This window comes from Poecile atricapillus, chromosome 3 (assembly GCF_030490865.1).
Source record: "Poecile atricapillus isolate bPoeAtr1 chromosome 3, bPoeAtr1.hap1, whole genome shotgun sequence".
Lineage (NCBI taxonomy): Eukaryota > Metazoa > Chordata > Aves > Passeriformes > Paridae > Poecile > Poecile atricapillus.
In genome coordinates this window covers 25811473-26388188 of record NC_081251.1, presented here as the reverse complement: position 1 = coordinate 26388188, position 576716 = coordinate 25811473, and the positions used below count along the sequence as shown (strand labels likewise).

The following is a 576716-nucleotide window of genomic DNA, read 5'->3' as shown; positions in this document are numbered from 1 at the left end:
CAACTTTTTCCACAATGTCAGGTCAAATAGGAACTCACTAAAGCTCCACCAAGGTCCTCATGTGTCTATTGCTTTGTTTGGCCTGGTATCACGATGATGGGATTAGAGCTTGTTGGTGGCTCAGTTTTCCTTTTGCTGTATGTTCTGGCATATTCTTGCACACCTCAAATGAATGGGTTTGATAGTAAGAGTTTAATTATTTTCCAGAAACAGACACAGACATGACAACTCCAATATGGATGGCACAAAATCTTTCAAAGTGACCAAAATCCAGGTCTTCTAAATCTTATCCCTGTTTTCAGAAACAAAACCCAGAACGTTTTGCTAGCAGGCATCAGCTCCTGCTCAGATGCATTTGCAAATAGATGACCCTAATAGCCTAATCCATTAAAGTAGGAGCTGCTGTATCGGAAATTTAGCATTTGGTAGGATTCTTTTATTATTTTTTGTTTATTGAAGTTAGCAAGTATTATAGTTCCAACAAAAAAGCTTTAAATTGAATTCCAGGATATTTAGTTGACATTGGAGAGCCTCAAATTTTTATTATCCTTGCTATAAAGTAAAGGAACACCTGCTAAAAAGAAACCTTCCATTATGGATTTCACTACCACCCACAAAAAAGTAAACATTTTAAAAACTGCCATTACTAAGCAGTGTGAGAAGGCAGTATATGCAGCAGTGATCCAGCTCCACGGGGAATGTGCAAATAAAGGTCTTTGCGGGTAGATGCAGAAGCGCTCTAGAAGAAAGATAAAAGGCCACCACAATATGCATATAATTTCAGAGGCATACTATTAAATAAATCTCAAAACTAAGATGACTAGGAGTGTTTAATGGAATTTTATTTAAGAGGCCATTACAAGTTCCACAATGCTCAGCATTACCTTCTAGGACTTGCAAATTCTATAAGCTTCATTGAATTTCCACCTATTTTGACACTGAAAATATAATTCTTAATGCATTTTTGACTCCTAAATATCTCTACTTAAAATGCCATTTGCCATAGCTTCTTTGATATGCTAAAATACACATTTTGGTACATATCTAATCTAAACACCTATACTATCTGCTAGGCTAGCAAAAAGAATAAATTTTTATGTTATGTACAGTTAATAAGACACAATAAAACAGCATGACACAATGATAAAGTCTTAGCCTCTTATTTCTCAGGTCTGCTTTACATGTGGCTGCAGCAGATTCCATTACTCTAAAATGTGAATTACAATGACAAATATTTCCCTGATACTCTAGAACCAAGTTCTAAGATCAGGGGCTATCTTTTTTTTCTTCCTTTTCTATTACATCTGATTACATAGATCTTCCATGAAAAATCCAAGATGATTCTCTTATCTTTTGCAGATCTCCTTTCCATGCCTTGCTAACCTCAGTATTGAACTGTTGTCGTGGTAGTCTTTCAGAAAAGCTGATAAAAAATATATGTAAAGGACATTTGAAAAGTCAAACTGAAATTTTCACACTAGATTATTATATATTAAAAATGTCACAGAAAAACAAATTCTAAGAGCAGTAATAACAAAGATTTTAAAAGCCCCAGCCTCCACTAATAACTTGTTTGCAAAACTTGGTGAGCTACACATCAGAGAGATGATTCTGATACCTGCAACACTGGTTATTCTAATACCTTCAAAACATTACTTGTGCAAGTGGCTGTAGTACTTACAGTTAAGATTTCTTACTGCTTTGAGAGTGTGAGATTACAAAGCTGAAGTTAGGAACCTAGGCCACTAATGGGCACCAGCAGGAGTTTGCATCCTGCCTTGTGTTTTGGCTATACGCAGAATTCAGGGTGTTACAGGACATTCCAAAATACTATGTGGTATGAATATTCCCTGCTTACCTTAGGATGATTAAAACTCCCGTTATTAGTAGGGTATAAATGAATTTATGACTTGTGGTTTTGGTACTCATCTTCCTCCTGTCTCAGGCTGAGAGCCCCTGAAGGACTGGGCACCCTAAAATACACACATATTTTACTCAGGAAAATGAGTGAAAGAGTATCAGCGATTTTATTCATGGTATTTAAAAATAATTTGTTTGATGAAGTACAGAAAGATCTAGTAGTTCCTGAATATCCCATTTAAGTAAACAGTCTAAAGTAGACATATAAACAGTTATTAAACTGACATGACAATTGGCCATAGTAGACAGGATTTCTGTGATTTCAGTCCAGCCTTCTTGCTCTTCCAAAAGCTGAGTTAAAGCCCAAATATACTAACCGAAAAACTATCATTTAATGCATCAGCACTTCCATGTTGGTGCTTACATGATAAATTTTCTTGCCTGTGACTGAAGGTGATTGGGTTTTGCCTTACAACAAAAGGACACTGCTAATGTCTGTGCAGTAAAACAAAACTGTTTTAATAGGCTTCTTAGGCAGTCAAACATTTCAACAGTATCAGAAGGTTTCATATTAACTAGAGAACCCGCTTTGACTGCCTTAAGGCTCAGCTAGAGAAAAAAGTTGAACCTCGCTGTCAGCAACAGACTCGGGTTTCCTTGTGACTTTTAAGAATCTATTCCTTAAACACTATTGGTTTGTTGGCTTTAATCAGAGCTTCACAGTATTAACAATTTTTTTTATAAGGATAAAGCATGAGTTTGCCATGGAAAATAAGGTGGTAATCATACCAATAAAATACCTCCACTATGGAGTGTCTCTTAAAGAAAATTATGTAGAATTCAAGAAGCACCTAAACTTGGTATTAGGTTTATTCCCCTTTAAAAGCTTGTTATAGTGAGTTTTAATTTAATTAAACCATCAACAAAAATGTTTTGATACAACAAAACTTGGAGGCAATTTAAAAGCAGATAATGGTCATGTAGAATATGAGAAACTTCACAGAGCTTTTAAAATATCATATGCATTTCTTGCATAAATAAAGAAATAAATAGGAAAATAAGTGATTACAATGTGGATACTGTAATTTACATAGAAGTGATTATCTTATTGTGAATAGTGCAACAGTGCCTTTGACAGACGGATATCACAAAAATTACAATTTTCTCTACCAGGAATTGCTTTATTTGAATGCAGTTCAAAACTGTAGTCTAACTGCATATTTCATGGCTATTATGGCAGGCCTAAGTCTGTTGCCAACTTTCTATTGCAACAGCCATGCACTAATACCTCCCATCATAAAACATTTTCTTTGGCCACAATAATCTTTGTATAAATGAATATAGGCTAAAATAACAGTGCCCCTTGTTCACCAAAGTATTTCTGAGTATACCAAACTTTACATATGTCTGCCGATTATTTTTATTTTTTAATGTTAGCATGTCATTAGCTACTTTGCTGAATATGGTCCTTGGGTAACCTAAAATTATTCTTTTGTTAGTCTCATGGTTTTTTCAGTATTTCCAAGTCAAAGCATACTGTAGAAAATTATACTTCCGCCAGAGAAAAGCAATTCACTCTTATCAAAATCATTTCAGTAGAAAAATCTGAATGATCAAAACCAAAGTCTGAACTTGTTTTTCTCTCAGTGAAGTTTTGCATCTAAATGTGGAATTATATATTTGTAAGGAACATGTGGTACATATGGAACAGTCATTTCATATCTTTATAAAATGTATAGCAGATGGATAAGATACTTTACTGGCAGAATTAAGCAACACTGCTTCTATAAGACTTGAAATTCATTATATAAGTAGTGCTAAAACTGTGCTAGTCTTATCTAGGTAAATAAGATGTGGCTTGGCATGGAGATAGCTGACATTATGCAAGATGGAAGAAGGTTTCCAAAAGTCTCATGCAGTTGCTGATTTTTCCTTTGCATGCTTAATAGATGAATCCAGTGTAGTCGCTGAAAGCAATGGCAAAACTTCCTTTGACTTTTAATGGCATGGAAATTCAGTTACATGTTTTTGTCACTTGAAAGTTCAGATAGAAAGATATGTCAGTGTGGCAGAGATTGGAAAAGGCATAATTTGAAAGGAATTTTAAAGAGAAGAGAAATCTTTGAAGAATTCAGGCAGGATTAAGATATTATTCCATTAAAAATAGGAAGCTTGAAAAAAGTGTGATGTATGTTGGTCACAGAAAGTGGAATTAGAATCTTCAAACAGGAAAAGATGAGATGCTTAGTGCATGTATAAGTAATGCGAAACTGAGATTTTAAAACTATATTATCTAAACTATTTCTAATCTTACTGTTATTTTTATCTCATACTTCCAATATGAGAAATTTTAGCTGAAGTAACTTACCATGTGGTTCCAGGCCACATTTTCAGGTTTTGTATACACCAGGGATCTCTATGAACTAAAAAACCGCTATGCAAAAAAAAAAAAAAAAAAAAATCAAAAGAAAATTTATAGCAGCTTTGCAATTCTAACGTCTAGTCAGATTAAGCACAAAACATTGTAGCAGATTGATAAAAGAATGATAGAACCACAAAGTAGAAGACTCAGAAAACTCAGAAATTAGGAAATGCTAGAACAGAAATAGCTCTTGCAATTGATACCCTTAATATTTTGTTGTAGCAGTCTTAATAAGATATATGACATAATTAAATTATCATAATTGTCACTGTTTAGGAAAGGAGCAAGATTAGATTCTGGGGATGGGTGAGGCAGTTTCAATGTGAACGTTTTAGGCATAGCATAGTTATATGCAACAAAAGCCTGGTTATTATAAGAAGAAAAATAAGATAACTCAAATACATTTGTTTTTTCCTACCAGCTCTGCCTTCTATATATTGAGTAGCTGTAAAATTATACAACAGGACAATTGACAACAAACCAATATATAATATAATATAAAGAATAAATTCAATAAATCATATATGGTTTCTTTTAGAAATTAAGGAACCTGTTCCACCCTGTTCTTTAAGCTCTTTTCAAGCAAAAAGTTTTTTCCTTAAACAACTTCCTTTTCAAATGTAATTTCTCTTCTATGAATGACACATTTGAAGATAAAATTAAGTCATTTTGCAGTACTCAGTGTAAATACGTATCTCAACGTTTTTCCAAAGCATGAAACTATCCTTTTTCCCATTCTGACAGTTCTAAACCAGAAACATTTAATTTTAGCAAACCTTTTCTCAGTGAAGGAAAAGAACCTTGGCATTGAAAACATGCTTCAAAAAAGGTCATCCAAGCAAGCAGTAATTTTCCTTTTATAAAAGCATCAAAGTAGTGGCTTAAGAGGAAAACAAGCCTCAATCATTCTGACGACCATTGTAAGTGCATTATATATGTTATTTTCCAAATAGTGTAAGGAAATCATATTGAAAATCTGACTGAAAGCAAAGAATGTAAAACTTTGTCCCTGGATGAAATCAATGGAAACTTTTTCCTTATGTTTCCCTTTAAAAATGCACTGATCTTGGAATTGTGCTCTTGGGAAGACAGCAACATTTTGTTTCCCGTTTTACCTGATTCCCAAACCCCTGAATCAGCCATTGTTGGGGCAGCTGCTGAGTAGCACTACAGCAGAGGGAAGTGAAAAGAAGATACTTTCAGTTGATGATGCCTCTCTTTGGGATTCAGTAGAAGAATAGGAATTACATGACCTAACTTCTACAACAGGTATCTGAATAAAAAAAAAAAAAAAGGAGCTGTAGATTATCTATTCTATACTCTCCTGATCTCAACATATTCTCAACATATTCTGTTAAAGTGAACAGCCTTAAAAGATTGAAAACTGTTATAATGGACTGAAGAAATAGAGAAATCAGCAGTATGACTGTCCCACTACTGCAAATTTGAGAAGGCTTTGGATAAACCAGTACACAGCAAAGATTTTCTACTGTTTCAATAAATTGATTTTCTTGAGTCTCAGGCAGGTGGTGGTGACCCTCCTCATGCCCTCCGCACACAATCTGGGCACAATCTCAAACTGGAACCAAAGTACTCTGGAGAGAGAAAGAATTCATATCTGAGGGTGGGGGTTCAGTGGATCGTCTTCAGTGCTATGTTATATTCACAGCCCAAAGTAAATGTGCCTCTGATCCTTATGAGTCAGTGAAAATGTTTTAGGAATACATACAGATGGAGATTGCTTTCAAGCAAGTTCACTTTTAGCCAAAAGGGTTGCTAAAGGGACTCATTATAATGGCACCTAATTTCTTTTTCCCCAGGAAAGTAAATGGAAAAAGATAGTCTTGTCTGAGGACAGTCTGAGTTCAGGCTGAATAAAAGGAAAATGAGCAATACATAATAAAAAATGGTCTGTTGACTTGTAACAGAGACTACAGTTCTTAGGAAGGACCATAGTTTTCTCAGGCCCTGAAGCTCTAGTAAGTAATGGAAAAATAGTGTAGTAAAACCAAGAGTGTTGTTTTATTTGAATAAAAAAACCACAGCAAACCAGACTAGCTCAAGAGACATTGGGATTGAAATAAACTGCTGAAACTCTACTGAAAAAAGCAAATTGAGGCGTGTTTAAATTATTATTGCTTAGGCCTCTCACAGACAATGCAAGTTGTTTGCTGAGCTTTGTATTGAGGGTGGGCTCTAAGTTCTCAGCAGCAGAGGCTTCAGGGGCTCTGTGAGGGGACACGGGGGCAGCCCCAGACAGACACAGCCGGTTCCGACCGGACACAGCCGGTTCCAGCCAGACACAGCCAGTTCCAGCCAGACACAGCCAGTTCCAGCCAGACACAGCCAGTTCCAACCAGACACAGCTGGTTCCAGCCAGACACAGCCAGTTCCAACCAGACACAGCCAGTTCCAGCCAGACACAGCCGGTTCCAGCCAGACACAGCCAGTTCCAGCCAGATCCAACCAGCTGCCACAGGGCACGACTGAGCTGTGTAAAGCACCAAGGTGAGTGGAGCAGGAGGGGCAGAAGGTGCTGCAAACACTGGCGCAAATATTCCCCTGCAGGCTGTGGTGAAGAGCGCAGTGCAGCAGAAATCCATGCAGCCCATGGAGGACCCCATCCAAGCTGTCCTTGAGCACTTTCAGTAATGGGGCATCCACAACTTCTATGGGAAATCTCTTCCAGTGTCACAGCAGCCTCACATTAAAGAATTTCTTCCTGAAGAACTATTGAAATGGATGGATTTGAGTTGCTGTAAAAATGACTAGTAATGACTTCTCCCACTAAATGAAATCAAAGTTCCTCTGAATACTCAGAGTTCCTCTGTAAAGTCTTATCACTGACAAAATATTTTTTAGATTAGCAAAATGTTAGTCTGGTCTTTAGTTATGTAGATTATATTATACGCTCAAATAATGTTTTGTGTTATAGGTTGGATGTGAGTTCATACAATCACAAATTTCTGTCCTCTAAACCCATGCTGGCTAGAACAATATACAGTTGATTTTAAGAGCCTTTCAGAAATATATTGTTAAAGTAAATTCAGTTTGCAGTCCCACAGGTAGGTTATCCTAACAAAAATATCCTCTATTCCAATAGCTACGCTTAAAAGGAAGCATAAGATAGTTTATTGTAGGATTCTCTGTTGTGTGTTTATTTATTGCAAAATATAGTTGGAACACATGCTGTGGCAATTGATAAATCTATAGAATACCTCTTTGTAGAGCAAAGAAAAAAAAATTTGTCTTTTTAAAAATATGGCTTCATCCAAATGTGTAAGAGCTTGCTGTTGTGTCTATATGGCCCACATTTTGGGTACTCAGTGTGAATAGTCTAAATTTTCTCTGTTCAGTTTAATAAAATAGTTCATTTAACCTCTTCAGAATGATGATCTGTTTTCTACGACAGACTGAACTGTTTAATAGGACTAGCTTAATCATAAATACTGTCAGGTGTATGGTTAGGGAACTGTCACCTTCCTCACACCTCTGAACTATTGTAATATTCATTCATACCACTGGAAAAAAATGGAGATGCAGATATTCCCTTAAAATTTTCTCAGCACTGTCCAAGCACAGATATATACATGTCCATGTGACGGATAAACTTCACAATTTTAAAAGAGAGCATTCTAGACTGCATGGATAGTCTATGTATATATAAAAATGTAAATATAAAAACATAAATATAAACCAAACATGAATTTCTGATAACCAAAACCTTTCTAAAACTACAGTTGTGGTGGATTTTTTTTTTTTCTTTTTTTGAGACATTTATTATTACAAGTCATTTCAGGTAGGAAAAAACAGTGAAAGTCATGTGATAAAAGAGTTTGTGCTTTCTTTGCAGATCCCACGCTGGAATTTCATCATACCTGCAGCAAGGCCAGTAGAAACCTTTTGTTTTCTTATATTGAAATGGAAGATGGACACAGTTACTGAAAACAGCATTACCTGTTGCTCTGGGACTGAAGGGACTCCTGGTTCAGCCCTGCATGAACACTTGTGAAAGACCAGTCTGTGTGAGTGGCTCCTGACACCCTGCTTTCTTCAACTGTCTCCTCAAGCAGGTGATGTATGTCTGGGCCTGTCGACCAATCTGTTGTGACAAGGAACACTCTTACCATTTGAGATGGAATAGTTTAAAAATCAGATCCAGTATAGAAATGCACCACCTTCTGTCAGATGGCACTAAAAAATAAAAAATTAAAAAAAAAAAAAAAAAAAAGTAGATCATGGGAGAAAAATGGGCTATTAATAATTTATTTTATTTGCAAATGACCTGTATATAAGCTTGGATTACAGCAAAATGCAGTTACAGATTTATTTTTCTAGACCACAATAAAATATGATTGTACTCCAGTATTTTTCTATTATTTTATGTTCAAATGTCCCCAACTTATTGTTTTAAGTTTTAGAAGAAATTCTCCACAGTTGTATGCAGGGCAGGGCAACCTGGTTCCTGTTTAGAGTGTTGATAGAATTGGCCTTTTCTTGCAAACTATTATATTCATATTTTGTAATTAATATTCTCTGGGGAAGTTTTCACTCAGCTCAGCTAACAATTCTCTATATCCACCTTTTTTCTTGAAGCTGTGTTAGGTACAAAACAGAGCTTTGGTCACTGCACAATCCTAGCAATACCCCAAGTGCAATATATCATGGATTTGAGATACTGTCCAGGCCCCATTCCTCCTTAAAAACACCCTATGGATCACATAATTAAACACTGTATTAAAAACATGTAAACCACAAGTTAATGCCTACCAGCAATATGTCCAGTAGAATTCTGCACATCTTTTCTTTAGGATAAAGCACATGTACAGTCTAGATGCAGACAGGTGTCTTGACACAAACTACCTTCAGTAGGGATGTAAGAATTGGATAATTTAACAACTGTTCTCAGTTGAGTCTAGATAAAGTATGTGAAGAACATCATTCTTTACAGAGAAAATAATTTTACCAATAAAATTTTTGTGATTGTCTCTTAAAGAATTAGACATCAAGATAGCAGGTTAAATCAAAGTTTCTGATGAAAAATCTGAAAAAAATTATAGAGTCTTAAGTAAAATTATTGCTGAATAATTTTACTAATCGCAGTGTAGAAACTTTTAATCTCTTTTCCCAAAACTTTCCATTTTTGAGACACATATCCAGCACAGGAAATTTCAGCCTGAGCAGCTAAAGATTAGCAAAATAAGTACAAATGAAAGCAGGATGCTGGGATAGGAGGAACTAAGCAACCAAAATAGAAATAGCGTTGCATAAACAGATAATAACATGTCATACTTCAGTTCTGAAGATGAAAGTGAGGAGTTCTGTTTGTACAGCTTTCTGCTGTGCCTTCTTATGAAGAGAGAATAAGGATAATCACAGTGTGACCAGAGCCATGGGACTGAAGAAGGGGCTTGGAACTATAGGGTTTGCTGGTCTGCAGGAAGTATGAGTGTCTGCTGAAGATGAGAACCTGTGGAATGGGGCCCAAAAATCTTATAAAAAAAGTATTTGAACATCCTGTCACATCACTGTGTTAGTTCAGAGGTCTCTGCTTTGCATATATAATTTTTCAATATATGCATGTGATACAAATATTAGATAGGAAACACTTCTGACAAAACTTGTCCAACATAATGTCTGTTAGAGTCATCTTTTGAGTTATCTTTTGTGACTCATCCTTTATAATCAAACAAATATATCCCACACATTCTTCCCAGCCTGAAGGTTGATGAGGGAATGTATCATAATTTCTAGGGAGTTGGATCTATTCTCTGAAGCCTAAACAAAGTACTATGGCTTGACACAAAGCTTAAAATCTCTCACTTATAAAGATAGTGATTAGATGAAAAATGACACTGTGTTTTTAAAGTGCAGATGTGTTGACTTCAGCTGAGGCTGTGTCTGCACACAAAGCACTGCCAAAATAAAGAGTATAGTCTGCTGAAATTTCTGCTGACCTTACCATGTGCAAAGATCTGCCAGCTTTTGAGCTTCACCCTTCCCTTTTTTTAAAGGGCAGCATCTGGAGTAGCCAAACTGAAAAGGAAGCTTTTGTAGAAGGAAGGATAAATGTTCTTTTCCCTAAGTTTTTTTTATTGTTTGATGAAATGAAATTACTTTCTGTTGGAACTCCTACTTCTTTGGTAGAATTTTGGCAGAGGCTGAAACTCAAAAAATCTAATAAAATAAGAAGAGGTAGAAACATTAAGATATATGTCATTTGAATTTAAAATGGCTGCATAGTTTGAGTTGAAGATGTTTGAACAGGAAAAAAAATATTACATGTAAATAATACCTCTGGTTAATTTTTTCAGTGGAAAAAAGAACATAAGGACATGTGATATAAAAGGTATTTTTTCTATTTTTAGTTTATAAAATTACGTGTTTATACATGCTGCAGATTCAGTTGGCTTGAAATTTCTGGGACAATAAAATCTAAATACATTTCAAATAAAAACTAAATAGACAAGGATTTAAACAAATTCTTTATTAACCTGAAAGCTGTAAAAAGAAAAAAAATAATTAAAATTCTCCTTTTATTTAAATTTTTACTGTTTTTAAAGTATATATCAGTGTTGTATCATTTATTAGAATGTAGTATTTTTTTCCAAAAAAATCTCTTGATTCACTCATTGAAATTTATATTTTAAAATATTTTATGGTCTCCAGCACAATAGGTAGTACAATACTAAGGCAACAATTAGAAATGCCACTCTGACCTGACAGTTGTGTAATCAGAATAAGAAGGGAGGAATGTGATACATGGTGTGCCTGGGACTGCTGCAGTCATTACAAAAAACCCTTGTCACAGGATGTGGTCCAGTGATAAACAAGGTCAGGCTAGCATACCATCTGCCCATGGAATATTGTGCCGATGTGTTATTTCAGGTCTTTTACACCTACATGGTTTTCAGTCATTTAAAAACAGAAGAAATTCTATCAGGAAGAAAAAACAAAACAAAAAAAAACCACATAAAACCCCCCAAAAAACCCCAAGCATAATTAGCAGGTAATTAAACATGGAGCAAAAGATAAAAAAGAGAAACACAAAAATATCTTTGCATGACAGTGAAAGCGGGGTTGAAAATCTTGCCATCTCAAACCATCCATCAGTTCTGAATACTTTAAATGGGAAGGAATCTGCATTCAGCTCTCCTCCTTTGGATGCTGTCTTTCTGGGAGCCTCTACTTATTGGCACAGGGCTGCATATTCAGGGCTCCTGTGGGGGAAAAGAATTATTATCATTCCTCAGCTGACTGCCTCATGCTCTGTGCACAGTGTGACTAAATTGGCTGAAGTAAAGCAAACCTTCCAGAATGGGTCTTTGAAAACACAACACTGCAGAGTCATAAACGATGCCCTCTGCTTTCATTGCACAGGAAGATACATAGTTCTACAGATGTAAGGTGCTATGAAAGGGCATACAGAGTGGATATAAAGCCTTTCTTTTGTTTTATCTTTCTTTTTTATAAAGGAATCTTATATCTTTCCTTTTTATAAAGTGAAATTATATTCTGTTTGATTCTTTGAAACAGAGAAATTAATTTACTAGATAAGTACATACACTTCTATTTCTCAAATTCTGTCCTTTTTTGCATGGTTTATTCCCCTTGAAGAGAAAAAGTTTCTACTGACTTCATTTGGAAGCACATGTGAATCAATCAAGGAGCAGTTGGTGCCTTGTGCTCTTCGGAATTGTGAGCAGTAATTGGCTTACTCTTCAGGATGCCATCCACTTACTACACTCTGTAAATTCTTCTGCAGACACCTTTTAATTCAAGTAAAACAACAGTGGCAAAAATAGAAATGTGAAATACAAAAGAAAATCAGATATTTTGTTATGGCACGCATTTAAGATCACCATATGAATGCATTACACAGGCACATATCCTCATTCTTATACTGTGGAATGGGAGGCCCCTTCTTCCCCTAAATCAGGGGCAGGTTCCGCCTGTCCCCATTGGAATGCACACCAGGTACCAGAAATGGCTTTTGCACATCTCCAGCCAATTGCAGCTCTTGCATTGCAGGCTTCCCAGAGCCTTTTAAAATATTTTTAAATTTTTGATTAATTTTTTTTAAATTTTAATTTTAATTTTTTAAATTTTTTTCTTGAGAAACACAGGTATCAAAGGATTGTGAACCAATGGGCAGGTGGTGATCAATGCTTTTTCAAGGAGTAAAGAAAAGGATTTCTATAAGCGGGACAAAAGCCACCCAAGCTTCACTGCACTCTCAGGTCTGTATCTCACAGGTGGCTCTGCCCTCCACCAACTCTTTACAGGTTTCACACAAATACAGTCAAGTGCAAAATCAGATGTGTAGAATAACTTCATTACACATATCTTCCAAAAAATCATAGGTAGCCCAGGGTTTCTTTTCTTATCTTTATTTTTCAGTGTATACATGGACATAATTTTCAGTATTTTCAAACTTTTATTTCCCTTCTTGTTCTAGTGTCATTGTATATGTTTGCATTTTGAAAATCAGTTAAGTTTGTATATTGATTTATCAAGTCTATATATTGAACAAAAATATTATATAAGGACAGATATATTGAATTTCAAAGACTATCCTTATAGGTTCTTTATAGAAATAAGTAAATGTGATCTTGATGAGACTTTTAACACTGGTTTTTAGCATAGGTAAATTTTCACTTGTTATTTTCTGAGCAAGTTTTTACCACTGCATTTAAGAACACATTCCAGTGGTTTTGGTTCTTTCTTTATTTGAGGATTGATTTTTCTAATGAGCACCACAGTGTTGTTAAAAAAATCATTCACATATATACTTATGATCATTGAAATTATTTTTAAGGTTAGTTGAATATCTGACTATTCAAAGGTATACATAAACTTCGATCTTTTGAGAAGCAGGATCTGACTTGAGAACATCTCCTTAAAATCAAATGTTGTATGTCAAGATTGAAAATAATGGGCAGAGGATCCATCACTGTGGTCTAGCAGAATGCAGATGATGACTGATGTAAAGTGGCTTGGAGGTCTCTGAGAGGTGCCAAAGGTCAGAACCCCACAGTTCTGTACTCAGAATCCATGGTGACTTCAGGGTGTGAATGGACAAAAAAGCAGCTTCTTTTTACTTGTTCAGTTCCCACATTTGTTAAGGCCCACAATGGCATTAAGGGCAGAGCTGTTGCTTAAATATTCCTGTTAAAGAGGGTCTAATATCTTATTCACCTTCAGTGTCTTCTGCTCTTTCAGTGGACTCTTTTGAAGAAGAAAGTAATGATATTGCTCCAACTTTGAAAATATCAGTAAACTTTATGACTTCTATATTGTCTTCATGTTAAATGAAAGAGATATTTGCTTCCAATTTTTCTGCATAATTAGCACAGAGACAGATCTATTTGCTTCCATTGCACAAAATGTATGTGCTAAACTGAAATTAAGTATTTGGTTTTATGCTTCTCAGATACTGTTCATAAATTCAGTTTACAATAGAAAAGAAGGGAAGGGTTACTTAATATTCCGCATGAACATTGATTTAAATTCCATTGAAGTATACTCTTAAATTATGTTTAAATGTGTGATCCTGGAAATTTAAATCCTTTATTCATTATTTTGTATCCTGGGGTTTAGAATCTATTCTCTCAGAAAGAGTTTATAAAGGAAAACAAGACTTTAACTTCATTCTATATATGTGTTGTTATTTTCCTTCTAACTCATGCATCTACTCTTTCACCACCAAATGTTAAATGATTCCTGTTCAGTTCTGTTCCGGCTCAGGACTCTGGTATTGCTTTGAATCCTGTACTTCAGGATGTTCTGCTCTTTTGTTTTTATGTGTGACACTCATATCCATTCTGGGAAATTATTCATGCTTGTTTTCATTCAGTTTACTTCTTGTAAACCTATTTTGGGTTTATTGTACTGCAATCCATCATTATTCCTTTGACTTCAGTAAAACTTAAATTGCCCTCAGAGGAGCTTTGCTGAACCTCAGAAGTTTGCAGCAAGATGAGCTATACAAATTTTCTGAGCAGGAGATAAAGCACGTTAACCCTCTCAATAATCTATTTTGTGACTGAGAGTGGACAAGGGACAGTTCTTTCCAAAGCCTTGAGAGTCTGTACACAGACTAGGCTTCTCTTAGAAGGGAGCTGGATTTTCATAGCCATCGCTGCAGGAGGAGGAATGGTCACTTTCCAGTAGCGCAGACCAACATTTACTAAATGAGACCAGACAAGAAGCACTGTAATAATAACAATGGTAGTAAGGGTCCTGTTAAAAAGAAAAATATTTTGGCACAGTGTTTTCTCAGTACCTGATTAAGGAGAAGGCAGAGAGGAAAACATACACCTGTATAAGCTGGAAACGGTTGAAAGAGATTTGTGACCTATAACATTCTTAGAGGAAGTTTTTGACACAAGTAAGTCTGGGCATGTCTGGTAATAATGAAGGCAGAGTACACCAGAAAGCAGAGATGGGCTCATTATAAGGAGAAAAGTTTGAAAAGCCTTAGAGAATGGAAGAGACAAAAGCTCTTGTTTCCTGTCCAAGTGCATTGATAATATAAAAAATCTTTAAACACAAAGACTGATTTTATTGCCACTAATTGGGAGCAGTGTTCAATTCTTGGAAAACAGAAAAATTAAGAAAACTGTGGGAAGAGAAAGAAAGACATTCCTAATCTGTCTGCCTGGCAGTATGGCTTAGCAGCTCTTATAATTAGACTCAACTCATGTGAAAGGGAAAGCTCACACCCCTGCCTCTGATTATATTTTTCATGGTATAAGGAAGGAGTTTAGTACAATCACACATTACAAAAACTTTATTTTCCCAATGTTTTAAGGTGAATACAAGTATCTATTTTCTGTAAGAAAATTTGTTCTGTCCCTTACAGTATATATTTGAGTAGATTTCTATGAAGCATTTATGCATCCATTAAATTTCTCAAAATAGTACACAAAATTCAATTAACACACTGCAGTTCTGGTGATTTTGTGGAGGCATTGTGGAAGAATTCAATTTTTTGTTTTATAAAATGCCTCCCAGTGTACACATACCCCAAAGTCACTTAAATTTTTAAAGTGATTCCTACCCCTGTCCAGTATATGGTACAACAGTTTATGAGAACAACTTCACAGAAATGCTAATGAAATATTTCCCCATTCTCTTGCCCGGAAATTAAAGAAAAATAAAATTCTGTGGTGTTTCTATAACAGGAAGACTAACCTTAGTATGGTTTGGACATTAATTACCCTAAAGATATGAACACAGTGAAAAATCAGAGAAGGTAAAAATCAGAGCAACAGTAGTTTTAACAGTCTTTCACGTAAGACTATAAAAGAAGAAAGAAAATTGGTAAACAATGGATGGCTTTTTTCACATGGAAAACTAAGCCAATGAAACATCTGCTTTGGTAGTCTCAATTATATTGGTAATACATACACAGAGCCAACAGGAATAATATGGAAAATCTACTGATAATACCAAGATAACAGTTGGAACAGCAAAAAGGAAATAGACATCTTTAAAACACAGGTAACTGGGTTTTGAATATGTCAGCATATGTACATATCATACAGAAATTAAAGGTAACTTCACCTTGCAAACTTCAAAATATAATGACAATTTTTTGCCCTGCAATTAAATAATATATTCCATTTAAAACTTTACAGTGTGTATTTTTGGACATTTTCTTATTTATATATGTTGTATACAGGTCTTTGTTTTCTATAGAGTCAGCTTTAATCACTCATTTATAATGACTCCTTACTCCTCCTTTCTTTTGGTACTTTAATCAGCTCTAGCCACTGCTTATGATTTTATTCTCAATTCTTTTAAATCTTCTGTTGAAGTTCTTTCCTTGTGCTTTTTCAGAAACGCTTTTCATTTTTGTTGAAAGTCCATACTCAATCTGTGCATTGGTTTAGATGTTTGAATGTGATAGTAATTTCTTATTCTCTTTACATACCACACTTTAAATCTTTCACTTCATGATCCCCACATAGTTCTTGTGCTTATCATGCTGGTCTTAAAGTCCTACACTTGCTGTACCTTTGTTTAGCAAGAATTTATCTTATCTTTCCCTTGGCATTTATTCCTTCAGCCTGAGCAATTCAAAACAGATTCCCTACTGTTATCTTAATCTGAGAGGGAGCACTCCAGGGCTCACTCTCCACTAACAAGTCCCTCTACCTGGCATTTCTCTTTAAGCTTTTAATATTTTACTCCAATTCTGCAGAAATTTAGAACTTGGGAGATTTACCAGTAAATTAAAATGTTTCTGATTTTTCTATAATTTAAAGACACTATGCTGCATTTCTTCTCTAGAACATTTTGTGAATCAAGACTAATGCTATTTAATTGTTTATATTATCAGCTTAGATGCATATCTTTAAAATACCTGAAAAAAAATAATTTATTTTAATTTTACAGCATCACTAACAAGCACAATACACAGTACACAAGTAAATAATCTACTCAGCACATATATTTAGTAGGTGCACCAACCAATGTAGTCTCTGCTGCGCACCATAGAATATTACCATATCATTGACCCCTGTATGAATCCAAAATAGATGGATTTCAGCCCTTACTGTTGTTTGTGCTTTATGCTGAAAGCAATCAGATATAAAGGGGAAATTCATACTGGGAGTTGCACGTTCAGATATGCATTTTGGGTGGTTTTCTCCACTGTTGATCTGGCAATTGAAAACTGGCAATGTTGATAAACACTTCCTTAAGACATTTAAATTTAATTGCTTCATCTTCTAATTGTCTCTTTTACACTACATTTAGCTTCTTAAGTCTCTTTCATGCTTGAAAACATGTTGGTTGTCACTTTTTTAAAAGTACTTGAAAACTGGACTTTTGTTCTTCCTCTTTGTGGCCATGCAGAATCTTTAAGATCCATGTGGCAGTAGATAGCCATCTAAAGTTTGCAGCAAGTAGACCAACTATGTGTCAAAGGCAAGAATTAAATTGTGATTACTTTGAAGGATTGGTGTATTCCTGCTTCATATTGAATACTTTGAATAATAATAATTGAATAATAATATTGAATAATATTGAATATTCCTGTATTCATAGCTGAGGAAACTTAGGTTTCCAGAGGAAAAGGGGATTAAGGGGACAACTCAGAAACAGCACTCTAAAATGAAACTCCAACTTCTGCATCATTGATACATCAGCAAAACTCATTACAAACCACACATGCAACTGTGACTTAAGAATCATTACAGAAAACAAATTAGCAATGAAAAATTTCTTATGTATTTTTTTTTAGAGCTGAAATAGTACTGAATGTACTGAATGTACCATGACCAGAAGGGAATGTATCCAGGCTTGAATTACTGCAGGAATTTAGGAAAACTCTAGTAAGCACGGGGAAACTGCTGAGAGGGGAGTGCTCTGACTGAATGTGCTTCGTGATTTGGAAGCTAGCACCTGAGAACAGGAGGAGGAATATTCAGATTTCCAAAAGCTATATTTATTACCAGCACAGAAATATAATTTCCTAATGGGTTATATTAAAAAGAAAAGAAATTAAAAAAAAAAAAAATCAAAGATTTTTTTGAAGAAAGATGAAAAAGGAGTTCAATTCAGATGTAACCAAAACTGAATACACACACACCCCCCACACACATTTTCCCAGAGTAATCAGTGAGGCATGTAGCAAGATTGGAAGGAGTTATGTTTTGAACCTTTTGTCTCAGCCCATACTTTGAAATGTAGCATGTGGGAGCAGAAGTATCATTGAACATTTTTTTCTGCCTCCTGTGGTCAAAGAAAATATAAAAAACAATGTTTCTGAAAGCAACAATGCTATTGGCACCCTAATGCTAATAGCTACCCAGTGTTATTAGCTTGCTCTTTGAGCCCCACTTTGGTTATAGAAGCCAAGAAAAATCCTTAAAGAGTGTCCGTAATAAAAATGGAAGACACAACTCCAGTTGAACTTCTTCATCTTGCTCTACTGGCGTTTGTAACTTGGAGGGATGTCCCCAACAGCTAAGGCTCTGAGAACTGTGGCCACTTGTTACAACTCATCTCTTGTAAATTGGACACATTCACTGACAAACTTTGTATCAACACTTCATTTATATCACCTAGAGATCCAACTGCTCTTTTGTCTCAGTGTTGCTATAAATGCAACACACTATTTTCAGTTGTCTAATCTATAATTCAGTCTTTTGTTTTTGACAATGCAGAACTAGAGTTGTATTTGCTTTGAGGCAGTAAGTGCAAGTAAAACCGTTTTGCAACAAAGTGGTTACAACTAAAAATGAGCCCCATAATTCAAGATTTGATGTTCATTTGTCAAAAATTCTTTGAGGTTTCATTTGGAAATGTTGTTATCAGGTGCAGAATACTGACAGAATTCTGGTAACCTATGGGACTCTTTTGTAATCTATATCCTATGGAATTGGTATCATTAAAGCTAAAATATGAATGTTCTGACATGTTTTTATATCTGAGTGATAATTTGAGCTTTTTTTTCAAAGAGAGAATGTCTCCTTGCTTCATACAGCAATTCAATGATCCACAGGGTAGCTGAGATTCATTTTAGCAGAACTCTGAATAATGGTATTCAAAGTAACCACAGAGAAAGAGAAAATTACAGAATGAGATGAGGCTATCTATTAAATTATGTAAGAGATCAAATTTCCTCTGCCTCTGAAATGTAAGATGGTTGCAAACCTTTATTTTAAAACTCCCAGTTAAATCTACCAACCTAACTAGAAAATCTGTAGTCAATTGTGGTACAAAAATGAGCACTGCTGATAAAGAAATACAAAAATAACCGCAATGTAAATGTCAAAATAAGATATTTTAATCTGCTTAGGTGCCCAAGAACAGTGGCATTGCACAACCACCGTTTATTGTCAGCCGGTTATTCAAAGCCATACGCTGTCCTTGTTCTACATTCACAGGTCATTTCAGTAGTTCTGTTATGAAGGTTAGAATCAGCACATGGTTCAGAGAATCAGTATCAGTGCTTTGAGAAATTGCCTTCTCCCCTGTGATTGTTAAAAAAAAGTAAATCCATTTCTGTTCATTGTCACTCAGTAACCAAATGTGTAAACAATTTAAATTTTGCCTGGAGTCAGATAATCCTATCATTATTGAATCTCTTTAAGCACAGAAAAATATCTAGATTTGGATGTGTGTATGGGAAAGGGCTGTGCAAATAACAAGGAGAAAGAATAACAAAGAAAAAAAACAACACAAAAAAATCCAACTAGAAATATAAAAAAGTTGCAAAGACTTGTAGTTCTGTGAAGTAGATTTTTTTTTTAGTTGCTTCCAAATTTGTGGAGTTATTTCTTCATCCTTGCAAAACTGAGCAGAAGGAAGAAGATGAACAATAATATCCAAAAGGAAGAAAATTTTTTGAAAAATAGATTTGGATTCCTCAATTGCCTCTGCAGGGAATTTTTTTTCAGAAAAATTGTTTCCTCGTTCTTTGTAACATAAAATTCTACACACTGAAATGTAATTTTATAAAGCTGTCACATTTTTAATCCATCAGTCATTTTCCTCTATCTGATTAGCTTCATATCCATTCACTTATTGATACCTTTATCTTTCTTCATACATCACTTAGGCTTGGATAGAAAACATGCCTGAGTTTCTTCTTTTGTGCAGATCCAATTGTGCAAAATGTTCTATCATCATCTTCTTGGCTTTGGAGGTTGTAAAGCAGAAGTGAGCCTGTTCTCTTGACTACTTGGTGCTGTTGAGCAGTAGCTCAAGCACTAGTTATTAAAGCAGGAAATCCTCAGCTCTCCCTTATGTGCAGTGGTCCAGGTTAGATTGTAGAACGGACTTGAAACACTCCTCCTGTCCAACTGTCCAACTGTCCCAAAATTGGATAGGAATAAACTATTCTGTGAAAAGAAGTGATGCATCAATAAACACTTTGGAAGAATAACATCAATTTATTCTTTGTCTTCTTGTTGTGTCACTGTAGCTGCATGTCACCTTTCATGGAATAGTATCACTTTATGAGCTAAGATGTTGGTTGCGACTTGACTGGGGTTTAAAGTTGTAGAGATGTCTCTGAAAGCAGAATTTGGCCTAGTCTTACTATATTGCTAAGGATCATAGAGAAGATACGAAGGATTCATTTTGATTATGAAAGGATGGATTAGAAGCAATAATAGAAGAAAAAACAGCTTTTTACTTGTGGATTTTCTAATGTAATATGGATTCCATTAACACAAAAATCCTGAGACTCCATAGAGATACATCTACAATATAGTTTTTCAGAGATAAATCATACTTTAATAATTTCTTCATTAGCATATGGGCTTTCATCTTTCTAAAAACAATTTCTTTATATTTCAAGTTGATTAGTGTGCAAGCTCTTACCTTCCACAGCTCAGATCTGGTCAATGATTTAACAATCAATTTAACAATTTAACAACAGATTCTTGATCAAAGTGCTATCAAGCTATTATCAAACAATTTTCTTAAGCCAAATTCTGTGAAAAAATGGTCAGGGATAGTTATCTGATTATTCATCGTGCATCTTTGATCTGGGAAGCACTCAAGTAACTATTTCAAAAACTTTCTGTGCTGTTAGAAATTGTTTTCTGCCCTTCACTGAATAGAAGTGACTGACACTATAAAGGGTTTAGAATACAAATCTCCCTTTACTGAGAGGAATACAGTCAATTCCTTGGTTTCCATACATCTCAGGAATTCAATTTTAGCCATTTTGATGAAGCACACATGATATAATCAAAGGCAGGAGGTCTGTGTCCTTGCAGACTTACCTTGGTTGATTTGTACATAAAAATTCTGTGAGATAATCTGCCTACAGCCTGCTGTCAAAGATGTGACCTTCTTTCTTCTCCTGTGATCCTGTGTTCCCAGCTCTTTTGCTATACTGGATGCTTTGGACTAGCTCGCTGATATGGTGCAGCCTCACCTTGAATACTGAGTGTAGTTTTGGTCACCACAATATAAGATACTACACTACTAGAGAGTGTCGAAAGGAGGGCAACAAAGATGGTGAAGTTTCTCAAGTGGAAGCCATGTGAGGAGTGTCTGAGGGCACTTGGTCTGTTCAGCCTGGAGGAGACTGAGGGGAGACCTCACTGCAGTTACAGCTTCTTGTGAGGGGAGGAGGAGGGGCAGGCACTGATCTCTTTTCTGTGGTTATCAGTGACAGGACCTGAGGGAATGGCCTGAAGTTGTGCTGAGGAGGTCTGGGTTGGATATTGGAGAGAGTTTCTCTCTTCGCCAGAGGGTGGCTGGGCACTGGAACAGGCTCCGCAAGGAACTGGTCCCATCACCAGTTCAAGAAGTGGACTCTGACAGCGTCCAAGAAGCGTTTGGACAGTGCTCTTGGACACACGGTATGACTCTTTGGGATGGTGCTCTGCAGGGCAAGGAGTTGGACACAGTGACCCTTGTGGGTTCCTTCCAACTCAGCATATTCTGTGATTCTGTGATATAGTCAGCAAAATAATACTTTATTTTGTGGTGTAGTTGCCTATCAGGTTAAGAAGCTGATCATGTGGCTGCAAAGGGCCTATATGATTTCATGTGTCATGCATGTGCATCATGCTCTCTGTATTTCTTTAAGCAGTACCTATCTCTGGGAAGCAAATGTTTGGAACAAAATTGGTCATCCTAGGCTTTTTCTATTTCTATTTTCTGGAAAAGACAAGAAGTAGAACAACACAATTACCCAAAAAATTGGTTAAGTCCTTTCGGGAAAGACCTTTCAACGTATTTGGGGAAGCAACTCATTTGTATTGCACAGATGATAGCCTGCTTACAAAAACATTCTTTTTACCAAACACATCTTCTTTTATATCAGTCTGAAAAAATTTTGGAATTTTTTGTAAATCATAATTTAGACATTGTGATATTTTGTTTAGAATCATAGAATCATAAAAAGTTTTGTGTTAGAAGGGACCTTAAAGGTCACCTAGTTCCAAGCTCCTTTCCATTGGCAGAGATGCCATCCACTAGATCAGGGTACTCAGGGCCCCATCCAACCTGTCTTTGGATGCTTCAAGGGGTGGGGCATTCACAGCTTCTCTGCAGATGTCTCAGCACCAGAAGAGCAAAGAATATCTTCCCAACATCTCATCTAAACCTGCCCCTTTCACTTTGGAGCCATTGGCTCTTGTCCTGTCACCATCCGCTTGTTTAAAAATTACTTCTCCCCCCTTTTTATAAGCCCCCTTAAGGTACTGAAAGACTGCTGTAAGGTCTCTGACACCTTCTCTTGTCCAGGCTGAACAACCCAAGCTCTCTTGGCCTGTCTTTGTAGGAGAGGTGTTCCAGCTCTCTGGTCATCTTTTTGGCCTCCTCTGGACCCACTTCACAGATTCACGTCTTTCTCGCATTGAGGACCCCAGAGCTGGACACACTTCAGCTGGGATCTCACAAGGACAGAGAAGATGGGAAGAATCCTCTCCCTTGCCCTGCAGGCCAGACTCTTTTTGCTGCAGCCCAGGATACAGCTGGCTTTCTGGTCTGCAAGCACACACTGTTGGCTCACATCCAGCTTTTCATCGACAAGGACATGCCTCCACCTAGACACAGATCCATTGATCACAATGCCCTGGCAGCATCTATCCAGTCAATTTCTTATCCACTGAATAGTCCATGCATCAAATCCGTGCCTCTCCATGTTCAGGTGTAGGGAAGACCAGCTGAAAAGAAAGAGCCAGGCATGTAACTTTAGGCATTTCCATTTTGACAGCTGCCATAATCTGTCTCCTTTTTGAAAACACTGAGCATAAATGGTATAAGATCAAATGTTACATCTGGTGTACATCTGGTAAGAATGTATATGCTATGAGTTTTTGTTGGGGAAGCTGATGTTCGGTAAAATGTTAAGCTACTGAGGTGAAACATAAACATAAAATGAAACATGACCCTATATTTGATATTAAAGAATAGAAGAAATAGACCTGGAGACATTTTCATGTGAGCAGGTTGCAGCAGTGCACAGCACCCTGAAGGAGCAGGAGCTGGCAGTTAAAACTGTTTTATGGCCAATCCTGAAAAATTTTCCTGAAAAGTGAATCTAAGCATTAATACATCATTATATCAATAACTGAATAATTCTTAGTTTTCAAATTTCCCTGCAGTCTATAATCAAAATTCAATGGCATCCCCAATCACAGGAAGTATGAGCCTAGAGAATTTTGTTGTGGCTTTTTTATATTTAATTTATTTAGAAGCTTAGAAACAGAATTGTATTTTAAAATATTGCAAACATCTGTCAAGCTTTAAAAAGTTATGCACAAAATCTACCACAGAACAAAAAGGGGGGAAAGTACCAAGTAATCTCATTGCCATTTAGCATTTCAAGATGGAAAAGATATCTAATCTATCATGCTGCTAAAATGAAATGGTAACTTATTTCTTCATGTATACAAACAGGCAAATATTCAACAACTATTTTCATTGAACACAAAAATAATTTGATATGTTACTTGAACTGCTTGTTATTTAAAATACTGAATACTCTATATATTCTGTAATAAAACATATAGAATTTTAGGACATCTGATAACTTAAAAATGTATCTGAGATGGAAAAAATGGTGAAACATTTTATAAAACATCAAATAAGAGAAAATTTTAACTGTAAGTAAAACAGTCTATTTCAACAAAGTGGCTTTATTTATACACGTAAAAAAATTCTCAGATAATATGTGGTAGAAAAAGTCAGAGGAGATAATTTTGGAAGCTACAAAATTGGACATTTGACATTGATATTCAACTCTGAGAGTTTCAAAAATCTATTACATATTCATTGTTGGCGGATGATTTTCAGAAGAAAATAAAAAGCAGGATAAATCAAAAATAATTTTGACTCACTAGCATAATGAAAGTATCAAAAATCAGACCTTGAAAGCATATCCAAAGCACACAAACTATTAAGTTCCCATTGCCCTGCTGAAGGCACCGAAAAGATGGTTGTTCTAATGGCAAATTCAAAATACTTGCTAAAGTAGTAGGATGAGACAGTCATATATAATTAAGCTTTCATAAATTTTGATGATGTCCCAAAACAATATTATCACAAGATGTTCATGGTCTTCAGCAGAAAATGATGATGGATTGAAATTTTCCACAAAAGAATGAGCAGGCTAAACCATTTTTTTTCTGTCTACACTGGTACTCTTCTGAAAGGTGACAGTGAGTAGGAGATCCAAGGAGGTTGGTTAGAAGGGTATCACTGTGTCCGACTCCATCATAGTTTTGAAATGAGTGTATGTCACCTACAGGTTCTCTTGAAGAATATTTTTGAGTATACAGAAACACTTTTTTCATTGCATCTCAGCTGTATAGCTGGATTCTGTCTCAGAATATGATTTCTCAAATGCCTTCATAGTTGTTTTTAGAACTTGTTTTCTAACTTGGAAAAAAACGTTGGCAAGATTTTTGTATAAAGAGAAAGATGGTCACACAGAAAGGAAAGCAGAGGACAATCTCTGTCAATACTTTGAAGTATTTCTTGAAGTTTGAACACTATGTTGGCACATCAGAGAAGTTCTCTGCACTCCCCAGATCTGTTTCTGAGTAATCCAAATAGTGAATATTTGTATTAGGAAGGGACAGGTCTTTAAAACCCATGATAAAGCACCCTTATTTTGAAACTTGTGGTATTATTCAGCAATTCCTATTGTGTTATAAGTCCATGTGCTTCTTAGATACACACATGTTTAAAATGTGAGACTTTAAGCTTCAACACCTGGATGACTTTCTTCCACAGAATCACCTTTTTTCCAGCTTTTGCTGTGGGGCCAGGCACGCAAGTCCTCAAAGACCACAAGACCATGATCATCAGTATCAGACCTGTGCATTGCCAGATTGCAGCAGGACATGCCTGATCCCCCTCATCCTGTATCTGCTGAGTGAACCAGAATGTGTGTCATGGCACTTATTTCAGCTTTATGCTTTTATATCTGCTGGGGGGACAAACAATTACTGATCTGGAGTAAAGCAGCAACCCTTGGTCTGGCATGAGATCTGTTGATATCATATCATATCATGTTGATGTCAGCATACTTTACAAACAGCATAGAGTGAGCAGAGATTATATCAGGCTGGCACTTTAGATTGTGTGATTTCAGCGCTTTCAAGCAGGGAGCCTTCAAAAGGGGCTGGGGGCTGGGGACCAAACTGATGGAAAGCAGCTCTGCAGGGAGGGAGCTGGGGGTCCTCTTGGACAGCAAGTTGTCCATGAAGCAGCAGTATGCCCTGGGGAGAAAGACCGTGGTATCCTGCAGGACATCAGGAAAAGCATGGCCAGCAGGTAGAGGGACATGATCCCGCCCCTCTACTCAGCCCTGGTGAGGCACATCTGGAGCGCTGTGTCCAGTTCTGGGCTCCTCAGGATGAGAATGACATGGAGCTCCTGAGACAGGTCCAGAAAGAGGCTATAAAGATGATTGAGGGACAGGAGCATCTGTCTTGTGAGAAAAGACTGAGGGAGCTGGGCCTGTTGAGCCTTGAGAAGAGATGATTGAGAGAGAACTCATCAATGTGTGTCGCTCTATTAGGAACGGCGGGGAAGAGATGACATAGACTCTCATGGAGTCAGAACAGGAGAATTTCTCGTAGTTTATTGCTTCAGCTCTGTTTTATAGACTGATACGTAGCAAGTACAGAAAGGAAACTCTTATTGGTTAGTAAACTGCTACATCACCATCATTGGTCAGTGGGGCTCACCACCCCCCTGACTTTCTCCTGCAAAGAAAACAAGGGATAGAAAACAACACCTGCAAGGCTGTTTTGTGTCCCTGAGGATTGTTTTAATTCCTTCTCATGTTTTTCCCAGACTACTTTCTCAGGCAAGGCTGAGGAGCTATGCGGCCTGTAATTTGTACAGGCACTCTCATTCAGATTTAGCATCCATAAATGTGTGTGAGTATCTAAAGGATGGGTGTCAAGGAGATGGACCAGGCTCTTCTCATTAGTGCCAAGCAACAGGACAAGAGACAAAGGGCAGAAACTGATGCACAGAAGTTCCATTTGAATATGAGGAAGAACTTTTTATTGTGGAGGTGACTAAGCAGTGGAACAGATTGCCCAGAGAGGTTGTGGAATTTTCCTCACTGGAGATCTTCAAGAATCATCTGGACACAGTCCTGTGCCATGTGCTCTAGGATGTCGCTGCTTGAGCAGGGAGGTTGCAATACAGACCCCCGTGTTCCCTTCTAGCCTTACCCATTCTGTGATTCTATGGGAAGACATTCCCCATGTTGCTGAAATGATCTGAGCTAGCTGCTGCTTTTTGCATTGGGTCCACTGAAGCAAGTCTGTAAGAAGAGGTGGGGAAATCAGAGACACATTTTCTCAACACTGCTACAATGGAAGCTCCTCATCTGGGAACTCCATTAACTTTTGTGACCTTCTGCTATTATTCCTGTGTTCAGCTTTATGCAGGATAATCCCATAAAAGGACTCCCATTTGAAGGAAGGCTCAGGTACTCACAACCTGATTGTGTCCTTTACCTTTCTTCCACTCCGACAGTCTTAATTTCTCTCCCATATAAGTATGACTTCTTTTGTGGAAACTGTCACTGTGAGCAAAGATACACTGAATTTTATTCTTGCACATAAAGAAATACAGGCTACTATTTTTATGTGCTTTTACAGTTTTAAAAATAAGCCTTCAAAATAAAATTCTGATTCTTTTCCAAAGGTATTTAGTAAAATTTTTTTTGGTCACATCAAAAAGATTAGAAACAAACTCTTTAGTTTAGGAGCACATGGAAGTTTTCCCACACTAAAGAACTCTGCGCCTCTCCTCCTGCTCATGCCAGGATCTACCTTGGTTTTGCAGATCTTTGATATGATGTACACAAATTAGCACATGCTTCAGCTGTTAGGCATTCACTTGAATATACCAATATGGGCATGCATTATCATAGTGAAAGTGCAGATGTCAGAAATTTCACATAAATAAGACTCCCAGATAACAGTTACATCAGTCTTATTTATTAATTTGCCCTTCTTTTTGTAAACACAAAGAGGAAAGCAAAATGAAAAAAAAAAAAAAATCCAACAAGAAAATAGAGAGTGGTACACTTATGGCCTTAAAAATATAGCAATCATACCAGTATTTGCTAGAACAACTTTGATTATGTTTTTAGGAAGGAACTCTACAGTTTTACAGGTTACACAAGTTAAGTGAGGTGACCTACAAAGTGAAACACGATATTTTGGTGGGTCTAGGTTCTGAGTTCTGTGGGCTTTGAAGGCTATGATTTGTTGTCTCATGCAGATTTTCAAGTCTCAGCTGAGATTGCTAAGCAAGGAGAAAAACTGAAGCAGTAGCTGTTCCAGTGCATACCTCTCAAGTGTCCACTCAATCCTGGCTTTTTCAGTATCAGCTGATATTTGGACTGTGCAGTTAAATGTTTAGTCCACAACTACAGCAGCAGCCATAGTTTAGCACCTACTGCAAGCTTAGAGTGGAGCCTACAAATTGCAGTGATTCCCCTCTTCACTTTCAGGGGCTGGATGCAGCCTGAGCCATGGAGTATGGATGGGCAGCCAGGAGAGATGGGCTTTGTCTCCATGTAGCAGGAGCTGTGTCTGCTGAGCTAACCCCAAAGCTGACTGAGATTAAAGGCTTTCTAAACTACTGGAGTTTCAGGCACTGATCTTAGAAGCTTCTCTGAGGTTACAGGTAGGAATAATTTTTACAGAGTTTTGACCCATGGATGTATTTGGATGAAGATCTGGTGGGAAATGTTTTTGAGTGTTGCTAATTTGGATGTGGTTTGGCAAAGTAATGCTAGTGACTACTGTTGTCTGTTCAATTCTCCCTGTGTGTAATGAAAATTGATTAGCTCCGTGCTTTGATCTTAATGATTTTCTTTCTAGATATATTTAAATGTGACATCAAAGCTGTCCAAAATATCAGACTTGATATAGTTACCACTAGATTGCTTTAATGAAACTAATAAAAAATTAAACTATATGATTTTTTTATTCTGAGTGTGCCTGAAGGCAAGCAAAAGAAACACCTTATAAATGTGAAAGAAATCGATAAACAGATACCTACAAACTTAAATAATCCATAGAAAAAAAATAATGGCCTTTAATCATCCAGTAACATTTGGAAATCAAATACTGCCCAATCTTTCAATTAAATAACTGCCTTCTTAGTAACTGTATAACACACATAACTGTGTAACACACCAAAATTATTTGGGCTATGTAGGGCCATTAAGCCAAGGGAAACATGCTTTTCTATAAGTACATTATTATTGCATGTGTTGTGATGTAACTAGAGAAACATTTTTAATCAAGAGGTGACAGAGGGAGGACAGCTTGTTTGTTTCTGGGGTTTTAGTTTGGTTTTTATCAGCAGGACGGCTTGTTTTTCTGAGAATGCTATTTCAAAAGAGTAGAAATTATTTGTCAAATTGGTCCTATGCTTAGAAAAGAAATTATGAAATGTTATAATGGTTCCACAAATCTCACTTTTCAAATCTGAAAAATTTGAGAACTCACATAGTGAGGCTTCTTTATAAAATTATTTCATTTCAAATTCAAAAAGCCATATTAAAAAAAAAAAAAGCCTTGTCTGGCCTGGCAATCAAGTTACCAGTTTACAGTTCTGGATGAAAACTGGAATTCTTTAACTAAATAATCCTGGGATTGTTAAAGAGGAATTGTAAATGAGAATGTTGCCATTCATATGACGAAATCCAGTGGGATTAGGCTGCAATGGAAAAGACACCTGTAATGTAGATGGTTGAGGTTTCTGCCCTTGAAACTCTTTCTGTCATTGGAATAACAGTCATTGTGTGTGAATCTTACTGTAAATTACATTTAAGATTTGATAAAATGGGTAACTTCTTTGAATGGCCTAATCTCCCCACTGTTTAAAAAGAGAGGAGAGGGAGGACTGTTAGGAGAGGTGAGCTGAATCCCACATGAACCTCTTACAGCTATACCATTCACAGCAGAAATGTGTGACAAAAAAATATTAATCTGTGATTTTTTTTCAGTGAAGTTACACCTGGTTGACCCTTGCATATATGGATACAATATTTCAGTTTGGCCCTTGCAAACTTAACACTGGATTGATTGTCTTGTCAAAACCAGAATTGAAGACACTCACAGGATTTCAGGCTAGGTCCTCAGAACTGGAAATGCAAGAACTACAGGGAAATAATGTGTCTTCTCTGTAGAAACAGCTGCAATCCCTCAGCTGGTGACCCTGTCCTGTTGCTGTTCTACTTTTTTATAGCTTTGGGCAGGTGAGTCAGACTAGACCTGTGGTTTTTATCACACAGCCACACCAAATCTTATTTGCACGATCAAGCTCAAAATAAGCTTGTAGTTTCACAACACATTTTATTTGTCTACAACATAGGGTATTTGGCTACATTGCAGGAAAAGCACTGGTTCCCATTCCCATCAATATTCTGCAGTTTTCTCATCGTGGGTGAGTGAAGAGTGTTCTTTCATATGGTTGAGGGTGAAAATCAGGTCTGGATCACTCACTGTCGTGAAAGAGAGAAATTTATTGAGCCAGCTTTTCTACTCAGGAAAACAGGGTGTGTAACCACATTCTTCAAGAGTGATTCAGATGGCAAACTGCCTGCTGTCTGGAAATGTATTGATGCCTTCATTTTGGTACATTTTATTCCTAGTAGCATAAAATCTTGGTTTTTTGCCAGTTTTAGCACAGTATCCTTCATATTCAGCATTGCAGCACCTAGAATAAAAATTTTCAGCAACATTTACTTATTTTTCTCCATTCAAAGAATTGTGTGGTTTAGGAGAAAGTCTAAAGATTTACATTTCCTTAGCTTGTATTGCCCCCAGTTCATGTCTGTGTGTGTAGGTTTATGTAGAAATGTGCTCCCTAGTTAACACAACCCTAGGACAGCACAGAGTCTTCACACAAATGCTAGAAAAAATCTCCATTAGATATTATACAGGAATAACTGTTCCTTCTAAGCATTACTTGAGCCATATTGCTAATTATATGAATGTAAGATTCTTTCATAAGGAAAAATACCAAGATCATGACTGGTTATAGACCTTCAATAAATATTTCAAACGTGTTTAAGCTTGACTGTTCACTGTCTCTGATATCTACAGACAATAGAATCAGTGATGAATGCATATGAAAATAAAACTTTTACTGATTTTGTATACAGAGCAGTATCAAACAAAAGCAAACAGTGTATTCAGGCTTCCTTAGAACACTACACCAAATAAAAAGTAGGTTAATGCAGTAAAGATCACAGTTCATCTCTTCTCCCACACACTGAACATGCATAGTAGCATGCTGGCAGTTCTGATTCCTGATGACCATGAGCTATAAACAAGTAATAAATATATTAATATTCTTGATGGATCAGCTCACTCCTAAATCCCAATATTAAAGAGTACCAAGCTATGTTGCATTTTTTTTTTTTGCTTTTCTGTCTTTTTTTTGGTTTGTTTTTTTGCAATGTTTTAAAATTTGCATTGGAATATAAAAAGGGAAATGCAAAGGATCAAAGTGCTTGGCAGGCAACATTCTGCAGCAGCCGTCTCAGAGCAGCGATGTACACCTTTGCTTGCAGGCTGATGGAACAGACATCAGCAGGGCAGAGCATCAGGAGAAACAACGAGCCAGTTTAGTGTCCTGAGCATTTCCAGACAGTGAGAGCACAGCATCCCTCTGCATCTATTTGACCACGTCAGCATGTGTGTTCATCCACACATGAATGATAATTAGTAATTAATCCTTTTGTTACTACAGGTAAATCCTTTTGTTACTATAGGTAGCACATCTTGCAGCAGAAGTGAGGCCTCTTTCGTTGATGCTGCTTGCTCTCAAAATTGGCAAAAAAACCGCTGTCATTAAGTTATTGTTTTGTCTTTGCTCAAGTAGCTCAGAAGGACAGTTAATTGAGGACTTAGTTTCAGAAACACCTGGCAGTGGTCAAAGCTAAGGGAAATCAAACAGATGTTTATTGTTCAAGTATAAAAACCTTCCTTTGTGTTATTGAACCCCAACACATTCATTGTTAGCAGAAGGATGTTTTCCTCTCAGAGAATTTGCATTTTATTTGTAAATACCATGCAATTATTTTCCTTTTGTTTGTTTTGCTTTGGGCTTTTTTCACATATTTATCTTCCTAGAGCAGTTTAAATAGAAGGAAAATGTGTTTATGTTGTTCTCTGTAGCAAGGTTACCATGATTCAGCATAAACAGGTAAAATGCCTTCAGTTAAATACAATGCTCTGCTATTCATCGTTATTGTTGTAGTGACTGTGCCTGTCCTCAGAGAACATTGCACAGCAACAATTTGTATTACACTACTTCTTGTTTTCTGTGGGCAAATACGTCACAGCAAATTGCCATAGTGTTGCAACCTGCCCAGCAGAGGTCAGAAAAATGATAACTTTTAACTACACATAGTTAGCACAAACATAGGTTACTGAATTTGGGGGCCACACAACTGAGTGAGTAAAAGTTCAAATGCCTATTTCTGGAATATATATATATATATATATGTTATAAAAAGTAGCATGCTACATGATTATATGCCTTCTTTATGCCCTTGCTGTCAAACGTAATTTATCTTTTTTTCCAACATTTCACAATCTTGAGAATTTTGTAGGTTAAGGGGAAATTCTTCAATAAGACAAAAATATTTTGCATTTTATGTTTCCTGCTCCTAAACATCACTGGCAGATGTCATCTTGTATTAATAAGAGTACTAGGTTGGGCTCAGATTTTAAATTTGATCATGAAAAGTTTAATTTTTTAAAGGGAAAATGTTCATTTTTAATCCTAACCAAATCAGGAAGACAAAGACCTGCTTTCAGAAGCAGTTGATTTGTTCTCTCTGTATTGAACCTATCTCAAAAACTGGGAAGATTGTTAATTTATTTTTTTTTTATTCAGCTTCAATATAATTGTGCAATTTGGCAGTATAATGGATTTTTCTAGCTGGTCTCTATTAGGATGCAGTTTTTGATTGACCAACCGAAGAGTAAGGGTTTGTTCATGTTTATAATTGTGTTAGGAGTAGACCCTATGGAAAATATTCCTTTCTGCATCTACTTTTTACCATTAAGATGATCAAGGTCTCAGCTCACAAGCTATAATCTCAAATGAACAAAATATACAGACTGCAGGTCACAATGGAACCACAAGAAAAAAAAAATTACCTTAACTTTTTTCCTCCTTTTTCAGCAACCATTTCTCCCATTAGGAAGAAATGTATAACACATTATCTTACTTTCTTGTGTATGAAGTAATTCTGGACACTCCTGTGCCCATTTTCATTTTAAGTGCTGCTGCATATGGTACAAAAGATCATTTGTGGGGAATCCATTGCAAAATGATAATTTAATCATCAACATTACATTCTCAAGAATACAGGTAGAATATCCACTCTTTTAAAGTGAAATCAGAGAAAATATATTTTTTATATTTTTTGATTTTTTACAGGTACTCTTTCTTTATTCTTTTCCTCACAGACTATCATTTCTTCATCCTTAATCAGGGTAGATACATCTGTAGAAAATAAAAGGGGTTTTTAATTTTTCCATAGATTTTCAGCCTTATGGAGAGTCTATTTACTTAATTGTTACAAAACATTCAGTCTTTCTAAATGTAAATTTTGATTTTGACATACACTGTATAAATTATCTGTAAGCTGACTTCAAAAAGAATGATGTCTTAATCAATGGTTGTAAATCTATGTTAAGATCTTTACAGCACTTTAAACTTATTCATGAAATTTATTTTCTTCAAATTTCAAATTATTGAATAACCTCCAAGCACTTTCTAAGCACTAGCAGTAAATTTTTTGTGCTTTGCAAGTCAGTACCTTCCGTGTAATCAACAGTGAGTGTTGCCCTATTGTCATTGATTCTTGCTACCCTATTGATGTCATCAAGTTATATCAGTGTTGTATACCATTATATTGTTAATATGGTTTTTGTATATTGAGTCCTTGAAATTTTAATATGGTTTTGTCCAGAGTTACTGAAAAACAGAGAATTGACTCAGGAGGAACTGAATTATTCTGAAGGCTCCACAGCTAAGGTAGATGTTTCCCCAATCTGTCAAAAGAATGATGAAAAATAGGCTGTCAGAAATCACTTGATTTCCACCTAATCATGTACTACAGCAAAAAGATGCTCCAGGGCGTGCATTGCTCTTCTCTGTGTGCACTCACAGGTAGACTTTGAGATCTGAGACTGAAGGCCAAGTGCTTTCATCCATGCAGGAAGTGCAAATTAGACAGCAATACAGTGCACACAATCTGGAAGTCAGCTTTGTTAGCACTAGAATATAAAACTTCCTCAACTAAATAAAATATCCTACAACTAAATCATATGCTGGCAAAAGCTTTTAAAATTCCAGTGTCAGTGTTCTCCCAGCAACGGTTATGATGGGGTCAAAACTGTGGGAGGCAGTACTGTAATTGTATGAGAATAATTCACTAGAGGATGGGCAAATTACAATATTGACTTCCTTGTTCAATTCACTAATGAGCTGTAATGGCACCGTTTTCTATTGTGTCTCTTGGGTACATGGCAAACAATCTGTGCATTCAAGCAAATAGGACATGTGTTTCCCCAGTGGGCAAATAAGATGCTCTTGATCTTCTCTCCTCATATTTTAGAGACTCTTAACAAGAAACTTCCTATATAGTGATTTAGGACTATGATGGCTGGTTTTTTCACCCTTCAAATGCTATTAATATTTCAGTAGCAGGCCAAGTATAGTTCTCATTTATTCTAAAAAAATGAAACACTGCCAAAGGAATTATAAAATTCTTCAAAGTGCTTGCTCTTTAATTTTGTGATAGAGACAGATAAAGTGCCCTGCTAGCCATCAGCTCTACTTTTTCCAAACACAATTCCAGAAATTTCAATGCCAAATAAGAAAGGAAAAGTTTCTTATCATCTGTTTGCAATGCTTGTTTCACAGAAAATCTAGCTCACACTTCTCACAACTGGAGCTGACTGGCTGGGGGCAGGCACTGCTGCAGACACTGTATGCATTAATGGAGAATGGGGATTCAGTTGAAGAAGTCTAGTTCACAGCATAGGTGTTTAGTTCAGCACTATGTCACACCAAAGCAGATAAATGGCTCTGTTTTCAGAGCTGTTTTGCAGCAAATTACATTGTAGCACAAAATTATCTTTTTGGCTTTTCAATGGCCACCTAAAAAATATTCCTGGTTTAGGAAATCCTTAGAAGGCTTTTTGAATAGTATGCCTTGTCTCCAAGATTTCACCTTTAAATACAATCATACTTCTATGTGTATTTCATTACCTAATGATTTCAAGGGATATTTGGTCCAACCAATGTCTGACAGAATGGATTTTCCCCAGATGTCATATGTAATGCATCAACTGAACAACATGAAACATGAAAACCTTTCTTTATGCAGGGAGTGCATTCATGTCCTGGGATTTCTGTTCTGGAAGGCACATAGAAACAGTGATAGTTTGCCCTAAATATTGAAATATTTTTAACTTTATAAAATCATCTGAATCTCTCAGAAATCATGGCTATGAAAAATGTGGAAGAAAAAATGTAACAGTTTTCAAAACAGTCTGTTGTTTCTTTTGCATTGTGTGGCAAAATTTTTGCTCTACAATTATCATAAATGATAAAATATACTATGAGAACATGAAAGAATTTTCCAGCATCATGGATATCAACCTTTATTTCCTATTCCTCACTATTAACTGTGTCATTTTGAAATTGATATTCCAGAAAATTAACTACCAATTGTCACAGTGGTTTCCAGGCTTGAACACCAAAGGACATTTTCTAGAAGCTGTATCAACTTGTGGGCACTTCTGGTGGGCTGGTGCTGCTGGTGAGGATGGCTTCTGGAGGCTGAAAATTTTGATCTGAAAACTTGAATTATTTTTTTTATTATTATTATGGGGGTACATAAACTCTGAAACAGGTTGTCCATACTGATTAGGAGGTTTCCGCCTTTGGAAACATTCAGTGTTTTACTGGACAAGACGCTGGGCCACCTGATTTAATTAGGCCTCTTCCAGGTGGAGATTTTATTAGGCAGCCTCAAAAAAACCCTTTCAATGTTTTTTTTATGAGCCAGCATCCCTTTCTTTGAAACACATTTCACCTTTAAAGAAAGGCAATTGCTTTGTGTGAAGCTACAGTTCTTGGCTAAAATCCCGATTCTCCTGAAGTCAGTGGAAAATACCTCCTGAACATTCAGGACCTTACGTATCATCACCATGGAAAATAATGTTAGTTGGTGTTCTGTGGCTGAACACTGCAACTTTAACCCAAGATTGTGTAGTGCTGCTCTTTGCTGTGACTGGTTGCATTTCTGTTGGATTGCTGTGCAGTCATTTTGGAGCAGGATTAAATTCCTCACTACCAGAACCAACATCGAAAAATTAAACAACTGCTTATTAACATAATCACTCCGTCATAGTGATTGCACATCATTTGGCACAGCAAACTTGCAAATCTGCATCTTTGGTGTCTACAGTTGGCTTGCAGTACCAAAAAAAGATGATGTTTTCAGTCTGTGCAATTGCTGATGACAGCATCCTCCATATATGAGGGTTATGGCTCTGTGCTATTTGCAGAACAGCTGCAACAGTGATTTTTCTCTGGTTTTCTGATTCTTCATTAATATGAAAGGAGAAAATATCATCTCCCTTCCCCTTTATCCTCTTTTCTAAGTTGAGAATGTATCCTGAGCAACAAAAGTACGGGCATGGAGGAATGCCATGTTGGTTTCAAAAGGTGTCTTATGTTCTGGAAACTATCGTTTTACGCCATGGAGCATTCAAAGAGCATGGCTTTTTTCTAATCGAGTTCAACTTCACATATTTTCAAGAGAGTAGGCACTAGTCCCAAATGTTTCACTGAATCAATATTCACTATTGCTTTTTTGCATCTGAGCTACACAGACAGGTGTGAAATGATCCAAGACTCTCTGTAGTGCAGGATACTATTTCTGTAGCTGGTAGGACTGAACTTTTAGAATGTTTCAGCCCCAACACAGTCTTTGAGTCCAAAAGGTGGTTGTTCTTTCCATCCAAACACCTCACGTCAGCTATTTTCTCATAGAGATTTATGCATGCTTATTAAACCTTTTAAATACTTGTCTTATTATTATATTGTATTATTAGTCTTATTATAATCAGACTGCAAGAGATGCAAGGTGGTAAGCTTTAAAGCAGTGGAGGAATAAACTTTTTCAATATATTTGAAAGAACTTGTTAACTTGTTTCTGTTTCAGTCTTCTGGAATATATTGTCTTCATCTAGTAGATCAGGATAGACAGTGCTGTCAAAACATAATCTTAGCAGAGCTCACTTTCCTTCTTATTTTTTTGAGGCTTAATTAAGAAAATGCAAATACAACTGATACTGGCTTGTTAATTGGCACGCTGTTTTCATTAAGGTGTGAAATGTTCTTATGGAACAAAAAATATGGAATATGTAAAAGATCTGCTTGACATTCACAGACATTCACAGCTGTGAGAAGTACTGGAGAATTTAACTTGAACTGACTCCAAGCGTGAGACACATCAGTTTCAAGAAATTTTGAGGGCTTCTAGCCCTCAGTGCCACAAGAAATGCTTTTCACATCTTAAACATATCAGGTAAGATAAGTTTGAATTCTAGTACAGTAAAATTTGAATTCCAGTACAGTAATTATTTTATTATTACCTTCTTTTTTTTTTTTTTTTTTTTTTTTTACTGAGAGATTAGCCACAAATAACCATTGGTGTATTCCTGAGGAAATGTCTTTTATCCAGAATTAATCTCCTCAAGAGAGGAGATAAGGTTACATATTTATACTAAACAGTGCTTTATTATATGACTGTAAGTTATGACCAAGCTCTATGGGGTTCATATTCTAAGAATATTTTTAAAGTATACTCCAGATATGATAATAGGTGAAGAAATGTGAATTTGTGAATCCAAAAGAGTTGAAGCATAAGGTAGTAGCAACAGATGTGAACTGATTATAGAGCAAATTTGAAGCAGGTCTTGGTTAAGTGATGGCTAACCAACTTTAGTCATTTCAGTTTCAGGCACAGAAACTTGTGTTCAGATCATGATTCAACAATAGTTGAAAAGTACACAATATCTTGAAAAGCCATTAATCAAGGTCCTGTCCAGCTTAAGATATTGAAACCTGTGTTGGAGGCACCATCTCTGAACTTTGTATAACAGCACAAAACTCTGACATTCAGTTATCATTTTACAGTTTTCTTCTGGGGCTATATATAGACTTGTACTTTGAAGAAGCAGACCAATATTTCACCATGGTTCATTTGCCTTCAGTTGTTTTGACAAGTTGAGCAGCAATCCACAACTACTGATGTTTTTCCAAGATCATAACTTACTCTAAAGTCATGGTTTTCTAGAGGATGCAAAAGGGTCAAAGTAAATCTTTAAATACAAGGTTGTGAATGGGTGAGAGAACATGGTGCTCAACACCCAGGCATGCTAATGTTACAAACCACTGTTCTGCCACTCTTCTTCATTTGTAATGCATCAGCACTATTCAAGTTACAGAGTACATTAATTTGATTATAATTAGCTTATTACAGCAGAATGAAAAAAATCTAAAATAACACTGCTGTTCTGTGAGAATTCTGTGCTTGTAAATATTAGGCATTCATGGACTGCTTAGGGATTTTTGGCAAACGCTGGCAGTATTTGACAATTACCAATTGCATCCAATTTTGTTGTTTTTTTTCACAAATACTTTCAAAAGACAAAACAAATCTTCATTGTTCTTATATAATAATGAATTTTTTCATTATTTACCCTATAAAAGTCTCATAAATTCATCTTCCAATTTCTACCCTATTTGTAGTAGAGAAGTAACTTAAATCAGGCAAGCCTAACAAGGTCAGAAAAGAAGTAGTCCTACCAAGGCCAACAGAGTTAGTTCAGCAAAGTATGTTTCAGAAAGAGATAAAATAAGAGTGACTTAAAAATTAAAATAAATCTAGAAATATAAGTATAAATTCAGAAGAAGAGCGAGGAAGAACTTGCAATAACATTACTAGTTAACACATAGCTAACTACATTTTTTAGAACAAAGAAGAAACAAAGATGACAATAATTTGAAGTTACATGTGGAAAGAAAATGTAATTCCATTCAAGAAAGCAGAAAAAATCTCAAAGCTTGTATTAGGAAGAGGTGTTAAAAAAGTCATATTTCATTATTTAAAAGACACTAATTTAAGGAACATACCAATTATTACAATAGAAAAGAAACCAAACCAAACAAATAAAAATCCCACTGACAATCCCTGGAATGAAAAAAGAATATAAACTATAAAAAATGTAGAAGTATAGCAATGCAATACACAAAAAAAAAAAAAAAAGTCTATGACATTTCAGCATTTTTATGTCAAAACAAGTAGTCAGTTGAAGGCTTTTTTCAAAATCCCCAGTTACCTCTCTCTAAATTTTTGCAAGGTGCATTTAAGCTTCCTGTCAGCATGGAGGTAGAACACCTTTCTGTTCAGTTTTAATGAAATCAAACTTGGACATCTTTCTTCAATTCAAATTAAACCTCACCTTTATATAATAATATTATATATATATATATATAATATTTGTTATAATGTGAGACAACTTTGGAGAAAAGTAATAAGAAAGGTCAGAGAACATAATAAATGAAATCATTTGTCAGTCCCTACCTGACAGCAATTGTGTAGCTTTACAAAAAAATACCAGATCTTTAATTTAGCAATTACTTCACTATACACTTGCTTTTAAGCCTTGTATATATAGAAACTGCTTGTGTCACAAAACAGAGAGACCACATGCAAAGCAACTAGGTTAGAGCACAAAAGACCATTTATTTTAAAGTATAATATTTGGCTGAAGGTGATGAAAGAGTATACAGTGGGGCCAATGTTATTTCAGTGGTATCAATAGAAACAAGAAAAATAACAGGACTGTGTAAAAAGCTGCATAGTAAAATTGTAAAAGGAACTTCAAAATAAGGTATGTTAGGTCTTCTCTTGCATTACAACTTGCAGTTGTGCAAGTTTCCCAAAGAAAACGCAGAAACCAAATAATTTAGGAAAGAAGTATAGAATTAATAGGTGCCTGTGGTGGGGGGAATAACACTGCCCTGGTATGGAAATCACCATGTTTGCTCTACACTTCTCACAGTTTTTCTCAGTCACTAAAGAGACTAGACTGTTCTCATTGATCTCTCTTGCTAGACAGGATTTTGTAGGGCTGCTGAGAAAGATCTTAGGTTTTTTAGCAAATATCTCTGGTTCATTGAACAAAAAGAAACGTGAAAACTTGAGAAAATTCAAGGTGGGCTTAGTAGTCAAGCTACAAAAAGAATTTAGGTTATGGCTCATGGTGGAATGACTGAGTCTCTCACAGATACAAAGGTTGGAACATGGATCTTGGGCACAGACACAGCTATCATTGGGAATACTCTTTTTAAGGCACATTTACACAGCTTAACTTGCCAACTGTAAGCCCAAATGCATGTGCTGCCTCTTAAATACAGAATACCATTGAACAATGTCTCTAGAAGAGAGAATTTTTGCTGATTTAGAGGTTGGACTTCAGGCAAACATAACCTAAATTTGCCAGCATTGCCATCTAAATACATGGAGGAAAAATGTTTTAAATCCTTCATTTTGATTTTTTAGGGTTTCAGAGATTTATAAAATGCTCTAAGCAGGTAATTGTCTCCACTCTGGATTTAAAGGTCTTAATCCTCTCTTCAAGGCATTTCTTTTAAAATGTGTGGGTGACTGGTAGGCTAAAATAGTGACTGTGTGACTTTTACTGGTTTTATACTTTTGCTCTTTGCACAAGTGTAGGATACAGAGTATATGGTACTGGAACAGACCAAACACTAACTCTTGTGATCAAGAGCTAAAACTTGTGATTTTCTGAGGCCATGGAAAAGTCTCAGCCTGCAAGATGTCATTTTTTCCTCTTTTATCTCTAATTCAACATGCATATGGAAGTGAAAGGAACCCCACAAAAATCTTGCAGTTGTAGGACTGTCTGGGAATTCTGCTGTAAAGCTCATACCCCTTGATCACATGAATTCCCCCCAATGGGAGCTCCTGCTCCAGGTCCCTTCTCAGCACACACCCAAATAACAGAGATGCAGTTCAGCTCCATCTCATTCTCCAGGTATTTTAAAGTGAAGCAGCAGTCAATGTTTTGATGACTCCAAAGTTTCATTGTTAAGTCCTTCATTCAGTATGCACTGAGAAGCTCAGGTTTCCTTGTCCTGGTGGAGCTTAGGCTTGAGACAGACCCTGAACTACCCAGTCTAGACAGGCTGGCCCACCCTCTCCCATCCAGCATGCCACAAACAGGCAGTTCTAGGTGGCTGGACTACACATGGTTCTAGGCATAGTCTAGACTACGACTGTCTTGATGGCAAATTTATGGCAACATAATCCCCAGCAAAAAATTGCTAAGGCAATGATTTTTGACTACTTGTTCCTTTGAGGCTGCAAGACAGTCCTGACTTTGTGACAGTTTGCAGCTGGTAACAGCTGTTGCTGCTCACCCAGTGCCTTTCAAAGATCTTGCTGCTGCTTGTTATTTAAAGGTTCTATGCAACACCAACAGTCTCTACTTTGGGAAATATCTACGTTTGTAACACAAAACTAGTAGCTGTCAATGGATGGAACTGAGAGCTAGCCAAGAGCTTTCAAAAGGCTTTTTCCTGGCTTAAACTCTTAGCCTTGTTTCCACCAGCTAGTGGAAACAGCTCATGAACATGATGTTCTGAACCCAGTTAGGCATTGACTGATAGTAATTCACCCACTGTCAGTGCTGAGTGACAGAAGGGATTGAATTTTTTGAGTTGTAAAGTTTTCCGACCCACATCCTACATAATATTTTACATCATTGAGCACAAACCCACAGAAAGATGCATAAATTACAATAGTAAGATATATTTCCCTAAATTAAATTTCTACTTTTTTCCTCAAATGTTCCTTCTCCTTTGTGATCAAGTTAAAAATCCAAGATGTAGGAGGCAACACTCTTACCATAAATATGTAGACTGACTTGTTTGGACAATAAAAAATAAAACACAGAGCCCAAAGGATATGCCTTTCAGTGTTGTATTTTAATTTTGTGTGATGTCCCATAAAGAGCTACTTAAGTGCAATAGCCTGCTATATCCAAAGATCTCAAAGTTATGGAGAAATATATTATCCCTCACAAGATTCCACTAGACTTGCCTCAAATGTGGGAAAATTAAAACACAATTAAACAACCTGCCTAGCATTATATAGTAAATCAAATGCAGGGACAGAAATCCTTGCTTTTAATCCTACAGTTAATTCAAAGATGGCCTCTGCTTTTGTTGCGATGACCCTGTAGATTTAAATTTACTTTTTTTTTCCCTTCCCCTTTTTAATTGTATTTGAGATTTTAGGATTCAGTTTAAAGCTGGCACCTGAAAATTAATGGAAGACAAGCAAATTTCAAGAAAAAGTAAATACAAAATAATAATAGTAATAGTAATAGTAATAGTAATAGTAATAGTAATAGTAATAGTAATCACTATCATTATCATTATCATTATCATTATCATTATCATTATCATTTATTTATTTAATTTTTTATTTATATATTTATTTATTTTCCTTCAGCCCCTTCTAAACAGGGCCATTTTAAGAATCATCTCCACTTCTTAGCGAAAAGAATTCTGGGTGAAAAGAGCTTCTCCAGTACACAGTAATATCCCTCCTTTGATTTATATCTCAGGTTTATGGAAGTGTGATTTCAATTTTCCCTTTTAAATACCAGACCAAGAAGTTTTGCCACATCTTTTCCTCTCTGCCAAACATTTCACTTGGCAGTGCCTCTGCCGTGTATGTGCCTCTGATCACCACAAAGGTGATTTGAGCTTGGCATTGCTCCAGTGCAGCACCTCTCCCTGTACTTTACCTTCTCAGCAGTAGGTCTACAGCCAAGATCCATCCCCTGGGGCACAAAAACAGCTGTCCCTTGAGGACAGCAGGAATCTGACATTTTTATTGACATCCTTCTCATATTCTCTTTATAATAATATCTGCCTTGTACCAAGAGTGCAGTAGGATTAAAAATACATAAAACTGAGTCAAAACAATTAAATGGAATGAAAGTGTAACCAGAGTTGCAAGGAGAAAAAAGTACAAGGAGAGAATCAAATGTGTTCTGGAACATTGTTTTTTAAATTAATGCTGCCAGCAGTGGAAATGGCAAGCGTTTCTTTCCTGTAATAGGTAGCTGAACGTGCTAGGGAAATGAAAAAAACAGTTCAGGGACTGTTGCATTAGTGAAAATGTTTGCCATACTACTTTGGTAAGAGAAAAGGATTTCAAAGATCTTGAGGACTGGCATGAAGGGGAGAAAGAAAGACAGGGCAATTTGTCCCATTGAAAAGACACTGTGAAATGGCACAAGCATAATCAAAAGAGGGATTTCTTTCTGTGTGAGCAGGACAGAAGAAAAGCAATTTGTTCCTTGAGAGTGAAGAGCTGTAAAGAGGGTACAAAAAAGAATATCTGCTCTTAGAAAGCACTTGACAAAATAACCTTGCACTTGTGTGGAGTACCTCTGTAGCCAACAGACTGCATGCATCTCAGCATGGAAAGACACTGGACTTTCACAGAATGTCTGAGGTTGGAAAGTGCTTCTGGAGATCATCCTGTCCAACCCCTTTGCTCAAGGGGTGCTGCCCAGAGCCTGTTACCCAGTACAATTTGTGAATATTCAATTCACAAAAAGAATACATGGGGTTCCATGGTCAGGCCTCCTGTTCTAAAAACAGCAGTTTAGTGACAGGTAGATGAAATTCCTAAAGAAGAATTATCCTGTGTACTTGCATGAAACCAGTCTCTCAAAAGCATTCAAAAGCGATGCACTTAACAATTATTCCTGCAATTATTGATCATTTGTGTTCTGAAATTTCTTGGTTTCATTTATTTGTTTATTTACACCAGAGGACCTATCCAAATGAAGGAAATGCATCTTTCATACCTGTGGCTACAGGTGGTAAGAAGTGAATTCAGCATTGTATCTGGTGATAATATTTGAACTGATATATCCATATGCAGAGTGATGCATCTCATCTTCATCTCCATTATTACATGTTCCATGGCTATTCACCATGATTTGTTGATATTTGAAAGGTATACTTAACTCCCAACAGGTGAACTATCAATACAACACTGAAAACCCTTTCAATGGTCATACATAATATATTTTGTTTTAATCCCACATGTTTGTTACTAAATGGCTTCACATTTGTCAAGTTTCTGATATTTTGGGGACTAAAGATGGTGAGAAAGAGAATGCAAAGGAGGAAAGGATTGTGGCACTTGTCTCTACCTTTGTTCTCAGTGGAATAACCAGCTTTATTCTAACCTAGCTGCTGGCTTTTTTGGACGTCACAGTGAGGCAGCTCTGCTCACAGGACAGACAAGTGCGTGCTCATTTGGCTGGCTCACATTACAAGCCCACTGGTATGGCTGCTTATATGAAACAGACACATGTGAATGAAACCACAAACCCATGCCTAGACTTCCCCTTAAGAGGTCTAAAACAGGCAACATCCTCAACAAGCTTGTGGATGCACCCATGAATGCCATATAAAAGTAATCACTTGTTACTGGGAATGTCTCGTGTGCGCACCTAGAGACAACATTTTTAAGAGGAATTTATTCAACTGACTTCAAGGGCAGTGCCCCCTGTCCTGGGATGTCACTCAGCACATTGGGCTTTCTTCAATATCCAAATCTCAGTTTTCTCATGGCACATTGGTCTCAGTTGCACCACCTTCCAGTAACTGAGTTTATTGTGAAAATTTGTTTATTGTGAAAAATTGTGAAGCTTACCTGTACACTGAAGGAAGTTAAAGCATCTTGTTTCTGATGCCAAAACTAAGATATGATTAGACTGTTTGTTTGTTTAACTGCTTACTTTTTAATTCTTCTTTTGAGGGAAAACACACAAGCTAAAAAACTAAAATTTAAATTTAGAAAAGCCTGTGACCTGAGGTGTAGTAGAAATTATTTATTGGGTTAAATAATTGTAATTATATTTCCTCTTATTTCAGTTTTTGCTAAAAATTGAAAAACATTATTTTTTAATATAAACAATGAAAACAAAAAATGTAAACTATGTGGACAATGTAAACGTGTAAAAAAGGACTGTATGAGTATTTTTGTTGATATTTATTTGTCATGATTTAAGCCCAGCCAGCAACTCAGCACCACGCATTAGGATGGGAGATAGAATCAGAAGGATGAAGGATGAAAGTGGGAAAACTCATGGCTGATTGTAAAGTTTAACAATCCAACTGGTAAAGCAAAAGCCACGCATGCAAATAAAGCAAAACACTCCAAGTAATTAATTCACCACTTCCCAAGGGCAGGCAGGTGTTCAGCTGCCCCAGGAGAGCAGGGCCCCATCACACACTTGGTGACTTGGGAACAAGTGTCATGGCTCCAAACATCCCCTTCTTCCTCCTTCCTGTCCCCCTTTTATGTACTAAGCATGATGCCATATGGTCTGGGATATCTCCTTGTTATTTGGGGTCAGCTGTCCCAGTTGTGTCCCCTCCCACCCAACTGCTTGTGCACCACCAGCCTGGATTATCAACATTTTTTCTAGTACAGATCCAAAACACAGCCTCATACAAGCTGTTGTGATGAAAATCAACTCTATTCCAGTGGAGACCATCACTATTTCAACCCAGTTTACTGATCCTGTGGGCCTTGAGCTTTCTGGATCTCAACCAAGATGACTTGTGGAATTTACCGCTTGCAAAATCTGTCACTTATCTGCCTAATAAAAATATTTTCTTCAATAAAACCATATTCTTCTGCTATAAAACAACAAAACAGCTGATGAAACATGGTCTAAACTTTGAGCAAGTAAGTCTTACTCACAAGAAACCTTTACAAGTTTTTGGAGGTGTGTCTGAAGAAAATCAAGAGTTAGGAAGCAAGATTGATTAAAAAAAAAAAAGGAGTCATTCACATGGTTAGTACTATATCATGAGTAGAAGTACCTCCTTCCCTATTCTGATGTTGTATTGTCCTATGGCCTGGTGGAAGCTGAGTGAAGCTGCACAATATTGGTTTCTTGTAACTCACTGAAGTAGTATTCCTCCTCAAGAAACCACAATTAGAGTATTTAATTTTTGTCTCTGTTCCTTCTTTCATGTGTTTATTGTTCAGTTGTACCATGTCCAAGACATATTCATGTGTGTCTTATGAGACCTTTTGAACAGTGTGTGGAACATGAAAACACTGACCTTAGCTTGTGCTTCTTATTTTCTGGCTTTGTCAAAAGGTCAGTTCAGTAACTCAGGTAAATTGTCAGAACTAGGTCATCACAGGGGCTTGCTTAAAGATCTCAAATAAAAAAACCTTTCCCAAGCTGTACTGTGAAGTGAGATGCTCTGCTAGGGGGGGAAAGAGTGCTTGAAATAGCACTCTGATGTGACTTTTGATGATATTGAAGTGCACTTAGCTGTTGAAAGTGATATGTGCAAGTCAGTATCCATATGGACTACTCATCTTTTGCAGTACTTTAAACTGTAGTAATTTTATATCCAAATGTATCCTTTTAAAGATACATATGGTAGAAGTTATGTGTTAATGTAAGGATTTAAAGTTTTTATTGGACTCAAAGGTTGCATGGATTTTAAATCATAGGCTGGCTTATTAATTAAACTGATGTATGAGAAAATAACATGACATTTGTAGACAATTATAGCCATTATTTATCTGTGTTTTCAAATTCTGGATTCAAAGACAGTGAAGCCTGTGTTTAGACTGTAGTCTAATTCTTTAAAAAAATTTGACATTGGAGATTGTTTGTAAAATGGATTAGGACACTTCATCTACCAAGAGTTGTTACTGTTATTTATAGTTTCCACAGCCTTGTTCACATTCTCAGAAACAAGGAAAATGAAGTGGGTCTGTTTTGGGTAAAAGATCTGTAAAAGACTGAAATGCAGAAAAATTTAAAAATAATGTGTTCTGCAGTTTATATTAGACTGAGTTTATCATTCAATTTGATTTGAGTAGTTAAGCCACTGAAATGATATCAGAGAAATTGTGAGTCACTGAGGAAACCCAGATTCATTTCCTTACAATAATGACTCTCACATAATCCTTTTACCAGTTTTCTCTTCCCTGCCCTCTTCTATGATGAAAGAAGTAAAAGTAAAAATATAATATATGTTAAATTATAAAACACAGATCTAGATCTTATCCTGAACATTCTCCAGCCATCTTAAATTTAACAGGAAAAGGGGTTTGAAATGCAGGAGCTGTAACTGATCCCATGCAAAGAAAAACGCAGAATGCATCTGTCATTGTTTTCATTTGTGAATTGGGTCTTTATGGCCAGATTTTGGCATTGGGGATGGGGACTACAGGAGTGCCTTCTCTGAGAAGCTGCTAGAAGCTTCCCCAATGTGTGATAGAGTCAAGACCAGATGGCTCCAAGAGACCCACTGCTGGCCAAGGCTGAGCCCATCTGTGATAGTGGTAGCACCTCTGGGATAACACAGTTAAGAAGGGGATTAATTCACAGCACAGGAACAAATTGCAGCCAAAGATGAGAGAGTGAGAAAATGTGAGAGCAATAACTCTGCAGATCAGGGAAGGAGGTGCTCAGGGATCTGGGGCAGACATTCCCCTGCAGCCCTCAATATAGACCATGGTGAGACAGCTGTGCTCCTGCAGCCCATCGAGGTCCACAGTGGACCAGAGATCCACCTGTAGCCCTTGGAGGACCCCATGCCAGAGCAGAGGGGTGCCCAAAGGAGTCTGTGATGCTGTGCCAAGCCCATGCCAAACCAGGCTCTTGGCAGGACCTGTGTCCCCATGGAGTGGGGAGCCCACACTGTCAGGATTTGTAGTCCTGTGGTGGACCCACACTGGATCAGTCTGTCCCTGAAGGACTGCGCCCTTTGGAAAGGGCCTACGATGGAGCAGTTCATGAGGAACCATAGCCTACAGGAATGGCTAACATTGGAGAAAGGGCTAACGTAGGAGAAGTTCATGGAGGACTGTCTCCCATGGGAGGGACCCCACACTGGAACAGGGGAAGTGTGAGGAATCCTCCCCCTGAGGAAGAAGAAGCAGCAGAGACAACATATGGTGAACTGACCCCAACCTCCATTCTCCATCCTCTTGTGCAGCTTGGGAGGAGGAGGCAGAGAATTCTGGAGTGAATTTGAGGCCATGTCATAATCTACCAAAGGGTGATTTATTTATCAATTTACTAATCCCGTCATGGAAGCAGCATAGCCCATAAGCAACAAACTATTGGCTTTAGAATATGATTCATTCAACCAATACTGATTAGGTCTCTTGTCATAAAATTTTGCTGTCTCTGCCCATCTGCTTTTAAGGTTAAACTTTGACCATAATCTTGTGATGTGTAATTTAGGAATAATGGAACATGAGTGACAATAACTCAGCAAAATATGTGCCAGTGGGACTCTAAGATAAGCCAGCAAAAGTATTTATTTGTGTGAAACAGAATAAAAGAGGTTTATATAATCCTACAGTAAACATCTAAAATGGACTACCGGAAAAAAAAGAAATCCTAAATTACTTGTCATTTCTGACAATGTATGGTTGAGAAAATGTATTTCTAAGGCTGGAAGTCTCCCTGCCTAGTATTTGACAGGTTAAAGACTAAGCCCATATGAAAACAAGGAGTTAAGTCAAAAGCGTCGGATTTTTTGCACTCCAGCTTCTTTCAGCTAATGCAGCTCAAACAACTGATTCAGGCAGCAAACAGAAATTCTCTGACATGCAATTACTCGTGTAATCATAATCCAACAGAAATAACAAATCAATCATAAATTGTACTTGCAGTTATTTAGAATATCTAGCAAATGTATCATAAAACGTATGTTTACGAAAACCAATTTTAACCATACTCTTGGCATCAAAAATTGTTTCTGTTTAAGATAGTATTCCAAGGTGCAGTCTTCTGAAACATGCAACTGAGAAAAGCTGTTACCTTAGCTCTAGATAATTGTATGGGAACCAGGGCATTACTAGAGCAAGGAAGAAAAATGCAGACCTTGCAAAATTATTTTCTTTTACATATCCATATCTCAACCTGCCTCTCTTTAAGGGTTGCGATACTAAATTTAAAATCAGCTGCTTTTGCATGCCTTGTATCATCTAAATGAAGCTTGCAAATATGGTCTCTGACTTGTATTGAAATGACCTTAAGAGAGCAACAAAAGCAGTTGCATGCTTGCAATTGATTAAATGCAGAATACCAATTTCTGCTGCTGTTTCCTTCTTTGAAGGACAGTATTTGTCCCTCAATAATCTTTCATTAAAATAATAATCCTTCATTATAATACCCTTTAATTCAGATGAAGAACAATGGCTTTTGACAAAAAATGTTTTCTTACCTGATTAATCAGAATGCACTTAGTAACTCCTCAACTTAACTCTTATGGATCTTTTCATGTAGTTAATGTCAATATTGGCTTGTTTTAAGCATCAGAGAAAATCAGTAGCTCAGTGAAATTTAAAAATTTGAGTAGCTTCATGGTGGCACAGAAAAAAAGTCTGATTAGCTGTTGCCATGATAAAACTAATACATACTCTGCAGTTTCATCCAACTACTGGTGCTAATAATGTATAATAATAAAATCTACTTTATTGCATAAAATGAGTTTTTCAAGTCTATCTTGCACATTTTATATAACTTTTAATTTTGATGCATGCGTGTGAACTTTGCCTTCTGACCTGAAATCAGTGCCAGTGACTGATTCATCAAAACTGGCTAATATTGCAAGTCTCTTCTCCTGAACAACTGTAGGATGGAAGGATGATACGGGGCACAGATGTTCTGAATATTCGTGGTTCCTGCTGATCTGTTGTTCTGTGATTTTTTGTGATGACAGTCTTTCTGTCGTCATTATGTGAAGTCTTTGTTCTCCCCTGCAACCAGAGTGACTGTGAATGCAACCTGCCTAGAGGTTTGTGACTTCACTCTCCTCTCTCTTCCCACTTGCCTAGCACAGCAAATTTCTTACTTCTTTGGTTAAGGAATGAACAATTTATTCTCTGTGTGTACCTCTCACACAGCACTTTCCACTCTTAGTCATCTTTCATGGACCCCTAAGAGGCAGCCCAAGAAACTTCAGTCACACATTGAATAAACACAGATGTTCTTTGGGAAAAAAAAAAAAAAAAAAAAAAAATTACAGAGTTTCAATTTGCTTTTCTCCTGTTTGATGTGGAATTAACATGAGTTACATGTTTCCTATTATTATTATTTATTGATTCAGGTAACTCCTGCACAGTCAAAAGAAAATATAGGGAATCCAAACAACCGTACATCTCAGTATATTATCCATTTATTGCTAAGGGATATAAATCACTTTTCTAAATTTCACCAAAAAGAAAGATTTTGCAACAAGCTTGACCTATGCTATCGCTATGCAATATTTTCAGTTTGGTTTTCAAATTTTGAAGGGCATATTTAATAAATATATTTCATGCTCTTACATTTGTCATCTACAATTGAATTGATAAGTATGAAAATTACATTTCTGGTCACAATGGATGTTGTGCATGTCTTCTAAGATTTTTAAAAATAAACCCTTCAATTAAAATTGCCAGATTTACAAAGTAAGTCTTTAAATGTGTGTTTTGTTTAAAAGCCATGGGTTTCTATCCAGACATCATTTCGATATGGAAATGAGTACAGAATTCACACTATGTTCTTGCATTAGAAACAGAAAAATAGAGTATTGGAACATCCACATTTTTTTTCATAGATGATAGCCCTGAATTTTGTCTTCCTTTTGCAGTAAAGGAAGAGTAAATGAACCTTCCAAATAGTTTATCATTTTTGCTACATATAATTTGTGCAAGCATTGCTCCTTTTCAGGCAACAGATAACAGGAATTTTTGCCATACTTCACACTAAATTGATACTGAGATTTCAGGCATATTTGGGTAGTTTCCATTAGTTCTGTTGTCACTAAGGGACTTAAAAGTGAGCCACACACTTCTTTTGAGACACTGTGTTTTATTAAAACAGCTCTGTTAACTGACAGATGTGAAAGTCACAGCTATCTCTGACAAGATATTGTATTTTGGAGCTCTGGTCTCATAGAGGTGGTTATTCTGAAAAACAGTATGAGTATTTAATAGCAATAATGACATTGGGGTTGGTAGGTGAATGCAGCACATGCTCCACCTTTTTATGTGCCTGACTATCCTCATTAAATAATAGGATCATTACTTTACATTTCAATTGCTAAGTGAAAAAATACTTTTTAAATTGGCACAGGAGCACTAAACCCATGATACTGTCCTGTCAAGGAACAAGGAGCAAGCAGTAAGACAGATTTGGGTTTTTTTGCTTTCAGAAAATAACATTAAAAGGCAAAATGCATTTGTAGAACATCACTCATGTATTACCTATGAGAGTCTGACCATGATGAATGATGCACAGCATACAACATCTACGCTAAGTAAGTGTGAGTGTTCCTTGCTCTTTAAACACCAATTTTTCAATTCTTAAGTGTTAGGTTTCTAGCAAAGTGCAGGAAAGTCGTGTTGCTTTGACAAGCCAAGTCCTTTATGCCATCACTAAGCTCACTGTTTCAGCAGAAGTTTTGCAACACTTGTGCCAAATCTTAAACACAATGCTGTAAACTCCTTTAAGTGTCACACCACTGAAATAAACAACAACATATAAACAATTAGAAGCTCAGCCAAACTGCTGCAAGATTTAAAACCTCCAAATCAAAGCTGTATGCTTGCACACTGGTATGAACTGGTTCATTTCCTAAGTTAGAGCAGGAAAAATAGTGAATATGCAAAATTTTATGAAGTAGGATGGCTCAATTCAAATGCCTGAAAGAATTAAAGGTAAATATCTGCTATGTTCTGATCTCCTAGGGCTGTGGCACTTTTTAGCAGGTGGTGCTATATGAATATATCTAGCAGTGCTCCTTGTTCATGCATTAATATTTCCACCACAGTACTTTGTCCCATAATAACAGGAATATTTTGCACATGTACAACAGTGAATGAGAAAATGGAATATATTATTTGACTATTTTAATGGTAGGAATGTACATTAATTGGTAAGGTTGTCCAGAGGTGGCTGGTACAAGAGGGCTATACCTGCAGTACTAAGCTGAAGTGTATTTGCAGTACATCACGCAAAATATCCAGAAGAATAACCACGGACAATAGAGTAATTGCTTCCCTGAAAATACATTAAGACATACTTTTTGAGTATTTGGGAATCACAAATACCTATAGCTACCTTGGAAGTAGTATTCTAAAAGCATGTAAAGGCAGAGTATTCTGCTGCTAGGGTGTTAAATCTATAAAAATATTAACTTTTACCTACAGTTGGTTTAAACTTGCAACAAAGCTGTGTTCACAATCTTCTGCGACTTTTTCTTGTCTTGTACACTTCCCCATGAAAATTAGCCTAAATTAAGTAATTTAACCTTTGTTAGGGATTTCTTCTACAATATGTATTAAAATAATATTTATAAAAAATTATAGACTCAAATACTCTGGAGGGATCAGTCTACTTGTTGCAGAATTATCATGTTAATGGCATCTTGCAATTATTTATCTGAAATTATCTTGCAAGAACTGATTGAAATTCAGGAAAGTAAATTCAGGATAGCACATCTAAACTGAAATAGTTAATTATGCACATTCATGATGGGTCCCAACAAGTTCTTAAGCAGTTCACGCTGCAAAGGAAGCAATCCTCATTGCATTTATATATAACCCATAAGATGTGTGAAACAAACTCTTTGTGCTGTTGATAAGGCCTTAGCTACATTGCAAATCAACATATATATAAAAGTATCAGGGAATTTGAGATTGCTTTGACTGCATTGTTCAGGAGTCTGACAAATTCAAAACAATTCTAAAACAAAACTTTAGTAAACTGACATCTCGTTAACAACACTAGCAGTTTATTTAATTTATTAAATTATTAGTAGTAATATTTACTAATATTAACAGTTAGTTCTTTTATGTTATTGCTACTTATCTCTACCTATATAAAACTTAATCCCTAACACCTCTATCACATGTGAGGTGCAAGTAGAACACCAGGGTGCTGATCCTGCATATTTAGGAGTGATAGGCCGTGGATTTGGGGGGTTCTTGGTCTCCAGGCTTATTTGCAGAGTTTGCTCCTTTTCATTTGTTGTCTTGCAAAATGTACTGCTTGGGTCACTGCATAAACATTTTCCAATGCGTGCTATGTGAACTGGACAGATCTCTGTTTGATGGGCTAGTGGTCAAACTGCTCACACTCTTCAGTAAAATGCCCATACTTTGTGTTTAGCTACGTCAGCACAATGCCACACAATATTTACATTATTTTTTAGTACATGTAGATTTCAATTCAAGACAAGTTCATATTATTCTATCTTAATTAGTTGGTTTTTTTTTAAATTTACATCACAAGCCTTTTCTTTGATCTCAGCCAGAAATACCTGTCTGATTTGACACACGAAATTTAAAAAGAGATGTGGGTATATCACAAATAATCCAGAAAAGAACAGTGAAAATTATTGGAGATTTAGGAAACTTGGTTTATGAAAACACCTGAGCAAAACTGGGATTGTTCAGTCTATTATTTTATCTCTTTTCCTCCATACAGCTTCTCTGAGTGTTATTAAGCACAGACAAAGCACTTGCTAGCACCAAGCCTGACACTGCAGCACCTTGATGCAATAGGTACTGCTGCAGAGAGCACCCTGTCCAGGATTGACAGCAGACATAACATCTGTAGGCTAAAGTCTATTTGTCACACAAACACACAGATGTGTGTGTGACAGCTGGGCCAGAGGACGAAATTGTGAAAGTTAGGAGAATGTCGCAAAATCCTAAAATCACAGCTGCTTTGAGATTTCCCTTGTGATTTGACTGACATCACTGTAACCATGTCCTTGAACTCGCCTTTCTGCAGTGAAGTTGAAATAGATATTGAAAAATAGAAGTTGAAAATAGATCTTCTATGAAAAAAAAATAAATTTCAGTAAACAAGTTACAGAACTCTTTCTTTTACAGGGCACTTTCACAGTAGCCCTCAGTGTGAATATTGCTGACTGTTGTCTTGCTTGGGGGCTAGAGATGTGTCTCAGCAGAATGAAGGCCACACAGGAGATAGAAACAAGGCCTATGTAAGCTTATGGCTATTTATTTCATATTTTCACATGTATAAAAAAACAAGTATACTCATCTTGTTAATATTGTCTTAAGAATAAATAACATATTCTGTTCTTGCCTGGTAAGATACAGTAGTTTAAGCCTCTGCTGTGTTCCATGCATGCACCCATGCACACAGACACCTGGCATGATGGGTTTCTGTTTAAAAAACACAAGCTAAATAAGCATTAGAATTTGAAATTTTTCTACCAATTAGAAGGATGTGTTAAGTGCCTGGGCTGAAGAACCTCCACCACTGGGGTGTATGACCCTGGATTTTCTAGATGTCTGTAAGGACAGGGGCAGAAACCCCTTACTAGCACAAAAATCAATATCATTGTTCATGACGAGCAAGTGTTTTTATGTCTCTCTTCTTACAATTCTATCTTTATAATCTGCAGGGCTTCAGTGAGACTTCCATGCTCCTATGTAAGGATAAAACTTGATTTATAATCTTTAAGCTATGATATAAATTAGTTCTGGTGATAGCTTTCTTTTCCATTCTTTCTTCTGTAGGAAGTGAATGAGTTGTTTTCCAAAGAAGATAATTTGAGAACATTATCATTACGTACATCACCTAGCCAGCTTATTTTTTTGGAAAATTTAAAAATCTTTTTTTTACATGCCACTAAATCACATGAGCTTTCTCTTTTTGGAAATGTGTCCTATCCCAAAGATACCCTGGAGCTGACCGATTATAGTCTTACATAGACCTAAATATTATTTTTCAAGAGACTGAAATTAAAAAATGACATTTATAGTCTACCGTCACATAGGATAGATATAGGATCCTCATATAGGATAAGCACATTAGATGGGAAAGGCTAGACTTCGGTCTGTAAATTTTATGTCTGTTATAAACTACTTACCGATCCTTGTTGGGTGGGAAGCCAGCAGCTGTTGGGCTGTCCTGTACTCTATGTCTACCAAATCAACATGGAGCACTGTGAATTTATTTAGTTTTAATCATAGAATTGTTGAATGGTTTGGATTGGAAGGGACCTTAAGGATCATCTAATTTCAATCTCCCTATGGATAGGGATACCTTCCACCAGACCATGTTTCTCAAAGCTCCACCCTGCCTGGCCTTGAACATATGAACACAATTTGCAATATTAATCTAAAGCTTTTATCTCAGAAATCATTGCACTAGATGGAAATGCGACTGTCAAAATAACAAAACCTGTGTAACTAATACATATAGTCTGACCTTGGTTTCCAAGAGAGAGCTTTAAAAGCCTTTGCCATGTAAGAATATGTAAAAAAATGTCACCTATTAGGAATATAAATATTATTCATTCTTCCACTCTGTGCTAGAAAATCTGACACTAAGAGGTGAAATGCTGTTATTGCTTGAAAAGCAATTATTCTACACTCATCTTAAATAAGAATATTTCTGCAGATTTTGTTCCTTTGTCCATTGTGGTTTTCCTTCTCTGTCGGTTCTCAGTTGCTGATTTCCCCTTTTATTCATCTCTGGATTTCACCTCAGCGATATTACAACTTTTTCTGATCTTCATCCTCAGTTGGGCAGAGGGGTTTTTTTTTAATTTGTTTGTGTGTTTTTCCATTGTGGCTATTTTATATTCTATGTTTCTAAAATTATTTTTAAGAAAGACTTGTGTTTAAAAGCAAGGTCTACACAAAGTGTACTAAGTACATTTTTATACACTATTTTATGCCCTCTCTTGGCAGTAAAAGTCAATTCTGAATTGCTTTAGCAAGAACTATAAAAATGTAAATTTCTAAGATCTGATTTGGTATTATTGCCTGAGCTGAGTTCTAACAGTTAAATCAAGAATATATAGCTGCTGCAGCTTATTAATACAGGATAATTTACATATTCAGAAGGATCCTATTGTAGTCTCTTCTTCTCAGTTAATATAAGATGAATGAGAAAAACTCCAGAGGACATCTAAATAAGATTCTGAATTTGAAAATTTTGCCTTCACTTAAAATTTAGAATTCCTTTAGAATTATATCAGCTTATAGTGTCTCATTACCCCTTTATTTATTTTTTGAATGGGGTTTCAAATAATGAAATATATTGTTTTATTTCATATGGGTTACAATCTTTGAAAAAATATATAAAGAATCTTACAGCTATTGTTTTGTCTTTGATTCTTAAGGATAAATAAAATGTAATAACATTTTCCAATCATATCTCTCTGATGTCACAAGGGAAAGGTATTTGTATACCAAAAGTAATACTCTGTATTTTTGTAGGAATTTTGTAAAATTATTCCAGTTTATGCCTCAATATAGCAAAGTAAAGAAAACTATGGATTTCTCCCTGTATTAACTGTTTGATATTAGATCCTGATCCAGCCAGCCACAGGTGTACTCTACACACAAATAGCCTTCAGCAAAAGGAATTTGGAAGAACACATAAAGAAGATAAGAATGTTTATCTATTTCATATATTGTATGTAGTAGTTGTGCAAGTAGTGGTATTTACTTCTAAGTGAACTTTTTAAAATTTAAATAGGCTACTTAAACCCTGTCAATTTTTTAGTTGAAGCAGCTTGCCTTGTCAGTAATAATCTGATTGATTCCAACATAAGATAGACTCTGATAAAAGCTCAAGATGTTAGACAAATTTCATGGTCCAATACACATAAATTTGACAGATGGAACTTGCTGGCATGGGATCTTTTCAATCTTATGATTCAAAACAGACCAGACATTTGTGTAGATGTTATCTTCAGACCAGCTATCTAGAATGGAACTGACAAAAACAGTGAAATCCCATAAATTGCTTACCAGCTGCAGTCAATTATATGGTTTTGGTATTCTTGGATATTTGTGGGTAATACAGCCAGCAGGAAGAACTGCATGGAACTGATCTGGTACTGATCTGGTACTACCCAGCTCACAGGTCACACCAAATGATTCCAGTATCAGGCAGAGCTGCCCCACACCTTTCAGAGATATCACTTCTAAAGACTTCAGCGATAAAGAACACATCAGACCTCTAGACATACTCAAGAGAGAAACAGATTGGTAGCAGGCAGAATGTACTTCCATTTAAACCCTTTTCCACTCTTTTCTTAAAATAAACCTAACTATCACCATAATAATTATTCAGTGAACTTCAAATGAAGTGAATGACTGCAGATCTGCCAGGTATGATAAAGTTGCAGTTCACAATCTAAATTCTGTGATTAATGTTGTGGTTATTGAAAATTTTGTGTAAGGAGAGAATATATGATGGGACTTCATCCTGAGGAAATGGGTTGCCAGTGCACAAAGATGCACAAAATTTAAGCTAAGCCATCAGTACATATGGGAATTCCAAACACACAAAGCTCTCAAAATCTTGCAAATGCAGGTTTAGATATAGACATGGACACAGGGTTTGACTTCAGACCTTGGAGAAAGCTTCCAGACTTCGAGTCATAAGTAAGAATGTGAGTTTAAATAGAGAGACATTTAGTTGTAAGAAGTTTTAAGGTTTTAATGTTAAGATATAGAAGTAATTATGAAGGCAATAAGAAGTTTAAGGTATAACAAGTAGTTCTGTGTGTCACTCCATGACTGGTTAAGAAAGTCTGCACTGCAATGGAGATGTATAAAACAAAATAATTTGTTATTGGTGTGAAAATAGAAATATTCTTTTGTGGCATTAGTATATTGGCTAAATAACCTTTAAAAGATCTTGTGACCTGTAATCTTGTGACCACTGATCAAGAATATCTGGTGAATAAGATGAAGATATACTTGCTCCTTCCTGAGACTGTAGAAGAAAAATAATAAATCACACTTTGAAAAATCTTTAAGCAGTCCCGTCTCTCTCACAAAATCCTGATAGGAAGATATGTTATTAAACAAATGAGAGAGATGTGAAGTCCAGTAAGGCCATGGACATTTAGATTTGCCAGGATATACAAAAATACTTGCAAAACACTGTAGAATGAGTAGTTCTAATATTATTGACAGAATTTATCATTCTAATAATACTAATATTAAAGAGAATTCTGGCTAATATGTCCTGAAATTTTTCTAGAAAGCAAATATAATCTCTTCCAGATTGGCACTGAAACTGGACAAACAATTCACACTTAGAAAAGCAGAGACCTATATTAAAATATTCAGAAAATTTACATAAAATGTTAATTAATTTAAGAAGGGATAATATAATATTTATTTTTTATAAAGCTAACTTCAAATAATTAATTATTCTTCCTCTTAATTCACATTTATACCATTTAGTCATTTTATCATCCCTCTAACATGCCATAAAGCTAGCTGTTGACTGCTCAGAAAATTGATATAGCAGTAGCAAAAAGCCAATAGTGATAATGTATAGCATTTCTTTTATATATTGCGCCCCCACTCTGTGGGTATGTCGTTATTTCTACAGATCCATTAGCTGGTATCAGGTAACGTATTTTTTCCTATAATTGCACCAAAGGAGTCTTTTGTTATGACCTCAAATTTTTGTTTACAGAGAGGCAAGCAATCACAAACTGTTCAGAATCACAGAAAAACTTTGGCACTCCACAAGTCACTCAGAAAACTGCATTTTACCAGCAAAAAGATGGCAGCGGGTACTTTAACTTGACCTCACGTATTCACAAAAAGAGCCAGCATTTGTGACTCCAATGGAAAAAACCACACTTGGCACGACAAGGTAGAGGAGCATTCTTTGCTACTAGAGTTTATGATATCTTGGTTATATCTCATTCTGACACCTTAATTAGAACTTAGACTCAATGCTTTTATCTTTTCTATTCTGTGATAAATGGAAGCAGAAGTTTAGTCAAAGTTTCTAAACATATTCAGACACTTCAAGATGCAGACGAAACTGTGTTAGGATTTACAAAATCTCGTTGAAACTAATTAGAAATTCAATAGCCAGGTGCTTCTGAAATTCTAATTGGGTGGATATTTAAATTTTTAACAGCCCCTTTCAAATAAAAATCTGAGCAGTATAGGCTCTAGAAGAAAAAATAAAGATCTTTATTAAATCTTTTAAATTAAATTTCAAATTTAATATGCCTAGAAAATTTATTTTGTTGTTTATGTCTCTGATTCAGACTGCTTTTCTCTTTATGTAACAGTGCAGTGAGAATCTCCATATGCATTAATGCAATTCAGTGCTATTTATTTTTCATAGTGGCTTTTATATCATATACTCTAAAGCCATCCATTTTTTGTATGATAGGCTTTATGACAGTGAACAATGAACAATTGAACAACAGTAAAGAAAATATATTTTATTTTCAAAGTAGATAATTTGTGACATCTTGGGTGAAAAAACTAGTTGTGGTGGGTTGACACTGGCTGCCAGGTGGCCACCAAAGGTGCTCTATCGTCCTCAGCTGGACAGGAAAGAGAAAATGTAACACAAGGCTCATGGGTTGACATCAGAGCAGGAAGGGATCACTCACAATTTACTGTCATGGGCAACACAGGCTTGACTTGCGGAAATTATTTTAATTTATGAACAATCAATGGGAGAACAATAATGAAAAATAAAACTAAATCTTAAACACACTTTCCCCCTATCAGTCCCTTGTTGCAGCCTCAAGTGCAGTCCATAACTCTCTACCACCTTCCAGTGCAGCACAGGAGGATGAGCTGTGGTCATTTCCTCATCTGTTGCCTCTCTCTCCTTCCTCCTCAGGTGAAGGACTCCTCACACTCTTCCCGTGCTCCAGAGAGGGGTCCCTCCCATGGGAAACAATCCTCCATGAACATCTCCAAAGTGTGGCCTTCCCACAAGTTGCAGCTCTTCACAAACTGCTCCAGCATGGTCCCTTCCATGGTGTGCAGTTCCTTCAGGAATGACCTGCTCCAGTGTGAGTCCCTATGGGGTCACAAATCCTGCCAGCAAACCTGGTCCAGTGCGGGCTCCTCTCTCCTTGGGGCCACAGGTCCTGCCAGGAGCCTGCTCCAGGGCAGGTTTCCCACGAGGTCACCTTTGGTCACCCACCTGCCACACCATAGATCCCCACGGACTGCAAGGGCACAGCTGCCTCACTGTGCCCTCCCCATGGGCTGCAAGTGAATCCCTGCTTTGGCACCTGGAGCACCTTCCCCCCTGCTTCATCACTCATCTTGGTGCCTGCAGAGTTGTTCCTCCCACATATTCTCACCCCTCTCTTCACTGGCTGCAATTGCTTCTGCACTGTAACCTTTTCTCTTGTTTAACCATGTTATGCCAGAGGTTCTCCCACTGTCACTGCTGGGCTTGTTCATGGCCAGTGTGGGGATCAGTCTTGGAGCCAGCTCTGGATCTGTTGGACATGCAGGAAGCTTCTGGCAGCTTCAAACAGAAGACATCCTGGTGACCTTCCTGATGCCCAAACCCAGCCACAAAAAAAAAAACCAAAAAACACTACAGCAATATACTGTATTTCAAGTGTAATAGAAAAGTCTTTTGATGATGTTCCCAGTACAAAGTGGAAAAGAAAAAAAAAAGGAAAGAAATATTTAGTAGGAAATTAAAATATGAAAACCATGTAAGATTTGGTTCTACAGGTGCATATAACTATTAAATTATAAAATTCACTGATCATTAATTTAAAATTTCCTTGTTAGAAAAATACAGTTTAAAAGTAGGAAAAATAAATTTGATGTTTAGTGGAAAGGTAGTTTGTCTAGTTGTGGGCAACTGAGGGAAAATTTCCTGGCAATATTAAGATTAGATCTTATAGATGTATTTTCAACAAAATTACCTCAACTGGATAACAAATTTTTGGCGTTCATATAATTGATAAGAAAGTATCTTTCTTGAAGGGGTTTTGGGAGGTAAAGGTTAAATGTTGGTGAATATAAAAGAGATTAATGCCTCAAGGTTTAAAATAAAGTCCTTGAAAGCAGTGATGGAGTTTCAAATCCCCTAGTATGGTCAGTGCAGTATGTTCTACATTGATTATCTGATTACAGCACTATTCAATGTCACTGGAGGATTTTCTTTCAGTCTCTTCTTGCAACTTGTTACATTCTATACAAGATATCCATTATTTCTTTGGATCAGATTACCGTAATCTATAGGTTTAAAAGTATCTTGCAGATAAAGATTTTGAGCTAAAAAAATATCACACCCATTTAGAAATAGATTCTCTTTCAGCTTTGTACTGAGGAATAGAAAGCTGCTGAGTTTGGGGTTTGTTTTTTTTTTTTCCTTTTTACTTTTGATCAGAGTGGTGAGAGATTTTAATAACATTTTGTTTCAATAAAGTAGAAATTCTTTTTCTGAAAGCTCATATTCACAGCCCCCAAGTTCCAAGAAAAGTTAACAGTCTTTTTTTAACATTATTTTTTGAAAAAACAATGGCTAAGAGAAGGTATTTCACTTATTATTAAACCTGAGTGTTCTGAAGCCTCTGACATTTTGTGTAATGTGAAATTGTGCTTCCTCCATTACAAGACTATACATGTTTAACTCTTCAAGTTCTCAAGGAAGAAAAATTAATGGTGTCTTTATTCCTGAAGAGATTTGTATATCCTTAAATCTAAATGAAAAAACTTCCTGTACAAAACTGTCAAAATGCCACCTGTCAAAATGCCACCTTCCCAGGGAGATTTTTGACCACCTAGTTTCTGAGGTTTGCAGATGTCAAATGTTTTGATTTTTTTTCATTCCAAAATTGCTAAAGAAATCTGCTCCAGACTGATGGGCTGCCGAGAAGACTTTAGCAATGAAATAAAACTTGTTAATTGCAGCTGAAACCTGAAACAGATGTCTCTGTGACAGTATGGATTCTAAATTTAGCTAAACCTGTCTAGACCCATATTTAACTTGTATTCACAACCTGCAAAATTATTATTATTATTATTATTATTATCATCATCATCATCATCATCATCATCATCATTATTTCATGTAATTTTGAATGGCATAATGCTCAGTATCTTAAATCCGTCAACTCCCTGTATTATGCAGAGATTACCTGAGAAATTACCAGTACACAGTGTGGGTATTCACAGTGCCACAAACTTTAAAAAATTGTCTGCAGTAAGGCTGTAACTTTAAAAAATCTTATCTTTCATCCTTATATCACAACTCTGTATATGTTGCCACAGTGTTTGTGAAGAATTTTGCATCTCCACATACATAGGATACACACCTTAGTAATATACCTTGGAGTTGAAAGCCTTTATGCTTTCAGTAGAGATAATTCCAATATGATACGTTTAGTCTTGAAAGTATCAGCTCAGAAAAGCAAGATGATTTTTTTTTTAGAAAACAAGTCTACATCCTCTGTAAAAGAGGGACAAAGAGCACTTATTCTACTCTTTCTGTAAGGAATATTGCATCCTTAATAAACACCCTCTTCACCCTGACAATAAAGTTCTTTGGAGATATTTCAATATTTTCTAAATATATAAAAGAAAGTATATTATATATTCAAAATGAATTAGTGATATTTAGCAGAAAAACAAATAAATCAAGACAATGAGTTTCATGTTTATGACAAGGAGACAAAACTGTCACAATTGTTCAACAAAGAGCCTGTTTTGTCTCTCTTCATGTCCACTCTCCTAACTTGAGTGTGGTGAGACAGACTATGGTGTAGATTATGTCTGACCTGACTGGCATGAAGAAAGCTCTGCTGAAGAAAAGGCATTTTTTTAGATTACCATGTAATACATACACTTCAACAAGGAAGATTTAAACATCACTCTCTTGGTAATTTCTTAATTATATGGATAAGGTACGTTATTTTAAACAACCTGTTATAAATCTATCATCTTTGGGACTATGAACTCTCAAGGTATCATAAGCAGCTAAAGAAAGACTAATCAAATACATTTTTAAGCTCAGTTCATCCTTCTTTATATAATTCAATACAGGGTTTGAACATTATCACAGAAAATACTGTATATTTGCACAGTACTAACAGTTGAGTTGATTTGTACTCTTTCCAATAAATATTACATGAAAACCAAATCCTAACAGACATTTAGCCGCAGCCTTTTATATTACTAAAATGAGGTAATTAACAAATTTTGGAATTCTTACATAAATACAAATAAGATTTTTTTCTTATTTTTAATTTCCAAGTCATCTAACTTATATTGTTATTTCTGAACTATTTCTGTCACTGTGCACTTGATATTTTATTTACTATACCATACTCTATTGGTTAACATTGCATCTACATTACTCAGAATACCATTTACACAGTGGATAGATTTATTCATCAAGCTTTATAAATGTGTGTGTGCGTGTGAGGCATTCACACTTGACTTAATATGGCAGTGAAGTCAGCACTTTAAGGGTGACAGGCACCTTGATCTGTTTTCAATTGACTACTTTAGTATGAGATGAATTATGCTCAAAAAAGTAATAATTTGTCTACTAGGTTTATGCATGCAAAAGATGACTGGTTCAGATATAGAGGATCTCACTGTAAATGCTGACATTCAATAAGATGTATCAGCTCCCCCTTATCCACAACTGGACATATATGAATCATTTCCAACAATCAGGAGGCATACTTGCTGTCTAATTGCATCTGCTCATTCAAAGGAAAAAGGCAATAAAATATCTAGACATAAATAATCCAATTAAATAAATAAAAATCTTGCTAATTATAAAATCATGTTCAAATATTTTGTCCTGTAAAATAGCACAGTAAAATGATAATTTTACTATGAAATTAATGTAATGCTCAAAGTGTTTATTTCCTTTCAGTAGAGGGAGCTTAGGATTATATAGGACATATGTGCTTTCCAGCTTCATGTTTAATTATATTCATTCCCACTATAACAAAGCCAGTATACTGAGAAACCCCTCTTGATGCTTGATTATCATTCATTTTTAAGTCACTGTTTATTAACATTTTAGTAAAATAATTGTTGTATTTTATTTATTAATGAAATCAAACCCTTTCTTATGTGAAAATATCCCATTACCTATCTATTTCACTTTTATGACCAAGACCAATATTTAATATAGGAATGTCCATGTCAACATTAGCAACTAAAAGACTATTTAAGCAGGCATTTCAAAAACTTAATTTCTGTTTGAATGCCCCCATTAAAATGATTGATGAAATCTTTGATGAAACAATAAACAGTTTCATATAGGTGTCAAACTCAAAGTGACCAAGATGTTAGGTTGACAGATGCAGTAGATCATGTTCCAGGCCTTTTTTTTTTCTTTTCCCTTTTGACAAGAGCTAGTTAACATTTCAATCACCTAGGAATTAGGAACTTTGAGGACCATTGACCAGCATCAGCACTAACCATTGACCTTGCCAACACGGTAGCTAAATTTCTGAAGCTGCCTACAGAACTTCTCAGTCATCTCTGCAGCAAATGTCAGTCTCCATCTCTTCATTGAAAACAAGCTGTAAGGAAAATGATTCATTGCACTCAACATTGTATCTGAACTGGGCATTGCAGTAACTAAAATGGTATGTACTTTGCTTACTTAAATGATATAAATTAAACATACAACCAACAATAAAAAATTCTTCAGCACTGGACCACAAGTCAAATTTTATTTCATATATACAAGTTTTTTTAACAGAAGTAATCTTGGTCAGCAATCTGTAGTCTTTAGTTTTTGTACTGTTGAAAGAAACTTTGTCTAAGCCCTGCTGTGGAATGGTATTGTGGGTTTATTGTGGTCTGATAGTTCTGTTGGTTAGGGAGTGAAATTTTAGCAGAATACTTCTCTCTTAAAATCAGATCTATTTGTAGATTAAAGCCTCAAATAAAAAAAAAATTAAAAAATCATGCAACCATGCTGTTTTCTTCTGGTTCAGTACACTGTAGTTTCAGGTGTTATTCTGAGAATAAATATCAGGATCAGAGGCTCCCTGGGCGAAGCTGTCTCCCAGCTCCCCCTGCAGAGCAGGGTCTCTGCTCAGTGCCCTTGACCATTTCATGATCCAGGAGTGGTCAAGCATGAGCAGGTGTGGGTGGGACAAGTGGAGGCAGTGACTTGGCTTGTCAACCACTGCACTCATTGGCACTTTCTGCAGCCCTGTGGAAGCAGGTATGGAAATTGCAGAAGTATCCAGGGAAATGACCTATGCTTTAGCTCTGATAATACACTTAGCAAGCCAAGGCTTGTCTCACATGGCAGATTTGTGAATACAAATGGAAACTTAAATCGATCCTGTGGATCAGCTTATAAAAGTAACCTTTGTAATATGGGGAAAACAATTCTCTGGTAACAAGACTGTACTTTGACCATGATTAAATATATAGGTAAATACTGTGGTATTTGCATTGGTTTAAGGTGTGGCATTGAATTCCAGTAGAAGGTGGAAAATCTAACTTCTTTTCTTTTTGTAGAAATTACAGCCTAAGAGATTATTACCCCTAAATGAGCAGCACCAAAATGTATGAAATAAGATACAGCCCAAAAGAATTTCTGCATTTCTGAAACATGCCTTCCTCCTACATAAGGATAAAATATTGGTATGGATACAGCTGGTATTGCACTTCCTGCCACCACAGAGAAAGTTTATACTTCAGGGAATTTTCAAAGACAAAATAGCAAGAACATGTAAATAAAATATAAACTATTTACCTTCATACTGGAATTTGTCCTTGGTAGGTGCTGATATTTTCTTCAACAAAATGACAGGCCATCAAACAAGGAATTTATGTTTTCCAGAGTTACCTTTGTTCTTTCTTTCACGATTGATATGTAATTTTAAATGGTGGAAACCTTTTTCTTTGTTATTGATCTCAAATAAAGGGTTTATTGGGAGCAGAAATATTAGCAACAAAATGTGCTGGAAGGACCTTGTACCAGCAGCCTTCTCTGAGCTTTTCTCATGCTCTGGAAAGAGAACAGTGAGAAAATTAATACAGCTGAAACATCTACATATTAAAGAATGTAAGAAATCTGACTTCTCTGAGTTCCTGTGATCCTACAATGCTTTTCTGGCAAGTGAGGACCATCAGCCTTTCCTCTAACTGCTAAAAAATTGAAGAAATCCCTCTCTGTTCTTCCCTCTCATCTTGGCTGCTGCCAGCATAGTGACACGAGCTCTTTGCTAGGGTGTGCTTGCCTGGCAGGCAGCAATGTTTGTGTGCTTCTCCCAGGAGGAAATGCTTCTCTGCCTGTGTGCACAACACTCAGGGACTCCCAGGATGGGAAATGACCCATCAGTTTTCAGGACTGACTGGAGGGTCTGCAGGAACAGCAGCAAAAGCTGGCATATCCAAGTAGCCACAGAGGCTGGGGAGCTGTCTGAGTTTTTAGGCAGACAGTTTTCTCTCCACTTAATTCACATTTAGACAATTATGCTCACAAATGGAAGGGGAAAAACTGTTCTTAAATAAAAGCCTGACCTTTGCAGACCTGATGACATTTGCCAAAGGGAACTTGCCTTTTTCTAAACATGCCTTTTTCTTAGCATTTTTCAAGCCTTGATTACAGTGTATTTTATATAGTCCAAAGTTTGTGGGAGAGAGAGAAAGAAAAGAAAGGGAGGAAGCGAAGATGTTTTTAAATATATACACAAATTTGAACACAAATGCTGCATCTATAGCTGGATTTAGAAATTAAAATTGGAGAGGGTCTCTGAAGTCATTAAGACAAATCCCCCCATCACACACATTTTACTTTATATTAGCACAGTAGCATCTTGCTTACAAATAAGCAGTAGCACATTCACATGCAGCAACTCTGTTGATCCGAGCTGTATATTATACATTCTTCTCATCACATATCTATTGACTCATGCAGATGCACTGTGAGTATTATTTCCCTCCTACATTCAGTAGGATGAAGGAAGAGTGAGTTATGTAGAGCTCCCAGTAATTAAGTTTTCTTAAACTAGTGAGCTAGTGCATCAAAAGGTAAAAAAGACAAACTATATTGTGCTCCACTCCAAACTATTTTCTTTACATTTCTACTGCAAAGCAAGGATGTTGTTAAATTAAAAAATGTTTTCTTGAATAAATTTAAGTAGGTGTATACATTATGTTTTTGCTCATTTTCAGAACTTTCATGTCTAACTCCGTCACTCTTTAATTTTTGTTGTTAGGGTGTGGTTTTTTTTCCGCTAATTTTCCAGTTTTTGGTGTTGCATTTACAAAGAACGGCCACTAGAGTGCTGCAAGCATCCATTGAAGCTGCAGTTGTGTACATTTACCATCAGTATTTCAGTTTCAGACATACTTTTAATACATATTTATCATAAATACTTTTTTTAAAAGTGGATTTTGGTGCTAAGTAAATACTTAAAAAACTTTAAAATGTCTATCTCAGATCGGATACTTTTGTATCAGATGGAATGTGTATGTGTATGGAAAAGACACATATAACTGTTTACCACGTAGTTTACAGTTCCATAATAGTTTAGAGGATTACATTATGTACACCATTGTGATTTAAAGGGTTACCAAGTAACCACAGTTAAGTACCCATTTTCTTGTTTAGTTGTCCGTAGCAGTATTGATGCAACTATAATATGAGTACCTCAGGTTTGTTGTCAGTTTCTGAATTGAGACTAACAGATGATACAGACAAAACTTGTTTCTGAAATCATCACAGAAATCTCAGTCCTTACTCAAAGTTTTGGCCAAATCTGTCAAACAGAACAAGTCCAAGAGAGAAACACAATTTTCTGTACCAAAAGGGATACCTTTTCCTTCCCTGGGATAAGCCCTGAATCCAGTAAAAGAAGACCCACTCATCCCTGACATGACATAGAATCATGAAGTCATAGATTCATAGAATCATAGAATAATTGAACTGTAGAATATTGCATGTTGAAAGGGACTTCAAAGATTTTCTGGCTCCAGTCCCCATGCCATGGGCAGGGACACCTTCCACCAGATTGGGTTGCTCAAAGCCCCATCCAACCTGGCGTGGAACACTTCCAGCAATGGGGCATACACAACTTCTCTGGGCAACTTGTTCCAGTTCCTCACCACCTCCCTGTCTGTCTATTCTAAACCTATTCTCTTTCAATTTAAGGCCATTCCCCCTTGTTCTATTACTACAGACCGTTTTAAAGAATCCCTTTCAGGTTTTTTTTTTTTAAGGTCCTCTTCAGGTACTGGAAGGAGCTACAAGGTGGAACCTTCTCTTCCCTCAGCTGAACAAGGTCTCTTAGCCTGTCCCATAGGACAGGTGCTCCAGGCATTGCATCACCTTTGTGGCCTCCTGTGGACTGACTCCAATGGGCACACACTCTTTATACTGAGGACCCCTGAGCTGGATGCAGCACTGCAGGTGGGGTCTCACCTCAGCAGAGCAGAGCAGAGGGGCAGAACCCCTTCTATGGCCTGCTGGCCACGCTGCTTTGGGTGCAACCCAGGAGACAACTGAGACAACTCTGGGCTGGGAGTGCTGGGCCCAGCCTCTCATTAATCAACACCCCCAAATCATCTCAGCAGGGCTACTCTCCACCTGTTCTCCATCCAGCCTGCATTGTACTTGGAGTTGCTCTGATCCACATGAACCCTTCACTGGCCTCTTGAAAATCATGAGGTTTTCATGGGCTCTCAGTACCCTGCTTGTCCTTTCCAGCCTGTGATTAGTCCCTTTACAGCAGCAGTTGTAGGATTAGTAGCCTGACTGGGAGAGATGATAGGAGCCCCTCTGCTATAGCCTATTAAGTGTTGAGGAGAAGCCAAGGGCCATCTCATGTTTCTGTGGTTTTAAGGTTGACCTTGGCCCTGTCTAGTACAGCAGAAGCTGTCTTGGTCAGAGTCCTTCATAACCAGAAGTCAGAGAAAGTAACTGAAATAAAAAATTTTTAAAAAGCAGGCAAAATCTGCTTGAGCTACTACACTCTTGACTGTCTGTTTTAGCTTATTCTAAAAGACATATAAAAATGTCACTTTAAAACTAGCCAAAGACAAAGTATAATGATACACACAGGTTAAGAGGGAAAGATTAAAGGTGGGACGTCCTATCAGAAAGAAACTGATACTGGGGTGAAGATGGAAACTGAGTAATTCCAGCCTGCTCTGAGGAGTATATCAGGACACAGCACAGAAAAGGGGAAGACTGCTGGGACAAATGGATTAAGAAATGAAGTAACAGTTAAAGAATTAGAAAAGTGGGCATTGCAAAGTGCTGTTACAAGGGAAAGCTTAAAAAATCCTTGCAAGACCCTGAAAGATGAGGACGACTGAGGTCACTGTAACTATGACGACCAGCAAAATGGACAGAGGAAAAGAACAGGCAAAGAAAACTGAAACCAGGATGATTTGACACACACACATGCTCTTTCTGATCACTCAGGGGAAAAGGAGAGTTGAATGAAGGCAAAAAAAACCACTTTAATGGTAAGAAGAGATGGGCAGGATTTCTTTTGCCTTCCTCCTTTGGTTGGTATTAAATTCCTTTCCATTTCACACCTTCCATCCTAAACTGGCAGTATCAAACTCTGTTAAAGTTAATGAAGGATGTGCTTTTAAAGTGTTCAATATTTTATACCCCTTTTAAATGTCACTGTGTTTCAGGAATTTCTAATATCACTGGTTTTTTATCAACTTTTTTTCCCCCGTTTATATATTTATCTTACATGGTAAACTCAAAGACCAAGTACACAAATGTCTGAAAATCCCCAAATATCAGCTACACATGGATTAATAATGACTTACATAATCACCAATGTGGAATGGAAGACATCCTGAAACCACAATACACAGCTTTACTTAGCTGCAGCTTTAAGTGCCAATCTGATCTTTTGCAAGACAACCAATGTTCAGATAAATCAATCAAACTTTTCCAGTCCTTGTGCTGAACCTCTGCTCAGAGGAAAGTGGTATGTTTACCTTATTGTGCTGTGTCTGCTGCTAGAAGTGGGGTTAACTTTGATCTCTATACTGTGTTTTTATAGGTAATGCAGAGTCCAGAATGTGAAGGAGTAGTGATATGAAAAGCTAGGACTAGGCAAGCAGATGTCTTTTCACAGGTTATTTATTATACACTTGAGATCATTGCACCAATGCAATAATTATTTAAAACTTCAGAAGATTTTTACTTCAGTGGCAAAGAGTGACAAGGTCTTTTCTGTATGCATTTAAGCCCCTATGTGTATCCCTTTGAATAACATAAGCAATGCACCTGCTGCATTTGGCAAAATACAAGAAGGGGTAGTCTGTTCAGAATAAAGGATAAGTTATTTTTTTCCTTTTAATATAGACTAGTTGAAAGTCCAAACGCTCTATAGACTCCTTTCTTAATACCCCAAGTGGCTTAAATTGTCTGACATTTTACAGACACCTGAATTTCACTTCAGGTGCACCTGGAGAGCAAAAAGCAAGAACCAAGAATGATGGAAAGTGTGTTGAAAATTTCATGGTGATTTGCAAGCAAGTCTGCAGACAACACCTTAGGGCCAAAGCTGTATTTGGTAGCCCTTGTATTGAGTTAGCATCTATATGTGGATAATTCTCAAAAGTGGTTCTATTCTAAACATCTCCCTGCATGCCAAAATTTTATCTGATATATTTCTTGGCAATGCTCAGAGATGAGCAGAGATAAAACAGATTTTTCTCTTTACCCTTACTCATGTCTGTTACTTTCTTTTCTGTTCTCAGTAGAGCTCCTGGGACTGTAATAGAGGGATCATTATTAAAAAGAAAATCTCCTTAGATATCCTGTTGTATATTGCACTGAACAGTTCTGGAAGATTCAGTCAGTAAGCAAAAACTTTAGATACTTCGAGTCTCTCTGATTTCCCAAAAGCCCAGTACCTTTCATATCTATTCAGAACAGTGATGCAAAGACTATTGTTAGTCTTCATTTTGATCATATCACCTCTTACAGTGTATTGCCTCACTCATTCTTTCTGTTTTATAATGTAAAACATAATAGGTTTTTTTTCATTTTCAGGGTCTTCCATGATCTCTCCTCTCCTATCTATCATTTCACATTCACCATGAAGATGTCAGCCCTGTCCCTGAGTCTTTCACCCATCTCATTTTTCAAACAATTTTTTTTTCAAAATATCTTCCTTCCTTCTTCCCCAGTGTTTAAAATGAACTCCCTGACAATACCTACAATAAAACTTTCCTGCTTTCTTTTAAAAGTCTCTTAAACCTCTCTTTTTGGAATAATAAATGAAGGATTTTCACTTTATATATTTCACTATACATTGCTACTATGTAAAGTTCTAAAGCTTCTTAGTTTCCTCAGATTTTAGATCTCTTTCTCTGTACACTATTTCTCACTTTCAAATTTATAATTTCTCATCTGTGGGACAAAAATTATCTCTATTCAGTGTTTTCACTAGGCTTAGAATGATGCAGTCCTGGGAGCGAAGCTGAACTGTGACTTGAAAAACAAAACAAAAAACCAAACCCAAAACCAATGGTAGAAAGAGTATCTTTGAAGAAAGAGTTGCTTATGTTTCCTAAGGAAAAAAAAATAAAAAAAGAAGAGTCAATTTCTGAGACCCAAAATGCACAATAAATGATGAAGTTACAGTTGTTTACACTCAGAGTGGGAAATGTATCCTCATGTTCCCAATTACTTTACTTCAGCTTCTATGGGTATACACACATGCTGAATAGCTATTCCAGAATGCCCAGTAACTCCTTCAGCAAAAAGCCTCCAAAAGACTTATATTTTTTTAAGTTTGTATTACTAGATTTTAGAGTTGTGTGGTCAAGAAATTACACCAGAGGTCAAACAGTTCATTGCTACAATAACATTGGTTTTAATGCTGTTTTTAGAAGGTCTGGGGAAATCAAGGCCCCCATAGCACAGTAATTAAATCTCTCTTTGTGACACAGTAATCACAGAGAGACCTGTTGGTTCTGCTGACTGCAGGGTATGGGAAAGGCTTCAGTTCTCAGCAGTATTTTCTGGATCATAATGCATTATTTTTCTGAAAAGTAGAAGTAAAATTCAGCATATTTTCTTGCACAGACACCCATACAAAGCACAAAATTTGATTTTGTAAGATGAAAAATACATAAATACGCCATAAAATCACTGATTAGGAAATGCTGAACAAAAACTAAGGACCAATGATAAAGGAAACATTAAATGGGAAGTCATCTCTAAGAATTCAGTAACCACTGAACATCTACAAGCACTAATGTGTGATGATAAACGGTAATATTCATAAAAATCATTTTGTTAAAAAAGGATAAAAACAAGATTATATATTTCTAATACAGTACAAAAAAAAGAAGTAAAATCACATGGTTTTATAAACAAAGGAAGAATTTCTTTCTGAATGTACAAATTATTTTACAATTACTCTATTCTTGCAACCAAAACTAAGAACATGATTCATTATTATATTCTGCAACATTTTCTTAATTAGGATTTCATTTAATTCCATGCCATTAAAAACAGAGGCAGCTTTTACAGAAGAGATGTTTGATGCTCTAAACACTTTCCTTATGCATAGGCCCACTGAATTCCAGCAAAATGTTCATGACCAGACTAAAATAGAATTTTTTAATCTGAAGACAAACATAATAATAATATAAAAAGCTTAATTCAAAGATAGATAAGCCACAAATGTTTTGGGGTTTTTTTTGTGACAACAGTAATTAACACAGAAATAGAGCTGAAGTAATTGTTGCAATATAACCTAATTTTAGCAGCTTGTGATCTTAAAACTTTGTTAAAATCCCTTTTGCTAGTGCCTCATAATATTTTACCGTTCCATTTTCCTGTGAAGATTTGAATAAAACAATGGGGGAATTTATTTAAACAGTCATAATATTGAATTCCACTAAAATACGGGGTTTCATACACTAGTGTAACCCAGTCAATGAAATGTTAGCTGCCTCAGCCATGGATTTCTCTAGGCTTTACAGTGATGGGACATGAAGAGAGTTTCATTACTGAATGACAATTAGTCCAGGTCCTCCTTATGTTCATCCTGTCTGTCAGCGCCTGTCCAGCCTGCAGTGAAGGAGTGACTTCATCAGGGTGTGTAAACAAACTTCTTCCGGTCTTAGTTTAGGGACCTTGAGCCCTGCTGTGTGCCTGGCCCTGACAGCACATGGGCAAGACCCACCAGAGAGCTGCATCTCGAAGCAGTGGCTCCTACAGCCCTGCCATGTGCCAGATCTGATGGAGGGCACACACGTGCTACTCTCTCCATCTGCCGCGCGCTTCTGGGCCACACCTTCACCGGCACCAAAGAGAAAGGTGTGTGGTTGCTGGCCACACTGGTAAACGACACTGAGACTGCTGCAGCTGGTGGGAGCATTGTGGATGCTAACTCTGAAACAGAGAGCATGTGAAACTGCAGGCCACATAGCTTTCTCTATCTTGCCTGAGAAAGTGGCCTGGTGACTCGATCTTCTCGAGTGTGGCCCGGCTAGCTCAGTGATGAGGTTTCTCTTCACTCGAGTTTCGAGCCAGCGTATGTTTGTGGGGTTCACTGATTTTCTTCAAGAATTCAAGTCTATAGAGCGAGTAAAGAAATCGGGGGGGGACTCTCTCTCTGGTTTGCATTCCACAGTTTATTTCTGTGAAGGGGAATCCAAAGGACGAGAGACCAAGGATTTGGGGTCTGGGGGGTTTCTTTTAACAGGGTTTCTCGGAGGGAGGGAACATCAGAGAAAGAACCAATTATTTTTCTCAGTTAGTACATCTTACAAACTTTCTACAAATCAAGGTTACACACACCAAGATAAGAAATAACAGACACCAACTCCTTCAAATGCCCACAGAGGTGTAGGAGTATTCTCCACAGAGGGGCAGAGGGGGAGAGGGGGGGCTTGGTTTCCTGGCAACACAGGGGGGAAAGAAAGGGAAGGCAAGCATGCCCTCTCAGCTTCCATAGCTCAGAGGCATTCTGGGACAGGAAAAACAAAGTTACAAACTTCCGTGTTGGAAAGAAGGGTCTCTCTTCTCCTAACCCCGTGCTTTCCTGGGCTAAAGAAACTTCAAGCAGCTGGAAATGCCAGCACGGTCTTCTCTTTACTCCATCCAGCCTCTCACCGTGGTGCTGAAGAGAGAAACTTCAGTAACCATGGTAACGACGCCAGGTAAACAATTAGGAGAAAGAGAAGCTGGGGGGGGGGGGGGTGGGTGGGAAATCACAACTAAAAGATGAGAAAAAATACATTTCAAGCTATCAACTACAACAGCCTGGGAATTCATAAGGAGGATTTAAAACAATCCTCAGAGACAGAAAACAGCCTCGCAGGTGCTGTTTGTCTGTTCCTTGTTTTCTTTGCAGGAGAAAGTCGGGGCATGGTGTGCCCCACTGACCAATGATGGTGATGTAGTAGTTTGCTAACCAATAAGAGTTTCCTTTCTGTACTTTTCACATATCGGTCTATAAAAAAGACCTAAAGTAATAAACTGAGAGAAATTCTCCTGATTGACTCCTTAGAGAGTCTGTGTTGCTCTTCTTCTCTTCTTGCCATTCCTAATAGAGTGACAGGAGCATAGTCCTAATAACGCCAAGGTTGTGGGTTTGGTCCTTGTATGGGCTGCTCACTTAGAGTTGGATTCAATGATCCTTATGGGTGCCTTCCAACTCAGAGTATTCTGTGCTGATAAGAAGCTGTGCTGAGCCTTGGAAAGGCATTCCCACTTTTTACAGTGTAGACAGACTTAATTATTCTATTATTTCATGCCATTGCATCAGTATAATGGAGGAAAGAACTCAGACTCCAAGTCACTAAATGGAATGAACACAGCTTTTTGTTTAAAAAAATAGGGCAGTGGAGCTTGAGTAAATATGATTGATTCTTAATTACAATTCATACTAATGATAACAGCTACAAAAAGCTATGAATTTGCTTACAGTTATAAACACCAGTTATAAACATGAGTTTGGGCAAGCCTTCCTGGAAAAGAGAAGAGCCAAGACTTAGTTCAGGATGGTGCTTAACCACATGTGTAACATTTAATTTTAACATCATGAATAAATGCTTTGTAGTTTTAGAATCCAAGTGAGAAAAAAATCAACAAAAAAAAATAGTTGAAATACTCTTTTTGACTTTTTTCTTTGGAAATATGTTAAGCAGCCAGGCATTCTGGAATAAGGTATTTTTTACAAAGTCTGTCAAACTAAGCAAACAGAAACAAGAGGGTTTATCTCCTGTAGAAATGACTGAACTGCATGACTTATTTGAAGGTAACCACTGAGACACCTTCACAAAGAACTTCACAAATAAATTTTCTGTTTTACTCTTCTCAACATCAGAGGGCTTCTCTAGTGTCACTTTTTCATTAGCTTGTTGGTAGATGTATCTCTCCTCCCCTGAGCTAACCACTTCCAGCAAAGGCTGGGAGAGCATCTTGCTGGCCCTGCTGCCTCCTTGGTGGGTCCAGCCATAGGGATGCCTTGGGAACAAAGGACAGAGAGGTGCCAGAAGGCAGAGCAGCTGCTGATGCCAGCAGGGCATCCCAAATCTTTTCAGTTGTGGTGAGAAGCAAATCCCACAGGGGGAGAAGATCTGTGTGCTGTTCATGAGCCCACACCAGAGCAGGGATGATTATGGCTCTCTGCCTTGTAATTCCATTGCCACACACTTCACTAATATGCAAATGTAGTGAAGTGTGACCAAATATGCTCAGAGAAAATAACAACAAGGAGAAAAAAACAACTCTGAATGAGCTGCCAGCCCCAGAGAAACTGAGCTCCTATGTCTATTACCTGGAAATATTTAGATGCTTGAAAGGCCATTACTGGCTGGGGAATAATTAATTGATTGATTCTGATGAGGAATATGAAGGTGAGTTGCTGTCACCCAGCATCATGTTTTCATCCTGGTGATTTTTCCCCCTCCCTTTAAGTTCTTAGGAGTTCATGAAGTTTTTCTTGAGTTTTCTCTCTTTCATATGAGCTCTATTGTTCTGCACTGTCTGGGCTCAAAGGTCTTGAACAGTACCTTACAGTTCTAATTCCTGCAGCTGAAAAGGTCTTAAAATAAATCACTGAATTTTGTTCAAAGAGCTGAACTCAGAACCTTAATTTCATGGAGTTGCTCTCTTGCCTTTTTGTCAAAATAAATACTGAGTTAAAAAGTTTTAAATGCCTAAAAATGCCTGTTCTCTCTCATATCATAGTATTTGCTGTTAGCTTAGTTGCAAGTTTGAATACTATTTAAACGTTGTCTTTAAAGGCAATAAGAAGAAATTAATATTTTTTTCTTGAATTGGAGACACCTGTGTCTCTTTCAGCCTTACTGCATTACTGTTTACTTTCAGTCTATGACAAGAAGCTGAACTTTCACATGATCACTTGAATGTACATTAGTTCTGCTGATGCTTCTCAAATATGTAAAAATAAATATATAAAAATATATGTATACAAGCCTTACCCAGTTTAAAATCCTTGTAAAAAATTAAATCAGTAGAGCAAAAGAAAGAAGAGAGTGAAGAACAGGAAGAGGCTTTAGTCTAAAACTGAAGATGAAAACTGTTAAATAATTGACTATTCAGGAAAGGAACTGTTGTAGACTTTTTTTTTTATTGTTTATGAAATAATGCATTGCAGAAGTCCCAAACACAACATCAACATGATTCTGAAAAGTGATTTTGAGGAATACAGAAGGAGCAGTTCTTATCCTTACATGTGCAAGTAAAGGGGAAAGATGAGAGGGGAAAGATTGTTACAGGCTTTATTTAAAAAATAAAGAACAGAGGCACAGCCAGAACTTGTAACTTGTCTGGTTACAGGCTAATCTGGTTTTTAACAGAACACTGACACTGATTTCCAGTCACAGGATGTCTGCTCCTCTTGATTTTCTCCTGGTGACCACAAGTTACAAATTTAACAATGTGTCCTGGCCTGGAGAACTCACCGTGTAAAAGAAACCGAATATCCAGGTAATGAAACCCACCTGAAGACTGCAGCAGTGGTAGGTCATAGCCTGTGCGTGGGTCCTGTGGATTGCTACCTCCAATCACTGAAGATTTTAGCTGCTTATTTTCTGGGGAGATAAAGCACCAAGTAGAAATGAGTTTTTAGAGATGATTTCAGTGGAATATAGCATCAAGATAGCTGTCAATGTGCAGCACATTCCATTATATATGTAGGACCACTCTTTGAAAGTGTATGGAATGAATCCCAAGATTTGTGGCCCTGACTAGAGTAACAGAATATCCATTGCCAGCAAAATCCTGGAAGTGATAAAACATTGATTTGCAGAGCAAAAAAGCAGAGGTTGACTTATTAGAAATTAAACAATAGATCTTCTGTCTAAGAAATTCACAGCATTTATGTTCGTTTTCCTCAGATATACTGCCTCTGGCAGTGATTCTGATTAAGAATATGAAGGTAAGTTGTTGTCACCATATATCAGGGTTTTTTTTCCTGGTGCATTTTTCCTCCCTTGTTAACTTCTTAGGAGTTCCACAAAGTTTTCTTTGAATTTCCTCTCACTTGTGAGCACTGCTGTTCTGTACAGTCTGGACTCCAAGGTCTTGAATAGTACCTTACTGTTCTAATTCTTGCAGCTGAAAAGATCATAAAATGAATCACTGAATGTTACTCAAAGAGCTGAACTCAGAAGTGTTTTAAAAGAAGCACAGTAAGGTATGAAGCCAACATTTAACAAAAAAAAATTGCTGAATTTTTTTAAGAAATAGCATCTTACAATGTCATCCAAAGAGTACTGGTAACACTGGATTGTGACAATGTTAGGACCAGCCTCAATGTTAGAAGTCAACCTTGTATTTTGTATTATCGTTGTTTTATAAAAAGAAAAACCCACAGGTTTCTGTGACACTGCTGAGTTTACTAAAGTCAGTTGTATTGATCATTAAAGTCAATGTCAGGCTCTCAGTGAACATCTTTCTGTAAGAATAAATTTGGCTATTTGCTTTCTGATAGCTATAAGTGTAGTACCATTTTGATATGACAGAGGCCCATCTTTGCAATATAAAAATATAATGAAGAGTTTTCAAATGCTCTCAAAGCATCAACAGCCAGAAACTTGAGTATTGAAATGTCTTTGAGAAAAGGCATGGAAATGTGGATGGTGACCATAAATTAAGTTGGTTTAATGACTATACCATCATCGAGTAGACCATAAAGATAGCTTAAAGCTATTTTAACTTTCTCAATCATTTCTGTGCCAAAGACAATGGCAGCAAATTTAAGACACAGCCTGCATAGACATAGATTCTAGTAATATAGGAAAAAAAATTAAATTGTATGTTAGAATTTTCGCCAATAACAACAAGCTTCAAGTACTTTCAATTTCTTACTCTATTTTATTTTCTGAAATGCTCATTCACTGTGTTGACTTCAGTGGTGGCTAAGAGCAGTCATTATCTTTGATGACCATTGATCATCTCTTTGGAATGAAGACCCATCTACGTCAAGTATTCAACAACCCAGACACAGCGAGCAGCACTATATTAATTTAGGGGAAGCTCCTACAACCTGTGCTAACAGACTCCATGTTAGAACAGTTATCTTCACTGCACAGTGTCTTGTGTGAGTAGGTGCAGAGATGAAAATGGAGGAGGAAAACAGCCAGGTTTCCTAGGAACTGAGCTGATGCTCTGATATTTAGACCATCTTTCACTTTCCTTAGAGAACAAAAAGTAGTGAATATGTGAAAATATGGAAAATATCTTCCAGCACACTTGCCATCTCTTCCTTTCATTTCATAGTTCAGTAGGGGTTTGAGATGCTCTTTTTGGTTTGTGTGATGTGAAAATATTAAGCTGCTCTTCCAGATGAAATTTCACTTCCTGGCTGCACCATGCCAGAGAATCTCAGAGTTTACCACTGTATTTAAGCTTCAATATCATAATGACTGCTTTTGAAATGCATGCTGGACATTGTCTATTGTTGCTAATGAGCACAGAGAAATAAAAATATGAAGCAGTCTTAATAGAATGACATTTTTGAGCATTATAAATTTTGCTGAGCCTGAAAAGCATGTACGACAAGAATTATGTCAACAGTGCATTCAAACTTGTATATTTTGTGTGTAGCTCAAACCTCTGAATCCCTTACACAATACCCTGTACTTGTTTTCAGTAGTGTCTGTATGATGCTAGCTAATTGGTATTACCAGCAGGACACAACAATTATTTATGGTTTCTGTCTGTTCATTTCAATAAAAACAGGAGTTGCTCATGCTGAGGTTTTGCTGTTTGGTTGTCAAAACATAACACAATATTATCAAGGAGTTAAAATTGATTATGAATATTTTAAAACCAACCATTTACAGCAGTCAAATTTTAGCTTCCAGATAAAGTCCAAGAGTGCAATATTAAAGTAATAAATTTTCTTATAAATTTCTAAAACTCCTAATAATAACTTTTGATTTTTAAATAACTGTCACCATCCTAGAGAATTACTGAGACCAGAGAAAAAGAAAAAAGTAAAGATTATCATGACTTGCATTCTTTCCTTCCCCTCTTTTCAACAGGTAGGTTAAAATTTTTAGAAGAAAAAAGTTCATGTATTCCTTCTCTTACATAGTATGAATTTAGAAACATCCCAATCTGGAAAAAATACATAGGAATTTTCATTGAATTTCTGTCAAAACTATCCAGAGGACACTGCTTTCTGCTGAAAATATAATTATACACGGAAAATGTCCACAAAATATAGAGAATTTACAGGAAAAAAAAAAATAATTTCAAAAACCCCAAAACAATAAGGCAATATTTAATGATACAATATTTGAAAAGAAGTGATTAACTAAAGCAGCAGTTATTCTTTCCTTCCTCTCCTGATTAAAAATTTTCAAGGTTGGCTACAAAGAATATTTCTGGAGAAAAACTAATTTGTTCTCTGCAATTCAAAGGTAAAAAGTAGTATTTTGTAGGATAAATGGGGTGGCTTTACCTTTAAGATAGCTTTGGGAGCTAAGGAAGTGAAGCTGCTGGTGACTGATCGGAGTCTTTTCTCCTGACCAATTATCAGTCATTTCTAAGAATTGACAGCAGTTTTAACCATTAAAAAGTGAAGTCAACTTGTAAACACCTCCTTAAGATATAAAGTCAGAGCTCTCTTGTTCTCTTTGTTTCCTGGCTGTGAAAGGTAACAGAGCTCTGGCTGGCCTCCCGTTCCCTGCCCAGCCCATGCAGCCCGGGCAGGGGCTGGGCTGGGCCCAGTGGCTCCCGGCCGGGAGATGGGGCCTGCGGGGCTTGCCCCGGGCTCTGGCCGGGCCAGGCCGGTCCCTGGCTCGGCTGCAGTTTTTGCTGTGACTGAATTCACCAGAGATTGCCGAGTAAAGAAAGAAAAAAAAGCTCTTGACCTGCGGCAAGATGAGACAGCGACCACACTCTCCAGAGCAGCCATGAAGAATCTTCCATCGCAGACAACTCCAGCTGCTGCTCCAACAGAGATCACAGAACCATCTACAAAACCTGGGCAAGATTTTAACCCTTTCATTACCCAGATGAGACTTGCAGATTAATCCTTTTATCCAGAGAGAGAAAAGGAGAGTAATCAACATGTAAAGAGACTTTATAAACTATCAGAGACAGTAAAGAAAAGAAGCTTCAGAAAAGGTAGAGAATAAGGAGATGCTTTATAAGCTGAAATATTTTTCTGTTAAAGCTATGGAGATGGACAATAAGGTCCTGAAAAAACTCCTTTAATTCATGATAGAGTATATAGGGAGGAATGGAGTGTTCAGAGTGTGGATTTTGAGTAAAAAGTAGAGTAATTGTGATACAGTGAAGTGCTGGAACAGAGTGAAGTGAAAATTTGAAGCCTTGGGGGGCAATGAGAAAACTGTTTTCCAGTGGAGCTCACAGAGACAGATGAAGAAGACTTTTGCCTTTGAATAACTCATCCTTAAAAGGACATCCCTAAACTCAGGCCCATACACACCTCAGAGTGATGTGAAATGGGAGGAGTGAACTGATGACAAGAGTTCTGGGCAGCTGGCATCAAGAAAATAGAAAGCTATAACAGAAATAGCTTTCTTGTAGAAAACCCCATAGATTAGCAGAAGAAAACTTCTGTTTCTCTACAAAGACTGATGAAAAGACTCTTAGCAGGAATTGGGACTGTTTTAAACACCAAAGTTCCAAAGTTTTTGTCTCTATGTTGTCATGTGAACAAAGGAATGGTGGGTAGTGGGGGATAAAAAGGGTTTTCTGGAAGTTTATTCTGGTGTTCTTATTCTTGTAGTTTGTTAATAAATTTTCTTTATTCCTTTTTAAGTTTTAAGCCTGTTTTGCTCTTGCTCTAATCCATATCTCACAGCAGGAAATAATTAATTTTTTTAGTTACTGGTTTAAAACCATGACAATAAATTATTAGATACAGGCATCTGAGAAAAAAAAATACACACACACATATATATATGTATATTTAAGACACAACCCAAAATTGTCAGTGTAAAGTTATCCATAAAATATTAATTTTCAGTTCTTTCTTTATTGTGTAAAACTTTTGATATTTCTCTCCTTATTCTACTGGGTTTTCCTACAATTTTTATGTAAGTGTGCTGCCTTGTTTACTAGGTTGCTTATTTGTAGATGGCTGCTCTTTTATTCACTGATGTCCAAAGGGCTGAATCTCTTTAGGGCAGCAGCTATCTTTCTTATTGAAACTTTTCTGATCTTTTTGTCTCTAATATTCTAATAGCAGTGGCTTACAAACAACATCCTGTAGCCTGCAAAGAGTGCAATTGCACATAGAGCTATTTATAGCTAAGGCAGACATTTTATTTATTTGTTTGTTTATATTTTTTAATATGTCTTCTTTTTTCCTTCAGATTGCCTTCAGATTGGCCTTCTACCTATTGTCTTTCCCTTATCATGAGAAAAACATCTGTTGAACAAGATCTATCGTTCATTTTTTCCATTTGCTATTTTACACAGCTATTTCCATGTTTGTGCAATTTTCATCATTGCCTTGATCTTGAGGGAGAATAAGCCTGCTTTTGCAGTCCAGATACTGCAAATTGATGTCACCAGCCTTTTACATCTCTGCTAGATTCTACATCATTGCCAGTCATTCTTCCACAGTGAATCAAAAGGTGTTGTGAAGTAATCCATCATTCAAGTGACTAGCAGGAGCATGTTGAAGTTCCAACTAGACTGAGATGGGACATACAATTTTATGCTGGACTCCTCTTTATATTTCTGATATATTTATTAGAATTGAGAAAACAGCAAATTAGAATATTGAAGAAATGTTTCTGAAAATAGGCTTCCACTTCTTTGCTGTTACCCCTTTATGCGACTAAGATTAGCCCAGACAGAAAAGGGTGAAGGATGAAACCCTGTCAGTGGGAGTTTTGTCACTGACTCCAGTTGAAACTGGAATTTGTTTGCTGTTGTGTCTCAAAATATCAGTACTGGAAATGAACTTGGAATGTGGGGATTAAAACATCAACCTCTTGCCACAGATCCATCAAAAATACGTAGTATCACAGACACCTCTCTTGTATGTCAATTAATTGACTTAAATTATAAGATACCTGATATATCTATTAACCTATTTATCTGAAAAAATCCCTGAAACCCGACACATTTTCATTTTGGACTTCTGTCACTGAGTAGCAGTGTAAGAATTTATTCCGTCAAATCTCATTTATTTTTAACAAATCTTTCAAAATCCAAAATTCTTTTTATGCATTGTTTAATAGCAAAAGAAAGATTTATTATTTTAATTTCTTATTGAAACAATAGAACTTCTTTCATTTTCTGTTCTAATCACATCTAATGTTAAGAGTTTCATGTGATGGGGTTTCATTAATTATGTCAAAGGTTTGGGAAAAGATGGTCAGTCTTTGATTCATAAACAACCTCAAAGCAGCCAGTTCACCGTGTGAAATTATTCTTGCAAGGAACAGATTAATCTTGATTTCATGACCCAGCTGAGAGTATAATATGACTACTATTTACACTCCTACTTGAACTGTAGTATATTCATATTGATTTGTTACAGTCAAAACCAGGGTAACATATCAGTGTTCACACTTCCGTATCAAATGATTACTTTTAAGAAAAATATTTTTGAAAATCTAGAATTCAGTTGAATGCATGAGAATATAATATTCTGTAAATGTAAATTAAATGTAAAAACTAAATTATCAGTATTTAAGTACATCCTATACATTTTCTAGCTAGTAAAATTATGAAAATATCCCTTCAGGTTCTGAGTTTTACTGATTACAAGAAAACTTCACTTGCATTTCTTTAGCATAAATTTAATATGTTTGAAAGATTACTCTCTCAAGCATATAAATACCAGCAAGGTGATGTATTCAGTCTAAGACCATTTATGCAGGGATTTCAAGCTTTTCCAAGGAACATAAGTAAAGCAGCTGAAATTGATTCATTTTGTTCACAGTTACCCTATAAAGATGACAAGTCAGGATCAAATAAAGCAAAAGTCCAAGTGAATAAACTAATTATGAAATAACTGCTGGCTAGAATAACTCTACACAGGATAGGTTTTCTACCATTCAGTATTTTACCTTGGTGGATATTATGAGCTATTTTAGTGTCTACCATTGGTAAGCATGGAATAATATTAGCAGGTATTGTAGAAAATAAAAGATACAATGTTATATTTAACAAAACACATTGTTAGTTTAACTGACAGCATAGTCAACAAGTTTTTGATTTGAAATTATTTTTTGCATCAGAACATTCACTGCATCATGAACACCATTCTTTCATATACAGAATGGTATCTAAACACTATAAATGTAGATGGATCCCAGCCAAGCAAATATTTAATAATTATATATTCATTTATATCTTCTACAACATTGGAATCTTTAAAAAAGAACTTGTTTTATCTTCTATAGAATCTGCCACTCATAATACAGTCAATAAAGTTGAATCCCTTGTAGGACATAGCCACCACTTACGCACCTGGGGTTAAATCCAACATAATATTTAAATGTCCTTAATGTCTGAATTTTTCATTACATTTGTTCAGATCTTTAAAACTCTGTTCCGTGCCTTCCAAGGACATTTTTCTCTGTATCTGCCTTCTAAGGCCAACTCAGATTCATAAACTCTGGGTCATGGTGCCTCTAAAGAATTTGGTGAAATTTCATTCAATGATGCCTAAGGTTTGGTACAATAATCCAGCCACTTAAATGCTTACCCATACTAAGAAAATTATTAATTTCATTCTAGAAATGTTTGAACATGAGTCTACAATTCCTGCTTTCCATCTTTTTTTCCCACAGAGAGTTTATAGTGTGCTCCAATAAGCACAGTATATGTTAATTGTTAAGTTTATGAAATTCAATTTTGTCAGAGCTCCATGGAATCAGTAATGCAAGCCATAGGGCTCAAAGGCAATCAGCAGCCTGTACTCCTTGCCTAATCTCTTAAACTCCCAGTCTGGAACTCTTCTGAGGAGAAAGTGTAAAATCAAAATTTTAAGATCAGTTTTTAGGACAATTTTGTTGCCAGATATTTGCCTGATGGTTTCTCACATTTCTTGGGAAAATGAATACATTTACAGCTCAAAATTCAAATTCTATTTGTGAGTGTGGGTGCTTGTCTGCTAGACATTTCAGTGCAAAAAATTACATTGCCTATGGCATTTTTCTGACTGTCACTGACCTCATGCATGGAATAGGGAAAATGAACATGGAATGGGAGTGTTGGTGTCTCATATGAAGCACAGAAAAAACAGATGTTTCCAAATTGTGCCAACAGAGTAAATTTCCTTTTCAGTGGCTAGTGTGAGAACAGAAATGATAACACCAGTTTATAGTGTAATGGACATATTGCCTGGGAAATTACTTGTCTGTGTTTCCAATACTGAATCTGCATTGTACTGAAAAACTTCTTAGGAAAAGGTGTGATCTAGAGTCTTATCTCCCAGGCACGACTTGTGTGAACAGACTAGCCATTCTTCCTTTCACTTTCTCTCCATCTTGAATTCCTTGCTACACATCAGCCAAATCTCAGCAGTAGTGCACAGTTTTCTTTGGAAGAAAATAGCACATAGATTCTTTCAAGGTATGTAGCCAAGAAGCAGCAGACAGAGGTTGAATGTTTTCATAAAACTGAGTCTCTTTTCAGTGTGTTTGCCCCTAAATTATTAAATTTTTAAAAATTGGGATGTTGCCATGGTGTTCAGAGTCTGATCCTGTGACTTGTGTTAAGTAGTGTCTGAGAAAACCTACTAAGCAGAGCAGAGCTCTTTTCTAAATCATAAATGGCTTTAGGTGCTGAGCTGTTCAGAAGCAGAACTCACAGTTGTCATTCAATTCAAACTTTATATTCAAAACCTGAAATGCATATTAAATCAAAGCAGCAAGCATTCTGTATTTATGGGGGAAAAAAAAGTCCTTTCATTTAAATGCCATTTAAATTCCTTTTCTTGGATTTTATTCAGAAAGATTAACCTTGAGTATTATTAGGTTTGACTGGGATCTTTAAACTGTAAAGTAGTGAAGTTAAGTCATATCACACACATCTGAAGACCTTAAAATAAATTATCTGTTAGCAGCTATACTAACCAGAAATCACATTTTCCATCTATTGATTTTTCAATTTAATTACAAAAAAAAAAAAAGTATACTAAGAAAAATAGGCTAGGGAAAAAAATCTAATAGAAAACCCTAAAGTTATTAAGGAATTGATTCAAATAAGAGATAGGAAGAAAAAGACCACAGATGTGGTCTAATGTAGAATTTCCAAATTAGCATACACATCTTGCCATGAAAAAGACAAATTATAGGAGAAATAGGACTTCCACTCATTCCACGTGAGCTGTTGAGACCTAAGCGACTCTTAATGGGAGTCCACCTTAGAATGTTCTTTGAGGCCTCCAATAAATCATCCTGTATCTACAGTTTGGGATGTTAACTAAGAAACACAGACTCTTCTCAATGGCAAAGGTAGGTCTTGTGAAGAGGTAGCTAAAGCTTTTTGCAGTTATTGATTTATTTGCCACAAAACTAGAAGTGTGTTACAAACACCCACTTTCATCACTGCCCTTTAAAATATCTTACCATGATTTTCACTTATGAAACTGAGATGCAATGGATATATTTAAACATATGTACTTGTTTTAGTTCTACAAGATGTCATAGAAACTCACTCTTGCACTACACAACTGAAAGAGTCATTTATTAGAAAATTCCCATTAAGTTGAAAGTTCTGCTGAATTTTTGAAATACATGTCAATTGCTTTATTTTACAAAATGATAGAATCTCTTGGAATCCAATAAACATGTACTTGAATTTTACAGAGAAATTCCATTTTACATTTTCTGTATTTTTTCTGTGAATCCAAAAAACCTGGTTACCACAGAAAATGGCTTTTAATAAATAGCTTCTAAACTTTTACAAATATTGTAACTGAATTTCAAAATCAGGAGATCCATTTTTTTCCACATAATAAAGATTTTGATGGCTGTATCTGAATGCTTTCTCTTTACTTTAAAATTTCTCTTTACTTTAAAACCATTTTCTTTCTATGTGACTGTGCCATATATTCTTCCTACAACGAATCTTATATTCATGGCTAATGTACTTAATTAATTTGTCATTAGATGTCAATTCAACAGCAACCAAATTTTAGCTCAACCACTACAGGTTTGACATGATATTTCAACCTGTTTTATTCCCCCACTTTCCAAAGAGAAAACACTAATTCCTACCCTTTCAATTTTACAGTGAAGAATACAGTTAAGAACAGAATATTCTTCTGTTAACTTGATGTTTTCAGGAAATGTGTTTGTGCATACCTAAGGGCCTGTAGAATTTTCTGCAGTAAGGAAAATTGCAATGTAAATTTATAATCCTTTGCTTAGGCTCACAGAGATGTCTTGACCTCTCACATTAAATGGGAAGTAAATGGCAAACTATAGCACTAGCCATCTTTAAGTAACTGATTTGCTCCCCCCTCCCCATTTAATTCCACTATTGCTTGCACAGTGAAACACTGTTATCATAAGTTAAAATTGCAATTCTGTGAATAGTAAATGGATAGAAGGCTATTACCTTTGAAAATCTCAAGTGGAAATATGTAAGACACAATTACAAGCACGTAAATCTCACTAAAACAAACAAAAAAAAAAGCGGTCATACTGATCCCTTTTGAAATCAAAATTCATTAATCAATCTTTAATTTTCAAGTGGCTTACAGAGAGACATTCATTATGGATCTTCCCCTTTTCTGCTGCGACAATGCTGCTCAGTATTTTCCCCTATAGGACCTTTTCTTTCATACAGGTAATTAGTGAATCAAGAGTTTGATGCTTAAGCATGCTACCACATGAGGTAAAAATTCTGACTTTTAAAAAGGATTTATGCAGATTTTGGTCAGAAATTAGGACCTTTGCTAAGCTATACTAGTAACATAGTAATATTAATTATGTTCTTAATGGTAAGGCCTCCCATGCTTTTTTGTGTTACAGCATGCAAGCTTTGCATATCTGTTGATAAGAGATCTTATTAGGAATCAAAATATATATTCATTGTGTAAGTGCACCATTAACCAAGAGCTCATTATCTTCCCTTGATTAAATGTTATGTAGGGCTCTAAGATCTCCCTGCAAGTGGAAAACTACGTAACAAGAAGCAATTCATCTGATTTATCTTACAGATGCTCCTTTGAGTGAGATTCTTTAGATTCTCTCAATCCAGTCACCTACTTAATGTCTGTGACATAAGATACAAATTTGTATCTGTCCACATTCTAGAGATCATCCCCATATTCCTTGTTGAAACAGGAGGACTTCACATGCCAGAAACTTGCTGAAGTCAGTTTCATGCCATTTGGCCCAGAGACCACTGATAAACTGGTTTTAAAAGACATGCAGGTGATGAGTGTATTCCTGTGTTTTTCTGAGAGCTCACAAAATCTTCCACGGCTCAAAGAAAACACAGTAATAACAGTGTTCCCTTCTCATCAGTTTCTAACTTTCAGCTTTTTCTTGGTAAGAAATAGCAATGTTACATGCTGAAAAGGCAGATATCTAACCAGTGTTAGATCTTCTTTGATGACAAGAAAGCATATTGTTTCATGAATGTCATGAATACACAGCTTATGCCAGCACTTTTTCATGCCTCAGTCAAAACATGAGATTCCTTAACACAGGATAAGCCACCAAAATATCGCTGTCAGTGGTTCTGGTTGATTTTGTATCCACACCCTGCAGTGCATAGTCCTTGTAACATAGCATGAATGTCTGCTTATTTGTAAGACAATCTAAGATCATTTACCTCAAAGCAGTAATTTCTTAGTTTTAAACAGTGTGACTTCTGATACACAGAGAACTCTACTTCTCAGCTACTCTCAACAGCCTGCACCTGTTATTTTCTCTAATTTGCTTGTTCCATAACCAAGAATTTGATATGGATACAAAACTGGAATGGCATATTGATGGTATATACATTTTTGGAGGATCATGATTCGAATAGGGAATTCATGTGAGATTTTTTTAAAACAGTCTTTGTACTTATCTTGTGCAGTTGTTCTAAGTAGGTTTTCATCATCTATTCAGTCTTTCACTTCTGCACAGCAGTAGATCAGGAGTTTGAATAAAGCAACACCATATTTCTCAGATGTACAATTCTTTTTAGACATAAATTTAAGAAAGGACTACAGCACAAGTTTTTGATCCTTTGTGGTTATGACTCCATATTTACTATCTCCTTGAACTCTCTCATTTAACCACAGACTCATAGAATATCCTAAACTGGAAATGGCCCACAAGGATCATCAAGTCCAGATGGTACACAGGACATCACAAGAATCACACCATGTGCCTAAAAGTATTATCCAAATGCTTATTGAACTCTGTCAGGCTTGGTGCTCCCTGGGGAGCCTGTTCCAGTCCCCAGCCACCCTTTGAATGAAAAACCTTTTCCTGATATCCAAAACAAACCTCCCCTGACAAACCTTCAGGCCATTTCCTCAGGTCCTGTCACTGGACACCACAGAGAAGAAATCAGTGTCTGCCCCAGCTCTGCCCCTCATAAAGAAGTTGTAACTGCAATGAGGTTTCCATTCAGTCTCCTCCTCTCCAGGCTGACCTGTCCAAGTGACCTCAGCCACTTCTCATATGGCTTCCCTTCAAGGCCCTTCACCATCTTTGTTGCCTATTTTTGGATGCTTTCAAATTGTTTTATATCTTTCTTGTACTGTGACAAAGCCTGATTTAATTAAGCTCTAAACATGAATAAAGAGTCTATATTTTAAGCAGACATGTATGTTTGGAGACATGTAATAAGCATGCATGGAGATAGCACGCATAGGCCAGCTTATCATGGTAAAGGAGAAATTCAGAGGTAGCACCCTTACCATAATCAATGACATCATTGTAGCAGATTCACCTACACTGGTGTAGTGGGTTTCTTGGCCAAGCTTTGATATTGAGGGGGCTACAGGTGTGGCATCTGCAAGAAGCTGTCAGAAGCTTCCTCCTGTTGCTGTGGGACACAAAATGATTCACACAGACACAGCTCGAAGTGTGATTAAGAAGAATATTTATTTTGTCCTTTCAGTATTTATAGATTTCTGACCACAACCAGGGATTGGATAGTCAGGTTAACACCTTCCCAACTGCACTGGCCATGAGAGATGTCCATCAAAAGGCACATCTTTAATGGAATGTATAAAAACCTATGTTTACAGTTACTTTCCTGGGAAAGTGGCTAGAAATTATGAAAACAATATCAAAAGGCCTGATTCTCTGGGTGACATCCTCCATGTCCAGCAGAGACGGTCCCTAGCAGCTCCCAAACCAGACAGGCCACTGGCCAATTGGAAAGGATGGGAGTGCCTCATTTAAGAAGGGAGAAAAGAGGTATTGTGCAGCTGTAATTGCGGCCAGAGAAGAACAGACTGAAAACATGCGAGTAGAACAACTATGCAGAAACCAAGGTCTGGAGGGAAGGATGGGGGAAGATGCGCTCCAGGCACTGGAGCTGAGATTCCCCTGCAGCCCCTGGTGCAGCCCATGGAGGAGCAGTTGTGCCCCTGCAGCCCATGATGATCCACAGAGATGCAGATATCCACCTGCAGCTCTTGAAGGAGCCCCACACTGGGGCAGGTGGATGCCTGAGAGGAGGCTGTGAAGCTGTGGGAGATCCATGGAGAGAGGTGCCCGCACTGGAGCAGCCTGTCCCTGAAGGACTGCACTCCATGCAGGAGTGAGCCCCATTGCAGCAGTTCGGGGAGGACTGCTGACTGTGGGATGAACTCTCACTGGAGAAGTTAATGGAGAACTATCTCCTGTGAGAGGGCCTCACTCTGGAGCAGGGGAAAGACTCCTCTCCCTGATCAGCAGCAGAAACAACATGTGATGAGGCATCCATGACCCCATTCCCAGTCTCCCTGCACTGCTGGGGAAAGGAGGTAGAGCTGGGAAGGAGGGAGGACCGGGGAAGGTGTTGTTAAGGTTTTATTTTACTTCTCTTTATCCTGCTCTGATTTTGTTAATCATAAACTTAACTAAAATCTCTAATTCAAATCTGTTTTTCCCTTGATGGTAGGTGATTGATCTCTCTCTATACTTAACTCATCAGTTCTTTGTTATATTTTCTCTCCCCTGTCCACCTGCAGAGGGGAGAGGTAGAGAGGCTTTGGTAGGTGCCTGGCATCCAGCCAGCATCAACCAACTACACCTGATAGTTCTGCATTATTATAATTTCTTTATCTCGATACTGTTATACACATTTCAACAAGGACCGTGGTTTGTAAAAATTAATTGTTCCAAAGGACAGAGATGAAGTGTGATTGGCAAATACGGTCAGAAGCATTTCTGGTATTTGTTACTGACTCTTCTGAGTCAGAAAAAAATAGCCACATAATTATTCTGAATTAATGTTTTGGGTTTTTTTCCTTTTAAATGTAAGAAGTGACTTGTATATGACTTTTTAAAGACTGCCTACATGGTTGGAATGACATTTTAGAAGGACATCTTCATTTCAGCTACCATCTTTGAAAAGCTACTAATTTGGAAAGATTATCACTTGCTTAAACTATGCAAATAAATTTGTATTACTCGAATTTAACAAGTTTAGATTGTGTTGTGGTTAACTGATGAACTGACAGTTCCTCTGAATCAGTCCATTATCAATAAACTTGTAATTATGTGTACATGAAAGACAGTAAAGTTGTTCTGAAATCTTCCTGTGGGCTCAGGTAGATTTGTTATTTTTCCAATTAAAGAAAAAGATTCTTTCTGAGGGTTATTTCACCCAAAATTATTACATTATTTTTATCTTCTGTTGTATTTTACGTATTTGCTATTCAACCATGAACAGCTAACAAAACACAAAATAAGGAATGATTATTAAGAACTTTGCTTAAAAATCCACTTGCTTTATTGCAAAAAAAACCCCCTTATCTAAATATCTGTCATCCTGCTAAGCTATGATCTGATGATTTACATCTAATTCATGCAGGAAAATGTCCAGCTTTATAAATATTTATATCAAAGTAATAATTGGAAGAAATGCAGTAGGTATATTTCATCTTCTTAATGGGAAAAGTTTCTCTTTTGTAATGGATCATAACATCTCAGTAGACAACAAAAGAGACACAGTGTCTTTCTTCAGAATCTATGAAACAGAACTTCCTGTGCGTCTGTGTAATTTATCAAACTTCCAATTTTGCATATTTTAAAAAAAGCTATGATTTTCAAAATCTCTGATTAATATTGCAGAGATAGATGCTCTGTATCTACTGATGTCTCGATTGTAAATTATTCTAAATATCTAAGCAAAGTAAATCAACTTAAGTCTTACAGGCACAGGCCACACAGTCTGTTGCAAGCTACAATGAAGTATTTGGACATTGTCACTCTTCTAACAGTTAAAACTTTTCTTCTCATCTTCAGCAAAAATGGATGAATCATTAATATCTGTGAGTTACTGTTGTCTGTTTCCTAGGATAAAGCTATATTTTACTTTTAACGACTCATTTTTTGCGCTTATATTTAACACATATTTATTAAGAGCGATCAGCTTAGCAAGCTCTTTCATCTGTCATGTCAAATTGAACAAGCCAGGGGTTTTTTGGTAATTTTTGTCCACTTGGATTTTATATTCCTATCACGATTCCAGTATCTTTCCATTTTTTATCTTAACTTTCCTAAACTATGTAGAAAGAGTAAAGTTACAAGGTATCAGGATATCTGCTGAAACAGATTTAACATTTTTGTTTATTTGGTGTGCAGCCTTTTGATATTTAAAGAAATCAGATGATGAATGTAAAAGAATAGTGTTTCCATACACTTCTACACTGTAGTTCCATGTGACTGACAATTGAATCTTCACATTTTATGGAATTGCTCCATGAATGTGTGGAGCAAAACAGATCCATAAAGTGATATTTAGTGCACTCCATAAGAAAAAAAAAAATCTTTTCCTTGCTCAAAAAAAAAAAAGAAAAAAAAAAAAAATCTTAAAAGAAATTTATATCTATATTCTGAATATTTCACTACCAAAGTAACATACAGAATTCTGAGGCATTGTTTTGCTCAGTATGAGAGAGGTTTAATGCCACCTAACTTATTCTGGTAGATGTTGGTTTAACCTTCTTTCAAAGATCTTGGATGAGCCCTTGCCAAAGCATCCTTGAGCATTCCTTTTTACCATTTTTACTCCTTCCTGCATTATAGAAAGTTTTTTTACCGGTTCTTGTGGTGGGCTATCCTTGCATAATAGTAAAATGCCTACCCACTTGCTCACTGACTCAGCAGGGGGTAGGGAGAAAACTGGCTGAGAAAGGTCATGGGTTGACTCAGTAAGAAAGGGAAATCACTTACCAGTTACTCTGGGGGGCAACGCAGACTTGACTTCAGCAAAAGTAACTAATTGTATTGCCAGTTAAAATAGATTTAGGTAGTGAGAAAAAAAAAATAAATTATAACATCTTTCTTCACTATTTCCCAAAGCTCTATTTCAGTCCTTCATTTCAGAATCCTACACAAACTCCACGCTGTCAAGCAGCACAGGGGATGGGCATTATGGTCAGTACCTTATGGTTCCTCTCTTGCCACTTCTTCCTTCCACTTTACCCCTGCTCAAATGTGGGATCACCACAAACCCCTTCAGAGATACCCACCTGCTCCAGTGAGTACTCTTTCCCAGCCTGCAGGGGAATCTGTGCTCCGGGGATGGTGCCTGGAGCACCACTTTCCCTGAATTTTTTATTACCCCACCTCTCAGTTGTTTTAATGTCTTATTTACATTTCCCCAGGATGCCAGCACCCCATCTGTGGGCTCAGCCATGCCCTGTGGCAGCTGGAAACAACCATGTCCTGCCCAGGTCTGGTCTCTCCTCACAGAGCCCCACTGCAGCCCAAATTCAGTTTCTTTTCTCAATTTGAAACTGAAAATTTTGTAATGAAAACTTTAAGTCCATTAGTTCTATTACTGTTCTCCACAAACAACACTGGGAAGTTATTCCCTCCCCCAGCCTTGTTTCCCAGATCTTCAGAATTCCCCTCCCTTTGTTTTTCCCAGAAATCATGTTTTATAAATCACAGTGCTCATTAGATTCTTTAATTAAATTATGTTTTTTTCAAAGTGCAGCACACCATGGCCCACACAAGGCCTAAAATGAGCAAGCCAACTTTTATGGACTACAGCAAAGGCATTTTTGACTGCAAAATCACCACCTTTCTACTTACCTCCCGAATCCTTTTCTGGTAAAGCAAGAAATCAGCCTCAGTTTGGAGTATGATACACCTTCCAAAACTGCCCTGAAGAAAATTGCTTCCTCAGATTTTATCTGTGCAAGTGATTATTCCTAAATAGTTAAGATGCTTGTCTGATTCTCACGCTTGAGTCTCCAAAAAGGGCAGAAAACATTGGAACTGACAGGTGTCTATACTCCCAGAACTTCAGAATTACCACCACAAGTCAGCACATTAATAGGCTGAATATTACTTGACTTTATTATTGTAAGATTAAAACTAAAAATGTCCACTGTTTAAAGCCTAAAATTCTTGGAGATATTTATATTTTCTTATTTTGAATATGTGCTATGAAACAATTCAATCCTGGTATTCAGGGACAAGAAAGGTTGTTAGAAGACAAGGGCATATATAGAAGAAAAGGAGTCAACCATTTAAGATAAGAATAAAATAAATACCTTCAATGTTTTTAACGGTGTAATAGTGATAGAAAAACTAACAGCATGTTGAAAAAATTTGTCAGAAATGTGTATAACATTACCAAACTCAATAAAGAAATGTACTTGATTAAACCCACAGAGGAAAACATTGTGATATCTATCCTGTTAGTCACTGAAGACATGTCTTTTGTTGCCTAGACAGACTGTCACCATGTTCTCATCCATCTTGGTTATTCAAAGGATACAACAGAACTATTGATTTGTGTTCATTCTTGTATTTCTATGCATAATAATTGCTAAGGAAGGTAAAATTATTTATCAAGCAGCTGCAATGTATCTTACTGTGTCTAACATTCACCGTGCATTTAAATAAGAAAATACCAAGTTATGTTACTCTGATTCCTTAATGTGATTATTCCATTTTGTACGCATTTGTGATTAGTGTTCAGAGTACCTCATTTGAAAGCAGCATGCATAGTGAAACTTCAAACACTATTACATATGTCTTTCCTAATTTAGCTCAACTGATTAATTGAGATTTTTTACACTATAACTTAACTAATAAAACAATTTGTCTCTAAAGCATGGATCTAAGAAATGTGGAAAGCAAAGGAATCTGGCTGTATGTAAAACTATTTATTTTAACTTCATAAATTAAAAAGTATCTTTTCAATAGTTAAGAAACTCTGTGTTGTTTTCTGTCACAGCCAGTGCAAGTGCATATCCAAAGTAAATGGACAATTAAAAAATTATAATATTAAACAGTTCACAGGATGAGCCACTATTAAGTCTTCAAAATTCAGACTGAGCAATCTGGTATGTGTAGCAGGTACAGATTTTTGCAAATGAAAAGTGGAAATTTATGCAGATTAACAATATCCTTCCTTTCTCGGCATACAGCAAGGAACAGTCATGTTCTGGACAACTTTAGGAGCACTTTAATAATGGCACAGCAGTTTCAAAGACAGAGTCTATCTCATCCTCAAATAGGTAGAGAAAGCATCATACACAATGCTACTTGAACACAACAAAAACTCTTAAAGTTGCTCAATTTTAATTTCATTAACACTTGAAAATCGTAAATGTCCAGTGGTTTGCATTTGTATGAAGGGAATAAGAGATGATAGTTTAGGGTAAAGGAGACAAACAGGCTGTGTAGCTACATCACTGCTAATGAGGTGAAGCAGCCAAGGCCATTCTTTGGAGCAGTGGGCAGCTGGCTGGCAATCCCCACGTGCACTTGGACACTGACCCCATGCTAACTAGCAACAAGGATGGCCCCAATCCTGGCACCCCTGTCCTGCTGTGAGAGGCTGCTGCTCTGCCCCAAACCCTTGCCGCAGTCTAACAGGATGAACAGGGTGCTAGTGACCTATAGATTTCCAAATGCAATGTTTAGCTTTTCATAAAATAGTTATGATGCTAACAAGCTTTTTAAGCAGACAGAGGTGATATTCAGCATAGGTAAGCAGTGACTCAGGACATTTATGCTGATCAGTCTCTGCCAAGTCAAACAAATGAGAGTGTTTTCACTGCTTTTTCAGATCAATATGTATTTCATTTCTGGAAATTGCAGGCCTGCATCTCAGCAGTTATTACTGAGGCATGTGCAATACCAGAAAGGAAGACATAAGAATTTTCAAGAATAAATCCTACAGTGAATTGCTGCTTCTTCTGTAGCAGTGCTCTGGATCCCCAAGGGCACCACCAGCTCTGACCATCACAGACAGCAATCCTACACCCAGGACTCACCTCATTCTGCCCACACCAAAGGTCCCCACACCAGCCCCTTGGGTCCAGCACCCCCTGCCCCAGTGATGCCACAGCAGGGCCACTTTCCAGTTCCCTACAGCCTGGCTCTGCCTGCTGGACCAAGCCCAGGCATGAGTCCTGCTGCTCCAGGCACATCCACGGCCCCATGTCCTGGCCTGTCCCTGTTCTTGCCTATGTCTATCCCCACAGAGGTGAGTGGGGCTGGTGCTGCCCAGGTCCCCACAGCTAGTCTGCTACTGGCTGGGGTGCTAGGAATGTTGTTTTTCTGCCTTGCCAACTCTCCATGGGGAGCCCCGACCATCATGGACAACACTCCTGCCCCCAGATCTCCGCTCATTCTGCCTACATCAAGGAATCTGCCATGAGATATCCCCAGAGTCTTTTCTCCAGGCTAAATATCCCTAGCTCTCTTAAACTCTCTTCATAGGCAAGGTGCTCCAACCCTGTGATCAACTTAGTGGCATTCTCCTGACTCAATCCAACAGGTTCACTTCTGTCTTGTGCTCGGACCCCAGTGCAGATGTAGCACTGCAAATGAGGTCTCACCAGAGCAGAGTAAAGAAGCAGAATCACCTCCCTCCCCTGATGGTCACACTTCTTGTGATGCAGTCCAAGACAGCTGGCTTTCCAGTCTGCAAGAGCCCATTGCCAAGTGATATTGAGCTTTTTTTCCACAAACACCGCCAAGTCCTTCTCGGCAGGGCTGCTCTCAATCCGTTCTTCTTCCAGCCTCTACTCATGCTTGGGATTGCCCTGAGCTGCCTACAGGACCAGAATTATGATCACACCACACACCTTGTTGTTGTCAGCAGAATTGTTGAGGGTGGATATGTACATTATATATATAATATACATTTGTGTATATATGCACACACACTGCATTTATGTGCACAGCATAATTCTCGACTTCTAATTCTGGTGGATTTTTAAAAAAAAAGATCTTTGTTAAACAAACATTAAGTGAAGACTAATAGGAATCCATTACACTCAATATAAGCCACAATTGTGCAAATAGGCATAGTATTGTGTTAGAACTTGTGCTTCAAGATGAGATAATGAGATATTTCTAAAGATAAAAGTGTGTAACATGTATTACAATAGAACTGTCTGGTCTGTTTTCCCCAGCTTACTGTCCTCCAAGGTTTTCAGTATCCTCAGCTTGTATTGATCATTACAGCCAGTAAAAGTTGTGTTGGTTTACTGCTTTGTAAGGAGTTCTCAGATTATTTGGCTTTTAGATGAAAGTGTTTGAATTTTTTGGCTGAGGTTTTCTTCAAAACAGTGACTCAGCATAACAAAAAACCAAGAAGAAAGAGGTTCATTTCTAAAATCATGGAGTCAATTATTGATGGGTAGCATGTTGCAGTACTATTTTCACACTTAGCAATGAAAGTCAAGCCAAAACATATTTTTATAAATGTCTGGCAATATATAGCATTCAGACCTGTATGAGGCTTCTTTTATGCATACATAAGTGTAAGTGCAGTTGCAGTTCTGCATGTCAAATATTTATAAATGTCAGCAAAGACATCTTTGCATGTGTTATCAGCAAAATCAAAACTATCTTTTAAAGTCCTCAAGTATGCTTTTTCTGACATGCTACACATGATTTTTTTTTGGTTTCCTATACTAAATGTTAATAAAAATATTCACACTTATAGGGTGCAGTGCAGTTAGAGATTCTAACTCCAGAATCTAGTTAGAGATGGGTTTCTCTTCCTCAGGTACAGTATTCAGTGGTTCAGCATCACCAATAGGCCTTTTGTATGATATCAGAAGTATTTCCAAGACATGCTAATAAGTCTGAATGTTTACCAGTTAATAACCGTTATTTGTTGCTGTCTCAGTACACGCATCCTTGAGACAAGAAACTAAAGTACTCCAACAACTTGGCATTCCAAAATCCACATTTGAAATTATGATGTGACAGAGCATGCACTGTCTTGACACTGAAGGGGATTTGGTCTTTTCATCCCAGTCTTCCCTGATGCTTAAAATGAGTTCAAGCTGCTTTCCCCTAGGGCAGTTTTAACATGATCATTTTTAGACACTCTGTTCTTCCTGTCACGCCCACAGCCTAGTAAGCCCTTGCATTCTAACAAAGCCCTGTGCATTCATTTGCATGTAGGAGAGTATTAAATTACTCTACAATTCAAATATTTCAGAACAGGAGATAAGAGACATAAGTCATATTAAATATAGAAGGCAATTTTAACACATATAGTATGTGTTTTCAATACTCTTTTTGTTATTCTGATCAAAATGGAAAATCCTTCTCTTTAGTTATCTTCTAATTTAATCAATCATACCACATTTTTTCTATTTTTTTAATTTAGAAACTATATTTAAATTTCTTCCTGAAGAAGTGGCTTTAATCAATCAGTACAGCTCAGCACAATACCATCTTCTCAATACAGCTTTAGTTCAACACTTTTTATAAGATACCAGGTTTGCCTATCAATTCTTATCAACTGATCAGCTTGGGTTAGGAGGATTTGTACCTGTTGTTCTCTGTTTTTTTGCATGCATTACATGGATAAATAATATTACTTATAGACAAAAACCAAAATGTCGATCCTAGCCTACTAAAAGTAAAATGAAATTCAGTAATTCATACTATTAACATAATTGGTGGATTCCCTGTAATTAGATATCCTAAATCAAAACCATCTGATTTTCTGAAATTCATGCTGTAGCCATCCCGTTATTGGACTCTGCAAAAGAAAAGGTGACTATACATATTAAATTTTTTCAGAATATCAGAATATCTCTTAAGTGTTTGAACCTTTCTACAAAGAGTCTATGAATACTTGTCCATAAAAACTGCTTGTTGTATGTTAGCAACTTTTTTGTGGAAAAGGAAATTATTGATATTTGCAGTAACCATTTTGTATTGTTTATTCTTATAAAAAAGAGGGGAGGTAAATAGTGGAAATAACTTGGGTCTCTGTGATGAATCCATTCCAAAATAAAATCAGTGAAATCCTACAGTACCAATTCTACTAGCTTGTGCAGTTGCTCCATAGGTAGTCTTCAGTTTGCAAAAGGTCAGCATGAAGTAGACCTCTGTATCTTGCAAGTAAAAATTAGGTGTGGGACAAGATAAAATTCAGAAATTGTTTCATGTCACAATATATTTAGCTCAACTGTAATAAATGTAAACTGTTTGAATATTTATAAGCTCACATATGTTGATCTCAATGGGACTGTATCAATAGCAGTAGAGGTCACTGTCCATTCCTCACTGAGGCAAACGTTTCATTTCCTGCCAAACCTTCTATTCCTAATCACTTTCCTGTGTTTGCCCTTATTGTAACTACCTCAATGAAACAGTATACAGAAAATTATTGATTCTAAAAAAAAAAAAAAAAAAAAAAAAAAGAAAGAAAGAAATGTGCCTATGTCCTTTAAGGAGCAAATGTGCTTTATCCATAGATATTTTACAATCTTTTTAATTAATAAATGGCTTTATTCAATCTCAGCAGCCCATGCTAATACAGATAAGTAAGAACTAGTAAACATGACAGATTTTGTCTTGTGCAACTGTACTAAGGCCCCTCTCTTTCATATGAAACATCAGCTCAGATTTGACACTTGCCACTGACCTTGATCACTATGACTGAAGACAGGATTTGTTGTGCTAACAAGTAGTGGGGAAAGATTGGCCTCTGATATGTCAGCTACTAGAAAATGGTTTTGGAAAAGAAAGTATCTCTTTTGTAAATTATGGCACTAACAGATACTGTATTTTCTTTGAGAAACAATGCAAAATCGTAAGAACAATTTCAATGTCATGTTTGGAAAATTTAATGGAATATAAAATGCTTTATGAAATGCCATGAAAGATCCATGTTCATTCATGTCAGTTGTCCAATGGAGTGAGCTGTAATGCTTACCTGTCTATTACATTTTTTTTCTCTAAGTCTGCCTCATGTCCCTGCTAATCTTCAGGACTGAAGAGCCTTCAAGCAGGACATTCTAGATATTCCCCCCAAGATCTCTGTAACTACCCATGTCTCTTTATCTGATCACCACCTGTCCTGATTGCAGAGAGGGGGCAGAGCTTAGTGTGTTTTGGCATGGCCAGGTTGCTACTCTATAGCGCTGACATCATTCCTGTGGTTGTGGTTTCAGGGGGAAGGAAAAGGAATGTAGCCCCAGAAGGGCAGCATTTGTCTCTGTCTCTCCATTGGGAAGGTTATGGGGATCAGCATTGTGGACCACAACATCCCTGCCAGACGTGGCTTGGAGATGTGGTTCTGACAAAGTGGCAAACCTGGCTCCAAGACATGCTGCTGAGAAGTGGTGCTGCTGCAGGAAGCAGCTGCAGAGAACAGAGCAATGGAGGCAAACCTGAGCCCAGACAAGTCTGACCTGAGCAGAAAGGAGATGAGCAGAGTAGGTGGAGTAGGGTAGAGCTGTCTGAAGTGGTGGTGCAGCATGGAATTGAGCCAACGGTGTGTAGGGGTCAGGAAAAAAAGTGTGGTGAAGTGCAGATGATCTGTCATTTTGGGGATTTGTCCATCATTGCTTTTCATTGTCCTGGGCTCAGGGACAGGATGCGAGGAACACCTGCAACCTTGTCTTTGTCTGGGGAAACTGGTGGAGAACATGTGGAACCATGTGGGAAAGGCTGCCATCTTGTCTTTGGCCCAAGGCCATGTTGAACTAAGATGAGGTGGTAAACACCTTATCTTGTGTGTGTAAAGCACCTTCTCTTTTTTATATACTTTGTTATCAATATTGATGCTGCTACTGTGTATTTCTTATTCAATTGCTGTCTGCTTTCAGTAAATTGTTAACTCATATTCCCTGCTGTTGTCCCTCTCTTGCTGGAAGGGACATGGAGAAAGGGAGTGACTTATTTGGAGTTTAATTTCTGGATGGCATTAAACCACCACACTATCTTTGCCCTGGAAAGCAAAGGGTTGAGGTTACAACCCTAGTACTTCTTAGTGCAGTGGATATAATTGTGGCTGCAGAAGGAGCAGGATTCAATGCTTAGATTGTCTGTGGCTTTGGTGTGTTGCCAGTCAAAAAGCAATAATGGAAGCCCCAACAGGAAAACAGCAATTCTCCGTAGTTTATTGCCTAGTCAAATCTGAAGAAAATTTCCTGGCATCAACCATTGGTGTTTTCCTGGCACCAGAATTTTTTCCCTGTCAGACTTTCTACAAATAATGTAGATAAACAAGCTACCCCCCCATAAAGGGTCCAATAATATTTCATAATGGAAAGTGTTTCCAAGCTATCCAAAACGGGAGATCACTATGCATATGCTAAAATGAGATCTAAGTATCCATTCTGTAATACAAGGCTGTCTTAAAACTAGAAGACTAAGCAATTTAAATTTCTTTCAATTCCCTTTATGATAGCACCAAGATTTTGTGATATTATATGTGTAAGGTGTCATAAAATCACATGTAAGAGCAATAAGAAATCTTTCTGTTATTTCTCAAAACATTTGAAAATAAATTACTTTAAATATGCACTAACATTTTATAAATAAGTTTTGGGTGTATTATCTACTATGTCTACTTGATTTTTAAAATGGTTATATATGTTTTATTTTATCATTTATTTTAGCTGTTAGAAGTCCACAACCTGGACATAGCTGTAAATGGTACATGCTACCTGTAAATTTTGATAATATCCAGACAAGACAAAAGTTTCAGATCTTAAATCCCCCAGTTAATAAAGAGGCTTGGCACAGAACCACCAATCAGGAGTCTGACCAAACATTTTTCTTCTGCACATAGATTATTCAGACTGGAAAAACTGAGCACTTGGTATTCCAGAAACAAAAGCTGTTGTTGAAAACTAAGGATCCCCAAAAAGAAGAGATACAGTAAAAAAAAAAAAAAGAAAGTGAGGAAGTGCAAGCAGCAGCCCAACACAAACTGGCAAAAGTTTCTGCCTAACCATCCCAGACCAGCAATGATCTGCTGGACACCCAGTGAGCAAAGCAAATTAATGAGTAGATGCTTGAGATAGCCAAGGAAGGTAAAAGCTCTAAACTCTTGCTTACTCTACTTGTGCAACAATGTTCTTAAGGATTAGTCCAGACTTAGAATATAACTTTAGAACAATATTATGAAAGGCCAGGAAACAGAAAGAAAACTTAAGATTTTTTTAATTGCCTACTTTTACAATAAAAGGCTTTATATGGGCTTTGAGATCAGTGAAGCACACTATTTTGCTTGGCAAACAAAAAAGAGGTATAAAAGACTTAAAAGGGATATAGGATCAATACCATGGAATGTCTGAAGTGATCTCTCAAACTCTAAAGGAATAGCAAAAGAGAATGATAAAAGAGCTGTGAATTTTAAGAATAGGAACATGGAATAATCCTCCCTGAGCTACTAGATCTACTAGCATTCAAGTTTTTTAGTTTCTTAGATGGAACAACCTGTTTTTGAGATTTGTAGAGGAAGGTGCTCAAAATTTCCAGGTTAAGATATATTAAGGACAGGTAAATATCTAAAATGGCTTTAAGTTGATTCATCAATGGTCAACCTCAGTTCTCTCTAAAGTTACCTGATTTGTAGCTTACAGTAGCCTGGAAAGTTCTTCCTGTAACTATGAATAGCAGATGGTCTGACACAATTTTATTGAGGTTAGACAGGGAGGCTGGAATCCATCTAGTTTATGGTATTATATGAAAATTTGTTGCCTAAAACTGTTACAATAAACTGAAGTTCACTTTGCAGTCAATGCAGATGAATAGATAAATGAGATGGAGCTTCTTCTAGAGGTGCTTAACTCTCCTCTAAGGAATGTAGCATTTAATAGCTTTAAGTCAGGTTGCTGGCTTTGAGAGACATAGTTTAAGTCTAAAGGAATATAAGAGTGTTAAAACACAATCTACTTTTACAAAAGCTATTTTCTATATTATATAATTTGTATTTTGACAGCAGAGTCTTTAGGTCTCATCAGTATATTTAGATTATTTTTGTGCAATCCATGAGTAAGGACTTCATTAGTGGAGCCAAATAATCTGAGGATTGGAAAGCTAAACATTAACATCTGTAGGTTAGACTTTAAATCTTGCCCCCTTCTGAGGTGCACTTAATAGGCCTGAAGTAAACAGAAGTACTAAATTCACAGATATTTTCCTGGTGCTTGGCACCTGAAATTGATCACCAACGTCAAACCTTTTAAAAAGACAATCAGAAGACATGATAGTGATACCCCTTTTTCAGTAGTTGAGTGGCTAACACACTAAACCAGTCCATCTTTATTTGAAGAACATATATCTTGACCTTGCGTAGTCATTGGTCTTTATAAACTCCTATAAAGAAAAGCTTTGTTAAAAATTCCTGAAGAATCCAGTATCATCATTATTTCCTGGGCCAAAGAAAAAAGTAGTAGGCTCTACTCTGGCATTTTAGGGCATTCACTTGAAAGAAACCTGGGTTTTAATCCTTCCTTCAATGGAAGTCTCTGTATCAGAGGTTAAGCATTTGCTCCTGTGGGAGGTGGAAGTGCATTGTCTTCTCTAGAAAGTGCCCAAATCATGATGCCCTAATCATGAGGCTACAGGTTACATGCCTGGTCTTCTGTCTGGTAGACATGTAACAGCTTCAAACAGTGAAAGAGATTCAGCAGAAGGGGTTCTAAGGAAACCTTATTGTAGCAGACAATGAAGAGATCACAATAGTAAGAGTTTGCAAGTCTGGACTAGTGTTTGGATGACTTCCCTAAAAATCAGTGAATACACAGAAAAGGTGGTGGACCCTATAATCCCCACCAGAGAGACTACATAGCTGTAACTGCTGCCACCACCAAACACATTCCATGGAAAAGGAATGCTTTCCAAGGAAAAGGTTTTTCAAGGCTTTAGAGTCTTCCCTGTGGCATGTGAACCAGTTGCTGAAGACTGTAAGGAGACAAAGGATAGGACACAGCCTTGTCAATGTCTCACTCAGTCCACGTGGATGCCATTCTGAGCTGTTCTATCCTTCACATATTGCAGAGCAAGCCTGCAAACGTCCTGACCAGCTCCTGCCCCCAAGCAGCAATGGAACTGTGCAGTTCCAGACACTTTCCTGAAATCGTGGCAGTATCAAAAGATGCTGGAAAGCCAATGGATTACTTTCTGAAACTGTCTTGAACTGACTGCTAATTAGTGTTTTGTCTGATAGCCCTTTCATAGCTGGATGCAGCTGGATGGAAGTAAACCACAAAGGGAGCACATTTTTGTTTATCATTAATTTTAACTTAGTTTTGTATAGACTTGTGAGACCCTGCAGTAATCTTCTTAATTTGTCACACATTGTAAATTCATTTAGAAAGTTTATCCATTCCAGGAATACTTCTTACAAGTCTAACCAAATTAATACATTTTATAATGGATTGGATCATGTGATAATGTTCAAATTAATCTGGTGAGCTTCTACTTAATTATAATATTAGATATCACTAAAATTTTTATTAAATTTTCCAACGCCCTGAGGGCATTTTCCACGTGGAAGAAAGGTAGGGCTCTGGGATAACTCGTCTAGATCCTCAAAATCAGCAGCCCTCCTGTCACACTTACGTGAAAAAATAATTACTTCAGTCTACAAAATAATCAGAAATACAAATGTCTCTCACTCTTGCTTTAATAATTGCATCTGTATTAGATCAAAATCAAAGTATTCACCTACTGAATGATAGTTTCTAGGCCAGGGACACCAAGGTGTATCGGTCAGATGGAAATGCAGGTATGAAACACCCTAAAAGTTTTAAACCCCATGAAACTCTATTTTAGGTATGACTATCAGTTGTTTTAAAGATTCACCCTCTTTAGCCAGCAGTAAGGTTACCTTTTTTGTGAGACAGGCACTGCATTCTTTACTTCTCTCCTCGTCCTCACAGGCTTAAAGTTTATTTTGTTCTTAACAGATGTTTGGGACATCTTTATCAGCAATTAAAAGAATCAGTGTTTTAGCAATAGCCCTTGCAGTTTAGCTACTGTCTTGATTTTGAGTTCAGGTGCTTAAAAATGTCTCACTACCTAAAGATTAAATTAAACACTAAGTTCGTCTCTTTAATCATGTTTTGGTGAGTGAAGTATTGCTGTCTCCTAGGCTTTCATTCAGCTCCACCAACATAATATTATTCAGAAAAAGCTTGCTTTTGCCTTGACAAGGATCTTAGGACATGTTAATGCTGGCTCTCTGACAGGAGCTAACAAAAAGGCTTCCGAGTGAAGCAGTTCCAGTCCGCAGGGTAGACTCCTATCATCTTGAATGTGTGATCAACCGTGACTCCAGAATTTCAATGAGGAAATAGACTGTCACAAGGTGCAAGGGGCTAACCCCGGCCATGGGGGTTGAAAATCTTCAGTTCAAAGGACCCATGCTTGTGCAGAAATGAGTCATTCTTCTCCACTGAACTGCAGCATTGCCCATACCATCAGCTGTCAGTATCTATGGTGCCAGATTTGCAATGCAGCTCTAATGTTTTCTACAAAGATGCTCACATCAGGAGTATTCTTGGAACTACTCTGTTCACTTTTGGAAATTGGGGTCTCTGAAATCATGCTCAGGTCACATATGATAGCTTGTATGTGCTTAGTTTCTCCCTCTTGAATAGAAGAATGTCTGCCAAGTATTAGGGACAGCTCTCACTGCTACCACAAGCATGGCAGATGGAAAGGTCTTACAGAACTATTTGAATATAAATGCAGTAAATACCATATGAATAATTTTGGCCTGCAGCACCCAGTGGAAGAATAAAGAAAAATAAATTCAGAAGGACAGACCCAGGGCAGTCATTGCTGGGCTTCAAAGCCATTGTCAGTGATGGCTGTAAGGAACACAAGGGACCCTGTACATACTTATGTCTTGGTAACATATACACTGTTCCCAGGAAACCCATGGACTAAAATTAAGGTAACAGAACCCAAGGCAAAGCTTAATCGAGAAAGCAATACACTTTTGTTTTTTTGTTGTTTATTTTTAAAGAGACCAGACCTGAGAGCCTGTAGAATACCTGTGAATAAGTGACTGCTTTAGTTTCTGAGGAGAGTAATTTTATAGCCGAGACCACTTGTCTTTTCCCATGTTTAGCATCTTTTTACCTACAAACCCAGGTTTATCTGTTTTGACTCATAAGGTACCAGATAATTCCTTTTTACTTTTTAATTAGACTGTTTCTATCTGATGCTGCAATAAATTATTTTGGCATAAATACAGTTATTGAATTCCTTTTTAGTTGTGCATTGACTTCACATAGTAATTCACTAAATTAATAGTATCTGAGAAAGTAAAAAGAATAACATAGACTAGCTGCTTCTTAAATTTAAACAATTTCTTCTTAAGCATAAAGCAAAGCATAGACTATAAGGAAAAACTGTCAAGCAGTCAAAGGAGAGCCACAAAACCAAGAAGATATCTATTGTTTTCTGGGCCATTACTTATTTTCCCCTTTCCCAGTATGTATACAGAAATTTCAAGTAAAGTCTATTTTCTACTCCTCCCACCCTGGAATTATTTATTCCTTCTATCAAAGATTAATTTCTGCTCCCTGAGCAACCTTTAGCAGGTAAAAGCACACAGTAGAACACCGGTACTGATGAAGAATTCCTATGGAGCCACAGTGATCACCTCACAGAGTTCCAGCTTTCCTCCTCCCAGCCCAGTCTGAAGCTCTCTTCCTTCATTTTTATAGAAGCTTTTTAAAAACAAACCTGATAACAGCACATATCAAATCTACCATCTACCAAGTTACTGATATAAAGAAACCAGCTTTTCCCACCATCAAGTGATCAAACAGAATTCCTGCAAATACTGAAAAGATCACATAGGAGTGCTGAAAAATTGCAAAGAATTTTGGTGAATAGATGAAGCGAGTTTTGGGTAATTGATAGTTCCAACTGCTACTAATCCTTACCCTTTGTGTCAAACCAGAATACATTTCTTGTGAAAGGTCAGAAGGCAACCAGATAAAATCAATTCAAAGAAACAGGGAACCCAATGAGGTTAAGAGGAGTTCAATAAAATCCACTATTTCCAAGTGAGAAATTTCTTCTAAGGTGCCTAAGAAAGTTAACAACAATTTGATGATTGCAACAGTCTCTTCGGTAGGAGGAAGTGGTGTTTCTTTTTAGTCATGCTCTTTCTTAATAAGCATAATTTGAGGGAAAATCCCGAACATGTAAACAACTGGAAACTTCTTCCTTAAGTAATTAAAAACTGATTTATAAAATTATAATGTAGCTTCTAATCAGAACATAGCCTACAGTTCTAAATAAGAAATGCAGATAACTTTTCCTGTTTCTGTCAAAAGGATTTTATCTCTATCTAATCAGATGCAGCCATCAGATTCATATGTCCAAAGCCCTGCACCTTGGGAGAATGAAAGGTGAGTCGATGCAGAAATTCTATAGTTGGTATCTGCTCTTTCCTCTTTCTTGAAGTTGTCTACTTCAACTTTCAACCCTTAAACCAGAACAATCTCTCTGCTTAAACCAGGAAATTTGTAAACCAGAAACAAAGGCAGCTGGCAAAATGTACAGATTTTTTATCCAATGTCCTATTTTATGTGAATATGTTTGGTTTTTCTGCCAAACTAGGGGTTGCTTTCAGACATCAGAAACTAGGTTTTTTATGGTAACACATCCAAACCTTTGTTCAGCAGAAACACATAACCTCAGGATATTAGAATATGGATTGATTCTTTTTCCATCCAGTGCTTTAGTGACTTGAGAAAACCATATTATCAACTAAGAGAGAGATTGAGTTCTCTGTGTCTTACAGAGAAAAACTGGCTAGCTTGGTAAGACACCTGCCCTCTCTTGAAGAGAAAGAGCCAGTACATAATTTAGCACAGCTTTAAGCTTATTCTTATGTACCTACCTAAGTTCTTTGTTTGTTAAGAAATTTCATGTTGTCCCTTCCTTACACCTGTTTTCCAGTATTTTTCTTGCATTTAAATGTAGAAATTCCTGTATATGTTAGAAAAAGGTATAAGCAGAAATGAGCTTAAAAGAAGATGTAAAGTTATTTTTTTGCCATATATTTTTTTGCCATTATGCATTTAACATTCAGCAGGCTCTCTCAGCTACACACGATTCTTATAGGTTTATCAGGATATAAATTAATACGAGAGGATAAAAAAGCAATTTGGTTAGCAGAAGACAGGCAGCAGTGTAGACACTAAACACAAGAAATCCAGTTATTTAACTTATATTTGTATTTATATAAAAAAGAAAAAGAAAAAAAAAATGAACAAGAAAAGTGGGACATTTTAACTCTGGAAAGAGTCAGAAGACTGTTGACTTTAGCAGAATGCCACCTGCCCACCAAAGCCACTCTGTCACTCTTCTCAGCTGAACAGGGGAGAGAAAATATAAGAAAAATTCATAAGCTGGGATCATGTCAGGGAGAGGTCACTCACCATTTATGTCACAGCAAAACCAGAGCTGGTTTATGGAAATTTGTTAAATTTATTACCAACTGAAAACATAACAGGGTAATTGAGAAGTAAAACAAATCTTAAAAATACCTTTCCCTGTCCTCTCTCTCCTTCCTGGGCTTTATTTCATTCTTCATTCTCTATTTCATGCCCTTGGGCAGTGCAGGGAGACAAGGAATGGGAGATTATGGTTAGTTCATCACATTGTTCCTGCCACTACTTCCTTCTTAGGGAGAGGAGTTCTTCCCCTGCTCCATTGTGGTGTGCTTCCCATGGGAGACAGTCCTCCACGTGAGGACATGGGTCCTTTCCGTGAGCCACACTTCATCACAAACTGCTCCACTGTGGGTCCCCATGAGGTCACAAGTCCTGCCAGCAAACCTGCTCCAGTGCAGGCTCCTCACTCCATGCGGCCACAAGTCCCACCAGGAGCCTTTTCCAGAGTGGGCTTCCCACAAGGTCTTCTTTCAGGCACTCACCCCCTCCAGCAGGAGTTCCTCCATGGACTGTGGGTGGTTCTCCATGGCCTGCAGGGGCACAGCTGCCTCACCATGGGCTGCACCAGTGGCTGCAGGGGAATCTCAGCACCTGGAGCACCTCCTGTCCCTCCTTCTGCACTGATCTTGGTGCCTGCAGAGCTGTTCCTCTCACATCCTCTCATTCCACTCTTTTCTGGCCACAATTAGATCTGCACAAATAATGTGGGATTTTTCCCCTCATTAGGACATATAGTTTTGCACAATTCATTTAAAAAATATTTTTAAAAAAATCCTCAAATTCATCAGGCTATGTATTTTAAAAATAAAAAAATATATTGTAATTATATTTGAGGAACTCTTAAGTAGCTGACTCTTATGTAGTTTGGGAAGTAATATTGTGTGAAGTTTCTCACATGTTTTTATTTAACAGCTTCTGATTTCTCATCTGTGTATAGTGCACTAAATTTATAGAAATGCATAGTAATTATTACTATTTGTTTTTTTGGTAAATCTGTAAGTTTGACTTGTCCTTGAGATTTCAAGGTTTAAAATAATAGAACAAAATCCTATAAAATGAAGATCAGAAGGCTATATTGTTGCCCAGTCATTAAATAAAATTAGTATGAGACTGACTGAACTGGGACAGTGCTTAAACATAGGTAACCGTGGTAATCTATCCTTAAATTTCATCTGCTCTGAAAGAAATTATATAATCATGGAGTTAGATCCTAGAGCTTTGGAATGACTAATTTGCCAAATTAAATAATTGCAAGATGAGACTGAACTTAATACTCTATTTAGGAAAAGAATGAATCATCATCCATTTGCTCCATGGGTGAACTGAGCTTTGCAATAGTTGAGATTAATACAGCCCAACTCCTGAAATAAAGCAAATCCATTTGCTCTAGCACAAACAGCAAATGAACTCCATCACTGTGAGTAGATTTGACAACATTTGCTGGGTTTCTAACATTTTCACTCTTATTACTTTAATTACTCTTATTGGAGCTGGTCAGGCACTGGAAACACTTTTTTCCCCCACAAACTTGCTAAGTGTCTGCTTTTTAAATTTCCTATCTTTTGATATTCCTTACCTTCTGCATTTATTATCCACATCTCTAAAAGACCTATGAGGAGTATAACGAAATTCTGTCAAATTCTCCAAAAAATAAACAGCTTGGAAAAGTTAAATGCCTTCGCTAACATTAAGAAGCAAGGAGGAAGGGTAAGTTTTGAAAGTTTTGAAACTCTTCATGATCTAAAAGTTTTACAATTTGGGTTCATATTGGTTTTTCTAAATCCTACGGATGTGAATGCTCATTGTGGACTATGGATATTTTAGGAGTAAAAGCACTCTTATCTAAATGAAAAAACTGTTAATTTGAAAGCCTTTCCATGGAGAGCTTTGAGAAAAAATTACTGAAAAAGCTGTTACTGTTCTTTATTCTTGTGAACTCGAAATCTGTCTCCTATTATGAATTAAAATATTACATTCAGATATGCTCAGTTTTGATCAAAATAAATTGTGAAATAATTTAAAACATTGTGCCATGATTTACAGCTAATAAAATTCTAGTGTGATTTTCAAATTATTTTTGTCTTATAACCATCTTTTTATCCTTCAGCGATTTTTCAAGAAAATGTTTGTGCTATTATCCAGTGAGCCTGAAACATATGTGAAGTAATGATTCTATGACTTCTTTAAAAACAGGCAAATCTTTATGAGTGGGATGAATATTACTTCATCTGCTGAACTAGACTACACATTGTTGAAAGAAATTATTTTTCTTTTTTTTTTTTTTTGATCCATATTGATTATAACACCTGCATTTAATCTTAAATTAGATACACAGGGGCTTCTTAAGGTTTCTGCTGAAATGTTCTGCCTAAAGTAGTTTTGTACAAAGAAAGTGCAGATATTTATGTTCTTTTAATATTCCAAAGTTTCTCTATTCAAAGGTCCTGGAGGGTAATAATTTCTAATACTATATTTAGCATGTAGCATTTTTCTTAAACTGTAAGGTTGCTAGTAGTATACAATTCAAATGTGTTTTTAATATACAGTTATATAACTTGATGTTTAAAAGTATATGAAGTGATAAAGATGCTGTATGGAGTCACACCATTCCCCATTTCACTTTGAATGAAATTGCCATAATGCCTGACTGAGGTTTGGAGAGTTAGTTGAGCTTTTTTTGAGCTCTTAATATGCTCAAGTACCTTGAAACTTGTTTAGTGGAGAATTCTCTTCTTTGTTCAGTTTGTTGATGCTTTGGATGTCATCTAGTTTTATATATTGCATTTTAAGATTGCCAGAGAAATACCATCTGTGAGTGATTAGTCTGGAATTTTCCATTTATACTTCTACATTTCTGATGAGTATGTTGGAACAGGCTAAATTCTCTAGAAATATACATTGTACATGTATACATACACTTAAATGAAGTAATTTGCTGAATTTGCCTTATTTCAGGTTCTGCAAAATTGCAACAGACCAATGGATTAATAACACATAATTTTTATCCCATTGTCTGGATTTGAGCTTTGTGTACCTGATCAATAAAAAAATTGAGATCAGAGAGTTGTCTCCATTGTATCCTTCTTAAGGAAGCAAAGTTAACTAAGTCCAGCTGCTAATTAATCAATTACCGATAAATAGTCTCTGAACAGAACTTAAACCAAAACTAGATAAAAAGCTATGAATGCATTGAAAAAACACCCCAACAAACTCCACAAAAATCCCACCAACCCCAAAACCAACCAACCAACCAACCAACCAACCAACCAACCAACCAACCAAAGAAACCTCACCAACTCCCCAAAACATAGAAAACAAATCCACAGAAAAGCAGAACTATATGTATTATCAGCTTTCTTGTATCCATACATACAAGCTTCTCTTTCTTTGCTTTCTAATTCTCATGAACGTTTACTTGCTAAATTAAATGGTAAAAGTAGCTTGTTATATTTAATATACTTTCTTATTTGTCATATAATCTTATTTCTACATTACATCCTTTGCATCCTCTAAACAATTTTATTCTCATTTGGATATACTATTTTCTTTGTGCATCTGTACATTTACTTACAACTTAGATAAACTATATGTATGCATCTCTCATCTTTTTTTTTCTCTCAAATGAATTCTGTCATTTTATTTTGAGCATGTTCTCTCTTTCTGCCTCTATATGCCTGAAGTAGAATACATTTTGTCATGCAAATCACATGCACTCTTTGGAAGACTTATTTTTCTGTTCTTTCATCTGTTATATAATGAGAAACTCCTCAGGACTCTATTGTCATACACTACTGAAATCTGTTTGAATTCATTTGTATTAATGTTGTTATGTACAAGATAGATGCTTATGTTTAATCTAGTTACTGACTTTATATCCAGTGGAGAGAAATCAGATTTTCCATAGGATGACTCATCTCAACCAAAGCTAGGTACTTGCAGGTCAGATGCATAAACAGTTGCAAGAACATGCTTCAACCTCCTGACTGTAAAGGCTGTCTGTGGTGACTGGACTAGACTCCATGTGTGGTTTTTACATGCTTAAAGCTCCGTGAGACTACCAACTCCTCTAATTTGTGCTGAATAATTGGCCCATAACTATGAACTGAAGGATTAGCTCAAAGAAGAGTCCTAGGAGTCTGGAAACTGTAGTTCTATTATTCTAAACCATATATCACCTTATTTTTACCACAGTTTGTCCATTAGTTCTTCTTCTTCTTGTTATCCTTCAAGGGAGAAATCTTTATTAAAGGCAGACATGCATACTGGAAAGGGACACTGGAAACAATAAGCAGAAAGGGAAAAAGTTAAAGAAAGGTACAAAAGGAATTCTTTTGTATCAGGTGAAAAGGAAATCAGAAACCCATGTAAACAGAGGTTTTATATAAAAAGGAACATCTCTAAATCTTGGAGATGACGTTGAAAAATAAATTCAGGCTTATTGATTGCAGTAAGGTTAAAGAGAGCAGATGAATGGAGACTGTGCTATGATCACAGAGAAGATTTTTGTGGAAGTGTTTGACCTACCCTCAATGGATAATATAAAGGTCAGAATGAACAGCAGAGGTAGAAATTCAAACATACACAAGCAAAAAATATAAGGTCTGGTGTTTACCTCCATGTGGAGAGGAGAAAATTATAGTCATGTTATAGATTCAATTTCTCTGTCAGTTTTTTTAGCACCACAAGGAAGAAAGAAGACAATAGACATTCTAGACTGTATTTTATTCTTTGCTATTTGTTCCTATTTAAGCATTTTTTTTTCTGTGTTCATCTGCTATTTTATACTTTATTATATTGCTTAAAATTATCCCAAATTAATGATAGAGACCTTTCAGTGAAGTTATGCTAGCTTCCATGGCATTTACCCTGAGTTACATTTTCTGTTATTTCTTCTTTACAGCATCACTAAGAATGCTAATATGAACTAGAGTTGTAATATACATAATTTAACTTGATGTGTTTTGATGAACTAAGAACTTGTAATGTGGGTGTCATAAACCCAGTTATAGCATAAGGCAGAATTTGCTTTACACTTGGAACTCACACTGAACTCTCCTAGGTCATAGGCTCACTGAGTTTATGAAACTATTTAATATCTTGAAAGGAAATAAGTAAGAACTGATGTATTTTTTTTAACTGAACCTGATTTATTTGATTTATATAGACTAATAACTAATCTGCAAGAATTGTCTCCATTTAAGAAAATCAGTGTTTATTCAGTTGTATGAGTGGAGAGACAAAAACCCTGTTGAAATCAGGGATTTATCACAGAGATCAACCATCTGTGTGTTGGACCATATACTGCTGACTCTTTTGCTGTGTCTAGGGTAGTCTGAAGGTGATCTACAGTGACTTGTGCACTTGCTGATGCACAGTTCCTTTCTGGATTATATGGCAAGTTGTTGACAGTGAGGGAGTCTTCAGGGCTGGCCTGTACAAGGGGAGGATGTAGCCACTTCCATCTGGACCCAGCGCTGGCCAAAGCCCAGTACATCATGTGAGTGTTGTTACATGGAAACAAGCTTCGAGCATGTTCAGTTACCCCATAATCAAACCATGAACCACACGGTGCAAGAGCTGATATCCACAGGACAGCTTGCAGAGATCAGATGGAGCCTGGTACAGACTGTATTCAAAGAAGGAATTAAGTAAACTACAGTAAAGCAGTTGGGGCCGTTCTCTCTTTTTTACACATGTACTGCTGCTTCTTTATTACTTATACTGTCAATTATAATTCTACTTTCAGAGAAGGAGATGAACTAATCTAATACTTAGATTATAGAAGAAAGTCCCTATTTTTTTACTTTTTTTTTAATGCTCATCTGCAGTTCAGGAACCCTTACCCATATGTAAAGCAAATGAACCAGTAAAGAAATTTGAAAGCAAATTGAATTTCTGAAATAGAAAACTCTTGACTATTCCGATATTTTAAGTATGAGGTCCTTTGTATACTCACACATACATAATTAAGTATTCATTTAAATTATTGTATCAACTTTATTGTGATAGGTCAGATGAGTAATTCATTGTAATTGTGCTCAAACTGACCATTCATTCTACTGCATATTCTCAAAAGATTTAATAATTTTTGAATAACCATGTGCAAAGTTTGGAGTTTTTCCTTCAATTGTTTGCATCTGCTGCCTTTTGACTTCATTTCCACATGATAATACGATGCATTTGGATGGCACTGGCAAAAATACATTAATACATAATGATTGTTACCTGTTCTGTCTTTGAATACACTGCAATCTGGTATGCTGTGATCCACTTCACTGTCAGACCTAGCAATAACATATAGTACAGATAAACTTCAGTTTGGCTTGACACTTCAAACTAAAGAGTTGTAAAATGTGTCTTTGGTTTTTAGTAGCTGTGAAAAAATTTGATCTCCAACTAGCAATTTGATGTCCTTAGAGGTCTATATTTCCTGTCTGACAGATTTTAGTGCCTTTTTTTAATTAATGAGGTATAAGGTAAAAATTCAGAAAGGTATCTCAATGGCTTTCCAACCTAAGTATCACTGAAAGTCAATTTAACTTCATAAGTTTTCAAAAATGAACTTATGGGGAGCTTGTTTCTGTCTAGTTTGCTGTAAAAAGATGTCTACTCCTTTGACCACAAAAAACCCCCAGTTTACTGAATTTAGAACTTTCAACTGTTTAATAAACTTCAAATAAAAACTTCCTGTGATCTAAGTAGGTTAAGTACAATTAAACAGACTAAAGTAACATTATTCTTATAACACCCCAGTTGGGAAACCCCCAAAATTCATTTTCCATTGCACATGACCACATGGTATGTTTTGAAAGCTCCCAGACCAGGATTACTTTCTGAGGAAATGGCTTACATTCATCTTAAAGTTGCTTTAAGAGAACACACCTATCATTGTTCTTCTCTCTTTGTGAACTGAGGAGCACCAGCCTGAATTACTTTGAAAAACAGAGGTGCAGAAATACAATCTGATGACACAGGTGATCTCTTGAGCAAGACAGACCTGAGCTGTGTTGCAAACACCACCAGCTCTTCCTACGCTGTTAAACGAGAAAGGAGAACTATTCATGCGGTAAATTGAATCAGGGTAAATTATTAATAAACTATTTTAGTTCTGTGCTTTTCTTTGTTTTATTTGTTTGTTTTTTTGAGAAGAACTTATGTCTTCCCTTTATCCCCACACACAATTTGTAGAAAAAAGCTGATTGACTATTAAACCTTTCAATTCTGTCATCAGTCTTCTCCGCTTCTTCAGTGTTTTGTAAGTTTGCTAAAATCAACTATTTTCCTGCTCCTATTCTTTTTCAGCAGGGAGATTGGTTCTTGGGTGTTTCATCCCTCACTTCTGGAAATACTACAGAATAAGGCATCAGTCATTGACATTCTCTATATATTTTTGTAAACCCATACATTTCCTCAATTATCTGCATGCTGAGTGAAAATTGCATAAATGTTGCCTATATGTATCTTAGGACTTTGAAAACAACATAGACCAAATTTTTATCCCATGTCTGTACAACACATTCAAAATCTTGTGGATACCATTATAAAGATTTTGCTTTGATTTCTATCTTTCTTCATTCCTTCTTCCTCTTCCAATTCCCCCCAACCAAAACAAAACCACAAACAAAATCTAAACACCACAACAAAAAAAACCCTTGAAATGAACGGTACTAGGCCATTCACAAATGTATTATTGCAACAACCATCTACTTCATTAGAATAAATACTAAGTTAGTAGTATTAGTGGTACCTACTAAGAAAGAATGTGACATAGGGGTTGAGCACAAAATGCTGTATGGTGCCATAGACTGCTTGTTCTTGGGGTCCCACAAAGGGAGTTTTAATGAGTTGAGTTAGGCATCTTTTGTTTACTTTCAAAATCAAAACACATTACTGTATGGTCAGTTGGGGGAAAATCCTGAATAAACATAACCAAAAGTAAATGTATACTTAACGCTAAACTCTAATTAGAATCAATTTTATTTACCCCAGCTGTAGACACTTTAATTGCATAATAGTTCTAGTTCTCTCAGGCGGGGCCTGGGAGCTGTAACACGGCATTCCTCGACAGAGATCGCCCTTTTCCCACAGGACCTCCAGGCCCGTGCTGCGCCCTCTCCAGCTGGGCGCAGCAGGCGCGGGCAGACATCTTCGGCGCGGTCTGTCAGCAGCGGTGCCCGGGCGCTGATGCTCTGATCACATCCTCACGGGAGAAACTGTCTGGCAGCTCCGGCACGGCCACGCCGCCGATGCGGCACCGCTTTAGTGAGGCATCTCCCCGGACCCCGGGGGGCCGAGGAGCCCGGGGAGCGCGGGGGAGGCACCGCGGGCTGCGCAGGGAGCCGGGGCGGCGAGGAAGGGAGAGCGCCCGGAGAGCCGGGCAGTGCCGCCTTCTCCGGGCTTCAGCACCGCGGGCAGCGCCCGGCGAGCGCTGCTGGCCGGCGGGGCGGGGCGGGCCGGGCCGGGGCACCCCCAGGGCGGAAGAGAGCCGCGGGCAGGGACACGGCTGCACGGGCAGCCCGGAGATAAGCGGCGTGCCACACCGGCGGCACAGGCGTGCTGAGACACGCGTGGGCAAACGGGCACAGGGGGACAGACACAACCCCCAGACTCACAGAAAACACCGCAGCACAGCCTCTCCCGCGCAGCCCGCTCTCTCTCTCATACACACACAGTTCCACGCACACACGGACACGCGCCCGCGCTCCCACACGCACAGCCGCCCACGGGCACGCGAACGCGCACAGGCACCACACGCGCAGGCAGCACACGTGCTCGCACTCCCGCGGACACACAGACACTGGCACACACGGCTGCACACGGACAGACACACGGACACACACGGGCACTCGCACAGTGACAAACACACAGACGGTCCTGGTTCCTGCCTAGGCAGAGTTAATTTTTGCCGTAGCCAGGAGAGGGCATGGCCAGGACCCAGAGGTTGTTCTGCTATCACCTCAGGCCATTGCCGGCGCTGGGGTTATGGGAGGAGGGAGTCTCTTCCTTAGAGAAGAGGCTCCTTGTGGTCCAGTAAGCGCGGGGTGGGAGCAGTAGGGTAACCCCGATTATGAACATTTTGCACGAGAATCACTTGTCACTCTCGAACACTTTTGTTACCAATATCATTGCTGTTACCGTTCATTTTCTTATCTCACTGCTGTTTCCAGTAAATTGTTCTTACCCCAACCCGTGATCTTTACCTTCGATTCCTCCAATTCTCCTCTCTAGCCTGCCACGGCGAAGGGGAAAAAGGGTGGGGGGAGCGAGTGGCAGCGTGGTTTTAGTGGGAGCAGTAAATTACAGAATAGCAGCCCTAAAGCACGACACAGACTACACTGAGACAGGCACACAAACACACAGACAGACGCACAGACAGGCAGACAGAGAGAAACAGGCACACAGAGACAGGCACACAAACACACGGACAAACGCACAGACAGACAGAGAGAAACAGGCACACAGAGACAGACAGGCGCACAGACAGACAGACAGACAGACAGAGACAGGCGCGCACACACACCTTCACGCACGCCCCTCGCTCCGGCCCCGCCGCCCGCGGGCCCCCCCTGGCGACAGCCAATGGCGCGGCGAGTCTCCCCCGGCGGGGCGTAGCCGCCAATGGAGCGGCGGGGGCGGGGCCCGGCTGGCTCCGCCTCCCTACTTAAGGCCGCGGGTGGCGGAGGGTCGCTCAGTGGCGGGAGGAGGAGGCGCGGGGGCGAAGGCGCGCGAGCAGCGGCGCGCGGCGACCCGCGCACGTGCCCGCCCCCGCGCGGCGCGAGGGGAAGGCGGGGCCGGGGCAGCGCCCGCCGCGGGAGGGGCGGCGGCACCTGCGGGGCGGCCCCGGCGCGGCCAGCGGCGAGCGGGCGGCCGAGGGCGGCGAGCCCGACATCCCGCGCAGCCCGCGCGGCGTGCCCGCGGCGATGGAGCAGGACAAGTACCTGCCCGAGCTGATGGCCGAGAAGGACAGCCTGGATCCCTGCTTTGTTCACGCGATGCGCCTCCTGGAAGACGGTGAGGCTCCGCTCCGCGCTCCCCCGGCCGGGGCGCGCTCCTCGCGGTCGGCGCTCGGCGGCCCCGGCCGGTTGACACGGAGCGAAATCGGGTCTCCGGGCGGGCGGGCGGGCGGCGGAGGGGCCCGCGGCGGGAGCCGGCCGCGCGTGGGCTCGGGGCGGCGGCGGCGGTTCGGGGGCTCGGGCGCCCGGAGCCGCCCCGGAGCCGCGCCGAGGGACCCGTCCGACAGCAGCCCCCGGCGGCCAGTGCCCCGCTCCCCGCCGGCCGCGCTCCTCGCCGTGCGCCGGCTCTGCCGCGGCTCGCTCGCCTCTGCGGGAAGCGTTCCCCTGGTTCCCGGGCTCACTTACACAAAGACAGATCCTGGTGTCTCGTTACACTCATTATATCCTGTTTTCCACGCCGAAGGAATAAGGTTTATATGGTAATACTATTATGCCGTTAATGCGGCGCTGTTTTAGTCGACTGCGCGATATCAGACATTGGTTGGATGTAGCTTATCAGTTTCATGACAGTTTCATCCAGGACATGATGATTTCCTCTTGGTTTTGTGCGAGGATCAAAATACGCTGGTTATAACATTTTGTTACTCAGTGTAATTTTCCCTGCTTTTCTTGCTTTAGTTGGACGAGAGGTTTAGTAGGACCTCACCTCGAGATTCTTTAGAAAGTTTATCATTTAGTCTCTCTTTGGATAACTGCTCAATATAGTGGTTGAGTGAAGACCTCGTGGTACGGAGCTTCAACTTTTGCCGAAGTGTAATCCATTAAGTTCCTATTATACATGTTTTTTTTCTTAGATTTTTAATAGTATTTTTAAAAAAAACCCTGTTAAACTTGGAACTTAATGTTGAAAAGAAATAGTTAAGAATGATGCATAAATCAAAACAACTTATCAAGCTCTTAAATGAGACTAAAGCAAAGAAATGTATGGTCAGGCACTTGAGAGTCACGCATTCAAATAAACTCATATTTAGAGGTGGCAAAGTTCTGTTTCCCAAGTTCTGTTTATGACTTAAAGAAAATAATAACTAATTCAGATTTACCATGCTAAGCAGTATTTATCCTCTGTCAGCAGTTATTATATTGTCTTTCCTTAATGTATGTTCTATTGATTGTGAATGAAGATACTGAGTCCAGGTTTTGTTGGAGTGCTCCTCTTTGATAGCTTTGAAATTCATAGTGAATTTTAGTATGAATATAGACCCGTCTAGTACTCTTTTGTCACAGCTGCCTTGCTGCTAGAGAGGCAGCCATGCTGCTTTTTACAGTTGTTTTTCTAATAATCGTGCCATAAACAAAGTCCTTATTTCTTAGAGGAATATATTTTTTGAAACTTGCAGTTCGATCTTTTCCCAGAGGGGGGAAGTATCCACTGAGAGTGTGTTTGTGGTGGGGGAAAGGAGGAAAATGCAGAAAGGACAAAACCGAAAGTAGGCAAAGAAAGGTAAAAAAAAAGGAAAATAGAATTGTTTTTTCCAGGCATCAATTTCCTGCATAAGTTGCATTTTGAGCAACTGTGAGATTGAATAAATGAACGGTTTTCTCATTCGTTCTTAGCATAAATAGGACTGTGCATTATTTCACTGGATTTTTTAAAAGATGAAGGTGAGTTGTCGAGAGAATGCTATTGTCAGATTCACACCAGGTACCTGGCATTATCTTTCAAAACACCATCTGTCAAGCTTTCTAGAGATTTGTTTTAGAGTCTAACATATGATGACTGTTCAAACACTTAACCAAGGTAACAATGTAGTAATATTCTAAATATACTTACAAATTTTTAAGAAAATTAAAATTAGTGGCTTCTGTTGGGTGTAAATAGAAAGAAAATGTATAGAATGGGCAGAACTTTTTATTTTTGGGTGCCAGAAGAAAATGGGATCCTGGTGCAAGGATCCCTGTGGTAGTGAATGATTTCCATGTTATATCCATGATGAAACATTGTTTCCAGACTCTGGGTTTCTGTTCTTTAAAATGTGATGTGCAGTCAGCTACTTCCATAACGATGCCAGCCAGGTGTTCTTTTTATGATGTCCTAAGCATTTTTGATTGCCAGTACATTTTGTATAAAACACATAAGTGTGGATTTGCTTTGGAGCTCAGAGCCTCAAGCATTCACTCTTACTTGAAAGTGCTGTGTTGTTTCATGTTGGCTGCTAAACCTGAGGTTGAGAACAGTTGTGTTGCTGTGAGAAACCACAGAAAAGTACACAAGTGATAAGTATTCCAGAAAAATGCTTCTGATTTGCGACAGTGGATTTACTTGTAAAGATAAGACTGCCCATTTTTCCCCAATAATTTTGGTTTGTTTGTTTGATTCTGTTGCATGTTTTTTTTTTTTTTTGGTATGTTTTGGTGTACTTAACCAACATCAAAACCAACAAATTACTTATGTTTTCAACATGTAGGTCTGTGTCCTTCACATTGACCTGTGTCAGATGCATACTTGAATCAGTAGTTATTTATCCCTCACCATTAAGGGATGACTAGAAATCACTTACTTTAGTCCATACCTGGGTCTGGTGAAATCCCCAGAAAAGGGACATTTCCTTTGGCAGAGTATTTGCATTCTTACTGAACAACCTAAAGAAAGGTGAGGAAAAAGGTACCAGTGCTATTTAAATACAAGGTGTGGAGAAAAAAAGCGATTTCTTTAAAAATCAATGAGGGGATCTCTTGTGGATTCTGACAAAACACCTTGTTTCTAAATGGCTAATTGAGTGCCTTAATCAGAAGCTACTTGATTTTCCCATGGGTCATAACCTGTTTCATGTAGAAGTAGATCCTACATGACTGTCGCACTATTAGAAATGGAAAAGTAATCGGTAAGTCATCTGCTAGAAGAACTTGTGAGTGGCTCGTGATACTTGCCTCAGCCTGAGTTTTTTCAAACTTTTGAAAAATGCATTGAACATACTTATTATGAGAATATAATCCATTCAGTAGTGAAAATGAAGTATCTTTTAATTGTAACGGGCAGTTGAACTCTAAAGAATAGGCTTATCTCCATCTATTGGAAAGGCCAAAAGTGAACCATTTTGTGTACTAGGCTGTTACAAGAGTTGGAAGTGTGTCCCTGTTTCATGTATTGTTTTAAACTATTTTATTGTATAATGGTTACCAGTAGTTATTTTCTCAGGTAAGATTGTTCTGCTTTTAGTTAGGAGATGTCCTGATAAAATGGATGGGGTCGGATAATGCTTGGCTGGATAAAAAATGTGAGAAGTGAAGAGCATGTTCTTGAGCAGTACCTTTTGTACCCAGCTTGTGCTTATATTGCAGTATACTCTAGAGATCCAGGGAGAGCTGAGAGCCTCTCTTTTCTAGTGCTGCTCCCTACCATGGAAGCTACCAGCTCCTTGTATGTGTTACTTTTGCATGTTTGTAAATATTTATTGCAAGATGTCTGTGATTATGAATATGAAAATAAGTGTGTCACTTCAGCTGTGAAGGTGTGGATGACATAGAAAGATACAACCAGCTGGAACTGCTTGATCGTTCAAAACTGGTTTTATATCAGCATTCCATTTAATAGGCTAAAGTGTCAGCTAATTGTCTATGTACTTTTTGGGGTCAAGCAAATTATTTATGTGTGTGTGTGTTAATTTATATGTGTGCGGCTTTGGAACATCTTGCGTAGTATGTTCTTAAAGCCAGCTCTGTGTTTTGTAATATAAACATAAAGCAAGAAGACCTATTGGAAAGAGCTGGCCAAAATGAGAGCATCTCTCCCCATGGAAATATCAGTATTACTAGGGTAATGAGGTAGCTAATTTCTCTCTATATAATGACAATGCAATTGACCTCAGAATTTCAGCTGGCATTCTGAAGGCAATGAGAATCAGGCCTTTAACTTTAATCTTGAGTTAAGTCCCTAGATCATTCCATGTGGCATAGCAGAGTTCGTTAAATCTCCAAGTTGTATAAATTAGATTCATATAGCTCAGCTATCATCCCTATACAGGCTTCTTGTAGGATGGGACATGATTATTCAAAAGGTTAGCCTTTGCACTCAGTGAGCATTAGTAGGGTCTTTCATACAAGCCTACAGTAGTAGTTCCATCTGGTAGAAAACTGTTGACATAATGCAAGTTTATTCTGTCTTATATTCAGGATTTCTACTAATACACTGTCATATGTGGGATTGGGGTTTCTTTGGACTATTGGAGATTGATTTTCTTTCCATACAGGAAGGGAACTTCAGTTCATGAGTCTGTGTTTCTGTTAAAAACCTGGGATAATAATAAGATTGTTATATAAAAATTATTTGTCTTGGAAATATAGAATATGACAATCATATTCTTAGCCCTAGGTGTGAAAGGCTGTCGATCAAGCCTATGACCTGCTAAAACCACGCCTCTGATACTTTTTAATTTTTATAATTTTTTTCATTGAAAACTACTTGTGAAAATATGCTTGCAAATTTATGAGTTCACTTTGAGCTAAAATAAGATGAGTGTAAAACATTACCATAAATTCATACATTAATATTAATCTGTGAGCGGTCACTATCCTGCCGCTTGTTTCTTTTGTTCCTGATGTTTACATCAGGTGAGAAGAATTTTGTATTCACAAAGTAGTTGGTATTAATCATTGTTTGTTTTGCTGTCTCGAGAAATGCACTGTAAATTCCCAGTAGATTGACTCAGGAAACATGCTAATATTCAGAGCGTGTATTTTAGGTACCTTGGTTTCATTAGAAACTAGATTTGTATTGATTATTTGGAGCCTTTTCAATAAAAAGTGCAAACTCCAGATGATACAAGATACTTAGGATTTCCATAAAGTAGTGATGTGCTAGGCATTATGGACTTGGTTCAAAGCTGACTAAAGTTAGTAGGAATTTTTCTGTTGCCATTAGTGGGCTATCAGGCAGTCCTTGTAGTACAAATATGATCTATTGACTGGTATGACCAATAGGACATGCTTTTGCCTTGCAGGATGTAATGCACATGAATCCCAAGTGATAACCAGATTTATGGAAAACAAGATATTATAAAATGTTAGAATGAATATAATAAAGCAAATGTTATGTTTATATTGACCCCAGCTTTTTAGTCATAAAAGGCAGGCCTGCTTCAGGGGAGAGAAAAAAGAAATTATAGATGTGATTTAGAAAAATAAAAACAATAAAATTCTTTGAGACATCTGAAGCAGCTTAGGACCATTTGATCTGTTATCTTAGAGAACATGTACTTTGAAACACAGTAAATTGTTTTGCGAAGAGGCAGCAATATGAGTGCAGTAATTGAAGGTTAGATTCTGATACCCTGATTTGAAATAAAAGGTGCTTTGCTCTTTAAATAGTGCTGTTTGAATCGGTGAAGCTGCTAAAGGTGCAGTTCAGTGCAAATAGCAGAATTTAGTACCGTCTGTTTAAGGGAAGGTCAAAGGCATTTGCTGAGGTTTAGCTGGATGCCCAGAGCCTCATCAACAAAGTGGTGGTTTTTTGGCGACATGAATGTTTTCCTTGAGGGAGAAGAATATTTTTTACTTGTCCTGGGAATTCTTTTAGTAAATTTATGTCAAATTTAGTCTCCTTGGTGTATACATTCAAGGTGCAACTACTGTAACTGTCCATCTCCCCCTATACCTCTAAGTAAGCATTTTAAAATTCAAGAATTTGGAAAACTGTTAATATTTGTAATTAGTACCAAGAGAAGGCAGAATACCTGGACAGCTGAGTAGAAAATTCCAGTCAACTGTTAATTTCCTAAGCCCTGAACACCTGTGTAGAATTGAGTGGCCATTCCTAACCAGGAGGTGGCATGGTTGGGCTCCACATGCCAAAGCAGAGCTTCATATCCTGTCACCTTGTGGGAAAGGGCTAGTCGGGTCCAACAGGTACATCAAGTTCTTCTCCATTGGACGTACACTTTTCTCATTCAGGCAATATGCAGACTATATACTGACAACAAGATTTGCTGGAGCATGCTTGGCTATTTAGTAGTCTATAAAATCTGATATGATCAGCAGTGGCCTGTACATGACTCTCCAATAAAGGCTAAACATCTGCCTAACCCACCAAAGCAGTGCCGTGAGAGTGAGACAGCTCCACCATGACACAAGGACACAGGTTTCAAGCTCAGAGTGTGAGATGTCTTGGGCCTCACTTCAGAAGGCATAAATGTAGCTGCTGTTTGGTAGTTCCTCTCCAAGGTTTATTAAAATGGAAATATGTTACACCTTTCTGTGCCTTGTAGCTGTAGTGTAGACTACAAATGCTGCTTATATGAAGTAGTTGTTTTCTGGTTCACCAGGGTCATCTGGTGCCTCAGGGTTGGGGTATCTTTTCAAAAATAAGCTATTTTTAACTGCTTTAACTAATCTCTTGTCTCCAACAAACTGCTGAATGTAGAGGAAAATACCATGTTGTCACAGCTGATCTTAGACTATACAATTTTCTTTAAAATATTTTGAAAACAGATAATAGGAAGAGTGTTTTCATCAGGGATTTGGGGTGTTAAGAGTGCATACACAATAGAAAAAAAATTGTTTTGCAGGTGGATCCTGCTAAGCATTGTGAAGGTGTGCATTCATCTTGGCTTCAGCTTGCATTTTTCACTCCTTGGATGGGTATCAGTGCACTATATCACAATAAGCAAGGAAGCAGACAGTTTTTTAAAATTAAGTGTGTAAAGTATAGAACATTACTGATGCTGCAGTTTAATCTTTGGCTGTATAAACAAATAAGATTGTGCAGTCTGACCAGAAAAATGGAAAACCTTAATACTCCTGTAAAGATCTGACGTGCATAGTACTTGGAGTTTTGGCTTGTACCACATACCTTCAATGAATATGCTCTAAAACTCCCATCTGGAAGATGTAGACTGATGCTGAATTTCATTCTAATCTTTGAGATCTTGATGTAAAAAGAGCTTCATAAGAAATGTCAAGTATTCTTATTACTTTTAATACAAAATTATTCTTTTTAAAATTTGCAGGCAAAAATAATCCTGGTTATTACAGTCCTCTGTAAATCCTGTCATATTTTAATTAGAATCCTGCTGGAAATGAGTACAGCTATTTCCTTATTCTGAAAAGGGCTGAAACTAATAAAACCTAGAAGAATTATTAAAGACTTCCAGCAGATTAAAAACCTCCAACTCGCCCACCCCCCCAAAAAACCTTTCCCGAAATAATATCTCCCTGTTCCTAATTTCAAAACCTTTGCTGTTGAAAGGGAATTTTAGTTTGAATACTGAAAAAATTACCAAGCAAAACTTCTAATAATGCTAATATGCCAATATTGAAGATCATCCACACTTAATTATGATAGTACAAAGTTTTGATGATCATACAGAGTTGCATATAAGATAACCAAAGACATCTTAAAAACTTCAAATGCTCTGCTTGCATTGGGCATTCCTGTTTATTGTTCTTGGGTTAGCATGATAAAAAGGCTGAAAGACACAGGGCAGGTCACTGCTGTTTTAGAATTTCTCTGCACCTGCTGAATTGCTCATCAGATATTCTAGCATCTATCCCTTGTTGTAAGGGTTACACTGACAGATGTAAAAAAAGATGTCAAAAGCTTTTGATTCATAAAATAATTTGAATTCTGGCAATCAGTGTAACTATTAAAAAAAATAATACTATGTGCTAGTCTGTAAAAGATTTATCAAAAGCCGCATTCCTCTTTTTTGCTCTGCTTTGGATCTGGAAAAAAAGGTCTGTTTGTATTATAGTAGAAGCATTTTAGCTTTGCTAACTGGTAAAGACAGGTGTGTCTTCAGCAAAAGCAAAAGTAGGGATCAAAGCTCCTGGCTCATAATCAGTCAACTTCCAAAGAGATGCGTTGCAAATCAAGGAAAAACCGTTTTCCTAAGAGGTTTGAGCACTGGAGAAAGAAAACAAATCCCCTAGTTTAATGTTCCCTGGGATTTAAGTGTATGTTTCAAAGCTCTCTTTCAAATACTTGAAGTTAGAGAACTTGCCATGAAATCAGGGACCGTGTATGTTTTAAAATGGCTTTTTGGTATTGAAAAATTGAGTTAACTTACCTCTCACAGTGTAAATTTTTGTCTCTGTATTTCTGCTAATGTATGCTTATACTGCTGATTTTTCTAATTATTTGTAAGCAAACTTTTTGCATTTCATCATGTTTGAGATTGTGGAAAGAATATTTTGATGTTGTCAAGCGTTGCTCTGAGGTCAGAGTGTGAGCTCTAACAGGGGAAAGAGTGAGATATTGTTCTTCCTGGATACTTAGGATTACACTGATTTGCTGCAGCTGTGGAGCTGGTTCCCTGACTTTCCCTTTTTAACTTAAACTGATTTTTCTCCAGTTCTCCTAAAAGGAGCAGCACAAAATTTAAGTGACTTACTGTCTCTTATTTTGTTGTTTGAAAGGCAGATTAAGGACTGATGAAATAAATTTCAGGAGACCTTTCTCCTTCCTGTCTTCAGACAGCTGTTCAACAAGAAAATGGAGAATTAGTTTTGGTAAATGATGCTTATTATCCTGGTGTCTCCATAGGGCTGTAGAGCTATAACTTTTGCACAGGTACAGATTTGCAATTATTTCACTAATACTTGTATGTAAAGTAGTAGGATTTAGCCCATTGTAAAATGTGAAATAACATCCTCCTCATACTCTTAGATCGAGGTAAATAAATTAATTATATCAATTTATTACTATGCTTAAAAGCCATTGGCGGGTAATCTGCCACACCCAGTTCTTAAACTGCATGAACTCTTTTTCCTGATCCTACCCTCCTATTTAAAAATATTATTCTGTCTTTGTAAATACCATATTGCAGCATGCCCTGATTGTATTTGATTTTTTAGGGCTTGTCAGATGCTGTGGCTACTGTTACAGGATTGGTTGGTTTGTTCTTTTCTTGCTGCAAATGGTTTAGTGTAAACACCAACAGAGCAGGTTGTGCATAAGTCTGTAAAGAGGGGCTTTTACCAGTGTCAAAGGGATCTGAGGTCAGCAGTGAATGTGGGAAAACAGGTGTTCATGTTACCTATTTTGTTACTTTTCTTTTTCTGAAGACTGTGAGGTAACCTGGATATACAGTAGTTTATATTGAGTTGTGCATGACGAAAAGATGTTCATGCAGTACTAGCTTGTTAGAACACACAAACCATCTGTTCGGCAAGAAAAGTCTCTTGCTGCTCTAAAGTGTATGAATAATCTGAAAAGATACGTCAGATGCAAGGGGGAAGAGAGGACTAAGTTTTTGCTAGAAATATTTTGATATAATGCTTTTTATAACAAATGTTTGTACTGTAAGCTATCCAAGTGCTACTTGTGGAAGTGGGAGATGTTTTCAGCATAAAGTGGAAATGGAGCAGCTTGGTTTTGACACAAAGCAGGAACTCGATGTGATTCTGCATCTATTCAAGCACTTAGGATGTCCTGATTTAGAGACAAATAGAAAATAATTAGAACCTTCTATGAACTTTTGCCTGCAACTTTCTTGTTCTTGGCATTTCAATGTTGTCCCTTCTCATACCCTTTATTTAAAGGTTGGGTTTTTTTTTTAATGGTGAAAAAAGAGTTAGAGAGAAGGAAGAATGAAGAAAAGGGAAGAGGAAATGGAGGAAAGGTATAAAAAGGAGAACAAAATAATGGGAAGATCGTAGGGGAACTGGGAAAAGGAGTAGCAATAGAGACATGGATATAGAAAAGAAAATAACTGAAGAAAATACAAATTTAACAGATGAAAAATATTCAGTTACTTTAGTTCTAAGCAACTTGTGAAAGCACAAAATACTGAACATTAAATGAGGACTTCTGGAGGCTTTTATTTTATTCTGTTAAAGTGGATAGATAAAAGTTATATAGTAAGCATCTGAAAATGCTGTTAGTCTATTTAAGAAAAATAAAGTGAAATTCCACTCTTTCTGCAAAGCTTCTGTTAAGAATTACACAGTTTTGATACTGTTGTATTTAATGTGTTCAGAAGGGCTCTGTAGGTGTCTGCCATCCATATATATGTGTTAAATTATCCAGTAAATAAACTCAACAATCTATGTTACAGTGATTCTTCCAGTTTTATACTAAACAACAACTGAGATCTTCTGTGTCAGTAGTATTTACAATCCTTTTGGAACGCTGTGGTTAGCCAGTTCATAGTTCACTTATGCTTTTTATTTTAAAAGGTAGGATTGTAAGATTGAACATATTGTAATTTTAACTATGGAGTTCCCTTGTTTCTTCTTGTAACAGTCTTCAAACTTTGGAATGGAGTGTACTAGTGTTAGGAGCTTTAAATTTGGACTTGTATTTATATCAGCTACAACTCACTAAGTTCTCAGGCCAAAGATGAGATGATTATGGTGGACATTTTATTCAGCCTTACAGAATTGCACAGAAGATAGTTCAGATGTACCAAGATTATATTGTGAAACTGTTCAGTTGTGGAGTCTGCAGGAGATTAAAGAGCAGCAGCCCTCACAGTGATGTGAGCACCAATTTGCAGCCAACTGTCCTGTGTTTTTTAAACTCACTGCTATGATATCCATAAACTGAAACAAAATGTTTGGAGATGATAAAAACAACTTTGAAGAAAAAATTGTAAAAAGATTGCATGAAGTAGTGGATTATAAAAGTAGTCTTGACTAACAATTCTGGGGTAAAATTGTTTTTCTGTAATGCTGGATTTTGTGTCTTGCTGGCTTTCATGGTAAAAGACAACAACTGGAATGTGTCGAATTGGGTCATTTAAATTGCATTAAGGTTCCCATCCTAATAAATATGTGATTTAAATATATATATACAGATTCTGTAAGACACTTCAAGGATATGTTAGAATTCATTTATTGGAAGGCTTTTCTGGGCAGCTTTAGCACTTGTGGTATTACTCAGTAAAGGGTAATTCAGGTCCATACACTGCTTTAAAATGAAAAAGTGAAGTGAAAATTAGGAAAAGATACAATAATATGCTAAGGTTATTACCTCTGCAGGTGTTTTGTAGCTGTCAAAGGCACAAAACTGTGACCTAACTGAAATTCTAGGTAAAATGTTTGTCTTCCAATTATTTGAGTTACCATGTAGATGTGTTCTTGCATCTTGCTTGTGAGGCAGGTGTAGTCCAGGGCAAGCAGCATAGCCTGATTTCCCCTGCTTGTGCAGGGCAGCCACTCCTTGGAGTATAGTGCTGCTCTCTTCCTTTTCCCGTGCTTCAGTTTCTGAAGAAAACCAGGGCTCTTCTGGGAGAGAAGCGTTGCTGTGTTGCAGGCTTGAGCCAACACACAGCTGGATGAAGATAAGAGCTTGGGCTCAAGGATGGACTTTACGAGTTTGACTTAAATGAAATACTGAGTACATCTGGCATTTCCAGTCAGGTTCTGGTGTTTGATCACTTTCTTTTAAATAAATTTGGTCACTTTCCTTATATAAATTAATATCCTGAGGGATAGTTTCCTGCGTTAGTTTCTGTCAGTGTGAATTTCTGTTGACATTTTGTTCATAATTTGTACTGTTCTCTAACAGTTGATCAGAATCAATCTCCAGAACAATTTTAAGGCATACTTTTTTTTAGCATTAATTTTTTAACATTTTTAAGTTAGGAATACTGACTATTTGACTGTCTGAAATCCATCTTAAGCTATACTTCCATGAATATCAAAAAGCCGCTGAACTATGAACTACTACAGAACATCTAACATACAGCAGATTAATAAACTAATAAAGTTGATATGCAGGGTTGTATTATACATAGCATCTTCTCATTAGGTTATTTTAGGAAAGGGAGAGAAAATTCATCTAGGAAAAAAATAACCACAAACTCTTACAGCTTTATGATTTGATTTCTCTTGTCCTTTAACCATCTTCCCAACCAATATAATAAAAATTTTGCCCAGAGCATTCTAGAGACATGATTTTTCTTATCACCATGATGAGTGTTTTCCTTCTCTTTGATTTTATTTTTGACATAGGCTACAAGCCTTAGTGGTTTCCTCAATACAAATATTAGTTTGATAAATTTTAATGGATGTTTCATAATCTGCAGTCATGGTCATGCCTTTTAGCATAATTTTTTAGAAATTCCAATCTTGGGAACTGGGACAAAAATTTTAATTTCTACCAAGTGTTTTGTCCAGAGTCCATGAAGTGCTTGGCCTTCATGCTTTACCTTAGCAGGTGAAAGTTTATTCTTCCAGCTATCTTTAGATAATTGTTCTTCTCCTTAGCAACACTGGCAATAGGAGTTCCTGTTTTACAGGAGCCACATTTTTTATGCATTTTTCTCAACCTTGTTTTTCCTCAAATTCTGAGGAATTGTGACTGCTGGATCTTTCCATACTGATTTCTGGTCACTTGTACCTTAGATGAGAACACCTACTTAGATATTTTTGTCTCTCTTATTGAGTCATATTGACGTATGGTGGCACTATGTTTTCATTTCACTCAAAATACAGAAGCTGTTGGCTTTTAAACTGCTGCAGGTGGGCAGTTACAGTACTCTCCAAGATGCCATTCGGCCATTTTTGTCATGTTTATTCCAGAATGCTTAGAAAATGGAGATTGTTTTGCTAAATAATTTGTTTTCTTTATACTTTATATTTAGAGTTGCTTATTGTGTAGTTTAGACAGGAGGAGTCACCACTGGTTGCTTTTGACACCTGGGTGGAATGGGGTGGGATTTTGTGACATTGTTCACTATCCCAAGGCACTTTAGTATCTTTGTGTTTGTCTTATGGGACACACAACTTAGTTGTTATCTTCTTCTTACAGTGCTCTTTGTTCAATTTATTGTTTTAATCTTTCTCAAGGATTTGAACATCCTGCATTTATTTCTTGAGTCTTAACTCAGCTCTCAGACTCTTGAGGAATGTTCCAGATCACTGGGATTTGTGTAGCTTATCTAAATGTTACTGTCTTTAGCCCTATAAAAGCGGATCTTCCTGGGACATACTAATGAGTGTGTTGTACCTTGGATTTGGTTTATTGCAGCATTTGAGTTCCATGATCTTTTTATTTAACTTCCAAACTCCTCCAAATGGCTTCTTTATAGAGCACCTTCTTCTAGCTACAGTCCCAAGTGGATGGATATATTAATGTGTCAAATTCAGGCTGTTCCATTGAAACCTAATACTGAATTTTCAATCAGGTTTGGTGTTTTTTATCCTGAGCATCTTCCCCTAGATTTGAATTCTATTTTCTCTCTTCGTCCTTAGATATTGTTCATATTGCTCTACACTGTCAATGTTCATTTAAACAGGTAGAAAAGTATAACTGAAATTTAGCTTTAGTAGCTTCATGTTTTCTTTTCTCTTCTTGGGTTAAATAAAAACTATTTTAAATGTCAGAAGCTTCTGGAGATGGGTTGTGGGGGCTGTTACCTCACTGATACTTTATGACGAGGAGCCCACTTCAAAATTGATTGATATTCTTCTTGCACCATAGAAACTGCTTAGTTCTGTTAGAGTCTAGTAGTGGTGGAATTAAGTATGACAGTGTTTAAGAAGATAATAAATGTCAATTAAAAATAATGAGTTCAGATGTTGCTTAGCTCAGAACAGAAGGCACAGATAAGAAAATCTGATGCTTTCTGGTAAAACTAATAAAGAAAAAATGAACCTTTTCTGAAACATGCCACTAAAATTCCTAAGGAGGAAAATCAGTGAAAACCTCATTATTAAGTGTGTGTTAAGTCAGACTTGTTAGGTGTCTCTTCAATGAAGTAAGGAAAAAGGTTTTGATTAGACATTTTGGCCGCATATGTGGGGTTTGTGTATGAAGAAAGACTATAGCAAAAGTTCTAGATGCCAAAATTAAATGTCTGATATATGCTCCACTGCTGTTCCAAGGATCTCTTTTCATGACCAGCAGGTTTGTGAAAGGATTCTGTTCAAGCTGAACATATTCTGGTAATAGAATTATACAGTACTGTATTTTTAAAGGAAAAGGGCAATGCAGAGAAAAATGCTTAATGTAAGTCACACCATTAAGAGTGATTTCCTGCTATGCTAAAGATAATTTTCTGTTTGAATTTGAATGCTTGAACTGTTTTTCATATTTGACTTTGCAGTATTTAATAGAAGTGTTTGTTATTTTAAAATAAGAATAGCAACAGGTAAATTTCATCCATACTTTTTAAGTGGCATATCATACTTCGCTAGTCCACTACAATTTACCAGGGAAAACAAATTGAACTGCACTTGAATATTGTGGGGTTTTGCTTTGAGAGTATTATGTTGCTTTCCTGAGCTCAAACATAAATGTTTCATGGATGTGTGAATGAGAGGAATTAAATTAGGGATTTGGGGCAAGTTTTTTCTTTTTGCTACTCAATTAAAAATGACACGTTTTTTTCAGTGAAATCCAAAAATACATTCTTGACTCCTAATTCTATTGCACGGGTGGCTTGTGGGATTTCTGCCAACAGGTAGAGACAGAGGACAACATCAAAACCTTTCCCAAAGCTTAACAAAAATAGTATTAATAGCGTTATCCTATCCCTACATTGGAAAATTCTTCTATTATGGTTTATAACTTAAAAAAGTTTTGCTAAGTAACACAATACTGGTTAGTAAAAGCAAGTTCTCTGAGCTCTGAATCTGCTGAGAGTATCTGCATTGTATTGCTTCTGCCCTCAGCTTCATTTTGTGCATGATGCTGTTGTCAAAATCAAAGTGATTTTAGATTTTGAAAGGCTAAAGTGTTTTTGAGCTGATCACTTGCCAAGACATGAATTTTTGGATACTTTTTTTAACACCATCTCTGTTCATTAATTCAATATAAGCGTATAATTTCAATCATTACAAATTTCAGTGTGGCCCTGTGTTTGTCCTAGGAGCTTTCAGTCCAGACAAAAACTCACTATCCGTTTCTTTCCACTGGATAAGTGAGTGAATTAAGGTAAAACTGTCTCATAACCTGCGAGACATCTTTATTGCCTGTAGTAGTCTATAGGGTGTTTTTTCATCTGGCTGACAAAAGGCCCTCAGGAATTTAGTCGCTCATTTAAATGCTGAGTAGTATAAAGGCCATAAGCTTGTGACCTCTGAATTCTATAACTTCCCCATCTTTCATGATTTAAATGCTTATGGCCTGAGGTACATGAACTGGGAAGGGATGTTTGGTCCAGAGGCAAGTCTCATTACTGCTGAGATAATGATCTTACTGTAAGAGTTGTTCTGAGAGAAAAATAGTACCATTTTACAGTAACAATTTATTGGAGACCTTTAAAAAAGACTTTTCAGGTGCCAGCTAATCTCAGCTATCATAACATTATTGCTATCACTTTAAGAAAAGTACCTGACAACTGCAGGATAAAAAAATCAAGTGTGTAATGTCCATTTGTTTTCTTAAAGGGATATCTTTCAACTGTTTACTACAATTTTGCAAGCAATCAGTAATTAGAAAACATGAGTACTGATGTTTAAAGTTAAATTTTGAGATTGTTCTCATGTGCTTGGATTGAGGTATAACTCATGTTGAAGTCTATTATTTCTGTGTGGAACTTTAGAAGTAACCCTATGGTGTTAGTAAATTGCATGAACATCAGACTGAGGGATGATGCTGCACATGCCTTTTTGAGAAGATCTGGGAAGACATGTTTGAGGAATAATTACTGCTAGTAAAGAGAAGAAATTTTCTTTGGAGGCTGAAATACATAATTTCTTTGGTTGTTGATTTTGCCTCATTTGAAGTGGTTGAATATCCTGTGCCCACTGACCATCTTTTCTGGGTGCCGTCTATTCCCTGGTTCCTCACTCAAGGGTCCTGTTGGGTACACAAGTTCTCTAGTGCTTTCTTCCCAGGAACTGAATATATGGAAGCCTCTTGCTTAAGCTACATAGGGGACAGAAAAGGTGGGGAAAAAGTAATAGTAATAATAGTAATAATACTGCTTACTTTATATGTACATGTGCATACTAAGTCACTCAGTCTTTTGCACCCGATAGTGAGGATCTTGCACCTGGAAGTTCTTAATTAGTATTTACTTTATTTTTATTGTTCTTCTTCATAATTCTTTTGCTTTCCCTTTCATGAATTGCCCTGTGTCATGTCATGCCATTGTCTCACTTGGATTACAAGCTGTAGGAGGTAGATGTGAGGTGCTGTGTCAGTATATGGTGGTAGTACATGTTAATGTTTTTACCATTTGTTGTTTGTCAGGAAACTGATCACTGCAAAACATAGTTGCCCCTAAATGCCATCATTGATTCTGTCCTGGAGATGTCTCCTACCCGAGTGTCACCCAAGTGTTCCTATTATCTGCTCATTCAAAGTTTCAGTTCAGTTGATCTCTTCCCTGTGGAGATATCCCTGAATGTGCTTTCCAGTGCCATCTCTAATACGTTTGTTTGCTTTGGTAACCTTTGGTCTTTTCCAGTTAAGTATTGAACCTATGATTTTTCCATCCTTTCTCTCAATTAATGAATTTAGAAGTTCTTGATTTTTCTCTGCAAGTGTACCAAACAATAACCTGTGCATCCTGGATAGGAAAGCCTTCCTGCCCTCACAACAGGGTCTAGACTGCACTATTCTTTGTTTTGCAGAATAATCCAGTTTTTGTAATATATGTCTTACAACAACTCTGTCATCTTCTTCTAGGCATTTCTTTGTTTCTTAAATAGCAAGATGCTTCTGCTGCCTTCTGATTTTATTCTGTCTTTTGTGTACCCACACATGCTATTCTGATTTCAACAGATGTCAAACACATTAAGTTGTAAAACATGTATCTTATTCATTCTTTTCATCATTCATCTTGCTTATATTTCCAGATGTGAGGTAATGGTAACCACCTGCATGTTTATCAAATGCACTTTTTGAAAACCAGCATCCTGTGTTTTTTCATGTTAAAAAGACACTGATATATTCAAGTTATTAATTTACACAGTTAAAGCAAAGAAAACTGATAATGGATTGGAAGAACAGTAGGAAAAGAAGGGTGTGTGCTGGGCTGGATATTATTAGTTTGCTTTTTAGGAAACAAAAATTTTTGAGCAGAAGAAACCAGCATATGTCTAAGGCACCAGAGCTTAGTTGAACGAATTCCCTGAAGAGCAAATAAGTCCGTGTGAATTGAATTGTGTGAATGAGCACTATTTAAAGAAAAAAATCTACAAAACCTCAAACCTCTTGATTGGTCATTGTCTGAGTTATCATTAAACAGCTACTAGAGGTTGGGATAATAGAGGAGACAATGTGAGAGAGATAGGAGACAAGCTAGAGAATTAAGCTCGAAGTAACTGGAAAGGAAGCTAGTGTAAGAGTACTAGTATGAAGTAAGTAAAAACAATACAGCATGTAGCTGGAAAAAATTAAAAGAGAAAAAGGGAGACCAGGTGAGAAAGTTGAGGAATAGGGAAGGAGGGATCCTCATATGGCTGTTTACAATCATAAAAGGCTACAAAAGATTTTGCAGCAGCAAAGACTAAGGACAAAACCAGGGTTTCAGTAAGGTCACAGAAGCAAGATGTGGTTACACGTGTATTGTAGCGTAATGCATTGGAAACTACAAGAAGGAAGGGACCCATGCTGGAGCACTTCATGAGAACTGGAGCCTGTGGGAAGAACTCACTTTAGGAAAAGCTCATGGAGGACTGTCTCTCATGGGAGGGACCTCTTGCTGGAGCAGAGGAAATGTGTGAGGAATTCTTCCCTGAAGAGGAGAGAGAGTGGCAGAGTCAATGTGTGATGGGCTAACCTCAATGCCTGGCTCCTCCAATGGGACAACAAGGGAGAGAATCAGGAATAAAGTTTTTAAAAAATGTCCCTGCCCGTCCCTGCAGGAGCCACTCTGCCAGTCACACTGGCACACCTGAGCTGGGACCGAGGCTCCTTCACAGCTGCACCCTCACATCACACAGTCACACCAGGCACTGAGCTGGCTCAAACCCAGGTTTCCCACAGCAGTCTCAGATGAACCAGTCCTTAAAATAATTTAATCTTGGTCCAGTAACAAAATAAAAAACCAATGCAGCTTAAGGTGGTGCCCCTGAGCAGGATCCCTGAACAAAGGACCCCCTGTGTTTTTATCCCCACCCAGTCTAAGCAGGAGAAAGTCTGGAACCCTGGGCTCCTGCTGTCCTGGAGTGTCCGGTCCATTGGTTGGGCCACAGGTCCCCAGGCCCTTTGTTGTGCAAAGGGTCAGCGATTCCCAGCCTTTGCTTTGGGCTCCCAGAGCTCAACCTGCAGCTGCCACCGCAGCTGCTCACGAGATAATGGCACTGAATGGATCCCTCAGCAAAAATTAAGACTGGGAGGGGAAAGGAGGGGTAGGAGTGGGAAGATGATTTTAAGGTTTGGTTTTATTTCTCATTAACTTTCTCTGATTTGATTGGTAATAAATTCAGTTAATTTCCCCAAGTCAAGACTCTTTTGCTGGTGTCAATAAATAGTGAGTGGATCCCTCCCTTCCCTTATCTCAACCTAGGAGCTGTTCACTGCTTTTTCTCTCCCCTGTCCAACTGAGGAGGGCAGTAATAGAGCAGCACTGGTGGTCAACCCACCACAGCTAATCCATGTCAGTCCAGTAGTCTGGATTCAGAAAGCAACCTCCTTTGAAATGTATTATTTGTTAGCACTTGATTTCCTGCATTGTAATTTCTTCTAATCTTCAGTAGCTTTGTTAGTTGTGTTATCATATTTTTTGTAGTTCTCTTTCTTTGGTTCTCAGGTCTTACCTTGAAATGGAACCTGGGAGTGACTTGCTTTTTTCCTTAAATAGAACAAAGTTTTCATGAGTGTGTTTATATCAGCTAAAGGCTGTCTGGTTACCATGTTTGGTAACATGGTGTAGGATGGTATATAGTGCTTTCTCTTACTTTGGGAGCAAGGCTATGTACAATGTTACATTGATTCACTGTTGTTGTAGAACCAAGAATGAGCAGTAAGCAAAACCCAAGCAGAACATTAACTTTTTGGAATAATAAGGGAGTACAGAAGATTTACAGACAACATACTTGCTCAAAGAATAAGCAGATAAAATAGGATACCTACTGGTAAAGTTCTGGTACTGCACTACTGTAAAGTTGTTTCTTTTTAACAAGAGTGTGCAGAAATGTTGGGCAGCTGAATTTGGGACATTGTAAGCATAAAAGCAAAGCGAGTGAAATGAGATGACAGGAATTGTAATTCTGTTCTGGGACAGAAACTTGGGGATTAAATTCCAAGAGACTTGTGCATCACTGTGTGTTCTCTAAAGAGGGTGTTCCTTTATGGTGGACTACTGCAAGTCTTCAGACCAAATAAAGCATTACTGCCTCTAACATATACCATTAAGGACTCTCATACTAATATAGGTGGATGGATGCAGAAAGGGAATGGTGTAAGTTTTACAAAGAACCCAAACACTGAGTGGCTGCAGCTGTTTTTTGCTGCTCAGATAATAAACCATACTGCAGAAGTGAGCACCCCAGTTTTCTGACTGCATGTTTTGGATGCTTGCTTTATGGGATCTCTTCTATCTTCCAGCATATAATTTTCTGCTTAGAATAAGATCAGTGTTGTTCAATTCTGTTCATTTGACACCGCAACTCTCTCTCCAGGTTCAGCAATGCTAAATGTTAACGTAGTGCAGCAGCCTGAAAAATAGTTTTTTATTAAAACTAATGCAGGTTGGAGTTGCATTAATATCTAGTGATGATCGTATTTGCCAGCCGTGTGCCTGTTCCTGTTTGGCATATGTCTCTTCATATTCAGTTTCTTCTTATTTTTTCCCTGTCAGTATCCCGACTTCTTTACCCTGGAGTTCTTCCTTGCAGGAAGCAGGCCAGCATTTCATCTCCAGAGTTTTATTTTAAAAACGTATTATGTCTCTTAAGGCATGATGGGCTACAGGAAGTGTTTAAACTGCCACTTGCCAAGTCATGTTTTGCTTATCACTTAAACATTTAGGTCAGATAATAAAATTGCTACTGAAAGTTCTTCCAGCCAGTAAAGAAAGTCAGATGCAGTTATCTCAAGGATACTAATAAATATGGGCTCCTTAACCTGAGCTTTTATTAAGCTGGTGGATTCTTGGTAATCTAAAAGATAATTGTATTTTGAATAAGTTAAATGTCGGTTTTATGTTTTAAAAACTGTACTGGTAAACCTTTGTTTGATCTTCAGCCTGAAAAATTCCCATTAAATAATCTCTAAGTGGAAAACTGTGAAACCGTGGAACTGTGGAAAATTCCAATTCTGAGATTAAATTATAAATAATTAGGAAGAAAGAATTTGAAAGTATGAGTCTTTAAATTTTGTTTTTCTTTTGTACAGTCTTCTTTCAAATTTAAGAGTGGTACTGAAGCTTGATGGGCTGCCTAAGAATTCTAGATGTGTGAGCAGTTTCATCCTAAAATATGGGTATATTATTGACAGAACCCTTACACAGTTAAACAAAGCTAATTCCTAGTTCTTCTTATGGGGTTTGTCTCATTTTTGACACATTGTTCTAAGCTCAATTTTTTTTTAAACTGCTCCTTGGGTTTTACCTATTGAAGAAATAATCTGCGGTTTTAGTAGGAGGAATGTATTTTGCTAACATCTTCCCAGACATCCCATTGAAAGCATGACATACCATAACCCTTCTAGAGTACTGGTGCAAGAAGGATTTTTATATTCGGTAGAAATTAGCACTGCTCATCTAGATGGTATTTGCTTTAAAAAGCTGAAGTATTTTCAGTGGGTTTAGAAATTTGTTGCAAAAGCAGATATTCCATGATTTATAGTAAGTCTGAGTTAGCAGTTATTTGATAGAATTTTAATGTTTAGAGATACTTTATTAATTTCTACTAATAATTTATAATTTTGTTTTAATTGGTTATTTCCTTTTCTTCTGTTTAATCTTGGTAGTATTTTAGCTTTTCCAGTCTTCCAAAATTTTCAAAAATTTTGATGTTCCAAATATACTTACTAGCAGTCTTAGCATTATTTCAGCCAGTTTTCCAAGTCACTTACAGTGATGTCTTCTCATCCTTTTTCTTTCCCAAAGACTTATGCCACTGTCTCTGCCTTCCTCTTCTCATCTTTCCTCCTGCTGAGGTATCATCATTCATGTATTTTGAAACACCAAATTCCACTATAAAGGAGAAGAAAAACTATAGTATTGGTCAACATAGATGCAGTATTAATTTTAAATTATTTTTTTATTCAAATACAACTACTGTATTCTACAAACACATTTGTTTTAAAATTTTGAGAGTAGTGATGACTCATCAAAATTAGTGTTGTGAAAATAACCCAAATAGATAAAACAGATAATACTGCTATCTTTTCTAGCTGCTTTTCAATGCTAGAGAAGGTTTCCCTTCTTATTCCTAACTCTGTTGTCAGAACTTTGCCAGCTCACTCAGGCGTTCAGTTCTATGCTGCTTGAACATACTTGGTGTCTGTCCGTGCCTGTTCTCCATATGGTCAACTACTGCTGTTTCTTAAGCTAGCCAATTATTTTATTTTTTATTTTAATTTTCCTCAAGGTTTTATTTTTTTTTTCCCTGGAGATAGTGTGAGGATACAAGGAAAAAATGGAGAAATAATAGTTAGCCAAACAGCTCCCAAACACCCCACAGAAAATTAGTACTGTATAAAGGTAGCACAGCAAATGGTATAAACTGGGCTAGTGTAGTTCAGTGATCAGTCAGCAGCAAAAAATGTAGAGTCTGCTTCCAGAGAGCAATAGCATCTTGGCATAACTCTGCAGATATTGTAGCTCTTTGCTCCTAAATAGTTCCTCCCCAGGAGTCACACATATTACTTTGCTTGGAGGTAAAACTGCTGGCTCGTTTCTCTTCTGTGCTGCTTCAGCTCATTTTCCCCCAGCTAGCATTTCCACGAATGACTGCCAGAGAAGGCCACTATTTCCTAATCTGCCAGGACCTGCAGAGGTATTTTGCCTCTGCTCCAAGGCACTTTCTTTTATGTCGATAGGCCAGAGAGATGCCAGTGAGGCAAAAAAACGACCAACCAACCAAAAAAATGCTGGAATGCTACCTCTGACTGCAACATGTCCCTTAGCTCATCAAGCTCTTGTGAAAATAAGGTCTGAGCATGAGCTTCATGTTTTCTAAGAAGGAATCAATCCTAGTTTTAAGCCTGATATTTAACTTGCACGTGTAAAAAGTACCATGATATTGTACTGAACAAACAGCTTTGAGAGTGTATTTTGATGTGGATGATTTCATTTGAACACAGTAATTCAGGATTGGCTATTAGTATATATGCTTTCCTTTTAGTTTTAATTAATTCCTTAATCTTCCAGAAAGTAATTCTCAGTCTTTCATTTTATGGAAGCTTGTACTGATGGTATAACTATATATGTGTGTATATATATATGTATATACCCACTCTATCTAGTTGTATATTACTTGTTTTACTTTCACTTTGTGTTTCTCTCAACTTAGAATCAAAATTATTATTTCATAAAACATCTCACTGAATTAAATATTTTTTCTCACTGTAGAAATACTAATATGAAATAAAGCAAAAATGAATTAGATCTGGATAATGTTTCTCTAAATAGCCTTATTTAGTAGGTTATAAATTTCACAGGACAGACTTGACCTGTTATTATGTATCTATGAAGTGGTAGATATATTTAAAGCATCATGCACATATTAAATACTCTGAATCAAACCACTTATGAAAAGGGAAAACTGGTAGAGCAGGCTGTATTTCCAACCGGTTATTGTTAAAGAAGATTGTAGTGTCAGTACTGTGGTACTGTCCTTATGGGAGAAGGCAGGCGATAGTGAGTTACAGTCCAGGAGTTTCCTGGAGAATTTTGGGTAAGGTGAAGATTATAATTGAAGTCTGAGTTGCATGTTTGTGTAGTATGATGGGAGAAAAGTATCAGAATTTCTCTAGAGAAGAGTGTTCTTTTACAGTCTGTTGGAGTTCTTTGGAAAAAAAAAGTAGGTAAAAGTACATAAAAGTTATCTGCCAGACATAATATTCTAGCATTTTCACAAAGCCTTTGTTAAGATTCTTCTTAGTAGGCTGCAAAGAAAATTAATAGTGGCTGAGGAAGTAGAATTCTAACTTAGGTATGGCTTAAAAACTGATTATGCTGAAAACATCTGGAGAAGTAGTTTGCTTCTGAAACAACAGTATCACCACTGTTGATGGTGATGAAAAGGAAGCTGCACAAGGGCAGAATTTCCTTGTATGTGTAATTTCTGATTAGGTACAGCTGTCCAAATCTGTATGAAGCTCCAGATTATAAATGGGATGAAGTAAGATGCACATATATTTGGGTAACTAGCTTAATGGATAAGGATTTTTGGATGGGGGGCTATATTTAGTGTGGTTCTTAGGGCAGGATGAAGTACTACAGGACCAACTGTGTTTATGTAGCTAACTGCTAACAGAAAATAATTATAATGTTGTCAGAATATTTTACTTGGCAAGGATGAGAAATGAAGATATATTAATTTTATAGGAAGCAATTGGTGTGTTTAGTCCTTTTACTTTAGAGAACCAGGAAAGGACAAAATACAGTTAACTGCATCATGACTGACTAGGAATGATTTATGAAAAAGCAACTTTAATTTATTTTAAAAGGAGATAAGAGAGTCATAGAGCAGCCCAAGTTGGAAGACACCTTGAAAGATTATCTGGTTTAACTTTTTGTGGGAAAGGGAACCTGTATGAGATTACTTAGCACTGCAACTAGTCATGTACTGAAAACATCCAGTGATGGGGATTTACCATGTCCCTGGGAGGTTATTCCAGTGGTTGAAGACAGGCTTTACTGAGGTATTCTGGAAAATCAATTGGTTGTATCTTTTCACCCTTTCCAAAAAATAGTAAAACAAACAGCCAGTTGTAAAATTAAGGAGTGCATTAAAAACCCATAAAATAAAATAATTATGTATTACAGTCACCCTGTGGAAGTAATTACAGGGCATTAAATAAAAAAAACCAAGGTTTAACTTTAACTTTCTGTAAGTATGGCATACCTAGCAACAAATCAAGCAGACTCTTTCCGTTGCAGAGTGCTTTATATGTTTTTATATAAGATTATAAGATCAGTAGAAAAAATGTTTTCAGGTTGGAAAAATGATACTGTTCCTTCTCTCAGCCTGAAATGACTAAGCAAGTTGATGATAAATAGAAGTTCAGACTGTACCTGTTTAGAAGGTTGAGTAGCGTCTTCCAAACTGCAGCTCTTTCAGTGTATCATAATTTCTCAGAAGCATGAGGTTCAGTTGGTCATTTCACTGGGAACAGATGCTGGAACAAACCTGGAAGCTTACTCTGTATATCCAGATTTGCATTGTCATTGTGGATTGTGAAATGATCCTCATAATTTTGTAATTCAGAAGGTTCACATTATATGTGATATATGATACTTCAGAGGAACATACAGATGGGGTTATTTCCCTATACTTGTCCATAAATATCAACACAAAATCTAATGCCTGACTGAATTCCCATAGTTTGAGTGTACTTTTTCAATTTTGTGGAACAGACTGAAGATGTAACACTTACTGGCCACCCTTGTGCACTGGATCAGGTTTGCCTGTTGTAGTGGCAGAGGCATGAAGCTTGGATGGAAGGATCTGAAACCTCATCACTTGAAAGAGAAGTGGAATGGCCCTCTGCTATGGAGCCTGTGTAGGATTTGGAAGAGTGGTAAGGGAATCAAAGAGTGTATGTTCTGTAGTCCTCTTCCCTTTCTTCCTTTAATACACAAAAGCTGTATCCATAGCATTAAATGAAATGGGATAGTACTGAAACACAAGGACTGGCACTTTTGCTCACATTGTTAAATTTGTGGGATATTTTCTGATATGATTTTGGGGCAATCCAACTGGAATTCTCCCGAAGAGAGCCTGGGCATGGTTCAGAGTTGAGCAAAAACTTGACATTTACCAAAGGCAAACAGATGTGAGTTGTATGTGACAGCTGATCTTGAGACCAGAGGAAGTTTGTTGACCCTAATATATTTAGTTAGTTGGTGTATATCAAGATGTTGATAATGTCCAGTCTCTTTTCATTTGTTTTCTTTTAGCTGTCAGGTTTCCACAGCTCCACATCATGATGCTGTGTTCCTCATACTCATCACACAGTTTCCCTCTCCATTCCCAGCAAAACAACTTTCATACTATAGTCATGACATTTTTCTGCTTTGCTCTTGAGTTCATTTCAGGTGGTTCTTTCCACCCGGTTTCCTAAGGCTGTCATGTTTGCTGCTCCCCCCTTAAAATCTGTGCTATTCTGTGTTATTCAATAAATTATTCAGAACTTCTGCAATTCAAAAGAGTGGTTTAAAAAAGCAAAGAATATACAATCTCTCTCCTAGTTTCCTAGTTTTCTCCCTTCTTCCTTCACATGCACATGCTCAAATGTGGCTTTACTTTTGCAATATTTAAGGTTTTAATTTCTTTAGGCAGGATGAATCTGTGCCTTGTTCTGAATGTTTGTAATGAGTAATAGGTAATGGTGATAGGAAAGCTTTTCTTTTCAGAAACTTCCGCTAACCTTTCTAAAATATCATGCTGCTGATGGCCACAGAGTTGTCTATACATATTATTTATGACTGCAATGAGCTAAGATCACTTAAGTGTCGAAAGGAACTTACTGTTCAATTCTGAGCATACCTTCTATCCATTTTTTGTTTGATCAGGTGATTTATAAGGAGCCAAATTGAATGCAATGTTTGGAATCATGTAGTACTTAAAGTGGCAGTTAAAAGTCATCCCAAAACCACAGATTTCTGAGAAAAGGTATCCACTTTAGTTTACATGATAAATTTTGTTACACATGGTTTTAAAATAGGTTTAAACAACAAAAATGGAAAAATACACCCTTTCTGTGACAGTGTTTCTACAGATGTAATTGTATAATGCTGTATACTGTCTATGGCTTGGTAATATTATTTATGTCCAGATTTGTATAGCATCTGGAAGACTAAACATGGCATGAGTACTTAATTCATATCTGTCTGAACTGACTAGAATACTGGCAACTGTATCCAAACCAGTCCCAGGATGTTTAGTGGGAGGTAGGCACTTCTCAGATAACTGTGCTGTACGTCAGGAAGAATCCAGAAAAGTGCTGTGAGTGCTCAGCAGCTGCTCAGGTGGTTTTGTCCTGGCTACAGATAGATGCAGTGTCCATACATCCTTTTCTGTGTTATCAATTGCTGTAGTCACTTTGGACACAAATTCATACTCCCAAGGAGATTTTCTGATTTGAAGTGAATTGCTGGTGTACTCTGAGTAGACGGAGAACTGAAATTTTGAATAAAATCATCTTTATGCCAGTACCTGAAACGTAGAACACAAAGTCCTAGAAATAGTCAAATAATTTGAACAGGCTGCTGTAAAAGCTCTGGACGATCTGTTTTTCTCTGAGAAGATGAAATTTAAATTGAAATAAATTTTACCAAGGAGCGTTGATTCTTTAATTAACAAGTGGCTTTTTATTATGATGAGGAAAGAGATTTTTAAAAAGTTTAATTTTAAACTGTAAATATATTTGGCTTTCTTTCCTACAGCCACTATGAACTTGCCAGTTTCTGTGGAAAGGGATGGGGAGAAAAATATATTTCACTTGCAGCATGTTGCTAAAATTAGGTATTGCTTAAAATTACGGGCAAGCATATTTTATGTGTCTTACATAGATTGGCTGATCTGTCTTTGGCTATATTAAAACAGACCTGTGATAATAAATTTTAAGTCAAGGTAATGAACTAGAAAAAAATACAGTACTTTGCATCATGATTGATGATTGAAAAATGCATGAAGAGGTATTTCCCACCTGTCTAAATGTTCTGTGTGACAGTTGGCTGGCTGGGATATTTCCCAATCTGCTTCAAGTCTGACTGTCCCCTGTATCTGATGCTTGTGTCTGGAGTGGTTGGCTTCTCTCTTTCTAGAACAGTAAAAGTGGTGCAGGACGATAACTCAAGTTCAGTGCTACCACAATCCTATTAAAATTTCATGAATTTTGAGTATCTAGGAGACCAAGGAATAGTAATGCAGCTATTCTGAGGCGTTAAGTTGGCCTGGAGGACACTGCTGCTGGAGGAATGGTTTTTTTTTAGACGAAAATGGTGTGGTGTTTCTTTGTAGTGCAAAGGTAAAGCAAGGGTCTTTTCTCAGTAAGCTGAACAGGGAAACGTATGTTTTTGCCTCTTCTATTACAAAGACTGTGAAGACTTTATTAAAACTGCTTTCTCTTGGCCTATGAAACATAATTCAGAGCACTGGAAAGAAATAGACTTAACAGGGAAGAGTTCATCTTAATGCTGAAAATAGCTAGAGTTTCTAGTCCCACAAGGAGATAAGGAATTTCTGAATTTAATGGTTCCCATCTAAAGATTGGAGCTGAGGTGCCATCCAGAGTTATATACAAAAAAAGATGTTGTTCTCTAATGTTTTTTGAGAATGAAAAATGAACTGAAATCATTTCAGGGATCCACTGCTGCTTTATAGAAGAGTCCTTAGAAGAGCTGCCCTGGAATATATTTGAAAATTAATTGAGATGTTAGGAAACTGAGTGGGAATTTGTCTTTGGATATTAATATCCCGAAGTAAATGTTACTAATCAAAAGCTTCAGCTTGATTATGAGGACTTTCTAGATGAGATAATTTTGAAACTCATGAGTAGAAATCAGGATTAAATAGTAATGCCAGAAAGACATCTTCCTTTTCAAATAGATATATACCACCAAAAAAGTTAAAATTTCATTAATCAGCAAATGATTAAAACAAATTGGGAAGAAACTCTAATTGTTAAAATGTTTTTTATAATTGACAACTCAGAGATAATTAACAGATCAGTGTTTTCATAAAACAGTGAATCCTGCCCCTAGACACAAAGGCTGTAAACTCCTCCATTATAGTACATTTAAAATGGGCATTTCCTGCTGAATTAGTTGCCAGGCAGTGTCCACCTACAGAATATGGGCCATCCAGGCTCTGGTGTAGCTGGGGTAGCTGTTCCCTCAGATTTGAACTGGCAAACCATTGAATTTTTTATGTCACAAGGTGTGTTTATACCTTCCCAATATAACACTTTCAGACGCTGGGACAACCTGCAAATTCAGGATGACACACTAACATTCACATTTTGTCTTGCACAGTGACTTGTTTGGGATGGCATTCTTCTTGCTCTGTGTAGGGCCTTTAGTTCTTTACTAAGGCACTTATGTTTACATGCAAAATGTATGCTTTCATTACTGTTGATGGAGGTATAGTTAATGTCATCTGTGGAATGGGGAGAAATTCAGCTGAATGTCCACTTCAGTGGACTGTTTTCCTGGCTTCATTATCTCTGTTGGTAAGATATCTAAGGTGGGATTGGTTCAATTATCTGAATATGAGCCAGTGCTATTTTCGATGTCCCATGGTATCAGAGACAACATTGAAATCAGGTACAGGTATGACACAGGGCCTGTGGGAGACTGGTCCTCTTCCAGGGTGATTGCTGGAGACTAGATGGGCCAACCAACATCTTGGGTAGTAGTAAATCACTATATTTGGGTAACTGAATAAAATCCTTTCATTTTCAGTAGACATCAAAATTTAGGTATCTTAATCTGAAGCTGAATTTCACTCAGGTCTAAGACATCTATGAAAGGACTGCAAGTAAGACATGGAAATCTGTAGATTTGTATGATGCTGCACTGGCAGCTTCAGGACAGATGAGATGTCCTTTGGTATTTCATATTGTGCTAGAGGCTTAAGATTGAAGCAATTGAAGGAAGGGCAGAGTGGGTACTGCAGTGTAATTTTCTCAGAGTTATAATAAAAATAAAAAAAATACAGGAATATAAAGCTGATCAGTGGAATCAGTCAAATATCTTGTGGGTATTACAGTCCACTGAAGTCTTTGCAACCAAATTGTATGAACTCTGAGAAAGAGTGGAATGTTGATGGTTTTTTATTCCAGAATTGTGTCAGTCTGCCCTTAAATAAAATATTTATATAGTGCAATTTACTTCTAAATTTTATCTTACATCTGAGACTCCTAATTTGAGTTACCAAGATTTTTAGGCTTTATTTCAGGTAAAATATGTTTTAAAACCTGTATGGTGTAAAATGTATTAAAATAGTTGAGAATAATGTTAAATTTGAATAATGAATAACATGCAAAGCTTTGTTTCAGAAATGATCCCGCTAATACTGTATGTGAATGTATGAGAGTATGGATTGCTCTTTCATAACAAGTAGCAGATGTGGCTTGAGTTCCTGTTTGATACTGACATGCCTGACAACCAGTAAGTATTAAGTGAAGAACTAGCAGGAAAGAAAGCAGTGGAAAATATAAAATTCCCAAGATAAACAGCTTCAAATGAATTAAGATGGCCATGTCTGCAGTTCCTTTTAAGAAGTACTCATTTGGCTTTATCCAGGCTGGCATGTCTTACGATTCCCAGGGCTGGCAGCCTGGGAGCTAAGGGGATCCTAAAGCTTAGAGTGATGCCTTAGGTAAACAGAAGAGTTGTTGTTTTTTAAACAGTCAAAGTAACAGGCTGGTATAAACACAGTGAGTTGGCAGGGCAGAGTGGCCGTCCCTGCAGCAATGATCAGCTGCCTTACAGTGCTTGTGGGCAGTTCAAGTGACGCTGTCAGGGCAGTGGGTGGGATAAACGCCCCTAGAACTAATGTTATGCTCTGGTCCTGAAGTGCCCAGGGCCTCCCAGGCGCTGTGTCCTCGTTGGTATGTTAATATCATGGGTGCCCACCTCTGTTTGGAAGGTCCACTGTTACGGGCTGCTTTTCCCTGGTAAGTGGCTCGTAGTTTTAACAGCGTGATATTTAAATGAGATTGTTCCCTATGTCCACTGTTGTTACGTTTCTCCTGTGATGGGTCAGGCCTAAGGCATTTGTCTGACATGAGAGCTGATGTAGCTCATGGGTCAAGCAGGAGAGGAGGGCTCTATCTTCGGGGCCTTAGAGGTAAGCAGATAACATGGCTGTTCTTCCTCTGTGCTGAGTTCTGTTCTGTTTGTAACTTACATCACATGGGAAACCTGTTCCAGTCACTGTCTTGGGTTTTTTACCTTTGACAGTTCCTTTGCAGTGGTGAATGATGACCCTGAAGGTTGGCCAGTTGCTCCCCAGGTGGGGCCTTTTGTGCTGAATCTACCAGGCACCACAAGTTCTTACTTGTCTTGCATTAAATCTCAGGAATATCTAGAGCCCATCATTCTCTCCACAAATTATTTTGTTCTTCTTTGAACACAGTTGTTCTAGTAGGTGGCCTGGATCCAGCTGGGGAAAGGGCTGGTGTTTCCAGTCTTAATCGCCTGAACAGCTTTAGTGTTTCTAGATTAAAACCCTTGCTCTCCCCCTTCCCTAACCTGTGTGCCCTGATTCTCCCCAGGCGACAGCTAGAGGCAGCCTGAACAAGATTATAAGCAAGAATTTGCTCTATTTGCTCCTCCTTTATTTGAAGACAGATGGGACTCCCTTGTTAATGGCCTGAAGTATCCCAGCTTTCCCATCAGGGCTGTGGAAAGTTCTCGGGGCCGTGTTGGTCCATTAATTGCAGGGAAGTTGCTTTGGTAACAGTTTCTGTAATTTCAATTGGGCGTTCTGCCACTAAAATGTTAGGCTGCCCTCAATCTCATGGGTCTGGTCCTCCTTTCTGGTATGCAGCTCTAAATTTATTACAGTTTTTTTACCCTCTAGTCTAGTTAGAAATACGCTTGGACCAGAGTAGTCCTCTGGGGACAGTAGCATTCTATCTCTCTCTCAATCAGGCTTACTCAGCAGATGTATTCTGTCTCAGTCTACCCTTGATTTCTGCTCTGTTTTTTTGTAGTTTTGCAAGCCTCCCAGGTGTATATGAGATGGATTTCCAATGTGTTTGATTTACTCCATTACCCATAATTTTGGTGGTCTTTGTTTTGCTTGTAGGTCTGACTAGTTTCTGTTCCTCCTGTTCTGATTCTTTCCATGTCCTCAGGGTCATTCCAATACCAATCTTCAGCTGAGACTATGAATTTTAAAGGTTCTGATTGTGCTGTTTTTTTTAGCTTCTGTTTTTTCTTCTCACTTCCTTATTCTGTCCTTGAATTGACTGTTTCAGTCATGTTTTGCTTGATTTCTGTCTTGGCCTTTTTCTTTGTGAAGTCCCTGGCACTTACTTTGGGCACTTACTTCTGGCAGTCAGACATGCTGCAAGCACTTTACATATGCCATCCTTTCCTTTTCCCTCTTTTACTGATTCCTTGCATTCCCTTACAGTGCTATTTTACCTTTCCAATATCATCTTGTTGGGCTCAATCCCTCCCCTTTTGTCTGGGTTTGCAGTTGTTGGTTTGTAAAACTTCTCTGAGATGTCCATTTCTAGTTAGTTTGAATACATGTATTTCTTTCCAAAGGGAATGGCCAAATTGCTGTACTTGATATGCCTGAAGGGATTATCCTGCTCTCTGCACCAGTTTTAATGTGGCAGAATAGTTGAGAGAAGGTGCTCAGCAGTGTATGAGAAGTGGGACACGGTGATCGTGTGGATGATTGCGTTTAGATTTATTGCTAATACACTATCTAAACATTGTCAATGCAGTGTCTAAATAAGAACTCTATGATCCGTTACAATGGTTTGTATAATCAGGTCATGGTCCCTCCTATTGAGTCATGAGGATTTAGTGATACAATTGTACTTTCTAAATTTCTCTGGGAGGTCTAGGTGCATCTGGGTCCTCTTAGTCTCAGAACTGGCCAACGTATTTGCCTAAGCAAGTTCCTCTAGTAAAGTATAGGTTTACAATCTTTGACCTTGTAGTATTCAAAGTTACAAGGAAACTTTGTAGCTTCTTTAGGATTTCATCTCCTCATTTGAATGGACCCTAGTGCTTTTTACTCAGCTTTCCAAAAATGAGTGTTCCATGTCTTTGGGTTGGATGTACCCTGCAGACATCTCTGCCAGAGTAGGACGCCTCCTCCCCAGGAGCTGCCTGCAGCCTCAGGAGACCTGATTGCCCAGTTGGCCCAATCTCCAGCAGCATTTTAACACCAGGAAATGTTAGGGCAGGCATTAATCTCAATATACTTCTCAATCCATAGCCATTCATTGCTGCTTATTTTGGTAAAATTAGTAACGTGGCACAGACTTTTCAGAAGTTTATGTCACTATAAAATTTTGTTAGCATGAAAGATAATACAAATGGCATACATTCCAGCACATAAAATGAAGTTTACTTGTAAAAGATAAAGTGGTCATGATAGAAGTGAAAATTACTTTATAATTTGATGAATAAGTTTGTTCAAATATAATCCATTAAGAAAAGTGCCCATGAGTTTCTCTAAAACATCAAGCCAGTCACTGACTCTTCAGGTAAAGGTATTCTCGGTGTCTGCTTCTGTTAACTCAGGTTGTCTAAAGGTAGATTGTACATACTGCTGGGACCTGTTTCTTCTTGTTGATACATTCAACAAGTGTATGAATATATGTAATTCAGTCTCTCCAATTAACTCTAATTATACCATGTTTTTTCTTTAGACTTCTTAATATCAGTGATACACTGAGACAATGCTCAGATTTATCTTCAATATGTTGCACAAGACTACTTTATATTACTAAAATCTCAAAAACCCTACTAGTGCCAAGAAGAAATGCCCCAGAGCCAATTTGATTTTTAAACAAAATGCAGGCATCCTATTTGCAACAATGGCCCTGTAAATATTTATCAAATAAAGATCAATTAAAAGAAAGATGTCATTTTTAAGTTTTATGGAATAGAATGGGAAGAACCTGAGCTTGTCACAAGATTAGAGAAATTGCATATCTGTCTTCTATGTCATAAGCATTACAGCTTTGCGAGAAATACTGGTAGCTTGTTGATGAACCCTTAAGAATTAATAGTTGAATTAAAGAAATTATAGTTAGTGTAGATTTTTTTCTAGGGAAAAATGATTGCTTCCTGAGTATTCAAACTGGAATCATCTTAATATTACTCACATTGCTGCTTCTTGTACTGAAAGTACTGGTATTTCCAACATACTAATCTTTATAACAAGAATATTTGGCCTCAAATCAATTACTGAAGCTAGAGGTAGTGTAACATGAATGGCACCATGTAATGTACACAAATACTGTGTCTGTCCCTCTGAGACATCTTCCCAATTCACCTGAACTTACACATTGAAATCAGCTTCATTCTCAGGCCAGTAGTACTATTAAACTGTTGTGAGGTTTACTTACTTTCCAAAATCTTAACAGGCATTTCTTCCTTAGGGAATGCATTTTGGAGAAATTACATTAATTTACCTAAATATTCTATACTTAAATATTTCTACTGGTCCGATTGGTCGAATAGTTTGATACACAGGCCTTAGTCTGCTGAGGCTTTGTATGTGCTTAAATTAATGAATTTGAATAGTTGCGGTCATGAAAAAGAACCTAAAAGGTGCTATTTGTGTCCCTAAGTTGTGACAGCTCAGTTGTGAAACTTTGTCTGGTAAGATAAAGGCTGAAATGACTAGGGATCACAGGGAATCTTGGGCAATTATTCATTCCTATGGTGAAAGGATAACAGATGTTCATTTCAGATTAGACAATCCGTTCATTTTTTTATCACTTAATGTAGAAACTAGTTGTCCTGGTTAATCAGTATGAAGAGATGAGCTCTCCATTTTCTTTTTCCCAGAGATTTAATATTTTTAATAACAAAAACCAGATTTTTTTTTTATGTAGTAATCTTGTTTCTTTCAGTCAACCTGTTGTTCAGCCAGCTGCAGTTTTGGGTAATTACTTAGAGCCGAAAGAGTTGTAACTACTTGCTTTCCTTCTGACTAAGAGGATATGAATCCCTCAGGGATGACATTAATCTGTAACCCAGGCAAAACAATCTGGTTTAACATATTTTAGGTAATTAGCAGAGATATCAATTAGTGATAAGTGTTGTAGTCTTTTGACAATCATTTAAAATTGGGAATTGAGAAATCAACCTGTGTTAGAGCTGCAGCTTTTTTTTTTTTTTTTTAATTGTGGCTGCTTTATATTTTCTGTCTTGGTGTCAATGCATAGTGTTTTAAATTAACACATTGCAGAAAGACAAAAAGTATTCCATGGTTAGCTTTCTCGTGCATGTGGGTGCTGTTTATCCAGGCTTCAGTTACAGCTGTGGAATCAGTCATTAAATCCTGATGTTCCCATGTGGAGGGAGCAGTGATATGTTGGCACAGCACTTTGTTCATGCATATGTTGGTCAAGTTGTTCGGTTTCTGCTGCTCTATTTATCGCAGGTAACACTGACTAATTGTGCTGAGTGTTTTTTGTGTAAACAGAATCACAAGGAAGTTTATTCTGAATGAGACAGCAGAATGTTTATGTATGAGCTAAGGATGGATAGTATATGATACACCGATCATTTAACATTCCTTGAACACTTAATATAAAATAAACATACAGGAAACTAAGAGTAGATTTGGAAGTTATTTGTGTGGAGTATTTTTTGTGGTCAAGTGTGAGTCAGAACAATATCTAAAGAAATCCTTTATCACTTACTTGAATATTTTGCAGTTTTAATAGAAGTTTCCTTGTAGCTGTGGCTGACTTGCACAATCTCAGGTGTTTAAAGGAAGTGCCTACAAGGTCTGTTTAGTTTTGGGGATTTATTTCAGATTTACTATTGCCAGAGGACATGTTTAAATTAGAGCTACCTTTAATAAAACTTCAGAATTACCTATGTATAGTCTATAGTTCCAGTAGTGCAATAGTTCTAGTAGAAGTATAGTTCTAGTAATACAATAGAGCTTCTTGTTAGAACAAGAGATAGATGGTTGTTTTTTATTATTTTGCCATTCTGTGGTATGAGTTTGAGGTACCTGGATGTCTAATATATAGGGCATCTAGCTTAATAATTGTGAATACAGCTCTGTAGGATGGCATGATTTCACAGTTCTACTCAAGAAAATTCTCTAGTCTTTTTATTTCTTTACTGATCTCTTTGTTTTTCTTTATACATTCATCACATTGTTGCATTTTTTTAGTAAAAAAGCTTTTGAAGAAGAAAAAATACCAATTTTCAGGATTTTTGGAAAGGATTCAGCATCTTGGCTCATCCCCAAAATGCATTTCATACCATATTCTTTGTGTAGTCTTCCTTCATTTAGAGGGCAATTGTATAATGCCATGCAGTGACTTCTTTAGAAGACACTAAGAACCACCATTTGCTCTTCTAAAGTAGCCTCTGCTCAGAATTTTTAGATGTCTATGTGTGTATCCCTTCAGCTTGAAGAGGGAGCTACTCAATGAATGAGGCTGTCTGCCTAAAAGCCTCCAAAGTCCCAAATGGCAACCAAGTTTACCTCCTCCCTAGCACTGCCTGACTCCGGCCTGGGGCCCTTCCCTCCTAAGTCTGAAAGCTTTCTGTCAATGTTAATGCACTCATCCATAGATGCTCAGAAAAATTACACTGAAGATAATTACCTCTGCTGTCATACCCTGAAATTCTATTCTGTGGTATATTTAACATTAGTTTCTTGGGTGCTCAGCTGGGAACAGTGGGCATGGAAATTCAGTGGATCAAATTCTGTCTTGTTCTATGCAGCAAGAGTAGAATGAATACAAGGAGAGGGTTGTCTCACTTGTGTGGACTGCCCATCTTTGCACATACTTCACTGCATGTGCTGCTTCTTCCAACAGCTAGAGAGGAGACATAAGGTACCTATTCTAGGACAGTCACTTGCAGACCTACTTAGCCAAACCTTAGACAAAATAAGGCAGCCTGTATTTTAGGAAGTGAACCCTTTTTAATAATTTCTGTATCTCATGCTGTAATTGTGATTATTAATATAAGAACAGCAATTGCTTTTACTGCATACACTGAGTTTTGCTTCTCTAGACTTTAGCAACAATGAAGAGTTAATCCACACATATTTCAGTCTAAGCTTTGAAATGTATGGACCTTTGACCACGACTGAAAAATAAGTGAAAGCTGTAATGTCTTCAGAGGATAAAGACTGCTAGGGTGGATATCATAATCCATGTAGACTCCTGGGCATTGCTTCATGATAGTTTTGCATTCATAGTGGTGGAGTAATTAGTAAAGCTGCTAATTCCTGCAGTGCCAACAGCAGGACCCTGTTCTAGGTTTGGCAGTATAATTATTGGAGCCTGAAACACTTTAAACAGGCTACCTCACAATTTTATTTAACACAGCCAAAGAGTGCTGAATTGTTCTTACTACACTTCTTCACTGATTTAAGTGCAAAATAATAATAGCCTCAGATAATGCATGAAAAATAAATACTACTTTCAGATTTTTGTGAGAAAAAACTAACTTCTTAATCTTTCATAACTGTATTGCTGTTAGTTGTTTATACACAAATCCATTTGCTTGTGTTAAGTTTCAATGAACACTTTAAGTTGCATTTATTATTCTGCAGTGAGAAATACTTTTGGTTCTTGATTGCTTTTTTTCCCCCTGTGCTACATACTCTGACATTCAGGGAGGAATGGTACTCATTTCAGTGTAATTTAATAATTTTTCCTGGGAAAGTATTTTTGTATGTTGCAAATACGCATTTGTGATTTTTATGGAACTGCTAATTAACTTCCAGAATACTTACAGCATTACAAGGTAAGCACTGGAGGCAGTGCAGCAGGGGACTGCCTGTGAGTGCATTCCTGGAGGAGAACCTGTGGGGTGGCTCAGGAGCTGGGGATGTGAGAGGGTCAGTTCCCTCAGGCAGTGTGTTGCTTCAAAAAGTTTGGATGCCGCTGTTACTTTAGCCTATTAAGCTGTTAAAAAGTACTTTGCCCCTCTGAATGGGCACCCAGAGATACTGTTCTACTGGTCAGGTTTTTACTGACTTCTTAGATGTCCCTTAGATTCCAAATTTCTACCAAGTTCTGCATTTTTTCCCTGTGGAACAACTAGCTGACTACTGTCTTTATGTACATTAATGTTTCAGGTTGATATTCCTCAAGTCCATATTTTATGAATGTGTTGATTTATCAAAGATGTGTAAACCCACATTAATTTATTTCCAGTCTAGTGAAGGTGCATGTAATGTATTATATTAAAGCAAACCCAATGCAAACTTTGGCTAAATAAAAATGTCTCAGCAGCATGAAATATTAATAATATGTTGAATTACAGAAAAATAAGGCTCTTTGAAAAGTCACATGCTCTATATTGCCATGCCTTTAACTGAATCAGGTATATTGTTGTAAGATCTCTCTGTCCAGATGATGTTGAAAATAACAGCTGATGGAGACTGCACAGTATGTTCCCCTGGTTGTTCTGTGCCACTGCTGTTTTGGGGAAATACTTATTCTCCAGTGGTAGCATTTTTGCAAGTACCTTCCTGTAGTTTAAGCTTCTGTCATTTCATTCAGTTATTCCTTCTTAGCTCTGCACATTTGATTCCTTGCATTCAGCCCCCTTATGGCAGCTTGAAGAGCATTTCAGTAAATTAATTCTGCAAAACTTGTGTGTGTACTGGTTAGCTTAGTGGTTGTTTTTTCCAGCTTTATGTGGATTAATGTGTATTTGCACTCTGTTTTTATCATACTCTATAACTGTGAGCACATTAAAAAGATGGTTGGGCATCTGTATTTTCATTTGAATGTCTATTGATGAAAATGTTCTATTGCAAAGATCAGTCAAAAATTACGTGTATTGGGGCAGTCTTGGGAGAATTTTATGTCCATGAAAGAAATTGATGCTTTGTGGTATATATCATCTTTCTTCTGTAAGTTTTAAGTAATTTTAAATGGATTCCAAATTAATTACAGCATGACAAAATTCTATTGTGGTGTATATAAAAATGAACGTGACAGCATCCTAGAAAATTTAGTGCAAGACTGTTCCTGGCCCGTGATAGCTCAGATGCTTTTTAGCTGCTGAGAATCTCAAGAGGAGCTGGTTCACCAGAGATGTGGTTGTGTGCATCTGTGTGAGTGTTAACGCAGCAGGAAGAGGGAAGGATACGCAGAATGAGAACAGCACGGGCTTTTCATTCTCCAGATGATCAAAACAAAATGAGACTATTTAGTGTTATAAATTGAAGGTCAAAAAATGTCTGCTGCCTTGCAAATGACTTCGTGCCTGTCTCCCATAAGTCCCCTGGTTACCTTAATAGTGCTATTTCAGAGATACTTTACTCTTTTTAAGTAGTGAAAATTAATAGAGCAGTTGTTAAATTAGGTACTTATTTTCTAGATATATAAATCTACAAATTATGTATTAGAATGTATTTTAATAATTAAACACACACTCTTTCATGAGTTGTTAGCAACTATCATACAGTATTTCATACCATTACTATAATTGCACTGAGAGTGAATGAGCTTGGGAAATGACAGTAACTCCTTCATTGCAGCCACTAAAACATCGCTTCCAAATCTTCCATCATATCCGTGCATGCTTGCAACTTTTTCACATGCTGCCACTCCTTTTTACTCCTCACCAGTCTTTTTAGTGTCAAACAAGTTGGAAGGGTGAAACACTAGGGGGGAGCTTGTATAAGTCAGAATAGAGTGGGACAACTTGAGTAGGATCTCTTCAGGTATTCAGTGATAGAACTTGTGGGAATGGTTCAAAGCTGTGCCAGGGAGGCTCAGACCAGACATTTGGAAGCGTTTCTTCACCCAGAAGGGTGACCAGACTCTCAAACAGGCTTCCTAGAGTGGGGGTAGGTGCCTCTAGCCTGTCAGTGAGAGGCATTAGGAAATTGTCCTTAATAATATGTCTTAGCTTCTGGTCAGACCTGAAGTGGTCAGACTTGGACGAGGTGAGCATTGCAGATCCCTTCCAACTGGAACGGTCTGTTGTGTTCTGCACTCAATTCTATAGGAATGGGAAAGGAGCTGAAAGCTCCAATAGGTTGGCTATATTCCCCTTCCAGGGCTTTCTTCTCCCCATCTGTGCTGTACTCCATTGCTGTCCTTCCTCACATGCTTTTCTGCTGCCTTGTCTGCCTCCTGGTTTTTGCAGCAAGCTGCCTTGCAGCTGTGCCCTGAAAAGCACATAATGAGTAATGTGAAAACATATGTGTTCAAAAATGGCTTCCATTTGAGGTGGTAGATGCTTTATTCATTAATTGTGTCAGTTTTTCATGTTGTTGTTAAAGATGGAGAACATCAATAGTAAATTTCCGTAATTTGGGTTGAAGGGATTACATCTAAGACTGGCTTTAACATTATTCCTCTGAGCATGTTTGAGTGCTGGTGTTTGTTAATAAATGACCATATGGCTGTCATCTCCATTGTCTTTAATTCACTGAAAAGTCCTAGCATTTTCCTATCTCCTGTCACTGTGTTTTGATGACTTTTTATCTTTGATATGGCATGTGTCTGCATTTAATTTTTCCAATGTATTTTCTCCTTGTTAGTAAATGACCCTCCACTTACTCTGCTCATTTTACTTTGACATTTACGTTAAGGTCCTGTGGTGTTTTTTTTTTTTTTGTGTGTGTGTTTCTTCAGAACACCTGCTACCAATGTAAAATATGCTCAAACAAATGAAGGCCATTTTGATTGTATACTTCAGCAGTAGGTATAAAGATTTAGATATAAAACCTGAAGAACTGATTTAAAATCAGTGAGATAATGTATTTCTGTGACTTCCATGATGTTATATACGCCTAAGATGGTCAGATTCACAATTTTTCCAAAGATAATAAACATGTTGACGTTTTAGTAATCTAACACACATGAGCACTGGATTGCATTGGACAAGGAAGAGATGTGAAAATACATTCATGTATTTAACAATGCCTGTATTCATTATTAAAAATGCCATATTGATGTTTATCAGAAGTATTTCTAAAATTACAGTATAAAGATTTCATCATTAGTTAATCAAGACAAATTAGTTGTTGAGAAGTACATAAAAATAGCAGTGAAATTTATTTTAACCTTATCACAATAAACATAAGTAAATGCTTTTTCAGTGAAGTGTAGACCTACTGTCATTGGGAAAGAGAAAACATACAGTAGTTATATCTCTTTGTGTGATCATGAGAATTGGAAAATGATTATGACCAGAGCTGCAGATTGCCCAGACTGATACTTTATTTATGTCTGTTATTATTATGCTTATGATGCCATGAGATGCTTGTCAGATTGGTGTACCCAGATGTAGTGGGCTTTAGCCTGCTTACTCATCACTTTGTGCTGGTACTTTGATTGTGCTTGGTGTTGGTGTTATAATTGTTTTGGTTTTTTTTTGTTTGGAGAGTAATGTTGTTGTATGAAATATTGGTTGCATACATACCCCTTTCAAAATAAATTTAAGTACCCTTATGTATCTGCTAAGATCCTAGACACTCTGTGAAACTGTTGTCTAAGCACAGTCTGTGCCTAAAACTTCTGCTAAAATTCACTCTTTCAGCTTACCCTCATGCTGGTACCCAAAGGCTGGTGCAATCCGTGGTTGTGGGGCTCTTCTTTGAGGATTGGGCTGTTCCTAGAATTATTTATACCGGTGTTGTGATATGATGTCGATTGTTGTAGTCTAGTAAAAGCATGATAATAATACTGCCTGAAATTGCAGTTTTTAGAATCTGTCCAATAGTCCCTGACTCTCTGGAGATGAAATGGTATATTAAAATCTAGCTCTTTTAATCAAAATATCTCTTGATCAGGTTTTCCATGAAGCCAGGTTATAGGAAACGTGGACAGTGAATATCTAACTTGACAGATACTTCTCTGAATACTGTGAAGGTTTTTTGAAGTAAAAGTATATATTAAAGGAGGGTATTATATAACAGAGGGTTATAATAGACAACAGATCTATTAGTAGGAGCATTCTATTCACTTATCTTGCCGTTCTTCACTTCTGTGCCATATCTTAACATTTTTTATTGGCATTCCAGCTGGCTTGGCTATTTTCAGTGACACTGGTGTTAAGATAGAACAATCTATCTGTCTGTATCAATGTAATTTCAGACTGTATAGAAAATACATAGTGGAATATTTAGAATTATTTAGATTCTACTTAAGATCTTCTGAAAGTATATAATATAGTATACAAGTGGCTGCCAAATGTCAGCCTTCAGTGGGGTTATCATGTTGTTTTGCTGAAAATAAGGTAGAGCTGAGCATGCAAATACCTCTTACCTTTTTTTAGGGCATCTGGTATTCAGTAGAGTAGAAAATCAGGCATCACGATCCTTAGCAGGATTTAAGTAATGTATGTGTAGCCAGTTATGTGAAGAGGACATGTTTTGAGGGTAGTAACAGAGTAATCAGAATCTAATGTGTGTAGAGACCCATGGTGAAACTTGGGATCCACAGAGAGCAAGCAGAAAGCTTTGCTGAGTGAGAACCCGGTGCAATGCTCAGCAGTGCTGCTTTTAGGGTAGGAATAACAGGAGCAAAACAAGAGTATAATAATCTCCATAAGAATCGTGCCAATTTTTTGAAGATTCAGAAAAAGTACTTCTTTCAAGAGCATTCTTAAGGCAGCCCCAGATCTTTGAATTTTTGTGTCATTTATTCATTCAATACTATTGCATAAACTGAAAAAAAAGCAAAAACCAACAACCCAGCATATTTGAGTTAGATGGAAAAATAACCAAAATACAAAAGATATTTCTGTGTAGGTTGACAGCCAGTTTTCGTGCCATGATTATTTTGGCCTCTCTTGAGAAGTAACTGCTATTATGCCTGGTTTATTTTATGCCGCCTGCCACTGCAGACTCTTCCTCTGATTAAGGGACTAACACCTTGTGAGGTCCTCTTTCTTCTGCATTACCCATGAATTAATCAAGTTTGGGCTATGCTGAATACAACAGTGCAGAATAATGCATAACATTTACTATATTTGACAGCTATAAGGTTTATATTACTGGTTTTAGATTTTATTTACACATCTTACCTAGCTAATAGCAGGAGTGGACTATTAAGATGTTTACCAATGCTTCTTTCAGCTTGTATTTTTGCAATTACAATTCTAACACAATTAGTACAAATAAATATGTCTCTAAACAAAAAGAAAAAAAATAATTATTACCCTATTAGTTTATTTTCCAGCTGAATCTTGAATTCAAAATTAATTTAGCTGGAACAGACAGTACTCATATATCCTTCTTTAGTTCGGTATGAATTAATGCAAAATGAGCAGCTGAGTTTACTTATATTGCTCAACAATCCTTGTACAAAATTACTGGCATTATTTAAGGCCACCCCAGGTCAAAGATTTGACTGACTGGTAGAAGTACATCAGAAGATTGGATGCTTTCTTAAAGAATACTTCTGTTTATGAAACAAAAATTCCATTGTGCTTGACAACCTTTTGCATACAGAAAAATCCTGGACATACAGTAGAAAGTGTCCCAATAGCATAAGGAATGCTGTGATGCAATTCAGAATTTCATTGGTACTGTTTCCACAATACTTTATGTTCAGTAAAATAGTTTTAGAGCTAATTCGTCATTAAGATTGTAGAGTTGCACCTACACTACTAGCTTTTCACACAGAACAGTGGTGCTCTGGAGAAAAAAAGAAAAAGGATGATTTTTTTCATCATGTCTGTTTGTCTTTCTTAGGTGTATTGAAGATATATATCTGCTAGCAGGTAAAGGAGTAAAGCATTCCAAAATGATCTTGAACTATAAATAAAACCAGTGACTTTATTATTAGAATATATTTATTAACATTATGCTATGAAAAAGTTTAATTTTTAGCCATCTGTATTTATGACAATTAAATCAAATTTATATCAATTTTTAATATATGAGAAACTTTCTAAAATTAGGAACAGCACTTGCTTGTAGTGCAAAAGGCAGTACAAGTTGAATATTTAAGGGTGAGTTTGATCTCAGGTTCTCTCTAGAGAATCTCACATTGTCTGTAGTACCAAATACTTGCAAGACAATTCAGGGTGATACCCACACCCAGGGGTGTCAGGTTCTCTTCCCTTTTGCTTGCAACAATCATACAAGTGAGCAGGAAAAGATCAATCTATCTATTTATCAAATATATCTATCCAGCTAATTTTTCATGTTTGCCTCTCTTGTTCCTTCTAGAACCTCCTCTCAGGATGTCAGCTTAAATCTGCCAGATTTGTATCCCTTCAAAACACTTCTGATTGCCCTTTCTTAGAGTTTGAGGTGTGATTTTTCTCGTTTCTTCCTACAGCAAGCAGGTTATGTTTCTTTCTTCAGATCTCTTCATAGTGTTTTCTCTGTTCTGCCACCGACCCAGTCATTCATCATTTGTTACTGAGATGTCACCTCCCAGCGAAGATCTGCCTGCTGAGCCAACCGTCATCACTCTTCTTGCAGATCCTCAAGGAGAAATATCTTTACTCTTCTTATGTAGTTGTCCTCCATGACAGCACCTGTAAACTGCATTGGTGTGTCAGTGTCATATTAGAAAACAGCTCTTACAAATAAAAGTGTTTCTTCAAAATTTATCTCTTTCCTGATGCTTAATATTGAAGGTTTAATTGGAAAAACAGTGTATAAGCTGGCACTGAATGAAAGCTGGTAATGTTTGCTAGAGCCAGCTGGGATTGTCTCAGCTGGACATGGAGCAAGCTTCTGGCAGCTTCTCTCAGAAGCTGCTGCTGCAGCCCCCCTGCTACCCAAACCTGGCCGTGCAAACCCAAAAAATACTGTAGTAAGTATATGAACATAATAAGATTGGGCCTCTCTTTTCTTTAAGCTGTAGTATTGAATAGTGTAGTAGGTGTATATTCATTGCTCAAATACCATTTTTTGGTTGGGATTTTGCATAATAGGAAAAACAGGCAACAAAAACCATTGGATGGATTAGTTCATGTTCACTGAAATGTCATGCATTTTTCTTGTCTTATTCCCACTGATTTCCTAATTGTGTATTTCTAGATCTAAGCCTATTTTGTGGAATCTAAATCTCAGAAGAGCCTTTTCATCCATGAGAATGTGTTGGCCCAATGCTGTGATTCATGGGCAGGTTTCATAGTGTTAGATCTAGTGCTGTACTTGGCTGTAGAGAACTTCATGATCCAGTCTGGCTTTATTTGGAAGCATTAAGGATGTGGCTTCAAAAGTTACCTGCTAATCTGAATCTTTAATTTCAGGATAAATTAAGAATTTAAACATCTTTAAAATCCAGGGCTGAGTTAATTTTTCCTTAAGTATGTCAGTTTTAGAGAAAATCTCTATTGTTTTTATATTTCTCTTTAATTTAGGGTTTTCACAGCTCTTTTTGTGTTGATCCTGTGGCACACAGTTGTTATAGCTGCTGACACACAAGTAAAAAATTATTCTTCAGTTTCATGATGCCTTTTGTTTAACCAATTCTGCACTGCTGCTGATTTGTATTAGCTAAACATTTCTATGGACTTCTTACACAAAGCTTTCTCAGATGCTTCTCCTTTAATGAAAACATCATAATTTCTCCTGAAACATATATTTTCAAATTCATAGGATTTGTCTCTATGAAATTATTTTCATAACACATGAGAGAAAGATGTTTAATATAGGACAACAGCCAGTAGCCAAAATATAGTATAGATCACAATGGTAAATCTGCATATTTTCCATTTTCTTTTGGTAGGTGGCCAGACACCCTCTTATGAGAAGTTAGACTTTTCTGAGAATTTCAGTTAACTACATGAATGATTGCTCCATTTTTTTGCTTGCAGATATGGGAATCTGTCTTCATATCATAAGGATAACCTAGCCTTTAATTTGTGTACAGGAGTTTTATTTGGTAGAGATGTTTTCTATAACAGCATGCATCTTCTGAAGTAGAGCAGTGCACATCTTTTGATCAACGAAAGCTAAGTCACTGGAGTGTTCATGGTGGTAGCATCAATTTTGAGGCAGAAAAGCTAGAAAAGAATGCAGAAAGAATGGAAAGCCTGTTATTATCCCATGTCACTTTATTTGTATATTAATGTTTAAAAATCTAGATTTTTGCTTACCAATATGCTGTTCAATGACTATTTTAAGTTAAGAAGTTGTTGATGTTTTTTTGGTTTGATTAAAGAATGATGTTTCTTCCCACAGTTCTCTAAAATACTGGTAGGTAGATGCATGGATTCAAATGCAACATGACTTTTTTTTTCCCTACAAAAATTGAAATAAATAAATTTAATGGAAAATTTCTTTCATGTCTGTCATGTAATTTCAGTTGTAGAAGTATTTTTAAATTAGGACACTTACTGTTTGTATTACTTGACTTTGCTTGACTTGGACATCTTAGACTGTCTAGAATAGCAAATACTACAGTGGCATTTAACATGTCAATGTAACAGTTATATGGAGTTTATTTCTCAATTTATTTTTAAACCTTGATATATAAAGTTGCTAATAAGAGACTTATGTATTTAGGTAGATAGCAAAATTGATATTTAATAGTAATATTTCAAAGTGTGCCTAATCAGTAAGATGATCTATCTTTGCCCATTTCTCTTTTAGTTCCCATTGAGAAACAGTAACAATTCTGTTCTTCCTCTCTGATATCCCTTCTTACTCTCTACCTAAGTGTAGTCTTCAGATTTGTTCCCTTGGTTTCTGGTGTCCCGCCTGATAACTTGTTGCTGAAGATTGATGAAACATGACATGAACTTTTGCCCTTCTTCTCCTTTATATTTTCTATTTGTTTGTTACTTTGGTTGATCCTGTCATCTTTTTTCTTGTTTTTCTGCTTCGTATTTTCTTGAGTGTCTCCTGGCCATCTCTTGATGATACCTTTTCTCTCCACATTTCCAGATTGCCTTCTATCTTCATTCTGGCTTACTCCTATTCTAGAAAAAAAATTATAATGGAAAACAAGCTATATCTATAGTGTCTAATGCTATGTATTGTACAAGATTTTAGAAGCAGTCACAATGCTTAATTTTGCTTTCTGGAATTTAAGAAAATATTTTTCAGCCAAGAAAAGGTTCCATTGTAGGTTTTGGAAAAAACAGAAGAAAATAAAAGTGCAGATAAAAGTTTCTGTTTCTTGTCTATTCTTTCCCTCTTTTTTGTTTGTTTAATGTTTTAATTAGTTAGTTTTCTTTTGAAGTTGCTCACACCTGCTGTTAATGTAGATGCATGAAAAGACAGACCCATGTAATTTCTTGAGGCATCCTTTTAAACAAATACTTTTAAAATGGACCTTAATATTCTCAGCTGGGTAGCCATGTTTGTATGTGTGGGCAAGAACTGAAATACCCAGGTGATTTTCAGCAATTTTACCTCTCTTACAAGAGCATGTAAGGGCTCTTGTACAGGACAAGGGGCAATGGCTTCAAACTGAAACAGAGTAGGTTTAAATAATGTATTAGGAAAAAATTCTTTACTGAGGGAGAGGGTGGTGAGGCACTGGCTCAGGTTACCCAGAGAAGTTGTGGATACTTCATCCCTGGAAGTGTTCAAGGCCAGGCTGGATGGGGCTCTGAGCAACCTGGTCTTGTGGAAGATGTCCCTGCTCATGACAATGGTGTTATAACAACATGGTGTTTAAGGTCCCTTCCAACCTTTAACATTCTATGATTCTCTCCTGTACTAAGAGTTAGTGTGTATTTTCTGACTGGAAGAACAGTCTATCTTATCTTTTCATTACTCCGTAAAAATTGGAATGATGAATATGTGAGTGCCAGTAGCTCTTGTGATTGATGGCATCCATCATAAAACAAAGAAAGCTATAGGATTTTTATCAGCCTTTAAAAACCCCAGTATTAAAAATACTCAGGCATTATACATACCAGGACCTGATGGAATATTTTTTGTATGTAGTGGTTAAAATTTGTTGAGAAAAGAAGCACTTCCATGAAAATATTAAATTCCTTATTAGCTCAGTATCAAGTTGCAGTTCTTGTGTTGGGTTGGGCCTGAGCAAACCTGTTTTACAATAGAACAGATTGTCTTGCAACACGGTGTACTCCAGGAAATTTTCTTCTTCGAGAATGAGCCTGTGGCATTTTCTGAACTTGAGAGGCTGTTTCCTGTGCTAATCAAGGCAGCTGACAAGCCCTTCAGCGTGTTTGAATCAGTGTGGGTTTGTCCAAGTTGTTTCTTTGCCCTGTACACCCTTAGGCACAAATTGACAGAATTTTTTTTAATTTTTTTTTTTTAACAGCTGCTGAGATGGTTGGCAAGAGACATGCAAACAGATGAAAAGGCTTGTTAGTCTGAGACATAAAATTCAGACAAAGTGAAAAATTTCCTTCTAATGTTTTCATTGAGAATTGTATTTTTGCCTGTTTTTTGACTAATTTGTGATACCTAATCTGCAGCAGTATAAGCACTTTCATCTGGACGTGATTAATTATCAATGCTTGTTGTGAGGCAGGACAGTTCTCAAATGTGGCTGGTCTTGGAGATCTCAATACTGTTTCACCAGAACTGGGGAAAAAAGAGCTTCTTAGAAGAGTCTTTTGTACACCTGTTATTGAACAGTGAGGTAAATTGTGAACATGACATACAAAGTGGGAGACAGGGAAGAAGTAAAAGGTGCTTCCAGATACATAAGAGTATAAATGGGAATTTTCATTTACTTGGTGAGTCTAACTAAGGCATTTGTTCTTTTTCACACTCAGAATCAAGGCTTGACTTCCAGTTACCTTTCTGGAAGGAATAAATTGCTCCTAAAAAAAAGCGGGGCATACACCAAATTTGTGTGGCTTTCTGGGTAACAAGATTAACATTCAAACTGGTGAACAAAACAAACAAAGTTACTTACACTTTTTAGATGAAATTTAATGTCTCTGTTTACTTAGCATCATGGAGGCATTCCCAGCCTTAATTATTCTGTGACTAAGATCAAGTCTATTAACCAGCACTGCCAAGTCCACCATTACACCATGTCCCTAAGTACCAAAAATCACATATTTTTTTGAGCATTTCAGGGATGGTGACTTCACCACTTCCCTGGGCAGCCTGTTCCAATGCTTCACCACCCTTTCAGTAAAAACATTTTTCCCAGTAGTGAATCTAAGCCTCCCCTGGCACAACGTCCTCTTGTCCTATCTGTTATTACATGGGAAAAAAGCTGGACACACATCTGTGTAACCCCACCTTTCAGGTGGTAGTAGAGAGTAATAAAGTCGTCCTTGATTTTCCTTTTCTCGAGGCTAAACAACCCCAGGTACCTCAGATGTTCCTTAGAAGACTGGTGCTCCAAATGAATTTCCAGAATTATATTGTAGTTCTTTATCCTGTTCTGCACAAGTATTCAGTGGATTCATAGTGCTTTTACTGGTCTGCAGTACATTATTCCCTAAATAGTTTAGTGATATGCTAGTAAGGAGGAGGGTAATGGAGAGCCTGCGTAGTGGCAGCTATGGGGTCCTATGTAAAAAATAATTTTATTATATTCCCTCTCAGTCATGTAATCTGTGCTTCTGCATTTTTCAGGTATTAGGTGCTCACAAATCATAGGGCCAAATGAGTACTGGGATGACTTTTATGGTAATTTTAAGAAAAATTTTCCATGGAAATACAGTTAGTTTCTACAATTAAATGGTCTATTTGTCTGCCAGGCTCTTTCCCCCCAATATTTTCTAAACATGTCAGCTAATTTCAAATTTATAGGAAGTAGAAATTCATTAGTTACTGTCTTATCATTTTGTGGTAGTGACAAGGTAAAAGTGATGCCTGAAGTCAGGTGTTTGGAAAAGAGTCATAATACTCTTTAGCCTTTTGGAAATGCTGCTTCCTGGAAAAACTGTCGTCTCACACGGAATTGGTCCCAGTCTTTTCTACGCTGATAATACAGCGAGTTGCACTGGGCTTGAGGAGTTAACTCTTGAGTGTAGTACAGATTTTTATGCCAGTTTTTCTGTCCTCTGGACTAGGAACTGCCTTGAAAGTGGGTGCCATTGGTTTGACTTCTAATGATGAAAAGCCATCAGTGGGAGCTGAGAATATATTTGCTTTTATGATATGTTGCTGTTTTAACTGCAGGACTTTGGCATTAAGAAAAAGAAATGCATCTTTTTACAGGGTGAAAAGGTGATACTTGGCCATTTAGGCCAGTGTGGGGTCTTCTAGACAGCTGGAGTTAGGAACATAATGCTTAGATATCATTTATGGATATCCACTCGTTTAAGGACCCAGCAAGGATTGAGACTTACTCCTGGACTGTAACAAGCAGCTATGTAGATTTTATCACAAGCAGGTTTCACTGTTACTGGAAGCTTCTCAGGTTGCTTGTTTCCTGGCAGCACTCTTGCTTACTCTGGATTCAGTTTCATATAAGTGGTATTTGGTAGTGATCCCTTCTGTGATATTTTTTGTTGTTCTTTTTATTTTTTTTTCAATTGAGTTAAGAAGCAAAGGATCTGATAGAGAAAAAAGGGATGCTTCTCATCACTGGTTTTTAGATACATGTCAGGAGCATGGACTGTACTCATATTATTTGAAGACATTATCCTGGGCCCCTTTTTTCCTCCTTGACAAGATAACAGGCTTTGATGAAGTGAGTTGCAGACAGGTTCAAACATGTCTTCTTCACCTTTTAAAATTGATTTCTAGAAATGTTGTTGGAGGAATCAAAGGATATTTGCAGGACATGAAACAAGTCTCCTTGACATCAGTATGTTTTAATTTAGTGCTGTGGCCTGGGAAAGGAAAGTAAGTATTCTTAAGACAATGTGATAAATCTATGAAAAACATGCATCTTGTTTGCCAGAGTATCAGCTGTGGTACCACTCCCAGTTTTAATTGCTTGTGTCAAATAACCCAGAACAATGGCATCATATTACCCGATGTTAATGTGATTTCTTTCTTATGAATACAAGTTCACTTGAAATTTCCTTGGTTTCCATAGAGTATCCTATTTCCAGACAGGACTGAGGTTTCGGGCTTTTTGTTGAATTGTTTGCAGATGCTTAGTTTATATCGAATTGTAAGAATGTCCCTCATCTTGCCTCAGTTGCCAAAGCTCTTTCATGCATAAATAAATCGTAGCCAAGAGCATTCAGGGTCACTTCACAAAAACTAGTGTGTAGCTTGTTCCTACTTCTGACATTGTTAATGGACTGGTTTCTGTGTCCTTATGTTATGACTATGTCATTAAATGGATCAGGCCCCAGCGCTGGTACCTTGTTCACATGTCCCTGTCATGTCTGCAGATCAGTAGGTGAGCAGCCAGTACTTAGACACGGCCTGAAGTGCAGTATGGGTGAGGAAAACCTAGTGACTGTGGTGTGAGCATGAGTATGTTCTGTCAAATCCATTGAATTACCAAATGTAGAAAAATCTACAGGAGGCTCTGCAATAAAACCTCCTCGAATTATTAAAATATCTTTAATTTTACATGTGGTTTTATTTCAGCTTCTTTTGCTTTCAGTGCAAGTTTACAAGTGTGGTAGTTCAGGTTGCTGCATGAGCCATATATTTTTAGATATTGCTGAGAATTTATCCTGAATAGGTGGTACAGGAAGGCTGATCACCTTTTTAGTGTGTACTGGTGATCCTCTGGAGCAAGGATCTGTTTGTAAAGACTTCCAAGTAGAGGCTTAAAGCAAAGATGTGCTTTCCAGTGGGTTTGTGAATGAAGGCTTACATATTTTTTGCTATTCAGATATCACTAATTTAGTCCTTCAATTTAAATATCAGTTTGTCAAAAAGCTCTTCTTTGTAACTGTTGCTCTTAGTCTCAAGTAAGATAAATTAAAATATATTGCAACTGAAGCAGATGAGTTGTCTTCCATTGTGATAGGAAATGGTGTGATCTTTGGATGAACTAGGAAATCCTGATAGCATACAGTAAATCCCTGAACATCATTAAACTTGACATTTGGCTTAATATGTATGGTGGCTACATAGTCTTAATGAGCACTTGGATGCAACTTTTCTGTAAATGAAGTCTTCGATGAAACAGTGGATGTTTAAGAGAATGTCACTGTAGAAAGCTGGATGTAATCATTCTTACCAGCACTGCATTTTTTGTTTCCTTCTTTTTTACCAGTTGTGAATAAAATGTTTGAGGTTTTTATATATAGCTATTTGTTTTATATATATGAATACACTTAGTATTTTCCTGTCTGTATAGCAGTCAGAGCCATTCTTTGCTGACAGAGTGCACTAGGAAGCTAAGGTCATACTCGGAGACTCTGAAATCTCTTCCACCTCTCAGTTGCAAATTCCTTGCATTTACCTTGGGTTTCATCATCATCTCTTTTGAACTTCGGTTTTGCTTGTCAGTCTCTCAGATACAGATGGCTTTCTGTGCCCAAGATCTGAAGTGACATCCTAAATGAAAACTACTATTTTGATGGTTTTTAGAGACCTTTCAAGTAATTTCATAACTGTCTGAGCAAGATTACCAGCTCATTAGTGGTATTGCTAAATGGAAAACCAGGAGAGGTCAGTGAGAAGCCTGAATTTCAAGCAAAATTTTATGCTGGCTCTTAACTTCAGTATATAGCATCTTTTCAAAATTTTCAATATTGTAAACTTCGAGACATCGGTCTTATTCTGCAGCTGTTCTACCTCACAGTACAGAAAATTCTGAAAAAGGCTAAATAAGGGCAGAAAAGAGAAAAAATCCTGGTGGTTCATATCTCTCTCTTGCTCTGAGGACAGAATAGAAGACATTATTATCACTAATAAGTTCTAGGACTGAAGAGGGTAAAAGAAACTGCCCAGAAACTGTGAAGAGACAGAAGAACCTCCTTTTGGCTGGTTACTCCAGCTGGGTTGAGAAACCCTCTCAAGAATACCAGAAGCTTTCAGGTAGTCAGGGATAGGTAATGAATATGTCACTGATGGACTTACTTCAATTTCATTGATCGATTCATCTTTCACCCCTGTGTATCTGTTCCACACCACACAATATGTAGCACAGCACTGATGTTTTCAGATTAATGTGTGAGAACACTTCAGTGCATCCTGAAGTATTCTGTTGAATGGACTTTGAAACAGTAGAAACTACAAAAATCTTTGGCAAAAACCTACTTTTCTTTTCTTACATGTCATAGCAACATAGTTTTCTAGGGTGTTAAATTCAAGGACATCTATATATATGTTCTCAAATAAATACACTTGTGATGTTTTTATTGGTTTTTGCTTTACTTTTTACTTGTCTGAGTAAATCTTCTTGTTCTCTATCTCTTCTTTTTTATGAGTAGTCTCATTCTCAGATGAAAGAAATCAAGGATGAAATAAAAAAATATTCCAAAAACTTTCAGGTTTGCCTTTCATCCAGCTGGGGACGTATTCATAATACTGTCTTAAGCTGCTCTGAAGGTAAGAGGTAAGAAGGGAGAACTATACTGGGAGCAGCTATTTAGTGAGCTGCACACCATAGTTAAAGCAATACTGCTGCCAACAACTAACTTCCAACACAGCCTATGCAGGTTAACTCCACAAAGGTATGTTTGACTCCAAAAACACTTGTGAAAGAACTTTAGTCTTTAAAATCTTACCCATTAGCTTGCTCTCTTTTCAACAATATGATAAAAAATATATTTAATCAATGTTGTAATTGTTCAACGCTTTTAATAATCCTTCTATCATCCTAATAATAGTCCGGTTGGATTTTTTTCCCCAAAGCAAGAAAAAACCTGTATCTTGAAACTAACATTGTTGTCACTCTTTAAATGTTATCAGCAACTATATTTAGTAAGTCATCACATTCAAAATGCATCCCAGATATTTTCTTTATTCTGCACTTGCTGATGGTGACCTTTAGATTGCTGTTGGTTATTTTTACTGAGGCAAGAAAGACTCCATCAATTTCATGCAGTAAATTTCATTATAAATATTTTTTTTTTTTTTGTGATTGCAGTTGCTATGTATCTAGAATTGCATGGGATAGTGTATCAATGATAGTGGGAGTATGTTCAGCAGCTGAACTAGGATTGTATGGACTACAGTCTTGAGAAACTACTTGGCAGTTAGAGTTAAAACTCTCCATGGAAAGGTGTGCATCTGAGCAGATGTTGTTCATAAATTTAGTAAGAACTAATATTTCCATTTCTGCACTTCTCTAGTTATTTAACACTACTGATATCGTCTTTATAACTCTTTAGTCTGTACTGATCTTGGCATAGGTCAGAAAATGGATACATTAGATAATTATATTACTACCAGTAGTATAATTTGGATGTGAAACTAACCTACTGCATACCTTTGCAAGCTGCTAATTACATGATGGGTAGAGCCAAAATAGTGACCAGGCAGTAAAAATCAGTTATCAGTATAGAGAGGGGATAGAAATCTAAGTTTTTGCATTCTTGAATTTTCTCCTTTGTTTTCTTGTTAATTATCTTTGATTTTCATTTAATTAGAAATATGAAGTTCTTTAGATCTTTAATTATTTTTCTACCTATATTAGTACCTTTTGTTAAAAAATTTTACTAAGGATGCAGGGCTTATGCAATCATGCTGCTTTTGCCTTCTAACTTTTTCTGCAATAACATTTAAATATTTTCGATGAGTTCCAGAAATTTGATAGACAAGAATGAGTCTGAAATTTATTGCGTTTATGGGATCCTAGGTGAGTTCACATGTCAAGGGGCCTTGGGAGATCTCTAGTGCAACCTCCTGCTCAAAGCAGGGCCAGCCAAGGGTTCAGACCAGTTTATTCAGGAATTTGGCCAGGTGGATTGTGAAATCCTCCAGTGGAGGAGATGGTATATCTGGGCAACCTGCAGCACTGCTGGACTATGTTGGGAAAACTTTTCCTTATACACAGGACAAATCTTTCTATTTTCACCTTTTCCCTGTTTTCCATCATCCCTGTTTCAGACTCCTGTGGACACTGTGACAAACAGACAACAGGCCCAGGTCTCTCAGCCTCTTCTCACAGGGCAAGTGCTCCAGCTCTGACCACCATGAGTGGCCTCTGCTGACCTTGCTGCACTTTGTCGATGTCTGTCCTGTTCTGGGGAAGAGAGGGCAAGTCTGGCCCCAGTGTTACACATACCTACAGTCTAATGAGTGCCTACTAAAGGATACGATCACTTTTCTACATTTCCTCTATGTTCTATACAATAGGCTGCCTGATAGATGATAATGGTCATAAAGTCAAACAATAAAAAATACCTGCATTATGAATTAAACTTTTAATGGATACTATGTTTTCAGATGTGCCCAAAATGAAAAGACTTTCATTGCCTTATGGGATGGAAACTAATCATAAGAGGAGAATCTGTAAAAGATTTGATTTTATCAATATGAATGCTTTCAGCAGTCCCCCAGTATAATTACATCCTATACATGAAAGTTTTGTTTTTTCAATCTCAAACATGACAAATAGATACTTTCCCCTCCTGAGAAACACTAAAATACCCATTTTTCATATTACCCACTCATACTCTGCATGATTTTGCCTGTTTCTGTCATTCCTTTTTACCTTGTCTTTCTGAATTCTTTCTGAACATTATTTTACTAGCCACTTTTCTTGCTTGAGAGCCAAGGTGATTCAGCTTGATACAGTTACAAAGCTTCAGTTTGTATTTGCCTACTACACATGATGCAGACATCTAGATCTGACCCACAACTATCTGACAGGTATTAAATTCATCACTGGTAGAGGTATTGCCTGACTTGTGTCTGATGTAATAAGAATTATTCCCTTATCCTCTCTGAATTACCCCAACTAGCTGTGTAACTTAATGAGTATGTGTACGAAAAGCAAAGGAATATAATTAACATATTGTTAATACAATACATGAATGTGTTTCTGGGTGAATATAGTGAGCCAGTGACTAATTTTTCAGTGCTCATGGCTGATTGTACTGTCCTTATAACCCCTCCCAACTACTGTTAGATACTCAATGTTTTTACTTTTAAATTACCAATTGTTAGGGGCTTAGATGTCGTTTTCGTTACTGGAAACCTCTTAGGATGTTCCCTTCTCATGAATTAACTTCATTTTAATTTGTTCAGCTATTGAGCCATCTGCTTTTTTTTTTTTTTTTTTTTGTCCTGACTCAAAATCCAATAGCCCTGCTTTCAATTAAAATGTAATACCTTGGACAGAAAGCCTTCATGTATGTTTTCAGTATTTTCTGTTCCTAAAAATATGCTGGGATTTTTTGAATCTAGGTATTCAGATTTCCAATTATGTAATATTTTAATGAACCTTAAATTAAAAATACTTTTTCTGAATTAGAGCTGTTAGTGATTTAGTGATTGTTGTTATTCATTGGCATTGTCTCATTCTTCCTCCTGCAGTTCAAACATTCTTTCATTAACCTGCAGAAAAAGTGTACCTCTTTGAGTACTAGATAAATTGATATACATAATAGTATATGCATGCAAGAAGTTGGTGGCACTCCCATTCTGGAAATCACTCCCATTAATAGAAACATAAGATTGTTTCAGAGAGCTTGACCTTGTTAACATCAGCCCACGATTCTTGGCTGAAGCAGTGCCAGTACTGAAAATACAAAGGCAAGAAAAGCCAGATTGGCTGCAGAGTTCCCTGAAGTGGGAGGCAAATATTGACAGCAGAAAGGATTGTATAGATTTAATTTTTTTGGTGGGTTGGACAGACTGACAAGAAGAACATTATTTTTTGAAGAGTTTTGACATGACTCTTAAGTGTAGCAAAAGGATGTTTTCACTCTGGGATGCCTAATTTTAATAGAAAAAATATATTCATTAGAGAAGCTTTGTAATAGGTGTCAAGGACTTTGAAGAGAAATGTAATTAATATCGTTTTATTGGCACTGTAAGAATAAAGCAGAGAATACTGCAAAAGAGCTACTGACTCAGCTTTCCATTTTATAAATCCATGAAGGAAAAGGAAGCTACACCCCTCAAAAAAATCCACATAAATGGGCTGACAGTATTTCCAGAACTTTACAGGTCAAAGTCTGGAGATAGCTCAAGATAAATTTTCATAGGGAATAATACCTCTAAAAAGATATAGGTAGCAATGTATTTTTGTCTCTGACACTTCTCTAGTGGGGGACTCTTTTTGCTTGACTGAAAAATCCATGTTTTCTTGTAATTAAGAGGGATGAGAGACATGTATTATACAGAAGCAAGTGCAAGATTACGGTGTTAATGGTAAAAGGCAAAAACGAGGCATGTTAGAGGATTGATACTGGAGGAGTTAGTTGAATAGCTCCATCTCTCCCTGGTTTAATTTGCTTAGCTCAGAGCAGAAGTGAGTGGAAAATATATGAAGTGTCTTCTTGAAATGCTTTATTTTTGCTTTTTACCTAAGATCAGTGATGCAGAAAAAGTACCATTGAGATCCTTTTGTTTGCACTGTGTGGAGGAATGCTGTTGATTATGGACATTCTCTGTCCACTGGTACAGTTGGCTGACGCTGGCTGGATGCCAGGCAAGCAAGAAAGCCATTCACGCACTCCCCTCCGCAGCTGGACAGAGGAGAGAAAATTTAACAGAGTTCTTGGGTTGAGATAAGGACTTGGAGAAAACACCCATCAATTACCATCAAAGGCAAAACAGGCTCAACTTCAAGATATAAAGTGAATTTATTGCTAACAAAATCAGAGCAAGATAATAAGGTAAAATAAAACCCTAAAAACATCTTCCCTCCACCCTTCCCCCCACCCTTCCCAGTTCCACCTCCTACCCCAGCGGCATAAGGAGACTGGGAATGGGAGTTATGCTTAGTTCATCACCAGTGGCTTTTCCTGCTGCTCAGGGACAGTAGTCCTTCCCCTGCTCTACCATAGGTTCCTCTCATGGGAGACAGTTCTCCCTGAACTTCTCCAGCATGAGTCCATCTCACAGGAAGCAGCTCCCTGTGGACTACTGCTGCAATGTGAATCCATCCCACAGGCAACAGTCCCCTCAAACTGCTGCTGCATGGGTTACTCTTCCATGAGGTGTGGTCCTTCAAGGACAGGCTACTCCAGCACGGGCCTCTCTCACCTTGGGTCTTCCGTGTGGTCACAGCCTCCGCTCAAATATCCACCTGCTCTGGTGTGGGGCTCCTCCATGGGCTACAGGTGGATCCCTGCATCCCCATGGATCATTGTAGGCTGCAGGGAGACAGCCTACTTCACCATGGACTGCAGAGGAATCTTGGCTCTGGTACTTGGAGCATCCCCCTCCTTCTTCACTGATCTTGGTGTCTGCCTAGCTTTTCTTCTTACATGTTCTCACTCTGCTCTTCTCTGGCTGCAATTACAACTGCCTCACCATTTTTGTTTTGGTTTGTCTCCCATAAGTCAACTGTCAATGCAAGCAGCCATCTCTTTTCCTTTGCGGGATTTATCAGTGACTGCACAGAAAACTAACATGCTAAACACAATCATGAGGGGTTCAGTGAGTGCAACATCTCACTAAAGGCATTGGTTCTGTATTTTTATTGTGTTGTAGGTGACCATAGTTTTTGCAGTTGGCAAGTCAAAATTTACAGCCAGAGCAACTATCCACATGTCAGTGCTGTGAGCCAGCAAGTTATCAGCTTGATTCTGGCCTGGATTCCTTCATGAGACTGTATTAATGCTTCTTTTTTGTGGTGGTACTAGTCATGGAGTGACACGAGGAGTGTACACAGTAGAGGCCGACCATAGTTCAATACAAAAATTGAATACAGTTTGTCCTGCTCCAGTAATTAATATATTGTCCCTGTCTTTTGAGAAGAATCCTCTTTCTGCTCCAGTCTTACTTGAAAGTCACAGTTCTTGGCACAACACTGATTTCTGATGACTTTGGTAGTCTTTGGCCATGGGCTGAAGAGCCTGTAGCCTGTACTGCCACTCTGGGCCTTAAACCTGAAGCTTTGTACAGGGCATAGCACAGGGGAAAATTTCTCTATGAAGGCTTTGGGGGTTATTTTTAAAGTCTCTAAGGAAGCAGGAGAAGGAAAAGCTTTTCAGAGGCTTTCTACCAGGCAGTAGATTTGGATTGGTATTATAGGCAGTGCCTTTGAGACAGAGTAATTGTAAATTGACTTCATTCTTCACAGCTACATGGTAAAAAGAGTGGTAACAGGAGAAGTTACTCTGGGGGATGTTTGGGATAAAGAAAACAGGTATGGAAGGACAAGAGATTTCCTAATAAGTCATTGGTGTCTTTGGTACCAGAACAAAAAGGAGAAAAAGTTGATCAAACTGTGGAAACCCAATATAGAGAGAAAAGACACTCCCATACAAAATATTCAGTACCCCATCTTATACACAAGTGGGTACCATAGAACAAAATGACAAAAGCAGCACTGAAGTTTCATGCCTGTTATCCTTCTAACCTGAAAAGGCCTAGCAAGGGTGTCTTTAGATTTTCAGATGCATTTGTGATGGAGAATAGACCCCTGACCCCAGACTTGAGCATTGGATTTGACTTTATTTTTTGCAATTGTTCATAGGAGCTGGTTTTGTCTAAAGCAGTATCATTCCTGACACTGGTAACAGGGCATACAGTAGTTCCCTTGTTGGTAGGGTGTCCTACCAGGCTTGTGCCCAGCACGGCTGCGGGACCTCCATGGGGATCAGTTCCTTTCCTCCTGTGATTCAGTGAAAGAAATCTGGTGTTCCTGCTGATCATGCTCACTCCACCCCGAGGAGCTTGGGATGTCCTCTTCAGGTCTTAGAGCTTGTCTATCATCACTTTCCATCCTCCTTAGATTCTCACACAGTGTTTGGTGCTGTGTGCTGCAGGACTTCCTCTGGGATTGGCTCCTTGTCAACCGCGGTTCAGTTAAAGAAACTTGGCGTCCTTGCTGAAGGCGTTCACTTCTCCTTGGGGAGGCACGGATGCCCTGTTCAGTCCTTAAAGGCTGTCTCACATGGCATTCCATCCTCCTTGGATTCTCCCTCCGGGGCCGTGTGCTGCAGAGCCTTCGTGGGGTTCGGCTCCTTGTCATCTGCAGTTCTCTGTAAGAAACCCGGCACCCCCGCTGTTGGCGCCTGCTCCTCCCTGAAGAGGCACGGAGGGACCAGTCATACCTTAGAGCTCGTCCCTCATCTCGTTCCATCTTCCTTAGGTACTCCCTCAATGTTCTGCTGGCAGAACTGCGCGACCTCTGTCGAGATCGGCTTCTTATTGCCCTCGGTTCTATGAAAGAAACCTGATATTCTTGCTGACGGCGCGTATGCCTCCTTGAGAAGGCACGGGCATGCCGTTTGGTCCTTGGAGCTCGGCCCCTGTCACGAGCAGTGTTCTGAGCCCTGCTCTGCTGCCGTCTCCTGCTGCTTGAGCGATTGTAGCTCTGGGCCTTCTGGACCCTGGTGCGGCCATTGTAATGACTCCTTGGATACCTGCTTCGGCTCTTCTCTTGGGCCCTGCCACGGCTGCCCCCACGGCTGCCACCGCGGCTGCCACCACAGCTTCTGCTGTAAGACATGCAGTGCTGGCGTCCTGAGGAACGATGCTGACATCTTTCCGCAACGCAGGACCCAACTCGCTCTCCTTGAGTATGGCTGGCAGAGCTGATGGACTCACTGATGGAATGCATCTCAGAGTTACTGTCTCCCACCATGTGGAATGTGTCTGGGAAAGATGAGTGGCATATCAGGCCCTCCGCTCTTCTGTGGAACCACTCCACCATGCAGTAAAAACAGAAAGGATGCCGACGCCAGCTCACGGAGGCTCGGTCATTAATGGCGGCCCGGCAGATTGGGCACCTTAGGTTCTCTGAAGCACCTTGATGTGCAGCCTGGGACACCTGGCTGGTGCTGGCAGCAGAAGAGGTGCCGCTTTCTGCCAGGTTTTTCTCTGAGGCCATTTTGCCCTGCAAACCAAAGAGATAAGCTGATGTGTTCCCTGGTGCTCAGGACACATTCTGCAGCCAGCAGCAAAGCTACTGAAGTTGAGCATTAAAGGACTGCCCGCTCTGCCTCAGGACAGCTCTTGGGCTGCCACCAGTGCCAGGGACCATCCTGGGGCAGATGAGTGACACTGGGGTGTCACTGTCACATGTCACTGGTATGTTTTAGCTCTTGAGGCAGGACGGTAACTGACCTCTCTGATATGTGCTGGCAGGAGCTGGGAAGCTGGGAAAAGGATTCCTGGCCTGTCAGCAATTGCAGCCAGAGCCTGAGTGCATGGCAGACTGGTACCAGCACCCCAGGCCCTGTCAGTGTCCTTGTCCAGAAAATCTTCTCTGTGCCCTCAGAAAGCACACAGTGGGATGGGGGTCCTTTTTCCCCCCACCTCCAGATGTCTGACCCCAATGGAGGAGGCCAGACACTTTGGCCTTTTGGGCCTTCCCCAAGCATCCAAAAGGCTTGTTGTCACGTGTGTCACAATGGCTCCTTGGTGACATCATGGGACCACGCCCAGGAGATACAAACTCTAGCCCCAGGGAATGAGAACTTCCAAGATGGCTTGTCTCATATGACTGCTCCACTGTCAAGCAAAATCCTAATGCCATATTTTTCATATAAATTCACTGGTTTCACTGATCATACCCAGCCCTATGTTCTGTTTTAGAAATAAGCCATCTCAAGGGATTTCTTCATCCTCAGTCAATATTGCAGGTCTAAAGAGGTGATACTTCACTGGAGCAGTCTGTCTAGAGTGTGTAAGTAGAAAATAAGTAGAGATGGACATACTGGAGAGTGTCAAATAAGGGTTCACAAGGGTGATGAAGGGTCTAGAGCATCTCTCTTGCAAGGAAAGTACTAAGAGTGCTGTCTCCAGGCTGCTCAATCTGGAGAAAACCTCATGGGGGATCTTTTCCAATGTATACCAGTAACTGATGGGAAGGTACAAAGAAGACTGAGTCTTTTCAGGGGTGCCCAGAACCCAGGACTTCTCTCTGAATATTGGGAGACTTTCTTTTTCACTGTGAGTGTGACCAGGCACTGTCAGGGTGCTTGTGGACTCTTCCTCCTTGGAGATGATACTCAAAATCTGTGTGCATATGGCTGTGGTCATGGGCTAGTTGCCACTGCTCCCTGACGGAAACTTGATATCCTCAGTGCCCCTGCCGCCTTCTGCTGTAGCTCTGGGCTTAAAGCCTGGCTCTCATCACAATCCCTTTTCATTTGCTTCTCTCTGTGTGTCTGACCTTGACTGCTATGGGACTTGCCCTGAAATCAGCTCTCTGTTGCCTTTCATTCCCTGGAGGAAACTCAACTCTACACTGCTGTTTCTTTAGCCTCCCATAATAAGCTGGGACTGGCTTTCTGGGTTTAGAGCTCAGGCCTTGTCATGGAGTGAAACCCATTAAAGTGCCACAGCTTGTCTCAGTCTTGGTAGATCAACAAACTTGTTTACGTAAGTCTGATAAGCTCAGCTGAAGTAGTCTTTCATTAACTTCAGCAAAGAAACCACTTTGATTCCAAAACTTCCATGTACTCTAAGTCAAAAACAAAGCGCTAGACTGGGACTGGTTGCAAGGCCTGGTAGATGATTCAAAGGGGAGAATTTTGTCCTAACCTTTAGTACCCATCCCTACTGACCATACAGACTTTTAAGCATCTTCAGCTTTCCAGGAGGAAGAGTTTAGTTGTTTATAAGGCCAATGGCATCCTGGCCTGTGTCAGCAGTAATGTGGCCAGCAGGAGCAGGGCAGGGATTGTTCCCCTGTACTCAGGACTGCTGAGGCCACAGCTGGAGTGCTGTGTCCAGTTCTGGGCCCCTCACAAGGACACGGAGGGGCTGGAGCAAGTCCAGAGAACTGCAACAGAGCTGGGGAAGTGTCTGGTGCACCGGTCTGACGTGGAGCAGCTGAGAGAGTTGTGGTTTAGCATGGAGAAAAGGAGGCTCAGGGGGGACTTCATTGCTCTCTTGAGCTACCTGAAAGGAGGTTGTAGTCAGGTGGGGGTTGGTTTCTTCCCCCTGGCAAGTAGTGACAGGATGAGAAGACATAGCCTCAGGCTGCGTCAGGGCAGGTTCAGGTTGGACAGCAGGAACCATGTTTTCATAAAAACGATTATCAGGCATTGCAACAGATTACCCAAGGAGGTGGTGAAATGACTATCCCTGGGAGTATTTAAAAGACATGTATGTGTAGCACTTAGGGATGTGGTTTAGTGGTGGATTTAATCACCTTGAAGGTCTTTTCCAGCTTAAACTTCTGTGATTCTAGTGAAATAGATGTGTACCTGTAGATTGACTTTCCCCACCTGCCTTTTAGAATGACCTAATTTTGTACTGTGTTCACAATACATTTGGGAAATTCATTAATTTAATTTAGTACTTACTGTGATTGTAACACTTTTCCCTCTTTATGCACCTTTGTCTCTCCCCTCTGTGCCCCCATAGCACAACCCTTTGTATAATTGCATTGGATGTGTTTTCAAAGAACTTTTTATCTATTAAACCTGCTCAAAATGAGTATTTTACTTAATTGATGCTTGCTGCTTTCCAGATTAGTCTTCCACTGAATGTGACCTTCTGCATTTCTTTACATGTATTCAAGTATTTTACGATAATGAAATGTTCTTCTGATGCTTTTAGTGATTGTAAATAACTTTTTAATCCTAAATTATTGAATGTATATCCCATCTGAGGTCTTTTAAGTGTGTGCTTTGAAAGGTTTTAAAAGAGCTTATGACTAACATTGAAAACTGTCTGCTGGTGCAGGCTTTAAATACATTTTTTGATCTCAAAAGTAGCATAAACATTTATTAACAAATCGTGACATGGGCTGTTCTTTTCAACACATTTTTTCTTTATGCTTGTTGGAAGTCAAAGAAACTTGTATATGAATGTTAGAGTGTGCTGTGGCTGTGCTCCTCCTTTCCATTCTCTGGTCCTTGAAACAGCATGTTTCTGAGACCCCACAGCTGGCCCTTTTCAGCAATAATTCAGTTATAATTAGCTCATTATAAGCATTGCCATTTTTTGTGCTGTCAAAAATGTCACTGCTGCAAAAGCAGCTTTTTCAATAGTACCTTTTCTGTCAGGGAGCTCTCAGGCACTATATAAGATGTTCTTTGCAGAATGATTAATTCAGTTATTTGTTGTTATTTATTGGTTGTACAGCATTAGGGAATAAAGAATTCAAAACTATTCTACCTGAATATATTTTTTTGGGTTTATTTTTGTTTGTTTGTTGGTTTGTTTTTTTTTGTAAATTTTAGTGTTCTACAAATTAGCAATTATATATATATCACATCACAATTTTTTACTGCATTTCTTAATTGAAGAATTTTTTTGAGCTAGAGTTAACTTTATTTCTTATCTTAATTTGTATAACCTTTAGCTAATTCAAAAGTGTTTGAATGGACACTCAGTAACAACAAGAAGTTTCTTCAGTTTTCTGGTATTTGTACTGAAGGTTAGCCATTGCAGATAGAGTCCAGCTTAGTTCTTGCAGGTCCCATTTACAAAAAGCATCAAGCTGTGATGATATTATTCCACTTAAAAGACTGATAGCTGGAATTGTAAGCCTCAGCTATTCCTGCTCCTGCTGAGATCATTTGCTGAGATTGGCTTCCCTTTCAGGTGGGGAAGAATTAGTTGTGGAGTGTGACCTGTGGACTGTCACCTGCCTCTCAGCACTGCTAGAAGTCCCAGTTCACTAAAAGACAGCAGTCCCTGTCACGTGAGTGCAAACAGCACAGGTGATCCGTGTGCAGCCTGGATAGGAGTGTGTAAGTTTAAACTTCCCAAGGACGACAAATACCACATTACTGATTGTTCTGTTTTGTGATATTTTACAGAAATGGAAAAATTTCAGGGTTCGGAAGGCAAGAAGGAAGATGAAGAAAAGAAGTATCTTGATGTCATCAGCAACAAAAACATAAAGCTGTCAGAGAGAGTTCTGATCCCTGTCAAACAATATCCAAAGGTACTGTAAATGCAGTCTAACATTTGTTTAATAGTTATTAATATAAGGAAGAAAAAGTTATACACTTAACCATTTTTATTGACTCAAAATATGCAAGGTTTGTGATAGTAAAAAAAAAAATTAAGCTCCTATTTAAATGTATCTGTTAGCTATTACATGTTTTAGCTTCTGTCTCAGGGCCTTTCAGAAAAGCAATTAAAGTGAATGAGTTTTTTTTTCAAATTGAGGTAGGTTTTGTCCTTAAGCAAACTGCTGTGGTTTTTTCTCAGTTGGTTTTTTTTTTTTTTTTCACATATGTAATCCTTTTATAAAATAAAAGTTGCCAAAGGAAAAATGTTCCAGTAACTCAAAAGCTTCCTCATAGAAGAGTTGGGGGATTTTCTCTGGAGTAATAAGTTTTAAAAGATCAAGTGTCAGGATTACTGCCAGCTGTGACTGACAATGTTCATTGCTATTTATGAAATTCAAATGTTTTAGCATCTCAGACTTCCTTATTAGTTCTCATTGTTACATACTCTAATGCAGAAAAAGTATTTTATTTCTTGGAAAATTTAGCTGCTTGTTGGAAGTTTCGGGTTTTATTTTTATAAGAGAATATTGATTTTTTTTTGGAACTTGGGTGTTTGTTTGGTTTTCTTGTACAGTTTTTTATTTTACATAAACAGTTATTCTAATAGTATTCATACTGAAATGATAAACATCTCAATTTGTCTCCAGAGTATTTTTTCCTTGCTGATTTATTATCACATGGTATTTGATTCACCATTAGCCTTGATTACACTCTGAGCTTTTTGCCTTATACTTTCATCAGAGCAATAAATTACAATTGGTAAAAAGCTCATCAAACAAAATGAAAGGTGTAAAAAAATTGAGATTCAATGATTCCAGCTGACATTTACCTCCTGATTGGTGAATATAAAACTGAGATAATGTAATAATCCAAATGGTAAAGACCTTAGAAACACATACAGTGCTATAAGGAATTACTTTCTTGCTGCATAGCCTGAGGTGCTTTGCCTTGATTTGTGGTATTTTGTGTAAATGCTGTAGGTGACCTGAAGTTCTTAGTCAGGATGTAATAGTGCTGTAACTTCGTAGCAGCAGTGTGATAATCATTCAGAATATTGTTTGATGAAGATAGTAGAATAAAAGACAAACTATTTAAAAGACAAAATGCTATCATCTAGCCAATATAGCACCTGAATATGATTAAATTAGCTTCATTTACGTTAATGAACATGTCATATTAATGAATAATAAAAGATTTAAGGGATTTTTTACAGCTTTTGAGTGGTGGAGTTAAATCAGTATGATGGAAATTAAGTACTTATTCAGTAATGCAGAATAATCTTTTACAAGGTTTCTGTAGTTGATTTGCTGCCAATATTCTGTGCTTGGCATGGAACTATTCTCAGAGCTGCAGGTTTCCTGGTACCATCTCTAGGAACGTCTTTCAAGGATTGCATTTGCACTTCGTATCAAACTGCCAATTGCTGTGATCTAGCGTCTTGTCTTTTCTTGACAATTGTATACATTCGTCAAATCAATGATTGCATCAGCTTGCTTTATAAATGATGAAAAAAAGTGGAAAATAATTAAAAGAGGATTGGTTTGGTGGATTATTTGGTAGAATATGTTAATAAGAGCAGTTGATCAGACTTGTATTTATAAACAGTTAAGATAAATACCATATGATTTCACTTAAGAGTCATTTTTATTTGAAAGAACATTATTTTAAATAGTTCATTGTTTGCTGATAAGCTTTTTTTGGCAGTGCTGGGTAAGCAGGGTTCTGTAAATCTCAAGAAATTGCCCAAGTGTGAAAAATCATAGAAAAAAAATTCGGCCCAGTTAAAAGCCATCTAAAACATCACTTTTCCACTCTCTGTTTAGGAATAAGGGCAGCTGTTGGAAGGCATTTGCACTTACTTTAATTTCATGTAAAAATACAAATTGCTTCAAGGGAACCCTTGGCCTAAAAATTTATTATGGTCTGTAGGCTAAGCTTCAATGACAGCTGTAGAGTCAGCAGCAGCATTTTAAAGTTTGAGCAAAAGTTAACACAAAAGGCTTCTAGTGACTAAATAGCTCTTAAAGTTGCAGAATAAGTATTATGAAATTGTCTCTACTCATGTGTCCACAGTCTGGTGCAGACAGCAGGAAAAGAATGTGAAAGGCTGTGGTTAGCAACAGCTGTCTTACATTACCAGCTCCAGTGAAGACACAGGCCTCCTTCCTCTGCTCTAAAATAGAGATCGAAAATAGAGACAGGGTGTTAGTTGACACTTCAGCAATGATCTTTTCTGAGATTAATTATCTCAAATAGCAGCAGCCCAGGTGGAAACAGCATCACATTTACACACGCTCCACTACACAGCAGGTATTTTTAATGCAGTCAAAATTTCTCTTGAAACAGTGATGCAATGTCTTTGTTGATCCTTCTTTCTGTCCCATAATGCCTTTTATTTTTATTTTTTTTTTACTTTTATGATATGTGAATTCCAACTAAGACTTGCATGAAAATGCCTCAGGGTTTGTTTAAAAAGATTTCAGCACAGATCAGTTTGAATGAATTTCAAATACATCAGATATGGGAAAAGAGTGGGTTATTTTAATTAAAAAAAGAAGAAGGAAAGGAAAATCTGAAATTATCATGTTTCTGTAAATCATAAGTGACAGTTTAGAGGCTTGGTGGGAAACTGTCATTTGAATGGCAATACAGATTTTTTCCATTTACTTACCTGTAGTTTGGCTTCTGTCGTTTTCTGTAGTTCCTACCTTTTTCTGTGATAACTTGTTTAAGGAGCTTCTAAACTGGGCTTTGCAAATTTGTTCCATTGCACAGTTTAAGAATTTGAGAGCTTGTTTAAAGCCTTAGCTTTATGTAGCACATAAAATAGGAAGTTTTTGTTTGCATACTTTTCCAGTCCATATTTTAAGTTAAAATGTTGCTGACTTTGTTGAAATTCTTCCCATTATCCCTGGCTTCAGCTTAGCTGGGTTTCAGCCATTAAGGAATGGCTCAGTTTGTTAACTTACTTTGCTTTCTGTGAGTGCAGATATATTAAATAGCTGACAAGTCAAAAATAAACAGTATGTGTATAAAAGTCTTAAATATTGCAGTGCATCTGTCTTGGTTTGACCTCAGCCAGCAACCAGGGCCCATGCAGATACACTCCTACACCAGTGGGATGGGGGAGAGACAGAATAGTGATAGTGGGTTGAGACAAGAGGCTTTTAAAGCAAAAGTTGTGCATGGAGGCAAAGCAAAATCAGGAATGTTTTCACTTCTTCCCATGGACAGACAAGTGTTCAGCCGTCTCCAGAGAGCAGGGCCCCATCATGTCTAATGGTGACTTGGGAAGACAAACTCTATCACTCCAAACTCCTTCTCCCACCTTTATATTATAGCTGGGCATGATACTGTATGGTTTGGGATATCCTGTTGGTATTTGGGGTCAGCTGTATCTCCTCCCAGCTCCTGGAGAACCCCCAGCCTCCTTGCAGGTCATATGGGATGAGGAACAGAAAAGCCTTGACACTGTAAATGCTGCTCAGCAGTATCAAAAACATCTGTATTTTATCATCATTGTTTTCAGCACAAATCCAGAACACAGCCCCAGATTTTGAAGAAAGTGATCTCTACCCCAGCCAAAACCAGCACAGCACCTGTTACTATTTTAAAGATTAAGTGCCAAATATTGTTTTATGTTTCATAAACTCATGACTTTAAGCAAATAACTTAGACAAACTCAGCAGTCCTAAAGAATTCATTATGAAGGGTGAACCTTTCTTTTATTATTGTCTTTAACATCTAACTCACACAAGCAATATGATTTTTATTTGGCATTCTCATTCTTGCATGTTTTGTTCCTCTCAAACCTGATGGTTGCTATTGGGCTTTCAAAAAACTGTTGTCTTATTAATCATCTGCAGGTGATTTGCGTGTTTAGTTCACTTTTAAGTAAGATAGGAAGAATAAGATATACTAATATGTCCATTAAATGGAATGACAAGAAAACAGAAAATTTCTAAGTGAAGTGGGACCTGGGCTGTTAGTGAGCTGAATGAGTAGCCATGACTACTGTGATTTATATTGTTTTAATGAAATAAGTACCTTTTTGTTGCGTAAGGCAGAAGGAGCATTTGATCTGTCACTAATCCTATAGATGTTTCAGGAGACTAAAGAAACTCTAACACTTTCATAAGAGGAAAAAGAGCTAAGTATCTAAGTACAGAAAGGAGATTTTTACTTGCCCTTCCAGTATTTTTTTCTCCTTTGTAAGACAAGAAAAGCCTTTATACTCGGCAAGATACTAGAATTTACACTAATGCCAAACTAAATCTAAAGATTTCACAGGTTCTGTATTTCAACTGAGTTCTTTAAAGAGAAGCCTGAACATTGGAAAGCAGAAAATTATTAATTTACTTGAAGTTGTACTGAAATTGATCCTGCAAATAGTTGTATAACTAAATGCTTTTTCATAGATCCTGAAAGATTTCTTTAGCTATCTGGTCGTAATGAAATAACTGAACATGCATTTTTGTAACAAAATAGTGCTTTTTGCTTTATAAATGTGTGGGGAAGTTTCAAAATTCCTTTTTAGTTGATGCCAATTCAATTTTCATATTCAAGTGTAATTGTCACTGAGAATCTCTGATCTACACAACACCAGGAATAATAGGGGCAAAAACTCCTTTAGGTACTGTGTTTAATCTGGAATTTATTAGTATTTGATTTTTACATTAAATTTCAATTTCTGGAGTAATTAATATACAGAAAATTATTCCAGAAAATTTATATAAATTGTTTTAGTACTTAAGGGTCATAAAAATCTAGTGAAAAGTTACTTGAATAAATATTTAATGGTGAAAGACCAGGCCCTATTAAGCACTCAGCTATTAGAAGAAGGATCTTTTGAGTTTTCTGATATCTCATTTCTGCTTCTTAGCAAATTCTCTATTAATGCATAGTTTCCATTTTAATCATTAATTATATTTCAAATAGGCTAGCAGAAATATTTCAAAATTCAAATTAGAGTTTTTCAATATTGTTGACTTTTTTGCTTCAAATAAATAAGTGTAACCAAGATAATTTCTTTAAATCCCTTCTGTATGAACTGTCCAACTAATTCTGAAAAGTGAAATCAAATATGGGAACAGTTGAAGAGAGAAAAATTGGAAAAGTAGTTTTCTTCCTGTACCTAAGCTGAGAGAAAAGGCAAAACCTTTCAGACCTCAAAAGCTCATTCTGTTTCTCCAAAATTTTATTACAAGTGGTGCAATTCTGCTGTTCAGTGCAGTTTTTCAGTTTTTCTAATTGTACTCAAGATCCAATGCATCTTCTGTTCCATTTAATGATAGCAGGCATTTGGAAAATCTAGACAAATACTTTAGCTGTACTTCCAGTAAAATACATGAAAAAATATCACACTTTTTTTTCCTTCCCTCTGACTTACTTAGGACCTGATCTTTCATCCATCTCTCTACTTACCTTTTACAGATAAGTTAAGGAAATGAACCCTGACTCTAATGCTTCTAGGGCCCACACTAATCTTGCCAAGCTCTTGAATAGTTACAGGAAATACCTTTTATTATATAAAAATGATTTCTGTCCCCATTTTTGTTAAAACTTTAGTTGTTTTCATAACACTGCTGTTGAAATCAGCTCCCACAACATTAATTACCTTCTTTATCATGCTGAGAAAGGCTGGTCTGTACGGGCATCTTTAAAAATTGTTTCATAAAATTGTTCCTGACTGCAGAGAATAAGGTGTATTCCAGATAGAATTCAGAGATTTGCTTTTCTGTTTCATTTAACTATCCATGGCTGCATAAATCTTTAGCAATATAATTAGAACAGCACTAACATAGTTAAAAACAAGTAGTACAGAAATAATATTCCAAACATTAGGACTTCTTTCTCTGCCTTTGCATGATGGTGAAATATTTCTCATGGGGTATTTTCCCTTTATTTATACATGAAAATACATAGTTCAGCCTTTATCCTTCACTGTTTTCTTCCTGAAACTCATTCTTGAAATTGCAAGCAGGGACACTAAATTGCTGCTTAGTGATTTACTGGGATTTTCTCAGTGCTGTTATAGTGGAATGCAGTATTGTCTTCCATATTTCAAGGCAGACTTTTAGAGTAGTCAGAATTTACCATTTCATATTGCAGAGCACTCAAAGGCCAAAACTAAGATGGAGACATCCTTTGTACTCAATACCCTTAATAAGTGCACTGGTCTTTCTGCAAGGAGCTGACAATCTAGAAAACACAATGTAAGTAGAAAATGGGACATATAAAAATATGAGCAGGAGAAAGTCCTAGCCACTCCCATTGGGAACTGGTCATGACTTATATTTCTAAGCCACCAAAACTTCCTCTCTATTTTTCTTTATTATTCCTATTTGAGAGGGGCAAGAAAAATATAATTTATAACACCGCTTTAATAAAATAAGTGTGAGAATGGGCAGGAATTTACTCTGCTTGAACCAACAACTCTAATCAGGAGAATAATTTTGTGTTAATGGCGCACTGGTGGTGTACGATTGTTTGTGGACATGCTTAACCTACACCCAAAGATATTTGCGGTTTTCTTTGCAATTACAGCAGCATTGTTTCTTTCTCTGTTTCTGGTATTAATAACGGATGATTTGAGGGCTAAATTTTGTCTTCAGTATCATCAGTACAAGTTCAGTATTTTCAAAGAAGTCTGCTTGGTGATTTATGATAAGAAATAGAATCTACCTCCCTTTCACTCACCTGTGTGGCTTCTTAAGGACTAAAAAAGGTAGTGAATAGTAAAAATTAAACTTTGTGTCTAAATACACAGTGAATCATATCTACTAAAGCTTTCAGATTGGACCTATGCTTCATGAGAACTGTAAAGGAAGCTATTGGTTAGAGTGAGATTTTTCACAGTACCCTTGACTTGAGCAGGAGCAGAACTAAGCAAGCAATGTGCACTAATGAAAAAGCTCACCTATTTGTGATCAGGTTTGGATGACTAGTTACTACTTTTTTTTCCTTCCAGCTTTTAAGAGGATGAGTTGCCAGTTACATTAGTTAGCATCTATAACATCAACATCTTAAAGTTGCAGGGCAGTAGAAGAAAATACTTCATGGCAATTGGTTCTGTTACATGTCTGAGGTTTTCTATGTTCCTAAAAATTCAAGTTGTAAAAACTCCTGATGTGTGCAAGCAGTAGGTAGAACATTGCTGTGCTTCTTCTAGCACAACACTTCTAGCACAAATCCCAAACACAGCCCCTTACTATCTGTTATGAAGAAAATTAACTCCAGTCAGACATATCGAATATAGCTTTTCCATTTGGAATGCTGCTGTCATATAGGATGTGAGATTTTACTTATTTTAGCTGTGGTACTACTTCATATATGTATTTTTAATAATAATAGTAATGTTTTTAATAAGGAAATACAGTGCAGTATAAATGTCCTACTATTTTTTTTACGTTACAATCTTATGTGTTAGCAGAGAATGAAAGAACAGTAAATTGATAACTTTAAGCAAAGGAGTAGGGTTTAAAGAATGTTTTGGAACCTTGTTAAAGTTGCTATTGAAATAAATATTTACTTCCTTTCAAACACTGAAAAAAGATCCAATATTTAAAAGAAAAAATGTACATCAAATGCTTTAAAATTACTGCAACAGGTAATGCAACAGGCTGGTAATTTTTTCATATTCCTCCATTATTCTAGTCTGAACTGATCATCCATTTTGTAACTGCAGAATCTGTGTGGGCTAGTCTGTTCCTGAAAGCAAATATATTGTTTTGTCTTACACAAACACTGCTGAAGTATGTTTTTTACCTCTTGAAGCTGAAGATGAAGTCTGTTTTGTGGCTCTTCAGGATTTTTCTTCTGTTCAAGTAGTGTTACAAGGTCACTTCAAAGTAGTCATTAATGTAATTTATAACAGCTCATCTAATTTTTGAAAATTGCTTATAAAATATTAACACAAGACAAAATACTCTGCCTTGATCCTTTTGCAATGGACCTAATGACTAGACATGAGATAATACAGCTTGTCATTGAACAATTCAGGTTTTGGTGGTACCTAAGTACACAAGAAGTTCCTTGAACTTCAGAGCTAAGGAAGCTTTTAGCACATCTTTGTCTTCTGCTTAGCTGTGAGCTCTGATATGAGGTTTTGCTGATAGACATAATGACAGAAATTTTGTCTTCAATGGATTTTCAGATCTCTTATGGCATGAGCATAAGGCACAGCCTCCGCCTCAGTTTGAACATGTCCTTCTATCCAGCTCTATGTATTCTCCAAACTTCTAAGATCTTGTTTTTGACATAGCCTCCTCTTTCAAACTGAGTTTAAGTAAAGCTTTGAGGTCAATATTTATTAGGGAAAAAGACTGCACAAGGTAGATAATCACCTTGCCTTGATTCCTTATGAAGGGCTTGGAAATTACATCGCCCTATGTGTCATGTATGTCTCCTCACATAGAGAAGGCCAGTTAGAGCAACAAGGACATACAAGTGACCTTCTCCAGAGCCTGTGTGCCACAAGCAGAGTGAATGTGAGTTTTCTGATCCAGTTAGTTCAGTGACAAGGTTTTCCTCCTCTTCAGGATCATTCTTTGAATGGTTTTATAATTCCTTTGCAACATCATAGATTTTGGTGTCTTTCTCCCTGTTTTTCAAGCTTCCCACATATCATCATCAAACTTTAAAACGTGTTTCTCTATAGAGGAGTGTGGTAATGAAATAAATTTATGCTGAAAATGCTCTTACTTGCTGAGTTGCAGCTATTTAGCCTAGAGCATGTTTGACCTCAACCACCTTCTTTCCTGTTTTGTTTTTTACTCACACTGAGCAAACAAAATAAACAGGTGACACTTTCACATAATGCAAATGCAAGAGATATGCTCTAATAGTGAAGAAATCTGTTTCATAAATGTATGTTTCTATTTTTATTAGAATACGTACATATATGTGTGTGTGTTTTATTAGTTAAACTAAAACACGTGTGTTTTATTAAAACTAATTGAAAGTAGCCTTCCATTTTCATCTTAAATAGTTTGGTAGTAGCATCAGTATATAAACATTTTCAGGAGCACGAAGAATCAATTGCAGGCATGTTTACTTGATAGATTTAGATTTCCTATTAAGAGTAGAACCACCAATTTTTCTGTGGTTACCACAGATTATATGTGGGTTTTTTTAACTGTTACATATCCATGGTTTGGGATTGTGAGTCAGGAGAAAAATACTACAGACTGGGAGGAAACCATGTCATCCCTCTTTCATTTCAAGAAATGTAGCAACTCACAGTTCTGTCACTCATGTTCTTTAAAGAATACAAGGAGGAGACAATTCTTCTGTCACTTTCCCTAGATGTGAAGTCACGGTTTTGTTCCAACAGGATGAATTTAGAACAAGTGACAACTGTAGCATAACCTTCTGAGATCATAATCCTGCTACTGAGGCAAGGAGTGGGTAGCACAAAGGTAAATTACTGTCACCTACGACTTGCTCTACTACCAGAAATGTACATCTCGGCATACATAGAATAATTGCACACCATTTGCTCACTAATCACTGGTTTCCAAGCTGATAGACCATCTACTGATGAGAGAAACTGTTTATTGTCTGTGGCAACCCAGCAAGAGGGAATTAGGTCTTCTTCACCTGTTTATTTTTACCCAAGGAAAATTCACTGAAGCAATGTTTAATGCAATATTAAAAGAAAAATTATAAATTGTTCAATAATAATTGTTCAATAATAAGAAGAATGAACATGTTTCTCAGAAGTTAAAAGAAATCTAGTGTTAGTTTGGAATAAGTTATTTCTGTCATTTATTGACATTATATCTCTGTCATTTATTGAGGAAAAAAACTGATGGGTAGCAGAAAGCCAGAAAAAGCTCTTTTTTTTCTGAAAGAGAACAATTTAATACTTCTTTTACCAGCAATGAATTCTTACTCTTTTTTCTTTCATACTGGGAATATTGTTTCAGATTGTATAGCCTTAGGCTGCTCCTTATCTTCTTTCTTTAAATGTTTATTTTTATGATTAAGTCAAAGTAGACTTTGGAAGAAATATAATTTTTTCTGTGTAAGCTGTAAAATTTTATCTCAGTTCCATAGGTACCATGTACTGTAAATGCATAACTTTATATATAAATAAGAAAGAGGATATAATTAAGATCATTTATGTTGTGTCCCAGCATGATGCAAGACAGTGCTTTTTTTGTTTTGGTAATTTTCAGACCCAGGAGTCTGTATTCTCAGTGAAGCATATCCAGTCAATTTGTCATGTTGCCTAAAATAATCAACATATTTAAGTGGGCATGTTATCTGCAGATTTCCAAGTTATCCAGGTACTTTACCAGACACCAGAAATCAGAACATATTTTTCTAGATAAATGTCTTCACATGTGAAACTTAAAACACTGATGTTTGGTGGCTTTATTGCCACCTGACATTTACTGTTTATGAAACTCTTCTTACTCATGATAGTATTTAGCTATTTCTTTAATGGAAACCTCAGCTTTCCAGAAAATCCTAATCTCGTGTCTGGGTGGGGGGATAGTGAAGATGGTTATTATATACAGCAACTATTGTCTCTAAACTTTGCAAAAATAAACACTTTTAAGTTCAAGCATATAAGTCACATTTCAGATGGGTTTTGTCTTACTGAACTGTTTTGCTTTAGTTTCAAGTTGCTTGTGATTTACACCATGTAGCAGACAAAGCAGACAAAATAAAAACAAAATTTAAAAGTAATTTAAAATTTATGCCATTTTTAGGAAAATGTCACAATTGAAGTCATTAACAACTGTGTTGTGCACTCCTGTAAGATTAGCTAGCTAATGTAGAGCAGAATTATAAACCCTGAAATGAGGGGTTCATAATGTAAGTGCTGACACTAAAAGAACTGTAGCACCGAAGTGGTGTCACTGTAATTAGCTTAGTGCTAGTATAAATCATGTTTTATTATTCTTTCGGCCTCTGCAAGAGGAGATGGTTTATTTCTTTCAGGTATAATTGCGTTTGTCACATTTTTTGATATTGCGGAAATTATATGAGCATGAAAAGGCAAGATGACTTTCAGAGCACTTAACATCATGTTGTTTGGAATATCATTAGAGGGGAGAAATGATGGGAAAAGATGGAAAATAAAAACAAAGCTTTCAAGTTTTCAGATATTTTCCTTTTTTTGTTCTTTTTTAAAGGATTCCTTTTCAGAAGAAAAGAATAGGATGATGGGTATAGAAAAAGTGTTCTCTCATGAATATACCAGAAGGACGACATAGAGGGAGGAGGGAATCTCTACAAATCCTCTCATGATTGTTCCCTCAATGAAGAGAGAAAATTCTATTTTTTGTCCCCAGGATCAGATTACCAGAACATGCCATGTCTCTGCAAGGATGTGTTTTGTTAGGCTCAGGCTGAAGCTCACAAGTGCATGGAGTCAGTTGTGTCTGCAGGAACAGAGCTAGGTGCATCAGTGCTCCACAGGGCTGAATTTGTCCTCTTAGTCTGAGAGTTGACTCAGACAGCTCTAGAGTGAAACTGCAGAGATTTCCTTCACACTCAAGATTTGGGATATGTTAGCTGGGAAAGGAATGATGATGGGGCAACCAATGTCTTCGTCTGCTGCCAGCAGAAAATGATTGCCTATGTTTCTGTATCTAATTTTAGTTTTCCAAATATAAAGAAGACACAGACAAGTTCAGAGGACGACTGCCAGGATCACTGGTGGCTGGAGCATGTGCTCTGTGTGGAGAAGCTGAGGGAGCTGGACTGAATAAGTCAGGAGGAAGACTTATCTCTGGGGGACCTAAGAGCTGCCTCCCTACTATCTGCAGGGAAGGTGTTGAGGAAACACTTCACAGTGGTGCATCTTTGGGGAGGGAGCAGAGGGAGCAGGTGTAGCTTGAAACAAGAAATGTTCACACTGGATGAAAGGAGAAACTTTATCAGCATGGGAACAGTGAAGCCAAAGAGCAGGATGCCTAGAGATACTGTACAGATAGACAACATCCAAATCATACTTGGCTGCAGCCCATTAAAACATAGTATTATCTTTAAACTGGCTTGTGGAGTTTTTTTAGCAGGTTTTCATTTTTTTAGTCTCTAGTAATCTAGTTGCAATAGCTCTGAGTTCAATAAGGGATAGCCAACTGAGGACTCTGATTTCTGAGTGGGTTGAGTAACTTCCCTGCTCTTATATATCTTTGTTGTTAGCACTATGCAACTAGTGAATTTGGAATTGATTTAGGTATACCAAGATGTGCTCACAGGTGTAGAAATACTCTTAGTTCTGTCCAGGATACCCCGTTACTAGGATTTTACATTATACAGAAACCCAGCATTAAAACCTAAGAAATTAACAAAAGATGAAAAAACACATTTATTTCCTTCTCCCACTATGAAAAAGTGGCATTCAAAACAGAGAGAGAAATTAATAAAAGTGATACCAGTATAAGAGCTATTTATGTAACATAGACTTGGTTGGTTTCATGTAAGAGCTGGCAAGAGAAAGCTGCCAAACAAATCACTTTTAATATTCATATTAAAAGTAGATATTCATTGCAATGAAGAAACAAGAATATTTTTAAACAGTATGTTATTTATATGCATTTTTGAAGTACTAGGAACACTGTAATCTCAAAAGACCTTTTTAGTCAGACAAATTAATGCTAATAACAGGAGGCATCCATTTGAACTTTCTATTGCAAATGGTATCATAAGAGACGAATTAACTGGTAGCAGAAACATTGATAGCTGTGTTCTGGGGAAAGAGACTCAAAAATAATTAATAAGAAAACAGTTTGACTTTTTGTTTGTCACTAAAGAATGTGATCAATCATTGAAGTACTTTGGAAACTAAAAAATTCTGTGAATGCATTGCCCTTTCATGCGTGTCATCTTTGCCTAAAGGTACTGCTGGAACAAGAGTGGGACAGTCCCTTCATTCCCGTGAGAGAGGGATGGAAAAGAAGAGAAGGGGTTCTCCTAGAAGGGATCCCACTTAGCTCTATGTCTTCTGCATTCTCCCAAAACCCACTTGTGAGCAGACTGTAAGGTGCACTGTTTTAGAGGGAGGCACTCAGTAAAAAACCACTTTTTTAGCTGAGAGCACTTAATGTTGCTTGTAGATTGGTGTTAAAATGTTCCCTCATCCTTGTAAGACCAGAAGCTTCCTTAAAGAATTAGATAAAAGGGCTTTTCCAGGGTAAATAATTTAATCATAAATGTTCGCATGTAGAATAGGTTCCCTGAAAGCACCGTTTTGTTTGGTTTTTTTGGTTTTTTTTATATTAGTAAGCTGACAATTTCTACTGTAAAGTTAGTGAAATGGGAACACCCAAGAAAAGGTAGTTATTGCATTCTTGGGACTACCCAAGATTCTAAATACAGAACCTGATCAAAAACATTGAAAGCCATTGGAATAGCCTCTGCAGCTCACCTGTTTCTCTGATGATATCTGTTTGAACATGCTAGCTCTCTTTATCTAAAATCTTCTTACACCTTGGAACCAGGGGTTTTATTCCCTGGTATTTGCACATTTTCTGAAAGCAGAGCCTCACAGGTCCACTTTTCTTTCCAAGTTTCTGTATAGAATTAAAGAAAGTCACTATGGAAAAAGAGATACTCAAAACCAAATGTTTGTTGCGTAAAGAACGCACATGTGTGCACACACGTAGGAGGACCTTTTAAGATGAGCGATTCACGTGACATAGCAACTGACAAAATGTGGCTAATTTTACCATCATCAGCATGGGAAAGATTTGTGTTGCATAGAGACAGTATGCAAAAATTGCACAAACTGCAACAAACAGATCATCGTAAGAAAACTAGTTTATTCACGTGTAGTACTGTCCTGTACAAAAACAAACAAAGAAAATCACACTAGACTGTGTCACATTGGGCTTTTGTAAAAAGATCACTATTTTCCCAATGGAAATATGCTCCTAAGTGTTTATTATAAATTGTGTCCTTATGTTTATAAAGCTGGATTATTATCAGTTCCCTTGTCTTATTCCCCCTCAAAAAGGCATCTATGTCAGTTTTTACTGTGAAAGGAAATAGAAATTGGTTTTGCTTGCAGGTTAATTTTCTGGTAAAAGATGATGGGGATCTAGTGATGGGGTGTAGAACAAGCTACTTAATGCATTTAAGAAAGGCATCTGAGCCATATTACAACTGCTGCAACCAGCTTGGAACAGACTACAGAGAGTTGTAGAGATTATCTTTAATTCAAGTTACTGTGTTGTTATACCAGCAGCACTTACACTTGGTCTTTTCTGGCAGTCACTGTTAGCTTCAGTTGTTACTTGAAGAATTCTTTAGCACTTTGGCAGTAAGGGCTTCAGTGTTGCTAAGGGTCAAGCTTCAGTTTCAAATAGTTAGGGTTTTTTTCCCCAGGGTGCTGGTTTGACTGCTCTCAGTGTATGCTGTTGTAAAGGTGGTGTTTGTATGTGTAAACCAAAAAAAAAAATAAAATAAAAAATAAAAATCTGGAAGTTACTTTTAGATATAATTGCTTCTTTTTCACTGGTAGTGGGTTTTTTATCAGTGTGATTAAATAGATACAGGAATGCAAAATGAAGTATTTTTCTACTTCTCTCCCTCACCCCTTTCTTTAAATGATGCTCTTGAACTGTGTTTTTGCAGCTATGATAGACACATCCAGTACACAGTACATTCATGATACCTACATCTTGAATGTAAACAGCCCAAAACCAGACTCCAGTTTTGACAGGAGAATAAGACTGGGCAGTTCTGAAGTACTTTAAGGAAGCTTTTCCCTTAAATCAGAGAATCTATTGCCAGCTCAGCATAAGCAGGTGTCCTGCAGTAATCACTGCTCTTTGTTTTTTACAGGGAGTGACTACATCTGTAATGGTTCATATTATCTCTTGTATTTGGATAAGTAGCCTACAGGAACTTTTTTGTCATTTATCACATTCCTGTGTTTAATATATATGATGTTTAAGAAAAAGAAATACTAACACTCCAGTGTTACCTATTATATAGTACTATCTGTATATGAAGACTGCATTTATGTCATAAAGTGAACAAATGAGTCACCAAGGACACTAAGCACAACAAAGTTTGTTGGGTTTTGGGGATGTGCATTTTTTATTCAAACAAGATCTCTGGAAACAGGTACTAGTCTGAAGTGGCATTAAAAATAAATAGTTCTCAGGTGTAATAACAAGAGATTAATAGCATATTTAGAATTTGATGATGGAAGTGCAAAGATTTGCATATATTTTAGATTTTTATGTGATCTGTTTAGTTTTACTGAAGACACTGGGAGAATTATTCAGATTCATAAAAATAGATTGTCTTCTTCTAGAATAAAGACTTCACTTACAGCAAGGAAAGTGCAAAAAAAAAAAAGGGGGGGGATACTGTAGAGTCTGCTATGAGTTACTGTTCAAGCTTATTGTGAACACATTCTCTCTGACAGTTAATTTCTTCCTGAAGGAAATAATTGTAGCATCAAGGCCTTATTCTGCTAACTGAAGTAACCTGAAATCTGTCGAAAAATAGAGTCTCTAACATGAAAGAGTAAATTTCAAGTAATTGTTTTTTCTTCAGTAAGTACACTTTCTCATTTTCTGCATAATTACCTCCTTCACACTTTTTGAAGTGAAAATCAGGAGAAAACACAGGCTATTTCAGTCTGGTGCTATACCTGTATGTAAGAGTATCAGAAATATCAAATACTTCATTCAGGACTTGAATGGTGAAAAGATACAGACTTCGATTCACTAATGTGAACGAGAACATGAGCTTCTTTTCACTTTCTCTTCAAGTTTCTTGATTTTGTGGCTGCTGTAGTCTCTTAATTATTCAAGAAAATGAGCTAAGATGAAGCTCATTGGTGGTTTATCAGGCAGTACAATGGCTTACGCTGAAAACCAGCACATACAGGACCCAGGAGATACTGTGATACACCTATTAACTGCTCACCTTAATTTTTAAGCAATTTTTAATTTTAATGTTTCTGTAAAACTCATTTATTACTGTTATATAACTTAGGTGGGAAATGAGTTACTCTCTTTTGGTGAAGAGCTGATCATGGGCACATCCTAATTTTCTTCTGCATGACAGGGGGAATTTCTCTGAAATTTACTGAAGAAAAGCAATAACTAGTACTTCCAGTAATTATTACCAACTAACTTTGCAGTAAGTCATAAAGGAAAATAGTATACTGTTCTTAAATTAAAAGAACATTAAAAAAAAATAAAAGATGATGAGAAAACAAAGAAGAATTTTACACCTTTTCTTTCCAGTCAGCAGAAGGCCAATGGCTATTTTGAAGCTTTAAGGATTTTTTTTTTTTTTGAAGAGTGTGGTTAGAAGTAGTCGTTTTCATGTGACTTGTTATTACTGTTTTATTCTGGCATCCAGTGTATTTGTCAAGTTTTAAATGAAATTTTCAGCTTAGGAAGTTTAAGGTCATCATTTGACATACATCTTGTGTTAATTCAGAAAACAGTGAAAAGTGGTTGTTATTGTATCCATCTGTAGCAGTGGAAAGCAATTTTAGTAGACTTTGGAATAAATACATATAAGATGAAACACATTTTTCAACCGAGTCTGACATCTGACTTTATGAATAAAAAATACCCTATTAATCATGAGGTGATAGAGTCACATACTTTGTATTTATCATTCTTGTTGGAGAGTGAGTTGTCTCTTGTTAAGGTTTTGTGGAAATGCATAGTAATTATACAAAACAAATAAGGAAGTAAAAAATACAGTTAATTTCTGCGGAAGCTTAAATGTTGGTCTCTAACTTTTATGTTATTTCTTTGCAAATGATAGTGTGTGCATGTAAGGAATGTAATTCATCTATAATTGAGAAATATGCATATAGGAATGTGTATGTGAATAATACTTAATTCCATGGCCTGAAAACAAGCTAACTATACACAGATTATATCCAACATCAGATATGCTCATGCAATCTGATGCAAGGACTTTGCAGCAAGGATATAGAAATTGTATTTTCAAATAATCTTTAATAGTATAAATGAACAACAGTTCAATATGACAATATTTATTCTCTGGAGTTGACACAGCATGTTGGCATGTATAACCAGAGTACATGGGGAGGGATCTATTGTCACTTAGCTGGGAGCATAAGACTATGGATATTTTATGAAATACTCATTTTTGATCTATGCCAGGTAATTTTGTGTGAAACAAAGAATCTTTACTTCTGGGTGGACTTTCAAATACCACCTGGCTCATATTCCCCTTAAAGCAAGCAGAATTCATGACTACTGGACATTAATTCTGATATGCAAGTGAAGTGATTTGATTATTTCAGCTGATTTGTAGTAATGGTTTAGTACCTCCAGTTTGTACACTCTGTCCAACCTCATTTTGTATGTATTATGCATAGCTCTTGGGGATTCCTGAATGTTTTACCTATGCCAGTAGTGTCTTCAAGGAAAGGAAAGATTCAAATACTTACTCGTAATTATTAGTTGATTACATACATTACCTACTAGTTTTTCTAGCGTAAGACAGTTTTCTTTTCTTCTCCCCTTTTCACACCTCTTCCATAATTTCCTTTTCTTCTTTCCATCACTTTCCTTTGACATTTAATGTATTATTTTAAGGGGTGAAGCTCTTCTTTAAGTATTAGAAATAATATTATAACAAATATTGAAAAATTGGGATTTTCATCTTACTGGGCTGAGCAGTCAACTCAAAGTCAGAGGATCACAGACTGGACACCTTTGATGAAGTCGGAAGGAAAAGAGAACACTGAAACAGCTCTAAGTGTTTAACAAACCAGTGCATCCTTAAGTCTTACAGATCTTAGATTCTTTTTTAAAGTTTCCTTCCTCTTGTTGAGGTATCCTCTTACTCATGCTTTACTTCTACTCCATATTTCTCTTCTTCTGTCTTAAAAGTCCTGAAGTATGTCAGTGTTTCTTTCTTTCTTAGGTGTGTGACAGGACATTCTTGGAAACCACATTCCATATAAAAGGCTTAATGGATAACAAGGTGTGCCAGTAACAAAGGGTATTTGCTATTTTTCCTTTCTGTTATTTGAAAACAACAGTATACAAGCCCTATGTGCTATAGAAGTAGTTTTGCCAACTCTAAGTTGATATCAATATACACTGTAAGATAGGAGTTATCAATATGTACGACAGCATGACAGACTTCAGCTGTTAGAGCTGGAAGCAGATTTAGTACAAAATGGAGAGCTAAAATTATATGTAACAGGGCTGGCAGCATCATTTCTGTAATCCTTTTAAAATATTTTGGATGATTTTTCTAATGCTTGTATTTTTCTGAGAGCTGCTGTTTTCTTCTTCCTCTTGCACATACTATGGCTTCTGGCTCTTGCTCTTTTGTTCTAGGACTTAAGACTGTCACAGGTGATTGTTGACTTGTGTCTTTTTGTGTGTAGGAGAAAGAGAGACCTCATGAGCTACTGTACAGTACAAGTGTGTGCTCAGACTCAGTGATCCACACGGTCCTTCTCAATCCTCTCTGAGTGTGAAAACTCCCCACATATTTTCATAGCACTGGTTAGGGAAATCTAGAACTGGAAATTGAAAATCACCCCTTTTCTCCCTCAAACCCATCATTGCCTCCATGTGCAGGCAGCTGTAAACAGCAGACCTGAATGGATTTTGGCAGGGGGAAGAGGCACAGGTCTTGTAGCACTCATAAGCAGGCAGCCACAGCTCTGCATCTGTGTAGGGATAGCAGGACATCTTTACCTGCCACTGCCCACTGCTAATGCCAGTTATTTGCCCAGTAAGTCATAAACTATGAGAGTAATTTTTGAGGCCATAAACTAGAATTCAGTGGGAGCTGAAATTATAAATAATATATGATGACTAATACATAATGAATTACATTTTCATCAGCTGTCTTGAGTTACACGACACACAAACTAAAGCAGCAAGTGTCCCCTCAGCAATAAAGGAGCTGATAATTTACTACTGCAAGTCTCTCTCTCCCTTTGCAGAGCTTTCTACACTCTTGCTTAGCATCCCTTTGTGTAGTTGTACAGGCTGTTTGCTGATGCTCTTGCTGGAAAGTATCTACCATGGATGATTGGTTTTCCAAGTTTTTAGGACACTATCAGATGGGTTTTTAGGTGCATGATCTACACACAGGTTTCCCCCAGTTTAAAGAAGTTCATTCCTTGCTTTCTCAGATATATTTAAAAATATTACAAGACATTTGCCTATACTTATCCACAGCAAATTACAGGTGAGAAATGCACAGTCTTAAGCAGTGCCTTGCATGTGAAGTGCCAAGTCATCACCAGATGCAGTCCCAGTAATTTCAAGGGCACAGTTTTTCTCTTGGCTTCTTGCTAGTTGTAAAACTTTATAGTTGCCAGACTGCCTAACAGGTGTTGCCCTTTTACTTTCTGTATTCATTATATAGCAGACACCTGATTATGTGTTTGTTTTGTCCATCCTTTAGTTAGTTTTCCTTCACACCCTCTTGTCTTCCCATCTGTCTATTTCAGATAGACCAGTTTGTCTCTTTATCATATCTAGCCCTTCTTCTATGTTTTCCTACCAGCAGATGATATGGATTTTTCTAGTATTCTAGTATTCTATATGTAGTGCTCTGTTCTATACTACTGTATGTGGTATTCTGTCCTGACTAAATATTTGTAGCATTTCTATGCATGACCTATATATGGTCACCTTCATTCTTTTTGGGTAGACTTTTATCCTTGAAAAAGAAAAATAGATTTTTTTTTAATTATTATTTTATTTTAAGGCCTCAATAATGTAACAGGAAGAAGAAACAGATATTTCATCGATTCTTATGTATAGGGCTAGTATTGCATGCAGCATCTGTGGATGGTTTTGGGTATTTAGCTACATGTGGTAAATTGCAGTGTAAAGAATTCAGTAGTCCATGGATATAGTTCATTTGTGTATATACTGACAGTCTTACAATGTTCATCTTGTCTTCTAACTCTGCTCCAGTGTTGTTCACCACAGTATTTTATGCATCCTTTGTATTTGTCATTCTCGGGAGTACTGTTAATGCAACACTTCAGTCACCTCCAAAATTCTATCACGAGTTTCCCATTCTCAGACCCCTGAGAGGTACATGAGTTCTTTTCTTCTTATTAGTTCCTGACATCCCCCATCCTTCTCTTCACACTGAGGCTTGTCACCACTGAATTATTAAAAAACCTGCCTCCCACTCACATGCAATGTAAACTGCATAAATTAAAAATAGAAATTTTCCTTGTTAGTATGTCTTTTTGACATAATTTTCCTCAAAATTTAATTTAAAAAAGATACTGAAATCACTTGGTAAACATAATGGTTGTTCAGTTGTTGTTTTGAATGTTTCTACCCAAACTGTGCATGGGGTAGGGCTGCCTTAGGTGCTGCAGACAAAAGCTGTGACAATTAGGGTTGAATCCCATACAGCTCACCTTGGAATTGAATTCTTACATATTCAAAAATGGCTTTTTTCTCCCTAAGAGACCCTAGTTTTTTCTTGATTTGTTGCTGCTGTGTCTGATAGCACATGAAGACATAATAATTCTTCTGTCCAAGCATGTGGATATCTTGAGGATGACTTGCTCCAGTATTTGTGTGTTGCTTGTAGACTATAACTGAGTGTCTCCCCTGAATATGTCAGTGCTGACAGTCTGCTTAAAACACCACTGACTTCATAAATTCATTAGAAGAGGATCTGTGTCATTAATACATGTGTAACTGACGTTTGTTCACTTATAGCACAGAAAATTAAATAAATGCTATAGGAAAAGACCTTACATGTACTTAACCATGCAAGTAATTAGTGTAATTAAATATGTTCCTTCAGGATTATTAGTGGAAAATTATTAAAAAAAACAACTATGAAAAGCATTATCAAATCCAAACAGAATTTACTTATATAAGAGTACAGTTGTCAAATCTGTCTGTTTCATAAATATTCAAGAAGGTACTGACTTCCCCGATTTTCTCTGTAAGTTCTGGCTTTTTTTTGTTTTGTTTTGTTTTGTAGGTATGACTGTTGCTTTCTTGCTAAATAGGTAACTAATCAAAAGAATCAGAATGCTGAATAGTCTGTGTGTTATGCTGGTGTGGATCACAATAGGTATTTTATTATTTACCTTATTGACTAATATATTTAAACTATTCTTGCATATTACAGTACATGCAATGACTGTGTTTTCTGTATGTCATTCTCTCTAATGTACTTCAGGTTTTAAGTTGTTACAAAAATGTTTTCGTATTGCAGAATGATATACTAGCATCTCTTCATCCTAGATGCATAGGCATTTTTTTTCCTGGCATCTCAACACTTGTTGTCCAAGTGAGTTACACATTCACAGGCGGAAAGTACCAGACATCCATGTTGTCACTGCAGGATAGTGCATTCAAAGTCTAGTAGATGACTTAAGAACTTAAGATGTTTTTGCAACATCACTAGACCAGGTTTTTTTAAGGAAATATGGTTAAAAAACTGAATCTATTTAGTATTTACAAAAGGTAACTTAACACATAAAAGTGGGCAGAGTGGGGGAATGTGATGTTGAGCTGTTCACTCTACTCACTCCTCCATTTTTTAATCAGCCTGGGTTTTTCCCTTCTTTCTCTCCTTAGTTTCTTGCCCCTTTTAAGTCCATAATGATTAAATAAGTGTTATTTGGCAGATAAATATTACTCTGCAGGTAAGAGGGACAACGTTTGATACTGTTTCTTTATGCATAAGAAAGAAGGCAAAAAAAAGTGTTAATATTTCTGTCCAAGATTATGTGATTTATTATTCATAAGTTTTCATAGTTCTGGAAAAAGAAATCACTATATTGCTTCACTTGAAAGTAATTTGTGGGTTGGAGATTTGAGCAGTGGTATATTTTTTTCAATCAAATCTTTCAGATTTATAAACATCAATATGTCTTAGACCTCATACAGAGTTAGCAATGTCTTTTAAAGATTTATTGCTGCAGTAGCAGCATATTTGTGGAAATAATAAGAGGCCATATGTCACTTCTGAACTGCACCTGCAATTTGCACTGATGTCTGTTCCAGAAGCATCTCACTGGGTTTAGTCTATTTGCCCTCTGAAAATGAGGTCAGCCAAAAACTAACTGTCCATTTCAGTGCCCCATAAAGATTTGGTGGCTTAAAAGTTCCTGCCTTTCTAAGTAGGGCAGATCAAAGAGAAAATGACAGTGTTGCTAAAGAAATGTTATACTTAGTGGATAGAAACCAGTAGCAGGAATTTCCTATGCACTGGGTAGTTTCATGACTCTTGGTCCCTCAGCTTGTGAGTCCTGCTTTTTAAGCCATGCTAAAATAATTTTTTTCCCAAGCAGGCTGATCTACTGAGTAGTTATTAACCTTGAAAGTAATATCTTTCTTCTTAATATATTTTTAGGAACCTCTTATACATTGACATACTTTTTATTCTCTTCTCGAGATACAGAAAATGAGATGTAACTTCATTTTAGAGAAATAAAGATATAATTTTCAGCATTTGATCAACTGATACAGCAAGAATGAACTGTCCTCATTCCATTCTGGGCCTAGAAAGATTTCTTGACATGTAGTCTGTCACATTATGTCATATCACAGAAATTTCCATCTTTTATAATGATCTTTTGTTATTACAGGAGGATAAATGCAGCAGCAGGACATTTCTACATACTATTTAGTCCTGTGTAATATTTAGGTCCTCTATATAAACTTTAGAACTCTTTTCCACAAATAGTATATTTTCTTTTTAAAAATAAAAAAATAAAAAAAAAATTCCTCATACTTTCAATGCCTTCTTAAGAGGGTTTGTTTCAGTGGGTGTTATACTTGAGAGAAACTAAGCTAAACCCACCATTTGTCTTTAAGGCAAGATAACCACTTATGCAACTTTCAGTTGAATTGTGGTCACTGAAGCATTTTGCTGCTTCTGATTAGTCCCACAGAGTGTGAGCATCCTTATCTTGTCAGTTCAGAGGAGTCATTAAAGCCTGGGTAAGCTGTGATGATGTATGAGCTATGGGTATGTAAATTCCCTGTTAGCAAATGCATTCTTCATCTTGTCAATTTTTTGCTACCTGCTGTTAGCTCTGTAGGTAACCCTGTGCAGCTGATTGAGGGAGAAATATGGAAAGCAGATTGCTCATAAAGAAATAGTAGAGGTGATCCCTACATGTTCATAATTAGGCTTCTTTGCAAAACCTTCTATTAAAACAGGTTTTTTCTGTTACTTGGATAGAATAACAATGCAACATAGTATCTGCTCTTCTGTCTCTACCTTACCACAGAGAAATCTGTTTCTACCTAATACTAAGGTAGTTTTAGAATAGAATAAATAACATTGAACTAGCAATTTCGGGTTGCACATTATATATTTTTGTATCATTGTATGTTCAAAAAATGATTTTCAGAGTAAATTCTCAGATGTTTTGAAGTATTTAACATAGTTTCTTGTCAATTACTAATTCACAATATAGCTGAGACTTTTCCACTGGATCCTGTTAGTTTCTCTGTAGAAGTTCAGCAACATAAAATACTCCTGCTATACTTAGTAGCAACCTTCTGTATCAGTAGTTTGTTTTCCAGCTGATGGAAATAGGTTTTCCTCTTATCCATAATGATGCTTACACACACAGTGAGTGTACAGTGATACTACTGATACAGAGCCATGAAATCAGCACTTTGTTTGAGCATCACCATAATGATAGCATAGCAAAATATTTCCTCTCAGAATTACACCTTTTAAATTCATCAGGCCAGTTGAGGATGGCTTTTATTTTTGTTTTCATTACTACAGAGCCTTTCCCTTTTTGCTTGTTTCAGATTCCTGGGAAAGAAAAAAAAAATGAGAATTTTTAAAACATTTTGGGCATTTTCAGAAAAACAAATTCATCATTCTGATGACTACCACTTGCTTACTGGCCTCTAAGTTTCTTGTAAAGGTAACTTCTGTGAAGTTCACAATTACTAACAAGTGAAAGTAAACAAAACCCAATTATGTTCAGCTAGAAAAAAAGAAGACTATATATTGCACTCCTAATTAGCTGCAGTATATGCTTTTAGCAGTCATTCACTTATCAGTATGTTTTATTTTATGAAATCTAGATGTTTGTTTTTTTCAGCTGAGCTGTGAGGCACTCTTCACACATCTACCAGGCTGGTTATAGGAGAGTCTCAGATGGCAGGTGAATATGTTACAAATACTCTTTATAGATACTGAGCCATTCCATACAATTTTTAATGAATCAGAGTAGAATTATTTCATGGCAATCAGCAGATGAATTTGAGAATGTTTTTTTAAAATATTTATTTTGTACAGAGATTGTTCCAGTTGCTTGTGTGAGGGGTTTTGCACAGCTGGTGCTTTTTCTAGGACTGTCTATGAGTGACCATCCATCAGTCATGTTACCTAATTGGCGGAGACAGGTATTTTTCACTCTGTTTGGGGAAAAAAGCGCTAAGCCTGTTTGGAAAACCCAAATTTTTGTTAAAAAAAAATCATTGAAATGCAGACCTGCCTGACTACAATCCTTCCTTCCATTGATTGCTTTAAATTAATAACAGTGCACGTGTATATTTTTCTCTCAAAATCTTGACATCTCTATTGTCTGAAGATATACTAACAGCTTTTTTTCATGCTAGATTAGTTACACATTAAAAGCATGTCTATCGAGCAGTAAATATCTAATGTATAGTCTTTGAAAAAATGTTCTTTGTGGGGTTGTTAGATTCCATGACTTCTTGTTTTGGAAGTTATGTTTTATTTTTCTAACCAAGCTTTGTGTTGAGGAACATGAGATCCATTAGCCAGCTCTTAAGATTAGTATATAGGTTGGTCAGAAGAAGGGCTGTTGAGTATTTTTAGATATTAAGAAACACTAAGTTCCTAATAGGCACAATAATTGACAGTCATTAATCAAAATCTGAAAAATGTGTTTTTAATGCATAATATGCCAGCATGTAATATTTATTATTTTTTATATTTATTATTTTTCATACTTACTAACAGCAGTTAATATCAGGTTATGCAGTACTTCAGACCTTATGTTAATCCCTTTGTGAACACGTGAAACAAATGCAGCTTGAGAACAGATGTGTGAATTTTGCTTGGGTGGTTCTTGATATAACAAGGAAAAAACTGATGAGCCCATACCAAAGAGAAGTCTGGTATTCTTTGGTTTGTAAAAGATTCATTTCTTTCTCCTAATTTTTATTATCAACTGTCCAGTTCCCTTTAGATAAAGGAGCTTGGGATATGAGCATGTTTGAGCATGAGATTACATCAATGGACTCTGGAATAACTTAGAGACTCATTTGAGCCCCAACAGTAAGAATTGTCTCTTCAGCCAGAACTAGTCTGTGATACGAGTAGAGGGTATTGCCAGGCACTTGAGCCAAACTGGCCATACTGTTAAATTGTCAAATGTTTCCTGACTTGTTTTTACTGGAAACAGGACAGTATTTCCCTAAAACTTAACTTCTCTTATTTTTCAATTCAACAAATATTGAAAGCTTTCTTGGGCTTGTGTTCTGTGCAAATTCCATAAAACTGATCAGTTTGCATCAGATTAAATGCCTTCTGTGACAAGTCTTTATCATCTAGTGTCATCTTACATGAAAAAGAAAAATGCTTCTTCAGAATAAAAAATGAAATTAAAGCTTTCAAGCAGTTTATGAAATTATTTCCTGTAACTCTTTTGCTGTGTGAAAATTCAGCACTGATACATAGTTTTTCCAATATTTACATATCACTAGGTCCCATATTTAAAGCAGCATGTTTAAAAATTCGATTAATTTCTATAGTTGTTATCTCTATGTGTTGTTACTTGTGCATATGTGCTTTGTTACAGCAGAGAATTGTAATTTTCTTGTGAGTCCATTTGTAATAGTATACTGGACTAGGAACCTGTTGATTGAATTGTTTAGCAGTTTCCATTCTCAACACTGATGATCACTGTCTCTCTTTGTTGGTGGTACAGTTGCTCATGAGTAGCAAACAGCAGAGAAGAAGTAGGAGAATGTACAGAAGATCATATACAGGGCAAAAGTCTTCTAGGTTACAGAACAGCCCCTCCATGTGCATGCCTTGCCCCAGAGAGTCCAGGCTGGTGAAGCGTCAAACCTTGCCCTTGGCCTTCTCAGCATCCTTCTTGTGACTATAGAAATGCAGTTGTGACATGATCTAGATTAAACTGAAGTTTTAGAAGTAGTCATAGCCTTAAATGTAGATTCACAGAGAAAGCATAAAACTGGTGCTATTGGCAAGCAGTACCTTTGTAAGTGGCACCAAGGAAGACCCCGTGTAGTGCTGAGCTCAAGCTCTGTGTGTGAATTTGTGTGTATTGTTCCTCAACACGCCTTTCCCAGGAAATACTATGGAAATACAATTCTAAATGCTTTAGAGCACATATTTAAATTGTAGAATTATTAGAAATAATAGTAGTAATAAGCTGTGCTCTTTGCTGACTACATGCCCTCTTTGTTAGTTGAGATTGAGTATCAGTGCATCAAGACTCTCATTCTGCCAGGACTCTCGTTGCTGAGGGCTTAGTTGGAGGATAGGCAGAGGTTACTGCTCAGTCTTCTCCTACCCCACGGTGGATTTGTAATTTGTGATGAATTTCACCAGTGAGTTTCCCTAAGGCCACTGAGGCAGTGGGGAGCAGGTGTAGAAGAAACCAAATCCTGCTGTGTAAATCAGCAAGACCATTTAGTGGCATCACCCCAGGAACTGATTAGTAGCAACTGTCTGGTGTTAGAGATAGCACAGGTTTTAGTGTAGCATTGGGCTGAAGGAGAAAATGAAATGTTGGCAAAAAGAGCACATAAACAGCTAATGTTCTTTTAAAAGGATTTCTCCTATTAGAGAAGCCCTCTTGATTTCAAGATCACTTATGGAAGATCTTGAAATTAGTTCATTTTAACGGCCATGAACAACTGAACGTCTGTTTTATGTTCATTTATATGATGGCACTTTACCTTGTATTGCTGTATTAAAATTGTTTTCCCTCTGTACTTGACACTGGTGAGGCTGCATCTCAAGTACTGTGACTGGCTCTGGGACCCTCCCAGGTGAGGGTCAGCCTCTTCCCCAAGCAATCAATGATAAGACAAAAGGAAATGTCCTCAAGCTGCGTCAGGGGAGGTTCAGATTGGACATCAGGAAGAATTTTTTCACAGGTTCTTAAGCATTGGAACTGTCTGTCCAGGGAAATGGTGGAGCCCTGGAAGTCTACAAGAAATGATTGAATATGCTACTTAAAGCTATGGTCAATTTGTCATGATAGTGTTTGATCAAAGATTGGACTCTATGATTGTGGAGGTCATTTCCAATCCATTTGATTCTATAATAATCATTGGAATTACAAAAAAATAGTTCCTTCACAAATTACTTGCTTTTATATTGTCTGGTATCTGGTTAAACATACTTGTCAGGAATGCTCAAAAAGTTTTTTAAAATATTCCTTCAAACAAAGAAGGAAAGGTTTAATGAGTTAGCATTACTGAACAGCATGTCCAGCTGTTCTGGACAGTTTTCAGAAGAAGGATCCGCTGCCTTGGGACGACAAGCTCCTACGCTGTTCCATGGTCTGACCCCCCTCTTGGTAAAGAAATGCTGCCTGATGTCTAGTCTAAACCTCCTGTGGCTTTGAGTCATTCCAATGGGTCCTGTTACTGGATACCAGGGAGAAGAGCTGAGCACTTCCCTCTCTACTTCATCTCATCTGGAAGCTGTACAGAACAATGAGGTCGCTCTTCACCCTCCTTTCCTCCAAACTTGATAAGCCCAAAGTCCTTGGTCTCTCTTTTAGGATATACCTTCCATCCCTACCACCAGCTTTGTTGCCCTCCTCTGGATACATTCAAGGACATCTTTCTTAAGCTGAGGCCCAGAGGTGCACACAGTTCTCCAGGTGACACTGCACCAATGCAGAGTACAGCAGGATGGTCATCTTTCCTCACTGGCTGGTGATGCCGTGTTTGATGCACCCCAGGATGGCTTTGCCCTCCTGCCTGCCCAGGCTCACACTGCTGGGTGATGCTGAGCCTGCTGCTGAGCAGCACCAACAGATCTCTTACTGCAAAACTTCTCTCCATCCACTCCTCTACCAGTTTATACCTGTGACCAGCGTTACTTCATTCCAAGTGCAGAATTTGGCATTTCAACTTGTTAAATTTCATGCCATTAATCATATTCCAGTGCTCCGATCTGTCTAGATCCCTCTGCTAGCCTCTTGTCCCTCACGAGAGTCAGCTGCAGTTTGCGTCGTTGCTGATGGTGCACTCCATAATTGCTAAAAAGTTCTTGTTTTGCAGACTAATTAGACTACTTTTTTAAAATATTGAAAAATCTAATTAATTTTTTAGTTGTGTTTAAAATGTATTGCATCATTCATATCAATACATTACTATTGTCTGAGTACAAGAAACAAAATGTTAGTTGAAATATGTTTGTTGTATTTAACTTGTGACAGCTTCTAACAAGTACAGGTTGCAACATCTGTTTCTTGGACAAGAAGAAGGAATGTTAAGGAAGTATCTCAGATATGTAATTTAAATTCATAATCTCAGATAATGTCAAGCAGTATAAACTATAAATGTAAACAAAACAAATTTTTCAAATATTTTTTCAAATCATGAACATTCTTAATATATCTGAGTAATAAATTATAAACTACTTCATAATCTAATAACTGAGTTTCACTTTTTTGCTTAACTCAGAAGAGAAAAAAATAAGGAATTTCTTATAAAGCAGAAATTACTTATTTTGAATAGTTCCATTTTAAAATTCCTTTGAATAAATTTTAAGAAAGTATTAGAATTAAAACAAAACCTAAATTTCCCAAAGTGGTGTAAAATGTGGTTAATAAGCAAAAAGAAAAAGGCTTCATAGATAATTTGCTTTTTATAAACATTTTCATGATACCCTTCATTATGGCATATTGACAGGTTTTATTTCTGTTTTCGTGGGGGAGATCCTACTTCCAGTTTCACATTTTTGCTCCAAATATCGTGAGACCCCTATTAGAAAAGAAAGCAAACATTTAAAATAATTTTCTTGGTCATGAAAATCACAGTTTTTAAGGAGTGCAGTACAGGTAATAAGGTTTTTATAGGATATGAGCTGCTTGAAAAAGAGATGGTGCATTTTTAAAGCTTAGGGTATCATAGTTGTATTTCTCTGCTTCCTCATTTGCTGCAAATAAATTTTTCTTCCTATAAGTTCAATTAATCAAGTTGCTTGGTATCCTCACAGTCTGCTTGCCTTATGTTAAAGTATCTTCATCTCAATAATTATGTTGTTTCCCTGAAGTAAGAAATATTTATTTAAACAAAATATTTGATGCTTCTGAATTTGGGAGAGGTTAATATGGTAAATATGAAAAAATGTTAAGGAATCTGGCTAACCCTACAGTTGATACAGCAGTGATTGCTGTAATTAATTTTTTTCCCAACTATTTTCTGTTTCACAACATATATCCACAAAATCTATACCATCTGGCTGAAAAGTTCCCCATTTAGCTCTGGTGGAAAGGTGATAGTTTGTCTTTAAAATAGCAGTTAATTTGTCACTCATTACTGCAGAATAATCACCCCTGATCAATAGACAGCCTTGATTTCAGTGTCAGTAGGGGTTTATTAAGTGTTCAGCGTCCCTCTGTTTAAAAAACACAACAAAAACAAGGCATAAAATTTTGATTTCTGCACTTGGCATTAAGGGAGCATGTTTGCTCAGGGATTCTTAGGACAATTAAGTGCAATGAATTTTGTTGCTCCAATTAGTTCTACATTTATTTGGTTCAGAAGTTAATTCAAATTAGGACCACATCAATTCTGAGTAAATGTGTCCAAACAAGAACTAAATGCAATTCAACTACTCAACTTTATAATTTGTTTTAAATACATTTTTAATACCACTGTAAACAAAGCCTCAGTCTTTTAACCAGCACCTTCTTCCATGGTGCATCTAGCAGTTGTTTATTCTAGATTTTATTTTCCTGTTTAAATACAGAGAAGATGTGATGCAACACATGATCCTGAGCTGTGAGGTGTCCCCAGAATAGCTGTCTCAGGTGGATTTTTGAGTAGCACTGTGTGCAGTGGTGGCTGATACCAATGCCTGACTGCACTGGATACAGCACCTTTATGGGTGCTGGGCTCAGCCTTCCACCTGCAGCCTGCTGGCAGTTCGCTCTGCAGCTGCTGTGTCTGTGGCGCTTCCTGCGTCATTTGTCTCTCCATGATTGCCTAGTGTGGGTTTGTAGCACTTCTCAGAGGTAATCTGATGCACCCAAAATTTCTTGGTGTTCCTGTGGAAGTCCAGACCAAAGTAAAGCTCTTTTCCTGGCCTGATTTGGAGAACACGGAATCTCTAGTGAGAGGCTAAATATAGGCATGGTGCAGTCCGTCTCCAAACATTATATTTTTTCTTAAAACTTGTTCTGGGTGTAGTCCATGACAAGGAACTTAATTTTCCATCCCATGGCTTCTAAGTGTCTTTATTAGTATCCTGAGAGTGACTGTATGCAGCACATACAGGAAGACAAAATATGCTCCTACACAGTTTTCCCAGATCATCTAAATATTTCTAGCAGGTTGATTCTGATATTTATAATAAGTTAAATATGCATCATTGAGACATTGTGAAATATAGCTTCATTTTTCCCCCCAAAATATATAAATTTGCATTCATTTAACCCATAGAATTCTTGGTCTTTGCCTCTATTTGTGTTTTGTGCTGAATTGCATATTTTTCATTTCACATAATCCTTGGTTTTAATAAGATAGTGTACTTCATTACCAAGTATTTGTAAAATGGGGTGTGCAAAACTCCTTAGGTTTGGTGATGCACTCCAAATTGCTTTTTCAGTCTGCTGCTACCAGTAACATGGTGGTTGGCTTAGCTGGGTAGAAAGGGGAAGCTCATATTTTGTTCTTCTACTGTCAAAATGTTGCAGCGGCCTCAGGGAGGCAAAGAGTTAACATTGTTCCACCCCAAACCCCTTGTGAAGGGCGGCCCAGGAGTTCTGATTGGCTTTGAGTCCCTGGGGGGTTCTCCCTTGCTGTGTTTCTAATGGTCCCTGACCCTGAACTCCACCCTCAAAGGTGTAAACCCTCGGGGGTTCTGTCCCTCAAAAACCCCTGCTGTGCCTCTGTTCGGGGCTCTCTGTTCTGGACCTGAGTTTGTTCTCATGCTGAATAAATGGTTTCATGAACGGGAGCCCGTCTCGTTGGTGTTTCATGCTGGTCCCCAGAACCCTGCTGCTTCCCTGGACAAGATCCTGAGGTTGCAGGCTGCAACAAATGGTGAGAGAATGCGTGGCATCCAGGAGAACAGCAGGAGCGGCTCCATGGACACCTCGTAAGTCCCCGGCTGATGGCTTGAGAGCCGGCGAGACCCCCGCCTTGGAAAGGAGGACTCGAGAGTACCTGGCAGGGAGACTGGGTTGAGAGTGCCTCGGGCATGGGGGAAGAAAAGGGATTACGGAGGTGGGGGAGCCGAGACCAGACGCTGGGACAAACACCTTACATCACCCAACGAGACGTATTATGGACGATATCAACATTATGGACGATTCTATTAACACTATGGACGATTATGGACGATTATATCAACATTATGGACGATTATGGACGGTATGGATCTTCCGGTGGGCTGTTTTTGTCTTCTGTGGAGTTCCTTTTTTGGTGTATACCTTCCTGTACCTTCCCCTTTCCTCTGTTCCTAAGGGCAGGACAAAGGGTGAAAAAAGCTAAGATGGCTCGGGGTTGCTGCCGTCTGCCCGCCGTTCCGTGTCCTCCTTCACCCCCTGTCTTTCCATATTCCCCGTTCCCTGTCCGGGAAAGTCCGTCCCGGACCCCCCCCCCATCCCAAGATGGCGCCGGCCACGCGGTCTGGGATCCCTGGTTTCCCGCCTTGCTCCTTCTTTTCCGGTCCCAAACCTTCCCTTCCCGAACCTCCCAGTAACTCCTGCTTGGCCCCATCCCTTTGTTCGGTGCTCCACCTCTGGGGGCTGTGCCTGTTCCATAGTGGGCAACACCTCCTCTGGGGAAATCGAAACTGTAACCGAGCTCCGAAAGCCAGTGTTTCACCCAGATCATCTAAAGGGTGACGCCCACATGGGAGCCGGAGCCGAAGCTGGAGATCGAAGAATTCTGCCCCTCGTAAGAGGAGATCTAAGAGCTGCACCCTTCCTAACAGAGAATCCTAAAGTGGAAGAGACTGAACTAAAAAACCATTATGTTTGTATTAAGTACCATCACCGTTTAATTTGCCCGGCGTAGTCCGAGATTTAAGTGTTTGTTTTCAATTTTGTTTTTTCTGTTTGCTTAATGTGTTTTGTTATTGAGCTATTGGTGTCCCACAAAGCAAAGTGGGTGCTCTGTGGAAGAAGTGAGATTTTAAGGTGTATGTTTGGAAACATTTTAAGCTCCTAATTAAAATTTGAAAAATAAAAAAAAAAAAAAAAAAAAATAAAAAAGGAGCAGATGTTGCAGCGGCCTCAGGGAGGCAAAGAGTTAACATTGTTCCACCCCAAACCCCTTGTGAAGGGCGGCCCAGGAGTTCTGATTGGCTTTGAGTCCCTGGGGGGTTCTCCCTTGCTGTGTTTCTAATGGTCCCTGACCCTGAACTCCACCCTCAAAGGTGTAAACCCTCGGGGGTTCTGTCCCTCAAAAACCCCTGCTGTGCCTCTGTTCGGGGCTCTCTGTTCTGGACCTGAGTTTGTTCTCATGCTGAATAAATGGTTTCATGAACGGGAGCCCGTCTCGTTGGTGTTTCATGCTGGTCCCCAGAACCCTGCTGCTTCCCTGGACAAGATCCTGAGGTTGCAGGCTGCAACATCAAAACACTTTAATTGCATTTGTTTGGAGAGTTATCTTTTCTTATAGTTTTCAAAAAGTACTTTAGGCTAAGAAATTCATGCCTTCTCTTTTAGCATTATAACAGTAATTGATAGTCTTGTCTCAGCCTTACAGAGAAAGAGATTTAAATGATTAATATTTATGTGTAAAACCTGAAACTCTGAATAACTTTGCTTATACAACGTTCTGTTTTAATGCAAACATGTCTTGGGTTTTTAAGAGTCTTACAACATTAATCTAATCAAGATGAAACTTTAGGACAGGAGAGATGATAAATATTTTGCTCTTGCATTTGAACTGCAACCAAAGCAGATGTGGCAAGTTTCAGCCGTGCCAGTGCCTGCTGGTACAGTCTAGCCACATCCTTAGCATTGCGTCTCCTATCTCTGTAAAAAGATGACTTCATTAAAAATTCATCTTGGAAACCACGCCTGGCCTAGATAATTCCCAAGGGCTGTTGGAGAGGGCTCATTGACTGGCCCAAGGCCTTGCCTGAAGAGTTGTAATGATGCCAGCATTACCAATGTCCAGCTGTAGCGCTGAGTTTGCCTTCTGACACTGTGTTTGTGCACATATGCAGCCTGTGCAACCCCCTCTGCTCAGTGGTTTAATAATTTCCAAAGTCCAAGCAGAAGCAAGACCTGCTTGACCATGGAATTGAGAGCAATTCCTCTGCCCACTGTGCCAGAGTGGAGAAATGGAAATGGGTTCTTCAAATCTCTGCAGACACATAATCCAAATGACAGCATGGTCATTGGATTGCAATTATTTTGAATTAAATGAGCTGTGATGCATAAACATGAAAATTTGAAACATGGAAAACAGTCCTCTGGTGCATATGTATAATATATATTATAGTCAGCTTAAAGTTGTTCATTCTCTGGTTTTTGGTTCATACACTGTTTCTTTGGGACACTGCTCCCCAGTATAATACATCTCACAAAGCCATGGCAATTTATAACTTCCTTGTATACATCTATATGAGCTAATTTTGATTGTGCCAAAATAGAATAAATGGATTTAGACAGAAATCAATTGTTTGGCAAGACTAGAGAAAAGTCTTTATTTCTGAAGTTTGTCCTAAATAGTATTCTATCTTATTATTTAAATAGGTAATGGGCTTTTTCTTTTTTAATTGGATAATGGGATTGAAAAAGACCATGTCACCTGAAAGGAAACTGCTCTGATTACATCTGTACAGTCACTTTAAACAAGAAAGGATTCATAGTAATTAGCTAAACATGTTAGAACTGCTTGTGATACAGGCTAACACAAAGAGCTAAGAGAGAAAACACTTAAAAGGGAAAACATGCCCAGTATCTTTTTAATCAATACATTTTTTTCTGTATTTTCCAGTAGTACAGGGAAGTCTCAGTTATAAGGAACCATTTTATATAGAATGGGAAGATGTTTATAGTTCCTGACAAATTACTGTTTCTGCTTAGAGCTTGATTTGTTTTCAGAGATGCTGTACTAAATTTTGATTGGAGACATTGGCACATTGATTACTTCTAGTTTTCAGGTCAATGGGGACTATGCTCTGCTTATAAAAAAATGAGAGGTTATAATAAAGAATCTTTGATGGAGTTCATTCAAGATATAAGGACTTATTTGTATACATACGGGTCTACTGACAATGGTATTTAAAAAATCTCTTTTAGTATGAAACAAAAAATATTGATTAGCTGTAAAAGTTGTCATTTAGCAGTTTACAAGAACACTTTGAAACCATTTATATGAAAATTAGGAGAAACTGAGTACACTGAATGTTTCATTAATTTTATGTAATGACATACATTTTTTGCCAAAGTATGCAGTAGACTCAGATTGTGCAAATTAACAGTAATTGTGATAGTAAAATAGTATTTTGGTGTGTTTTCTGAAGACTTTCCATAAATCCTGTCCTGTAAACATCTCTGACTCACTTTCATTTTGACTCATTTCTTATCTTCTCCATGTCTTCCAATTTTATTTAAGCAAATTTGTTTGCTTTAATATTAATAATAGATAGTTCTTTATCACTTTATAACCACCTCTCAAAAATAATTATTCAGGAGTTTGCCAACTACCTCATGCCTATGGCCTATAAGTGCCTCAAAATTGTCAAGGTTGAATAAATATTTTAAAAACATATATTCACAGATAAACCTTATTTTTTACATCTAATAAGAAACACATTTTCACTTTTGTAGTCTGTCATGGTAAATTCTGTCATGTTGTAAATAATTTTGATGCTTTTAAGTAACAGAGTATAAAAGGAATTTTAATTAATGTTACTACTTGAAAAGGCTATTTCACAATTATATGACTTTCAATTTAGCTACTGAGTGCGAATCTACACTGAAAGGCTATAAAGTGCTAGCTTTTAAAATCAAGGTTGCAATAAATGACTAATAATCTTTTTTAGAGTAATTCTTATAAAGTATACATCAGATCATTAATCACTGTGTTTTTAGTAAATCAATAAGAAAAACCAAAGAGAACCCCATTCTTCACTCTCCTTGTTTTTTTCCAACTGAAACAGACCAGGCGTGAGCTGTACGAGAACAAAGTGTTGAGCAATAATTCTGTGACATCCTTATTAATTACATTGCATCCATATCTTAGTCCAAAAATATGAAAATTCCTGGACAAATAGAGGAGTAGGATTAGGACTTCAGCCTGTTTTTATAAGTTGCAGTCTGAAGAAACTCAAGGAATTAATTTATTTGTCATATTCAGTCTGGATGAAATAAAAAGTGCACATTGACATCTCTTCCTGAATAGCAGAATAAAACACGCCACCATAGATGGATTGTAGTTAATTTTTCAGGGATGATCATTTATTTAAATGAAGACTATAATTTATTTAATTACCATCAGTGTTATAAATTGTTGTCCATGCATCTGAACCAAATCTCTAGATAATACTTCAGAGCACTGTCAAAACAGCAACTTTAGAGCTTAATATTTGGATCCAAGTGTACTTCAAAAATATATTTTTAATAGTTTTCAGTCAGTTATGTTTGAATTAAAATAAAAGAATTCTGTATGTGTGCCTAAAGTTTGAATATTATAAATACTATATCTCAAAATAAAATTTATCATAAAAATATATTTTCTGGTATAATACAGTATGAAGAATATTCTGGTGTGTTTTGCTTTTTGTAATACTTTTTGCATAGTAACATTTTGGTGACAGTCCACCGGATGAACATAGCACGTGATCTATAAAAAGATGGGAATACTTGCTTCACTCTCTCTGACTATTTCAAACTCTTGCAAAATACTGAAAATGATATTTTAATCCATTTCCTGCATGACTGATGCTGTGGTTTAGCTCTTCCAGCAGTGACCAACACTGGAAACTGTGGCTAAAAATAAAACCAAACTAGAATAGAGTCAGAATATGCAGAGATACATCTCCAGAATATTACCCCAACTTGCAACAAGGCTGTCCTCACCTCAGGGTAGTTTCTTCTGGTGAATCTTCTGGTCAATCCTTCTTAAAACTCAAATTAGGAGGATTCCTGTGCAGAAAACTTTCTTGTGCTGGTTCTGAGACTTCTGCTTGCAAGTTTCCCCCTGAGCTGTTATTTTTCCTGATACAATTTCCAAGGACTTAGAATCAGCACAATATTTTGTTTATAAAGGTGGAATATGTTTTAATGTATTTTACATTTATTTACATGGAATTTCAGCTGTAATATTATCACCATGTGTCATAAGATGTAGTTTTTTATAGCCAGTACAGCCTTCAGAACCTTGACATAGCTTAGCATCATCAGTAAAGTCTGTTTTCTCACTGTTCATTCATTGCTTTCTCTGTCTTCAGTCTCCTATTGGATCTGTGAAAGACTCAACTAATTACTTCCTTCCAGTGTGAATACTGATGATTTACTACAAGTTTTCACCAATGTTTAAGCACATTTTCTGTTTCCATAAGAGCTCCTTCCTTCTAACACCATGTCAGCCTGATCTTTTGGAAATCAGGTATCTGGTTATCAGTTTACTTTTATGTCCAGGTTAGTTTGTTCTTTAGAGAACACTCGTACATGCCTGAGAAATTATTTCCTTTTAAAATAGCCATCTCACAGCTCTTTACCTATTGAATGTATTTATTTTATTGTTCAGTAAATACATTGTTTATTCTCATTTGTAGTAAATTAATTGGAAATTATTAGAAAATTTTTATTGCACTGCCTTCCTCCCAACCACCTGTCACAGTTTCCTCCATTAGGAGCCCAGATGGAGGAAAAGTATTTAATTTTTGTGTTCTGGCCTCTTCTTTCTTGAACCCTCCTTTTATAACCTGAACATCTGTTAGCCCTACCAGCTCTCTGTCTGGCTTCCAAATCTCTGAATAGTATTTTCTTTTCTATTTTTTTAATACTTCAAGTTGTTCCTCAAAGTTTAGTTGCTTTGTGGATAGGGTGATAGGTTATGGCCTTTTTTGTTTTCTTTATTTGAATACAACATGGGATTATAAAAATATCTTTTTCTTGAATTTAATAATTGAGTTAAATATTATTCCATACCCTGCATATATTATCTCTTTGATTTTTAGGCATATCCACACCTGCATCCCTCGGCTGTTTCTTTTTTTCCTGTAAGGGCTCCAAATTGCTGTCACTGGTGTGTCTCTGGAGTCCACAGGAGGCACATTCTCCTCAGAGCCACCAGTACAGGTCTCTGTCCATGTCATGGTTATACATTTTCTGTGATATTTCTGAGAGAACAGTGAAGCTCTAGGCTCACCAGCCTTGATTGCTGTGACATTGGAATTCATCAACTGAAAGCCCCTTTAGTATTGGGACATGCATGTTTATTAGCAAGCATGGAGTTCATTTCTTTTGTATTTGCTGAAGATTAATGAGACAGTTGCTTTCATTATTCCATGTGGGTGAGGTACAGGTCTAAGAATAACCAAACATGTAATGCCCATACTCTGCATCTACAAGCATTTGACAAACCTTAGTCTGGAAATTACACTTTTACAATATACTCAGAAATACCCATTTCTGTTGGAATTACAAAAAAATGCAGAATGCGACATGCCATAAGGACATGTCAAGTGTGAAAGTTGTCATCTGAGGCAAATCTCTATGAATTTAAATGCTTTACATGAAATTTAACGTTATGCACTAATTTTAAAATAAATAATCTTCTTATAAAGCAGTTTCTCATATCAATCTAGTGATATAAGTATATATATCACTGTGATTTTGAGGATAGTGCTATCAATGTGAGGATGCATTTGCTCGGTTGTCAGCATCATTGTATAGAGTTAAGTGGAGAAGATTGCATGAGTGAGTAGTTGTCCATTGATTTCATTGTTGCTGTAGGTTGAGGTGCACTGGTTTGTTCTTATTTTGGTGTGATGTTACTTACAGGTGTATTTAGTTGTAAGGGGAATAGAATTGGTTTGTAAATAAATTTGCAGTTGGAAAGCATTGTCAGTAAATTACATGTAAAATAAATCCTTAATTTTTACCTTTAAGAATGCATTAATTTGCGTCTTCTACTTTGGTATAACTTAAATATTTGAGACATATATGGTCTCTATCAACTGAAAAATGCTTCAAAGCACTTCTAAGATTTACACAGAACGTAATGTTCCACATAAACTTGTCCTTTTCCCCTCAATGCCTGTTGGAAGTTAATTTTCCTTATTGTTTCACATGGTTTTGTCACATATTTGCTGTTTAGTTCATTTCAGTGGCTATTGCATTTGCTGACAGATAGGGAATATAAATGCTGGGGGTTGCAAATCAAAACATTTCCTCATTTGTAACACTTGAATGCAGTGATTTCTTGGAGGAACATGAAAGAGTACTGGAAGATGCAGGTTCCCACGAGGACCAGAAGTTGTTTTTCTGTTCATTGCGGGACCTAGACATTGAGCTCCAGACCTGGAATTTATGACTTTTGTAGATGTAAATGTGTGTGAGATCCCAGAGTTCACACAGTTTCTGAATGAATGAGGCAGTTAAACCGGAGATGAACAGCAGCTCCTGGCACGGAAGGGTGTGGAAATGGGACTGATGAGCTTGAAATTCAGCACATGGACACCAGTCACAAAACTTGCTCAGGTGCCACTGTGAAAGTGTGTTTCAAAGCCTGAATCATCTTTCTAGATACCAAGTCTTTTATTTGGGTATGGCTAACTGTGTCACTTTAACCCTTCCAGGAGAGCACTCCCGGCTCCCTTGACCAGCTGGAGCTTGGGGCATATTGTCTTGACAAGGTGAATGAATCAAACATACTCGTTGCTTTCATATTGGTGGCTTTCTTTAATATGTATTTTGCAAACATGTTCATCCTTCTTGAAGGCTATAGATGTGCTAATGCAAGGTAATTGTGATGGAATAAATATTAAGTTAAAACCAGATGGTTATTAAATATACCTGAGGCGTTTCTAAATCTTGTGTTAGAGAAGAATTCAATATTACTTCTATAATATTTTTTAAGTGTGAATTAGATCTTAGCCTGAGGTGCAAGAATAAGAAAAAAGGTGTAAGTGAAAAAAAAAGTAGCAGATCATTTAATATTTTATCAGGTTGGGGCATCCAAACCACAGTTCTGTTTACCCAGAAGTTTTCGTATGTCAGTGGCAAGACTGTTGGGTATTATAGCCTGTATTATTCAAAGCCACTCAGGCCCTGCAGCTCATGCTTGCCATCTTATTTGTCACATACTGCATGTCTTGGTCTTTCAAGGTGTTGTCTTGAAAGTACTTTCCTCTGTGTTTCATTAATGAAGTCTGAAGCACAGTTATGTTGCTTGCAAGGGAATGCCATCAGAAGAGTATTAAAAATGAGTCTCAGGTTTTTGGATTCTTTTGATGCTCAAATGCTATAAAACTGTAATTTCTGTTTTTTAAAGAGAATGAGTAGATATTCTGAATTACAATTGGTGAGTGCTATGAGCTATCAGCTGGCAAATTATGAACATTTAAAAATCGTAGAATCATGGAATCATAGAATGGTTTGGGCTGGAAGGGACCTTAAAGTTCCAATTTGCCTGTTAGGCAGGGACACCTTTCACTAGATCAGGTTGCTCAGAGCCCCATCCAGCCTTGCCTTGAACACTGCCAGGGATGGGGAATCCACAACTTCTCTGGGCAACCTGTTCCAGTGCCTCTTCTCACAGCGAAGAATTTCTTCCTTATATTTGATCTTAGTCTACTTTCCTTCAGTTTAAAGCCATCCTGCCTTGTCCTGTCCCTCTATGCCCATGTAAATACTCCCTCTCCAGCTCTCCTGTAGGGTCTCTGGTGGAACTGGAAGGCTGCTCTAAGGTCTCTCCAGTGCCTTCTCTTCTCTAGGCTGAGCAACTCCAGCTCTCTCAGCCTGTCAACGTAGGAGAGGTGCTCTGGCCCCCTGATCTGCTTCTTGTCCTCCTCTGGACCCACTCCAAAAACCAAATACTGATAAAGAGGGGGAAATGTCATATTTGTAGTATATTTATTTATGACAGTGATTGATTCTTTACTCTTAGCAGATCTGTTGCATTGCTATCGAACTACAGAGGGATTACTCTCTATTTAAATTTGGGTTTGCAATCAGCAGGGTTAAATGAAATGTAAAATCAGGTATCAGCTGCATTGGTTACTACTATTGCAGTTAGCCCTGTGTGCTGTGGAGGAGGAGGCTCTGCAGGTCCTCTGGTCTGCATGTTAAAATTCAAGTTGGGGCAGTTCCAGTTTGGAGAATGGATGTGCTCTTTCTGACCCCAGCTCAGCTCAGCTTGTATGTTGCCTATACAAACCAATGGAAAGCTCTCTGCCAGATAATGGAGTTAATGCTGCCTATTTTCTTTCCATAAGTTCATCACTGTGGGGAAAAAAAAAACAAAACAACTAAGAAAAATAGTCTATTCAGTTAGTGTGCAGTCTGTTCTTGAAATAGATTGCTACATGAGGTGGCTTTTGAGAATCGGCTCATGAACAGTGGCAGTTTACTTAATGGTATTTATCTTGCGTTGTCCCAGTTTGTATTCTGTCTTGTCACATCTGACTGAATGGACAAATAGAACACAATAGCTGTTCTCTTAAATTTGTATCATTTTCACCTGAATTATAGTTCAAATCAGACAGATGTCTCACCTGAGCTCTTTGGGAACAGAATTCAGCAGCTGTTTGAGTCCTTGAATTAACTGAGTATCAACTGCTTCCTTCTTGTCAGTGTTATTTTGGAATGCTTTGCTCCTCTTCAAATATTTCTTTGCATTACCATCTCAGATCAGCGAAGACCTCATTAAAATATCTTGAGGGATACTTGGTTTTCTTATGTAAGTATAGTAGAAGATAATGAGATGGAAGAGAGAAAAAAATGATTTTCTTGAATTTGTCTTAGTAACAAAGAACAAAAGAAGCAGTATAGAAAATGCAGCAGGGGAAGGTAAAAGAATTAGAGTTTGATAAAATATTTTGGAGTGCTTTCACAGGCTTGTTTAATTTCCACAGAGCTATGTGAGTTTGCATATGTCAATCACTTTAAATTAATGCTTTGCTTTGATAATGGATGTGACTTAAGAAATAAAATTGTTTGCATAGTGCTCAGTATATGTAAATTGATACTTAAATGCTGCTGTAAGTATAATTACTTTAATAGCAAAAGGCAAAATCAAGTTGACTCACAGAATTTTTAATTAGATTAACCTAAGCCATTTGTGATTTAATACAATGGTGTCTACAAAATTAGATACTATATGCATGTATGTTAATCAGTCCATTGACACGCTGGATCCAAATTAACTTGTTGTTATAATTTCCTTGACTGATCAGAAATTTGTGTTTTATGATGTGTTTTATTTGCGTAGTCCACTAACATACATGGGAAAGATGCATTATTTTTATGGTTGGGTATTCAACCCTAACTTATCCTGTTCCTTGTTGACTTAGAGTTTATCTTGGCAAATATATCTTCTGGCAAAGAGAAATCTTTCACATAATATGAAATCATATTCAGCTCAGTAAGAGTAAGATGATGTGCATGGAAGTCCCACTGTATTACTATTTCTTTAGATATTCCTTTTACATTACAAACTCTTCAAGTCAGAAAAAAAGTTGTTAGGTTGCTGCCAGTTAGCAAAGAGCAGATGGTGTTTATTACTGTGACTGGTAAATTGTGCATCTGTGGGAGTAATAAGCCCAATTAGCCAAATGTTGATTGTGCTTTTAAGTGTTGTAGTCTTGGTACCTATTTCCATACCTGTGAGTATGCTCAGTATAAACTTCTTTGTGCACTTTGGAAAAATCTCAGTGGTGCACTTCTGCAGCCTTGAATTGTAGGCATTTGTAAAATACCATTTTAGATAATGTCTTGCAAATGAGCCAGTCTTAGACACACAATTCCAAGAATTCCTTATTACTTACTTTGTATTTTATTTTCCTGTAAATAGTAAAAGTTGACTACTTCAAGCTTGGCTAGAATGAATGTTAAAAGCCAGGTGGCTTCATGTCCTAAAGAATCCTCTTTCCCTTCATTCAATAAAATGAATAATAAACAAGCCCAGTACAAGGGAAAGTCATGTTTAGTTCAGCAAACTCTGCAGTTTTTAAACATATTGTTCTTCTTGTGCAGTTTCCCAGTAAGGAGCAGTGAGCCATCAAATAACTTCTCGACCTTTTACAGGAGTGGGTTGGGATCAGTCACAACCTCTAACAAGTGACCAGTTTGCTGACATCTCTAACCCCTCCCCAGCACAGGTTCATATAAGAAGCCTGAGAACCATTCCTGTTGGCCCTTGGCCTTCACCACTGCCCCAGCTGGGCTGGACAAATAGGGACAGAAGAGCAGTAATAATCCAGGTTGCAGGAGAAAGACACATAGAATAGTGAAATTGTTTGATTTGGAAGGGACCTTCAAGATCACCTGGTTCCAATCACCTTGGCTGTGGGCAGGGGCATCTTCCACTAGACCAGGTTGCTGAGAGCCCCATCCAGCCTCGCCTTGAACATTGGGATCTTCTTTCTCATCTGGAGTTACAAAAGCAGGCTCTGGTGTTGTATTTCTATCAGCAGAAGCTGGAGCTGCTGCACTTACTTTGAGTAGTAAAACCCTCTTTGATATCTGAGCCTGATGATTTTAATAGCAGCAGTTTCAGCAGTCACTTCCTCGCAATCCAGATAAGCAATACTTGCTACATACATCCAGTAAGGTCTGTTTTGGGTTTTTTAAGTATACTTGACAGCTCTTCAGGGTCAAGATCACGTCTTCCTGCATGGCTATGCAGTGCCTGGTACAGTGAGTCTCTCTGGATACTTCTGCAACTAAATAATAAAATCTTTGCAATTATCAGCTTGTTAATTGAGGATTTAATATAGATCCAGAACTTTAATTTGTTCCTTGGCTTTTCCTCAATTACCTCACCTTAGATTTAAGAACAAAACCACATAAAATAAAATGCTTGGGTGTTTTACAGATTAGCAGATTTTAATAAGTGACACTGCTAATACATGTATTAGAGCCTCCACATTTTCCTGACTTAAAAGTTTAACTAATAATGGTATATCAGAAACCATTTTTTTTCTTTTTATCAGAAAATTTATTTTCATTTTCATTTTAAGGCTCATTTAAATCACTTTATTTGAATGCCACAACTTGTTACCAGAATTCTGGCAGAAAACTGTTAAAAATGAAAAGTGAGAGGATATTTTTCCTATCTCAGTGTAGACTTACATCTAGAAGATTTTTGTCTGGAGTTGCTGACCATCTGTTTTATGGAGTTACGCTAAAAATATATTTTCACTGTAGATTTAGATGCTTGTAGTGAGCTAGTAAATAGCCAGGCAAGTATTGCAGCATCTTCTTCAAGCACACCGTAAATACAAGTTCCCAGCACTTCCCAAGATAAAAAAAAAGATGTAATAAAACCCCATTTATTTCTTAGGTAAATCTTCTAGTCACAGTTACTTTAATAATAACTTTGTTAATCGGATTTAATTTATTCTTGAAGCAATTCCTCTGAATTTTAAACCTGAAATTAATTTGGCCTAGAGTTTTCAAGAAGCTGTATGATGCCTTTGAGCATTGAATTTTTTTGTGCACAGCCTGGCATTGGGTTATTGTTTAAAGCCTAACACAGAGATGAGACCCAGTAGGTTCTGTAGGAAAGGACAGCTTTCTCCTTTTCTCCTTTGGTTCTGGGACTGCTGCAGAGACATTTCTGAGATCCAAGGCTGTAAGAAAGCAGTAGCACATGTTCTTTGGGGTAGATCTCCAGGGTACATTAATTTTCTGCTTCTGGTGTTTGCTGTCACTTGACATGCCCTGCTAAAGTAGAGCCTTGTAAAGTTCAGTCCTACCAAACAGGTGTCAGAAACTCTTCTCCAAGAGACGGCAAGCATCACATCACATTGCTGTAATAAAAAAATAATGCTGTATACTTATCTGGATGGGGCAAGCAACTACATATAGGGGGAGACAAACCTGGACTCTGCAGAATCTACTGAGGGGTAGGGTAGGGTGGGATGGGATAGGATGGGATAGGATAGGATAGAATAGAATAGAATGGAGTGGAGTGGAGTGGAGTGGAGTGGAGTGGAGTGGAGTGGAGTGGAGTGGAGTGGAGTGGAGTGGAGTGGAGTGGAGTGGAGTGGAGTGGAGTGGAGTGGAGTGGCGTGGCGTGGCGTGGCGTGGCTTGGCGTGGCGTGGCGTGGCGTGGCGTGGAGTGGAGTGGAATGGAATAGAAATAGAATAGAATAGAATAGAATAGAATAGAATAGAATAGAATAGAATAGAATAGAATAGAATAGAATAGAATAGAATAGAATAGAATAGAATAGAATAGAATAGAATAGAATAGAATAGAATAGAATAGAATAGAATAGAATAGAATAGAATAGAATAGAATAGAATAATTCCAGTAGGATAAGACCTACAATGCTCAAGTCCAAATGCCTGACCAGTTTAGGGCTGACCAAAAGTTAAAGCATGTTGGTACAGGCATTGTTATACAATGTTTATAATATATTGAGAAAAATAAAATTTCATTTCATAATAGTCCAGTACTGCATTAACATGAAGTCCACTGTGCATATCAAAACGTGAGATACTTTTGAAATAAATGCTGCTCTAAATTAAATGAACTATCAGAAATCCTAGAATAGGACCTTAATTATAGGCAGGTCTCAATCAGTAAGGTTTTTTTCAGGTGTGACTGTCTTTGTCTTCTCCCATTTTCTTTGGACCAGAACTGAATTTAGAAAGATTCTTCCCCACCCCTTACCCCCATCTTACTCTCCATGAATAAGGACAGGATTTTGTGAGGATAAGTAGCTCTGAAAATAGAGTGACACTTTGTCTCTCCACAAAGGAACTGATAGCAATGGTGAGCAAAACATGGGGAAATAATAAACCTGTTTTGTGTTGTCAAGCCAGGGCTATTTCTGTTTTGCTGCTTCTAGAAGAAATTAATTTGTTCTCCCAGTTCAGGGCTTTGTTCTGCATTATCTTAAAGCTGGAAACATTTGTCTTATCCCATTTGTTATTTATCTAGCTTTTCTTACTTCTATGAACATTGATCTGTGTATGAAACAGAAACAGCCACTGACACAAACCTGTTTTTTGAATGGTAAGCATATTCCTTGATTCTGTTGTAAAACCTTATTAAATCAGATTTTACAAAGTAAGAAGTGTTACAGTTCTAGAAGAAATGTATTTGGGCTGCATCAAACAGGGAAACAAGGATTCTGATAAATGTAAACATGTGTTTTCTACCAGTCATTACACTTAGCTTGAGTCTTGAATGCTCATGCTGTAAACTATACTTAGATTTGTTATACCTGTACTGAGGTAGTTTGAATAAAAACTTTGATGAAAACCGAGGAACCAGAGCTTTGGCTTTTTGGGCACCTTACTGTCTGATTGCTTGTGTGGGGTGAAGTGTGAAAATAATCAGGATGCAGATAAATCTGCTGAAACTGTGCGTATATATTGGTTGGGGAAGATGTTTGAGATAGTGGCTGTAGATAAGGGAAAGATCTATTGAGCTGTATTCTCTGTCAGGTTTTATTTTGCAGAGGAGAAGGTTTATTGCACAGCTCTTGATACACAAAGCATCATGTGCATTTGATTATAAGTAAAGCATCCCCTGCTTTCACCTGATCATTTTCCCCTGAAGACATGCATCATCTTCCCCAGACAAATGATAAAAAAATATAAGAAAATAATATACAAAATCTCTGCCATAAACCAGGAAAGGTTTCTGCAAGGAAATAGAAAGCCTAGCTTATGTTCACAAACATGATTGAAAAGTTAAGCCACCTATAAAGACATCTAGTAACACAACAATATTTTTCACGTGGAAGTTTGTTTGTTCCCCAGCAGTGAAAGCTTTCTGTTAATACTCTCTCTTCTATTTGTCAGCATTTCTCAGCTATCCTCTCCTAATATGACCAGATATTATCCCAGAGACTTAGAGCTAGTATTATTTGGAGAAAATTTGTACCCATGGCAGAACTGGATTGGATCTGAGATTGCAGAATAACATCTGCAGTTACAGCTGCTGAACCATGAATGTGTTTGTGTGCAAGGCTTACCATTATATGCAGTCCAGCTGCCTGAGTGTCCACATTTTCCTGCACTCTCTGTGCTCAGGTTGTATGTGTGTGCGTGTAGCTGTAACTGGAGCCTAAACTTTCCAGTATTAAAATCGGTTCTCCTAGCATTTCTTCATTAAAAAAAAAACAAACAAGACAAATGAAGTTGTGTTTCAGATTTCCTACATTTTGTGCTGTTAACTGAAACATCCTCCTTCTTATGTGCTGCTTTTACCTATATGGGAACATAGAGTATGTGATTTTTCACAAGTTATTGAGTCAGAGTTACTTTACCAGTACTTCCAGACCTTGAGGAGTTTCAGGGTTATAGATTGTGCTGAGGATATCCAGTGGTTCTAGACGTGCTGGGAAGACTGAGCACAACACTAGGATGCCAGATACAGTGCCGTGGCTTTGCTGCAACTTTAGACAAAACCAAACTGAGAGCAATTCAGTTTTTTGGTTGTAAATAACTTCTTCCTTCCTGTTATGTGTTTTGTAGATAGTGGATGAAATGTGAGTGTCTGTCTGCTACATAATCAATAGAATTAAAATCCCCAGCCACTTATTTCCTGTGAAGTGATTAAAATCCACTTAGTGCATAACATGGTCTATGCTGGCCATACTGCTCCTTTGCAGCAATATGTCAAGGTAATGATTATACAGTTTATGAAGTGCTTAAATGTAAATGGTCAACATAAATCTTCACAGAGTGTATTTTAATAGTTTTATTCCAATCAGAGGACAAATGTAGTCAGGCTTTGGTTGGACTTCTTGTAGTTTCCTCTGAAGTTGCATAATGTTACAGTTCTTTCACCTTTCAAAGGGTAGCTTTTCTTAATACTAAGAAACACTGGAAGGGTGCAGCAGGACATAGTTCTTGTCTGATTGGTGATGTATAATTGTCACAAAAGATTTGGTGATGTAACTTGTGACAGCCTCCCTTTTGCACATAAGAGGGTCCCTGCAGAGAAGCAAAAGTGCTGCTGTTTGCTCAGCCATCCCTAATAAACCCTTATATACACGGGTATATAAATGGGTTACTTTTGAAATCTTATTTTTATCAAGAGATTGTGTCTGTAATCTAGTATGAAAGTTCTGTTCTTGCAATTTCTTCCTCTTTGTTTTGTTTATTTTCATACAAAACTGAATAATCAATTTGAAGCCAACAACTTCTAAATCAAGATTTTCTTGGAAGAGGCAGAGCAACAGTTTGAAGACATAGGATTGTTGATACATTGATTGGGACAGTGACTCAAAATCCTACACTATTTTGAAGAGTTGATAGCTTATATTAAATCAACAGGTAGAGTTGGAAAAAGTCTGGTTTTGGAGCTTCAGATCATGCTAAATTTTCCTGCACATGTTATCACTTACTACTTCCCCCATGGACACATTATCTTGCAGAAATCAATTACTTTGTTTTCATGTGGCAGTAGATTTTACATATTTACATATTTATTTTTCCTGTGATTGCATACTATTTTCTTAGATAGTTTAACTAGTATTTGAAGGAAGTTAAAAATTATTTTTAATTAAGATACTGGACTAAAGGCCAGCTTGGGATTTGGAACATCTGGCATGATTCAGAGCTTGGGTGTTACTAACTTGGCTGATGCATTTGTCTTGTTATATTCTTGCTGGTTAAAGTGGAAACAATTGTTTCACGATTTTTTTCCATTTTTAAAATAGAAAGTAGTGCAAAACAAAGTATATTATAGCATCTGTATAGACTTTCGTGTGTATTTTTGACAGCAACATTTTCTTGATTCATATTCCTTATCGTCATGTTCTTTTTCCCTGAAATAAAACCAAGGAAGTCCTGATACAATGACACCCCTTTTGCTTTGGTGGAGCTTATTTTTTGTTGAAAGCCAGACCGGAATACTGTCTGTTCACACTTGAACATAATTCCAAAATATCTTAAGCAAGTGCTGATGATGTCCAGCCAGCTTCTGACGATCAGATACCGTAGCATTTTTAAAAGATGTTGTAAATAATAAAAAATAACAAATTTAAGAGACTATTGATTACAGAATAAACTACTTACTTAATAGACTCCCCCCTTTTTTGCTGCTTTGTGTTGACATGATATTAACACCTCATTTATTTATTGTTCTGTCTTCATATTGTCCTGTAGACATCTCTCCTCTTCACACAGAAGAAACTGTTGTATGTGTAGCATGAAGTATGCAGTTTAGGAATGTTAGCAGCATGGCAGACAAAGCTGTGTTCATTTTAGAAAATGCCCTTGAATATCTACCATGATCTATGGATTGTCATTTGTTCTGGTGCTGGCAAAACAGGTATTTGTAGCCGATATGCAAAACAGCACTTATTTTCAAGTTGGTGTGCAAGACATCAAATCCTAAAGATCTATCTGAAACTCTAACTTTGCAGGATATGTTAATTTCCAGTAGAGCTGGCTAACTTGGGAAAGAACCTAGGCATTCTCTGAGTTTCACCAGTACAGTCTCATGAGCAAGTATCTTGTTTAGCAGTTTACTAAACCTAGCAGCCACTGGCCTGTTAGTCCTAGAGAGAATCCTCCCAGGGGTCAAATAAACCATAAATGCTTTTACTGTCCTTCACACTAGATGAGTGAACATCTTGGTTCTCCAGTCTTGTATCTCTGTCAATTAGGCTCAAAGCTAAGTAGGAGTATTTGTTTTAAAGGAAAGTAGAATTTTCTTGTTTAATCATCATGTTTATTTATTAAGTTTTTTGAAAAGTACCCGTGGGTCTAAAAGAGTTCTCTTATTTTCATTCTAGTTCAATTTTGTTGGGAAATTGCTTGGACCAAGAGGAAACTCTTTAAAGAGGTTACAAGAAGAAACAGGTGCAAAAATGTCCATCCTGGGAAAAGGATCCATGAGGGATAAAGCTAAGGTACTGTGTCTGGATTCTGATTGCAATTAGTATTGAAGCATATGTTGTTTTAGGTGTTGCACTTAGATTGCCTGTCTGTTTATTAATGGCTCAATTAAAAGGCCTATAATAGACTCTTAACTCCAAGGCTAGTTTGTTTTTTTCAAGTCACATTATTTGCTTCAATACAATTTTTTGCTTGATATGCGAACCTTGCTTAGACCTTCACAGTCACTAAAATACCACTGTTACTTAAATAGTTCACCTAAAAGAGAAACCAGATAAAAATTCATTTGTTCTGAGAGAAGTAATTTTCTCCTGTGAAAGAGGATACATACATACATACAGCTTGTATGTATCACTGCTTTGGTGTACATAAATGAGTTTTCTTCTTTGTTTTCTGTTTCTTTAGAGCTGGGGTTTTTTTATGTTGAATATTTATTCAGGGTATAGTTTTAGGAAAAGATAACAAAGTGGTCATTTTGCTTAAGTGTGTGTAAAAATGAACTATAGATAAAGAAAAAGAAAAGGTGTTTGGAATTATAGCCTGGTCAAAGTCACTAAGTAATTACTTGCTGGTAAATGTTACTCCTCCTCAGTCAGTTACCCACACAGTTTATACACTGAACATGATGTTCTGAGGTATGGAATATCCCTTTGGCCAGTTTGGGTCAGCTGTCCTGGCTGTGCTCCCTCCTGGCTTCTTGTGCAGCTCCTCACTGGCAGAGCACGAGACACTCAAAAGTCCATGGCTTGGGGTAAGCACTACTTAACAACAACCCAAACATTAGTGCCTTATCAATATTATTCTCATACTAAATCCAAACACAACAGGGTAACATTTACTAGGAAGAAAATTAATCCTATCCCAGCTAAAACCAAGACATTAAGGAAGCTTTCACATATATTTGAGCCAAAGAACAAGTACTGATTGCATTTTGATGTCTTCTTCTAGAGTCTGTAGAACAGCAGTATCATGGTCAACTGAGAAATAATGACTGCTAATTTCACTGTATTTAAACTATATATAGCCTCTAGTAATGTTGTGCATTTCCTTTCTGTCACCCCTGTCATTAATCTCAGTAGCTAAAATAATTAAAACAGTAATATGCCAAAATAAAGGAAAGACCAATCAGGATTGTTTGGTAGTCATTATTTGGTTTTGGTAATGTGTATCAGCAATCATATAGACACTAAGAGGTCTGAAATCTGAAAATGCAATACAAAAAAAAAAATAAACCCACAAACCAGAAATTAGGCACACATATTGTATTTAATTTTTCAGAGTTTTCTTTATGACATTTTAGTCAGACATTTAGTGAAAATTCAGTTACAATTATAAGATAATAAATGTTGAATACACTAGTGCTTTTATTTCCAGGTAAAATACTTAAATTACTTACGTCTGACAACTGTAACCATAAATATTTCCCTGGATGAGAGAATGTGTGTGCTGCTAAGTAGCAGTAATTTGCATCAGTACTACATCCGATGCCCACTCACTCCATTCTCAGCCACCCACTCAGATTTTTATTGCTCAGAGCATCAGTTGCCCAGGCAGGGGAGTGTAAAGGTGTTTAAACACATTAATAGACAGGCTAAGATTATGATTTTGATAGTGGTCATTCCTCAGATCAAATAATTTGATTTTCATCTGATCATAATGAAAAGTGCCAGCATGACAGGTGTTACATTCACTCATAAGTATGTCAGCAAAATTTGGGCTATTTTCTGTTCCTATTCAAAAGGTTTTTAGTCCTTAAGAATAATCTGAAATTGGGTGTGAGCTTACTGGAAACTCATTCATATAAGACTGGTGTAAAAAAAATGAAGTTTTAGGGTAAACTGGCATTAAATATAGCAGTCATGAAAGCGATTTCTGTAGAGAAAGGCTCATAAGCAATTTATCTTAATCCAATATAGACATTACTGACTCTAAAGAGACCAAAATCCCTGTGCAATTACAGTGAGAGGTAGGAATTTCCTGATCCGTGTACATTACTGTTAGCAGTTCCTAGCAAAAGAGTGTGAGAATGATCATGGGATGGGTAATAGTTGCAATTAGCATTTCAGAGAGGCTATTATAGGTTGAGATACTGGTAAAATGTAAAGAAAATATGTTTGACATGTAGCATAAATAATGGTGTGAATTGCTACATTGCTAAGGAAAATACAACTTGCTCTGGTTAGAACAGTTTTCTTGTCAAAAGACAGTGCAGTAGTATCATTTATGCAGTACTTTTTTACTGATTTAAATACAAATTACCAAAGTCTGGAGGCTTTTTGTGGGTTTTTTGAACCATAAAAGAAATCAGTTTATGTATATTGGCTGATAGATCTTTGTTTTGCAGGAGTATTCAAGAAAAATCAATGTAATTTCTCTCTAGAAACTAGAATTTCCTTAAAGCTGCCTATATTATGCCATGAGCTATAACAGTCCCCAGACAGACTGTGGGCACATGTGCCTTCCCCCTCCAGTCTGGTGCAGCTGGATGCTGAGTTGCATCAGAGAAGCAGAAACAGAATTTCTGCTAAAAAGTTCTAAATACATTTATGCCCTATATCCATAGATAGTTAAATCTTCAAAAAGAACTGAGCTGCTGATTTGACGTTTTTTTAGTGCCAAAATGACAGTAGTCATTCTGGAAGTTCTTGGCTCTAGAGTGAGCTGCCCTGGCTAGAGTCAGTGATTTTGGTCATACACAGGGACAGTTTCCGTGCCTAGGAAGTGGATTGTATCAGTGGAGGTGTGTCTGTTCTTCAGAATTTCTTTATCTTCTTTAAAGAAACCTGTGGGTAAATTTTAGAGACTGAAGACTTCAGGCTGTTTCCTTCCAGAGCAACAGGGAACACTTGTTAACAGTTGTCGCCCTGAAAACTCAGCTTCTGAGCTTACTGACATGGTTTTCTAAAGACTTTCCCAGGACAGTAACTGTAAACATAGATATGTGTACATTCTTTCTGTTACAAAATCAGAAATCATAAATTCTGTTACAAAATCATGGCATCTCTCATGGCCAGTGCAGTGAGAAAGTGTTATCCTGACCATCCAATCCCTGGCCGTGGTCAGCAGCCTATAAATCCTGGGAGGAAAAATAAACTTTCTCTTTCTTTCACCACACCTTGACCTGTGTCCGTGTGATGTATTCATCTTCAGCGGTAACAACAGTGACTTGAGATTTGAGTATCTGCTGTGCCTGCAGTGTGGGAACAGGACAGATTAATTTGAAAATGCAATGCAACCTTCCTAAAAAATGTGTATTATGAACAGCTCCAATTGTGCGCAAAATATCATAGATCTGATGTATGCCACAGAAAGTTGTCTTAGAAGTTACTGAAGAGATGCCCAAGTATAATGGCATCAGTAATTTTTTTTTATTCTTTTAAATTTTTTAAGAACATTTTTATTTTAAAAATTACCTAAAGGAGTCTGTTTGGAAGAGCAGAATAAACTAAGAACAAGATAATGTTTCAATTTTTCTTTAATAATATATTAAGTGTTAGACAAAGAAAGAATTTGTGTTACTTTTCATTTTGTTAAAAAAATGAAAAATAATTTTTTAACCTGCGTATCTTTTCCTGAAAACTCATTGTTCATCACCTGCAAGACTTTCAGAAGAATGATCAGTTATTTAAACTAAAGGGGGTCACACTGTCTTTGCTCTAGACATATTTTTGAACCGCATTTTGCTTACATAGAACAGGATTTTGAAATTAGTGTCCTGTTAACAAGGTTATATATTAGATTAAAAAAAGCTAAAACATCAATTTTTACAGTAGCACATAAGCTGCCAGACACACATGAAGGAAAACTTAAGTCAAAGTGTTTGCATTGAATCTTCTGCATACTAATGTATAATTGCCATTCCAATTTAAAACTTTCTAACGTAGAGAAATCCTGTCAACACCATTTCCTATTTTGTACACTATCTGTTTATTAGCCATTTCTCTCATCACTTAACCGTCCACTTACTTATGTCTTTTTTCCTGGCTATTGAAAGGATTTTGTTATTAAAGATTCATGTTGTCTTCCTATGAAACATGGAAAATTAGAGAACAAACTTGCAGTGCTGCTTTAAAAAAACACATAAACTACTTCTCTGTGACTCAGTGTTTAGTCAGCTACTGAGAACTTTTAACTGCTGCCTTCTTCAAGTTTCAGTTTTTGTTAAAACTAGTTCATAAGGAAAGAGGAGATAATTGCAGCCCAACTACGTGCTTTTCATTAATCTGTGGATTAACTGCTTTCTAAAGAAGGTCCACTGTCACTGGACAACAGATCTTTATGTTAAACAGAATTTGTTTCATTACCTTTTCTTTATAAGAAATACCAAGCGTTAAAAATGTGTTTGCAACTAAAAATATCTGAGATCAGCACACAGAGAAACTACTGAGATACAATTATTAGCATGTTGTCTTTAGGGTGGTTTTTAACAGCTGTGTTATGTGAATGCCTTAAAAAATATTTTGAAAACATGGGCTAGTTACAGTGTGAACTGGTCTCTTCCATGCAAATTCTAAGTGCTGTGAGGTCTATCCTGCAACCCTTAAATAAATGTTTCAATACCTTACAGGATTAAGTCTATATGTAATTCAAATAATGCCCAATAGCTTTTATGTTTGTTTTTTTCCATTAGGTCATGACTACCATGGTTGTAGTGTCCTAATAGTGGAGAGCTAGCTCACTGATAGGATTCTCTTGACTTCGTTGTTTTTTTAAAAGAAGTTATAAATTAATGGCTCAGATATCCCAAAAGTTGCAAAAGGAAGATAAAAAGTTGCAAGTTTTGTCTATAGGATGTTGTTGCATTATATTTTTTCCCAGTGCTATTGCTTCACTGAAATGTGAGATCAAAGGTGCTGTCTTTAGTGTCCAGAGTTTTAAAAGCTTTTGAGTGTCACTGGCTGTCAAAATGTTTAAGGTCATGCAGTATAGGTAAATATGCAATATTTTTTCCAAGTGAGAGTGGCAGCATTTTCTAGAAGAACAAGAAGTTACAAAAGACTTTAGAAAGTTAAAAAAAAACCACAAAACTAACCAGAAATCACCCAGAGGTCCATTGCACCAAATTTTACACTGGTGCCACCCTACCTGTGCTGGTAAGGTTTCTTGCTCTGGCTTATGGCAATGGTAGTTTGGCTCAGTGTGTTGCCAGGAGTTTCAGCTCCTATAGCTGGAGATAGAAATTTTTGAATTCCTATAAAGACTCCATTTTAGTTTTTTAAAAGATAACCTTTAGGTTTAATTCCAACCTGCTGGGGATTGGACTTTATGCAAAATCTCTGAAATGTTAATTTCTTAGGCAAGGTATTTCTGTTCTCTTGAAGTACTCCTTTATCATCTTCAGCTGGAGAATCTCTAAGGCCAAGATAGAGCAATGTGTGGCATTTAATTTAGAAAACTAGCTCACAGCTAGGAGCATCAATAGCAGTTTTAAATCTCTAATTGCTGCTCGCCCATTTTGTCTTTTTCTGTTGGGTTTTCCTTTTTTTGTGCTTAAAAGTTGTAAGGACTTTTTATTGCTACAGACACTATACCTTACAGCTTACAGCCATTTCACCCCACAAACAGGTTTATGAGCAAGAGCAGAAGTGGGCCCTCAGCTTGCCTTCAAGGTGTGAGCAAAAGTTACAACAGGATACTGCTTCTGCTGCAACAGGTTTTTGTAGCTCCATCTTCCTGATATGAACTGCTGTGGGGCCGTAAGGATCATAACAAACAACCAGCAACAAAGAAAAGCACCAGGAAAAGGAAACAAACAAAAAGCAGAGCACATATTTTGAAACTGAGATCTTCAATGACTATTTGTAAAAGGATGTTAACTCTTTAAATTCTACTGTAATCTGCATTATCTCAGTTCTTTTCTTTAAGTGGGCATGTCAAAAGCTGCCGAAGGGTTTCACACTCTAAAGCTAGGTTTTTACTTGAAAAAAGTATTCTAAATAAAATACTTTCTCCTTATGCAGAGAAAACATGAATCTGTTGGCAGGCACAGATTAAAGGAAGAGATCATCTTTATCACTATTTCCTCCAGTGTTACTTGTACTCTAGCAACTTACAGCTGCTCAACCACCCCAGTTTCTTGGAAAATACCTCTGTGTCTCACCCCTAGGGAGTTGTAAATCCCTTTTTTTCTCTCATAGGGAGGGGCAGTGTGAGGTAGATACAGATCACAGGCAACATTTCTTAGAATAGCTGTTATTCTATGAACTTGTACTGAATCTTTTAAGTATTCACTAAAGGCAGATAATTATTCTCATAAGCTATCCCCCTCATTGAGTCTCACCTCTGAATTGTAGTCTCACGATTACCTGGTTAGAGCAACATTTGGGAAGGCAGCTCAACTATATACTCAGAAAATAGAGGGCGTTAGTGGCAGGTCAATGATAAATGTTCAGAAAGCCTATCAGAGGATCCTTTATTTCATCAGAGGCATATGTGATCCCACAGTGTTCATCTGCATGGAGCAGTCATCTTGGATACAGGCCGAGTTCCAGACCCACATGGACACAAATGTGTGCTCATTCACCAGCACCAGTAGTCTCCAGGACTTGCCAGTCCTTGGGAAGCTTTCATGCACCACTTTCTCAGCACATACTTTTCATGTCTTTGACTTTCTTCTTTCTTCTTCTTGAAAATGTTTTTCCATCTAAACTTACAGTTGCCTATAGAATCAATTTGTGACAAGTCAGTGGATGAGACATGAATGAAAAATGCTTTTTCCATTGCTTCTCTTAGGGGTCTTACGTCAACACGCTGTCTGCCCCTTATGTTTCACCAGTTCCACAGATCTGTACAAATCAGCTTGTTTCCAGAAGGTTGTTCCTTCTCTTTTTTTCAGAAAACTCCATGTTACCCAGAGTGCAACACCTAGAAAAAAACAAGTTGTCTTTTCTGCTTCTCAGCCACATCCTTTTAACTAAATGTGTACTTTTTGACATCACAGTAAACTGAGTGCTTTCAGTCATTTATCCTCCCTCTGGCACAAAAAGAATATGTTTATTCAGTGAGAGTCTTTCTAGATGGGGAGTCGTAAACCTCTTATTTTCTTGTCATATCTCTGCATATTTTGGTTTTTATGCCTCTTGCCTGTCTGCCATGGATGTGGTGCTACAAATGATCTTGGAAAAGACGACAGTCCTGTTGTCTTTCCCAAGATCATTTTAGCACCACATCCCTGGCAGAGAGGAGCATCTTCTGTTTAATAGTTTTTGCAGGTTCCATTAGTTACCTTTTTGTCTGGCTTGCTGGCTGAAGTGGAATCAAGCTCAAAAATATGAGCCCATTGAGCCAAAATGGTTAACTGGCCCCACTGGGATAAATTCTTCTCTTCCTGGTATTCAAATGATCCGATCTGCATACCTAATCCAGGAGATGCTTTGTGGTAGATAGTTCCATATATATAAAATAAAGCTCATCTGTGTTAACAGGCATCTCCCAGTAACTTTGGGTTTGGAACCTGGCTAGAAAGAGCAATCCCTCTTTTCCTTCAATTTATTCAGTTTCAAATGATCTGCAGCACAAAAGTCTCTGGCTTTGTCAGTTTGTGCTATAAAATTTTGGAAATCCATTTGTTTCCATTTCAGTTGTTTCTTTGCAGTATAGATTTTTCCTTACAAAGATGGTTTGTTATATTTATGTCAAAGATTTACAGTGTTTTCTCTGACATCCCTCTCTGAATTTTAGAATGGATTTAAGCACATAGTCCACCTTGCTGCAGAGAAAACAGCCTTTTACCCAATTCTTTTTGGGTTAAGGACTTAGGTCTGCTTTTTTTGACTGGATGGGTAACTGCTCTGACCTTGCTTAGAGGGGCTAGGCTTAAGGTAAGCTTTTTGAAAGCTTTGTTATCTGTAGGTATAAGTGGAGAGAGAAAGAAAGATGTGTGTGTGAGATAGATTGCTCCAATTCATGGCTGAGCATTAAGTCTCTCTATGTTAGCCAGTTCCTTCTGTTTTTTCCTACACAGTGACTAGGGATATCTGTCTAAACCATTTTAAATTCCCATGCTATTTAATGTTCAATTCTTCTATCCCCAAAAGATGCACAGTCACTTCCAAAAATCTCAAGATCTATTTGTAACTCATTTTCTAAATGTTTCTACACATTGGTAGGATTTGCATTGTTAATTGCGTTGACATCACTTACATTTTAAGAAGAATATAGCTCAATTAAAATTACTTTGCTGTTATCACCAAATTAGTCCATAGTGTTCCTTTCACTTTGATGTAAAACCCACTGCCTTCTCCAGTAATACTTGAATAAAACTCCAGAGCATTCCATGTCCTAAATGGGGATGATGTACCACCTTTTTATTTTTCTGCTGAGTTTCATGTAGCATGTAAAGACAAAGCATCAGTACCAAACCATCTTTGGTTTGGAAAAGCATATCTATATTGGAAAAAGATAGCTGTATCAGAGGCCACCCCATCACTGCTTCCTGCCCATACATGAGGCAGTGCGTCTCCTTGTCTCTGCAACAGTGACTTCCACTTTGAGTCTCTCAAGTTGTAGAAAAGTCTTTTCTCTAGAAATGTGGCTTGTGGTTTGTGCTGCCTCTAAGCTCTGACCTGCACTTCTGAATTTAGCTCTGAAGGCTGGGCACTGGCGCACTCTGTTGACTTCTCCAGTCAAGTCCCAGTTCTTCTCTGCATTTCCTACCTGGGCACTGTCAGAGTATGTGAATGGGACTTTTTTTGCCTCTTTAGAGAAGTCATATATGTTTCTCAGTAAGCAATTTGTTCCTTCTCTCATGGCAGCTGGAAATTTTTTAGTTGCACTTCTGTAAAAAGTAGTACTTTTGAGTTTGTATCAGCAGACTTTTACAGCATTCTCATATTATAGCTACAGCCCAATTTACTGCAGCTTATTTTTTTGTAATTAGATACTCACATGTACACTGTGTCAGTTTCTGAAAAGGGACATAGATTGTTGCACAAAGTAGATGTTATTCCTCAGTATTGGAGTTTATTTTCAGTGGTGCAAGATCTGGACTATAATCAGTCAAGAATTATCCATCAGGAATTGCTGGGTCACAGGAGCATCACATTTATCTCCTGACCGCTTCCTATCCAGCATCTCCCTGAGGCAAGGGTAACAGAAAAGACCTTGGTGAAGATTGCTCTGGTGGCGTTTTGCTCAGTAAATATTCCCCAGGAGAGAAAAATCCTAAATTGAACAAATGAAAAAAAACCCTTCATGTCCTTTTTGTCTCTTAGAGACAAATTTTGGACTATAAACTATTTTGGACTATAAAGGCTGTAAATACTGGAAACAGTCTGCCTCACTGATTCTGTAACTTGTCTGTGATTTCTTGAAAAAGGCTAGAAATAGCAGACTATTTGTGCAAGTCTGTGTCCTTATTAAAAGAAACCAAATTGAAGTCTCCGATCTTTTTGATATTATTGTTTTAATGAATTTGTTTGGTATTAAATAAAAAATTACTTACATTTCTTCATACACATTGAATATTGAAACACAAGGTTTTATTTTAAATTTGAAAATTTAAATTGGCATAAAAATTGAGATTATCAATTTCAATCTTCTTTAGACTTGTATTAATTATTGATGAAAAATTAAAGTTCATAGATTGGTTTCATGCCAAGACAGGTTAAAACAACCACGAAAATAGGACACTCATTTGAGTACTTTAAATGTTTGTAATTTAAATAAAATTTGAAAAATTGTTGGAATACTCTATTTTGATGCTTAAGGAGGTCCATAAGATCTTCTCTAACACTTTCAGGTTCCCAGAACTGCATTTCTTGTACTGCTGAAGCCAGTGGCAGTTTTGCCGATGACCTGTGCAAGGAAAAAACCACTCAGTATTTAGCTGAGTAAGCAAATGAAATTCAAATGCAATCTCCTATAGTTCACTTATTAATTTTTAGACTAGAGCTCCAGTCTGAAGAGTGACATTGTAGGGATTTAGAGTGGTTGCAGGGATTTAACAAGATATAGAAATGCAAGTATTTCCTACTAGCACAATTCATGTAGTGATATGATGCTTCCATGTAATTAGTGATGACATTTTCAAAACAGAATAGCCAAGAGGGCAATTCAGCTGTGTTAAATATTTCATACTCTGGGTCTGATAGTTAAGAAAATTGCATTGTCCTCACAGAAGAATTACATTAGACCTCAAGCAGATGCTGTTTTATTACTGGTGTAACACAGTGGTGATATTAAAAGTCTTTATCGCCTCCCTTGAATGTAATGTTAAAACAGACTTAAATATTTTGTAGTTCTGACAGGACATTTGTAAGACCTACACTTGCGTTTAAAAAGATGGGACACATTCTTTCCTTTCTGCAAAATTAGGTTGCTTCCAAAGGGCAAAACATTGAGGTAGTGCTTCAGCTTTATTATTTCTGAGTTGAAGGTAGTGCAAGACCATGAAACTTTGAAGAAGGTAAGGCAAAGAGGTGGCAAGAGAGCAATATGGGAAGGGTAAAGATAGCCCTTAGCAAAGAAAAAGTTAACATGCTTTCTGTTTTGTCAACTTGTAAATGTTTATTAATTTTTCTACCTGAAAGCTTTAAAGTTTAAATTTTTTGTTTGTGGTATATTGGAAGATTTTCTAAATATCTCAGCAAAATAAACAAAGCTATGTACACATGTATTATGCATTAGAAACAAGCTGCCAAGTGTCTCAGCTGCAGTCTCCCCTCTGCCTGCAGTGGTGCCAATTTGACACCCAGAAGTATGAGTTTCACATCCAGACCTGTGCCAAACTCTTCTGGATTTCAGCTCACTTGTATTGCATTGAGAACCAGTTGGTGCTTGTTGACAGTGTCCTGTAGCTGCCACTGTCTGCTGGGGCACTCCTGTGCCTCACATCTCCCAAGAGGTTTGATTGTGTGACCATGCCCCAAACTGGGAGATCCCCTTCTCCTGCACATGCCATTTGCAGTCCTGAATGGCATTGTCAGGGTGAGTCCTGGCACTAATGTCCCTGCCCGTGGAACAGGCAATAACTTTTCTTAAAAAAAAAAAAAAAAAAAAAAAAAAGGAAAAAAAAATAAAGCAGCACAATCATATGTGAGAGATGGGAAGATAAAAAAAAAAGGCAAGGAAATTAAAGTAAATTAACTCAATTGCTTACAGCAATTCGGGGGACTGAATAGGTTTTTACATTGATGTTTTTTCCCATCTATACTTTTTCAGAACAGTGACTTATATTCCAAAGATTTTATTTATCTACATGCAGCTTTATAAAGACCAGGTTTGATCTTGCTGAGTTTAGTTTTATGATGATTATTCTTCCTCTTTTATATATAGATAAACACAGAAAGAGCTGCTTTGAATTATTTGTAGCAATTACATGAAATCCCAGTTTTCCATGCATAATGTTATCTGTACTCTTGAGGATCATGATAAATACTTTTAATATACTTTAATGGGCTGCTTTTACAAGGAATTTTGCATTGCCACAATAGAGGCAGCATTACAGTAAATTAAATTACAGTGCACACAATTAAATAGAATAATGAAAAAAAAAAAAAAATCAGACTTGGAGCAACAACTCTTTGGAGTCCCCTGAAATTCAATTCCACGAGAAACATAATGGAAGAAGATGGTGAGTAGAATTTAGATAGCTAAGTTAGATATTATTTACTTTGTAATATCTCCATCAGGGATTAATGTTCTCTTATTCAGAGGCATTGATTAGTCTCTGGATCATTTTTCAGATTGATTACTGTTGTAATGTAGCAATCCTTTTTCATTTATCTACCCAACATCAGTACAACTTCAGAGATACAACTTCATCGCAGTACAGTTGTTATGCAATCCACAATAATTTGTGGCTTCTCAATAACAGCTTTAAGGAAATCTGTACAGATTTAATTTGAGTTTATAGCCATTTATTACAAGAAAAAACACCCCATATTGCTTTCATCTTCTGTGAAAAAAAACTTCTCTGACAGAGAAGTATTCTCTGACTGGCTTCTTTCCAAGTATGCTTGAGTGTGAGGTATGTTCCTGTTCTATGAAACGTAGCTAAAGTAAAGCATATGTACAGCTCTGACAGTTATGTTTTGAGTATGCAGAGAAATCAAAAGGTATAATATTAGCATTGCAGGTGATATTATCTACTTTTTCCTAATTTTTGTAGTTTCTGTTATTTTGATTGGAGGTGAACAAGAATTCAATCCAATTTGGAGCTGGCACTTGGAGTCTGGAATATAAAGTTTTCTTTAAGTTCTCACCACTGTGTGACTTTGCCTTTATTTCTCAGATTCTTACTTACCCTAGAGTAAAGGGTAACAGCTCTTGTCCATCTAATTTAGAGGTGTCTACAGAGACACCTCTAAATATAATTTGTTGATAATTTTAAATCTTACAAATGCAGCATGTTAATGCACTAAATTCAGAGTTTTGTGAGTGTAGATGAATGAGCTATTGTCCATAAGGAGTATATCCCATACTTAAGGACATCTGTGGAGGTGCTCAAGGCTTTCAGGCTCTTTTGCCATTTTTTTTATTGATACAATATTGTATCTATATGTGAACTCAGATATTGCATTGGGTTGAATCAGATCAAGTCTATTTATAATACAAAATAGAATTTTATTTCATTTAAATTTTAATATTTAATTTAATAATAAATAATAAAATATGTTAATAATATAATAAATATAAATAATATAAATAATATGAAACAATAAAATTAATAATATTTAATTTAAATTCTGCATTTTTATTTTTGCAGAATTTGTGGAGGAGACAAGAGGAGTAGCAGCTAGTGATTAAAATCAAGACAAAGCCTTACCCTAATCCCTGCCTCCTGTCATCATCTTCCTTTCACAGTCTCTGAGAAATTTCTTTGAAACCAGGTCATTAGAAGTAACCCTGGCACTTTCTGGATCCTGATCTCATAAACTGTGTTTAGAAGACATAGAAACACAGCTGGGATGTTTTTAGTTTACGAATGTGCAAATGCTTTGCTGAATTTTGGCCTTACAGGCAAATCTTCCTTTCCTGTGCTTGCAAACCCTGCTGTGAAAGTCAATGGCTGCACCGTATGTTTGTTCTTTGGTGCTGCAACAGATGAATGATTTAGGGGGTGTCTGTCTATAAACTCGAAAGAGTTCACTTAAGAGTAATTTTTATGAAGTGAGGAAGAAAAATAAATAAAAACAATTCTGTTTCTCTCTCCAGCTACAGGTTCTGCTTCATCTCCTCTTATGTTAAAAAAGTCTGTTACCAAATGCTTTTTGTCTGCCATGAGAGAAAAAGCAAAATAATATTTTTTTTGTATTATGTTGTTAATCTTTCTCCAGGGATCAGTTTACAGAATGAGGGGATATAGGGAATGTCCAGCAAGTTTTACTCCCTTAATTAAAAAAATAATTAGCCATTTATATAACTTTCAACTCTAGCGTAACGCCGGTTATATTGAGTTTCTAGCTGTTAAGAGGCTTGATCCAAAGGTACATATGTAAGTCCGAAATTAATGTTTCACGCTTCCTAAAAGTGATGTAGCAAATGTGTACTCTTGAATAGTTTGACAATAAATTATTCATTCTGTTTTATTATTTCAAGGTCAAACCCTGGGTGTCAACTGTTGCAAACAGAATTAATATTTTAGTTTGTTCTTTTGAACATTTAGCTGCAATTGCTAAAACATGCTCTACAGAAATGAATCTCTTGCAATCCGAACCCAGTTAGATATAGGAAGCTTTTGTTTCAACTCCTTTTAAGTAGAAGGTTCAATCATGATGCTGAAAAGTGTGTCTTAAAAAAAAGATGTGATATTAAACCTTGAATTATTTTTTTTTCTGTCCCCTTTATGATTCAGACACTGGATAATTTGTGATGAGGACCTAATTGCAGCTTTCCAGTAGCTGAAGGGAGCCTGCAACAAAGATGGAGAGAGATGATTCATTTGCAAGAGCCCGTAGTGGCAGTAAAGGGATGATGACTTCAGACTGAAAGAGGGTGGGTTTAGATTAGATATTAAGAAGAAATTCTTTACTGTGAGGGTGGTGAGGCATGAACAGGTTCCCCGGGGATGTTGTGGATGCCCCATCCCTGGAAGAGTTCAGTGCCCTTTTGGATGAGGCTCTGAGCAACCTGGTTTAGTGGAAGACACCCCTGACCATGTCAGAGGTGTAGGAACTAGATGATCTTTAAAATCCCTTCCAAACCAAACCATTCTGTGAGTCCATGACTGTGATATGAGTCATCTTTTACAATTCCTGTACTTGAAATGGGTATCTTTGGTTTTGTCTGTTTTCTACCACCTGCTCTCTTGCCTTTCTTATTACATCAACAGAGAAACATTTCTATTTTATATACCCCCCCGCCCCAAAAGAAAAAAAAATGGCTAAACTTACAGAATTTGGAGTTTTTTAATGAGGTTCACATACAGTAACTATTTTTTTTTCTTTAGGGTTTACCATTTGCTTTTCTGCTTAGTGTACAAAATATACAATATGCATTATGATATATAGATACATATTCTGATAAAAATTTTAATGCAAGTTCATTATCAAATGAAGATGGTACATCCATGTGCTATGGATTGCTAGAATATTTTATAAAAGGTTCCAAAAGTACTTCAAGTATAGCAAAAAAGATGTTATTCAGCATTAGGACTATATGGAATTTTGGCCTAATACACATACAGAAATACATTTCAAATATATACTAGCAATCTGTTAATGAAGGGAATAGTCTATAATTAAAAATACATGAAAAGATTTTACATGTGTAGCACAAAAAAATGCAGCAAAGAAGCTTGCTATGTAAATTAAATTACTTTTTTCACATGGGCTTTGGTGAGAAAGGGCTTATGATAGATCATAGACCATGTTATTTGTTGTATGGACTATTGTTTCCAAACTGGGCTTCTCCATGTCACAACTATAAATTTTGCTCTTATTATATAGCAATAAGGGCAAATGTTCACATTTTGTTTTATACTATTTGTAGAAAGTGGTTCAGCAGTGAAATCTAGGAGATGTCGTACTACAATGAATTACTAATTCATCTAGTGTCATTTGCTGGCTCTGGAAATTCAGTGGTTTATAAAATTGAGAGGAGAAAGAGAAGTAAATTATATTCTTGGATAATTGAAAAAGCTAGTGTGATTGAGGAGACACTTTGTTTCTATCACACATAAGTTATCACTGTATACCATGAAATACAGTATCAAATAACTCTTCATAATACATTGGCTAGCACAGAAGCATATGTTATGTGTCTCCATTCAGTATGCCTAATTAATTTTTGCTAAGATATTTGTGCAAAGATTTCTTGTTTCATTGTATGAAGAAATGTCATTAGAAAGAAAAAGACAAAAAAGCACAACTCTTTTGTGTCTTTGGAATGCGTTTTATGTAGAGGGTGAAAGTTTGGGAGGAGTACTGTAGGCAAATATTAGAAGATATTCCAGATACCAGAAAGGAAATCTAAGAATCTGTTTAGATAAGAAGTGCAAAAAAGCTGTAAGCGGTGGTACCAATCTAATGAGTTTTTCTATCTTGAGTTTGATTTATGCCTTTCATTTTCTGTAAGTTAAAGAGAAAGGTTTATAGACTAAAAAGAAGCATCATTGCATTAAGACTCAAATATAATGGGACATGAAAAACTGGAATCTCTTCCATATAACATGACTTGTTTATGATAGTTTGTTCCTTTAATTCTATGATTTGTGATGTGTGCTCTCATTTTAATTTATGGAAAAGTCATTCTTTGTATGTTGAATTGGCCACAGTTGAGTGTTATTGAGAAGATGCTTCTGGATATTGAGTGTCATTAAGATGTGCTTCTGGACTAGTGTATCTGAGTGATTGGAAATGTTAGCAATTAATCTGATCTGTTGCCTTTTGGCATCTCAGGGGATAAAACTAAAAATGCTGAGACTACATATAAAGTGATAATTCTACATTGCTTATTCTTTTAAACTTCTTTTGGGCATCTTTGGTGACTGAGTTGTTGAAGTAATTAGTTGGAACTTTGTGCTGCTTGTAGTTTTTTACATGTGTTTGGATTTTGTTGGTCTTTTTTATTGTTGAGGTTTTTTTTTTTTAAGGTAGAATTTTATTTCGGTCTCATTTATTACTTTATTCTCAATTCAGAAGTGTTGTTTTATTTAATCTGGATAATCTCTAAGCCTTTAGATGGATTGTTGTTTTTGTACCTGCACAGTCCCTGCTGTGGGCGTGTCATGGATATGCTAAATTCTGCAAACAACATGCATGTCTCTGAAGTTTCAGTAAACTCAGACATAAAAGCAGGGGAAACTTCACCTTTTCCATGCACTGCTATTCACATCACCACAGGTGAACTTACTGCTGCCTTTTGCCATCTTTGAGGTGAGGCTGTTGGAACTGCTGGCTAGCCCAGGAGTGATCAGTGTTCTCATTTGCATGCCTGAAATCAGGTGCTGTGAATGCCACTTCAGTGTGTGCAACAGCACGTTTTCATAAGAATGACCTCAAGCTGCTTCTTTAAGCTAGTAGTGGTAATGGATAACTGTGGAGCATAGTGAAACAGATGAAAACATGGACATGAGCTAGCAACATCCAATTGCAATCCAGAAAACCAACCACATCCTGGGCTGCATGAAAAGCAGCATGGCCAGCAGGGCAGGGGAGGGAATTCTGCCCCTGACTCCACTCTCATCAGACCCCATCTGGGGTACTGTGTCCAGCTCTGTGCTTCCCAACATACAAAATATGTGGACTTGTTAAGAGTGGCTCCAGACCAGGTCAGAGAGCTGGATCACCTCTCCTATGGAGACAGGCTGAGAGAGCAGGAGCTTCTCAGCCTGGGGAAGAGAACGTTCTGAGGAGTTCTGATTGTGTTGTGTTTTTTCTACATCTAAAGGGGGCTTACAAATCAGACACAGAAATCCTTTTTACCTGTGCCTGTAGTGACTGTACAAGGGACAGTGTATTTAAACCAAAAAAGGGTAGGTTTTGACTGGGGTTTATGAAGACATTTTTCATGATGAAGGTGGTGAGGCTCTGGTTGCCCAGAGAGGTTTGGGGTGTTCCATCCCTGGAGGTGTTCAAAGCCAAACTGAATGGGGCTTTGGGCTTTGAGGAACCTGGTCTAATAGAAGATGTCCCTGCCCAATATCAGACCACTTGGAGCTAGAAGATCTTAAAGGTCCCTTCCAACCCAAACCATTCTGTTATTCTATGATAGAAATGCAGATTTAGTTTGGGAATGCATAAAGGTATCTCTGTGTGCAACACCCAGCCTGAATGTTTATCTGTCTTAATGAATAGCGAGATCATAAAGCTTGGCTTTGAAATTGAACCCATATTAATAAAGTCCTGATATGGTCAGGTAGCTTCTCCAGTGACTTCGGAAGGAGTTCAGTATGAAAAAAAAGATACCAGTGTAGGAAATCTCTTTTGTCTCAGATTTTATATCAGAAAAAGACCAGTAGTATAGTTTTCAGTTTTGCACATGATTCTTACCTGATTATTATTTCCAGATCTTCCCATTCTTTTCCCTTTACCATAGTTTTTAATGTATTCATTTGCATATCAAGGTCTCATTAATAGATTTGAGTGGGATTAATTTTTGACAGGTTATAGTGTCATCATTGCAGAGAACTTTTTTATTGAACCTGAGAAAGACAAGTGTGTAAAAAAAAAAAAAGTAACTTTTTTCTTACCTTGGTCAGACATTAAGAACATTGTTGCCAAGATGATTAAGAATAGTAGTTCCTAATTAAAAATAACAGTTTCTAAGTACTAGATTACTGTTTATAGTTTTCGAAATTTTTATTAAGAAATAAAAAATAGGCTACTTGGCTCTCATTGATTATGATCCTGTGCAAAAGAACATAATTGATCTCAAAATACATTTATTACATAATTATATATCATTAGCTTATTATATATTTTTAAACTTTTGACTGTTTTCTACAATGAAAATTATTATTATAACTCCATTTTTAATTACCTTACCAACCTTTATTTTTCTGTTGTTTCAAAATACTTTGAATATGAATATAATTTCAAAAGTGGTTCCAGTGTTCTTTTTAGACATTTCATAAATGCATGTTTCTGGCAGACTATTGGTTTAGGTGATCAGCCCATAAAAACTAAATACTGCATTTCAGTTTAGTTTTTACACAGACAGGAATGACTTGTCAATTAACTCTTGTAATAATGACATCATCAAGTGCTTTTGCAACGTAATATAAAAAGAATGTTGAAATATAAAGTCATACTTTCTTAGAGAATATGTAGGTTGCAATACCTTCATTCTGCAGAACAGCATATAACTTACTTTTGAATTTTCATGTGAACTTTGAAAGGAAAAATGTTTCTGAATATAGAATATAATATTTTTAATAATACCATTTTTCCATGATAAACTTTAAGTATCATGAGCAACATATTTTGCCACAGTAAAAAGTAATAATTTAATTAATATGGACATAGTGTTATTTCTGTCATGGTATATCAGTAAACACAGACTTCTAGAAAAATCTAATGAAGCTAGTAAGTATATGTGGATGTAATCCAAGAAAAAGAATACTGTCTATTAGAGATTGAATAATGTGTAATTTGGGAAAAAATAAGCAACCTTCTACCTGTCCAGGTCATGCAAGCCTTGGAAATTGGGGTTTTTTTATCAGGGTACTGCTCTACTTTTATTTTTGCAGTCCATCTTCTGCACTGCCATTGACCAGAGTTTTGGCTATCTCATCTAAATTCCTGCTGTGCATAAATGCAGCTCCTGATTCAGATGCATTAGTGTAGTTGGCTATATGGAAACAAAGTGCATAAACACTTGTTGGAATGGGTGGGGATTTAATGAGCACTGTCATTAGGGTGCAATTATCTATTATCTCTTCAAGTGGCAAAATACAGACATCTGTCTTAAGGCAAGCTGAATTATTCTCTGGTCAGTGTTGAGTGCTGATTCGCTTAAACATGAGTGTCTAGTGCCATTTAAAGTGCCTGAGGATATCTGATATACCCTGTACTGTGAACTTTGACCTTCACATCCCACACACTTTTCTCACACCTTTTATGTTTGTTAAACTTCTCATATCCACTGGTGTGCTCTTGCATGTTCCATGTTCTAAGCCTTGTACTGCTTGGATAATTGCTTGTCTTGTCTCTAATACAGTTTTTGGAATATGGCTAGGATTGTGAACCAAGTATTTTATCAAAATTGAGGGGGTTGTACTTCTGTGACTACTGCTAATTTCTTAAATTCTTTTTAATTACTTCAGCTAGGTTTTATTTGTCTCCCAGTTACCCTTAAATGGATGTCCCTCTGTTTCATATAATTGTCAGAAATTTCTAAATTCTTCTTGTACCTCTGATACATACCCTGAATTCCGGTTTCATTGTGTCTAGATGTTTAAACACAATTGCTTTAATATCTGTTTTTGCAGTTTCTCAGTGTTTTCAATCCCCAGTTTTGCTGCTAGACTGAACTTCTCAGTCTTCTAGACATTTGGCCAACTATTCAGCAGTATTCATTTCAGGCCACCAGCATTGCTGCTGTGTACACAGCAGTTGTCTTACTTGCTGCATCCTTTCTTGTTGTGCTTGAAAGCCCTTTTCTCTTCTCTAATCGCCGGGCTTTGGCAGCCTGGGGCTCAGAAGAGGAGGCCTGCTGCCAAGTTCTCACAAGCTGTCCGTCTTGATTTCCATGGCAAATGCTGTGAAAGGGTGCTGTGGATAACATGGCCAGTGTTAAGTAGCACAGCTCAGTGTTTTTTCACATGCACACGCTGTTCACATTACCAAAACCCAGCGGGGATTGGCAGCAGCTGCTGCGTCATTGCTCTGCCACCTGTCCTGTCCAGGGACCAGGGGGCATCTTCCAAAGCACATGCAAAAAGACATGGCTCTGCATAGTTCACAGAGTTTGCACTTTCATTGAGGAAATTGCATTTTAAAGCCTAGTATTCCACATGAGAATACAGATTTTCCTCCAAGAATTTATTGCTTAGGAAAAGAGGTACAGTGGCACTTCCTCTTTGGTGAGGAAGGAAAAGTCAGTCCGATATTTGCCTGCAGCCTCCTGACCAGTCAGCAGTGCTATAAAAATCCAGCTGGGGAATTCTGGAAATCCTGGAGAGGTGAAGTGGCAGAAGATGGCTTAAAGTGATGGAATTCAGTAGATATTAGGCACCATCACAAAAAACCAGTTTATACAAATAAACATCAAAGCCCTGTTGGAAGTGTCTTCTCACTTGGGCCTGTGAGACAGAGTAGCTCTTCCATATTTTGAGCTTCTGTTTCTCAATAGACAGAAGGCATTTACTGGTTCCTGGCCACACACTCATTCGAGAAACTTCTAAGCTATTATAGAATGCTTAATTAATTTATTTTTGCCTACTTAGAATAACTATAAAGCACTAACAATATCCTGGTGCCTGTAGTCAGGAAAATATTCACGACGCTTGGGAGTGTGGCTGATAAACCATTCATGTGAATTAAACATTTTTCTGCTTGCTTTAGTTTTTAACAATTCTTCTCCTCAAGCATGCATCAGATATTCTACTGTCTTTTGAGTCTGAGTGGTATGGATAAAAATATTCTTTAAGTAAGTTGGGGTATTCATCTGAGTAATTGTCTTTACTGATTTTTGCCATTCCCTTTAAGACAGAGGTTGTGAAAGAGATTTCTAATGCCTTTTCATGTATACTGAGATGTATAGATATATAGATGTCCGAGGAAAACTTGCATGCCATGAAATCCAATATTTATATTGGAAATGGTCTTAGGTGCCACATCTGTGCAACCATGGTATGAGGTCATAGGAAGGATTAAGGCCTGTTCTCCTCACCCTCTTTTCAGGCAGTTTGAAATGTATTATAATAAAGGGATAACACTGAAAAATTTGTCCTCTGAAACAACAGATGTGCTTAGGTCAGAAGATCCTGTTCTTTGTTTTGCATCTGCTCACTGATTTTCTTCTAATGTAAATCTGCCAGGTCAGCGTCATTCCCTTCCATCCCACAAGTCATCCAACAGGTTCACTGACCTGCCCATTGCAATGCTGTGCCTATTTATGTTATTTCCCTTGCATTTTCTGTAATGTTTCACATTACATCTTCAAGTCAAATTTGAATTCATTAAGGAAAATAAAAAGGTGTGGGATATGAGAAATAGGGGTTTGTGAACCTAGGAGTGAGTACTATAAAAATACTTGTGTAATTTTAAAAGAGGGGTTTGCCTTTTAAAAATACTAATTAGAACTTAAACAGAGAAGAGCTAATGACCAAGGACCATGTTCACTTAATTTCCAGAAAGCTTATAGCACTCCAGCAGTGTCAAGGCGAAAATAGGAGTTTTGATGTCTTCATGAGAGTACATGGTTTTAGAGCACCTGGGTCAAAGACAGGATGCTGGGGAAAAACCAGCTGGATATTTATTTACAAAGTGTTGTGGTTTAACCCCAGCTGGCAGCTCAGCACCACCCAGCCACTCACTCCCTGACTCTTGGGATGGAGGGACAGAACTGGAAGGGTAAAAATGAGAGAACCCATGGGTTGAGACGAAGACAGTTCAATACATAAAGCAAAAGCCACACATTCAAGCAAAATAAACTAAGGAGTTCATTTACCACTTACCATGAGCACTTCCCAGGTGCTCAGCCTTCCCCAGGAAAGGGCTCCATCCACATGTAAGGATTATCTTTGAAGAAAGCTTTGGGAACATGTTGTGATAGGACATGGAATAACAGCTTTAAACTGAAAGAGAATAGTTTTAGCTTGCATGTTAGGAAGACATTCTTTACAGTGAGGGTGGTAAGACAATGGAATGAGTTGCCCAGAGAAGTCATGGATTCCTCATCCCTGAAAGTATTCAAGGCCAAGTTGGATGGGGCTTTGAGCAACCTGGTCTACTGGGAGGTGTCTCCCCCATAGCAGGGGGAGTGGAATTAGATGGTCTTTAAGGTCCCTTCCAAACCACACCATTTTTTGAAGATGAATATCATCATTTCAAATGTCCCTCCCTTTTTTCTTCTTCCCCCAGCTTTATATGCTGAACATGATGCCATATGGTATGGAATGTCTCTTGGGTCATTTGGGGTGAGCTGTCCTGGTAGGGTTGTATCCCTCCCAACTCCCAGGCGCCTCCAGCCCCCTTGCTGGTTTGCTTGGGTGAGGAGCAGAAAAGGCCTTGGCTCACTTCTCAGCAATAGCAAAAACATCTCCGTACTGCCAGCTGTTTCCATTACGGTGCAGAACATTGCCAAAATACCTTACACTGTGAAGAAAATTAACACAGCCCACACTAGTACCAGTGGAACAGGCACAGGGGGAGTTAGTAGGTCTTCTCTATTCATCCCTTTTCTGGGAACTGCCTCAGTATTTGAACAATCACATTTTGCTAGAAAAATCACATCCAGAAATACCCCTGATAGTCCACTTTTGCTAATTCCTTGTGCCTAAAACACTTATCCACTCAAGAAAGTCCAATAAAATTCTGGTCAATAAACACTACTGAAATTCAGTTCACTGGCTGATCACATGTAAAAGGCATTGACATCAAAGAATCTGCTGCTAGGATTTGGGAGAAAAAAGCAGAGGTCAATATTCAGAAAATTAAATACTCATTGCAGATTATTTACATAGCTCTACTTCATGCCCATAAATTAGAGACCTTTCAAACCAGAATCTGTGCTACTGGTTCCATGTTAACGAATTCATCTATGTAACTTAAAACAAGCATTAAGACCCTTTAAAAAAAAATAAAAATTACTTCAGAAAGGACTAGTAATGTTTTTCGGTTTCTTAGAATGATCCTAGAAAACTGACAGGTGTAAAGTCTTTTGGTGTCTAAAGGAGGCTTTTCCTTTGTCCGTCATGCTCTAGGTGAACCCAGGAACATAGTACTTATGTTGTAAATTGCTGCATTCATTAATTCCTTCTTGTACAACTTGGCATGTTTTTTCCTATTTCCTTGTACTTCTAGTGACCAGATAACTTTTAGGCAATTTCAGAAATTGCTTAAAAAAGGTTAGCCATTTAAGCAGTGGTTCTTTATTCTTTAGGTATTTAAATTGCGATGACCTTCTCAGCAGTTAACATATTGGACTTTCCTAAGTACTTACAAGGCAATTGGGTTTTCACTTGAAGAAAATGAGGGATAATAATTTCAACACCTGTCAAGTATGGATCCATTCACTTCTCAAAAGGAGGAGAAACCTCTAAACAAAAATGTTATGGCATTTATCCTCTGGAAAATAGCATCACAGATTTCAGTCTCAGATGACAAGGCCCAGAGTCTGTAAGCCCATCCAGCATGCTGTGACATAGAGATTTTTTTTGTGTTTCTAGATGGTCCAGTTTTGACATTGTGGCATTGCATACAATTTGGACTAGATCCAGGCCTACACCAGCTAAGTCTGCACTTCACCAAGTTGTCCCATGAGGTCTTAACAATTCCCCTCACTGTAATCTTGGAGTTCCTACGTCCAAGGAACTTATTTCCACAGTCCACCTATTCTCTGGGATTTAAAGTAAAAAACAAAAAGAGAGGAGAAATGAGGAGTTGCACTGGGGCCACTTCCTTTCACATCCATTTCATAGCGAGGATTTTGTGGTATCTGGCACTGTGGGACACAGCAGGTGGGCAAGGTCCCCACAGTAGTACTTCCATGGCCCCAAAATAATTTGGTTGCTTTCAGATGAGAGGAAGAATCGAGGCTGAAGGATAGAGGTGGTCCATGGATTGCCTTCTAAGTCCATGGATGATCACTGCTGTGGATAATGCTGTAGTCATACTGATGCATTTTTTCCTAACTGCGTCTTCCAGATTCCTCCCCAGAGGACTCTGTGGTTTAATGCAGAAGTAAAGCTAACATTCAGGGTTGTTCGAGTGGGCAGTTGCCCATCCCCTGCCACAGCACAGTGCTCCTTCTGTCTCCTCAGAGCAGGCAGTGTCTTTGTTGCCAAACCTGGAGCTGGCAGGCTCTGTGGGCTGTGCTGGTTCCTGTGCCCAGCCCTGAGCAATGCTCCAGTCCCTGTGGGCTCAGAAGGTACAAGTCCAGGAAGAAGTAATAATTGAATGCATGATCAATTGTTACAGGATCAATAACTGATGTATTTAGGATTGCTCTATTTCATTAGTTTTCAGTGTAGAGGTTTGGCTGCATTCAGCAGTTCTACAAACTGGCTTTACTCTAATAAGCTGTCAATGATAACCTTTTCTCTTAATCACTTCTGGAAAAAAGGGTCCTTTAGCCAGGCTATACCCAGTACTACCGAGGTTCTGCACTGGTATGGGGAAATTCACATGTATTCATTACCAAATGCAAATACTTATAATGAAGGGCTTTTCAGAAGAAGTAAGCACGCGTCATCTTAATGCACGTAATGTAAAGACTAAATTATGGCCTTTGGAAAGCACTCAGTACTCTAGCCCCCCCTTCAATGCATCACTACATAGAAAATAACTCTGCCATGAGAGATGTTACTCCTGTCACTCTGTGTTTCTGTCACTTTCCTGGTCTGCTGTCGGCCACTCTTCTTGCTGGCTTTTCCGCACAGTCCTCAGACCATCCCCAGCCAAATCTGAAAGCTCTCCTGAGACAAATCTCCTGAGACAGAGGTGGAGGCAGTCTCATCTAGAGCAGTGCTCCAATTCATGTTGCTTTGTTTAAAGTTAAATGTGGAAGCAGTATGTGTTACACAGCATTTTCTTGGGCAGTGTGTGCTTTTAAGGAGTACCTATGCTTTATTTCTCCACATACAAGCAGAAAATTCTCCCATTAGCCTTCAGCAAAAGACAGACTGTGCAACAGCAGTTTTCTTCCCCCTAAGGATGGCAGCCTGTCATCTCTATTAATCTTCCACACATTATTGTCACCTGCATGCTTTGTTCCAGTATGATAAATTTTTACACCAAATGTAGAAAACTTGTGATATTCGAGAGATAGTAATCCCCTTGACGGACAGTTGAGGACACAAAGATGGAAGTGGACAGGGTTAAATTCGTGCCCTATGGTAAGCCCTATGACCTGTTTTGTTTTTCTTCATTGGGGTTACTGAAGGAATTTTAAAAATCAGTAGCAAATTTCTAGGGAGTGTTTACCTGTTTCTTTCTTTTCATTGGAGGTGATTTTATATAAAGTCATCTTGTGAACTTAAAAGGGATATTTGTACAATATAAAGTTGTAAACATTCATTAGAGTCCACATCACTGAGGCCTTTCTTAGGGCAGCACCCAATGCATTTAATCCAAATGGGATCTCTGAGCTGTCATCAGAATAGAAAAGGTTGAATCGTGGGTGTTCCCATTCACATTGATATTTTTATTTCATAGTTTTGTTGTGGGTTTGGGTTTTTTTTTTTGGTTTTTTTTTTACATTACTTTCAATTGAAAAGGGCCTTGATTGTTTTTTTTACTCGGGTTATATTGTTGGTGTATGCTGGAGGTTTGCAGTGATGCATAGCAATGAATTTTATCATATGTTATAGCACTGTGTGCCATAGTGTTGAGATCATATTCTTTGTTCAAAGCATTTTGTGAGGTGCTGACTTAACACCATTTAAACAATGTTTATGTGGGTTATGGATTAAATTGTCCTTGTATTTATATTAGTATTGCCTCTAACTGAAAACTGTTAATTTTCAAAATTAAGACAAAGTATTGAAGCTGTTTTTCCCACTAAATTGTTTAGTATTACATGTAATTAATAGCTATGTTAAGTATTCTAGTTATAATGTTTTCCTGTGTTTATTTCCCCCCCCCCCACCCCCCCAGTCTTCTAACCATTATTATTAAAAATGTGGTTTTATTAGGATGGATTTTGCTGAAGTTTCAGTTATAGTGCCCTACTGACTTTTTTTCCATGGCTCAAATTGAGTTCAATACCTATATTTCAAGGTACAGCACAGATATTTCTTAGAAGTGTCGTTCTCTATAAAAATGTATTATTTTCTTGGATATTTTGCAATCTACTGGCTTAATAGCAAGTTACAGAATTATTGCATCCCTGTTCCAAGTTGAAAGAAACCTTTGCTAAAAAGAGTGAAATATAAATGGTCAGTTATACCTCCTGAAAGTAGTGCAAACTTAAAAAATTTGGATCCAAATTACTTCTTTCAAACTTTTTCAGTTAACTTAGTCAAACTTAGTACCAGCTCCTGACATTTTATAGAACCATGTAGAGAGACCAGAAAAGTATTTGTAAAGAAGGAAACCTTAAAATGGCAAGAGAAGGGAAAACATTTAGCTTTGATATTAATTAAGCTTTTAAAAAAATTGTTTCTGTAATATATATAATATACAAAATTACCCTCCATACCCCTTATTTTCCTGCTACACCGTTTGGGACTGAAAAACTAGGGAAGGAGACTGGCTCTCAGAAGTACTGAGACAGAGCTCCTCAGGGCTCTTCTATTTCTGAAGCAGCTTGCGGGGTGTGCTGTGTTCAGGTTGACAAAATCCATCACCCCTCGCTGCAGGACTGGGGCAGGACCATCAGAGGAGTTCCTGTCACAGCTGAGCTTAGAGTACACGTACTCTCAGGTCTTTGTCCTATGCTCAAGGTCTGGAAAATGATGGGAGAACAACCAACCAACCAGACAACAACCCTACAACCCAACAATTTTTAGCATGTTCATTTCTGTAATAAATGAAGTGAAATGGAGTCAAGCAAGCAAGAAAATAACACTTTTTCATGTAAAATTCATTAGAACAGACAAGAACATGGGAGAAATAAACCACAACCATGTATAAATATAATGGGATACTTTTTTTCATGTAGTACAAAACAATATTGTTAATGAGAGATATTTCGCTATCAGCTTAGGAAAGGCAGTTTGTGTAAGCAGAGTTACTTTGACAGCTTAATGTGATTAAATAAGCAAAATTGAAGTAGGAGAAAGTGTTTTCTGTTCAAATAGAGTGTTTTAAAATTTGTGCCATATTTTTTCTAACTTAGAGACACTTGAATCTTTTTATTCCTGCCAATTTCAATTGCTGGCAGCCAGTGCCTGTTTTCTTGGCCGTTTGATTGAAAAAATGTTAAATAAAAGAAGTAGCAAAATTAGTTGGTTGGATTACTTGTTTCTTAAAGCTAACATAGCCTCAATTTTAAAACTCAGTTTTCACCCTATAGGTAGTCTAGTTTTTTGAATCAGTCTGTACAAAGCTAAGCTAAGATGTAAGGTGTACTATAACATGTATATTTATGTAATATGTAATGCCTCTGAATCAACAAAAGTAAAATTGTGCAAACCATATCCTGCTTTTCATTCTTTCTATTTTCTGAGTATTTTTTTGCAAGTAAAAATACAATTAAAATATAAAACATAACATGAGTCATGTCCTATATAACATCGTGATATTCTAATAGAGTGCACTTGAAAATCCGGTTATTTTTGTTGTGTTTTATGTTGAAAATAGAAAAGTGTATTAAACATGTCTAATCAAAGACAGCACTACTCCATTCTGCAAAAGAGGCAAACACTCTGCTTTTAGTTGGCTGGTGTACTGTAAATCCATAGTCCTTCCAACTTTGTTGGTCCAAACAGTTGCAAAGGACAATGACTTCCAGTAGGTTTGCAGGTTACAGAAGTGGCCTCACAGTTGTTTATATGTTTTTATGTTTATATTTACATATATATATATATATATATATATATATATATGGCAGGCTGTATAAAATAGGAGTATTATTGTTCATCTTGATGATACAATGCTTACTGTGATCTTCTAATTGAAAGAATCATTCTTTAATGCCAGAAAGCTGTCAGCTATGCCTAATGAGGAACATAGAAAGTCACAATGGACATTTGGAAAATTCAGTAGCAAAATAATTGGTGCAAAATCGCAATTCAGTAAAGCACTAATGATCATGTGCATAATCTCTTGAAATGTCTATTATGCCCACTTTATGTTCTGCACTTTGGCTTTACAGATTGATTGAGAGTCAGATGTGAGAACAGTCTGCACAGTTCATGCCAAATGGTTTGTTTTAAATCACACAGAGCCCACCTCTGGTCAGTGACAGGGACAAACAGAGTGAAGCACCACGTGCCAGTGCAGGGTGGGATGTGCTGCTCAGGCACACACAGGCCATGAGCTGAGCACTCTCAGTCCCTGGCTGTGATGTTGGCTTTATTTTGGAATATCCAGGAGGTTCTGCACAGGCAACAGCGGCCATCTCATTTGGATTCATGGGAAAGCTGGCCCAGGAACACTCACAGGCAGGAAGGGTTCAGTTAGAGGAGAAGGAGAAAAAGGTGACCAAGGAAACCTGGGCAGGCACTTGGTGGTCCTGTAGTGAACAGTGGAAATTAATTACGTGGTTGTATCTGTGTGTGCATTTTAAGTATACTTTGATGAAGTACTTAGAGATAATTTGATTCTGATACTAACATTAAATTAAAAAATTATATGCTTCAGTTGTAAGGTTTACTAGAGTTTCTTGTTCTCCACTTTACCCCCTTGTATGTGCCTTAATGTTATTGCTGCACTACCATCCATTTTGCTCTTTACTTCAAATTGATGGGAAATTGCAAAGTAAAAAGAAATTATATATACATACATAAATATATCTATATATTTATTATTTTTCCAAAATAGAGGAAGAAATAAAAATACAAATATTTTGAAAAGTGCAAAACAAGTCATTGTGTTTAGCCTTTTATTTTTGTCCTAACAAAAGCATTTCATATTTAAGCTGTTCACATGTCAGTAAAAATAATCAAATAACTTACCAGCACTCCAGAAAGCCATTGCTCCTACAAAAAAGGATGCAACAGCTATCTCATACATTACCTGAAGCTCCAAATACTGTCTGAATGACTGTCCTGGTAGGCAGCAGAGACTGTAAATGTCCAGAGAAATCAGTGAAGCTTTAGCATATATTTGTTGCTAAAGTGCTAACCCAAAGAAGAATGATTTTAGGACTGAGCATAACAACTCTGTGTCAGATCACACTTCTCTGCTCTAGAGGTGGACTTGCTACTGCTCTGTCTGTAATCATATTACATGGCCATTTTAATGACCTGATTAAACTCCTGCAAAGAGTTCTGCTCCCATTACTAGCATCTGAAGGCTTTCTCCAGAGACAAATAATCTCTGCTAGTTAGAAATTTAATCCTTTAGTTTCATTTTCCTTCCCACTTTTTTTTTTTTAATTATTTTTTAAATAGGGAGCATATGTCCCTTCTAAATCTACCAGGCAAAAAGCACAAGCTATTTTAAATGCCTCTTCTGAAAGATACTCCCAGTACTTCTGAGCATCCTAGTAATTTGTCTTTTTAGCTATTCCAGCTTCAATCCTAAGATCATTCATGCTGCATTGGCTGCAGTAGCTGTTTTCAGTGAAAGATTTTTAATCAATATGCCTCATTCTGCAACAAGCAAAATGCATTATAAATACTGCAATGAAAACCTCACTTCATTTATTACTTGGCTTAGAAACATAAAGCCAGATTATACCAACATTTACACATAAAACATTTTCCAAGGATATAAGGAAATGACTTAGTGCTTCTGCCAGAAAAATTACAAAAGAGAATCTAAATAAAAATGTTTCTTTTTCAATGCAATATAATTTACATAGAGCACAGAAGTAGAGTTAGAAATTCAGAATTTAATATGAAATATTATATTTAATAATGCATAATGTTGGTGGGAATTTCAGTATTTGTAAGCTATAAATTTATTAATGTAATATATCTAGTAAAATATTGTGTATCTTTTTTTACATTTCTGTTTTCTGAAGCCACGTGCACTTCTACTGTTGTGTTAATTTTTGTAGATATGCTTTTAGAGATGCGATATCTATGAAAAGAGGGATTTGGCTGAGAAAAAAAGTGTACTCATCTTATCTATGTAAGCCTAGCAAAGCATTGCACAAGTCCTTTTAGTCCTGAAATAGTGTATGCAGATGCTTTCAGGGACTGGCCAGGAAAAATTAATACATGAAGCACTGTGATCCTGAGCCCTGAGGCTGCTATGTTGGTGAATAATACAGAGCATACACCACATTTTGCATCTGGCCTTTGTGATTTCTCTCTGTTGCCTCTGTGTCTGTGCATTTAGCTCTTTTTCATTTGCAAGTCTTTTTATTGTTTCTTTTTTTTTTTTATTTTTTTCCTTTTTTAAATTTTATTTGATTTAATTGAGTCTTAGCACAAGTGGCATTTTCAATATAAAGTATTTCAAGATATGGTAGAACCTGAAATGCAGTTCTTTTATTATTCACAATCTTAAATGTTTTTACTAATTCATATTCACTTCACAGCCAGAGAGTAGCCATTGAAAATTGCATGGATGTCTCTAATGGAGCCACTCTCCTTTCACTCCTTAATCTCACTCTCTCCTAAATTGGCAGCGACAGTGCAAGTCTGTTTTCAGAGCATGTGCTTTTAAGCAACGTATCATGGTTGATTTTTTGAAAAGTAGGCATCCAGTCACAGCAGGGGGATTGAGTGCCTTTAATTCAGGAATTATGTAACTAATTGAGAATGCAGGACAGGCCTCCAAAGGAAAGTGAAGATAACCAGTGTTCTGTATTTTACTGTTCACAGTGTAGGAACAATTGTGGTACTGTACCTAAAGCCAAGCAGGTGACAGTGGGCATATTCAAGTGTCTGAGTATTATTATTTATGTGAGAGGTGGGGTTTCACAGCTGATACTTTTATCCAGTTGAGATTTGGAAGTTGCACTATCTTTGGAGGAATCAATACGCCCCTGAATGAAAAGACTAGTTGCCTTTGGGAAGTATGGATGTGATTTGACTTTGACAGACAACTTCAAAGCTGTGCTTTGTAGAAAAGTCATGTACCCATGAATTGGAAGACAGACACGCTTGAGGAGCTTTGCAAAGTAAGGAGGTAAAGGACTTTTTCCACTTACTGTGAGTCATTCTGAAAGCAGGGATGCTCTAATCGTGCCATGAGAGAGACCAAATATGAGACAGCAAGACTAATTGTGGCTGTGGGGTTTATTTTTTCTTTTTTTCCTAAAAGCAGGATGCCAGCTCTGCTCAGTTAGTGGAAATGAACTGTGAATGGAAGACATCAGCTCTGTTCTCAGCCTGAGATAATGCACCCACCTTCCAGCAGACAGAATTAGTGTTTCTGCTGTGCTTGTTGCCACTCTGCAGCACCCGGCTTTCAGTTGTATGTGAGTTCATCCCAGACTGAGGGCAGAGCACACCATCTATACATGTTCTCCTCAGCCAAGTGAAAAAGGTGATTGCTGGGAGGATGAGTTGTGCCTTCTGGTCATCTGAGAAGAAGTTTCTGTCTATTCTTAGTTATTTCAGGTGCCTTCAGAAACCAGCTGGTGCAACCCAGTTTGCTCTTGGAGACTTTTACTATTCAACATAGCTCATTGTGTCTTTCCTTGCCTTTCATTTTCAAGTAATGATAAAACTAATGACACATGAGCTTAAAACATGATTTTTCAGATGAATAGCACAAAGGCAACTGTACAGGTATAGCTGTCAAACATGCTTAGAGATTTATTAAGAGCTGTGGCATCATATCCAGTGGAGTGTGCTAGACTATAAAGGGCAGGAAAGTTTATTCAAATAGAAAATAATTATTAAAGTCTTTTAGACTTTCTAAAGTAATGATTTTGATGTCAGGCTGTAACTCTTTTTCAGTATCCTATTCCTGTTTCTTAAATTTTTCTTTTAGTGTCTAGCCTTACACCAACAAGGGGAACTCTCCTAGTACTTCCAGAACTTCTTACTCATTCTTCATGGTTGGGTAATGCCCTTTCTGCATCTTTTAGAGGAAGAAATAAATAGAATTTCTCCACTTTGTTCACAGAAGTTGTGTGTCATGTGCCCTTTACCTGAACATAGCAGAAAAAACAGGCAGTTTTCTTGTTCAGAAACGGAAGCTTTCCTTTAAACATCCTAACTCCAGGTAGGATCTTTTTCTCAGCTTCTTCCTGTGAATTCTTTCACATGGACTGTATGTCTCTTGCCTCTGTTCTTCCTTTGTTGGGAGGCAAAAAGACCTCTAGGTGCGGCCAGATGAGTACTGGGTCCTACATTATCTTCCAGCTTGCAGGTAAAAACACCACACTGGATTGTTTCCATTTTCCATTCAGGAGTTTTGTATGCCTGCTGGTTGTAACCTTTCATTAGGCAACGTGCTAGTGATGTGTTTTTTCACGTATAGGTGATATCCAGCATGACCACAAGATCTGACAGCCACTGGTGAAAGATAGAGGCACTGACAGATGTAACCTGGCTCCAGCACTGTGTTTTGTTGAACAACTCTTGCTTCTGTCCCACCATGTTGGGTGGGCAGTACTGCTGGTGGCACATATATGTCAACCCCTTGGTCTCCAGCTCACTCCCAAGGCTGCCCCAGAGGCTGTGCCAGGCTGCTCCTGTGGACACCAAGCAGCCTGCAAAAAACCAGACAATGGTCAGCAAAACAGCACGGCGCCTTCTGCTTGTGCCTGATCAATGTCTCAAGGTTTTCAATTTGTCAGAAACCAGAGCTTATCAGGCAACAATGAGGTAGCTGCATCTGTCTCCTCAAAACAGAAAAAATTATGTGAGAAAATCTGGTGCTGTGCTCTAAAATCACCATTATCCATTATACAGAGCACAGTCACATCCCTTTCCTAATCCACTAAGAGCAGAAAATCAGCAATGAAGATCTTAAAGACCTTCAGTTTGCCTATACAAACCTAAATAAACAAGGTACCAAAAAAGAGAAACCTATTATTTTCTGCCTTCGTTACTGAATTTTATGTACCCTTTCCTTCTAGACCTCTAACTCTCTTTCCTCTGAAAATGAAAGCTGAAATTCTGTTAGCAGGGAACAGAAGGATTCTGTTTCCAAGTCACCTGTTTCTTTATGAACACACTTGGGAAGCACATTAAAAGATTCCCACAAGAATATGTTTTGCAGATATGTTCTACCCATGTGGGTAGAATAAAATGAATGTAAATAAGAGAAATAAAATACAAAGCAGTCTACTGCAAACAGGTGAGAAAAAAATGCCCATCTATTTAGATGAGCACTGTAATGAGCTGTACTAAAGACACTAAAAGAGACTGATTTGCTTAAACCATTTGTCAATCATGTTGACCAAAGGTATTGCAAACTTAGAGGATGCAGATTTTCAAATGTGAAATCAGAATGGTTTGATTTTTTCAGTGCAGAAGACCAAGTCTGAATTAAAATGTCTGCATGCTGTGCTTAGATTCAGAAAGTGATAGAAACAGCAGGTGGCTCAAGAGGTACAGTATGGGTTGATTACAAAACTAGTCAGCAGTCAAAGGCCTCATGTGCTGGTAAATGTGATGATTTATTTCATCTTGGACTTTGTTTGTGCACTGACCCTTTGTGCTCTGGCCTGAAACCAAAAAATACTCAAACCTGTACTTTTAGGTTTTTTAATAGTGTGTTTCAAGGAGGTGTGTTATAAAGCAAAAGAAAATCCTTGAGAGGTAAGATTAATGCATGGCACCTCATAACAATGCATCCCCCTGTGTTCACAGAGTAAAATAAAACTTAAAGCAGCCCATCACATCAACACATACTCCAAAGGCTTCCTTTGGCTCTCAGGCTATCTCAGGGAGCCCAAACTGTTGATCTAGTTTTGGACTGGCTGGGTCTGGCAGGCAGCCTGTCCTCCCTTCCACCCTGCTGGGACTGTTTATAACACAGCCTTTCATTTTTTCCTAGAAACATGTTGTGCAATACCATGCAAAGTATTACACAACAGTAGCAATAATATTTGCTGGCTTTACATTAATTTCAGAAAGTAGGTATCATCACAGATTCTTAGCCTCTAAAGTATTTCCTTACTGTTATTGTTAATACGGCTTCAATTAGATAAGAAGAAAGCGCACTGGACCTCCTTAAAGTTACAAATATTTCAACTGCATGTGCTGATCTAGAGTAAAGGACTCTGAACTTCATGGGTAAAGCCACTGCATTTCTGCATTCCTGTCAATATCTGCATAATTTGAAAAGACCTCAGCTTTTTCTGTGTTTTGTGCAAAGGAAAGCTGGTGGACCTCTGTTTGTTAACCTCTCCTGTGTACTCATTGTCCAGAGATTCTACCATTCTATGTGATAGAAGATGCTAGCAACTTGGTGAAATATATTCTCACTGTTAGAATGAAAGAAGAGCAATTCCTAAGCACAAAGAACCAAGAACTAAGCACAAAACCAACTGGTTTTGGACTTCTGCCATGAGTCTGAAGCTGGTTTTTGGATAGTCCAGGGTCATTGCTGCATGTAGATTACATTTAGTGGCCGCAACATTCTCCTGCCTGCACAGCAGAATGCTATAGTTGCTGATCTGCATTTCCACAGACACAGAAGAATCAGATCTCCTGTCTCTGTGGCAAAAATGATGGTTCGTCTCATTTGTCACCCTCCCTTGTGTCTGAGGAGACGGTGGCAGAAGGACAGAAAACCCTCATGTGAGTGGATTAGAGGGTTTGTGGACTCTTGGGGACCCCGTGCCCCAGGGAGAGGTGCTCAGTTGCCCTCACACCTCTCTCACCAGGTGCTGGCAGAGACAGGCACTGGTGAATGCAGTCTGCCAAAACAGCAGCAGCAAGGAATGGATGACAAAAGGATTTCTTTGCCAGTGAATGTTTCTAGACTAAAAACACACTTTGACAGAAGGGATTCAGAGAGATACTGGGGAAAGGGAACAAAAAAAAAAAAAAAGCAGGCAAGCATCTTTCCTTCCTTATTAGCCATTTTACATATAAGTGCCCGGTGAGAGGAGGTCTCTGTGAGTATGAGGGAGGGATGTGCCAAGGAAACACTTGTGCAGTCTGGAGCTGGAGGAGGCATTGCAGACCCTGGGACAGGGCACAAGAAACATGGGAGGGACAGCAGAAGGCTGGAGGCAAGTGAGCCAAGGGGTGGTAATCCCCATCATGGCCAGAAGTCAAGGAATGCTGTTAATGGGAATTTGTCATGCTCTGCTTAACCAGAGAGACATCTCAAATGCTTACTCCAGGCTCCTCCATGCATCTTAGGGGAGTGCAGTAATAAAACATGATTGCCCCAGTGCCATTGTTCAGACTGCAGAGGAGCAGAACCTGTCCTTTCATGACATATTTACTGATTGTGAAAGGATATAATTGGTAAATGACAGCTGAGAGAGGGTTAATTAATCAGCTGCTGTGGTACAGCAGTGTTCCCACAAGCCCCTGGAGCCTGAGCACCATGTAGCTTTTCTGCTGGAGAACTCCATCACTGTCAAACCCCTCAGTAACTTACAAAAAAGAAAATAGAACAAATGGAGTTTCTCATAATTAGGTATATCATCTCTCTTAAATCATACCAGAATCTTAAATCATACCGGAATCTGTTGGACAGTGTTGCTTTTGCAACCACTGTTTCTGAGTGAAGTAAGTATTACACTTTGTGCTGCAAAAACAAAAAAAAAAAATAGCTATGGAGCTGGTAATAGTAACATCTCAGCCTGCACTTGCCTAATTGCTTGGGTTTTAACCTCTTTCTTTGCTCTTCATATCATCAGCAGTGTAACGTAGGTCAGTTGTAAAATACTGCAATTTTCATTCAGCATGCCCAGTGAATACAGGTAATGCTTAAATATGTGTTTGGAAGAGCAAATCAAATGTTTCAGATTCGTGCTAGATATATTATCTTTTCCTGAGCAGTTAAAATGATGTCTGTAATCCTTCAGTCAGTTTCTAAATTACTGACAACAGTCTTTAGACTTGTCTTACATGGTTCTATTGCTTTCCATTTTTTCTTTCATCCTGATAATTTTTATAAAAGAGTCCAACCAATGCTACATGTTCCCCCCCCCCTCCCCCCCCCCCCCCAATTTTCATAGTTACCAATTGTATTTTGATTTCTTCTTTATTAACATGATTTGGACAGGTCAAAAAAGATGCTTCCATCCATAAACTGATTCATTCACCTTAATTCCAAAATCATCTTGAACACCACCTCAGTTTCAGATGAGTCACCCTATTTGTTTCCTTTGAGAGCTCCATGTGATTAGTTTAGGCATAAAAATCTAACTTCTGCATGCCTAAGTCAAGGGAAATGAACCCCACTCATGGGATACAAATAATTGTTCATTTGTCCTATATTTTTAAACTGGGACCTTTGTCTCAGATCCAGCTAGTCAGCAATGACCCAGGGTTGAACACAGCCTTGGGAGGGAGATTATGATGTCTTTTAAGAACCTGAGTAATTTGGTCTTCGCACACTTTGACTCAAAACCCCTAACATTTAGATGGAAAAGTAGCACAATGAGCTAAGTCTGTTAGGAGCTGAAGCTTTGCTGAGTTTCTGTGGTACACGTATCCCTTATTTAGGAAATATTTTTCATTTTTCCCTTTCTCCAATTTAGGAGAAAGAAAGAAGAAGAAATGCATTTTTTTTCAGCATTTAATATCAGTAATAGCATTTGAGGATGTTCATACAGTGATAAAAATATCCTCATCTTTTGTCTTGAATCTGTGGAGAAAGTCTGCCATAAACAGGGTTATTGTTCAATTTTATTTTATGTTCATTTGTACTGGTATTGAAAATGAGCAGCAAGGGAGACCACAGGTGTAAAAGCAGTAAAGAACTGAAAAACAAATAAAATGCTTCATTTTCAGCCAGAGGCAGGTTACAATATTTCCTGGGAAAAAGCTTCTAATAGAAGGAAATTTTGGGATAAACTGATGGTGACATTAGGCAGAATTGACTATAATGATTGATTTAATCTGCATATTTTTTGATTACCTGAGATATGGCTACCATGTAATAAAAATTTTGCAACACTCAAAGCCTGCACACAAGGTTGTTTCTTCTTGCTTAAATCTGAGCACATAAAGGAGGTTGGAGGAATGCTTTAAATTGCAAGGATGATCTGGATGATAAAACTTAAGTGCAAAATGAATATTAATTTTTAGTGCAGTAAAATTAGCTGACTCTGAAAACTGCAGGTACTTAACCTTTTCTGGAGTACAATTATCTGTTTTAAACTGAATTCTAAAATTATTTTATGTATGTTTGGGGTTTTGGCCATAGTCCATTCTGGTTTCCATGCAAGTCCTCAAGGGAGATGGGGAGTTTGGGGTAGAGCATCTGGAGCAGTGTACTGTGAGCTTTTAGGGGAATACCCTGACTGCACTTAGTCACTGACATCTTGATATGGCCAGTGACATCTTCAGCCTGGGGTGAGCTCCTCTGACATGAGTGCATATCTGGTGTTTTCTTTGGGGCACTAGGAAGAACAGCGTGAAATTCTGAACATTGGACTTCCTGGAAGAAAGCCCTTGCCATCCTTCAGGTTACTTTCTTTGTGATTCTAGGATTTACATGTACATTGCAGAGGAGTCAGCCTGCCTTCCAGTGAGGACGTATCTGTTCTTAGGTAAACAATTTATTCTAAAAATTTTCAGTGAAGAACATTAAAGTTTCCATAGAGTCACAGACTAAATTACCCCAGCCAAAAGCTACCATCATCACCCCAGTCAAGTTATCTCAAGATAAACAAACTTGACAGAACTCATTTTAACTTCCTTTACTTTTCCTTTACAAGTGATAGCTTTTAAAGTACTCTCTCATGATACAAAGTTCAGGTCAGGTCCAGACTGTACTGCAAAGGAGCTGCTGCTACTGAAATTGTACATGGTCTGAGTACTCTGCACATTCCATGAAAATGAGTCTTCAATAAATCTCCATTAGAATAGCTATAATCACTAGTCATTAAAAAATCATGTATTTTACTCAGATTCATTTATGGCTTATAATGGACTAATATCCTTACAGATTTCCATTATGAGAAAATTAGAAAATGTGTTCTTGGTCTTTGCAGAGCAAATCCCCGTCACAGCTGAGATGACCGAGAATCTATTTGTAAGCTATTTTATTTGCAGTCAGTAAATCTATCAGACATGGAATCATGATAGTTCCCCAGCACAGGTAGGACATGGACCTGTTAGATCAAGTCCAGGGGCAGGGGCACTGAGTTGTTTAGAGGGATGAAGCACCTCTCCTGTGAAGAAAAGCTGAGAGAATTGGTATTGTTCAGCTTGGAAAATAAGTTTAGAGTTCATGTAATTGTGGCCTTCCAGTACCTGCAGGAAGCCTACAAGAAAGATGGAGAGGGACTTTTAATAAGAGCATGTAGTGACAAGGTAAGGGGGAATGGATTCAAACTGATAGTAGGTTTAGATTTGATATTAGGAGAAAATTCTTTACTGCAAGGGTGGTGAGGCACTGGAACAGGTTGCCCCAAGAAGTTGTGGATGCCCCATCCCTTAAAGTGTTCAAGGCCAGACTTGATGGAGCTCTGATCAACCTGGTCTAATATAAGGTATCCCTGCCCTACCATGGCAGGGTGGCTGGAACTAGATGATCTTTAAAGTCCCTTCCAACCCAAACCATTCTATGATTCATTCTATGACTTTATGATATATGTAATGTTGCTATAACATATTAATCTGTCAGCTATTTCTGACACCTTCGTGAGAAATCATCCAAGAACTTGCAATCTCATTAATATTTGTTTGTCTAAATGACTGTACTGTGAATAATTAGATTTCCTAGATAGCAGAGGAACAAGTAATTTTTCCATTGAAAAGTGTGTTTGGGCTCTTTATCATTATGTAAAACCTAATTCTACAAGAAAAGAGAAAGTTAAACTTGCAAAATCATGTGTGACTGTCACGTGGGAGAGGGAGTGCGTCATTTGGAAGACATTAAAATTCTGGCTCAAGAAAAGGATATGTTTGTGAAGAAGAGTGACACACTGGTTGATTTTTCAGTTATTTGATTTATTTTTAATTTGAAATACTTTTTCAGAAGATAATGTATTTTTTAAGTCAGCTCAGGTATTGAAACATTTTCATCTGTGTAATGCCATTAGGAAAACAGTGTTTGCCAATTATTTATGACCTTCCTTTCCCTCTTCCACTCCCCAGAGTTCAGTTTGTCTCTGCCATTGTGGCTTCCCTCCACTGATGTGGTTTCCACATCACTGCATGAGAATCAAGGGGATACAAGAAAATAGTGGTCTCTTCTAAATTTGTGGTAGGATACTCAAATCCATTTACTGCTTTTGTTTGCAATGTTGTGGTTAATCAAGGGGCAGCCTTAAGGAAATCATTATTGACAATCAGCCAGGAAAATGAACTTTATAATACAGTTTATCAGACAGGTCTTTAAACTGCTGGAAGCCAAACCATCCCTGTTACCCTGCCTGGACCAATATGGTAATCAGGGAGAAGTCACTTGCCTTATATCCACTGTTCAGGGAAGTACATTTCTTGTATCACAGGTTCCATTGAGTTTCAGGGTGCAAAACATTAACATGGAATCCTACAACGGTGGAGACTTGTTAGAAAAAGCAATGAGGAGTCAAAGGGGATCATCAGTTTGAGCTTTTAAACCTTAAACAGGAGCCTCCCAGTTGGATTTGAAAGGGTTCATCATAGCAACATTATCCTTCAAAAAGTCCCGATGTGTGGAAGGAGTGGAGGCGGCTGCCACCGCAGGAGGTGAGGAGGTGAAGGCAGCTGGCAGTTCTCCACACATCTTGCAGCAGGCATGATTCCTGAATTTGCAGCTGAAAGTGGCTGTAAATCGCTCTCCTCTGCACTCTTTCAGCTCTGATTATAATGAGCAATCAGAGTGGCTGAAGTGTTGCCTTGCTTTCTAGATGAAGCGCCTGTAATACTATTTTGAGCTTATTTGAATGCTTATTAGTAACAGGAACTTTAACATCAGAAGTGGGATCCATACTTGACACATCACCGCCTTAAGCATACACATCTATGTAATAGGTGATAAAAGATACATCAGCAAGCAACTCCAACTGTCATACAATAAAAACATAATAGATCTACATCTTAGGGTTTTTTTCTATGTATGCAACACATTATGCCTCACGCTCATGGGTTCACAGTTCCAAATAAGAGAGGAAAATTTAAGAAAGCGCTCAGTCTGAAACTCCCGAAAGCTGCAGGTAGGAAAGTTTGGGTAAGAGCATTAGAAGAACTAGTGAAAACTAAAAAGCTTTCCAAGAATTCATTGTTTAAGGACATCCTGAACTGCAGGAACATCGATTGCCAAGACTTTGATATTTAGCATTGCATATGAAAATATTTCCACATTCATAATAATTCTTTACTTCTTTATCTGTTTTGTTTCTAGATGTTTTTAAATTGGGGCACCAAAATGGTCTAGTAGAGGTTTTGAAGTTTCATTTATCTTGTCTTCTTAAAAATTGCCTAGTAGAAAATACCATAGTAATTGATATTGAACGCTGAGCAAAATCTTTCTTCAGATCTGAATGTAATGCCTTCAAGATCTTTCTCCTGAAATAACATTATCTAGAGTCTGTGCACACAGAAAGAGGTGGTCTTTATCACTGGAGGATTTTTATTACTGTTCAACTCATTTTCTGGATCACTTATGAATAGTTTAACAGAACATGTTCCCAAATGGTTCTTGTGGGATTCATCTAGCAACTTCTCTAAAATGAACACCTATTTCCTGTCTTCCATAATGTGTAACTTGATGAGCTCTCCAACTGCTACCTCATTAAGGAAAAGGGCAGCAGCACTGCTTTTGCATTCAGTAGGAGTGTATTGGGAGCATCTGTCTTACTTAGTCCGTTGGTACTTCATGAATCCCAGGGAAACTTAAGCCTGAAAGAATTATCAAATTTCCTTCACTGTCATGTGGTGCTGCTACCCAGACACTTCTGCCTGAGGAGTATTACTGTGGACAATTCTGATATCTGTAGATTTCAGGGATGGAAAGCCGTTGAACAGGAAATTAGATGGCCAAAATTTGGTGTTTAGGATCAAAATCATGCCTTAATTCTGAGTGTGTGAGATTTTTTTGCAGCTGTAAGTTAAATGACTAGGTTACACAGATTGGGAAAGCCTTGGAGGTCTCTTCATGTAGGCACCTAAAATAGCAATTAGGCTTGGAAGTAATACCTACATGCATCAGTGGATCTGTTCTCTAGGCCTGTATAGAGGAAGCATCCTTCATCAAGTGAGTGGTTAAGCAAGTATTTACTTTCAAGTGTGAACTTGGAGCCTTCATAATTAAGTTTGGTTTAAATATAAATAAATTGATTGCCAAAGACAAGCTTCAGGCTTCTTTATAGTCAAAGTTAAGTGTACGCGTTAGACCTCTTCTGATGGATTGTTTCAAAATGCAAGTGTTTTCTTCTTCTTATACATAAAATAGCTCAGATATGGATATTTCCTGCCAGAATTTTCTCCATGGTAGAAATATTCTTTCTATTTCCTTCAGGTGACCAAAACCAGTCTTTAAAGCCCTTGACTACAATTGGAATTTACTTTTATTTCCGTTCAATAGTGTGTAGCAAAATAATTCATTCAGAGCCTGGAGAACTGCAAAACTCTATTCTTAAAAACAGAATATCCCTTGGAAATCTTGTGATACAAGTGATATTTATTCTTTGGAGAAAAAAATGTGTTCTTGTAGGACTAATATAATCATAATAAAACCAAATGACAGAGAAGGAACAAAAAGGTGATACAGATACTTAATTTAAATTTTCCTGTTTGTACATTTTAAATAACCAATACTGGTTTTTATTAAGCAAAGCTTTTGCGAACACTATATCTATAACTGATATAAAAATGAATGTTTACTGATTAATAAGAATAGTTGAAAATTATTATCAGTTTATGGAATTCTTAGCATAAATGCAGTAAACCTTTTAAAGATGGCTGATAATTTGTCATCAGCTAGCTTATTGTAACAAAACATTAGTGTCTATAACATTTGTATCACTTTAAGGTAACTCAAAAAAAAAAGTATTAAAATTATTTCTGGAAAGTGAACATGACAGCAGAGGAAAAGAAGGTATGTTTTCCTCCAGCCAGTGTAAATGAAGTTATATCTGCTTTCTTCAAATGATGTTTCTCTTCTGCCAAAGGCTTGTTGCTTTATTTGTGACACAGTAAGCTTTTAAAGCTCTTACAATGCCATCAGCTTTTATTATATCCCTCTGCTCTTCATTTTTTCAAATCACTAAATAACTGTATTTATCCTTTTGAATGTGGTGATTTGGCATTGTCTGTCAGCAGCCTGGGTGTAGTTGAGCAAAACCCTGTATCATAGTAAGGAGCCCTTTTATAAGGGGTGGTAAAGTTTGGGACTACAGTCTGTGCTCATTAGTTTTGATCCTTTTGTGCAGAGACTCATCCTCAGCAATAGCTGTAGCCATCACAGTTTACACTTTTGCAGACCCCAAACAATTGTTTATACCCTGAGACAGGAAGATGTATAATCTAGCATTGGTGGAACTAAGAAGTGCATTGAAAGCAGAAGGCCTCATCCAGCTATATATTTAGGTTTAAAATTACACACATGTAGCTGAAAAAAAATCTCTGTATCCCAAGAGTGCTTTTCAGAACTGGTCGTCAGAGGCAGTTAGTCCCTTTTGTTGTGTTTCCACTGACACTGGTAGCCCTGTGTCCCAGTAAATGTGGTGTTGCCATCACCTGTTGCAGGTTGCAGGCTTTGTTCTGAAACAGTAGCAAAGGGCTGGGACCTGCCAGACTTTCTCTGGACTGCTCAGGGTCTGTCCCAAGCTCCCTTTGAGCTTGCTGACTTCCAGCAGCCCTTGTCTAATGGTTGAGTGATTTTTACCTTCACTGCTTTACTTTTTGCCTGGGTTTGTACTATATCTGTAATTAACGGTAGCAATAATAAATCATTGTTCTGTGTGGAGGGTGCTAGAATGGCCCTGGAATAAAAGTGCTGCACAGAGGAGTACGGGGTTGGGATGGAAGTGGAGGCATTGAAAGCAAAGGCATGGGATGATAAGGAAGGCTCCAGGACAGTGAGTGGGGACTGGGCATCAAGGTCAGCTGCAGGTCATTAAAGGGACACAACATTGGGATCTGAGTAAAATCACTTCATGAGTTACAAAGAGAGCAAAGAACACATACAGCAGGTGTAAAACCGTATCTAGTGAATTTGGATGGGAAATGGAGTTGCTAAACAGTGTATATAGCATGTTTGCCATCCTAAAAATAACCCCCAGTCTTTCCAGGAGAGAGGAGGAAAAAATTACAGCTGTCTGTTTTATGTGTCTGTAGTGGATTGACTTTGTCTGGATGCCAGGTACCTACCAAAGCCTCTCTATCTCTCCTCTCCACAATTGCAGAGGGGAGAGAAAATATAACAAAGGATTAATGGGCTGAGGTAAGGACAGAAAGAGATCACACCAAATACTATGAAGGGCAAAAGAGGCTAGAATTGGAGATATTAATTGTTACTAACAAAATCAGAGCAGGGTAATGAGAAGCAAAATAAGATCTTAAAACGACCTTTCTACCACTACTCCCTCCTTCCCAGCCCTACCTCCTCTCGCCCAGTGGTGCAGGGAGACAGGGAATGGGGGTTACAGTCAGCTCAGCTCACCACAGGTTATTTCTGCCACTGGTCCAGAGGAGGATTCCTTTCCCCGATCCAGTGTGGGGTCTGTTCCACAGGAGACAGTCCTCCATGGATTTTTCCAACACCAGTCAATCCCACAGGCAGCAGTTCTATGCTTAATGGTGCAATGTGGCTCATGTGGGATTCAGTCCTTCAAGGACAGCCTGCTCCACCATGGGTACCCCACAGAGAAACAAGTCCTGCCAGGAAACCTGCTCCAGCATGGGCTGCTCTCTCCACAGGTCCCTGCCAGGAGCCTGCTCCAGCACAGACCCCTCTCATGGGGTCACAGCCTGCTCTCAGGCATCACCTGCTCCAGTGTGGGGCTCCTCCAAGGGCTGCAAGTGGATCTCCATCCCTGTGTCCCTCCATGGGCTGCAGGGGCACAGCTGCCTCACCATGGGCTGCACCAGGGGCTGCAGGGGAATCTCAGCTCTGGCACCTGGAGCACCTCCTGGCCCTCCCTCTGAACTGACCTTGGTGCCTGCAGAGCTGTTCCTCTCACATGTTCTCTCTCTGCTCTTCTCTGGCCATAATTACATCTGAAACACAACTTTTTCTTTCTTCTCCTTAAACATGTTGCCACAGGAGTGTTTGCACCTTGGCCAGCCACGTCTTGGGGCCTTCTGAGACTGGCTCTGCCAGACTCCGAGGAAACTTCTGGCAGCTTCTCACGGAAGCCAGCCCTGTACCCCCAGCTACTACCAAAACCTGGCCATGCAAACCCAATGCAATATATTGCTTCGAAGTACTGCAGCTCACATCAACAGTACTGCAACTCACATCAGTGTTGTCCTCTCCACACTGAAGCCATTAATTGTAGGACCCCCAGGGTAGTGGAAGGGTGTGCATAAAACCAGGGAAAGAGTCAGACACTAGAAAGTTAGTTTATGTGCCATTTTGCCTGCATGGAATTTGAACTGCAATCATTAGTATGGAACTACACTTCTAATAAACCTTATACTAAACGGGGAAAAAAAAAAAAAAAAAAGACTCCTTTTAAGATATGTTTTCACCCATAGTAAAACTGTAACATCTTGTTTGGAGTTCAAGCAAACTATATTGTAACTTGGTTGCAACAAATTGCTAATTAGCCTCTCATAAATAAAAGCATGACATTTTCTACTCTCATTAATTAAGGCAAAGTCTTCCTGAATCTGAAGACATCTGGATTGCAGAGATCCCTAGTTATGATCATAAGTTTTAAGATTAAAATAATCCTATGAAGCATCTTTAGGTAAGTTAATCGTGCATTTCTTGAGGATCTTTGATTTCCTACATAAGCTTTTCAAACTTGCAATTCATTGATTGTATTCACTGAACATCTTTGGCTTGGTTAATTCAAGGAGCAATTGTCTTATGCCCAGGTGGTTCTTATCTGTGCTGTTTTAGCTTCTGCCTAGATTTGTACAAATGTAGAAACATTTGTACGTCTGTGAACTCTATCACTGCTCTTAGTTTTCTGGCAGGGAAATTTTTTTTCTCCAAAGAATTTCTATTTTTTCTTCATTTAACCTTCAAGTCAGATGTTAGGGTTCTATCAATAGTGGTTGTCTTATCACATTCTTCTGCTAATTAGTCTTTTTTTTCCTTTTCACCCCTCTAAACAACAAGATTATGTAGCTATGGTTTAGTACCTCCTAGCCATTAAGATTTTGTTGCATTTCATTTCATTATGAAAAACATCAGGAAATAAAACACTGAAGGACCTGTTTCCCCAAGACACTACTGAATGTACACAATTCTCTGCTCCATTTCACTGAGTTAACAATGAAAATTTTAATGATGAATCAAGTATAGAAAAATAATTGTTGTCACCTGTATCTGCAGTAATTTTCTCTGTTGTAGGCGATGTTCTTTCTAGTGCCTGCATTTCATAATGGGGTCTCTGTAGTTGACTGCAGGTGTTGTACACCCACTCTCTTTGCACTGCTATGTGAGCTCTCTTCATGTACTCACCACCTCCATCTTCTTTATTCTTCTTCCTGGAGTGAGAATATCTAGTTTAAAAACAAGAGTCAAAGAACAGCTAAAGTCTTTAAGGTCTTTTTAGCTTCATTCTGTACTCTGCTGAATCGTTTTCCAGTGCCTCATCCATTATCACATTGTTTCTCCTTTTTGTTTTGTTTTGTTTTGTTTTGTTTGTTTGTTTGGTTTGTTTGGTTTTGGTTTTGTTTTGTTTTGTTCTTTGTTTCGCCACTGATGGGACCTTGGACCTGAAAGATTTTTAACTCCAAACCCAGTTCCCCCAAGAAATTAGTTCACGATTACTTTTGCTACAGCCAGTGTGGCAGACAACATTTTGATTTTTTCTCATTCATGTGCAGATTAAAAATTAATAGGTTTGCATTTGTCAAACTGCATGCTCATTAATTTTCTTCTGTAGCATTGCTGAATTGATCTTATGAATAATGCCTGCGTAGCAGCAGCCCTGTCATTATCATCTTTGTCTAGTCTCTGCACTATGCTTTTCTTTGTAAATTCTTGCAAGATATAAAATCCATTGCAATTCTCATATTGTTCCTAAGACACCCATTGTTTCTTTTCATAGCTGTATTTGTTTCATTATAAGAAGTTCTTTGTATTGTATTGATGAAATTTATCTCAAAGATCTACACATTTCCTACTGAAAGTTTCTTTTCTATTATTCTTTGTTATCCTGTTATTTCAGTGTTATGAGGACACTTTTGATTCACCAATCTAGACTGTGTAACTTTGCTTTCTGTGCAAACTCCATTTCTTTCAACTTTATTCCAGTATTTCTATTCAAGCATTTTAGCCAGGCTTCCTGAAAAAAAAAGCAGTCCTCTGTCGACACACATCCTTTTAAAATGTTAAGACTCCTTTCACATCCAGAGATAACTCATCATTTTTCTTGGCCTTTGTGTTCCTGTCACTCACATGCTTCACTTTTGCAGAGGTTGGTACTCCTAATATTTCTGCTATAGTTTTATAAGTAATTTTCTCTTTTTAGTCAACTCAAAATTCTAAAACACAGTAGATGTTTCAAAATAACTGTTACCCTATGAGAGAGTGGATTATAGAGCCATGCATCATGTTGAGGGTGGATGGACATAAGCACTGTGTGACAGATACTCTAAGAATGAGAGGAAGAAGAGAGAATGAAGGGAATAAAGGAAATCTGAAGCACATTGTATGAGGGGAGCTGAGTTTGGTCACTCTTGAGAAGTGAAGGGAATTGACATTGTCCTGGGGTGACTTTATGATACTGGTATCCCCAATCGTCTGGTTTATGTTATATATTAAGTTCTGCACCTTTAAGACTGGCTCTGAGAGCAAGAGAGGGGGAAGAAGAAGCCGCAGTTTGTGTTAAAGAAAAACATCACTCCCACACATCTCGCTCCTGGACTGTGGTGTCTGCAGCACGGACAGACAGCGGGACAGAGCTTCTCTCTGGTTTTTGGTTAGTTTTAGCTAGCTGAGGCAGAGCAGTTCCCTGGACCTTTGTTTTTTCCCTTTTTTCCTGGATCTGTGCAAGCCTGCTCTGGACTGAACACCCAGCCAAACCCCAGGAGCTCACGCCTGTGGCCCACCGGGGCCTGGGCCTCGGCACTTTCCAGCGCCAGAGGGACTGATAAGAACCTGAGCGAGCAGAGCTACACCACATGAAAAGGACTTTTCTTCCTGGATTTGCCATCCCATCAAACAGCGAGAGGTTTTATTATTTAATATTATTCAATTTTCTGTTAAATAAGCAGTTTTTCCACTTCTCTCCAAGGAATTTTTTTTTTTTCTTTTCCCAGACCAGTTGAGGGGGGAGGGGTCATTTGAGGTTTTTTTCCTTCCCTGAGGAAACACCCATTTGGAGTTTTTCTCCCAAATTTGCCCTAATCTAGGACAGACATGCAGAATGGAGTGAAAGAGGATCAGGATGAGGGGCAGTTGTCTCTTGTGTTTTCTCTGCCATGCTCAACCCACACTGAAGTAAAACATTGTCACTGTGAGCTAAGCAAGAACCATACTATGAATCTAAAAGTCAGAACTAAGAGCAATTGCTCTAATCCAGAAGCCCAAGGAATCTATTCCTTTCCTTTTATAAAGCAGAACTAATCAGGTCCCAGGTTTTTAGTTTTCTACCCTAAGATCCCGTGCCTGAAACTTAACTGCATTTTGATTCAGTGAATCCATCAGGCTTTCGATGCGCATCACCTTCCACTGTGATTCATTCCATATCTATATAAGTAAGCTTAGGCAGATACTATTTCTGTGCTTGTGCTGTGAGAGAACCACTTGGCTGCTGGATGGACACTGACTAAGGCTGTGAAAGCTGAACAGGGTCTAGAAAACTGCTGGACATGATGTAGGCAATTGTAGAACATAAAAAGCTATGAGAATCTGTCACAAGCTACAGACAGCAGCTGAGGAATACCTGAACCTTAGAGGCGATTAAGGCAAATTTATATAAGAAACTGCCAGAGTGCACAAGTAATTGCACTGGTGTGTTAGAGGCCACTAGGGCCTTGCAAGGCCATTAGCACCCAGATAGTCTTGTAAAGAACACCATAAAAAATAGATTCGTGATGATCCCACTTACTTTACCTTAATGTACCAGGTGCTAGAAAGTCTCATAAGCCATTTCAGCCCTTAGCAGTCCTACATGGGGTGTTATTCATTAGTGTTTTTGTTTGACTCAGAAACATTTTAGAGGAGAGCCTCCTGATCATTCCCAATTCCCATTATTTAAAGCAAGCAGAGCTCACAGGGTTTTAACTGGACTCCTCTCCTATGAAACTAAATCAAGGCTGGACTCCAGAAAGGCTCTCTGTCTTCTAATGGGAACTCAGTTATTGCAAGTATTTTATTTTAGAAATAAAATAACAGTTCTCATGCTCTGCAGCTACAGGATGTAGCCTTTGTATTATCTGGAAAATCAACAATCCTTGAGGCTGGATCTTCTAACAGATAAAAAGAACTGAATACTTATTTTTAGGAGCATAGCATCTTGCAGATGTTTTTGATATCAAGCATTGGTGTAAACTGGTCAAGGCTAAAATAAGTGAAGTTAATGCAGAATTAAATAAGCTAAAGCAGTAAGAATTGTAGTTCTGTTTTTACAGTTTCTATATCTTAGCTAAATGTTAATAAACTATATTTAAGTATATACTAAGAAGCTAGAACTTTTTCACCATTTTCAAGCAAATTAGTTTACTTCTTCTGTGATAATGTTTTCTGTATATACATATTTTCTTTTAAATTACATTTTTCAAAATATTTTTGAAGACTGAGAGTTCAACTCATCATTGCTTTAGCATTACTTATGGCTATCTTGTGTAGTAATGGCATAGATTTTTCATTATGTTGTCATAGCCAGTGCCATTTACATGATCACTATTCTATGTCTTTGATTTTTATGGAGCAGTAACTACTACAAATGTATTTTGCAATTTACATTTGCCCATCTCAAAGCTATGTGTAAGAAAGTGGATTGACATTTCAGAACATTACTCTAACATGAAGTAGGATTATTACACTTATTTTATAGCTAGAAAATTGGGACCCAAAGATGGTTGTGCTATATCTAGGTGAGGTGATTCAGCATCTGAGCTGGTGAACACTGCATTGCATTTCCCTGAATTGGGACTGGGGCGGAAGCTCAGACATCACTGAGTACAGAGAGCTTCTCAGGGGCCCTTGGCATAAGGAGCACATGGATCTGTCAGAGCAAGTCTAGAGGAGGGCCATGAAGATGATCAGTGCTGGAGCCCTTCTGCTATGAAGAGAATTTGGGTTGCTCAGCCTGAAAAAGAGAAGGCTCACAGTAAATTTATGGCACCTTTCAAGTACAGAAAGAGGCAAGAAAGCCAGAGCACTTTTCACTTTGTGAGAAGGTGCATGGTGAGGGGACAAGGGGTAGTGGCTTTAAACTGAATGAGAGTAGGTTTTAGGTTAAACGTTAGGAAAAGTTACCTCACTAGGAGTGTGGTGAGACACTGGAACAGTTTGACCAGAGAAGTTGTGGATGCCCCATCCCTGGGAGTGCTTAAGGCCAGGTTGGATGGGGCCCTGAGCAAACTGATTTAGTGGAAGGTGTCTCTGTTCGTGGCAGGGGCACTGGAACTAGATATTCTTTAGGTCACTTCACACCCAAACTATCCTGTGATTCTGTGTCTAAACTAAAAGTCCTAGGGCATATTTTTTCTTGTGGTGATACTAAAATGTCACAAGCTACAGACATTTGTTGTATATATCTGTATATATTTGTTGTATATATCTTCAATAAATATCTGGCCGCAGATATTTGTTGAAGAACCTAAAGAGTTTACTAAACAATAGTGTTCTGAAATGGTTAAATGCATCTCTATTTTATGGGGTTTTTTGTGGGGTTTTTTTTGCAAAGAGCTAAGATTCAGACAGATGAATGCAGCTTTTCCATTATGTATTTAAATGTCAGTACTTCCTTCTGGAGTATTTAGCATTTTTTCAGTGTGTTGATTAAAATCTTCTTTAGATGATCATTATGCTGGTTTTATCATTCAAACACTCAAAACTGATTTTTAAATCTTTAAGTGGCTTGAACCAGACTTTTATTTCTCAAAGGATTTAAAAGTCTGCTCATAGTATGTCCTTCTGTCATGTTATCTGTGAATGCTAAATCACTGCAAAATTAGTAGATTTCCAGTTCTAAAAATGAAATCCACCCTTTCTTCATAGGAGGAAGAACTAAGGAAAAGCGGAGAAGCCAAATATGCGCACTTGAGTGATGAGCTCCATGTATTAATTGAAGTGTTTGCTCCACCTGGGGAAGCGTATTCTCGTATGAGTCATGCCTTGGAAGAAATAAAAAAATTCCTGGTTCCAGTAAGTCACTTGAAACATTCTTCTATGACAGGTTTCATTCCATCGAGTTTGTTCCTTTAGACTAAGGAAAAAAACCCTTCACTCTGTTCTCTTGAACTTTCATCTTTCATTCTTTTGTCCCAGGGAGATGCCAAACAGGCCATTAAGTGTTGATGCTCTGATATATTTTCTAGGTGTTTTATTATTTCTGTCTGTCATTGTTTTTTTGCTTTCCTTCTTTCTGGAGGAACTGGTAGATGACTTTTGTTTTCTGATTGCAGACATTAGTATGAGAGTACACTTTCAAGTTTTTTGAATATTTAAGTCTGTAAAAACATTTTAATACATGTAACAATTTACCTAAATATGATGCTAATGAAGTTAATTAATTTCTTGTGGAGCAAACAGCATGAACAAAACATTCCTAAGACATTTCTGTTCAGCTTATGAATCAGACCACAGTTTAGCAATCTTCCATCAGCTAGGAGAGGGCAGGAACGTACTTTAAAGTTGTGAATTTGTAAAGTTGTCAATTTCTCGATTTGATTTATACTAGATATATAATTTTCTGGAATATTTATCTTCATGTTTATTGATTTTCTTCAAATTCTCTGAAAATTATTTTTTCCACATTTATAAATTCATTCCACTCTATTTTCATACTTAAATTTGTCTTAGAATTGAAGCATATGTGTACTAAATATTAAGTGAAGTAGTACTAGAATTACATGAGTTCTTTTCTGAGGTCTGTCCTGAGAGTTCTTAGTGCTCTTAAAATGTTCAGAACTCATATCCCTTAAAAAGAATATGATGAGAACTTGTTTCTATTTTTGATGGGAAAAATGAAGTGTCTGTTCATGTCTCTTGATAATAATGGAAGGATTCAAAGAGTGCCTCTTTTATGAGTAATAGGAAGTCAAGATATGAAATGCTCAGGTGAGGCATATGAATACTTGCATGGCAGAATTTCAACACCTTTTTTGTTGTGGGCTTTTTGATGTGGGAAAAGGTGAATCTTTACAAGTAAAATGTTTAAATACACTATTTAAATGTTAAATTTTTAAGAGCAAATAAACTTTTTTTTAAGAACACAAAGTAACTTAAGATTGTTAAAAATAAATAGCTGGATATTGCTTTTCAGTAAAGAAGTTTGTGGCATGAAGTTCCCAGAAATGAGCTACATTTTAAACAAGTTAAATCTGTCTTTCTGATTCTTCCTTCTGATTTCCTTATGCTTCCAGTTTGGGAACACTGGTAATAAAATACCATTTAAAATTCTTTGAAATAACTGTGAGACAAGAAAGCATTTACTTTTTCATGATTTCTGACTTTATGTTGAGTGTAAAATACAAGGGACAAATTAGGTGAATATTGTAATGCTGGCAGCATGGTGTGGAATGACATTTTGGCTGCAAGCTAATGGTGAAGATCTGCCAAGCCATTACACTGGAAGAAAATTTATCATTAAGTTACATGTTCTTGAAAAGTCTGGCATGTTATAGCTTAAAATAATAACAGGGCCAATTTCAAAATTTGCCAATCTTTGTCATTATGTCCAGTTGTTCATGACTTTCCAAAACTCTGTTTCTGTAAGAGATTCCTGTTGAAAGTTACCTTCTTATGTCCTTTTCATTCTGGAAGAGAGCTCCTGCATTCTAGCATGATGCAATGATGGTGGCACCTGGATTTTTAACATCCACCACGTGTTCTGTTCAGCCTGGGTGAATAAGGGAGAGACACCAGTGTGTTTTGGGAGTAATATTAAAATTTGTTATAATATTCAGCATCTGTGCAAGCATATATTTTGTGTGACATATTATTTATTTCTAAGGATTATACGTCTTTTCCAGCACAAGTATAATAGCTACACTGGAGAAAATATTAAAACAGGTTCTTTGTTATGACATTTTGAACATGGTTGGCAGTGGCAGTAATAGACCCTGTCAGAGAAGGCCACCAAATTTGTCAGGCATGATTTGCAGTTAGTGAAGCCGAGTTAGCTGTCACCATTCACCTCTTCATTTTACATGTGTCTTTGCAAAGCTTCCAGGAGGATTTGTTTCCATGGTCTTTCTGACCTGAGGTAAGGCTGAAAGAGCTGTAGTTCCCTGTGTCTTATTTCTCTTTTTGAAAGTGGGGGTTACTTTTCCGGTCAGTGGGAGCCTCAGTGGACTGACATGACTTCTCAAATATGATTGGTAATTTTTATTGGTAATAAAAAATATGATTCCATATTTTTTAGATGTTTCTGAGTCTGATGCTGTCCTATAGCTGGCAATTCTTCATTCCCCCAGTTCTCATCTTTGCCTTCTTGACCTGGGCAGTGTGGCTGGAGCACTTGTCCGTGAAGACCAAGGCAAAGAAGTTGTTGATTACCTCAGCCTTCTCCATGTCCTTGGCAGCAAGGTCTCCCGTTTTGCTCTGGGGAGAACCCACATTTTCCCTAGTCTTCCCTTTATCACTGATGTACTTTTCCTGTTGCCCTGGTCAATTTTAATCCTATCCAGGCTTTAGCTTTCCTAACACGATCCCTGGCTGCTTGGACAATTTCTGTATTCCTCCCAGGCTACCTGTTCTACCCTCTGTTGGCTTCCTTTTTAGGTTTGTCCAGGAGCTACTTGTTTATCCATATAAGCCTCCTGTCATTTTAGCCTGACTTCCTCTTCATTGAGATGCTCATTCCTGAGCTTGGCAGAGGTGATCCTTGAACATTAACCAGCCTTTTTGTGCCACTCTTCCTTCCAGGGAATCATAATCACTCCAAACAAGTAACAATTGTACTTTATGACTTGTTTGTTAGTTTTATCCCCTCTGCTTCATTTCAGATTTACAAAGCAATTATTAACTGACTGGTTGCAACATTTTTCAAGGGTTTTGCACTCAGAAAGATTGCACTAGATAATTTCCTTTTTTTCCCTATTTGCAGCATCTCTTGAATTTGTTTTACAATGTTTTGGTGTTTATAAGACTTAATTTATTGCAGCAGTGAATATTGGGATTGCATGACAAGGATAAAACAGTAGACTATAACAGTTTTATTTATACCAAATCAAGGATGTAATAAACTATTCAAATGAGTTTTCACATTGTTTATGAATTTTGTGATTTGAATATTACATGAAATATTGCCCTCAGAAATTATACTGATCATGTCAGTGAAATAGAATGTTTTTATACCTTGTTCAGAAGTTCTGATGAGACTGAATTTTAAGATAAATGCCAAGAAAACATACTAAGAGAAAAGCAGATAAATGTAGAACAGGACTGAGAAAAAAAAAAAGCAAGCTGAATATTTTTTAACTGAAGCAAAGTTTTCATGAACAACTACTTTAGATTTAAATATGATTACTTCATTTTCACCTTCAGCCTTACTCAATAATAGGTATCCATATTTTTACTAGTGAAGATTTTGCGTCCATCCCAGAGTTAGAAATCAGAGTCTGTCCCACAAGTTTCCACATTTCAAAGCTGCAGCTCAGTCTCAGGTTGGTACGCTGGGCTTCTTCCAGCAGGCGTTTCAGTGTGTGAATCCCACTGACACGTTTCCAAAGCCAAGCTGCTTCCTTTGCTGTCTGCAGCTCCCGTTTTGCAAATGGCTTGAGGTGTGTTGGGTGCTGCCAGCAGGACATTGCTAACTGGTTGATAAGATTTGTTCTGTAACTGACTTTGCTAGTTCTTCAGTGGGTTTTATGCAAAATTAAGGCTTTGTGGGGTGTCAGATCCAATTACTAGCTAAATACTCTACTCCATTTTGGGTTGATGTTTACTTAGTATGAAAATTTGCATATAATTGAAATATGACAGATCAAAAGACCCATGATTAAGTAAATAGGATTAATCTCAGTCTTGAAACACAGCTGCCTGCTCCATTATTTTTCTGTCAACTCAATAAAAATGAAAACAAGAATGTGCTCCCCAAGTCAAAGTTTTACATTAGCAATCACGTTTGGAATTGAAGCTAACACTATTGGAAATACAAGAAGTAGGGATGCCTAGGAGGAGGATGTGTTTTGCAGATACACCTTTGTGGCCAACACAGATTTGTTAAAATCCATAGGTGTCTGGCAGCCAAGTACTTGTGATCCCAAACTGCCAGGGACCTGGGTCTGTGTGACAAAGCTAAGGCTCATGTTACATCTCAGTGCCTCAGAATGGGATGCAGGGTAAACAAACTAGGGGGAGAGACAGGGGAGCAGAGCCTAGAAGCTTTTCAGGCTTTAAAATCTGCTGATTTTTTAAGGTTCACTGCTGATATTTTAAGGTTAAATACAGTCAAATTTTTTCACTATTAATGACCAATGAAATTCTACATCACTCTTGTTAAATAGCAGTATAGAATTTTGATTTCTATCCAAGCATACAAATATATTTTCCAAACAAGCTCTTAATTTCCGTGTAGTAAGGAGCTGTATGTCTTTAGGAGTTCTGTGCTTTCTAACACATGCAAAATCTTTTTCTGATTCACATTTTTATCCCTTTAAGCAAAGCATTTTTATTTGACATGGTTAGCATCCCTTGGGAGAATGAGGGAAGCAGATACTGATCATTCATTTTACGTATGAGTGCTCTGTAATAGGGAGCTATTATGTAGAGGGCAGATTGCAGCTGTGGTGACATGACCACTTTAAAAACATTGTTTACAACTGTGTGGTCAGATGATCAGATATTGAACCAATTACCACTTTAAAAGCTGCTGTCCAATATATTTGCATACATTATCCTAGCCACTTGTGTCTGCTTTAAACTGAGGCATATTGGCACTATTCAAGGGCTGGGAATAAACACATGCTCATGTAGCGCAGTCCAGTTGATGGGCAATGACAGGGGTTCATCTGCTTGTACAGTTTTCTGGGGGTGTTGATCAGATCAGATCAGATCAGATCAGATCAGATCAGATCAGATTCTGTTATTAGAAATCACTGTGGTGAGGCAACAAGTAAATGCAGAGTTTTATGTTGTTTTTAATTCAGAATACAATGTCTTCCAGACTTCCTTGTAAGTGCCTAAATATCTTACTGACTTTTTAACTTCAATTCTTTTATTTCACTTTGCTCTATACCATTGATTAAAAGAATTTTCTTACCAATCATTTAAGAATATTATCTGTTCTCACTGATCCAGCTAATTAAAGATGAAAAAGCACTAAGGAGGAAGAGCCTTTCAGTAAAATAAAAATTTACAAATTTCACACTAGAAGTTATTTTTACTGGAACTATTTATGAAAAAATTGAGACCTATGGGAAATCGAAAACAAACTTTGAGGCCAGCTTGTTTCTGTGGGAACAATTAAAACAGCTTAAAGTAGGGTTTAGTTGCTTGAAGGTCATTCTAATATTGCAAAAGGAATTCTTTAACCTCAAACATTCATTTGTGGTATATGTGGGAACTCCTATCTATTACAGACCAAAGTTACAGATAATCTGTGTTCATACAGCACACTGTAACAACTCTGTCAATTCTAGGTACATGACGTTTGTTTTGCACATTTTTTATTAGCCATCTGAATTTCTTCTGTGCTACAGTACAATATGAAATCTCTATTTACATACCATTTCATACTCTATGGTTTTGTAATCTTATGTTTGTTTCTAAATAAGCTATAGTGTGGGTGGGGGGATGCCAGTTTTTTTCCTCTTTCAAAGAGCCTCAATAGGCAAAATATTTTGCTCCATATGATGCTAAGGAGCAGCACAGCTGCATCTCTAAAATTCATCTTTTATGCCTGTCAAAGTAAATAATTTACACTTGCACATTCTGCAAAAATACTTGCAGTAATAAATAATTAGTACAGTAATTATTTTAAAACTGTGCTAAGGAAAACTTTTAGCAGCTGTTTTACCTGTGCTGGGTTCTGTTTTTTCCCAGTGTGCAACATCTCTGGCAATTTCACACACAAGTTTTGATAATCAAGGAAATAAAATTCAGAGATTCTGTCAAGGCCTAAAATGTCAGCACTTTAGCCCTTCACAGCTTTTTTTTCCTAAACATTGCTTAACAAATTATTATGAGTACATTCGAACATCAGTGTACTTAGGAGAGTTATCATAACGTGTGGTCTGTGGTTCTTGAATTTTCATAGATGCTGAAATTTTTCCTAATAATGAGTACTAGCTGATTGAGCAGCACTTGTATTGTTTAAACCACTTACTTTAAGCTTGATGAAAATAATCCTGAATCTTCTCTTCAAAGTGAATATTTAGGGGTGGAGATGTACACTAAAAATGTTTCAATTTTTCAATTGAAAATAAAGCTCCATTATTTTTCAACTGAATTTTTTTATATTGTTATTAATATACAGTGTAGATTACTGGTTCTTTCTGCTGTAAAGCTATAAAATAGATCGGAATACAAAGAGCACATGATTCCTCAAATGTCTTCATATTTGTGTTATGGAGAGTGGGTCATGTGTTGGCATGCCAGACCAACAATATCTTTTTCCTAGGCTTAGTTCCCAGATGCTTCAAAGCAATATAAGTACTTTGCTACATCTTGTGTGGTTTAAGGGTTGATACTCCCACTATGAGTGGATTAAGACCTCTTTAGATATTCCAAGACTTACCCAGTCTGTGAAAGCTATTCCTTGGTGATCTCTTTCTGACACACAAAGGAATCAGTTATAAGAGGCATAGCCTTACTGTCAGATCAGCTGTCAGCCCTTTCAGATCAGCTAGAGACATGAACCTGAGCAGGGATTTCACACTGACCATTAAGCTGAGCATGCTATTGAGATGTGGCTGTAGTTGAAAGAAATATTTACAGCTGTCTTGGTGAGTCTATATTCATCAGCAGTTTTAGGCTTGTCTTTCTACTTTCTTTTCCTAGGGCAGGTTTTTCACCAGTGGCAGATGAGAAGAAATTATTTCAGTGCAGGTTATAAAATTCATGCAGAAGATTTTGAATCTCACAGTATTGCTTCTGGTTTCTTAATTGCTGGTCTGTAATATGTAGCAAGAAATTTGCTTTGGTATTGCACATTAGACCGTTCATCTTAGCAACACCAGCAGACCCTCCTGCACACGTGGCATTTCATTTAAAGCTCTGTGTGTGAGTACAAATTTGGTCAATCAACTCAACAATAAAGATAGTTTACTTGAGCCAGTGAAGAGTTTGAAAGTAAACTTCCATGTGGTTCTGTATAAAATTAGGTATAGAAACTATATTTAAAATAATTGCTTTTCACGCAAGAAATTACTTTGTAATCATGATAAAAAAAATGTTCAAGATGTTGTTAAGTGTTCCTATCACATGTATTTGCATTCCCCGCGCCTCCCCCAGACATCATATGAGGAAGGAAAAGGATGATATCTCATTTTAAAAATAAGACTGAAAGCAAGGAGATAAGAATTACTTACTTTGACTCTTTCAAGGAATTGGTTATTGGCTTAACTAGGTTACTTTAACTTGCAGGTTATTTATCTCTATGTTTCTCAAGTATCAGCAAAGTGACAATGGGATTTTCAAAGCTTAATTCATTGTGAAAGTACACTTAAATAAATAAAAAAAATTGTGTTGTGCATGAATGTTTCATTCATGTTGAAAACCATACTGCAGAGCATACACTGTGTGGGGGGTTGTTTAGATTTTCCTTATCTATTTTTGTAAACAAAGAGAAAAGGTTTTGGTGGTATTGGTAAACATAATTTTTTAAATGTAGCAAAAGACAGTGTAGTCAGTTCTGAGGATGCTGAGTTATGATCACTTAGGAAAGTGTGAAAGAAAAAGCAAAAATGCAGAGTAATCTTACCTCAGTTTTGCTCTTTCAGCTGCCAGCAGTCAAAAATTCAGTCTTTTCAAGGCTGCATCCAAGACCATCCTGCCTGACATCCTGTGGTAGCTTTTACTTCTCTGCCCTGAGTTCATCAAAGGCATTTTTTTGATCCTTAGTTATGCTTTTGGCCTCAGAAAAACTTAAGATTGCAATGAGTTTGACAGTTCAGTTATGCACTGAGTGTAAAAACAAAAATAAAACCCCTAAATTCCACTTCCTCTTGTTCATTTTAAAGCAGTTTCTTAAGAATTAGTAAATGCTTTCATCTTCATGCATGGTTAAAAGCAGAGGATAATTTCACACCTGTCTTCACTCTTACATTGTTCTGGATTTGTTTCTTTTCTAGCCCCCAAGTTTTATTGCACAGAAGCAGAGATAGCTGTGGTTTTCCACTACGTACTTCTGACTATCTTTCTCTCTCTTCCTTAGCTTACCTCTTTCATTTTTCTGTTGGGCTGGCATGGCCAGAATGGCACAGAGAAGCTCATCTTGGTAGTCAAGAAGAAGTCCAGTAATGGAATGGATCTTCTGTTGTTTTGTGGTTCAGTGTCAGTGCTTTTTCTCCTGCTATTTACCCTTTGTCCTGCTTGCACTGATTTAGTGGTTTTTTAATGGCATTTGTAAAAAATCCAGGGCATCTTTCTTGATTAATAACAATTAATTAAGAGCTATTTACTTTTAGTATTTTGATGCTTATCAATACTTCAGTTTAATTATTTTCATAGCATTACTTTGCATTTATCATCGCTCATTTTTTTTCTGCTGGTTTTATTTCTAGTAATAGAGTATAATGAGACCTTTCAGCAATTCTCCCAATAACCTTTAGATTTTATTGCTTTGAACAATTTAATTGAAATACTATCACTTCACCATTCAAAATTTTTAATAACATTTATAAATACAATGAGCAGATCAGATTTTTTAATCACTCAATAAATTCGTCCCCTCAGAAAACAGGAAATTATAATAAAAGTCCAACTATTTTTAATATTCTTACTCCTGTAACCAAGAGAGGATTACTAATGAACAAGGTGCTCTGTTTTAGCATTAGACAACTTCTTTTCTGGCTGATGAGAATCTCCATGGATGGGGATGTTTGAAAATGGATGTCTCATTTGCTGTGTGCCAAGCCATATGGCATAAACTTGTTATAAATAATATGCATGAAGGATAAAAATACATTCATCTGCAGAATGTACTTCCCCAAGACAGTAAGAGTTGCCTGTATACATTCAGCATATGCAAACATGAGGGTTTAGTAAGTAAAAGGTATATATTTGTATATATTCCTGATGTTTTGAAAGGTTTTAAGTCTCCTAATGGCAAGGAATAACATGACAAAACTTCACTGACATGAGATTTTTAAAAGAAAAAATAAATTGAAAGATCAAGTTGAGAAGGAAAGATTGGTCATTGACTATCAACTTTTGACGTTAAAAAACCCCAGCTTTAGTTTAATATGGTTTTGGTTCAACTTGAGCAATGAAAGGATAGCAAAAACTTAGGAACAACGACTAAATAAAAATCAGGAAAGATGCAAAAGACAGATTAATAGCATTCAAGTTTATAAAATAAAAATTCCATATTTAATTGAATCATTGTGAAGAAAATATTTGGCAGCAGTGGAGTGAGAATATGAAGGAGTTCAAGAAACATAGCAGAAATAAAAGGAATCCTAAAAATATACAGACTTTAATCCCTGGAGATGGTAGCATTTTCCATCATTAATGATGCAGGATGTCTAGGCAGGATGTTTCCATAAATATTGGTTATGTAGCTGGAAAAATAAAGTGTGGTATACTTGTATTTTACAAAAATGATGCAATACTTTGCAGTTGCTAGTATAGTAGTGCTCATTTTAGGAGAAATAATCAGGAATGCAGAGAAGAGGCATAGTGCACTGGTCTAAGAGCAGCAGTGCTGCTTTCTAATGGCTGATTTCTCATGCTCTGTGTTTCATGTTTGGATTTTGGTTGTTCAGGTAGGGGGGGGCTTTCTCAGTCTGAAGCTTTTATGTATACCAGACAGCCACCCCTTCATTCTTCGGTGGGTTTTTTTGGCTCACCTTATGTGGGCATTTGCTTTTCAATAAGGGCATGGACAATACCTTCCTCACAGTGTGGGTGATTGCTTCCATGAAATTTGGAAGGATTGACTGCTTTAAGACTACAGGACATCTGTCAGATACAGCTGGAGTGGACCAGTGACTCAAAATTTAATTGTGTTGGAATGACAAGCAGTGGAATAAAAGTGTGGCCAGTGAAAGAAAAACTTGCAATAGCAGCATGACTGTGCAGTGATTGTGCCATGGCCAGCCTTGCAGGATCCTTCACTGAGGAGCTGGGAAAGTTTGCAGCCTATTAAAAAAATAGAGAAAGTAATCTAAATAATGCTTTGGTATTCTTATGTCATGATGAAAAATGAGTCAACAAATCCCAGTTCCTGTTCAGTGAGAGTTTGTTGATAAAATTGTGTTAGTGGCATTAAATTCCATTAAACATCTATCTGTATGTATGAGTGACAGGGCTCAAACTTTCTTAAGAAAATTTCTCTAAATATATGTGTCTGTAGCAATTTTCTTAAGGAGTTGATGTCTGAAACTTCTTTGTCTGTCAACTGCTTTGTATCTGTCTGCTTTATGTATCGAATTTTGAAGAAGGAGATTTGCGTCTTGATAGTCTGTTTCATTCGAATACAGAAGGTTCTTTTGGGTGAGACCTACACAGGTGGTGCAATCCTTAGACCCTGTAGCAAAATCTGTAGCCATTTAGCAGGTGAAGAGACTTCTGTGTGAGAGTTGTATCTCAAAGTACATTCCCAGCCATCAGCTCACCAGCATACAAAAAATGCTGATAATTAGGATGCATTTTATAGCCTGCCTGCCGTCTAAGTTTACACACTTCACTTTCGAAACATCAAGGTGAGAGACAAAACCTTCAAATAAACTGAGAGAAACTGGAAAAGGCTTTTAATAGGAGAAGAGGCATTTCAGAGGTGCCCTTATGTCATTGACTGCAAAGGGAAACTGTTTGTGACTTGGATTAAAACAGAAGGAAATTCTCATAGGTACATGAGTCTTTTTTTGAAAGTCTATACAAAGCATAATCTTTCTGAAAAGTCATATGATGACTCTAGAGATTAGTGATCAAGTTTGTTCAGCGCAGACTGAAGGTTATTATGCAGAAAGAGGAGTGAGGCAGTCCCAAGGCTGTAAATGGGATGCAGTTCGGAATGATGGCTCAGAATATCACTAGCTAGTAGAGACAGGAGCTCATTCTGAGGGGAAGGCTGAAGATAGATGCAGGAGGCAACAAAAGCATGCTTAAGAAGAAATAACTCGTGTTGCATATTTAAATTACTTGAGTACAGTTACTACCTACCTCCTTGCTTGCATTTTCTCTCAGCTATTTGAAAACTCTGATGCATGCAGTTTCTATTTTCACTTCTTACTTACTAAACATGGAAAGACATTTGAGCTCTGTCCTTTTGGCATGCTAGAACAAGGTTTGAGTCGGTTAGATACCAGCTCAACTACAGCATTATTTCCATGTTGTGAATGACCCACTGAGTAACAACTCAGTTACAGCGCTGTTGAAAAATCAGTTTTTAGAGCCAGATTGGAGGAAGTGAGAAATTCTTGAAAGCAGACAAGCTCAGCAGGATCTGTGGCTCTTTCTGATTGAGGCACATGCTCAAAGTTTCTGTTTATAATGAATGTTTACCATGGAATTAAGCCTGAGGAGATCAGTGCAAGAGAGAGCTGAAAACAATGGAAAAGTCCTTGTTTTTCAGAATTTTCCTTTGATTGTTGATTTACATTTATAAACTCTGTAAAAATGCAGAAATAAGACACTGAGCAGTAGTTAAACCTGGGCTCTAAGATTCTGATTAGACACAATGAATAGATGTATCCTGTCTAAGAGCTGTCAGTGGAACAGCTGTCAGAAAAACACAGGCAAAAGCTGATGTTTTTTCCAACCAGTATGGACTTCAAAAGGTCAGGGAGAACTTTGCAGAGGAAAAGAAAAAAACAACGTCACTTTTAGAATAAGATTTGATAAAAAGTAGCTGTTTGCTGTTTTCATTATTTGCTTTACATAGTTATTACTTTTGAGGAAGTGAACAACACCTTGTTCTAAGGACATATTCCTGAATTGTTTCAGTCTAGTCATGAGTCCTTATCCTGTAGGATTTCATTAGGTGCCGAACACACGTGGGTCACTGAGTTAAAACAGACAGAGAAAAGCAACCAAGAGCTGTAAAATAACTGTAGTTAGAGAGGGTTTGGGAAACCAGAGCTATTATCTTGGAAGGCCTAAGAAAATTCCCTCAGTGTCAAAACAGGGAATTGCATGTGTAACATCATGGTAAATCACAGGATAAACAACTGTTATCTCTTCCCAGATGTTATCCTTAAACTGAACAGTTAAAAATCAGTGAAACCAATGCTAAATTAAACAAAGATTTTTCTGTGATTTGGATTGAGATTTCTGCCAATAAACACATCAGAGGAGCAGATTGTGCCTTGGCTATCGGCTGGTCTACGCTTGTATTTTGCTTTGTAAGGCACTGAATAGATTTATGTGAGTCTGTAAAATGAGTTGCATCCAGAGTAGGAGTTTGCATACCAGATTGAAGGCAGGAGCAGTTAAAGACAGAGGTAATACAAAGCTCTGAAAAAAATATTTGTGCTGGGAATGGGAATCCTGACAGTCTGCTTGACTGCCACATATTGTTTGTTACAGTGGGTGATTCATGTCATACAACAGGATGAGTCTCTGATACACTATTGCATATCTGCACAATAATGTGGTTTTTCCATCTCCATCTGTCTCTCAAACAGCGTGAATATGTTGCAGTGTGTTTAAAGAGATCTTTAATTTGGTTAATCAGTCTTCACTCAGAGCTCAACTTTTTGCTTGGTCAGAAATCATACTTTCTGCTGGATTACAAAAGCCTGTTTTGTTTTGTAGTGCAATCATGTATTGCAATATCACTTAAAAATTATTTCTTTTGTGTCACATTTCAGACTAACAGCTGAGTCATATCCTTAGTATTAAAATTAGAAACAAACAAAATATGAATGTATCTCATTTTCTGCCAAACCTGAGTTTGTTTTTATTTAAATTACTGTATCCAGACATAATTGAAGGCTATTTATATGGTGTATCAATTAAATCACAACTTGTATTATAGCTCTTCAATCAGTTCTGAGCTAGAAATGCTTTTATGTAGTTTAAGGGCAGCAGGAGCAGAGAATCTATTGATTCTGTTGATTTTGTGTGTATTACATTATTATAACGTATGTATTGAGTTTTGTATAATGATACATATCTCTGTACTTACTAGGAAGTACATTGTTACAATACAGTGTAGTCTATTATTCTGTAATGTTGGCCTGTTAGATTTCTTCCAGCTACCCTTACTGAGATCACCAGTTTTAGCTGTGCATCCTGCTCTTAGGTTATCCAGCTTCTCTGCACAATTGCTCTGATACTGCCTGGCACCCACAGCAGGTGAGGAAAACTACCTGAATGAGCAGCTGAGGACTTCTATGTATGGAAAAAATCAATGTTTCCAACCAGTCTGATTAGAGACTGAGAATCAGAAAGGGAGGAAAATCCTTTTTTGTCACTAAACCTGGCAGTTTTCATGCTGTGTACAGGGATAAAGCATTATGTAATGCACCTGAAAGGTTTTTCTCTACTGGCATAAACTGACTGAGGTACAGTCTCTAAGGATAGCAGATTTCTTGTGGCTCACAAGTGTTTCTAGGGAAAGTAGTTACAAGGATAGGAAGGAATGCATCTACCCAGTGTTCTGTTTGGGTCAGAAAAGCTTCTTGACCCTTCTAAGTGACTTACACACATCTTCTTTAGGCATGTATGGAGCATGATGGAATAATCTAGGCAGTTCTTTATCCACAGAACTTGCAAAGAGAAAATCAAGAGAGAGCCTGTAAATTCATGTATTCTGAAAATGGAAGTTTGACTATTTCCTTTGAGTCACAGCCCACATATGCAGTAGTATTTCTCCTAAAAACTGTACTAAATATATGTTTCAGAAAGATATCATATCTCACTTCAAATGCTCTAGACGATCTGGAGTTCATCATCTGCCTGCTTAGATTTAGTTATCCTCACTGGTAGGAAACTTTGTCTGTTTTCCTAGCTGGTGTTTTTTGCTCCTATATTCAGAATTTAGTCAGTAGTACTGTGTCTTTACCACATTAAAATAACCTCCTTTCCTTTCCAGCTAGTGGTTCTCCCTTTGGATCTCTAGAGAGAGAGAGAGTGTCAAAGAAATCAGATGTTTCTTCAAACATATTTGGTAAACAGAAAATTGTTATTAAGTCTCATTTTGCAAGGCCTTTTTATCCCTTTTCCTATTTGACTGCCCTGTCAGCTCTTGAATCCTGACCCTGTTGTCAGAGGAGCCACATAAGATTTGTGGCAGTAATCTAGCCCTCACATTTTTTACCACCCACTGTTTTAAAAAGCAGTACCAAAAAAAAAAGGATTTTTTATAATTGTCCAAATTTGTTAGTAAGAGTATTTAATATTGTTGAGCCAGAAAGCAATTTGTGAGGTCATTGCTCTGCAATTGTATATCCCTCAAAAAAAAACCCAAAAAAACCCAAAATTACTGTACCACAATACCTCTTTGCAAATCATTCATTATAATCCCTGGTGATTTATTAAAGGGTTTAAATCTAGCCATTAACTGATAAAAAGTTGAGGTGAAGCACCTTATCTGGAAATTACAACATACTGTGAAAATTTCCTCATGTCCCATTCTATTGGGAATGTCTGTCTCACTGTTTCCTGTAGCAATCTACAATTTTATCTAGAAACATACCCCTGGCCTATTTTTTTGGAATGGGATAGAGGAGAATTGAAAGGAGTAATTCTATTTTATTACTGAGTTGGCCTTAATTGTACTGATTGATTGAATTTCACTGATGTGTTTTGCTTTCATAATCAGTCACCTACATTAAGGGAAAATACTTGTACATCCTCCTTACTGTCATTTTTATATTGTTTTAGTTCTTAAAGAGGCATTTAACCTAAAGATCCTACTGCCCAGTGACACTTTTTTAATGTCTTTGGCATTTGGGTTATGAAGGTAGCCTGTAGGATGCTCTTCAACAGCAATTACAACCTGGCCTCTTTTAGCAACCGCATAGGTTTTTTTCCAGTCACATGTTATGGTATCTAGCAGATATCCCCAAGGGAAGGTCCCATTATACATATTTTTCTTCCTATGTAAGGGAATAAGAGGGAATATTTTGTTTTCTTGCACAGTTGGTCTGTGAAACATGCACACCAATACTCCATCACGTGACTAAAGCCCTAATTCCTGTTATCAAAGAGCCTGATTCTACTCCTGTGGGCATTGTCCTTGCAGTAAATGATCATCTTCCTATCTCCTCTTCCCCCATGAGATAGTGCTTAAAATAGGATCTCTTCTGCCCTTTCTTCTGGAAACCTTTATGCAGCGAGCCAGTTCCTAGATCCTACCAGTGAGTTCTCTCTTAGCTCCTCTCAGCTGGTGTTTGTCCCATCAGCAGATGAGACCACACATAAAAGAGAAAAGAATGGAGAAAATAAAAATAGCAGAATAGGAAAGTTAAAGAAATAATTAATGAAAATAAATTAGTTTAAATGAATTAACAAAAACTTACAAATAGCAGTGGAAAGATATTATCCATGGTTGCAGCATCTATGAGAAATTTAGATGCCTTAACCTTTTCCTGAAATCTACATTTTCAGGAAAAGTAGCTTTTAAATGAAAAGTACCATAAATATTTCTGTTATTTTAGTTATAAAAAATTAATTCCAAAGTGTGTAAAAAACCAAATAATTTTTATATTTATTTCTGCATTTTTCAATTTAGATGTGACGGAAGCATTTTCTAGGGGGACGTATGCAATAACTGGTAAATGCCAGCAATGTAAAAATTGCACATTACCTTTAATATATTGATGTGCATGTTCTTTATTTCAAAGAGAAATTACGATTAATTATTACGGCATGCTCACACTTTTGATAAAATATTAATAGCTTTGATTTTGCAGAGATTCCCACTTAGAATTATTGCTCAGTGCTAATAAAAAAGAACTATGTAAAATCTCACAATAAATGCACAGATATTGTAAGGACCAGCATGACAATATGATCTTTTCATGCATGTTGGGCAAGAAATAACTGGCCCTAGCTGTAAAATTTCCATACAAATCAGAAAACTAGAACTAAAACCAAAACTAAAACAAACAGCAATTGTTATAATTTTGTGAGTGAAGTCAGGGCTTATTGGGAGAGAGTTAGGACTGCAGGGGTGGTGAAGAGTTGGGAATAAGCATAGTTGTCAGAAAAGATCAATCACGAAGTAGAAAATACCTGATGACTCAGAGAAAAAGATACTAAATTGTATTTTTTATTTCTTTCCATAGATATCAATATTAAATGGTTTTGGAGAACAAGAGATGAACTCTCTTGTGAGTTAGTGTGCCTGACTTTGTCAGACTGCTGGGAGTGCTTCAGCTGGGACTCCTGCTCCTGGGAATGACAGTTTGAGTACAAGGTCTTTTTAGAAGTTGACTGGTCGTCTTTGTTGTGTTTTTGCATATATTTATTCTTTCCCAGACCTTCCATAAGGGTCTTTTACTTCTCAATGAAGTCTTGCTACATTTTTGCAACAGTAATTCTGACTTCTTTGTTGAGTCTGGGGATAATAGCAAGAAAATTAGGCAATTCCAAGCAATATAATGCAGTTTAAAACTACCTGGTAATACTTGCAATGTGTGGGAAGTAAGTTAGACTGGACAAGAAGGCAAATAACTAAATGACATTTTTACCTAAGATCATACAAATTTTTTTTGTTGCAGTTGGTAAAGTGCAGAGTTCCACTGGGTACAAATACCTCCAGTAATAGTGTTAACAGACTGAGACCCTGGAATGATGTTGCAAGATACAACAGTCTTGATACAAGACTTGCATTCGTTTGTGTTGGATCTTTGCCATGAGCCATGTATAGCAGGAAAGGGTTTTATGTGTATGAATAAGAAATAAAGGTGTGTGTCCATGGGCAGATGTTATAGCACTGATAAACAGCTCAGAAGTGAGGGCTTTTTTACAATAATTTCATCATGCTTTGAAGAGCTGTAACCATGCTCAGAGGAGCAGTCAACATTATAAAGAATAGATCTGCAGATGGAGACAAGATCCCTTGCCAGGCTTTAGATATCTTAGGGCTGAGATATTTTAGTGGAGCTGTTGAATATTTTAGTTACTTGTTGAATTAAAATCAGAGAAGTAATTTATTTTCTTCAAGGTTAAGTTAGAAAAGATGGAGCTTGATATTACCATGAAGCATGCATTTTAATAAAAACCACTCATTTTTCTTGTTACTTTAATAGGGCTTGCTTAGGTATATTTTCCTTTTGTAAAATTGCTAGTTGGATTTAAACACTGTAAGGCCATAAATATAAATTACTGAACAACTGAACAGTCTCTTTTTCAGTTAGAAAGCTTGATTTGGAGATTATATCCTCAGGAAATACCTGAGAGTGCTGCTAATGACATTTCATTTTCATGAAGTTTGTGTCCCTGGGGTTCAGAAAAAGTTCCAATTTCCTCCCTCTCTGCAAAAAAATTAGGTACTTTATAGGAAAGCAAATGTAAATCTTTCCTAACATACATGTCCCCCCAAACTCCATCACAGTCTATATGAATCCTTTTTAAAAATGCTTAGATCTTGAACTGACAGAGCCAGACTGGAATACTAATACACTGACTCAAATTGTAGGAATGCACTTATTAAGGAAATGTAGAAAACATCTTGTAGATCATATCTGGTCAGCACAGAATTGTACAAATTAAATTAATATTGTAAAAATAATATCTCCCTTCATGTACAGGGATGTGTACAGATGTCAGTATTGTAAGATTTTGTATCAGCACTGGGTTATTAGTGAATCAAATTAAAGATTATCTGTTTAACTAGAGTCTAACTGATTAAATATTGAACATTTACTCTGTATAATTTCATTACTTTCTTCATTGTGATATATGCACATTGCAGTACATCAGATATTTGTTGATTTTCTTTACAGTTTTTCTCTCTGACTTCCCACTGTTAGTTCCCACGCTCCAGGAAAAGCTAGAGTTTATAGTAATGCTTATCTGACTTGCCATTAAGTCTTTATCTTATTTTCAGGAAAAGCTAGAGTTTATAGTAATGCTTATCTGACTTGCCATTAAGTCTTTATCTTATTTTCATTAATTTGAACTAAGCATTCTGCTCTAATATAGTCAGGGGAAAATGTTAAGAAATTTATTTTTCACCTATTTTCTTAAATAAATGAGGCTAATGCAGCTGTAACATCTATGTCTCAGAAACTTTGAAATTAAAAAACATTCAGTTGAAGGAGTACAAATTGTCTTAAATGCTTATGAGATGCTGAAGATGTCTTAAAGCTATATGAAAATTCATTTCTTGGTCAAGGGAACCTCAAAATACTATTTTCCTCAAGAAAAAGCAAAATTTTAACTTTTGGAGATGAACATTCCATTTTGTACATTTTAGCTGTCCCAAATACCATTGTGTAGTGGTAATAAATTCATTCTGCTGCCTTGTCATCCAAATAGTCAAGGCACTTGAGTTAGGCTTGCAGTACAGAAGTGTGCTGGGTAGGGGAGGGAGTGGTGGCTGGGAAGGATCCCAAAGACAGCAGCCAGTGCGCTGAGGAAGGGTGCTGAACAGGAAACTGAGACCAAGGGTGTGGGACTGTGCCCTTGGCGCTTCTGTGGTGGAGAAACTTCAACAGTAAAACATTTCAGCACCAAGGAAAAAAAATGGGTTTTTTTACTTTCTTTCTGGTAGCTGAAACTATTTGGAGAAATTTTGGCACTTCCAATTTCCTTAAAAGTTCTACAGTGATGACCCCTTGAATAGAGTGAACCTTTGAGTGATGCTTAGTGTGTACATGGGGGCATTAAAACCATTTTGGTTTACTGATTTTGGACGGGTACAGGTCTTTTGAGGAAAGAAAGGCTGTTAGAAGCCTCTGAGCCTCACACACCACTTAACTGCCTGCAGGCATACCAATTAAGTGGAATTATCATCCCAATTAACCATTGTCCCTTGCCAGTCAAAACTCATTTGGTTTAATTCAGCTTCCTAGGAAAAGTCCTAATTAACCAGATTTCCTAATTATCTGTGTCCTGATTAAGTGAAGTGCACTAGTGCAGCCTTCATTAATAAAGGATCATTTTCATTTTATTACTTAAATAATTTTCAAAAAATTACGGTTCATTCTCAGAGAGTGAATGTCCAGATCTGGGTTTTTATACTAGTAGGTGCAGACTTAAAAGTCAGTTGAACTACTGAAATAAGTAATTTCTGCAGGATTTTCCAAGAAAGGGTTGTTTTATAAAGAAAGGCTACAAAGGTGTTTGTTTGTCCTGTTTTGGGCTGAAGATTTCATTGAGGTGCGATGTACCCATGAGTTAGTAGCTTGATTGGTGAAATCTGTCATTGCTTCTTGATCTCAAAAGATCTTTGCAGAGTTTTGTGAGCTGAGATTTGGAGCCAGGTTTTTTAATCCATTTAGACACAGAGTTATGCACAGATTATATCTGGAAAAGTGTGTTCTTTGCCACACCAAACACATTGAGATTATATTCAGCACTTAATCACTTTGTTGTTTGCCTCAAGGTAAGGTTTAGTTTGTTGACAGACGACTTCTCTGTCTGTGCTCCTGGATCTGTGACCTGCTAATAAACATGAGACTGAGATGTCTCCAAGTCGTGGGTGACCCTGATACTTCACATCACATAAATTAAACAAGATGATAGAAGTTGTTGGGAGGTGGGGGAGCACTTGAAGTTAAAAGCCTAGGATAGCTCATTCGTTTTATTAATTATACTGTGAGTAGAGTTGCCTTTGTAATGTTATGTAGCCGAGTCTGCTAATTAATAAGGTTATAATGATTTCTATCCAAGAATCTCAAATCACAGGAACATTTAGGAAGGGTGATAGAAGTGAATCAGTTACAGGTAGAGAGCAAAGTTCTTCTGTAGATGTGTTCTAAATCAGGAATAACGAATCTGAGTACAATTCTCCACCCAGATGTTTTCTGTGCCTTGTAACATCGTAAATGATGTGCCTGAACTCCTTTATACTTCCTTGTCAAAAAATGTTGAGTCCCTTTCTGGAGCCTTGTATGACTTCTTACCCTGACTTACTCAACACAAGCTTAAAATCAAGCAAACTTGGTCTTCAGTTCTGTACAGGATATTGCAGGAATTCATCCTGCTCCCTGATTTGGCAGAGGTAGGACCTAAATGTGCCAGCACATGATAAATATGCACAGACAGAGTTTTCTGTGATACAGAGGTTTTCATAGTGGCTGTTCATAATCACATATGTCATCCATATGTCATTCACAACAACCAGGTTTCCAAAATAGTCTCAGGACAAAGCACCATCAACTTTCATTCCCAGATGTGTGTGATGGGTACCACAGAGGCCTTGCCTGGCAGAAGGAGCTCTCATGAATGCCTGAGCGAGCTCTATGTCTTTCAGCAACTCTCATCATTCCACTTTTTGAATTAACCTCTTTTAGCATCTTCTTTTATGGCAATCTGAGACCAAGCTGAGAGGAGTCCGTACCAAGAGCCTCACATACAAGGAATAATCTCCACACTAACACAAAACAAGTTAATAAGTTCTAAAATATTAAAAACGTTGCATAGAACAAAGGGATGTTATTGTGCAAAACTGATAACCAAAACGACCAAGAGGTATGCAGACTCATAAAAAAATAAAAGAAAAAGCCTTTTTAATCTTTTCTGGATGGCTTAGGTATCTCTATTTATGTTTAAATCAGATAAAAGCTGTAGTGAAAGTGGAAAGAAAATGTCAGTAGCCTGATTATTTTCACAGTTTTTACTGTGAGAGATATTAAAAACATCAACAATAGATAGTATCATAAGAGGTTTCTGATAACTTACAATATTCTCAAGCCAGATGGGAATAAAAAACTTGAAAATGTTTCCCAAGTGAAAAATTTTTCTGTCACAATGAAGTTTTCATTTTCTGTCTTTTATGCTGTGACTTTCCTGTCAGATGTGCTTGGGATGTATTGAGTAAGGCAATATTAAAAATAATAATAATTCTCTAGAGTAGTCCTTCAGCACTGTCACATAATTTGAAGACAGCTGAACCACACTCTTGTCACTCTCATCAAGCCGAGATAAAGTATTTTCATTCACGTTTGTTCTTGAGGTTTGCTAGCTCTCAAGATTTGCTTAAGATGTTCAGTTCCTCAGACTCTTGATAACGTACAAAATCCAAATTGGAAATCACCACACTTTGGTCAAGGATTATGGATTTGACATGTATCATCCTCAGAAGTGAGGGATCAATGTTCAGCTCATATTTACCTTTGTATATTTTGAAGATAAATGAAGTAAAATAGGTTTTACTTAATTTTCTTTTAACTGAATGTGTTGTACAGCTATGTTGGTGACAATGCTTGAAAGTGTAAATACCAAAAGACAAAACTGCAAAGCCACAATTTCAGGAATTAATTTGGCAAGGATTAGCCAGGTACCCATATCCTTATGGACATAATTTCTGCAAGTAAACTGTGCAAGGCAATTTAAAATAGCAATGTTTCTTTTAGCTGTGAATACATAATGTGTCACTAAAGAAACCCTGATGCCAAGTTTCACTTGTTAATTGCATTTTGTATTCAAGGCCAATGCAAATTTTACTTTTGCTCATATGGAAAAGTGTAGAAATATGGTATTTTGCAACTTTTTCTTTCCTTCTTTCTTCTCACTGCTCCATAGGCTGTTAGAACACATCCGTGTTCCTAGTAATTGAGCTCATTGCAAAAAAGTCAAGGGTAGTAGAAAAGCCTTTGAAGGATAAAGCATAATGCTTGAAATGGAAACTACCGAAGGCATGATAGGGAGTTCCAGCACTCAAGAAGAAAAGCCTGTAAGAAAGCTGGAGTTTTTCCTGATTTTAATTGCTCTGATTTTTTTTTTTTTTTTCCTTTGAGTAGTACCTTTAATAGGAAAACACTCAGCATGCAAACATGGCAATTATAATTTTGTGAGATTTAACGATGGAAGTATAATGCAGGTAATCTCTATCCCCAGGCCAGTTCTTTTGAAAACAATCTGTGTGCCTTGTAAAAGAACTGTAAAAATAGTATATGGCAAAATAAAAATTACAGATATTAAATTTACTGTATTGTTTTTGTCTGTAGCTTGTGAAAATGCTGTTACATTGAAGTAGCAAAAGAAATGCAAGTTAAAAATAATTGCTATGCACAGTTGCAAGCAGCACTCTTTTGATTTTTTGCCAGCATCTTGAAGAAATAAGCCAGTCCAGATTTCTGCAGAGAGCGATTAATGACAATTCCAAATTCTAGCAGTTGGTTATGACCTTATCCCATTTTTATTCCACAGATACTATGTGCCTCTGTGTGTTTCTGTGAAGAAAAGTTTCACAAATTCCCTGCCTTTTGAGGGGAATATTTTCTTTCACCTGTTCAGCCTCACTCTTGCTAGCTTAATGGACTTCCATCTGCTACTTGGGTTGGGGGTGTGGGAAGAGGTGGGGTGAGGTTTGTTGTATTACAGTTCCATATTCAGGATAAACACGGTCAAATTATTTCATTATTTTGTAAACCTCAGTCTTATCTTTTTCAACATTTACTGTGTACTTATCTAATATATATTAATATTTCTTTTAGCAATTTTAAGTTAATGTAAAATGCTTAAATCTCGAATATAAGACTACAGAGGACATACAGAAGGCATCCTAAACTTTTTATTTACAATGTTGTCACAACACTGTTGGGAGCTTTGCTGGACACCCTTGGGGTGTGCTGAGTGAAGTGATTGTGAGGATGAACTGTAGGGATACGCAGTTCTCCCTTGTCAGTGAGAAACTTCACTCTATCCTCTGGCAATTCTTAAATACAAATAAATTCATTGATCATATTCACAGTTATTAAACTACTTAGACAGAATTAAAAGAAATCTAACTTCTTTTTTATCAGTTTAGAATGACAAATATTAACTCATATTCTGTAACTGTGCCACACAGAGAGAGCTTCACTCTCAGTTGCTTGTAGAGAACTGTGAGAGTTGTGTAATAGTTCAGAAATACAGATAGGTATTTCATAATTCTACTTGCTCTATTTCAAACTTAGAAAAACTGAAAATATTCCCCAAATGAGAAGAAAAAGAAGCTCTAACGAAATTACGAAGCGAGGAATTTTAGTAGGCTGACCCTTCCACTTTGGCCTCATTAGTAATTATAAGTATATAAAAAATCATGAAAGCATTAACCAAAGTACAGGAATTCTCTTGTCAAGGAATTTCAATATATTCTACTTGATCAGGATGAGAATTAACTTCTAGCTAAGGTTGTTCAACATTAAATCCTGAGATGAAAACACATATTCAGCAAGTAGTCCTCAGCTTAGGGGTTATTAAATTCTTACCTGCAGGTTGTATTAGCACAAAAGAGCAGTATGTGCCTTCAATCCAAAATGTTCTACTCATCTCCTAGTATATGGATTGATGATTCACAAATATATTTAGAAAATTGGTTCTGAATTTCATTGACCAAGCTGATCTCAGACTCCCAAGGCAGAAGGTCCAGCAGGGGAGCTGTGACTTAGCTGTGGTGTTCCATCTTTTGTAATTTGCTCTTCTTGTAGTTTGAAGACAGCACCACCAGCAGGTACATTTTATGAGACACCTGATGCTGTAAATGTGTACTGGCCATGTGTGATATATAATGCAGAGCCTCTCACAGCACTGCAGTAGACCTGGAGTTAAGAAATCAAGCAGAAGAGTTTGTACCATATAAGCCTGCATAGGTTGTGACTTACTGCCAAAAGAAGAACTTGTGCTCAAGAAAACTTTGGAAAAAAAGGAAACTTGCAAAGTTTTGTTGCTTTCAAGATCAGATAAACCAGAAAAAGGTCAGGATTGTAGTTAAAATTTTAGAGCTAACTCTGCCTTCCTCTCAATTTTGGCGTTTGTGGCTTTCAGTGTTCTAGAAAACTGAAAGGAAAAGCGTAGATTTGATCTTGTGTGTACAAAAGTCTTGTTTTATCATCTCCAATTTATAAAGAGAAAGCAGACACTGTAATATTCAAGTGTAGGTAACAAATCTACTGTTAAATTTTCCAGTGTTGCAAAGAAACTGTTTTGATCAATATTTTAATTTGACTTGGGCAGGATTGGGTAGAGAGCTCAGCAGATTATTTTCATAAACTCCATACATCATTTTGGAAGTAGCATTCAAATCCATGCAGCTTGGCACTAACAACACAGACTTATTTTCCTGCATTTTTGTGCCAAAAGAAATATGGTATGGAGAATACTTTTTCTAATTATTTTCAGATTTTACTAACCAATGTCAGACCTGCCTAGCCTGTGGTTGCTCTGTCCCTAAATCATCTATGTTTTACAGTTTTATCAGAAAAACTACAGTCAGTTATCAAACAGCAGTGATCTAAATGGCTAATCGTTAGCATTGTTGGACAACTTAATTAGAAGAATCTGTACATTTTGTTGGTACTGCTATTGGCCAGTGGTGAGTCTGAGTGAAATGATTGTGCCTAAATTACAAGCTTTTTGAGAAGAGGGAAATTCAGAAGACATATTCATAAGCACCAAGTTTTCATTCTTAAAATTATTTAAATAAAACTTAGTCTCATTTTTGTAGCACTTTTGATTTTTTTAATGGGGCAACATTTCCTCACTGTACATTTGTGTGAAGAGAAGGAAAGTTGTATTGTCCACAGAAACTCTTCCCCAGCCACTGTCCACCTCATCCATTGCCTTAGTCTATACAGTAATGTGTTGGCAGGGTTGACCCTCATCTGGACAGGGAGGAGAAAATACAACTGAAGTCTCCTGGGTTGGGATAAGGACAGGGAGGGATCACCCAGCAGTTACTGTCATGAGCAAAACAAGCTTGACTTGGGGAGATCAGTTTAATTTATTACCAGTCAAATCAGAGCAGGATAGTGAGAAATAGAAACCAAATTTTAAAAATACACTTATCCTTCTTCTTGGAATAGAACTTTACTCCAGAATTCTCTTCCTCCTCCCCACAGTGGCAGGAGGGGGATGGGGAATGGGAGTCATGATCAGTTCTTCACCTGTTGTCTCTGCTGTTCCATCCTCCTTAGTGGGAGGACTCCTCACACACTCTTCCCCCCTCCAGGGGCTGCAGATGGATTTCTGTCATATAGGGCAGTCTGAAAGCATACTGGCCCCAGGAGATGTTTCTGCAATTCCATACCTGTCTGTTTAATTAGAACATTCTGGAGCTAATGACATGTTGTCTTCATAAATACTTCTTAAGTAAGGCTAAAAGTTACCTCTGACAGATATTAGATACCTCTGAAATAAATTAAGTAGGAACAGAAAAGGATTGAGTACCAAACAAAAGTCAGGAGCTTCTTGCTTACACTTATTGTGAACAAAGGTTTTTCATGTGAGAAAAATTGTATGTGTAACATTTCAGTCTTAAACATTGATGATGAAAATAATGAATGGGATCTCAAAAGAGAAATTGAAATGTCCATGTTTTAGACCTTAGAAACAAAGGCCATTGATATAATAGTATCAAAACCAGAAGAGATGATTTCTCTGAATGCCCTAACACCAAGCTCCTGTCTTCTCTTCCATGTTTCATTAAAGACAGCTAGTAAGCAGCAAAGGTAAACACCCTCCTTTGCATACTGGGACACAGGCACCCAGTGGTAAGAGCTGCATGGCACCATCTTCCCCTGTGGGACTGACCCCCTCTACTAGAAGAGGAGGGGAAAGCCAGGGTTGGTGTGCAGATAGATCCCATCACTAGGTAATACCCATTAGAAACTCAGCCCTTCTTTCCCTCCTCATCCTCCTTCTCCTCTTTCACTACCCCCAAGGACAGCAGATCTGTTTGTTATGTAAATGTGCAATTTAAATCTCTCATCACTGACTGACCACACAAGGAATGAAGATTTTCAGGAACTGAGTTTGAAGATGCTTAGCTTGTGTTTTGGTGTTTAATAGCACGTATCCTCAGCTTCTTTGGCCTCTAAATGTTGTGGCTTAATAGAGGAAGTTGATGTTTTTCTAGAAGTGCAACTAATAATGCTGTCAAAATTGATTTTTCTTTTCATAATTTATTATATCATACAGTAACATAACTGGAATAATTTGTTTAGGATATGCTGTTAAAAAATAAGAACTCTACTTTAAATTCATCTTTTAACCATGTAACTCGGTCACTCATCTCTCTTGAAACATTTTAAATACCTGATGTAACAATTTTGGATCCAAATGTCCCAAAACCTTTTTCTTGATTGTTCATTTTTTTAACAAATGTCTAACTCATAATTTTGTTTAAAAAGAAAACATAGAAATGTAAAAAATAGGATGGCCATTTCTTCTGTTACAAATGGTTTTTTTTCCATTTCTGCGCTTAAATGAGATGTTAGATACACTCTTCTTCCTACTCTGAAGAAAGAAGTTCTCTGTTCATCTTTGTGATACATGTAACTGATGGGTGAATCAGACAACAGCTTCCAGAATTCAGCAATGTGAAATCTGGAAGAGTTTCCCTGTAAGGCTCAAGTCTGGAAACACTGGTTGGCTTTAAGACCTATTAATGGGATAATAGAAACCAGGGAGTAAAAGTTCAAGACAGCAAGAAATGATTGCTATTTCTATTGGATCCAGCTGAAACTTTATGTGTTTTGTAAACCGATATTTTAACTGATAAGATTGAATAAAGAGAAAAATGAGCCCTTTATGATTCTCTTCAGGGCCAGGAGAAATTAATTTATAAATAATGTACCTGCCCTTTATGCTGTTACCCACATCTTTGAAAGCTTCACTGGCTGTTCTGCAATTATGCTAATGATACCTTTGACTCAGTGTTCAATGCAGAAAGTGATGCTTAAGTTGTGCTTCTGCAACTGGATTCCTCTTTCTGTTTCAAGCCTCTTAGTATTTACTTCTATGAGTGTGCTTAAAAAGAAGGGGGAAAAATGCTGCTGTAATAATTAGTAGGAATAAAAGAGTGCATTTTGCATTTGTACTTATGATACATATGTTTAAACTTCTCCATCTTTTGCATTTTGTTTATGCAGGGGTAAACTTTTTAGTGCATTTGGAATTGATTGGATGGATGGTTTGGATGTGGGAAAGAGTAAGAAGGTCCCATAGAGGTTGTGTATCACTTGACTGGCAAATATTGGTGTGTTAAGGGGGTGTTAATGGTGATGCTGGTTTACCTCTCTTAGTCCTGAAGTTCATACATGTTTTTCATCAATAAAAGCCAAATCAGCTCCTTAGGAACTTTTAGGTAGCTTCCCAGATGCCGAGGAACTTGTAGTCAAACACTGCGATCAGGTCAGAATTTCTGCTTTTCATTCACTGTATAAACTTATGAAATATACTTAACACTGATGCCACTTGCTACCTAATTAGGAAAAGTAGCATAATCATACTTAATTACTTTGCCTATTTCATAGGGAGTTTGAGGATAAATTAGGTACGAGAGCTTGAAATATAAAAAGCTTTTTGAGTGGGTAATGTGACCCACTTGTTCAGTCTGTTGACCTCAACTGATAATGAAAAAGCTTCAACTAATAAATGTATGAGAAAGATCTGTGTTAACTAATGATTTTTCTGATATAATGGGGCTTAATATATCTACTTCACAGCCCTCTCAAATTCTGAGAAAAGGATCTGTGGTAACAACTCAGAAAGTTTCATGAAAAGAGGAAAGAGCAGGAAACATTATGCTTAATTCCTTTCTTTGTAATGACTTAAAATTCTGTTGTCAGTCTTAGACTAATAGTTTTCAAGGAGGACAAGGACTACTATTGACTATAGTATATTGTGTGTGATGCTAAAATAAGCAGTGCCTCTTGCAACGTTGCCTCATTAATGAATATGCTGCAGTAAGTGTAAAGATGGGTAGATTATCATAACCTTCTGTTGCTGAAATAGAGCAAAGATTCTTTTGTAAGAAACCATGTCCATGGACAAACGAAATCAAACAGGCACAGCAGATGATGATGATGATGGTAATAATGATGATGATGATACAAGTGACCTACTTAGGCAGGGAAAAAAGAATGATAGCTATGAAAAGAAACAGATGACTGCTAAAAATAATAGACTTAATGAAATGCTTGTAAGGCAAGGGTATAGGCCTAGCAACAAGTTGAATATTGGCAGGTCATTTATCCGTCATCTTGGGGATAAAAGCTACTCTTCAGTAAAGATGAAAAGGATGTACTGGGCAAAAACAACATATTATCCTTATATTGTCCACTGTTTTCCCAGGAGACAAAAGTGGATGAATCTTTATAGAAGATAAAGCAAGCTTCAGGAATAGGAGTCTTTAGAAAGATTGTTAATATTAAACTATCCTTGGGAACCATTATTCTTTTACATGCTGTTTTACTTATCCTTTCCTATAAGAATGATGATTAATCCATGCTGAAATAGCTGGATGCCATGTTTTTAGCTCCATGTCCTTTGGTGGATTGGCACCATCCTCCACTGTAAGTGGTTGTAGTTGGTTGACCCTGGCTGGATGCCAGGCACCCACCAAAGCCTCTCTATCGCTCCCTTCCACAGGGGAGAGAAAATACAACAGAGGGTTCATGTGTTGAAGTAAGGATAGGGAGAGATCGCTCACCAAACCCTATCACAGGCAAGAGAGACTAGAATTAGAGCTATCAACTGAATTTATTAGTGCCAAAATCAGAGCAGGATAATGAGAAACAAAATAAGGCCTTAAAAACTTCCTTCCCCCCTTCCTTTCCAGCTCTACTTCCCCCTAGCAGTGCAGGGAGACTGGGAATGGGCGTTATGGCCAGTTCAACACAGGCTGTTTCTTATGATGATCAGGGAGAGGAGTCCTTCCTCTGCTCCAGTGTGAGGCCTTCCCGCAGGAGACAGTCCTCCATGAACTTCTTGAATGTGAAGCCACTCACAGAAGCCACCCCTGTAGTCCCCCCAGTACCAAAGCTTGGCCATGCCAAACCCAGTATAGTGGTGTATGTGGGACTTCACTGATCTCAGGTAGTGGTGCTCTTCCATGTACAGTATAGATGCTGTGAGGTAGGAAAGATTTAGCAAACTGTGATAGCTGAATGATATTTAAAATTACCAGAATATATAAATAGACCAGATGAAAAAGATGTGATTGAGAAAGGAATGACCACAGGGTGAGCAGGTGCCTGGAAAAAGAAGGGGAAATTATTCCCACACAACTATGGCCTTGCAAGACTTGTTGCAGCCCGGGACGTGAGGCAATGGCAGTGGCAGAGAGCAGCTGCTGGGGAGGACACAGACAGTGGAACAGGTGCTGCTGGAGTCACTGTGACACAGTGACAACCTGACAATGCCTTCGTCTCAGTAATGTGCCCAGTGGCACAGAGGTGCCTGTGGAGCCTGTGTCTGCCCAAGTGTGCCTTTGCTAAGGTCAGTACTTGTCTGACAGGTCTTGATTTTGTGGTGACTCTGTTTCTTATATCTCCTTGTTTACTTGCTTGTGATGTTTGGTACACCATCTGTTTCTTCCTTCTCTGCTTTCTATTCTGCTTTTAACATCATAAGTCATGTTGAATGTAAATATGTGTATGTTTTTCATCTAGTTTTTTAAATAGTTTGAGGGTTTGATTAGCATAGAGTTTATGTGCTTACCCTTTCTTTGACCTTCAGACAAATAGCCAGATTTTAGTCTTGTTTACCCTTATTGTAGAGCCTAAATAATTCCATTGGGTGTCATGCAATTACACTATATGCTGCTATAAATAGCAAGATAATTTCACCAAGCTACAGACTTCACACCCTTTCTGTCTGGACATGGGACAGACAGATGCATGGCAGTTCAGGAAGAGCCCTGTGTCTCCTTTATGCTGCACAGGGCTCACAGCCCCAGGGCTGGCCATGGCCACAGATACCACCATGTCAGGGTGATTGCAGGGTCTGCAGGAGCCGACCTGTCAGAACTGGATGGCACCTACCTCCTCCATTTTGCTGCAGAGCTTTTTTGTTTGACAATTCATGCTTGCTTTCAGCTTTAATTCTACCATATGATGGCTCAGAATTATGGACAGAAGCTCCAATATTTTGTCTGCCATCCCAATCTTCTTCCATCCTTGTAGTCTGGATTCTAGGACCATCCTGCCTCAATCTCCTGGTGCAGTTGCATACTCATTATCAATACCAGTCCCTTTAATGTGTTAGGTGGTGGTTTTCTGATTGAGAACTGCAAGATATCACTGGCCTCATTTTCTTGCAGCTTTTAGGAAATGAACAGGAGGCTGCATTTGTGTCCTCTAAATAGTTGAAGGATCAGGACTCGCACAACTTCACAAGCAGCATCAGCAAGTTATTTCTTTGTTGCTCCGTGCCTGGGTCATGCCAGCTCCTGTCGTTGTCAGAACTGATGTGCTCTACAGAACAGGGAAAGAACAGCAAGTCTCCACAAATTTGTGCTGAGATGAGGATTTAAAGAGTAGGCTGTTTTTCTTAAGATGTCAGAAATGCTGAAGGACAGCAGCATCAGTAGGCATGTGGGGAAGCAGAAAAAATTCCTGCATGTCAGAGATCAGCAGCCATAGTAACACATTTTTTCAGTAGAAGAGAAACTTGTAGTTTACCTTGTTTTGTCATGGAAGTGGGTGAGGGAAGCATTTGAGAAGTCCTGGGAAGTGAACCGGTGTTTGGGAACCTGTGCCTCTTGGAGGCCAGTGGTGCTTTCTCATTAACCACAGCAGCTGCAGCGCCCCAGCATCAGTGCTTTTGTCTCTTTTCTCTTTTACTAATGTAAATAAGAAATGAGAGCCACGTGATAGCAGTTATAATTGACAGCCTTTAGGTTTAGTGACATTATTATTCTTATTCTTATTCTTATTCTTATTCTTATTCTTATTCTTATTCTTATTCTTATTCTTATTCTTATTCTTATTCTTATTCTTATTCTTATTCTTCTTCTTCTTCTTCTTATTATTATTATTATTATTTCTCATCTGATGAGTACAGTGATTCTTTCTAATGTTCATAATGCTTTTCCAAACAGTGACATGTCTAGCCAAAAGTCTTTTTTCAGTATATTAAACTTATCAGCAACTTTATTTTAAAATCTCTCACATAAACATGTATTAAATAGAGTAATTCAAGTAAACAGATATTAAATATACAAGCAGGAATTTATTTCTGCACACAATCAATGAAGAAACTCATTAGAGAATATTGTTACTTACTATTTTCTTGGGTCAAGTTAATTAACTAGCAAAAGCATTTTAAACCAAAATGAACAAAACTTTGCTTGTTTTCATTTAATGTTTTATTTCAGGGTATTTTTGCTTGTATGTGTATATGGTAAACTACAGTTTGTATTTAGGAATGCTGAAGTCCTTTGTGAAGGTTGGAAACTACAGCATGTATCCTCTAATACTCCATTCACATAGGAGGAGCAGCCTTTAGCACATACACTGCTTCCACGGGCTTTGTGCTAGTTGTCACAGACATCTACAACATAATAAATGGGAAGCAGAGATTGGAGGATAGTGTCACCAGAGATATTGCAAGGTTATTCACTAAGCATTGTAAATGCATACTCACAGCTTCACACACATAGCCCCCGGATAATGCGAAAAATCAGAGCAAGCTGCCAGTACAAGTGGTTGCACATATTGTTAATGCAAGGAGCAGATTACGCTGGAATCCTCTCTTTCTGATTTTGATAAGTCTTCTCTATCCCTCCAGATAATCCCCACCATATTTTTTGTCTTTCCTTTCCCCATTGAATAATCTCCAGTAGCTCCAAGTTAAATTCCTTTTCTCTGTTAATATAAGTGCAAATTTTTCCTGGCCTAAGTATGGTGAACAGGTTTTTTTCTGTCCAAGAGATAGAAATGGGAAGAAATTGAAGACTTAGAGAGGTAGCGGTTTCAGGGTTTGCCGCAAACAGAACAGAATATGACTGAGTTAAAGGAAGACAAAAGGCTTTTTTCCTCTGGATTTTCTTAACTGGATTTCTCACAAGTGTTTTGATGGGGATGGGAAGGAAATTCTCAGACAGCACACCCTTCTTCATTGACATGTCTTTGCAGCAATCAGATTGCAGTATGAGCTCTGACTTTCCAGGGGAAAGACTAAAAATGTTACATTTCCTTTTCTAGTAAGAAGTTATGACTCCAGGATTTCTTTGATGTGCCAAACAGTGATTACTGGAACAGGCACAACTTCATGTGTATGTGTATACTAGAATGTTTGATAACTTCTGGTATGCTATTATTCAAACTTGTGTTAATGGCATTCAGATTAATTTTTGTTAGGAGAATTTACTGAAGTCAGATGTTGCTTTCCCTGGTTTACTTTCCTCAGATTTTTCTGTTAGGTAGAAAAATAACTTTAATTTGTAATGTAAACCAATCTTCAACCTTTCCTTTATCACTGAACAGAAATTTCCTGACAAATATTTGCACATGGTGCAAATTCCTATAGAATACCTAAGAAGCAGCTACTTCTACTGCCATGTTTAGTAGAATGATGAATATTCCATCAGTCTCGGAGTAAAAATCAAGAAACCTGTGTTTTAGCTGTCTATAAACATGTGTATGCTTGTTCATGTGTTTAAGTAAGCAAAGGAAGAGCATTGCAATACGGCAGAACATAAATGGGCTGCATCTCCATCATATTAATACCTATTCTTGTTCTGTAGCATATCATGTACTGTGGTAGTCTTCCTAAAACAATTATGAAACCATTATAGCAAACATATTTTGTCAGCTGATTCATTTCCATGAATTAAATAAAATGTAGGGTTTTATTTAATTATAACAAACCTGTTCTGTTTGAGTAACAGAAACTGTAATTATTAAATCTTCCTGATAACTGTCTGAACTTTGCTGAGTGGAAGTAAAAGTCCAAGAATGAGAAGGATTACTTATGCAGACTCTGATGTGATAAATGCCTTTTTATTTGCTCCAGGTTAGCTCATGCATGTAAAACATTGGTGTAAGTAGTTCTACCGAGGTCACTTCATGGCCAGTGCCCGACAGACATCACATGGAAGTGTTCAGTAGTTTGGACTGTGTTTGAATTTTTGTAATTTGGCCTTTAAAAGCTTTCACATACCTTTCCTGTCAGGCTAATAGATTTAAGAGATCTGGATGAATGAGCAATCTTGTTGTGTTAGACAGCTGGTGCACTGTATAGCTGACACTTTTCCTATATAGTTACTGAATAAACCACCAATTTTTCCTACACTAAAGGACTGGGGAAAAAAAAAAACAAAAAAACCACAAAAACCAAAAAAAAACCCCACAACACCAAACACACCACAGACATGTACAAATCGATCTATTTTGAGTAAGCCAATCAAACTGGGAAAAAAAAAAACAGGCAAACATCAAAACCAGAAGCAAAATAAAAAAAAAATTAGTTGATAGATCAGATACTACATATCTCTCCTTATATAAGGACATTTTCTGCCCTGAGGTTTCCAATCTACTCATGACTCTCTTGTCCAGTTTAGTTAAATACTGCCTTAGATGGTCTCTAGAAGGCTTTGTTCTATGTACTATTACCCTGCCTTTCTTAGAGAAAATTCCTGCACATTTAGGTAAATATTGCTACTAAAGGACATATTTCAAAACCATTCCCATATTCTAATATTTTAGGCATATTTTATTTTGAAGACAAGTACAATTTACGCGTTCAGGCAGAGACAGACATTGCACATCCACATGTTACACAGTTAAATGTTTACTTCGTTTGCATGCTTAGTCATGTTTTAAATATCGGCAAAACTGGAAGCAATTTTAAAAATAAACTTGTGAAAGGATCAGTCAACAAGTCCTAACTGTGTTTCTTTTTCAGTTTTGATTTGCATAAGTGCAAATAAACTCCAACTGTAGCACCAACTTTACATAGTACAAATAAGAATATGCAAGGAGCCATTCACTTGTTGCAGGGCAGAGCAGTGCCAGTTAGTGTAGCTAGAAATGCTCAAAAAAATCTAATTGAGAAAATAAAGACTAAAATAAAACTCACAAAGAATGTGAGCATTATGTGTAAGTGCACAGCAGATGATCAAAATAACTTTTAGTTACAGTGATATCATAAAAATTCATTATTTTCAGGTTCCTCCTCTATTATGGCAATTTTGATACAGTAACTGTATTTGATACAGAACAGTGATCTTTTAACGCTGTTCTTCAAATAACTAATATCTCAATATGGGAACTATGACTCCAAAAACTCATTTAAGTTGCTAAAGTATAATCTTATCAGCAGAGAGCTAAACAATAATATTTGGTGTGGCTTTTAAAAAAGAAGCATATCACCAAGTCATTAGAATTCTCTCTTAAAAACAGATAATAGGAAATTGATTCATATTTTTTTATTTTCTTATTTGTATTATGCAGACAAGAGAAATTCTCTAGAAGAGTGCATATCTATCATAACACACAAATCATCTGGAACTCTTTTTGTATATGGGTATTTTTCTTTCTATATGCACAATCATATATGCAATAAAATATGTTTTTATTGTTTGATGTTTTCGAGCTTTTAAATAGCACTGCATTCTCAGCCTAGAGGAATGACGTGCTATTGAATAGTTTACCCAAACAGAATTGCTACCAAATGTCCTCGTGCTGAATTGGCATCAATCAGTGCAACAGTGTAATCATTTGTACTTAAATCATAGGCAGAAAATGCTAAAACAGTGAAGGAAAATCTCTTTCTTACGCATTTTATAATCCAAAAACTTAAGTGGACATTAAGAGATGCAGGGTAATAGCACAAAACATCATTATCATGTTATATTCAGGCTTGAATGACACTGAAAAAGCTGAATTTGTCTGATAAGAAATGCATATTATTAAATTTGATATGTTCTAAAATAATTACCATATTATCCGTCATATAGAATTTAGTCTTTTATTCCAGGAAATGAAAAACAAACAAACAAATAAACAGGATGATTCACAAAACTAAAAACCCCTCTTTTTAGTGGGATGATGAGAGAAAGAAAAATCAGTGTATGTGATCGAGATGGAAGCCATTGCAATGAAATTTTCATTTTGAAGGGCAGTGTGTTTGAGATCCATTTTCCGTTCACCCTTTAACCTTGATAAATTCTCAGTACTGGTGTATACTGTGTATAGAATGAAAGACCATACCTGGGAAGAAAATGTGTGATATCATGAGAACTTTATTAGACATTTCTGTGAAGCTGGACTGTGCTAGTACTCAACCCTGTAATTACTTTCAAATTTGGAACTGGTGAACTGGTTTGTTACTTCACCTTCTTGGTCTGTGTCAGATGAATGTGAAAGATATAAACTGTAATTTTGTATCAGACTTGGTACCTGTGTTAAAATGACAAGTACTGATAATGTTAGATAATTTATTTTATTTAATCAAATCAGTGTCTTTAATGGATGAAAATTTTTCCATAACTTATACATCTGGTGTATTAATTTTAAGTGTTGCAGTACTCTGCTGTCTTAAGGCAGGAAATTCATTATCCAACATCTGCTTTACATGGCAGCTTGTAATATCACTGGTGACAACTAGATTCCATAGTTTTCACTGGAACAAATATTGTATTTTCCTCATCACCACTCAGGGTTGAATAGCAAACAATTCAATTCACAGAGCAAAATAACCAAAAATTATGAACTCCAAAGATACTGGTTTTGTAGATAATTAGGCTATTGTATCAGATTTCCACAATGAGAAACAAAACCATTGTCATTAGGAGACAAAAGGAATCTAATCTTTCTCATGGGTTAGTGTGAAAATCATGTTCTAGCACTCCTCCTGTCCTAGTTATAGTAGCCTGTAGGCTCTGATCATTTGCATTATGCTAAGATAAAAGCTATTTGTTGAACTTTATACAGAAAACATTGCACATACTTCTTTTCTAGTTTTAATCCTTGACGTTTTCCAGTAAAGCACAATTTTAGCTCTTAGTTTCTATAAAACAACTCTATTTTGCATTAATAAAACCACAAATTATTCGGCAGTACAGAGGATCAATAGACATATTTATATATTTCTGTATCAACTCACATAGTAGAAATATTTACAGTTAGAACACATTTAATGTAGAGAATGACAAAACAAAATCCAAGGATTTTTTTTCCCAGGAAAAACATTGCATAATCCAGTGCTGATTTTTTTTATTTTTTGTTTTTAAATATAAATGCATTCATTAAGTGTATGAATTCACTTAGGCTTTCTTAGATTTTGTGTGCCATGGAACTAAATTGTTCATGAAGCTGCTTCATATCATTCAAAGATGTAAAAAGGAAAACATAAAAATAAGTTCCCATTTAAAATCTTACCTTTAACTGCAGACAGACCTGCTTGTCTATGAAAATGTTTCTTTGGCCACCAGTGGTGTACGCCAGATACCACTTTCAAAAAACTTTTGTGCTCCTAACGTGACTCATCAACATTTCTGCATTTAGAATGGCCATTTGAACTGAAAATAAAAAAAGTTTTCCTTTCATTGGTGTAGTTTAGAAACACATTCTGTGCTGAATCAAGAAGTTTGATACTTTGAGTTATGACTGTGTTTAGAAAGAGGGAAAGGAAGCATACACCATGTTGGAAAATCCAAATGCATTTTCACAACAATGAGCCATAGCTCCTTGCAAAATCTGTGTGAATACAAGATGTGTGCAAGTACAGGTGCACAACTGCATGTGGAACAAGCAGATTTACAACTCTGTGCAAAAACTCATTTGCATTTCCAGTCTTTTGTGGCTGCATGACCGTGTGACCGTAAAGGCAGGCTGCCTTAACAAAATACAACCTGGCAATAAAGCCTAGCAACCCTTAGCTAGACATTTTGTAATGTGATGATCTGAAACTTCCATGGCAAGAAAATCCCAGACCTAAAAGAAGGAGAACCACTATGAAGGCTAAATTGCATCTTAAAGGAGGTGTGATTCTGTGAATGTGAATTAATTTACATTTGTTGGAGAGTGTGATGACAGCTGAACAGACTCTTTTTCAAAATTATTTCAGCCCACATTTTGGGAGTGTGTAATTCAGCATAAGAAATGAGTTATTCAGCAGTAGAATTTTGTGTGGATTCCTAGTATGAACCTGACACTTGCTTTTAAGCCATCAAAAAATTTATAACATATGACTTCCTTTGACAGAATAAGAATGCAGTGGAAGCTGGAGGGGATCTCCAGAGGTCATCTGGTTCAACCCCTCCAGGTACCCAAAGACTCTATCCAGACAGCTCTTGAATACCTCCAAAGACTGAGACTCCACAATATCTCTGGGCAACCTGTGCCACTGTTCAGAATCCTCACAGAAGGAAAAAAAAACAAAAAAAAACAACAAAAAAAAAACAAAAACAAAGAAACCAACTTGGCATTCATATGTTTAATTTTGCAGCTGTTTCCTCTTGTCCTGTCAGTGAGCATTACTGAGTAGGGTTTGGCTCCATCTTCTTCATTCCCTCCCTTCAGGTATTTTCTACACATTGATGAGATCCCCCTAAGCCTTCTGCTCTCCAGGCTGAAGAGCCCCAACTCTCGTAGCCTCACTTCATGTAAAAGATGCCTCAGTCCCTTCATCATCTCAGTGTTTCTGTGATGGACTCACTTTAGTAGTTCTGTGTACATTAGGAAGTCTAGCTCTGGGCACAGGCAGCTGTGGCCTCACCAGTGCTGAGCAGACAGGAATAATCCCCTCCCTTGACCTCCTGGAAGTGCTCTTCCTAATGCAGTCCAAGATGCCATTGGCCCAAGGGCACATTACTGGTACCTGGTGAGCTTGTTGTTCACCAGAACCTCAAAGTCCTTTTCTGCCAAGCTTCAGAAAACTGCTTTCAGGACAGTGAACCTCCAGCAGGTGCTAGTGCCTACATTATTCCTCCCCAGGTGTAGCCCTGCCCTTGGCACTTATCTAAATTCATGGGATTCCTTTTTGCCCATTTCTCATCATAGCAGGATTTTTCTGAATGGTGTCACAGCCCTCTGGTGTATCAGCCACTGTTGCCCATCCTGTCACCTGTGAACTTGCTGAGGGAGTGCTCTGTTCTCTCATCCACCCATGAACAGAGCTGAACACTGCTGGACCCAGCACAGACCCCTGGAGTACAGCACTAGTGATGTGCCTCCTGCTGAAATCTGGGTCACTGATCACAATGACTGAGCCTACTCTTGGACCCTTGAAAATACAAGTTCACCTGCTCACAGCTTTCTAAAAATAATATTCTATTTTAAAATGCTCATCAGTGCTTGATAATCTGTCTTAATGGGGTTATGGGGGTTTTCTTGTTGATGTGTGGAAATTCTCTTTTCCAAATCTTCAAACTTACGGCCCTGATACAAAGTAAAAAAAAAAAAGTGTTAGTAGGAGTTAATAAGGAAGAAACAAGTGATTTTTTCCAAAAACAGAAAACAAAATTATAATTCTACTAACTGTAAATGATGTTTGGGGAAATAGAAAATTCTGAAATTACATGATACCAAGAGACACAATGGGATACAGAAGACATACTCTAATTAGTCATGCTTCATGAGTCCTCCACCAGTTCCTGAGCTCTCATCAGATGTTTTGGTTTAAAAAAAGATACAGGGAAAAGGCAACATTTTCACATTACTATGTTGACTATATAAAACTGAGTTGATGGTGGACTGCATTGCATTTTGTAGCATGTACAGCCTTTTGCCTTGTTCTGGATATTTTAAGTTGGTGCTGTGAAACGGCTCTAGAGAGATGAAGGTGAGATTGCTTTGCCAATAAAACAAAACCTGGAGAAATGTGAAGTACTCTTGGTTTGTGCAGAGCACCTGACAGTGTCTGAAAAGATACTGGATAGATTTCTATGGTGTATCTTTAATTTATTTATATCTAGGTTTATACTTAAGTGTTCAATAAGAAATTATATCGTTATAAACATTCTTACAGCCACTTGATCTCTGCCAATCTGAAATCAATTCACCTGAAGGCTATCAGAGAGGTGAAATTTCCACTTAAAATTAAAATGCACTTCTCAGACCGTTGCAGAAATGTGGCACTTGTAAGGCTGGGCTTGTATTAAGAAAGACTTGTTTGAAGATTTCAAAATATTGAAAAAAACTATGGACTATGCTTGGTAAGAGAGAAAAACTAACTTATTGATCAGTAATATGTATTGTAGTATTTGAAAAAGGTTATTTTAACAGCTCTCTCATCTTACTCTTGTTTCAAAATCCTTTTCATAAGGATATGTATCATAGTTCTTACTATACTTCAGGAGCATAGAAGACATTCAAGGGCAGCAGTTTATTACAGCAGAGTCCAGAATCTCCAGAGAAAAAGTAGAACCACTTGAAAGTAAATAAAGTTTTGCTTTACTTTTTCTCCTCTTCTTTCTACAGGAGGAAGTATAGGATTAGAATTGTTTTTCTTTTGGTGTTCTTGAGATTGAAGAATCCTGGGACAAAGGACAGAGCTCACCAAATGTTTCAAAATAAAAATAAATTCACAGTCAGGCAGTTAGCATGAACATGGTGATAGTGATTGTCCAGAGAGCTTTTTTTGGAAATTAATGTCAAATTCTTCCTTTAGCGGAGATAAAGAAAAGGATGCTCAAAGGAAAGAGTACAGGCCAGAAGAGGTGTCTGATATGTCTTCTCATTGTTATTGTGTGTAGACAAATAAAGCTAATGGTTTATATGCTGGTGAACAGACCTACAGGGGCAGACTTGAGAGCCTTTAAAATTTCCCAGTGATTTCCCTGAAATCACCAAGTTGAGTGATGAAAAAAATGGATTTTTAACAGCAATATCAGGTATGTTAATTCTCAGCATGCCTTAGTGAGGCTCTGGCATGATAGCAGGAAAGCCTGGACATCAAGATTTCATGTTAAGACATAAATTTTCAAGCCAGGTTATTTATGGAAGGTTAAGAAATCCAGGAGAATCATGAGGTTTTTACCCAATCCACTTAGCCGAAGCAGTAATGGGTGTAAATAACTGTGGGTTATTGAGACCTGCCCAGCAGAGAGCTGGATTGGAGACTTTAATCTCATAAACCCCAGGTCTGCAAAGCTTATGTTCAAGAAAATAATCTACCTTTGCTGCTAAGTAGGATTAGTTGGAACCACTAGAAACTGAGAATACTCAGCACCTTGAAGTCATTTGTGTTTGCCTTGGCTTGCTATGCTGAATAGAAATGCATAATGAGACATTGATATCCAGTGCCTATCCAGATTAATCATTGAAAAACATGGCAAACGCTTTAAATTAAATTCAATTAAATGTATTTTGGGTTTAATTAAATACATTTCAGTTAAAATAATTGATCATTTGAATTAAAAAAAAAAATCAGCCTCAGTTCATTCAATTTATAGTAGTCTTTCCTTCAAAAAATCAAGTGATGCAGTTGTTATTTTTTTAGTGTCCACTCATATTTTCAATTTTGAAGTGAATTATTATATTGAAAGATGAGGTATTTAGTTGTCCTAAACTTGAAACATTTATTTAAATTTAGAACATTTTTCTTTAATTGAATGGAAAACCAGAAAGAATGTCTAGCACTGATTTCCACCGTGCTTCTATAATACTAGTAGATATAATGTAGAACTGGGTTAAGTATGGTTAAATAATAATTTGGACCTAATGGGTTCACAATCACTTGTATTCAGTTCCACATAATTCCACTGTAAGTCTATATAATTTTTTGGGTGGAAAACATGCAAAGCAAGGTGACAAGTATTTACATATATATTGATGTTAAGATAGCTCACCACAGACTTTCTAGCAGTATAGGAGACTGGTAAGGAATCATCCTTCAGGTAAAATTTTTTATATTTACACCACAGTTGAGGCTTATTAGAACTATCTATTATTTTTAGATAAAAAATAAATGAAGTCACATTTTTAGCTATATGACTAAAACCCCTGTATTTCCTCAACTTGTCACCTGTCCCAGCTTTTAGTCACAGAAAAGCACTGAAATCAGTGGGGTCTTTTTTCATAGTAAAGAATATAGGGTTGATTTCAAACCCCAGATGTGATTCTGCTGTGAAATCGGGTGAGACTCTAGATCATCAGACAGTGAGGTTCTGGGTGCCTGATTTGGGTGTGTTTGTGGGGTTTGTTTGAGTGAGGTATCTGTTCTGAAGTCCTGAACACAGGTGGAGTCAGTGGCACTCACACATGGACACATGGGCTCTGAACAAACATTCCACATTTGTGCTGAATGGGAAATCTGCTTGGAAAATTCAGCTTGTGTGGCACTTGGTTAACAGCTGCTGGCATCCAGATGGAATTAGTGAGTCCCTTTAAGGTGGCACTGAGCTCAGCAAAGTTCTTCAAGGCATAGGAGTTGTGCTTACTCATATAACACCTCCTCAATCTGCACTTGTATTTTAAAGTTAAAAAAGAAAAGGTGAGACCTTAAGTCTCATTTCCTGATTACTCAGCTGTATTTTCACTATCCCAATTCAGAATGTGACTTCAGGAAAGGAAATCTGTGACCAGGATTGTGTTAGCTATATTACTAATTAATAGTATTGACTTAATAGCCAGTCGTCAATATATGCCGTATTTTAAATACCTTTACTTGCTTTCACACAGATATAATAAACAATTACAGAAACTTCTTGCTTTAGCTATTCAGGAAAGACTGGAGAATATAGTTCTATTATAACAGAGTGATTAACATCTGGCTTGGAAAAAGTTCTCTGAGGATTCCTTTCCTTTCACTCAGTCATCATGTGTGCGAAAGAAATTTATAAGAAAAATTTAAAAAATGTCATCCCTGTGAATAAAAAAGTAACTTAATAATTCCCTTTTTGTGGATTTCTGACTCATAGCACATAATTAAATTTATTAAGGCTTTTCTTTGATAGGGGTCCAGATTAGTAGCTTCAAAGAGACCTAGACATTTTTATACATTTAAGTGATGCATATTCATAACAAGCAGGGAGGACAACCATTTATGTTCTTATTTGCCATTATTTAAATATTTTAAATGTATGTATGTGTCGCTGCCCGCTCGGCCCCTTTTTGCCTCGGCTAGCTGTGGCCGATGTCAGCGGCAGGAGTGGGGAACCAGGCGAGCACTGCGAGGCTCAACCTGGAACCTCCAGAGCTCCTCTGCGCTCTGGCGTCGTGGCTCACAGGGCGACACAGGTTGTGGCGAAGGGAGAAAGAGTGCTCAAACTCCTCCGATTTCCCAGGAACAAGTTTATTCCAACAGGTGCAGGGCTGGGATCACAGGGGAGAGGTCTGAGCCGAGACCCTGGGCACCCCCATGCGCCAGGTTTTAAGGACCGTGGGCGGCTCATATGGTGACCAATGGGACAACAGCCACGGAGGGGTTATGGGTGGGGATTACAATATGCAGGACCAATGGTAGGGACCCGGGGGGGGGGAAAGCAACTGTACAATCAATGGGGCGTCGAGGAAGGGATGATAGGCAAGGAAAGAACTGGAACAAAAGGTGGGGGTTCACATAGATTGACAGGGCTTAGGGGCAGGATTGGGGTGATGGATGGGGAACAATCTGGAAAAATGGGAAGGGTTTACAATGATGGGCAACTGGAGACAAACCATTCTTTATGACCGGGGAGCAACTGGGGTAAACCACCTCTGAACTTAATAAAACCAAGCAATATGGGCGGCAACATGTATGTATAAAATTAATATTAGAGATAGTAAAAAAATATAAGTGTTATTAAAAAAACATTAAAATGTTTGTGAGTGCAAAGCTGTATGGAGTGCAGTAGAGAAGGAGCTAAGTAGGGTCACTGTTAAAATACTTCAACATGTCTATAACAGTATAATAATGTGTAATGGAAAGAAGCTGAACATGTGTTTTCCAAGCCCATTTTACCTTCTTCCCCTCTTTTCCTTCTCAGTATCATGGTATAATTGCTGATCACACTTCTTGGCAATGATACAGAATTATTGAATGCTATTTTACTAATTTTTTATTACAGGAAATATGTTCAGATATCAGAAAGTTAGAGTTTAATCTTCAGTGCTAAGATTATAATCATGAAACTAAAAGTTTAGAATAAATTCCATTATGTTATGTTTCAAGAAAAATAAACCATTTTTAAGAAAATACACCGATGGACTGGAGAGTCAGAAATGGAGTTTAATAAGTTATATGCTAATGAATCCAGTATTATGTAGAAAATATGGCAGTTAAGTCAGACTTCTTTTTATAGCATTTACATCTCTCAATATGCCTTTGGTTTTCTTCTTGAGAATACTGTTTGCTTCTGAGCCCAATGAATATTAGGGTTACCTGATGCAGGAATATGTCATATTTGGAACAACACTAGAGTGAATGCAGAAGCTAGGATAAAATACAGACCTTCATATACAAAATGGAATATCTTGCTATAAACGCAGCTGTTTTCCTGCATCTGGGTGCTGTTTATTAATAGATTTTTTTTTTACCTGTATGTTTTCTGGCAGCATTCCTCATGACAGCCTACATCTCTTCCTCTGCTTTACTGCCACTTTTTGGATTAATAGTTGGGCTTGATCATCAGTTGTTTCTGTTCAGATGTTTTCAGGGAGAAGGTCCTTCAGCCAGGGAACTTATTTCACTTTTACCCTTGAACCTGTAGAGTTTGTATTTGATCTGAAGCTGGTCATCTTGTGCAGCCATCTGGGGAGGGATAGGGTAGACACAGCAGCCATGAAGAAATGTAAGGAGCAAAAAGACTTTTTGCTGCCTGGCAGTAAGCAGGAATTTTTCTGTTAACAGAAAAAAAAAAAAAAAAAAAAGTGGCAATTCTGTTAAAATACCTCAAAACCTTCTTCAACACATGCTACAAAGAAAAAAATGAGATATTATAAATATCCTAGTGGATAAATTCATTTAAAGGGGTTATACAATAGCAAAATAAAATATATTCAACTTAACTAATATAGAACTGACTAAATTTTTATCATAATATATATTAAATTTTTTAGCTTGAAACTCTGACAATACTTTCACCTATATCTGGCTGCATTAATTACTTATTCAGTTTTATACATTTCATCCCTAATCTTTCATATACCATGTATTTTAAGGAGAGCAGACAGATACTTGGGAATGAGTATATCTGTACTTGGTACATGGTCTTATCTTTCCTTTGTAAATTATTTTCTACCTCTTGTTGCTCCTTGTTACTTCCTTAATAATCTTTCCTTTTATGTCAAATCTCATTATGAAAAAAAATCACTTACACTTGATGCATATCTTTCTATCAGCTGTTTTAAACCTACATATTTGTTGCTGATTTTTTGAGCTTGCAATTTGCTTTGCTTTTCCACTGTCATGATTCCAGCATTTCTTGTTTAATGTGTTTCTTTTCCTTTCACAATTTTTTATTTATTTATATATTTCTACTCTTTCTCACATGAGGTGAGGCATAAACCTTAGAAAGCTAAATGTGTATTGTTTTATTTTTTTTTGTTTCTCTGACAGCTCTGTGACCCTGGGATTCAATAGCAGCGTTCTTTCACTGTGTTTTCCTCATGGTTATTGAATTTAGTATGGAGAGAGGGACTGCTTGTATACCTGCTTGTACTCCTGTGATTGTCCTCTGTACCATTACACTGGCTATCCATAAATCTATCAGCAATGAAACTAATTTAGATTATAGCAGTTCAAACCAAGCAGATTGAAAATATCTTTGATTCCAGCGGTGAAAATTGCTCTTGTATTTTTATGATGCTATTACAAACCATCTTCCCAGCGTGTATCTTTTTTTTCTTTCCCTTACTATGCAAAAAAGTCTTGGTACTGGATGGCATGTGCTATGCTGTTTAGTTTGGGTTAGTCAGATTGCTGTGTAGGAGGAGTGTGTGAGAAATAGAGATACTGTGTTTTCTGTCTCAACCTCTGGGTAGGGAAAATGCCAAGGCACTGCTGCTGCCTTCTAAAGCCAAGCCCTCATGGAAGCCTGAGGTTCCCAAGAGTTTCTGTCTTCATCCTTTCTTTTGCTGTCAGTCCAGCTTTGCCACCAGTTTGTTCTCTGCCAAGCAGCTGTGCCAGGCAGTGACGGTTCTGGTGCAGTGCCATCGAGAGTGGAGACAGCTCTGCTCCAGTCATCAGTGACCTGGGTGGTCTTGTTTATCTAAGCCTACAAAAAAACTTCATAGACACACACTATGGCTAAATTGGATGATCAAAGAGATATTCAGGGTTCCTGAAGAGTCCTGCATGCAGCAGAATCTAGAACAGAACCTAGTTTGTTCTGGAGCAGTCAGTTTCCTAGAAAAATGGAGGACCAAACACATGGGCCATTTTACCATTCCCACAGCTCCTCTGTCAAGAGAGTTGACTGACTATAATGAATCACCCTTCTGCCAGCTTTTGCCCCCAATATGTTACAGCTGGGTCTGTAGTAACTGAAATTTAGGATATTCTTTATCTCCTGACTTATGGTTATTAATAGATTTCAGTATATGCTAGCAGAATCATAAAAAAATTTCTGCTCTGCATCTGTAAAATAGACTTAGTGCTTGCCATGACAGTCCTTACTCCAAGGACAGCTCATGTTGTCATAATCCTGTATTAAAATAAGTAAAAAACCACTAAAATTGATTTAAAAACTAGTCCCTATGTCATGTATCAAGTTCAGTTCCAATGTATTATATGCTATCAACCTGTACAGATTATCACCTAATGGGATTTTTTAAAGTTCTGAAATGATTCAGAAGCTGTAAAAGGTCACTTGACAGACCTTCAGTAAGATACTTTCTTGGCCAGACTTCTCGTTTTTGGTTGTCCTTTCTAGTCCCCACAGGTCAAGCAGCATGTTCTGTTTACTGTGCCACAAGGGACTGAGGAAGTGTGATGAGACAGGTGCCCTAAACAAAAGTAAACACATCTGGATTTTGCTGGCTGCTGTTCTGTTATCCTTGACTAAGGAGCTACAAACCTACAGCAGTGGGTTAGCAGGAGGCAATCTGGGTCTCACCTGGCATAGCGGGAATAAAAAAAGTTGCATATGTACTATGTATAGCTTGTTACTTGTGTTGGCTTCAGAGTAAATTATAGCAAAAGGTTAAGAGCAGGTAATGATCTCATTAGTAGCAGAGCTTCAGCAAACAGCTGGAGAACAGTGGCAGTCCTGCTCCTCTCCCTGCCTCCTTTGAAGCAACTGCGTTTTCCTGGAGGAAGACCAGCCGTAGCATGTCACTTCCTTCCTAGAAGCCAGTTTAAACATCCAGTGGGAATCCATAACAATTTCTTTAGGATTAGGTGGCTACACCACCCTTCCTGTAGCCTGCTATATGCCCTCTTTTCATATTACCAATTCCCTTATCAGTCTCTTTCAAGCAACAGCTGTAAATAAGCACAAGTCTCTGGCAGCCAGAGCTCACTTGGAATTAAATTCAGGGATAGGGAGCTGTCAGCTAACAGACTTCTGTGGCAGCATAGCTGTCATTTGAATGAATTACAGACCACAGTATCCATTTGTGTGGGGCCTGTGAGCAAGAGGGGTGGAACAAATTGGGGTGAATGGCTGAAATTTAATACAGGCTTCTGCAAGTTTTTCAAAAGCCATGAACCCATCTTCAGTGTGATCATTTTGTGTGGTTAACAGCATTTCCATGTAAACTGCAATAATCATCTGTTGAAAGGTCTCTTTAGTTTGAAAAACAAAATTTAAATTGATTGTACAATTAGCTGAGACTTATTTTTATCTGTTCTGTCAAAGACTAAAATATCTGGGTCAAAGTTTCCTAGCACTTTGCCTATGTGCATTTTCCACCCTGGGACTGGCAGCTTCTCTTTCAGATGCTGAGGGGCAAACACCCCCTCCCTTCCACACTGCTTGTAGAGAGCACTGCCCCATGCTGATGATGCCAGGCAGATTTAATTGTGCATGCTCAAAGAGAAAAATGACATCCACGCTTGGGTGAGTGCTCTCTGTGGCAAGCTGACAAATCCCCCAGCTGTCAACTAACCTCAAAGGCAAGTGTACGTGGCTCTAGCTTATGTCTGCTTGCTTTCTGCCCATAGGCATTTAGAAGCTGAAATTCATATTGGCTGCAACACATTCAAACTGCTACTAAAAGAAATGTATAGTCTGTTTTATGTGTTTCAATCTCTAAGGGTGATCCAGACAATTAAGGTTTAGTTTTCAGGCAGTCTGGAAGCAGATAAAGATAGCACCTTTCTGCATACAGGGCAAGCGAAAGTGCATAACGCTTATGGCTATGGATCTGATTGCTTAGGGGAAGTAATTTCTTCCTTGGGCTCAGATGGATTATATTTATATTTTTATGTATTTATTGGGGTCTGACAGAGAACTGCACGCATACAAAATGCCCTTACTTGAGTGCCAATATATATGGGCAAATGCAAAGAGGCATGTGTTGCTAGTGCAGTACTGGAGTCATTTTGGCAGAAACTTTGTTACTTGTGGTGCACTGCAGGCTGTCCATCTAAACCCATCATTACCTGGCACCTATGCTCTGGTGTGATAACCAGGACAATCTGTGAACGGGCAAAGAGTCATCCTGACAGATGGCTTTGACTGTAGGTAACCAGGAAACGATGCATATACATTAAACATGGATTCAGAGAGCGTGGGTGTTATCTAGGAACATCTAAACAGCTGTGGGGTTTGAGCTCCTCCATAGACTGTTGAGAACGTATGCCATACCCATCAGACACCCAGGGAGGGTGGGCTAGAGCCAGTTTCCACAGTTCTGATTAACTTTGTAGGGATTGCTTGGTTTAGCATGGGCTCAGCTACAGATGAATCTCATGTTTTGCAATGGACTTCAAATTAGTATTAGAAGACAAATCATGAAGCTTAAGGATGAATTTTATAGACTCATAGAATGGCTTGGGTTGGAAAGGACCTTAAAGAGCACCTAGTTCCAACCACCTCCCACTAGACCAGGTTGTTCAGAGCCCTATCTGACCTAGCCATGAACACTGCCAGGGGTGGTTCATCTACAACATCTCTGGGCAACCTGTCCCATTGCCTCACCACCATCACAGTAAAGATCACCATCACAGTAAAGATTTTTTTTCTAATATCTAATCTAAACCTACTCTTTCAGTTTGAAAGTAGTCCTGTGATTTTGTGCCTTTTTGAGAAGTCTCTCCATCTTTCTCATATGTTCACCTCAGGTACTAGAATGACAATTAGATCACTCCAAAGCCTTCTTTTTACCAGGCTGAACAATTACAGCTTGCAGCCTTTCCTCATAGCAGAGGTGCTCTAGCCCTCTAGTAATCTTGGGATCCCTCCTCTGGACTCACTCCAACAGGTCTTTGTCCTTCCTGTGCTGGGGACCCCAGCTGAGCTGATGCAGCACTGCAGGTGGGGTCTCACCAGAGCAGAGCAGGGGGGCAGGATCCCCTCCCTGACCCTGCTGGTCACGCTGCTTTTGGTGCAGCCCAGCACAGGGTTGGCTTTCTGGGCTGCAGGTTGACATTCCCAGGCCAGCCTCTCATCCACCAGCACCCCCCAGCTCCTTCCCATCAGGGCTACTCTGGATCTGCTCATCCTTCAGCCTGGATTGATACCAGGGATTGCCCTGACCCAAGTGCAGGAATTAATTTACATCCCCACTTCAGGCATTGTCTCACCCAAATTTTAGGTGATGGAGAGGGCTATCCAATCTACCTGGCACAATTGTTCTGTTTCCTAATCAGACACTGATAAATGCTATTGATATGTGCAGGAAGAAGTTCAAGATGTTTATATGTGAGTGCACTGGAGTCTTAGAACAGGATTTTAAAATATAAAAAAGTAACAGGAAAGGCCAATTATCTCTTGTCAGTTCAGGATTTGGTTTGTCAAGTACTTCGAGTACTGAGCAGCCAGTACTATTCTTTTTTGTAACAGCCTGATATTAAAGCACTCAACTAAAAAGTGGGAATTCCAGGGTTCTTGGCCTCTTCAGCGTGCTGAACTGCAGATCCTGACCCCATAAGTCCAGATAAGTGGTTCTCACTATGCTCTGAAGCTGAAGCATAGCACAGTTTATCATTGTAAGGCCACAGAGAACACAAAGAAGCAGGGACTCCAGGAAGTCCTCATCACCAGTTATTTTCACAGTGTTTTTTAGTGCTTCCCCATATACAGAAGGGGGCATGTAGACAATGTCTCTTTTCGTGTCCAAAATTAGAATGTATCTAAAACCAAATGAAATGGGCTATATTCCCATCATCTAGCTCCACCTAAAATTTACTGTGTCTTCTGTGCCCCATTTTCTGGCTGTGAGTTTTCTGAAGCATGTACTCAATGGAAATTTTAGCCTAATTGGAATTTAAGCTGCCTGAAAATAGCCCCAAGGCAGCACCAACAGAATTTAGGGGAGATTGAATTCAGTGAATCTGTGCAAATACACAGAGCCCTGGAATTCTTTTGCTGATGTGAGGAGCTGGGCAGGATGCAGAAATGCTGCAAGAGTCCAAATCCGTCTCCTGTTCCATTTCTGCTGCCTGAGCACAGAGAGAGACTGTGGCAGGATGGGCAAATATATGTCTGGGAATGTGGTGCTCTATGCTGGCAACACAGAGCTTCAGAGGACGTTACATGCATGGGAATGAAAAAGTGTGCCCTATTCATGCTTCAGAATTGTCAGTGTGAAATATTGTGATTATCATTTCAGATTTGACATGTATAACTCTGCATTTTTAAGGTAGTTTGAATGTAACCTAAATTACTCTTCCCCTAACTATCTGGTTGGAATGAAATTCGGCTGTCACAGACAGGAGTAATGATATTTATTAATAGAATTATAATAGAACTTAAATGGGCACAGTACATCAGGACAGGAGATCACAGTCCTTAAGGGATTGATTTATCCTTGACTTCTATGAGCCTTTGTTATGGTAATGATAGATACATATTCCCCAAATCCTTTTGGTCTTTCTATGCCTTATCCTTTGATTTCTTTATTAACTCTCTTTGCTTGTCACTACACATTCTTGTTAATTCAGATCACATTTTGCAACTTGCATCATACTCTGCTATTTTTTTACCAAAATGGTTTACTGAACTCTCTAGCAGTTTATGTGATTTCCCCTGTGTGCTGCACCTCCTGTCAGTGCTTCCAGAAGGACCTGTGGGTGAGCTGCCACCAGCCAGACTCTGATTTCATTTGGAAAACCTGCACATGGGTTTCCTTTGTTCCTACAACAGTCAGGGCAACCAACCTAATTAATCACTCCAAACCTTCATTAATAAAAGTAATTGTGATAATTTGGGGTAAACATGTTGATGTTTTCTGGATTACTGAATGTTTAATTTAAACATGTAATTTGGTTTTTTAGGCATTTACTTAAACATGGCAATTTATAGTGGCCCTGAGTGCTACAACTTTGCTGATGCTGAAAATCCTTCACATTTCTAAAGTGAAGGTGTATGTTTAGATGAATAGTTGTGGGCATGGGTGGTTAGCTCACAGTTAGTAAACACTGACCACCATGGTACAAATCAGTCGCAGCCTCCTTATCAGCAGTAAATTAAAAAGCTGTTTATAGATAGTGATGTTTTTAGGGATATAAATGAGAGCAAAATATATAGGTAAATGTAGATTAACAGCTGTAAGAATAGCTATAAGACTATTAGAAAGCTATAAGAAAGTGAAGTACAGGAAAATTTTATGAGCCCATTTTAACATAAAAAGGTAGTTGTTTTTTGGGGTTCTGTCCTGAAACAAAATATACTACTGTAGCATGTAGCTACTTCTTTGTACTTTGTTCAATATAGGTATGTCTTGAAACCTCATGTACTATTTCTTGGGACTAGATATATATGAAACATCAGCAGCATAATTTTGCTCATGTGCTGGGCTCTGAACTCAGATGCAATTAAATATTCATCAGGATAGATACCCTGACTCTAGCTATACTTGTAACAGCTATGAAAGTTTAATTCAGTGTTATGTTTCTGTTTAATGGAAGAGGAAAAATGAGCATTTCTGCTGAAAATTTCAGGTTTCAGGTTTAGAAATTATGATCCTTACTATGCTTATAAGGAGCCCATAAGATAAATTATCTATATAGTGTTGTACTTTTTAGTGAAAACATTCTCTTTCAAGAGACCTCTCCCAGCATCTTCCTTTGAGAGTACCCTGCTGTCTTTACCTTGTCATATCAAAATAAACTGTTTCTTAACTGAATGTGCAGCAAATAGCCTACATGCTAAAACTAAGGGCATTGCATAGCAGAATAGTGAAGTTCTGCAGATCTTGTTGTACATTATAAATTTGATATGGATTTTCTGTTTTGTCGATACTAAGATTTTAAATTATATTTTTATCTGAGGGAGTAATAGTGTCTTTGAGGCAATTTCTAGTGGAATTCATTTCTACAGCAATATTCCAAAAGAGCAAGGTTAAAGCAGCAACACAGAAATACCAATTTGTGTCCCTTGCAGGTCCTTTCTTTTTTTTTTTTTTTTTTTTTCCTTTAGCCTATATTTTCCTCTTACAAAATGTACCTACATTATTAATGAAGTTTGGTCTCAGCGCCAGTGTGGAATCTGGAGGGTAAACTCACAGCAAGTTTGAAGTCCTAATCCTTGTAAATCCAGTATCAATGACAGATGATATTAAGATGGCACAGTAGATGGTACCTATTCCAACAATTTCTATAAATGTGATCTCATTGATTCTGTGTTTTTCCCTCTGTATTTTACAGAGCACATTGATTTAGAAGATGTCTTTGGCTTATAATCATTAGTGTTAGAAGGACAGAAAAATGTGCAAAAAAGCTTGGGGATGGTATGAAATGAAAGCCATTGTCTCTTTTATAAGCAAAGTAGGGATTTGCTAATAAAATATATAATTTTATTTTTATTACGGTTGTGCTGCAATTATTATATACTATATTGTATAAATAGAGTTCTTTTCTGAATTTCATTAATAGATTTCTTTCCAGCTACACTCTTTAGAAGTTTAGAAGGGAAATCGTGACCAGGTCTACACTTTTAGAACACAGCAGGATCAGGATCATATCTTTAAACAGATTTCCTGGACCTCATTCGGAACGAGAAGGATCAGGCAAGGCTTCAGTTCCAGCTCACCATTCACTTGGTCTTTAAACTTGAGAGTCAATGGCAGTTGTGTGTGGAAAGATGGAAGGACAGAAGAGCTGAAAGGCAATAATCCTTTCTGTTTGGAAGCCATAATTAGCTGTCACACAGCTGTGCTGCCAGTGAGCTGGCTGCTGCAGTGGACTTTTAGTACAGTGATCAGCCTGTAAAAAGCTGGATAAAATGGAAGGAAGCTAAAAAGAAAGGAATTCTGACAAAGGAATTTAGACAAACATAAAGTAAGTAAACGTGTCCATTATTATATATTATAGTGGACAAGACACTCTGTAGACAGAAAAGACCAGTTTCACATTCATCAGTCTTGGTCCTCATGGAGGACTTCAACATTCACAGGATCTGTTGGAAGGACAGCACAGCAGGACAAATGCATTCCTGGAATATATTGAGGATAACTTCTCCAAATGCTAGAGAAGCCATTGGAGAGCTGCTCTATGCTGGACTCTGTTCTCACCAACAGGGAGGGGCTGGTGAGGAAGGTGAAGCTCAAGGTTAGCCTGGGCTGCAGTGGCCATGAAATGATGGAGTTCAAGAGCCTTAGGGCAGGGAGGAGAGTGTGCAGCAAGGTCTGGCCTGAGGAGAGCAGACTTTGGTCTCTTCAGGGAACTGCTTGGTGGAGTGCAGTGGGATAGAGCCCTGGAAGGAAGAGGGGCCCGATAGACATAGTTAATATTCAAAGATCACCTCTCCCAATCATGCATTCCAATGAAGAGGAAGGCAACACGGTGTCCACATCAGGGGGCTTGGAATTAGATCTTTAAGGTCTCTTCCAACCCAAACCTGTGATTCTATTTTGTATCAGTAAGAAAAGGAAGTTCATCTGGTGTTCTGTTTCCTGAGCCAACAGAAATTGCAGTGCTGAAGTCAATACCCTGTTGACTTGGAATGGGCCTATTTATTTCATTTAATAATTTTTTTATAGTAAACATAGCTTTGTTTCTTGACTCCTAAAGAGAGAACTCCTTTCAGGATACACAGAATAAGTAAAGGCTACATCCAGTAATGGCAGTTGGTATTGAATTAAATCATCCAGTCATGCTAATGTGCAATATAAGGCAGAATTTGTGTTTCAAGTGCATAAAGATAGCCAGGGAAGTTTGCCAAAAATAAAAAATATGAATAAAATGCTTTTTATTTTGTCTGATTACAAGGCGCTTGAAATTTGTATTTTGCATACAGATACATTTCTCTGTTTTTATGCCTTCTGTGCCTTTTGTGGGGTTTTTTGCATGTTCATGATCTTTATGACCACCTTCACTACCCATACACATACATTTTTCTGTCCATATAGTGTAGGTAGTTGTCCACTTCCACTTGTACAATTTTTCAACATACCAGTGATAATGCAGAACAATTCACCGAAACGCCATCCACGGAATTTCTGGTTTGGGTGGTTTGCCAGTGGAGCCAAAATACAAAGTTTCAGAAAATTCACCTTTTACATTTCAGGATTATAATGATGAAATTCGCCAGGAGCAGCTGAGAGAACTTTCGTATTTGAACGGTTCTGAGGATTCATCACGTGGACGGGGCATTCGAGGAAGAGGGATCCGTGTGCCACCTGCAGCTCCTTCAAGGTGTGGTAACCTGAACTATTATGTTAATAGCTTTACAAAGCATAAACAATAGTCAAAAACCCTGTAGTTTAGAAAAACAACCAAAATAACCCAGTTACATACGTATCTTGGTCAGTAAACAAAAATATTTGTCTTCTGATAACCTGTGTGGTCTGTATTGTTCCAGATTTTCTGAGCTACAGTTCACTGGGTACAGTGGGTGACAACAAATGAGAGCAGATTATGAAGACAGGAAAAGGATATTTCTAAGACAGAATACTTTTATGCTAGTACTAAGGCAGTATGGTCAGTAGCATAAAATGTTTGGTTAAAATAATAGTGTAGGCAGAGAAGGACACATTGTCTAGGTGGAAATTATTTGCCAACTAATTACTTTTTTATATATATTACAGCTATATTGTGTGTATATACAAATATACCTATATATATAAACTGCATTATAGTATTTGTTGATGGGTTATCAGTTTTAAGTGAATTTGATTGGCATATTCTAAAAACATTGGGGTGTGAATGTGTCCAAGTATTTTTTTCATATCTAAATAACATATATCTCTGTTTGTTATTAAGGCCAGTGTAAAATATTAGAAAATTCTCTCAGACTTGTTTTTCACTCTGAACCCTTAAGAACTTCATTGCCTCAGGCATCTAAGTTACCTAGCTACTTCTGGTCTTCTCTCCATAGAGGTCATTTCAAGATGAGTCCTAAAAAATTGACTCTTATTTTGGAGGAAATAGGATATAGGGGTACCTTATGTTATGCTGACAAAGGAATTCTTCAGTAATTGAATGGCTGATCCTATGACCTCTGAGGTTTTTTGTCCCTGAAGATGTCTATCATGTTTGCCATCCGTTTTTCCTACATGAGCTTTTTAACTGGTAGCATGATACGCTTACATAGAATTTTTGTGCAGTTGGCATTCATGACCATCTTCTACTCAAAGAGTCTCTGGGCTCAGTCTTCCTTACATCCAAGATCTCTGAAGAGCTTGACTTAATAATGATATTCAGAATGTCACTGCAACAAACCAGCAGCTTTTAAATTGGCTTCAAAGCATAATCAGTGGAGTTCTGGTCCCTAATTCTGGCAAAATGCCCAAATGTTTGAATCAGTTGCACGGATCCTATGATCTTGGATGCCTTCCCTATTTTCCAGTCAAAAATCTCAGAAGAATGTTAAAAAAAGCTGTTGAAACAGTTCCAGAGGACAAAAATGACCAGAAGTCTGGAGCACCTCTCCTTATGAATTCAGGCTGTGAGAGCTGGGTTGTTCAGCCCAGAGAAGAGAAGGCCCTGGGGATACCTCATCGCAGCCATTCCACATATAAAGAGGGCTTATAAGAAAGAGAGACTTTTTACCAGTCTTAAACAAAAAGAAGTTGGACATAGCGAAGAAACACTGGAAAAAGTTGTGGATGCTCCATCACTGGAGGTGTTCAAGGTCAAGCTGGACAGATCTTTAACAATTCAATCTAATGAAAGATGTCTCTGCCCAAGGCATGGGGTTTTGACTAGATGATCTCTGAAGGTCCCTTCCAACACAAACACAGTGATTCTGCAGGTCTAAAATCAGCTTCTGAAGCTTAGTAAAGAACGAACATCACAAGGTAATGCAATGGATTTGGTTGGATTTGGTTCAGCAGGGAACAAGCCACAGTTCCTACTGCTATAGGAGACATGAGTTACAACTGTGGATCTGGATGTCGTGCATGGTTGTTACACCTGGCATTCACAGTCTTCCAAAAAGATAGCACACCCAGGAGGATACTGCCCTGAAACAAAACTCACAGACTGCCAGCCCTTCTATTTCCTCTTAAGGTATAGATACAAGTATTTTTAAACAGTAACAGCTTCTTCTGACTTACTACTTTGTACAGCAAGGGAGATAAAGCATAAATAGCCAGGAGGATGCCAAACCTATTTCCATGCTTGTCTATATGCTCTATTGTGTCTGTGCAGTGAGGGAAAGTAGAATCCCACACTACCAATCCTTTGTGCTGAAATAAATCAGACAGAAAGAAAAGTTATTCCTCTGCTTTGCCTTGCAAGTTTCTGCTTTCCTGCAATATCTTCTGCCAATACATTTCTCCCACCCACCAATAAACATGAAAATCGTAAAAGAGTTTGAGAGCAGCAGAAGAGGTTCCTCATTTTCTTCATCTTCTAGAACTGCTTCAGAGTAATTCTGAAACCCTGTGAATTACTATGATTCAGAATTTTATTAGTACAAGCAACAGGAGGATCAGGTCCAAAAGGCACTGGACAGTTTAAAAATAATGCCTTTCCATAATATGACTTCTGCCTGAGATACTGCATAAAAGTGCTTGACATTGTAGCTGCCAAAACCCCAGAGTTATATGATGTTTTGAATAGTAGTAAAAACATGAGAACCTTTGAAATGGGGCAGCACATGCATGTCTTCCCTCGTTGTACACGCCAGAGTGATGGTTTCTTTTTGCTCCCCGCAGGGGACGTGGGGGTGCCATTCCTCCCCCGCTGCCTGGACGAGGTGCCCAAGCACCCCGAGGAGCGCCGGTGACGCGTGGAGCGCTCCCCGTCCCACCGGTGGCCAGGGGCGTTCCCACACCTCGAGCCAGGGGCGCCCCGTCCGTCCCGGGCTACAGACCACCCCCGCCGCCCGCACACGAGGCGTATGAAGACTATGTAAGTAAATGCCTTTTTTCACAACGTGTGATGTGTTGAACATCAAGTCCTTGGAAGATGGAATAGTCCAGGCCGAAAACCCCTTTGTCTCTAACGATTTTCCCCTGCAGGTGAATGACAGCCTGGATGATGCAACATGTCTGCAGGCCTGTGCTGGGTCATGTGGGTTTGCAGATTTGTTCACAGCTTAGTTTTGGATATGAGAGATCATGCTGGATAGTTCTTGGGGTGTCACAAAACAACAATACAGTTAGTCTAAAATTTGTATTCTATACTTAAAGTATACTTAAAGTTTTTACTGTAACCAAGTTTCTAAGAATTATAGCTTATATCCTTTGTGAGAAAATGAGGAGGGGAGAGGGGAGATGTGTTGCTGCTCCAAATCCTTTTTATTTCATATTTGTATTCAACACTATGTTACAGATACATAACAAATAGAAATTCAGGTAGTTTTCATGAAAGCTGATACAATAATGCATCTTTAGCCGGGAGCAGTACTAACTGACTGTCACCTTTTCTAATGAGGTGTTAAAAATAATTGTGCTGTACACATCAAAGCTTTCAAGTCATTCTCATTAATGTTTCCTTCTGGAACTATCACCATAACAACAGATATCCAAATAGAGAACAAAGTGCTACAAAATATGATGTCTGAATTTTTCCAGCCATGGCAAGTCCAAGAGAAAGATGAACATCTGATCTATTCCCTAATCCTACCACTAGGGAAAAATGCACTTCTATTCAATTAATAGTCTTCCTAGAACAGAAGAAAGGAAAATTAAACAGAAATTATTCTTTGTTGCTAAAGCTGTACTCAACCATGTGTATTTGTAATGTAGTGACTGGGTCATGGCCACTTCAAATCAGGGATGCACATTCTGTTAATTCTAAGAATCATAACTGAGCAACAGCAGCAAAAAAGAGGGGAAAAGAAAGTAATTTCTGTATTATCTCAACATTAATGAATGAGATAATGAATGAGCTAAAAGCCCTGCTAAGAAATAGAATTTCAAAAGTATACGCTTCCTTGACAGACGGTGTAGTATTGTCTGTTAGTATCAAAATATATGAGACCTTCCTTTCTGTGTAGATACAGAACCCTTGTAATAATGTAAGATTAGGATTACAATTGAAGTAATTTCTTTTTTCATTTAAAATACCAGTAAATGTACTAGATTATTAAAAATCTTTTAGGGAGCATTTCTTGCACTTTTTCTGGATGGGTATGAAAAGCAGGAGGAGAAATTGAGGCAGCTGGATTAGCAAGGTTAGGAAGGCGTTCAGCCAGTTCCCCACATTTTTGAAATGCCTACACTCTCAGTAGCACAAAACATATACACAATTAAAAGTCAGTTTAACTTGTGATACATTAGTCCAATAAAAACAAACATATGTGTTTGTAGTTTTTTCCACTTCACAGATAGCAGCAAAAAACCATGCTGCCTTATAGATCAAAATTCACATTTTTTGGAGATCTTCCGTCTCCTGTGTCCTTTCAACATCTGTTTCTCACAGCTAGGAATATATGAGATTGCTGTCATGCACCCATTTGCAATGAAAATTTTTTGTCATTTTATAAAAGTTTGTAAGTTCAATCTAAATAATTTTGGTATCTTATGGGCTGAGCTAATAACTAGAATTCTGATTCTGTGCTGGTAGAAGGAAAAGTTCACTGTCACATATCTGCACATAATATTGTATACGATGTTTTAGGGAAAATGTATTTCTTTTTGCAGAAAGTAATCAACACAGTTTTTCTTCCCAGATAAGCCATATAATAAATCAGATACCTAGCTGGATACTAAAAGGAAGTGGATCTATTTGTTGACCTGAAGCAAGTGTCATTTGTAATTATTGTTCTTTCCCCCTTAATCCTACAGATTAAAAACTAATTTATATTGAATAATTTATCTAATTTACTTTTTTTCCTGCTTCTAAACAACCCACAAGCATATTAGAATTTCCTTATGAGTTCATATTTTTCATTTTTGATTACAGTATCTCACACCATTTTTTCCTACTATTTGCAAGCATCATTGGTTTGATTAGTGGTACATATGAATGCACTGTCATTGATTATGAGTGTCCATATTCTTCAGTTGTCTTAATTCTAATGAAAGGTAGTCACTTGAATGTTGATCTGAAAGTGAATTCAAGAAATGGAATCGAATGCCTACAGAAGATTTTTTAAAAATGTTTAGACAGCATTTCCTGAAAAAAAATCTTTAGCCATTTGCTGAGCACTACTAATCAGAGATTGTATTGACTGTTTGACCTTGAAACATCTAACTGTTAAAATAGGTTTAGATAAGCTTTTAAAAGTTTGGATTATCCAATATATAAATATTTTGAGGTTTCCTGATGGCATTTCTGAGAATTCATAAAAGCACATGTCTCAAGGTTTATTAAGAAAAGTAGTCCGGTCATTCTGGTGAATGTATTCATGTACATCATTTTGAATGTCAGGCCTAGCCAGAGGGAAAAAATATTTGGAACCTTTCAGAAAGAGAGCTGGGGCAGGAAGGAGGACTGACTCACCTAACACCTTTTTCTTTACTTGCCTGTGAAACTTGCTTTATATTGAATGTAGCCTAGATAGTATCTTAGAGGAATTTCTTACCAACAAGAAGAGGAGGTACTGACATAAGAAAATACATGCAAAGGGAAGGTAGTTACCCTGTGAACCTTCTTCACTTTAAAAACATTACATTGGGTGGGAATGTGGATGGAGAGCGTAACTGGAAGCTGTTGTGCAGCTTCTGAGATTAAGAGGGGTGGTCCAGGGTTTGTGACCTGGTGTGTTTTAACCATAGCCAACAGCTAAGCCACATGCAGGTGCTCACACCCCTGGTGAGGTCAGGGAGAGATTCAGAAGTGTAAAAATGAGAAAACTCCTTTCTGAGTTTGATTGAGACAAGATAGTTGTAGTAGATTGGCACTGGCTGGATACCAGGCACCCACAAAAGCATCCCCATCTCTCCCCTGCGCAACTGTACAGGGGCGAGAAAAGAAAATGAAAGATTTGTGAGCTGAGATAAGAACTGAGAGAGAAATCACTCACCAAATACTACCAAGGGCAAAACAGACTCAATTTGGGGATGTTAATTGAATTTATTACCAACAAAATCAGAGCAGGATAATGAGAAGCAAAATAAGACCTTAAAAACACCTCCCCTCCTACCCTGCCCATCTCCTTCCCAGCTCTGCTCCCTCCCCAGCCACAGGGAGACAGGAAATAGGGGTTACAGTCAGTCCATCACAGGTTGTTTCTGCTGCTGCTCAGGGAAAGGAGTTCTGCCTGTGCTCCAGCATGGGTCCTTCTCTCCAGGTCTTCAGGTCCCTGCCAGGAGCCTGCTCCAGCACAGGTCTCTCATGGGGTAACAGGCTGCTCTCAGGCATCACCTACTCCAGTGTGGGGCTCCTCCAAAGGCTGCAGGTGGATCTCCATCCCTGTGTCCCTCCATGGGCTGCAGGAGCACAGCTGCCTCACCATGGGCTGCACCAGGGGCTGCAGGGGAATCTCAGCTCTGGCACCTGGAGCACCTCCTGGCCCTCCTTCTGCACTGACCTTGGTGCCTGCAGAGCTGTTCCTCTCACATGTTCTCTCTCTGCTCTTCTCTGGCCATAATTACACCTGAGTAATAACTTCTTTTTTTTTCCTTCTTAAATATGTTATCACAAAGGGGTTACTATCAATTTGGGTTGGCCGAGCCTTTGCCCGTGTTGGTTCTGGCCTGGAACTGGCTGACATTGGCTCTGGTGAACATGGGAAAGTCTTCTGGCCACTTTTCTCCCAACTACCAAAAGTTTGCCACGCAAACCCAGTAGAACAGTTCCATGGGTAGACAGGAGGGTGGGTTGAGAACTGGCTGAATGGCAGATCCCAGAGGGCTGTCATCAGTGGCACAGGGTCTAGCTGGTGGCCTTTCACTGGTGGTGTTTGCCAAGGTTCAGTTATGAGCCCAGTATTATTTAAGGCATTCATGAGAGACTTGGATGAAGGAGCAGAGGCCTCCTCAGCAAGTTTGCTGATGACACAAAGCTGGGAGGAGTGGCTGATACCCCAGAGGGCTGTGCAGGGCTTCAGAGGGACCTTGACAAGCTGGAAAGATGGGCAGAGGAGAACTGTCTGAAACTCAACAGAGGCAAATGCAGGGTCCTGCACCTGGGGAAGAATAATGCCAGGCACCAGTGAAGGCTGGGGGCAGACCTGCTTCAAAGCAGCTCCGTGGAGAAGGACCTGAGGGTCCTCTAAAGGCTAAGGTCTTGTTGGCAGCTTGTGAAACTGGCAATAGGCATGACAGATTGAGATTCATGATTTATTACACAGAGTGTAGTTGAGTGAGTCTGCTGCTATAGAGGCAATAAATAATAGAATCATAGAATGGTTTGAGTTGGAAGGCACCTTACAGATCATCTAGTTCCAAACTTCCTGCCGTGGACAAGGACACCATTCTAGACCAGGTTGCTCAAATCCCCATCCAACTTCAACACTTCAACACTTGTAGGGATGGGGCAACTTGACTGGGCAAAGGCAGTGTTCAGTGCAGAATATTTTGATCTGAGCATCCAGACATTTCCACTCAAGATTAAAGCTAAATTTTGCTTAATCCAAATCTAAACCAAAATTGCTGTTGCATTCTGATCCTGTTTTGGAGGACATTTGACTCTGGATCTGTATTTTACCCGTCTGAATCAGAAGCTGGTAATGAATTGTCCAGTGATATTTTTTCTTTATTTTTTTTAGAAGCTATGGTGAGCCTTGCAAAGAGGTCTGATGTGAGTTTTTAAGTGACTTATCACTTGTTCCCTTACACCAGATGGAAGGAATTACCAAAACAGGATACATTTGGGACTAAAATACACATTGTTTTGTATTTTACCTCTAGTTGCATTTTCATTCTTGAATTAAAAAGAGGACTTATGCACAGAAAGCCACTTGTCATAATATGAATACTTAGATGAGCTTCTTGCTTTTACAAACAAATATGTAATTTGTTTGCAAGAAATAGGCTGGTCTGTCAAGGCACTGTGAAGCTGGTGCAGCTCCTAGGTCTAGGACAGCCAGATTAAAGACCAATTTTAAATGCAAATATGCTCTCTTGCCTCTCAGTTCACTGATCAAACCAGCCAGACACAGATTCTTGTTATCTTCTGGAATAAGTGGAGAGCAGTGCTTTTCTGAAGTTACTGGAAAAGAATCACACAATAAGATAGACTGTGCTTTTAATGTCATGCTGTTCCTCTCATTTCAAATTATTTAATATGAAAGCAAATACCACGTTCAGCTGTTTATTCTAAGATCAATGGTTATTTACATTTTTCAATAGTTTTCAAACAAACTGAAACAGCGATGTTTATGCTTATTCAGTTCCAATGTAGACAGTTAAAAGACTAACAATAAATGGCATTTTGTCACACTTTAAGATTTTAAAAAGAATAATCAACATTTATATGTGACTGCAATCCACAAAATTGAGGTTGTGGAGGCTTTGCTTAATAATTTAAGTGGGAATTTTTAGTGCTTTTAAATCCATTCTGTCTGCCATTCCTGGATGTAGATGGAAACTGTATGTAGAGACCTAAGCTTCCTAGTCATGGCATGTTTTCTCCTGTGCTACTGCTATAATAAATACATTAAAGTGAGCAATTGTACTTTTGAAGCCCTTTCCTATAATCACAGTAGGACATTGTCAATGAGAGTGAGGCCTGGACAAATAAGACGTGTAAGGTTGTTCCAAACCTTAAAATAGTGAATTATATTGGATATAATAATATGTAACAGGGATTACTTTCTTTTTATTTTTTTGACTAAACTGGTATTTCCAAGTTTTAAGATATGATGCTTATCTATTTCTGTGACTTTTCTGGGTGAGAAAAAAAAATCAATGAAGACTGTACTGAGACTAAAGATCATTTGAATAAAGCTGGAATTATAGACATGGGAATCTGCATGGATGAACAGCATATTGATTAAATATGATTGATTAGCTATTTATGCCCAAGGCACTTAGAAAAAGAGCTAAGCTCTATTCAGCTTGTATCTGCTGTGACTTGAAAAATCAAATTTTCTTTTTAGCACAATAGCGATAAACAGGATAATGTTTATATTATCTGGAAGACCCTATTGAAGTTTAGACAGATGCTGTGAGATGAAGGTATAGTGGATTTATTCAGATTTTGGATAATATTTTCCATGAAAAGTATAAATACATTTATTGTGAAAAAGTCCAGCAACATAAATACAGAGTTAAAGTAATGGCAGGTTTTTAATGTTTTTCCAATAACAGAATCCACAGTCAGCACTAAATTGTCAGTGTCTGGGAATCTGCAGGTCTAGAGTTTTTGCTTACCTGTGCAAACCGAAGTTTGTATCTTATTCATAAAGATCTTAGCCTGAATAAATAACGTTTGCCTCATGGAACCAGAAGAACTGTCCTGAGAGCAGTGCAGTACTAAAGTGAATACTGCTTTCAGACTCATCACTGCTATGAATTTCTCACATATTGCTAATGTGGTCTAAATCTGACTTTATTATATTATTTTCTTGATCTGAATTGATTTGTTTTGATTTGATTGTCATAATCATAGTTATTCAATGGACTTCACTAATAAAATACATAAAACTCTTACATCTATTTATTAATGTTGCAGAAATATTTTTTGCAGAGGATAAGTTCTGCTGTCATCCTCTTCGTGCTGTCCTTACTTGGCAGAAATAATTCTCTCCCTGACATTAGTTACCAAATTTTCAGATGAAAATTATTTTCTGTGCTAGATGGGGTTTAAAAGAAAATTATGATGCAGCTGTACATATTTTGGTATTATAAATGGTGTTATTACAAATACAATGTAATAAATATTTATATTTGTTATATAAAGATCTAAGTGAAGGGCATCTCTCAATTGATGATCCAGCCTGCATATGGGCCTTAAATATTCATAGTGTATGCAGTTGTATTCACAAGATCCTACATAAAAAATATATGCAGTGTTATCCACTGAGCCAAATTTGTTTGCATCATGCAATGCACCATTTGATCACTGAACAATATGATTGTTCAGGAACCTATTACCAAAAATACATGTCTCCTGTCACTTACCTCAGTCACAACTTGTCACTCAGTTATTTACCTAATGGAGAACAGTCTAGATCAGTACAAAATCACTCTACAGGCATTTGCAGGCAAAACATTAGCACTTGACTGTATCTCTACCCATGTTATCCTTTTCCAACGCACTGCGAAGCAAAAAATATTTTTTTTTCTTTTTAGGGTTGTTTTTTTAACAAACTTATACAAACTTAAAAATTTTCTCTTCAAGACTTGGGACAAGTCTAATTTAATTAGAATTATTGAGGGTTCAGTTACTGTGTGAATTCAGCTCAGCTAGAAGGAAGCCTTGGGGTTTTTCTTTCAATTCTCAAAGTTACTTAATCAGAGTTAGCCCACTGAGGTACTAAAAAGCTAAACAATTTTGGACTTCGAGGTTCATCAGTTTCTGGGGAGACAGACACATCTGCACTCAGTAAGTGCAGAGACTTCAGCTCTGCCAGACAACTGCAGAAGCTTTGAGTTCTGTTTTCGGGAAGGGCTCTGGAGAGTAAGATGCCATGGCACTTAACGTTATCACCCGCACATTGCCTCCAGCATACCTGTTGTACTTGTGCTTTTCAGGCTAGCCTTGATGAGCTCAGATTAGTGACTTTTTATTCAAGTAGATTTACAGAATGCTCTTTATATCAATATATTCCATGTACCAATGAAAGAGAACTTATAGTTTGTGTATTATTTATTATGAATTTGAATAGTAGCTAAAATTTGAGCTTGATTAATGTAGTAAAATGCACAATTTAGGAACTGTTTCATGTTAATTGAAAACTTATATGAGTTGTTCCAAAACAGTATTTGAGTGGAGTATTTTACTGGAATTTTAGGGCCATGTATTTAAAAACCACTTTCTGTTGCTGGAGCTTTCATCAGACTTCATCTGTTTTTCTCTTTGATACATTTGTGATATTGCCATCTTGCAAAAATACTTCTGCATGAAACTGTTTAGCAATTTCATTTACAATAAAATACAAATATTAGTTTCATTCACTGGCTGATGGGCCTTTTAACCAGTTGCCTATATCCATACACTTATTCCTTACTCAGGAAAATGGAAGAATAGGAAATGTATCTGGCAAAATTAAAGGCCTGAACAGAAGCCTTATATGCCTGTATCTTTTTTCCCTCATTGTGTTTGTTGCATTTTCAGCTCTGAATTTCAGTTATACATTGGAAGATAAAGGTTTGTGATGGATGAATTACCTCATGGATTGGCACAGAAGCACTTCCCCAGCAATATGCCTGTTCTTTCTGGGTATTTAAGGAAGGTTCAAGTATACATGTGAGCTTTTATTTTCATAGATCTAGGAATGTGTGTGTATATATATTGTTATAGACAAAGCTGACTAAAGCCATGCCTAGAACTCAGGATATCTGCTGATAACCCTGCAGCTTCTTCCCCAACAGCATCATGTGAGCGTCCTGTTATCTACTGATTTTGGAAGGAGCAGTTTTGACTCTACAACTCTCTTAGTATTTTCAGTAAATCTTTTTGTCAGTATAAAGATATGTGCTTACACTCTGATATATATATATAATGTTATCTGTAGCTAAATCACAGAAAAATATGGTCCATTTCTCCAGCCCATCTGTTTATAACAACTTGATGCTGAACAAAGCTCCTCTACAGGGAGCAACATGCATGAGGAACTGTGTAAGGAATCAGTCTGAAGGATCAGCAACATAAAAATTAAAGCAATATTTTTCTTTCCTAACAATACAATCTGAGGGAAAAAATGTAAATATAGGAAGGAAAAACAATACTAGCAAGTAAGGATTAACTTTTAATCCTAAAGGATTAAGTTAAAAGAATAGTTTTATTTGTGCAATCAGATGGACTGGATAAAGGACACTCTTCCTTTTATTTAGCAATTATGGTATTAAAGTGTCTGGAATATTCATAAGAATACCTCTGTCATAGAGATACACCAATGTAGTGCTCAAATATGCCCATTTTTAAAACAATTTGATCAGTTATATTTTTTCAAAGGTGCAGACTTAGTGTACCTCTTTAAACTGGAGTGAAAACATTATGAAAATTGATTTTGTTATGAAACACAGTACCTTGAGTTTGACCTTCAGGACTCTAAGACAGTGCAGCAATCACTAGAAGACGGAGATGCAGTATAAAAGCTCCAAGACAATAAAGTAAAAGACTAGAGATGAGAACTGTTTGTTCTCCATACAGGCCTGTTTTTTTCATTATGACATTATGGTTGCCTGCATTTTAATAGCTTTTACAATCACTCTGAGTGCTGTTACTCATATATACCTACTGTTGTTTTGTAGCTCTTTTTATGGTGTAAAAATCTGTGGAGGGCCACGTCTGAATCATAGTGGGGCTTTTCTCAGTGAAATTATATAAGTAAATGCTTCTTATATAGCAGGATCATAAGAACACAAGGACCCAAGCATGACCCTGTACTACTTTGGGCAATAACATCAAAGCACGTTTAAATATTTCTTAAAATCAGTGTATCTGTGCAAGTGGAGCGCATAATGTTATGTATAAGTTCCTGAAAAAGTGCTTGAGTTGTAGCTTTGTTATACTTTGTTGTACTTTGTCATACTATCCTCCAACTATTTCTGGGCCAGTTAATGAGGTTCTGTAATGAAGATATTAATAAGTCATAATTAAATATATTAACGTGAATTATTTTGATCACCCAAAATGTCTGTTAGGTGAAAATTATTTAAGTCTAAATGGGGACATTAGTCTAAAGGTTAGAAACTTAATAGTGTGTTATCTTTTATTTGGATTTTCCAGTCCCTTAATACTGTCTCTAAGTGTTCAGCCTTGCAGCTTCTGACATCCAAATATTTAGACAGCTGAAGTGAAAAGAACAAACAAAAACATCAAGCAACCAGATATACAAAAAATGAGTTTTATTTGGGGCAAATATATAAAATAATGTACTATACTGAAATATTTTAATATTTATTTTAATATTTATTTTAATATTTTTGTTTCTTATACTATGTATTAGAATCACACTACTTTTCCCAGTTCTTTTTCTCAGTTCTTTTTTTTTCTCCCCAGAAAACCTCAAAAAATCACGTTATGAACACAACTTATTAATCTTTCTGAGGTCTAAACCATAAAACAAGCAAACATACATTTGAACAGTGCATATTTGGGTATTGTAAAAATAAATTGGCCAAGTCTGATGCTGCACCATTATAGTCAAGATTGATCTCTACGATGTCACGTAGCCCATGAACTTTTCTTTATTAGGACTTTGCATGTGTATACCAATCCTCACACATGATGCAGCAGGAAGCTTTCTGAAAAAATAATGTATTTAAAAGAAAATACATTGGAATTCAAACTATATTTCTTTCTATTTTAGCAACCAGTTGCCATCAATCATTTTACTTCTTGGAAAAACACTCCTTGCACAATTTAACTGACATGCAGAATTAAGATGTATGCTTCTTTTTTTTGAAAAAAAATCTTATTTCAAGAATAGATAATTCCATTTGTATTACCTGTTTGAAAAAAAAAAAAATCAGAATTAGTTTTGGCTTCCTGTGGTTTGCTTTTCTTGCCAAAATTGTTCATATATGCGAAATCTTAACAGGTTATTTTAGTATTATTTAGCTATAAATAGCAATGAGAGAATAAGTACTTATAAATGAAAATTTATTTTGGAAATTGGGATTTGCAAGTATTTTGACACAACTGCACCACTTACATAGATGACATGCAAATAAAGAAAAAATATTATAAACAAATACAAGTAAATCAAGTTTATGTAAATCAAGTTGTAAGGGAGATTCAGAAGGGATCTGTGTTTCATTGCTAGCTAAATTTTGCCAAATTTAAGTGTGGACACTGTAGCTCAGAGAATGAGAAAAATAAAAATAAGAAAACACAGAGAATCACTGAAGTGCAGTTGTTGAGCCTGAGTGCATCTATCAAATAAATTAGAAGCAACAAAACTTTGGTCATTTTTCACTTTCCTTGAACAGCCATTTTACTTTCTTGCAAGGCCACCTTTCATGCAAACACCCTATACAAATAAATCCAAAAAGTCATTTGGAGCTTTTCTAACTTATTACTCTTGAGGTGGGTATTGCACATTGCCATTTTGTAAAAGCGGCAAAAGTGGCTTGTATGTGCTAAGCATAGCACAAGCAAGATAAACAAGGTAATTTTCATTGAGTTTTATTCATATCACTTGGGTTCCAATTGTTATTTTCTAAGGGGTAAAAAATCTCCCATGCAAGTGATTTGTCTTGCATTTGCATAGTCTTACTGTGTGATAGTTGTGATGTATATTTACAAGTGAGGTTACTACATTTGTAGCTGTAGCAAAAAGCCGTATGACTGAATCAGTGCTTAGAATCATGGAATCATTAAGGCTGGAAAAGACCTCCAAGATCATCAAATCCAATCTTTGACCAAATACCACCTGATCAATGAAATCATAGCACTAAGTGCCATGATCAGCTGTTTCTTGAACACTTTCAGGATCTCTGACTCTGCTGCTTCCCTGAGCAGCCCGTTGCAATGCTTGACAGCCCTTTCATTATGGGAACTGTTTCTGTCTCCGCGCACAGTGCGATATGAAGAGGAGTGAGAGTGTTTTCCATGGACATTGCAGTCCACTAGTATCCACTGGAGTTGGGAGCATAAGGAATGAAGTAAAGGAAAACTGCAAGTCAGTGTCTCACATCTTAAATTAATGAAATCCTGGATTAAAAAAAAACAAAACAAAAACCAAGTGATGGGTCTACTTTTATTCTAGTCTTCTGGATTAGTTTCTCAGCCTCTTGCAGAATGCCTACAGAAGTAATGTGTATGCCTCTCCACTACAGCAGACTCAGTTCTGAGAGCAGGACTTGCCTTCCTGCAAGCCAAACAATTATAAGTACCTAAGTGAAGAGGTTTAAGGGTCATTCAATGCTCTTTTATCATCCTTTCCAGGAGGACAACTAAAGGGTACTAAACAGTACAGCACTGTGGGTACCATTCTTAATTGCTAAGTTTTCCTGTTTTCAAGTTTTCAAGACAGTATATCCATCTTGGATGTCACCAATTCCTGTCTGTTTCCTTTGTTTATCCAGGATCCAAAAATTTAAGATCCTAAATTACACAAAATTTGCAAACAAAGCAGGCTTCTACATCCTTAAATTACTTCTGAACAGAGGACTTAAATATTAAATGTCTTAAATTATTCTTTACATGCTATTCATTTTTGTAGAAAACTTACATGGGAGGGAGGAGGAAATTATTTTAGCTTTCTAAAAAAAAAGAAATCCTACCTATCTGTTTTGACAAAGTCTGTGACCTTTCTATGAGGAAGGTAGACTACAGTGGGGCAAAGAGGTAATACTGGTTTGATATTCCTTGACTGAATGAGAATGTTGAGGTGAAATTCAATTTTAAAAGAAAAGACTTTAAAAGTCCCTACTTTCTTTCCTCAGGACCTCAGTAGTTGTGTACAGAGAATATAGTCTTTTGTTGTTTGTGTTGGAGGAAGGGAATTGGTACAAAGAACTAAGCTTCCACTCTGTTTGGAAAATGCCAGCTCATCCATCCTTGATCAGAATATTTGAGGATAAGCAAACAGGTCACTGAATAAAGTCTGAAAAACTGTTTAACATTCTGTAGAGCAGAAATAATTAATGAAAGCTGAAAGCTCTTAAAATGAGCTTCCCAGCTTCAGTAGCATGAGACTTTTCCCTCTCTATTTGGAAGATAATCTCATTGAACAATTTATTTTAGAGTTGCACATCTGTATTGCCACAGTAAGTATGAGTGTACAAATTTGTATGACTTAGGAGTTGAGTAGCTATGATATAAAACTAGAATATTATTTTGGGGAGGAAATTTCCTTTAAGAAGTTTTCATGTATTTTCCATCCTCTCAAAATGATGCCTTCTGATGTAATCATTTGTTTTGTAAAGAACACTTTAGCTCTTCTCAAAGTGCTGGTTAGTTTTACATATAGGTTTCATTACTATATGCTGTATTCTTGAACTGTCCTGAGATTGGCTGACCTTAGAAAAATAAAAATCCAAGCATCTGGTTTGTTTCTAAGTTCAAAGCATTATGAACCTAATGCATATTTATTTCTTGACATCTGCCTGATGTAGTCAGTGATTGCTTTATAGTTTCCTTAGTAAGGAAAAAAAATTCTGAAAGTCATTGTAAAAAATTCTGAAAAGACAGCAAATGTTGCAGTAGCCTACTTCATCCACTGAGAGGATGAGAATATAGAGGTAAAGAAAATGAACAGTAAATTAACAAAACCAGCAGGATTCTCAGGGTTGTTGTTTAATCATCAGAGTGCTTAAGACTGTTTTTATATATACCATCTATTTGGTTCTTGGAGATAATAGTCACATTTTATATTGGCAGGTGGTCATGTAAGTCTGATTTCATCTCCTGAGTGGAGTTCAGGAATGCAAACAATGTAGTAAGGCAAAAAATCTGTAAATGAATCACTGTTAATCCAAAGTGGCTAATTTGAAAAGAGAAGTGAGAACAGTTGTATTTCTAGCTATTTCCAAGGATATTACTGCTGGTTGTGCTGAAGCAAGCTTTGGTACCCTTAAATATTCCTAATTGGGCCACCCAGAAAATTATCAAGAATGTTGCTATGTCGTCTTATTCTTCTCAGCAACAGGTTTAAAAACCTGCAGAACATCTGGGAGTAGCAGTAACAATTTTCAAGCCTGATGCAATCAGTAAGAAGTTATTGTGAAACAGATACATTTTTTTCCAAGGATGGAATTAGAAAGCCAGTGGGCTGAAGCTCCAAGGTGTCGCTGATGTTACTCTGGTTGGTAGCTGGAGGTCAAGAGAAGGGGGGATGTCTTTCACAACACGTAGGCCCAGGCTGCAACAGAAGCTGTAAACTTCGAAGTGACATTTCAGTGTGTGCAAAGCAGGAAAGGACTTGTCACAGGTCTGTAGCACAACCTGCTCTTTCAACAGGATTTCTGAGTAAATTCAGTCTGCAATGGTATCTCTGTAAGACAAAGCAGAAAATGTAATAATTGCCAAAATGTTAGTACAATCCAGCTGTGATGAGTTGATTTATTTATTTTAATTTATACAGTTGTTTCCAGGGTTTTAGATTAGCAGTTTAGATTTAAATATGCCTAAAGCAAATCACGAAAGACAAATTGACTTTGGATTTGAGTTGCTTGCCCTTTATAGTCCTTGGAGGAGAACAAGTACAGATAAATACCCAACAAAAAGCCTTGTTTAAATTTTATTAAGCAGCTGTCAAAGACACAGGAGCTATCCTTTACCAGTCCTGGAGAAAAAAAGCTCACCATGGGTAATCTTTCAACTGAGAGGCTTATTGAGCAAAACAGGAATGTAAAGATTATTCCAAAGGGTGCTGGCCACTGTCTGAGTTGCCTTTGTGATTTACAGCTGTAGTACCATTCCCTGCATGAATTTCAGGACATAACAATCTGTCAGTTCTCAAAGCTATAAAGTCATCCCTTGGAGATAACTGAGCTAGTCTCACATTGATGATCATTTCAGAACATGACTGTAATTTCTTTGCTTAATAATAACAGGTGTTGTGGTTTGGAACACCGTGCTGTAGGCGTAAGACTAAAATCATATTTAACTAGAAACTGTAAGATACTGTAGATACTAATGTAGACTGAAATAATGTATCAGATCCTTTTCACAGTAAATAGGAACTGAAAAAGGCCCATAAAGTGCTTGGAAAATAAATGACATGTTGTAACTAAGTTATTTAATGAGAGGTTAAAATGTTCACAGTTTTTTTACTAAGATATGGGAAAGTAGAGGGTTCCAACTATCTTCAGTTATGAAGTGCTATGGTTTTATTTATTTATGTTTTTCTAAGATTCCAAAGTCGTTTAGCTAGTGTAAAAATGTGAGACACAAACACCCACTATTCTCTGAAAGAGTTTCCATTGTGTGTTGGAATTTTCTCTGGTGTGATGTTGGTCCATAATGTCATCAGCATGGGGACTGAGCACCATAGGTAAGAATACTAAATGAGTCTGATTCTTTTAGATAGAAGTCCTTCGTTCTGTTAAGGATGAACATAATTTAAACTAGATGTATCTGATTTAGAATCTGTATGTGTTCAAATAAATTAGTAAGTTTTGACTACAGTAAGAGGGAAAGAAAATTGGGTTGTGAAAGCTTCATACTGAAGCTCACTCCATCATCTCTGGCTGGTCCTTGAGGAGGTTCTGTCTCAGGAACACATACTGTAAACTTAAAGTTTACAGTGCACTACCAGACACTGCATGAAAGTCATGACATAATTGTGTGGTGATGCTAGAAGCTGCAAAGATTTAATTCCTCATAAAAAGTTCCGTTCTTTCTGATAATGGAAGTTTTCAGCCAGCCTCTGGTCTTTAAAAATTTTTAGTTGAGTCAGCATTTGGAATAAGAAAATTGGCAGCTTCAACATTCTCTCTAGAGAGAAAGAGAGATTTAATGTGTGTGGAGGAATGAGGACTTAGATGCTGCTTGTGGCTCTAGTCGGATTTTGCTAAGAACCAGTGGTGCAGATATACCCTATTATGGCATTGTATTCTGTTTTTCAGGCCTGTTCTCTCACCCTGTTTAGATGTATAGTGAATACATAGGTGGGGAAGCTCAGAAACTATGACGTTCTCAACTAGACCTATTCAGAGTGTACTGATGTCTATGAACAGGATGTGTGGAAGTATCAGATACATTTGTAATTGTCTTTAACCAAGCCACAAAAAATTCTTACAGAAGAATAAATTCTATTGAACTTAGCATTTTGAGAAAGATGGGTGTTTAATGAAAGTTGCCCATGAAGTAGATGGGAATGCAATGAAAATATATTCATGTCTCTGTTCACAACTTGTCCTAATATTGTCTGATCATCGAGGTGCTTCCTGCGCACCTGCACTTTTTGTGAGTCATATACTCTGCACATTAAAGTTATTAGCATAATGTCTGACTATTTTAAAAATGTGTTTATATTAACTACACATTTTCTTTTTTAGGACAAGTAACCACAATATGGATAATGATCCATTTATATCTGTAATATACATTTTAAAAAAAAAGTAAAACAGAAACTGAGAACTTGGCATGCCCTTGGTATTTTTCTTTGCAGCCTTACTGCTGCCATGCAATCTTTCCTTCACCATACATTTCTGACAGAAAAAATACAAGGGTTGCTTTCCTTGCAGTCATCCCCCATAGATACTGCTGATTCATGCAACACACTACTATCTGGATACTGAACCTTTTGATCTTCTGGACCTGGATTTATTCTTAATATTGCTGACTTTACTAAAAAGCCATTGCATGATGAGGGCAAGACAGAAAATTGAGTCACGCTCCAACACCATGTTTTCTATTCTTCATATTTTTGTTCCATCTCCTCTGTTGTCAACCAGAAGTGTCCTACTCCAATTTATAGATGGTGCCTCTTTCAGCATATCTCATTTTTGGTATCTTTGATCTAAGTTTTGAGAACTGGAATATAAGATATGCGATGCAGAGGTCTCTTCTGAATGCCTGACTTATGTCTGCAAGCTGCAGTTTGTAGGCAGTGTGTCATCACTGTCACAGTGAATGTGGTATTAAAAAGCACATTCATCCTGCCAGATGAGCCTTTTTCAGCACGAATGTAAGAGATTCTAAAAATAGCTGTTGCTTTCAAAGGAGTCTACAGTGAAGAGAAAAACAGACAAAATACAGAGACCTCTCATATTACATTCTCTTAATTACCTACCCAAACCAAAAATTCACACTGTAATTACGATGCATTATTTATCGAGTCATCAAAAAGCAAAGCCTGGACTAAGACATGTATATTCTAAGAAAGTGTGGACCAGGGTCTGGAAGGTGAAATAGTAAGTGAATGCTCACTGCTGTTGATATGTATCAGGGTCCAGTCCTTAAGGAATTATTTTTGGAAGGATGCTTGGTTAAAAACTTGGTACAATCAAGAGCCAGAAATCTTGCAACAAGCAAATCCAACTCACATCCGTGATTTTTAGGTCTCTTAGGAACTAACATTAACAAAAAGTCTCTTAAAGGAATCTGTCTGTAAAGCACCAGACAAAAAATTGCTTTATTCCCATATTTTAAATGGTGATTTTGTTTGAATTAAAGATAACGCTCCCTGTCCTCTGAACTTTCACACATCTAAATTGATCTAAATCTAAATTGAACAGAAGTTTAATTTTGTTTTGGGAAGTCTGACTACCAGGAAAGTCATTAGTAAGGAAAACTAGGTGTTCTGAAATATTAGTGATTCCAATTTTAACAGAATGTTCCTAAAAATTTTTTTCTTCTTGCACTGAAGTGAAAGGATTGATGTAGGTTAATCTCAACACCAGAGTTATTCAACAAACGGCCTTTCCCCAGATTCACCACAGCTAGATGCAAAACTGCATCCTTTTCTGTATTAAAACACACAAATATACACTCACTTAACAGTAGAAACATAATGGAAAAGTCATCTTTAATATGTACAACAGATCCATTTCAGTTTACTTAGAAGGCATGTCTGTAGCCTAAATTACATAATAAAGTAGAAAACAAATTAAAGTTAACAAAAATTAAATTTATTTTAAAAAAATAAAAATAGTGATGAAAAATTTAAAGAACAGATTGAGAATTTGGAGTTAGATCTTGGAGGGTGAAGTCTTCAACAAAGAATAGGAATCAGAATTCAGATTTGGGATGTCAGAATCTTCAGGGTTTGCCCCAGACTTAAGAATCCTGATATTTCAGTCAATACTCCCAACAGCCCACTACATAAGTTATTAAAAGGAAAACTGTAGGAAAAAAATAGGGGGTTGTTTGTCAGTCATTGTGGCATGTTTCTCAAATACTGGCAAAGGTATTTTATTTATATTATAAAGGTAATTTATATGAGAAACACTTGCTCCCAAAACACTTAGTATTCCATACAGACTTACCATGCAGTTGTTTCAAATCACATTAGATTGCATAAACTTTTCTGCAGTGTAATGAAATGGAAAAAAATTTACAGATGCAGTGCATCAGATTAGTTTCACAAGAGCAGTATTTATATCTTGCAAGCAGTGATGTATGCTGGGAGTGATACTCTTTCCAGCTTGCCAGTCAGAACTGTTTTAGCCTGCGAATTATTCTGTTTCCTAAAACTGTAGCAAACAGATATTTCAGGAAGGGAACAGTTGCAAGACTATCTTAGACTGTTTTTGCATCCATGCAAATTATACATTCACTGATAATTAAAGTGCTTTGAAAGAGAACTGGCAAGAATAACATAAACCTCCAGACTGTACAATTTTCTAGCATCTAAAAGGAAATTGCTAGAATACATCTTGAGTAGGCAGTGGACCAGCTTTTTATTTTGGATTTTAATTGGTACAAGTGTACTAAATCTCATTTAGAAACAAAGAAGAACCTCAATGAAACTTAGAGCAAAAATGGAAAAGAGAAGTGAGGAAACAATGAGAAATAAGACAGAGCAGGTGATGAAAGCAAGCAAGGACAGCAAACTTGACTTTTCAAAGAAAAATGTAAAGATGGTGTTGAAATAAAAGAATGCAGTCTAAGAAAAAGCAGAAGTACTTGGAGCAGTAGAATAACATGCCTCAGTGAAACAGAGAGATTAAAATCCTGCCTGAGAGAATGAGAACAAAGCAATGAGCCCTGCTTAGCTTGGGCTGAGAGAAAAGGATTACTTATAAAGAGGAGAAAAGGGAACAAAAGTAATGGAGTGGAGGAGAGACAGGAGAGGCGAGCATGAGAAGATGTTGGGAGTATAGCAAAATAAGAAATGACAGACATTGAAAGACTTGAATCTGTTCAATTCCGAATGAAATTCAACGGGCACCAAAGGACTTAACATGCTAGAGAATCATAACTGAAGAAAGGGGATTTTATTATTCTGATTCTTCCCTTCCATTCTGAATGGTTTTTGGTAGTGTCTTCTTGCATTGTTGCCTTGTCAGTCTAGGACATTTCAGGAGTGACTGTGTGCTCTTCTTCAGTTGTCTGCGATGTCCAGCAGTTTCTCCCATGGATGTCCCCTTAGCTTAACCACAGGGCAGAACTGGCCATCTGTACTTGTGCTGTGAGACATGTTCATGGCTGAACAAGACTGGTCAGTTGTTCATAACAGATTATACATGTCACTGCTTCTCTGGATGTGCATTTCTGAAATTTATGAAGCTGAATAGTTCAATCAACCTGATGCATTGCAGGAGGTCTTGTAACAGCCAACACCTTGTTGGATTAGGTCTTGTATGCCTGAAAAATGGAAGCTATGATGTATAAGAAGGTTGTAAATTTTTCTCTGTATCTATTTCACATCAGTAAATACCAGCAAAATCCCAAATTGCATTTTTCTCAAAATTTAAGAATTAAACAAACAAACCTTCACATTTTATGTGATATACATCTCTATTGCTAGAAATGCCATGAAATTCTTCCTCTGGAGACATATCTTTTGGGCTGAGGACAGTATTTTATGTTATTAGCAAATAATTGTTCATTCAGCTTCAGAAGTTTTGGATTATTTTTCTGAAATATTTTATTGAATCATTCTTTTTTTCCATTAGTCCTATCTCCTATCGAATTTTAATAATACAATATTCTGTGAGGTTATAACCTATGATGTTAACAGGAATGAGATGCTCACTTTCTAACTTGTCACCAGGCAGAAGTTTAGACTATTCATTCACTTAAACCTATTTGGGTATGACTATTTTGAGTAGCCAGATCTAGTTGTCTCTCAGAAAATACCAGTTTCTTGAAAAACTTGGTTGCTCTTGGCCTCAAACTGCAGTAGCCACTATCCAACAAATCACTGGGCCAGACTGGCCTTTATTAAAAATAGCATCAATCACATATTTAATGGCATAATAATGTAGGTTGACCTTCAGATATATTTCTCTGGTACAAGAAAGTATGATGGATGAACATGCTTGCTTACTTGTTTTAAACTCTGTGAAGGTGGCTGGTGGGATTTGGAAAGTATCCATTGGTGCTTGTCACATGAATTGGCCATAATTCCTGGCCTTTGTACTTAATGTCCTAAATGTAGTCATTATGCACAAGCCATTCATGTGGAATTTATTGGTCTGTTACAAAATTTTGAAAACTTACTGTGCACTGTGTGATTCTCATTTTTCAAGCATGTCATCCTTCTGCTTTGTTGTTAAACGTATTTTGTTTTGTTCTTCAAACTAATATCCAAGATCACTTTATGACTGTAAGGTGGGAGGCAGCTTGCAGAAACCTGCTGGATTTAATGACATCTTTATTTATGTAAGTGGCACAACTATTATCTGGACTGTTCAATTTCTGCACATATAATGCAGACACAAAAATGCAAATGAAAGAATCTAAAGGATAAAGCAAAGCTGTGTTAGTAAGATTCAATATAAGACAAGAAAGGTTATAAACATCTTCCTCCTTCCCAAACAGTTCTAATATTAGTTATCCTCCCAAATCCCTAGGCATGCAAGCAACCTTTGAAATGCTTTCAACAATTAACAGTTTTATTCTTTTATGTGCAGTTTAGCCCTTGAAGCATCATTTATAGCTAGCACTTTACTCCTACTAACATCTCCCTTTTTTTGTTCCAGTTAAGTATACCAACCAGCGGTGGGAGCGGCATAATAAAATAGCACTAGAGAAAGATAAGTGGGGACTTACCTGCCATTCTTCTGGGCTCAGTTTTAACACTTGCTTTCATTACTAAATATTTTTATCTGAACTTGCAAATTCTGTTTGGATACGGTTGCATGTGTTTAAATTCTGGAGCCTTTGGGCCAGTAGGAGAATATTCTGCCTGTGCTTTTAACCTGTCTGAGGCTCTATGGCAGTGTTGCAACAGCTTTGCACTAAACCTCATCTGAATGTATGCTACTGAGTCAGATCCAGGCATCCTCACACTTTTTACTGACTTTGCATTTATTTTTAAAATATTATCTAATCATATGCATAGGAGGGAATAAATAACCTAGTTTAAAAAGTAAAAAAAAAAAATCCTTCTCAACAAAGTTCTGCCTTTTCCCCTGCAGGGTTTAAAGAAGGCAGTGACTCATGCTGCAGAATATGTATGGAAACACATGAAGGTATTCAGTCACTGAAATAATATTGAGCAGTCCAGCACATTTCTGACAGTGGTGTAGTATGCGTTGAACTGAGGACAGGAATGTGTGGCAAGTACCAGCTTCTAGAGTGAGCTGGGATAAAGGCTGGTTTGTCGCCTAGATCATCAGCACTACAGTAATCTCAAAGAGTAAAAACTTAGTACATTTATATTACTAGAGAAAAGAGAATTATGTTCTGACCCTTGATCAATTTCAGGAGGAGGCAGACTGGGGAACTGGTGGTTCTTACTACGTTTTCTGTAGGTGTGAGGATGAAAGCAAATTTTTACAGAATGGAGGGGACACATATAAATGCTGAGAGAAGTTCACAGTCCATTTCTTGTGCAAGAAATTAGCTACATCACAAGTGATTATTTAAACCAGTAGGTAAAGAAAAGGTGGCATTCTTAGGCTCTTACACAGAGACTGAATCATACACCAGTAATATCAGTCACTTCTGAGAAAGTCTGGCACTAGCAAGGAAACAAATAAGATCGCAGGGGCACATTTCAGAAAATGTGAGAGTTATCTGGTACAGAGGATAGTCAAAGAAGAATCCTGCCTAATAACAACAGTAACCAAAGCAATACTTTACACTATCATTTTTTCTTCTGAAAATTATCAAATCATGTCATCTTTAAAAAAGGTTGTTTATTTTCAAATTGTTACAGCTAACTCAATGTCATGAGTTTTGGGGGGATTTTTTTGTCAAGGAACATCAAAATGTAAAAAAACCTCTAAATAAATTTCTGTGTTAGATGAAATATCATTCCACAAGTTAACATTAATTTGATTGCATGTTTTTGTCACAGAAAGATACTGTTCTTCATAATTATCCAAAAATGAAACTAGGCATGCTGTCACATTTTTTACTTCATTATTTCATTATTGCTAATTTAAGTAAGAATGTCTTACAGCTTTACTGGTATAATTTTCTTTGTTGCAGTATCTCATCAGCAACAGAACAAATTTACACAGGCTTACATAGGTTTTTTGTCCTCCAGAACATTAGGATTCTTTTCTTACTTTCTCTTAAGACAAGTGGAAGATATATCTGACCATAGTTTAAATTTAAATTCCAGTTATTTTAGATCAGTTCTTCATTTTTCAGTTTAACTCCCTAATTTCTATACCAAAGGCTTTTAATTGGAGAAAGTGAAATTAAAAATCCTCCTTATTCAAAATGCACCCACTGTAAATGGATAAGCCCTAGTTTTTTATCAAGTACCTACTATTTGTTCATAAGCAATCAAAGGAAGGAAAGGTGTGTGTATGTTTTATTTGAGGACTGTGCATGACTGTAGGGGTATCCCACAGTGGTTTAGGTCTCACTTGCTGTGGTTTAAATTAGCTCAGAGCACTTAGAAAATGAGTTGCAGTTTAATTGACAAGCTAGTGGTGTTAAAGAACTGAGGTTCTGAAATATCTGATACTTCTCTGCAGATTTATTCTGTTATTTTTTCACAGTTTATGCTAAAAACCTGTAACTACAACATGTTAGGTAGGCTGAGATTGATCTTATGTAATATGGCAATGTAAAATTTAGCTGTCTGGTACAGCTTCATACCACATACCTTTTTTTTTTTAAGATTACAAACAAAGATTCCAACTATAGATTTTCAAATTGTACCAGAAGGCTGTGAAGATTTTTCTTAGAAATTGTTTTCTCTGTTTCCAGAACTTCAGTTCATTCAGATGCTTTTGAGAAAAATATGTACTGCATCCAATTTTAAGTTACATTTAAGAGATTTTTAAATCATATCAACAGAAAGATTTTTAACTTTATGAGAATGCCTAACCACTCATTCATTCTTGAGTCTTCCTAGAAGCAGTACATGGAAAATACTGAGGACAGTAGGCTTTAGAGTGCTGTGTCCAGAGGATGACACGTCCTTCCTGCCACCAGAGGTCCCAGCCCCTCTCCAGCTGCTGATGCTCAGAGCCCTTTCACACACAGACACACAGTGCTCCCAGTCCCTCCAGGGACACCACCTGGATGTGCCCTCCTGTGATGGGAGGAGATGGGCAGGGTGGTTTCTGAGCTGCCGCACCTGCCACCATCTTCCTGTGCTCCTTTGCCAGCATGCAGAGGAGCATTTGATCTCATCACCAATCAGTACATATTAGAGCAATTAAACATACTACAATTCATTTGCTTGCATTTTACAATATGCTAAAAAAATGTCTCAGTCAAGTAAGGAAAAACCAGCAGTAACCAACCTATTTTTCAACATGGATTTCATTAGGAAAATGAGTAAGCAATAGCTGCTACTTTGTGTGATAAACTCATTTGGATTGTTATAGGTGGCAAAATATAGGAAAAGAAGACTAAACACCATTTAGGGTTAATTCTAGCAAAGAAAACGTAACAGTTTTAGATGTGAGGGAAGATAGATGCACATAGGTCGAGGGACTTTGTTATGCAGCTTAGAGTAAAAGGATAGTTATTTTTCTCTCATAGCACTAAGAATGGAATCATAATGACTTAGCATTGTTTAAAGCTAGTAAACTGCAACTGTAAATCAGGAAATTAGCTAATGATTGCCTCTGGATAGTGATACATAATGAAAAACAAATGAGGAAAGGTACTCATGCATTGAACTTTGTAGCTACTGGAAAAATTAAAGTTCTATCTTCATAAAAATACTGTTAAAGGGATGTTATGAAGGGCTGTGCCCTGGTAGCAGAACAATTACTGCTTCAAATGAGTATGTTTTTTAATAAATGCTACTATAGTAAGTCTGCAGTTCAGTGCTATCACTTTTAAATGATTCATGGTGTAACTGAGAGGTTGTAACTGCAGTGGGAAGCTCTGAAACCAAATACTGTATTTCTGGCCCTTTCTAGACAGTGCCAGTCTAAAGTACTAGAAATACATATAACTAAATAACATCACAGATTGATGATATCAGTATGCCAATAGTCTTCAGTGCAGAGACAGTAATGGCAAGCAAGACCTCAGAACTTTCAAACCATAAATTGATTTATTGGCATTTTTAACAAAATAAAGTAAAAATATGATCGTAACAAAGCAATAACATTTTGATCTCTTGACCCCACACCCAGCTTCTACTTGCACAATTCCTGAAACTTGTACAATGATTCTTCACTTCCTATATTGCTTGTGCTCAGCATCTTGCCGTGGTTTTGTTTCTGAGTAACATTACTTTTAGTAACTTGGCTGTGTTTAATTGTCCATGTCGTAAGTAAAATTTGTTTCTCTTTGCTGTTTAACATTTCCTAGAGAAGTTCTGCAGCTGACATGCTTTGTATCTTTCTTGTCACAACATGCCTACCAACATTTTTTACATTGAGGTGTCTCTTTGTTTACAGAACAGACTAATTAAGGGTCCGATCAAATTTACATCTCTTTATGTCAATATGGGGCAAGTGTGGTGATGATCAGCTTATTCAAATAAAGTGGAGTCCACATGCATGTAATGGTGTTATTTTGGCTTGTTGCTTCTACCACTAATTATTGATAGTTTCTATTCTGATGGATAATGACCAGTGGTTTTAAATGCCATAGGGAAGGTATGGTTATCTCCATGAAATTCAGAGGAGGCACTGACATTTCCATACAGCATACAAAGTTGAGCATGCTAAAACAAGTAACTCCTTTTAAATCATATACCACTTCAGCACCTGGGAGCCACTCCCTCTAGCAAGACTTTCCTTCATTTAAGTGGCTGTAGCCCTAACTGCAGGCACCTCAGTCCCACACAGGAGAGCCAGGATGCAGCAGATCAAACCCTTGGAGCCAGAGGAAGGGAGTACAGAGCACTCAGAAGGTGCTGCAGATGGGGCACAGAATCCCAGTGGCATACTGTACCTGTGGGGTGTCAAAATCTCCCCAAGCAGGAAAGAATCACATTTTTGTATTCTACATCTTGGATAGTAAGTCTAAAATTTGAATTTTTAAATAAAAAGTTAGTGAGAATTAATGAAATGGGATTCTCCGGGATCACACGTTTGGTTTGTGTGCTGTAGGCAAAGAATTTACCTTACAGATTGGTTTTGGAGTTTATCATATTAGGAAAGCAACATTAAGACATGAAACTGATTCTCAGGCATCTGATGTGTTTTAGTCATGAAAACTTATATATTCCTGGCTTAGACGGTAGGTGACAATGGCAGTTTTGAGAATATGAATTTTAGACGAGTATCCAAAGAGGCAGTTATGCAGACTCGTACTTCAAAGTGAATGTAATCCTTGTCTTCAACCTAAGGAATTTTAAAATGTTATGAGTCATGTTTCCCAAAAACTTCAAACCACAGCTGGAAGCTGTCGAAACAGATCTGTTGCTGTAAAAGAAAAAAATAATATAAAGAAATATACAGGCTAGGAATTTGTAATCTCATGTCAGGGGCACTGGAAAGTAGTGAAGAACCTGATCCGCCTGTCATTTTATACAAAGATTCTGCAAGATCTTTTGATCAAAACCTTGTGTTTCTTCCACTCTCTGGTATTTAGAGATCATTATTATTATTACTATTGAAAGCAGCTCTTTTTTCAGCATATAGTCATTCTACTGCTTTTCTGGCAAAAATACGGTTTGTGTACATGGAGATTTGTATAAGACCAATTTCCATGAACATAGATATAAATGTTTTTGTTTTAGTACTGAAGGAATGCAGAAATCCCTTGTGATGACAGTAACAATATAGTTATTTATAACAACAACAACAAAAAAAATCCAGAACATTTACAGTCTTGAAGCCTTCATGCCATCAATGAGCAGGGATGAAATAATGGAAGAACTTCTGTGGGGAGAGATTATAAAAGCATACAAAGCATGGTTTTTAGTCCAAATACATTTTTTGGTAGAGACCGCTCTGTGCTGTTTTATTTTCTCATTAAAAGAGAAATTGCTGCCTTTTGACATTTCGCTGCAGTAGGTGTGCTGTGCAGACAGTACATCTGTAACAATCCATAGATATGTGAAAACAAGTGGTTATAGTGATCTTATCTTACCAATTACCCCTGCTGATAACAGCATTGGCTTTGACTGGACATAATCTGATAGAACATGGAGTAGGGATGGGGGATTCTTTGCCAATGAATTAAATAGATGGAGTCTGTTTCCTAGTCCCACGATATTGTACATGTGGAGCAGTTCCAGTGAAGGCATGAGTTTATTACAGCTAAATTCAGAAATGAGAATTGAGACTGTGATGGTTGCATAAAATTATTTTCAGAGATGAAAACAGTTACTGAAATACTTTTTATACTGCATATTTTTTTCCATAATGCTCATCCAGATTTACTTCCTTGGATACTACTTTGATCAAATACCTAGAACCTTTCTTAAGAATCATTGTCTCTCTTCATTGACTATATGTACTGTATGTACTGTCAGATTTCTTATTAGGCATGTAAGTAAATGAAGTCCTCTTGTACTTTTATTAATTGCCCAAACTGGCCACTTCTCAAGAAGAGGGACACTTTTATGTCCTACAGCTTTGTGCACAACAACCCCCAGAGCTGGGGGACAGTAGCAGCTACTACAAGATGCTGCTTTTTGCAACAGACCATCAGTCTCAAGCAGACCCTACTGTCACATGAAGGTAAATGGAGTTATAGTCTAGTCCTTAGATATTTTTGCTTGGGCTTTTTATTATTTCGGGTTTTTTTTAATAAATGCTATCTTTTGTCAGAAAAGTGATGCAAAGAAAATGTTAAATGTTTTTCTCCACCAAGAACATATTTTCTACAGAGTCCACTTTTGATGGTACATATAAGTGTTTTACAGTTATAAGAGAAATTGCTGGTATTTTAACATTTTAATAAAATACAGTCCCAAAGTTGTCAACTGGGGTAATGTATAGTGTGACTTAGTAGAGTCCTGGGAAATATGCACTGAGATGCTGCCAGTAATGAAACTAAATCACTGCTTTATACTAGTCTGTTTTACAAGACCAAGAGTTGCAATACTTAACTATGTCAAAAGTAAGAACCCATGTAGAAAGATACCGGTCAAATAATGACAGCTGGAAATTAACTCTAATATGGCAAATTTTTTGTGTTTGTATATTCAGCACTATTTTTCTCCCCCATATGTAACAATGAACTCCACTTTGTAACACATTATCAGTGTCTTTGAAATGAGATTCCCAGGTTCAAAGTTCCAAGGAGGAACAAGCTCTGCTGTACTGAGGAGTCTGGAGCAGACTATCCATTTTTGTGCTCCGCAAAGATTACATCTGAGGGGCACCTTCTGCAGTCTCCTGAGTTCTGAGAAGCCCTTGGGGACCCTCAAGTGCTGATGGAGTAGAGCAAAGAATGTAGCTGAGAGCAGTCCAGACACTCATTGCAAACTGTCAGAAGTCAGAAGGGGTCAATGCTGCAGTAAAATTTTATCATCGCTGAAGGCAATATGCTCTTTTTTATCCTGTGTGTTATCATTTTAACACAGTGTTGGTTACTTGTAATTAGGTAGCTATCACAGGATAGGAGAAGAAAAGGGTCTAATAAGGCTCAGGTACAAACACAAGTTACTAAGATTTTACAAATATAAAAATAGAAAATATGTGTATTTCCAGGACAAATACCAAAAATTCCTATGAAGTAATATAAAGATTCTACTGAATGTTCAATCTATCTTAATTGAAATATCTTTCAAAAAATTTCCTTTCATTAAAGGGATCTTTGTCATGGTCTCCATATCTTCTGTCATTGTCATTACTGACATAAATGGTATCCACCTGCAGTATTTGTGTGTTTACTGCATACCTCCTACTTACACGTTTGGCAGAGCATTGTTAGCACTAAACATACTACATGTTGAACAGTGTATTTTAAAAGGAAGATTAAATCTGAAGGTGTTTGTGGGGTTTTGTATTCAATGAATTGCTCGTTTGTAAGAATTGTTTTGAACAGGACATCTCCTGTTTAAAACAATTCTTACAAATGAGCAATTCATTTTCAATGTAGTTCAGCATTTGTTCTTTTCCTTGTGTGAACACAATTGTGTTCTTTACAGTGCTACAGGCAGTTGATCATTAGCTTCTCAATGAAGAGATTAAACTGCAGTTATTTTGGGGTTGGATATTTTTTGTAATGACACAAACTAAAAAAGAATGGACTGTAATTTTTAATTACTCATTTGACATAAAAACAACTAACATAAATCCAAGTTGAAATTCCAGTTATAACAACAATACCATAAAAGCTTATACATGTATACAATACAAACAATACAATATAGCTTACTATATAATGCACACAAAAATGTGTTCATCTGTACAATTTTATTTAAGTGTGCATATGTAGGAGCTTGATTTGCTGAATTTATTCAAAGCTGAATATATTTAGAATATTAGGAAAAAATATTATCAACTTCATAATTGATTCTCCTTTGCTTTAAACTAAAGACAAAAATAAGTCCAGACTGAAATCAAAGTAATTTATAATTTTAATAGACATAGGAAAAGAAGAACTAATAGATTTTGTTAACAGAAAAAATACAAAACTTATTTTGTGCGTTAAACAGCAATACTTGTACAAAATAGATGAGAAGAAAATACAGGCTTCATTTTTTTCCTGAATGCTTTGGTTTTAAGTGGTTACTCCATGCTGAAAAGCAATGAGCCAGATGCCAGTGTTCCCATAATATTACTTCATGCATGTTGCTTCTGAAATCTATAGATGTAATCATGAAGTAAAGTATTAGTAAGGTATTAGGTTTAGCAAAATAGGAAATTTTCAGCAATAAACAACAGTCAAAATTACTGTGAGAAAAGGAATGAAAAGCGTCATAAATGAATTATAAGAGGTTGCTGTTGGCATTACCTTTTTCTCTCCAAATCCTAGATTTCCCTGAAGGTTTTCCATTCTGTTAAAATCTCAACCTATCTGTCTTAGGAAGGACACAATGCCACTGGGTACTTTGTGATATATTTGTAATTGAGACACATCTTGGAAACACATCAAAAGCTAATGTTGGCAAAGGCCATTGTGCCGAAAAAACATCAGGAAGGGCTCAGAGAAATGGCCACAGAAATGTCAGGAGCTGCTTGCTTTTAATCATTTGTGCACCAGTGTGAAGGAGACTGCATGGAAAAGAGCAGGAGTGCATCAATATGAGCAGCTTGGAGGTAGCTGACTTACTGACCTTAATCCAGCCATTTTTATAGCTGCAGCCACAGGCAAGTTCCCTGTCTACAACAAAATTAAGGACATGTTGCATTGTGCAGTCTATGACTATGCATGTTTATGTGCATGGTACACACATGGTACACAATGGTCCACAGACCATTCCTTGAGGAAGAGCGAAGTCTGGGATATATTACAGCTGGAATGCAGGCTTATTACATCAAGGGGATTTCTAAAATACAGGGCAATTTCAGACCAAAATGGCTGGTGGTATACTTTGCCTTGTTACAGCTTTTTATGTCATTAATAGCTGCCTTGTCCAAAATCCAGAATGATTGATGTTGTACGAGTCTATGCTGGTGTATAGTTTAATTTGCATTTGGATTTTACCTTACCCAATGACCATGTGCTGTGCACATGAGCAGCCCTTTGCTTGCTGTGCAACATTATTAGTGATGGTGATTTGTGAACACAGGGTTGTAAGGTAAAGAGTGGAATAATCAGTATGTAGAAAAGAATGTGCCAGAATATGTGAATGACGCAACACTATCAAAGCTGTTTCAAAAGGCTTTTTTAGAGGATTCAGCAACTGCCTCAAAGCTATTTCAAAAGTGTATTTTAGAGGCTTCAGCATCTGCCTGTCCCAACATTTTAGCAGGAGCTAAAGCTTTGAAAATACTCCAGGAGGAAAAAAAAGATGTAATATAAAAGTGTCACTCAAGCCAGCAGGCAGTGCTAACAAATTGCCATGTCTTTGTCAAATGCTCATCACTCATTCTTGTGTCAGGTAATGACCATACAAATTGTAATTGTATAGATCGGGCAAGATGTTCATTCCAGGCAGTCACCCTTGCTATTTTATTACATGAATGTCTTGTAAACTCAGAAAATGTTGAAAGGACTGTAGTAAGAGAAAAGAAGTTCAGAAATAAATGCACTGTAAAACAGGATTAATGGTATAAATTTGGGATTAGTATAAATCCTATTTACCCCTACTTAATAAGGCATTAAAAAGCAAGCAAGGTTTATGTAATAGTATTTAATCTTATTTAATTCCTTTTTTAAGCAAATATCCAGTTGACCCTAACATGTATAATACAAAAGACCATTTGTGAAATATTCTGCATATCCCCAAAATCCTCTGTGATTCAGGGTAATGAATATACTTGACACAGTTGTATGCATGCTCCAAGTTAAGCATATTACCACTTTGTTCTACATTTGCCATGCAGGAAAATATGTGACTAAAATCCATGGGAATTGTTGTTTTCCACAAACTTAACAGTGTATCCTCCTCTGCCCCCTTTTTTTTTCAAATTGATTTGTAAAGACTTTGAAATGTGTGCTCTCCAGTTGATTCTACACCTGTTAATGTGAAAAAATTTAGTTGTTTTATAAGTGAGCTGGATTTTGTGTATATTCAATAATTTGATACATTTATGTGTATCTGGAAATAGTTTTCCAATCAGTAGTTTTTTATTCTAACTCATGAAATAGCTTCAACAGTAAGTGATGATAACAGATTTGATTTTGTCGATTATAGACTTAATTACCACCTTTCTTACAAATACATTTTTAAGTTTATATTCCTGAGTAAAAACAAATTGTCTTGTTTGCATTTGAGTAATACTTTTGTCTCAAGATAGAGGTTAGTAATGAGGTTTATAATATGTAGAGCTGAAAATGTTTTATTTATTACTGGGCAGAGTTTCTCCTCTAGACTGCAAATTTATTTTCATCCAATGTCTTTGATCAGTTTAGATAAACAACATTTGAAAGTTCACTAACTCATAAAATGGCCACAATTTGAATGCTGACAGCAAGATTATAATGCCCAGAAATACGACATCTCAATTCAACTGCTTGCAATGAAGTGACCGTCTTTCTGATAATTTTAGACATCTATTTACTTATTGTTTTTCATTGGTCAGAATTAATATCTAAGGCTTTCAGAACATTTGAAAAACTTATGTTTGCATGTAAAATTATAAGTAATTTTTTTTCAAAATAGACCTGTAGGAAATTCTAGTAGTGTATATGACAGCACCAATTCTCCCTTGAACTCTGCATGGCCATTCTAATGATTTTCAAGGCTTTACAGTTTTACTGATACAAATGGTATCCTACATACCAACTATCTATATAATGGTATTCTTTATACCAACTCTCAGGTCTGTTTAGTGGCTGGAATTCCTTCCACCATGTGGGCATTTTTGTTACTAACCCTACTGCCCATGTGCTACTTTATCTTGCTAACCCACCTTTTAAATTAGTGATAGACTATTTTACAAAATCAGGGTTTGAAGTACTTTTTCTTGTTGTGAAAAGACATTAATCTTGTTTATCAAAGCTGTCTACAGAGGAGAGCTGAGGCTCCTCGGATGCATAAGTGATTTCCCTCCCTCAGATGACTTGAGTACTGCATTGAGAAAACTGCCAGTACATGTGTCCTCCAGGAAGGTGTCACTCAGTGTAACCAGAATTCTTACAGCCTGGAGGATTTGAGATTTTTAAAAAAACCTCCCTAAGTAGCTCTTCCCCCTATGGCTTTCAGAGAATTTGTTCACAGAAATGGTTTTTGCTGTTTTCACCTTAATTCTGTTTCTTAGCCAACACAGAGTACGGGAATTGTTGCTAATCTATTGTTAACTACACCATCCAGTGTAATTTTCTTCCGAACTCCGACTTACCTTACTTACTTACTGACTTACAGTGACAGTTTCTGGATGCTGAATCTGTCTGGTGCAGTTCTCTGGGAATTGCTTTCATTTCTTCAAATGCATTTCAGTAGATAGTATTTTCTGTCAATACTCTATCACTCCTCTCCTCCTCTGGACAGGGGAGGGAAACAATAATGAAATTCCCACGGGTCAGGATAAGGGCAGGGAGAGGTCATTCGCCAGTTACTGACTGTTACTGTCACAGACAAAACAGGCTTGACTTTGGGAAAAATTAATTTATTTCCAATCAAATTGGAGTAAGACTGTGAAAAATAAAAAAAAAATCTTAAAACACCTTCCCTTCACTCCCTTCACTCCTCCCTTCTTCCCAAGCTCAACTTCAGTCTCAAACCTCATCCCTCCAGCCTGTGCAGAGGGATGGGGAATGTGGGTTGTAGTCAGTTTGTCACATGTTGGTTCTTCCTCAGGGGGAGGATTTTTCACACTCTTCCCCTGCTCCAGTGTGGGATCCCTCCCATGGGAGACACTTCTCCATGAGCTTCTCCAACATGAATCCATCCCTCATGCTGCAGTTCTTCACAAACTGCTCCAGCATGGTTCTTTCCATGGTGTGCAGTTCCTTCAGGAATGACCTGCTCCAGTGTGAGTCCCTATGGGGTCACAAATCCTGCCAGCAAACCTGGTCCAGTGCGGGCTCCTCTCTCCTTGGGGCCACAGGTCCTGCCAGGAGCCTGCTCCAGCATGGGCTTCCCACAGGGTCACAGCCTCCTTTGAGCATCCTCCTGCTCCAGCACAGGGTCCTCCTTGGGCAACAGGTGGATCTCTGCCCCCCCATGGGCCTGCAGGGGCTTCAGGGACATCTCAGCCCTGGCATCTGGAGCACCTCCTGCCCCTCCATCTGCACTGGCCTTGGTGTCTGCAGAGTTCTTTCTGTCACAAAGTCTCTCTCCTCTAACTGCTGTTCCTGGGCTTTTCCCCCTCCCTAACTCTGATATCCCAGAGTTACACCCCCGTCACAGATTCTCTGGCCTTGTCCAGTGACAAGGCTGTTTTGAAGCCAGCTGCAATTGGCTCTATCAGACATGGAGGCAGCTTATGGCAGCTTCTCACAGAAGCCACTCCTGCCTGCAGTCCTTCCCTGCTGCCAAAAGCTGTCAAGGCAAACCCAATTCATCACAAATAAGAAATACAGTTGGTGGTTTTTCCAAGTCATTCTTTATTTTGATACTTCATGCCATTTATTTTCCTCTTTCTTCGCATGTTTGGTTGATGGTCCAAACATTTTGGACAGATGACTAATAACTACAGTGGAGAAGTTCTACAGGTTGTTTGACAAGCTGTTCTAGTCTGTTACGGGTGTTACAATAGCCTAAAATTGCTGATTGCATTTTCCAAAGAGCAGACAAGTTCTAAAATACAAGTAATTTTGTACATCCATGAAATTACTGAAAACATTAGTTCATGGTTTCCAAAAGGCAATGAATTTAGATTTTAAAAAATCCAGTTAAATTCTAACAACTGAATATTCATGAGACGTTGAAATAATTAATCAGTAATAATGGGTCATTGTGAAAGGCACTTCTACAGAACAGCATTGGGTATGGTTGTGGTGCTACAAACTTGAGAAAGTGGCCCATCACTAATTTGGTAATTATATCTAAGTATCAAAGATAATAATAAATTCCAAGTGTATTTTATTGGCCGTGATAAGGAAAAGCTGATTTATTTTGAAAAATATGAATTGTCTTAAGTCTGGGAAAAAAATTAGCTTTTGATATAAATCTCACAGTCAGCAGCTGATATGCTTGATAATTTAAAATCACATAGAATCATAAAATCACTCTGGAATTCAGTGGAAATGTTGGAAAAAATTGTACAAACAGACCGTTTGTGCTCCATATGGATAAGCATATTTAGAAATTACCTTCAATATCTTTTTTTTTTGTTCATAGAAGCTCTCTTGACACCATTAATGTTGGTCTGGGATGAATAGGGATAAATAACTTGCTGGCACACTCTTGCAGTCATATCTGAGGTCCTAAACAAGTTCTTTGGGGCCCTTCTACCTGCAGACACAGTCATTCTGTCTCCCTGGTCTCCTCAGGTGCTGGTGGAGAGGGGTACAGCTGTCCCAATTCATCCCTTACCCCTTAAGCCACTTAGCATGGTTCAAGAACTGATTTTCTTCAATGACTGTAACAGGCATTAATATATTTTCACCGGGGGACATGCTAGGTAGGGTGAATAATCTAGAAATAAATATCAAAGTCCTGTGCACTACGACTATTAAACAAAATTAAAGGAAGCCTTTCTTTTTTTACCCTATTTTTGCTCTAGATTTTCTCTAGATCTTCCTGTTCAGATAAAATTACAATCTACTTTAGGAGATCAAGTGCTGTGTCTGATCAGCTCTTTCAAGTACCACTTAGTGATGCAGCTTCATTTCCTTCCCTTGATCCATCGACCTATTGCCTTATGGCCCTCATGGGGAGTAAATATCATCTATTCTTCAACCTCTGGTTTCATGTTAAAGAAAAAAATACTTCTTTTTAATGTCATTCTCTTTGTTAGGAGGAAGGTCATGCTCTAAGTTACATTGCGCTCTGTGTTGTAAGGTTTGAGCCATTCCAGTTATCTCAAATATGAATTTAAAGTTCTAAAGGAATAGAAGTAAGTATTAACAATATTATTTTTTTCATCTACTCTTTTTTTCTCTTTTCTACTGATACTCCTTTATACGTCTCCTTCTTTGGTTTTTTTTACCTATCTCATATTTTGCATTTTATGTGCTCCATTTCTTCTTTAGTGTCTTTCAGAATTTTTTTTTGGTGAAATCACATCATAAATATGTGTTGGAATTGCTTCAGTTGAGATTTCTCTTTCCTTCCCACCTATTTGTCATAATTTCAAATTTCTCTGAGTTTTTTTTTGTTTTTGTTTTTTGTTTTTTGTAGAAGAGCGAAAGGGGTTCTTTTAAGTGTATTTTTTGTACTTTCATTGTGAAAAGAGGTACAAACTCTAATAGAAGTTCTAGTCATTTCCCAACTACCAAAAAAAAAGGTAAAACATAACTTAAAACATTGATTCATAAGTTATTCTTTATTTTAAATCAGCTTTGTCTGCTAGTGTACTAAATGCAAATTGAATTAATAATTTCTTGCATCAGACGTTCTGGATAATGTATTTTGCTACATGAGTTTAATTCATTCAGCAATTGGTAAAAGTTGAAATTGGATTTGCTGTGCTAATCCTTTTAATAAATATTCTAGCATGTTCAACAATATCATCCCACTGCTTGAATCCTTTCCTCTTCTCTGTATACTTTCATATTAATTGGAAAATTCTCATCTTTGCTTTTAAGGGCATTATGTTTTTACATTGCATCTTTCATGAGAGCACTTCTCATGTGCTTCTATTTTTTACTTCTTCTCCTCCTCTTTTTCCTCTGAGTCATATTATTTGTGATGGTATTCCCACATCTGCCATTACAACCATTTTCTGCTTCTTTTCTTGAAATCAGCAGTAAAATATTGCATACAAGTAAAATAGGAGAAAAGGCAAAAATAGTAACTCTGAGAAAGGATTTCTGAGAGGAGTGAAGCTTAAATAGTTAAGATGCCAGATAATGTACATAATCTTTTGCTTAAGCAGATTACAGAATTCAGTTTCTTATTACAGAAACCTGAAGTCCAAAAGTGTGCTTTAGCCAACAAATTTTAAATATTATGTCCAATACATCAAGACTACTTTCAGGTTATAAATTTGAATTTTCAATGTATTTGCATTACCATTCCATCTCGAAGTTATCTACGCAATTGTATATTTAATAACTGCACCCAAGTAATTAAATAAAATACTGAATAGTACTGGACAAAGGATAAAGTCCAGTGACTGTTCTTGCATGTTTCTATTTTGATAGTGGTTTTTGGTAATTATTCTTGTAAGCCTATTTTTTTAACATTTCTGAACTGATATTTAGGTGAATAGCTGTGTTTCCGTGGCAACTCCACAGTAAAGCAAATCAGATCTTACATGGGCCAAATTATCTGTAAAAATCGCATTTTTTCTCAGTAAAGTGTAGAAGGTATGTAAAACAGTGCTTTCTAACTAAGTATTCCAGTCACATACCTAAAGCTAAGAGGAAAAATTCTGTGCCTTTGTCAAAACTAATGAATTTCAATAACCAAGAACAAAAAGTAAAAAAAAAGTGTAGAGGAACTAAAATGTCTTTCAGTGGACAAAGATCTTAACTAAAGATACAATGAGTCAGAGTCTAAAAAAAAAAACTTAGTGTTAATGATTTCCTCTTGAAATTGGGAGTGCAAGGGCATACAAAATAAGCTAGGTTTTCACTTTTTCCCTAGTAGTGTACAGGCAGTAATGCAATTGTTAATATATATGAACTACTAAATAATAAAAAATACCTTATAATTATTTTTGCTCTTTCAGAGCAGATACTGCTTTGAAGAATGAAAATGGGACACAGAATATTTAGAAGTTTTTATTATTTTAATAAATGAAGAAAAAAATGCAGTTGAAAGAGTAAATGTTAAATTTGTCTTAAATTTAAGAATGAAGCACATAAAATTCTCACAGATTATGTGGTTGTTGCTTAAGAAAATACCACCTGAGTTTAGTCTGCAACAGAACTTAGGAATTAAATCCTAAACAGGTATGAATATCAGATACAAAAAGCCTGTAAAATAATCACTGTTATTTGCATCAGTGGTTATGTTAGCAAAATTATTACAATTAACTTTTTTTTTTTATTAACTTGAAGACAGTTGATCTTTTTGGAGGCTGAGTTACCAGAAAAAGATGATTTTGAATGTTAAGAAAGGAAATGATACTCAAAACTTATGGAAGGTTTCAGAACAAAGTGAATTTAAAATAAGCTAAACTATCTAATAATGCCTGTGGTCTCTTAGCAAAGCAAAATTTCATTAGAATGAAATGCCAAAAATACTACATCTATATGCTATAATCACTTAGCATGCAGAAAACATGGAGAAAACCCAGCTGCCCATAGACAAAACAGCTGTATATGGAACAGCTGTATCATTTATGTATGTATACAATGTTCAGCTACAGACTGTGAGAAGGAATCAAGTCTTGCTTTTTAGGTTCCTTGATCACTTCAGTATAAGTACATGGAAGAAAAAACTGAAATGCTTTATGTCTTCAAAAAAGCTTTTGGCATATACTTCTAGTTTTGTCTGCTATCTTTGTTATCCATATTTGTCCAGGCTTCTCAGAAGTAAAACCTTCTGTTAGGCAAGTTTCTTACCTTTCATAAATAGTTCCTAGTGTTAAAAGCATTTAAAGCATTTAAAGCTTCTGAAGCCTGGTTTTGTCTTCTAGTCACTGATGACTGATATATCATTTTCAGCTTTGAATACATTTTAGTGATTTGTGGTCAGAAGGAGGGGTTCTCTCTTTAGGACTTCAATGATATTTATTCATATGAGGAGCATTTGCTGTAAGACAGAGTAGATCTAATCATGTATCAAATAGTCTTTTCCATTCTATGCTATATCTTAAGTATCTACCAGGGCCTTCAAGATATTTTAAATGAGATTGCCTGTATTTACCCATGCAAGCATTGTAACAGGTTCTAAAAAAGATTTTGACACCTTGTTTTGTTCAAGTGCTGAAGGAACTGCCAGCTGAAATTTTCCCAGCAGATGTCCCTAGACCATTTGGCTTCTTAATCCCCTAAGGGAGGGTATAAGCAGCTTGTTCATTTGTTTTCAAGTAACCAAAGCTAAGACTATCAAAGCTGCTCTGAATTACACCAGATCTATAAAAAAGAAACAAATAAAAGATTTGGTAGGCATATAGTACCAGTAATGACACAGAAACTACAGAGAATGTACATGAGGTGTAATTGGTTCTTCCAGATGCCTGTAACTTAATGCCTGTCCAATTCACTGAAGCAGTGGAAAGGACATCTTAGTTGATCTGCTCTGCGTCTTTACAACTGCATTTAAGTATATCTGTCATAAACTTGTGTAATGTTTGCTCTTCTCTTACTCTTTTTCAAAACTTTAATTATGTTTTCATTTGCAGTGCGCTCTGAAACCTACTGCGTTTGCATCAAATGGGCTTCTAAATTAATTTCTTTACTGTTCAGTGTTCTGTTTATTATCTTCCTGGCATGGGGTACCATCTCCAGCTTGATAAATTTATCAAAAGTGCTTGCAACCACTTTTTGAAGAAGTGTTTAATCCAGCTGCAGTTCAGTGGCAAGGAGTAGTCCTCCATTTCTACAGTTTGTTGCTAAGGCTGACAGAGAATTTTGCACTTTCCCTTGGCAACTCAACAACTGCTTGTAACCCAGAAACCTGTCCAGGCTCTCTGGGAGCTTCTCCACTTCAGGGTCCAAGTACAACAGCATGGTAATGGCCCTTGAGAGGGAGCTTCTTGCTATCAGGTTCTCACATACCGTATACAGACCCATAGATTTCTCACATTTATGTTTAATCATAGTAGTCACTGCAAGCCTGAGCATGAATTTCAGAAGGTATTTCATCTATAGGGAATTCTTCAGCCACTTAATATTTTTTTTTTCTCTGTTTTTAATTCCAATGCTTGAAATAGTTTGTGGAAGCACTGTATTGTCACTGTGAGATGTTTCTCTAGAATGCAACCTGCAGGTCATGTGTTTTCTTACCAAGAATTTATTAACACATGTAGTCTCTAACTATGGTTTGTGTTTGGTATTCAAGATGAAATATGTGCCCACCAAGAAACTGTGTACTGAATGTAGGAAGTATATGTTAAACACTTCGCTTCATGTTTAAGGATTGTATAAAGATTTTATGTAGAACCCATCATTATAGACGCCTATCTTGGTGTTTTCAGGTTGTTTTTGTCTAAGCTTCAGGGACAGTAACTCAGACCACCAGCTAAGCTAAATCAGAATCCCTGACAGTCAATGGGAACAGAAAGTCATGAGAAGAGTATGTCTTTTACTTTATTCCCACATCTGCTTTTCTTTATAGGCAGGAAAAGTCCAAATAATGAAAATTTAGAGATAATACTGAACATTTGGAGAAATACCGAACAACTGATTTTTATTCCTAATATTTAATAAACATTTTCTTTGTACGTTCAAGTAATGCAGAAGAGCAAAGAAAGTCATAGCAAATATATTTTAAGGCTTGCCACAATAAATTCCAATTTCTTTGAAAATATTGCATGTGGTCAGTGAACCTGTTAATGTAGTCTAGGAAATTTATGCTGTCTCCCACTCACAGACTGTACACATCCTGCAGAATATTCATACTGGATGTAATTTAAAACCCTAGAACTGTTTTAGTTTTCTTGATTGAAGAAGAAATATTCTTCTTATAAATCATGAAGAGCTTGAACCCAGATTTGAAAGGTAAATATCATACAGTGGTTCTGCTAGATTCTAGCATGTGTAGCAAGGGAAACGTACAATTTTAATTGCTTTGGACTGTTGAAGTTGTCAGTCTATAATGCTGCACACCACATAGTCAGCCTTGGGCACATCAGTACTCTAATTACAGAAAGTCTGGCTCTTCACCAATGTTTTAACATTTGATTTATTTCCTGTTCCAATTGTTCAATAGAGCCAGAGTTAATTGGTTTTCCAAATGAGTGTTAAAAATATAAAGACTCAGCTTCATTAAGAGGAGGCTGTACTTACTGTGCACCAATGAGTTGTAAATCTGTGTAAAGGTTAGACTGAGATTTCATAGCCTTGTGTACAAAACCATAACTTGAAATAGTTTGTTTTGTTTACAAATTATAGGTACTATTTAACCCTAGTTAATAATTGACCTTAGCTCCCTTTTCCTTTTTAAAGGGGAAGATAAGCTACCTGAGGGAAAAAACAAATCTAGCTAAATATATTAAAAGCAGACTAATCCATTTTGTTTTTTTCATGTGATGTTCACCATTTAAATAAAAGAATCACGGTATTTCTTTGCCATCGTATGTAGTTTCATTGTTCACAAAAGGGATCAAGCTTTTTACTGAGTCCTATCCTTCTGTTTGAAAGATTCCTTCAAAACATCTTGCAAACCAGCAGTGTATCACAGATAAATCATAGTTTCCTATTCCTGTGACCTACATGTCGTTCATGCACGTTCATCTATCTCCTGCTTCTAGTAGCAAAATTATAATTAAGGAAACAAAAGAAGGTGGGAGGTATTTTAATATCTTTTAATTCCTGTTGAGGCAGTAGAACAGGGTAGAAGGACTTCGCTGGGTTCTTCTCAGGAATAGCTAAAGTTAGTTGGCTCTTTTGCTCTGCATAGGTGCATGTGTGTGATTTTGTTTTGTGGGGTTTTTGGGGGAAGGGTTGCCGTGTTCCCTTGTATTTAATTTTTTCCTAAAACGTATTAAAACTTGCATTCAGAAGAATTTCAGACTCTTCAGTTTTGATTGAATAAAAGGAGTGAAGAATGGTCCACAGTGTTCAGAGTGTAGTGCAGGGGTGACTCAAGGAAAAAGCTGTGTGGACAGTGTGGTTTTGTTCAGGAACAAGAGTAGGAAAATTAGGTGAGAAAACAGCTGCCAAGCCAGCCAGGTCTGGAGCTGATCAGCAGGATGGAGTAGGTAGTGAAGATACACAGGCACAGAAGTAGTGTGATCTGGGCTGGTCTCCTGATAAGCCCATAAACAAGGAGCAGTAGCTGGTAATGGAAGAGAGGACAGCAGGGAGGAGCAGGAGCCGTCCCCATAAGGAGAGTTGGAAGCTGAGCCAGAGACCCTGGGCCAAGGAGGGATGACACTGATCTGTAGGTGGGACTGGGTGAGCTCAGGGGAAGAAAGGAGAGGAGGCAGAGGATGCAAGTTTCTCCCCTGTGAAAATTAACACTGATGAAGATGTTTGGGTTTATCTGTGTGGTAGGTTGTCAGAGAGCTGATGCACTTATGCGCCAGTGCGGTTACCTGGGAAGGCACCGAGACATCCATGTGGTAGGCATGAAGATCAACGGCTGAATGAAGGAGATGGAGTTATTCTTCCATTTTTAAAAGCTAATATTGCAGAGAAAGAACGAGGTTGGCATATTAATAATGACTGTAGGACAGTCGAGTACACTTTTTGCTAGGGAGTTGGGAAGGAGCCAGCAGCATCACCTGCTCCCCTGAGGTGGCCTGGGAGCCAGGGTCCATCCCATCCCCAGCCAGGAGCAGGGCACAACAGGGCAGCCCAGCCCTTGGGCACTGCCCATCTCCCAAGGCCGGGACACAGTCCCACCAGAGAACCCAGCTCAGCAGGGCCCAGGACAGGGCAGGGCTGTGGGGAGTTGGAGTCCAGCTCTACTGCAGTGTTGCTGGGGACAGGGCCCCAGCAATGCTGGGACAGGGGCCAGTGGCTCCTGGGAGCTGAACATGGAGAGTCAGGACTGGAGGAGACCTCAGGGCCCAGATATTTTCAACAAAAAAGGAAAACACAATAAGAATGTTGTATAGCATGGTATGTTACTGCAATGACTATAAAAAAAAAAAAACAGAACAAAAACCACAAAATGGAAAAAGAAATCAATGTAAATTTAAAAAAACCCCATTGATTTCTGTGTTTAAAAAAAAAACATAAATCTGCTGAAAATCTTCAAATATGGACAGAGACACCTGAATGTCTCCATTGAGAAATACCACAAAAAGCTGTATCAGGTTTTAACATCAGAGATAGAGATAAGAGTCCAAACATTCCTAAACAGTAGTTGAAACAAGAAGGAAACTAATTTTAATCAAAATGTTTTAAAGGTGAAGATACAGCAAGATAAGCACTATGAATTTCATTAAATCAATTTTCCTGAAATTTCCTTAAACATATTCCATATAAAAAGAAAACTGAAATGCCAACCTTTTTCTGTCCCATATAATTCATACCCAGGTTATCGATTATAGTCTTCAAACTAGGAACTACTGTAAGGTGCAAACCTGTCTAAACAATGATGTGCCAAATAAACTCCATTCTGTTTTTTCAGCAAAAATATTTAGAAACTGGCATTTTACCCAACCAACACTTGAACTTGACATGGAGTTTCAGGGAGGTAATCAAGGGCCTTATCAAATGCATTGGCTTAAATATCAATAAAACACTGGCTTTGGATCTTACTACTAATCAGGTTTATCTGAAGATTTCTGACAGAGCCAGATTTCAAAGGTGATATTTATATCAGACTACAACAAATGTTTTAGGAAAATTTTCAAGGTTTGGTGGCTATCAGAAATTTGTCTTCACTAAATTCTCTTACACGTGAAAATGTTTTAGGATAACCCAGCTGTAGACTGTATACTCTGTCAGCAGACTAATTGTGGCAGTACATCTCATTAACAGTGCTGAATGCTGTAATAGCTTTTCTGCAATTGCTGCTACATCTAATGAGAAGCAGCACAGTGCAAGCCATATTACCAGCCTGACAATTTGTTCTATTGATTTATCACACCCCTTTTACTGCTGCTTACCCGTAAGGATTGCAAAACATTCATCAGATATTTGTGGGTTCTGGCCTCTTACCTCCACAAATGTACAAGATCTCTGAAGCATTGCCACATGAGTTGGTGCTGAGTCTGACCTGGGTTTCTTGGTTTTCCCTTTTACAAATTCCAGCTCTAGTCTTCAGTAGAGCAGGTTGAAGAATCCATTCTAAATTATCTGAAATTTAAAAAATATTTGCAATGTCTTAATGGATAACTCTTCCATGTTATAAAACTGAGTTCTGCCAGCATTTTATGTTATTACACTATTTTTGGTATAAGTCTAAATATTTCACTTGTACTGTATGTAAAATATATAAGAACATACATTAAGAGAAAGAAATGGTAAAAGTTCATAGATTTTTCTTAGGATGTAACAAGGACAAAACTGTACTTCCAAGCTCTGAGTCATATGCAGGTCTCATAAATGCCTGGTTGCTATAGCTCACATATAATAAATGTTCCTTGAGAAATTACTCAAGTGATATGAAACATCACAGAAGTATTTCTGCTAGGAAATGCTCATAAAAGGCCTGGAGAGGAAAATGAAGCTACAATTAAAATTTTACAAGGACTGGGTGCAAATTTTAATAGAAATATGCACAAAAATCCTACATTATAAACACAGGGCTGTTTATTGGCTGATGAAATCAATAGAAAGATTCTCTTGTGAAGCTTGCCTCTAGAAGCTTCTGCTTTGCTTGTTGTTACCTACCATTTTGGCAGAAAGTATCCAGAGAGGTAGGATAGTTGGTGCTTCATTTATCTGCAACTCATCTTTCTACACATCTAAGATAAATGGAAAAAGAAGGAAAGTTGAATAGAATCAAAGGACATTCAGGAAGTGCAAACCCCAGCCCTATTTCATAAGAGGAAATTCAGATGTCTGTGTCACACACTGGAGGTTGATAAGTTGACAGAAATAATCAGAAGAATTACATAGGATGTGCAGTATTTGAGAAAATTTATGCTAATAGCGTCACAGATTTTTAAAAAATTCCAACTCTCAGAAAAACACGGGGATAACTGTTCTGTAAACTAGTAACCTTTGCCTAATTAGAAGACTTTCTACAGTTCAGGTTGGGTGTAGGTTCTGCATCCTTGGCACTATCTATTGAGCACTCCTTAAAAGAGAACTCAGCTTTCAAAGCTATTGTTTTGCTACTACACAAGTACGGTACAGTATCTGAGTCATCTCCTGACTACCAGAGAGAGATCTGAGGCAGTTTCTCTTCCTTTCTCAGGAAATCTGACTTGGAAAGAGAATTTAAGATCAGGGAACTGAATTGGCATCTGGGTGAATAGTAGCTTACAATTTCCTCTGAAAGTTCAGATGCCCTCCTTGCTTATGAAAACTAACCATGCTTCTCTTTTTTTTTAAGAGGTCATAACTTAAAAATGTGGTATAAAGTTGTTTAGAAACTCTGTCAGAAAAAAAAAAACAAAACAGTGATATTAAACCATCAAATCCATCAGAAAAATTTCTCATGGCATCTTTAAAATGAGGTATCTGGAGGCATATGACAGACTTCTCCCCAAATCCCTGATATTATTCTGGTAAGTTGTACTCCACCCAGAAGAGCCTAGAGAGATGGGTCATAGCCTGCTGAGGGGCTGGAGATGGATGACAGACATAGAAGATTGCCCTGATCATTATTCAAAAAAATAGTCATGCCAATGGATTGGCCTTATGTACTAGAAAAAATGGATAGAACGACTGCTGAAGTCTAAGTGTTGCCAAATCTTTCTATTCATAAATCCTATAGGCTTATAAGAAATGAAGAAATTCTAGAATATATGTTGTGTGTAAAAGAACATTATATCATGACTGTCATCATGTAAATGTCAAAATTATCAAGCAGGTAAAAAGCAGTGGTGGAATGAAAAGAGTTGAAGAAGAATCTACAATACAAATAAAGGAAAAATTACCCTACAAGAAAAAATGACATTACCATTTCCTCCTCCATTTCCATACTTTGTTTACTTACTATGAATAAGCTTTTGCCCACATTGTTCTGTAATGACTCTTGAAGAATTTTGATAGGGTAGTCCAGTGCAAGGACTTTGCTGTCACCTCTTCTGGGAAGTCTCAAAAAAAGGTCAGCACTGCTGTTCACAACAAACCTTTCTTTTCCATCAGTTTCTATCGTAATTTGATACTGAGTGACAATCTTTGGAGGAAATCTGTTCCACAAACTTGTGTTTGTGGTCCTGGCAATAGCCATGTCTGTGTGGGCTTACCTGTTCCTGATCTATACAGGTGTACTGCTCAGTTTGTCATTGACTGGTAACAGGTTTTCATTCCCAAGTTCTAGAGATAAGCTGTAAAGATACACAAAGAGCTATGGCTGTTACAAATACTACAGCCCTAATTTCATCCATGAAATCATCTTACGAATTTTGAAGCATCAGGCTGTGTATTTTCAAGCAGCCTTCCTCAATCTTGATCATAGCATTTAATTTATTCCCCTTTATTTTAATCTAATTGTTCCTTACTGTGTTGTCAAAACCTTTCAGGCCAGTGATCTGTAGTGGAACAGTGTCCTGATATTATTTTTCTCTGTCTTTACTTATCATAGTCTTACAGTCCTTGCAATTGTGACTATGAAGAAAATACAGCAAATTTTATTTTTCCTTAGGAGCTGTCTGGATAAATCATTATATCATTGCCATACATTCCTAGCATATGCTAACCAGACATACAGGGGTATGAATTATTTTAACCAAATATTTGACAAATTAAGATTCCAGCATATTTTGAATATTGTAGCATTTCTATCTGCCTTGATCCAACAAAGCAGCCATGTAGTCTGACAAATTTCTAACTATAACAAAATCTTAATGTCAGTGGCTTCACCAAAAATTCATTTGCACTTCCAAGAGTTATTTAGATCAATATTCTCTCATGAGCCTTAGATTTGGCTGAGTCAGTTAACAAGGAAATTAGCCTGTGCATCCAGTTTGCTCAGATCAGTGGCACCACTATCAACTGCAATTGATGAAATTCCTTCACTCCTTATGAGTCAAGTATATGAATCAGAAATTGCCAGCTCTTTTCTACTAAGTGTATCTGCTATGCTGAAGAGAAAGGAGAAGATACTTCAGTTAGGTCAGTGGTGGAACATATGTTACTTTGCATTGTTGTTTGCATTTTACTTCTCAAAGTTAGTCTGGGATCTTGAGCAAATAATAGCTACAAGTTATAAGAATTCTGCAGGAGCAATGCTGGTTATTGTCTTCCAACCATGTCTGAAATACAAGGTTTGTTAATTGCAACGTTACTTCAAAGAAGCCATCTGATTTCTTCTTCCTATGGTTAGTACTCAATACCTTTCTTTTAGGGCTTTTTAAACAAAACTAGTGCTATTATTAAGCTACCATGTTCCACGTAAGGATAAGCAATATGTAGTGATGGCTCAGTTTGATAAGAAAACAAGCTGTACATAGGTAACAATGCAGTAGATAAATAAATTTCTAATGTATATATAGGGCTGCAACCATGAACTTTAAAAAAGCAAAAGAAAATGCACTTTGAAAATAACCACTATACAATAACTATATATCATAAATTGAATAAAAGTGCCTAGTCATTGATCTAGTGCACTAGTTGAGAAAAGGACACAATTCAGAGACTGAGGAAGTGACCAGACTGTATTTTTTATTTCAGTATTTTGCTCCCTCTTGCATTTAATGAGCACATAACTTTGTGGTCACATATTTGTAATGACTCCTTTGCTACCTGTTATTAAGCTTTATATTTATTAGTAAATGGTTCATGTCATAAAAGAAAGATTATGCTTTTTCTTTGGTCAATAGTGTTTCTGAAACTGACTGCTGAAGTGGAATTTTATTGTAATTAAACTGAGTCTAGGCATAACTCAGACCTAAAATACTACTGAGATTAAATTTAAGGCAACTTGGAATTTCCTAAGTTATGAATTGCATATTTTAACAAAAGCTTCCTGCTTATAGCATTGTCTTCTCTTTAGTATACTTCTGGTTTGCATTTTGGGGGATTTTTGTTTTTCCTTTTTAAGCTTATATGTGCTTAGAGAAGCTTGCTAGCTGTGTGCATATTATGTGAAAATCATTAAATGTTTAAGAAAAGCAAATATATATAAGCTAAAACTAATTGATGGTTGAATATCAGCTATTAAATAATTATTTCTATTTTCAAGCAAAAAATAAGGAGAAAATTAGCTGCTTGAGGCCAAAGTCTCTTTGAATGGGATGCCCGCTGAGCACTCCCTCAATAGACATGATATTAAATGAGGGTGGCTTTTTGAGAGTGAATTGAAATTTAATTTGTTCTTTGCATCTGTACTCAAGAAAGCTAATTCAACACTGTTATTGAGGAAGACTCCTTTACTACATCAAACAGTCTTCTGTTTGACATTTATAGCTTTAACACAAACTGGACTGGATATTTGAATGTACCATAAAGTAAATACAGTAAATATATTAAATCTGAGGGTATAGATAACTAAAGAAACAATATGTACGTGTTATATATGACTTACAGCTGTTTCTTCTGATGGTCTTCCAACTTGCCTGGGCATTCATTAATTTGTTTTTGTGCAGATGACTATTCACTTAATTGAGCACAAAGGCAAAATTTCTACAAATTGAATGTCAAGTTCCACTTTTAGTCCTGATTTCTCTCCCCTTCCAGCTGTATTTTCCTACCTCCAGTTCACAGTGCCTGTACATCAATTCTGTAAATCTCCATGAGGTTTTCCACCCTCATGTGACCCAACAATGCAAATCATCAGCAGTGCCTTAGCTGAAATCAGAATTTACTGCCGAAGAGGACAGCGATGACATTTCAAGTTAGGCTCCCATTTCATGTGAGACTGGGACAAGCTGGGGCCAACTGTCTGAACTTTTCCAGGGAAAAGGACCTGGGGATCTTGGTGAACAAGTGGACCGTGAACCAGCAATGAGTCCTCACAGCAAAGAATGGCAATGGGGTCCGGGGCTGCATTAGGCAGAGTACTGCCAAGAGGTCAGGGAAGGTGATCCTCTACTCAGCACTGCTGAGACACGCCTGAAACACTCAGGCCAGTTCTGGACTCCCCAGTGCAAGAGAAATGAGTGTACTGGAGTTAGTCCAGCAAAGGGCTGTGTAGATGATTAGGGTGCTGAAGCATTGACATACATATGAAGAGAGGCTGAGTGGATGGGAGCTGTTCAACCTGGAGACAAGACCTAGAGACATCAGTGTTTATAAATACCTGAGAAAAAGAAGTTAAAAGGCATAAATTTTTGCCAGAGGCACATGGTGCAAGCTGCCAGTGGAAATACAGTGTTGAGAACAGCAAGGGGTGTCTTGAGTAACTGAGGCCAGCATCATGGCCAGGAGGGCAGGGACCTTGCCACCCAGGACTCAGTCCCACCATGTCCTGCAAGGTAGACTCAGAGTGGGGCCTAGGTTCAGCCAAGACTTCAAATCATCATGTCAGTTTGCAGCAGAGACAGCTCTGAGGACAAACCATGGCATAAATCCACAGAACATGATCCAGTCTGGTGGGGATGAGCGGTGTCAGACACAGCCCAGTGACTGTCACTTGTGGTGACAGTGCAGACCTGAGGTCAGGCTGGGAAGCCAATTGACCAGTTGGGATCCAGGCCAGGAGAATCAATGGCTCTGAACAAGCACAGCTGTGACTCAACTGGAGACTTGCTCTTCAGTGATGTCACCGAGGCAGGGAAAGGCCAAGCTGAAACAGAGCTCCTGAGCCCATGGGCAGGGATGTGGAAGAAGCTTACAGGTAAGCAGGTCAGGCCCAGTAAAGGCTGTAAGTGCACCCTGACACACAGGCAATTCCACTTAAATAAAATACATTTCTCGCTATGGAGATGGTCAAGTAGTGTAATAGCTTGCTTAGAGAGATTGTGGGTCTCTGTACTTGGCAATATTCAAAACCAGACTGGTTCCTGGAAACTATATATTGGACTAGACAATCTCGAGACCCAATGTGCAGGTTTTTTTAATTTTCTGATAGCTAGAAACAAATGTTAAACTTAGGGTGAGCATATACCCATATGTAACTGCTATGGAGCAGCTATCTTTCAATTCACATTCTATCTTACTCATAGTAACTTATCTTTTTTCCGAGTCTTCAGCCCCTAAATCTCTTTCTATTCCATAAATGTACAGCAGAGATTAATATTCAAACACATTTTTTAATTTAAGCTGTTACATAAAATTTATGATTCTTAAATGCATTAAAATGTGTAATTAACTAAAAGTCGAGCTATATATGTGCCTACATTTCAGAAGTTAGAAGTTTTCATTCCACAGATTTTTCCCTAGATTCATATACATGTACAAATACCACACAGAGACACTCTTCTTTACATCTAATTTGCATAATATATTAATGCTGGAAGAACCTAAATTGGGTTGCATGAAATCTTGCCTCAGCTGTGGTGCTCCTGCTGGCTCCTGTTGATCTCAGTGTGAGTTCTGCATGCCGAGGGAATGCAGTATGTCTGAACTAAGTTCAGTCATGTAGATCTAAGAGAATTTTCCCTCACGATACAGTTTTGCATTTTGTGAGCTATTTTGTTTATACATTATAGATTAGCTGTTGTCTCATAGCTAAGCTTTTATCCTAAAATTAAAACTCAGTAATTTCCTAACTATATTTTTATGCAAAGTATAAATTTCCATTTTATATTCCCTTAGCAATATTTCTGCAAGACTTACTTGTTTCCTTTTTGGAAGGGGAAAAAAAAAACCTACCAAAAATGGTATGAAAGCAGTTAGTTTCCTTTATATAGGATTCCTGTTGTGCTGGTTTTTTGCCTGTACTGTGATACATTCCACCAATTTAGCAATCATTCAGCATACTAGATGCGTTACAGTCATGAAAAATGTACTTAATCTGAAAAACATACTTGCCACAATTCTAGCAGAACTCCAATCCAATTTGATTTAGCAGAAGCTTTTAGCTTTCCCCATGCTCATAAGATCCTAATTTTAGCCCCCTTAAATACACATTTTATGCTCTACCAAAGTTAATTAGTAGTCAAATATGCTTGAGAAATTTTGCCCAAAGCACAATCCTAATAAAACTAATAAAAGAGTATACCCAATGATACAGGAATGACTGGAATAACTTAAGGTTTTCATACAATTTTTTATATCTTCTCATCTTCCCAGTTATCATTTGTTTGAATATACAGGTAAAATTGAGGTGAAAGATTCAGTTACAGTCAGCACCGTTGAATTGAAAAATGCAGTTTTGCCTAAGTGGAAACTGGTGTGAAGACAAGAATGGAAGAATTACCTTCATGAGTGCCATTGTTTGTGTGCGTTTATTGATTAATCTATTTTTGCATTCAGTAAACTTAGTTTATCTCCTTTGCTGTAATCTTTAGATCTTAGAACCTTCAGTCAAAAAGATGCTGCTGTTACAATTTCCTTGATTCTGCTGCCTTCGTATTGCTAATTTCTCTACAGTGTTCATGTGTTTTTGTTTTGACTCATCTAAAGAATTGGAGAAAACATTGATTTTTTGTTTTTGTCTGGATTTTAAAATGGAAAGAAAAAGCATTTGTTATAGATAAAAAAGCTGGCATATAATCAATAGAAAAGATACTAATGGGCTGTTTTCCTGTCACTGTGCTTTTGACGTAATTCTAGTGTCAGCACTTACTGTAGTGCTGTGCTTCAAGTAAGCCAAAAGAAGAAGAGGAGCCCTCACTAATTCAGCCAGAACCAGAGATTGATAAAAGGACCTGTTTCCATGTACTTTTACCTTTTGCTTAGAAACATACTAGCATGAATTGTGGCCATTTGAAGAAAAAAAAAAAAAAAAAGGCAGAAATAAGTAAGCCAGGAAAAATAGCTTTATGCTCTTAGGATTACCTTTTCTAATCAAGCAATTGAAACCTTTCCTAAATTTTTTTTTTTCTTGAATGAAAGACAAAATTTTATGTGTGACAGACTAGCAGATGCCATCCTGACTTCTTTCCAGATACTCTGCAATTTCATCTTTCTGCGCAGAGCTCTGCCTGTAATTCTCTTATATTTTCCTATGCAAAAAATGCACCCTTCCTCACATAACTAAATGATTTGAATTCTCTTCTAGTTGATCACAGATTACATCAGAATTATTTAGGTTGGAAAAGACCTGTAAGACCTTCAAGTCCAACCATTAACCCAGCACTGCCAAGTCTAGCACTAAGCCATGTCCCTAAGTGCCACATCTACATGGGGACTCAGCCACTTCTGTCAGCAGCCTGTGGCTGAAAATCCATTCTATGGAAAAACTCCTTCTAATATCCAATCCAAACTCCCCCTGACACAAATTGAGGCTATTTCCTCTTGTCCATTCATGTGTTACCTTGGAGAAGACACCAACCCCCACTCTGCTACAGCCTTCTTTCAGGCAGGGCAATAAAATCCCTGCTGAGCCTTCCCTTTTCCAGACTGAACACCTCCAGCTCCCTCAGCCACTCCTCGTAACACTTGTGCTCCAAAATCTTCACCAGCTTCATTGCTCTTCTCTAGGCATGCTCCAGCCCCTCAATGTACTTCTTGAAGTGAGGGCCCAGGAACTAAACACAGGATTCAAGGTGCAGATATACCCAGCTTGAAAGTTTTTGTGGTTAGAATTTTTCTGCTAGATGAATCCTTTTCATCTTAAATGCTTTCTTTGTCTGCTTGTCATCTGGTAGCAGTGGCAGTCATTTCTGGGTCTTGATAGACGAGGAGGCATCACTGAAATGGAATGAGGCTATATTATGCACTCAGAAATATTCCCATATTCTTTGCATTTTATATTAGAGAATATGTTTCTCACTCCTGACAGAAGCTTATTTATAGTTTTTTTCACTTGCTATCTTTACAAACTGCAGTATCTGCGTTTGATGAATTATGATCGTAAGTTACATTTGTGCATTTAAATTCAGTCTGTTTTTCACTCCTGTCTGAAGCTGAAGTTTGTGGGGTGTACCTTGGAAAGACTGTGAGGCAGCAAGCACAGTCAAATGACTTGAGGCAGTGCTACAGTTTTCTGTGCTGCAGGTTTTCCTTGACTGAGATTGTCAGCTGTCTGACTTCCATTGAGCCAACTCTAGGGGAAAATGCAGAACTGGAACTGAATCAGTAACCAGCCTGCTTCCTTCCATGCCAGGGTAATGAGCATGCCTGTCAGGAGGAGATAGCGAGGCTACTATCCCCCCAGGAATAAGTTTTGCCATTGCATCTGAGTTTTTTACAACTGCTTCACAGGTAATTTCCTCAACCCCTGCACATAGGTTAGGCACAAATACACTGTCAGTACAAGTAAGGAACTAATCAAGCTACCCTGGCTAGAAAAAAAATTCTGTGTTTAGAAATTTCTTGTGGCTCACAGAAGCACCATTTTAGTACGAGGAAGAAACATACACTGAAGCCAATATAAATTGATCTCATTTTGTTATGCAAGATGATTTGACTTAATTAGATCTCACTTCCTATCCATGAAAACAAGAGGACATCAGATTTGCGTAAAATGTATAAGGTACAGTTAAAGAAAGAAGATAAGGATGGTTTTAAGGTGCTACAGAAATATCTCACAATTGAACATCTGTGATAATTCAAACATACACATTCATGGATACTTTTTTTGTGCTTTAAGATGTTGATTAATGGGTATTAGTCATCGCAAGCAGTAAATTAATTTTGTAAATAAAGAAATTTCTTTGAAGCTTTTTCTAACTTTAATGCATACATGTCTCATAGCAGTTCTTCAGAAAAAGCAGCTTTCAATCATATGCCTTTAGAGAAAGATCTCAGCTTCAAGGGAAAGGTTTTCCTTTTTTGAAAGGAAAATTGGACAGAAAAGCTTTTTCTTTTAATTGTGAAATGTATTGTAATTAAATAAAAATCTATTTATTTCATTTTTTGATAAATTTTGAAGTTCTTTTTCATCATATGCTCCCTCTATTTTCTTTCCACTGCTTGTTTGCTTTAATGCCAGCATTCACCAAGAATGGAATTCTAAGGCCTACAAACTGTCTTGATAGTGTTTTATAGGTAGAAAAACATAGGAGTACACAAGATTTTAGTCTAAAATATGCACACAAAAAAATATAAAGAAAGAAACAAGACCCAAAAAAGAAATAATATTGTAATTAAATTAAAACAAAGTATTAGGAAAGAATCTTGACTTTAAAAATACTAACCAAGATCAAGTTTTAGCGTTAGAACAAGCTGAATGTTCTACACAGGCTGTTTCTGAGGAGGGGGATGTTTGAATTTCCTGATAAAATTTAATTACTTTCCTCTGAAATACAGTGTTTAGGTGTTTGTAGACATAAGTATTTTGGGCAAGTAATTTTCAGATGTCTATTTGTCAGTGCTCCTGTCTCAACCAGATTGTAGACGTCCAGTAATGGAAAAGAATGAATATGATGTGATGAGAGATTAATTTAAAAGATAAAATACAGATAAAGAGTGACAGAGATCACAGTATTAGTGGAGATTTCTTCACTAACATTCCCCTTGGATGAAACAATTTTAAAAAAACAAAAGATAAAACTGAAAAAAAAAAAAAGGCACCTATTCTTAAATACCAGACATACTTAGTTCAACCACAGTTTTCTCACAGAGAAGTTAAACTTTTCCCTCAAATAATTATTGTGAGATAGTCTGTCAGATCTCAGACACACTGGTGGGCATCACTAAGTATACAAACTTTTTTATCTTCCTGCAATCTTAAAAATTTTTTGTTGTGCCATTATCACAAATATGTGAATAATGAAATGATGGGCAGACTATGCCTTTTGTGTGTTAGTGAAATCAGATAAGGAAATGTTTTGACAAAGCAAAAGAATAGTATGTCAGTCAGATAAGCTTAAAACCCTTCAAAACTTAATAAGTCTGAACTTTCATCAAATGTTATGAGATAATGAGAAAGTTGTACAAGGGTAGGCTGTAATGAACAAAGCCTTAAGCTCACCAACACAGAGATGTATTTCAGTGCAATTTTAACACATCTTTTTGCAACAGTAAGTTGCATGCTCCAAGGTGACATAAACCTCTTATATTTGGCTGTGGACTTCTAATCGTGGATCTTAAAGTGTTTGAGTTGATGAAGGTGTTTGATAATATATTCGTGAAAGTTTTATAAAGCAGCCTTTCCCATAGCATCGATATCTAGTCTGCTTTTAAAGCTGCTATGAGCAGGGAATGACTCATACCACTTAGGAAGGTGGTGATGTGATCCAGATAACTCTGAGTTTTTTTCATTGCTCTGACACAGATTTTCACTTTGATTTTGAGCATGTTAATTACATTAACACTTTGAAATTCTGTTTTCTGCATCTGTATAACAGGGATAGTGATAATTTTTTATATCATAGGTTTGCTTGAAAGTTGAATTCCTCAATACAGTAAACAGAATCAGTATAATTATTTACTTCATTAATAAGATAGTTTTTCTTAAAAATAATGACAACTAGAGTATAACAGAGTTTTATTTTCCATACTAATACCTACAGTTAAATTCCCAAAATTATCAAAAAGATATAAAAGTGAAAAAAAGTTCCAGATTTGTTCTTTTAATTTTGATGCCACTGAAATCCATGAGAGTTTTCCCAATGTTTCCAGGAGGAAGTGCTCTTAGCTCAGTGGATAGCTTGTTGTTCATGTACCGTGACTTTCAAAAATATATAGACCAAAACATCACTGGTGTTTTCGCCACAGGGATTGAACAATCCGGAAGACAGATTAGTCATGCAGAAAAATATTTTACTTTCCCACTTGTCATTTCTGTGATCAATGCTAAAATGCTTCACGATTTCAGACATAGTGGTTGTTAGCCTCGGTTTTGTAGGATCAGTGCTTAAGGTCGCTTGCAGCTCAAAATGCTAATGTAGCTACACCCTTCATCTCCAAACAGGTCTCTCAATTCAGGTGCACTTGGGCTGCCTGGACACAGGTTCTGATGTCATCTGAAGACACCATAGGGGTCTTAATGCCTTCAAGACATCCACAGAAAGTCCTTGATTTCATACAAGACACGGGAGAAACCTCTCTCTTGTCTAAGGAAGCAAAGCTGGGATGTGTTTGTACGTCTTAAGTGACAGGAGATAACTGTAGCTGCTGAACTGAGCTCTTGATGTCTGCCCTATGGTCAGATGTGAGGTACCTAGCTTTCACTCTGACACCTGTCAGTTCATCTTAAACCAGAAAACTCCACTGAACTGTGCTTTTGACCTCCAGCAAGCACTGATGAGAAAGGCCTCTTTCAAAGTAGAAAATTGTGTTTCTTATCCAATTGGGCCTAAATTTAAATCACATCCAACTTCTCCAAGCCACATCTTGAAATGCAGGAGCCCCATTGATCCGTAGACATTGTAGATGATAAAATCAACAAGAAGAGTGTTGTTTTTAATTTCAACAAGGGATATTTTCAGGTTTTCTAGCTGATCTGATTTTCACTCCTGTGCTGACTGCAAATATATTCATCAATCTGCCTCAAGGTCAAAATTGAGATACAGCCTTCTTCAGTTGGCAAGGCGAGTATAGTTTAAAAGCTGAAGGTCAGCTTTTAATCACCAGTGATACAACACTTAATGTTTATTTGCATACTAATAATTTAGTATTTTTTAAGTGATGCTTGTAATTAAGTGCTCTAAGTGTCCTTCCTCCATTTTTTTTCAATCTGAGCCTAGGTTCTGGGCTTCCCAGATGTTCAAGGCAATGCTCAGGAGGTTACCAGTCACTTCACTGACACATCTCCAAACACTTTACCAAGGGAATAAATACTGCTAGCTCAAATGACTTAGTTCCTTTTTAATATTAAAGCTAAATGGGAAAGTCAGTATTCAGTAGACCTCACTGAGGTCTGTGTTCCTGACTGGCTGCTGGTATGTGAAGAAATACAGAAATTAGGAGTTTCATTTTTTTATATTTCTAGAGGGATACATTTTAGAAATCAACATCACAGATAAATCAGTGTCTTTTGCTTCTTAGATACATTAACAGATTGAGAGTCTGGTAGAGATTTTAGGTCAATGAACTTTCAGCTGTGGTTTTGCTAATCTATTTCAGCTTCAAATAGTTCTTTGGATTCACAATGATGGGAATTAGAGGTGTCAAATATTTTCATGGGCCTGATTTGGATGTTCCTTATGATAATATTAGAGTACAGAAAATCACCAGTGACAAAAATAGTAATTTTTCTAGTCAAATAGACAATAGACAATAGTCAAATTTCAAACCATATTCCCTTCAGTGTGCAATTTGCTACAGTCAGGAAGTATATTTTTGTGTATTTATTTCCTTTTATGTTTTGGCATATTTAGCTTTTAGAATTGAGTTTTATGAACTTATACAAAAAACATTAAACTGAAAACATGGAAACAGTTAATTAAAGAAAATTAATTTTTAAATTTTAAATAATGTTTAGATTTTTTTGTAATCATGTATACATTTTAACTGTGGACTAGACCCTAGTCTTGGCCAGGGGGAAAAACCAACACAACCCTCTATCCCATGGGTTTTCTGTTTCAAAACCCAACTAAATACTGTTACAAAGCACTCTAGAAAGCACTGACACTGCCTCTGTGAATCATTAAGATTCTCTTCTAACATGGATTCCTGAGTCATCGACTATTTCAATTGCAACTAAATCAATGTCTTTATTTTCTCTGGTGCATTAAAGGACAATGACAATGAGGAGATAATACTGACACTGTGTAATAGTGGTCCTACTCTCCAGTCACAACCTGTTCAGAGCTACAGACTGGGGGCAGATTGGCTGAAAAGTTGCCTGGTGGAAGAGAACTTGGGGATGCTGGTTGACATCCAGCTGAACATGAGCCAGTGTGTGCCCAGGTGGCCAGGAAGGCAGGGGCATCCTGGCCTGTGTCAGCCGTAGTGTGGCCAGCAGGAGCAGGGCAGGGATTGTCCCCCTGTACTGGGCACTGCTGAGGCCACACCTGGAGTGCTGTGTCCAGTTCTGGGCCCCTCACTGTGAGAAAGACACTGAGGGGCTGGAGCGAGTCCAGGGAAGGGCAACGGAGCTGGGGAAGGGTCTGGGGCACGAGTCCTGTGAGGAGCAGCTGAGGGAGCTGGGGGTGTTCAGCCTGGAGAAAAGGAAGCTCCGGAGACACATTACTGTTCTCTACAGCTGCCTGAAAGAAGGCTGGAGCCAGGTGCACGCCGGTTTCTCCTCCCAGGCAGCCAGCGACAGGACAAGAGGAAATTGCCTCAAGCTGTGCCAGGGGAGATTCAGGTTAGACATTAGGAAGAAATTATTCACTGAAATGGGTGTCAAGCACTGGAATGTCCTGCCCAGGGGAGCAGTGGAGTCACCATCTCGGGTGATATTCAAGAAATGACTGGACATGTCATTTAGTGCTGTGGTTTAATTGACGTCATGAGGTTCAGTTAAAGGTTGAAGCCAGTGATCATGGAGGTCTTTTCCAACCTCAGTGATTGTATGAAGGTGAGAATAACCTTCTACTAATTTTTTTAGTATTCAAGCAGAGTCTAAGAGCTAGCTGGCATCTTCTCTGAACTGATAGTAAAAAGTATCCATATGCTTCTCCTTTTCTACTACAGCAAGCACTGACATATCCTCTTTGTTATTTACCTGTGAACAATCTTTCCTTCAGTACTTCTAAAACTGACATAGTGGCCTTTTCAGCTTGCTAAGACCTGATATAAATTTCAAAGAATTCAATTTAAAAATTCCTGTTAACATTGTTGCTCTTTAAAAGAAAGAAGATCTGAGACATAACTGGATTTTTATGTCATCCAGGGCAAGGTATTATCATAGCATAAACAAGATAAAGATGAATGTGTAAAGTGCTGAAACAATGTTTAAAAGGAAATAGCAACCAACAAATTCTTTTCGTCCCACTTCCCTACTTTCTCTTTCTGAAATGGAATTGATTGTGATATATTGCAATCTGTATTTCACACAATAAAAGTATCACCATATAAAAATATGAAAAAAGAAAACTGAAAATTATAACAATGAAAATAAACAATAAAAAAAACATGCCAATTAATAGTAGAAGAATAATACAAATTGATTTGATATGCAGGCTTTAAAATTCAAATAGTCAAGAGAGCTAAAATCACACAAAATTATTCTCAGTTCTGAATATGAAGCTAAAAGGGTTCTGATCTTAGTGAGAAAATCTAAGGGATAATAGTCACGTTTATTCATTGAAAAAAGCCAGCAAAACACAAGATTTCAGGTTTACCAATCAAATGTTCACTGCAGTTGATATTATGCCTCCACATCTCTGTGGCCAGAGAAAAAATCTCTTCAATTAACTTTTAGCAGGTAGTCTGTCAGTCTTTTATCTAATGTAGTCGTTGAAGCAGGAACCAGAAATTACATTGTTGGACACCTTGAGTAGACTGCCCAGCAACTGGAACAGTCAAGGCCCAGGCTGATCTGTACACTTAGGGAATCCAGCCCTAGGCATGCTTGAGAAGGTTGTTTGACTCTGCTTTTGGTGTCTCCATCACAGTGCTTAGAGTAGAAGAGGCATTATTCATTGTGAACTTCTGCTTGTATATGATAAATGAAAATCAGTACTGTTCTGTTTGCAGTCCATCAATATTTTGAATCCTTTTTTGCCTATAATTTGTTGACAGCCTGCACCAGGAGAGGTCCAAATCACTCTCCTGAGAGAAATAGTCTTGGAATGAACAGAGCTGTTGGCTTTTTTTACCTTTTCTTTTGCTTCTTCTGTCTTTATATTCCTTGGCAAGCATTAAAAGAATTAGCATAGAGTCACCATTGTATTTTCAGTATATCAGTTTTACCTTTTTCTGTACTTTTAATGCATTTGACTCAGCTAATGGATCAAAGACCCAGTCAGTTTTCTGAGTTTTCAACCATGAATGATAGGCAGGTAAAGATGAAGCTAGACCAAAGCCATTACAAGTGCATATTAGAAAGAATGTAGCATTTGATAGGGGAAACTATTACAATTTCTTCGTCTTTCTTGCTGCGGTCCCAGATCACAAGACATCCTTGTTTGCATGAGAGCTAGGCCCCACCAGAGCCTTGGAATATGCCATACACAGTAGCAGGATTTTTATTCTCTGTTTAATAGGAATTTTGTAACTGATCTATATTTGTAGCACTTCCATGACCTTATAAAATATACCCAAATTTGATCTGGTGCACAGGACAAGGGCTTGCAGAGTAAGTTGTGTGAGTTGTTGTGAAAGTCATATTCTGAGATCTATACAGACATTCTGGGTGGACTTTAATGCAGAAAAATTCCATCAGACTTTAAAGATTTAATTCAGGCAGCTCATCTATCACCACTGGTAGACACTTCCTTTAGAAGGCTTTCACTTTAGGATACTAGTGGTAGTATTTAACATTTTTGATCCACTACAGTCAAAGACAACCAGTACAACAATTTCCTGGACCCTAATTGTGAAGGCAAGGATATGTGTGAGACTTTTGTGAAGATTTGGGGGTCCTCACTGGTTACTGAGCTGATCAGTGTATCTCTGTCTGTGTCAGGGTTGCATTGACTTTGAATCTTTATATTTGAGTAATTTTTAAAAGAAAATGAAAGAATATAAAACAGACACTGGAGAACACTGAGAATATGGAGTTGTGAGAATGCATCTCACTGGTACAGTGGGATATATTTAGTCACATGGGATAAAGTTAGCAGAGGTGTCTGACACAAAGATCTATTAGGCTGTCAGACAGTCTCCCAGGAGAAATGGTGGGATCCCTACTCCTGGCAATATTTAGCATTTGATTAGAGAAAGTACTAAAAACGTGCTGAAAGGAGCAATCACATTTGACAAGAGTTTCTAATAGATGATCTGTTCTTTTCTATCCCAAATTTCTCTAATTGCATGCTCAAACTTGAGGGAATAACAATTTAAACACTACCTTTAAATACCTCAGTAAGTATTAACTACTCTATACTGTTTTGCTCATTATTATATTCAAAAATGAGAAGCCCAATTACATTCTGCATGTTTTCTTTTAATTATACCTGGCCTTTGTGAATAATTCCTTACAAGATTGTGCAAATTGAGTTCACTCTTTTTACATATTTTTTAAATCCAAGAATAAAAGCCTTTAATCCTTGCTAAAGTGTATTTCCCATTCAGACAATATCTGTTAGAAAATTAAATATTGCCATTAAGAATATGCTGTGAGTTGGTAATTTGGATTTTACTCCTTTGCAGTATGCAGGATCAAGAAGAATTTTCAGGAACATTTTTGTTCAAATGTGATTAGCAGCAGGGGAAACATTGCTGCATTCAGTGCAAGCAACACTTGTATAATAAGCTTAATCGTTGTCATACGCAGAAAAAACAATAAATTCATCTCTTCTGCAACTGGTATCAACATTTAGTTTATTTAGTGACTGATTTTCATAATTTTTAAGCACTAATTATTTTGTTGATAGTAAATTTCATTGCATCAGCACTTAAAAACTGAGTACAAAGTTTAACCAATTCAAACATGTGTGCGTATATATATATATATATATATGGAGCACATTATTCAGTTTACAGCTTAAAAAATATAATCAAAGGTTATCATGGTACTGATGAAATACTGTTTAGCTGGATGGCTTGAACCAATGCTAAATAAGAGGTACCATTGTTATGTCTTCTGAATAATCTTGTATGGTCTTTCATAAGTTAAGAAAAATGAATGGAAGAGTTAAAGTGTTTATGCATAGACTGAAAAATTATGCAAAATGCATAAATCACATATAGAAGACAATATAAAATTAATTGTCCAAAATTATTTTTATAAATACTTTTCTATAAAATTAGATTCCAGAAAATATGTGATGAACTCAAATTTGAAATTTGATTAAGCAAAAACTATAATTTATGAAAATGGCATGGGGCATCTTCCAAATATTACGATATAAAGATTCCAACATTAAGAGTGACTGAACACTCATCTAGATCAGCTTCAGGATTAATAAATAAATAAATAAATCTTTATTTCCCTTGGGTTTTGAGCACTTGAAGGTATGTTAATTGTTATATATTACTAATTCATGGAATCCTTAATGGTTAAATATATTTAAATAGAGGATAAAAGTGGATCAAAAACAATAGGATTGCTCAAAAAAATTAACCTATATCTTTTCTTCTCTTTTCTTGACATAAATAGAAGGCTATTTTTGAGGAGCTTTTTTTCTTCAGTGCTGCAGTAAAATTGTATAGGTGTTAATCATCATGACTCCTATAAGTCTTTTCTTTAGAGGATTCTGTAAATTTGGAGACATGGACAGCTTATAAAATCTGAGGATGTATTTGCTAGAGCACAGTCCTGTGCTTGGCCAAGTTGTATTTGAATAGCCTACTTCCAGCATTAATAATACATCATAGTGAAATTTGGTTTAAAATCAAATGCTGTTTAAGGTCCTGTTCAGCATCTGTAAAAGCATTTCTGCTCCTTGCTAGTACCACAGCATATACTTGAACATTTAGAAGCTCTGAGATGGACTATCCAGTTTTCAAGGATTGGAAAATAAAAAGTAAAATTTTTTTGAATTTTCAGCCATTCAAGGCCTGGAAATATAATTTCCTGAATTATTATAGAGTTTATGTAACATATAAGACACTGTGTCTAGCAACTCAAAGCACAGTGAGAGGCTTCAAACCATCAGTAAGTTACTAAATTTGGCCAGAAGAGTTGTCACTTTTTAGTAGGTACTTGTAATTTCTGTATCTCTGATTCACTAAATCTTACTGCTCCATGGACAGAGCCAGCTCTATCTATTGCTCTCTCTCTCCAGCTCAGGGAGAATCAGGATACACAAGAGGTTTACCAACTGATTTGCTGGAGTTTTTGTAAAGAGGAATATTAAATATGATAAAGATTTTAAAACCAATAGTGGGTGTGTTGCAGCCCATCCTCCTTTGGCAGCTGAAGGCTGCTTTCTACTCTATTCATTTCAGTCTACAGGAAAAAGAAATCTTTCATTTAAATTGCATTTATGTGCTAGAATGTCACCAGAGCAACTTGCTACTGTAATATATTATCATTCAAGTACTATGTAAAGCAGTACATGTCATCAGTAAAAATACCAATTAAAAAACCCTTTCTTCAGGAATTTCAGAGTCATAGAAAAATACAAAAATGCATCTTACTGCAGAAAGAAGATAACATTGGATTGTTTTTCATCTCCACTTGCTGCTTCTTTCTAAAATAAGTCATTTTATTGATAACTGGAAAGAAGATATTTCTGCAAGACATTCCTGTGGAGTGGGAACTGAATAAAGGATTGTCACACTGGTTAGGATGCTATTCCATAGGGAGAAGCAATATGAAAAACATCACAAGTAAATGGGAGAGAAAAGGGTTTCAGAGTCAATGACAGCAAAGTTGGAGGAAAGTGCAAGAGGTTAAATGGATGTAAGCAGCAGTTGATTGTACAGAGCTTTCACACATGGATTAGTAGTTTTAATCTGGCTTCATGAGGATAAAGAAAGCAAACAGAAGTGTTTGAAGAAGGGTGTGAATCAGATGAATGCTGAAGTATAATAATTGCAGCAGCAAATGGTGCTGTACTCTGGTCTTGCAAATATGAAAGGAGTAAAAAAAAGTCACTTTTCTATAAGATTTTTGTTTACATTTTCATTGTTCTGATTTGCGGTACACCAAAATGTATTTTTTTATTCATTCATTTTGCATTTAGTTGAAAAAATACTAAAAAAATAAGAAAGAAAGAAATTAAGTCTACATTTAGGAGAATACATAGCAATTTTTTGGAAATATTTGAGATCCTGTTTTGGCACTGCATATCTGTTTGCTTTTATGTCCTCTGCCCTGTCTTTATGTGGCTAGTAAACTTGTTCAGTTTCACTCCTTCTTACTGCCTCAATTGTTCTGCAAGAGATTTATTTAAACCATTGAAATATGAGAACATGAATATTCTCTGCTGTGAATTTGTAAAATCTCCATGACTATGATTGTGCTGAAACTTTAATTATATTTCTGTGAGCATGTGTGAATTTTTCCTCTCTTTTATGTTTTACCATTCCTTTATGAAGGAATGTTTCCCACTGCTGGGGTGAAGAAGAGTGATCTTGTCGTGTGTGAGACAGCATCCTTGGCTCTAGTGGGCTTGTCTACTCTGGGTTGTCTCAGCACTGTAGTCTCTAGTTCATACATTGATTTATGAAGTCCCTGACACAGAGCTCTGATTTTTCAATTGATTGGTATTACCATTTTAATTTCAGCTTTGTTGTTGTTGTTGTTGTTGTTGTTGTTACTACTAATTATAATTTTGATGGATATAGTTCCACTCTACTTATTTTTTAGTTCATCTTCAAAATGCTTGTTAAATATTCCAGTGCAGAGGGATATATATGTATAGCATCTTCAAAACCTGATAATATCTAGATTTGCATTTTTCTGATACTGTAGGTATAGCTGAAGAATCCATGGCCAGATATAAAAACAGATATATGTACTTATGGAATAATTTAGTCAGAATTTCAGTTCCTAAATATAAATTACAATTCTGGGAATCCTTGCTGAGCAACAGACAAACTTCCCAGATACTTCAATGAGATTCATCTGCTCTAACTAAAGGTTTTCAACACTGAGCAATCCAAATATAAAGTAATTTTTATTATTATTTCTCTTTGTAGTTGGTAGAATAAAATTGCTAATTTTCTAAATTATATAAGATTAATACACTGAGATGTGTTCCTCTACATTTACTTAGAGCTACCCCGACCTTAGAATCACAGAATGCTTTGGGTTGGAAGGGACCTTAAACATCATGTAGTTCCAAACTCCCCACCATGGGCAGGGATTCCTCCCATTAGATCAGGTTTGTTCAAAGCCCCATCCAACCAGACCTTGGCGATTTCCTGGCTTGGGACATCCGCAACTTCTCTGGGCAACTCAAGTCTTACCAACTTCTTAATATGCCATTCTCCCTTGACCTGTCACATGTCCTTGTAAAAATTCCCTCTCCAGCTTTTTGGGGGCCCCTTTAAGGTACTGGAAGGTTCTCTAAGATCTTCCCAGATCCTTCTCCAGGGTGTAACACCCAACCTCTTTCAGTCTGTCTTTATAGAAGATGGGCTCCAGCCCTCTGATCACTCACTCCAACAGGTCCATGTCCTCACACTGGGAACCCCAGAACTGGATGCAGGACTCCAGATGAGGTTAATACCTCATACCAAGGATGGAAGGGTAGGGCAGAATTCCCTCCGTTGCCCTGCTGGCCACACTGCTTTTGATGCAGACCAGGACGTGTGTGGCTTTCTGGCTCCAAGCACACATTGCCAGCTCATGTTGAGCTTATCATCAGCCAGCACCTCCAAATTCTTTCTCTTAGGACTGCTCTCAATATGAGCAATAAATTCCTTCAAATTGTGAACTATCTTGCTTACCTTAAGATCCGTTATCTAAATTTAACACATCCATCCTGGGCTCCCTTTATATAATTGGATAGAAAGTTCTCATTTAAAGAGAAATTCAACTTGTATTCAAGTATGTGTCGATAGTATGAATTATCCTTTAAAAATATTTTATCTCTACCCTGTGAGTCTTATGGGTATCTACTGCTAGCTTAGTGATAGACAACTGGCTTTAACTTTCTATGCTAGGGTGATGTGGATGTGTGAGAAAGCACTGATGTGGCCCAGTCACAGCAGAAAACAGTGAGACAGCAACATAGAAGCAAGCTGAAGAAAATACTGAAAACTGTGCAGGGTTAACTGCTTTTATTTAAGAGTTACAACTTGAGGTGGATATTTATACCTTCACCTTCTCTGAGGTACAGGACTAAGTTTTGTGTACTGCTAGATGCAGCTAATGAGAAGGGATATTCCCATTCTCTGACTGCAGGTATTTTTCATTTTCACGTGTTTGCCAACTAAAATACTGAGTTGCATAACTCACTTTATTTTGACTTACTGTTTGTGTTCTGATTATTTTCTTTTTTTAAAGTCTAGCCATTTTGCAGTTTTCTACCTTAGAAAGAGTTGGGCTATTTTCTATGAAAAAATAAATCCGTTTCAATTCTCTTACAGTGTATTTTATAATGTATTATGAGGACATACATAAAATATTGTGAGTAGGGCAGTTTTCATTAGAAGTATTAGATTTATTTAACTTCTTGGTTTCACAGAGTTGAAACCTACCATTTTTCAGAGCATGCTGTGAAAATTGTATTTTCTAAGGCTATTCAGGGAAGAAGTGATTTAAACTTGGTGCATTTGAGTACAGGATGTTATTGCTTGAAACAGAGACTTAACACTAAGAAGGAAATTTATGTTTAAAGAGATCAGATTGTGTTATATTATGATACCCTTGTAACTAATGATACTTAAAATCTTGTTTGTATTTCTGATATTTTTTCAGCATCTGAAAATAGAAGAGGATTTGAGTAAACCTAAATAAATAAAATAAATTCTTCTCAATAGTCTCTTGAGTGTTTAATCAAATTGGTACTTAAATTTTTCTCAGGTAGTAGAATATAAGCCTTTTTTCAATTATGCCCCTTTTTGCTTCTACACCCCTTTTTCCGCTGACGATAATTTTCATTATCAGTAGTAGAGTAGGGAGTATTTCCTCCTGAAATGAGTCTTGCAAATGCTAATTTCAGATGCTGTTCTGAGATTCTCCTGAGTTTTCCCAGTCTTGCATTTTGTGGGGGGAGAGACTGGTAAATACTTAAATAAGCTCATTTTCAAATCAGTTTAAATTGAGCTGTATTTTAAATTTTAACTTAACTTACCATCTTTATTTGTTACTATTTTTCAACTCTATAAACAATACCAAAACTCCTTAAAGTCATGCATTATTTTTAATAAACATTCTTAGTGCCATTGCAGCTTCAAATGTGTATTTCTGTTCTTTTATCTCACATCCAAGGTGCATCATTGTAGGGTCAGAGCAAATCCTAGTCATTGGAAGACCCTTGTTTGTTGGAAGGCACCTTTCCCTTGACACAAAGTGAAGAGGTTTTGTTGGGGGTTTTTATGTTTTAGAAAGTTGTTTTATTAAAAAATACCTGAAATAAAGGTAGCCTGGCATAAAAACCTAGCCTAGAAATGGCTATCAGTTTGACTTTGAATATTTCTAATAGCTCCCCATTGCCTATTTTTCAGTTCATTGTAGTAGGCTTTTTCTTCTGAATGGTGGTGCAGTTTCTGTGAGACAGAAAGACTTCTACACAGGAAAAGTTTGCTTGTTGGCTGGTTGGTTTTTATAGAAGCACTAGTAGACCTAGAAAGTGCATGAACTGCTGACTCTAGTGTCGAGCAAAATATTACACTGCATTTGGGGAGGGCATCCTGGGTTTTCTTCTCCAGATTTACACAAAACTGCTTTTGGAGCACCATCCTCATCACACACAGAGTAGAACATGTGAATTTGGACACCCTCAGACTCACAACTTCTGATCTCAGCAGGGTCTAGGTGGGAGCTGGGTGCTTCATCTCTCAAAGTGCCTGCCCAAGAAAGTATTTTCAAACATTAAAGTTGTAGGTTCTGAGGATCTGAAGGTTAAAGAGGACAATGCTGCTCAGTGAGTTTAAGACACTTCAAAGATGTGAAAGGAGCTATTTTGGGTCTCAGTTCTAGATACCTGAAGGTGTGATGGATGTCTGGGTATGGTACAACGTATTAAACTTTCAATAAATACAGGTATGTTACTCACACAAAGACTTCACCTGTAGGATTAGAAGATAAATTTCATTATTCAGAATGGCACAAACAAAACATTATCCTTTTTGTTTATTATACTTTTTGTTTATTAAAGGTGCATTGTGCTTTTTTACTTTGTTTTCCAACCATTCCACTTGAAACATTTGCACTGTATTGACCTGCTCTGAGCCTTGAGGGAGGCTGTTAAAATATGTAACGTGAACCCACAGAGGTGTCAAATATTAACAAGTGTTCTCTGCCCCGCTGATGCTGAACGTTGATCCACCTCAGGCATCAAGAAACTGAGAGAGCTAATTTGTAAGTGTTGCCTTTCCTGTTCTCTCAGATGGTTGGGTAAGCAGGCTGAAAGGTCTGTCCTGTAGCTATTTGACTTTATATAGGAACTCCCATCATGCTCATTTTGGCAGTAGCAGGATCCCACCCAGCAGCATACTAATCAATTTGACTAACATCTCTCTCCTGGGGTGCATTGTTTCTCTCATCCTGTCCCCAGAAGCAAGACTGTGTATTTAGCTATATAATGTTAAATGTATCACTGTCATCTGCAGGGACAGTTTTTAGCTGTACTTTTTGCTGAGTTCATACTAATGGAGACGAGTCAAGATGGTGCACTACCACCCAAAATAGAAGATGATGGGATTTCTGTGGACTTCAGATTCTGGGAGAGGCCATTCCCAGTTCAAAAATGGATACTCCTTCTGCCCAGAAAGGTTTTACCTTACTACAGCTGACACAGTGAAGACCCTGCAGAATCCTGTCCTTCCTTCAGGACTTAGAGCACCACAGGGATGAAACCTCCTGCCTGGAATCCACACTTACCCTCACTGCTGGGTAGCCCAGAGGAACAGGCTAATTTAATATCCTTGACCTAAGGAAACATAACTGAATGCTTCCTCCATAGAATGTTTTCTTGAATTTAGGAATGCCAGTGAAGTCTTGTTCAATACTGCTGGGGACTTTAATTAGCAGAAATAATGAAGTACCAGACGAACTGTGCTTTGGGTGGTTATGATCGTGTACTTGAGTGCTTCTTTATTGGGATGCTGTTATTTTGGAACTGCCTCATGCTGCCCCTTCTTCCCCAACCTGACTAAACTTTCCTTAGCTTGTGCAGGAAAAAAATTGCCTTTTGCTGTAATTAATATCAAGACAAAGTTCTTTAAGTCCACTATGTCCTTCAGCATTTCCCTTAGCAGCAAGGTTTGCTTTTGACAACAAAATGTTTCATTTCAATTTAATTACAAATACTGGCTGCCAAAAATCATAGAGAAATAATAATAAAAAAAAAAGCTGTTTCCATACAGCATTTCTTACCTACTCTGTTGTCCTGTCATATTAAAAGAGCATATCAGAAGTCACCCCTTGGATTATATCTTTATTTATTTATTGTGTCATTCCTGAGCATTCTTTGGTTCGGAGATAGTTCCAATGGATCACAATTGCCCATGACTTCCTCAGTGGAAAATTCGGGCATTAGATGAGCTGAACCACCTTCTGAAGTCACTTGTGTCTCTCTGGCAAACTGAATATCTGTCTGATCTTTTCAGTGAGAACATTAAGTTAGATGGGAGGAACCTGTACCAAAGTGTTGGTTAATTTGTCACAGAAAAGCATGCCTTTAAAAAGAGTAGGATGCTCAGTGAAAGTAAAGGGGCTTACTCTGCATTATTTATAAAAGCCATATGCCATTACTTGCTTGACAAATATTGTTTTTCATAGGTTGCTATGTTTTGTTTTCTTGTTTTGCATGTTTTTAATAGACTGAATATAAAGATTTTATCACAATACCATTCTTAATAGTGTAGAACAGTCAACATGTTAGACCTGCCATTTGTTTATTTCATACCTGTAGGAATTTATGGAACCATTTATGTAACAAACTGCTTGGAAATTGTTGGTTTTATTATTATTTATTGGTATTCTACAGAGATCCCACCGAAGCACTGTGGTTTGGACAACACACCACAGTTTTATCAGTGAATAAGCTGAGTTCTTAAATGTGTGCCTGATTTCTTTACTCTTGCAATGTACAGGTTCTTCACGATTCACAATTCCCTTCAGTCGGCTGAGTGTTTCACATTGTCGTGGGCAAACATGACACACACGTGTTGATGCAATTTATTTTTACAGCTTAATAATATGCTTTGAGTTATCACTCTTCTAAGCTGTGGTGTTCTGCTTTCCCCTTAGGGATACGATGATGGATATGGGGGTGAATATGATGATCCAAGCTATGAGGCATATGATAACAGTTATGCCACCCAAACACAAAGGTAGGCATTTGTGCTTTTATATTATTTCTCCAAAGTACCCTTTTTTTAATCTTAGTTTTTCATGTAAATTTCCTGGTTTGTTTTCCATATTAAATTTTACAAAATCTCAGAGTACTTTAGAAAGCTATCAAAAAGTAATAATGACAGTCAGAGTTTATATACAGAGATTCAGAAGAAGCAAAAATGTGAGCAGCTGTGCGTTTAAAATTGGTGCAAATTAAGTGTATTTTTTTTTTTTTTTGAAGAAGTGATTACATCTTTTTCTTATTTGATGTTATTCTGAACTTGTTTGTGCCCTTTTTTTATCTTTTACTGGTGATAAGTTGTGAAGGACATCTCATACCGTGTTTTGGGAAAAACCAGAAGGAAATTAAAAAAATATTTGCGATGGTAACCTGTTTCTGGTTGGCATCCACCATCAAGGTAAACTATAGAAGGGAGTTACATGGCAGAAGTAAGGCTGAAACTATCTGGTTTTGACCAGTTATTTTCTAAGCAACTCTCAGAATTTGTAAGTTTGGAAATTTATTTTTTTGTCCTTGTGATGTGGAAACATAGGGAAAAGCTACATTCACATCTTATATTGATTTGTGTCAGTAAGATAAGGCAACAAAAATTATCCCATTTTTATAAACATACACCTCACACGCTCATCCATTAATGTTACAGTCAGTGCATGTTTATTAAGTATGGAATGGCATAATTTTCACTTTTAATCTAAAGGATAAAAGGGTCCTTCAGCCAGTTATTCAGAAAGTGCTGCTATGCATGGCTAAAACTACTTGTAAGGTTGTGGGAAAGGCAAATAAAATTTTAACCAGAAAAGACACAGATTTTAACTGAGTTAGTGTGGCTCTCACTGAGCAAGAAAGTGATATATACGTACAGAGTTCTACACTCCCAAGGCCAGAGGACTTTTAACTTGCTTTTTTGTTTAGCCATGTTTTTCACTGAATTCTTTGCTGATGTAAATGCCTGTCAGAATTACATTCAGCTCTGGAACTGCTGTAGTGAGTGATACTTGAGTGGATAAAAAAAACAACTTTATAAGTATTTTTATATCCAGTAAAGTATCTTTAAAAAGGATTTGTCACAACTAAATGTGAACCCCATCAAGTATACTTTAACACTTTCAAGTAATTATACATTACTAGCTGCACCCATCATGTCATTGTGTAGGTAGATATTCTTATCAAATGTACGTCAACTTGTTTTAAAAAAATTCAGCTCAATTTTTGCTACAAGAGTGAATTGTCACAGGAGATATTGCTTCTGATGTAAAAACAAAAATTAGTTGGAAATATCTTGCTATGACATTGCTTTATATCATCTGAATTAACCTGTAATTTCTTTGCAAGTGTATGTTCCAGGCAACTAAATGAAAAATATATCAACTTTATGAGGAGTATATTATAATGCAGCTAGAACTAGTAGTGATAATTTAATCCAAGAAAGAAAATTTATAGTCACATAATTTAGTAAATTAAACAGCTATTAAATTTAGTCATCAGATATGTTTTATACTAATTTGAGCTACCTCCAGGATACCTAATATGTTTAAAATCTGCGACTAAAACATTTCCTTTTGAAATGTATGACAGGACATGTGGTCCTATTTACCCATGTTGAGTGGCACTTAATGCCAAAGTAGCCTATTGATTTCAAAGAGAGCACTTTCAGAGCTACATGCTTCTGATCTCAAAGATTTAAAGAACAAATGGACCATTAAATACACAATCTGTATTTCTGCACCTTATCAGCCATTTAGCTTCATAGAAATGCTTGCTTACTGAGCAAAAAATAAAAATAATAATACAATACAATGAAATAGCATTCTCAAAATATTTGTTCAGATGTGTATTTTAAAATGTTTTCTCCAAGATCTTGTGTAATAGAATGCTCCAATCCTATGAGACTTACCATGTGCATACCTAACAAAGAAGATAAGTAGTACAGCTCCAAATTACTTACTTGTCTCATCTGGTATGTCATTTAAAGGAAAAAAAAATAAAACCTTGCCAACAATGTCTGTGCTCAACCAGAAAATTATCATTGCTTCCCTCTGTAGGGGTTGACTGAAATTCTAAAGCGTAAGATGAGAAGAAATTGTAGTTAGGGGCTTAATGCAGAGTACCAAGATTTCTGTTCATGTTAAGGGCGGAGTTTCCTGTTGCTTTTTATGGCTTATTAGGGAATCAATGTGGAAATTCTTAGAGATACTTTTGTCTGACTGTCTGTCTTGCTGTGTATGTTGATCAAGCCTTGTTCTCTTTATTGATTCAAAAAGAACATGTTGTGGTGGAGGGTCATGAACAAACAGGTTCTGAGCTCAGGCTGACTTTGGTGTGCTTTAGAGCAGAGCTCAAAGTAAGTCATGCCTTGTTCCCCTGCTCACCCCATGCACGGACTGAAGATAGTTTGGGCAGCCTGCCACCACCACCCTTTACCCGTCCTTAGTCTTCCATAGATATTTCTTGTATCTATGGGTACTTAAGTAGATACTTCTTGTATCTATGGGTAGATACTTTTTGTATGTACTGCCCATTTGCCAGAGCCTTTCTGCCCATGTGTACTTTGCTAAGGGAGCCTTAGTCCTTTGCTGTCCAAGAGGTCTGATTTGGAATTTTGCAAACTAAACTCTGCCAATAGCAGAGAAAACAAACACGATATAGACATGCATGATGCATAGGATTATGGTTTAGTAGAAGGAGCACCACAAATACCAATCCCCAAGACAATTCAGATTCTGTACTTTAGTGCACAGTTATCTAAAAGTTTTTACTAAAAGTCAGGGATGGTGTTGCAGATCCAACAATACACTTGGTATAGGTCCTTCTCTAATAGACTTCTCTAATGAACTTCTCCAGACAGAAAGCTCTGTCCTTCATGACAGCAGTCTGATTTTTAGGGTTGAAACTAGGGGGATGGGGTCAACTGTGGAAGAGGTCAGAAGTCTCAGAATCAGGCTGGAATGAAACCCACAGTAAGTCTGCGTGTCTGAACAAGCTAAAAGGCGTCTTAAGCACACTTTGAAATGGAGCAAAGAAGCAACTTGAAGAAAGAGAAATGCAGGACTCTCACTATGGTAAGTACTACCTGTACCTTATTAAGTTGGGGAGGCTTATTTTAGATATAAGACAATTATGGGTTATGACAGTCTATATTGCATGGAGGTATGTCTTGCTTTAAATAGCAGAAGATGTATTTGTAAAGCCAGTTTTTTCTTCCTTACGTTCCTGTCCCATAATGACAACCCAGAACACAAGATGGAACCTCAGGACAGATTTAAATGAACTGTCTGTCCTTCCCAGCTGAGTCTCTAAACATTATTTGCAGAATTCTGTGAAAGATTACACATTTTCTGAGGACATCTAGAAAGCCTGCTCATTTTAGAAATTTTTTCATACAGATGTCAAAATACAATTTTTAAGGTAGTTGCAATGAATGCTTTGTCCAGTACCAAAAAGAACAAAGAAACAACCATGTCAGTGGGCAGGAGAAGACACCAGATCTGACATACTTCCCATGAGCAGTATTGCACTCTAATTTGAATTTCTCAATGAAACTTCATTCTCCTCTCTCTTCCCCTCCTTTCCATATAATGTGAAAATGGATCTCGTTGATAAGAATTATCTGCCTGTCCAGACACACCAAGATATTCAGTCATGATTAAGTTTATACACTAGTCTCTATGTACTTGAAAGTAAGGCAGAGGACACTCAAAACCTCTCTGCCAGCTAGATTTGCCTCCCAAAACTCTAGTCTGACAACTATTTAAAAATATAGATGTAGAAGTGTTAATTTCCAACTTAGCTGTAACACAGAAAATGTTGGAAAATCTTACTGGCTCTCAAAGCATAATACACTTTTTGACTTTCTTACCAGGAACTTCTAATTCTGTTGAAATATCACCACTGTCCAAGATTCATGGGCTGAAATCACTAGATCACCAGAAGAAGAGGATGCAAGGTTTTGTGAGAGATGTAGAAGACCAGCCTCTTTTGTTACTCAGAGGTTGTTAGGGATCAGACTGTCCCATATGCAGACTGTGGCCAGACTCCTCAGCCAAGACCAACAGAATAATTTGGTGGAAATGGATCATTTGCTGATGAATCGTGATGGCCAAAAGAGCCGTCTCCAGCTCTGCTACCACATCTGCAGTCATCTCCACTGGCCTTTGTGTCTCTTCCAGCACCAACAGTTTCACTTCAAAGATACCATGTCTCACAGCCAAAAGAGATACCAAGGAAACCTGGGACTGACTGGCCAGTCATGTGGTTAACCAGGAAGGGTATATTCTCTTTAATCCACTTGTGCCAAACTTACCCAGCCATACGTAGTGTAAACAGTGGTGCCTAACAGGGAAGAGCAAAGGAAGCCAATGATTTTCTGATGAAGCTTAAAATTCGAATTTGATATTATTTCCCTGTTCCAGTGCCTGGCATGAATACTCATTCATTGATCCATTCTGGTTGTTGTAGATGGTATATTGGCAGTGGCTTTCAGGTCTGGTTGCCTGGCTTTTTATTCTGCCTTTTTTCTGTATGGCTTTTGTTGAAAACATAGCTCAGCAGCAAAATGAATTGCCGTGTGCTGTATAAGGAAAGAAGAGCTTATGACTCCCACCTTAGGCTGTAAATAGACTTGTAAATATCAGGAAACCCATAACTTACTGACAAGAGGAATAAATAATTCAGTGATAAAAGACATGAAAATAGTGCACAACGTTGCTGTTACAGATTCCATCCCAGCAGTACAGGCCTTGTGATGGCATGTTGTCATCCTAGCTGTGACTGCAAGATGATATCGGTAAAAAGCATTTCTCATGCCTGCCTGCACCCAGCCTCACTAATAATAATAATAATAACAGTAACCCAGTTTTAGGACTCTGAAGCAATTCTTGGCAAATTATTTACTGTTAATCTTGCAAATAATTTATGTAATGCTTTAGGCAGCAGTCCTCTGGATAGACATTTCATGCTGGTATGCCAGTCATTTTGGCCTAAGAACTTCTTTTTGGTCTGTCAAACTCACACTTCAAACCCATCCTGCATCTGCTGAGCACATAATCAGACTTCTGTTTCTGATACAGAATTGCATATTAGAGGCCATGTCATCTCTGAATTTCCCCTCTAAGATATTAATGATAGTTCAGAATTTAAGTTTTAATGTAATAAAAGATAGCATTAATAGATCTAGAACAAATTCTAAGTTTTTGCAAGATTTGAAGACTCACAAACACTGTGTTAGATAATTGCTAAAATTGAATTATCTTGGAGGACTGAAGAAGAAAAAAAGGTGCATTAACAGAGAAGTTCAAGTTGACTGACATCTTTCACCTCGCTGAATTGAGTTTAATTCAAAAGGTACAATAATACCTAAAGCTGCACTGTTAAGTGCAAAGTCCAATTGGGCATCTGTTTTTCAGTACTAGTAACAAACAGAAGTAAAAGGACAAAAATGCTGCCTGTGTCCAGTATGCTGCTTTGGAAAATAGATACTATGACCATATCAGTGTAGTTTTATGTCAGTAACTAGTTTGTAGCAATACCTAGCCATTCAGTTTCTAACGTTCTTCTAATTACTCAGACCCACAGAAAATTTCAAGAGCATATTCAGCCACTGAAGTTGAGTATATGACAAGTTATTGACTTTGAAAATAAACTGTTTTCCCTGGTTATTGTTTCTGTTGCAAAGTTCATGTTATCTACTCTAAAACTTGTGTTTATAGCTTCTTTGTTCTGCAGTGTGGGCTGCCTAGTACAGGAGCTTTAGGGATCACTTCCTTATTTCTGATCTGATATGCAGGAGTACAACATGGACCACAGTTCAGTCCATGTCACTTATGTGGCTTACAGTACAATCACATCAGTGCAAAGCCATGCTGCAAAATGATTTAGGAAGAGTATTTTATCCAGTTGCATCTCCCAAGAATTATTTGCATCAGCAGGATATATTTGCCTGAGCTCCAGTTCATCCTGGTTATCCTTGCTTGACCTCCAGATATCAAGGTACTCTATGTATATCTGTTTCTGAAGATGAGTTTCTCAAAGCATTGGTAAAATAACAGTAAATAAGTAAAATAACAGACTAGTACACTTTTAAAGACAGCAGTATAAGGTTCAGCTGGGTGCACATGTTCCTTGGTAAACTCTATTCAGAAGTCCCACTGTTTTCATCTATTTGCTTTGTGCAAACTTCCAGCAGATTAGTTGTGAACTATCCATAGTTAAATGAAAGAATTTTGTCCTTAGTTTAAAAACAATGGTTTGACAAGACTGTGAATAATCATTAATTGAATCAGTAGATTATCACATAGTTAAATGTTTTGGTGATACAGTCAGAGGTTTGCACTTCTGTCTCAATATTAGAATATTACAATGTAGTTAAATACATAGACACATAAATATAGTCCAGGCTGCAATAGGTAAAATAGTTACACTGATCCTTTGCAAACTTAGATATTCATTATTATTTTCTCTACTACTCCCTCTTTCACTTTTTAAACACTGTGCATTGTATTTATATTTTGTCATATTTAATTTTGGATATGTGTTTATATCCGCTTGTCTGTAAATAAAGATTTCCCTGTATTTTATTTCCAATCTGTTGAAATCAATCAAGGCAGGAAGCCTAGAATATGAGACTTTATGTATCTTCACAGCAATCTACTTATGGCATTCATCATCAAAAGCTGTTTTCAAATGCCATTTCTCATTTATTTCATCCAATGAGCAAAGTGGAATCAAATTTCACTACTCTGAACTAGAGAAAAGTTTTTTCCTCTAAAAAAATATCTCGAATTCCTAAAATGCTGCATCATTCCCTTTGCAAATACTGTGTCTGCAGATATTTGGTATTATATTCTGAAACAGTTAGTCATAATTCTGTATCTATAAGAAAATGACAGTGGAATGTAGAATAGATAAATAGAAATTGCCATGTGAAATTAAATAGCAGATTGGTTTCTATTTCGTATTTTGCAAGAAGTTCAGAACCCAAAGTCATCTTGCAATTATGTTGGCTCTCCAATCCTGTGCTTGTATAAATTTACTGCCTCCATTGTTTATAATAGTTTTAAATTCATCTTTTCAGTAGCATAAAATCAAACATACAAAAATGCTGGAGACAGTTGAATCTAGTTTGGTTTCAGGCATGTTGTAAGGTATTAAATAAATCCAGGAGTATGGTAATAGAGATATTCTCCTCTGTTAAAAATATTGGATACAATCAAAATTGAGATTTCAGAAAAAAGGAGACTTTATCCACTAAAATGTTTACCATATTATTCCATTAGTTCTAAAGAAGTATTGAGTAAAGGACTATATTTGTGATTTAAGACTAAGTCCTGTAAGTTCCTGTATTCAGAAGATTTGTCATTTTCCCTATAGATAGAATGCTCTATTAAGTGAAAGTGTTCCAGTAAATTTCAGATTCCTAGAAGGGTTGTTTCTTTATTCACACATTTCCATGATGAGATACCATTTTGTACAAATTTCATATAACGTAACTCACGTGAATGGAGATCTTGCTCACCTATCTTCCAGGCAGAAGCTTTATGTAAACAGCTTTTCTTTCATGGCCAACTGTGTGTTAAATCCCTCATATAGGAGGGGGAAGCTTTACAAACACAAGACATGTTTTATGTCTTGCATGAAACAACTACAGCAAAATTAGGCTGGATCCTGTTAGCACAGGAACTGAATATTTGATTGTACCAGTTATTGATGTTGGAAGTTGGAAACACCAAAGATTTCCAAGCAGAAATTATATAGGGAAAGAAGGAGATAATTTTATATAGACCAAGAGTTCAAAGGATCCATTCGAGGATGTGAAAAAGAGACTTGTCTAAAATATTGAATCCCACCTCTAAAATATTAAATCCCACTTTTAGGATCCTTGTGAGCTGTCCTGGGCATTAGCTTGACTCAAAAATCTTGTCTAAAGGCAGCCCTGACTGGGATATATCTCTAAGGAATGATAAATGTTCATTCACCTGTATTCGTGTATAGATGCTGATTGCAAACTGTCAAAGGCTAGGAATCTCTCCTCAGAGAGTTCCAGTCCCAAACCACAGTGCTGGTTCACTCTCACATTCTTGAGTTCAACAACACAAAGATGAAAGTATCTCAAATTATTTTTACTTCTTCAAAGGCTAGTCTACAAGTTTTTAGCCTATTTCATTATGAGTCTGAACTGTGGAACTTGACTGACATCAGCTGAATCTCTAGTTTGAACCAATTCATGTATTCCACAAAAGAAGCCTAATTTTTATCTAATGGCAGAGTTATAATTCCAGTGATTTATCAAAAGCCTCTAAATTGGCTAGCTCCTTCCCAACATTTCCCAATAAAATGTACTGACATATACTCTACCAGTTAAAAAGTACCATTAGGAAAGAAAATGTTTTTGCAGGAAAATATGATCTGCTAAATCTAAATTAACAGGTCTACTCAAAGATTTTCCATTTCTTAGGATCTTTTAGGATAGACTACAGAACACACTTGTGTACAGATTCACTCATTAGCAATGTTTAAATATGAACTCTTTCTTGTACCTTTCTGCTTTGGCCTTAGAGAGCCCGTTGTATGTCTGCAGCCACACTTGAGAATAAAGACTTAGATGCATCCTTCACCAAAAAAAAAACCCAAGGAACAAAAAGAGAGAAAGGAAGAACAAAACAAAAAAGCACACACAACCAAACAGCACAAGGGAACGAGAAGTGCTTCTGTTCTTCTGTTCTTGCAATTCTGCTGCCTTGTATTACTGCAGCTGTAAGAGTAAGAGCAGCCAGGGAGCCAGATGGTTCTGTTGATAACCCAGGCTCTCTTGCCAGCAGCTTCCTGCAGGTGCAGGAAGAGATTGGTCAAAGGCTAATGCAGTCTATTCATTAATGCATGTCTTCCTGCACCTAACCCCAGTGACCTCTGAGTGGTGAGCATCACACTTCCCTTGGGTAGCTTGTTGACCCAAGAGTCAGGCTTTCATGGCTTCAGTCTTAGCACTTTTGTTTGTGGTTCTCAGCCTAAACCACTTTAAACCACTATTCTCTACAGGCTTTTGAGCAAAAAGCTGTGTGGCTTCCCATGGGTGTTGACACAGTCAAACTGGAATTAATTTCTTTGTATTAATATCAGTTTTAAGAAGTCCCAGGTAACAAGTGGTTAAAAGCCTTTGTTGGCTTTAAAGGTTGCCATTTAGGTACAGTCTCTGTACTTGAGCCTTCGTCATATCATAGGAGCCCTAGATAATACAGTTTGGAAGGCACTAATGGACCATTATCTCTCAAAAACAACCATCTTGTGCTGGTTTGGGTTTGGTTTTTTTTTTTAGGAAACTGATTCAGCTTTATCAGAGTTTATGGAAACTTTGATTTCAAATATTTAATATGAACATGTTGAAAAATATTAACCAAAATAAAAAGTAAAAAACTTTAAGCATAAATAGGTAACAATTATGAAGATTTCCAGCAGATGTATTATTAATCTCCTTGGCCACAGAGTAGGAATTAGGACAGGGTCATATATCTGTGTTGTAAATATTTCTTATAGAGAAAAATTACATCAGAGTTTCTCATATACAATTAAACTGCTTGTAAATTACGTACCCCTGTGTATATAAATTTTTTCATGATTGCTACCTGTAGAAGGTTACTAAGGTGTAAGTCATAGTAGATCAAGGCCTCTATGTTTCAGAAATCTGGTGTTAAAGTATAGTGCAAGTAAAAGCTGAGAAGTTGGTAATGAGTTAATCCTATCTGCTTTATAGAATGTGTTGCATCCTGCTTTCAGGTGGGTGCATGTACTTTAAGTAAATTACATTTCATGTTGCTTGAAAGTAATGAATGTTGATGATAGATAATGGTGTTTTGTTTCCAATTAGCACTGCCAAGAGAGTCAGTGGTTTCTAGAGCTCATGATCACTATATTTTCCAGGAACAGTCTGAGAACTATAAAATTATATAAACAAGTATTATTTATGCTGAATGCATTTGCTGATTGCTTCCTTCTCAGTTGGCCATAATGCAAATGGAACTACATCTCTCTGTAGTTCAGTAATTTTTAAAAAAAGAATGTTTTTAAAGCCATAATCTATCACATATTTTTGGTAAATATAACTCATTGTTTACTTTGCTATAAAACAGGAAAATGTCTACAACTAAATGCAGATAACAGATTATAGTGAGCATTCAGAGAGGTTTCAAATAAAGCAGATGAATGGATAAGCAGTCTGGCCCACAAAATATGAGTTTAAGTCTGGTATTTTATAGTAAGAATTAAGTTTTGTTCACTTACATATTCTTCAAAACACTTTTCAATATGAGTTAGCAAGGAATTTAAAATGCCATTTTGTCTCAAATCTACAAAAGAGATGCTGTATTCAGGGAAATAAAGTTGGAGGACTTGCATGAGAATCGTGTATTGTGCTATGAATTACGTGTTTTCAGGAATGTGTTTTGTGCTCACAGACATCAAATATGTGGTATGTAACAAATTTCTTCCCTTTTATAGTTGTAATAGAGCTTGTTTCTTATTTTATGATTGTGTATTAACTTAGTATTCTGTTGATAGTGTATTTCAGTTCAGAATGTTCACTGCAGGATTTTTATCTCACATCCTTATTACCTCTATGATTGTGTGTTTCTTTCTTAAATAAAAACTTACAACACCGATAATAGAGCAGTGAATCTTTTACCTGCTCTTGCAAGTCTTGTGTTCTGCTGGATGTTATGTTGATGGGTAATAGCTCAAGGCCCTCATCAGTGATAACTGAAGGCAGGACTGATGTTGATAAGTTATTGGCCTTTGGATTGGCCTCCTTTTAAAGCTAACCTCTGGAGGCAGCTGCTTTGGTTTGCAAAACGTATCAGAAAGAGATATTAGCATCCTATCTGCTGGCAGAAGATAGTTCTGGTGTTTCTTTTCTTTTAACACTGCTCAGTAGTCCAACACCCTTCTCTACCCAGGAAAGCAGGCAGTGTGCCAAAACGAAGCTTCTAAAATTAGTTTTTCATAGGGCTGTCTGCCACAGCCGGGTGGTATGTCATGTGTCTGTTCTGAACAGTGCAAGTCATTTCTTACGTCTAAGCCATGAGCTTGCAGTCATGACTAGATAAATTATTTAACCCTGATGCTGCAGTGCTTTACTTCACCTTACATAATCCTATAATTTCATTTAATAGGCTACTGAAACAATTACAAAATACTACAGAAATAATATTGTGTTCTGCAAATAAAAGATGTATTCTTCCTGTCTGTTCTTGCACCATTTCAGTAGAAGGGTTTGTATATTTAGATAATTAATTTTCAAGCAACTGGATGACTTCTGCTATCCAGGAAATGACAGTGAGTGTGTTCTATAGAGCTCGGTTGACACTGGGAAAAGTCTTCATTGAAGTATTAACTTCATTCATTATTCTTATGTCTATTTTCTGCAACTGCTTTAGCAAATGAATTTCATCTCTTTGAGATACTGGTGTTATTGTAATTCATTCACTCACATGAATGACTTCTGACTAAACTGCTGAATTAATGCACAACAATTACAGTTGCATTTTCAGTTAAAAAACAAAAAGTCAAAACAGCTTGACTGTCAGTTATCAGATTCATGCAGTCAGTGTTCTTGAGTGAGATAGAGAACATGAAACATTCTCAGAAATTATTCCAAGAATAGTTATGGATAGCTATTAAGTTCACGAAATTAAAAATCTGATTACAGGCTGTTTGTGAACAAAGTTAAAATTAGGTTAAGAAAATAATTGTTGTAGATTGCTTGTTTATCTCTATTGCACTTCTGAAATATTTCTACTTGCACTCCATTGTCAATTAAGCTTCTGTCTCAAGTGTAAACTAATATTTTTTAAACAATAATCCAATATAGAAATAGCCTGAGCAGTAATGCTATAATTATAGCAATATTGAGCTGCTTGCCTGTTTTTGTTCATTTTGCATGTCTGTCTCATACAGTGTCCAGGGAAAAAGAAGCAGAATTAACAACAACTAAGAACTATCAACAAAGAAAGTGTTACATTTTCTGTTTGATTCACTGCAGATTGAAGAAATACAGTATAGTGGAGTTCGTGGAGATTTTTATGGGCAGAAACTGATTCTTGTATGTTTATTTGTTACCTGAGAATAGAAATAGCCTGATCTTAAATTTGGTACCAGGTACCAAAACTACAGTGCCAACTATAAATAATAATAGCAGTGAAGCAAAACTGTGAATTCCCTTTCCATTTAATTATGTCTCAGATGTTGAATTTCTCTGGATGCCCACTCCATGTAATAGCTGGGAATTGCTGATTATCAGGATATAACTATTATATGAAATATTTTGATAACATGTTAATATGACTATTCATAATTTTTTTAAAAAATTAGTTTGAGACTGTTAAGTGTGATTTTGCACTCCTAGACCCTTGTTTCTTTCAATTTGTGTTTTATTGATCACTGTATAAAACTTTCCATGGGTGTCCAACAACTATGTAAGGAAAGAGACTGTGGAGAATCAAATTTCTCTCTAGAGGCAGTGGGAACATGCTTTCTTCTTCAGGATCAAAGCTGAAAACTTGTCAGTGTTTTTGGTAAAGTTAAGTAGTTTACAGGTTCCACACCATACAATACAGTCAGCTTTGTGAAAACAAACCATGCTGAGTTTGGTAACGCATAAATGTTTAGAATTACAGGTAAATGAGGATGACAACTCTTTTGTTGGTTTAACAACAGTGAATAATACAGTGGTCTTTTTTTAGACCTCATGTTTGCAGATGCAATTTCTCTCAGTCTTTGTCACATCTCCAGGTTTACATATTTAGGATCAAAATTGTTTTATGCTGAGTAGATAAGAAATGTGATGTACTGTATGATAGCATTTATTGTCACAGATATATTTTCTTTCATATCTTTAAATATTCACTATGCCTGAAACTAGCTGGACTATGCTATTATGCCAAAGTGTTAAAATGTCTTTTATTTCGTGAGCTCTGTTTTTGTTTTGAGTTGGTTACCCATGATAATAGTGACATGGCTATCTGAATCTGTTGCAGTGTGCCTGAATATTATGACTATGGTCACGGAACAAGTGAAGAGGCTTATGACAGCTACGGTAAGGTCTCTTCTGTCTTCTGCAAATGTGTGAAATCAAAGGAAAATATCTGTCACTAGCAATTCAGAAATTACTTCCATACACTTCTTTTTATTTGTCTCATTTTACAAAGACCAAACAAAATAGATTTGTGTAACTTTAGGGTGAGTTTTGATGTAGAACCAGAAAACTGGACTGATGACTTTTAATCAAAATTACAAAGCAAATTACTCACAGTCACAGATCAGTTTAACAGCAACACAAAAGTTTCTATTAGTGCTTGAATATCTTTCACAGTGTTAAATTTCAGTCTGCTTGATATGCCAACAATACTATGCATCTATTGCTGTCATTTGCATCATTTCAACCAGCAAGGTTTGTGAGATTTAGAAATATAGACTTAATCAAAGTGGAAGGAAGGAGAGGATGGTGTATCACCATGGGAACCCTTATTGCACCAAGATAAAGGAGTATCTCATGCCACACTAGGCAGTATGAGTAGAGGGAGGGCTGTAGTCTGCACTTCCCCACTGAGTTTGTGTCTGGGCTGGAACAGTTCCACTTCATGGGTGTGGGGGGCATGAAAGGAAGAGAAGTGTAGCTCCCATGGTATAAACTCTAAGTTGTTTGCTATTACTGATATCTTTCAATAACTAGAGCCTAGACCATGTTTTCCTATGAATAATTATCAGTATGTTGTGTCAGGTGGCACAGAGAATCTCACTCATAGAAATAACTGAAATAACTGAAATAACAAAGCTGGCTACTGTCAGCTTAGAGTGACCCTAATATTCAGCAGAGATGTCATGCCTGATTTACTGCTTCTGAAGTATCCTAAGTCTACATGGTGACTTCTACAGCATTGTGAAAATGAGAGCTGCTGGAAATGATGCTGCAAATGAAAGTTACACTAAGGGGTTATATAAATGTTTCTGCTTGAAATAACTAATTTCATTCATGCAGCTGTGAGGCAAATACCACTAATGCAAATTTGCAGTTTCCTCTGTATTGGTACAGAAATAGACATTACTGAGACCTTGTCAAAATGATTGCATTGCATAATCAGAATTAACTTATTTTTTTGTACAATCAGTTCTCACAATATATTTGGATGATACAATGTGTAGTCAAGCACATTTTCAATGCTAGGCAAGTAATAATAGTAGTTTATCCATATACACGTGGGTGGTTCAGTTACCCTTTGTTTTGCTTCATTTTTGTTCATACAGTTTTAATAGCTGTAGTGGAAGATCCTTCCTCCCATCTACAGATTCCCTCTCCACTGCTGTCCTGAATGCACTGTCAAGCTTTTGAGCAATGCAGAAAATAGTCTGAACTCAGCAATAAGAATTACTCACTGTAACTTTTAATTACACTCCTCCATGCTGAATCTCCATGTGTTTGGGCAAGACATTTAAAGTAGTGTCACTTTCCTTCCAATCCCTCATTTGTAAAACTAGGAGAATATTACTTGTTTTCCCAGCAGGGATTTTGAATAGACTAATTAGCTAAGGCTTACTAAGTGTTCACAGAGTGGCATCATGACTAAATTTATGCTCTGCATGAAGCTCCTATTTTTTGTTTTCCATTCAAGCAGTTGAAACAAGCCCAATATGTCTGTGTTTCCTTTGCTAGACTTAAAATATATGGCTGATAACTGTGGAGTTGATTTTTTTTTTTCTTGAACTATTTTCTGAGTTGGTATTTGAATACAAAGATCTGAGTGTTATCAATAACCTGGAATAAACTTAAAGTAGAATAATATTTCAAATTGCAATTTTTCTACTTTCTGAAAGCAGATACATTTGTATGTAATTGTTTATGCTACTCTTGGTTCACTTACTTTAGAAGATTAGTACATTTGCCAGTTTCATGACTTGGAAATCTGTGCAGGAACTTCTGTCCTTCCTAAATCACCATTATTTATCTGAGGAGGTAATGTGAGTACACAGAGCTACAGACCTATAGAATATATGCTGAACTTCCTCCATTTCTGAGTCTTTGCTGTATACACTGATGTTCTCCCTGATCTATCACCCCTTCTCATCCTCACTTTACACTAATTCTCCGTTTCCAGTTCTCTACTTTTTCAGGATGTTTTCTAATGCATTGTGAGATTCCTGAATCCATCCCACTGTATAAAATCAGCTTCCCCTTCATTTTTCACCATCCTGCAAAAATTAACAGGGTTTTTTTTTTCATTTGATCTCAATTACACACTGTTTTGCCTTCCATAACAAGGCTATATTCCTCCTTTACAATTTTTTCCAGCACACCTCTGTAATTCCAAATTCTCCCAAACTCTGAATATGACCACAGACAAATGGTACATGAATATAGTCTTGTTGTCAGCTCTTAGGTGTTTTGTGCTACAACTTGTCTTTTCTCCTTTACCCTTTTCAATACCAATATCTGAATTATCAAAAATTTACTAGCTTGGCATTTTTTTACTTTCTTCCATGCATCCTCTTGCTTCCAACTTACCTTTAGAGAGGACAGTTTTCAATCCTGAGAAGGTTTTCTTTCATTTTTTATGAAGTAGATTCAATGAAAAAGTAACGCTACTTCATATTTACAATCTTTTTAAAGTATAGAATAGAGCTCTCTCTAGCTTCTTAAGTATAGAGCACAATGGTACTGCTATATGAGCTGCCTGCTATGACATTTCTTGCTATCCGTACTCCTGAGGAGTAGCAGGTGGTTTATGTCTCATGGGTTCTTCTCTGCTCCTTTTAAAAGAACTTGTGGAGAATTCTGATTTTCTGATTTTGGGGAAACTGTTTCCTCAGAAGATCATAAGATTTATGTATTTATGGATTTTTCACAGCATGGTTCCAAAAATCAGAGGGGTGTTTTAGATCAGAGCCCACCTGAACACCATTTAATTCTCAGGAAGTTCACATCTCTTTGATTAGATGGAAGTACTAAACAAGGAAGAATCTGAGTTACTTGTCATAAGCTGGGCAAGGTGGATTCCTAAACAGTATTCACTGCTGTAAAATCCATAACTTAACTGCCTTAATTCCTTGCTCAGTTTCTTTTGTGAAGGTTTGTAAGAATTCCATCCCCTCCAAATCCAGCCAAGGAATCTCCCAAGACAGTAGGAAGATCAGGGATGTATGTAAAGTCACACTGCTTTCCATGACTAAGGGATGTTCCATGAATGAAAATTTGCAGTACAGAACCCCCTCAGGAAGTCAGAAACTTAAGCTCTGTTGTGATTTGATGTGCTTGTCACCCAGTCTCTCAGAAGGATCAAAGTAGAGACACTTCAAAGCATTCCCTGCAGCAGTCTGAGCACATGGAAATACAGTACTCAGGAATTATGAGATTCCAACAAATTTTTTATAAGATCAGGATTATGCAGCTACTGCTAGAGAATTTTGAGGATCACTGTTCCACACTGAGGAACATAAATTTGGAACATATGACTGAGAACCTCAGAATGTATCCCTTATAGGGCTTCTTCATGTGAGTTGTAAAGGAATATCTTTAGAAGGCAATTTAAAAATAAAAGACCAGTCATTTAAAGTACTGTACAAATTTTCAAAAATGTAAAGCATCCTCACTTCTAATCACACTCAACAAACATTTACGATTCTTCTGTCACTGAAGGTTTTGATGCCTGCAGATAAGTCTAAACTAAGGTAACAGTGTCATGTTAACTTGATGCTTATGTTTTAAAAGAGAAAGCATGAAATTGGATTAATTTCTGAAGAAAAAGTTTATATTCTTTGCTCTCATTACACGTGAGTAATTTTGTGGCTTCCCTTCTGGCACTGTTGTCATCTGAAGAGATATCTAGTGAAAACATGAATTTAATCATTTGTCTTACAAATCAATTAGGATAAAACATACACCTAAAGTTTGGTAACTAAGAATGTTTCCTCCACATTTGTAACATCTCAACTCCAAAAAGCATCTTACCTGGACAGAACTACTGTAAATAAAAGCCCTTTATAATCAGTTCATGTTCTCATTTCTTTTTCCTTTTCCCTGTTGTTTATCTTTAGAGGAAACAGCATTCTTGATTTAAGTGCTGTGTTGTGTTAGGCCACATTAGATAGATAACAGAGAAGAGTATATGACTTGCAGGCAAGGCAGAACCAAGAAACTGTATTCTTGACATCTGACCTGCTTCACTGTTTTTTCATCTGAATCCTTTTTTGTCCTTGATCAGAGCATTCCAAACTTTGTTTATCAGCGGCTCTTTCTGTCTTAGTTCTCCCAAAGGCTGGAGACTCCAGCGGTGAGCTTTGCCAGTTGCTGCTGCAGAAGGCTCAAGAGGCTTCTGCCCCTCCTTCCAAAGGGAGACTGCCATGGTAGTGAGAGTGAACCTCTTTTTAGATGCTACAGTTCACAGCCTGGTGCATATCCAGCCTTGTGCATTACCTGAAAATTATAGCCATTATGTTTTTATGTCAGGTCACAAACTGCAGTATCTGACTCAGACTTCTTGTTGCTACTACCAAAAAAGCAGAAACCCTAGATACAGAGTGAAATGATCGGTGGAAGTATATAACCTCTTAAACCACCACAATTAAATTAGGATAACACCATCTGCCAAAAGCCTTAGGAAAGAGTTAGGAAGGTTAATCTGTAGCTTGCCACCTACATAAAGGGGGAAGATATAAATGAACTCCAGTTACATTACTGCTGCTTTTCAGGAGAAGTTTGCAAGGCTTTTTACTGCATGTTCTGCCATTGTATTAAGGAGACATTGAGTATTTTGTGTCTTCACCAAAATTTTTCAGCTGTTTAGATGTTCTCAAATGACCATGTTTTTTTGATGCATATTGTACTCCAGTTTAGCATTAGGTACTTGTATACTTGTAAAGAACTGAGCATTTGGTTTTAGAATAATTCAATCTTTAATTAAAATTGGAGTGTAACCGTTTGGTGTAATTCATTTTAATGTATGACATTATTTAGGTTGTAAAATGCTGCCACAATTATTTAACTATTTCACAAAGAATTTCCTACCAGTCATGCCATATAAGAGCTTTGCAATTGTTTTAACAATTAGTTTACTAAGTAATCCTCTACAGAACTGGCACTTCATGAACAAATTCTTTATAGACCTTTATAGCTAACAACTAAAAACGTACAGCAATATTCCAGTACTCTTTTATTATATTGTTTAATTTTTTATTCTGTGTTTGTTCTAAAAAATTGTATCATCTAGTAAATAAAGCTTTTCTACAATAACAATAATAGTTTCTGCTGAACAAGTAAAAGTAAGTGTATCATGATGAAATTAGTGGAGGAAAGCATGTATGGATGGTTTAATCCTCTAGAATTCTGATAAATAGCTTGATTGAAGAGATGTTACCTTAGGAGACATGAATTCTCATACTTCATTAAAAGACATAAACATGCTCATGTCATGGAGAAGCTCAAGGAACTGCCACCCTAGTGCGAAATAAGCCCTCTATAGCAATGACAAAGTAAAATGAAACCGTGTCACAATGTATACAGAGAAAATACTTTGGAAAAAGCACTTCATAGCAATTGCTCTGCAGATGGAGATATGCAGTTTTTTTTCAGCTGCTGAGTCCAAGCTCCTTCTTCATTTTTAATAACTTTAGTATTGTAGATCATTGATCCTAATATTCATTATGCTCAGCATGCTAAGGGTTTCTTGCCTTTTTTTTTTTCCTAGCCTAGTCTCATTTAAATATTCAAATGTAGGAAATCAAGTGCTCAGATAATTCACAGTAACTGATTTGCAGATGTAAGAGACATAGGTTTGATACTCATCATTACAGTGTTTGATTTCACATGGCTTGTGATTACAAACAATGTCTTTATCAACACTAATTAGCAAAGTTTTACTAATGTGCACCAATTTTTCATTTATATCATCTGAGTGTATACATTTGGCTTCTCCTAGAAAATATTATGGCAACATACCAAAGAAAACTTTCCTTGGTGTGTGGGTCTTAAAATCATCAGGGAATGAATAATAAAATCATAGAATGGTTTGGGTTTCAAGGGACTTTAAAGATCATGTAGTTTCAACTCACCTGCCATGGGTGAAAACACCTTACACTGGCCAAGGTAGCTCAGAGCTCCATCCAGCCTGGACCTGAACACAGCCATGGGTAAGGAAATCACAACTTCTCTGGGAAACATGTCCCATTGCCTCACCACCCTCACAGTAAAGAGTTTCTTCCTAATATCTAATACAAACTTGCTCTCTCCCTGTTTGAAGCTATTTCCCCTTCTCCTGTCATTACATGCTCTTGTAAAAAGTCCCTCTCCATCTTTCCTGTAAGTTTCCTTCAGATACTGAAAGGCTGCAATTAGTTCACCCTTAAGCCTTCTCTTTTCCAGGCTGAACAATCCCAACTCTTGTAGACTTTCCTCACAGGAGAGGTGTTCCATCCCTCTAATGATCTCAGTGGCCTCCTCTGGGCTCACTCCAAGTCCTTGTCCTTCCTGTGCTGGGGACCCAGAGCTGATGCAGCACTGCAGGTGGGGTCTCACCAGAGCAGAGCAGAGGGGCAGAATCCCCTCCCTGACCCTGCTGGACATGCTGCTTTGGATGCAGCCCAGGATACAGTTGGATTCCTGGGCTACGAGTGCACAAGGCCAGTTCATGTCCAGCCTCTCATCCACCAAGTCCTTCCCATCAGGGCTACTCTGGATCTGCTCATCCTCCAGCCTGGATTGATACCAGGGATTGCCCTGACCCACATGCATAACCTTGAACCTTGTCTTGTTAAACTGCGTGAGATTCCCCTGGCCACTTCTCGAGCTTGTCCATGTCCCTCTGGATGCCATCCTGTCCTTCAGGTGTGTCAACAGCACCACTCAGCTCAGTGTCATCTGCAGACTTGCTGAGGGTGCACTCCCTCCCTTCACTTCTGTCATTAATGAAGTTATTAAATAACATTGGTCCCAGTACAGACTCCTAAGGGACACCACTTGTCACTCGTCCATCAGGACTCTGAGCCACTACCCTTTGAATGTAACTTTTCAACCACTTCCTAATCCATCTTATTATTAATTAGGCATCTCAGAGGCAATAAGGCACAGATTGTACCATTGTGGTGGAGGTTTTGTGGTGTCTTGACAGAGCATCTGGCTGGCTGTTTAGCACATGCTGGGTGCTTCTACACTAGCACAGGAGCAGCAGTGTTCTTTAGAAGCAGATTTACCAGTTGTCTGCATTTATGGATCATCTTCCTTACCCATCACTAAATAGGTTCTAAGTATATAAATTTTAGTTTGAAACTAAAGCAAAAGATGCAATGCCAGCTGTTTGTGAGATTTCACTTCCAGAGGCTCAAACTAGGGCCAATCTGAAATGAAAAATACCTGTAGAAGCTGTATTGTGAATATCAGGTCCTCAGTGTCAGCTGTTTCCCTCTGCAGTTCACCCCTGTTGATGTGCACTGTGTGCTAATATTGATACAGCACCTACATCCTGGTGCCCTCCATGCTGTCCCTGCTAGCAACCTTGCCATATGTGCCGTGGCTCTGAGGAGTGTGTCGTGCTCCTAATGACCATCTTCACTTTGGGCTGATTGAGGCACCTGGTCTCTTGCTGAGCTTGAGGAAGATTTACACCCAACCCTGGGAACTCAGAAGTGCTCCTGAGTCTTCCTGTAGAGCACTCAATTTTTTATTCCACTGGAAACAGGAGGCACTGAAGATTTCTACTGCATATGGGCAGAAGATACACCAAATAAATTGCACTCCTTTAATCTCCTATTTCAATCATTCCTATACTTACTGATAACATCATACCTACTGTGGGATAGAATGAACTGACAAAAGCATTTTCTTGATTTTCTGCAAAATTTCATCAATTCCTTTACTGGAGGAATCACCTTAGCTGTATCTCAAGTGGCATTTATTCCTTCAGAGGAGATTTATGATTTTCATAAGAGCATGATTTTGAAAGTTTATGGGGAAAGGAGCACATTTTGAATTCAGCTAGGATGACTAATGTGGGGATTTGTCAAATCAGTGTTCTAATTAGACTACAATTCTTTAGAAAATCCCATATTTAAGCTCATTGCATTCTTTTAACTGTCTGTATATCCTAAAACTTTTGTACTCCAGTTATGCTACAAAAATTAAAAAAAAATGCTGCACGTAGCACAAGATTGGTTTTAATTTATAGCAACTTATTGTGCTTCCTCTATTACTTCTGAATTATAAATCATTTTCTATGACAGAATAAGAATAAGTAAATCATGCAAAACTTTCCTATGTAATATTTCAAACGGTAATTTCACTGCCTTGCAGCATGGAAACTGTAGAGTTGGAGAATCTAAGACAAAAGTCCTGTAATATTGATGTGCAGCTATTTCATTCCAGATGAGGTATATCACTGCATGTTTCATGTTGCGTGACCATAAAGTAATAGAAAACTGGTTTTTACTGAAAATAAGTAAAATGCTGCAGGTCTAGTAAAATAAAGGGTACCTAGAACGGTGTAAGCTAGCTTAATTGGTTTGACCCTGTCTTTTGAAAACATTTATTGTCTTCTTAAGACTCCAAATTTCAAATAAGAAAGGTACTATTTGTGATTCAAAAGAGTCAGTTCAACTCTTCTTCTCACAAAATAATAAAATGTCAAGTCAGAAAATCCTGTGTATTCAGCAAGCTTTGCACATGAGCAAAAAGAGATCAGAAGAAAGTGCATGTTCTCCTAAAAAAGAGCAAAACAACAAAATCTGTTCTTGTGTTTTTGTCTGAAATAATATATAATTGTCTAATAATGACACAAGAAAAGTACAGCTACCTTTTCTGTGTGGATTTTTGGGCTAAAATGCTGGCTTTGTCAAAGTTAGTTGAGCTTCAGTCATTTGTTTGTGTAGGACAAATTTTCCAGCCATTTGAAAGTAGTATTTTGTCTCCATCCATCTTTCTATGGAGGCTTACTTGAAATACAGCACAAATTGAATTGTCCAAAGAAAGGCATTCTAATTTTAAGAGTTCTCATTTTAAAGTTATGTCTGGTTTCAATTGGGTCTTCTGCTTACTTTTCTCTTACTGCTCTGGCAGTTAATTACATCTCAGAACACCCCAGGGAGGGAGGTATTCCTGTTTCATTCCACTGGTGAGGAAGCCATACCACAAAATACTGAACAATTGTCCAAGGTAACTGAGAAAACAAGGAGTAGAGCTATTAGTCCAAATTCCTCTGCAGTGTGGTCTCTCCACATGTATGCCATAGAAGAGATTTATTTTTTTCTCACAGGAAAGAAAACTATTTTACTGTGAATCAAAATCAACTTCTGTTCCTAAAACACCAAAAGGTAAATGAAAAATAAAATTAATCCATTATACTACTTGTAGTTATATACATCTTAACTATCTAATCAGAATAGCTCTTTCTAATATTTTCCTGGCCACCTGTCCAAAATAATTGACCAGAAATTGATAAAACAGTGCTCAGTAATGGTGAACAATATTCAGATGCTAAATAAGTTACTGAGAAGAAAAAGTGATCAGGTCCTGATTAGTTTCAGGACTAAGCAATGACTATAAATAAAAACCAATTAGGAAATAATATATCCCTATGTAAAACATATGAGATTAATATATATTTTTCTTTTTAATTCAACCATTATTGTGATCTGCCCTTTAAATATTACATTTTTTCCCCTCTTTTCATATTTGAAAGAGTTTTATTAAATTCTGAAAAATTCCATTATAAGGTTGCAGAATGCTAAATGAAGAGTTAAAAAAAGTGTCTGATTATGTGATTTTCTTGAATCATTACTTAAATACATTTAGCATGTGATGATAGCCACATGGATAGACCACTAAATTTTTCTGCGCTTCCAATAATGCATAGGTAAAACAGTAAGACAGAAACAATATGTACCCATTATATTTCATTCATTCAGATGTACCCATCTCTATGCTATAAATGTTACTGTTTTGATCCCATATTCGAAGAAATTTCTCAGGTTAAAAATTATATGACATTTTTACATTCTGACTCTCCAGTAAGAAAAGAGAAAAAAGCCCAAAAACTAAAATTCTGTATTTAAACAGATTAGAGCTATGGAGTCTCCTAGCAGTTGATCAAAAAATAATCTTTAAAGACAGCCTCAAGTACCGTATCAGTTATGTGTGTAATAAATACTGGAATCATTTCTGTAACTCAGTGAACACATTAAAGTAAATAAGAGTCCATCTGAATCATAAAAAGCAATGCAAAAACACTAACATGCAAATTCAATCCATCATAAACCAAGGGTGCTAATCACCTGTGATAATAAGAATTAATTTTATATCCTAAAGGTGAGCTTCAAATACCAATTCACAGGAGCATATAACAGATTGAAAGACATATGAAGTGTAATTAAAAGGGCTGTGCCCATGTCTTCACATTTCTTATCAAAGTAGCTGTGACACTATCACACCCAAAGCAATCCTTCAGTCCAAGCACACTCAGATTCCTCACCTATAAACTCTCCTAAGTTAACATCATGATGAAATAACTCCTACTTTTAGTTTCTGAAAGCAAAACATAAAATATTTCTCTTCAACTAAAAATGGCAAAGTTGTCAGTAACACCAAATTCCTGAAAAAAAATGGAAGCCTCTCCCCTCCGTTATTAAGCTGCTTCTGTGGATTTCTTTCTAACCATAGTCTTTGACGCCTGACAGCACTGGAGACGGTCAGAAGTGAAAAGGACAGGGAATGAGTGTGGTTTGCTAGAGCAGAAAGAGTGGATGGAAGTCTGGAGGTCACCGAGGGAGGGGGAAGGTCAGACTCCACAGGGTTTCTCTTCACAGGAATGAGAAAAAAGGAAAAGAAGTCAGCATTAGACCACAACAACCACCCTGCACCTTTCTTCAGCTCCTGGGCAGTCTCCTGCAGTTCTCCCAATTACCTTTCTCTCTCCAAAGCTACATCTGTTGCCTGCTCTTCACCTGAAATGCCTCAGCTTCTGTTTCATTAACATGTCATTTTCTTAAGATGAAATGTGTCCAGGCTCTCCTTCCCCTTTTGGCACAGTTTTTCTCTGGAAGACCAGGCTCGCTCACTGTTCTCCTGTTCGCACAGTGAAACTTAGCCTGGTAATCAAACTTTTGACCCTTCTGCTACCCAACATGCTACCTAAATCTCTGTGTGACTGCTGAGGTAGTCTATAGGACTGCAGCCTTTTAAGATTGTTCCCAAAGACAGAGATTTCCATTCTCAGAAGCTCCCTTTCTTGCCTTGGTGCTGAAAGAAAAAGGTTACCTTGGAGTTCTGGGAGGAAGACATGAAAGAGCAGCTTCCATATCAAGGAACCTTTAATTACTAGCATGCAGGTATATTATTGTTCATTAAAAACCCCTCTAGGAAAAAACCACTAGCAATCTGATTTATTCTTTGGTGTGGCTGCATCTAGTAATATACTGGCACATTGTGGTTCAGAGTCTCTTGACTCCCTATCCTCTTGCTGCTCTCTATCCCCTTGCTTCCTCCACAATAAATATATGATCCTTTACTGCTGTATGAGTGGTAGACACCAGGGTTTTCCCACTTGAAAGCAGTAGTCCCAAAACTTCTTTATATCCTAAAACTTTCGTACTCCAGTTATGCTACGGATGGATTGGCTATGGATTCACCTGTTAATACAGTAGGGTCTATCATGCAATACCCACAGGAGCTGTTAGCTGTCAACTATCACATCATATTTTAATGATGGTATTAAAGTTTGAAATCAAGCAAATATGTCCATCATGTTACTGAAAGAAAGAGCATAAGAGGCTTGTACCACAAATTATGATTCAGTTTTTGTTCCGTATCAGAAGCTGGTCCAGTCACAGGAACAATTTGCTTTAAGAATAGTCAAGGAAAAGCAGTTTCCTCCAGTTGGTATTATAAAGTTATCTTTTACTATGTGAGTACTACCAAAAAGACTGAACATTTCACCTTTATATGAAGGTGCTGCAATCTGGACAATGGTGAGGGGACTAAAAAGGAACAAGAAATTGGCTTGTCTTTGTGTTGTACATTTACTGAATATTTTTACTACTTCAGTCATTTTCATTTATATAAATGAAGCTTCTTTTTTCCATATGAATCTCTCTTCTCCCCAAGGCGTCTCTGCAAATGAAGTAACACTTCAGCAAAGGGTAATTGAAGCTGGAAAAAATTTGCAGCAAAATGCCATTTTTAAAGGGTGTAATGATACATACTGCAGAAGCAGGATTTTTAAATTCACTATACAGAAACTTATTCCCTGTAGGAATGAGAGACCTGAGGATTTAGAACTATATCATATTGGCTGCCACTTCTTCAACCCTCTAGGCAGTAACTTTCCACAGTAAACTTTGGTTTCATGTGACCATAAAACCCCTCATATTCAAAAAGAGAACATTCTGAAGAATTCAAAGAGAAAGAAAATAAGTGGAGTGCACAAAAAAATCACAGTAGGAGTGTTTCTTGTTCCATAGAAAGATCAACTGCTACCAAATCTTTTCCAGAGATGCCCACTCCATACATGCTAGCCTGAACTCACTTCAGCTCCACAGCTGCTATTCCCCTCATACCTCAGGGCAATGAGATAATGAAGTGTAGTTGCAAAGACATCTTGCAGAGACGAAATAGCTTTCAGAATTTTAACAGGGTTTTTATGTTTTACATTTTCATTTCTCATAGTCACAAATTTTTGCAAAAGGAATATTTGATACCTGATTTAACCATCTAGTATTTTTTGCCTCATGACAGCTATTTATGTTCTTAGTGGCCACGAAAGTCAGCAGTCATTAGCAAAAACAAGGTACTGGCCATGCTGCATTCTGGTGTGATATGATGCACTGTGGTTTGTGCATTTCCATTTTAATCACTCCAAGTATGATTAGTTGAAGTCAGTGGAAGACAAAACCAGAAATCATCTGATGGCCCACTGGATGATTTAGGAGATAATTCAGATTTTGGGTTCAACTGCTTGACCAGGACTGTAGGGAGTTTACTGATTGCGCCTTTGGGAGGGTTAAATTCCAGAAATACCACATCAGGGAAGAAGATTTGTAGAAGCATTATGAAAACTGAACTAGACTTACAATTTTTTAGCTTATTCTTCCTGAGCATATTTGATTCACCAAATTTTAAAAAGTGTTCTAAAGATACTGCAAAGTAAAATCTTCTCTTGCTTAATGTGGTGGCTTTGCTTTTACACATTTTTCGTCCATTTTTTTCTTTCTTTTGGTCTTAAATGTAACTAAAAAAACATATTTCTTATCTTTTCATGATTCAACTCCTCATCTTGTTACCATACCAACTGCATTAAATGCTATTCAGATTTCTTCTTTAACTTAAATTACAGAAACTCAAAACATCAAATAAATTCTGAACTGGCAGACTAACACAGTGATTTTTCCAGAGCTGACTGTACCACCAACACAGTAGTTATTCATTCTCAGCTGAAGGTGAAGGAGTAAGGCCTTTTTTTCTTCCTAAGATAGATTGGTTGCCTGTGTAGAGAAGTAGGTTAGTTTTCTGTAAGTTTTTTGTGGGAGGATAAAGAAATGGATGATAATGCCATCCTCATTTTGTTTTTCTAAAGCTTTCAGCCAGAACCCTCAAGAATTTTGACAGCCATTAGCAGTGGCATCCCTTTGTTCTTTCAATTTTAGATATTTACAAAGCTTGTTTTTCTTTTCTGTTTTTAGCACAAGAAGAATGGGCCACGACCCGTTCCAGCCTAAAGGCACCACCTCCAAGGTCAGCCAGAGGGGGTTACAGGGAACACCCCTATGGTAGATATTGAAGGTCCTCCTCATCTGTGACCTCATCTCAAAGACAATTAATAGCCTGTGGTCTCCACATAAACAGCAACAAGACAAGTAATAGTCCATTTCTTTTCTATCCTAGGGATTACTGCTCATTATTATCCTATGTACTACTTGTATTTCCTATAACACTGGCGTGACATTGGCATTAGTATTATTTTATAACACGGACTTAGGAAAACAGAGACAAAAAACCTTTGGCAAACATTGTCTATAAACTATTCAAAGATGATGTTCTGTTGGTTGTATTCATTCCTGTGTGTAACTAAAAAAGCATGACACTGTTACAGCTTTTGAGTCTCTCTACATACTAGTTAAGGCTGAGTTTCTGTTTAGGGTTGCTGAAAGACTGTAATATGATTTTTTTTGATTTTTTTTTTCAAGCTAGACAATAATCAAGCTGTAGATAAGATGTTTTAACCTGTCTTTTTTAATATATGTTAGTTTAGATTAAGATGCTCGATATTAAGTTTGTAAATTTAATTTTAAATGCTGTTTTAATGGGGTTGAAAACTAGCAGCTACTGTATGTATGTAGCTAACTGAAGTTGTTCAGTGTTTTAACCTGTATTTGTTAAAAAAAGTCACTTAAAGTTCCATGTGTAAGCTTCTCTAAATAGGAAACCATAATTTTGTCAAATATGTTTGCCATAATTTGTCAATAAAGCTGAAACCTTTTGTAACAAACTAAATTTGGAATTACTTGTTTTCTAGCTTTAAATGCCTGCTTTATTTCTTTTTCAAGAGATGCCTAAAATGTTTTTTATATAAAAATTACAAAACTGAACCCAAGCCTGTTTTAAGATTTTTTGTGTAAGACTTTAAAAGTTGTATTAATAACTTCTGGTTGTTAAATAATATAAAAGTTAACAAACTAAACTGTTACATGAATCATGGTTAGTATCCACTAATGTATAACATGTTAATGGAAAAAAATGCTTTAGAACAATAAATGGATTTTAAACTATCCTTTAAGCTTGATCTTGCTAAACACAAACTCTGATTGACTTGTTTGTATTAGCATGTCTCTCGTGAGAATGTAATGGAGTTTAAAGAGGTAAGATTACCACTTACCACTGTTAGACTGTCTAAATGCTAGTTCTTCAACCTTTGAGTTTCCCCGCACATTAAATATCCCATTCAACATGTAAGCATTGCATAGATTCACCTATTTGTTTTCACTCAGAAGAGTGCGTTGACTGCATTTTTCGTAGTATATAACAATTTGTCTTGATAAACAAATCATCAGTGTCACTGCCCAGCTGTTGGTACTCAACTTCAAAAACTTTATTTGTAATTTTCAGTGCTAAATATCACCGCCCTTGAAGGCAGTTTAGAGGGCTGATATTTCTTTTGAGACTATCAGACTTGATGGCTGATGATTATTAAGGAAATATGTCGCAGGACTCAAAGGATGACTAAACGTTAAACAGGTAACACTAATAGTAACTCTGTAATTTTGAGTATGCAACAGTAATGTAAAATATTCTCAGTTATTAAGTTACTGATAGTTAAAAAAGTAAACCTACCAAAAGATAACAAATAGGTATATAGGCTATTAAAACAACTAATTAACATTAACTAGTGACAACAAAATTATTCTACAATATATAACCCTCAAGGTAATAAACAGAACTAAAATTAACAATAATAGTAATGCAACTCTTGCTAACAACAAATATATAACCTAAATTTTGATGAAGAAAAAAAACAAAACAAAAACAGAAGACTTGATGGTAGGGATGCCAAAACTGTTAATCCTTTCAATACAGTCTTTTTGTTTACAGTGGCTTTTTGTCAATGTGATTGGTTTACTTTTTTGATGCGACTAAAGTACAGGCCGATTGCTGTTCAGTTTGTGAACAAAATCTCTTGCAGCTGGAGTTGCATGCTAGCTCTTTTTGAATAGTTTATGATGAGTATGTTTTGTCCTTTGAAGTGTTAAAGTGAATTTAGTAGGCTACATGATGGTTACATTGAGTTTATTCTGTCTCACTATTTCAGGGACTCACAGGCACTGGACAGCTAAGCAGCAGATCTGCTGGGAAGTGGTCAGGTAAGCTCTGCTGCATCCCAAGGGGTTTTCCTATTTCCTGTTTTTTCTCTGCATTTGTTTTTACTAACACACAAAAACGTATTCAGCTACAGTTTTAAAATAAATGTCTTTCCAGCAATGTTTCTCTGCGTATCAGCATAGTGATTATGGCATAATGGAAATTAAAACATTTACCTATGTGTTATGATACTCTTCATCTCAATAAAAAAAGTCTTGTCATCTGGCCTTTTAATGGTAAATATTAAGATGGCGTACTTTATAACTGTTCTTGCTAAAAACATGAGTTTCTGTTTATTAAAAGCGTGCCTACATTTTGGCTAGTCACATAGCAAAGAAAAATGCAATGTTAGCTTGTCTTTGCTTCTGAAAATATTTAACATTTTTTCCTATGAAAAATGTATCTGTATCGAGACAGGAAGTTTGCTATTTATTCTTATGCTTGGTAGGTTTTTCTTTTTATGCTTTAGAAGGGCAGGGACATGAAAGTATTACTATGCAATGGCATGGATGGAGGCATTACTTATATTTCTCTGTTAAATACATTTAAACATAAAGGTGCATCTTGGATGACCTTCTTAAATAGACTTCATTCAAAATATGTGAGATTTCTTGACTGAAGACAAATGTCATTGCTGGAAACCAAAAAAAAAATTCATCTCAGTTGCAACTTTGTCCATGGACTCAGAAGTGTGAACTTAATCACAAAAGAAAAAGTACCAATTCTTGTCATCATTCTTAACTAGGTAAGATTACACAAATACACAGCCCTAGACACATTTATTATCCTGGCATCTTTCCCCATGACTATGGTCTGGATGATGTAACATTTTCCAGGTATGGTGGTATTCAGCAATTACTTACAAACCACAAGTTGTGTTGTATAACAAGATGTAAAGGGTTTAATTTTCCTCTCTAAAGGGTTGCCTCAGGATCTTCATAAATTGGTTTTATTGATATTGTACAACCACCCTACAGACCAAAGTGATATAGTATGGCATTAAGGTTTGTCTGCATATTACAGTCATGTCAGTGTGAGTGTTCCACCGTAGGAAAATCTTCCATCTACCCACCTTGCATGTAGTTACACTAATTTTCTTTGGTCAGTAAAGTTCCCTACAGAAAAGAAAAACACTATCCATTGCTATGAATAGTTCCATACTGGTATAACTGTGATTATAGATTATCATGTATTATACATTATACTATATAAGTAGTCCAGGAAATGCTCATATGCCTTAATGAAATGATTAATAACACAAAGCTGTGAGCAGGTCATACCTGATGTGAGATCCAGGGCAATGTAGATAAAATTAATTTCTCACCTGTGCATCACATTTTTATGTGAGGGTAACTACTGTGAACTCCTTGAAGATGGACTTCAATAAATACAGCTTTATAGCAGAGCAATGTCCTTTAATATTCTTGTCTCCAAGTCTACTTTGCCACCATTACTTGTGTAAATTTTAAAAAAATGGCAGAAAATGTCAGTAAAATAATGCATTGTGAAATATTCTTACATAAGAATTATTTTGAAAAAGTAGGTTAAGTCAGTGCAAGCAAGCAACTGTTTATGCAAACATTTTTTCTATTGATTTTCAGGAAAATAGTATGAAAAATTACCCAAGACTGCGTGTGCTGTTCAGTGCTAACTAAAAGTGTATTTCCCTACTGTTTCTGAAGAACCCTTGCAGTTAATCAGTTATGTCTTAGGAAAAACATAATCTACTTTATTGATTTTTGACAGAGTAACAAGAGTCTGGTTATTCTAATTAACAGCTGTCTTCAGGTCTTCCATGAAAAGCTGTGACATATTCCACACATCCACCATCAGGTCAGCCACAGTTCTGAGATCCTGAAAACTTGTATGCACCACCAGAAAATATGTAATTTCATTCATGCTACAGATGACTCCAAGACACTTGTCACCAACCAAACATTTTATTTGGCTTAATTCACTTACCAGTTAGTTTTGTTTGTAATATGAATAAAAAAGCAACATAAAATATCACAATAAACAAGTGAAGTCACTGGGAAAGAAAAGTCAAAAATGCAAAATTTCTGATCAAATATTTCTAAGATTTTTTTGTTTGTCTGGGTTGACATCATATGAAGAACAGTTTGATCTTTAGAAGAAAATAGTGCTGTATAGATTTTAGAACTTTTTTAGTAGTTAAATCAGCAAATTATATTTTGTTTAGCAGCCTAATTCCATGAATTCAAGAGCTATTCTAACTAAAAAACATTCAGTATTTCTAGAGCAGCTACTTTTAATAGAAAATTAAGTAGCACCATGTAACTCTTTCCTGTTCGGTTTATCTTACAGCATTTAAACAAAGATCTTGAATCTTCTTGTGAATAAATGAAGAACCTCAGAAAACACAGTGTATCTGACCTCACCACGGAGGATGTTGGCAATGTTTTTGTAGCTCAATGACATCCTCAACCTCCATTCAGAGTGTCAGAGCTACAGCCATAAAGCCAAGGGATCTCCATCCCCTTACTCCAAGCCCCTTCCACAGCCCAGCCACAATTACTCCATTTTATTTAGACATGTGCTGACTTCCAAACTGCCTACCACTGATGTCAGTGATGGGGAATGAGAGCATGAGAAACACATTTCTGTGTCTGTGGGAGCTCTGAGGAAAGGGATGTGCAGACCTTGCGCGTGAGCTTGGCAGGGTGGAAGGGCCTGTGTCTCTCTGTTGCCAGGGAGCTGCCAAACCACAGCCACGACTGAGGTACCAAGCTGCATAACAGGAACTTAGTAAAGCAACCAAGTTACCATTAGGATCAGGACAATTAACACATAGAAGTGCATCATTTAATGATAGTATGGATTTATGGTAGTACTCATGAATTATCATCCAGGTTTATTATCTGAAGGCTAAAATCAAGAGCAAGTAGCCAATGTATTGCGTTCAAAATAAAGCCAATTTGGTCTACATTAGTGATGCATTTCCTTCATGTTTGAGGTAGGAGTGTTGTTTTGTGAACTGTCTTTCTAAGAAAACCAAAGTTTTGCAGGAGTCAAATATTGCAGCTGCAAAATTATAAATGGATGTAAAGGAGAATCATCTCATTAGCTGAACATTGGAGAGAAAAAGTCTTTGATAGTGAGTGAAAGAAGCCTGTGATTCATTAAGGAAAGGAAGTCCTAGAACATTTTCTATATTGTATTGCATTTAACATGCAAAAACAAGTCAAGACTGTATAAAGGTTAAGAAGGGACAGTGCAGGATATCAGTGTTCTTCATGCAACCTTCTTAGAGATACCTCATATTCCATAAAGCTTATTGGTAAATTTCCTTTCTTTTATGGAAAAATACTTTGTAAAATGAAAAGACAACTGAGAAACTCTACCTGAATTTCTTAAACAGCTACATATTTTGACAGAAAATTGTTCTCCTGTTACCTTCTGTATTTCTTTTTCTGTATTTATTTTGTGAAAGAAATACCAGGTCTAAACAATATTTCAATGTCCTTAAACAATCTGTTTGCTAAAAAATTCTTAGCAAAGATGTTAAAGAAAATGGTTTTGGGTTTTTTTAATAAGTGTTTCCTGAACTCTTCTTTAATTTTGTAGAACTTCAATAAATACCCCAAGACTGCAGGATAAAGCAGTTTGGGGAAAATGTTCATACAGTCAGAATTATAGAATAGGTTATAAATTAATCCTACGTGACAAAGAACAAATTTATTCCTATATCCAGATGTATGGATTTTTAGGAATCGGGAGGACAGAGTTCATTTGTAGGTGCATTTTTTTCAAAGTAGGATTTTTTTTTTTTTAAAAATCATTTCACTAAGAGATTACAAAGTCTCTACACAAAAAGAAAGGCTATAATTGTAAAGGTTAGCTGTAGTTAATGCCCAATGTAGTTAATGTCAAGAGATCAATCAAAGTACAAAAAGATTCCAAATTAACAAGTAAAATCACACGAAAAACTGAAAAATATTTGAATACTGAACAGAAAAATAATGCTAATGTTTTCTGAAGTTTTTTGTTCTCCCTTAAAAACTTAGATGCACTCCGTGACTTCTGTCAGTTATTAAAACCCACGAGTTACCAGAAAAAGTGTCACATCAGTTTTACTGTACTGGTCTGCTGAGATAGAACAGGCACACAGGTAACTTTCTCAAACCAGAGATGGCTTCAGAGATGATCACCATCATCCATTCTGTTGTTAGCTAATTAAATTTTTCTAGTCCTTACTGTTTATCATTGGAACCTGACAGAAAACTTTGAAATCATTCAACTGGTTTTGTTCCTGTCAGTCAGGTGATAACATACATTTGAAACATTAAGGAAAATGATTTCTACTGAAAGATTTGCTGATCTCCATAGATATTAGACAACTTACGAGCATTGCTCATGAGAATGCTGCTGACTTTTAGTGGAGACATGTTGTATACAGTATTTATGTCCTGAAGCCATGGAATCTGAACTGTGCTTGCCAGTATGAGTACAGGAAAGATTTTCTGTCCTTTCACAGTCTCTGGCTGGCTAAATTATTTGTATTACCTCTTGGCAGAACATGTCGAAATATATCTCTAAATTGTGCATATCTGGAACAGTCTTCATTCTCAAAGAGAAGCAATTTTTGTCAACTTAAGCATAAGAAGTGCAGGTTTCTAAACTTCTACTAAAAATATGTCACTGTTTTAAACTTTTGTTTTAAAATCCTTTTATAAGGCTATGTTCAGTAGTTATTGAAAGATATAAATGCCTCCTTTCCTAAAATAATTGAATTAAATTTGAAACCTAGTATTCTTTACCAGAGAATAGAGAGATTTGTTGAAAACGCAATTGCAGACATATTTCAAATATGCAAATCAGAAGAAAGGTTTATTGGAAGATCACACCCATGCTGTAATGGTATAGGTCATCATTCACATATTAAAATGAAAAATAGGAAAGAGAAACACGTGCAGTTGATCATCTATATCCTGCATGTGCACTAATAATTTTTCAATATGCTATAGGGAAACAATCAGAACTTTCTAATATCTTTTCACAACATTTGGGTGTACACGGTAGAAAATATAAATGCTTCTGTGCCCCGATAAGAGTAGAATTAATTATGAAAACAATGTATCTTGTTTATTTCTGTTGCTGCTATACCTTACTGCTTTAATGGAGGTATAGCATTGTATTTCGTGTTATGCAGTATTATTATACAATGTGAGAACAGCTGCTTCTGTCTTGTCTGGCACTGTTGTTGCCATGCTGGATGCGTTAGCTGGTGATGGATGGCTTACTCACAGGAAAGCAGTGAATACTTTTGTTACCTGCCCTTGCATTACAAGACCTTCACACTGCGTTCCCACCCACAAGTCAGAGGTACAAACTGCAGAGCTGCTCATCTGTAACTCAGCATTCTGGGCAGAAGGCTTGCTTTTATACTTCTGCACAGTGCACAGAACAAAGTGTGCAGATACTTTGTGTCATGATTTTACTATATTCACTTTGAACTCCATATTCATTGCTCAGCTAATAATTAATTCTATTTCTTCCTGAACTTTATAGCAATCCTGTACAACCAGTAGCAAACCTCAGTGAAAAGGTCTTGCCAATGCAGCTTCTTTATTTTTCCATTCTTTTTTCCACTTTTTTTCTCTTCTTCCCTGAAGAACAGAATGTTTCATATACCTATTTTAACTGAAAAGATAATCAAGGACACTGTCATTCAAATGAAATGCTGCTATTTGCTAATAATACAGGAATTTAGTGTGATGTTCTCTGAGTATTTAAAACTGATAGCGTTCTTTTTATTATTCTGTATGGTATTTTGAGTATTCAATACCTTTTTAATATCTGTTTTAGAATTCATGATGCAAAGATACAAACAACTGACAGGAATGTTGTATTACATTGAATTCCTGTAAAGCAAAGTAGCTTTCTGATGGAGAATTTAGTCCTGCAGATCTTACTCAGGTTTCATATACTAAAAATCCATGCTGACATCAAGAACTGAAAAGGGAATATAAAAATCAGAATGTGACCTGTATTCAGTTTTATAATTTAATTAAATTCAAACAGAACCCTTAGCTGTGAAGGACTGGATTGCATCACTCCAGCCCATGTCCTGCTTAGCAGCAGCGTGAAATAACTTTGATCCAGGAAGAGCATTTCAGAGACGGTACCATATCAAGATTTTACTTTTCATGTCATTATAACCAAATTTCCCACATGCAAAAAGAATATTTAGTTGAACGTACTTGCCTGGCACTGTTGCTTGCTCAAATCTCAACTTGGCAATCAAATTCATCCATTCATGGTAGTGACCACTTTATTCTCTTGAGAACTATCAAATTTCTGAAGGAGGCACAATACTTTTTGTACCACTGAGCTTGTTTGCAGATCTAAGGGAAAAATGGGTTGCCCATTAGATTGTGAAGACATGTGGGATATGGGAACTTTAGAGAACCTAAAGTGCTCTTTTGAAAAAGTTATTATTGGGAACCCCAATAATGCTGCATAGTCCTTCAAAGCTGAAATAGCACTTACAGAGCTTAAAAGAGCTGCACTGAGCTCAAAATGCTTACTAAAGGCAGCATCTATTTTAATCTCTGCTTATAATGAAGAGTTAGAAAACCAGTGAAGCTGCATGATTCTGCTATGGTCACTCAGCAGGTCAAAGTGATGTAATAAAGTGCAATTAGCAAAGCAGCAGGTGAGGGTAAGAAGCTGCATCAGGAAATGAAACACGGGGTGCATTCTGAGCTGGGATTTGTTTTGAGAACTGAACTCCCTTGTCCACAGTGCAGTTGTACTGTCATCACTTGGTGCCTGCTGGACTTTACCAGGCAATTGGATGAAGCCACAGCAGAATGTGTGTGTATATAGGGACCCTGGCTAATACCCACTGTCCTTCCCATAGCACTGAGCACACCTAAAACCCTACATATTCTTAAGCTTTATAGTGCTGGCAGTTCTAGAAATAACAGAAGACCTATTTTAGACCAATTTAGGGATTATTTTAGATTCAGAGTGCCTGATTTACACTTATCTTCATCCATTTCCTTTATAACCCTATTTTTCTATAGCTGCATCACCTGTTTCCACGGTAAGTTTCTCATGCTGTATGTCTTCGATGAGCAAGAAAGACATTTCAAAACACTGATAAGGGCTTGAGATACCTGGTAATACCCACTGTCCTCCCCATAGCACTGAGCACACCTGAAAACCTACATATTCTTAAGTTTTATGGTGCTGACAGTTCTAGAAATAACAGAAGATCTATTTTAGACCAATTTAGGAATTATTTTAGATTCAGAGTCATTTGTTTGGGTTTTTCTGCTTTGGAGTCTGCTTAGCTAAATTAATGCAAATAAGGCACCTGATTTTGTAATACATAGTCAACCAAAAATAACCCTAAGAATTTCTTTAAGGATCTAGAAAGCAGATGGTTTTTTAGTATAAAAATACTTTCTACCAGGTTCTTCATCTGCACTTATTTCAATGAATCATTCTCATTCATAGCTCTCACAGATAAAATAGAGAACAAGCTATAAAGTATAATTTTCCATGCCTCCATTTCTCTCATATTTTCTTGTAAATATACTTTTGGCAGGGCTAGCCATATTGTCAACCATTAAGATGTTCTGTAAATGCAACTGTGTCCACTGCAAATTAAATTTTACAGGATGGGTATCTGCTCAACCTAAGGATTTTGGTCAAAATGCTGAACAGTTTAGAAAAAAAAAAAAATCTTTTTTCTGTCAGATCCAGAAAAAGATGTTTGGGGTGCCTGGTGAAGGCGTCAGGAGAAATACATAGAACAAGAAAATGCTCTGTCTGTATAAGCAAATTAGACAACACCAGAATGATCCTATCTCAGATTTATTTCCCCAGTGCTTGTATTTTTAATTGCAGTCTTGCCTAATGTACACGTTGATGTCTGTGGAGATGTGTAAGGGTTGTGTGCCCAAATAGGCTCTTAGCCACAGAACCACTGGCAGACATTCCCAGTGATTTGGAGGGTGTTTAATGGCCAACAGCTGAGTTTGGCTAGAACAGAGGAATGGATTATATTGTCCTTCAGCATCCTTATCCGCAGAGTTTTGTGTCACGATAGGCAAGTTGCTCAAAGTAAAAGTCTCCTAATGTTGTGTTTCCTATTGTCTTACAAAGACTCTTTGGATCTTATTTTCAACAGCTACAAGTGTCATCAGCTGTGCCTGACTGTGTAAAATGCTGTTGAAGGTTAGGTGCAAGCCTTGGCTTTCCCAGACAATGTAAAAGTGTTGAATGTTTTATTTTAACTCAGGAATAAGCAATTATAATTATAATAAACAATTAGTTACACTTATGAGGTATTCACGTAGTATAATCACAAATGACACAGAAAGCCAACTGTGAAATTCCTAATTTTTTCAAGAAAAATTAAAGCTTTGAATAAAGTTCAGACAATTAATAAAGGAAAAACATATTGAATAATGAGGATAAAAGAAATATTGAATAGCTGTTCTTTCAGTTCCCTTTCTTATGCATGAAATCAAGCAGAAAAAAAATTTAATTCAGCCATTTTAAAATCAGTGGTTGAAACAAACGAAAAAAACCACAACAACCTAACAAAGTTTAACTCAGACACTGACTACATGAAATGTATACATGACAAGACCTGAATTTGGGTTTCACTGACCTGTAACTGATATTTAACTAACTTCACAGTGTTTGCTTACTTTAACCATTTATTTTGAAGCCTAATGTTTATCCTCTCCTAGTAGCTTTCATCAGAGAAAAATGTCTCCAAGTTTATGGTAAGGTTTACACAATTTTCAAATTGAGTTTCCTGTATCATAAACTTGCTTTGGATATAATTCCCCTGAGTGACCCAAAAATTATTTTCTGATTCTTTCATGAAAATCTATTTGTTTTGGGGAATATCACGAGACATCCACAAAGTTGTTGTTTGCCAACTCAGTGAACTTGGTAGGAGCTGTAAAAAGATGTCTATAATCCCCTACTCCACTGAGCAGCATTTTTTCTTCTATGTGAAGTTACCTTGGTGTAACACTTGGGGAAATACAGAGCATCTTCATCACCAAGGTTCAAATACCTACTGTTGCTGCTACAGGTACCTAGGGTACCTACACATTCAGTGGAGTGATCTTTGCTTACAGAAAATAATTCAGAGTACCTAAGCCAGATGCTCTAAAACACTCTCTGGATGTACTTTGTCTGTGTTGGCTTGCTGGAGAGACCAACTAATATGTTTAAAAAAATGCTTCCCTCTCCAGCCTAAACCTTTAAATTCTCTCACAATTCATTTATTTTAATAAGAACTTATTTTAATTAGTCTCTCATAGGCCTGATTTTGTTACTATTATCAAGAAATGAAACACAACTCCAACCCAACTTGTTCTTACAAGTTCCCATTCTCATCTGTACCAGCACTCAGAATTAATTTACTCTCAAATAATATAATATAATTACTCTGCTGTAATATCTGCATAAAGAGTGTTGGTGTTCATAAAATTCACCCCCACAAACCTTTTTTTTTATTACTTTGCCAAAAGCACGCTCATACTACTGTGCATGGACTATGAGCCTTCATCTCAATTAGGTGATTTTAGGTACCAAAAAGATATTGAGGCAGCACCTGATAAATTTGTAACAGTATAAAAATTAAGAATTTAGATGAGAAATCTAGCATAAAATGATAGCTAAAGTTTTATATAGTAACTTTACTAAAAAGTTCAGAAAGAAAAGAAAAAACCAAAAACCTGAAAATACCAGTATTTAGACAGTTCCTTTGCCTCTTTTTTGCTCTGTTGTTCACACTCATCATTTTATAGACCCTAAGCAGGTGGTCACATGCACTCCCATTCTACCTGTGCTTTGCAGGGAACATGAATGTGTCAGAACTGTATAGCAAATTCTATTATGTTTTGTAATTGCTTTATCTCATAACATGCAAAATTTGGAAGGTAATATCTACCAAGAGTTTTCTGTCATCTGAACAATAACCCTGTGTCATAGAAATGCTATGCGAAGCTACATAGGTCATTTAAGCAAAAATGCTAATGTGACAACAAATTTTGTGTTCTTTATTGAATATGTCTGCCCAACTTTATCTTGATTTTCAGATTTTTGGAGCCTTAGGGAAGTACTGTACCTTTTGAATGGTGTTCAGGGAATTGAGAGTGCTCAACATCATTTGCAATAAATCACTGGCTTCTGAAGGACTGAGCCTCAGGTGTGGACTCTCCACAGCCCTGAGTTCTGGACCTACCATTCCCATCCTCTCTAGGATATACCACCACTCAGACAGTGATCTTCCAGTCTATCAGGTGAGCTGTAGTATTTTTCTTTATGGTTTTAGCTTATGTCAAATGTGAGATAATTAGGTCACATCATTCTGCAAAAAATAGAATTATTTTAAACTAGTTCATATTTTATTTGTCATTATAAAAGAGATTATACAGAGATACCTATGGTGCTTGTTACTTTGAGACAGGACAGTTTGATTATGTTTCTAAATTCTTACACTTTTTCTGTCATAAAGAAATGCAATACTTAATCATCTTCCCTACAGAAGTAACTCTATAATAAATAAACTATATTTTTGCAGTGCGTTGAACATAGAAATAATTTTTTAAATTCCAAATATTTGAAGAAATCATCTCCCCTTGGGATAAGTTAATCTATTAAGACTGGATGTGAAAACCAAATTTTGCAGATTCTGGGGTTTTTTTGCTCTGTTCTCCACTTGTTCATCACTGAAAATATTGGTGTCTTTATTGAGCTGCTGTGAACATTCACTTACTAAGATTTATATAGTTCAATTCCTGTAGCATTGTTGCTAAGAACTATGCACAATGAAAATCTGTTAGAAAGTAATTAAAACTACAGCAGCAACCATTTGGATCAAAAAGAGAAGACAAAAAATGGTCATACCTTTACAGTTTAAGATAGATACAAGTATTTAATTCAATCTTATATCCAGAATGAGTTAGGTCTTTTGGAGAAAAGGGTAGTAGGAAGTCCTGTAGTTAAAGGCCAAGTTTTCTTGTATATGCTAAAGGACATTATGTAACTGTATTGGAAATTACAAATCTAACATTTCCTAAATCCTTCAAGCTAAATACTGAGTTGTATTTTTTTCTGTGATAAGCTTATATACATACACCCATATGTCATAGAAAAGTACAATTATTGCACTTAGTTATTAGAAATGAACTTTTTTCTTCAGAAAAGAGCATGTGAAACAGAAGACCATTGTCTCTGGTTGTTGGTAGCTAGAGCATCCAGAAGGTTTCAGCTCACAAAAGCAGCATCAATAGCTAAAGTGGAGTTCTGCTGTAGCTGGACACGTGTTCATTTCCTACACCCTGGTGCAACCACAGCCCTTCCATTCTTTCTCCTGACTGCACACAGCAGAAAACAGACCTGAAGTCTGCCCCGAGGAACAGCATGAAGGCCTCATATGGAACCCCGTTCCCTGTCACCATGTGTTAAAAAAGAGGTGGCACTTTTCTGCCCAAACTATTTTTCATTCTGCTGTTGCAAATGGTGATAAAAATTCAAACTATGTCATGGTATAGACAGAGATTTTTCTCTGCAGAGAAAGAGCTAAAAGGATGTGGCCAGAATCTATTCAAGCCTAACACAACTCTAGACTTGAGAAAAAACTCAGTGGATTTTTCAAGATTCTTTCTCCTGTCTAGAGCTGGAAATAAACCCTAGGTGACAGTATTCACACTCCAGTTTTATGTAGGCTGTGAGTGAGATAAAGAAATGTGTGAAGATGTGCAGCTTTCTTATGGGTTTACATAGATTATATTTAAGTGTGTTAACACTGTAAGTAGTAATCTAAGGCCATTAGAAAAACTGTTTCTTTATTATTATTTTTGTTTTGCATGTAGCAAATGGAAGAAGGGGGAAACTGCACTGCATCACACCTGAATACTTTTCATCAGAGCCAAACCACCTTTGCTTAGAGCCCAAACTCCTAACCATTATACCACATTTCCTAAAATGACTTAAAGAGGGACTTGGAAGTAGGTGATTGTGATTGCCTAAAGAAAATGACCTAGTATTCTTGGAAACTTGAGAATTCCTTTTCACTCAGTAACTGCAGTTTTTAATAAGTGATAAAATATTTCAGAAACCTGGAAGACTCTACTATATTTCTATACAATGAACAAAAGTCTATAGAGGAAGAGAGGAAAGTCTGATTTTTCTCCATCCTGAGCAAGCCAGAATTTTGTATTTTATTTTGTAGCAAAATACCAATGTTCCTATAATTCCATTGTTTTCTTGCATTTTCTGATTTGTTTTTTCCAGCTGCATATACACACACTCAGTTCGGGTCCAAAGGACTATAACCACTCTTCATGTATGTGTCAAAAAGGCCAAACGAGATTAAATGCACTCTACTGTTTAGAAAATGTGCCTAAATGCCCAATGTAGACTATGTAGTTGTCTTTCAGGTAACTAAGACTGGGAAAAATTAAAAACCTTTAAGGAACAGAGTTTTAAATTTCAGTTGTGGGAGTTGCTTTCATTAAAAGCTACAGATTGTCTGTTTCATGTCATATCATTAATTACATTGTGTAGAGCTGAGAAGAGCAAGGTATGAGGCATATGCTAGTCCTTGGAGTTTGAGGTAGGCCTGTTCTGTGCCCAATGCTCTGTTGTCAAACAAGTTGAAAAGTGGGCATAGAGAAGCACAGCCCAATGCACAAGAGCTTTGCTGTGGACAGATCATTCAAGGCTTCACTTTGAGCTTCTCATGAATCTTACTCATCTTGTGGAAATTGGCCTATAGAATTCCCCAGAAGTGAATTTTCTGTACTTCTGTAACTTTTGCTAATTCTTTCCTCTGATAGCTTTGTTTTTAAACTGGTTGTTTAGTAAAGAACTAGGATTTTCTTAGGAGAAGGCACTTCTGTTGATAACTCTCAACATTTTTGAAAGATAGTTTAGACACTTCTCTCTGTATTTGAGCACTGGAGACATACCTTCATTTTCAGAAGTACTGACAGCCTGCAGCTTTCACTAATCTCAGCTTCAGGTTCTCAAAAACCAGGAGTCATCACTAGTATGATTTAAATATCCTGGCCCAAAACAGCTTTTTTGTACTTCTTCTGTTGCATCTTTATACAGATGCTGTTGAAATTAATGTTACAGATTTTTGAGACAGCCAGCTAGTACTAATGAAAGCTCGAGAAGCACTGAACATGCATACATCACACAAATGTTTCACTGTTAGCCAGAATTACAGCTGAAGTGGGCCACCTTTATTTTTCTGAAAGCAAACTGCTATCCCCCTAACAACTGGGATAGGTTGCTGTAGTCATGCACTATAACGATGGTCTACAAAACAGGTAACTAAATGAAGAGGTAAATTGTGTAAGTATATGCATTTTTCTCAAGATAGGTAGAATTAAATGTTGTAGAATACTCAGCCTGCAGCTAATAGACATAAGACATTATGGACCATACTAGTAATAATGAAAGCTGTCAGCTACTCCCAGACCTTACTGGTGAGTTCTGTAGGTATGTCTGTAACTAACCCCTCTGCAGCATGGAAGTTTGGGTATCTAATCTCTCCTTATAACTCTGATACAGAGATAAATGTTTAGCTAGGGCTGAATCTCGCCTTTAGGCTGTGTCCTGAACTCTGTTTTCTCTCAAAGTCAGATATTATTTTTAGCTTTTATTGACCTGACCATCTGACTCCACTCAGCATTTGTTTCTGGTTAAATGCACTGCTCCCTGTCTAGGTCTAAGCTGACTTACCAAAGAAGTTGTGTTCTTCAGGCATGAAATGGGTTTTTATTACTAAGGTCCACAGTGCAGATCATTGGAAGTTATGTAATAATATGAAAGGACATACAATTGAAAGGCTGTCAGGAGATAAAAGGGTGTCAAGCTTCCCAGAGCATTCACATTGCAACTCCTGAAGCTGGCTGACATTGAAAGAGCGAATCAGTGTTCAATGCCAGCCCCTCTGGTAGCAGCGCTGCTCCTCTTCAGTGATGCCTGTTGAAATAGCACAGAATTTAATACAGGAGTTTTCCATTAAAGACATTAGCTGCTGCATTTCACAGTTCTTCTAGCTCAATTCACCTGCTGGGGACAGGGTACTTTGTCCTTGAGTAGGCAGGATTGCCTTCATCCTGTTCTTCCAACTGGAGCAGAGAGGAAGTAGAGTGTGAGTACATATGGAGCAACACACAACAAGTGAGTAACTGCAATACAGGCATATATTATTCTTGGATTTGTTTTAAATGTCAAGCAATAATACATGAGTAGTAAAAGTAAGACTTTAACTATCCTGACATTCTCCTAAATGTGCAGTAAAACCATAAGAGATGCCTGTATTTACTACAAATAATAAAACTGGAGCGTTACGCTAATCAAATTCAAATCAGTTCAACTGCATAATTTTCAGTGAATAGGTGCTTATAAAACACAGAATGAACTCCAGAAGGGAAGGTTCATTGCTTCCTAATCAAAAGCAGTCAGCTTTAAAGACCAGCCAGTCAGGTGATAGGTTTGTCATTTCTCAGCTGTGCTCTTGGAGGGAATTTTCCAAGAAGGCTTGACAAAAGAGCATTTTTTGCCTGTTTCTGAACATCATGTTGAGCTACAAAAAACTCCTGGGAGACTGGGAGGAAAGGCAGAATAACAGCAGTTCTATTAAAATATATTTGCTGCAATGAATGTCAAGCAGAATTTATGGTGCAAAGAGACAAGTATTTCCTGAAAAAAAATGTTGACCCCCCTCAGGTCTGATTTTTTCTTGTCTAATGGTGTCCAGCTACTCTGGGGGACTGAGGAGTGTCAATGATTAATTGCCTGGGTGTCAGAGAAATAAAGGCTTGTAATGCATCATTAAAAGCTAGAAATCAGGGTGTCTGAACTACCATGGGTAACTTAAAATTAATATATTACTCCTATGTACAATTAACAGCCCAAGTCAGAAATTATTTGCTTTCATAATTTAGAACAATGGCAGCTCTCCAGTGAAAATGTATTTACAGTCGTTTTACATTGCTTCCTAGAGGCTTCATACAAAAGGGAGAGACAAAAATTAATATGCACCAAGGCAGTTAAAGAGAAACCTGTCTTTGAACTGTTCTTTCATTTTAATCAGCATGAGCTCTGCTAAACAGGGAAAAAAATTATGAGTAGGAGGCTAGCATCTAGGTTACTGAGGGCAAATCACTTTCAGGGGAATAAGTTTGCAACCTGAGCAACAAAGTCTGAGCTGTGCATGATTTGGGATGAACAGATTTTTGTTTTAACCCAGCATGAACATCAATTGAAAGGTGGCCAACCTGAAGTCTCTCAACCAACTTCCCCCACATGAAGGTCTGTTCTCCCCTCCAATGGCCATTTTCACACTGTGCTCGAAGATTTTTTCAGATCTTCTATTTCTGTTTTCCAGTGTCTTTCTAATGTCATTCTAATGTTTTCTATTTCACATCTTCAGCTGTGGGATCTCATACATGGTTTAGTAATTTTTGGTATGGGTTGAGTCCCATTAAGCTTCTTAAATTCTTAAACGACTTCTTGGAGGGATTTTGTTGGATATTTTTTCTTGTAACTTAGGTTATAAAAGTAACACCATAAACATTAATTGAAGGGCCATTAAGCAGTAGGACTGTTTGTTTTGGGTTGATAGAGGACATAAAACTTCATACCCTGTGGTGGAAAACAATTAGATCTGATGATGAACATGCTATTAAATATACCATTACCAGACTTCTATCAGTTTAACTTTAGAAAATAGCAACCAGCTGTAGTCAAAGCATACAAAAATGATACAAAGTCATATTTTAACTGTCATGTCATAGCCTGTTATAAATATTGTCATTTCTAATGTTTTATGCTAATGACAGTGACTAATAGTAGTCATTACGTCTGTTCATTCTCATAAAGATTTCCTCTAGAGAGTGTGATCACAGCTAAAATGCTGTTAAAAATTAAATTTTGTTTTTCTAACATAGATGACATAAAAATATTTAAATACCAAGATGTTGGCTAACTATTTTATTTTGTAATAGCATGTGTTTGGCAGCTACAGCTTTTGTTAATTGTGCCATAAGTTGAACAGATACTCCTCTCAGGAACATTTTTGGCATGCTAGCGTGTGTCATGTCTTCTTATGGTCTCTCAACAGTGGAATAAAAGGTGAATCTCACAGAAGCCATAAAAAAAGTCTGATGCTACCCCTGTAGAGGCTTAATATTAAGAACATTGAATTTTCTCATCCATTTCTTATTTCGGTTATGAATTCTGCTTACTTGACAGGTACAGAGTACTTCATTATGTGCACGAACAGAAATGCTTAAATGGATGAAGCAGCTATTTACGTCTGATAGGAGCTAAGTGGGACATTAAATTAATGCCAAACAAGTGAGTGCTCATTTTAGTTTTGTTATAAATGGCTGCAGCACAGCAGTAATGTGTTGACTCTTATGTGCTGACAAGTTCTATATTTCTTGCAAACTTCCCTTAGAGCTCATCATGGAAAGACAAATTCACACTCTGCATGATGAAATTAGCAGCAGATGCATTAATAATTGAATAAGGATCTCTGGAGACACACCACAGTTCAGAAAGAGAGTTGTTGACTGGCTGGTTTAAGTAGAGGCTTCTGTTCTTATATATATGCACTTACATAAGCCCTAAGAGCTGCTGCCTGTATCTAGCCTTTGATATCAAATCCACTTCCTGCTCTTAGAAGACTTTGCATAGTTACATTTGACAGGTCCATGGGCAGACTGACAACCATTAATACGGGCAGAGCGTGGCCTTGCTCATTCCTCCTTCTCTCTGCTCTTAAACTTCAAGGCAAACTGAATGAAGTTTCTTTGGAAATCACCTCCAGACAGTGAGTGGGGTATGAGTGACTGGAAGAGTTAAATTCACTGTATGCCAGACCCTTGTCATTGACCTCCATTTCTATAGGGTTGAAAGTTCCCTGAAGTGCAAATCCCAGCTTGTCTCACAGAAGGATTAGCATACTGTACTGCTGTTTTCCTTTCCAGCAAACGTGATGTCCTTTGACCTATCCACATGTCCAGGTTTGAGATGGAAGGCATTTCACAGAATCAGAAAGGGACCACAGTGAGCCACCTGATCCCACTTCCCTTCTCAAGAAGACCCATCCTAGAGCACATTGCACAGGCTTGTCTAGACAATTCTATAATATCACCAGTGAGGGAGACTCCACAACCTCTCTGTACAATCTGTTCCAGTGCCCAGTCACTGCAAAAAGTTTAAAGATTTAAAAGATTAAAGAAGTTCTTCCTCATATTCAGGTGGAATTTCCTGTGCATTAGTTTCTGCCCATTGTGTCTTGTCCTATTGCTCAGCACCACTGAGCACAGCCTGGAAACATCCTCTTGACACCCTCCCTTCAGATACTGACATTGATATGTTCTCCTCTCAGTCGTCTCTTCTGAAGGCTTAACAAGCCCAGCTCCCTCAGCCTGCCCTTGTAAGAGAGATTCTCCAATCCCATCATCATCTTTGTTCCCCTCCACTGGACCCACTCCAGGAGCTCTGTGTCTTTCTCATCCCGAGGAGCCCAGAACTGGACACAGCACTCCAGATGTGCCTCACCAGGGCTGAGCAGAGGGGCAGGACCACCTCTCTCAGCCTGCTGGCCATGCTCTGCCTAATGCACCCCAGGATATCACTGGCCTTCTGGGCCACAAGGGCACACTGCCAGCTCAATATGTATCTTTTGGACAATAGCAAAGAAAGCAAGAGGATTACCAGAAAAATAACTCGGCTTTTTAAAAATACCACCAAGTCTATGATGTAATTTTTAATAGCTACTTTGTAATCATACCAAATAATATGCTCAGGGAATATTGAAAATATAGTGTGATATTTCATCCACAGAAATACTATTGGAGCAAATTCTTATGAGTTTAAAAACAGAACTTTATTGCACTAGTGCCAAGAGGGTGATAGTAATTTGAATAGTCTAAAATTTTGTTCCAGTGTGAAGAAAGTCAAGATTTATCACAGTGTTATAAGATTAACTCCACAGAGCTCTCCTAACTATGCGTGCAGACTTCAGTCGCTGTTTTTGAGCACAGGTTGAATTGACTTTTGTGTTTTGCTTTCCTTCAGGTTATTTTGTAAACCTCAGGATCTGTAAGCAAAACTTACCTTCAAAATATCTATCAGTGTATTTTTTGGAGTTTCATCCACTAAAGAAAAGCTAATTCTAATCTTAGATTTTAAATATATTGGAATATTTTGCTTAAGATACAATATGATTTAATAAAGTAATCCTGTCTTTAAAGCAATACTAAATATTCAATTGTATTTAAAACAATACTTCAATTCCTTCTATTTAGATATGCAATTCTTTTTATTCAATAACAGTGCCTATGTTATTTATTCAGTAAGAGTTTGGTATGAATCTCATCATAATGGAAATATGGAACTTGAGATCTTTTTAGTATAAGAAACATTTAAACAGTGTCTCTTGTCTCTTGAAATAAGAGTTAAATCCCAGAGATTTCTATTTGTATAATGAAGTATTGTCTCAATCTAGATACTCTGAAACATCCTGCAAGTGGCTCAGCTGAGAAAAGAACAGTACATATTTTGCTTTGTGATTTTGAACCACAATGCAGATATTAAGAGATCAGAGACAATCAGGTGAAGGAGTAAGCATGCCAAAATAGTACCCTGGTTTCAGCATCACATCTTCTTTTGGAGTGCTTGGAACAAAGATGTGAAAATTTGATTTACATAAACATTTTTAGTCAATAGAGGTACCATTTCAGAATTAATATTTTTCATTTGATTCACAGATGTATAATACACTTCACTACTGTTTTAAAAAAGTAATCTTACCATCATCTCAGTTTTTAAGGAAAAGACTAAGTACTTAAACCAGGTCATGAACTGCTAGATGAGTGGAATATACATGAGTTACATAGACCAAAGAGGAATAAAGAAATTGTATTGATGGGAGGGGAGAGAGATCATGAGTCATTAACTATGGCTTTATGCTTCACATCTCTCTGCAGTGGGTTTAATCCTATTAACTGATTGCCATTCATTCTGTTATTTCCATGGAATAAGATCCTAAGTCTTCTCCAGGTTAGAAGTGAATATTATGTAATCCAAAAACTTTTGTACCTATTGTTAGCATATATAAGGTACATCAATAGTACCAATTTATTCTTATTCTTAAGTTTATTCTTAACATCTGAAGTAATCACCAAATTTCACAACTCTGGCCGTTATCACTCCTGGAAAAGTGAGGAGTATTTCTAAAGCCTTCTGGTGAGTGAATAAACCAATGGGTTTTATCCATGTTTTGCAGGTCAGTGGATGTTCAAAGCAAATTAAAAGAACCCCTTTTTATTTCACAGTAATTTTGAACTTGAGTATATGAGCATTTGCTAATGTAAAAGCTATTGAGGAAGATATGGAGGGTACTTCTTCTAACACTGCCTTATAAGGTAGAAATAAATATTGCTTTTCAAATCACAACTCTCTTTGAAATTTGGTTGCATTTTAAAAGGCATCTTGAGCACCAATGTTTGTCTCTTGGTGACTTCCAATCAGACAAATCCACTTAAATGGAAAACAGAGTTTTCTAATTGTCATCCTGTAACCTCAGCCTGAAGATCAAGTAACTGTGTTTTGATTTATGCCTCATCACTACTGCTGATGTTTCTGCAGGCCATAAAATTTTTTCCTCTTGTACACTCCTCTTCTAGCCTTCATAGTCTTCCTCAGTTGTCCCTTTCTGTTGTTGTTGTTGTTGCTATATCTCTTCGAATATTTGCCCAACTATTGTTTAGGTACATCCTTTTTTTTGGAATAAGTTGGCAAGGCTGTTAGTATTTCATGTACTTGTTTGTACTTTTCTACAAATTACCCAGAAGAATAAATTGTTCCTTCAACTCAGTATGTGAAACAAGGGGTAGAAAAAGAACAAAACCTTTTTTTTTAAAATGTATTTTTCTGAAATTGAACACAATTGTGGAGAAACTGATATATGCTGCATGCTCCACAAGTACTCTGAGAGAGCACAAGCTGTAGGAATGGCCAACACAACTGAAGCAGAGTACAATCTGCAACAGCAAATTATTGCAAAATAGCAGTTCTTTCCTCAGGAGCTCTTGAGATGACAGACTAAGCATGGGCAGTATCTATAGAGAGTCCTTGCCTACTGCGTTCAAGCAAAACAGATATACAGGGTTGAAGTCACTGTGCATTTCCAGATTATCCTCTGAGAGCTGTGATAGCTGTGCTGAGTTGGCAGGGACAAAAATTCAACACAGAATTCTCCACAGAATGCATTTGGTTTCTTTGTAGCCCACTCTGAGAACAGAAAGGTCAGGTGTTTCCATATATTCTCTGTAAACATTCTTTGAATTTAATAATTTGGATGGGATGCCAGTTACACAGAATGATCCAAGCTTTTGGATAAAATGATACCACTTTATTCAATCCCAGCAAGTAATACCATGATTTTACTTCTGCTATTTGAGAAAGTACAACCTGTTTTTTGAATGTCTCATATGAGAAGTGCAGCCTTTTTCTGATCACAGACAATGCTGGTTATTTCTACCAGCTTTTCCCTTTTACTTTCCAGTCTACTTAAAGAGACTTTCCTCTCCCATCATAGTTTTCCTTGGTTCCCTAACATTTATCAATCCAATTAGTGTTGTCAGCTTTCTTGTTTCCCTTCTGCAATAATGCAGAGATAATGCACAGGCTATCTCCTGACCAGAATAAAAATGCCTGGTTTGAACTTCCCTATGCAAAAATGTCTAAAATTGGGCAATAACTTAACACCTGCAGTTCCAAAGTCTTCCATACTGCACAGTGGACATTTAATTTTCCATTAAAGAATGGACTTCTTCTTCAAGGCCCCTTTAAGGAGCAGCTTTCCCACTGCTGAAACAGTAAACTCAGTTTTGTCTTTCAGACACTCTTTGGAAATGCCTCTCTCCCACACAGCTGCAGTTTCCTGTCCTTTCTGTTACCTACCTTTGCTAATCATAGCTCCTGCGGAGTTGATATGAGATTTGTTCAGAGGTTTTTGCAACCTAAAAATTCCAGTCTTCATGGGACTGTGAAGAAAATTAATACAGAACCAGCATACAGTATAAATAAATTTTGGTTACAATCCTAATCCAAGATGGAAATTCAATCCAGGCACTTTCATCTTCCTGTAAAGTAATATTTAATACTCATCTCCATAGTTATATTTGTATGCTCTGAATGGCTCCTCTAATGTACTTCTAAACTTGTAATTTTAAGATATAAAACCTTTTTGAACATAGATGGTACAGTATAGACTTTTGAAAGATAATTACAAGTTCAAAGACTTCAGTTAGGGCAGCAATTCCTCAGTACAAGAAACTAGATACTCTTAGTCACTAGACAAATGCACTAAGAAAGTCAGAAAGGCTGGAATCTCAAGATGGAAGTTGGAAACACAAAGCAAGATGGAATACTTTTTTCTCTGAAAACTAAAAAGCTGTGTGTCTTGGATGCTGCCAAGCAAGGAAAACTGAAATTTAGACAAGGAACATGGATATTGTGCTTGCATAACGATGTTTGCATAGAAATTACCCATAAAGACCCAAGGAGTACAACTGCTTCAAAATCAGGTGACAATGCAGATTTAAAGGGATGGCTTGGAGCAGCTCCTGAAAACTCTTTTGCCCAGATATGAGCAGAAGCTGGATGTTGGCACAGGAAGTTCCCTTGCCAGGGCAACAGATTTTGCACTCTCTATAGCTGCAACAGCAAACTTACATGAAGTTAAAGCCTTAAAAGTGAACAGCATTTGGCTTGTTTCCATTTAAGCAATAGTCAAGAAAAGGCTGGCAATGCATATATCATTTTCCATAGTATTGAAACAGGAAACAAAATATAAGTGTTTATATAAATAAGAAGTAACACAGGTTGGAATCATACTCTTATATGGGATAAAAACTAAAATGATGAGCATGTCTCATCTCTCAGTAAATGGAACACAGATAAGGGCTGCATGTGTTGGCACTGCACTATATAATCATCTTCCACTTTAGCATGGGGGGTTGGTGAAATAAGCAGTTACTGATAAACACAGGACCTCTTTCAGATTGCAGGATGGACCCAGAAAGGGATGGCCTGTTGGATATCCAGTGCTAAATCTAAGCTAAGTTTACAAATATAGTGGTAGGTTACCCAGGAGGCATAGCTGCCACCAGAGAAAGTTCATCCCCAGTCTCAGGAATCTGATGTCTCTAAGGGGAAGAATTCACTTTTTATTTTTTAATAATATGCCACATTGCTCTAGAATTTTTCTGTGTTAAATGTACAGAACAGAATTCAATATTAGGGTTCCTCTAGAAGACTAAGTGGGGTTTGCCGTGTTCATTCTTAGTGAGGGATTAGGGAATAATGTTTTCACCAAAATTAAGGTTGTTCCCATTGTACATAAACATATATTTATGACATATTAGAAGCATTTCAATTACTAGGAATTAGGCATAATTTTTTCAAGCTTATTTGGAATCTTTAAAAAACAGTTGGTTTTCTCTGAGCTGTTCTGCTTTTGTTTATTTCAAAATTAAATTAATAATAAAATATTCATTTACAGGGAGCACTGACAGTTTAGCCACTAGAATTTTTCAAGTATTTTAGGTGCAGATTAAAGCAGACTATTTGGCTATAAATCAGTCTAATATTGTATTTGCCCCTCCCATTCAACTGTTTACTGTTTCCTGGACATCAGTTATGCATCAAGCAGATGTTTCTTTTAGGGATGGACACATTTTCTATATATTATATCCATATATATATCTCCATATATCTATATATCTATATAGATATCTTCTAATATTTTCTTTCAATCCAATGAATTTAAAATCCAGGAATATAAATTAGTATCCAGAGTTCTGAAGTACATCTTTCTGCATTTTGTCAAAATGCATGTTGCACATTGGTGTATTTCTCAGTGGCCTATTTTAATATAATCTCTGAGATGTCCTGTCTTTTCAGTTCTATCCTTTTTATGCAATTTCTATTTTGACATATCACTTTGAGTCATATTCTCATACTCTAATTAAAGTATATTCAGCATCAATCTTTATATGAATACCAAGTGGTGCAAGCCTTTTATTACGGCTTTCCAATTATTCCTATTGCTTTTTATCATAATCTCATCCAGCTTTTTAACTTTTCCAAATCGACCCTGGTCCAGAGAGATATTTAAGATATGAAAATACTGACACAGTCAGAGAGCAAGATTTTTTTGTAATGACTGTTCTTTAATTTGTAGTTGAATGGAAATATTTTGAATATTTGAGCACTCACTCTGAGTTTGTCTGTGAAATCTGGAAGAATTATCTCTGCAGAGAACCTCAGAAGAGGGTGCAAGGACTGTGAGACTTTTGCAAGCTCTTCTAATGCATCATATAGTGACAACACTGAAAAAATTATCCTGAATTAAATACAAAAATGGAATCTGGGTTTTCTGTTTTCTATGTATCTGATGTTCTTCTGTTCCAGATCTCTTTCTTAGAATTTCTACTTGCCCTATGTCCCAGAAATATTTTCTGTAATATTGTATTTACATGTTTAGCATTATCATAAATACACGTTTGAGTAAAAAACACTTATTCTGTAAATATTTGTGAACTGTTGAAAATCATTCAGCTTATCCCTGTATCTGTGGATTCAGCTGGAAGAATAAGGTAAGCGTAAGATTACAGGGGCAAATAATTCACTTAAAGAATGCAATGCATATTCTTCAGAGGTACAGGTACCTCAGCAGAATCCTCCATGTAGACACATGCTATCAACAAAAGGGCAAGTATTTCCATCACATGGAAATTGGTTGGCCCAACTAGTTCTCTGTGAGACAAAAGGGACATCATGACTGATTTTGTCAAAGGCAAAAGGAGAGTGAAGGGCAATGCAACAAAAAACAATAATATATTAAGGCATATAATTAAAAATATTTGGATGATCCTTATCCAAGCAAAGGATAGCACAGTTAAAAGTGATAAATGTAATAACTGTGAAAAATAAACATGAGAACTCGTTTAAGCTTTTTACTAAAACCACAAAGGGTTGACTTACCATAAGTTATAAAAGATCACTAAATCATCAGCCTTTACAAAATTGCCTATTGTGGTTTCTGAGATACTCCTTTCTTTTCCAGTAGTCTGATTAATTGTGTACAACTCCAGGAATTAATATCTGTAAGGAACTTCTAATGCCAGATAGACAAAGAAAGTAAAATAGAAAGTCATATCTTACTACAGTGAGAAATTCAGTTCACCTCAGTGAGTCTCATCATGGGTGTATAGGTGGTAAGATCTGTCTCTGAAATTATGCTGTGCTAAATACGAGAGTACAGCAGACAGTTTAATAAATGGGCTACATCAAGTCAGTTCAAAGGTGTTCTGTGGAGTACAGTCTCTGTACCAATAAAAATCCCCACAATTTTTATTAATTCAATTAAAGTAGTAAGCTACCTCCAAATATTTATAGAGATCAAGCAGACTCACTTCAGGACAAGTCCTTCATACATACCAGAGGGACCTTTCCTGAAAGGTAAATGGTTGGCATCTGCTGAACCATAATCCTAAATCAGAAACACAAATATTTGGATTAACAAAAAATGGAAAGCCTCATCTTTGTTGTTGACCTCCCAATACATATTTTTTCACTTTCAGTGTTGTGTGCATGGCCAGCATTCTTTATTCAGTGCTGGAAATGCAGTGACTTTTTAGCATAGTGACCACAGAGTATGGTGGTGATTAAAATCAAGCCAGCACAAGCCCTCAGTGAAGCTCCCTGACTTCAGAAAATTTGAAAGCCTTCAGTTTAATGCTACACATGTGATGCAGTATGAAGCAACTGAGATTTGATACTCTTAAGAATCAGATAAATAAAAGGATATTTATTTTACCCCTTTAAAAGAGTATATTGATCTGATACAGGATGAACTTGAGGAAATATCAAATATAAGCTTCTGAGTACCATCATTAAAATCTATTTGGTTTTATACACAGAGAGTTTTAGCATCCCACTGCACCAGGGACTGTGTTCAATAACTGTTAAGTGAAAACACTTAACAGACCTGGAATTGCTGTCTGTCATATGTACAGTGTATATATATATATGTAATACAAATGAATATGTACAGAATATTCCATTGTACAAACGAAAGCTATAATAATGAGCAAACTTCTTTAACTGGAATGCTGAGAGAATTAAATTTGAAATTATTTTCCAAAGTAATTTATTTATGGATAGTGGTTTGTTTTTTTTCCTTGAAGAGATTAAATGCACAGCTATTGAAAAGCACTGAAAAGTTGGAGAAGAATGAGAATGAAGTTGCAGGTGTGGGTGCTGAGAACCAGGGCACAAGTAGTGATGTCTGCCTTTTCTGGTTTGTGCTGTGGTTTTAGGCTTTATGGATGCCAGTAGGGCAAGCCATGCTCAAGCTGGGGTTTCATGGATTTCAGTCTTACTCTTCACAAACCACACTCCAGCCTCTGCTTCCAGCCTCATACCACGGCCTCCTAAAGTTGCTGGAGCTTCTCCAGGTCCATAGCAGGAGGTGAATGAACTAAGTGCTCTAGGTCAGCCTACCTGGTGAGCCTCTGCTCCTAAGTGTAATGGATTGGTAACTGCACACTGGATCTGGCAGTGACATCTCTGAACCAGCACCTCTTCGGAGCATGAGGCGCTCACCAGCTGTTGCCTTTGGCAAGATGACAGGAAAGCGGTCACATTTCCTCTGAATTCTGCTGAGCTTTACACACACTTGTGACAGGTATTCAGTACACACTCATTTTTTTCTTTTTGGATTTCACAAATCTATTTGGCTGGGAAGTAAATTCTAAGTAAGTAAGTACGTTCAGGGAAGACTGGAATTGTCCACATAAAAAAAAGTTTGATGCCCTGAAACTGCTACAAAACGATAAAAAATAAAATCAGTAAAATACCCCTAAGTGCAATTTTAATTGTTTTAGTAAGTGCTTTCATGTTGCATTTTAATGTTATTAATTTCTGGACACAGTAGACTTCATTACACTCTATAAGAAGAAGGGAAGGTTTTCAAATAAGGTTGCTTACTGAGTTTTAGGTCTGCACTGGAATTTTCATATGACTTCAAAATTATCAAAATAATTACTTTTCGTCTATGCAAACATGAAGGGTTTTGCTTCATTCCTACTCCTACAAATCAAAAATTTGTTTAATGTCTGGCAGTATAAAATGTACCCTGAAACCTATTGTCAATATTCACCTGTTTCCTTTTTCAGAAGAGAATGTGATTTTACCAGACATCCCTTTAACCCTGGGGTAAAGGAAAGTAGATCTTGCTAATAATGAGCTGTGTAAATTTCAGCTGTGGGAGATCTATTCTGTGCCTCCAACAGGACGAAAAGCTGTTTTAAAGATGTTTTCAGTGGTTATGACTTTAAATGTTAATAATTCAAAATAACTGATATACTGATATAATTCAGGAAGAATCTAGTTTTCTGCATCCTTACTATTGCCAAAAAAGGCCTTAGAAAACAATATAAAGTCATATTATGTTATGGCAATCACTTTGACACTAGAATTGATATAGTGTAATGCATTTGTATTTATAGTATGTACAGTAGCACATTTCACCCCTTTATTATTCTACTATCACTTGATTCATATCTTTCCAGATTTTGTCACCCTGAGTTATTCACTTAAGCAAGGCCATGAAAATGAGGTCTGAACCTCTTTAATTGTAGAAATGAAATTAATGTAAGAGTTGAGAATGCTGCTCTGGCTGTGAGTGTCTGTATCTGCACATATCCATATGGCATCCTGGCCTGTGACAGGCAAGCAGGACACAAATATGGTGAAAACAAGTCTTTGATTTCTGATGTGAGAGATTGTCTGTGACAGCCACAATACTCGCATAGAGAATCTCAAACCTTGATTTCATCTCTGTTGTAGAATGTAATATTCTGTGCCCAGAAAAAAGAATTCTTCCTAGTTTCACAAAATGCAAAATATGGTCAGTCACAGTTACCTTTAGTAGGATCTGTTCAGGGTTCTTACCTTGTCATTGTTGTTTGTATTTCTATTCATGAATATATAAAAAGCCAGATTCTTTTAAAAAAAATTGCAAATAATATTTGTAGAATTACAAATGTACCTTGGAATTTTTAATCATTTGTATTTTAAGTAGTCAAGTTTACTTCATGATTATTTTGCAATTTGACCACCTGTATTCATAAGGTGTTACCTGCAAGCCACTTTGCTGAGCACTGCAAGGTTACCAAATACCCTGCAGGAATTAAATGGCTTATATTTTATCAAAAGGGATCAGTGATTAAGGACTGCTTCACTGCTTACAAAAACTAAAGGAAATTATAATGAAATAAAAGCAAATATAAGGATCTAATGGCTTTCCAGCCAAGCATGAAGTGGGATTTGGAGAATTGAGTCTTAAGAAGCTTGATTTACATCTAACTTCCAAAAAACATTGAATATGTAAATATCTTCCTCCTAGTAGGAAATCATTCCAGCTACCAGAAAAGCTGTAGGATACATATATCGTTCACATCTTAAGACAAGAGACTCTATTTAATTTTTGACAAAATTGTATGCTTCTCAAAATATCCAAGATTTTAAAAAGCAGAAAAGAAACCAAAAGGGAAAAAAAAAAACAAAAAAGGAAAAATAAGAAAAACCCTAATGTTACAATCCATTGATTAAATTAAACAAGTTTTCATGGATTTGGTTTACTGGTAAAATATGTGGGGACACAAAAAATGTGTCATAAATGCAATGAGGTATTCTGTCACATAAAATCCTTATCCTTTCTTCAAGGGCCTGTCAAGAAAACTAGGTATACAACAAATGTTTTATTTTTCAAAGTAAAAGACAGAATGTTTTGAAAGACAAGCTGTCACTAGTTAATGCTGTCGAAATAATGTGTCAATTTTACATGCTTGTTCAATTAGACTTCCTCCTCATTTTAAATTATTTTTGTTCATTTGTTACTCACTGGGTCCTTTTTTCAGAGTCCTATGGACACAAAACATAAAATCAATGATTCAAAAGTTTATGTAGGCTTAATATTGGGATGAACAATGAAGGTGCCTGGTCCTGCTGTCAGTAAAATGTATTTGTGTAGTTCTCCACATAGCACTTTGAATATGGTGAGTGGCAGCAATCTCAGTCTGAGAAGAGGAAGAGCTTTATGGTTCCACTGTATGGGTGGCTGCTTTTATAATAGCCCAAAACAAAACATTCATGATCCTTAAACAAATTCAGATTACCACATGTAGACAGGCAAAGTGGCCATGCACAGTGCTGTGGAGTTCCAGTCTTTTTGCCATGTACTGCCCTGCTAGGAAACCATGCCAAAGATTGCCGTTTACCAAGAAAGAGGAGAAATGTTTCCTCCAAGGAATCTTTGGATTCAGCAGGAAGTTCTCATGGTTCCTGTAGTCACTTAAGGCTAGATTATGGTAATTAGTTCTTACAGGTAATCTTTAGTACCTCCACTAATAATGTCCTTGAAGGGAACCAAAGGCAGAACAGGATAGCTGATGCTGATGTGCCAGATCATTCATACATGTTCAAACTAGAAAAGATTGTAAATTCACATTCTGGTCACTTTTTGTGTGTGTGCATTGCCTTGCTAACCCCATGTGCATCCATAGGGATACTAGATCTCTGAAAGGATCTTAAATTACTTGCTTTGGCTTTGCTACTTCCTTTTGAGCTCTCTATGTGAATTGAAAGTGAGACATTAGTTTATACAGTATCTATTCATTGTAAACCGTTCCTGACGAATGACTTGCCTTCTCCTGGGATGCAGCATTGTGGCAGAAACCAACTGGTATAACCCACAGCTACAGCTACGTCCTGGAGTTCAGCTTCTTTTCTAAGAAAATGTATATTGTAATATTGATGTTCAGGCTCAGGAAAAAAATATATCTGAGGAAGAGTGTTAAACATGAAACTTCAGTTTGTTGCTCTTCTTGAAACTTATCTGCTTTTTCTACAGGAAATCATGTGAATTGTTACCTGTCATGGCATTCTCATATTCATCTCTTAATACTTGTCAGCATGAGACACACCACTTAAAAGAAATTTGCTGCCCAGACTGGGCAATTTCCTTGTTGCAACAATATGTTTTTTTTTCTTATTGTGTCTTTTGGTTTTATAAGTGCTAACAGATTCCTACCCTGTGCTTTTAAAATGCTTACTGATCCATGCAGACAAAAAAGGTAAACAACAGCTAAGCAATTGGTCTGACAGATAGTTCAGTCCCGCAGGAGGCATTCATAACATCCACACCAACGCTGAGTTATTCTCTCTCAGGAGCACCATTAGCAGTTGTTTCATCACCACCAAGTGTGTAGGTAATTCTGTAGCATCAGTCCCAAGGCTGGCCAGTTCTCCTCAGCAGAGGTTAAACTGTAGGCAAAACCACTTCACTGTTAAAAAGAAAGTAGAAACCAGCCTAGGGTGTTAAACTTCCAGTTTAAAGTCCCATTAATATGGACACTTATAGATAAAAGAATTAAACTGTGAACAAAAGGGAGTAGTGTATTAACTTATTTTTAATTGTATATGAAGGGAGAGCTTGCATCTAATTTTTTGTTTAGATTAATAATTCATTTAGGTTTGTTTTGATCCTGAGTTATTCAGAAAAATAATGGTTTTGAGAAGGACACAGTGTCATTATAGATATAAGTTGGATATGAGCTATGAATGGTATGCTATTTGATGACAAATGTAATCTTTGTAAGAGTAAACAGGTAAATAGTATTCAGAAATCGGCACTTTTTTCACATTTGTCAAATTTACTGGAAAGCCATGCACCTTTATGGTTTGTTGAAAAAGGTATGGAATATAAAAAAAGAGGTACAGAAAATAATTCTGAAAATAAAATAAAAAAAAAAATACAGGAATGAAATACTGAATAAATTGTTACCTATTAATTCAGTCAAGAAAAGACTGAGAAGTAACTTGACTACAGCCTTCAGGTACCTACAGGCAAAAAGTATTCCTGACAGTAAAGAGCCCTCTAATTTAGGAGGAAGGAATGTGGAGCCAAGAATTCCAGTCTCTTCCCCCTTCACCAAATTAACAATGAGAGCTTTCAACCATTAGAGCCATCTGGGTCTCTTAGAAAGACATGCTACATCTCATTCAGAAGCAACAGAGGCCAGTAGATAACATTTTGGGACCACACAAGAGGTTAGACTAGACAATACATCATTTCTTCTGCCCTTAATATCTATTTCTGAATCTAAATAAAAATTATTAGGGTTAACAGAATCTGGCCCTCAGTCATATATATTTTATCATTTAATTACATTTTCATTTGAGGATTATAATTCAGTTCTCTTATGACTTCATCTCTGAAACTTTTCTACAGGATACCAGAAATAGAGTCTTTCTTATTCTCATAATTAAACTTTGAACCAAATAAAAGTTCTTCAGCTTGCAACTCTAAATTAACATGTGAAAAATTTAAACAAACATCATTTTAGCTTCTTTGTTATGAATGAACACAGCAATCATTTAGCGCAACAAAGTGTTAATATCTGTTACAGCCCTTGAGCTATACAAATGTGCGGTTTTGTTTTGATCATGCTTGATATGCTATGTCTTGACTAGATCTTATTTCATTCTGTTTCTACAGGTTAGTGAGACTTTAATCAAGGAAAAAAATCTAATGAACAGTAATTTGAAACACAGCATTTGGAAAGGTCAGAATGGTACATTACATCCTTATTATCCGAAAGAACAGATTAGTTTAATATCCTGGGATCATTTTCCTGTGAAGAAGATATTAAACAAGGACTGAAAATGGCACAAAGTTCTCGCTTCCTTTTTTGTGACTAAGATTGTGACAAGATGATGGAACTACACAGAATAAATCCCTTTCTGCTTTAATGGTCTGACTGTGGATTCTGTCTAGATTTCAAAAACCTAAGCCAAGCAGAAAGCCAGCATGCACGCTATTTGTTTCAATTCCTTTACAACACACTTTCCTGCTTATACGACCCATTTTCCATTAATATTTTCTAGTTTTAAACATGGGAAGGTATGTTAACACAAGGTGCACAGTACACCAAGTTTTGCTGCATAATGTGCAACAAATAATGCACTGCATCAGCACTGCTGAAAATACAGATTTTCCAGCTTTTCTTTGAATAACCTAAGAACAAAGATAATGAATTCCAACACACAACACATTGTGTGTGTCCTGCTTTGGAGAGTTTCTGAAGGTATGGAATTCTTTGAAGGCAAAGGAATTTGCAGTGTATCCAATAGGCTGTTTTAATATAAGAGCTGTCAGAATTTTCTAGCTTAAATCATTACCTGGATGATGACTCTTCCGTTTGCTTGATAGGTCTAAGGGGAGAAAAAATCTTCTGGAATTGGATATTGTATTTTAATGCTAAAATCAGGGTCCTTATGTTTAATGTTATTAAGGCAACTGAACAAGTGTTGTGCTTAATGAAAAAATTCAGTATATAGCATGCCACTGTATGTTACTTATATGAGTAATTAATACCATATAGTTTCTGGTATGATAAATAGATATGGTCTCATATATAGATATAAATACAAATAGATACAGTCTCATAGTTACATAAATAGATACAGTCTCATGTCTGATGAGATATGATAAATCTAGTATTACCTAAGAATGTAACAATTTAGATTTTAAAGATATTAATGATTATTAAAGAAAACATTTTATGTTGTTCTGAAGATAAAAATGTCTTGAATTACTGGCTGAAGTAGACCTACATGGGTTTGCACAAGCTTACAATTAGAAATTATGTTGAACCTCTTTTTCCCACACCAGCTGGAGAATACATTTAAAAAAAACTTCTCTGTGGTACATTAAATGCAGCATCTTGCTGAGAAAAGCCATTCTGCTTTGGTCAAGAGAGACAAAATTACCATATCCAAAATATGTTTTCAGTACCTCAAGTGAATGAATAAGTATGTATATTTATATTTGTTGGGGATTTTTTATTATTTCTTTTTTTTTTTAGGTGATTTTATTTTCCACTGGAGATTGTAAATGCCTTTTTCATCCTTTGTTTTGCAGCTATAAAGTAGGATAGCTTTTCAATGCGCTGGCAACGTGCAGTCTATTTCAAAACTTCAAAGGATTTGCAAAACTACAGACAAAAAATCCCTAATGGGTGTTCATTTCGTAAGTGCCTATGGAAATTAATGTTTCCTGTGTGCCTAGAAAAAATCCACTAGATACAAGTTTCTATCAAGTTCCTTGTTATTAAACTAACAATCTTCAAAACTGAAATGACTACAAATAGCTCTTTTCTGCTTCCTAACCAAACATACCAGCCATCCAATATGCAACATACAGAAAATAATAAATAAAATTATTTTTTCAGTTTGTAATTATTATTCACAATTTGAATATGTGAATTTTTATAATTTGAATTACTAAGAACTCTGACCATATATACTTTTGCTATGAAAAAAATAAAATATATGCCGTTGTATCCTTTTTTAAATGATCATGTTTAGGGCATGACTAAATAGAGAATCCAGGGTTTTGAGGGTAAACTCAATGTGTAGTAACAGAAATATCTCCAGGATTTCTCAGAGAGTGAGTCCAATGTATCAGATGAAGGAAGTGGGTTTTGTTACATGATCTTTAGCTCTCATGATTATGCAAAACATTGTTGCTGTGTCACACAGTATGTAACATGGCAAACACCTTGAATGCATTGTGCAACCTTATTTCGTTATTTTATAAAATGGATTTTTTTCACTGTGTGATCACAGTTATTATTTTTTGAAAAATTATGAAAATAATCAACTGCATTTTATGAACCAGTACAAAAGCTTGAAGTTAAACTTTAAGAGACATCTCCTTTTTTTCAGTTATCTCCAATATATAATATGGTTCTGGGGCATTTCCATGAAGTCTTTCTTCAGTGAGGATGGTGAATATGAGTTTTGCATAAAATATGCCTGTGAACCCATGAGAACATCACAAAGTAAAAGTATTATATAATCTTCAGTGAGGTATGTTCAAAAAATTAACAGCAGAACAAAATTAACAAACAAAAAAAGATGAGGCTGATGGAAAAAACATATTGAAGCAAGATCACAAGAGACACGTCAAAGCATAGCAGACCATGTGCAGCGCACGCATTCCCACAAATAGGATTTTGTGCCAGGAGTTGCCGGTTCATTGTAATCCCAGTAACAAGGATACTCAGATTTTGTGAAATATAGTTTAAAATACCACTTATTGCAGCCAACACTTCAAAGAAAAAAGGGTTAGCACAGATGATCTTACACCTGTTCAGGTGCTGGGAAGCCCAAGTTAAGCGCCAGTGAATGAGCCTCCATGCAGACTCTGTATCCTGTGCAGATCCTATCCACGTAAAGGTTACCCAATATTTCAGTCTTCTGAGTTCCTGTAAGTTTTCCTAAAACAAAATAACTCCATCAATCATTTTCACTGTCCAAAAAAAAAAAAAAAAAAAAAAAAAGGATAGGCACATGGGAATTTGTTGTTTCTGTGTTTCTGCTTTAGATAAAGGCAAGGAGTTGGTGTGACCCAGCTACCCACAGGCTACTTCATTACAATCAGCCAAGCAAGCTTGTCCTGCAGGCAAAGGATGTGCAGAGCACAGCACAGACCTGGAGGTCACAGTGTGTGCAGAGCACATTTTGTGTGCACAGCACAATGCAGGCCTGTGCCTGTTTGGGACAACAGCTGTGTGAGACACTGACTCCCCAGGAGCAATGGTCTCCTGGTCACGACCTCAGCACGTGTGCATGCATACCTGGTTTGCATCTGTGTATGAAAAGCTGTTTTTGTTCTCCAGACTGAACTGGGGCACAGTATTCAAGTCTGCATACATTAAAACTGTACATGTCCACCTCAAACACTCCTCTGTACAGGTCTCTGTTTATCAAGCTGACATTGTGCCAGAAGTCAGATAGGTTTATAATTACAGAATTTATTACTACTAAAAGGCTGTGTAAGTACATTTTTGCAAGTGTGATTTTTGTGCCTGAAGCTCAAATTCTTGTTATACTTGCATTTGAATTTGTTTTGTTTTGTCACACAATGTTACTTGGTATTATATGAATAATAATCCATGAGCTAGAAATCAGACTAAAATCAAAGGAACAAAGTCAGTTGCATTATTAAAGAACGATTAAAATAATTTGACACGAAAGGCATTTTGGAGACAATAGAGGCTGACTTACTGATGTGCACAGAAGCTAATACATCATTCAGCTCTGCTACCACCTGACAGCTGCTCAGCATCTAATGGGAAATGTGAGGGTGGTCACAGTCCAGTTCATAGTGGACAGGTGCTGGCATCACAAAAATCATCATCACAACTGGCACTAATTGGCACCTTTGCTGACAGTCTTGGCAGAGAGGCCAGTGATTGAATCTGCACAGAGACTTCCTTGCAAACTGCTGGCTTGGGACGCTGGGCTCAGCTCATCCTTCACTTAAACCATCCTTAGTTTTGCACATATTTCCCAGGAATGCAGTGTCAGGTCCTGACACTCTATTTGCCTGAGATTTCTGGGAGCATGCACATTACCATGGCATCTCTCTGGAAATGATACGTCTGCACGGAGGGTTAGACACACCTCAGGGGACACCAAAGCCTGCCAACTGATGCTGGCCAGCAGAAGAGCCTGTGAGCTTTGGCTTGGGGTGGAAGAACACAAAAGAGGATCAAACCATATGCTGTTCTAAAGGAGAAGCTACACATGACCCACATAGAGCTCCAGTTTCACCCAAGATTTTCTCAATTTTACTTTATTTTAGATACAACTGTGATTTTGTGATGTTCTAGTAGTCACTTTTACTCTGTGCTTCATTTTATTCTTCTGTATGAAAGTCCTATTATTTGTCTCACTCTCAGAGATAATGTGAAGCTTTGCTAACTAATCAGTGTCCTAAAGTATTTAAACATTTCTGATGGAAGTCAATAGACACATTAAATATCAGGATTCAAGTTTATAAGAATTTTTGTTTCTTAATAATTCCATTTAATGGGTTGCAGACAGAGACTATTGAATATATCCATTTTGCATTTATACATCATTCACTCTGCTGTAAATACAGTTGCATTAAATACAGTTTCTTCTGTCACCTCTGCCTATCTTTCCACATCTGCAATGAAAACTAATTTTCCTTTGGTGTATAGAAATCTGTACTGTTTGTAGGTTAATTATCAGTTTATATTTTTTTAAAAATCTCTATAGACAAATAGGTCAGTAATGTGACTAGGATTTGAGAATGTTTAAATGGTAATTAAAAGAAGTTAAAAGAGGGTGATAAGTTTGATTGCAATTAGCAGCAGTAGCTGAAGTATAGAGATGTTTTTAGAGCTCATTACTACCTTTTTCCAAAGTGAAGAAAGAAAGGCAGGCAGGCAGGAGGAAAGGAAGGACAATATACAAAGGAAGTAAAAAAAAAGTAGGAATGCCGGATAAAGGAACAGTCCTAATGTCATGTGTATGGAAAAAAATGTTGAATTTACTACACATGGGTTTGTCAGCATATAGATAAAAGCGAGGAAAAAAACCTAGAAAAATGATAAATAAAATCAGGAAAAATAATTCTTAAAGCACTGAAAAATTTATGTAAAAAGCCCAAGGTTTGTCTGTATCAATGTACCTGAGGAAGAATGTACTTTGCTTAGGAACAATAAGGTTATAAGATAATATCAGCACTCAAAACATCATGGTTATAAGATAATAGGAAGCTCAGAACACCACCAAACAAGATTCTGAAATTCTCCCCATTGATTTTTCACTTCTGTATCACATCTGATCCCAAGGAAATATCTTCTCATTTACATGCATCTACATAAATTCTGGATCAAGCCACCAGCTTTTTCTTCCTCTGGTGTTAACAATGAGCAGTGGCTGCTATCCTGTGCTCCCACAGACACTCTGGAAACAGAATATGTCATCGTTAGCCTAATGAGGGGAAAGAGGGGGAGAAATTGCTAAATGTTTTCTCTCTAGCCCAATTAAAGGAGAGAGAGCAAGACATAGAGAGGGGGAAGGCATGCTGGAGGGAGAGCTGTGTACGTGACAGATTTCCTGCCTTTAGCTGCAAGAGCATTCTCGTTAGGTAGAGTGGAAAAAGACAAGAGGATGTGGGAATACAAAGGATAAATCCTTTGACTGAAATCAGACTGTGGCAGCATGGTCCATCAGTCTGAGCTGCACATTACCTTCCAAAAATAGCTTCCTTGGGAAGGAAAGAATATGATAACAAGTACACTATTGTCATTACTGGTCTTAAGACAAATTATCCATACAAATAGGAAGAAAAAAAATTTGTCTGCCGGCTGAAAGCTTCCTTGGCCATCCACAGTCCTTTTTCAGGACTGCTGTAGAGGGAGAGAACTACTTGTGTATGAAGGACATCTCCAGTTTAGAGGTTGCTGAGCTCACTGACAACTGCCAACTCACTCTTTACAAAGCAAACTGAATTGATCTCATGATGTTTTGTGACAGAAACATCAGGCCTTGTAGGAAGGGTCTACATCCCTAGGAACTGCTGGGTCCCTAACTTGTCCTGTCCCATGGGCTGGGCCTTGGCACTGCCAGGTGTTAGCTCACTTGGCCCAGACTTTTGCCAGGTGCCACAACAAAAATTTCCATTACAGATATTTGCAAGCCAGAGCTCAGGGCCTCATGTCTGGCCAATATTGGTTTTTTTTCATGCCTCAGAAGTCTTTGGGGATGATTGTGCTGGTTTGGAATCCAAGTGAGCTGGGAGCTGAGGCTCCTAGCTAAAAACCATGGTGTGAAGATTTGCATAGGTACCACTGAAGCCAAGCAGAATGTTCTTTTTCCAAACACGGAAAAGAACGTTGCCTCCAGTCCTATGGCATGACACTGTACACACATTCTCCTAAGATGGAAGAATACCTGCTGCTTTAAACTGCAGCAGAGGTATAAAATGGACTTGCCAGAAACATTTATTTGCACCCACAGATCTGCTGTTGACTCCACATGCAGCTAATGGCATCTTTCTGCCATGCTGTGACCACATGTTAAAAATATATCCAGCCCATGGGCTCCAAACACTGCTCACTGCTGCATGTGACTCCTTGGGCAGGTCCATGGGGTCTGCAACAGCACAAACACATGAGGAGGCAGGTGAGGGGTGAGAGTCAGTGGAATGTTCTTTGTGCCCAGACTCTGAAATTTTGCTGGACTGCATGACTACATGAAGATGCAACGTTTTTCCATGGGTTAAAGAGATCTATGACCAAAGGTAACTAGGAAGGTGGGAGTTTCTTTGTTAGCACATCAGCCACTAGTCCCTGATGCAATTACAGAATTATATCCCACACTGTTCTCATTACCTGCACAATAGTCTGAGCCATTCAGCGGAAAGAAGAAACTACCTTGCATCCCTATTTATATTTAGTGCTCAGACACGAGCTGAATGATAAAAAGCAGGATTGATGTACCTAGTATAATCCAGTCCAGAAATGCTGAATTCTTGTTACTTATTTTAAATCTCTCCACATTTTCTAGCATTCTGACTAAAATGTAGCAGCTTTGTGAGCTAAACTGTAGCTGCCCTTTTACCATTTCAAGTGCCAGAAGCTTTAGCTAAGGAAATGATTTTGCAAAGACTTACTATGCTCTGCTAGTCTTACCGAGTGCAGTTCCTGCCAATGCCTAAAAGAAAGTTGAGAAAGTTCCTGAGAACACCTTGCATCATGAGTCGCTTGCTGTAATTATTTTTTAATCCTTGACTCCTGACTCCCCATCCTGGGAGACCTTCCGGCTTGTTCCATCATCCAGGCATGACTGGATTAGATTTGTTTTTTCACTGCAATGAGACCTAGCTTCTTTATTCACCACTCATTTGAGCACAAAAAAATAGAAGTGGAATATCTGGTCTAGCTTCTGGTTGTCCAAAAGGAGTCACAGGGATGATTTCCCAAGCCCTCCAGTAAGGAACACAGGAAAGGAATGGAACTCTCCTGAAAGCCAAACAGATGTTGGAAAAGCAGCCTGTGCTGCTCTGCTAAGACTAGACCAGACTCATATAAGTGAGCCCAACAAAGCCATGTCTGTACAATGGCAAACAAGCAGGAGATAAGGGAAGACTGCAATTAGGGTTCAGTCCCCTTACAATATGCTCATATTATTTCATATTTCTTACTGAGCATTTATATATTATAAATATTCTAGCCAACACTAATAATGGCATAAGATTTCCTTTCAACATTTGGAGGTTTGGGTCTTTAAGAGGGTTTTTCACATTAGGTTATTTTATGCTCTTTTATGCTTTGTGTTTTAAAAAGTACTAATCTGCACAGTAAAAAAACACCAGACTCATAATACTCAACTTCTCTCTATTTTTTAATTAAAAGTTCTGGCCCACTAAATTCTGAAATTCCAATGCTGTAGTCTGTATAGGGTGCTAGCAAAACTAGTATACATGTGACTCAGTATATTCAGTTCTTTCCTGAACTCCAGATATCACAAGATCCGAAATAAGGACATTATTCCTGATGCTTTAGCACAAGATACTAAATTCAGTCTGATTTAGTGACAAAGCCTGCCATTTTAGGAGCTATAATGGCTGTATAATGAAATGGTATCATATTTGTTTACAAATGCCATCTTCTAAAATATCATGCTTGAAATTAACCACTTACTGTTTCTCTTGGGAGTTTAACACGATGGTATAATCTAATGGACTAATGTCAGTTCAGTTAACTCCAGCTCTTGAAAACCCATCACCCAGCTGGATCCCTCTAATGTTTACCAGGGGCAGGTCTTTGTGTCCCAGCCTGGAAACAACTGCCCTACATTACCCAGCAATGGTCACACCAGAGGTGGTGTGAGGAGGAAGGAGATGAGTACAGTCAACATTGTATGGTGCAGATACTGCCCAGATACTCTCTGGTTATCTTCCCCTTGCCTTCATATCTCAACACTCTGCTGAGTCTGCCCCTCAGTAAGAAGACTAAAGTTATTAGCTTCAACACACATTTTATTTTTTAAATTAGAAGTACTGTATTAAATACGACAGTTGTCCTAACAACTCCCAGTGAAAATTCTATCCTGATCAGCAATACCAACACAAAAGGCCAGCCTAGTCTGAATTTTCAGTCAGCACTTCAGCAACATTCCAATTATTTTCATTATTTAGAATGACCGAAGCAATATTTTGAAATTTTATCTAAAGCTATAGTAGTTATTAATCAAGGAGTTCTAGCAAGCCAGATTTATGATCAGCAGAAGGGTGGAGACAGATACTATATCATTTTGATCTTACAGAATAATTTGCTTTTAAGCACAAAACTTCTTGCCACTAAATCTCTTTATCATTTTAAATGTCCAGAATAACAAGCAGACAATCTTATGGTGGTTTAGATGGCTTTTAATACGTCACAAGCAGAAAAATTAAATTAAATTGCATCTTCCTCCCCCAAAACTGCCTGAATGTTTTCATTCATATACACCAATTTTTCATTAAATCTCAATTTCTCAGCCATTAGAATGCACAACAGGACCTGCAGAAGCTCTAACTGTAGCAGAACAGAGCTAAAATGGGTTGTTAACAGCACATGTTTAGGGCTTATGTTTTCTTACAGGAAATAAAAATAATTAATTTTTTTCTTTAATTTATGAAAGACCATGACAACAATTTTATTTGTAACATTTGTTCAGATTTCCATTATGTAAAAAGCAATAATGTTCAAATTTTCTTAATAATGTTACATAAATACTTTTGTCTTTAATAGTAAAAATATATTTTTTTCTCTTGAGCAATTTTTGGACTCTTGCATTCACGTGCTCTAACAGGCATCCTCTTTTCCAGGGTAGCTTAGTTACGTCCTGAGCATTGTCACTTGGGTATTATTAAAAGACTTAATTTTACTTCATCTTGTTTCTTATCCCAAGTCAAATAAATGTCTAATGGTGTTAGCAGTGGCTTCAATTGTTTCACTAATCCTTTAAAGTTCCATGGATCATCAAAATTTGTAACAGTGCTCAGTAAAATATGGCCAAATTTACTTTTATTATCTTAAGAAAAGGAAGGTCTGTAAGACTACTTTTTTGAGTAATGCGCATATTTTTGGTGATCTTACACATTAAACAGAATAATATCTTTTATGTATTAAAAATGGGATCTTTCAAGCACTGGGTTTACATAATCCTATTTCTGATTAAAGCATCTCACCCAGAGAAGCTAAAAGTTCCAAAAAACTGCAGCCCACAAAGTGTTATCTAAGGAGCATTTTATTTCTCTGAAACACACTTCAGACAAACCCTCTCCATGTAATTATCCTCACAAAGAGCTGCTGGATTCTATTTTACTTAAAAAAATCGGAAAAATCTTTAAAGCTTTTCTCTGCATTAAAGCCACTTCAATGCCAACAGTACACACGGTACAAAGCCCCTAAAATATCTCCTCAAAGATCCGTAATTCAGTTAGGTTCTGAAGAACAAGGAAGAGAGCTGCACATAGAATTTCTTTGGCTATTACAGTACTAGCCTAAAAAGCCTGTCTCATCTTTGGTATCAGTCAAATAATTCTATTTGATTCTGGCCACTACTCACAGATAGGAATAGGAATGAAGGCTGCAGGCCTGGGTGAATGTTGAACTCGCCGAAGCATCACCCATAGCTCTGGTGCTGAGAAGGAATCAAACAGAATTTCCCTGTGACTATCAGAAAGCTACTTTACCCAACAACCATAAAGAATTCCTTTAGTGAGGTGGTGACACTTGGTTTTGCCAGAAGCAAGTGGACTAAGGGAACAATCCTTCTGCGTCTGCCATCATTTAGACACTGTCCTTGCACTTCTGCTGCCAGCCACTAACAATCAGAGCTTCACCTTTGGACTGAACTCAGTATGGTCTGTCTTATGGCTCAGTCACACCCTCTACTCAGCTAATTTGAACCAGTGAATCTTCAGCTCTTCTTCCTTCCACACTGGATTTTGAAGATATTCTTGATCTATTTTATATAGACACAAAACCTGGAAATATTCTTGCCAGATGGTTACCTAGCATTCTTATTAGTTACTACTTGTGTGTACTTCAGTCATGACAGGAGGTGTACAGGTGTCAGAGACTTTAAAAAAACTTTAAAATATTTCAGACAGAAAAATCACATTTACAGCCTCTTTTGCCAAAGCATAGATTTTGAGAAAATTCAGTCTGAATAACATGTTCATGCTTCAGGAATTTTCACTAAAACAGTACAGCACAGATTCTTGTTGAAACAGAAAGAGAATCTTTTGTGACATTCTCTGATTTCTCAGTGATTTTGCATAAGACTTTTCCAAGTATGCAATAGCATGCAACCAAATGAGAAGTAAATACAAAGTAAAAACAAGTGGGTTAAAGAAAAAAGTGAGGAGCTTGGGTTTTAAACTATAAAAAGTGGGGATGGGGCATATTTTAATTTTCATGAAAGTTCATCTAAATTTATGCAAAACATTTGACGCTGTTCCTCAGTGTCAAATGTCTTTGTCACTAACTGAAGAGACATGGATTTAACAGATGAACAAAGAATTGGCTGGATTCAACACTCAAGCTGTTGTAGTCAATGACTCAATGTCCAGGTGGAGAGCAGTGATGGCTGGCATCCCTCAGAGGTTGGTACTGATACTGTTTGACACCTTTGTCAGTGACATAGTCACTGGATCAAGTGCACCCTCATCAGTTTGCTGACAGCCTCAAGCTGTGTGATGTGGCTGACAGCCTGGAGGGAAAACATCCAGAGAGCCCTGGACAAGCTTGAGAGGTGGGGCTGTGAGAATCTCAGGTACAGGCTGGCTGGAGAATGGGCTGAGAACATCCTTGAGGAGAAGGACCTGAGGGTGTTGGTGGACAAGACGTGAAACATGAGCCAGCAATGTGCACTCACAGCCCAGAAAGCCAAAAGCATCCTGGGCTGCATCAAAGGAGGAGCAGCTAGCAGGTCATGGGAGGTGATTCTGCTCCTCTACTCTGCCTTCGTGAAACCTCACCAGTAGTGCTGTGTCCAGCTCTGGTGTCCTTAGCACAAGAAAGACATGGACCTGTTTAATAGGTCCAGGGGAGGCCACAAGGATGACCAGAGGGCTGGAGTACCTCTCCAGTGAAGACAGGCTGAGTTGGGGCTGTTCAACTTGAAGAGAAGGATCCAAGAGATAAATAGCAGTGTTCCAGTATTTTAATGAGGCCTACAAGAAAGCTGGAAAGGGACTTTTTTACAAGGGCATTAGTGACAGAACAAGGGGGGATGGCTTTAAATTGAAAGAAGGTAGGTTTCTATTAGATATATGTAACAGGGCATCTCACCCCACACCCCATCCCCCCCAGGAAAGATTCTCTGTTGCTTGTTAGCTGATAACTCAGGGGATCTCACTCTCACATGAGCCTCACATAAGCCTTGGTGAAATAATCAAGACAGTTTGCCTTGTAGTGAGCTATTTTGGCACAATGGAATTGATGTTTTCTGCTGACAGTAAACATCTTGCTGTGGAAACAGATGTGGAAAGAGGCTGGAATTTCTGACTGACAGACACTTCACTCTGCAAACTATAAAAGCTACACCAAACTTTCACAAAGCAGAAATTTTCTGCACATTCCCTGGAAATGTGTGGGGGTCTCTTGGGACACCAATTTTGTGGTTACTCCTTTGAGAGCTGAGTTAAGGGACTCTGTGTAAACTATTGTCATTTTAGTGTGAGGTTACGTTGACTCACAATCTATACTATTTCTTTCCTAGCTATAATATAGGTACCTTGATAATGCACTGTTTTATGTAAATTGTAGTAGTTCTTGTGTTTTATACTGTGAAGTAAGTAGCTCTCTTTAAAGCCTCTTCTCTGATATCTCCTGTCTGTTCAATAAATAACACATTTTCTACTAGATCTGATCTAGCATATTTAGAACTTGCAAGCTGGAATGATTTTAAGTGTGGGCCACCTAGATTCAAGCTGCAGCCAAAAAAATCTTAGCTTTAGGCAGGGCTTGTCTGAAGCCCCAGCCTGATCCATAACAATACAGAGAAGAAATTCTTTACCAGAATAAAGTGTGGTGAGGTATTGGAACAAGATGTTCAGGGAAGTTGTGGATGCCCCATCCCTGGAAGTATTCAAGGCTACTTGGCTACTTGGATGGTACTCTGAGCAACCTGATCTAGCAGAAGGTGTCCCTGCCCATAGTATGGGGGCTGGAATTTGATTATTTCTGAGGTCTCTTCCAACCCAAACCATTCCATGATATCTTCTATGATTTGGTAAGTGTATAACTATGCCACAGCAGGTAAAAGATACCTTCTTGCTACAGCTTTCTTCATGATTGTCAAACTCAGTTTTCTTGAGTATTGAAGAGCTATTTGACACAATCAACACAGACTGAGAGGAAAATAGGCAAAGCAAAACTGCAGGTTTTAAGAGGTATAATAGATTTACAAAGTGCAACACCCTTAATCTTGAAATATTGCCACAGTTTCTTACACTCACTACACACCTGGTTTTGCCCTTCTTATGTATTTGGGGGATTTCATTTCTTGGACAGATATTTTGTGTCTAAATGTAAGGATGTGCTTTAAAATTTTTACATGAAGTTTTACATTTTACAAGTGTCTGGTACTGTTATGCTTCTACTTTTTTTCCATATGAAAGTACTGAAATTGATTTTAAAATATATTGCATTTAGAATGAGAATTAACTTCACTGTGTCTTGTCTCAGTAGGTTATCTAATACCCCCTAGAAAATAAACTGGAAATTACTACTGACACAGCTGAAGAAGATGAAAGAAAAAAAAACATTTAAAACATTCACCCCATAATAAGATTCAGGAACTAATGTATTAGAGTAGTCACAACCATAACATATTCTTATCTATACTGAGGACTCTGAAAAGCAGTCTTAAATAAGCAGTTATAAACACTTAGTTGGTTCAGGGAATTCTAACAATGGGATCCTGCATGAATGATAAACAGCCAAGCCAAAAGTGTATGATTTACTTTATCCCCAAAGCCAGCACAGTCTTTCAGCATCAGAAATTCTACAAAATTGAAATATATGGGTACACACTTTTGAAATATCATCCTTTCATCTGATCAAAGTAAACAAACATCTAGCACACTTCAGCAATGAATTGAAGAGTTTCCTTTTACTCCTGGGATGCAAAATGAGAGCAAAAATAAGCACTGCACTCATATGTTGTAGTTCAGAAGCAAGAAATTGTCTGCTTTATTTTCTCTGAAAAGCATACTAGAGCTTGTCTGTGTAGTGTGTGGAATGAAATTCAGAATGCAGCTATAATTCGCATATTTCAGAAAGCATAACAATTCCACATGCTCTGCCTGATGTTTCCTGCTGGAATAGCCGGTGAAATATAATATCACTGATCTTTTGGGCAAGGGATAAATCTTGAGTAGAATAACAGATTTCTTATTATAACACCAGTAGACAAAATGTGGCAGTATTTGAAATGAATTGTGTGAGTAAATAAATAATTTTGGGATTTTTATGCACTGGTGACGGAGTGAAAATTTTGGAGACCACGGCTGACAAACCAACCAGTATAAACAAACAATACAAGCTTTCTCTTCTAAACCTGGAAATGTCCAACACTTCTCAAGTGAAACCATGGACTATATTCTATTTCCATAAAATAATTGAGCTTTCTGCTAATACTGCAAGTCAGTGTGCTGTCTCTCTACTACCAACCATCAACCAGAGCTGAGGCTTCAGGAGGTAACAGGTAACCACACAGGTCTCTGAATTGGAACCCACAGGATCATTACTGCCTACAATACCTTATCCTTGAACTGGATTACAGCACACTGTTCTCTATTTCTTTGTAGGAAAATATAATTTGAGAGAGGAAAAAAATGGTGCTGGATGGCTAGGGGATGGGACCAGATTGAGGAGAAGATGAAAGAGAAGAAAGAGGAAACTCTGCTTCCTTTCTCTTTAACTCATTACCTGTGCAACACAGGCTGGAATGTCATGCAGCTCCTCATAGCTGTCAATGGCCTGCAATTAGGACATCCTCATGAGCTACCAAGAAGCTGAGGTGTGGGATGTGTGATGAGCCAAAGCCTCCAAAATACAACCCTCACCCCAGAATTTTGGATCAGCACTGGTCGTCCATGATTTTTTTAACAAATTATTCTGCTCCCATTTCAGATGTCTGTGACTTCCACTTGACTCAGCATCCAGCTGTATTTGAAGAAGCCTGGGGTAAAAAAGCTTTTTGACAGCACAATCTCGTATCAATTGAACCTGTTGTGCAACTACATTTTTCAAAGGAATTCTTTCTCAAAGGTTATTATTAAACACCTTTTCCCCTGCTTGACCCTCCCTATTTTAAAAGGCGACACAGGAAGATTTGTTGGCAATTTGCTGTATAGATAGTAGGGGAGTGGGAAAAACAGATTTCACTTTCCACCTGGATGGACAATAGTTCATAAATCCTGTTTGAAGGTGTGTAATGCTTGATCCCACACCAAGACAGAGTTTCATTTCAGTCTGTTTCTGCCATCAATTCTGCCATTGATGCAAGCCCTGCTTTTGTACTGGCCCCCGAAGACAAAATGCTGTTTTCTGCATTATGTTCCAGTGACGAGGAAAAGTGACAGGACTGTGATGTGGGGTTTGACAGGCTGTTGGGAATAGTGCCTTGCTTAGTGAAATGGTTTCAAGGCAAAAACCTGACATAATCAGGGGAGTAAAGGTCAACCTTTCTGTCAAAATATTAGGTCCCATTTCATCTTCCTACATTTTCCTTTTCAGAAATCCACTGTAAACACTTTCAGCAATAAAGGTACTTCAAATTTGTATTTTTTAAGAAAGACACAGCCTTAGTGAAGGAAGCCTTACAGTCTGTAAGTATTCCACCCATATCTGATGTTATGCACATAGCTCTTTTCAGAACTATGTGTCCTGTCAGGGCATATAAATTCAACAGACTTGGTAAACAAGGGGCCCAAAGGGAGCTGCTACTGGCTGCATTATAAATATTCAAGATCCAGTCAGCCATAATTAGTTTATTCCCTTATGTTGACTTATGTTCCCCTCCTTTCAGTCTGTGTATTTTGTAAAAGTTCCACCTTTAGAACAAAAGCTTGCTTGGGCAATTTTATCCTCCAAGCACAAAGAAAATCTTCTGACTGTACAATAGGACTGTAAGTATATCCCATACATGCAGGAGGGGATAAAAAGTCTGTCCTCCTTTTTGATGGGAACACAAGAATTTTATTATTCTCCATGTTTCTTCCAAAAGGAAACTTCACAATTTATATGCTTTGTTCCTCCAAAGCTTGTCTCCTAAATTTTGCTTGGTTTTCAAGTTTTTAAATTTGAAAGTGTAACTTACGGTCTCATCCCTATTAATGGTAAAAGTGGCTTTGCTTCTATGTGACCCAGAAATTCTGTGAAGTGCTGCTGTTAAAATCAGAAGCATTGAAAAAATTGGAAAATATGAAGTGTTTGGGTTTGTCCATCACACAAACTATTTTATTTCATATTTGCAAAGTGAAGCATAAACACATTAAAATTAATCTGTTGTATAAAGCCAGGACAATCCACAGAAAATCTACTTTGTTGAAGGGACAAGAGATAACACAAATAAAACAAGAAATTACCTCTTTGAATAGTTATTTCTAGTGTTTAGCACTTGCAGAAAAGGAAGCTGGACTGTTTCTGGGCTTAAAGTGATTAAGTTCAGATAAAGCATTCCCTGCCCCTTTCTAAATACTGCATTTCAGCAAGCTCATGCACAGTACCTCCTCTTCCTTGTCAGAATGCTAGCTCAGAACCTAGCAAGTGGGGACATGGCAAGCTAAGTGGAAGGTGATTAACCTATATAGTTATATTAGATATCCACTGCTGTCTATGTTGTCTTCCTGTTTTAGAGCCTTTTCTAATGTAGAATAAGGGTTTTCAAAATCACACACTGAAATTATCATGATATAGAGTCCTCCCCCTGGAAAGGAATACAGACTAAGCTCCTTTTGTGGAGTAGTAATAGTATTATTATTACAACAATTCATTAGCAGGAACAGCTGGATTTTTATAAGTGATTATTCCACTTTTAAAATCCATTTAAAAATGGAGTTACATAACTAACCATATAACTATAGAAATACCATTAGAAATATTTTATAGTCTAATCAGAACGAAGAGTGCTCTTAAATACAGGACTTGGAGCCATGTGTAACTTTCTTCAAAGCTCAAGAAAGTTCTGATTAAAGGTTTGGTATTGATTCTTCTCCATTCATAGTAAAAAAGTGTAATCACTTTTGCAGCTAGAAACATTAAGAGAATAAGCACTGAGAATAGCTTAGATACAATCAAAACAATTGTCAATGGAATGAGACATTTAGTCAAGCTGTCAGGACAGTGAAAATGCCACCATCACTTTCTGTCCCTGTGCAGGTCCCCAGCACCTTCACTCCCCTGTCTGCAGCCCAGGACCACATTTCAGCCCAGCCTGGGGCTGCTGGTTCCTGCACCAGAGACGCTGCAGCAGAGCCAGCCCTGGCCCTGCCTGCTGGACAGCCCTCAGTCCTCCACTACAGCCAGGTTTCCAGATTTGACCCCAGGTTTTCCTGGCTGGGCCCTAAACATGATTCATTATCCCACCTTGCCTAGGCCTATGGATGGACCTTTTCCCATTACACCAGTCTTGTCAGATTTTGTTCAGGTCAGTAATTACACATTCTCTGCTTCTGCCATGGTCCCCCTCCCTCGACTCCTGGCTCATCCTCCCTTGAGAAGCAGCTCTGCTATCGCTGACTCTTAGGGTGGGACCACGAGGTAGATTGCCTTAATCAGAGAAAAAAAAATATTAAATGAAAGTAAAATGACAGTAAATATTACTGACTAGATTGTGTAATCAATGACAAGCAAATGCTCAGTTAATCTTTCTTCCCATCCCCATGACACTTCTGTGTGCACAGATATTTTCATAAGCCTTACTCTGATTTTTGTTGCAACAAGTGGATAAAGACCGTTCACTGTCATCATCCTGCTCTCCAGTCTCACAAGACACCTCTCCACATCATGTCTAATGACTGCTTTCTCCCTCACAGCTCTCATACTACTGCCATAGCAGCATGTCACCACGTAGATTCAACCACCATTTGATTCAACATCTCTCATTTCTGCCCTCATTGGAAAGTGCTGTGTTTGTCTGTCCTCTTTGAACTTCACAGTGCTTTACCATAACAGTATTTGGCTTGTTATTGTTGCTGTTAAATTTGCCATCTCACCTTTCATATTGTAGCTGCATCTGGTATTTCTTTTACCTAAACCTTTACAATCTCAGATTAATTTATTTCATCAGTCATTTCATGCCTTTGGCACTTGAGACAAATGACTGCTGCAGTCTGACTGTAAGTTTGGTCTATATACTTTCCATTTAACTTTGATCTGAGAACATATCTCAGAGACTGCATTTCTCTAAAGAACTGTGGAATTAAGCGAATGATAGATAAATACTGAAGGCAGTGATGATTCAGGTTGTCAGAGAACCAAGGAATTATCTGATGCATTCTGGAATTCACAGCTACATTCAAGATGGAACATGATTATTGAAATGGAAGACTTCAGCCTCAGATAATTAGGAGTCTGGTGAAATTCTACTTTTAGATACAATCCTCCACACCATACCTAGAGAATTAGACATCGAAAAGTGGCAGCTCTAAAAAAGTATGAAACTATCTTCATTAAAAGTAGGAATGCTAAGGAGCTATGCTTCTTACCTCTCATTCCTCACTGGAGTTTCCATGCAAGCTGCACTACAAGTGGAGGACTCATTTCTTCATTTCAGGATGCATTCTTAGTCAATTCCTTGAATTCTCATATCTTCATATTATAGAAGAGAATACATAAGCTTGTATTAAAAAAACAAACAAACAAAAAAACCCAAACCAAAGCCCAACAAAACTGACATAAAACCCACAAGTAAAATTATTCTTTCTTTGAAACTGCAAGGAGTTTCAAGATATGAAAGGAAGCACATGGCTGGACACAAAGATCTTAAAGGTCTTGTAGCCTAAATTATTCCAAATATAGTGATGCCAAATATTATCATTCCCAGCTCTTCTTTCAGAGATCACAGCACTATGTCAGAAGGGAAAGAAGATGTAAGCTTAATTTGACCAAAGCTATTAGGACATTTGCCATAAAAAACCTAGTTTTATCTAATTTCATAGTTCCCACACCACCTTACCTGCTCTTATACTACCTACAACCTAGTTTCCATTACTGAAATGATGCCAAGATGAGATTTTGCCTTTTCTTTTATATACCTTTTATGTATCCTCAGTATTCTTAGCATGCATACTTGTAATTCTCTAAGTCTGAAAACTTAGCATAGTCCTAGTATTGTGTTAGGCCAGGAGAGCAAACATCCTAGCAGCCTCACAGCTGAAGGCAGGGAAACCCTAGGCTATCTTGGGAAACCAAGGTCCTCTCTAGAATACATCCTATAAAGTAAACATTTGGCCCATCCAGGGGGGAATTCCTCAGGATCAGATGATATCACCCTATTAATTCAAGCCACTCATTGGGGCATTTTTGCTAGATATGCTGATTTGTATGGTCTATAAAATTGTATATGCGATCTATTGTGTGTGTGCATTTCAGCGCATGCCACCTTGGCGAAGTGGTGCACTGTAGGGATCCTTATTAAATACTGAAGTAAAAACCCTTTATCCCTTAACTGTGTCTGGCTCTTAATTTTTAAGACCAAGGAGAGGCATCAGAAACTTGGTGAAATTAATTCCATGACAGGAATATGGCTATCGACAGCTACAGACTGTTCAGAAGACACAGGGGAGGAAAGAAGGGTGAAGAAGTTGCCCTCTGCATCAAGAAATGGATACACTGTGAAGAGTTGTCCCTGAGGAATAGCTCTGAGCAGGCTGAAAGGTTGTGCGTAAGAATTTGAAACAGGAGTAGTTGTGTTCCGCAGCCTCAGGATCATGTCCAGAGAAGCTACAGCTACCAGGAACCAGCATGGGACACCAACAAGATGGGCTTCTGCTCACAAAACCATTTATTCGGCATGGGAACAAACTCAGATCCAGAGACAGAGAGCCCCAAACAGAGGCAGGGTGAGGGGTTTTGAGAGACAGAACCAGGGTGGAGTTTAAGGTCGGGAACTAACAGGAACACAGCAAGGGAGAAACCCCAGGGGCTCAAACCCCATCAGAACTCCTGGGCTTCCCCCCATGAGGGGTCTGGGGTGGGGCAACTCTTCCAGGGCTCACAGGGCCCAGCCCTCAAAGCAGAGGTTCACAATTCACACTAGCTGTGCCTTACAGCCATGCCTCCACTTTAACAATGCTTATCTGAAACAAAATCTTTGCCTCCCTGAGGCACCTCACCAGGAGTGACAAAGGGAACCTTGTGGTTGATCGCTGTCAAGGGGACCCTTTGACCGACTGACAAAGCCCTCTTGGTGCAGCGACAGGAGGCATCATGCTCACAGGCTCTTGTCCTCCCGTGGGGCTTTAACCACCCCAACATCTGCTGGGAAAGTTACACAGTCAGCTGTAGGCAAGCCAGGAGACTTGTGGAAAGCATGGAGGATAACTTCTTAAGTCAGGTAAAAGCCATACCAGCGGGGATGCAATACAGGACTGATGGTCACAAATGTGAGCTAAGCAGGGCTCACTCACAAGACTGCAGGCAGCCCAGGCCACAGTGAGCAGGCAGTGGTGGAGTTCACAGTCCATGGGCTATGTGAAAAGCAAAGTCATGATCCTGAATTTTAGGAAAGCAAACTTCCAGATGTTCAAGGAGCTAGTGAATAGGCACCAATGAGAAATTATCTACAGGATAACGGAGCAAAACAGTGCTGGTAGATCTTCAATGATGCTTTTCTTAGAGTGCAAAAGCTCTGGATCCTTAGCTATAAGAAATCAGGAAAGAAAGGCAAGAGACTGGTGTCGCCCTGAAAACTCAGCTTCTGAGCTTGCTAACATAGTTTTCTAAAGACTTTCCCAGGACAGTAACTGTAAACATAGATATGTGTACATTCTTTCTGTTACACATCTTGTGATAGACATCTCTCATGGCCAGTGCAGTGAGAAAGTGTTATCCTGACCATCCAATCCCTGGCTGTGGCCAGGAGCCTATAAATCCTGGGGGGAAAAATAAACTCTCTCTTCCTTTCACCACACCTCGACCTGTGTCTGTGTGATCTATTCATCTTCAGCGGCAACAGACTGACATGGCTGTTTGAGACTTGATGGTCAAATCAAAGAGCAAGAAGGAAATACATGGACAGTGAAATCAAGGACAATTATTCTGGGAATAGTATAGGAATGCTCCCTGATTATGTAGGGATGAGGTCAGGAAGGCCAAGATGTGAACGGAGCTGAACTTGGCAAGGGATGTAAAGAGTAACAAAAGGGAATCTATAGGTATGTCAGAGCAAAAAGGAAGGTCAAAGTAAGTAGAACCCATCAGATCAGCAAGACTGACTGCAAACAAGAAGGGTGAGGTAAGTTTTCTTGCCTCAATCTTCAATAGCAACCTCTTTCCACACCTCTCAAGAGGATGGACAGCAGAATGGGAACTGAGGGAGCAAAGTGCTTCCCTCTGCAAGACTAGATCAGGTTTGGGATTAGCTGAAGAACCTGAATGTATGTAAGTGTTGGACTAGATGACCTCTAAAGGTCCCTTCCAACCCAACTTACTCTATGATTATACTTTTTTTTCCTTTGGGTACTGATTATTAATCACAACTGGCATGTTGCATGGGAATATAGTGAATGGAGTTAAACAAAAAACTTCTGTGAGTGAACATGAACAAAGCAGTTCTTAACAAAGCTGTCTGCCTCTGCCTATGATGGACATACAGAAATATGGGGGAAGCATTCAGTCCATATAATCAGACTAAAGCTTGTCAAAAGTGAAAAGCCTCAAAGCACCAGTGGAGCATCATGTTTTCAGTCAGGTGTCCTTCTTCAAATATGCTTGACTGCACACTAATGTAGCCATAAGCCTCTTTACCAGAATTGCCCTTCAAAACCAGTTTTTCTGATAATAGCAGAACAAAAACACACAGCAAACTAAATATAAAAATTCAGCTAATATAAATCAAAAACCACCATTTTCATCCCTTACACCTACCTATTATACATTAGAAATCTGGCAAAGATTGAACTGTCAAATTGAACTGTTGAACTCAAAGTGGCAAAAGGCCCTCCCCAAGCAAGACATTTAAATAATTTTCAAAATTAATTCCCTGCTCTCAGACTGAGAACAAATCTAATCAGGTTCCCTTCATTCTTCTGATAAACAGGAAAATGTTGCCTGTATACTCAAGGGAAAGTGTCCTCAAAGGCATCCAGAGAACTTGCTTTGCAGCACCAAAGAAACCTCTTCTGCAAAGCAATGCATGTGCATCAACATGTGAATGGGAATTCTGATTTAACTGTCAGATCTTCCTGGTCTCCTGCTAACCCTGCTTTATAATGAGATTATGAGCTGTTTACAAGCTAGTAGTCCCCATGGAAAACTGAAAAGAATCAGAAGTCTATAGTATAGTTACAGGATTATGTTTCAGATGGCTGGCTATGCTTTTTAAGTCTAGTCCCTCTGGATTCCTGGTGACCAAGAATTTTCCCAGGTTCTAAGGATATTTACATAAAAACTTCTAAAATCAAGTAATAAGACTTCAATAAGAATTGAAAAAACTGAATAATATTACTAGATGACTAAAGAGAGTTTGTAGAAGAACAAATAGGAATGTGTATGAACATGGGAACAATGGGAACATGGGAAGATACATGTTTGTGTCGCAACAAAATAAAACGGTTCATTCACATCTAGATCACTGTATTATCAAAGGTAGAAGGCAGACATTAGTAACTTTCTAAACAGAAGAATTGTCAGATTCTATTTCTGCATGCATTTTTGTAACTCCATAGGAAAAAACTGTACAGAATAGCACCTGAGTTCCTAAGAATTTCTCATTTATTTTGAATGAAAGTGTTGTGTGGTGTTGGTTTTGTTGTTTTGGTTTGAATTTTTTTTTTTTTTGGTAGTTCAGAGTTTTTTGTGTGTATGTTTTTTGGGTTTGGAGGGTTTTTTGATGAAAGAGGTGGTAAATATTTAAGTATTTTTAAAATTGGTTTAACTAATTTTTTTCCCCATTTCAGCATGTGACATATGACTTTCTATTGCTTGATAAAACCAAATTCTATATTTAGTAAATAAAAAGAAAATACTGGTGCTGTCAATTTAAGTTTACTTAGTAGTCATCAGTTTTCAGTCCAGGCAAAGAGATTCTATTTTCATTGGTAAAAGCATAAATCCTCATTAATATCAATTCTAGTGTTTGTGCTTTTATTTGTGCATCATATGTAAGTACAAGGATGAGTTACTTCAGTGGATATAGAGTTCTTAAGTACAGTATTTCTATGAAATAAGAAATAAAAAAGTAAATTTCATTAAGCCAATGCTATATATAATATAATATATATATATATATATATAATGCTATAGGGTTGAACAATTATAGCAATTACAATCTCACCATTAAAAAATAATTCCTTCAAGTCACTGAAAATTTATTTTTCCAAGCTATTGTAAACTAACACTGAAAACTAGGTATCATGGTTTGACACTGGCCAGGCACCCACAAGACTCACGGTCTCACCCTCTCCTGCCTCAGCTGGGCAGAGGGAAAAGCAGAGCATCATAAGTGAGATAAGGACCAGGAGAAATATTTCAAAGGCAAAACAGACTAAACTTTAGTTACAAAGTGAGATTATTACTAACAAAATCAGAGGAGGATAATGAGAGGTAAAATAAGCCATTAAAACACCATTTTCCCCCCAGTCCCTCTCTGCTTCCCACCCACAGCACAGGAAGACAGGACATGGGGGTTTTGGTCAGTTCATTGCTGAGATTTTCTTCCGCTGCTCTGGCAGAGGAGTCCTTCCCCTATGAGGCCGTGGGGTCCCTCCCACAGGAGACAGTTCTCTGTGAACTTCTCCAGCGTGGGCCACTTTCATGAGCAGCAGCCCTGCCAAAACTGCTGCAATGTGAGTCCCTCCCACAGTCAGCAGGCCTCCCAAAACTGCTGTGCCATGGGTCTCTCTTCCATGGGGTGCAGTCCTCCAAGGACAGGCTGCTCCAGCCTGGAAGCAGAGCCCTCTCTCTCCACTGGGTCTCCCACTTGATCACAGCCTCCTCCAGGCACCCCCCTGCTCCAGCATGGGCATCTCCCCCAGGGGCTGTGGGTGGATCTCTGCGTCCCCCGTGGAACCCCAGGGGCTGTGGGTGGATCTCTGTATCTCCCATGGATCCCCAGGGGCTGCAGGGGCACAGCTGCCTCACCATGGTCTCACCATGGCCTGCAGAGGAATCCCGGCTCTGGCGCCTGGAGCACCTCCTGCCCCTCCTTCTCCACTGCCCTTGGTGTCTCCATGTTGTTTCCCTCATATGTTCCCATCTCCTCCTCTTCTCTGACTAGAAGAAAAACTGGTGACTTTTGTTTTGATTTTGTTCTTAAATATGTCATCACAGAGGAGGTACCAGCCTCTCTCATTGGCCCAGTTTAATAGGTTTTATTTTTCAAGAAACTTCAATGGCTGTCATTTAAAACAAGTCCATGTATGTAACAGTGTTAAAAAAACAGATGAAGACAAATCTCATAATGTCACCCTTATTGTGCAACATCAGCCTGGTGATTGTACCACTGGATATTTTCATCCTCTGAATTCAAAACACAGATAGTTAACAAAACCAGATAATTAAAAATTAAAATGAAGATGTAAAAGGAAGGAGTAATTGACTGTTTCAGGAGAGAGGCAACAGTTTAATTTAAAAAATGGAACCCTGTTAACTATTTAAATAACTTTATGAGAGTGAATGCCTTTTTTGACAACCTTTAGCAAATCTCCAGATACGGAGCTTTACTGTTTCCTATGCTTCATCACAGTACATTTCTTGACAAAATTTTTACTGCAAGTGTTTAATTGTCTTCCTTTTGGAAGCTTCAGTTTCACCTAGTTATTTCAGAGGATACATTAGGGAAAAAAAAAGAAACCTCATTGCTTTATAATTCTTCCTGACAGATGGTACCCAAAAAATACCCAGTAGCATCACTGAGACAACTATATTACAAAAATTCAGGGAAGATTAATATCAAAGGCTCACCCAATGATCCACAGTTAGATCATCATTCAAGAACCAGGCTTTAAAATAAGAATAAAATGACAATACATAGGACATATTCATTTAGGTAGCAGGCCTGAAGAGAGATAAGGAAAACCATTCCAAGTATTCATTCCTTAATAGGAAAGATGTGCAAGTAATCTACTCATAGAAAACAATGCTCTGGTCTTGAAAATCACTAGTTGTCTTGGGCAGGGGACTAGTTGTTCCCTGCCTTATGCCCAGGAATGCTGTAGCTTTCAGTGGGTCTGGGGAGAGAGGAACCTTGGGACTGCTGCCCAGGCTTTTTCAAAGCCTCCCTCTCAGGTGTCAGTGGTGCCCTGTGATGGTGTAACTCTGCTGCTTAGCTTGCTTGAGTTTTTTGTTGGCTTAGGCAAGAAGGGTTTTTTCCCTCTCCCTGGCCTTGGAGACTGTGGCAGCAATCCTTCAGCAGATTTTGCTTTTCCGTGAGCTGTTTGGCTTGATTTGGTCCGTGGCATAAAAGAACTACCAACACAATAAGTGGGGGACCAGCGGGGAGCTGAGGAGCTGCTCCATCCAGGCTCCAGACCTCAAAAAAGCCAACCTTGTGAAAGAAAGGATGCTAAATTCATCAGCTTCATCTGCTGTGAAGAGGAGACAAACATCAAAGATTCACCAGGTTCCCATACAATTTTGCCCCTGATGCTGCGAGAACCCTTTGTTTTTCCTTCCCTGAGACGAAAGACTGCACTATTTTTTTCCTTCTCCACATCACATTGCTGCCATTGTGGTTTTATTTTTCTCTTTCCCTGGCATTTAGAGGTTTTTTTATTCTGATGTGGCTGTGTGTAAACAGAGGGAGGGGGGTTTGACACTTCAATATCTAGCATTTGTTCACCAGGTTTTCTCATGCAGGTTGGCACCCTAGTCAATAAATGGTTGGGTTGTTTTTCACTTTCATCCACTGGTCTTAATATCTCATTGGTAGAAAAGGATTGCTGGAAGTGTTTCTTGTTAAAGGAAACACTTATTCCACAGTATTCCACACCTAATCAATTTGTTTATAAAACATGAAAAATTACCTCCCTTCCTTCTTGGAAACATGCTGGCTGCATCAGCCTCAGAAAATGGGAAAATGGCTGCTTTTACTTCTCCTCTTAGGACTACGGGTATGCTTAGGGTTAGAAAAAAAGAACAAAGCCCAGAGGTCCAGGGACACTGAAGCTACAAAACCATGCCATGGGGTGCATGGCACTGCCTGCACCAACATGGCCCTTTGAACACCTTCCTCATGGAACCAGCCATGTGCTGGCCACCTCAGCCTCAAAAAAAGGTGGCTTTTACTTCTCCATTCAGGGATAAGGTTTAGCAAAGGGTTAGGGCTCAAAATAACAAAAGTCCTAGAGCACCACGCACATTACAGCATCAAAAACAGTATCTTGGGAAAAATGGCATAGCCCTAACATTATCTCCCCCAAAATTTTCTCATTGGCACCAAAAATGTGCTGGCACATAAGATGTAGCAAAATACCCCTTTTGCTGCCTCACCTAGGGTTAGGGTTACACCTAGGATTAGGGCTCAGAACCCAAAAAGCCCAGAACTCGTGGGAGTCTACAGGTACAAAAGGCATGCCAAGGGCAACACAAAACTACCACAATGGAGACCCATCCACACTTTTCTGCTTGGCACCAGCCTAAACCCAAGTCTGATTTCCTGCTGTCCCTAGGGTTAGGGTAACACCTAGGGCTAGATTCAGAAAACCACAAAGCCCAGAGCTTGAAGCACACTGCAGGTGCAAAAGGCATGCCAAGGGGAACACAGAACTGCCACAATGAGGATACATCCACAACTTTCTGCTTGGCACCAACCTGAACACGAGGCTGATTTACTGCTGCACCTAGGGTTAGGATTGCGCCTAGGGTCAGGGTTATGCCTAGGGTTAGGGTTCAGAAAACCACAAAGCCCAGTTTGAAGCAGGTGGATATGGCATGAGAAGGGGAATTCAGTGCTGCTACAACATGGCTCCCTCCACAGATTTCAATTTGCTCTACCCTCACCCCCATGAGGTTTCACTGCTGTGCCTAGGGTTAGTCTTATGCCCAGGGTTAGGGTTAAACCTAGGGTTAGGGTCCAGAAAAGCAAAGCCCAGATCTTCAAGCACACTGCCACTACAAAAGGCACAGCAAGGGGAGCGCAGGACTGATACGTTGTGCCTCCCTTCACACTTTACTTGGCACCACCCTCAGTCCTGTGAAGTGCTTTGCCTAGGGTTAGGGTTAGTCCTAGGTTTAGGGTTCAGTAAACCACAAAGGCCAGAGCTCCAAGCACACTCCAGCTACAGAGGGCATGCCAAGGTGAATACAGGACTGCCACAGCATTGTTCCTTGCACACCTTTCTGCTTGGCACTGGTGTCACCCCCATGAGGCTTTTACTGATGCACCTAGGGTTAGGCCTATGCCTTTGGTTAGAGTTCAGAAAACCATGAAACCCAGATCTCCAGGAACTCTGCAGCTGCAAAATGCATGCTAAGGTGAGCAGGGCATTTCCCCAGTATGGCTCCCTCCCCATCTTTCCTTGAGGTATGAGCCATGTGCTGGCCATGTCAGCTTCAGGAAAAGACTGCTTCTCCTGCTCCATTTAGGTTAAGGATTAGGGTTTAAGAAACCCACAAAGCCTAGAGTTACAGGGTCTCTGGAACACCAAGAGGCATGCTAAGTGGAGCATGGCACTTGCACAATATTTCTTCCTCGTTACCTTTCTCCTTTGCAGCAGCCATGTAATGTTTTCTTGGTGTGGTTTTCCATTCCCTGATCATCTGCTCTCTGCCTAGAAATTGTTGCTGTAGCTTTAATCTTTGTCTGTTTGAGGGGGGAGCCTTGGGGCTCTTTTTTAGGCTTTTTTAATATTTCAAGCTCTGGAGTCTGTGGTGCCCTGATGACAGCAGTACTTTGTTGCTTATCTAGCTTGGTTTTTTGTTAGATTAGGCAAGTCGTTTGGGGTGGTTTTTTTGCTTTCCCTGTCCTTGAAGACTGCGACAGCAATCCTTCATTTGCCTTTTTATTTTGTGGACTGTTTGGTTTGGTTGTTATCCGAGATTAGAGAATAGACGGGAGACAAAGTGGTTGGGGGACTGGTGGGAAGCCAAGGGGCTGCTCCGTCTCAGCCCCAGACCTCGGAAAAGCTGACACAGTGAAAGAAGGGACACCAAATCCACCAGCTTCATCTGCTCCATAGAAGAGACCAACATCAGTGATTCCCCAAGTGCCTGTCTCTATTTCTGTCAAAGTGCTGCAGGACTTTTTGGGTTTTTTCCCCTGAGACAAAAGCAGGCACCATTTTGTTTCTCCCTGCTACACAACTGGCCATTGTTTTTTTCTTTCCCTGGCATCTTTTTGGTTTTTTTTCCCCTCCGGGGGCTGCGTTGTCACTGTGTGAGGTAAGGCTTCGACAATTCAATACCTAGAATTTATTCATTTTTTCCTGGGCTGTGCATGTAATCTGTCAATAAATGGTTGGGTTTTTTTTACTTTCATCCACTATCATTCATTTCTTGGCTGGGTGGGATTGCTGAAACTCTTTTCTTTAGAAGAAACACTCGTTCTAGAGTGGTTTTCTTTTAAACTTGTCTCTAAATTGAGACAGTAATGAAATCACTGTTGGCTTCAGTGGCACAAGATCCAAGCCAAGATTCTTGCTCCTCTATCCAAAATATTCTAAATCCTACAGTGGAATTAACATCTAAAACCATAATTTTTTTGTGTGAATAGCTTGGTGATATAATTTCTTATTTTTATAAACATATATTACAATATTAGCTTTTCACGAATATTAAAATAGATGCTAAATATATAATGTTAAAGTAACTTTGCTATAAAGATATACTTTTATTTCTACTAAACTTAGACATAGTAGTGAAATAGCTGATACAGTTATGCTTGTGGTAATTCAACTCCCTGCTTGGTTGGGATAACATCTAATGAACGTGTGATGAAGACCCCTGCTCCTGATATGCCAACTATCAGCACTTACCATCTGTAGAAAATATGGACCAAAACCCAAGCTAGAGGTGATAATAAGAACAGACTTAAACCACAGCCAAGAAATGTGCATGCTCTAAAAAGGCGGACTTGAAGAGGAGCCATGCTAAACAGTTCTTGGAACATGTAAACTAGTTTGGGGAAAAGTTTAAATCTGCGTAATTGTTTATGGATATGCAATTGGCTGATGCAATAGAAAAGGTATGTAAATGGTGTCTCTGAAATAGCAGGTGTGCTCTCGGCTGAATGCCAAGCACCCAGCCGCTAAAGTTTGCTTTATTATCTTTGTCTCCTATTATCCTTTATTAAACTATTAAATTTTACCAGGAGAGTGAACCTCGTTTTTCACATTTCCAAGGTGAATTACAAAAAATTAAAGGTTTTTCACCATGCCCTATAGTCAGAATTCATATGGGCCAAGTGACATTTTCTTCTGAAAGGCAAATGTTGCATTTTGTGAAAGAATAAAGGTGTTTACAATTCTAAAAACAATCTTGTCAGTAAGAAAGAAATATATCGGCTATTAATTGCCAAAATAACAATGGTGTACACTAAGCAGAGTAGTAAAGATAATTGAAAGAAGATTTATTAGCAATCAATCATAAATTATTTAAAAATATTTTTGCTTTTTAGTGTTGTTTTCTGTTATTACAGCAAAAAGTTTAACCAAAACCATAGCAAAACAATCTGTTTTTCCAATTTCCCCCACTTCCTCACAGAAGAAACTCTAATCAGAATGTTGAAATTTTCAAAGATTATTATACACTCTGTGCTGTGCTAGAGAAAGTTAGTGTTAAGGTATGTCTGTGGCCTTGCTAAAGATTAATTTACCTCTAGACTGAGATACCATTTTGAGGTTTTCTCACAAAATACCCTGTTCTCAAAGAAAAATCAAACTTACTAACGCAAAGGAAAATTACAAATTGGAAGTGGAGTCGGAGTGAAATTGATGCAAAATTTCAATTTGAAAGGATACAGACTGTTTGATTTTGAAAGAGAAGCAATTTTTGGTCAAGAAGTATCTAGTGAAGTATGGAAGTAAACCAGATATTATTTCTTTTTTGAATTTTCACCACAGACAAGGCTTTCTGGAAAAGTATTGGCTTTACTGGCAGAAAAAGCTTGCATAGTTGGGGAAAAAGGACAGCTTTGAAGCACACAGTTAGAAAAAAGGCAGAAGCCTTACAGTTGAGTTAGTCTACGCTTAGCTTGATTATCTTAAATAATTAAGATAGTTTAAGAGAAAGAGCTGATTAGAACTTGGGGAGAAGAGGAGGAAGAGGAGCATTCTATTAACCCTAGCATGACACAGAAACTATTGCTTATGAGACACTGTTAAATTAGCCACGTGTTAAGAAATTTCAATTTCTATTGAGTTCATTAAATGTAATATTCTTTATAAATTAAAAATAATTATTATGGAAAATAAAACTATTAAGTTTTGTTCCATGACTCATATTTCGAAGACCACAGGGAAGTGTGTTTTATTGCAGCTTAATCTGTTTCTCTAGTACAAGATCTTTCTGACAAGTCTTGCTTTACTCACATGCTTAAAGTCTAAATCACAGCTCCATCAGCAGCATAACATAAACAAAAAAAAATAAAAATCAAATTTCAGTTAATTTTAGTGAGTAATTTAGTAACATGTAAGGTTAACTTTATTATGGAATCTCCTAAAACAGGATGAAGGATAGGGGACAATTTGGTAGGGTTCTGGGACTGTATGCACTTCCATAAAGCATCTTCCAGTTGTGATAGGTTTCATCCTTTTTCTGATCACCTCCTGCAATTTTTTCAAAAATCTGTGTGCAAAGCTTGTCTCATATCTAAGAGGAAATACCTCCAAATTTAATCCTTAAAACAAATCTCAGTTGTGATAGGCCCACAAAGAAATATGAAAGCGTATTGGGAATACTGTTTCCAAACATGAATAAATTATTAAGAAAATCTTCAAACACAACTGAATACTAGAATTACACAGTCAAATTTATCTGTCCCTATTGTATCCCACCTTTAGAAAGGTTGGCACCACTGACACTCCTTACCATGAACCTTCAATAACACCTTTGAAAGTTAAAATGACTGTGCCAATATTGATTCATGAGGAAAAGAATCAAATGAAAGCAAAACATTTTGTAGAAGCCCTAGAGCCCTCAGACACAGTCACAGCCCTGTAAACACAGGCAATTTTTTTTTTTTTAAATTTTGCATTGGTTTTATTTAATGACCAATGGTCATAATTAAATGGTTTTAAGTTCAGATAAGTGGATGAGATACAAGATCTGTCTTTAGATCTGAATCTGCTTTGTAACAGGTGAGGTCTTCATTAGTTATGCTTAGAAGAAAATAACACTCAGACTACACTTCTGGCAGATGTGCCTGTAGTCAATCTGGTGAAATAAATCATCAGAGGGTGTACAGCATAAATTAGCAAACTGCTCAGAAAAACGCAAATGATGTCTCCAGAAACTTCATTCCAAGTCTTAAGAACAGGGTCTAAGAAAGACAAATACAGAACAAGTTACTTTTTGGTATTATTTTTGCAATTATTAGTATTGTTATTTTATTTAAAAAAATTGTTATATTATTGAAATCTGGGAAGTCATGAGGGAAATAAACATTGTATCTTTATTTTATCGGTTATCCTTATCATCATATACTGAGGAACACATCTGTCAATGCCACAGTTTGCATATGGTCTCAGAGCTGTACAGTTGTTCCATACAATACTATAATTATTTTTCCATTTTAAGCTCTTAGTCACTTGTCAGTGATTCATTGAAAGTTGATCATGTTTTAATTTAGGAAAAAAGACTATGAATTTGCCTGAATTCAAAATAATCCATACTGCTGCTTCATGTGCTTACAACAGTGCTTACATTTTCTGTGGGTTAATCAAGCAAATTTCATGAGCACTCTGATCTAATTAATCCAACAGGGCATGGTTGTTTAGTAACTGAATATTAGTTATTGCCAGAAAGGCTGAATCCTAAATAAATCCACTTAGAGTGCAGTTACGGTGGGTTCTGGTCTGTTTGCAAAACATGGAAGGAAAACACATGCAAGTAGAGTCTCAACAGTAAATGTCTGGTTCCACTATAGTGCATAAACAGAGATCCACCAGGTCATTTTTCAAGTAGCAGTATTTTTTAAAATTTCCATCTCTTTGGAAAATGATCTGTTGAATAGCACCTACATGGAAAGATGAGAAAAACAAAAATACATTCTATTTGGAGACAGGAGAGCAAGCACACCAACGAATGTAAAGAGGCATAACACAAATGCACAGTAATTGTAAATTTAACCTCTGCACAATTTTTACCCCTTCTCATTTAAGATTGATATTATGATCTTTTCTATTTCTCCTGAACCCCAAGAACAGGACTTTATTCACATGTGCTCACATGTGCTATTTCAGTTGAGGAAGAACAATTATGAGTGTAAATAAAGCCAATCAGTTTGAAACAGGTACAACAGGAAGTACACAAGCCAAATCACTGCAGAGACCGCTGGTCTTTTGGACACAGATTTGCATCTTGCAAATCCAACTATAAAATGCTGCACAAAAGCTCATTCCTCTTTCAGATATTCCAGAAATTCCCATGACACTCACAGAATTAATTTAGGTATGGAAATAATTTTCTTCCACGTAAAGGGATTCTAAAATAGTCACTTTGTAAAGTAAAAGCTAGGGCTATTTCAGACCAGTGTTTCTGAAAGAAAAAGCTATTTCTAAACATAAATCCTGCAAGGAATATTCTGTTGACAGTGGTTGTTTTACCACTCAGTTCTAAAATTGTTAAGTTCAAAATAGTTCTTTGTGATAACTTCAGAAAACCTTAAATAAAGAAACAAACAAGGTTAAGAGGATTATGAGGGTATGACATAACATGGCAGTATTTTATAGTGTTTCTTTAGTGAAGTCACTTAATATATTTGTTTTCTTTAAACTGTGGCAGAACATTCAAGCCATTCTCTGCCATAAGCAGCCATCTGTCACATAACTGTCTTTCATATTTTCTTTCATTTCTGTGTAATAGCATGCATTGACTGAACACATGGCCTAGAAGGTGGACAAATGTCTCCCCTGGCTAATATGAGCTATTAAAGGGTGTTTGCTGATGTAAGTCATTATACCTCTCATCCTTCCTTCAAGCAATCATCTGTTAGCTCAGGAAACCATCAGAGGAGGCTCCAGGTCTGTGGTATCTCCCTCATTATTCTCTGTAAACCAGACTGGCCAAGACAGTAGTCAATCTGACCTGTCTTAATCTTCTCCCAGAGAAGGACAAAGGTCATTCTGCTTTTCATCTAAGTACAGCTATTAAAAATAACAGCCCTACTGAACTGGATGAATCTAGAAGGGAGGTGCGGAAGAAGAAAAAGTCGTTAAAGGTTTTCAGTATTTTACCATTTGCCTCAAGTGTTCTGCAATAGTCTTAATTAAAGAGAATATTGAGGAGAAATGGCTGAATAGCAGTGGGATAGCTGGACTCTCTAAACTTCAATACCAAAAACAAATAGAGGAAATTCAACCTACTGACATATTTTATTTAACACAGATGATGCTGGGTTAGATGAAAGAATAGGGTTTTAAGACCCACACAGATCTGGTGGTAATCTTGATAAGCTGAAGAAGGAATAGAAGAGAAAAAAGAAAACCATTGCTTACAGAGAGGGGGAAATTTCACTACAAATGTTTTCTTAGAAGAGTGTGTTCTTTCCTGACTTCTACTGTTGCAGAATAATACAGACCACTCTTAGTGAAAAAAAATATTTGTTCAGCCTTTCTTGTCCAAAGCAGCTACACTCTTTTTGACTCATTCATATCAGATTCTGATTGTCTTTTGCATATTTGTGAAAATTCAGCACATGCAAAAAGTGACTCAAAAAGGGAGCAGAAAGTACCATGCATGAAAGAAACCATCTTTATTGGTTTGCTTCCAGGATTCCTTGAACTGCACCACTTCTTATCAGCATTATCATGGAGATCCATATTAGCAGAAAACAGGCTTCAGGATCTTCAAGTCAGATATCTTGGAGAGGAGTGCTGCAGTTCTGTTGTGTTGGGCTTTGGTCACAAACACAAATATGTCATGGCATACTCCTAATAAACCTATATGAGATCACATAATTAAATTAACTTGATAGGATCATGAGGCACATGAGTAACTTATTTTTACACTTTAGGAGTAGGTTTTATATATACACCAATAGAAGAAACATCAGTTCCTTCAGGTTTTTATATTACTACAATATATCTAGTCCTGGGTACTTTCCAGCTGTTTTAGAGTTTGTTACATCACTTGTCCTAGTATTTTAAATTGCAGATAACAAAAGCTATAGTGCAATAATTATCTAATTAAAGACAACTTAGTAACTACAGACTTAGTCCCTGTCAGTTATAGGTTGTAGTTTTCTTCACATAAAATACACAGAGCCAGAATTACCTATTAATACTATAGTCTTCAGCATGCTTATGTGATTTCAGTACTGATTTCATTCTTACTAAGTGTTTGAGGCTCTAAAGTGCAGCAAAGAAATTACTTAGAACCTTGTTACATCTCAGACAAACTAATAGGGCAGCCCCAAAATATGACTACAAACTTTGAAATTCTACAGATGGTTGCAGATACAGATGTTTGTGGCCTAAGTGAATTGCTCCAGACTCTTCCCTGTGTTACAGTTAGATAGGTTGCTAAGAGTCTTTCAAAACACGAATGTTTTTTGCCATATCTTCTCCAATGCTTTAACCTTTAAGACAATTTTAAAAGGTCAGAGTTTTGTTGTCAGGTGTGTCAGGAGCAAGTTCATTCACTGATTGGATACAGCTTAACTGTCCCTGCACACACCTGAATACAGGGAACATTGACTTCCCACATCTAAATCATTTTACCAGAACCATGGACCAGTTTATAATGTTAATTTACCTTTTTGACCAGCTTGCTCACAACAAGGCAATTAGAAGCACAAGTTAGTGGTTGATTCATTTTGATTTATTTGATATGTTCTGCTGCTTTTACAGAGATTTTTGTAAAGTCCCTAGATACAGGACTGTGATAGATTGGCATTTAAGGAACAAAGAGAAGCACCTAAGGAAGTTAACGCTGCTGGAGGCTGCTGGAAGCTTTTCTCCTGGACAATAACTTGCCATTTCTGAGAATTGACAGTAGTTTTGACCATTAAAAAGTGAGATGAACCCGTGAACACCTTAAGACCTAAGCCTAGAAATTTCTTGCTCTCTTTGGTTTCCAGCTTTTGAAGAGGTAACAGGGCTCCGGATCAGCCTCCTCCCCCCCCCCCCGCCAAGCCAGACAAGGCTGCGGGGGGAGCAGGGCTGGCCAGAGCTCGGTGGGTCCCACGGGAGGATGGAGGCTGTGAAGTGTCAGGAGCCCCTTCCCGGAGGGCTCACTGGGCCTTGTGCAGTGGGGCTGCCGGGCCAGGCCGGTCCCTGGCTCGGCTGCAGTTTCTGCCACTGCTGAGTTTCACCAGAGACTGCTGAGTAAGGAGAGAGAAAGCCACTGACCTGCGGCAGGCTGAGACAGTGACCACACACTCCAGAGCAGCCATGAAAAATCTTCCATTGCAGACAACTCCAGCCACTGCTCTGGCAGAGATCACAGAACCATCTACAAAGCCTGGGCAAGATTTTAACTCTTTCACTACCCAGATGAGACTTGCAGAGTCCTTTTTTTCCAGAGAGAGGGGGAGAGAGAGAGTGATCAACAGGTAAAGAGACAACATAAACTATCAAAGACAGTGAAGAAAGGAATTAAGCTTCAGATGGGGGAGAGAAATAAGGAGATGCTTTAATAAATTGAAATATTCTTTAGCTTAAACTATGGAGATGAACAGTAATGTTCTGAAAAACTCCATTAATTCATGAAAGAGTATTTTGGGGGAGGGATGGAGTATTTCAAAGCATAGAACTAAGCAAATAGTGAAGTAGTTGTGATCCTATGAGATGCTGAAACAGAAAAAGAGAAGTGATAGTTGTTGAAGATTTGTGGCCCTTAAGAGGCAAAGAGAAAACTTCTGTTTCCAGAGATGCTCACAAAGACAGATGAAGAGAACTTCTGCCTTTGAATAACTCATCCTTAGAATTACACCCCTTGACTTATGGCCCATAACACACTTCAGAGTGGTGTGAAATGGGAGGAGAGAACTGATGACAGAGTTTTCCAGGTGGCTGGCATCAGAAAAATAGAAAGCCTTGAGAAAATGGTTTTCTTGTGAAAAACTCCATAGATTGGCAGAAGAAAACATTTTCTCTACAACAACTGATGAAAATACTATAGCAAAGTTGTGACTGTTTTAAACACCAGGTTTTTTTTCATCTCTGTGTTGTCATGTGAATAAGGAGAATGGTTAGGTAGTGGGGAAAAAGGGGTTTCTGGAAGTTTTATTCTGGTTTCTTATTCTTGTAGTTTAGTTAATAAATTTTCTTTATTCCTTTTAAGTTTTAAGCCTGTTTTGCTCTTCTAATCCATGTCTCACAGCAAGAAATGAGTAAGTTTTCTAGTGATTTTTTAGCAAATGCTTTGAAACCACGACAAGGACTTTGCTTCCAGAGAAAAATAAGCCTGACATTCCAAGGTTCTCACTAAGTGCAGTCACCTTCCTTTTTGTGCTTTTTCGTAGTGCCATATTGTAGTCTTAAAAGAGAATGTGTCCTTCAACCTGTCTCTAAAAGATTTTTTTTTTCTTCATTGCGGGGGGAGGATGGTTAAACTACCCCTATTTTGCCTGCCCAAGGCAGAAAAAGCAGAATCTTCCCTCTACAACTGTCTTTATTCATCTCCATGTTCAGCCATGACATATACCTACCTACATTTTGATGTGGAACCTTATACTGTCTTCTAGAAAATCAGTCTTCTACAACTTAGACATTCTTAAACCCACACATACACCCTTCATGCTGTGTCCCCACTTTTAAGTGTATTTAAGCCATGGGGTTTTTTCAGCAAGAAGCTGAAAGGTTTAGACAAAATGGCAATATTTTTTAAAGTGTCAGTTTTCTGTTTGCTCAGAAGTCAAAAAATATTCCTTACACTCTTGCACCTACAACATATTCCTTACACCTATGATGACCTCTGAGCCTAACAGAGTTATTTCCTAGACTCTGAATAAAATGTATCTAAGGTAAATTGCATGGCAGTAATTAGAAAACAAATTCTGCTTTACTACTGCTATCTTCCAATTTTCCTGCTCATCTTATTTTCCTTACATTGATCTCCCACAAAGTGAGAGATTTACTTTAAAGTGTTCCTGTTAATATTCATGACAAAAAGAAAACTGTTTTCCCTAGTAAATGGCTGGTTTGCTTTGTCTGTAGGAGAAAGACCAGCAAATGGATGGAGTGCATTTCTTCAGATACCCGTGTTTGTCTTCTGAATGGGTCTTCTTTTTGCATGTGATGCTGTGATATAAAATCAGTAGAACTATCAGTTCCTTACAGGTAACCATTTTTTCTGAATGCTTGGTTGAGAGTAGGTATATAGTGAATATACAGTACTGGGGAGAGGCATTAAGATTTATCTCTTTTTTTCTACTTCAAGAGTTCTACAGGATCAGGAAGCTAATTTCCCTCTCACCTCTAATTCTTATTAAGGAAGCATTCTTACTTAGAAAAGTACTGAATTAATGCTGAAAATATACTTCACTAGCTTTAGGGTCAATCATCTAGTTGCTCCTACATTTTGGTATCCTTCAGTATCCTGCAGTACAGATAACAAAGCTGGACCAGGTATCTCTGAAACAGCCTCTGACACCCTACACAGATAGGTAATGACGCCTTTCCAAGTTTACTCAATCTAAGAATCTCTCTCCTATTCTTTGCAGTCACTGCTCAACTGGGTGCTCCTAAGAACTCTCAGCTTGGTTTTGGGGTCACTGTATTTTCAGACCACAGCCTGCAAACTCATTCTCCTCATAAAGCCCCCAGTTTATGCCTGTGGCTGTCTTAGTTAAGAAGAGAAGATAAAAGAAAAGAGATGATGAGTCAGTGTTACAAGAAATGCTCACTAGCATTTGAGATTACTTATTTTCTTCGAAAAGATGAGTAAAGGGGAACTTCCATAGGTACAATTAAGTTGGTTGTTTTTGTTTTTTGAAAGGAAGCACCCTTGATCCAAATTCCTCAAACCTATTGAAGTGCCTGTCTCACTTGGAAATAAGTGGAAACTAGGTGATTGAATCACTGGAGTTGATGCCTGCCTGGCACTAATTCAAGTAACTTTAAGCCATTTCAGAATGAGTATTTAAGCTCCAAAAAGTGGCATTCTCACTATTTCTCTATTAGAATCATAGACTTGTAGTGTAATTCAGGTATGAAAGGACCTGACTAGGACTCCGGTTTAACCTTCCACTCAAAACAGGCCCAGACATGGGATCAAAGCAGGTTGCTTAGGGATTTACCTAGTCTGGTCTTGAAAATCACCAAGTTGATCACCAAGGAAAGATGGTGGGCAATTTGCTACACTGCTGGGCTATCCTCATGAAGAAAAAGCTTCTCCTTATAAACAATTTAAACCTATATTTCAACTCACAGTTTTACCTCTTATCCTCCCACCAGGAAGCACTGTGGAGAGCCTATGGGCTCAACAGCCACCATGTAAGGATTAGGGCCTGCTCTTTTGTTACCGTGAACCCAGTCAGTCTCCAGGCTGAGCAATCTCCAGTTTTCTCAACCTTTCCTCACAGGGTGAGTGCTCAGCCCTCATTTTGGCAGCCTCAGCTAACTCATCCTAATTTGTTGAGGTCTTTCTTGTACTGAGGGCTTAAATTGGATGTTATGTTCTAGAATCATAAAACATGCTGAGTTGGAAGGGACTCATCAGGATCGTCAAGTCCAGCTCCTGGCCCTGCACAGGACAGCCCAAGAGTCACACCATGTGCTTGAAAGTATTGCCCAAATGCTTCTTGAAGTCTCTCAGGCTTGGTGCTGTGATTGCTTCCCTGGGGAGCCTATTCCAGTGCCCAACCACCCTCTGTGTGCAAAACCTTTTCCTGATATCCAGCCCAAACCTCACCTGACAGCTTCCTGCCATTTCCATGAATCCTGTCATTAGTCATGAGAATGAAGACATCAGTACCCTCATTTCCTCCATATGAAGATGTTAAAGACCTCGATGAGGTCTCCCCTCAATCTCCTCCAGGCTGAACAGACCAAGTGATCTCAGCTGCTCCTCATATGCTTCACCTCCAGAACCTTTACCATCCTTGTGGCCTCCTTTGGACACTCTCTAATAGCTTAATATCTTTCTTATATTGTGATGACCAAACCTGCACATGGTATTCAAGGTGTGGTCTTGAATATCAGTGCAGAGTAGAACAAGGTTTAACAAATGCTAAGAAGAGGAAGATAGTCTCTTCCCTCTGTCAATTTGCCATGATTTTCTTAATGTATGCTGTGACACTGTTGGCCATCTTTGCTGCCAGGGCATACTGCTGGCTCGTGTGTCACTGTTCAAGAGCTCAAGAGTTTTAAGCAGAGCTGCTCCCCAGGCAGACCCACCCTGTACCATTGCAGAAGGGTCTTCCTTCTCAGGTCAGTGTTTTCCATCTTTCCTTTAATCGTATGTGGTTCTTGTGGCTCACTCTTCCACTCTGTCTGGTACCCCTTGAATGACAGCTCTTTCATTGGTGGCAATCCAGAAGCTTACCTGTTATTTAAAGAAGGATTTGTCTGCTGTCTCACCAAGAATATTGGGTTTCTGACCACAGACTCCTACCACAATGCCACTATCACTCGCCTCTCCTCTGGTCTTGACCCATGAGCTCTCCCTCAGCCTGTTGTCTGTCTTATACAAGACCTCCCCATACAAGAGCTGCTATTTCATGCAGAGAGAACCTCCTTCAGCCCCCCTGCCTTTATCTTCCCTGACAATATTCTCTGAAGGGCTTGTACCTGTTCATTGCAGGTATCCAGCAGCAAGCTGTCCCAGCATGTCTCAGTCCCCCTTTGCATTTCTGTTGGGAACAGGCACTCACTACATTTTGTCAGGTGGATCCCACTGCTCTCATTCTCAGGCTTTAGGGCATTTTGTGTTTGTAAAAACCAATACCCCATCTAAGACACAAGTTTTGTACCCTGTGTTGACCTATGGGATTGTTGTAATCCCCCCATACCCCAAACCCTTTCCTTAGATCAAGGAAGCACTTCCAGGGCTCTCATTGCCCATGAGCTCACTCCAGGACCCTGCAGCCCCTCCTGATATCCTCAGGATCTCCCGTGGCCAGATTGCTGGTGACCACATGGATGAGCAGCAGGGAAGTCAGTTAACAACAACAAAAAAAAGGGGAAATTAAGAAATGTGAATTTTTTTTATGGAAATTTCTTAAAATGCTTTCATTAAGAGGCTAGATTTCACTTTCAGAAAAATATCATCTGTTTGAAAAAAACTGTGGCCTTTCAATCTTCATGGTCTTTTCTCTCATATAGCAATAAGACAACAGGACAACAGGACAAGTTGTGCTAGGGGAGGTTTAGTTTGGATATTAGGAAACATTTCTTCTTTGGAAGGTTGTCAAGCACTGGAAGAAGTCACTCAGGGAAGTGAGTACCCCAGAGGTATTTAAAATGTGTGTAGATTAGGAACATGGTTTAGTAGTAGACTTGGCAGTGCTAAGTTCACATTGGACCCAATGATCTTAAAAGGTCTTTGCCACCTTAAGCAGCTGTATGATTCTATGATACCTAAGAAAAACATTTAGACCATTTAAGAGATTATATATGTGGCCCTGGTTCTGTTTTCAAGTACATGGGGTATAAACCCAAAGGCATTTCATCTAAGAAATGCATTTTTAATTCAGGTGAGGGTTCTTCTCAGTGAAGCCTATTTATTTAATTTGTAGCTCTGAGAGCAAAATGTGATTCATTACAGCCATCCCCATGTTTTTTTAGTGCTTTTTTTTTTAATCCTCAGCTTTATCAAGGCCTTTCACATGTCATGCTGATATTTACAGAATAGCCAAGGAGCATCTTTATTTTTAGTCAAGGTTCTCCTTTAAAACACCTTGCCAGCATAATGCGTCTGTGTTTGATTATCTAATCTATGTGTAGATCAGTCCTCTCAGGAAAAAATGTTAACTTGCTCCCAGGAGGCCAGAATAGCTGTTATACAGACATTTATCTGCATTCATCTCTGTTTTTGCATCTTTGTCATTCTGGTAAAATACATTTCTTAACAGCAGAAAATACTTTGTATTTATATCCTAGTTTCCATCCACGGATCTCAAAGCCATTTTCCAATATTAACAAATATAATTGAGAATTAAAACAAATCAATCATCTAGACAAATATGATTATCAATATTTTTGGGGTAGGGAAGTCAAAGTACAGGAAGCTTAGATGACTTGCTCAAGGTCATATTGGAGACAAAGAAGATGAAGATGTGAAAAAAAGTTAGGTTGTTAGAACTCTTAGATAATTTTCAATTCCAAGCTATAAAATAGATAGGCTAGAAAAATTATATGTATTGTCACAAATATTTTGACATTTTAATTAAAATAAGCAAACCACTAATCAATTTATATTTAACCCATTAAATACTTTGGGGGGAAAAATGAAAGTATAGCAAGGTACAAAATAACCTTTTTAAAAGCATTATTCAAACATGTTTCCTTAGGACACATTCTATAAGGAGACCAAGAAGCTAACAGCAAGATATATGTCCCAGCATCATCATCACTAGCATATGCAATCTGTGTGCTGCAAATATTTATGTACCTACTGGTAGACAGAGATGAAGCAACTCTAACATCAATATTAGTACACAAAACTAGGAGCTATACTTCAAACAAGAGTGGGAGGTTTTTAAATTAGGTATTTGGTGTTTGCTACATGGCAGGACCTGAGGTCTCAAGGGAAACTCACAGAACACTCATAAAAGAAACACAAAAAAAAAAGAATTAAAAAAAGGAAGGGTTTGTGTAGGAAGGAGAGGGAGAGAGAATGTTTGGCCTCCAGCTACAACTCCAACAGAGAGGAATTGTCCCTTTGGTCCATTGCTATGTATGCCAGCCTTGTATAATTATTCTAGATATACAAGACTGTCTCAAATAGGACTACATACTTGTATTTAGGCAATCCCAGCCCTCACATCCCTGTTTATCCTTTTCACATAACTCAACAGTGACATAGAGGTGCCTTTAACAGTACAAACACTAATGTAAATAGCTGTTAAACCAGATGCTTCCCATTTAGCAAGAATACTTTCTTTATCAAGTACATGGTAAAAAAGAATGAAATCCACTGCTGGAAGTCTCTGCAAAATCTTAATCTCCAAACTGTATTTCATGATAGTTATTAAAACAGTTTGGTGATGTTCTTCTAGATCTCTGTCAATCACATCATGACCCTTTAATTCAGGTAACAAAAATGAAATTATTTTTGTGAGTCTTGTATCGGATAAACAGAAAAATACCAAACTTGAATCAATATGTTCTCTGTTTCTATAACCACCATACTGGAGCTATAGAGGAAAAATGCCTTCTGTTTTTCACTGTCCTTGTTCATGCAGTAGCCAGTTTGCTGATTAGAAAGCAGAGTATGCTTTCCTTGGCATTTACCCAGTTGCTGTCTGGACTGAAAGGTTATAGAAGCACACATACCATGGCTCTGCAAAAATTAGAAAGGCCAGCAAGTCACATATCCTCAGTGCCTGAGGCAGAGAAAATACTGTTCTCTTCTCAGCTTCTTTTTACCTTCAGTCTTCTGAGGGAGTGTCAGACATAAGTTATCAACGTGCATTAGCAACTTTGGAGATTGACAGTTTTATTCATTTTCTTTGTCAGACTCTTAAGTGCAATGTAGCAGACAGCATATGAGATTACTTCTCACCTACTATGCGTACCAGAATTTCGACCTGGAAACCTAGCCCCACCTTTCCATTTGATTTTCACAAAATGCAAAAAATATTAAACCCTGAGACAAGAGCTGAAATTCAATTCAAACTGATAAAGTTAATTTTTTGGATTAATGTTTTTCAATGAGACTGTATTCTCTAGTCATATATCGATCAGATATTTTCTGATTTACAGGAACCTCCCTGATTAAATAACACAACAAACAATCAGAAAACAAATGTGCTGAAAATGTCATTGCTCAGTTTGTAACAGGGCCCTCCTACATTGTCCTTGGGGAAAAAAAGTAGATCACAGTCCCAGAATCTTCTATTTTAGTAAGACTTAAAATTCCATAAGTCTGAATGGTCAAGCTAATTCTTTGGCTCAGACTAGTGCAAAAAGCAATATGCATCTGTGTATGTCTGCTCAAGAACAGCCTCTTGCAGTTGCACCCAGCGTATCCCAGGAAATTAGCTCAGCTGTCTTAAACAGTGAAGTCAAATTAGACCAGCAGAATCCCTACCTGTACAGACCCCATAAGAGCAACAAGTTTGACATGACGCTGAAGTTTTTCACAGGACTGAATCCAGACAAAATGGCTGGTTGGAAATAGTAGGGTGGCTTAGGCTTCAGGGGTTTTATATAGCATGGGATTCATTGTGAGTTTTGTCCTTACTGAGTCTAGACTAGTCAGAATTTATCAGACTGGGAGACAGATCATAATTAACTGGCAGAGTTTTCAACCCTTTTTTGCTATTTTGCAGCCCTCTTCCTGTGCAAAGTCTATCACTACCACAATTTCTGCATGCTGTCTGTGCCTTCCTTCCTAAACCAGGTTGAGGTCTAATAGTGAGGTTAGTCTTACCATCCTAAAATTTTCACCCTTTCAAATCCTTTTCAATCCCCTGTATTTGTTCCAAACCACCTTGCTATTTCTATATAGCTCCCTAATGTCTCCTCTGTGTAAGGTCTGTTGCTGATTTGATTAGTCAAGTGCTTGGCTTACACCTGGGCACTGCCAGCATTCACAGTCTAAGGACTGTTGTGTCTGCCTTACCTGTAGCATCAGATCTGTATTGATATGTTCTGAAAACACGCTCTCTCTTCCCAACTTCCTAAAAAAAACATTAAAATCTTGGTACAAGTGGTCATAAGTGCTGAGGTCTATGCTCTTTGTGTTTGTATTAAAACCTGCACAGGGACTGGGTAATAAACACTGATCCCAGGAAATTTGAGTGTCCACCACATCAGAATGTACATCAGTAGCAGATAGTTATGCTCCAGGAAGACATTTAGAAATGTTTGGTCACTGTACTAACACACAATCCATAACAGTTTAAATTCTTTACATTGTGAGCGTGACAAAGAAAATGGAATGCATTTTCTTGGATGAACTTAATATATTTTCCTTATCACTTTTTAACTCTGCTTAAAAGATGATACAGCAACTTTCAGGTAGAAAAGGAAAGGCTAAAAAGCATGTAATTCAGCTCACAATGGATTTTACAGGCCTCAATGGAATTAATTACTGAGAACTTGCACATGTAGTAATTAATTTCATGCAATTCAGCACCATCTGCAGATGCATTATTTCCTTTCAAAGCTACTATAATTCAATGTAAAAGAGAAATTGTTAGGAGTTTTTAGGCAGCAAAAGCTTTTGTATCTTGTTTATGCCAAAGAAATTAGATAAGGAAATTAAATATTATTTGAAAAACATAACCTCTTTTCCTATTAAAGAGAAAATACCTCTCAATTGTCAGTAAGGGTACTGTTTGCAATTACAGAGATTTGGGAAAAAGAAACTTTGATTTAGGATTGGTTTTTCAAAAAAATTAGTTGTTTTTTTTTGGCAGCAATCACATGATTTGCAGGTGAATTGTGTTATTGCATCAACCTTTGTACCAACTGCAAGCAAAATCTATTGAATATACATCCCTCTGATGAAGTATATTCCAAAATTACTTCATATTATTTGCTAGTGAGATATATAAAAATCTTTAACTACTTTTCATTAGTTTGTATATAACTTACTCTGGACCAGAAAACAATTGACTGCAGCAAATGACATGAGCTGTTTTTCTCATATTCAGGGCTGGAGAGGGTGTATCTTTTTTAACTCCTATTGAGGGTACACATGTAGTGAGTAGGAAATTTCATCAACCAAAACAAATTTAAATTAGACAGTGTCCTGAAGCACTGAAGAGTATGCCTTAGTTCTATCTTTAAAGTCTGTAGATTTCAATGCCAGAAATACTGTCAAAGAGCATAATAGAACAGTGTACTCTGTGCATCAGCTGAACCATCTGTTTTGTGCTGGAAACTCTGGAAAAATCAATTCTGACTTTTTTCAGGCATTCCTGTAGCATCTGTGGCTGATTCTGCTGTAATACTGGGACTGGGAAAGAGTATGTATTTGGGACGGGGAGGCTATCCATATGGCAGTTTTTAGTTCTGTGATGTCTTAGGCAGCATGCATTGTTCTTTGGCAATAATAATAATAATGAATAGGTTACAGCCCCATCAATCTGTGCTCATTTAACCCAGAGTCACATTATCACGGAAGGGTTCCTGTTTTGAAAAAAAATATGCAATTATTATTTGCATTTGTTAGCACTCACAATATTCAACTTCATCTGACAGCATGTCGTTTTCTGTACAAAACAAGCTCTGTGGTAATAGGGAGCTGAATGCACTCACCTTATAATTGCAACAGGAGGCACAAGGCCAGTCAGGTTCTGTATATTTTCCTTCTGCTGATAGAAGCCTGGACATGGTTTTCCTTCCTGAAAAATACCCATTGAAGCCTTGTATCTAACAAGCAAACTAGATAACAGAATTAAAACTGCATTTGGACCTAAAGGAGATGCCATCATGATAGTCACATTGTGGGAATAATATGAGGCAATACATATGATTGATTTTAGAGCAATCACTTACCAAAGCAAGAAGCCGTGAACAAGCAAAAACTCTTTCCGATGCACTTTCCAAAGAAAACATGAGGACTTGCAACAACAAACAAATAGTCAACAGATAGACAACAAATAGACAACAAATCTATAGTCTTCCTACAACAACCACTTTTAAACAAGTTGGGTGTCTTCACTTAGAGAAGCAAAGATGGTGAATCATTAAGCAATTACAGTGAGGTGTCCATATTTTTAGATCCAGCTTTTTGGATATGTACTGAAATAGAGCTTGCATTTGGATGTGTAAAGTCCCACGGTCCTTAAAGAAAAAAAAAAAAAATTGAAAACATGAATATGAATGTAATATTCTGGGAATAGGGAAATAAGGTTTTCTGAAAAGGTCCTTGAACTCACACTTTTAAATATGCCAGAAGAATTGATTCTTTTTGTACTGTTCTTACTGCCACTGCCTTCACTGATAAAAGAGAAGAGATGAATGGTTTGAGGGAGGGAAGACAAGAGATTTGCTCATTCTGCAGCCTTAAGATTTCCTCAGGCCTGGATTGACTGTCATTTCCTGATCTTTATGAGATGTTTATCACAATAGGTTATCACCACCATTTAATGTCTTATATATTCCTAATGAATATTGTCATTCTCCTTACTGTGACAAAAAGGCAGAGTCATGTAGTAAAGGCAGAAAACATCATGGATTTAATACATTTGCATAGAAACATCTTCATGCTGTGACAAAAAAGGCTCAGAATGTATACAGTCTGATGATTAAATTGGGAATTGCCAAAAAAACCAAACAAAAACATCTTGCAAATCATTCTTCCTCCAGACAGATTTAAGATTATGATCTCTCAGTTCTTGGTGCTGCTGTACATGTACAAGCAATTCAACCTCATCAAAGTCTTGATTTAGAGGGCTTAAATTCAACTCATTGCTCACTTTTTTGACTGAAACAAAATTATTTAGACCACTGAAATGTTATCATTATTTCTGGATGACCTTAAATAAACAACTGATGCAGTAAATTCATAGTTACTTAGTAAAGCTTCCATTTTATTTAAATAGTGTTCAGCTTGCTCATTTCTGTTAACACTTTGTGGACTGTGTGGATTCTTTTTTATGTTGTAACAAATTACCCATTATTAATGTTATGAAACTGTTTCTTATGGAACTATGACTTTGTAATCGTTAAGGTGACAATATTAGAACCATAAGCCCATAAAAGCTGTCTTATGGAGGCCTCGAACCCTAGAGCAAACATCTTGTGAGGATTACATGGCTCGTCACTATAAATGTGGACACAATAGTTAATTCTGCAGTAAATGAGGTAAACGAACCTTTAACTGTCGCATATGCTCAAAGACTGATTCTTTTGGTCTCTGTATGCTGTAAATGGTCACATTTTTCTCAGCTTGTGGCCTTATTACAAATGAAATCTCTCTATAATATCTTCTTTTTGTAGTCCAAATAAATATTGGTCTCAGATAGAAGTGAGAAGGTAGAGAAGTTTTTATCAGTTTAACAGTACATAGAAGTACATTAAAGAAACACGCAGAAACAAGTGTGTGAGAAGACTAGCAACACACAAAGGAGCTGAAATCTATTGAGAGGCTTATGTGGTACACTTGCTCTTCTTATACCAGCCTTTGAATTGTACCCCTGTAGTACATATCTGATTCAGTCTTCTAAGTATGTGCAAGTCTCCATAAGGCCTTCCTTTCCACTTCCCTAAAGCAACAGACACAAGAAAATGAAATAAAGGTGGATTGAATTATTTCCTGTTTTAACTTCCTTCTTCTCTCCATTAAAAATTCTCCCATGTTACTTTACACAGTAAACACAGTCTCGGCTTGGCACAAAGGACTATTTCATAGCAGTTCCAGTAGAAAAAAAGTATCCTGAATGCAAATATTTATATGTAGTAAACTCTGATATCTTCCCTGAAAATTTTTCTCAAGTGAAACACTTTGCATTAAATGTAATAACAGCTATATTTCAAATGTTTAGGCTTCAAAGAAGAGATGAACGTTTACATAAGAGCATAGAAATATCATGTTTTAGTGATATTCAAATAAAAATAATTGCTACTTCATCTAATTTGTCCATATCACTGCAATTCTATTTTCTAGATTGCAGCTGCTTATAAAAGCAAAGGCATTTAATATCAGGTATCAATATTACTAAAATTTAATTCTGCTGACAGTAAGGTCATAAGACATACTTCTCCATTGTCCTGTTTACAGCTGGGGTACAGCTGACTTTCTTCCTAGTAGGTGCTACAGTACTGTGCTTTGGATTTAGGATTTTGGATTTAGGAGAATAGGGGTAAAAATGCACTGATGTTTTAGTTGTTGCTGAACAGAATTTACTCTAATTCAAGAGCTTTTCAGTTTTTCATGCTCTCCAGTGAAGAGGTGCACAAGAAACTGTGAGGGAGCACAGGTGGGAGGGCTGATCTGGACTGGCCGAAGGGATATTCCATACCAGGCAATGCCATGCCCAGAAAATAAACCAGAGGAGATGGCTGGGAGCTGCTGGTCACTGCTGGGGAGCAGCATCAGTTAGTGGCAATGAGCAACTGTATTGTGCATGGCCTGTCTTTCCTGGGTTTTGTTCCTCTTCCTCTTTTTACTTTTCATTTTATTTATCATTTATCATTTTTATTTACTTTGTTTCAATTATTAAACTGTTCTTATCTCTACCTGTTCATTTTTGAATTCTCCTCCCTATGCCATGGAGGGGAAGGAAAAGTAAGCAAGTGGCTGTGTGGTACTTAATTGCTGGCAGGATATAAACCATGACATCTATCTTCTAGCTTTCGTAACTATTTCTTATATATAGGAATTAGTGATAGAAAGGTGATAGCAAATATATGCTTACTTTTAATATATTTCAATTTTTAAACGTAAAAGTACTTGTAATCCTAATGGGTTATGTAAAGTTATAGACAGATAAATGAACAAAGAAAAGCTAATAACTCTGAAGTCTATATCCTTAAGAAAGTGAGATAATACAATAGCCTTCTCAAAATGCTTGAGACAGTGTATTTGCTTTGGGGTCTATTTCTTTGGAATTTAGTGGATTTTGACTCAAACTTCACCTTGCACATGATCTTGAAATAATCTTTTAATTGATCTTGTCACACTTTATGGACACGTTGCACAGCAAAAGAAGATGCCTCCAAGATATTTAGGACTTTAGATAATTAAGTTACCCATCAACACTTTTAAACAGGTAATGTACTTTTGTCTCATGGTTTAGCTATTGCTGTGGCAATTCCTGACATCAGTGTTACGTTTAAATTAAGGGTAGTAGCAAAAGGAAATCAAGTTTTCCACGTCATAGAAAAACAGCCAGTAGTGCACAGTTCTCGTGGGAAACAGGAGCCCTGATATTCTCAACTTTACCCAAAGTCTGTTTCAATCCACCTCAGATCATCAGGTGAAGGCAGTCAGTGCAAGTACAGTACAGTATTAAGTATGAATACAGTATAGCATAAAGTACAGTTCTCTTTCCAACGGCACACTAGAGAAATGTAGCCAGCAAAACATCCCCAGTAGTTTCTGATTCTTATAACCTGCAGGAATTCACAACTACGTCCAGTGAAAAAAGTCCTCATCACACTGTTGACCAAAGAATATACTAATGAACCTAGAACATAAAACTGAGAGTTTATGAACTACTGTGATAATACTTAAATTATCATAATACTGTGATAGATACTTAAAGTAATCCAAACTTTAAAAAGCTTTGCATCCAGCCTTATTCAACAATTCTGTTTGTGACCAAAATGACAGAGTAGACTGGAGTTTTTTTTTAACAGGAGGCTGGTGGGAATGTGTGTATTTTAGAGACTAGGGTTCAGTTCAGAATGGTCTTGACAGAGTAGATAAATAGCCCAGAAAATAATCTGGCATGTGAAAATGGAAATAGCTAATCACAGCCTGCTGAACAACTTCCTGGTTCTTTGGAAACACTTTCTTTGCTGTATCATGCCTGGTCTGTTCAGAAGATCATGAGTTCAGTTTTAGGAAACTGAACAATTAGAAAAGCTTCAGAGCATCAGATGCATAAAGAACAATCTGTTAAAAAACAAACAAACAAGCAAACAAAAACAAAAAAAACCTGAAACCTGATGTTGTTTAGCATAAAGTAGGATTGTTTGAGAAAAGAGCTACAAAAATTGTCTCCAATTCCCTAAAGGCTGCAGCAATAAGGAAGAAATTAATCTCTACTTGACATACATAGTTGAAATGAAAATACCTGAAGTTACAAGGAACAATAATAGAGGTAAAACATTTTATGACCAGAAGTGAAACACTAATAGATGACCGTGAGCCTGTGACACCTTCATTGTCTGAGGTCTCAGCAAAAAGTTGAGCAGATCTTAGAAAACAATAAATGGCATAAATAAATGAATAAATAAAAAATAAAAAGTTAAAAGGTTGCCTTAGGGTAAGGCAGTTGATTAGGTGACTTCCTAAGGTCTCTTTCCAATGAGCTTTTTAAGGTATGGCAAAATTTTAAATTATGCCCTTCTGTGTATACACTAAACCTTGTGCCCATTCTACCACCTCACTCCTACGTATTTTCCTCTCATATATTTTCAAGGAAATTTTGGCTTTGCACCAACCAGTTTCATCTTATGCATCTTCTTCAGCAATGAAGCAGGGCAACAAAATTTAACTTACAACATCAGAGTAAAGTAGTTTTTTCTGTATTTCAAAGCTACTCAACCAAGTAGCAAGATAACTGTCTTTATTTTTACACCAGACATGCAATTTTTGTGCCTTTCTTAGTCACTGTCATGGCTGAGAAATGCCTCTCTCAGACCCCAGGGGCTTCCTCCCTGCAGAGCACAGCACCAACCAAAGGCTTTGAGGGATGCTTAAGATCTTTCTAACCTGCCCTGTGGAAGCAATGGTAACAGAAGCAGGGTGGGGATAGAAAAGCCTGCACTGCATATTCTTTTCTGGCCCCAGATGCAGCTTGCTAGCTCATGGAGAAGAGTGATGACCCCAGTTGCACCTCCCATGTGTTGGTGCTGCTGGCTACACTAGCCAAGCCCTCATCCTGTCCTGGGAGCTCCATGATTAAGAACTCAATTGCCCCCAGTTTACACACCTGCACATCCACCTGGCTGCAGTCTGGCCCTGTGGCATTGAAAGAATAGACATGAGGATTAGAAAATTCAAATACTTCCTCTTTATGACACAGTATAAATAAACAAGAATGAAAGATTTATAGTACATTAAACACTGGAGAATTCAACCACTATAAATATAGTGTACTCTTGAAATTATAGTGACAATTTGGAAGTAATTGAAGGATTCTGTGTGTAAATGTGTCCCTATATACAGGCAGGTTCATTCACCTCAAATTGTAGAGAATAAATAACATGCAATAGATTTTATACTAAAATGATACTCTAGAGAAAATAGAAAGCAGAAGAAAGACAATGTGACAGAAAAAGGCAGACAAAGGACACTGTAAAAATGCTCAGGGGGGAGAAAAGGAGTAACAAGAAAAATAGGACAGTGTGCTAAGGGAAAAACCTAGGCTGCAAAAAGGAGAAATAAAGTTTGGTTGATGTTGTATGCTAAACCAAAGAGATCCAATGAAAGGGATAAATGTAAAGGTGAGAAAAAATAGGAAGACATATGACAAAAGAGAGTAAAGATAAGAGACTAGTATAGAGAAAAAACAGTTAATATTATGTAAATATAAATAAAGCTATTCAATGCTAAAAGAGAAGAAGGAACGACTGAAGGGAGAACTCAGGATAGACTGGACATTCCTTTCTTTAGGCAAAGAGACTTAAGTAAATATGACACACAAGCAAGTCTACAAAAATTGCAATCTTTTAGGAAAAAATGGGGAAAAATGAGGCTTTGCACAAATGTCATAAAAGCCCAGGATTTTTGGAAATGAGAAGGACAATGGTCAAGGAAGGTGATTCTTCCCCTCTGCTCCACTCTCGTGGGACCCCACCTGCAATGCTGCATCCAGCTCTGAGGTTCCCAGCACAGGAGGGACATTGACTTTTTGGAGAGAATCCAGAAGAGGGTCACCAAGGTAATTAGAGGAATGGAGTATCTTTCTATGCAAAAAGGCTAAAATAAATGGATTTGTTCAACCTGGAAAAGAGAAGTGTTAGGGTTCACCTAATGGTGGCCTTCCAGTGCCTAGGGGAGGCCTACAAGAAAGATGGAGAGGGACTTTTTACAAGAGCATGTAGTCATGGCACAAGGAAGAATGGCTTCAAACTGAAAGAGAACAAGTTTAGATTAGACATTGGGAAGAAATTATTTACTGTGAGGATAGTGTGGCACTGAAACAAGTTGGCCAGAGAAGCTGTGGATGCTCCATACCTGGAAGTATTCAAGACCAGGCCAGATGGAGCTCTGAGAAACCTGGTCTAGTGGAAGGTGTCCCTGCCCACTGAGAAATTGGAACTACATGATCAATAAGGTCCATTCCAATGCAAACCATTCTATGATGCTATGACTCCATGATGGGGTATGGGAAAAGGAACACAGTTCACAGCATATACTTTTGAATATCTGAAAGAGTATAATTTGTACTGCTAAAGGACTTTTATTTCTTTTTCTTTTTTCTTTCTTTCTTTCTTTCTTTCTTTCTTTCTTTCTTTCTTTCTTTCTTTCTTTCTTTCTTTCTTTCTTTCTTTCTTTCTTTCTTTCTTTCTTTCTTTCTTTCTTTCTTTCTTTCTTTCTTTCTTTCTTTCTTTCTTTCTTTCTTTCTTTCTTTCTTTCTTTCTTTCTTTCTTTCTTTCTTTCTTTCTTTCTTTCTTTCTTTTCTTTTCTTTTCTTTTCTTTTCTTTTTTCTTTTTTCTTTTCTTTTCTTTTTCTCCACTGATTTTCCATGTGCTCATTCATTACAAGTGACCCCAAGGTAATGTGTACACAGATTAGATACTGGAGGCCATAGAGCATCCAGAACACTGACATGGGGTTGGGGACATGACATAGGGTCTACAAGAAATTTTTTCATATTTAAAAGCACCTGGAGCACAGGCATATCATAATCTTGTCTCATCTAAAATAGCACTAGTAAGGCAGCCCATGACCTACTTTTTAAGGGGATAGGGCCTGAATTTTTTGACATCATATCTGCTGTAAAAGTTTAACAGTTGTGTGAATAGAGCTGTATAAGGTTATTTCACAGATATGTTCCTAGCAGCCATTAACAGGCAGAGAACACCACCTTGCTACCTTATAACCTGTCTGTATGTGATGTGACTGGGAAGCTGCTGGTAGGAAATTGCTGCGACTTTTACCTTCTCTGCTGCTTCAGAAAACTGAACACCTAGCTCAAATTCAAAAATTCTTCATAAATCTACAGCCAAGAAATAGCTCCTAATTAAGCCACATTGCAAAACCACTGTTCTTTCTCTAAGGGCAAAACTGGTAGATGCATCAAATATTGCAGGGAAGGTGTTTATGGCATCATCTCTGCACATAAGGGCTACATATAACATGTCTGTCTCTCCCCTTCACTGTGTCATGTGACAGGAATTTTAAGATGGCATGAGCCTAAGCTGGAAGAGCAAGGACTACTTCTTGTTTAAAGAAATGCATCCATACTGAAAATTAATTTAAGTAGATTTATACCTAGATTTGGCCATGTCTTAAGTAGATAGGAAGGCAAACTGTTGGTTAAAGTAATAGAAACCATAACACTTTGTATCAAAAAAGTGAGCTGACAAACTGGGACTGACAACCCATGTGGGTAGTAACAGCTTTGATCAGCCTTGTAGAATGAGAAAACACCATCTGCTTGTTGGGTGGACACAGGGACACATTGCATTCACATTAACCAAGTCTAAAGACAGTTTGTTCTCTCTGAGCCCCAGACAGCAGGTGTGTCAGTGATTATGATGTGCAGCTTTCATAACAAGGCAATAAACACACACACCTTCTAGCTAGCAATTAAGGAAGATTGGTAAAATATGATTCTAAATGTGTGCATTTGTCTGGCACCTTTTCCCCTACTGTATCTCACTGATATCATGGCATATTCAAGAAGATAACTTAGTGAATAGACTGCAATTAGCACGAATGCCAAGTCAGACTATTTTGTTATAGCATTGTAGGGCACATTTCTATTTTCCCCGTCAGTCAGCAGTTTTAAATTCAATTGTGTTTCCTAATTATTCCCAAATCAATTATAAGTAAAATCTTATTAGTTGCATGTAAAATGTATTGCTGCATTTGGAATCTCAGTGTTCAAGTGAAACTCTGCACCTTTTCTTGCTTACTACAAGAGAAATTGAAGGTGTGCATAGAAAGGTGAATCATTCTATTGATACATTTCTTTCAACTGTCAGCTGAAAGATTAGGACTTTCTTTGAAAAAACTGCTTCCCTGAAGATGCTCTTATACACTGTATTGGATCAAAAACCTGTACTTCAAACTCTTTAAAAATACACCAGACTGGAACTAATGAACTGGTTCTATTTGTTGTCTTCAGAAATAAATATGTGAGCCAAATGCAAAGAATTTTCATTTCAATGCATGGTAAGCATGGTTCCACAAGTACCTGAGATTCATGCAATGAGACAGAGGGAGTAAAAACATGAAGCCAGTAAATGCATTCTCATGTTCGTGTGTATGGTTTTTGAGGAGTATTAGAGACCAAAAAAAGCATGACTGACTGGCCTATTTCTTCTACTACAACAGTAACCACAGAAAGGAAAACATCACTATTGTGAGATTCTTTACCTCTTGTGTCTGCTTTTGATGTTTTCTTAAAATCAGGTTTAAGAAACTGCATAATATTTCATTTTAAATCATTCAAATATTTCATTTTAAATCAATTGAAAATTGATTTTTCAGTCAATTGAATCAATTGAAAATCAATTGAAAACTAAATGGCTCCAGTGGAGGGACAGAGTAAGATACCTGCTGTCCACAGGCAGTGCAATGATTTGGGTCATATGAATCTGCTATTGCAAGCTGAGGCTGTTTGAGTGCAATACAAATTTTGCCGGCATTTTTAAATATGATATTCATATTTAGAAATTCAAATTTCATTTTTAAATTCCTTCCTTATTTGTATTTTATGTCAAGGCTACTCTTAGCTATTCTTTGCCTCTAGAGAGAAGATATTACAGGTCAAGAAAGCTTGAAAATTACTGGACTGTCCAGAACCTCAATCATCACAAGTGGTGACATGGATGTATAACTGAACTCCTCTTTGAAAGAGACCTAAAGGATATGGAAGCTGTCCTTGAAAAGGAGCTGGAGTAAATATTGTTAAGAAAAATCCCACAAAAGAAAACCAAAAATTCTTCTGTTTGTTTTTGTTTGCTTGGGGTGTTTCTTTTTGGGGTGGGAGGTTCATTTTTTAATTAAAATCCAATGGTTTCTTCAGTAATACTCCTATTATAAATACATTAAACAATTTACCAATTTACACAGTAATACTATAGGACTTTATAGCTGAAAAATTAACATAAAGAATGGTTAAAATCTGAAGTAAACAAACTGCAAAACAGTAATGCAGTAATCCTTGTGAAACAACAGTAATTATAATCACAAGAAAAATAGGGAAACCAAGCAATATAAGTGCAACAACAATAAAGATTTTGTTTATTTTGCTTTAAAAATATTGCAGATTAGAATTTACTTGTTGCTAAATAACATGCTACTGGATAAAACACTTTAATCAATATTCTCTGATATTTTCTAGGAGCTACATTGCAGTCTTTCAAGATGAAAAATGTCTTTGAGATTTATAATGCATTTGTCATTTGGTGAAGGGAATTCTACTCTCCAGTTTATTTGCTTTTTGGCAATCAATAAAGCTATTTGTACAAAAGTCCCTTTGAATTTGTCTAGTCTGGTATTTTCATTTCTGTGAAGTAAACAAACACGGGATAAATAGGAATTTCTATTTTAGCTATTCTACTTGTGGCTTGAGTCACCTGAGACTAATACTTTTACAATTTAAAAAATAATTCAAAACATATGTATGGGGTCACTTTCATTTTTAAAAAAATCTTGGACAGCAAAACCTGGTAACCTTTACTGAACAAACTATAAGGTTTGGAGTTGTAAAAAAGTATTAATATAAGTACTGATATTTAATAATTTTAATACATTATGTCCAATTTTCCTTTTGCTGTCAACAAGTGTCTCCGGACTTTTTGTACTTCATGTTTTGGGATTAATTTTTAAAACTGGAGTAAACATGAGTTTGAAAAATTGGCACCTATCTCTATACCAGTACTCTTTAGCTTACAATATGTCTGAGTAACACTGCTGCTGAAAAATGGATTTTCTGACTATTCAAGATTACATCCACTTTATACATCAATACTGATGCAAGCTCCACCATCATATTCCTTCTTCCTGTCTCCTCTGAAGTGTTTTGGATTTCAGTGACAAAAGCCAGCATCTAGACAGCATCTGTATGACAATTCTTGCTCATTCTAGTCATTACTTTCTACTCGATTATGTCTGTCTATTAACCATTACTTATATCTCATTTTAGGCTTCGTGCAGAGATGCTGGAATTGTGTAAGGGCAGAGACTGACTGACTTTTCACATCTGAGATTGGAAAGAGACAATATAATCTTTAATGTTATGTTTGCTTCCCAGTAACCAAATGACTTCACCAGTGGCTTTTCTTTTCTTTTGAGGCTCATGGAATCACATTTGTATATGACCTAGTATGTGTGAGTGTATGTACATGTGTACAGATACATCTTTTGTTGGTTTCCGTGTCTGTCAGTAACTTTCAACGTGCAGCCACTTTCATGTTAAGATGACAGAGCCAAAAAAAATTTAAAGTACGTGAGATTCCTAAAAGTCATGAAAATTAGTAACTGAGTGAAAACTGGGGGCTGGAAAAGGCTGGAACACCTCTCTTTACCTTTCTCACCCTGAAAACTAGCCATGGCACATAAGGCTGCTTGCCTAGGCAGAGGAGGCAGGAGGGATTTGTATGTAGATGTAAGAGTCAGGAAGGAGCACCGAAGAGGGAGAAAGAGGGAAGACCTATGACATGGCAATAGCAGCCAAGGGCACATGAGACAAAAATCTGCTCCCAAGACCTGAGAAACTGAGCACCCTCCTCTTATAGTATCTTTATTTCTTCTCTGCTTGAGGTGATGACAATTAGTTAGCTGACTAGGTAGCTGGATGGTAAAAGGACACATAGTTTGAACTACTTCATATCCCAAATATTTTAGGTGGTCTGGGATATTTTGATTCTTGTGCAATTAGTACCCTTATTGATAATGGCTCATTGATAAGAACAGCAATAAAACAGAAGGCTGGGATGACTATAATGAATGTACATAGTTAACTAGAATTAAGCATTTTGATGGCTGGTATTTTTAAATAATTGGCTCATTAACCTTAACTGTATCAACCTTTTCTCTTTACCAAGGTTAAATAATTGAATGGAAGAACTTCTGGGGAAGTTGCAGTCTTGCACAGAGGACAGCCACATATTCACATGGTTGAAACCTACTTAAAGAACTTGTTTAAAGAAGGTGTTTTTAAGAGAGGAAAAATCTTCATGCACATACCCATGAAACAATACATGCTCACATTCTAACTGTGAGAAAACATAACATGTAAATAAATTGTGCAGTTCTGAACAATTTTAAAGCAGTAGTCATGCATTTTTTGATGTACTTATTTTTTCAGTGATAGAACCTATCAATTTCTGCTTTGTTGCAGCAAAGCTTATTCTGTGTTCAGGCATCTTCATTCCCTAACTATGGTTCTTAAAATTGTTTCAATGACAGAAGAACTTGAAACCCCTGGTCAGCAAACAGGTCCCTATGAAACACATCACCATTAAAATTTTTATGGAAAACAAAAGAAGTCTTATTTTAAATGAAAGAGAACTAAAAATTTGATGTCCAATGTTCATAGTACATGAGGGTTGTAGAAACACCAGTTGTGTATTCTGTGTGTTATCTGTGTGCTACAAAAGAAAGGATTAAAATGGACTGGTGTGAGAGCAGTATGTAGCAACATGGTGGTGTTAAACAGACAGTGCCTGATGGTAACGACTACTCAGGGCAAAGAGCTGAGAGCTGCCATCACTGCTACCTCATTCATCTCATCAGTGGGCTGAAAACAGTTCCTTCCTTCTTTTGATGACATCCTCAGCTGCTGAGGAACTCTGCAGACCAAAATTGAGAGAGCGTTTTACAAACATCCTTGGATTGGCAGCAGAATTGTTGTGTGAGCAGCTAGAAGAGGCTTGAAACCTGAGAGGTAACAGTGGTAGAAGGAGCAGAACTTTCAGAAATATCCTGAATTTCTCTTTTCCTTAGGACTAAGGTGTGGAAGGTTGAATTATTCATGTCACACCAGGCTCGGCAGCAGTACAAGGAGAAATGATGCAGACAGGGGCATATTAGAGAAGTCTCCTTGGAGTGGAGGGAGTCTCCTAGGTCAGACAGTGTATTCAAATACGCACAAAGGTCTGAGATATTTCTGAGAGATCAGTCCAAACAGACACCTATAAAGTAGTTACATGGGATAAATATGGAAATTTAACTAAGAAGTGATACATCCATCATCTGGTGACCTTACTTTATATTCCAATTAAAGCTATCAAATAGGAGAAGCCTCAATAATAATAATAAAAACCCAAACTCTCAGCTCAACTCCCTCTTTCCCAGGATGCTTTAAAGTTGTTCCTCCTATCCTTTTTTTAAGTTGTTTTTGGCTCTCAGTATATCTAAACTGTAAAAAATAAAAAATCAACACCACCAGTAAGATGTGGTAGTTTTGGAAATCCATGCTGTATAAATGATCAAATTAAAAAGGTAAAGGTCAGAATAGTGTTTTGCCAACAAATCTGGCATCTAATTGGAAAAATGTTAACTCTGAGCTCAACTAAACTCCCTGTTGTATTTCTTCAGATTGTGTCTGGTGTTTTATTTATGTGTGTAGTGTGCTGTGATTTTGTCTGCTATGATTTGTGCTTGTTTTTCAGCCGGTTCTTGCATATTTGACGTGTATTTAATCCTTTCTGCAGCTCATCCTCCCCCACTTCTAACCTATCTTGAGTTATAGCTTGATATTTGAAATATTTCCTGCAAATAATTTTATCTTGAGTGGGAGGATTATAATAATGTTCAGGACACTGATATCAGTTAAACTTATAGGGAAAAAAGTTGCACAGAGAATTGGGAGTTTACCCAAAGGCATAAAACATTAAATCACTCAGAAGGTTGATAAACATGTATTGAGGGAGGTATAATATTGAACTGGGTGATGCAGTTCAGTGGATAACAGGCAAGGTTCAAAGAATGGCTACACTATGCATTGCATTTCTAAGTTACTTATTATAAATATCATACTTTCAAAATGGCCTACAACTAGAAGTACTCTTTGTTTATAGATGAATAGTAACTAATCAGTGTTCTCTATCCACCTGTCTTTGGAGAGAACTCTGAATATCTCAGTACTGAAATCCTCTAAATTTTCTTCAGATAAGCAGTTAAATATACCAAAGTGTCCAAAATATTTTGTTACTTCATTTATTTAGTAATGACTTGAAAATACTCTAAAGAAAGGATTTCTTATGGTAGAAAGTAGTGAAGAAGCAGGTACTGTCTACAGCAGCAGTTAATACCACCCACAGGTACTGCAACCATCAAGGAAACCTTGTGTGATTCCCTTCTAAAAATGCACTGAAACTGGAATGATAAAGAAAGTGCCTTCATATTCTAGGCAATCAATATCAGTTTCTATAAAATCAGGGGAAATCTTTAATCAGTGTTATACTTTTCCAAGAGATGGAATACAACCTTATAATTTGCTCACAATTATAATTTTCTACATAAAACTTACCTGGTTGTATGTAACAACCAAGTTCATGTAAAAGCACAGATTTCAGCAGCAAGCATGATTATAAAGCTATCAGACATCCAGACCTTCAACAATTTTACTCTTCAAGGACACAATTGGAGGAGATGCACAGTAGTTACCCCAAGCTGCCACTATGGCAATTGTGCACTATAAAAGAAATGGTGACTCTCAAGTGTCTATTTTAAGTACCACTGCTTTTATATAATATAAAATGCATACTCACATTTTTCATATAAACACACACAAAAATTCTTTAAAATGAGATTTTTAGAAGGTGAAAGGTAAGAGGAAGCAATCCATTATTTGGGTGTTTTTTAAAAGAGTAGAAATTTTCTAAGATGCAGACTGTCAGTTGCAGAGTTGTATGCCTTTTGGTGTATTTATTCTGTCTGTCCTAAGGTTTCTGTTCCAGGAACCACCACAGACACTGGGGCTTTCGCTTGACACCTTCAAGTCAGCTCTCCATATCCAGTATGAAATGAGGTTGGCTGAATTTGGTAACCAAAGAGGCACAGAATACATTTTTGATATTACAAAGACATAAAATGGTTGCAGGACTTCAGAAATCTCCCATCTAGGTCTATTTTGTCTTAGGCAAAAGCACTGTTGTACAAAAGTTCACAGTCCAGGAAAGGACTGCTACAGCAGATATAAGGAAGCACCCACCGCCACCACAAATCCCCAGAGTGCTGTTAACACAGAAAGGATAACCTGGGAAAACATCTGTAAAATACATATCTTCCACAAAAAATGTTTCTCCCAATATAAATGTTAAGATGAGTAGGCAGACAGGCAGTCACACAGATGAGCAGACCTACAATATAAGGCAGGGACCATGAAAGAGAATTTGGTCTTTCATACTTATAATGAGGTTGCTGTAGAGAGAAAAATATAAATTCATACACTTTATATAAATAACTTACAATAGATACCTCCTAAAAAGATTGTTGCTTTACAATGCTATGCTAACATTATACTTCTGTAAGATTTTGATGAGTGACAGATACATCAACACATGAATATTCTGCTTACTGTACACCTATCTGTAAACTAAAGTACGAATACATTGATTTCATACCAATTTCCTGCTGTCAGGATAAAAATGCAATTGTCTAATACAAATGAAAAATGAAAATTTCACCTAGAAAATATTCAAGATTTGTTAATCAGTTTTTCTTGTATGAAAAAAGATTCAACAGTTATGGGAAGTAATTTAAATTGTTTCTTTAAAGGGACCTGACCAGTTAAAAGCGTGTTCATCATAGTTTATTCATAATTGCTAAACATCATAAGTACTTTATAAGAACATAATTGAACATTTAGACATAACCTTAACAGGTCCTGTTTAGCAATTACTGCACAAAGGAAAAAAACCCTGAAGATCATTGTTACATCAGACTTTGTGGGCATGGGCTCTCTGCACATCACAGCAGGGGATTGACCAACCCATTCTGCAGATGAGTTTTGGGAGGGTATTTGAAGAATAAGCACTCCTGCTATAATTGAGTTGCTTCTTGGTTTCCAAAGTGAATGAAGTATACTCAGATGCACAATCAGATATTCCCCTTAGCTCCAGGAGCTCCAGATAAAAGCTCAAGCCCATGATGTGGATATTCTTCCCTGTTCAAGAAAAGATGCAGTGAACAAAGACAATGGGAAGCAAATAATGCAATAGACAAGAAGTAAAATGTGTTCAACGGTGACAATAAAAAGTTTGCAAGAGAATTTAGGCAGTAACCTGCTGTTGTGGTTTTAAAACAGTAATTAATAAAAGGGGAAAAAAAATACTTATTTCTTGCTGTGAGATATGGATTAAAACAAGAGCAAACCAGGCATAAAATTTAAAAGGAATAAAGAAAGCTTATTGACAAACTACAATAATAAGAACACCAGAATAAACTTCCAGAAAAAAACATTTCATTTCTTACTGCCCACCATTCTTTTGTTCACATGACAACAGAGACAAAAACTTTAGAACTTTGATGGTTTAAACAGTCCCAATTCTTTCTACAGTCTTTTCATCAGTCTCCGTAGAGAAACAGAAGTTTCCTTCTGTTAATTTATGGAGTTTCTCACAAGAAAACTATTTTTGTTATAGTTTTCCTTTTCCCTGATATCAGCTGCCCAGAGCTGCTGTTATCAGAGCCCACTCCTCCCATCTCACATCACCCTGAGGTGTGTTATGGGTCATGAGTTTAGGGATAGCATTTTTAAGGATGAGTTATTCAAAGGCAAAAAGTATTCTTCATCTGTTTCTGTGAGCTTCACTAGGAAACAGTTTTCTCATTTCCTCTCAAGGCTTCAAATCTCCCAGCACTTCACTATACCATAATTACTCTACTTTTTACTCAAATTTACACTTTGAACACTCTATTCCTCCCCATACTCCGTCATGAATTCAAGGAGTTCTTTTCAGGACTTCACTGTCCATCCCCATAGTTTTAACAGAAAGATATTTCAGCTTAATTAAAGCATCTTCTTAATTCTCTACCTTTCTTGAAGCTTCTTTTCTTTCTTGCCACTAGTAGTTTATAAAGTCTCTTTTCATGTTGATCACTCTCCTTTTCTCTCTCTGGATAAAAAGATTAATCCGCAAGTCTCATCTGGATAAGAAAGAGTTAAAATCTTGCCCAAGCTTTTGTAGATGGTTCGGTGATCTCTGCTGAACAGGAGCTGGAGCTGTCTGCGATGGAAAGTTCCTCATAGCTGCTCTGGAGAGCTTGGTCGGTGTCTCTGCTTGCAGCAGGCCCAGAGCCTCTCTCCTTCTTTACTCGACAGTTTCTGGTAAATTCCATCACGGCAAAACCTGCAGCCAAGCCAGGAACCGGCCTGGCCCGGGGCAAGCCCCGCAGGCCCCATCTCCCGGCCGGGAGACACGGCAGGCCCAGCCCAGCCCCCACCCGGCCGCATGGCCTGGGCAGGGAACCGGAGGCCAGCCGGAGCTCTACTACCTTTTACAGCCAAGAAACAAAGAGAACAACAGAGTTCTGGTTTTACACTTTAAGGTGGGGTTCACAAGTTGATCCCACTTTTCAATGGCTAAAACTGCTGTCAGTTCTCAGCAATGACCGATAATTGGTCAGGAGAAAAGACTCCAGGCAGACCCCAGCAACTCCAACTTTCCTTAAAGGTAAAGTAACTCCATGACACCTGGGTATGATTTCTCAAGGGCTATGGAACTCAGTCTTACTCCAGATAACATCACCATGTATGTAGTCTTTGGTATTCATACACTATTACATCTAAAACAATCTTAGAGGGAAGAAAGAGTAATGTAAGTAAGCAGCCTTTGCACTTAAAAAATAAGAGCAAAAGAGGAGTTCTGGCTTTAAGTGATCTTTCTGAGAACTAGTACTGTTTCTGAAGGGGTGTCAGAAAGGACATTTTTATTTCATTATAAGGCTCTGTATTCTAAGGACAGTTTTGCTGAGTAGTTTTACAAAAATTCTTGTTTATTTGTTTTCTTTCTCAACTGATTTGGATCAGGCTATCTATCAAGTTTCTACACAGACACACAAAATCTGTGTGAATTTCCTGCACAATTTGCTATGCAAAGGATTTCACATTGAGCAGTCAGTGGTATCTGCTCCCATACACATGCCAAATTTAAAAAGACTAAAGCAAGCTACCATGGCTTGGGTTGCCTCCCAGTAACTGAAGGCTGAGCATGTGCACATGAAAAATTTCTACAGAGCAATTGGCACTTAGCACTGTGTTCATATTCTAAACCTTTAAATCACGTCTGTTCTTTAAAAGCCCCATTCATGTAATGCTCTCAAAGTGCTTGTAATATGTCTGTTTTACTCTTTCTTATTGTTTTAATAGGTTAATATAGACTTGCCTAGCATGTGCACAAAAAGGCAGAACATATAATAAAAGCAGAAGTATAAATTCCTCATCTACTTTAGGAAATTACACTAGTTTAATTTTGCCTTACTCATTCATGTAGCATGAGACCCTAGTGTAAAAAAGGACAACAACATTAAAATGTGTTCAATAGCATTGGCCAAACCATCTAAACTCAGAGTTTGATGTTTTTCACACAAGCTATACACTAAATACTGTCATTAAGTTAACCACCTTTCATAGGAAGCCTCACTTTTCAAATGTTGTCAAGACCATTAATTACATATACAATATAAACCTGGAAGCTAGGATGGCTTCGCCAGCAAACCACAGATTACCAAAAGGCTTCCTAATGATTTTTTTAATGGGGGAATGAGAGAAAATATATCAGAAAAGTAATAGCTGGCCTATTTGTTAAAAGCATCTGTTGACACCAACAAGGAGCAAATGAGAGACAGTCTCAGAGATTTCATACCAAGCCGACATAGAAATTGCAGGCTGTGGTTACAGATACCAGGTGAACAATCACATCAGATCAATATGCACAGCCCTGAGCATTATCTGAGCAGAGTCCACTTCGCAGTCAGAGAGTTCTGGTAACTTGGTACCATGCCTGCAAGCCCAAAAAGAGAATCACAGCAGCACACAAACATGCTCTGCTTTCAGACAGAGGGCTCCAGCTTGCTAAACTCTTCCAGCCAGAAACATTCAACAATGGAGATCTGGGACAGACCACTGAATTCACCACGTCACTTGTGGCATAATCAACCATACCTAAAGCTTTCCTATAGCTACTTATCTATTCAGATGTTATCATTTGATGACAATTTGGTTCTTCAGAGTTCACTATGTGTTATATTACATTAAAATAGGTCGGAGACAGTATCTGGAGGGAAGTTCTTTCCCTGGAAAAATTGTGTATGATGAGACAGGGGAACTGTCTGAGTGTATCATGAAGGATATGGGCATTGAAAGGCATAGCCACTAGGGAGGCTGCAGCATGAGCTTGACATGGGCGGGGCCCAGAAAATACCTGGTTAAAAAGTCCACAGCTGAGTATTAGAAAGGGAAGCAAATGAGGTACTTTCTAGGAGAGCCAGAAGGGACTACAGAAAACATGTTGCTAAGCAGTTATCTACTGAAAGATCTTAGCCTAGGAGCAAGAGTAAAGCTCCCCCCCAGTGTGGACAGAGGGAAATGGAGAGAAAATTGAAAATTCTTTCATTTGACCTAGCAGATCTAAGCATTCCTCACTTAGAGTTCCTAGTTCTAGTTCATGTTTAGTAAAGAATACCTTGTCAGTCTGTAATCCAAACAGGAACTTTTATTCACTCACTGAAGTCAAGAGTCCGTCCTGATCACTCTGGCTGTTGCAGGTTCCCACTGTGCATACTCAAAGATATACAGCTCTGTGGATTTCCCAAATTTCCTGTATATGTTTTTCAAAAGAGTAATGGCTTTTATTCAAGGAAAGATTCTGATGTGAATTCTCATTACTGTTAATGAAATCAAATTACTTCTTATTTTGGTACTCAGCAGATGTGGAAATACTGTCTTTTCATAAGAAATGTTTTACACATGATCCCATCTGTCTTCTCTAAAGTCTTCTTTTGTACACTCACCAAACGGAAGGTTTTCCATCTTTCCTTGGCAGTAATATTTTTTAAATTTAGCTATTCTCTCAACTCTTTCCAGCCTGTATACATCCATCTCAAAATATGCATCAAATTGGTACAGAGCTTTATCTGAGACTATAGTGTGACTGGCTGTCAATGTACATGAAACAATAGCGGTGATAGATTTATTTCTGACATGATATATAAAATAGAAAGCTGTTTTACAGTTATCAGAAGTTATTTATCTAGCATGTAAGGGGTCTTTCACTGTTGCTGCAAAATAATTACCTCCCTGCATATGATACTTTTATTAATACTTTAGAATAGGATCATTCTGGGAAAAGTGCCTGTCATGTTTGTTGACTGGTGTGCATCATAAGATACAGGACTGGAGCTCCTGCATAGAATTCATTCAATTTCCACCTTAATTCTTTTTATTTTGCAGTTGGATTTCATCTTGCTGATGTCAATTCACCCCTCAAATCCAAAGGTAAAGAAAAGCACTGGAAAATAAGAAAAAGAGCTTGTTCCAGGTTTCTTTTTAAATAGAGGTGTGAATGTATTTAAATGTACAGTACTAGTGAAGACTATTGAGAAAGAGAGTGAAAGAAGGCAAATATTACTAAGTGAAGAACTTCGTTTTCAATCTACATTGTCATCACAGGTGTTGAATAGCGGAGGATGTGGAAAAAAGCTGGAGGAGGAGGTGTCATAATTCATTTTACTCAGCTCAGCTAACTTCTAATCATGCCTCTAAAGACATTTGTAAGACCCTCCACGATGCTGAAAGTAAATGGTTTCTCTTTATTCCAGCACTCTAAAATATTGGTGAAGATATTGACTCACACTGAACTAAGATTAGGATTTTGTCATATTGCGTGTGATAAACCTTTCCAGTTTGACAGGCAGCAATTGATAACTACTATTCTGCTACAGTTTTTCAACCACTTGTGTGGCAACTTTACCGTAATTTCATCATGCATAATTTCATCATATTTCCCTGAAAGTGTCATAAGGGATACCATCAAAAGCCTTACTCAAGTCAAGAATTATCGCATCTTTTGCTTCTCCTTTTGTCCTCTAAACCAGTTATCCTGTCAAGAAGGAAATTAGTTTGCTTTGTTGTTATTTGCTCTTAGTAAATCCATATTGGCTGCCTCTTACCACCTTATTGTTCTCCAGGTACCTTCAAATTGATTGCTTAATAAATTGTTCCAATAACTTTCTAGCACTGAATTTAGGGTCCCTACTGTATAATTCTCTGGAATCTACTTCTCTACACATAGGTACTACGATATCTGCCCTTTCCCAATCCACTGGAGTCCTTCTCTAACTGGGAGACAAATGCTGATGGTGTATTCAACTCTGATGATTTACTATTAGAAGACTCTATGCTAAAATTAGTATTTTAAAGCAGAATATTTACAATATTATATCATTTTAGCTGCAAAGTAAGACTTTGCATAAATGCAATCTATGGAAATATCATTGCCCTCAGGAGAAGTTTCAATCTATTCCCTAAAATAGTATTACTTCACTCAAAAATAATGATTTAAATGATTATAGGTGGATTTTTAGAAAAACATGAAGATCAGAAAAGATGAAAGGCAGGAGGAAAGGAATGGAGGGAGACGGAAGGAAATTTATTTCCCAAAAGGTTAATACAGGCCTGTAAGAAGCAGCATCACAGGATGACTCTGAGAATGGTTTGTAGGTAAATATCCATCAACACAGTACCATAAAAATCAAATAAATTTTAAAAATAGACAATCTTTTTTGAAGTAGAGCACACCAAAATAGTGAAAGTAGTCTGTCTGTCCTTGCTTCTACTTACATATGTGCATGACTTTTTGGACTGCTTCAAGGAGGCTGATGCAGATAAACCAAGCAACTTCTTCCAAAATATAGCTCTCTCTACAGAGGTGTTTCTTATCAGTTTAATATTAAGTATTTGAAGCTTTGTGTATGTTCTTGGAAACAGCTGTGAAGTAAATAGTTGGCCAGATTAAAAGAAAAAAACAAACCAGCAGCTCGAAGCTAAAAGACTGTAGGCTGATTTTCCAGACAGCTTTGTTGTTTTTTAAAGCTGTCATTCTGTTTTTAGGTGAGAATGAAGTACTCTGCATGGAAATGTTTCCTAATTTAAAGAACCTTGTGTACATTTTTATTTTTGAACATAATCACTGGTGAATGTTATATACTTTGTGCATATCCCTAACTGTTCTTATGCATAGTTTTATCCAGAAAAATAATAACTGTAGTTTGCTCATATTGATGATGAGCATTCATGACTGCAAGACCATGGTATATTATTTTCCTTGTTCTGTGAAAACAGAATTCTTCCTGAGAAATCTTTTCACTCCTGTAGCAGCTGGCCATAGAACTTTCTAAAGTACAACAGTGGTAATATTTCAGCAACATAGAAGAGTCAATGCTGAAATTCTCTCTTGGTATTTAATTGAGTATACTCAATAACACTGGAAAGTAACTACTGACTGCACTTCTAAATGCTCTTAGGTCAGTGGAAACAATAGCACATAGGGAAGTGAAGCTCTGTAAACAGAAGGTAAACATTAAGGTCATTTATCGAATTAAGGGGGGAAAAAAGGAAATATTGCAAACACAGCTGGCTTTCAACATTTCCTTCTTAAAACAAATTTGTCTTTTATAGATTACAGTAATCTTTAAGGAGAGTAAGATGTCAGGAAACTGCAAGAAATCCTTTATGAAACAGGACAGGGAGACAGTGATGACTGGCAAGAAGTGAAGACAACTAAAGTGAGAGGGGTATTTCTAAGAGGCATCTCTGTTCACAGCATGTCTCTTGTGGATGCAAAGAATGGCTTGACAATGAGAAAGACTCTGGTTCCAAGTCTGATTAAAGGAGGCAAATTCAGTTTTGGTCCCCTGTTATTCCATTTTCTGGAATATGCTCCCACGTCTCATTGAATGCAGCCTGCACATACAAATGCCCACAAGACGTGTCATGTAGTTGACGTGCTGTCAACTACAGCATTCTTCTCTTGCTTTAAAATATTGGCATGAAGCATGTTAAACCTGTCCCTCTCCGTTTTCTCTGGTGAGAAGAAGCAGAAGTCTATGTTTAAGGGGTCATTTTTTGTTCCATTTACTGCTAATTATAAATATAGCTTGTGCAGCCTTTCTTCAACAAAACAACTTTTCATCCTGTCTCATAGCACATCACTTCTTGTTTTCTAAAAGACTGCTACAGTCAGAAATAATCTCTGTTTACAAACTGCATCCATTTTAGGTCTCTCAAGTGTCTTCCTCTCCCCCACAAAATGTCACTCACTGGAATTTCAATCAGATCACTCTCTTACCTATTTAGATGTTCAAATTGCCATCAAGATGCCTTGAGATCCAGCATTGCCTCCAAAACCTGGAAGTTGCCTGTCTAAATGTGAAGATGAGTGAAAATATGAGCATGTGACACAGCCATAGAAATAATAACTGGGAAAGCCAAGAAACCATGGTGAGATTACTGGTCATTATGAAAAGCTCATCAGACAACCTAGCCAAACCCAGGTAAGGCAGAATCACGGATGTGACAGATGTGACAGGGGTGTTAGATGGCATTGTCTATAGAATTGCTTAATATAGCTAAGATCATGTGCTACATATGAAAAAATATGAATTTTATACTAAGCTTCAACAAAAAATAATGAATGTAACAAGGATTTAATCTCATTGTGACAAGCAGTATGATAACTGTTCCAACAGTTACAACAGTGCCTTGCAGGACCAATCTCTTTACAGGAACCTCTCTAGAGATAAATAGCAATATTTGAGGAAGAAACAATCAAATTGCATACAGTTCTTCGAAGACACAAGCAGGACAAATAATGAAAGAAGCATTTCACTGGGGATAAATGGAAAAGTAAAAAGCATAAAAGAAATAATAAAAAAAAAAAAAGGCAGAATGTTTTTGTAAAATAAAAGGCTCAGCTAAAAATAAGGAAATGCATCTATATAAACGACATGCGTAAGATTAAATTATTCGGCAGTATAGACAAACCAATGGTACAATCCGTATAAAAAGACTGACAACAAGTGCCAAGGAAAAGCCAGCAGGATAGAAAGAAACATTTTGACAAAGTGCTAATCCCTTCTGACCATACAGATCCAAATGGCATGCTGGAAGGACAGGACAGCTTTCAAAGCAGAAGGGAAGAGAGCACTACGATGCCAGCAGAAAAAGGAGGCAGAAGGAATGTTGATGTAGATCAGAAGAGGAGAGTTGATGGTGCAGACAGCAGAACTGCTGAGCTGTAAATAGCTAGAACCAAGTGTGAACCAAGCATCAGAAGTACAATCCTTTAAGCTTTTGAGCAGAGGTGATATTCAAAAGCACAGCGGCTTTTGGCACAGCAGCTGTGTCAATCTACAAGGCTACCTAACTAATTCAGGTAAGACCAGATATGAAACTCATTGTCAGTTTCTAGGGGAAAAAAACCAAGTCATGAAGAGTAAGACTTTTAACAGATTCAGACAAGTTATAAAGAGAGTTTCAGAGTAAAAGTATAGCTTCAGATCAGATACTCTTTGGAAGTGCTCATCCTGAGCTGGATGAAGGACAAAACAAGTAATAGTGACACTTGAGAAGTATGAGAAGGAAAATAAGCATAACCTTCCCAATATTTTTAAAAATTTGTTTGCAATACATTATTGAGAACCTTAAAAATCCTATTAGATCTCTAATTGATGAGGGTAAAGCTTCATTTATATAGTGTTTGATTTATGTTTTTCAAAAGGTTTTAGAAGAAACAATATATCCATTAAGAACAGCTTAAAATGCAAAAATACTGTTCCAGTTTAACAGTTCATATAAACTAATAAAGAAGCAGACACTTCAAGGGAACCCATTTTCATAATTTTTCTCCTTCTCCCACATGTGTTTAATGCAGTGTTAGAAAAGACAGCCTCAGTTACCTTACTCAGCAGTGAATGAACTCTGGACACATTAGGCATTCATGCTTGATTTCCTTGAATCACTGATTCTAGTTGGTATTCAAGTTCTGAGGCTAAAAATATAGCAAAATTAGACTTTTCACTAATTTCCACCATAAAATTTCAGTGAATGTGAATTGGCATCAATGCAAAGTAATGCACAGTGGCTTGGCTACTGAACAGTTTTATGAACAGTTAGGACAGAGGGTAATTACTGCAGTGCCACTTGAATGTCAACATCATTTCAATATTCCGTGGCATGGCTGTGCTATGGTCACACTTTCTGGGGATATTAAATAAGTGTAAACCTTCATGGTTTTCCCCTTAACTTCTACCTGACAGCATTTGAATGCAAATCAGCTGCAGAAGATTCCCTGGAGTTATTCTCAGAACAACTGCATTCCTTATGTGCTCCCTCTGAATGTAAATGTCATCTAGATCACTAAGTAGGCCAGACAGCAGCTTGGTCTGGAGACAGTGTCCTCTTTCACTGCAAACAAGGATCTATGTTCCATGTGCCAGAAGGTGGAGGTCAACATGAGCACCAGAGAAGGTTTGTGTAGGACATTTCTGTGCTGTCATAGCAGTCAGGACAGAGAAAAAATTTATAATTCAATTTCATTGTATCTTCATGAGTTTCCATGGTGATGCAGAGGAAAAAAAAAAACTACCCTGCAGTTACTCCTCCCTGCTACCAGTATCTTGGGAGACAGAGGTGCAGGCTTATAGTGAAGAGCAGGAGGCTCACAGATATTTCTCTCAGCAGCATTGCAAACCTACGCAGGTTTTGTACACAATCACAAAGTCCAGTAATGCAAGAGGAGCTGTCACTATCACTCATCAGTACTGGGGTACCTTATGTGTGTACATTTATTCCAGAAATTATTTGTCTCTAAAAGGAAAATGGAAGTCCAGCTAGCAGCAGCTTCAAAAATTAAACTAGAATGTTACCATCAGTCTATTTTCATCTGTTCAGCCTGTCTTAGTCAATAGGAATGAGACTACTTTTGTGAATATTCATTATTTAGAGAAGGAACAGAGACAGATCACATAGCAAGGTGACAATATTTATTATTTATTTATTTTCAGGACAATATAATGGGTTAAAATATTTGTTAAATTTGGATGATATTCCCCTGTAAACTGATCGAAGACAAGGGTCTGAAAAGCTACAAGACTCAGCTGAATTCTGCAGGCTACACCTATCAGGATGCTCAGCACCCCAGGGAATTTTGTTTAAGTATTTTAAGATGGCTTTAAGAGAGGCTTTTTTTAACCCAATCTGAAAGTTTAAAACCTCATGCTAAGGACTGTTGACCACTTGCCATTCTCACTAATAGCTCTACTATTGGTATGTTTTTTAATTTGGTTATAAGCAATCAAATAGATACTGTTTGAAGAAATAGAGTTCCTTATAGCTCTTTGAGACAGCACTATAGATTTCATGTTATGATGAATATAATTTGCATACTTTGTGTGCTGTTTCCTATTTGTCCTTTCCTAAGAGAAAGCATTAATATCACTGACTCTTTCAGCAAGGCAGAGAAAAGCTTCAGAAGCAAGCACTGCTTATTTCCCAAACTAGGAGCATTTGAACAATCCATAAAGGCAAGTTTTTAAACATGAGACAAGTGACTGACACTTCAGCTGCAGTAAGATATATACATTAATTCTTGCACACACTAAAAAATGTAAAAAGAACAAATTTAGCATTCAAGCTTGTATTGTTGACAGTATAATAATGCAGTCAATGCATCATTGCAAACTATCATCCACCCTTTAAGGTAGCTTATGAAGGACAAGCTACTCATAAATATGATTGGAAGGTACCCTACAAGAATTTCCTAATGTAAAAAAATTCATCATTGTCATCTGAATAAATTATAAAATGCAGTTAAACAGAACCTATTTTTTTTTTTAATGAAATACTTTGTAATATAACATTAACTTTGTAGTAGCTGCTGAACATAACTCTTTCTTCAATAAACATTGGCTGGAGAATGCGGAAAAATTTTGTTACCACATCGCAGACCAAAGAAGCAAACACTGAAATACGTAAAATATTTCTAACAAAACCAAAAAGATATGTATACAATGTTCTTAGAAATATGTATAATATTTATGAAGAGAGATGACAGAATCAAACCAGCCAAACTAGAAATTAGGCCCCCAGTGACTACATTTTATCATCACAGCTCTGTTGGAGACATTTGCAGTGAAAATCAGAAACCTCTCTTACTAAAACCAGTTCTCTTATTTCTGAGAAAGAATGCTTGTATTGGTAAAGGTTAGGTCACTTGGATAGATGAGATTTATGAGCCCAAGAAACACACACTGAGCCAGAGCACATGGTGTTCCTACTAAGGTTTCTGTGGGACCTCCTCTGCCAGCACAATATGGTGCAGTCTCCAGTAACAGAGAGGACAAAATTGTGTAATTGGCAAAACTGCATCACTTATTTTCCTTTTTGTTTTTGTTTGTTTGTTGGGTTTTTTTGTAAAACGGATATTTTTCACAGTGATTTTGAAGCAAAACCATGAAGGCAATTTTTTAATCTGGCACATTATGCAAATTAAAATTATGCTCAAACAATGAATTTATTCTTATTTCACTCAATATGGAATATTATGTTATTCTGAAATTTAAATTTTGGTGTTTTGGTTCCTGATTTCACCCAATATATCATTTTTTTAATTCAAAAAAGAGTCCCATAATGCTCTGTAGGCGGAAGGAAAAGTCTTACATTAGTAAAGCATCTTAGCAAACTGCTACATAACACTGCTGTTTTTGCAGAACAGCAATTCCATTTGACCCTCATCTTTTTCAGTCTCTACTGCAACAGATTGTGTTGGTGTTATTAGGAAACCATCTATCAAGCAAATATGGGTTTAACCCTAAACTATCCCACTGCCAATGATGACAGCATTCATGGTGAAGCTTGGGAATGGCTGAATATCCAGGGTGTTTGGGCCTGCCTCCTCCCTTTGGAGTAGCTTTGGATCCTATGCTGACACTGGCAATAAGAGTTCAACCCCTGCTTGTTTTGTAGTGCCTTGACAATGCCACTTCACCATGCAGGGAAAACAGGCTCCACCTGTGGGAAAATAACAGCAGATTGACAAGAAAGATGGCAAACACACTCAAGTGACTTGCAGCTGGGGTGTAGAAAAACACATACATCACACTGTTGTTTAATCTCACATATTTTGAAAGCACAACTTTTGTGTTTCGATAACATAGGCCTGTGATAGATGTAGAGGTACCCAATCAAACATGCTTGAGGTTGCTGCCCTGCTGTGGGAAGGATCACAGTGATGTGACAGTACATTACCCCCGTGTGAATCCCTGATATACAGGAGGTACCAGCAGGTGGGTGATCTCTAGCATGGACCATGGTGCCTGCATCCCTGCTTGTGTGTCTCTGTCCACATCCTGCTTCAGACATCCCACAGCTGGCAAGGGAACAAAAATAAGTTTACTCTTTGCATTTCTTCTGCGGTTTTGTGGTCGTCCCAGTGTCCTGCCCACACCAGCTCACACATCACCCATGTTGTAATTCTTATCTGAGTCTCCCTTTAGTGGTCTAGCTGCTCCTGTGCACTGTTTCTTCACGTAAAACAACTATTTAATACTCCCAGGATTCTGGGAGCTGTAAATCACATACTCTTTCCCCTGCCTGCATTGCATTTGTACCCTTTCAATTTATTTTCACCTGAGAAGTGCTGCTAAAGCTACATGTGTAGAGATTAAAGGCAGGATCTGCTGTGACTTAAAGACATCAAAAGCCAAGAGCAGTATGATCAGAGTAAATTGCATGTTACTGGCTTTTGCTAGCCTCTAAAAGCCTCTTATTATCATTCTTGCTGTAAGTGTTTGCTACTGCTTCTCTAGTGATTGTAGATGCCCATCAGAGGTGATAAATACTACCTCCCAAAAGAGCACAGGTGATTTAATTGACATGCAAGGGCAGGAACTGAGGCGGGTGGGCTTAGTGACCTGTGAAAGCTGTTGCTCATGATACATCGCATGTTACATTTCCTGGTTGAATTATTGTTTGCAGAAAAAATTGCTGTTTGTCTAAACCTGGATTTCAAACATAAAAAAGAATCTATTGCTGGTAGTATAAATACACTATAAAGCCATGCTTTCCCCACTCTCCTCTCCACTCGATGCAGTTACACTGGTGTAAACACACACCTTTACACTTATATACCTCTCTCGCTCTCAAGTGGCAAGTACCCATTCCAGTGCAAGCTACCTTCAGAGCAATATAATGAATTGAACACTCTTATATAATTGCATCCCTTGAATGCATGAGGACGAGCATACTGTGTTTTTTAAAGGCCCATCCATCCTAGTACCACATCTCCAGCACCAGCTGTTAGGAGATCTGGATGAAGTGTAAGACTGGAACAAGAACATACAATATTCCCCTGAGTGCTGTCCCATCTCACTGACCCTACTGGAGGGGTTCTGTAAACTTGATATAGTTTCTATATTTAGAAATTTAGGTTACAAACCATAACATGATTTTACCTAATAACTCATGACCTAAGTAGACCAGATATAAATGGTTGGGGATTTTTTTCATTTCTGCACAATTTACTATATTTTACCTCATCTACCTGCAGTTCAAATCCTAGATTACTCTGCTGGTATTCAAGATGGCTTATGGATTGTTCATTCCCTTCACATCTAGCTCATCACTCTCCGTGTATTTCGTTCCTCTCTGTCCATTTCCCACAAATTTCAGAGGTACTGCTTTGTTATTTGTTCTGCCATGGTAATCTAATTTTGCTCACTAATCTTAAATCTTTCTTCTTTTGTTCTTCAGTCCATAAGTGACTTTAAGCCCATAAGCACAAAACTCTTGCAATAACCTATGTGCAAACACCAAGATTTTTTTTTTTTCTGAATGCACAAATGAGGATTAACTACTTTTGTATGTTTCCAGTGGGACTCTACACATATTGTATTCTTGAATTTATTGTAGAAATGTCCCTTAAAGATGCTGAGTTCTGTTTTTTTTTACAGTTCAATTAAAAATAAATATTTATAACATCTTTGGATGGCTTTAAAGATTGTTTTTATGTTTTTTCCCTTTACTTCTAATTTTCTCAGATAGTAATAAAGTTATATATATTTAACTGCAAAAAATGGTTTAAATATCTTCTTCAGAGAAGATATTTAAGATATGTGTTAGTAAAGCTTACAAATTAGCACATCCTTTTTGCAAAATTTTATGCATGAAGGAGAATTTAGTTAATTGTAACTAGGTATGCTGTTGACAAAAGTTTATGGCAAAAAATGGAGAAAAAAGTAAATAGTGAGTGATAAGAACAGGATGTGTATATACTATGACAATGGTGACGTGGGGAGTAATTAACTTTGCATGAGTTATTTGTTCACACTAAATATTCTTTATTAATTTGTGCTGGACACGATGCCTTTATTTACACAGATAAAGACACTTGCTCTATGTTATCTGCATTTTTCACTGACTTGTACAGAGTCAATAATTTACAGACTGGGTGTCAGATGTTTTTGGAGAGATTTGTCACCAAATGAGTGTTTTGGCTGCTTAACGAAACACTGTCAAAGGTATTGGCAAAAGCAGGGTTTAATAGGAATTTGCAAAAATGTGGTTATACAGAGTTTGATGGCAAAGTTTATGGCTTGTGGTAGGGCCTAGGGACACTTCACTGTTTAGATAGTGCTGTCAAGGCTTATCAGGAGCTTCTGAGATCAGGCCTGAGGATTTGGGAAGAAAGGTAGAGGAATGCACCATCACAATACTGACCACTTCCACACAGCCCTAGTGCTTGGCTTGAGTGTCTTTTCCTGAGGTAGTCACTCAAAACTTGTAATTATTTTCTGTGAAGTTTTGAAAATGAAATAATTTGAAATCACCTGAGGTTTGCATTTCAGGACTCTAAACCAGAGCTCTTCTAGTATTAGGCTATAGATGGAGGACTGTGGGGCATCTAGGGTCTCTGTGTCAGAAAATATCTCTACAGGACAGGGTTGTGTGAACTGCTTTGAGAAACACTCTTGGCTGGTGAGATCACAGTGCTAATAACAGCAAGGTTGAGGGCTCAATCCCCATATAGGCCATTCACTTAAGAGTTGGACTCAATGGTCCTTGTGGATCCCTTCAAACTCAGAATACTCTGTCATTCTATGATTCACACCAAAGGGTAGTTCAGGAATGAACACAGTATGAGACTGGGATAATTAGGGGCAAAACAAGGAAGTAAATTATTTTGCCATGTATGTATACTCAGTGAGTTCTCAAATAGACTTGGGGGTTTCCAGAGGGGGCCTTTTCATGCAAAATCTTGGTATTATGGGAATAAATTAGAAGATGCAAGAAGTGGGCAGTCTACTTTGTGGCATAGATTTGGACAAGAGGAAAGGGATAGTAGCAAATATGAAGGTAAATGAAAAGAGGTTCACATGGTCACAGTAGGAGAGGAATACAATAGGTATAAGAACTCCGAAAATATGTACAGAAACCTTGGTGATCTATTCAAATTGAGTTTGTTCAAAAGAGAAAACTAAATCAGATATGACACTAATGGGTTATGGGTTTGTGGGTTTATATTACTATAGAATATATACAAATGTATAGAGGAATCTGTGTATACTGTTGAGTATTACCATATTATCTTACTCTGCTTTTCCTGTATATATATATATTATTTTTTTGGTCTAGTTTCAGCACTATAGCAAAAAAAACAAATTTCAGAAAAAAGCAAGATAGAAAATTCCTCTCAGGCTGTCAGTCTAGTAAGTGGTAGAAAACCCACCACTTGCCAATTCCCAAACTCCATTCTGATTAATTTACTTTTAACTCCTCTTATATGCATTGGAGGTTATGCTAAAACTAAAAATGTAGTGGACTAGCAAATATATATCCAAACAGTCTAGTCTGACAAATTCCTGTGTGGAGTAAGGCACAGGAAAAAAAATCAAAAATTACCTGTTAGAAGAATGAATGACAAAATAAAAGGTAAATACAAATACAAGCTCTTTCAAACAACTCAAGGACTCAAAACCAACAACAAATAAAACCTCTGAAAAGAAAGAGCAAAAACCCCTAAAATTGCTGGTTTCTGCTCTTTGACATGCCTTTTTTCTGTTCATAAGGAGCTTAGACAAGCATTATTGATCATCAAAGGATTTCAGTGTGGTAAACCAAGACAGGAGAGCAATGTTTTATTTACTTGACAAAGCAGTCTAAAATTTCAGAACAGCTGTTTACCCCTGTGGTGGGTTGACACTGACTGGATGCCAGATGCCCACCAAAAGTGTTCTGCCACTGCCCTCCTCAGCTGGACAAGGGGAGAGAAAATATAACAAAACATTCATCGGTCAAGATAAGGGCAAGCTGACATCCCTCACCAGCTACTGTCACAGACAAAACAGGCTTGATTAAGGGAAAAATTAATTTAATTTATTAACAATCAAATCAGAGTAGGGTAATGAGAAAATTTAAAAAAAACCAACCCAAATCTTAAGAACACCTTTCCCCCAGTCCTCCCTTCTCGATCTGAAATTCACTCTCAAATTCTCTACCTCACCCAAGTGGCCCAGTGGGACAGAGAATAGACACTGCAGTCAATTCATCATACATTGGAACTTCTTCCTTCTCAGAGGAACTCCTCATACTCGTCCCTTATCCCAGTGTGGGATCCCTCCCATAGGAGACAGTCCTCCAGAAACCTCTCCAACACTGAATCCTTCTCACTGACCCCATGGTATAGCAGCTCTCTTTGGTCATCCACCTGCTCTGGTGTGGGTTTCTCTAGGTTGCAGGTGAATTTCTGGATCCCTGTGGATCTCCATGAGCTTCAGAGGAATCCCAGCTCCAGCATCCAGAGCACATCCTTCCCATCTTCTTCACTGACCTTGGTGTCTGCAGAGCTGTTCCTCTCACACGCTCTCACCCCGCTCTCCTTTGGCTGCACTCACTCATGCACCGTATATTTTCCCCATTCCTATGTTATCCCACCACCATCATTGATGGGCTCAGCCTTGGCCAGTAGTGGGTCCCTCTTGGAGCTGCCAGACAAGGAGGAAATGTCTGACAGCTTCTCAGAGAAGACACTCCTGCATCCCCCCAATAACAAAACCTGCCAGGAAAAAACAATACTAGAATATTTTTTTAAAGGGTAGGATTTCAGAATATTATGTCATATTTTTAATTAATTTTCTCCATGCTAGATATGCCTCCATAAATGTGAGAGGCTGCAATGGCATTGTTTGCTTTGGTTTTTGGTGGGGATTTTTTGATAGTGTCTCTTTTTGTGTCTATATATTTGCTTAGTTTAATCCAAAAGTGCACTTATCCAAATTTAACAAATGCATTTCTGAACATTAGGTTATGTTATGTGATAAAAAACAAGAAACACAGAACAGTCAATAGCTGAATGATCATTTTTTAAGTTTACCTATGGATACACAAACTGCAGAGTAATCTAATTGTTCTTAAGGAAGTTTTGTTCTGAAAAATAAATTACTTTGAAAAATCAGATACTTCATATTTGGAATCCAACTCTATTAAGTTTAATAACAACATAAACCCAAATTTTTCAGTAAGATTTTAACTGGGAAATGAGAAGTCATGAAGATTTTTATTTTTTTTCTCATTGTAGTATCTTTTAGAACTGAGTTTTGGACTCAGACTGAGCTGCATCTACTTCTTTTGAAAGAAAGAAATCTTGAGAATGATTTCTGGGTGGAACTAAGAGAAAAACACTTTTTTTTAGCAGACATTGTCTGTATTTCTGCTAGTAGTAGCAAAATCCTGCCACCTGTCTAAATCATTTACTTTTAAAACCTTCTATTTTCTATTCAAAAGGTATTATAATTAGCACTTATCTGTCATTTTGAAGTCTAATTACTTAGACTTGCATTCTTATGAAATTATGAAGAGTTGAAGGTCATGTCATACATCATTTCCAAAGTAAATGTCCCCTAAGTTTTTAATACAGTCTTGAAATTTACCACTTTTACAGATATGACATTTGGCATTAAAAATTTCAGCATCATTAAAATGCAGGTTTAAAAGAAAATTCCAGGTTTTATAAACTGCATTGATTTTCTTATTTCATGAGGGGAAAATTAATTTTCCTCTTTATAACCATTTCAAAAAATCACTGAATACCATCATTCACCATTTTCAGATACTTCATACTAGCTTTTCTCAATTATTTTGTTGGAGTTACTCCTGTGTGTTTTGAAATGGTCAACACAGAATTAGGTCCAATTACCTATCTATGCTTTTCAACATTTGCTTGGCCATATTTGATGAACAACACAATTCCTCTGCTCCCTGCCCCACCAATTACAGAAACAGGATGCTCAAATGGCAATGGAAAGCCTAAGTGATTTTCTGTGCTGGAGGAAGATACAGAGCTGTGAAAGTGTCCAGAGAGTGGGCAGAAAAACACAGAGGTGTGGGACACAATTTCCAAGTCTCCTACAAATATACATGGGGAGAGGGCTCTGGGTCACTCATGGGAGAAAGGTGGGAGGCTGCACCATGCAGGTCTCATTGTAAGTGTCCCCAGGAAAATCATTGTCTTGTGGAAGGAGGAAATTGAAGTCAACAGATGTTGCCTTCAGATTTTTACACCCCACAGCTTTGCTCAGACACTGCTAGGCCCCTTGCAGCCTTGTCTGGGGAGTCCTTGCTGTTCAGCACCTGCTGGTTGCTCCTCAGCCCAAAAGGCAGCCCATGGCACCTTCTCTCTGCTGCAGACAGACTTCTGGATATGAACAACGTCTCATCAGCCTGAGCACATGTCTGTGTTTACCAGCTGCATCTCCAGTTTTGGTACAGCCTGTTAGGGGAAGACTTTACACTTGGAAGAAACTGGACATTTGATATTCAACAGCAAAATTTCAGCAGCTTTGGTGGTTTGGCTTATTCCTAGAGTTTCCATAGCTGAACTCTCAACATTTGTTTATACTGAACACAAATGTTTGTGCTGTAGAATTGCTTAATTTAGAAATAAAATTCCATCTATGTTCTGATTTGCATTTAGTTGGTGCTTTAGACATTACATTTGGGTCTCTATTGGTATAAATAAAACCAATAGATTTAACAGGATAAGAAGAATTTGGGGTTTTTTTCTGTAATCTCTTGGTTTTGCAATCCTTGGCTCTCTCATGGGGTTTTATTTTCAAGGCTTCACTGTGTGTTTTGATGCAAAAGTAACAAAACAAATGGTTAAACATTCACTTGCACCACACCTGCCTTCATTAGCAGCGTGTTCAGAGAGAAACAATGGAGATGAGAAGGAACTTGGCAAACCAAGTTGCAAAGTGATGAATCCAACTGCATTTCAATGTGGGGAAAACTTAGAACCCCTTCAAAAGAAGCTTGGCATCTCTTCCCTTTCTATCTTAACAAACTGACAAGTGTCCTGATTGGGTTGAACAGATATTTCAGTAATTATTCCAGAATTATGGTCCATTGTGCGGGTCAGTCTTTGATGGCTACAGCTGATAAGTTACCAGTGAAGATTATTAATTGGTTGTAAGCGTAAATTCATAGAATTTATGATGGAAAATAGGGAACACATCAAGAAATACTGATTTTACATTTTTTTCAATTTCTACATGGAAATAAGAAGTGGAAGAAAGAAGAGTTTAAAGCTGGGACAGCTGGGAAGAAACATGAAATTTTTCATACCACAAAGGAAATTATAGACTATTTCAGTGACTTGGAAAGAAAAAAAGAAGACAGTACCCTCTTTGGAACTCCATAAACCTTACATTTAGGGCCCAGAGATTTCAATCTGAAACCCAGAGTCTGATAATGGAGTACATTCATCTGCAGCCTCATTGTTTTGTAAACACAAGCTCATCATTTCACTTGCAGTTAGAACAAAAACAAACAAACAAAAATAAGCAAAAAACAAAACCAACCAAAAAACCAAAACAAAACAAAAATCAAAACAAACAAACAGAAAACCAAACCAAACAAAACCAAAATCTTAATCTCAGATAAATTTCAGTTTAAATTCAAAATTAGATTCAGGTCATCTCAGCGTTAGGCAAAAAAAGGAATGTTAGGAAAATATATAAGGGCACAAATTTTTGCCTGTGGCTTGTGCATAAAAGGGTTTTTTTTTCCACTATGCCAAAGGTAAATGCAAGGTAAATGATGTAGGCCACCTGAGAAGCAGGATCTCCATGCATCTCTATTTAAAAAAGAAAACAGGCATTCTGCAAAGTCTATTGTTGCTCTCCATCTGCTGAGCTGAGAGGCTGAAGATGACATGACTGCGCTGAGTCTCCTTTTCCCCTCTATGATAAATTTGAACTAGATAGTTTTTGGCATTGTTTAGGACAAGTCAGAGTCAAAGCAAGCCTGGTTAATGTCTTAGGCCTAGACAAGCAGGGTAACCAGGGGACAGCCATTAATCATCAGCAAATTGCAAAGCAATCACAATGCCAAGACAAAGGTAAAATCAATTACAGTGACAATTAAAGTGGTCAGATATCAGACCTGAAAGCTTTGCAGTTAATAAATGTTCTCATACAGGATGGTAGACTGTAGCCTTCCAAACAGGCAAAACTCTAAATTGGCCCTGGAAGGAATAAAAGTATTAGTTAATAGAAATTATCTGTATAATGTTAGACCAAAAACTATGTATAGAAATTAAACTAAAGAACTAATCTACTCCCTTGCAAAAACTAACTGGTAGTTAAAACAACAAAAATACTGAATGTTAAAAATATTTCAATAATGACAGTTTCTTTTTACTGCTATTGTATCAGAAGTAAGATAAGAAGAGAAGTAATTGGCATCTTTATTTTCTTTAAACTGAGTAATAAAAAGGCAAGAGAAAGGACTTCTGCAGCAGGAAAAAAAAAAAAAAAAAGAAAAAGAGGAAAGTGAGAAAAGCATTGGTGATTAGGTGGGAGAGAAAAAAACATAAACAAGTCAGAGGCTCCAACATGGCTAAAAACCTATATGTAGACTTATTATTGAAATGAAAGCCTGGACAAAGAATGTTGTAATGTGGAGTATGTAAAACCCTATTGACAGAAGAGCTATCACCAAACTTGATTAAATAATGCAACAGGTAGCTGCAATCTGCCTAGAAAGTTTGCTGAGTGTCAACAACATTCTCGGTGAAACAGTTTAGGCTGCAGCGGTGGAAGAAGAGCAATTAAGCAGCTAAAAATATTAGAAAGTCCAGTGAGGTATTCACCCTGAAAAACAATGTCCAGCCAGCAAATTCTGTGTTATGTGTTGATATAGATAAAGACATGTGTTCTCAGTCTAGATTCCAGTGTAATATTGGAACAACTTGACCTCATTTTAAACGAGCTAGCTCAGGTACAGTAAGCTATGTGAATGCTATGCTATGCTGCAGTATTTATTCTGCAAGGGCAAGCAGAGCTCTTTGCTTCTATGGGTGGTTTTCCTCTAATGAGTTTGCTTGCTATTTGCTTATCAAAGCAATGTAGTTCACTGAAAGCTATTTCCAATATCTCTGCAGTCTTTAGAAGGCACACGTAGCCAGATGTCACAATAATGTAAGACTGAAATGTTATTGAGACTATACTGCCAGTTTCCTATCTGTTGAGAAAAAGGTTAATGAAGAAATTCTACTAAGATAGCAAAAACAAGAAAATAGTCAGAAAAACTGTGTGAGGGCAATATCAGAGACCCAAAATTATTGTGTCTGTTAAAGGCTGAAAATCACACAGGCAAATGAGAGGCTTGGTTTCATTCTGTGAAAAACATTTCCTGGGAGAAAATGGTGTTTGGCCTGATTTCCGTTCTCACTGCCAACACTCTGAGAGAACTGGGGCTGCTCAGCCCGGAGAATAGAAAGCTCTGGGGGACCTTAAAAGCAGCCTTCCAGTACCTGAAGGGACTTAAGAGAAGGCTGAAGAGACACTTTTCACAAGGACAAGTAGCTGTAGGGCAAGGCAGAATGGTCTTAAACTGAAGGAAGGTAAATTTAGATTAGATATTAGGAAGAAATTCCTTACTGCAAGGGTGAGGCACTGCAACAGGTTGTCCAGAGAGGTTGTGGACTCCCCATCCCTTGGAGATCTTCAGGACCAGGTAGGATGGGGCTCTGAGCAATCTGATATAGTGGAAGTTTCCCTGCTTACATCAGGGTTGTTGGAACTAGATGATCTTTAAGGTCTCTCCCAATCCAAACCATTCTATGAGTCTATGAATTTCTTCCCAGCAACACATAAAACTTGTGAAACTAATCTTCTGCAATTGAAAACAGATTTTGTTAATTTAAATAGCAGTTTATGGTGTAGTCAGTCATTCTGGCAAGGGAGAAGTCTTACTTGTGATGTCCAACATGGAAAAATTCAGTCTAAATAGATAAAATTCAGGAAAAACAGAAGAAACTGAGTATCAGATCTTAGAATGGAAATTTCCAGAGTCATCCATTTCTGTCACACAAAGATGTATACACATACAGAATCATAAAATAATCAATCTCTGCATTTTTTTATTATTTCCTATAACACAACACAATTTTTACTATATAAGCAGCCATGTGAGCAGTAGACATTATATTATTACATGCACAGCTAACTCACACAAAAATGGGGTCCAAAACCTTGGGTAAATTCCACCCCTGGCCACATGTTCTTGTTGCATTAAAAAGCAATTGGAAAATGAAGGGAAGAAGCAGAGCTATACAGCTAACTTAAATCCAAATAGATTTCTTTGAAAAAAAATCACTAAAACTTTAATAATCATAATCAAAGCAAGGCTACAAATACAGACTGGGGGAAAAGAAAAAAAATAAAACAGTGAATTATGAGAAAAAAGAAAAACTCAGGAATAAAAATAGAAGAAGGGAATAAATGAAAATGAGGGCTAGAGAAAGAGTAGAGGGAATCAGTCAAATGAATGGGGAGAAAATAAGGAAGGAGATAGAAAAGGGAAACACAGAAGGGAGATAGAGAAGGATAAGACATAACTAACCCATTTATTATAATTAATCCAATTGATTTAAAAGCTATAAAGAATTATATGAAATCCCTCGTGTATGGTAATCACACTCATAATTCAACCTTGCTTTTGCAAATGTTTAAAGGCAAAGACCAATACAATTGTTTAAGATGTATTAAACTAAATAAACTAATAGCCTACAGGTTGATGACATTAGTATCCCATTTTTGTGAAAGCTAGATAAATTCAGCATCTCCATGGGAAACATGAAAACAAAGGCATCTGTTTGATTAATTACGTATGTAAAACTAGTCAAATTTTGCACAACTCTGTCAGTAAAATATATCAAGCTTTACTATCCAGCTGCAATATGACACGAAAATATTATTACTGTAGCAAAATGAGTCAAGAGGAGATATAATATTCTAATTTAATTTTCTATTTTTTACACTATTTCTATTAAATCAGCTTTGTAGATAGTCAAAGTAAAATTTGTGTCAACATGGGAGCATTAATGACTGAAATTTGAACTGAAGAAATCCTGATGCTTGAGTCTGAATGAAATGTGGCAATATCTATTTCATTCAAGAAGCCTTGTTTTTGTCATTTGCTGTTCCTTAGTCTTAACCTATATAATATTTTTTAAAATTGCTTCATGTAGGAGGAAAAAAAAGAGCTGTGAAATGTTATCAGCTTGTAAATTATTTGCTGAAGGAAAACATAAAATGGGCCTGCTGAGTATACACTATTTCTGCATTTTGTTCCTGAAATTATGTAAGAAGGAGGTTTATAGCTAAACAAGGTATGTCCTTCTTAGCAATTATATTCTGTCATAATCCCATTTGCTGGGGTAAAATCCATTTTATGAGGAGACAAAAAATATGTAGGCATGTACACTGATGGCATAGAAAACATCCCAATACACAACATACTACTGAAATCAAGTTGGCACTTTGAATTTATTGCTTTCTCACTAGCATTCATTTCACATTTTTCTGTGAGACACTATGTAAATTCAAGATGAGTTTATTTCACAGGGTTTGTGAGAGGAAAGACCCAGAGTAGCAAGCAAGAGAAACTCAAGCACATTTTAAAATGTGAACAAATTCACCAGAAGACTGGGAATTTCTAATTGCTGAAATTTAGTTGGTGTGCCCATTTTAGACAAAGACCTGTAAGACATTCTCTTGAATGTCAGATACTAATACTTAAATAATAGGGTAATGTCTAAAATCTTTTGTCAGCTTTTCAGAATACACAGCTTCACAGCCCTTTAGCAAGATATGGTTCCATGTTAGAAGAAACCTTTCTCAGCACACTGTCAGGATTTCATTTCTGGGAAAGTGAAAAAGTACATATTCTGCTATATTTCACAGTGCAAGGGAATTGTTCACAGTAAATCCTGGGGCTTGTCAACTTCTTATGTTTGCCTAGCTATATGAAAAAATTATTCACTTGGCCCTATCCTAATAGAAAAGAAACTCCCTTGCTTCTTCCCCCATAGAACTGGGACAATTTACCGAAAACACCTGACTGCATTTGTGTGTAGAGGTCTGAGTACCAGCCACAGGAGTGAGGCTGCAAAGCTCAGGGCATTCAAATGGGCAGATGCAGACAAGTGGAAGACCAGGGACCAGAGGCCAGCTACTGGGTTGATAGAGTGGCCAAGGTCAGCAGTTGGAGCATGTATGTGTGTATGAATACGTGTGTATGTATATATATATTATATATACTCACCACTAGCAGACTGCAATCCTGACCAGCAGGAGGAGAGGAGCAGTGCTGGGCAGCCCACACTGCTCATGTTTACACAAGACCTACACATCCACGTAGGTCCCTACTTTCCATCTCTGCACTGGCCCATTGTCTGTGCGCACTCAGACGTGCATGACTGTCCGTTACAATGAGCTGAGCCTTGCTGCTGGCTGACCCTGGGCACAGGGAACCTCAGAAGTCCCACAGCTGTGGGGTGAGTGAATACTGTGTCACTGGAGCTGATGTCTGCAGAAGTCCAGAGCATCCCTTGGGAATTTCTTGCCATCTGACCACAAGGTTTCCAGCCCAGCTCATCCTACTCAGGATTGCATGAGCCCTGCTGAGTGCAGCGGGGTCACATCTTGAAGAACATTGCCACATCATCTCAGGTAGATTACTGAGGGGTGACAGCTTATGAACGCTAACAGCCAGGTCTGAATTAAGAAGTTCTAGATCATCTGGGACATCTAGTTCCCTGGAATATGGTGTTTTATGTACATCATCTTTGCTTTAATGCAAACAAAACTAATTCTTAATTTTTTTATTTATTTCAACTCTTTTACTGGAAAGTCTCCACTGAGATAAAACAGCTAGCATAAAGGGGTGTTCTAAGAAATAAATAAAGACCATGCATTCAGATTTATATCAGAATTTTAAAAAATATATTAATATTTTAAAAATACACAAATAATTTTTAGATTTAAATTATAGAGATAAGAATTATATAAGCAATCTCTCAAAATAAGGCAGTTATGGACATGAGATCAGCACATTATTTACTTTCCTGAAAGCAGCAGCAAAGGGTGAATCCGAGGTAGATCAAGAGAAAACCCACAAGGAACCTAACAGAAATTTCACCTCGGTCAATGATTTCATATTTTATCAAATCTAATCTAATCTAATATTAAATCTAAGGTCATTATGTTTCATTATCTGAAATTGTTGTAGATTTATAGAAATATTTATTTGTGACAATTATTTCAGCTAATAACCAGAAAATCTTATTAGATTGTTAAGTCCATCCGCCTTCAAAAGCAGCATGTTTTCTACTGACAAGGGGACGGATCAGATATTAAAATAATAGCTTGTTCTTAGCCAAAAAGCAGGAAAAAAATACATATTAGCATATAATTTTTTTTTATTGGAGAAACTACAGTCTAGTTCTAAAAGAACAAAGCAGAACTTTTAACAGCATCTTGTCTTTTGTGGATTTTTCTCATGTGCTTGTTTGGGTTCTTTTTAAAAGAAAAAGCCTTGTAGATGTACTGTGAATACTCAGCTCACCTTTATTTGACAAATGACCTTGACAGTTATTCATGGAACTTCACTGAAAAGAGACTCTAAACTTAAAAAGCACTCTGGGCTATAAAAACACACGGCATTTTGAGTGGTCTATTAGCTGACACTCCTATTGCATGGCTAAGGCCATGCATTAAGCCACATCTCACTCTATGCAAATACACCCCAGCTCCTTTTATTTTTTTATGTATAAATGCCAGCTATTTTATAAGATATAGCTATCTATTGTGAAAGCACAACAGTATTAATACATTTTCTTTAGTTTCCCATTTCTATCCAAGACATTAATTCTTTACTCTTGCTGAAATTAATTTCCTTCTGTTCCTGAGCCCTCAGCTCTGTTCTTTCCCTTGACAGGGAGATCTTTCCCTGAGATCTCTCAGACAGTTGTACCCATAATGAGCACTTAACATTTCCCATCTTTCTCCTCTCCACCCATTCTCCCAATCTGCCCTGTTTGCTTCTTTTACCCTTTCATCTTCCCTGTTGTCAGGTCCTGTCTCTTTGTTCTGTTTTTCTTTGCCTGCCAAAGGTACTCTTTCACCACATCTGTGCTAACAATTCCAGTTATTCTCAATGGAGAGTATCTTAAATGGAAATCAATCCCAGAGTCTATTTTACATGTCATAGAAGAACTGATGTTGAGAATGAGTTTTTCCTTGATGATTTTCATAGGCACATACTTTTCTTCATTTACTGAGTATGTTATATTAATAGGAATATCTATCTCCCCAGCAGATGTTACTGGGAGTTTCCCATGTAAGATTTTGATGAGAAATATAAACCAGTCCAAATCTCAATTTATGTGAATGAACATACATTATTGTCTCAAAACCAGAGCCTCTCTGTGAGGGTTGTTGACAACCTGGAATTTGGTTAGCTGAAGTTTAAGCTTGTTTATTCCCAGAGTAAGGGAACTGTTTACCTTAGGGCAGTTTTATACCTCAAGTGTCATAGATTCTCAGACTGAAATAAAAAAGAATCTTTCTCTTCCTTCTTCAACCTCTTTGTCTTCTTCCTCATTTCTGGACATGAGAAAGCTCTTATGATAGCTTCCACTGGGCCAGGGCTGTCCTGTAATTTTTGTACCGGTAAGACAGGAGCAACTACTTTACTTTGCCTTTCAAGGCAAGAGCTTTAATCAAAATCCTTGCTGAATGACACTGACCTGAAAAACAAAGATCCTGACTCACTAATGAAATGTCTTGAAGCACTCTTACTGAGGATGAACTTTCCCACAAAATAGCAGAGAAAAGACATTGAATTATACTTTATAGTTTAAATAACGAGAAAATATGCCAAATATATGAATATCCCAGTGATCAATAGGAAAAAATATGGAAAAGTTATGTTCATGTAATTTCTCTTCATTCATCTATTCTGTTGTTTCCTCGTGGTGCCAGCCCACCAGCTCTGGCTTCAGAATAACTTGATCATTCACACTGATGTTCATTTGTTTGCCATCACTGAAGAAAGAATTTGAGAATTTGAATGCCTTATAGCTTTCCCTGGTGAAAAAGGAAGTCTTTTTTTTCTGAGAGCAATGAGGTGGGATGGAGGAACTGTTATATTTTTGCCTTTTCCTGATAAAGTGTCATTCCTTATTCCACTGGCAGCAACGCTCCATCCACCTGTGAATACCATCCAGTGTAACTTCTTTTTTTGTGCATTGTTCAGGATTTCACCATTTTCCTAACTCCATTCAGAAGTGAATTGAAGAATTTATTCTCACCATCTGTCTAGTTAGAGAGCATTCACTATCTTGTACAACTGTGGAGAAAATGTCATTTTAAATGACTTTAACTCCAATTTATTTTTCTCTGGTTGTCAAGCCATTCTCTTTCAGGTGCTAATGAGACTAGCAAAAGCAACTATTTCCACTAGCTGCTGAATCCTGAGCATCAGGTAGTTCTATACATCTACTCTTCTCTGTAGCTAACAGTAGCAAAGGTAGTAATTAACTGGTACTTTTCTACTTTTTCGACTTTAGGACACAGAACTGCATTTAAAAAAAAAAAAAAAAAAAAAGAGCTCTAGCTTTTGTTCTTTTGATTGAATTTTAATTCTAGATCTCAGTAAAAATAATACTATCTGACTAAAAATAGCAAAGAATCAGGGCAGACATAGCTTGAATTATGATTGGCATAAAGAACAACTGACTGGGGTGACCATGATGTGAGGTATTTCATACTCTGGAGGAGGCATTTCTAACAGAATAGTAACTGAGTCAGCACTCCTTGTTTCCCACTTCTTGTTTATAGTGTCTCTTGTTACTTGATGGGTGAGACAGAGAAAAAGGGTTTCATTGAATACATGGTACATTTTAGAGATCATGTTTGAAACCCTTCCTCTTTTCTATTTCTTTGCTACTGACATATAGCCGAACAGTGATCCAAATTTCAAAACTAGTTCATTTTAACCCAGCTTCTACAACTCAGTAATTGACAGAAGGCTGCTGCTTGTAACTCTGCTACAGTTAAAAGCACTATTTTGTAAAGAGCATTCTCACAAGAAAGCAAAACTACTACTCTAATTGAGTTTATCACTGACACCAGTGACAATTTATTTTTACTTTGAAGTCAGCATGTAAGATCTACTTCAGGGAGGGCTGTGAAACTTGTTAGTGCTAGAAATCACTTTTCTTTAAAAGAAAGAGCTGCCTTCAATCTCTCTATTTAAAGACTCCACTACCACCACACCACAATGACCAGTGTTCACAGGTAAGTTTTTTACATGGTTTTTCACCTCCAACTTTTCTTTTCAGAGTCAATAGTTTGCCTCATTATGTACTTAAAAATATCTTAGGCATCAGTGCTAGCTAGTTCTTGCCTTATTCTCCCATCATTAGTACTTTTATTGTATAGGTCTACCCACTTTGAATTTTCACTTATGCTGTACCTCAGTCCCAAAGTACATCTTATTAACACTTCTGAAGGTCATAAAAAAAGGGAATACTATGGAGCAGTATCCCCAGGCTGAGATGGACAAGACTTCCAATTACCACAATCCCAGAGAAAAGAAAAAACATGACTTCATTCAATACAAAATGTAGACTTCTCTGCTAGAATTAATAAGAACATCAACAGACCAAAAGCAGAGATTAACACTGAACTACTTAAAATTGCAGACTAAGTCCAACCTCCATTGAACTTAATGGCTAAGCTCTTGGCTGACTTCAATGCATTTTGACACAGCTGCTGTAAAAAATTAAGTTTCTACATGTCCAGTATGAAGGAAAAAGATCTCACACAAAGGTATTCAGCGTAAAGCTTTTTAGTAAGCATCTCTGACTTCTCAGCACTGAGAGAGAATGTTTCTAGCCATAGTTGTCAAATTGTTCTGGATTTATTCCATGATTAAACTTTTATGAATACAGTTGTCACTTCAACTAAAGACCTGGTTTTTTCCAATTACCTCAAGACTGAACAGGATATGCATGTTATTTAATAGTCCTCCATCTACTGCAACACTCATGTTTACATCTAGGCATGCTAATCAACAGGAGATAAAGCAAGGTAAAGATCATCTCCACAACCAGTCTTCTCTATGATGTGAAGAAGGTGATGTGTATTTCCTGGTATATTAAAGGACACCTTTTATTTTGCAAAGTACGGACAAAAAATGGTATTAACAAGGAGTGAATTATTTTGCATTTTGAGAACAATATATATAGAAAAAAACAGGCACTCATGATAATTCTTCCAATCGACTTTTTTGTTCCAAGATATAAAATGCAGTTTCATGTTCAAAACACATTTTAGCAAATGGTTTATGTGACTCCAACATAAATTGATACCAATACACTATTTAATCTCTAATATGTTTTAAGTATTGCTTCAAAAATATTCTGAACAAATTCTCTCTAACTTTTTAACACCAACAAATAAATAACCTGTAGAGTGTAAAAAATATATACCTGGAAATTCCGGTGTGAAAGAATAGTAAGAATTTCTATATCCTGTTCTACAAAATCTTTGAAGATTTCAGAAGACACTTTAAGGAATTGTATTGCTATAGAAACTACAAACCAACAATGTATATTATTTCTGTTACTTTGTGCATCTCAGAACTTAGAGACTGACCTGCATAGTTCCAAAAGCACAATGCCATGACATTTGTCCGTTTTGTAAACAGAGAAAGCCCACAGCAAAGGTTATACCATCTTTTACTGCTCACAGCCTTGGAATAAAAATGTATCTGGTGAAATTTTATTAACTCTATACTCTTTAAATTGCAGATTGAAAATAATAAAAGAAATGACAAAGATTTCATAAATATAGTACTCCATTAAAAACTGTATGGGTAAGCAGACAACAAATTTCCCTGTCTTCCGTCTTCCCCAGACACATTCAAACCCTTCTACAAGAGTGTCTTCCCAGGGCTCTTGATTAAAATTAACAATCTGTTGATTCCAATCATTACATGTCTACAGCTCAGCCTTTCAGAGTTTATGCTCAATAGCCCATGTCAGTCTGGGATGTAACTCCAAAGAGCACTAGATGAGCACCAGCCGCAGTATGGAAGTTCCCAGGACTGGTACAGGTTGCACATTATCAGTTTGCTGTGCTCATGCAACTCATGCTGAAGAACCAAGCTGGCAACTGTCAGACAGGTATATTTACTGTACCTCTTAAATCCTTCCCAGATTTCTACCACAGATATTTAGTTCATTAAAAGTTTGGTTCCTATGTCTGACATTTTTATTATGTAGTGTTGATTATCACTTAGCACAACTCGTCTCAGACTTTTCCATTTATAACATAGAGCAGAGCAGCCACAAACCCAATGAAGCCAGCAAATTTTCCTATTATGTTAATTTCTGGTTGTGATCAGGAACATTTACATGTGTTATTTTCATAAATATTTATTTGTATTTTAATAAACTATAGTTATTAACAAAGAAGATATTTAAGTCCAGATCCTACCTGAAATTTTTAATAATTTCTTCATGCAAAATCCATTTATGTGTTTCCATATAAGGGATGATATTTTTTGCCCTTGTTCAGAATTTAAAAATTAAATTCTTGAATCATCTAACTGTATATCCACATTTTTATAATATAAAAACTCTACACATACATTCAGAAAACCAAAATATACAAGGTAAAGTAAAAATGAGGAATTTTTATTTCATTTTACATGGAATAGATTTTGTTATGTTTTTCTTTGAGGTTTGTGATCAAACCCATTTGAACCTTTTTAACATATGTCATGTCTTCCCGATTACATGGAAAAAAATAATGCATGTAACATGGAAAAAATAATGCATAAATTAATTTTGCTAGATCTTTCAGGAGTAGATTTACCCTGATAATTAAAACCTGCTCATTTCCAAGTAATTTCAGATTTTCTTATGAGTATTTCACATAATGCTAGTACGGATCAGATAAAAATTCAGTGTGCAGTTATATAGGACTTGTCAAGAGGGACCATGTTTTATTCCTGCCCCTCAAATATTAGTGAATACTGTGTTCTGTCAGCTGACACCTGTGTTCATTTGGAAGCAAGACTGAGAAGCAGTCTGCATTGCAGAAAGCTTCAGTAGGAAATTAAATAAGCAGAGATGATGGTTTGAGATCTCTTTAGAGTGAATTTGACTTTCAGATACTCTCAGGAAGCAGAACATCACAGAGCAGTAATACACAAGCAAGTTTTATTGTAGTAGCTATATATTTAAACTTCCTGAGTTACCATTGCATAACACCTTGCTTCCAATTGCATCATAGGTTTCAAAACTTGGCTGTGTACTTCACATACAAAAGTTCTTTTTCAAGGAAAGGGGTTTTTCCTTCTTTTCTTTTTCTTTATATTTATGCCATGTTTCCTTTCATCTATCAGCAAAGTTCCTTCAACATGAGCAAAAAAAGCCTCCCTTCAAAATTTGTCTCTCAAATTTTAGTATTCATTCACACTCATAAAGAAATAGCAGATGAAATGTCATCTCTGAAAATACTGAATAAAAAAAATCTCCTTTCTTAGTTGGAATCTTTTCAGCAAATTCATTTTTAACTTACCGTTAAAAGCCAAATTGTTTACTATGTGCTTGAAATTTTATTATATTACTTAAGACATGAAAGTGATTTTTGGAGGGCTTAGAAGTGGTAACTCTCATATCTAGTATTACCCTTCAATGTTATGATGTTTCAACCAAAGCAAATGGCATTGAAAGACTACTTCAGCTATGAAAAGCAACTGATATTACAACTAGTATTGCTACTATTAGTACTACTAATATACTACTAAATATACTATACTACTATTAGTATATTTACTTTCATCATTGTTATAAGATACACTGTAGGCAAATGTCTCTCATATGACAAGTAACCGATTTTTAATAAAATGCAGATTAGCATGACAACTAAAATCACATGTAAAGACAATTGTCTGTGCTGTGAGCTATCTCCAGGCCAGGGTCATATTTCTGATTAATATACTGTCCCGGTTTCTATTTCCCAAGACACTGAGATTTCAAATCACAGAAATTTAAACCAAGTAGATTTTAAATTTTGAGCACAGGCTGCTCCCATTTCACAGCCAGGCTGAAGAATACAACCTCAGGCTGAAGGAAAGGTGATTCTTTAAGGTCTCTCACTGTGGAAGTTGTCTTTCTTGCCCTTCCCTGTCTCTACCTGTAGCCATGTTCTCCTTGATCTCTTGGCCCAGTGACAAAAATAATCTGAGTCTTCGTTTTATTAATACAACAAAAAAGGTGAAGAGTTTTATGAAACTTTTCACTCTTGAGATATGATTTGTAGCAATGCTACCAGGAAAGAAATGGGAGTTTCTGACCAAGTGGAAGATCAGAGTTGTCCCTTTTCAGCAGTGACAAACATTTCCATCTGGCTGCCAGAGCCTGTGTCTAATCAAAGTGAAGCAACACAGTACACAAAAGAAGCAACTGTGAAATAGCAGGGAATATATGAATTATTTTTTTCTTTGCTCTAATGGAGAGAGAACAGCTATGTGAACACTAGCAAATAATATTTTGAAAATATATTCTTGGTCTGTATAACAGCAGGTAGCTAGGCATAGTGATCTTGCTGTCCTCATCACCCAGCAAGACACCATTTCTTATCTGAGTTTGGATCTTTGGGTCAATTTGTACAAATTTTTTTCTAGAAAAAAGAGCAGCCCTTGCTACATAAGAAACAACAAAGCTGACGAAAAAAGTTGTCATGAGCTCCCACATAGTGGCTTAGGAACTCCATTGGAAAAGGGGTTACAGATATCTCTAGTTTACCATTCTATTATGTGAAGTTTTTGGCAAAGACTACTGCTACAGTACCTATCAGGGTCCTGCTGTAAAGTAAACTTGTTCCAAATGAGTTATCTGATGAATGTATAATATCTTTCCAGTATGATGCTCTTGTGATAATTGTGGCTTCAAATACTTCTGCAGATGTAAATATTGGGCAGCTGTCAGAAGAAAAGCTATAATTGTAACAAGTTTCTGTTAAGTATAATATGATTAAGGAAAATTTTTATCTTTTTCTTCTTTTGAAATACTGTACGTTCAGTGTCCTTGTAAGTCAGTCTCCAACAGAAAAGAAAATTAAATGGCTCAGAGTATAATTTTATGATTAGCATTATAGAAGTATCCATCCTGTATTGGACTGCTCTGCCTTTCACACTCCACACATCAAGTCCAGCTACAAATTTACTCTATTTTCACCAATACAAACTTCCCTAATAACAAAAGATTTATTTTGCCACCTGTTTTCATATTCAGTATATTGATTTGGAAAAGCAACAAGCTGCAAAGAAACTGATTACTTTATATAATACAGGGATGGAAATGGAATTTCCCATTAGAACTTTAATTGTTCATTTCTTCAAAACATAAGCTAGAGAATTGTGAAATAAAAACCTCAGAAACAATTGACCATAAGGCTGATACTGAGTTCTACAACCTGGACTTGAAGTGCAAAACTTCATTATGTAAATAGGTTCTTTTCAGGTTCAGCAAACAATTCAACTACTACCAAGACCAGGCTGCTCCTCTGATGTGTGAAATGTGACGAGCCTACAGAATCATTGCTCTCCATGCGATGGTAACACCTACTCAAGCAAACTTTAATATTTTTATGCTTTATTGCAGAAGTACTTGCCATAGGAATAAATTACACAGCATCCCCATAGTGCAGTGATTGTAATCACTGATCAGCAGAATGTCTCCTCTGCTTCCAATGCTTTTAGTACACACATTCATCTGTGCTAGCATTAGTAGAGAACCTTGGCCTGCAGCACCTCAGGCCAGAGCATCAGGATATACTAATTATTGACATGCTAGCAGTGAAATTTTGAAGTATTATGCTGTTAAAAAGTGTAAAACTATAAAAGCGGGAACCATGGGAACTCCCAATACTTTTAATTCTGGGAAATGCTCAGGTAGGAAACTATGGATTATCCGGTAAAGTTCTGATATTCATGATCTGCAGTTTACAAAACATTGAAACAGATACAGAAAGCAGAGAATTATCCATGCCTATCAGAGCTTATTGTACCCCTCAAGCTGAAGATCCTTTAGCATTTGATTTAGAGCAATTGTAGGATTTGAATTGAAACATGCACTTATCATTCACCATCCACACTCAACACATTGAATAGTCCACTTCCCAGAGCAGGTGTGGTGCTCACAGACAAGGTTTGTTTTGGAAGCCTGTCCTTTAGGTACATAACAAATGCTCTTCATCACCTCCTGCGAGTGGAAAACATAATGGTCCAAAACAGTGTTTGTCCTTTTGACAATTTTAAACCACATCCATGATAAGGACATCCAATTGAGGAGACTAGACTGGATTCAATCAAAAATAAAAGCCTCAGGATAGAGCTAATGTGGTGGCCCTGGCACCAAGGACTTCAACCTGTGGTGTATTTATAACAGGAGTAGACCAATAAGGCTCAGCCAAATGACTTGCAAATGGAGACAGAGCCTTAGGCTTTGAAGGGGGTCATGGGACTCTGAAAACAGGCATGTTACATTGCCAATCAAAGCAATATCCTCAGCTTTTAATGAGGATGCCTGTATTCTTCTCAGGTTTTTGTCATTCATACTCCAGAGAATGATGCAGGTCCTGGATAGCTATCCAAACTTCTAATAACTCTGTATTAATTGTTCTTACAAGTTATTGACAAATAATTAAGAAGTGCTTACACGCTACTTTAAGAGAAACCAATATGGAATTTTATGCATAGTCCAATACAGAAATGAACTTTTAATGTAGACTTCTTAGCATCTGAGCTTTCATCCTAATTAAGGTTAATTCATAACTAAAGAAAAATGCTTTTTTTAATAATAGTGCACTACTGGACCAGTAAAATCAGTGCAACAGGAAGAAAAATCACATTTCTAGGGGAAAGAAAAAAACAAATCTGTAATTTTCAGAACTACTTATTTAAAATCTTATTGATGTCTGTATGTTCATGATCTCAACATCAAATATTTTCTAAAATGCTGCTTGATAATTGCATTAGGTAAAATAGTATTAACCAAAATTATTAAGCAAGGCCTGTACAGAAAATTCATTAGGGAACTTGTGTAAGAATAAGTTTACAGGTACATTATGCATAGATAAGCTGTAAAAGAAAGACTTAAATTCAGTCCAAATACCTAAGCTACGAAAGGAAATGTATCTCGTCCCTTTTCTGATGTCTGACTTCACTGGTGGTTGCTTTTCTGCCAGGGACTTCTCAGCAACTTGACTTCCCACAGCATGATTGTCTGATACAATATCTGCTCTGACTCTCACTCATTTGTTCCTTATGCTGACTTTTTATGGGTTATCTGATTCTGCATGTTATCTGAAGTGTATAACTTCACTGAAACAAGGTTAATATATATCAGACCTTGGATTTTCAAGTTTTCAGCTGAGTCACCGGCCACTTCATTCCTACTTGTGCTGTGGTAATCTGTCTTTTTAATAAGGTTTATTTTGTGCCATTTTTCTAGTTTATACATGTTATATATTTCTTTGTGACAGAACAACTGAAATCCTGGCAATAAATTAGAGAGAGATTAATTCTTTTGTTAACATTTATAACAAAAGGCCAGTCCTCAGCAGGTCAGCTCTCTCTAAAGTAAATTAGGTTATAATCCATCAAACAGATGTCAGAACCCCATAAAGATAGGAGCATATGTGTACACTGACAAATTAATTATGTGAAAATCATACTGATGATGGCATGAGAATAGTTTATTCTTCCCTTAAACACCATGCATGAAACATATTTTGTGAATTGCAGTTTGCCATATTTTGATATGCCATATTACTGAATTTTTGATGATAAATAACATTATATGTAAGTGGCATACCAGTGGCAATGTAAGCACAGTATGTTCACTTCTTATGATAATGACAGCATTTGCCAAGAAAAGGCAAAGGCTAGCCAAGGACCAGCTAAAGCAGTTGGCTTTCAAACTTTATGTTTCATGGTACCTTCATCCTTTTGTGCACTCCCAGAGAGATATCCAAGCACCCATGAATTTTCTCTCTGGTTCCCACACAAAGGGGATCCAAGTCCTAGGCTGGAAAGGAGCTGTGGTGCATCCTGGCTGGGACACAAGTGGCTGAAAAATCACATTTCTGGGGTGTACCATGGCACTCATACTGCTTTGTGTAGTTCTACTCTGATCCTCAGACTCCCAAAAGTACCTTGTTTAGTAGTAGACAGAAAGAACCAACTGAACACCCAGCTAGAAGCGACGGGGCCCACTGAACACACTTGTAAACAGCAAATAGACTCATCCCATTGAGTAGGCCCAGAAAAGTCCAAAAACCTTGAGGCTCCTCACAAAGGGACCTAGGAATTATTCAGTCCCTCTCTGGACACTGTCATATACTTTGCATCACTCTCATCTAGGACATAATTAAAAATTCAGCTGACATAGTTTTGTAGCTATATCATGACCTAAAATAGGTGCCTGACTTAGGTAAGAAGACTGCAGCAGCACTAAGACTCAAGAGAGCAATGAGGAAACACACTGTTAGTCCTGCCACACACTGGCTCCTTATGGAGTCCATCCAACTGGGCATTCTGGTCACTATGCTTCCTGTTTTGGGCACCATAATGAATTTATTCCTTAACTGCATAGGGAATCCGGGTCTAGCACCTCTGTGTGCTAGTCCAAATCATAAACCTCATCATAAGGTGGCTGTCATGCTGGCCATTGCAGTTATCTGTACCTTATGTAATGGTACATAACCAGGAGTTTCACTTGTTATACCCATTAACCCTGAAAACCATGGACAGATTGTATTAAAGAGACTCTAAACACCATGGGTAACTTTAAGCAGTTTGCTTGAAATAATGCTTGGCCTACATTTTATTTTCAAAATTAATGATATCTCATAAAAATTATAGCATTAAAAGATTATACAAAGAGCAGCTGCACAGAAGCATTTAAATTCTCTAAAAATTTCTATACAGTTCATTTCACTGACTTGAATTCTCTAGAATAAATATTTTTCTGAAAAATCAGGCAATGTCATAAAAAAATGTGATGGTGGTTAATTGAAAATAGAGAGGCACTCACTGGGGTTCTAGATAACTGGCATTCAGCTATAATTCAAAATTGTTATAAATGACAGTATATTATTAGCTTTTACATTTATGTATTAACTTTTGCATAATATTATTAATCACAAAGATGTTGATATGTTGATATATGTTGTACAATTTATATTTCCTTTTAACTGCTTTTTGGGATAGTATAATCTGTGAGTTTATGTATGCACCATATAACATATAAATAGTAAATAGTAATTTGATAAATATATCTTAGGCCATAGCATAATATTAAAATAGAGACTATGTGCTGTTAAAATGCTTTTATGTAACTAACTCAGGGAATGTTGTAAGATAATTGGGTAGTTCCTCACATTTGAAGAGTGATAAGATAACAACAACAAAAACCAGAACCCAATTTACTGACCCCTCATATTCAGGGAGTGTAAGAACAACAGGATGAAACCACAAGAAGAAATAAAATATATTGGTTTAGTCTACAAGATGGCATGAAGACAAGTCAGAAGTTAAAACCAAGCAAAATAACATCTAAACTCAAAGGAATGTGTGGATATGTATAAACTCTTACAAATATGCATGTACTCCCTGTAACATAACAGTATGTAAAGAACATTGTTTTAAGCTAAGGGTCTACTTTTAGCAGATAGCCAAGCACCTCAGCACTGGATTTCATCCCTTTTATCCTTTATTAAACTTTTTAAAAATTTAAAGAGTGAGCTTTGTTTTTCAGAAAATTTATATTGTAACTAAAATTTGAACATTTCCTGGAAACCTAAAAATTATTTTTAGCTTTCTGTTTAACTGGAATAATGTTACCTATGGATGTTTTCTTCTACCAAATTAGGTTTTGGCTAATAAGAGACAGTAAATCCATTTTACATGAAACTGTTCACAAGATTTTTTAAATTTGTTTCTATTTTGGGCACCTTTTGAGGTCTTTTGTTTGTTGCATCAGAGTTGCTTTGAATTGAAACACGTAGTCCATGAACTGCGTGATAAAAAGCACCTGACAAAGTCAAGAGGTTAAGTGGCCATGATCTGTGCACTGTATGTACTGCAGCTGAGAAGAAGATGCAGTTTGACACAGTATCTAATTTGCTGTGACATTCAAGTTTTAAGTGATATTCAAGGAGATGGAAGTCCTGGCTCTAAACATATCCCAACGTGTGCTGGTCTTCTGTCTGTTAACTTACTAATGAACCATGATTGAGTAAAGTAATGAAGAGTTTACAGAGAGCCCCAGGAAACCAATTTCCAATTTTGCAACCAGCAGGCTTTAACTTCACTGCAGTCTTTGCTAATTTTGTCTAGGAGGGGACTTGGATACTAAATGCCATTCCTGCTTTGTGAATCAGACAGACTTTTCCAGTCCCTGAATACTTACTTGCTAATGAATGTCTCTTCTACAGATCCATTTTATTTCCATCTGTAGTTGTTAAAAATAGGCTGAATAACTAAAATGATTACTGAGAGAAATGAAATTATAATCACTGAAAATCAGAGGCACTGTTAGGCTCAGTGAGAAGGAAATTTTAATCTTCAGTCTGATCTGGGATGAACCATGGAAATAGGTGTAAGAAAAATGCAGACGGTTAATTTTGAGGGGACAAAAATAAATAATCACTGTGAAAATCTTTTATACATAATGTCTCTGTGTGACTGTAAAGAGCCAGTGCTTCTACCTACCCTGCATACAAAACAGTTCCATAAGCAGTGCACAGAATCACATTTGCAACAGAACTGTTTCTCTTGAGCCAGTATCCTCAATGTTTGTCACACAAGACAGTTGGAAAGAACAGTAAAATAGGAGAGAAATCAAACGTCAAAAGATACATTTCTAAGGACAAATTTGTTACATATTTCTCTGCTGAACAAAAGCGTTTCTATAACCAGGCTCCTATAAATTGCAAAGTTCTCATGTTTCTTTTTATCACAGTAAAAGATAATTTTAAAACACAGTTTTCAAAGATTATAATACTAGTTCAACATTTCAACAGTTATGTCTGTAAATAATAATGCAGAAACACTTCTGTACTATATCTATAAAAACAACTGAAAAAGCAGTCTCTGTATTTCAGCACCTTTTAACTGAATTAATGTACTTCACATAAATTGCAATCTAAAATGCTACCCATCATACTGAAGGGTTTTTTCCCTCCTGTTTCTTCCTGATCCTGAGGTCATAATTTAGAAAGCTTGCAGCTCTTTCAGGGGATGTAATCTTGCACTCCTCAAAACAGCTTTGTCTGTTATTCATGCTTGTGCAAGTGCAAATTGAGATGATCTAAAATCATAGAGCACTTTAAATTATTTTCTTAGTGAATTACTCTATTGTATTGACAGAGGAATGACTTGAGATATAATGATTAAAAAATGAGTAAAAGTGAAATTGTGTATTCTGTGGACAATGGAGGGAAGAGAAAGCTGTAATCTAAAAGTCATAAAGTGTGTGTTGGTAACTATGTAGCTCCTGTGGCTGAATATGACTCATATAGCTGTCATGAATTCTGGGTGCTGCTTTCGATTCTCTGTTCTAAAAGCCACTTAAATATGGGGTGTATTTTAACATTTCACAGCTTCTCCAGATTAAATATTTGAGTTCACCGCAAACTGCAACCTCTCATTGAAAGAATCATACTGCATAATTATCAACCAAAAAAGAGCCCTTTTTTAGTCTAGTTATGTAAAAAGTAAAAAAGCATTACCAGCAGACCATCAGTCTGGATTTCTGCCTCTGGTGCTATTATCTCAGTCAACCTTATCTTACATGAGTGAAGAATTCTGTGTTACTTTAGGTCCTGTTGGCATTGAAGCGGAGTGTTCAATTTATTATCTCCATGTAGTTAATATGCATTTCAGTTTCACAACCTATCATGATGGATCCATAATCTACACACACTATTAGTTACTAATACATGACATTTTGCTTTCCAAGTTTAAAACATAAACAAGATATTCAGTAATGAACAGAATTCTATTAGAATCTCAGGAATCTCAGAGAAACTGCTAGAAATTATAGACAGTGTCTTAAAAATTTTTAAAATCTTAGGAAAACAACTCCAGGCAAAAGATATTATGTTATTCCAAACAACTAGACCACTGAGCTATGTGTGTGGGCTGCAAATAACATGGAAGGAACAAGACTGAAAGAAGGGAAACCTGAATCTCTCAGATTATGTCTGTTATTTTTCAAATAAGGAAAGGTAAACCTTTGTTTCAAGAGCCTGCAGGAGGCAAGTCCTTAGATGACTAAACTTCTTGAGTAAACAGACTAGTGCAATAATTTTCTTTGGTGAAATGAAATTTTTTCATTATTATGGATCTATCATTTATAGTTCCATACTGTAAGTCTCACTATGTCTTTTTAGAAATGCACAATTATTTAAAAAAACCGCATGAATCTGCTTTTTATAGATTCCAAAACCACTAATTGAAAATGCATTATGAAAAGGAATGCATGGCTGAGGTACTTTATCCCGTCCAGTAACAGATTCAATGACATTTGCAGCAATAGCTCTCTATTATCCACATTGTATTACTTGGTAAATTTAGCAGAAAGAAGAGGATGGGAAAATATGAACACAAGAAATATGAAAATAATGAAACTTTAATGTAGCACAAAAAGTGTGACAGATGTAATACCACAAAGAGTCATTAAATACTTCCCAGTCCATCTCTTTTTATCTCTCTCATCCTGCCACTATCAATTATTCCTAAAGTTTCTCCATGTTCCTGCAAGACTTAAGGATGCAAATTTGATTTATGGTTTCTGCTTGTTATCTCTCCATCTAAACTGGCTACTGGCACTTCAAGATGCTGAACCACGTGATGCAAAATCTCTTTTAGTGGAGGAAACCATAAACATTTTATTACATATGCCATGAGAAATTTTAGTATTTTTTTGTTTCTAGTGTTCACATCTTTAAAAAAAGTCTTAACAAAGCAATGGTTACAGTTCTTATCTAATCTCCTTATCATATACTTGCTTCTTGTTTTTATGTCCACAACATATTTAAATAGAACTTATAGTAGTCTTTTTTGTGTGGATCAATGAAGATGAAAGAGTGCCTTGAGCAGAACTCATTTGTCCTTGTCAGCTGTGGATAACCAACTAATACACTTACAGTTATACTGGAATAGCCTGATCTTGCTAGGCTTACTTAAATTAATAAGTACTATGAAGTTTTTTAGACCTAATTTAAAGTTGTAATAGTCTACAGCGGTGTACTGAGTTCACCAGTATTCCATATGGCAAACTGAAGTAGTCCAGCATTTCGCATTTCATGTGAAACCAGCACAGAATGAAATCACTTTTTTCCATTAAAATAAGTTGCTCATTCTGAAGACAAACACTTAATTCTAATTATTCTTCTCAGCTCAAAATTTTTCTAATAAATATAACCCATGAAAAGAATAACCAATAAATAGTAAAATATTAAGAAATCTATTTTTGTTTTAGAGGCCCAGATTATTCCAGACCAATTTATTTAAATATTTAGAGGGATGCATTACATATAGGGGCTACATAAGTGCAAGACTAATGTTAGTCTTATTTCTACTGTGCAACAGAACAGTTATTTTCTCAGCTTGCCAGGCTCAGTTATGGACATTTGTGCCTAGCTTCTATTTCCATTTAAAATATACTCTTACAATAGCCATTCAAATGGGGTTCAAGAGCACATTATAAAATAATAGGGAATGTCTTATTAGATAATCTTAAAAGAAAATATCATTAAAAAATTAGTATTTTAGCATCTGCTTTGCATTTGTAATGCACATAGTCTTTCTTAAATGGCTTTTATAATTGGAATGAATTGCACTGGTTCTATGTGAAATAAATACTAAAATTTTGGGAAATACATAGGGCAAATATAATTGTAATGAATTAAAATTCAAAACCTGCAAAATACAAAAAGTCCTTTATACCTTATTCAAAGCACAAAGTGACATACACTAAAAATTTTTGCAGGAGCTGCATGATTATGAAGAATCAGAAAGATTCATGTAATCTACTCTATTGGCAAATTTGAGATATATAGGAAATCAATGTCTGTTGCTTATTTCAGCTAGAATGATATCCTAGATATTTTTGCTTCATAGGCTGGGATTTCACTATGCAAATCACATTTCTGGTCATGAGAGTGTGAGCAGCTACTTTCAATAGCAATTGCACAAGATATTTTAGACTGAGGTAGCAAAAATGGACATTTCTTAGGTTCCAGTGGACAACAGGATCAGTTTAAGGAATTCCAGTACTGACTAGACTCCACTGAATAAAATATTTTTATACATGAGTAGGAGCTTAATTTTAAGCATCATAACCTTGAATAGAATCCAACTCATTCTACACTGCTCTACTGAGCCCCTTCTTGTACTCTGTTAAGTGCCCTGGTCTGACACCCTATTTGAAGTTACATTTGCTAGCAGACAAGTCTCTTTAGTGGAACTGATCGGCCTCAAGTGTTGAAGCTTTCCCCCCTCTATCACATCAACCACTTTTTGTTTCTCTTCTTTTTCCTGACCACTCAATTTCAAATATGGTTTCAACAGGAGTTCATAAATGTTATTCCAAAGTTTAATTGACTTGCCAGCTTTCTGACAACCCAGATTTCCTCAGCATAAAGAGTACTTTAGGACTTTCTGTTTTGAGTAATCTGAGAGATTCCTTACTCGTCTGTACCAACTGGAAGTTGTATAAAATCATCTACATTAAGCATAATTTCCTCTATCTTCTTAGAATAGCAACATGACATAAAAACATGTAGTCTTTTAAGTTAATAAAGCTCTTCACATTACTCCCCGTGCTGCTGCCTGCTTCACCGCCTTCATGACTCTCTTCCCATCTCTTAAGAGGATGATAAGTATTGACATTCTCATGCTGTGTAGAGCTCTGACCTCGGCTAGATGCCAGGTGCCCACCAAGCCACTCTGTGACTCCCCCTCTATTAACAATGCAAGGGGGAATAAAAATACAGAAAGCTCATGGGTCAAGATAAGGACAGGGAAATAATATTACAGGCAAAACAAACTCAACTTGGGCAAATTAATTAATTTTCAATAATGGAGTAGGGAAACAAGACATAAGAACAAGTTAAAAAATTCTAAAAAAACTCAGACTTTCTCCCACCCTTCCCTTCTTTCCCCGTTCAACTTTGCACTCAATTTCTCTGCCTGAAACACAATCTCTGCTCCAGCACCTGGAGCACCTTCTCCCCTCATTCTCACTGACCTCTGTGTTTCCAGGCTTGTTCCTGACAACTGCTGCTGTCAACCTTTTTTTTTCCATTTTCTTAAATGTGTTATCACAGAGTTGGTCCCAACAGCACCATTTGGCTCAGCTTTGGCCAACAGCTGGTCCACCTTGGTCCATCAACTGGCACTGGCTCTGCCCAGCACAGCCAGCTTCTGTAATCTTCTGACAGAAGTCACACTTGCAGCCCTCACCCCTCTACTATCAGAAACTTGCCACATAAACCAAATAGACACTGAAATGCAGACCAGATATCTGTGGGTCCTCCTGAAGGAAGTGATTTGTATTTTGCCAAGCTGAGAGCAATATTCATCTCAGAGGTCCAGGAAGTCCCTTTCTGAAAGGCTTGAGCTATCCCTATCTCTGATGGGGGCTAGAAACCCATAGGTGTGGCAGACAGCACTGTATGGACTTTTTTCTTACAGAGATATCCTAGAAGACCAGAACAGTTTTTGAATTCAAAAAAGACTGCGTTATATTTTAGAATATAAACTAGCATAGTTCACTCTTTAAGTGAAAAATACTCTAAGGAATTGTATCAGGTAAAATATGAATAGCTTTCTATTTTGTACCATGCTGCTCTTGGATACTTTAGGCTTGCCCCATGAACCTCTGTTTGGTGACTTTGCTTCAGCTGCCTAACTCACAGAGTGTCCGAGATGCAAAAAAATCTGCCCAGTGTTCTCTGATCCCTGGGATACTTTTTCCACCCTCCATGACTCCTGAAGCCTTTCTGCCCTCTCCTTCTTTTTCCAGTAGCCTGTCAGTGTCTGTACGAACTGCAAGCACCCATCTCTTTGCTGTGCCTCCCTGATTACATCTCACTCTCATGTCAAGCCATTCCTGTGACCTTCTCTCCTTGACCAGCTGCTGTAAGAAAGAGCAGCCATCCCTTCTGAGGAGGCTTCTGCCCTATCTAGTCCTGTTTCTCACAGGAATGCTACAGAGAGCAAGGTATATATATTTTTTGTCAAAGACTTCTAGGATGTTTTTCTTCCTTTCTAATCTTCCTTACTATTTTCAGTCTTTCTGTCAGTGTGGATGTTTCACAGCTTCTAACCTCTGCAGCACTATGTTTTGAGTCAGTTCTCTCTGTTCATCTTAGAAGCTAACATGGAGTGATGCTTTATGCCCCCTAACAATGAACACTCATCACTGGATGGATGGCATTTTGTTTTTTTAAATAAAGTAAGAAATGTGAAATGAGATATTTAGTACTCATTCCAGACAGATAACTAAAGAACAGAGGTGACATACAAATGCTATCTTTCTCAAAGTTAAAAATTATCCCTAAATAAAATCAGCAAAATTACATGCTATATTGAAGTAAAAATTGGTGTACAATTTCTTGAAAGCTATCTACCTGACAGAATACCCAGTTAGGAGATTTACTCCAGAAATACCAATTTGCAGGTGGAAAAGTATTTCTAGACCTTTATGCGAAAAGAGGCATATAAAACTAAACTATTGATATGGTTAATTAAAAAAAAAAAAAATTCAGAATATTTAAAATGCCATTACAAATGTGGATAAGTGTGAAATCCATTTACCAAACACTGGTGTCATCTATTTTTCTCTTTGAAGATATTAAGAGCTAATGATTAGATTTAAAATTCAGATTTTAAAAAGGGTATAAACTTATCTTCCGTAAGATCCCGAGGCAGCATTTAGGATATGGTTACAGGCACAGAGAAGAACCAAGTTGCTTTTCAGGAAGAGGAGCATTGTCCAAGGGGACTGCATGAGCCCTAGAATCCCTCAGGTCAGGTGCCAGGAACTGTGGGGGCTCCTCATGGAGGAGCAGCACAGGGCCCATCTCACTGCTGCTTTCACACCCAGGAAAAACAAATGTTTTGCAAGTGCAATAAGGTTGGGCATACATTCTAATACACCAGAAGCTGAAAAAAAACTAAGAAAATTAAACCAAGCCAAAAACCCCTGAAGGTTTCTAAAGGGAAACAATCTTAACCAGACTGCAGTTGTTTGCAGGCCAGGCCAGTCAATGTTTTGTACCTGATAATGCATAATGTCTAAGAATGCAAATTCTTGTCTGCAATATTCTATATCAAAGCACGAATTTTCATTTTCCCACATTAGTAAGGAACTCACAAAGATGGTGTTGTTACAGAAAGATTTATTTATTGTGGACATTTGCTTTGTTTGACCCCTGGAAATTTCACCTGAGTTAGAAACTGTTTGTTAAACAAAGCATTTACACTTAACTTCCTCAAGGCAGTGAGAAGAGACTAGTAGGTTCATCCCATCTTGACTGTAAAATTTGTCAGTTAATAAGAAACATTGAATTTGAAACTTTCGATCAACTCCTAAACACTAAAACTATCAAAAGATAGATGTCAATATCAAAGGGTCATAAGACTGGACAGAGAAAAATCTAAGTCCTTCTCTGCTTTGGAAAGGAGCTAAGCATGTGCTAAAATATACACAAAAGGTATGTTGCAAACGATTCTGCATTTTTACCTCTGTGTTCATATTCTGGGCACACTCTAAGTTGATGACTGTTACCAGAAAATAATGAGATCTTTGTCCTGGCTCCCCTTAATTCAATGGGTTTGAATTAGTCAGCTGAGAAACTGTGTAGATATCTATGTACTATCAGAGATACTCAAATACAAATTCTCTTTTCTGTTCTTTTTCGCTTTTGCTAAATTTTTTACATCAAGTATTTGATCTAAAAAAATTCCATAAGTCCATTCTTATGAATAGCACTATTGTATAGCAGACTGACTAATGCACAATGCAGTTTTTATATTAATATTCTATATTCATATTTTTCAATATTCACATTTTTCCCACGGCATGTGCTGCATGGGTACAGTGTCCTGTGCTACTGAATTGTGTATCAAACAGTTTAATACAAAAACCTTTTTTATGTGTATCCCAAACACTACTTCAGTGTTACTATGTATCTTATATTAGTGAATGTAGTTTTTCAATTAAATGGAAAGTGCTAAAGATGTCAGTTCAAGTATGATCAAAGACATGACAACCTATGGATCTTCAAACAAAGAACTTCTGGGGAGCAAAGGCATGAGTTGTTGTCCAGATGTTTTTTGGCCTCACAAATCTTGGACTTTCTGGCTTAAGTTATAAAATATATTTGAATCATTTTCCAGGGTAAGATGTAAGAAAAAAGAAAAACACTTTTTTTTTTCTTTTTTTAAAATCTAGAACTTCTGCTGTGCACAAAACAGAAGATGGACTGCTATGTTAGCATAAGACTGAGACACTAAAGCCAAGATCTTAAAAATGTTTCAGCACTACAGGGAAAATATAGAGGAGGATAACTTTTCTGGTCATGAGAGCAAGATCTGACTCCTGGTCTCCATTTAAAATTAAGTAATATATTTAACAGCCCTGCAACCCATTGCTAATCCTTGCACAGTTATTTCAGTCCTAGCCTGAGTGATAGTAAAGAATGGGAAGGAAGAGAATGCAGAATATTTTTTCATTTTTTGAATGCACCCAACATGATGACTAATGCCAGCTAAATAAATAAGCAAAAACATACTGAGATTTCAAAGAATCAGTACAAGGAGACCAGTTTCAAGCAGAGGAGAGCTTGCCAATAATGGGACTTATTTGAGATGACCAAGAGAAATGAAGTGCAACGCTGGCTGAGATGAATTTGGCTGTATGTTTTATTCCTACAAGCTCCATAAGCAGGAAAGAATAGGAATTTGGCAATCAGAAAATAGAATCAGAAAGCTTGTGTTGAAAAAAAAATTAAAAAAATAGAAAACTACAGGGGGAAATAACCACACAAGGATTCAAACTGGTTTTGCCCTTAGTGGATGTGTCTGTAGGAAGACTTTGCATGTAGAGCAAATTATCTGACAACCATAAAAAATGAGCTAAGAATCCAGAAACCCCTGTGGTAAATACAAACTGACAGCATCCCTCAGATGATAGGTTTGAAATAACCTTTAGTCCCTTATAAAAGTGCACAAGGTTTTTCATGCTGTTCTGAAGCAGAATGTTTACATATCTTAGTTCATCCATCACCAGAGTAAGAGGATAGAGAATGACTCACAGCTGTAATTCAGAAGTACATATCTTGGTCTTTGAACCAATTTGGTATTTGTAGCATGGGTTTTCACTGCACCAAACTAAGTTAGGCTGGTGTCAAGCACATTTGCACGTATCAGGGAGAAGCTGATGTGTAAGAAGCCAAGGTATGCACCAATTATTCCATTGCTAATAATTCCATTTACTATTGCATCCTCATTGCTGTCAACAACTTTTATTACAATCTGTGACATTAAAATTCTGCACTTTGTTTCTGCACTGACTTCTGCTGAAAAGGGTGAAGATTTTTCGGCACTTTCACCAAAATTGGGGGAAAATTGATGAAGCAGCTGAAAATCTGGAAGATACTTTAAAATTTCAGAAGTCATGAAACTCTTTTAGTCTTTTTCTGTATGTATGTATGCAATTCACTAGAGCTCTGACTGAAACACTCTCAGTTTAACTAATTCCCAACAAATGTCCAAGGGGATCTGGTCTGGTACCCATCCAAATGGCCTCAGAACTCACTGCCCTAGTGCAGTTTATCAATCCCACCCTTGTGGCATGGTGATATGCTTGGTGTAGGATATGGTCTCCAGTCCTAACATAATGTAGTCTGTGACTGGGGCAAGTGCAACAGTACCAATGGCTCAAGACCAAAGAATGTGCCAAGTCTCCTTGGCCAAGACAATTGTACAGACTAAAGGGAAAAAAAAAAAAAAAAAAGAATAAAGGGGTAATGTTGCTTGTATTCATTTATTAATAAGAGCATGTGAGCCTGAACTAGTCTATTCAGCAAACAGAAATAAGAACAGCTGTGGAATTTGATCTTCTGCACCTTATTTACCTGTCATAGAACAAATGTTTGTTTTTTCTTTTGTCTACAGGAAGACATGGACATGTAGCCAGACTGCAATATCTGTCTTGTGACAAACATCTCATGTAATCTCTGTACTTCTAGTTAGCCTAGAAACCTTGATCAGAATTTACAAAACAGTAATGCCAAGCAGCTGGAATCCTGAGGATGCCCCACCCCAGAAGTTGCCGGTGGAAATACTTGGCAGGGAAGCTCGCATCTATCAGTACTGATAATTTACCTGAGTTAGAATCAGTGGGATCAATTGCATTGTTTTAGAATTATTTGGGGCAGAACAAAGCTTTTGAAAAGCAAGATTTTTGACAGGAAGAAAACCCCCCATTCCAGTCACTTCTTATAAGGGACCCTGCTTCTAATGCAATCAGCTAGCACTGAGGGAAAAAAACCTGAAATCACAACTCTCTAGTACACACACACACACACACATATATATACGTATATGCATGTATATATATGTATATATGTGTATATATATATATATATATGTATATATGTAGATATGTAGATATGTATATATGTGTGTATATATATATTCAGAATACAAGAATCAATTAAGTATATAGTCAATATTCTTTGGCATCTAACCCTAATTTATAAATAATATTTATTTTACCTCATATTTTAAAACTAGTTTAATCTCTCTTGCCAGATGAGTAAATACATGAACAGGTATATTATGTTAAATTTAAAAAAAACCAACCATGTCCACAAAAAATACTGTGAAAAACAACATTACAATAGATGCTTTTTCTCCACTGTATTTTGTGAGTGTTATCTGCTGTAATATTTTTTTCACTGGCAAGTCTTAGGTGTGTTATCCTCTACAGCACTTCAGAAACTACTTTGTAGAATATAAATATGACAAATCTTCTATTCTGTCACATTTGAATAAATTCTAAACACCTTTGAAGTTTTCATGACCTCCTTTTGAAAACTTTGAGAGCTGTAGATGAAAAGTAGTCATGATGCTAGATAGATATTATCATCTCTTTTTTTATACACTTAGGGACAACTGTCATTTATTTTCACCCATTTGTCACATCAAACAATATTTAAATTCCAGATTTTCTAAATGTTCAAAAATGGTTTTGATCTGCATCTTTGAAAGTCATTCTTTGTTTTGGGGCACCGTTATGGACAATTTCCAGAATCATGTGGTGAAAAGAACAGTTTCAACATATAATTATGTTTTATATTGTTTGTCTATAATTTCTTTGTATACATATATTTATATAATGATAATATAATAGCACAGTCTGTCCAAAGACCAAGGATTTGATAGAGAAAGTAGAGTCCATAAAGTACCATAAGCATGTTCTGCCTACACATCAAACAACAAATTGCAGATAGACACTAATACACAACGCCAGTTGTGAGTCTATTGTCTTTGACTCCATATGGACCAATTCCTAATGAAAGCTACACCTCTATTGATTGAACCACAGTAATATCCTGCTATTTTGGCAAATGAGAAAAACAAATTTGTGATGATTGTGTTCAATAACCCTTGTAGATGTACCCTAAATATGATTTTTTTTTTTTTTAATAAAAGAGCAAGGAACTAACTTCCTTATTTGAAAGACAGAATAGATGAGACAGGGAAAATTATTGTCATCCCTTATCCTTTAGCTATTAGTTAGGAGCACCAGCTAACACCTAATTTTTTAGTAGCTGGCTACCCAGAACTTCATTTGCCACATGAACTTTTAGTAGGCCATTCTTAGTTCTTTTCCCCAAAATAAAGAAATAACCTCTAAACTCCTAGTCCTCTGGAGAGTATATGTAGGCACACCAAACATGGGAGCAAACTGCAGCATTTTGCCTGACACTAAAAAAAGAAAGGTCGCTTATTGTCACAAACTGTGTCTTCTGCTGTATTTGCAACTATATTTCTGCTGGGTTCAATCTGTGTTATCAAAGACAGGATGTTGTCTTAAGCCTTCAGTGACTGACATGGAAGTACCATTGCTAAATAAGAAAATATGCTGCCTTTATTTTCTGTATACTGCATTTCCAAAAGGAGGGCTATGAGATCACTTATCATTTTCTTATAAAAATAACGTAACCTTTAATGAACCCTAAATGTAAGATCCTCTGGCCTTTTGGCCCAAGAAATCTTCAGATGTCCTGACACTGTCAAAAATTGGTTGGGGAACAAAAGCAAAAATTAAGTTCTTCTGGGCATTACTGAGTAGAGAAAATGAAATCCTGGCACAGTACAGGAACCGAGCGGCCGAACACCTGCACCGGGCCCTGCTCTACCTGGACAGCCCACAGGAGTCCCTGCGAGCGGCGGCCATCAGGTTCATCGGTGAGCCACGAACCTGGCTGGGCTCCCTCCTCGCCCCGCCGCAGCTCGGCCCCAGCCCCGGCTGTTGCCCCGGTCCTGGAGCCCCGGCTGCCCTCGGGGCTACTGCTGCCGGCCTCTGGCAGCCGGGCCCTTGGGCTGAGTCAGGATGCGGCAAGGGCTGGGCTGAGCCCTGCCGGGGAACGAGGCCGTGTGGCCACAGGGCTGGCAGCGCCGCTGGCAGGGAGCTGTGCTGCTGGGCCCTGTCAGGCTCTGTGTTCCCAGGGATGGCCGGGCAGCACCTCCGGGGAAACAAGCGAGAGCTCCAGAGCATCTGCCAGGGTGAGTGAGGGCAGCGGGCTGCCAGCCCCGGCTGCCAAGGGGAGCTGCAATCCCTGCCCCGGCTGCCGAGGGCTCTGCTCCCTGTGGGGACCAGGCCTGGTGTGGCCAGGGCACACACAGAGATTTCAGGGGCACGAGTGCCAATAGTGTCCAGTGGCTTTGGGCTGATCCCTTTTGTCCCTGCTCCCTCCTGGCCATGGCCAGAGGCACCTGGGTTGGCCCTGGCACGGGGCTCTCCTCGGGTCCCCGCAGATCCAGATCTGACCGTGGCTCTGTTCCTCTCTCTTGCAGCCCTTGATGACAAGGCACAGGACATCAGCCCTGCCATCAGAAGGCTGGCCCTGGAAACAGCCTTTGTCCTCCGGGCAG

At 37.3% G+C, this 576716-nt stretch overlaps 1 protein-coding gene across 2 annotated transcripts; it reads left to right on the top strand.

The window, feature by feature from the left end:
• Positions 1-117444: 117444 nt before the first annotated feature.
• Positions 117445-432684, top strand: KHDRBS2 (KH RNA binding domain containing, signal transduction associated 2). 2 transcript variants are annotated; one of them, XM_058835325.1, is made up of 12 exons: positions 117445-117535; positions 180813-180940; positions 230106-230222; positions 280242-280388; positions 333718-333845; positions 336311-336506; positions 344716-344746; positions 347925-347939; positions 370870-370874; positions 404794-404876; positions 417922-417980; positions 431597-432684. In XM_058835325.1, exons 1-12 carry the CDS (start codon positions 117445-117447, stop codon positions 431692-431694), a joined length of 1098 nt encoding a protein of 365 aa, XP_058691308.1. In that variant the 3' UTR covers positions 431695-432684. The 2 variants fall into 2 exon arrangements, with proteins under 2 accessions (XP_058691308.1, XP_058691307.1); XM_058835324.1 differs by lacking the exons at positions 344716-344746; positions 347925-347939; positions 370870-370874.
• Positions 432685-576716: the final 144032 nt, after the last annotated feature.

Excerpts from the sequence above, each read along its gene's own strand:
- KHDRBS2 (XM_058835325.1), top strand. The coding sequence starts at position 117,445 with ATGGAGCAGGACAAGTACCTGCCCGAGCTGATGGCCGAGAAGGACAGC. Across the intron at positions 230,223-280,241 it reads CCATGAGGGATAAAGCTAAG|GAGGAAGAACTAAGGAAAAG; the intron begins GTACTGTGTCTG and ends CTTTCTTCATAG. Across the intron at positions 417,981-431,596 it reads AGAGGCTTATGACAGCTACG|CACAAGAAGAATGGGCCACG; the intron begins GTAAGGTCTCTT and ends TTCTGTTTTTAG.